This window comes from Staurois parvus, unplaced genomic scaffold, assembly GCF_062004578.1.
Source record: "Staurois parvus isolate SC_StPar_1 unplaced genomic scaffold, SC_StPar_1.0 ptg000682l, whole genome shotgun sequence".
In the NCBI taxonomy this organism is placed as follows: Eukaryota; Metazoa; Chordata; class Amphibia; order Anura; family Ranidae; genus Staurois; species Staurois parvus.
The window spans coordinates 13,212,955-13,756,607 of NW_028318478.1; the positions used below are offsets into that span (position 1 = coordinate 13,212,955).

Below are 543,653 nucleotides of genomic sequence, written 5' to 3' on the forward strand. Positions count from 1 at the left end.
AAACCCATTACGGTTTCCGAATTTACATTTTTTTGGGGCCTAACCCTCAACATGGGCATTACTAAAAAAAAAATAATAATAATTGCGGTTGTATTGGTCCACAGAGCCGATTCATCATATGCCGTGTTCTCTGCTGCCATGGCCAGGCATAGATATGAGAGTATAATGCATTTTATGCATTTCAACGACAACACACTCTGTCATCTTTGAGGTGCCCCTGAATTAGACCGCGTCCACAAAATTCAGCCCATTGTAAATCACCTTAACCAAAAATTTGCAGATGTCTATACTCCCCAGCAAAACATTTGCGTTGATGAGTCCCTCATTTATTTTTCTGGCCGCCTTACATTCAAACAATTTCTCCCCAGCAAGCGCGCCAGATATGGGGTCAAGATGTAGAAGACCTGTGAGAGGACAACAGGCTATATTTATAAGTTTCGGATTTACGGGGGAAAAGATAGTCACGTGGAGCCCCCCGAATGCCCAGACTACATGGGGAGCAGTGGCAAGATAGTTTGGGACTTGGTGTCATCCTTTTTCCATATGGGGTACCACTTATACGTGGACACTTTTTATTCAAGCATGCCACTATTTAGACATTTGTTCAATCTTGGGACTGGCGCATGTGGCACTGTGTGACTTAATGTGTGCCCACCATTAGAAGTGGGTGGATGCAGGGCGGTATATTCTAATGGTGGGCATACCACACACTTTTTCTGGCAAAGATTTCTTCTCTTTTTTTCATTCAGTCCACAGGCTGCATACAAAAAAAAAAAAAGAACATAGCATATATACCCAACAAGGACCAGCGATGTACTGGTACATCACTGGACTTTGAATGGTTATACCAGGATGATTCCTACAGCTGCAGGCATCATCCTGGTATCATTTTTTTTCAGCCGGCGATCGGCTTTCATGTAAAAGCAATTCTAGTGTCTAATTAGCTTCAGGATTACTTTTACAAGCAGCGGGATATGATGCCCCCTCCCCCACTGCTTCCAATGCCTTCTCGGGCAGTCCCGTGCCATCGGGGGAACCTGAGAGTGCAGTCGGTGTTTCTGCCAGCTGACCATAGAGCTGATTGGAGACCAAAATGGTGTCAATCATCTCTATAGTCTAAGATATCGGAAGCTACAAGCATTTCATCACTTCAGTTTCGCAGGATATAAACAGAGCCATTTGTAAATTGGGAAAGCATCTTAGATAAAATAAGGTCAGAGGAGATATCTAGAGTCTAATAGACCCCAGATTTCTCAAAAAAGAATACATGACAATGCCCATTGAAGTTAGAGGGGATGTTTGCATTCCCTGTGATAGCATTAAAAGTGAAAAAAAAAATAAAAGGGAAAGTGTAAAAATTATTTTAAAAATTCAAAATAACAAAAAAAAAAAACCCTCGCCCCCCCATGCGCCCACACCTGCGTTGACCCTGTGTCGGTATGTAAACAGCGGTTGCACCATGTATGTGAGGTATTGCCATGAACATCAGATCAAGGGCAGTAATTCTAACACTAGACCACCTCTGCAAATCTAAAATGGTAGCTTGTAAAGGCATTTAAATCATTGACTATGGATATTAAAAACGTATGCAGTTTGTTGCCATTGCACGAGGCATGTGCAGTTTTAAATCATGTCATGTTTGGCATCTATATACTCAGCATACCATCATCTTTTATATTTTACCATATAATTGGACAAAGTATTGTGTTCTTGTGCATTAAAAGTAAAAGTGTATTTTTTTTTTAAATTTGCTTTTGAAAAATCGCCGCGTGAGTACCATGTGACATAAAAAATGTTAGCACCCACCATTTTATTCACTAGGATGTCTGCTTTAAAAAAAATATAATGTTTGGGGGTTTAAATTAATTTCCTAGCAAAAAATACTTATTTTTTTCATGTGAACAAAAAGTGTCAGAAAAGGCTTGATCTTCAGGTGGTTAGTGTAGCAATCGTGCACCCAGAGGTTGATACGAACCTCCATTTTGTTAAGAATTTTCCATGTTGTACCATTTCTCACTCCCAAAGCAGGCTGCCTCCTCCAATCATCCCCCCCTCCCGCTCTGTGGAGTGACATGTGGGCTGAGTGATGACAGAGGTCTCAGGCAGCCAAAGCACAGCAGGAGAGCTCTGAGCTATAGAACCCCCAACGGAACTGGGGCCTAGCTGTCTGTTAGTTGTGCAATCAGGGAGATCGTAAAAGCATAAACCAAGCCCTTCACTGAGTTCAAAGACATTCCAGAGAAGTAACAAACTAGACACTACATTCAACATCCATTTTCCCCTATGATTTCATATCTTGGAATATGAGGGACTTACATAAAAACCAGGCATATATTCCGATTGGTCACATTGATACAAGATTCCTGATAGGTTACACCCCTTAGCTGGCATATATAGAAAAGCAGAAAATTATATCTCCTGAACCATTCACGTGAATATTTCATATCTAACCGTTCCGCAGATGCGTCTCCATATTAATCTACTAGTGGCATGGCTGCTTAATTCCCCCGAGGAAAAGTTATGGGCCATAATATAAGCTAAGAGGGATTTTTGTTATAGCTTGGGTCTCCGCCCCAACACCCCTCCCCAAATGAGGCAATTGGCTCTCTGCTGTAAGGAGACACCCTGCTGAGATCTTAGAAAAAGGCTGTTATGCTTGGAGTGGTGGGTGTGAGAGAGAAAAGAAGAATCTCCTGTTTAACATCGAAACTGACAGTAGAGACAAGAAATCCTTTTGACTTATGAAACTTGAAGCTGCTTACATCATGGCTGACTGGCATGTACTTTAACGCTCTAAATTCCTTTCTGTTATCTCTTTGCTGTGCTATTGTTCTCTGTATATTTTTATATATATATATATATATATATATTGGCTACATCTTTTTCTGTAAATATTTTTTATTGCACCCTTTTGACCTTTTAGTAATAAATCTTACTTTCTGAAAGAGTTGAACTGTTTCTAACGCCTTTAATGCAAACTACAAATTCCTGCCATTGAAGAGCTCTACTGTGTGTGTTTAACCCTCTGTATAACCTGCCTTCTGTGACAGTGGTATACAAACGATTATTTCAACTATCATAGTGTTATTGCTGATATTGCAGAGTTTCCTCTTTCTCTGTACAAAAAGGAGGTGGTGGCAGTATGAAGGGTTAGTTGCATAATTAACCGGACCCGGTAACAATCGCACTCAGGCTGCTGGTACATCGAATGTGGTCCATTAGCTGGAAAATCATTGTGCAGGGTGCAGCTGGGCGTGTTTTTATTTTGTATGTGACATCGCGGTTTTGGATTGGCTAGTCCTTCGGTCACGAGTTTGGTGTGAAGGGCTGGGATCTGACGTCGCGATCGTCACAGTTAGAAGAGTGAATGATGTCTGGCATAAACTTCTAATGCTGGGCCCCCACCCCCCAAAAATGACCCCTTTTTGGAAAGTAGACACCCCAAACTATTTGCTGAGAGGCATGTTGAATCAATAGAAGAATTTATTTTTTTACCACAAGTTTTTGGAAAATGACAAAAAAAATTTCATTTTCCAAAATTGTCACTTAAATGATTTACTGCTCACACATGCCATGGATATATGTGGAATTACTCCCCAAAATGCATTCTTCTACTTCTCCCGAGTATGGGGGTACCACATGTGAGAGACGTTTTGGCAGTCTAGCCAAGTACAGGACCCCAAAATCCAATAAGCACCTTCAGGCTTTTAAAGGGCTAATTTCCTCATTACACTTCCTGACTACCTATCACAGTTTTGAAGGCCCTGATATGCTAGGATAGCACCAAACGCCCCCAAATGACCCCTTCTTGGAAAGTAGACACCCCAAGGAATTTGATAAGAAGCATGGTGAGTATTTTGCAGATCTCGTTTGTTGCCACAAGTTTTTGGAAAATGAAGAGAAAAAGCAAAAACATATTTTTTCTTTTCTTTTTTTATATTTCAAAACCTTGTGAGAAAAAACTTAGATCTGCAAAATACTCACCCCACCTCTTTTTAAATTCCATGGGGTGTCTACAAAAAGGGGTAATCTGAGGGGGGGGGGGGTTGGTGCCATCCTGACAATTCAGGGCCTCCAAAACTGTGATAGGTAGTGAGGAAGTGAAATGAGGAAGTTACGCACCTTCAGGATTTCAAAGTGGTCATTGGATTTCAGGCTCCTGTATGTGGCTAGGCTCCCAAAACATCTCACACATGTGGTATTTCCATACTCGGTAGAAGTAGCAGAATGTATTTTGGGGTGTAATTCCACATATACCCATGGCTTGTGCGAGAAATAAATAATTTAAAATGACAACTTTGTGTAAAAAAAATGTTTTTGTCATTTTCCAGAAACTTGAGGAAAAAAATAAATCTTCCATGGACTCAATATGCCTCTCAGCAGATAGCTTAGGGTGTCTACTTTCTGAAAAGGGGTCATTTGGGGGTGTTTGTGCTATCATGGTATTTTAGCACCTCAAGAAATGTGATGGGCAGTCAGAAAGTAAAAGCTGTGTAAATTCCATTATCTATACCATAGTTTGTAGATACTATAACTTTCACATAAAGCTATCAATGTACACCTATTGGGACTTTTTTAACCAAAAACATGTAGCAGAATACATTTTGGCCTAAATATATGACAAAAGTTTAGTTTTTTTGATATTTTTATGACTGAAATAAGAAAATATTGTTTTTTTTCTTCAAAACTTTTTTGTTTATAGCACCAAAAATAAAAAACAGACAGGTGATAAAATACCACCAAAAGAAAGCTCTATTTGTGTGAAAAAAGGACATAAATTTCATTTATGTACCATATTGCATGACCGCGCGATTGTCCGTTAAACTAGTGCAGAGCTGTAAAGCAAAAAAAAATGGTGTAAATTGCAGTATCTATACCATTTTTTTACCAAAACATGTAGCAGAATACATTTTGGCCTAAATTTATAACTAACTGAGTTTACTATATATTTTTTATTGCCGAAAGTAAAAAATATTGTTTTTCTTTAAAAAAATGTTGATGTTTTTTTGTTTATAACACGAAAAATAAAAAGCGCACAGGTGATACCACCGAAAGAAAGCTCTATTTGTGTGAAAGAAAGAACATAAATTTTGTTTGGGTACAGTATTGCATGACCGCGCAATTATAAGTTGAATTCGCGAAGCTCCGAGTAGCAAAAAGAGGCCTGGTCATTAAGGGGGGTAAATCCTCTGGAGGGCAAGTGGTTAATTAGCAATGATTTAAATCACTACAGATTCTTTGCACTCTAAAAATGTCCCTGATTGGTATTCTTCACTACACAGGTCCACAAAGTGATACATATTAAAAATTGTTCTTGATTGAAAGTTATTTGACCTGATTTTGATTTACTGCTAATTTACTGCTAGTTTTTTTTATAACAGTTTGTTGAAGATTAAAGTAAAAAGCAGTGTGGAAAATGATGTTTTATTCTTGAACTTTGATCATTTTTTTGACATACAAATCTTCCTTTTACTGCCAACCTGTGAATGTGTGTGATCTGACAAATATATCTTATCTGAATTTGACATTCAACAATCCTAGAATTGCAGCTACTGTACACATATTTTATCTTGTGTTAAAGCCTTTTACAAAGTGGTAGAGGTGAGTTCAAGTGCGCGTTAAGTGATATTAGGATCTTGATACAGCATGCTTGCATGAAATATCTCCTGTCATTTTTTTAAATCAGTAAATGGGAGGGCATGTTGAAGCGATGCCATGCACAGTAACATTTGGATAGAACTGTTACAACAGTGTTAGGGCTAAAGCAAGGCTAAAAAAAAATACAAAAAGCAGTACACTTTTCGCCAGTGCTTTGTTCTCCAGACAGAAGTGAATAGTATTGAGTGGGTTGAATAGTTTGACAAGACTTTCTTGAGCATTGGTTTTTGGTAACCATTGGAAAGAGGAAAAGAAAATGACAATCTGTCTGGTCATATATTGTTTACGCCTAAATATATTATCTGCAGCATGATCAGGAAAATATGTGCCCATTTTAGTAGAGCATGATTCTCCTCATGTCGACATATTATTATTATTATTATTATTATTATACAGGATTTATATAGCGCCAACAGTTTGCGCGGCGCTTTACAAAATGAAGGTAGACATTACAGGTACAATACAATTTGGTACAAGAGGAAACAGAAGGCCTTGCTCATTAGATATAAAAATTATCCCCATTTAGCCATTTAAGTTTTTCCCCCTTTCATGACCAGGCGATTTTTTTGCTTATTCGGCAGTGTGTTACTTCAACAGGCAATGATCATGCAACACTGTACCCAAATTAAATTTATAAACTTTTTTCACAGTAATAGAGCTTTCTTTTGGTAGTATTTGATCACCACTGGGTTTTTTTTATTATATAAATAAAAAAAAGACTGAACATTTGAGAAGAAAACTATTTTTTTTAAATTCTGCTAAAAAAACATATTAATGAAATGAATCAATCAATGAAAAAAAATCTTCATAAATTTAGGCCAAAATGTATTCTGCTACATGTCTTTGGTAAAAAAAAATCCCAATGTGTATATTGATTGGTTTGTATGAAAGTTATAGTATCTACAAACAATAGTTTATATACTGGAATTTTTATTTTTAAAACTACTAATGGCAGCGATCAGTGACTTATAGTGGAGCTATATTAGTCCAGCGTGCAATCTGGTACTAACTGACACTTTGTGGGAACTGACTAACTGCCACTGACATCTCCAGTGACACTAATACAGTAATCAGTGCTAATATACACTGTCACTGCACTAATCACACTGGTTGGGAAGGGGTTAATATCCAGGGGCGATCAAGGGTGCCTAATAATGTGTGTAAAGTGTGCTGCTTTTTACTACAAATCAATTTGCTTTTTTTCACTGCTTTGCAGAGAAAAGAAAGAAAGAAAGAGACGACCCTGCAACCAAAGTAAGAAAGTAATCTAGCCTTACTAGGTAACTTTGTCACAGCTGCAAGATCCCTGTCCCAAACGATCTCATACGGATATGCCAATAAAAAGCAATGACTTCAGTTTCTAGTATGTTGCTTAATTTGGATGAAATTCAAATTACGCTTTAGAAGTAGCAAATATAACATCAGTAGTAATTGGCTTATTTAGCACAAGGAATGATGATGTATAATGATATGTAATTGTCTGCACCAAGAAATTATATTTTTAGTTTCATCAGTTTAGAGCATTTAGAACACTGAAGCATGATTGCTAATTGGTTACCATGAGTTACTGCACTTTGATCATTGCCTTGTTGTTTAAAAGCCCCAAAAATATATGTACACAAGTAGCATTTTTATAATATGGCTAGATTTGTCAGTGTGCTATGTTCATATCTGCAAGGACCTCTCTGCTTACATGGTAAATGTGTCCATAGACAATTAGATGTAAATATCCAAATCTGAAAATTTTTATTTTAAATAGCAGTTCATGTTCACTCATTGCTTTTTAACGTTAGTGCACAAGCAACAATTAAATGTTATTGTGTACGCTTAAATAATGATTGGAGAATGACAATGTCATGGATCGAGGGGTTTCTGCGAGTGGATAAAGGAATGAGGGATGGTGCAATAATGCATGAGGTATCATGGTTCATAGTTCATCTTTGGAAGTTGCCAAGCATGCAGGCCAATTATCACAAGAACCCCCAAGGTTCCCCCAATTCTGCATCCCTAAGGTGCCATAAACATGGCATAACACACGTGCTAAGATATCACCACTCAAAAATTGCAGGTTTGTAGAAGACCCTGCTCTTGACACCTTTGGCCAGTACTTTGCGCATAAGCAGAATGAAACCCAGGCTTTGCAGACTACACACACTTTTCTCACTAGCACTATAGGTTAGCCAAACTAAGCAGTATTACTTCTAGGCATGCCCACTCACAGTCTCTGGACACACACAGGTGGATGCAAATCTCTCATCAATCTGATACACACCCTTATGGTTGTGTGTAAGCCAAGTGATTTCCCTATGCCTCTTAGATTCCGCAAGTTATCCTGCGAAGTATTCAGTCAATGGTCCCACTGCCCACACACACAAACACGACCCAATGATCCCTGTCTGGCAATGAGATATTTGAGGAAAGTGGAAAAATAGCGCTGAATCCATAAGGTTATCTTATTGGTATTGTTATCGTAAAGTATTGATCATGATGTAAATAATCTGATTCCCTGGCAGGGGCTTCCACACCCCAAAGGTTCCCACAGTCTCCTTGGCATGTAGTGTATTGCAACAAAAATGGGGGGAGGACTATCCAAAAGGAATCCAACACTTTTATGAGGTCTACAGAATATCCATGATGAAGGGGGTGTCTATGGACCCCCAAAATGTATTGTATATTCTTTGGGTTGTCTCCCTGACTTTTATTGATCTTTTGCTACATGAGATCTGTCCCTTCCTGTAATAACTTCCACACACTGGTACTAATTTCCATAAAATCAGATTGGCTGTTCTGTTTTATGTCATTCAGCTGCTGAGAGTGTAGCCACACAATGCAGTCACACAGGCTTGCAATGACTCAAAATATAGCTTATAGGCATTGATGATACACTGCAGGTACAAAGATGCAAAGTCACCAGTACTCCAAAGAGATGTGTTTCATGTGTTTATTGTGAAGACATTGCCACCTAAGGCATCAGGCCATGCAGGTTCCCTTTCTCAAGGTAACATAGTGACCATCTGGGGCACTCACTTTGAGCAACCATTATTACAAGACTGAGTACTGTTTGGAGTGCAGTTTCTATTTAGACTTTTACAGGTACACACACAACAGTCACACAATAGTCTCTTCAGATTTGTATGTTTTTTAGAGCAAGGAAAAAACAGCTTATTAATTTGTATATTTAAGCACTTAACACTGGGCACTGTTATCCCCTTTCTGCCCAGGCCAATTTTCAGTTTTCAGTGCTCTCACACTTTGAATGACAATTAGTCATGCAACACTGCCCAAACAAAAATTTTATCATTTTTTTAGACCAATAGCACTTTCTTTTGGTGGTATTTCATCACCACTGGGTTTTTATGTTTTCTTTGCGATATAAGCAAAAATTTACCAAAACTGTTGAAAAAACTTGTTTTTCTTAGTTTCTGTTATAAACTTTTTCTTCATAAAATTTATACTGCTACATTTCTTTGGTAAAAAAAAACCCCAAATCAGTGTATATTATTTTGTCAATGTGAAAGTTGTAGAGTCTACACACTATGGTACGTATCATTGAAAATTGATCAGTCATGATGTACTGATTACCTATCTCATTTCTTGAGGCCCTAAAATGCCAGCACAGTACAAATATCCCCCAAATTAATCATTTTTAGAAAGTAGACAGTCCAAGGTATCTAGTAAGAAGCATTGTGAGTTTTTTGAAGTTGTAATTTGTTTGTCACAATTCTTTGGAATTTTGAAATATGTTTTCTACAAAATTGTCATATTAACAAGTTATTTATCTCACATGGCATAGGCATACCTGCAGTTACACCCCAAAATACATTCTGATACTCCTCCTGTGTATGGCGATCCCACGTGTGTGAGACTTTTTCACAGCTTAGCCACAGACCAAAGGTAACCAAAGGTAACCAAAGGCCGAAGATCCAAGAAGCACCTTCAGGTGTTTTAGAGGCATACAATTTCTGATCATCTATCATATGTTTGAAGGCCCTGGAGCACCAGGACAATGGAAACACACACAAAATGATCACATTTTGGAAAGAAAACACCCCAAAGTATATTCTATAAGGCATAATGAATCTTTTTAACATGTCATTTTTTCCCACAAGTTTTTGGAAAATGTGGAAAGAAAATATAGTGGTTTTTTTTTCCACAAAGTTGTCAATTTATAAAATTTTGCTAACACATAGCATGGACATACCAATTACATTCCAAAATACATTTTACTACTGGGGTATGGCAATGCCCCATGTGTGATACTTTTCCACAGAGGAGAGCATTGGTCCAGGCAGCAGGCATAGATGTGGTCAACAACAGTCCAAGGATTTTTCCAGGCAGCAGGCAGGAATATGGTCCATAAAGAGGCTAGGGTCAGTACAGCAGCAGGCTGACATCCAGGCAGCAGGCAGAAACAGTCCAGGGTCAGTACAGACAGCAGGCAGAGATATGGTCAGCACAGCCAAAGTATTGGTCCAGGCAGCAGGCAGAAACTTGGTCCCATAAAAAGTCCTGGGTCAGTACAGGCAGCAGACAAAGATATGGTCAGCACAGCTTATAGCCTCGGCCAGGTAAGACCTGGGCACAGGGGTAGAGACATCTTCCCACCCAAATTTATTCAAAGCCTCCAAGCCTCCAGACTCAAGACCCTAATACAGGAATTACAAATCCTGTTTTGTCTACTTGCAACACTATTCTGAAGCCCCTAACACACATGAGACCTCTGTGTTATCTTAAATCCTACTACTGCAGTAGCAGGGCAAAAGATCAGTCCAAGCAGCAGGCAAAAAAACAGTCATTAACAGGCTGAGGTCAGTTCAGGTGGAGGGCAGAAACATGGTTGATAAACAATCCAGATGGCAGGCAGAGGCATCATCAATAAAAAGGCCAGGGTCAGTTCAGGTGGAAGGAAGAAACGTGGTTGAGAAACCATCCAGTTGGCAGGCAGAGGCATTGTCGATAACAGGGGCGGACTGACAACTCATGGGGCCCCCGGGCAATAGGGGATCATGGGGCCCCTGTGTCCTTGCCCAAACTCAAAAAAGCCTATGAGAAAGGTACCAGGGGCAATTCATGGGGCCCCCTACTGACCCTGGGCCATTGGGCAGTGCCTGAGTTTCCAAATGGTCAGCCCGTCCCTGGTCGATAAATAGGCCAGGGTCGGTTAAGGTGGAAGGCAGAGGCACAGTTCGTCAAGGCGGCAGGAAAATGATCAGCACAGATATTAGAAATGGGGAAATGGCAGACTGTTAGAAATATGGGCACTATACCTTCACTAATATTTTAGTGACGTGTGATAACATCAGAAGCAATCTCCAATGCATAGATTTGGCCTGCTTCAGTGGATGAAATGTTCTCCCGAAAATGTTGCTCATGAAGTCTGCTCACAGAATCAGAACAAATGCGTTCTGGTAGGTGTAGCAATCATGCACACAGAGATGGACGCAGTCCTCCATTTTGTTAAGAATCTTCCATTTTGTACCATCTCTCACTCCCAAAGCTTTCTCCTCCAATCATCCCCCCTCCCTCTCTGTTGAGTGACATGTGGTCTGGGTAATGACAGAGGACACAGGCAGTCAAGGCACAGCAGGAGAGCTCCAGAGCTATAGACCCCCCCCCCCCCGAACGGAGCTGGGGCCTAGCTGTCTGTTAGCTGTGCAATCTGGGATAACGTAAAAGTGTAAACCAAGTCCCTCACTGAACTTCAAAAGACCTTCCAAGGGGTCGTAAAAACAGACTTACTTTTAAAAACTCACTTTTTCATATAAGTTGATATCTTCACGTAGCACGTAATTACACAAACATGGAGCACATATTCGGATGGCTGATGTTAATACAAACCCCCTGGTATATTACTGCCCCCTATCTGACATATACCGGGGAGCAGGAAATTATATCTCCTGAACCATTCACGCGAATATTTGAACCATTCACGCAAATATTTCATATTTCATATCTAACTGTTCCGCAGGAGATTCTGCGTAATAATCTACTCGTGGATAGGATGTTGTATGTATCCAGGGTAAATTATGAACCATAATATAAGCTACAAGAGTTTTTTTTCTAGCTTGGGTCTCCGCCCCAACACCCCTCCCCAAATGAGGCGATTGGTTTTCTGCTGTAAGGAGACACCCTGCTGAGATCCTAGAAAAAGGCTGTCATTCTTGGAGTTGAGGTGTGTGTGAGAGTTGAAGAATCTCCTGTTTTAACATCGAAACAGTGGGAGATCAAAGCATCCTTTTGGCTCTGAAACTTGGAAGCTGCTTAACCCAGGACATGTGGCAAGTACTTTAACCCTCTAACTTCTCTCTGTTATCTCTTTGCTGTGCTAATGTTCTCTGTATTTTTATATATATATTGGCTACATCTTTTTCTGTAAATATTTTTATTGCACCCTTTTGACCTTATAGTAATAAATCTTACTTTCTGAAAGTGTTGAACTGTTTCTACAGCTCATTAATGCAATTACGAATTCCTGCCGCTGAAGAGCGCTACTGTGTGTGTTTAGCCCTCTGTATAACCTGCCTGCGGTGACAGTGGTATGCAGATGATTATTCAGACATCATAGTGTATTGATAATATTGCCAAATTTCCTCTTTCTCTGTACAAAAAGGAGGTGGTGGCAGTGTGAAGGGTTAATTGCATAATTAACCTGACCTAGTAACAGTCGCTTCTAGGCTGCAGGTACACTGACTGTGGTCCATTAGCTGGAAAATCTGTGTGCAGGGTGCAGCTGGGTGTGGCATTGTTACGTACATGACAGCGCGGATTTAGATTGGCTAGTCCTTCGGTCACGAGTTTGGTGAGAAGGGCTGGGGTCTGACACCGCGATCATCACAGTAGGGATCCTTGGTGGTAGATCAAGGCAGTAACAATAGCTTCTATAAATTTGAGAAAGGTAGTGAGTCTTTCTGTTGACTTGTGATAGGTGACATACTTTTTTTACACCAGTAGAGGGACCTTCTTTTTTATAAATAGGGCGGAATCATCTGATCATTTAAATTCGACCAACTCCCCCTGTTATAATTCTGGATTCATGCAGGCCTTTGGATGAGACCATGTCTTCTGTGAATTTCTGCCGAGGTGTCATTGTTGATGGTGAACAGAACGTATACATCTCTCTTATCCCTCCACTTTAGGCGGTACGGCAGCTAAGGATTTCTGGAGATACAGGTGGTGAAAAAGGAGCAGGTTTTTGTAGAAGTTATCCAGGGAGATGTGATATCCCTTTTTGAATAGTGAAAATGCCAGGTCCCAGACAATTTTTCCACTTGTACGATGTAGGTTGGGCATTCAGGGGGCTGGAGTTGAGAATCTTTATACTTGTCCTGTGGCCTTTTCACAGAACATGTCGAGCTTCACTCCATATCTGGATCTTTTACTGGGAATATACTGCTTGATTCTCTGCTGGCCAGTGAAGTGTACAAGTCTACACTGATGTTTTTGGCAGGGACATACAATTCAGCGAATCTCTGGAAAAAAATTAATTAGTGGGCAAGTTTTCTAGCACTTATCATAGCCAGGCTGAATTCAAGGAGGGCGCTGTAAAGTATCGCTGAAATGGAGGAAGCGCAGAATCATTTCATAGCGCATTTCATGCAAAATGGGCATCTGATGAATAGGGTCGGTGGACCAGCAAGCATGTTCTTTTTTTTTTTTATTAAGCCCCATGTTAATTGTGAGGACAAAAAATAATTTGAATGCCTCCACTGTGAGATGTCTCCATTCAAACAGACAGGCATAGATTGAATTTTATTTTGCGATATATTGCTGGGAAAAAAGTGTTGTCTAGTGCACAATCAACTGAAATAAATTGCCGGTGAAAAATACATTTAAAAAATCAATCCCTGAAAAATATTTAGGGTTGGCCTGAACACCTGGCTGTGCGGTAAAAGGAGGGATTGTAGCTGATCCTGACTTGGAAAGCAGCCATAATGGGTTCCCAAGCATGTCAATGAGATATGTATGGGCCCTAATTCTTGGGGTTTGATGTGGTACCCCAGTACTAGTAGTGGGCCTTTCATCCAGGGGTCTGGCGCAGTTGGTGTTTGCTAAATCATCAGTGGGACGCTGCTGGTGGTTGTCTCATCTTCAAAGCATCTAATCCTTTTTGTTTCCTCCTCCAGTTCGGTCACTAATCCACTACTTTCAATGGGTTCATACTTCGGAATCAGTCAGCTTCCCACTGCTCTCATACTGAGGATGTGAAACTCCTACCCAGTATTATAACATTTTTTGGACATGTTGGCTTTGGTGACACTGGGACAGGTAAACTGCTGATGGCAGCTGTATTACAGGTACACTGATGATGGGCAGCTGTGATGGGTACACTGCTGATGGGTGGCTCTGTGATAGATACTGATGGGTGGCACTGATGGTTCCTGTGTGACAGGTACACTGATTAGGCTGCACTGATGGCTGCTGTGACAGGTACACTGTTTAGGCTGCACTGATGGCTACTGTGACAGGTACACTAATTAGTCTGCACAGATGGCTGATGTGGCAGGTACACTGAGTTTTCTTTCTATTTGAGGTACATACTTTCCTTTTGGGAGCCATTGGAGGGGCTCGATACCAAAGGATCTGAAAAGTTGCATTTTTTGGATACAAAGATTGGAGTGACTTTATTTTGGACACGAGTGACTTACAATTTTGATAATAATTTTTGTCTTATTATCAACAATTTTATTTTATTTTATTTATTTTATATTTTTTTTATATTTTTGAGATTATTTATTATATGATTTTTGGGTTAACTATATGTATATTTGTTTACATATTTAGGAATATTTATTTAACATATTAGAGTTATATTGTTGGTTAACTACCCCATATGTCATCATAAAACAATCTTGTGTTTGTGACACCACACTTTTGCAGTTGGTTTTATGATTGTTCATTGCCTGAGATCAAAGTTATGATATTTTACCCTTTTTCAGATTTTTTTTGAAGATTGAACTATACATTTATCACAGGCAGGGTAAGACTTCTCCCCCCTAATCATTGTGCACTGGCATGCAGCCTTCTAGTCTACAGTGTTTCATGACAACAGTTGCAATCAAATCCATACTGGGCAAACATATACATTAAAGTTTACCTTAACTTACTTTTTCTACTTCTTTTTTTCTTACTTCTTCCACCCTCTTTTCAGCACATAGCAACAAAATAAATGTTCTTTTAAGGAATTATACCTTGATTGGGGAAACACAGCCTGTTCTTCTTTCTCACCTAGGTGAGTGTGATGTACCCTCTCACTCAAAGCCTTCTAGGACAGCCATGGCATAAATCTCAGAGGGCTTCGGGGCTATGTAAAGCACAGTGGGGTTGCCTGCTAGGACACAGAACAGATAGCTGGCCTCCTGATGACTGCAGCACAGAAAATGGTGGGACAGGACTTTGTGTGTGGTAGGAGAGAGGACAGAGCTGGTTTCCCTGGCAGGTAAGTATGCTCACCTGTCAAAAATCTGTGAATGAATGAGGTGGTCATGTGGATAGAGCCCCGCAGGGCTGCAATGTTTTAAAAACGTGACAGCTGGTACAGGGAACATCTCCCTGTACTGCTGTCACAGGGAGAGAGGGCAGTAGGCAGCTGCTGCAGCAGTGACAACATGTTACATTTTCCACCCTAAAAATGAGTGGAACATGTAGCATTATCCCAAAGCAGAACTTATCCTTTAATTTTTCTCTAGCTGAATCATGACTGAATATTAAAATATGTTTATGACAATGAGCACAAATATGATGTTTTTCAGCTGTATCATGTAGGTTTAGGGTAGTGTTTAGAGAAAGTGGTATAATTTTGGTAGTTTGATTTTATGTTATTTTTTTAATGTGTTTTTTTTCTTGTATGTAGTGATTTAACAGGATGATATGATTTATTACAATATAGTATTAATTTAGTATAATTTGTTTTATTAATTAATGTTAACTTTCTGTTAACTGTAATTTTATTGTTTGTTACTGTGTCTTGTCTCTGTTTCTTTATTATTATTTTGTGTTGTCTTTGTTGAATGCAACAGTATTTTAATAATTTCCCTTTGGTATCAATATGGCACTACCTGCCTGGAGTTTGCATGTTCTCTCTGTGCCTGTGTGGGTTTCCTCCGGTACTCCACTTTCCTTCCACACTCCTAAGACATGCTGGTAGGTTAATTGGCTCCTGTCTAAATTGGCCCTAGTATGTGTATGTATTAATGTGAGTTAAGGACTTTAGATTGTTCGCCCCTTGAGGGTTAGGGACTGATGTGAATGTACAATATATATGTAAATTGCTGCGTAAACTGCCTGCGCTATATACAGTAAGTACCTGTAATATATAAATAAATAAAGTATTCTGAATCTGAATGTTTGAATGAATGTTGTGGGGGAATACATACACAGAATTTTTATAAATGAGGGAAATGCAATTATAGTACTGAGAGCATTTACCAATCGTGTTTTATTTTACAAATCACAGATTATATTATATTGTCATGACTTAATGTCATTTAGGTGTATGCTCTGTTTTAACCTTCTTGGTTTGCATGCAGTTAATTGCATTAGGAACTGCAATGCAGGAAGAAAGCCCTTTGATCATAGTAGAATATCTGTAATGAAGTAGTTTGTCTGTGTGGGATGGGGTGGGGGGAGTCTATGAAGCATGCATAAAGTACAAATAAAAGCTGTAAGGACTATAACTTTTACACAGTTCTGAGCACACTGAAAGGATTTCCCGGTATCTGTGTTCTCTATTAGAATGAGTAATATAGGGCAGCTTTAACACTAATAGAAGTGCACTACAGGCTTTTACAACTTTTTGCCTCAGGTTGAACATTTTACTTCCTTTGAAATCAAATTTCAATGGGAGTAGTGACATTTGATAAACGGAAGCAAATTGGTTATGTATTAAATGTATAAAATTAGGTTATGACAGTAGGTTTTTGGCAAATGGAAAATTTACCTGAGTTTTTTGATTCATTAAGTTCAAAGGCAGCACACCAAGGAGTGGATGTCATTTTAATTTGTCACTTTTGTTTGATCAGATAACTACTACCCCATATACTGTATAAAGTAGGGATGATATTAAAGCTTAAGATGAAATTGCATTTGACCCAAAATTTCCAAAATTTGAATTTAATCTATATTTTTGAATTGGAAATGAATTGGTGGTCAGAAAATTTTTCCCTGGCCCATCATGAACTGTGCAGTACAATTTAAAGTTGTTCATGATAACTGGTAGGAAAAAAAACTTGATTACTCAATGCAATGACCTTTAGGTCATTTAGTAATGCACTTGTTTAAATAAAAGATGCACCCCATGAGAAATGAGCTGTCAAAAGAATTTGATGTGATTCAGTGTCATGGTGAATTCTATTCACCATGCCCAGCCTGTTTTCATTTTGCTTTTTACGTAGCGTACAGATCATTCTTACAAAATTGTAAATGGGTTATGTTTCATTCAATGCAATATACGAGCAAATGATTGGTATAATTACATGCAGTGTCAGGGATGTATCAAGGATGTCATTGATTACATAGTGCTCACAAATGGTGCTGGACAAGATGAAGGAGAAGGCAGAAAGGGAACCTCATAGCTTAATATGATTTTAAGGTGCAGCATGGGAGGTGTCAGTGCTATACTAACAAAAGTAACTCCTTGGAGGGATGCAAAAAAATACAAAAAGGAAGTCAGGTTGCTCATTTATACTCCACTCCTAATTATTACTCATGGCAAGAAATAGCAATAGTAGGTCACACATAGACAGCATGAAATGATTTTATTATATATATAAAAAATTCTGCGCTCAGGTGCAAAAATAAATAATAGCAGCCAGCGCAAAGAGTGATGATACAAACTCTAAAAGTTAAATATAAATGTATGTGCACTTACATTTGTATTTAAATTATTCAGTATTATCTTGTAGTGTATTGAACAAATGCAAAGAATTTCATCTGACTTGAAAATCATCAATCCAATTTCCTGGCAACATCTCCAATTCTGTTGCATGTATTACCAGATTACTGTCCAAGTTATAAACTCCTCATTTGGCTGCTCTAAAGTCTACACTTTTGACTGCATTAAATCTGACCATTTCTTAATTATGTGTCTGTTTATAGTTGAAATTTCTATTATATTCAGTAATAAATCTGTCTGTGATCCAGGGGCATCCCTAGGCAGGTGCAGGGAGTGTGCACCGCACCAGTTGACACCTTTTGCACAGGGTGTCACCCGACCCTCTCCTCCAGGGGCGGACTGACCATTCGGGCACTGCCTGAGAGCCCAGGGTCACTACAGGGCCCCATGAGAGGCTCGGTCTGTCCCTGTATGTGCTGCTGCTGAAATAAGCAAGTCTTGAGGGGACGGACAGTAAGGCAGGCACTTCGGACACCTCTCCTTCTCGGAGTTTCAGCAGAGGGGTGGGTCCACATCCCTGCCACGGGTGCTGAAGTCAGAGAGCTGGAGGGGTGGACAGAGTATGCAGCAGGGCAGTGTGTAATCCTCAGACCCTGGTGACAGCACTGCAGCTTCATGTAGTAGGGGGAAGGAGGGGGGGAGAAAGAGGGCAGAGAGAGAGAGGGGGGAGAAAGAGGGCAGAGAGAGAGAGAGGGGGGAGAAAGAGGGCAGAGAGGGGGGGAGAAAGAGAAGGGCGGAGAGAGAGGGGGGGAGAGGAGAAGAGAGAGATGGGAGGCAGAGAGAGAGAGGGGGGGCAGAGAAGAGAGGGGGAGAGAGAGAGAGGGAAGACAGAGAGAGGGAGAGAGAGAGGGGGGCAGAGAGAGGGAGAGAGAGGCGAGGAGACAGAGAGGGGGGGGAGAGAGGGAAGACAGAGAGGGAAGAGAGGGAGAGAGGGAAGAGAGAGAGGGGGAAGAGAGAGGGGGGCTTTCTTTAAAACGTAACTTTTCGTGGAGCTCGTGGAGAGATCAGTTAACCCCATATAGGTTGCAAGCTCATGATCCCCTCAGGATGGATCAGATCTGCAGACTGGGGAAGACAATGGATCAGACTCCGATCCATTATGCTGAATCCACAGATCCGATCCATCCTGCTGGGATCGTTGGAGGGGGTGTCACCAAGTGTTTCGGCACCAGATGACACCAATCCTAGGGATGCCCCTGCTTTGACCTTTGCAAACTGCGGCACTTGACTGCCCAGCAATGCAGATGCACAGGTCTGTAAGCCTGTTGCAATGACTTTGCTGAAGGAGACATAGCCTGATTTGTTACTAATTATGTGCTAATGTGTTTGATAAATGTCCTTCACTGTATCTGGAACTCAGTAAACAGATATAGACTGGGAATAGGGCTATGAGCAACTTACCCTTCCCTTATTATTTGAAGATCACAAGAAATAATTACTCTGATAAACTTTGTTGGGAATGAAAAACCTCATTGTACTACTAACTGCTTAAAACTGATTTTATCTCTCATTTGAGAGATAAAATCACCTCATTTGAATCATTTAGCTTATAGTTAGTCATTTTTATGTAATTCATTTCCCAACCCTGTCTTGAAAACTATGTTTTGGCCTATATTCTAAAATGAATATTTACTTAAAATATTTTTGATGCAGTATAATAGTATAATTAACAGAGGTCATTGCAGCAATATTAGTATGAGCCCTCATAGCATACATTATAGCAGGTCCGATGCAGGAAAAGTACTTAATTACTTTTCATTTTACTTTTGATTTAACCAAGATCTATTGCAAGACATTTATAATAAATAACTCATGTTAATGGCATAGCATATCAGGTTTAATCTTTCTTGTGCCATGAACATTTAGAATCTGCATGTCATGGCTATTAATCTTTAATTTAATGGACCTTAGTCTGTTAATTAATTAAAAAGAATATCAGAGTTATGAAGAAAATGTGTGTCTGGTTACAGGCATAGCGATCAGTTTAAAATTCTAAGACTGATTGTAGAACAGAAGCAAATCTACAAGACTGGAAACTAAAACTTTGTGTTGCCAAGGAAACATGCTTAGTTACATTAGAGTTGAGAATTTAAGCTTAATTAAAACTATTTTATAATTAACCCACAAATGTAAACAACCAGAATCTGTAATGATAGTGTAAATCCATGATTTTGTATATTAAACTATTAACACTGAGCACTAACATACATCAGTTATAACTTTATGACCACTGTCAGGTTAAGTGAAAAACATTGATTATCTCGTTGCAATGACTTCTGAAAGACGATGGGATATATTAGGCTGCAAGTAAACATGTTGTCCCTGAAGTTGATGTGTTGAAAGCAGAAATTATTGGCATCACAGTTTGTTAGTCCTTGTTCCCAGTGCTTTAATATCCTATGTGCAAAATCCCTTAATCATCAATTCTCCTTAAGTGATCTTCTCACCAGTATCTTAAATGCTCACCAGATAATAGGACCCCTCTTCCATAATGAGTCAAGTCACAATTGTGCTCAACAACAATTCACTCTCTCCTCTTCTCTCCCCTGCTTGCAATGCCTTCTGTACAATAATTCTTCATGAACATATAAGAAAAAAAACATAGTGTGATACTATCAAGCCCAAACTGTGCTGCCCACACTTTATTTATTGCGCCCACATAAACATGTAGTGATCTCACACTATACTATCAACCAACGTCCACCACCAGGTTTCCCCTCATGCAGAATCAGAATGCACCCAATATCCACTCTCCTCTTCTCCACTACCTTCTTCACAGTCACAAATTCACCTTGTAAAAAAACACTTCCAATAGTATAATATTTTTCTAAGTAAAAAATCATATATTTATTTTTCAATATGAGTACATATACAAGAGAGAGATGACACATTTATTCAAACATGGGCGCACCCCCACTTCCTTTTCCTATGATGTACTTCCAGTTCCTGTGATGACATCACTTTCTCCTCACAATTTGTTGTTTTTTGAGGCTGCATACCATGTCCAAAGCCAAAAGCACCTACAATGGGCACTTGAGCATCAGGATTGGACCACGGAGCAATGGGATAAGGTGGCCTGGTGTAATGAATACATTTTTCTTTTATATCATATGGCTGGCCAGGTGCATGTTGGTCACTTATCTGAGGAAAAGATGAGAAGAAAGCAGGCCAGCAGAGGCAGTGTGATGCTTTGGCCAATGTTCTGCTGGAAAACCTTGAGTCTTGCAATTCATGTGGATATTATTTGATATGTACCACCTACCTAAACATTCTTACAATCAAATACATTTCAGTAGAATAATGCACCCTGCTACACTGCAAAAATGGTTTGAGGAACACAACAGAAAGTTTGACATGTTGACTTGGCCTCCAAATTTTCCAGCTTTAAATCCAATTGAGCATCTGTAAAATGTGTTGTAAAAAATGATCTGATCCCTGGAGGTCCCACCTCACATACTAGATCTGCTATTTATGGCTTAGTGCTAGATAAGACATCATACCTTCTGAAATCTAGTGGCATCCATGTCTCAATAGGTCAAGGCTGTTTTGGTAGCAAAATAGCTGTTTTGGTAGCAAAAGGGGGACCCAGTTAATGTTTGGTGAGTGGTCATAAAGTTATGGCTGATTTATATGAGCTGTCATTCCTAACTTTTCTTGGTGGGAATGTCAGTTTCTCAATTGCATTATATAAATGTCTTGGGATATGTTTTTACACTTATCATAACATCTTGCACAGGGTTTATGTTAGCAGGAACTAGGCTTTGAAAAATATAAACAAAAGCTTTCAAGGCACTTTAGGGGAATCACAATAGATATTTGCAGGCTTTTCTAGTAAAGGAGAACTTTATGTTAAATTAAAATTTGGGTCATACATCGGCACATCAAAGAAATTTGTATTCAAATTTCATCATAGTTTATATTCATCAGCAAACATATAAGTACGCAAATTGTACAGGGAATCAGACAAAATCCTACAAAGTCCTGCTATACATAAGCCAATTAATTTTGTGTCCTTTCTCAAGTCAAATCCCACCAATGAGATTTCAATAAACAGCTTCCCTTTTTATATATGAAAAAATTGCCCTTAAAGGCCTTAATCCCTTCCTGGCATAATTTCCAGTCCACAACATTTCAGGTTCCTGCCAACATCCTCAGGGGACTAAGGTTCCCCAAATGGTTCATTTTTCCATATCTGGCTGTTACCTGGTATCCTGCATCTGTACACTCTGTGTATGTTAACTGTTTTTTCATTTTTATTGTTCTTTTGTGGACTACTACTCCGCATTTTCTGATACCTATATAATGTTACCTATACTGCATATACTTCAACATAGGTTGAAGTTTGTCTTATGTATTGAATAGTGTAGTATTCAGGATTTTGTGTGATTTCCTGCACTATTTGTATTTCTTGTACTTTTTCTGATAAATATTAACTATAAGTTTTGAAAGCAATTTTCTTTGGCACGTATTTGTGTATTTGTTGGAGACATCTTCGTAGAGGTCTCCAGTCTGCTTACAGCTTTCTACTGCTTTCTTTGGATGTATAATAAACAAGGTGTGCATTACCAATTTAAATTTACTGATGAGGGCAGCTTCAAGTGCCTTAGAGGGTGGTTTTGTCAGTATTTTGTTGCAGAGGTAGAATTTCCTTGCCCTTAAAATAGTTAAATAACTAAAACTAGAGGGTTTTTTTAAATTTAAATAAAATTACTTTGCAACTTTGCCTCTTATGCTGCTATGGCTATTTTCTGCCAGAGGCTTTAGGTATTAATCATACTGATTTGGATATTTTGACCCATAAATGCACTATTCATTAATTCATTTGTAACTGCCAAAGTCGTATAAATGCCATTTTGTATTACAGGTGCCATCTTATAGACAATTGCCATCTTATAAAATCAGAGAGTGCAGCGCTTATAAGATGATAATCATATAAACATTTTCAAAATCAAATAAGATGGGTATTAAAATGATAAATCTTTGTGCGTGAAATCCACAGTATGAAAATAAGCTGTAAGATAAAGTGCATATATAAGTGCATATATATAATTTCAATATGTGCTCTGAAATAAATACATAAATAAATAAATAGATGTATTAAAAGTCCATGTGATAGTGAAAACTCTAATGTTCATTAAATGGTGATGCTACGTGAAGATCTGTGCTCAGGTGGTCACAAATACATTCCATGTGCCAATTATGCATCCGGTGAAGTGCCAGGGATATAGTAAAAATGCACACTCACCAGATGTGCATTTTAAATACGCAGTTTGTGTAAATTATGTGATCTGCCAGATGTCCCCTTTAAGGTGGAATGGATATGTAGCCTGGAAAGGAATCTCCCTCCTCTGGATCCTAAGCTGCTCTCAGTCATCCTTCACACAGGGCTCTGAAAATTACCAGCTTGATGTGGAGCCACGAAATAAGTCGCCCATAGTGTATTATTTCAAGGTTTATTATGTAAGCAATAAAATATCATCCACGTGGTAAAACTGTAAATTTGGGCAGGTTAAAATTAAATCTGTGTAGTAAGCACTGACCAGCCAAAATGTAAGATGGCCACCGGACCTTCATGAGGCTCCGGCAGTGACGTCACGGCGTACGGCTGCTCCTTGGCACGTTTTGTACCACGTATGTTATTAAAAGGGGTGTGCTTGTACCACCAGACGTCAGATAATGTCTTTATATAGCCCACTTCTAGAGCGCGCATTAGTGGGCGCCATTTTCTCAAAGACCAATGCACGTGCGCATGCGCGGATGCCATTTTCCGCTGGTCTTATAACAAAAGCAACAGATATTATCAACCAATATATATATATATATATACTTGCACTTTAGCTTATTTTCATACTGTGGACTTCATGCACAAAGATTTATCACTTTACTACGCATCTTATTTGATTTTGAAAATGTTTATATGGTTATCATCTTGCACTCTCTGATTTTATATGCTATTCAAGGTTTTTTGGTTGCCTTTTTAGTGCATTAGCTGCTGATTTTAAGCGCTCACTGATTTCTTTTATTTGATATAGTTGCCATCTTATAGCCATCATCTAATTACATATATTCAGTTTATATTTTAGGGTCATCTGCATCTGTATATTCAATTTATAATGGTTTGCTTTCTTAACTTTCTTTTACATACTATATGGATTGTGTACCATCACATACCAGCTATATCTCAAGATGACGATCTTTTGTGAAGATGACCTGTGCTAATACAACCCCCACAACACAATAGAATCTATTTAGACACAACATGATTAATAACTTACAATGATTTATAAATGGCACAGTTTCATTCAATACACAGAACAGCTATTTTAAGCATGTGTCTGAGTTTGTTCTCTTGTGATTTCAATACACTGTGTCTCTAATCTGGTTCTACTACAGTAGTTAACACTATTTAATTCTGTAACATAATAAAAACCTGATTTACATATAATATATAACATGAAGATTTAATGTTTCTGAACTCACCAGCCAGTATGGAAAATATTTATAGGATATTGCAAATCTCTTTAACACATAAAATGCATTGTTTCCCAAAACAAGATCGCTCCAGTGGGCAAATTGGGGAAGATCAGCTCATTCAAAAGAGGATGTAGAGGAGGAGGAATGCCAAGAGAGGATGTAGAGGAGAAAAGAAAAAATGAGTGGTAGGAGGGGGTGTCTTTAATTTGGGTTAGTAGTATACTATGTAATACTATGTGATCAATCAGTTATTGGTGGAGTTGTTACAATGTATGTGTTTTTACAATATTTTTAGATATTGTTATAAATTTGTTTTGAAAAAATAAATAAATATATAGCACTATGTGATTATTGACTTGGGTGGAGCAGCTAAAACAATAATATATTTGTAGGATTTTAGGTGTTTAGTATTCCTGGGGTATTATTTACATTATGTAATGGCACATTTTAATTTTATTTTATTGCAAAATATAGTGGAAATTATAATAAATAATATAATAAGTAAAACAATAACATTTGAAATGATTAAATAATTTAAAGGATTGCCAGGTTTCTTCCATTGGAGGCATAACCCTGAGTTCATACTAGTCCTCAGGCTGTGGGCTGATTGCAGGTGCAGGAATAGCACCTGTTCCCATACCCGCAAGTACCTGCAGCTAAATCATGCTGCTCTTGCGAGACGCACAAGGCTGCCATTCATTCTGAATGACACCCCCATGCATCTCAGCTCACAGCATGATCGCAGGTGTGGGAACCGCAGAGAAACCGCATGGTCAAAAAGACCATGCGATTTTCCTGCTGATGCATTTTTGAAAAGGTGCATGCACCTTTTTTGTGTGAGACACACGGCACAGCAGCCCATTCAAATAAATGCATGAGTATGAACCGGGCCTTAAATAGTGTATAATAGTATAGTATAAGGTTGCCCAGATGACGGCACAAACACCATTCCGGGGAAATTCCTATTTTCATGAAACATGTTGAGTGGGAGCAGTTTGTGAAGTCCTACATCCAACCAGAGATATTTTTTAAAGGTTTTATGCTATGCAAGTCTTCTTATTTCTGCAATGCAATTTATGCAGGTTTTCATATTTTTTGCTGTTCCCTCTATTTTTTGCTACTAAAAGAATAGCCTGCACATAGATGAAGGAGAGAGGAGTAAAGAAATAGTGGATTTTGCTAAAATGGGAGTCTGGACAAAATTAGAGGTTGATATCATCTGGTGAGTGCTTATTGCTTAGGGTGTGCACTGTGGTGAACAGTTCACAAAATTGGTGGAAGACATGGAGGACTAATTATGCATACTTTGCAATTCCATAGTTAGTCTGGTTGAAAAAAGACAAGTCCATCTAGTTCAACCAATAAAAGGGAAAAACCAATATGCAAACCTATATACACAATCCTATACCAACAGTTGATTCAGAGGAAGGCAAAAAAAACCCACTAAAGCATGATCCAATTTGCTCCAGCGGGGCAAAAAAATTCCTTCCTGATCCCCCCAAGAGGCAATCAGATATTCCATGGATCAACTTTACCTATAAATATTAGTATGCAGTTATATTGTGTTAAAAAGAATCCAGGTCTTTTTTTTAAAACAATCTACTGAGCTGGCCAGAACCAGCTCTTGAGGGAGTCTACTTCACATTTTCACTGATCTTACAGTAAAGAAGCCTTTCCATATTTGGAGATTAAATCTCTTTCCCTCCAGACATATAGATTTGCCCTTTGTCCTCTGTGATGATCTTAAAATGATTAACTCTATACTGAGTTCACTATATGGACCACCTATGTATTTATACATGTTAACCATATCCCCCTTAATCTCCTCTTCTCAAGAGAGATTAAATTCAGTTCCTCCAATCCTTCCTCATAGCTGAGCTCCTCCATGCCTTGGTTGCCCTTCTCTGCACTTTCTCCAGGTCCCCAATATCCTTTTTGTGAATTGGTGTTCAAAACTGAACTGCATATTCCAGATGAGGTATTACTAATGATTTGTACAGGGGTAAAATGATATCTCTCTCTGGAGTCTAATACACTATTAACTGGGCAACTGTGTGGCAAATGAGGTTTAATGTTGATAAATTTAAAGTTTTGCACTTGGGGGCTAAAATATGCATTTAGCTTTAGGAAAGATTTTGCTCACTTTGGACAACACAGCTTGGTATTGCATGCTATTAATAAGCTAATGTTCTTCCAAAACACCCATGTCCTTCTCCACCATTGATTCCCCAGTTGTACCCCCCCTAGTATGTATGATGCATGCATATTTTAGCCCCCAAGTGCAAAACTTTAAATTTATCAACATTAAACCTCATTTGCCACACAGTTGCCCAATTAAATAGTGCATTCAGGTCAGCTTGTAAGTTGGAGACATCCAGTAAAGATGTAATTCCACTGAATAGCTTGATGTCATCAGCAAACACTGAAATAGTACTTTTATATCATTTATAAATATATTAAAAAGTATGGATCCCAACACTGAACCTTGGGGTATACCACTAACAACCCTAGACCATTCAGCCTGGGTTCACATACATGTGGTGTGGTATATTGCATGTGATTTGCACTTGAACCGCATTGCATTCCTGTGCAAAACACTGCGATTTGTGTGCAGTGCAATTAAAGTCATACATTTTCTATGGCTCTAATTGCACAGCATCCACACCAAAAAGGTGCAGGACCCTTTTTTGGGTCCGCACTAGAATCATATTGCATGGGTATTCACACACATGCGATCTGATCCTTCGCACCGCATTTTGCGGACCACTTTCGGGGTGTTGTTAACTTAACATACACACACGCAGCGGTTCACATGAGCGCACCGCATCAGTGTGGACCAGGGCTCAGAGTATGAGTAATTAACCACTACTCTTTGAATACAGTCCTTTAGCCAGTTTTCTATCCATTTACAAACTGATTTTTCCAAACCTGTAGACTTTACCTTACACTTTAGCCAGGTAAAGGGAACTGTGTCAAACGCTTTTGCAAAATTCAAGTATACTACATCCACAGCCACTCCATTATCTGAGTTTTGCATACCTTCTTTCTTTTGCAGTGGTGTGGCCAATGGATAAGTCTTTTAAAGCCTCTTGAAATTAATTATATAATGATGGTGATGTTTGAAAGACCCCAAACTATGTGGAGAGAAACTTTTGTCAGTGACAAAATGGTCAGCTTTAAATCACATGTCTATGCTGAATAGCTATATATATGGGAATGAACCACAGTCCAACTTAGGAATTTGGGACATCCTAAACTTTACTTAGTCAGGATATTCACAAGATTTCTGATGAAGCCCTGTCATAAATAGACATGTCAGAAGAGTCTGGTGCACAGACTAAGGAATACATACAGTATCTGTAAGTATGGGGTATTAACCTAGAGATGAACTGTCAGGCATTTCAAACTTTGAACTTACATTCCTATCCTAGAACTTCAATGGTAATGGAGTTATCTTCCAAGTTATATGTGGCTACACTAATGTATAAATAAAATACCAGTAAGTTTGATACCACACTCAACTAATTTTCCATGTCCAGAAGGATGACAAGGTATGTTAGACCTCCTAAGAGAAGTATACTGTATATCATCTCTTTATCATATTTGGTATCTAACAAACCATACTTTCATTCTGTTAAATAGCATGCTAGTTTTTGGTTTGTGAAACTTTGTCATATGAAAATATAGATGTATATTGAATAGTTGGAATTTGGAGTGTGTCCTCTAGTATAAAAAATACTCCAGCACACCTACAACACACCCCTTGATTTTGTGGTGTCCCCTTGATTTTGTGGAGTTTGCTTTGAAACACCCACTCCAGAGTCAAGAAAAATCAGTGGCATCAGCAGCTGTTAGCTCCAATTTTAAGGACAAAACTACTAAGGACTCTGAGAGTCACTTTTTCTTAAGGCCAGTGACTCTTGCAAATATCACATTTTACTTATTCTGCGAGTGATCCAAGCTCTGCACTGAACCAAAGACCAGGCAGGCTTTACTTAAGTTTTTTTCACTTTTCAAACTCTTTTATTTTACTGTTGTGTATGTTTGTTTTGTAATATATTTTCTGTAAATATTTACACCATCTTTGGATTAAAACAATATTTAAAAATCATTATGGTAAATCTCTGAATGCTCTAACTAGAAATTAGAGAACTTTGCCTCTGTGAATAAGCTGCTGTATTGTAAACTCTATTACATTCATGTCTGGTTGTGACAGTGAGTGGTAGATATGGAAGCAGCAGCCTTGAGCTTGTTTCTGTTTTTACCAGCCAGGTCCTGATTTTAGTATATAAGTGGTCTGGGTAAGCCAACCGATCACTTTTACGTGATTCATGAAGTGCCACCCCCTCCCCTCCATCCTTGCTGTTGCTCCAGTTTGGTGGTTTCTGGGCTCTCCTGCTTCTGCTGGGACCAGAGCAAATTACATCAGGATGGTAAGGAGGATAAGCTGAGGGAATGGATGCTCCTATGTTGAATGTAAACCTGGAAGCGCTCAGATCTGAGCACTTATGGCTTAACAACTGGTAAACAACTGATCTTGCAAAGTCTTCTGCTCAGCCTGCTGTAGCAGAGTTTTCAAATGCTGGCCTGTGTGCTTTTGGTTTCTATGGAAGTCTTGATTTAAATTATTGTAGAGCCTGTTAAAAGCCTTGTAGGGGTTTGGTGAGGGTTATGAGAGTACAATGATATGTCAAGATGATTCTAGAGCATTCTACAGCTTGGACATTTGTAGTTACATGGGAAATTCCAGTGACATAAATTCTAGTGTCACTAGGATTTTCTGAGAGTTCTGACATTTATCTTGTAGTAGGGCTGAACTGATCCAGCTCTGTTCTGCTTCCCCTGCTGCAAGCAACCAATGCACCAATGCAAACCAGTGCAGCCAACAATAGATCCTTACTTTAGGCATTCTGGTGTTGCACTTAGGTAGGATTAGGTCCTCCTCACCTGAAAAAGCTAAATATTATAAACTGTAAAAAATAAAAAAAATTAAAAAAAAATTAAATCATTAAAAAAAAATACTTCCTACCAAATAATCCCCAAATTCAGCGAATACATCTGTAATCCTGGATCACATTGCACTGATTGTATAGGCATCAAAACACAGAGAAACAGGTATAATGTTATCCTGATTAGTTGCCATCACAAACCTTTGAAAATGGCACAATCATGCTAATTCCTATCCATTTAAGCCCAGCTCAGTTTTACTGTATTGAAAAAATATAACTAAGCAAATTAATTATTGTTTTGCTGACTGCATCACAATATACTGCTAAAAGGATAACAATGGTACAAAATTGACTTGCAACATTGACATTGAATTGTACTACTTCATTAGGTTCCAAACAATTTGCACTTAAAGCATAACTGCACCTTTTTTAGGGTTTACCAATGCAATCTAGTACTGGTTCTTTTCCAGGTTGAATAATGTTCAGCATCATGCAACTCACTTCTCAGGCCACACTAGCCACTCCCTTTGGTGGGGGTTTCATAACATTGGCTGGGCCCACACTACTCCTGTCACAGTACCACAGTACATACTCTTCAGGAGTAATGACCATCTATCACCACTGCCTGGGGTGAAGGGGGACCTGTAATATACTGTAACCTGACTGGTCTGCAGACTACAGGGAAAAAAAAGTTATATCAAGTTTTTGTTTTTGACGTTTATAATAGATGGGATGCACTTCCTGATTGGGGAGAGTCACAAAAAGCTAAACTGCTATAGCTCTTATATACATGTAATTTCCCAAATCTGCTACAATAAAGTCTATAGAAGAAAATGTTATTAGGCAGGAAACCAATATATCTCTCAGAAAATGTTATAACCCTATGGGAGGAACAAAAGTGTTAGAATACTGGGATTTAAGTAGTTAAAACCCTTCAACGTTCCTGCCACATTAAATATGTAAATTTAATGACTAATCAATACAGTAGACTTAGAAGATATATTTACTTTGGACTAGGGCAAGCATTTGAACTATTCTTTTCTCTGCAAAATCTTATCCAAGGCAAATTCATGAGTCAGTGTTTTCTCTATATGACATGAAGTTCAGCCAAGGTTACAGTTTTGCATAATTCTGCCAGGTTAACAGAAACAAATAAGAATTATAGTGGTAGTCAAGTGGGAAGTTTCAGTGCCAGGTCATAATTTAACATTTTTAGGGGAATTTGATTACGACTGTTGTATATATAAACATCCCTTGTCCTCCTAAATTGCAATAATTACAACTCTTGGAAATGAATTCTGTCCTGTTAGGTCTAACTACTCTATATCACATCAGGCAGCTGTCCTGATATTCTCAATGTCAAAATATGTTACACAAAGTTTCCAACTTACATAAAATTGTAACCTATTGCATTATTCAGGAACTGAACAAGTTGTGTTTGCTTCACTGTATAAGTATAGCCAGATCAACTGAAAATGAATATCATGTTAGGCAGAGCAAATGAAAGATAAAAATGTTCTTTTATCATAGTGAATACACCAGCAGACTAGTGTGTAGGGCATATATGCATATAAGATACCCCCATCCCCATGCTCTTGTGCAAAGGCAAATGCAAGTGGCAGTTCTGTGGTGGTATGTAAACAGAGATTGCACCATGCATGTGAGGTATCATCACGAATGTCAGATCGAGGGCAGCAATTCTAATACTAGACCTCCTGTGTAAATAAAAAGTGGTGACCTGTAAAGGCTTTTAAAGCATCGCCTATGGATTTTAAAAATGTATGCAATTTTAAAGCATGTCCTGTTTGGTATCCATATACTCAGCGTAACATCATATTTTATATTTTATCAAACAAAAATATATTGGGAAATATATTGTGTTTTTGGGTGTTTTTGTTGCAATTGAAAAATCGCTGCGCAAATTCTGTGTGACATAAAAAATGTCAACACCCACCATTGTGTTCTCTAGGGCCTCTGATTTTAAAAAAATATACTTTTTGGTGGTTCAGAGTAATGTTTTAGCAAAAAACAAGTTTTTTCAAGTAAACAAAAAGTGTCAGAAAAGGCTTGGTCTTCAAGTGGTTAGAAAAGTGGGTGATATCTGGCATAAGCTTCTAATGTTGGCCCTGAAATGCCAGCATAGTAGAAGAACCCCCCCAAATGTACCCCTTTTTGGAAAGTAGACACTCCAAGGTATTTGTTAAGAGGCATGGTGAATATTGTGCAGATCTAATTTTTTGCTACAAATGAGAAAACAAAGAAAGAAAACAAAAATTTATTTTTCTTTTCTTTTTTCAAAACCCTGTGAAAATATTATATCTGCAAAATACTCACCATGCCTCTTATCAAATTCCTTGGGGTATATACTTTCCAAAAAAGGGGTCATTTGAGGGGTGTTTGTACTATCCTGGCATTTAGGACCTCCTAAACTGTGATAAGTAGTGAGGAAGTGATATGAGGAAATATGCCTTTTGAAAGGCTGGAGGTGGTCATTGGATTTTGGGGCCTGTATGTGGCTACGCTGCCAAATAGTCTGTCACATGTGGTATCCCCATACTTGGGAGAAGTAGAAGAATGTGTTTTGGGGTGTTATTCCACATATACCCATGGCATGTCTGAGCTATATATCATTTAAGTGAGAACTGTGTAAAAAAAAATTTTTTTTTGTCATTTCGATAAATTTGTGTCAAAAAGTAAAATGTTCCATGGACTCAACATGCCTCTTAGCAAACTCCTTGGGGTGTCTACTTTCCAAAAAATGGTCATTTGGGTTTTTTATGTACTGCCCTGACAATTTAGCGCCTCAAGAAATGTGATAGGCAGTCAGAAAGTAAAATCTGTGTAAATTCGAATATACAGTATATAAAACATACATAAATAGTGTTACGCTAACTCATATAGACATAATAGTCCATAAACAGATTCAAACGTGATAGTTCAATCAAAATATGAAATCTAAATATACATATAAATTGCTTGAATGGTGAAAATCAAATAAGGTGCTTGAATAGTGAAGAATCACTACGATGTGCTCTGAATAAATAAAGTCTATTTGAAAAACATGGTGCTCCACCTTAACCGCTTGCCGCCCTGCCATTGTGTATATACCTGTGCAGGGCGGCAGTGGAGCGCAAAACCACGTTTTAAAACGGGTTCCGCGCTCCCGACACTTTCGCCGGCAGGGGGCGCGCGCGCTCCCGCCGACCCGCGGGTGACACGATTTGATCCAGGAGGGATCAATCATTAGATTTCAGCCAGTGATTTCTGGCTGAAATCACATGATCGGTCACTGTCCTATCCTGTCCTGTGTTGACATATACACAGGGCAGGATATGATGTCATTCTTCTCTGCCTGGACACATTCCGTTCCAGACAGAGAAGAAGACACAGTAAAAGTGAGTACACAAGCACTACACTACAGTTAGAACACACCTAGGACACATTTAACCCCCTGATCGCCCCCCCCCCAGTTAACCCCTTCACTGCCCTGTCACCAGTGTCACTGATCAGTGAAGCGATTTTTACTGATCAGTGTCGCTGGCGACTTCCGATAGTGTTAGCGCCCCTCCCAGATAGCGACAGTTTGCCCACCAGTACACCAGTAATCCCGTTTAACCCCTTGATCGCCCCCCCCCAGTTAACCCCTTCACTGCCCTGTCACCAGTGTCACTGATCAGTGAACCAATTTTTACTGATCACTGTATCAGTGTCGCTGGCGACTTCCGATAGTGTTAGCGCCCCTCCCAGATAGCGCCAGATTGCCCGCCAGTACACCAGTAATCCCGTTTAACCCCTTGATTGCCTCCCCCCCCCCCCAGTTAACCCCTTCACTGCCCTGTCACCAGTGTCACTGATCAGTGAACTGATTTTTACTGATCACTGTATCAGTGTCGCTGGCGACTTCCGATAGTGTTAGCGCCCCTCCCAGATGTATTATACAACAATATTATTAAAATAAAAACTTTAAAAAGAAAAAAAAAATCCTATGATCTAGTACAGCCCCGTCTTGTGGTCAAAAAGTATAACATCACCCAACTAAAAAATTAATTATAATTCATGCTTAACACTAATTATATTAATCAATATTGATAAATAATAAAAAGGAAAAATAAAATTGATAGCGCACATTGTTTTTTTTATTTATAATATACAGTACATATCATAGTTTGTAGATGCTATACGTTCACACAAACCAATTCATTTACATATATTGGGATTTTTCTTACTAAAGACATGCAGCAGAATACATTTTGGTCTAAATTTATGACAAACTTCGAATTTACTATATATTTTTTATAACAGAAAGTAAAAAAAAATCCTTTTTTTTTTTAATTTTCAGTCTTTTTTCATTTATATCACAAAAAAATAAAAAAAACACTGATGATCAACAGAAAGCTCTATTTGTGTGAAAAAAGGACATAAACTTTGTTTGGGTACAGCATTGCATGACCACTCAATTACCAGTTGAAATAGTGCAGTGCCGAATAGCAAAAAATGGCCTGGTCATTAAGGGGGGTAAATCTTCTGGAAGGAAAGTGGCTAAAAACCATTGTTTACATACAAAATATAGTAGTTTTAAGCTAGAACAGGTAGAATTTTTTCTGTGACCCGGATGAAACCCAATTATCACAAGCATTGGGTTGGTGATTTGAAATGCTGATGCTGTTTTCTTCAGGGCTCATTCATATTATTAAGCCTAGTACACACAATCAGAAAATCATATGAAAAATATTACTTTCAAAGCAATCATTCGTTAGTCTGATTATTAGTACACAGCTTTCGTCTGAAATTATTGCAAGGGACAAGCATCAAACTTTTTCTCGTATGATAGCACATTGTACAATTTTTATTTAATCAGTACAATTTTCATCCAAAAATACAATATATTACATCACTTTCAAATTTTTATTCTGTCGTAAAAGAATTTTCATAACTTTAGTAACCTCTTCACTTTCGATATGAGACTATTATACAAAAAAAACCGACGGTCATCCATTTGATATTTCTCATTGTATGTACGGGGTCTTGCACACCTTACTGCAGCACATTGCTAAGTAATGTGTATTCCATTCATTTGACTGGCACCTCGATACACTTACACAATGCATGTGATCTGTAGCAGACCACAATGCATGGGCAGTGCAGTGTTCTTTTTTATTTTGGAAAGAGTTAGGGAGAGTTATAAGTCCTGTCAGTTTTTTCCACCTGTGTCCCACTGAGGACAAACAAGCAATGCATCAGCATATTGCAGTGTGTGGTCTTAAATGAAATCTAGACTCAGTAACTTTGCAATCCTCTGCTTTTCAAACTTAATGTTTTAGTGAACAATGAACATTTCTAAGTTAAAAAAAACTTGTCTTTTTTTTATATTTTGCTATATAAATGAAATGAAAAAAAATCTGAACATTTTGAATAAAAACATTTTTTTTAGCTTCTGTTGTAAAATTTTAATTAAACAATCTTTCTTCATACATTAAGGCCAAAATGTACACTATATTGCCAAAAGTATTGGCACATCATTGGATTCAGGTGTTCCAATCACCTCCATGGACACAGGTGTATGAAATCAAGCACCTAGGCATGTAGACTGCTTCTACAAACATTAGTGAAAGAACGGGTCACTCTCAGGAGCTCAGTGAATTCAACCATGGTTTTCTCACAGGTTGCCACCTGTGTGATAAATCCATCCTTAAAATTCCCTTGCTACTAAATATTCCACGGTCAACTGTTAGTGGTATTATAACTAGAGATGAGCGAATTATTCACAAATTCGATTCGGCTGATTCGCCAAATTTGCGGAATAAATTTGATTCGATGCGAATTTATTCGCTGCGAATTTAACTTATTAAAAGGGTTTCTAGGCTTCAGAGAGCCTTTATATTAGTGCAGAACACTGTACCTTTAATTTAAATGCCCTTGGAGTCTGCTGGGGAAGAGAAATAATACTGTCAGTCAGTATGACATGCAGATGAGTGCCGTCGATCTTAGAATCACCGCACACTTCACTCATTTGGGCAGTCACGGGGCCAAAACCAGAGTGTGGAGCCACAGTGTGGCGGTGGAGGCAGCAGCAATGGGAGGCCATACAGCACCCTATGACAAAATGGAACCCACCAGCAGTGTGAGGAGACCTGAAAGTGGCACATGGCAGAGTGTGGCGATGGAGACAGCAGCAATGGGAGGCCGTACAGGGACCCATGACACACTCTGGACCTGGCAGCAGCATGAGGAGGCGGTACAGGGGCCCATGGCAGAGTGGCAAAGCGTAAGCAGCTTAAATTGAAGGCCATACAGAGGCCTATGTTAAAAAGTCCCCCCAGCAGCAGTGTGCGGAGACGACTATCAAGAGTCCAATGGCAGAGTGGCGGAGCAGAAGCAGCTTCAATTGAAGAAGAAGAGGATGAGGATGAAGAAGAAGAAGAAGAAGAAGAAGAGGATGAGGATGAAGATGAGGATGAAGAAGAAGAAGAAGAAGAAGAGGATGAGGATGAAGAAGAAGAAGAAGAAGAAGAAGAAGAGGATGATGATGAAGAAGAAGAAGAAGAAGATGAGGGTGAAGAAGAAGAAGAAGAAGAGGATGAGGATGAAGAAGAAGAAGAAGAAGAAGAAGAAGAAGAGGATGAGGATGAGGAAGAAGAAGAAGAAGAAGAAGAAGAGGATGAGGATGAAGAAGAAGAGGATGAGGAAGAAGAAGAAGAAGAAGAGGATGAGGATGAAGAAGAAGAAGAAGAAGAAGAAGAAGAAGAGGATGAGGAAGAAGAAGAAGAAGAAGAAGAAGAGGATGAGGATGAAGAAGAGGATGAGGATGAAGAAGAAGAAGAAGAGGATGATGGTGAGGAAGAAGAAGAAGAAGAAGAGGATGATGAAGAAGAAGAGGATGAGGATGAAGAAGACAGAAGAAGAGGATGAGGATGAAGAAGAGGATGAGGATGAAGAAGAAGAAGAAGAAGAGGATGATGGTGAGGAGGAGGAAGAAGAAGCAGAAGAAGAAGAAGAAGAGGATGAGGATGATGAAGAAGAAGAAGAAGAAGAAGAGGAGGAGGATGAGGATGAAGAAGAAGAAGAAGAAGAAGAAGAAGATGAGGATGAAGAAGAAGAAGAGGATGAGGATGAAGAAGAAGAGGATGAGGATTAAGAAGAGAATGAGGATGAAGAAGAAGAAGAGGAAGAGGATGAAGAAGAAGAAGAAGAAGAAGAAGAAGAGGATGAGGATGAAGAAGAAGAAGAAGAGGATGAGGATGAAGAAGAAGAAGAAGTAGGATGAAAATAAGAAGAATTCCAGTACAGCAAAAAGTGTATCTGCAGAGAGCTCCGCTATTTCTGACAGTTCTCTGACAGTTCCTTCGCATTTACAGCGGTTGAAACATTGTATCTATTTGTTTCCGAATAAAAACATCTGTATCCTAAATGGAAACAAATAGATACAATGTTTCAACCGCTGTAAATGTGAAGGAACTGTCAGAGAACTGTCAGAAATAGCGGAGCTCTCTGCAGGGACACTTTTTGCCGGCTGTAGAAGGGATGAAAATCGGCCGATCTGGGAAAATTCGATTCGTGCATCCGAAGTATGCTAATTTTCGGATTCGGCGCGAATCGAATTTTTCCTAATATTCAAAACGAATTCCACTTCGCCAAGTTCGATTCGCTCATCTCTAATTATAACAAATTGGAAGCAACTGGGAACAACAGCAACTCAGCCACAAAGTGGCAGGCCATGTAACATGACAGAGCGTGGTTAGTGTATGCTGAAGCGCACAGTGCGCAGAATTCGTCAACTGTCTGCAGAGTCAATAGCTAAAGACCTCCAAACTTAATGTGGCCTTCAGATTAGCACAACAATAGTGCATAGAGAGCTTCATGGAATGGGTTTCTATGACTGAGCAGCTGCATCCAAGCCTTACATCACCAAGTGCAATGCAAAGCGTCGGATTCAGTGATGTAAAGCATGCCGCCACTGGACTGTAGAGCAGTGGAGACGTGTTCCCTGGACTGATGAATCACTCTTCTCAGTCTGGCAATCTGATGGACGTGTCTAGGTTTGGTGGTTGCCAAGAGAATGGTACTTGCATTACTGCATTGTGCCAAGTGTAAAGTTTGTTGGAGGGGGATTATGGTGTGGGGTTGTTTTTCAGGGGTTGGGCTTGGCCCCTTAGTTCCAGTGAAGGTAACTCTTAAGACATCAGCATACCATGACATTTTGGACAATTTCATGCTCCCAACTTTGTGGGAACAGTTTGGGGATGGCCCCAAGGTCCATAAAGACATGGATGAGCGAGTCTGGGGTGGAGGAACTTGACTAACCTGCACAGAATCTTTACCTCAACCTGATAAAACACCTTTGGAATGAATTAGATTAGAGACTGCGAGCCAGGCCTTCTCGTCCGACATCAGTGCCTGAGCTCACAAATGCGCTCCTGGAAGAATGGTCAAACATTCCCATGGACACACTTCTAAACCTTGTAGACAGCCTTCCCGCTCACCTACGCCCCTGAGCTGGGATGTTAGATGGTAGTGATCACAGTATACAGCTGGCCCAACCGGGGACCGTGGCGCTCCGGAACTGATGTCACAAAGTCCTTGGAGGAAGCGGAAGTTGGCCGCTAAGCTTGGACCACAAGCTTCGCTGGTAACCACGACAACGCATTTCGCGCATGCTAAAGCGACTCCAGAACCATGTTGTGGCCCTTGTGCATGCGGACCATACAGACTTCATGGTAGATCACGAGGCTAGGGAAAATACTATCCCTGCCTTACATATCTTGCACTGGGCTTTACATGGTTCTGCACATAAGCCGTATGTGCTTTTGTCGATGGATGCCGAAATGGCCTTCGACAAGGTAAATTGGACTTTAATTGGTGGAACCACTTTGCAAACTGGGGCTTGGTGATCGGATGTTGGGTTTGATTTGGGCCTTATATCAGAAACCCAGGGCTCAGGTGAAAGTGAATGGCATATTGTCTGATTGCTTTAATATTGGTAATGGGACCAGGCAGGGGTGTACCTTGTCCCCTTTGCTATTTGCCCTTGTCCTGGAACTCTTCCTATGACTAATCCACAGCAATAAGGATATCTCAGGGATCACTATTGAACACAAATTGTCAGCCTATTCTGATGATCTCCTTTTTTACCTCTCTAATCCCCAAATTTCTCTTCTGGTCCTCATGAAGGAATTTTGTAAATTTGGTCTATTGCTGAATTTCAAAATAATTATAACAAATCCTTGCTCTTGCCCATTCATGTTCCTTCTGCCATAATGGACTTCTTACACCATTCCTTCCCCTTTGTGTGGCAGAGGGGGTCATTGCCGTATCTGGGGACTCATATCTCCCCTGACCCAAAACTTCTCCATGACCTTAATTATAGGATGTTGCTAGACAGGGTGACAACAGACCTGAAACTATGTAAGAATTATCCATTGACATGGTTTGGGAGGGTAAATGTGCTTAAAATGACAATCTTACCTCGGATCGTGTATCTGCTCTACGCAGTGCCTATCTTGCTGCCTCAGACATTTTTCAAACACTTCATTTGGGCCTTTTTGGACTTGTGTAATGACCAAAACATTCTTATGACATGTTACGTAGACACAAGCTGGACTGCGGGGTCAGTATCCTGGACATTGAGCTATATTATAAGACTATGACTATGGTGAGCATTTTAAACTGACTCCACTACATCTCATCTATAATATGGGTCCCTTAGAGAAATCAATGGCTGGTAGAAACCTGGTGGGAGCACCATGGCTTCCAACAACCTCAAGAGGACTCTCAGACTGGATCTCCTCACTGACGCAGAACATGTTGGCGGTCTGGGATGGATTGAACTCGACTGGTCACTACACCCCCATGACATCCCCTCTGGTGCCTTTTGGAGGCTTCCCGTGGTTTCCGCCGAGTGAAGACTTTACATTTTATAGCTCTTGGGGTTCAGATGGGGATACATCCTGTGCGAAATTTGCCCCTCATGGTAAATTAATACCCTTCTTCGCACTTGGAGCTTCTTATGGACACTTACCACTTTTGGACTGGAGGTACCGACAGTTGTCGGACTTCTTTAGCAAGTTAGTGCCTAGGTTGAGGTCTAGGGATACTTTTCCCCATTTGAATAGTGTTTATTAGACTTTCAGACTCGAGACACTTACTTTCCCATATGTACAAATTGGTCCTTAGTGCCCACTCCTGTTCCGTTCCATACTTTATACAAGAATGGGAGAAGAAACTTGAATTGCAATTTTCCCCTTCCCAAACTTCTAGACTTCAGCACACGTACTCAAGAGTCCTATACATTTTTGACTCGGTGGTGTCAAACTCACACTGATGCATGCTGCTGAAGAGGTACAGACAAAGGGCACCTTACTCCATATTTGTTGGTTCTGCCCTAAGATCAAGGCATTTTAGGATCCGATTGCCACATGGGTTGAAAAGCTAACTCTTAGGCCCATCATCTACTCCCCCTTACATTATCTTTTTCATGGCTCTCACTTTTCCATCAAGTCTTATAAAAAGAGTGTCATCCTGTGAAATCCCTAATCCCTAGATTTTGGAAGCAGGTGGTCTGCCCTTCCTTGGCTGACTGAAACAGGGAGGTGCATAGGATTATGGAGGTGGAGTGTTGGATGCATATGGTGCAACACAAACAAGAGAAGTTTACGGATGTCTAGAGGGGGTGGATGTTCTATTCTGATCAAATTCCAGATGCATAACTGCAAAGTTTTCTCCTGGAACTAAGGGCAACCCTTTTAACACCTCATACCTGGTTTAATTGCTTCCGTACATGCCATCATTGCACCTAACGCCCCCCTACCCCTCCTCAGTTTGTTGTCATGGTTTTCTTAAGAAATATTCCCTTTTCCCTATAATTATTTCTGTGTGATTGGGTGCTGTATTGTGCAGGCTTTTTTGGCATTGATACATACACTGTGTGGTTTTTTTTTGTTTTTGTTTTTTTGCCTTTGTGTGGGAATGACTCTTTATGTAATTATTCTATGTGATTGTATTTTGTCAACCCATGCATTTCTTTTGTAATGCTGTACAGTGCGGACACCTCATTTCTATTGCCTTGTCTTTTCTCTGTAATTTTTTTTCTTTGGAAAATTAATAAACTGTGATTATAAAAAAACTCATCGTGGCATATTTATATAATATTTGCAGAGCTATTAAACTAAATTTTGAATGGGGGCCAAATTGAATGGTATTAGGCTATGTTTTCTCCAGATCAAATATGAGAATAAGGAAAATACTATATTATAATCACTAGATTGATCTGATAATCATAGGATATTATTACTTATTTACGATCATCATCATATCCATCCTCGTAAAGCTATAAAGCAATATTTTCCATAGAATTTGCCTCCATTTCCACAGAACAAATGTACACACAGCCTCACAAAATGGATAGCTAGAATGATTATTTTTATAAATACACCCCATAGTGTGCCCTGGGTTTGCTTACTTGCTAAAATCCATTAATTTCACCATTGCAAGCCTAAACAATACCATAGGAAAATACATGCAGGTTCCAGGAACTGCTCTATGTAGTTCTCTGAAAATTTCATAGAACAGAATCAGGCAACAACTGATTGTAGTCTCATCCAGAAGCACTGTTACTCATACACACATTTGGGGACATTTGCTAAAATTGGTGCACTCAGAATCTGGTGCAGCTGTGCATGGTAGCCAATTAGCTTCTAATTTCAGCTTGTTCAATTAAGCTTTGACAATGAAACCTGGAAGGTGATTGGTTTCTATGCAGAGCTGCACCAGATTTTGCACTCTCCAGTTTTAGTAAATATCTCCCACTGAGTTTTATGATCCCTGTTCTCACTTCAATGCAACCCAGGTATGTATAACATTTTACTGCAGCCACAGAAAGGCACTGCATGTCACCACACAGCAGTAATGTATTGAGCTGTTGTGTGGAGACATAAATGAAGTTTCTCTTTGTGCACTTTAACCCCCCTGCCGATATTCCGAGTGTAGCACGGGGTTAACTTTCAGTACCAGTGGCCCCGAGCTACACTAGGGATTACACTGCAGCATTGCTCTGGGATCCCTCCAGCACTTACCTTGTTCTGCGGTCCCACGATGTCCCCCCTGCAGCATCTCTGGCCATGTCCTCTGGCTGATGCCGGCATCCGGGTTCCGTTCCCTGTGAGCGTCGGGACATACGGGATATATGGGAGATGGAACCGGCGGGAATTTCAAAATTTGCTATTCACTCAATACATTAAAATCTGATAATATAACATTACTGTATCAAATGATTTCACATACATTTTATCCCTAGTGCTTTGTCCTGTGCCCTGCCTGCAATTCTTTCTGCCTGGAAACTGAGAAATGTCCATGGCGTCCAAAAAGCATCCCTTTTAGGTCAAAAGTGGTTTTAGACCAGCTAGAGAACAGCGATAGTAAATTAGAACCACTTGCAGAATTGAGTGATAGTGATTCGTGGGGAAATTCGTCATCAGACACTGAAAACAATTTTGCGACTTTGCTCAATGATGTGCGAACTTGGCGCTCTATTTCAAATTTCAGTGTTTTTCATTTGATTACATTATTGCATTAAATGTATTATTATTATTATTATATTATTATTTTTTATGATTATTTATTATATTATAATTTATGATTTTGTGTTTCAAATGTTATCATACCCAGGATGTTTACTAGACTCTTGTTCGGACAGATTTCAGTAAGTTATTCCTAAGAATTACAGACCTACAAAAAAAATATATATATATTTCCATTGAAAACAAGGTACCGCTTTGAGCGCAGATATACTGACATAATCAGACCACCAGGGAGGGTAATAAAATAAAAAAAAACACATTAAACCATGTCATGGTCATAAAAGCACATCACACTGTCTCATAACCGCTGAAAAATTGACTACTGAGAGTTTAGCATGCAGGCATTGTGAATGAGCCCTAAACAGTCAGATGCATCAACCTGCAATCTTTTATTTTCCTCTTATAACTTACTGAAGGAAACTTTCTGAGGTTAGCAGAGCTTCACTGGTTAATGGATAGCATTAGTATTTCACCACCTAATGGCATTTTCTGCTTGGAGATGTTCTTTAACGTATCTGCTAACTGTACAGGTGGCTTGATTTGGAAATTTGACTGTTTCGTAAAAAATAAAAGTAACTATTTTTTAATACCAGCAATGAAATGATAGCGTACAGCCTTTTTGCATTGTACCATATAGTGAAAATCCTGCAAAACAATTAAACTAAACAGCAGCCACACCAAAGAGCAAAAAAGTTGAAAAATTGGTTTGTCACAATTTGCTTTTAGAATACTGAAACTTTTTTTTTGTAAAAGAGCTATAGTCAAACCAATTTATGATTTCAAATGATCCCACCTATATTTCTGCTGAAAAACAATATACTGTGGCTCAATGTATCTCAAAGTTAAAGTAAGAACACAGCACAAAGTAAAACACAAAAACTATAGAAGGACTTTGGCAAAATTCCCCTAGGTTAATAACTGGGGTACTGAGGGTGAATTCATAGAAGTCTGCAAAACAAAGATAAGCTTATAAGTAATTCTTATAAAGTTTCTTGTTCTTTGAAGTGGCTGCTGTTCAGTCTAAATGTTTTGCAGGATTTTCACTATGTGTTTTTGACAAAGAGAAAACAACTCACATAAGTTGAGAAGCAAGAACTAAAGAAAAAAATCCACTGGACATGCAGTGAATGCGTTGTAAAGCATTTCTGAGAATTGCATTGCACTTACAGCACGGAAAATCTTGTCACAGCCGATATGTTCCTCAATAGCCTCAATCGTGTTTACCAGTAAAGAAATGGTCACATAAGTTCAAAAGTTGAATGTACAATGTCCTTGTATTGAGTAAATTGGTTTTCACATGTTCTTGTATTAAACTGGAAGTGAAAACTACATGAGGAATTGAAGACAGAAGGTTAAGGACACCATAATCTAATAGAAAAGAGCAAATAAAGGGTCTGTGACACAAAATCTGCTGGTATTTTATTGCTTTACTAATAAGTGTTATGTGTATGCTCGCTCTCTCCCTCTCTTGCGGAGTCTAGGTATTGAACTAAGTCACAGGCAAATTTCCTCTTTCTGGGAACAACAGCAGACAATGACAGGCTCCTTTAGCACCTGCAGTCATGTTGTAAGAGACCAGTCACTAGTGGTGTACCACAAGGCTCTGTACTAGGTCCTGTTCTATTTAATCTATATGTAAGTGATATAACAAAAGACGTGTTGGGTAAGGTGCGTATTTTTGCTGATGACACAAAGGTGTGCAATAGGGTTGATATCCTTGGAGATGTATGGAACATGGAACATGATTTGGCATTGCTTGAAGAATGGTCAAAAAAGTGGAAATTACAGTTCAGTGTTTCTAAATGTAAAATATTTAGAATCCCTTGAGAGAGTACAACATTGGGGGTACATTGTTGGCCAGCACTAGAGAGGAAAAGGATTTGGGGGTACTTATTTCAGATGATTGCAAAATGAGCAAACAGTGTGGCCAGACAGTGAGGAGAGCGAATAGAATTCTAGGATGCATCACTAGAAGGGTCACTAGCAGGAGGAAGGAGGTCCTGATTCCCCTATACAGATCATTAGACCTCATTTAGAATACTGTGTCCAGTTCTGGAGACCTCACTTACAAAAAGATATCGATAAGATAGAATGAGTCCAGAGACAGGTAACAAAAATGGTGAAAGGTCTGGGGGATAAAACATATCAAGAGCGAGTTCAGGAACTTAACATGTACAGTTTGGAGGAAAGAAAGGAAGGGGGAGACATGATTAAAATCTTTAAATACATCAAGGGGGTGAATAAGGTTCAAGAGGGCAGTATTTTCAAAATGAAACCAAAATCAAGAACACAGGACATGACCTTAAACTAACTGGAGGAAAGTTCAAAACTAATCTCAGAAAGTACTATTTTACTGAAAGTGTAGTTGATGCTTGGAATAAACTTCCAGAGGTAGCAAGCCAGTCAACAGAAAATAGCTTCAAACATGCTTGGGACAAGTATAGGTCTATACTCAGACAAAAAAGGTAACAAAACAAACAAAATAAAAAAATACAAACTCCCCTGCCCCCCCCAAAAAAAAAACAAAATAAAAAATGGGCAGACTCAATGGACCACTCAGTCTCTTTCTGCCATCACTTTTCTATGTTTCTATATACAGTTGCAAGAAAAAGTATGTGAACTCCTTGGGATTACGTGGAGTTTTGCATGAATTGGGCATAAAATGTGCTCTGAATGTCATCTAAGTCACAACAATAGAAGAACACAGTCTGCTGAACATAATACTACACAAACATTAGATGTTGCCATGGTTTAATTGCACATAACATGTAAACATTCACAGTGCAGGGAGGAAAAAGTATGTGAGGCCCTAGCTTAATGACTTCTCCCAGAGCTAATTGGAGCCAAGAGTGAGCCAACCTTGACTCCAATCAGTGTGATGATATTGGATGTACTGCTGACAGCTGTCCTGCCCTTAAAAAACACACACCTGTTTTGGGTTTACTGATTTCAAGAAGCACTGTCTGATGTGAACCATGCCTCGCAGAAAAGAGCTCTCAGAAGACCTACGATCAAGAATTGTTGACTTGTATGAAGCTGGAAAGGGTTACAAAAGTATCTCCAAAAGCCTTGATGTTCATGTGTCCACGGTAAGACAGACTGTCTACAAATGGAGAAAGTTTAGCACTGTTGCTACTCTCCCTAGGCGTGGTCGTCCTGTAAAAATGACTGCAAGAGCACAGCGCAGAATGCTGCATGAGGTAAAGAAGAATCCCAGAGTGTCAGCTAAAGACCTACAGAAATCTCTGGCACATGCTAACATTTTTGTTGACACATCTACAATAAGGAAAGCATTAAACAAGAATGGAGTACATGGGAGGACACCACGGAGGAAGCCATTGCTGTCCAAAAAGAATATTGCAGCACGTTTGAAGTTTGCAAAAGAGCACCTGGATGTTCCACAGCACTACTGGCAAAATATACTGTGGACAGATGAAACCAAGATTGAGTTGTTTGGGAAGAACACACAACACTATGTGTGGAGAAAAAAAGGCACAGCACACCAACATCAAAACCTCATCCCCACTGTAAAACATGGCGGAGGGAGCATCATGGTTTGGGGCTGCTTTGCTGCCTCAGGGCCTGGACGGATTGTTGTCATTGATGGGAAAATGAATTCCAGAGTTTATCAAGACATTTTTCAGGAAAACGTACGACCATCTGTCCACCAACTGAAGCTCCGCAGAGGATGGGTGATGCAACAGGACAATGACCCAAAGCATACAAGTAATTCAACAAAACAATGGCTGCAACAGCACAGAATACACCTTCTGGAGTGGCCCAGTCAGAGTCCTGACCTCAACCCGATTGAAATGCTGTGGCATGACCTTAAGAGAGACATTCACACCAGACATCCCAAGAATATTGCTACACTGAAACAGTTTTGTGAAGAGGAGTGGTCCAAAATTACTCCAGATTGTTGTGCAGGTCTTATCTGCAACTACAGGAAACGTTTGGTTGAGGTTATTGCTGCCAAAGGAGGGTCAACCAGTTATTAAGTCCAAAGGTTCACATACTTTTTCCTCCCTGCACTGTGAATGTTTACATGTTATGTGCAATTAAACCATGGCAACATCTAATGTTTGTGTAGTATTATGTTCAGCAGACTGTGTTCTTCTATTGTTGTGACTTAGATGACGTTCAGAGCACATTTTATGCCCAAGTCATGAAAAACTCCATGTAATCCCAAGGGGTTCACATATTTTTTCTTGCAACTGTATCCTCCAGCTTAAGGATACCGAGAACAGGTAACCAGTAACATCTGGGGTGACCAGATTGGTTTGCTACATCTAAGGAAGCTGGGACAGACTGTGTATGATTAAAGTAAGATTTATTCATCTCTTGCCAACCGCTTACTGTAGTTGGTGCAGTCTCTCACTGGCTCCCTTAGATGCCGATCAGAGGGTTCCGGTCTGTGATTCATGGCCGGGACCCAACAATCATCGGAGTGGAAGACAGGAGAGTGATCTGTGGTGGTAAACAATATAGATCTCTCTACTGATAGCAGGGATGTGGTGGTTTTTATCTCCCTGCAAAGCAGGGAACAAAAACCGTTACATCCCTTACTAAAAACAGCACACTGTTAACACAATAACACTTGCTAGCATATTGTTAACACTGATCACTGTATTAGTGTCACTGGTGGTGTCAGTGTCAGTCAGTGTCCACAAAGTGTCAGTTAGTGTCAGACTGCCTGTTACACTGTCCCACTATAAGTCAAAGATTGCCGCCTTTACTAATTAATAAAAGAAAAATCCAGTACATATACAGTCATTTGTACATGCTATAACTTTCACTCAAACAAATTAATATACACTTCTTGGGATTTTTTTTACCAAATACATTTTTGGCTTTAATTTATGAAAAAGTTTTTTTTGTTTTCTTCTTTTTTTGTTTGTAACACAAAAAATATAACCCAGTGGTGATCAAATACCACCAAATGAAGCTCTATTTGTGTGAAACAAAAATATAAATTTCATTTGTGTACAGTGTTGGATAACCATGAAATTGTTAGTTAAAGTAGCTCAGTGCTGTATATCAAAAACTGGCTTGGTCGTGAAGGGGGTAAAATCTTCTGGCGGTGAAGTGGTTAGTAATGAACCAGAAACCAATCCAACACCAGCACACAGTGTACTAGGCAAAAGTGAACATATTAATGAACAGTACACCAAATAACAGAATACATAACCAGCAATACAATATATACAAACTAATGCGGGCTGAACAAAAAACATTTGAGCGAACTAACTAATGATGTTAGTACAGAGATCTCTCCCGCTGTGCTTTGTATTCTGACTGAATGCACTAATCGAGCACTGATTGGATGCTTGGACTGGCTTCTGTCGGAAGGACTGCTGTACACATGGTCCTACAATAGATGCAGGGAACAATCAGGAAGGGGACCAGAACTGGGATCAGGAACAACGGGAGGAGATTTAAGGTAGCAGGGTACAGTATGCAGGTACTGGACAGGATCAGGATCTCGGAAGGAATTAGCATCAAGGTCAAGGTCAAGAGCAGGATCAGGAACACAACGGAAACAACCAGGTATATAGCACACAGACAGAACATTGAGGCACTGAGGGAAGCTAGAAGAGACATTTCCAGCAGCCAGCATCAGTTAGAGAGTGATTACTGGAATCTGCTTACTACTGGGAGAGACCTGTTTCATTACATGTAAATTAGCTCACCAAAGGCAATCAGTATATCAGGATTGATCAATTTTCAAAAATATATAGTAGACTCTATAACTCTCAAACAAGCTAAATAATATACACCAATTTGGGTTATTTTTACCAAAGAAATATAGCAGACTACATATTGCCCTAAACCTATGAAGAAAGATTTGTTTTTGCAAATTTTTATAACAGAAACTTTTCAAAATTTTTCAGTATTTTTTACGTTAATATAGCGTTAATATAGCGTTAAAAAAATAAAAAAAATCCAGTGGTGATTAAACACCAACAAAAGAAAGATTTATTTGTGTGAAAAATTATATACATTTCATTTGGGTGCAGAGTTGCATGACCAAGCATTTGCCAGTTAAATTAGCAGAGTGCTGAATAGCAAAAAAAGCCCTGGTCATGAAGGGGGTCTTCTGGAGGTCAATGGTTAATTGCATACAATTTTATACATGCCTGACCCACCTAGGCATGAAGTCACATTCTAGTTTTAAAATTGCTTGCAAGTTAGTGGTCTGCAAGACCAGATGAGCAGTTATGCTTCAGTTTTGAACTTGGGCTTGCTACTTGAAAAATGTAAGTCCCTAATACTTTATTAGTGTCCAAACTCCAGGCATAGTTGAAAGTGTATATAATCCATACCAGGGGCGAACTGACCATTTGGAAACTCGGGCACTGCCCAAGGGCCCTGGGTCAGTAGGGGGCTCCATGAGGTGCCCCTGGTACCAGGGTCCCCATGATCCCCTATTGCCCGGGGGCCCCATGAGTTGTCAGTCCGCCCCTGATCCATACCTGACCAATACTTTTGTAAGTGGAGAATTGATTACTGTCTTGCTAGTCCTGTGCTGAGTGGATGCCCTGCTGCATCAAATGACAGAGTCTCACCTGCTCGGCACAGGCACCACTTAGAGAACACCTTGCATTTCTCTCAATGAACGCAAAGCATTCTTTGATTGGTTTAGGTAGAGATGATGATGTCACTGCCCCGCCTATCCACCTTATCCAATCATTAGGTTAATAAAGGTAAAACTTGCTCTCCATATTTCATTGTTAGTAATCAGTTTAAAGGGACAAAGTATAAATGAAAAAAGATTGAAAATTATTTTTGAAATCAGATTAACATGTTAACAATTTTATGAGATTTTAATGTGTGGATTTACATATAAAATTCAGTCCAGTATTTCATTTCTGATAGATTTTCTTTTAAACAGATCTGTACTGTTATGGTAAAGTGAGAGGTTTGCAACATAGTAGGCCATCTCCACTAATACTTCTTTTCATGCAATCGCTTCAACCCCAAGGAAAAAGAATGCAATGCCTGTTCATGAACAGGTTAATTTCAAAACATTATATAACAAATAGCGACTGTTCTATCAAGATTAAAAATCTGCTAATGATTCAGACCATTGAATCTAATGAAGGCATACACAGTCTGGTCATAATGGGTTGAAAGTGCACTTTGGACAGGATGCAGCTCTTTCAATACCAGAGGGTCACCAGACACGGCAAAAACACAATCAACAGAGAGAAAGTGCAAACCACACTAGTGCAATTAATACTTTAAATTAATAAATTATAATCACAATATATTATGCACTCACAAATCAGATGCTTGAAGGCTCATCAAAACCACTTGTTTAGCAGTGCTGGGGTCATCGGTTCGAATCCCAGCCATGACACTACCCACCTGAAGTTTGCGAGTCCTTCCTGTATCTGTGTAATTTTCCTTCAGGTGTCCCAGTTTCCTCTCACAGTCTAGGGACATTCTGGTGGATTGATAGGCCCTGGTGTGGTTGGGGACATTGGATTGTGGACTTCCTGAAGGCGGGGACTGATATGAATGTGCAATATAATGTAAGTAAATTGACAGTGCTATATAAATACATATAATTATTATTATATATTATTATACAGAATTTATATAGCACCAACAGTTTGCTCAGCGCTTTACTAAATAAAGGGAGACAATACAGCAATGATACAGTTCAATACAGGAGGGTTAGAAGGGCCCTGCTCATTGTACCTTACGATCTAAGAGGGAGGGGTTGGTGGTACAAAAGTTAATAACTGTGGGGGATAAACTGAGAGGAGAAATAGAGGATTTGGTTATTAGCTGAAGGCAGGATAGGCTTCCCTGAAGTGATAGGTTTTCAAAGATCACCTAAAAGTGAGCAGAGTAGGCGATAGTCGGATACATTTGGGTAGAGAGATCCAGAGGATGGGGGAGGCTCTGGAGAAGTCCTGGGAGTGAGCATGGGAGGAGGAGACAAGTGAGCTAGGGAGTAGGAGTACATGGTTGGTGTGGAAAGGACAGTTTGGGTGATATTTGGAGACAAGTTTGGTGATGTAATTTGGGGCAGAGTTATAAATGGCTTTATATGTTATTGTTAATGTTTTGAATTTTATTCATTGGGCAATGGGAAGCCAATGGAGGGATTAGCAGAGAGGGGTGGCAGATATGGAATGGTTAGTAAGGTGGATGAGTCTGGCAGCAGCATTCATGATAGACTGAAGAGGGGATAGCCTGCGATGAGGTAGACTAATGAGGAGGGAGTTACAATAGTCAAGGCGAGAGATAACAAGGGAGTGAATACGTTGCTTAGTGGTTTCAGTAGTAAAAATGAAAAAAAAAAAATCTTGGAGATGTTGCGGAGGTGAAGTCTACAAGATTTGTACAGTGATTGGATTTGGGGCTGAAAGGACAAATGGGAGTCCAGGATGACACCTAGTACTCTGGCATGAGGGAAGGAACTGATGGTTGTATTATTGATCTTGATAGAGAAGTCAGGGAAGGGGGCACGGGCTGGAGGGAATAGTATGAGCTCTGTTTTAAATATAAAAACTTGTAAACCCAGTCCTGTAGCCTAAGGCGGCAGCTCAGTGGATTGGCTTGTGCAATGAAATTCATTTTTATTATTATTATTCATTAATTTTTTATTATTTAAGTTATATAATTTATGCCCATTGGTCACTTCAACAACTTCACCATAAGCCCTCATTTGCTGTTTTATTGATTCATTATTTCTTCTTTATATACACACATATTTGATAAGAATTAGATCATCTACAGTTGTGCTCAAAAGTTTGCATACCCTGGCAGAAATCGTGAAATTTTGGCATTGATATTGAAAATATGACTGATCATGCCAAAAAACTGTCTTTCATTTAAGGATAGTGACCATATGAACCCAGTTATTATCACATAGTTTAAAAAGAGAATAAAAAAGTGAGCGCTTTCAGTAAACAAGCAGCTGAGGCACACAGGATAACCAAAAAAATTCTCACATGAAAATAAAATAAAATTGCAGCGCTAGAAAATAAATGTGACACAATAAAAATGATCAAAAAAAGTCCCAATTATGGTGACCTAGGGTAACAATGCACACTAACCAGAAGTGCACATAAATTGTGCAGTGTAGGAAGGATGGAGTTTATAAAGTAGTCATCGGCATGGGGAGGGTAGATGTATTCCCTTGATCAATGAAGGTCCACACGATGATAGAGAACTAGGCAGAAGAAATCCACTAGATGGCAGAAAATGACCACGGCTCCACCAAAGAAAACACTGCTCCTCCACTGTACACCATCGATATCTGAGAAAAAAGATGCTCCCCACAAGGGATCAAGAAAAAATGCCCATAGTGAAGTATAGTTTAAAAAGAATTTATTAAAATTAGGCAGGATGCATCCAGTATAATGGCAGCAATACCAAACAAAAAAGCAGACAGGACTAACCGTCCTGTCAGATGTGGTGGCCACTGGAGCTCCACGATGCTCCGACGGTGTGACGTCAAGGCGTGCGTAGGCTCCTCCTTACGCGTTTCGTGCCAAGCACATCACAGCTAATGGGCAGATCATGGAATCGGAAGGAATAGGAGACAGTTCTTTCTTTTTCTTTACTGTTTCCCAGAGTATCACCAAAAAGATACCAACGAGCAGAGCGCATGCACATACTAGAAGCCAGCTCCGAGGCGCTGCTATCCAAGCAGGTATCCAAGCAGCGCCTCGGAGTGGATTTCTTCTGCCTAGTTCTTTATCATCGTGTGGACCTGCATTGATCAAGGGAATACATCTACCCTCCCCATGCCGATGACTACTTTATGAACTCCGACCTTCCTACACTGCACAATTTATGTGCACTTCTGGTTAGTGTGCATTGTTACCCTAGGTCACCATAATTGGGACTTTGTTTGATCATTTTTATTGTGTCACATTTATTTTCTAGCGCTGCACTTTTATTTTATTATCACATAGTTGTTTGACTCCCTTTTATATCACAGTGATAACAGAGATCACCCAAATGGCCCTGACCAAAAGTTTACATAAATTACATACATACACATAGGTTAAAATGGCAAATAAAGGTTAATTTCCCATATCCGTGGCTCTTTAAATTGCAGTTAGTGTATGTGTATAAATTGTCAATGAGTGTGTTAGCTCTCAGATGGATGCACTGAGCAGGCTGAATATTGAGCCATGGGAGCAGAAAAGAACTATCAAAAAACCTGCATAAAAAGGTAATGGAACTTTATAAAGATGGAAAAGGATGTAAAAATACAGGTGAAACTCAAAAAATTAGAATATCGTGCAAAAGTTCATTTATTTCAGTAATGCAACTTAAAAGGTGAAACTAATATATGAGATAGACTCATTACATGCAAAGCAAGATAGTTCAAACCGTGATTTGTCATAATTGTGATGATTATGGCTTACAGCTCATGAAAACCCCAAATCCACAATCTCAGAAAATTAGAATATTACATGCAATCAATAAAACAAGGATTGTACATAGAATAATATCGGACCTCTGAAAAGTATAAGCATGCATATGCATATGCATATCCAAAGTCTTGAATATGCCAGTCAGTACTGTTCAATCACTTATTAAGAAGTGGAAAATTCAAAGGATCTTTTGATACCAAGCCAAGGTCAGGTAGACCAAAAATATTGCAGCCATAACTACCAGAAGAATTGTATGGGATACAAAAAAAAACCCACAGGTAACCTCAGGAGAAATGCAGGCTGCTCTGGAAAAAGATGGCGTGGTTGTTTCAAGGAGCACAATACAACGATACTTGAACAAAAATCAACTGCATGGTCGAGTTCTCAGAAAGAAGCCTTTACGGCTCCAATGCCACAGAAAAACCCGGTGAGGCATGTCAAGGTGTTGTTGGGAATATTGTAACCAGGTTTTTTTGGAGCATTGACACAGTAAAGGAATTAATTTAATTTGCTATGCACAGAGATCTATTCACACATATTATTTGTTTTTATTTTACTATGTTTTTTACATAATCTCAATGTGTACTAATGTAGAACTTTTTTGGTGCACATAGGAATAACTGCATTAGAACTGTGTTGCATAAATAGTGGCTCCTAAGATTACTTGACTTGAAAAAGGAGGCTATGCCTTCCGTAACATGTTGTCCTTGCAACTGGATGCTTCCCATGTCCTCCATGTCACTGTCTGTTCCTTCTGGCATCCCCATTGAGCAGTGAGAGCCTATGTTGAAGCTGTGAATGCCTGATCCATCTGGTGGCCAGCCTGTATGATATAGCAGCGTCAGCTGCTGCTGCTGCTTTTTCTAATAGGCTTGCTTCACCAGTTCAGCATTGTACAGAGGAATCATCACATCCAAAGAGGTATGTCCATCAAGGCTGGACAATAAAGACTAAGATGTGATTTTAATGCTTCTGATTTTGTGAGTGCATAATATATTGTGATTTTAACTTATTCATTAAAATAAATAATTGCACTAGGGTGGTTTGCACTCTCTCTCTCTCTCTCTCTGTTGATTGTATGAATAGGTTAATGTATACTGAATAGAATTTTAGTTTCAAAGAGTTGTATTGGTTTTAATGCACAAAACAATGTACAAGTAGTTCAAATTGGAACCTCAAAGATAACCAAATAAAAGGAAAAGCAAAACAGAAAAAGGAGGTGCAAACTGCAATCTGGGGCAGTCAAACCAATGAAAATTGATTTTTAACTGGCTGTTATGGACCACTGCATAACACTATTCATTGAACTATGTTGGTAACTAAAATCTATAGCATAAATATGTTATATTGTTAAATATCCTCCAGTAATAACATAGAATGATTTGTGCCTCTTTTTAAGTGTTTGTTGCTGCTGTTGTTATTATTATATAGTGATTTTTTTTCTTCTCTGCATTGGAAGGCAAATAATTCTGTATCTGATTACTGTATTGCAAAACATTTGCAGTTATTTTCTAAAGCTTTTTAATTTAAGCAATACTCACTGTTCCCATGGGCACTGTGCTATAACTACACATATATAGATGAATGCTTGCCAGCTAAGGAGGCCAATGCATATTTCTTAATAATGTTAAATCAATTATTTCCATGAAAAAGAGGTTAGTGTAATATAAAGAGTGCTGAATACTCAATACTAGTTGACATTGATGGAGTTCCTGGCACCAGAAAGTGTAATCTTGCCAGAAAAAAGTATATATATATATATATATATATATATATATATATATATATGTTGCCCTATTATTACCATCTTTAATAATAAAAAGTGGCAATATAATAGGAGTAAGCTGCAGAATTAAATAATAAATTATTACCAGAAATAGAAATGTAATGCACATAGTTTTTTTTTCTTTCTTGCCATTTTTTTAAACAAATAAATTTGTTCGCACACAAAAGGTAAGTTACTACATTCTAGCTTGAGAAAAACAGGTATTTCTATTTAGAGTGACTTGTAGAAGAGACTTATTTAAAGAGATTAAGGTAGAAGGAAAATGCTAATCATAGTAACTTTTAATAAATTGTAGCATGAACATGATTGCAATACTAAAGAGCCCTGGAGCCAACTAAAAATATGAATTCTGATTTCTGAAACTATGAATTCTGAATTGTCAGGAATATGTAATGTCTCTGAGCTCTAAGCTTTGGTCTCAAAAGCCGGGGAGACTTATGAACATTCTTAATAAGGAAGAACTATAGCAATAGTGGGCACGTCAAAATATGGGTATGATTTAAATTCTGAATGTGCCCAACTGAAGGAGCCTATCATGAGCAGAGATTGCCAAGTATGAATCATTGTCATGTCCAGTGATCTCCCCAAAAGAATAAGCTGCTATAAAGCAGATAATGGAGTTCCTTTACTGTAGCAGAGAGACTAATATTAAAGGAGACTGATTTGTGGAGATTTTCATGTAGAAGAATTGTCTGTTAAGGAACTTGCCATGTTAAGAGTGTGTTATGCAAACACAGCTCTGAAGGAAAATACCGTACTTTTACTAAACCAAATAAGTTGTTCCCTTTGCAAGGGAATTTTCCCTTAGCTTAGTGAATTAGGTCAAGCTCTGCTGACTTCCCTTGTCCAATCATGTGCAAGAAAAATTAAATGTTTTAAATTTTTTATGGGTAATCTTTGCAAAGTGAATTTTCACCACATTCTCTAAGTTAAAGGAAAATTGCCTTACAGCAAGAAAATTCCCTTGCAAAGTGAATAGCCTATTTGCCTTAAACTGGAACACTAGGCTCCTCCATGAAAATGGGCAGACAGGCAGGATTTGTAATGCGGAAGAGACATTCTTTGTCTCTTCGGCATTAAAGCTACTTACCTGCCAGTTCACCCCTGTACAGTAAGCTGCACAAATTCAGCACTGCCGAATCTGAAGGAACTCACACACATGCGCAGGAGTGAAGTAATTTCTGCCTAGCCATTGACAGAGGCAGGTGATGGAGACCTGGAAGCCTGCTACCAGAAGATGTCAGAGGCAGGCAGTGAGTTTTGGGGATGGGGCATTGCTGAATTCTAGGTGAGTATAGTTCCACTTTAAATCAATCAACCCTATAATGTCCTAAAGAAAGAGACTACCTGAAGAAGATTGCCATGCAGAGAGCTTGTCCTGGAGGCACAACTGTGGAAGAGTTAACCTTGTTCACTTGTTTGTGAAGCTGGAAAGGGCAGTTTGCCATTCTTCTCCTTAGTAAAAAAACAAAACAAAACAGTACAACCCTTATCCTTAGTGTTATGAGACCTGAGATGTCTCTTTCAGGGAACACAAGCGCCTTGATTTCTGCAGTCAGCAAGTGGTTGTAAATGTAAAAGGTTTTTTACCTTAATGCATTCTCTGTACTAAAGTAAAAACCTTTTAAGTGCGGCCTCCGCCGAAGCCCCCCTAAATACTCACCTGAGCCAATTCTCAGTCCAGTGCTGTGTAGGTCTGCAACAGCTTCTTTCCCCTCTCCCATCTCTCACAGGCTGGGCTGAGAGCTGTGGGAGCCATTCAGAATGCAGGTACAGCTGTATTTCCGACAGAAGCCGGTCTAAGGACTCACTTTTATTAAAGGGAAATGCTGGAAAATCAGCATCTGATCAGATTAGTTGAAAATGTGTTCTGGAGGGAGGGAGTCCCTCTGTTAACCTCCCTAGCAGTATGATTATTTCAGATTTTTGGTGCTGAAAGCGGTACCATTATTTTGCATGGAAATATGTAGTTTTTTTATTGTAGGCTGTAATATTTAGGAATAACTCACTGAAATCTGTCCGAACAAGAGTCTATTAAACATCCCGGGTATGATAAAACTTTACCCCGAGCCACACTCGGGAATACTGCCAGGGAGGTTAAAACAAAAGGCACAGCAGAAGAGACCGTTGCACTAACATTGTTTAGTTTGTACAGAATTTTTTTTTTATTGTTCAGTCCACTGGGTTGAATGAACAAAAACGTAAAGTGTGTACCAGGATTAACTCTTAAATCTAACACTTAAAGTAGTTCTAAAGCCTTAAGGTGCATTCTTTGCATTAAGGTGAAAAACCTGTGCTGCAGTATTCCTCCCAGCCCCCCTTTTACTTACCTGAGCCTGGTCCAATCCAGTGATGTGCATGAGAGCAGCAGCTCTCACCACTGTCTCCCTCCTCCCTGGGAAGATTGATAGCAGCAGGAATAATTGGCTCCTGTTGATGTCAATCATATACTGTGCTGAGCCAACGGGGAGCGGGGGCTGAGCCACCACTCTGTGTCAATGGATGCAGACAGGGCAGCTCAGGAGCAAGCCTGCATGGGTGCCTCCATGGAAAATGGCTTTCCATGAGGGAACCCACTGAAGAAGATGAACCTAGAGTGCTGGCGGGGGACCCCAGAAGAGGATGATATGGGTTGGTCTGTGCAATACCATTGCACAGAGCAGGTAACTCTAACCATAACTCTTTGTTTATCAAGGAAGCCATGTGGTCACCACATCAGCACTAACATAGTGACCATGCTGCATTTGATTATCAACAAAAGGTTAGGGTTGGTGTTAATGTTAGTATGAGGACTAGCTTTGTCAGCACTGACTTGGGGATCACTTGACTTTGTTTACCTACAAAAGAATTGATTACTATGTTATGTTTTTCATCAGCCTAATCATCTCTAGTGAAGCACTGAATGAACATGCCACCTTCAACATGTACAGATGGCTGCTGTCTTAGTAGAGATCAATGATGCCTTTAAGTGCATAATTAATGGACCACTGATGGCATACTGTATAACAAACACCTTCACCTTTCAGTGGAGGGGGGTACACACTTGCCACATTGTGTATGGTAAGTTGTATGGAGTGTCTTTGTAAGCTGAAGAGCAGAATGAAGAGAGGAGCCACACAAATTTATGGTTTCGGTTGTTTGAGTAAAGCACTACACACAAAGCTTTAAGATATTCATGTCGCAGTTCTTTAATAATATATCACAGTATCTATTTTTTCATTAGTGCAAGGGCTCCTCCATACTATATGACAAAGTAAGCATCATAATTGCCATAAATTGTCAAGGAAGACGGAAGTAATTTAGATATGATGAAATGTTTAATATTTTACATGAACAGACATTTAGAAAATCGCTAGTCATTAGTTCTCATTTTGTCTAGGAATTTTAGCAACCATGTCTTCACAATCCATATCAGTCAATGGCTGACAACAGTAAATGTACAGATAGATTAAAAATTACATACCACCAGTACTTTTAAACTTCACACATATTGGACACTCCAAGCATAATAAAGGAATATACTGTGGAAATATGGATAAGTGTGTACACATGGACATTATATTCTGAAGTCTCCACTTACAGGATAGTGTGGTGCAAAGAGAGTGATCACATAGGTTTTTATTGGTTGGTACATGTGGATAATAAATCTGTGCATTTGGATACCTAGTATTATAGGAGAAGAATGTATATACACCGATATATTGCAGATAACTTGTATATGGCACCTACCATACTTGATCAGGAATTAATAGGAAAGTTATAATTGCACTTTAAAGGGACATTTATATTTAAAGTGGTACACATGAACAAATTGTTTGGTACATGTGTATTTTATTTTTTTTAAATCTTAGTTTTTTAATTTAATCTGAGGTATGACATGGAGCACTTTATGAAGAGCAATGAAAGGGTATAGATTGGTATGTTTATTGCATAGTGCTGCAGGACACTGATTATATTTATTTTTTACTTATTTGACATGTGGGAACACATGAATGTGTGCAGCAGTACATAAAGTATACATATATTCACGAGTGGAATTATAGGAGTGATTGCGCTTGGGTATTATTGGTTGATACCACCAGTACTGTTCATACAGATAGCATTATTGTGGTAAAAATGCTAAAATAGAATATTTTACCTATTCAATAATAAATAACCCATTTTAACCATTTCAATACCGGGCAATTTTACACCTTCCTGCCCAGGCCATTTTTCAGGTTTCAGCGCTCTCACACTTTGAATGACAATTGCGCGGTGATACAACATTGTACCCAAACTAAAATTTTATCATTTTCTTCACACAACTAGAGCTTTCTTTTCATGGTATTTATTCACCGCTGGGGTTTTTATTTTTTGCTAAATTAACAAAAAAAACCAACAAGTTTGAAAAAAACACATTTTTCTTTGTTTCTGTTATAAAAGTTTGTAAAGAAATAAGTGTTCTTCATAAATTTAGGCCGAGATATATTCTGCTACATGTCTTTGGTGAAAATAACCCAAATTAGGATGTATTTTTTAGTTTGTAGGAAAGTTATAGAGTTCACAAACTATGGTATAGATCTGAAAATTGATCAATCCTGAAGTACTGACGGACAATCTAATTTCTTGAGGTCCAAGAATGTCAGAACAGTACAGATATCCCCCAAATGACCCCTTTTTGCAAAGTAGACAGTCCGACGTATTTCATAAGAGGAATGGCGCGTTTTTTGAAGTATTTTTTTTGTCATAATTTTTCGGAAAATTAAAAAATTAAACAAATTATTTTCACCATTTTTTTTACATAATGTCACCAGTGCAGTACAGCGTCATTATATAACTGGCATGGCAGTGAACAGGGACACTGACTGACTGGTGACAGTATGAAAAAAAATATATATATTTTTTTTTATTATTATTATTTTTAATTTTTTATTACATTTTGTTTTGTTTTGTTTTTTAAGATTTTGTTTTCATATTTTACTATGACCAAAGTAGTACAATGTTACCATAGTAACATTGTACTACTTTTGGGAAGTGATCAGTATTTTTTTTTTTTACACAATTTGCTTATAGCAAAGAATTACTTTGCTATAAGCAAGCATTTACCAGAATGAAATCGATTCATTCAGCTTTTTTTTTTTGTGCATAGCTGTGATTTGGCCACAGCTAATCACATGACATGTGCATGTGACCTGCTGTGACCATTCACAGCTAGGCACTAGTATACAATGGATGGCATGAATGAAGCCATACATTGTATACAACTGTCATGTGACCTGCTGTGATTGGTCACAGCAGGTCACATAGTACCGGCAACGGGGGCCGGTACTCAGATCTATCATCGGCCATGTCCAAGGTACACAGCCGGTGACAGATCGCGCCGCTCTGCAACCACGCGAACTGCGCATGTGCGGGAGCACGCCAAATGGCGTGCACCTGGAAAGGTGAAGCATTTTTGCTGCCGCCAAACGGCTATGGGCCGGGCGGCTAATGGTTAAAGAAAATTATAAAGGACTGAAATTTGTCACAAAAAGTGACAGAAAGTGTGTGTTTATGGGGTTATGTCTGGATGGCTGCTTGTTTTTTTCCCTAGGTGTTCTTACATAGTAAGCCCTCTATAAAACATGAGCACTGAAATAGGAACTGCTGACAATGTACACCTTGCCCCCAAATGACTAACAGCAAACAGATGCTACATAAGTGTCATGCAAAACAACACAGTCTGAGGTTTTCTGTGAAAATACATAACACCGCTCAGAATCTATAGAAGGCATTATTTTGCCTATTGTAACAACTTCTAGTATTGTTCAGAATTCACATAATTCTCTCAAGTTGGCCATAGACAAATCAAAATATGACTGGATCAGCAGAAATCAGACAAATTTCAATCCACGTATGTGCAAGCTCGCTGTATTGCAGTCGATCTATTGATTGACTTCAGTACAACTGGCCTGTTTTTTTGTTAGATCACTGTTGCAGGCTATAGCCGGCAGCAGTGATCATTGTATTCTGATGGCTGAGAAACCTCCCTCTGTTTGAATGCAATAGCACAGCAGGAGGGATTCCCCTGTCAATACTGTGTCAATAAGGGAATTGAGCAATTTACTTACCTTCAACCTGTGGTTGAAGGAAAGAAAATTGCATAATGTATGGCCTGCCTTACACATGAGTGTTGTAGAAAGGTCCCAAACCTACAGGGGTTTCTGGACATATACCTTGGGTCTGTTCAGTCTCTTGACAGCAACATATAGTAGGCCATAGTCAAACCTATGGTAAGGCATGCACATCTTTCAAAGCGTTCTCTTAACTCTGGAGTTGACCGATGTATTTTCTCACAAAGCAGCACTTGTCACAACTCTTAAAGAGGTTCCCCCTACAAAACCTTGACATACTAATCAGGTAGAAGGAATAACTTTTAGTGCAAAAGAGTATCTCTGTCACCTGCTCAATCACAGTACACTGTATAGAATAAAACCTCTAGATATCTACAAGTGTATGGAAGGCAAAGGGAGTTAGCATCCCCTCCCTTCAGTTGACAACTTGCTGTTACCTAATTTTGTTAAAAAGTACCTTAAATATGTACATATTTTACAAATGTACTCATTTTAACTTTAAACTGGTTCTAAAAGCTTTTTGTTTAAAATTAAAACAGTAACTGCTCTGTATAATGGTTTTGCACAGAGCAGCTCCGATCCTCTTCTTCTAGGGTCCCCTGCTGGTACTTCTGGCCCCTCCCCCTTGCCAAGCACCCCCAGACCAAGGTGCTAACTCTGGAGCCACTCGTGTGTGTTCACTCCCGAGCCACCACTGTGTGTCAATGGGACACATGGAACTTGGCTCAGTCCCCCACCCCTCTCCCTCCTTACTAGCTGTGATTGTCCCAGCCAATAAGGAGAGAGAGACCCAGGAGTCCAAATTGCTGGATCAGGTTTGGAAAAGTATTAAAGGGGGCTGAGGGGGGAGCTGCACACAGAAGCTTTTTTTTTCCTGCATAGAAAGCATGAAGGTAAAAAAAAACTTCACCCTTTACAGCCACTTTAAAACTGACTCTTGGGACATAAGAGAACAATCTTCTTATCATTACATTTTGAAAACTGAAGTTTAATATGTGTATTTTAGTTTTTTTTTGTTTAAATGTTAATCCACGTATGACTTTTCCCTTTTTTTAGTCTTACAACTTGAAATTAACATGGATTTATTAGGATTTTTTACATTAATCAATGAAAACAATTCTATAATGTCAAAATAGATATAAAAAAATCTACACAGCTTTCCAAATTATTTGCAAATAGAAATGTATTGTGTTATTATGCGTCACCTTTGATGAAAAACCTCTAAACGAGCAATGGTGTGGCCAATTTCCTTCAAAAGTCAAGGAAGAGGTGGAAATACTTATGCCAAGCACACTATACTCTTCCCTAATAGAAAACCAGGCACGATGGTGATGCAATGTCAACAACAGCAGACATAAGGTTTCAGGCTTCCTTTTTCATTTGCAGTCTAGTAAAATATACATTTTTATTAATTAACAGTTTCATTAGCAATAAAATTATAGTGGCTGTAATGGACTTTAGCTAGAGGATTAAAAGCACTTCAAAGTAACATACTACAAAGTACATCTCCAGAAGTGTATATACATATTCTGTTTTTAAATGGCTACGTGTGTATTTTTACTTTCTCTGAACAAGGTGAAAAGAAAAAATAACAAGCAAATCATAACTGTACATAAAATGAAAAATAAGCAATAAGCAGGTGATTAAACCATATTTGTTAGACCTAATTCCTGACAAATAGATTATATACTGACATCTAGCTTTTCATCAATCCATCACTTCATAAATGTTCCAGTCACTAAGCTGTTCTCTTTTCAGTAGGCACCAAAGACTGGAAAGAGATGTGTTGGAATTATGCTATGCATCGCTTCTACTTAAGCAAACCTTCAACCACGACACATATTCATGCATCGCTAAGGAAAGATATGTGTGTCAACTGGAAGAAAAGCCTAGATTACTACTGAAAAGGTAATGCAGCAAAAAGTATGGTATTTTTCAAAAATGATAAGGGAAAGCCAATTTAGTATGAACAGTCTGCTAGAAGGAAATATATTTTTGACAATAAAGGCATAATAAATCACACTTCTCTTTAAGTGCAACTTTCCTAAGTGGGCTAAACAACCTTTCCTTTTATCCCTGTTCTGGGGAACATTTATAACAACTACTGTAAAGGCAAGTGTAAGAATTGTTTATGACAGACAACTGAACTTCAGATGATAGTGTTCTAGCCCAGTCTGAGTAAATAAAAGAATTTCCTGGGAGCTGAAAGCAAACTATTATTTGCCATAATTTTGTTTCTCTAAAAGTTAGATCAGGGGGAGATTAGAGAACTCAATGCATGGCTAAATACCTGGTGTAAGAGGGAAGGATTAGGGTTTCTAGAGCACTGGGCTGACTTTTCATTGGGATGCAACCTGTATGCTAGAAATGGTTTGCACCTGAATGGAAGGGGGACTGCTGTGCAGGGGAGAGGTTTATGGGAAGGCTGGAGGAGTATTTAAACTATGATCGAGGGTGGAGAGAGAATTAGATTATAACGGGGTAGATAGATCAGACAGGGGTCAGTACATATTGGTGGGTGGAATGGGGAAAGATGGGGGAGGGCTATGGCAGATGATAAGAAGGTTCCCATGTTACAAACAACCAGTGGAATTGGTACCATTTGTATGAAAATAAAAAATATGCAAAATATGTGTGCACAAGGTGTCAATGAATTAAAGTGTTTGTTCACCAATGCCAGAAGTCTGCCAAACAAAATAGGTGAGTTGGAAGCTTTGGTGCATGAAGAGAGCTATGATTTAATTGGTATTGCTGAATCTTGGTTTCATTCCTCACATGACTGGGCCATTAATATTCCTGGCTATGTTCTGTTCGGACAGACAGGGTAAATAGGAAAGGTGGTGGTGTCTGTCTCTATATGAGAAGTGATCTCAGAGCAAGTGTGAAAGAGGACCTAGTTGATGGAGAGTGTGATGAGACTGAAGCACTATGGGTGGAACTGCACACCATACTACAAAGGTAATCATTGGAGTTTGTTATGGCCTTCCAGTGTTAATGAGGAGGTGGAGACTCAGCTCATTGCACAGATTGAAAGGGCTGGGACAGTGATAATAATGGGGGATTTTGACTACCCGGAAATTGACTGGAGTAATGGTACTGCAGAAACAGTTAAAGGGCAAACATTTTTAAACTTACTACAGGACAATTTTATGGTACATTTCATAGAGGAGCTGTCAGGGCTCGCGTAGGTCTGCGCATGCGCAGATTACCGAGATACACTAACATGCGGGCTCTAAGACCTGGGCGCCCGCAGCGGCAGTTGCGGCCGCACATGGGCACTCGTCACCAATGACAGCGGAAGGCGCTCTATTTAAAGACCGGCTCTTGCAATGCTCAAGTGCCGTATGGTCTTACTCCTGTTATCCTGTGTGTCCTGAGAGATTGCTTGTTGCCGACCCTTCCTGACCCTGATCCGTTCACCATCTCCTGCTCTGATCCCTGGCTTGTCTGACCATTCTTCCGTTTGCTCCTGAACATATTTACCTCCTGTTACTGAACCTGGCCTGTGACCCGTTTATCCCTCTGCCTGCCGCTCTGTACCGTTCTGCTCCACTGTTACCGACCCGGCCTGTCTGACTACGCTTAATTCACCTCTTCACATCAGGCTCTCACCCGCTACGTGCCACTGGAAAGTACCTCTACCACAGCTGGTTGTACCCAGGGGCCGCGACTTGGTTTCGGCCTGCTCCAAGTCCATCCCCACCATCAGGGGCTCTGGTGAAGAAGCAGGTCAGGGCTTAGATTCCGCACCTTGGGGAATTCCGGCCTGTGGGGTGCTAGAGGCTTCTGTCAGTCGGTCCCTGACAGGCCCCAACTAGGAATGATGCTCTTCTGGACCTGGTAATCTCGAACCATGCAGAGCATATTATGATTGTCCATAAAAAAGAACAGTTGGGGAGCAGTGACCATAACATGATTTCATTTATTGTTAGCTGTAAACAGAAAGCACATATGGGAAAAATAAAAATGCTCAATTTTAAGAGAGCTAATTTTCCAAGGCTGAGAGCTGCTCTACAATACTTAGACTGAGAGGGAATGTTGGCATCAATGAACACAACACAGAAATGGGAGTTCTTCAAAAAGACTGTATGTGAACATACTGCAAAATATATTCCCATGGGCAACAAGATTAAAAGGATAAATATCAAACCTATGTGGCTTATGGCCAGAGGTAAAAAAGCTATAGATAATAAAAAAATAACTTTTATTAAAATATAAAAATGAAGTAATGCTATCATCGTTTAAACATTACAAAGCATGTAACAGAATATGCAAAAAGGAAATAAAGGCCTCAAAAATTTAAAACGAACGACAGATTGCAAAAGGTAGCAGGACCAACCCCCAAAAATTCCTCAAATATAATAATAGTAAAAAGGTCCGGTCCCAGCATGTAGGCCCTTTACAAAATAATCTAGAGTGAGTGATTGGGGACAAAGAGAAGGCAAATTTATTAAATACCTTCTTCAGCTCTGTGTATACAAAGGAGCATGAGGGAGCTCTTGTCCATAATGGGCAAGGTATTGACACAGCTCCAGATGATCCACATTTGCTCACAATTGATATGATCCAAAAATATTTAGACAGAATAAAGGTGAATAAAGCACCTGGAGCGGATGTCATACACCTACGGGTCCTTTAAAGAATTGAGCTCTGTCATTTCAAAGCCATTGTTTCTAACTTTTAGGGACTCTTTAATGACTGGCATAGTACCACTGGATTGGCGTAAGGCCAATGTGGTGCCAATATTTAAATAGGGGTCAAAATCTTTACCAAGTAATTATAGACCTGTTAGTTTAACTTCTATAATTGGGAAGATACTGGAGAGTTTAATAAAAGACCACATAGATGAGTTCTTCCTGGAAAAACATATTTTAAGCAACAGACAGCATGGATTCATGAAAGACAGAAGTTGTCAAACAAATCTGACTTCTTTTTATGAGGGGGTGAGCAAAACTTTGGACAGAGGGGTGGCGGTGGACGTGGTATACTTGGATTTTGCAAAAGCGTTTGACACAGTTCCCCACACACGGCTAATGTGTAAGGTACAGTCTACAGGCTTGGAAAAATCCATATGTAAATGGGTAGAAAACTGGCTAAAATATCGTATTCAAAAAGTAGTGGTTAATGATTCATACTCTGAATGGTCTAGGGTCATCAGTGGTGTACCCCAAAGGTTCAGTGTTGGGATCCTTACTTTTTAATATTTTTATAAACCATATAAGGTCTGGGATTAAAAATACCATTTCAGTCTTTGCAGATGACACCAAACTGTAAGATGTAAGATTATGCACTTGGGGGCTAAGAATATGCATGCATCATACATACTAGGGGGGGTACAACTGGGGGAATCAATGGTGGAGAAGGATCTGGGAGTCGAGGTAGATCACGAGCTTAATAATGGCATGCAATGCCAAGCTGCGGTTTCTAAAGCGAGCAAAATCCTTTCTTGTATTAAAAGAGGTATAGATTCCAGATAGAGAGATATCATATTACCCCGGTACAAATCATTAGTAACACCTCATCTGGAATATGCAGTTAAATTTTGGGCACCAATTCACAAAAAGAACATTGGGGAACTGGAGAAAGTACAGAGAAGGGCAACCAAACTGATAAGAGGCATGGAGGAGATCAGCTATGAGGAAAGATTAGAGGAACTGAATTTATTCTCTCTTGAGAAGAGGTGATTAAGGGGGGATATGATCAACATGTATAAATACATCAGTGGCTCATATAGTGAACTCGGTGTAGAGCTATTCACGCTGAGGTCATCACAGAGGACAAGGGGGCACTCTTAAATGTCTGGAGGAAAATAAATGTAATCTCCTAACATGGAAAGGTTTCTTCACAGTAAGAGCTGTGAAAATGTGGAATAGACTCCCTCAAGAGTTGGTTGTGATCAGTGGATTGCTTTAAAAAAAGGCCTGGATTCTTTCTTAGATACACGGAATATAACTGGATACTAACATTTATAGGTAGGGTTGATCCAGGGAATATCCAATTGCCTCTTGGGGGATCAGGAAGGAATTTTTTTCCCTTTGCTGGGTTTTTTTTGCCTTCCTCTGGATTAACTGTGGGTGTAAGATTATAACTTTTTTTTTTTAATGGATGAACTGGATGGACTTTTGTCTTTTTTCAGCCAGACTAACTATGTATATGTAGATCAAATGTGCTTTAATACTAAGGGCTACAAGCTTAGGAAATACTATTGGCTCAGTTGCTGCAGCTCATTCAATGCCCATTAAAGTGGTCCTATACTCAAAAAGTGAAGAGTTGCTATCTTACAGTAAATATAAAGAAATCAGTGCATTTCTTGAAATGTGACATTGCCTTGGCATTGCTATTTCACTACCTTGTAGCTGTATATCTTCAGTGTGAGGTCATCTTAGGCACTGCTGCTTCTGACTGCTGATCTCATGAAGATGGGGGGAGATTTGGAGTCTCCACTGTGTTACTAACTGTTCTACTGAGGGATTGTTTGAGAGAAAGCTGTACTTGAGGACCGTTAGTGCAAGATTTTCTCTGCCTTTGTTCCATTTCGTCTCTATATCTCTTCTTTCTCCACCTCTCCTGCTGCTACTACCCATTGGCATATTATCCACTATGCAAGTGTGTGCGGAGCACATGGGTCCTGAGGGTAGGGGGCCCCATGGTGCTTCATCTCACATCGCACAATGGATGATATGAGATTCCCATCACGACCGCCGTTCCTCCCCTCCTTCCCCCTCCACATGGATCCTCTGTGCAGGGCCAGGACAAGGGGGATGTTGAAGGGGCACCTGCCCTTGACACAGTGCCGTCCTGTGGAGAGGGGAGCACAGGGAGCTTGTGAGTGCCTGAATGACAGGAATAACACTGCCACATCACCCCTGTCATTCAGCTGGAGATTAGCATAGCAGTGACCGAAACGGCTGCTAGAGGAAAGGATTCTACTCTCTCCTCCCTCTAGCAGCTGTCTGATGTTGGCGGAAGACATTGGGCAGGGCAACAGCACAAACACCTCTTTCCCAGGGAAGGGAGAAAGAAGATGTGAAGTTGGGAGGAACTCACTGGTGGAGTTGGGCGGACACACTGTTGGAGCTGAGGGGGGCTCACTGGTGGAGGTGGGCGGGACACACTGGTGAATGTGGGTGGGACCTACTGGGGCATGTTACTGTGATATCGCCAGTACTGCAGCCTCTGCCATTGGGAAGGTGTGAGACTTAAGCAGGGGAACTGCTTTAGATAAAACTGAGTGATCTCAACAAATGGGGATACACACTCAGGCAGCAGTAATTTGTTAAGGAATGTGCTTAAGATTTTTCCTTTTAGTGTTCTTCCAGACATGCAGTATTTTCTAGTCTCTCTGCAAAGTGATTCTTGGTGGATCACTTTTCAGAGGATGGTATAGCAGTGGCTGACAGATATTCAGGAAGTGGTACTGCTGCCTCCTGAACACTTTTTTTTTTTAATCTTCTTTTTCTAATTGCCAACTGGCAATTTTACATTGCGGGACCGTGCTGCAACTGTGAGCCAAGTATTCTGCTCATGGTAGAGGTGCATACCTAATAAGCTCAATGGGAGACTTTGACAGGTGGTACTGCATTGCAAACCCTGTGCCCTGATTTAAAAATGCCACACCTGCGAAGCGAAAAAATCCCAGTCACAGCATGTGTACAGCTCTGTCCAGCTGTTATGTTACAGTTTGGGTTGGCAGCCATGGGGTTTGTAAAACCACAACGCAGCTGCCTGTGTTTACCATCCCCCAGCTGCCTGCTCAAAAAAGCCCCTTTAGTGGAACTAAAGGGTAAATACTTACCTGTTCAATGGTCCCTCTTCAGCACTGGCATCTTCTTCTGGGTGCTCGCCTTTGGGCCTCTTCATTTGCCAACAGGGGATGATCTCACTCAGAGACCAGTCCACAGCTCAGTTTAGAGCACCGGAGAAGAAAGGGGCATGTGAATATGTATGGAAACACCCATTGCAAATTAAAAAATAAATATTGTATTTAACCTTAGATTGTACGCCTCTTGAGGGTTAGGGACTGATGTGAATGTACAATATATATGTAAATTGACGGCGCTATATAAGTACCTAGAATAAATAAATAAATATCATCACATAACGACGATCCATAATGACTTTATCTTAAAGCTGTACAAAGTCTTGCCAGGTTACATTCAGATTATTTAGTACTCCCATCCCTGTCTCTAAAACACCTCCATCACTAGAAAGCCCATATAAACAGTTTTGCTACCTTCACTAACATGAGCTGTAATCCAATCCACTGCAAAATGGATGGTATGGTGAGATCTTAGCTTGCAACAATTCTTTCTGTACTCAAAATCAATCAGTGTAGTGTCTTGGCATAAAACACTGTTGAGAGCTTCCAATTTTAGTCAGCTTTCCAAAGTTAGATTTTCAGAAAGAAGGTTCCAAAAAAGGTTTATATTCCTATGCTGAACATTACCCAATGGTAGCATGTCACAAACTCACATAAATATCTAAAATGGTCAGACTGAAAATGTTCGAATTCAAGTATAGGCCTATTGCTTAAACTATAACTTTGTCAAATGATATCAAATGATAATATATTCTTTCATAGGGAAGGGGGGGGGGAGTGTTCTTCTGGTGGTCTCTTCTTTCAAATTATTCAATTCTCTATAAATGGAAAATTAAATTATTAGTTCTTATTAAAAATAAGTAAAATATATATTAAAAAACACCTTTTTGAAAAGTGATAGTTTTCAAATAACTAATAATATTGTATGTGCAAAGTACAGAACTTGCTTGGATTAGCTGATCACAACTATTGCAATTATGCTTCTGAGAATATGGTGGCGTTATTTAGAATGTATTATTGTTTATTATTTCATAACTTATAAAAAAACAAAGGGATGAAATCAATGAAAATGTAAAAGATGATCGCATATAAACAGTAATATATTTTTGGGTTGAAAGAAAAGTAAGGAGAGAAGGGCAGGAATGAATTAATTATCATTGTTTAGGCCCTATTCACACCTGAGTGTTTTGTAGCTCAGCATCTATTATACCATGTATTTCAATGATGACTGTTTGTAACTCACAATAAAACAAAGGGTTGGAACCAATGAAAATGCAAAAAATATTTGCATATAAATAGTAAGAAATGTTTGGGTAGAAAGAAGAGTAGGGTCTGCCAAAGACAGAGCAAATTTCTTTCCTTGCAACCAGGGGTGAGTGTTGACAGGGGAATCCCTCCTGCTAAGACATTGTGTCCCCCGGTGGGGGGCAGCAGTGGTGTATTTTGGATGTATGCCACCCTAGTATATACTGTATATGTGACGAGTGTAAAAGAGGATAACTTATCTCATGGGACAGTAAAAAAAGTGTAAAATGGTTTATTCATTAAGGTACATGACATGTTTCTCTATCAGGGATCCTTAATGTTCTTTTTTCCGTGCATTTTTTTACTCAACATCTTTACTACATTTACATCTTTTTTTGTTTGTATGGAAGTTCAAGATTACATTTTTACATTCTAGAATTTACAAGTAGTTTTCTTTGCTCTTCTCTTGATGTTCAGATGCCTTCCATATTTTTTATAACCTATGTGGCCTGGTTCATGAAAACATCAAAACCATTGCACTGAGCGGGTAAGTATAACATTTTTGTTAATAAGAAAGTGAAGGTTTACCACATGCATGTTATATTATTGTTTTTGTATTGGCATTCTATATGTTTTAACCATCTTAGTACTGACATGATTCACCCTTTCATCACCTGGCCATTTTTTCAATTTTCAGTACTGCAATGCTCCTAGTAACAATTAGTCATGAAACCCTGTGCACAAAGGAATTTTATATCAAGTTTGTGATACAGATTAAAAGAAAAAACTGGCTCTATTACTTTATGTTTGAAAACATAGTAAATACAGGTTATCTCTAGTTCCAATGCTGTCTAATCTATATGGTATTCTTTCCCCCAAGATGATGGAATTGGATAGATATTGCCCTCATAAATAAATGAGTAAATACAAATGCCAAAAAAGTACAACACCCCCACCCCCCATACTTTTTTTTTTGGAAAGTAGACATCCTAACATGATCTAACATTAGATTTTTTGAAATAAAGAAAGATGCTGATAATGAAATGATTAAAACATCAGGTGATGGTGAAATAGATACATTTCATGTACAGGTCATACACAGAGGGGGGTGTAGATAAAAGGATTAAAATATAGATGTAGCATAAGGTAGGTGAAGGGTCAATATACAGGTCAGATCAGAGACCAAATTACATATACAGGAGAGGAGTGAACGACTGTCAGGAGTGGGTTTTTATACTGTTGGTGCTGTACTGTGTTGCACTGGTGCTGGCTGGTAGCCAGAAAGCTTTCTTTCCTCTCACAAACCAATCACAGCCAGTAAGTGAGACATGTTTTTTGTACTCTGTAATGCAGTGATTGGTCCCAATGAGCACATGGTGAAGAGCCATTCCCATTGGTTCTGTACCCTCTGCCTGTGATCCACTCTGTCATTGGTTAGGAAGGTTCCTATTTTGAAGATCTTGCAGGGGCTGAGGTGACAAAGTGTGGAGAGTGATTGGATGTTGGGCTGAAAGAATATTTCACAGTACAGGATTACACCTAAAACCTGGGCTGATAGTTGTGTCATAGGTGTTGACAGAGATATCAGGGGAAGATGTACGTGGGGGGGATAATTATGAGCTCGGTTTTGAATAGATTACGTTTGAGGAAGTGGTGTGGCATCCAGGCTGCTATGTCTGTTTGTAAATTAGTGATACTTGAGGAGACTGAAAGAGTGAGCTGAGGTGTAGACAGCTAAATTTGGATGTCGTCAATGTAGAGATGGTTTTGGAAGCCATGGGAAGCTATCAGCTGACCCAGGGAGGCAGTGTAGATCAGGAATAAGAGAGGTCTAAGAACAGAACCTTGGGGGACCCAGACAGAGAAAGGAAGAGGAGAGAAGGAAGTAGAATTGAAAGTTACGCTAACGTTGCGGTTGGATAAATAGGATGAAAACCAGCAAAGTGTACAGTCACGGAGACCAAAGGCATAGAGTTTTTTTTTTGAGGAGGGGGTGGTCAACTGTGTCAAAAACAGCAGAGAGGTCCTGGGGTAGGAGTACAGACCAGTGTCACTTGGATTAAGTTGTTAACAGATTGTGAGTTTTAGGAGAGTAGTTTCTGTTGAGGATGACATCCAGACTGAAGGGGAACAAGAAGGTTATTCTCAGTGAGGTGGTGGCTCAGTCAGTTGTAGACCAGTGCCAGGGCTGTCTTTATTATTCATTGGACCCTTTTCTTGCCCTCTCCCCCCCCCCTGCAATTTCACTCTCCATCTGCTCTGAGACATAAATAGCAGCTAGATTCAAAATCAGTTTAGATTACAAATCAGTTTCCGGAGATTACAGCATATCATTACAGATCACTGACTGGTTGGTAGATGTAACAGCACACATTATGGTTCACTGATTAGTTGGTTACAGCACATGATTTCTGCTTGCTGATTTGTTGCTAGAGGTTACTGCAAATCATTTCTGCTCACTGATTGGTTGCTAAAGGTTACTGCACATTATTACTGCTCACTGAGTGGTTGCTAGAGGTTACTGCACATTATAACTGCTCACCCATTGGTTGCTAGAGGTTACTGCACATCCTTACCACTCACTAATTGGTTGCTAGATGTTAATGTACATCATTATTGCTCACTGGCTGGTTTCTAACAATTACAGCAGATCACTACTATTCACTAATTGGTTGCTAGAGGTTACTGCTCATCCTTACCACTCACTGGTTGCTAGAGGTTACTGCACATTACTACTGCTCCGGTTGGTTGCTTTTGGTTACTGTGCATCATTACCACTTTCGTATTAATTTCTAGAGGTTACAGCACATTATTACAACTCACTGATTAGTCACTGAAGGTTACAGCACATCATCTCCTCACTGCCTGCACACCATAGACTGGGAAGGTGAGGGGACCCACTAATAGACAGAACTCTCCGAGGATTCTAGGGCTCCTGGAATCAGTGGCAGTGCTGGGGGAAGGGTGTGATTAAAGGCAGTGCTGGGGGTTTGATGGGATCAGTGGTAGTAGTGGGAGGATGGGATCAGTGGCAGTGGTAGGGGGTGAGATAATTGGCAGTGCTGCGGGGATAGGATGAGTGACAGTGCTGGTGGGGGGATGGGATCAGTGGCAGTACTTGGGGGGATGGGATCAGTGGCAGTGTTTGGGGTGGATGGGATCAGTGGCAGTGCTAGATGGGGATGAGAGGTAACATTTCTACATCGACTACCAATGTAAGATGGAATTTACACTGACCACCAGTGTAAGGGCAGTTGTGCACTTACCACCAATGTGAAGAGAAGTTTACACTGACCTCTAATGTAATGGGGGATTTTACACTGACCATCAATTTAAGGGACGCTTCTACATGGACCACCAATGTGAAGGAGGATTTGACACTGACCACAAATGCAATTTAGGATTTTTTACCAACCACCAATATAAAGAGGAGTTTCTACAGTGACCACCAATGTAATGAGGGCATTCACACTGATCACTAGTGTGAATGAAAGGATTCTACACCAAGCCCCAATGTAATGAGAAGATATATACTGACCGCCATTGTAATTGAGACATGTAGCGCGTGTCGGGAACGCATGCAAAATTGCTTTCCTGACACCATAGAAACATGCTACCCTTTAGCAGATACACAACAGTGCCAATAATTGTTAATGACACCCTCGCATATGTGCTGACGTATGCATTTCCAAACACACCAAAACTCACGGTGCTGTGACTCTGTGTGATTTTGAAAAAGGGTTGGGGGCTTTAGTTTCACGCATTTCTAGCACATTGAGCAGCCCATTGCAATGAATGGACTGCACTACACGTGATGTACATCTCTATCCACCCCATCAGTACACCTTTACATCCTAAATTTCCCTGCTAACCTCTGAACTCCACACCTCCCCTATTCTCTTCACTCTATCCCCCCCCCCACACCTTAACTCCATATGCCTCCTCTGCTCATCTTTTCACCCACCTTCCTTACCTCTGTATGTCTCCTCCTTGCTCACCTGTGCACCCCAAACTGTAATTCCTTCTGCCTACCTCCGCAAACAACGACACACACACACAACACTTTGCTTACCTTTGTAGAAAGGGTTGGTGTGACCAGTTACAGGCAGGACTTTCAAGCATCTCCCTGTTTACCTCCCCAGTGGGCAGCATTCAGTAGATGTGATGATGCTGAAACCTCAGGGGGGCATAATATACACATGAATGTCCCCACTATTTACATATAACTGCTATTGACCCGCCTCTATTTACATATGAATGCCAGTTATTTACATGTGAATGCTTACATGGCCTGGATGTGAGTCAGAGCTGGGCAGCATAAGTGACAGCACTTCACACTGAGATACCAGGGCACAGTGTGGGATGAAGACTTCAAGGGACAAGGGAATGTAAACTGGGACAGTTGGCAAGTATTGGGCATCTGCTTTAAGCCCTACAACTATGACCAAGGCCAGGGCAGCTGCCTCTGTTTTCCCTCTGTAAAGACGGCCCTGCCAGATGATCATGGAGTTTATATAAAAAGGGCAATAAGGAGAGGGGGCTAAGGTTTGTTAAGATTGGTGGGGTCTAATGAGGGCCTTTTAAGAATGGATTATTGCTCCTATTGCCATTTATTAATATACATTAAATACTTTTTTCTTCTGGCTTACATCAACTGACAGTTCTATGAGGTGTTTATTAGGGATGAGCAAATCCACCAAGATTAGATTTGTCATGGTTTTGACAAATCCATACAAAAATTTATGAATTGTGAATTCTGATGTGAAATAGGAGGCAAACTTAAAGTGTCACTAAACTCAGGACTCTGCATTCACTATATCTGGTCTCCCACAGTACACAGAACATAGAAATGCAATTATTTTAGTAAATATAAACTGCTAAATACCTTTTTTTGTCAGACGTTAGAGCAGTCTTGTGGCTTCTATCATTGTCCAGCCCAGCACTAGCTAAAGCTTGTAGGAGGAGTTTTCTTTCTGCTCTAGGAAGATGCAAAACCCCTGAATTCTGTCTGACCAGTGTTGATAGGCCTTGTGCTGATCACATGCTCTCTCCCAAGGAAAAAAAAACCCTCTCTAGCAATACACACCAAACCGAGCATGTGCAAATTGCCTACAGCTCAGTCTGTCTTATCAGGAGATAAGAGGTGGTTGCTCAAACGAGGAGAGGAATAGAACAATCAGGATCAAATGGCTATCTGATCTTTGTCCAAAGTCCATGCAGTGAATTATGGTTTTAAAATGTTTCAACCCAGTAAAATCGCACATAATTTAACATGTGAATCTAAATCCAACATATTTGCTGAAAACCACGGTTGATGTGTATCCAAACCTCATCCATAATGCCTGTTGTGGACAGCAGATATATGACCAATTCCAATCATTTACTGAAATAATTCCAATCATTACCGGTCTCCCTCTTAAACACCACCCAACCCCATGACAATGGGTTGGGGATCTTCTCCCCGTACCTGCTGTCACAATTTGAAAAGAGTGCGGAGTGGGGATCCACCCACGCAGCTGCTTCATTCATTCACAGAGTTCTGTGAATAAATGCCTACAAGTATTATCAGCTTTTGTGGCTGACGGCTTGTAGTTTTTAATGAACTGTGAGGAAGTTGGTGAATGCTTTTGTAGTCCATTGAGCTTCCTGAACTGAAGTAGGTGCCTGCACATATTGGAAGTACACACAGACAGCTGTACTGACAGTCTGGAGAAGCCTGGCATTGCATCCATGATCTTCTGATATATCATGTACCTGGTAGCAGAGCCTAATATGGGGGCCTCTGACTCGGGGGCCCCTGGTAGTATAAAAAGGAGGTGCATGAGTGCAGATTGCCAAGATCGGCATGATTGTTTGTAAGTCTTGCTAGCAGCAGCGCAGGTGTCCATGCTGCGCAGGTGAAGTTGTCAGTAAGGCAGGCAGAATAGCAGGCAGCTGGCAAGCAGACTGAAGTAGACTGGTACTGGCAACAGTGGGCAAAACACACAGTTTCTGGCAACAGACTGTAGATAAGCAGGAACATCAGGGTGGTAGACAAGAGCCGGTGACAGCAGGGAAGTAGCAGGGTCAGGCAAGCCAGGTCAAACTCAGGAGGCATGGAGCAGGTACAGCGGCATAGGCAGGAACAAATTCAGGGTATAAGCCAGGCCAGGAACCAATCAGAGCAGCAGGAGCCAATGGAACAGCCAGAAGCGAAGCTCAGAAGACAAGCCAAGGTCAGTGCAGGCAGTGTTCAGAGAGCTGTCAGGACAAGCCGGGTCAGTAACTGAAATCAAGATACAGTATACAGGATTACAGGATATACAAGGGGCTGAAGACAAAGCAGCACTGATCCTGAGCACTGGCCCAGCTTAAATAGTCTGTAAAGAGAAATTTAGAATCAGGTATTTTCAACCTTACCAATATAAAGTTTACCCATGAAGAATTGGCTTTTTTAAATTAAGGGATAAAGTTTGCTCCAAGTAAACATCTTGATAAATTTGAGGCATTTATTGATGTTGAAAAGTTTGCTAGAAAGCTCAACATTGAAAAATTCTTCTTAGGAAATCCCCACAAGGGAGATGAGATTACTACTGGTAAATATACGCACACAGGTCTAAAAAATAAATCTACTTTCAATCCTAAAACTTTCACATATCGATACATTGAAGTTTTTTAAAAATATGGTCTAGGAAGATATTTGTAATACCACATGCAACAGAGCCAAACCCCATTCCAAAAAAATATGGGAGGCACTTAAGTCATTAGAAAGGAACAAAGAAATAGTGATCAGACCCACTAATAAGGGGGGTGGTCTAGTAATTTTACCTAAAGAACAGTACGAAAAGGAGATGCAAAGTATACTACAGAATAGAAGTACATATAAAAAATTGGAAGGAGACCCTACTAGGATACCAGTTATATATCAGGTCCCAAAAATACATAAAAATTGAACTACCCCACCAGGAAGACCTATTAATAGTGGCATTAACTCACTCTATTCTAGAATGGGAGAATATCTTGATTTGTTTCTCCATGGCCATGAGAGGTAAGCCATACCTTAAGGACAGCAGGGATCTCATCAATCTACTAAGGGGCATTGACATAACAGAACAAACCCTGTTGGTCATAGTGGATCTAGAATCCCTGTTCACAAATATAAACCAATTGGATGTCCTTGATGCAACCAAATGGGAACTCCACAAATATTCTAACTTAGCATTCCCTCAGAAAGCATTTATACTAGAGGCATTAGAGATGGCTATGGCCAATAATTACTTTTGGTATAATGGATATTTCTTTAATCAAACCAAGGGAGTAGCAATGGGAGCAATGGGAGAAAGGTATGCCCCGAGTGTCGCCAATATCTTCCTTGATAAATGAGAGGAAGAGGACATTTTCCATAGACAAATACTTCAACTAAAAATCAACCTTCAACAGAAGGTACATTGATGATAGATATATTTATAATCTGGGAGGGAGAAATGCAGGAACTGGAGAGCTTTCTATGTTCTATCAATGCCACTGCTTATGGTATCAATTTACAAGCAACATGCAAAGGAAGGCTATCCAGTTTTTGGATTTGGACATTTTTAAAAGTGGAAAAAGTTTAGACACTAGAACAGTCTTTAAAGACACTGACAGAAATGGGTACATCTCCAAAAGAAGCTGCCACCATCCGAGGTGGTTGAGAGCAATCCCCAAAGATCAATTCATTAGGATAAGGCGAAGTTGTGGTAGGAGGGAGGATTTTGAAGTGCAATCAGATAAACTATTACAAAGATTTCTGAGGAAAGGATATAAAAAAGTAGAGCTATCAAAGACAAGAGACCAAGTAAGGAATATGAATCGGGACACACTACTGGCACCCAAGCCTAAGAAAATATCTGGAGCAGATTTGGCATTTATTACACGCTTTAATTTACAGTATAAGGAACTGGAAAAGAGTATTGGCAGATATTGGTCCATTCTATGGAGGGATCAAACTTTGAAGCAGGTCCTACCTCAGAAGCCCACATTCATATATAAAAAGGCACACAATTTTCAAGAACGTAATAGAAGCTCCTATAAATGCGGGAGATGCAAAGCCTGCAGGACTATCAAAGATAAGAGCAAAAGGATTGACGGTTTTACATGTGACAGGTGAAAGTTATGCTATCAAGACATTTATCACATGTGATTCAAGATATGTCACCTATTTGCTTACATGCCCATGTAAATTCCAATACATTGGAAGAACCACTAGGAAATTATCCACCTGTATAAGAACACATATAACGAATATTAAGAATGGTTACAAACGACGTAGTGTGTCCAATCATTTCCGACCCAAGGTTTCTACAGTTTTGGGGAATAGATAAAGTCTCCAAACATTGGAGGGATACTGATATGACCATAAAGGTCTCACAGATGGAAACCAAGTGGATCCATAGACTGCAAGCATTGGACCCAAAAGGGTTAAATCGAGATATAGATCTCATCTGTTTTCTCCCTGATTATTAGGGGCACACCTATTCTATCAACCTTCTTTGAAAAAGAGCAGGATAGTCTTTAATAATATGGGTGATCTCCAGTTAGGTGAGATTACCTTTCATGTTCACTTAAATAAATCTTCAAAGGGCACATTCATGACATAATTTTGAATCCAGCCAGTTATGCTCCTATTACTAAGTTTCTTGGTATTCTATTCCTACTAAGGGTTATGGTTTCTCACCCTTCAGATAGCCCCCACTACTAGGTCTCACAAACAACTACTGTATATATTGTGTTCATTATTTATTACATCTGATATTGGAATATCATTTGTTAGATGAATATTATTTGTTAGATGTTGTTGAGAGTCTTATATCATTATATTTGGTATAGAACTAATATATGTTAAATGATGTTGAGAGTTGACTTGCTCTCATTTTTTTAATGCACAGTTGTTCTAGCGCCTACCAATTCACGTTTCTATATAGTCTGTAAATAGTGCACGTGAGTACGCACAGGTATACGTATGCACATTAGCATGTGCCCAATTCCTGCAAGCACAAGAGCAAACATGTATTAGTCTGTGCAAAAAGTTATTTCAGAAGAGCCATTTTGTCTATTGGCATGCTTTTCCTGACATGATCGCAGGTGCGATGCTTTACAGGCTCCTAAGAAAAAAATAGTAAAGTCAAATTTGTTTACCTGCAAAAAATGTGCATTTATTATTTTTTAAAAGGTGACCTTATCCTTTAATGTTTTTATGGCAAAATTATCTTGACATCGTATATCAAATACATTAAAAATAACTAATACATAGTAGTGGGTTGACCTTAAATTGTATTTCCACTTTTGCAACCAAATTGAGTTAACACTTACTATGTTTGTTACCTCAACTCAATTAGGCTGCAAAAGTTACCAGTTCTCATGTACATAGTACAGGTGAAACTCGAAAAATTTGAATATCGTGCAAAAGTTCATTTATTTCAGTAATGCAACTTAAAAGGTAAACTAATATATGAGATAGACTCATTACATGCAAAGCAAGATAGTTCAAGCCGTGATTTGTCATAATTGTGATGATTATGGCTTACAGCTCGTGAAAACCCCAAATCCACAATCTCAGAAAATTAGAATATTATATTCAATCAATAAAACAAGGATTGTACATAGAACAATATAGGACCTCTGAAAAGTATAAGCATAAATATGTACTCAGTACTTGGTTTGGGCCCCTTTTGCAGCAATTAGTGCCTCAATGCGGCGTGGCAGGGAAGCTATCAGCCTGTGGCACTGTTGAGGTGTTATGGAAGACCAAGATGCTTCAATAGCGGCCTTCAGCTCTTCTGCATTGTTCGGTCTCATGGCTCTCATTTTTCTCTTGGCAATGCCCCATAGATTCTCTATGGGGTTCAGGTCAGGCGAGTTTGCTGGCCAATCAATGAAAATGAAGTCAGCATCCCCATAAAGCTCGTCTGCGGAAGGAAGCATGAAGTGCTCCAAAATCTCCTGGTAGATGGCTGCGTTGACCCTGGACTTAATGAAGCACAGTGGACCAACACAAGCAGATGACATGTCTCCCCAAATCAACACAGACTGTGGAAACTTCACACTGGACTTCAAGCATCTTGCAGTGTGTGCCTCTCCATTCTTCCTCCATTCTCTGGGTCCTTGGTTTCCAAAAAATATGCAAAAGTTGCTCTCATCAGAAAAGAGGACTTTAGACCACTGAGCAACAGACCAAGTCTGTTTTTCTTTAGCACAGGTAAAACGCTACTGAAGTTGTTGTTCAGGAGCGGCTTGACAAGAGGAATACGACATTTGAAGGCCATGTCCAGGATCCATCTGTGTGTGGTGGCTCTTGATGCACTGACTCCAGCCTCAGTCCACTCCTTGTGAAAGTCCCCAACACATTTGAATGGTGTTTTCCTGACAATCCTCTCCAGGCTGCGGTCATCCCTGCTGCTTGTGCACCTTTTTCTTCCACACTTTTCCTTTCCACATAACTTTCTATTAATGTGCTTTGATACAGCACTTTGGGAACATCCAACTTCTTTTGCAATTACCTTTTGAGGCTTTCACTCCATATGGAGGGTGTCAATGATGGTTTTCTGCTCAACTGTCGGGTCAGCAGTCTTTCCCATGATTGTGATTCCTACTGAACCAGACTGAGAGACCATTTAAAGGCTCAGAAACCCTTTGCAGGTGTTATGGCTTAATTAGCTGATTAGAGTGGGACACTTTGAGCCTAGAATATTGCACCTTTTTACAATATTCTAATTTTCTGAGATTGTGGATTTGGAGTTTTCATGAGCTGTAAGCCATAATCATCACAGTTATGACAAATCACGGTTTGAACTATCTTGCTTTGCATGTAATGAGTCTATCTCATATATTAGTTTCACCTTTTAAGTTGCATTACTGAAATAAACAAACTTTTGCACGATATTCTAATTTTTTGAGTTTCACCTGTATAACTATGAAAAAAAATGTTGTGATTTTCAGGAGGGGACTGTCTAGTAATGTATAACTGATCCATTATCAGCTGTAAACTAGATTTGCTAATAAAAGCTCATAAATTTTTAAACTGCCCTCCTGAATTGTATGTTAATGAGTTATAGCTCACTCTGCGTGGGGGAAAGACACTGTAAAGCTGGGTGTACACAATTGAATGCTGGTTTTCCAGCATTACTGTTCAACAGAAGACTCGTATACAAGATAAGAATATCAGACAAAAAATACTGCTTTCGAACCCAGGCGTTAGATTGGCTTCTGTTGAACAGACATCAGTACATGGGCTGAATTGTCGATTTTCAGTCCATGTATACTCTGCTTAAGACTGCCCAAACATCTTTAGAATCCAAGTGTAATAGATCAAAGAAAGCAGTAAATGAAAAAACCTTAGGAGTCCAAAGTATTTATTGTTCAACTGGTTACAACAAGCAAAGCAAAGGAAAGCCAAAATGTTTCAGGGGCCATACAATCCCCCTTTATCAGTTTTGAGTGAAACTGCAGAGACTTTTCTAACTTCCTCTATTGTTTATATGAACATTGCTGTATATTTCACTTACTATGCTTGGTCCTAGCTCTTCCCCTGGCCATGGCTGGGGTGGACCATCCAACTGTCGGTTCTCTAACTTCTTATATCTTTATACTGTATAATATGTTGTTAAATGCCATCATCTGTTTGGCCTTATCTGTGTATATGATGATCGACCCCTTGTGTTGGGTTGCTGTTTGTACCGACGGTGCTTGATATTGTTCCTTTCCTATAGAGCCACCCAGATTACTTTTACAGTCAAGTCAATCACTGGCTGAAAAAATCAATACCAGGATCATGGCCACAGTTGCAGCCATGAACCTGGTATAATAACTTGCTCTCCAAAATGTATATATACACTTACCAGTCACTTTATTTGGTACACCTTGCTAGTACCTGGTTGGACCTCCTTTGCTTTCAGAACTGCCTTAATTCTTTGTCACATAGATTCAACAAGGTGTTGGTGATTTTGGTCCATATTGACACGATAGCATCACGCAGTTGCTGCAGATCTGTCTGCTGCACGACCATGATGAGAATCTCCTGTTCCACCACATCCCAAAAGGTGCTCTATTGGATTGAGATTTGGTGACTGTGGAGGCCATTGGTGTACAGTTAACTCCTTGTTATGTTCAAGAAACCAGTTTGAGATGATTTGAGCTTTGTGACATGGTGCAGTATCCTGCTGGAAGTAGCCATCAGAAGATGGGTACGTTGTAGTCAAGGGATAGACATGGTCAGCAACAATACTCAGGTAGGCTGTGGCATTTAAACAATACTTAGTTGGTACTAAGGGTCCCAAAGTGTGCCAAGAAAATATTCCCTGCACCATTACACCACCACCACCAGCCTGAACCGTTGATGCAATGCAAGATGGATCCATGCTTTCATGTTGTTTGCACCAAATTCTGACCCTACCATCTGAATGTCGCAGCTGAAATTGAAACTCATCAGACCTATTCAACTAAAGATATAGCTAAAGTGTTTAAAAAATATTATAATAAGCTATATAATATTACTCCCCATAGTGAAACTCATCAGACCAGTCAACGTTTTTCCAATCTTCTATTGTCCAGTACTGGTGAGCCTGTGCAAATTGCAGCCTCCGTTTCCTGTTCTTAGCTGACAAGAGTAGCATCTTGTGTGGTCTTCTGCTTTTGTAGCCCATCTGCTTTGATGTGTTGTGCATTCAGAGATGGTATTCTGCAAACCTTGCTTGTAATGAGTGTTTATTTGAGTTACTGTTGCCTTTCTATCATCTCAAATCAGTTTGCCCATTCTCCGCTGACCTCTAACATCAACAAGGCATTTTCATCCACACAACTGCAGCTTACTGGATATTTTCTCTTTTTCAGACCATTCTCTGTAAACCCTAGAGATGCTTGTGCATGAAAATCCCAGTGAATCAGCAGTTTTTGAAACACTCAGACCAGCCTGTCTGGCACCAACAAACATGCCACATTCATAATCACTTATTATTATTATTGTACAGTATTTATAAAGCGTTGATAGTTCGCTCAGCGCTGTACATTACAAAGGGGGACAGAACATGTGACAGTACAGTAACAATACAATGCGAAACACGAGGGGTTCGAGGGCCCTGCCCTTTCGAGCTTACAATCTAGGAGGGAGGGGATAGTGGTACAGGAGGAGATAGCTGTGGGGGATGGAGTGGAGTAGTAGGAAGAGTGGAGGAGGTCGGCAAATTAGCAGGGGTAGGGGTGGGGTAGGCTTCCCTGAAGAGATGGGTTTTCAGGGTGCGCCTAAAGGAGAGGAGAGTAGGTGATAGTCTGATGGGTTAGGGCAGAGAGTTCCAGAGGATGGGTGGCACCCTGGAGAAATCCTGGAAGCGGGCTTGGGAGGAGGAGACCAGGGAACTAGAGAGAAGGAGGTCTTGTAAGGAGCGGAGTGTGCGTGTTGTGTGGTACTTGGATATTAGGTCGGTGATGTAATTTAGGGCAGTATGGTGGACAGCTTTGTACGTCAGTGTTAGGATTTTGAATTTGATCCATTGTGCAATCGGAAGCCAGTGGAGGGATTGGCAGAAACGGAGCTGTTGGTAAAATTCCCATTACTTAAATTCCCATTCTTCCCTATTCTGATGCTCGGTTTGAATTTCAGCAAGTTGTCTTCACCACATCTAGATGCCTAAATGCATTGAGTTGCTGCCATGTGATTGGCTGATTAGCAGTTTGTGTTACCAAGCAAATGAATAGGTGTACCTAATAAACAGGCTGGTGAGTGTATATGTAGGTTGATCAGCAAACGTAATATTTACTTGACAAAAAAGAAAAACTGTTTTAAATAATTTAATGTTTTTAATATTGTCAACAATATATGAGGACAGTGGGGTTAACTTACTATGAGAATAGAAACTGAAAGTAGACTAAAGTAAATGTTTCTTTAAAGTGAAGTTGTGATACCTTTTATCATCCAATCACATGCAAGCAAAAGGTCCTATATTTTGAGCTTTCCTTTCCTCATTTTAAAAGTCCAGATATGCATTTCTCCATTCGCTTGAAATATATGGAAATTTTAAGTGTTTCATTAATATTTCCCTTCAGCACACAATTATGTGCACAAAAAAGTTAATTATTTTAACTGTTAAAAAAACAAAACAAAAACAAAATAAAGATACCGAATTAATGATTGATCAGGCACACTTCAAATTATTCATTGCAGTTACAATTCAATGTCCAATATTACATTTCAGTTACAGATTTTTAATGAGAACTTTTTTTTCCAATTTATTCATAAAGTAGATAACATATAAAGTAGATAATTACAGAACCATGCCTTGGTTCAATGAGAAAATTATTTTCAATACAGCATAAATCTTTCCTTTCATTACTTTTATTTTTTCATTTCATTACTTTTACTTTTTTGTTTTTGTTTTCTAGAATGCAGTTTCTGTACCTTGAAAGGTTTTACTGTTATGGAATTAATTTGCTTTGTATACAAAAAATAATGTATATTTTTATGAAATTGTTGCTAATACCATTAACATGTCTTTAACCACTTCCCGCCTGCAGACGGGTGGCCACTGTAGGCAAAGCAACGTACCCGTGCGTTGCTGCTTTCTTCCTGGTTTCAGGTGTGCATATGTGTGCCCCCTGGTGTGTTTGTACACATTGGGAGCCTATCAGCAAGTCCCATCCAATGATTCACGGCCCGGATCTGCTGTTTGCCTGTGTAAAATCACAGCCCAGAGCTATGTGTTGACAATCAACACAGAGCTCTGTACAGAGGGAACAATCTCTGTGTTTCTCATCTCTGCAAAGCAAAGAAAATTAGAGATCTGTTATTAAAAGCAGTACACATTATGCACATTGCACATAATTAGGCACGCATTTGATCGCCCTAGATGTTAACCCCTTCCAAGCCAGCATCATTAGTACAGTGAGAGCGTATAATATTATCACTGATCACTGTAATAATGTCACTAGTGATGTCAGTGTCAGTTAGTGTCAGATTGTCTGCTGCAACTATCGCAGTCCCATTATAAGTCACTGATCACTGCCATTAGTAGTATTAAAAAATAAATACAAATTCCAGTATATATACCAAGGTTTGTAAGAGCTATAATGTACATGCAAACCAATCAATATACACTTATTGGGATTTTTTATTGGATATGTTTTGTTAGCAGAAAGTAAAACATTTTCTTTTTTTCAAAATTTTTGGTCTTTTTTGTTTACATCACAAAAAATAAAAAACCCAGTGATGATCAAATACCACCAAAATAAATCTCTATTTTTGTGAAACAAATTATATAAAAATTTGTTTTGGTACAGCGCTGCACAGTTCTAAATAGCAAAAATGGCCTGGTCATGAAGGGGATAAAATCTTATGGAGCTCAAGTGGTTAAAGAAGAACTAAATTTGCTAGAAAATGGAGTTCTTTGGCAGTGCAGATTTTTGAGTCACTTGTACCAAATAACTGCTTTACCTGTCTGCTTTACCTGTTTTGTCTATGTGTACACTGCTGCTGATGTGTCTGCATTGAAGTGTGTATTCCCTATGTCTATAAAATGCAGAAAATGGAGACAGATGCAAAGTTGATGTGATTCCAATGCATATTCTCAGGAATTATCAGTTGCCACACAATGGATGTAAAGAGAAGATGCTAGGCCAACAGACCAGGAGAAAGCCTACCTTAATGCTGTGCATAATTGTTTAGATCCACTTTAAAACCATCATTTTCTCTTCCAGTATTTTCAGAAACTGATTCCAGACATGAACTATCATTCAATAAAGGACTCACTTATGTAAAAGCAGAAAACTTTGCCCCCGCCCCAAGACCCAGTTATTCCCCCAGTGTATGACAGTGTCTAGCTCCCTGCATAACTTAGATGAGGTAATACTAGGCTATCTCTCATGTCAAAGACACTTCTGCACTTTGGTGGTCATGTAGCACTGCTCTCAGCAGAGCAGATATCATCCAGTGGGAGCAGTTAAGCACGGAGAGAAGGAGCTAAAAAAGTCTAGATTTCCATATTGGTAATGTTGCTGTTTAATCTGCTAAGATTGCACATTTTGGGAAAATAAAGGGTACATTTAATACAGTGGATAGAACAGATTATGAAGCTATCAGTATGTTAACTTGGGAAATGCACAGGTTCAATTTCTTCATTTTCAGAGAGAGTTTGTATGTTCAGTAGTCACGAATTCAAGCAGATGCTTCCTATATACTGTATATCTGTCAATGTAATGATTCAATGTCTAATGAAATTTACTATGGGCTTGACCGTACTGAGCATATATCTGTTGTTTCCAGGTAAAGAGTAGTTTTGAGAGCTACAAATGTTTTAACTTCTATAAATCTTTTCTGCAAAAGGGTCAGAGATTTAAATATTATTATTATTATACAGTATTTATATAGCGCCAATGGGTATGCTCAGCGCTGTACAGTAACAGAGGGGACAGAACATGAGACAAGACAGTAACAATACAATACACGAGTGGTTCGAGGGCCCTGCTCTTTCGAGCTTACAATCTAGGAGGGAGGGGAAGATGGCACAGGAGGAGTGGAGGAGGTTAGTTGTTAGGTGAGTCGGGTGTTAGGTGAGGTTGGGGTAGGCTTCCCTGAAGAGGAGGGTTTTCAGGGTGCGCCCGAAGGTGAGGAGGGTAGGCAACAGTCTGATGAATTGGGGTAGGGAGTTCCAGAGGATGGGGGAAGTCCTGGAGAAGTCCTGCAATCGAGCGTGGGAGGAGGAGACCAGGGAGCTAGAGAGTGTGAGGAGCGGAGGGCACGGGTAGGGTAGTATTTGGGTATCAGGTCAGTTATGTAGATTGGGGCGGCATTGTGAATGGCTTTGTAGGTCAGAGTTAGCAGTTTTAATTTGATGCGTTGGGCAATCGGAACCCAATGAAGGGATTGGCAGAGGGGGGAGGCAGATGTGGAGCGGTTGGTGAGGTGGATGAGTCTAGCCGCTGAGTTTAGGATTGACTGGAGTGGGGATAGTGCTCGTTTGGGTAGGCCAGTGAGAAGGGAATTGCAATAGTCCAGGCATGAGATGATGAGGGAGTGTACGAGTTGTTTGGTGGTGTCTGGGGTGAGGAATGTGCGTATCTTGGAGATGTTGCAGAGGTGGAGCCTGCAAGATCTATATAGCAGTTGATGTGGGGTACGAAGGAGAGGTGGGAGTCCAGGGTGACACCCAGGACTTTGACGTGTGGGGGAGATGGTGGCATTGTTAGTAGTGATGGAGAAGATGGGGTGGGTGCACGGGGTGCGGGGAAGACCAGCAGCTCGGTTTTGGATAGCTTAAGTTTCAGGAAGTTTGAAATAAAACTGTAAATTACCTGGTAATGAATTTAAAATGTGTAAGAGATTTCTGTTGTGTCTTAATCTGCATTACAAGACCTTTATCTTACATCGCAAGTGATGGATTTATTTTACAGGGAAAACAGCATTTTGATATCCAGCATTCATTAGATTAACAAGCATTTACCTCCATGTTGTTCAATGTTCAGATTATTTTGATAATGTAATGTTAAATTATGTGAGCATCACCATTCACATTTGTTGTTTGCAGTGTTCAGGCAGCGCAGAGCTGAGAGCTACCAATGCAGTGCAACTTTCTGTTATGAAGAAGGAAATTAAAAAATGTTCCAAAACAGCTGATTACCCATTATAATCATTTGCTCCCTAAAATCAAAATCTAGGCAAACAGCATACTTCACAGACAGATTATATGAAAATCAGTTTAACTTCCAAATGTAGATCTATTCAAACTTTCTTATGATTCAGGCATTCTTGTAAAGAAATATAGCCAGGTACTTGACCTTCAGAGCAGTTAAGCAGCAAAACTTGGTTACGGTCATGCCTTCAGCCATCTGATTAGAGAATGGGATAGCAACATTTTGATAAATCATTTTTGTTCTCTACTCTCCTGTACAAGGGGTTCTTAAAAAATTCTAAACAAAGAGATAATTTACTATACTTCAGACTTTAAGGTCAGTGGGGTTAAAAAAATAACCTGGCACCTGTGGTAAGTGGAAGGAAGAATAATGCCCCATTGTTGGTGTTAGTGGAAGGAATACAGCCTCATCATTAGTATTAGTTTAAAGGGTTGTGCCGCATTGCTTATATTAGTGGAAGGAATAGTGCTCCGTTGGTGGTATCAGTGGAAGATATGGTGTCCCATTGTTGGTATCAGTCAAAGTATGTCATGTACCTGTATGAGGAGGTCAAGATGATGAGGGTGGCCTCTTTCACCCCTAAATGTTGTATCAGGAACTGTTAGGGCAATGTAAGGGCACTGGTGCCAGGGAGCTGGAACTGCAGACTTGAACTTGGGATGCGCTGGTGTCAGGTAAGCAGAAGAACAACGAGGAGGAAACTCCAACTTCACCCAGACCAGTAGACAGTAGAGCCAATTCACAAGCCACATTCAAAAACGGTCAAGCAGAAAGACACAAATTACAAGCAGGATCAGAGTCAAAGACAAGCAGAGGTTGGCAACATGCAGGCAACGAGGTACAGAATCGATTGATAAAATCTTGGTAAAGAATCCAGGCTGAGGTCTGTAACACAGGTAGGCAGCAAACATAAACACACAGGGGTAATCCATAGACAGGCCATATGGAGGCTGGGTAAAGAACAGAGGCAAGCAGATTCAGCAAGGATAACAGCCATACAAGCTGAAAGGCCATTGATCAATAATTTCATGCAGGGTCCATGTTTAAATAAGCCACTAGGTGCCAGTGTCTGCGATGGACATGCCTGTGCATCCACATGTATGCTGTGTGCATGTTCCTATGTGTGTGCACATTCCTTCATGTTTATTTAGGCAATCATGCCTGAAAACATGTCAACATTTATGTGCATGAGCCAGCCTTACAGTTGGCACAATCTCTCTAATGGCTGTTGTAATTTTCAAGGGTGGAAGGGATTGTGCCCCATTGTTGATTTGAGTGGAAGGAATAGTACCCCATTGTTGCTGTGGATGGAAGGAATAGTGCCACATTGTTGGTGTTATTGGGAGTAATACTGCCCCATTGTTGGGGTCAATGGGAAAAATCATGCCCCATTGTTGGAGTCAGTGGGAGCAATTGTGTGGTAATTGTTTGTGTCAAAGACAGGAATAGTGCCAGAAAGGTTGGTTAAAGTCAAACAAATTAGGGATGAGCGAACCATAATTGAGTTTTGTCTGCATCAGGTTTAGCAAACAGTATAGAAGCTTGGGTGCCGAATCTGAACCCCAGTGAAATAAATTTGAGTCAAATGTAAAAATCAGCTCTGGCCATTTGCTAGGCTAATAGACAAGGGATTGTTACACATGGACTGGGCACTGCCCTGGGGAACATATACCAAAGCAGAAATGTTTTTTTTTTTCATTTTGCTTGGTGGGGAGCAGCAATTTTTAATGCTAAAAAGGTGAAACACTGAATAAGCAAAACTACTTTAACTATAATACCTGGGGGGATGTCCTTAACCTACATGTAAAGTGACACCTATGTATAATGTGTAAAACTTGCTACAGCAAAAGTAACATTTACAACAACAAAGTGCCTTTAAAATTGCCAACAATTGACAGCTTCAGCTGCTTATTTATGTTTGTAAACAAACTGGCTGGAGATTGGTCTGGTATAGATGTTAAAATGTTAAAAGGAACCCAGCACAAAGAAAACTGTGATTCCCCCCCCCCCCCAAAAAAAAACAAACATATCAGACCTTTATCCTTGATAAGGTTTGGTATGGATTGGGAGGGGGACCTCACACAAAAATAAAAAAAAATGGCATGGGGTACCCCCAATTTCTATACCATACCCTTATCTAAGCATGCAGCCTTGCTGGCCAGGAAAGGGAAAGTACTTTCCCAGCAAAGAACTTTATCCTCTAGCCAGGTGGTTGTGTTGGTCTGTGGCCAGGGGGCTTATCGGAATCTGGAACCTTCCTTTAACAATAAGAGTACTAATTGATCATGCTATCCAGCAACTCAGATCCATTTCAATTATGATGAACGACACCTGCCATCACAATAAAAGAAAAAACTAACCATCACCCATGAATGAAAGATCACAACTGATATAAACAAAAGGGAGGATCAATGTAATTGGCCAAATATAGACATATCTATATTCAGACAATGACATTATACAGATTCCACACCACAAATCCCCACAACCACCAAGCCATGGTTGTACAGAAGAAGCCCTTGTTCTCACCAACATGGGATCATGGAATAACATGTCCCATACTGGGGTGTGTGGCCTGGAATGGTTCAGGGAGATCCAACACTATTCCCTCTTATCCTGGTCTGCCAAGCTGCATGCTCAGATAAGGTAATGGTATGGGTGTGTGGGTGGGACCTTATGCTTTTTTACTTTACTTATGTCCCCTTTTAAAATCTATACAGTCTGAATGGGTCTGGTATTAAATCTGAGGGGAATCACACAACGGTTTTTTTTTTGTTTTGTTTTTTTGTAGGGTTCACCTTAAAATGAATACCAAACCCTTTATGGGGTTCACCTTAAAATGAATACCAAACCCTTTAGGGGACTTCAGAGGAAACCTCATGCTGTTTTTTATTTAAACTATCTTGGCCACTTTGTTTACATAGATGCAGATTCCCAGCCAGCAAATAAATGGGGCTACTGACATCACTAGTCACTAAGGAGATACCAGAACCCACTGTTTCCTTAAAAACCATTGACAGAAGAAGAAGGAAGCTGTCATATATAGTAGCGGAAGAAGAAAAACCCCCTATTAACCACTTGCCCTCCGGAAGATTTACCCCCTTCAGGACCAGGCCATTTTTTGCTATACAACACTGCACTACATTAAATGACAATTGCACAGTCATGCAATACAGTACACAAATTAAATTTATATACATTTTTTCACATAAATAGGGCTTTCTTTTGATGGTATTTTATCATCACTTTTTTACATTTTGCTATAAAACAAAGCCAATATTTTTTTTTTAAATAAAATTTCTTCATAATTGTAAGCCAAAATGTATTCTGTTACATGTCTTAGGTAAAAAAAATGCCAATAAGTGTATATTAATTGGTTTGCATTACAAATGGCGTTATACATACTGGAATTTATTTTTTTATTCAAGTAATAGCGGCAAAAATTCCTGCCCATGCCAATTTTCAGCTTTCAGCGCTGTCACACTTTGAATGACAATTGGGTGGTCATGCAACACTGTTCTCATATGAAATTTTTATCATTTTTTGAGACAGATAGAGCTTTCTTTTGGTGGTATTTAATCGCCTCTGGGTGTTTTATTCTTGCACTATAAACAAAAAAAGACCAAAAAAGCAAACAGGAAATTTTTCTCCTTCACTGATGTGCATTGATGAGGCTGCACTAATAGGCAGCATTGATGGGCACTGATAGGCGGCACTGATGAGCTGGCACTGATGATGCTGCACTGATATTCAGCAATTATGGTCACTGGTAGGTGACCCTGATGGGCAGCACTGTTGGGCACTGATGGGTGGTAGTGATTGATGGCACTGACTGGCAGCACTGATAGGCAGCACTGATGAAGTGGCATGGATAGGCAGCACTGATAAGCACTGGTAGGCATCACTGATGAGCTGGCACTGATGATGCTGCACTGATTTTCAACAATGATGGGCACTGATAGGTGGTCCTGATGGGCAGCACTGCTGGGCACTGATGGGTGCCACTGACCGATGGCACTGACTGGCAGCACTGCTGGGCACTAATGGGTGGCACTGCTAGGCAGCACTGCTGGGCACAGATGGTTGGCACTGCTTGGCACTTGTGGGTGGCACTGCTGGGCACATGTGGGTGGCACTGGTGGGTGACACTGCTGAGAACTGATCTTCAGTGCCCTGATGATCAGTGCTGATCTGTTTTCTGACAATTGCCGGTTATCAGCAGTACTTTCCTCACGCTGTGACAACCGTCAACTGCATTTACCCGGGGATCCGCTGTGTTATTGGACACAGCTAATCACATGGTAAAAGGTCGCTGTGATTGACCTTTTACCACATCACGTGATCAGCTGTGTCCGTAGGACACAGCAATCACGGAGATCACAGGGTGCGTGCCTCTGGGGACGCACGGGAGGGCGTGCTTTAGGAGGGCATCATAAGACGCCCTCCAAGAACTTGACAACTGCACTGTGGCCGTCATTCAGATATAGCCTGGTTGTCAAGTGGTTAAATGTGTTCAGTGCCTGTTTACTGATTCATGCATTGTCTAACTTTCTTTGCCATAATACATCTAAATTATATACCACCAAATTGCATGTGGCCTATTTTCAGTGTATTATTATAGACTTATAGACTGGTAGCATACTAAGGCTTAAGTTACACAGGCGTAAATGGCCTTCAACTATACTTCACTACCAGGTGTGTCAGTGGGGACCAGGTGGATTAACCCCTTGATGCCGATGGCACACAAATATGCGGCCTCACGGAACTGGGCTTTTTTCCGTGGGGCTGCGTATTTGCGTACCTCTCTTTGTGCTGGGACCACGCCGCTCGGCGCAGTCCCAGCACAGAGACCTTGGTGTCACTGAGAGCCCCAGGTCCCGGTCTAACGATCGGAACCCGGGACTCCCGATTCCAGGATTCACGCGATCGCTGTGATAGCCTCTGATTGGCTATCACAGTGATCAGTCACTGTGCAGCCTGGCCCCCTTGTTTTTTCTCTCTCTATGAATGGTGAAGAGAGATACATGTTTTCTCTATAACTCCTGACATAGAGAGATAAAAAAATAGTGTAAAAAATAAAAAAGAAGATAAATAAATAAATATTAAAAAATAAAAGACAAAATAAAGAAAAATACCTAGATCAAGGTTTGATCTAGTTCAGTGCCAGGGTTAGTGTTTGGGTCAAGGTCAGGGTCATTGTGATCGTCAAGAGCTGGGGAATTTATTTTGGGTTGTTCTATGGAGGTTATGGTCGTAACAAGAAACACACAGCTAAATAAAAAAAAAATTTTTTTTTACTATTTTGGCCCAGTTTTCCTTTGATAATAAAAATAAATTAGGAACTATCCATTACCATTTACCATAAAATGAAAGCCAAATTTGTCCTGAAAAAAACAAGGTATAATCCACCTGGATGTACAAAGTAGTTGTGATGATATGTACGGTTTTACTATCACATGTCAATATTGCAGAATTGTGCTTAATGAGGGTAAGTGTTGGTTGCTTTCCTCAGCTGTCATCTGTACGGCTTACAGAAAACTAAAATAAAGTCAAGATGCAGGTGTACACTTAACAAATTAACTTCATTTTTTAAGACTAAAAAAATGGAACTAAATAATTGGTTTTTATGTATTTTTAGAACCCTCTTTTGGGGTACAAGTGGTATCCAAGGCCTTAAAAAAGTTTAGAAAAAGTAATATGTAATAAAATATGGTGATGTCCAAGATATTTAAGTCTGCTTGTAATGGAGGAGGCAGTTTAATCTAATTCATTCATTTGCAGTTGTCTTATGCAGGATTTGCCACCTCTATTTGATAAATATTGCTGGTAAAATCAGATGATGTTATCTCTGCCAGACAACACCATGAATTTGACAGAGCTTCTAACCCTTCGTAGCTTTGTGCAAACTGAAAAAAAATTGGGCTGTCAACTGATATATTACTAATGCAGCCAATTAACAAAATATGCATCTAATAATTGTACTCTGTGGGTTATGGAGACAAATCTGATTATTTTAAAGGTATTTTGATTTTATAGTCCTACAGTGTAGAGTGTGTGTTAACAACCCAATATATCCAGATTACAAACCCCAAAATAAATATACATGTATCCAAGAAATCCTTCTTTTTGCTATGCTCTTGCATGTCTCTATTTTTATAAATTGACTAATTTGGCAATTACTATAAAAAGCACTTAAAACCAAGTTTACCAGGCATTGTTCTGTCTGTACTCTAATTTCCATACACTTAGTATCAGAAAGCTATGCCAAGCCTTTCTAGTGTACATTTATTGAAGGATCAGCACTGAGTAAAAACAAAAGTAATATATCACAAAAATGGCCATCATAAAAATGTAGTAAACTAACTTGGTCAAACTGTTACATATGTGTACATTCTTTTCCCATGTAAAAAAAAATTCTGATACATCTTCCATGACTCGATATAAGGTGAATAGTTGCTGAGTTATGGTACAGAGCAGCTTTAAAGTGAAGATCACTGAACCATTGTTAGATATCCTTGTGCACTATAATTGAAATCCATAAATAACCCTCCTCCTTCTTCTTTCCCATTACATGGCATGTAATGTTCCCTACATTGGGAAGCACCCATGCAAGTAAATCAGTGATGTCACTTTTTCAGTAATGAGGAAGCAGAAGGTATATGAGTTATGGTTCCATTTATGCTTAGCAGGAGCTGTTAATTACAAACCTCATAGCTCATGTCTGGGGTTCAATACTGGAACTTCCTCTTATTGTTTCTCAATTTTCTCATAGAAAATTTCAGCACAGATTTACAACCAGCACTATGGTTTAAAACTACTTTATTCCTGCTGGTATGAAGGTTGATAAAGAGTCTCATAAAAAAGATTCCTGACTGTCATACACACATAGACAATAGCCATATTGGTGGTGAATGGAAGCAGTATTAGTAGTGTAATACGTGTTGAAAATGGATGGGATACCATTCCTCCCACACAGAAACCTAAAGTTTCTGTAAACCTGCATGGTCCTAAAACCCCTGAACCACAATGTTACTTGCAACAAGCTTTAAACCTGTTAGTACCAACCACATCCGTAGAATCTGTGCACCCAACTGTACCTGAAACCCATTTCTATATACTGCAATACAGCAATGGTAAATACCAGGTTTAGAGTTCAATGTGACAAGATCATGCTGCTATGATTCTCTATATCTACATAAAACAGGAGATTACAATGTTTTAAAGACATATAAGTGTAAGTTCTTAGGTTTTATATGCATTGAACCATGAGAGAAACACCACAATTCAAACTGGCATTAAGGTAAACCAGCTCTAAGTGATATATGGGGGTTTCAATTGCTGGCCTCTTTCTTGAAATGCTAGTTTCCTGGCTGTTATTCTGACTCACTGTCCTTCATACATTGTGATTACTAACCTAAAAAAAGTATATAGATCATGAAATTAGAAGTCAAATCAGAATTTTTTATCTGCATAATTGTTTTGGGTAAGTACCTAAAATTATTGATGCAGGAAGGCCAGCTTGACAGTCAGGTAAATATCATTGTCAGGAGAGATCAGTAATGTCAGGAATGGTATTTATTTCGTGACAGGTTTCCTATTAATTAGGACATGCTAATCTGTATTCAGTTGTCACCTTTTGGAGATTTCTTTGCTTCATTTTTTAGAGACAACATTGTTACTGGTACGAGTGATTTGGAGCCACAGGGAACAAAATAAACTGTAAAAGGGTCTAACCCCTCATTATTTTCTCCAAAACTAAAGAGGTTTTGAATGTAGAGATACTTAATGTTTAAGCAGAATAATCTTAGGTCTTGCCTACATTATACAAAAAATGGAAAAGTCATTGGAATATGGGTGCCTAGCATTTTCTGAAAAGAGAAATATGGGGTTTGTTTTTCTCCCCCAGTTATACTTACCTAGCTGGATGCAGCATCGGTCCAATGCTGCATCTGTCCCCTGCCAGCTCTAAGTCTGAGAAATCAGTGATCACATGATCGCTGAGTTCTCACAGCCACTCTGAGCAGACAGCGGTGACAGGTTACAAAAGCTGCATTTGTTTGGCTGTACTTCACCCAGATCTTCTTAAAATTACTTTATATTATTTCTTTACGAGGATAGCTTATAGGGCACCCTATTCAACAAAGCTAAGACCACATTTAAAACATTATTTCATGTTACACCCAGGGGCGAACTGACAACTCATGGGGCCCCCGGGCAATAGGGGATCATGGGGCCCCTGTGTCCTTGCCCAAACTCAAAAAAGCCTATGAAAAAGGTACCAGGGGCATCTCATGGGGCCCCCTACTGACCCCGAGCCCTCGGGCAGTGCCCGAGTTTCCAAATGGTCAGTCCTCCCCTGGTTACACCTATATTTGGGGTGTAACATGAAAAACACTAGCAAAGACTATCCTCAAAGCAGCCAAACCACCCTGAGTGCCAGTTTACACTGATGCAATGCAAATATGTGATTTCACAGTGCGGTATCACAGTGCAATTACGGCTGTGACAGGTGCAAATTGAATGAGATTAGTGAAGGGACTGGGAATAGCAGGAGATGAAATTTGCAGCACAACTCTCACATAGGACCCTTTTTTGGACTGGAACAAATTTGTGCCACCTGAACAGCCTGCTTTTGTAGATTACTTACGAATCTATGTTTTTCGGATTGCATCTGATCTGCATAGAATTTGCATCAGTGTGAACTGGCACTGACCTGAATTTTGAGCAACATCCTGTAATTGTTGGAATTTAGCTTAGTTATGCATGGCTCCACCTAAACAGTCACATCATCCAGGTTTGAGATTACTTTCTATATGTCCCATTTGCTACAGGACTTTCTTCCATCCAGGTCTGCCCTCCATAGAGACCTGAGGCTGGGGCAAAATACTGAAAGATATATATATAAATATTCCAGTGGTGCTGTGATCAGCTATTAAGTGAAACACATTTTCCAATGACAAAAAAAGGGAAATAAAAAAAAATATATAGTGAAACTCAAACAATCGTGATAAAAATCAAACAATTGATGTGAAAATAAAGTCCATCATAACAAGTAGATGTCACTTTCAGTGTTACGATCTTCTGATATTCCCAAACCAAAATCACCATGTGCTCATAAAAACGCCTTCCCTTTTGGGTATGCACTCACCAGAAACACATGCCTTCCATTCTTATGGTCGGCATGTATCATTTGTGAAATCCCCAAGTATGGTGTCAGCATGTAAACTTCAGAATCTCCATAAATCTCCTTACTCTTCTATACCAGATATAATGGTCATGTAAAATAAGAGATAAACTCCAATGGTAGAGTTACCAATCACAAATTGTTTATTAAATAAGTAGAAAGCCACTCACAAAATGAGATAATAAAAATGCCTGTTAAATTTCATATAGCAGGATACACATGTTGTGCTCTCACCACCGCCGGATCCCACAAAATGCGTGTCACTTCTGGTAGCCACACAGCCTCACTCTGACGAGTTTTGTCACTTCTGACTTAGTCATAGGGATACTGAAAGAGCCAATGCTCTGCAGTCTTTTAAACAATTAATATATCACATTGATCATGAGATCAATGTTGCTGCATTTACAAATTTTTAGAAAAGGTGAATGAAGTGTTTAAAAGCATTATAAACGTTCCTACCTGCACCTTGTATTTTTCACTAGCATAAGATAAGCATTGATCTGTCAGTACCAGGACTCAGGCTGTCCATTTAAGGCTGAGCAAACCTCAGCTGAGACAGCCTTTACTTGGAAGCAATAGTGATTGGTCAGATCCTTACTGGCTATGTTTAAACCTTTGGAGCCAGCGCCTCCTTGCCCTTTAAGGGGTTTGAGACACCAGGAGGCGGGGTGGGGTTTAAGGTCATGTGATAGCTGTCATTGGCTGTCCTGGTGGTCACATGATTGGAAAGCTTTCCATGAAGCGTTGGTAAATGTGCTGGGAAAGGGCAGGGAGTGCGCTCTCGGCACATCTTTTGTTTACAAGGCCCAGCCACCGAGGCCACATATTTGTGTACACTTGGCTCCAAGGATTTAAAGCACTTGTTGTACACACCGCCAGTGGTAATGATAGGTGATGCTACCTACTATACTCTTGCTGGACCCATTTTGTACTGTATTTGCTCTGTGAATTACTATGTATGACACAGCTTTCTCTTACCTTGCTCTCTCCTCTGTGATTCTGTATCGTTTGGACTCTGATCGACATGTGTGTGTGACCAGTTTGTCTAGACTAGGCTTCTATCTGACCCTGCTGTGTTACCAGAATTATTACCTATTGGCCTGCTCTGACCTACTCCATCTACACACTAGTCCTTGTTCCGTGCAGACATCTGTGGTGGTGCACTACAAGTATCAGCTAGCTGGCTCTGCCTATGGTCCTGTTCCTGGTATGTGCTATCCATTATTGAACTCTTTGCATTGTAGCCCTTGTGAACTCTTTAGCTGTCATTTATAATCCTGACATGATATGATCATGTAGTTTCATGGTATCATTTGGTATCATGCATGTATAGCCTATAGTATAGTAAATCTTCACATTTCTTTATCAGGAATTTCTGCTTTTGTAGAAATATAAAGCATGGGGCATGACACTGCACTGGTTAATGCATGACCTCTGTCTGTAGTCTGAGAACTAGCATTTCCTATGAAAAAAACATATATCCCTGTGACGATCGCGGCATCAGACCCCAGGCCTTCTCACCAAACTCGTGACCGAAGGACTAGCCAATCTAAAACCATGCTGTAACGTGCGTAACAATGCCACGCCCAGCTGCACCCTGCACAAAGATTTTGCAGCTAATGGACCACAATCTGTGTACTTGCAACCTGGGAGCGATTTTTACTGGGTCAGGTTAATTACGCAATTAACCCTTCACACTGCCACCACCTCCTTTTTGTACGGAGGAAACTCGGCAATATCAGCAATAACACTATGATGTTTGCATAAGCATCAGTATACCACTGTCACCGTAGGCAGAGATATACCGAAGCTAAAAACACACACACAGTACCGCTCTTCAGAGGCAGGGGTTCTTAGTTTGCATTAAAGAGCTTTAGAAACAGTTCAACACTTTCAGAAAGTAAGATTTATTACTAAAAGTTCAAAAGGGTGCAATAAAAATATTTACAGAAAAAGATGTAGCCAATATATATATATAAATATACAAAGAGCAATATCACAGCAAAGAGATAACAGAAAGGAATTTAGGGAGGGAAAGTACTTGCCAAACATCCTGGTTTAAGCAGATCAAGTTTCCTCAGCCAAAAGGGTGCTTTATCTCCCAAAGTTAGTTCCGATGTTAAAAGGGAGAATCTTCAACTTAGCTCAACTCAGCTTAGCTTAGCTTTTTCTAGGAACTCAGCAGGGTGTTTCCTTAAAGCAGAGAACCAATCGCCTCATTTGGGGAGGGGTGTTGGGGCGGAGACCCAAGCTAGAACCAAAAACCCTCCCAGTTGATGTTATGGTTCATAACTTATTCTCGGTGCATTTAGCAGCCTTGCCACTAGTAGATTAATACGCAGAATCACCTGCTGAACGTCTAGGTATGAAATATGACATACCTGCTGGGATGGTTAAGGAGATATCATTTTCCGCTCTCCTGTTGATGCCAGCTAGAGGATGTAATCTATCAGACGACTTGTATTAACGAGACCGATCTGAATATATGCCCAGTTTTTTTGTACGTCTTTCATAGTCCAAGATATGTAATCATAAGGGAAAAGGGGATGTTTAAATGTGAGTCCGTTTTACGACTGCCTGGAATGTCTTTGAGCTCAGTGAAGGACTTGGTTTATGGTTTTACAATCCTTCTCCAAGCAGATTCTCGCAGACATCTGGGGGCCAGGCTAATTGGGGTTTATAAACATAAGCCCTCCCGCTGGCCCTGATGCCTTTGATCTCTGCATCAAACAGACCACATGTCACTCCTCAGAGAGGGAGGGGGGATATTGGAGGAATCTGATTTGGGAGTAGAAAATTATACAAGATGGAGGACTTTGCCAAAATGGAGGTTTGCATACATCTCTGTGTGCACGTTTGCTACAATCCCTGGGTCTCTCAGTCTAGTGCTAGTGCAGGCAAGAGCTAATTAGATCTGACAGACACAAGCAGGCAGAGCATTTACAGACATACGGAGAGCTTACCCTGCAGCTGGATGATGTTTTTTCAATTACATTTAAACTTTCACATTTGTGATTTAATACTGAGTAGATAGCAATGTGCACTGGACTCTGAGCCAGAACAGGAAGTTGTTTGTCCCTTTGGCAGGGGCGTCACTAAGGTTGGTGTCACCCGGAGCGGTGACATGTGGTGCCACCCCAGTCGCAGGCTCTGTGTTGGGAGATGGAAGGATGTCCTGTGCATTGACCGGCCAGTGATGTGTGATGCAGAGGGCCCCATCCCCCCGTGGTCATGCACAGTGACAAACGTATACGTAGGTCACGCCCATATATGTAAACTGTGTTTGCACCACACATGTGAAATATTGCCACAAACACTAGAGCAAAAGCAATAGTTCTAGCACTAGACCTCCTCTGTAACTTTAAACTGGTAACCTGTAATGGCTTGACCTATGAAGATTATTAGGTAGTAGTTTGGCGCAATTATAAATCGTGACATGTTGGATACCTATCTAACATCATTTTTCAAATTTTAAAATAAACTTGGGTTACATATTGTGTTTTTGTTTTTTTTTAATTCATTAAAGTGTATTTTCTTCCAAAAAGTTGTGTTTGAAAAACCGCTGCGCAAATAGCATGTTACAAAGCAAATTGCAACGATCGCCATTTTTATTTGCTAGGGTCTCTGTTGAAAAAAATATATAACATTTTTGGGAGTTCTAAATAATTTTCTAGCAAAAACTACAGATTTTTACTTGTAAACAAAAAGTGCCAGAAAATGCTTGGTCCCTAAGTCATATTTGGCAAACAAAAATGTAATTGATTGTTTTTTGGTTGGTTCCCCTCTTGAAAACATTGATTGATCTGTTTGTTCACCCTATGTTCTTCCCTAGCAGGTAAAAAAATAATTCAAGTAATACTTTATTAATACATTACTCTTGCCTTTGGACCATAATGCAAACAGTATGCCTTATGAACAGTACCTCCATCTTTGCAGCATTTTTCTTCTATTTGAGGTTTATTAACAATCTATGATTTTATACATATGTACAAGGGTCAAGCTATGAGCCCATGTATTAAATGTATGCTGTTCTCAATATTGATAGGAGACCCATTTTTAACAAACTTAACACTGACAGTGTAATTACTTATGTCTTACCCAGATTTATTGCAAAACATAGTAGCAATGTTAATGCTATAAAACAGAATATGACTACATATTGACAGATCTTTCTTTGGATTATAAATTGCCTCACTTATCTTTGTGTAGACCATTCATCACCCCTAAGAAAAGGAAAACCTTTAGCAAATGTGTCATAATTATATGATTACTGAGTTCATTGAAGATTGCTTTTGTTGCTTTGGTATCTTCAGGTGTGGGCATAATGAGTCTTTGATTATGTGACTGGCTAAACATGGAAGGATAGTTTATGCCTCTCTATTCCCAACAAAGTGTTTGTATACACTTAGTTGGGCTGTCATATTCCCACATATGGCTCACTTATGACTCTAAAGACTTCAGAATAAAATATATACATATACATATAAATAAGTTCTAGAAATGATTTGGATAAAGACCTTCACATTCTTATTGAATGGTTTCCAAAGGAGCCATGCCTCTGTATTGATTCTGAGCAGACACATCTGTCATATAACACAGTTCTTAAAATGATTAAGATTGTAGACCCTTGAGACACCTTTAAACTGATAAAAATCTTTTTACATAAACTTGTGCTATTATCTTGAAAATGGCTCACATATTGAACCTGACCATATAATCAGTCTGATGTTGAGTGCAGGGGATGTGGAGGAACTTGTTATTCCAGGTATTAACAGCTACTTGACCAAAGGTTCTCCTGCATGCTCAGTGGCATATGAAGGGTATGGAACGTATGGAACATATCCAGGGCACCACTTGAAAGAGGGTGCCACTCAACAGTTTGGCAAAAGTCTACAGACTCACAGAACCTGAAGAAACATGGGAGAGCAATGCTGTGTCTTCACTTCTCCTCCTTGTAGTCTGTAGTGCAGAGTCCATCCCCCTCCTAAAACCACCATCACTGCCATCATCAACATTGTGGCTGGTTGCTAGGATTGCAGGTGTCCTAGAATCCAATGAAAGTTTGCCCCAGCATTCAAAGGAAGGGAACAGAACATTCTTTTCTAGACCTGTTCCCAGTGTTCAACTTTCCAGCTGCTGATCTGCTGCCTGGGTATTCTGATGTAAGATGGAACTCTGGGGACTCTGATTTAAGGGGAAATTCTGATGGGGAGTGTGATGTAAGGGAGAACTCTGGGGACTCTCATGTAAAGAGGAACTGTGGGAACTCTGATGTAATGGAGGACTCTGGGGAATCTGGTGTAAGAGGGAACTCAAGAGACTTCTATGTAAGGGGGACTCTGTGGACTCTGGCAGAGGTTTATGATGTAAGGGACTCTGGATTTTTGTTGTAAGGGGAACTCTGGGGACTCTAATGTAAGGGGGACTCTGTGGACGTTTGATGTAATCATGTAAGAGGGGACTCTGAGGACTCTTATGTAAGGGGAAACTCTGGGGACTCTGATGTAACTGGGGGACAATGAGGATTCATGCTGTGAGGGAACTCTGGGTACTCTGATGTAAGAGGGGACTCTAATGGGGACTCATGATGTAAGGGGAGACTTCCGGGACTCTTTATTCAAGGGGGAACTCTGGGGATTCTGAAGTAAAGAGGGACTTTGAGAATTCTTATGTAAGGGAGGACTTTGGAGACTTTAATGTAAGGAGGAACTCTTGGGGCTCTCATGTAGGGGGGGATGCTGGAGACTTTAATGTAAGGAGGGATTCTGATGGGTACTTCTGATGTAAAGGGGAATCTAATGTGAATAGGGGTTCATTCTGACTGCTGCTACCTAAGTTATTTTGCATGTTCCATATTCCTGACCCCTTCCCTCTATACACTGTGTCTATACATTATGTTACACATCACATACTTTTTATTGTCTCAACAGTTGCTGGTTTTAATAAAGTTATTCTTTAAGGATTGCTCAGTTAAACAATATGATTTTTTTTTTTTTGTGTGTTAAGTGAAATCTGATCATGCCCACTATCCACCATTCAATAGAACTTGTTTTTCTGCTTCAATCTCAGGATTCCTCAGGTCTTTTATAATCCTAGACACGCTCAAATTTGTCATGCTGTCTTGACTTTTTAACTCTAAAGCCAGGCAGATTACTTGGTATGACTATTGTCAATGTTTACATATTGTTTATATTGTTTAACCACTTGTTCTCCAGAAGATTTACCCCTTTCATGAACAGGCAATTTTTTTGCTATGCGGCACTACGCTACTTTAACTGACAATTGAACAGTCATGCAACACTGTACCCAAATTAAATGTATATTGTTTTTCACATAAATAGAGTTTTCTTTTGGTGGTATTTGATTTTTTTTTTGTTTTTTGTTTTTTTACATAAATAAAAAAAGACTGGAAATTTTGAAAAAAAATACAAAATAAATGTTTTACTTTTTGCTATAAAACATATCCAATAAAAAAAAATCTTCATAAATTTAGGCAAAAATGTATTCTGCTACTTGTCTTTGGTAAAAAAAAAATTCCAATTGTAACAATCATGCACACGGAGAGGCGCGGTTCTCCATTTTGCTCCAAACTTCTGCATTTTGGTATTTCTCTTAAACTCCTATGCAACCACCTGAGGGTGGGAGGTGTAACAATCGTGCACACCAGAGCCAGACCCAATCCTTATTTTGTTAAGAATCCTTCATGTTATTCCCTCATTTCCCCCCTCCCTCAGGAATGCGTTCAGTGTACTTTGCTAAATTCCCTGCCTTTATACCATCCTTTTACCAAATAAGGCAATTGGGTTCTGTTGTAAGAGACACCCCGTTGACTTTGGGTAGAAATAGGCTGTTATGCTTTGTGTGTAGTGAGAGAACGAGAGATCTGCCCTGTGGTTAACATCACTGCAGTCTCCTGCCATGAAAACAATGAAACTGGCAGTCGAGACAAAGAAAATCATCCTGGAGCTCATAAGACTTGAAACTGCTTAACCCAAGGCATTTTGGCAAGTACTTATCTACCTAAACTTCTTTCTGTTACCTTTTTGCTGTGCTGTGGTTCTCTGTATATTTATATATATATACAGTATATCTTTTTCCTGCAAATATTTTTATTGCACCCTTTTGACCTTTTAGTAATAAATCTTACTTTCTGAAAGTGTTGAACTGTTTCTATAGCCCTTTAATGTAACTTACAAATCCCTGCCGCTGAAGAGCGCTACTATGAGTGTTTAACCCTCTGTACAACCTGTCTGCGGAGATACCGACGATTAACCAATCATCCTAGTGTATTGCTGGAGTTCCCTCTTTCTCTGTAAAAAAGGAGGTGGTGGCAGTGTGAAGGGTTAATTGCGTAATTAACCTGACCCGGTAACAAACGCTCCCAGGCTGCAGGTACATCGATTGTGGTCTAATTAGCTGGAAAATCATTGTGCAGGGTGCAGCTGGGCGTGGCATTGTTACGCACGTGACATCGCAGTTTTAGATTGGCTAGTCCTTCGGTCACGAGTTTGGTGAGAAGGTCAGGGGTCTGACGCCGCGCCTGTCACACCAGTAAGTGTATATTATTTGGTTTGTGTGAAAGTTATAGAGTCTACAAATGACGGTATATATACCCAAATTTTTATTTCTTTATTTTGCCAAACTAGTAATGGCAGTGATCGGTGACTTATAGCATGACTCTGAGTGCGGTGGGCAATCTGACACTAACTGACACTGAGCAAGAACTAACTGACACTGTCATCACCAGTGACACGAATACAGTGATCAGTGCTAAAATGCACTGACACTGTACTAATGACACTGGGTAGGAAGGGGTAAACATCTGGGGCAATCAAAGGGTTAATTGTGTGCCTAGGAAGTGTTAATGTGTGTACTGTGTGCTGATTTACTAAGGAATATTTCTGTTTTTTTCCCTGCTTAACAGGGAATGAAAAAACAACAAGATCATCTGTCACTATACAGAACTCTGCAATGTTTACCATCACAGAGCTCTGTCCGTAAATCACTGAGCCAATCCCAGCAGTCAGTCATTGGCCAGGACCTGCTGATCATATTGTGCTGTAACGAATCACAGGACAGCCAGGTCAGAGGGCACACATGCGTGTCCTACCTAGAAGTGCTGAGCATGTACTAGGTACGTGATCCAGTGCAGAAGAGCCGCTCTACCTCATATATGTAACTTATGCAGTTAAATATCAATTGTCCTAGTTTATAATAGAAGTTACTGTCATATTTCAGGTAAGAAAAAGTCAGTAAAAAATATGCTCTGACATCTTTCAATTTTTTGTCACTAGAAACAGTCGTGGGGAAGGGGGGGTTGGCAACCCTGGTGCAGAGGTATATTGGACTTTCAATGCACTGGGTTAGTGAATCAACCACTCTGTTATAGATATTATTATTATACAGGATTTATATAGCGCCAACAGTTGCTCAGCGCTTTACAATATAACGGGAGACAATACAGCAACAATACAGTTCAATACAAGAGGGTTAGGAGGGCCCTGCTCCTTGGAGCTTACAATCTAAGAGGTATACAATATATTGATGTTTTCAATATGATGCTATCCTGAGTGTTTAGCATTGTGAACCTATTAGGTCCAACACTACGGGCTCAGCAACTCTAGTGAATATATGTCTGTCTGTCTGTTGATTATAATTTTCATGTAGTGCCATAATTTGTTAGTGTAAAGACTAATGAGCTTGTCTTGCATTTTTGAGTTGAAATTATTGCAAAATTGTTTAAAATATGCATGTCAGAGGTTTGGGAAGGGCGCAATTTCAGTGCTTGCCATAGGTGCTATTTTCTATAAATGCACCCATGTGAATGCTATTTGATATTGTAAGTTAACAAGATGAAATCCTAAATTCTTGCTAAACTGTATTATACAGCAACCAGACCTCTGTCCTGGTTCATTTAAAGTGTTTGATTTAAAAACAAAAAAAAATGTCATGCTTACCTGTTCTTTGCAATGGTTTTGCACAGAGCAGCCCTGATCCTCCTCTTTCCAGCTTTCCTGGCTGCTCCCCTCCACCGATTGCCCCCATAGCAAACCACTTGCTATGGGAACCCTCTTTCAGGCTCGCTCCTGAGCTGGGACTGTGTTTCCATAGACACACAGAGTATGGCTTGCCCTACCCCCCCCCCCCCCCATCACTTCCTCCTCACTGTCTGTGACTGTCATCAGCGGGAGCCCATGGTCTCAGCTGTTGCGTCTGAGGTTATGGGGAGGGAGAAAGCCTTTGCTTTTGTGCAAAGCACTGGATTGTAAATATAGGGGGGTTGGGGGGGGGGCTGCATACTGAAGGTTTTTTTAATGCATAGAATGCAGCCTTTAAAACCACTTTAAGATGATCACATATAAATATGCACATGTGGATTGTCCCACAATTACCTGACTTAAGCAGACCATAGATAAGTCTTTTTTTTTGTTAGCCAGTAAGCTGAGTGAAAAAAATGACCCAATTCCCCCATCCACGCATTCAAGGGGGGTTAGCAGAATCCTCCCCCCAAGGTATTGTATTCTGACACTTTCCTGCCGTCAGAATACACTGATTAGCCCTGCCTGCTATAGACCAGTAGATCGACTTATGTACACCAGCCTGCCGATACATGTATCAACATTCAATCGGCCCCAGCTGAAACCAGACAAATTTCAATCAATATATGGCTGGCTTAAATGAAGAACTAAAGTACTCTAAATATCTTTCATTATTAGTTCCTGATACCTTATCTTACTAATAGATAATATGAATACAATAAAACTGCTGCTTCTGCTGGTAAAGCTCATAAAACCCAATTTATTAGGTCCACCCCATATTTTAAACACAGGGAGATAAGAATTATTAGGAGATTTTCAGTTACCTGACATTCTTCTTAAGTGTTTTACAGACTTGTAACCAACATTACCACCAACACCACCAAGGATTAACCTTTAATGAGTAGCCTTAGCAAAACAAGCAGCTTAGTGACTGGGAGATTACAAAAGGGTCAAATGTATTAACAAGCATAGCTGCTCATGTCCTCAGACTTCACACTCATGTTAGGTGTGAAAATCTTCATTGTGTTCCTTCTTAGCACAGCTGCAGTGAAATCCCCAACACTTCATGAACACTAGGGTTGTTTCTTTTCATTTTCTTCCAGGTTGCTACAGCATCTGAGGTCTAAACAGGTAAAACACCAATCTTTTTTTACACAGAGCTGCCAATGATATAAGAAATAAGACTGTTTAAGTAACTTTGTCTACTAAAAGCAACCAGAATGAAAATGTAAAACTTTATTTGGAAGAATAATATTTTCAATGTTTCACCTAAAAGAGAGAATCTGTTGTCACATGTCAGTTCCAATCATCAAAAGTTGTACAAGAAAAATGCAGTGGCACATTCTGAAGAACTTTTTTTTAGAAATGGGTTTGTGTAATATGTGTGTACAGAACAATATTTTTAGCATGGCTATGGGATGCTGTGGCATGCATACTATTACATAGTTACATAGTTAGTCTGGCTGAAAAAAGACAAAAGTCCATCCAGTTCAACCATTAAAAAAAACAAAAAACTTAAAATCCTATACCCACTGTTGATCCAGAGGAAGGCAAAAAAACCCAGCAAAGCATGATATAATTTGCTCCTGCAGGGAAAAAAATTCCTTCCTGATCCCTCGAGAGGCAATCGGATATTCCCTGGATCAACTTTACTATAAATGTTAGTATCCAGTTATATTGTGTGTATCTAGGAAAGAATCCAGGCCTTTTTTAAAGCAATCCATGAAGCTGGCCAGAACCAACTCTTGAGGGAATCTATTCCACATTTTTACAACTCTCACTGTGAAGAAACCTTTCCGTGTTTGGAGATTAAATTTCTTTTCCTCCAGACGTAAAGAGTGCCCCCTTGTCCTCTGTGATGACCCCAGGGTGAATAACTCTACTCCGAGTTCACTATATGAACCACTGATGTATGTATACATGTTGATCATATCCCCCCTTAATCTCCTCTTCTCAAGAAAGAATAATTTCAGTTCCTCTAATCTTTCATCATAGCTGAGCTCCTATACTATATATACAGTTATTATATAGTGTATATATACGTTTTAGAACAACCCCATATTTCCAGTTTTTATTAAAATTTAGGCAGCTTAAGGTATCAGTAAATTCTGAAATTAAAGTGACAAAACTCTGGTTTTAAAAAAAAAGTATGTGTTCTTACAGCATTTGTAAAGTTTTTTTTTCTTTTTTAAATAACAAACAAGTTCCTACTTATCTGCTTTGTACAATGGTATTGCACAGAGCAGCCCCTATCTTTTCCTGCTTGAGTCCCCTGCTGGCGCTCCTGTCCCCTCCTCTTCTTTGTGTGCTATCATTGGAAGCCACTTCCTGCACTGCCTGCATCCATGGACACAAACAGCAAGGCTCAGTCCTGCTCCCCCACTTCCTCATCACAGAACTTGATTGACAGCAGGGCAAAGCAAAGCCTGTGAGAGTGGGGAGAAGAGCTGAGAGCTACTGCAAATGGGCACAGTGCTCAATCAAGATTGGGCTCAGGTAAGTAAAACGGGGGGGGGGGGTGAGGTACACATACCTGAACATTTTTTACCTTAATGTAGAGAATGCATTAAAGAGGTTGTAAATCCTCAATGTTTTTTACCTCTTCCCAGCCCCTTAGTGCTAACCTGAGCCCATTCTCGATCCAGTGATGTGCATGAGAGCAGTGTTTCTACTGGGTCTCTCCCTCCTCAATGGCTGAGACAGCAGTGGGAGCCGTTGGCTCCCACTACTGTCAATCACAGCCAGTGAGCCAATGGGGAGAGCAGGGTGCAGGGCTGAGCCACTCTTTGTGTGAATGGTCAGACAGAGCAGTGACTCGGGTGCCCCCATAGCAAGCTGATAATATAAATTTACAATGAATGAACCCTATTTATCCAAAAAATGCATATGATCATAATGGTGCAAGTGAGAAAAACCAATCAAATGTGACATCAAATAGTATAAAAAACGTGAAAGAATCCTCTTTTGATGTAGTTGTGCTATCCTCACACTATAGCCCAACCATTAATTGTGACTATGTGAAGTGTGAAAAGTCATGGACTAAATTATAATGTGCATGCTAAAAACACATGTATATATCTTATTAAGTGCACTTGTAATATAAGCCTCCTTCCACTGGGGGTCTCTTGATCTCCCTTCTTGGCTTTAAGTGAAAGATGGATGGTTGAGGATATCTCCCCTTATCCTGCTGGGATCTCTCTCCTGTTTCCTCCTCTCCCCTTTATTCCTCCAGTTGATACATGAAAAACATAAATGTCCACATAGTGCCTTATCCTTTGGTTATAAATGGTTTATTACTAAGCCAAAAAATGCGCACTCACATGTAGAAAAAAATACAATAGCGTTGTTTGTATCAGTGTGTGCCTCTGCACACTAACAGTACTCGCCGTTCTGCTGTGTAGGGATAGACCATAGGGGGCCGGGAGGTGGCGTCGGAATCCATTTCTCCCTTTCAGGGGACCCCTTTGATGTCCATCGCGGGTACACAGACGGACAGTGGATCCTTGGTGACCGTCTCTGGGAATCCGGAGGAGGGGGACAAGGATGCGGAATGGGTGCGGCTAGCAGACTCGGCTCAGTGTGAAGTGTATGTGTGTTACGAGGATCCTCTCGGTGCTCACCTGATGATGGATATGTGTGAGAAGATATGGAAGGTGAGTACGTGGAAATTTTTTCCTTGCTCACTCTGGAAAAATATAATTTGGATAGAGTAAGGCTGGATGAAAGCAGGAGAGAGGAGGAAGAGAAGAGGAGGTATCGGCTCATTCCTCAGACGTTTGCCAATTGGTTGCAGGCATTTGCAATTCTGGCTAGCAATATCAGGGAAATTCCAGAGAATTGTTCCCCCCTTTTTTGCTATCTGGTTGCCATTAGTGAGGCTTACCAGTTCTATGGCAGGCTGGCTTGGCTACACTGCGACATGCAATATCGACAGCGTAAGTCTATTCTCCCTTCCATATGCTGGGATCACAAGGATATCAGCTTATAGATGAAACTGATGACTTCTTCCAAGTCTGGGGGTCAGTTTTCCTCCACATCAGTACCATTGGCCGCTCAAAAGAAGGGGTGTTGTTGGCAGTTCAATGACAGCACGTGTCGGTTTAGTAGCGCCTGCTGCTTCAAACATGAGTGCTCTGGTTGTGGAGGCAGCCATCTCCTTAGCTGGTATTTTAAACAAGGAAAGAGATGCACAGGTGATATTGCTGGAAAAGGGAAGGACGCCAGTGTGTTGGGAAAGGATGCTTCCTTTTCTAAATAGGTATCCAGATTGGGCAGTGGCCCGTATCTTGGAATTGGTGTTTAGGGAGGGTTTTTGTACCCAGAGTCTGTTTTAGGTGGTTCCCCCGGTTTCCAAAAATTTACGTTCAGCGCTCCTTCATTCGGAGGTTGTGTCGGAGAAGCTCTGCAAGGAGGTGGCTTTGGATTGCATGAGTGGCCCATTTCCCTTTCCCCCTTTTCCGGGACTGGTGGTATCCCCATTAGGGGTGGTTCCAAAGAAGGAGGCGGGCAAGTTCAGGATGATTCACCATCTATCGTGTCCGGCCAGGGCTCGGTGAATGATGTTATCGACCAGCAGGTTTGTACGGTTACCTATACATCATTCAAAGCTGCTATTTCCTGGGTCCGTAAATGTGGCCGGGGCAGTCCCATGGCTAAAGCTGACATTGAATCAGCATTTTGTCTCCTTCCAGTCCATCCTCACAGTTTCCATTTGTTGGGATGTCGCTGGCAAGGTTCTTACTTTGTGGATCATTGCCTGCCGATGGGCTGTTCCGTCTCGTGTGCCTTATTTGAGAAGTTTAGTTCATTTCTCAAATGGGCGGTCAGAGATGTCTCCGGTCTTAACTCTGTTATCTACTATCTGGATGATTTTTTGTGTCTTGGCCCGGCTGGGACTAGGGCTTGTGAGATTCTGCTGGATATGCTGCAACATCTGGCGGCCTGTTTCGGAATTCCTTTGGCCTCAGATAAAACGGAGGACCTAACTACGGAACTAGTTTTTTTGGATATCACCATTGATTCGGTGCACATGGAATGCCAATTGCCCATGGATAAACTGATGGTTCTTAAGATTGGAAGTGGGACTTGTCTGTGGACGTCCGAGTATCCGATTGCATGAACTACTGTCTCTACTTGGTAAGTTGAATTTCACTTGCAGGATTATTCTCATGGGCAGGATTTTCTGTAGGTGGTTAACGGCAGCTACATCGGGGATCCAGGCCCCCGGCCATTACATCAGGCTGTTCTGTGAGCTTCGAGCTGATCTCTGTATTTGGGATGTTTTCTTGGCTCTTTCAATGGCCATTCTCTGTGGATGCATGGTCCGGTCAGCAATGCAGATATGGTTCTGTTCACAGATGCGGCTGGTTCGGCTGGATATGGCGCGTATTTTCAGGGCCACTAGAGTGCAGAGCCATGATCAGCTGAATGGTGAGACTCTGGTTTTTGAAGGAACATGGTGTTCCTTGAACTCTTTCCCATTGTCTTGGTGATCGAGATTTAGGGGGAGGCTTTTCGGAACAAGCAGGTGCACTTCCACTGTGACAACATGGGGGTAGTATTGACAATTTATAACGTATAGGCTTCTTCTCCACCTGTGGTTAGGTTATTGCGTTACTGGGTTTTGAGTTGTTTGCAACTTAATACTTTTCTTTATGCTGTATACATCCCGAGAACTTCCAACAGAGTGGCAGATATTTTGTCTCATTTTCACTGGAACGAGTTTCGCATGTTGACACTAGAAGCAGAGCAACACGCGGTGCCTTTTCCTCAGCGGCTCTGGAAGGTTGCATTGTACTGATTCGGGAATCACTCAGTGCTGCTATGTGGATGTCCTACTCCAAGGCTTGGGAGGAGTGGTTTTCTTTGCTGGCGGAGGTAGGTGGGAAAAGTTCTGATGTGGACATGTCTTCCTTGGTTTTGTATTTTTTGTGTTGTATTTTTTTTACAGGGTGTCTTGGTGTTGGCAGTTGATTGTAAGCTGGCAGGTCTCGCCTTCTAATTTAAGTTGCGGGGCTCTACTGATTTCACCAAGTCTTTTGTGGTGCGTCAGGCCCTGCGGGGTTACCGTAAGGGACATCGTACTTGCAATTCCAGGTGACCTATTTCCTTTTCGGTTCTAGGATCGGTACTGGACCGTTTGTATTCAGTCTGTCTATCTACTTATAAAGTGATTCTGTTCCGGGCTGCCTTTTTGGTGGCTTTTTTTGGTGCTTTATGCACTAGTGAACTAGGGAGCCCGTTCCATCGAGTTTTTGGGGATCTGCAGGTAGGGTATGTTTTCTTTTCAGCCTTGGCCTTGAGGATTTGGATACAGAGATCCAAGATGGACCAGGGTGGTAAGGGAGCGAAGGTTGAATTGTCCACGGTTTTGTCCTGTCCTCGCGGTGGAGCAGTTCTTGCGGGTATGGCCTCGGTTGGGGGGGCCTTTTTCCTACACACGGATGGTTCTTTGTTGGCTAAGTTTCAGTTTGTGGCTGTTTTCCATAGATGTTTGCCGGAGGTGGGGTTTAATAGTGAGGATTATTCTTCCCATTCCTTCTGCATCAGGGCAGCCACTGAGGCGTCTAGGTGGGTGGTTAAGAGAATTGGCAGGTGGGAGTTCAGGCAGTATAGAATATACGTTAGACCCCACCTTTTGTAGTGCCTGGGTGTGTTGTGTTTCTTTCTGTCTGTATGTCTTCTGGTTTTCTTTATGTAGTGGGCTGCTGGCTTTTAGTTGCTTTTAGTTTAGTGCACAGATGTCCCCCCTTTTTTCTTTACAGTTTCTCCCGATGTCTCATCTGGATACTGGGGCATTCTTATGTATTCTGGGGGGCTAAGAGGGAGGATGTCAGGCCCAATGGCAGGCAGCTGGGTGTCCACGTGTACCAGGGTTGGGTTAGATGGATTGGCATGCCTGGTATGCTTTGGCAGCGGGTAGTGCCTGAGGTGCATCGATTTGTCCATTTGAATAGTCCTCCGGACATTCTGGTCTTACATGCAGGGGGCAATGATTTGGGTTTACGTTCCATGTGAGAGCTTATTAGGGACGTGAAATTTGATTTCCTGTGACTTCGGTCATCCTTTCCAGGGATGATTGTTGTATAGTCAAACATTGTGGCTCGCACTTCATGGCATGGGGCTAGGTCTGTGGTGCGGTGAAATAAGGCCCATATAAAAGTGAATAAAGAGGTGGGCAGATTTGTGACTAGGAATGGTGGCCTTGTGGTTCGGCATGTGGAGTTGGAGAAGGATTCAGGGCTCTACCTTAGAGGGGATGGAGTGCATCTTAACGCTGTAGGCACTGATTTGTGGTTCTTGGGACCGCAAAACAGTATCCAGCGGGCCTTCGGGTGTCACACTTGTGCCTCGGTGGCGGTTGAGGTTCTTGACGGGGGTCTAAAGCTTGGTATATTGGTGAAACAGTGGGACCCATCTCAGGTATGGAGTCCTCCAGTTGGTCTGGTTCAGTTTAGGCTGACCGGGGAGGTAAAGTTGGTATGGGGTCTGTGGTCACTTAGGATAGTCCCGGAGGTGGTGTTTGGCAGCTGGGAATAGAACTTAGCTTAATGGTACCATAGACTCCACAAATGGTGTGAGGAGGTGTCGTCAAGGCCCTGGAATTGTGCTTGGAGCTGAATTGTTTATAACTGTTAATGTTTTTTATGTTATTTATTGTTTGGTTTAATAAAAGGCCAATTCAGCCATTTACTCCAATTTTGGGTTGGTGTCTTTATTTAAGTAAATGGATGGGTGGAAATGGGAGGCAGTTTTTATAGTGGGCCTAGGCAACAGATCTATCTGTGCTACCCTAGTCATGCATAGAAACGTTTTTGCTGACCTGCCCTGTATCCTGCAGTAGGTCAGTGTGTAATCCCCCGACCCCGGTGATACTGACAGCACTGCAGCTTAACCGGCTCCCGCCCGCCATATAAGGAAATGACAGGCGGGCGGCGGGCGGCGGTTCTCTTGTTCTGGGAGGACATCATATGACGTCCTCCCACTCCAACGATTGGTGGTGCACTGTGTCCCTCGGACACAGCGGATCACTGATCAGCGGAAAGAGCCGAAGACGTTGGATCGGACATGTGATCAGCTGTGTCCAATCACAGCTGATCGCATGAAAATAAGGAAATGCCAGTTATTGGCATTCCTCTCCTCACCAGCTGTCACGCTGACAGCTGGTGAGGAGAGGAGAGCCAGTAATTGGCATTACTCAGAGGGGACATCTACACTGATCATCAGGGCACTGATCAGTGCCCTGATGATCAGTGTAGCCCTATCAGTGCCACCTGTCAGTTTCCATTAATGTCACCTGTCAGTGTCCGTCAATGCCACCTATCAGTGTCAATCAATGCACATCAATGCCACATATCATTGCTTATCAATGCCACATATCAGTGCCAATCAATGCCACATATCAGTGCCTACCAGTGCACATAAATGCCACATATCAGTGCCCATCTGAGCTGCCTATCAGTGCTAGTCAGTGCCGCCTATGAGTGCTGCCTATCAGTGCTGCCTATCAGTGCCATATATGAGTACTGCCTTTCAGTGCCCATCAGTGATGTCTGTCAATGCCCATCAGTGCCACCTACCAGTGCGTCCTCATCAGTGCCCATCAGTGCCACCTATCAATGCCCATCAGTGCCGCCTTATCAGTGCCCATGACTGCAGCCTCAGTAGCGCACATCAGCGAAGGAGAAAAATTACTTATTTACAAAATTTTATAACAGAAACTAAGAAAAAAACTTTTTTTTTCAAAATTTTCAGTTGTTTTTTGGTTAGTTTAGCAAAAAATAAAAACCCTGAGGGGATTAAATACCACCAAAAAAAGCTCTATCTGTCTAAAAAAAAAGATAAAAATTTCATACGGGGACAGTGTTGCATGACCGCACAATTGTCATTCAAAGTGTGACAGCGCTGAAAGCTGGCCTGGGCAGGAAGGGGGTATAAGTGCCCGGTAGGCAAGGGGTTAATAGTAGTCTTCTATTCTATATTCCCTATATAAAACAGTGATATCTGTACACTGAGTGGCACCCAGTGTACAGATATCAGTGTTATATATAAGGAATAGTTCTCAGTGTACAGATATCAGTGATATATACAGTGGTTTGAAAAAGTCTTCCTCATGACTGAAATGTCCCTCATGTTGTCATCTTACAATGCATTCCCCCCCGAAATGTCCCCCATGTTGTCATGTTACAATGTATTCCCCCCCTGAAATGTCTCCCATGTTGTCATGTTACAATGTATTCCCCCCCTGAAATGTCCCCCATGTTGTCATGTTACAATGTATTCCCCCCCTGAAATGTCCCCCATGTTGTCATGTTACAATGTATTCCCCCCCTGAAATGTCCCCCATGTTGTCATGTTACAATGTATTTATTGGGATTGGATGTGATAGACCAACACAAAGTGGCACATAATTGTGCAGTGGAAGGAAAATGAGAAATGGTTCCAACATTTGCGACCAATAAATTTGCGAAAAGTGTGGTGGCATTTGTATTTGGCCCCCTGGAGTCAGTATTTTGTAGGACACCCTTTGGCTGCAATTCTATCTGCAAGTCTTTTTGGGGACGTCTCTCCCAGCTTTGCACATCTACAGAGGAACATTTCTGCCCATTCTTCTTTCCAGAATCACTCAAGCTCTGTTATTGGATGAGAGTGTCTGGGAACAGCAATTTTCAGGTCTGGCCACAGATTCTCCATTGGATTTCAGTCTGGACTGTGACTGGGTCATTCTAACACATGAATATGCTTTGTTTAGAAAGTTTGGAGACCCCACATTTAGATCAAAGGGCCAGTTTACTGTCCTTCAAGTTTTTGGGGGCCGGACTGTGGTCTTTGGGATCAGAAATAGTCCTGGCATCAGTGGGAGTAAACCATGCATCTTTAGTATTAGGGGGAGGAATAGTATCCCACCTTTGGTGTCAATGGGAGGAATAGAGCCCCAATCGTTGGTATCAGTGGTAGGAATAATGCCACATCATTGGTATCAGTGGGATGAATAGTGCCTTATCATTCATGTCAGTGAAAGGAATAATGTCCTATCATTGGTGTCAGTGGGAAGAATAGTGCCACATCATTGGTGTCAGTGGGAAAAATTCATTAAAACCTTCATTTTGAAATGTACCATTGTTGTGCTCTCTTTAATGTAAGTTTTTTTTTCTTTATTTTGTGTAATAAACATTTATTGTTATACTGTAGAGAAATTCTGTGACAAGCGCATGTATTGCGGGCAGTGTAATGTGAAGGTGGGGCTTTGTGTGGGTGCGGCTTGAGTGGGCAGGGACACAGGGGGCCCAATGATCTCCTATTGCCCGGGGGCCCCATGAGTTGTCAATCCGCCCCTGGCAGTGTGCAAGCATTGGTGACATCACAAGGGGTGCTTAAGTACATATCTCATCAATGATGCATGTTTAGGAGATATTTACTGTACCTACCTGTAAGCCTTATTATAGGCATACCTGTAGGTATAAATAAAAAAAGACTTTACCACTTTAAGAATGAATGTTTAAACTGTAAAATGTACAAAAGAGGTGGGGTAGCTGTGATAAAAGAATCATTATGAAAGAAATTTTCTTGGAGAACTTACGGTACATACTTTCTAATATAACCTCTTCTTTCAGTCTGTTTTTTTTTCTCTCAGTAACAAGAAAATATGGCATGGTTATCTGTCATTGTATAGAAAAGATATGAAATCTCCTAATAGGCTGATGTTGGTCCCCAGAAAAATTATTTTGTTCAGTGAAAAGGCTTCCAGTTCTTATTTGTTTTATTTATGAAGCTCTGAGAAAATCTACAAAGCTGGGAACAGTATCTTATTTGTTTCTGCGCTTTTTTGTTGATTGCAATATGTATGAGAATGTAATCTTACACTAAAACAGTTCTGTTTTTTGCTTGAATAAAGTAGAACCTTGTTAATGCCAACACTTTTCTTAATAGCAATATTACTGATATATATATATATATATATATATATATATTTATATATATTGTAAATAAAAAAAACACATGACAATAGGTAGAATACAATTATAACCAAGTCACATCTATGCATTGGGGGAGATTTACTGAACTTGGAGCACTCAAAATCTGGCGCAACTGTGCATGGTAGCCAATTAGCTTCTAACTTCTGCTTGTTCAATTAGGTCCCTTTCATACAGACAGTATGTCCGTTTTATATCTGTTCGTTTACAGGTGTAAAACGGACACCCATGTATTTCTATGGACTATCGGATGTAAACGGATGATGATCTGTTTATATCCATTAATGTCCACATCTGTTAACATCCATTTTTTTGAACGGAAGAAAACCATATTTTTCTTCCATTAAAAAAAACAGAACGGACAAAAAAAAGATGTAAACGGACAAACATGAATTTAAAAAGGATGAAGAACTGATGGAAACGGACAAAAATGCATGGAAACAGATGGAAACTGACAAAACACGGATATAAACAGATGAAAAATGTATGTAAACGGATGAAAAACGGATGAAAAATGGAAGAAAAAAGGATGTAAACTGATGAATAAACGGATGAAAAACAGACGTAAACTGATGTAAACTGATGAAAAACCAATGTCAGCTGATGAAAAACTGATGTGAACTGATCCGTTTTTTCTTGGAAAAAATCTGACTGAACTGATGAACAAAACGTAACACCTGTGTGAAAGGGGCCTTAAGCTTTGGCAAACCTGGAAGCTGAGAGGTTTCTGTGCAGAGCTGCACCACATTTTGCACACTCCAGTTTTAGTAAATCCCCCAATGTGTTAATGCATGCATTCTTTGTTGAGATGCATTGCATCAACCCATATGGAAAAAAATATATTTTAAATATATTTTAAAAACATTCTTCCAAAATATTCTTCCAAAAATTGCCATATGTTTGAAATACTACAATTTGGGCCATATTCAATATATTTCAATATATATATATATACAGGTGAAACTCGAAAAATTTGAATATCGTGCAAAAGTTCATTTATTTCAGTAATGCAACTTAAAAGGTGAAACTAATATATGAGATAGACTCATTACATGCAAAGCAAGATAGTTCAAGCCGTGATTTGTCATAACTGTGATGATTATAGCTTACAGCTCATGAAAACCCCAAATCCACAATCTCAGAAAATTAGATTATTATAAGCAATCAATAAAACAAGGATTGTACATAGAACAATATCGGACCTCTGAAAAGTATAAGCATGCATATGTACTCAGTACTTGGTTTGGGCCTTTTTTGCAGCAATTATTGCCTCAATGAGGTGTGGCATGGAAGATATCAGCCTGTGGCACGGCTGAGGTGTTATGGAAGACCAGGATGCTTCAATAGCGGCCTTCAGCTCTTCTGCATTGTTTGGTCTTGTGTGTCTCATCTGTCTCTTAGCAATGTCCCATAGATTCTCTATGGGGTTCAGGTCAGGCGAGTTTGCTGGCCAATCAAGCACAGTAATCCCACAGTCATTGAACCAGGTTTTGGTGCTGTTGGCAGTGTGGGCAGGTGCCAAGTCCTGCTGGAAAATGAAGTCAGCATCCCCATAAAGCTCTTCTGCGCAAGGAAGCATGAAGTACTCCAAAATCTCCTGGTAGACGGCTGCGTTGACCCTGGACTTGAAGCACAGTGGACCAACACCAGCAGATGACATGGCTCCCCAAATCAACACAGACTGTGGAAACTTCACACTGGACTTCAAGCATCTTGCAGTTTGTGCCTCTCCATTCTTCGTCCATACTCTGGGTCCTTGGTTTTCACATGAGATGCAAAAGTTGCTCTCATCAGAAAAGAGGACTTTGGATCACTGAGCAACAAACCAGGGCTGTTTTTCTTAGCCCAGGTAAGACGCTTCTGACGTTGTTTGTTGTTCAGGAGCGGCTTGACAAGAGGAATACGACATTTGAAGCCCATGTCCAGGATCCGTCTGTGTGTGGTGGCTCTTGATGCACTCACTCCAGCCTCAGTCCACTCTTTGTGAAAGTCCCCAACACTTTTGAATGGCCTTTTCCTGACAATCCTCTCCAGGCTGCGGTCATCCCTGCTGCTTGTGCACCTTTTTTTCCCACACTTTTCCCTTCCACATAACTTTCTATTAATGTGCTTTGATAAAGCACTTTGGGAACATCCAACTTCTTTTGCAATTACCTGTTGAGGCTTTCCCTCCTTATGGAGGGTGTCAATGATGGTTTTCTGCACAACTGTCAGGTTAGCAGTCTTTCCCATGATTGTGATTCCTACTGAACCACACTGAGAGACCATTTAAAGGCTCAGGAACCCTTTGCAGGTGTTATGGCTTAATTAGCTGATTAGAGTGGGACACTTTGAGCCTAGAATATTGCACCTTTTTACAATATTCTAATTTTTTGAGATTGTGGATTTGGGGCTTTCATGAGCAGTAAGCCATAATCATGACAATTACAACAAATCACGGTTTGAACTTTCTTGCTTTGCATGTAATGAGTCTATCTCATATATTAGTTTCACCTTTTAAGTTGCATTACTGAAATAAATGAACGTTTGCACGATATTCTAATTTTTCGAGTTTCACCTGTGTATATATATATATATATATATATATATATATATATACATATATATATAAAAATGTTGAAATGTGTTTTTATTACAAAATATCTGAAAAATATTTTTTAAAAAACATTTCAAATATATTGTATGTCTTTAAAAATACAAATCTACATTTTTGGAATGCATTTACAAATATATGTAAAAATATATGTTAAAGTGACTTTTTTATACGTTAAAAAAAATCGGAAGAATATATTTAAATATATATATATATATTTAAAAATATATATCTTATATATTTTTTAAATATATTCTTCAGATTTTTTTTAACATATAAAAAAGTAATTTTAACATACAGTTTTACATATATTTGTAAATGCATTCCAAAAATGTAGATTTGTATTTTTAAAGACATACAGTATATTTGAAATGTATTTTTAAAAATATATTTTGTAATAAAAAAGCATTTCAACATGCAATATATATATATATATATATATATATATATTTATATTTTTTTTTTTATTGAAATATATTGAATATGGCCAAAATTGTAGTGTTTCAAATATATGGCAATATGTTTGGGAAGAATATTTGTAAAATATATTTCAAATATATTTTTCTTCCATGTGGTAAGGTAGCCCATTCATTTAAATAAGTTCCAAATGAGACCTAATGCATGAAAAAAAAAACATACCTGCACTATTTCTGACAATGTAATACACCACATGGCACAAAACATTCATGTTTTATCTTCCTGTATTTGTGTGTTGGGGTGCCATTGAAAATTAATAGAATCACAGCACAATGCACATATACAGTACCTGTGCAATACTTCCATGTCTGTTCAAATTTAGGTAAAGTGTTGGCTCTAAGAGCAAGCATTCTTTCATAAGTGTAATTGAGAATGATCAGGCTATGAGTTCTAACATGTTGGGTGCAAGATAATTTTGTAAAATTTTGGTGATTAGTGATTTGGCTGCTAGTAAATCGTTTAATACTAGAGTGCGATAAGAAGTAGTAAAATTGTCAGTACCCAAGTTAAGAAGTGATAATGCTGGTTCAGGAGGATATAGTATGCCAGTAATTCTAGATATTGATTGAAATGTGTCAAAAACCAGTCAAGCTCTTACAGGCTCATAGAATATGAATAATGTTACCCACCTGCCCACAACCTCTCCAGCAAAGGGAGAAGTGATTGGGGGAAAATTTAACAAGTCTGTAGGGAGTGAGATAATCCCTTCTGGTGATTTTTTTAGCTAACTCCCAATGATTGACACAATGGGGTTGATTTACTAAAGATAAATAGGCTGTGCACTGCAAGTGCACCTGCAAGTGCAATTGCTTTAGATCCGAGGGGAAGCTCTAAAATGAGGCAAATCTCTGCTGATTTCTTTCATCCAATTATGTGCAAGCAAAAATGCTGTTTTTTTTTCTTTCATGTTCCCCACAGTTCTAGAGCAAATGCACTTTCAGTGCACTTGCAATGCACCTCCAAGTGCATTTGGAGTGTACTTGTAGTGCACATCCTATTTACCTTCAGTAAATCTACCCCATCGTGTTATAGTGCATGAGTAACGTAGTGCTTTCACTCACTGGGTTTCTGAGAAAGATGACTGTAAGTCTAGTTCCCATTTTAGCACTGGTGGGGTTTTAATAAATATTTCCTTATGTTGAAGGAGGGAGTAAAATAGGGAGATACCCTTGGTGTGGGAGAATGGGTTTGTGTAGAATTGCCAAGCTTGAGGATGCATGTATGTTGATGGTTTAGGGTTGGTTTTCAAAAAGTGTGCGATATGCATGTGTAATAAAAAACTGTTAGGTGATATGTTGTAAGTATGCACCAATTCAGTAAAAGTTTTAGGTGTGTTATATTTGAGAGGATCTTTCACCCATTGGATACCAAATTCTCACCATGTCTTAGTCTGCAGATTTGATATAATGAGATCCAAAGATGAAAGCGAGGTGGAGTGTTCTTAATGGCCAGGAGAACTCCCTTCTTTTTTTCTGGAGCATACGCTGAGAAGATGTAAGGATAAGCTGGATGTGTACATTTAGGAGTAGGATTGGTTTGGAAATGGGTTTCTTGTATGTTGACTACATCAGCAGAGTGGTTACAGGCTTCTTTCCACATGGAGGGGCATTTGGTTAAGTCGTTTGACATTGAGTGATAAGAACTTAAGTTCCATTTTGCATACACATAATACTGGGTGGTGGAAATCTTGCCAGTAGCCAAAAGAGGGCTACGCCAAGCATAGAAGGTATGAAGGTGGTCAGTAATAGCAGAGGTGATGTGGTGGTGATGTTCATACATGCTTGTGTAGCCAAATGAAATAAAGAAGTATATCCCAACTCGAAATGGGGAATTCTTGGGATGTTTAAGCTGTTAATGAACCAGAAGGTCAAGTAAGGAAACAGTTCCAAAAGAAAGTTAACAGATCCAACAAAAATTATAGAACAAGATAAAAAGTGAGACCTCCATTTTCCAAGGATGGTCGCAAGCAAAATATTATGCCATGCATTAACGGGGTAAAAGGGGGAATTTATAGAGATATGATCCCACTCCGCCTGTATAGAATGTGAATAGGCAGAGCGTGCCCTAGGTGTGTTGAGCATTCTGCTTTGTATGGACATTCTTCCATTGGATTAGAACACTTAAGGAGGTCAGGATTCAGAAGAGGATGGTTCTGGGATGATATCCCAGTGTCGTAGGAGGCTAAGCTCTTCTTCCATAGAGGTTGCAAATGAGGTAGAGCCATGATGTGTTATTTCCAGCTTTGCCGGGTACTTCCACTTGTATGGAATGTTATGTTTTCTCAGAGTTTTTGTGATTTAGATGAGGTTCTTGTGTCTTTGTAAAGTGAATTGGGAGAGATTTGGAAAAAGTTGGAATTTGGTTGTTTGTTCTGGCAGTGTATTCGGTCACTGATAAGCAGCTGAGAGTTGTTCTTTTACTTGAAAAAAGTTGATTGGTAGGATGACTTGTGGTGGTTTATGTAAGGATTTATTCTACTTATAAAGGGTGGTGTCCCTTTCCCTTAAATAAAATATTACAGTGCCTCCAGCCGTCAAATACGGCAAATATTTAATGAACCAATAATTTGGACACCTTGATAATTTGATCACCACTTATTATTATACCTTGAATCCTTTTAGCCAGTATAATTTCGTACCATACACACAAAATTTGCCTTATAATAGATAAATATATAAATTTATTTATGTACAAAAATTATATATATATTAACACAAAACGCAAAAGACTGGTGATGAATGAATACTGGCACACACGATCAAAGATATACCATACCAATATTATACACAATACAATATTTCTAGATAATGGTAATACAGATTACAATATTTCTAGATAATAATGATTAAAAATTAAATTTAGTAATAAATGATAATTTAGAGTATCTCAGAGGTCATTTTCTCTCATAACGTGGCCATAGGAATGGGAGAAAATATTCCCTGATAAATTATACTCTAACCAATAAAAATGTATGATTTATGAAATATGTAAATTTTTAAAATGACACCAAACAATTTTAGCAGTAATACATGGATCTCTCTATATATATATGAACACCCAATGCAGTTATAATCACTCTAATGTAATTCTTATCACTCTAAGCACAGAGGAAATATGCAATACAATATCAGATTTAAACAGTCTCACCACACCCAAAACGGGATTATGACGCTTCCCCAGTGGATTCAGCTGGCAATGGAAACGCCTTCAGGGATGATCGCAGGGCCAGTGAGAGATAGCGCAATAGGTAGTGAGGTTGGAAAATGTAGGAAGTTATAGGTACAGAGATTTAGAAGTTTAGTAAAAAGTTTAAAAGTTTGAAAGGATGAAGTAGTGGTTCTTCAGCAGGGATGGATTTCAGCCTCGTCAGATTTCTTCAGCTTGTTTCAGTTTGTTGTTTTTTCAGTGAGGTTTTCCAGTGAGTTTTTTTTTAAATGAGGTGCATGGCTTTTTTATACCATCTAAACTATTGTTCTAAAAGACCCTCCCAACAGGCTTTTTGATTGGCCGGTCGAGAAGTGTATGTACCTAAGCTATCTCTCACCTGTCCACCAGGTGACAGTCAGAGATCACAAAACAATTTGAGTATTTATGATGACTCATACCTCAGGTGGAACCCAAGGTGATTTCAGGTATTAAAATATACGTCTCATCCAGATATATATATTTGATTATACCTATAATGTCCTGGATAGGAACCATAGAAGATATATGTGTATTCAGTTATTAATTTCCCTGAGATACAAACGTGTGTGAAAGCATTTGTTTTCTGATAAAACATACAACTGATACTAATTCACAATATATCTTACTTTTCATCATTTCATACTCAATTTAGTGGTATACAATCCCCAACTCTGCTGAATATATTTTTGTTTGAGAAAGCGTGTGAATATTGTGTCTTTCTTTTAATGTCTCTGTGGGTAAAAATATAAGTTCTAAGCTTTAACTTTTAGTCTTAAGAATGACACAGGAAACTGATGTTTACGTCCATTGTAAAGACCAAAGGGTAAACAACCAGTTCTCTGTGTGGCCTTTCTTTGAGAAGCCTGTTGGTTTATCACTCTCTTCAAGGTTTTGTTTAACCTTCTCAGACTTACAAGTATGTCTTATATATTGTTAACTGGGTCGGTGTGGTGACTCACTGTTTAGAGGTCCAAAGTTGTATTTGACTGTCTGATTAACTTTTGTAGGTGCAATCTCCTCAACCCCAATAGACAAACAGCATTTGTTGACATATATACACTTTAGCTAGCCTTATAGTCGCCAACCTAAACCTCTCAGGATTGTCTGTCTTGGATCACCTGTGGATATTCAAATAGTCTATTGTCTCTGGAAGAAGCCCTTCCACCCAGTGTTTGCATGTAACTTCATTAGAAGGTCTCTTGAATTCCAACCAAGAAAAGTTAACCCTTAACAGATGGCTAGGTTGGTTGGCTGTTGAAGTGAAATTATGTTTTTGATAAATAATCTCAAAAGGCACTACAGACTTCTTTGAGAGCTTCCTTCGGAAGGAAAGAAGGTTTGAGTATGCAGTGGATTTTATCAATTGTTAGATCTGCCAAGGTAAGTAATGGAATCACAGATGAAAACAGTTCACCCACAAAATTAGGTAGTTGTGAAGTTTGTATGGATTTGGTATTTCCCCTGATTTTTAAGTTGTTTCTCCGAGATCTATGTTTAAGACCTGCTAATTTTTCTTATCAGTAAATTCGCACATAGAGCATTCTACATGGTCTCACAGTTCTTGCAATTCAAGTTTGAACTGTTTCATGCAAGCCAGCATATCTGTTTTCAAGGATGTTCTCAGTGATAGAAGCATCTCCTTCATCATAGTGTCTAATACTGGCTACCCACTGAAACGATGTTATCGGATCAGTTTGGGAAGTTTTGTGTGTAGTGTGATTTTCAGGGTTTACCTCAGTAAGCATGTCATTCTCCTGGTCCTCTGAAGGCTTTTTACAGGGTTTTGATTTCATTGGGCTTTGGAATGTAGGTGTGGCAAAACAGGAATCAGAGAGTTCGCTGGCCGCCACTGTCGCTTCCGCTACAATATCTGCAGATCTCTTGAAGGCTGCTGCTTGATGTCCGGCGGTGGGCCGAGATGCCTGGGGACTGATGCCAATTTGTTGTAGCCACCAGTTCATCAGTGGGAAGAAACCTGACAGTTTCTGGGTGAGATGCTGTTCCCCCTTGCATCGGGGGCATTGTGCAGGTGTCAGAAGTCAGTGGAGTCCATCTTGCCAGAAGGTAGCCACGCTCCCACCATGTTTAGAAGTTTTTATATATGTTTTACATGCGTTGTAAAGGCCCTCATTCAATTGACTTGAAATTGTAAGACCGATTTTTGCCCCCTCCCCATCCAACTACTGGCTTGGCCAGGTAAATACACCTATTCACTATTTATTGATTGACAACTAGCTAGAAGTAGGCTTTGTCTATAGGTCACAGAACCTATCTGATCCCAGAGGAACCTTATGCAGTTATACAATCTATATAAATGGTATGCCTGCTAAAGAATATTGTGTCCTACCATACTCATACCCATTCTGGGGCTAATTTTGTCAGACACCAATTAGCTAACCAGTCTAGCTCTCCTTGTCCTGCCTAGATGGCAGGATTTGCTGTATGTTGGACATGCACCACAGGAACACATTCTCTGTGTTTCAAAATCAGCTCAGCTACTGCTGCAACAGAGAGAATGTAGTGAGCATACACTGGGTTCAAACTAGATAGAGCACTTGCTCTTAGGGTGCTGGGGGCATGTGACCAGTGTTTTGTACTGGGTATACTTGAACTCATATTAACTTTTATTAGAGTGGTGAACTAACCCTTTAAATGTCCATAGTTGCTTGGTAAGGAGATGACAGCTATTTGTCTACAGACCACCAGAGGTCTGCAGCCCAATGGTGCAGACACACTGCTAAATTATGTACAGTAGCCAACCCTGACCCAATAAATGTTAGCTTTCCACATTTTAGTGGAAGTAAATTGATATACATTGGTAAAAAAATAATACTCATTTGTATAACCTTTTCCTTCTTTGCATACATCTGGGCAACATTTTTTCAGACCCTCGTTTTTAGAAACACTTCGCTTAAAGTGGAACTTTAGTCAGAAAATTAAGTCTTGCTTGATCACTTCAAGCTGGCCCCATTTGCATGTATAACTACATAAAACATTAAAAATATGTGTATAAATCCAGTAATACACTGTCTCACCTTGCTCTGCACATGCATAGTTGCTCTCCATTTTTAGGCATTTTTAGGCAATGCCGAATTTGTAGAGGCCAATCTGCTAACAACTTTAAAGTGGAAATAAACCCTCCTATCCTTTACAACAAAGGAAGCTGGCTGCTTGATCTGCAACTGCCATGGTGCTGTACGTGTGATCATTTGTGACACTCGCCATTCGATGGTTTCACAGTTTAGATTAGGACACAAACAAATGTGACAGTAATCCCAGCATTCCAGGAATGTAACTTTTTTTTAAACTGTTAAATCGATAGGTTTAGTTCTGCTTTATGATTTACTGCTGTTCAGGGGCTCAGGGCTTCAGCAAAATGGCAGCTTCCAGCAAGGCGAAACATGAGTAATACTGGAGGCAATTTATTGCACACATTAATTTTGGTAGCATAATTATTAATGTGGAATGTTTGTTCCTTGCTAAAGAACATATTTTTTTTATCAAGTTGTTATGGGTAAAGTTCCACTTTAAAGTTCTTTCCTACTAAAGGAAGCTGCTAATCAAATTAGACTAGATGTTGAGAGTGAAAAAAATACTACTTTTCTTTTTTGTCAAAAAGTACTGAAATCACATTACTGGTGCAGCCTAACAAACCAAAACCAATAGAAATGTTGCTGATGAGACGATTATTAAAAAAAATTAACTTTAAATCTTTAAATTTAAATTCTCTCATTGATTTTTAATGCTTTTGTCTTTGCAAGATAATTCATGTGTTGCAGTAAATCAATTACTTAAATCTTAAATGCATTTTTCCTTTTATCACACAAAACATGGCTTAGGTCCAGCCTGCACTGCAGGTCTCAAAGTTCACTTGGATACAGAGCCTTTGTCTGTATTGTATTTCCACATTTAGAATAGACTGTGAGGACCTTGTTTACAGGCTAAGCAATTACTAAAAATGAACAATCTGTGTTCTATTTACTAAATGCTTGTAATATTGTTTTATATTACAGACATAGGCTGAACATATCTCATTTTATTGTTTCTGACAAATGAAATAATTTATTTTTCGGAACATGCCAAGCTCAACCTATTTCTGAGCCATTGTTTCTCACTTTTAGAGACTCTGTAATACCTAGCATGCTAGCAGTGGATTAAGCTATTTCATTCAGTAACAGCCATACTGGAGGTTAAATCTTTTTTGTAGGAAAGATATTTGAAAGATTGGTAAGGATTTGCATGCAAGAACATCTCTTATAAAAATAATATCATAAGTGATAGTCGGTATAGATTTATGAATGGCAAATACTGTCTGAAAAATAACTGAAGCAGAAATTTGGACAGTGGTAGATGTGAATGCTGTTCATTTGGACTCTCCTAAAGCATTTGTCACATTTCCTCATAGACACATGATGTGTATATGAAAATCTAATGGCTTTCCAAATATGTTTTGTATGCCAATGTAAAGTGAAACTTTAGTCACAAAATTAAGTCCTGCTAGATCACTTTAGGCTGGCTCCTTTCGCAGGTATAGCTATGTAAAATATTAAAGGATAAGTTCACCTTTTAACAAAAAATAATAAATGCAAATTTTTTTGCAGGTAAAAAAATGTGCATTTATTATTTTTTGTTTATGGGGCCTCTAAATCATCCGCTGATTGCTGGTGCCATGCAGGTCTCCCCCTGACCTGTCAGTATATCTGCCTGCTCGTACATCCCATACGAGCAAGCAGATACTACTGACAGGAAGGCTCAATGAACTACCACGACACTGTGGAGCACTGTGGTAGTTCATTGAAAACTACATGGTGACCGCCGCAAAGGCTGCCAGGACTTGTAGTTTTCCGATTCACAGAATGCTGTGAATGAATGATGTGGCCTGCACGGCCACTTTTTTTTTTAAATTGTGAAAGTTATAGAGGGGGGGTAAAAGATCCCCCATTAGCTATCACAGCAGGCATCGGGGTGTGCGGGGCCAGTCAAATCATAACATGTTACATCCTGAATATGGGTATAACATGCAACATGTGATGAAAGGTGAACTTATCCTTTAAAAATAAGTGTCCATACAGTTTAAAATCTAGTAATACACTGCCTCACTCTGCTCTGTACATGCTCAGTTGCCCTCTAATTTTGGCACAGTACCAAAAATGTAGAGTCCAATCTGTTTACAGCCTAAAGATTTACTGCTGCTCAGGGCTCTGGGCTTCAGAAAAATGGCAGCCTGTGGTAAGAAGAAACAGGAACAATGCTGGATCCAATTTACAGCACACACTAATTTTGATAGCATGATTATTCATGTGGAATGTATGTTCCACATAACTTGTGACAAAGGACTGGTCAATCTCACACGCTGTCTCTTACGTAAAAATGCCACTCTCAGCTGCAGCCTGCACAAAGATTTTCCAGCTAGCATGACCACAATCTAGGTGCCATCAGCCTGAGAGTGATAGTCACTGGATTGAGTTACCTAAGCAATTAACCCTTTAAACTCCAAACTGCCACCAGATAGCTTTGGACCTATCAACCCTTCACAGTATTAGCAAGAACAAATGTGAACATTAAACATCTGTACACACAGTCACCACAGACAGGAATATTCAGCGATTTATAATATACAGAAGCACTCTTCAAAAGACAGGGATTCTTTGGTTTGCATTAAAAGCCTTAAAGACAATTTCAGCATTTTTTCAAAATAGGGTTTAATAATGAGAAGGTCAAAATGGTGCAAATAAAATATTTACAAAAACAAAAATATCACAGGGTAACAAAGAAAACAAACAACAGCAAAACAAGAAATGAAAAAAAGTAAATACCTGCAAAGTCCTTGGTTTTAGCAGATTTCAGTCAAGGGTGAGAAAGGTGTTATCAGCTCATAACTTGAGAGATGTTCCTTGGTTGATGGTACATGAGTGCTGTCAAAAGTTCCTGGCACCCCTTTTTCTGTAGTATCAAATAGTGTTGACAGAGACACTCTGATCAATCATCTGGTTTAAGGGTTTGTGGCTGGGAGGTCACCACGTTTAAGACCAAGTCCAAAATACAGTTTCCTATAAGTATTCATATTCAGAATACTTACCATTTACAGTCTGCTACGATGCAGATTATTGTCCAGCATGAAATTTTGTGTCCAGGGATACAAGGTCAGATGGACCTGTCACCCAGGAGGTAGGAGACTGGTATTTCACCCTCTATATGTACTAGATTAGTCATGTATGACCTTGATTTGTTTGGTATGATATTCCCCTTTGAAATATATACTTAATGTTAATGTGTCTTGGTCATGTTTGATTTTTTGAAATGTGTGTTTGTTAAGTTGTGAATTGGGCAGAGGTCTCGGAGAGCTCACTCCACGCCTGACTGCTTTCTGGGAAGACATTTTATGGCATTTTATGTGTTCCTAGTGCTTTAATTACCATACAAACCATGGGTGACAGAACTGAAGGATTTTGTCATAGTTTTACAGGGGGAACTGTTAATCTGTAGATTTTTTTATGGTCAACAGAAACTAACAGACATCCTGCCAGGACTTCAATTAGCTGTTCACAGCTCTGGCAAAGGCCTGTCTGCCATCCCTAAGTTGAGATAACAGGCTCCTTTGAAATGTGTTAAAGGTTAAGGCTATGAATTCCATGGATTTCAGAAGGAGAGAGGGGGTAAGATCACTGGGCTCTTGACAAAAATGGTTGAGACCTGAACAAGATGGCTATTGCCTACAGCTTCCATGTGCCTAATGTGCATACCCATTACATAAGGAAATGCAAATTTGGCTTGGGGTATTGAGGTAAGTTATAATTTGTTATCTTTTGGCATCACAACCCATAGTGGCATTGAGTCAAATGACAAAAAATATTTTGCCAGGGCAAGGCAAGACCACAAATAAGCCAAACAATATTTAACAATAAAAATAAAAATTGTATTTTTATCTTGAAATCTTTTAATAGGATGCAGTGATGCAACACGGAAGCAGCAATAATCTGGGGTGAAGCAGAAAGTCCAGTAATATGTTTTGTATGCAGAATAAAATCTCTTTTGACAGGATGTAGCAACAATACAGCAAAGCATTTTTTTTACTGTGGTCTTATAATGTTTAACTCTACCTTGTAGATATTTAACATAATTTTGTTAATAAAAAACATGTGGCATTTACAATTTTCTATGTCAACTAGGCAGTCTTCTACCCAATCAACGGATGAAACTCTAGTCTTTTTCGTATAATCAGCTATTTCAGCTGTACTTTAAGAAGTCCCTTGTTTGCAGAAGTCAAATGAGGTATCACAGCACTATCTCATCCCTTATCAGACAATCAGTACAATTTTTATTCCAAAAAGAGGGAGCTACAAAACTTTTCTTTAGCTCACCTATGATGATATCGGAATCAGTTGCCATGTATTAAATGTCTATTTATTAAAAAATGTGAAACTATATAAAACAAAAAATATAAAATAATAGTTTTAAAATTTAGAAACTAAAAAAACAAATTACCAAAGTTTATTACAGTTGGCTTTTAATGATGTTATTGTATAAAAAAAATAAAAAGTACAATGAATAATAAATAATATTTAATATCATAATATATAATCGATAGCATTTCTGTTCTAGGAAAGGTACACTACGTACTGCAATTAGAGGTTGAATAAGGGTACACAATGTACTATTATATACAAAAGTGAGATTCATTATTTTTTTGGTCAGGGACGTAGAAGAGATCATTTCTTGATATACTGTTAGTGAACTTTATCTTCTTCCTAACCTTACACCACTAAAGTGCTTGCTCTAGCAAAGACAAGGATTTATTTTAAATTTGACTCCTTTGAATCCAAATGATCAGTGCCGTTAAACTGAAATCTTTCTCACATTTAAATCAATTGCTTTCGTTACTTTATTTTTCACAGGACATCTTGGGGACAAAAAATGTTCATATTGGTATCTCACTTATTTCAAACTATTTTTGAAGCACACATCTAGAAATGTGTCCAATGCTATTTGGCAATCTTGGAGAGGGTAATTCAAGTGGTATGAATGTGAATAATTTTATTTATCAGATGCTACTTATGAATTAGGCAGAATGCTCTATTCTTATAAGGTGGCTTGAAAACATGTTTTCTCATATCAAGCTTTTTAAACTGGTGCTTTTCCTGGCATAACCAGAACTTACATGCCAGTGTCATAGTAGGAGCAAGTGGAGATAGGCTCCTCAAACTGCCCACTGAAAAACTGCCCTAAGCAGTTTAAAGAATGTAGCTTCAAAATCTCACAGTTTACCATCCTATTCTAATGCCTTAAATATTTCCTTGTGTTACTTAATAGCAAGTGTCTAAAAAAATAGGTTAGCTATTATATAACCTCCTCTGAGATATTCATGGTATACTAGTTTTTCTGGAAAGAGGCAAACATGCAGTATACAATGTTACTCTGAGATCAGAGTTCCCCTAGTTTCTTCCACCACTGGCATTCTATGTTGTCATCATCATCATCATCTTTATCATCATTACCGCTGCCACTCCACAATTCTTCTGCTTTGCTACATTAAATCGAAATTTCAGTTGAATAAAAAAAAATAAAAGTCAGCATCTACCAAAACTGTACCTACTGACTTTTAAAATACAGACACTTACCTGTTCCTCGGTCCAGTGGTGTCCTCACCATGGCTGGTTTCACCGGCTGTCTTATCTCCCTGGCACCAGCATCCGGCTGTGACAGCTTGCGGCTTCACAGCTGGGTGCCCACTGCACATGCACGAGTAGCGCTGCACTTTTTGAATGGTCCCATAGTCTTCTGGGACCTGTCATGTATCTCAGAAGAGGAGGGGAGGGAGAGGGGAGGACAATTTCCATTTTAGATCGCCTTAGGCAATCGCACTGGAAGTCAGAGCGAGTACCTGTCAATTTCGGGTACCCGCTCCCCAAAGGTGCCAATCCTTAACGGGGAGCGGGGAGCAAAGCATTAAAGTGGAACTTCCCATTTGGGGTGGAGCTCCGCTTTAACATTGGCGTTGTCCCAGTGTAAAAAGGATGTCACAGCTGTCCCTACTAACAGATATGGTTGTCTTTTTCAAGGGCATCTGTAGGCAGGACTGATTTGCTCAATAAACACAATTATTTATAAATAAGGATGGTTCATTCAAGTCAGAATATTGCATATTCTGAAGAAAGGACATTTTTATTGCTATACCAGGATGCTAATTTATCAAAGAAATGTTTGCAAAATGGGCTCTTCTCTCCTGGCCAAGACCTTTTGCAAACCAGAATTTATTTCAGAAATATTTGGACAACTAAGTTAAATACTTGAGCCATGAAAGAAACATTTGAGTTTCCCTAGATTCAGTGTATGCACAATGTATTTCTTGTGGGTACTCACCCCTTTCCCCAGTTGGAGAAGGCAGGCGACAAACTAACAGTAATTTTTGTGCCTTATGCTGTACCTGGGTGTTCCAGATGCCAAACTTCATACAAGTACTTCACTCTACATTTGTGGTATGGAGAAGGAGAACAAATGTGGCTGGCCATGTCGTTGCTCTTGTAGTCAGGGACAGGAACAACTCCTGTGCAGCATGTGGAAGAGATAAAAAGATGACTATTTGAAGAGCTTAACTTGACCATTCATGGCTGTGCTACCAACTACTTCAAAGTACAATAACAGCCACTGTTTTTCGAACCGATCCAAAAGATTGTGGAAAACATGTACTGTACCAGGATGTGGCTGTTGTTCCAGTTAGTACTGACATGTTCCTGGACATACAAGGAGAAAACCACGTGAGCTTGCAGCGCAAGAAAAGCTTTATTCAAGAACTAATGACAGTTATCTCTCAAACAATTGAGGATGTTCCTAAAATCCAACTTCAGCATTTTTAATTCTGATAGAGTAGAGACATAGAGTGGGGAAGCATAAGAACCTCTGTCATATTTTTATTATTGTTACTGTTGTATTTAGAAAACTCATCATGTAAGAGTCATTGTGTAATTGAAATAAAGGCTTTGTAAGAATGGGCTGAACCTGAAAGGTTTTGGATCAATAATGGGAAATATTACCTTGTGCCAAATTGGTAAATATCCTTAGTTAATCTCACTTTCGAACCTAGTGGAAAAATGATTACTAAAATGGTGCTCTATGCAATGGGGTTGTCTATAAGCTTTCCATGTGTTTATATCCACAGCAGCACGATCTTCAAAACAGACCTTCCTCCTTTCTTTAAAAGCATACTGGCTCAGCCTGATAATTTTATGCTTAAAAAAGGTATCATTCCTATATATGCTGTTTATGCTTTTATGCATATATACATATACAAATATATACACCCTAAAAATATGACAAAACTGAAGCTTGAAGTCAAAACAGCCCCAGGAGTGTCAATTTGTTTCTTTATAAAAATTGATTTTATGTTTCTGGATTACACATCAGAAAGTTGCTAATTGTAGGAAGCACTGCATCTCCTCTTATAAAAGCAATGCAAATCTTTGCAACTGATTAATCTGAAATTCTAACATACCTAACTACGGATGCTATTCTCTTTATGTACTATTTATTTCAGAAAATTAGCATTTTCTGAAATAAATAGGTATAATCCTTTATTTGTAAAAAAAGAAAAAAAAAAGGAAAAGGTTGTTCATAAAATTATGCAACAGCTTTATTATCATGCATGTTTCTCCATCGTAAACCAATAGTGAAACATTTAGATTACATTCCAATGTCCCCCAAATTGTTGTATGGTCAAACAAATGTGCGCCAGCGCGCATCGGCGCACATCTTCGTGCATTACCATCAAGCTGCATATTTAAAGGAGACTCTGCTGAATACTAGGGGTGCACTGAAATTTTTGTGGCTGAAACATTTCGGCCGAAAACACCCCTATGAAAATAGGCACCAATACAGGTGCCAAAAATAACCCCACCCCCTCATTGCCACCACCTGCCACCGCTCGGTAGTTCTCAGCCTTACCTAAGAAGCCACCGAATGATCCCGGCGCTGGGCATAGAGATACATGAAGGAAACATGGCCTCCACTCATCTCTATGCCCTTGGAGGACCGGAGTCATGTCAATTCCGGTTCCGACACCTTGAAAACAAGGCCATTTTTTTTTAAAGCACTAGCTCAATGCTTTTTTTGATATAATGCTTTATATTGTAGAGGAGAGATATGGGGTCTTATTGACCCCATATCTCTCCATAAAGAGGATCTGTCACTAATTATGTCTATCACAGGGGATGATTCCATTTTTTTTAAAGGGACAGTGTAAAAAAAAAATTAAATACATTTTTAAAAAAGTTTAAAGTGCCCCTGTCTCCCCATGCTCGCACGTAGTGGTGAATGCATATGTAGGCCACACCCTCATATGAAAACAGTGTTCAAACCACACATGTAAGGTATCGCCATGAACATCAGAGCAAGAGCAATAATTCTAGCACTAGGACTCCTCTGTAACTTTACACTGGTAACCTGTAGAATTTTTTAAAAAGTCACTCATGGACATTTTTATGTACTGTAGTTTGACGCCATTCCACAAGTGTGCGCAATTTTAAAGCATGACATGTTGGGTATCTATTTACTTGATGTAACATCTTCTTTCATATTTTACAAAAAAATGGGGTAGATATTGTGTTTTTTTAAACATTAAAGTGCATTTTTTTCCAAAAAATATATATTAATTTTTATAAAACCATCCATTTCGGTTCCGGTTTTCGGCCAAGTGCATGCTGAATTTTCGGTTTCGGCACCAGAAGTTCCATTTCGGTGCACCACTACTGTGTATTAATTGCTGGATGTTCTTCAGCCTTCTGTGATTTGTTTCCCGGTTTGTACTGATCTTCTGTTGCTGATCCAGATTGTTCCTGACCTTGCTCTGTGGATTCTGGATTCTGACCTTGAATTGCCTTAGACTACTCTCTACCTGATCTTCTGGAGCTGCCCTCGGCTTGCCTCTGACTATTCTCTGCCTGATCTCCTGATGCTGACCTCAGCTTGCTTTAACACCTCGCTCTGTTTGCTAACCTGGTACCAAGCTAAGCCTGCCTCCACACCATGCTGCTGTTTCACTGTGTATGACCCTGGGTCACATTGACTATGTCCCTGACCATGGTAGTCACCTACTATCAAGCTATTGGCACCAGTGTTTCTTTGAGTCTTGTACCTCTGTCATCACATTCAGGGGTGCTCAGACCAGAGCCGCAAAGGAAGTCCTCTAGTCAACTTGGCCTCCAACCGAGGTACCTGACAGTGTATTTTATCAAGGTTCCCTTGTAATGAGGCTATATTCTGTACTGAGTTTACTTCCTTGCATAAAATGGTATTATCAGAAAATGATGAAATTTAGCTCTTAATGCCAACTCCTATATCATTAATAACCAAATTGAACAGCATTGGCGCAACACAGAATTCTGAAGCACAACACTCACAACTTTAGACCATTCAGAGAATTATCACTACTCTCTGGATCCGTTCACATAATAACCAGTTTCCTATTTATGTTTAGGCAATTCAGCTAACTCCAACAGACTTTATTTTATACACTTGCCTTTTCCCTGTTACTTGTGATCAGCTTCCTGTGTTTATCTGTTATATGTGGGTTTCACCATTAAAAGCAGGTGCATTCCAGGATCATAAAATTACTTACATATGGGGCTAAAGTGGACAGATGAAGCAATACCTGGATAAGAATCAGAAGTACAGAACTAAGACTGTGCTCCTGCAATACTTCATTTTCAGCTTTGAACAGAAAAGACAAAAACACAGTAAAGATCCAGCAAATTACATCCTATTGGATCTGAGGTGGCTATTAAAGTTGTCCCAGTTTAGTTTTTTTTAATCCTCTTTAATCCTTTATAAGAACATTCGTTTTGTTTTAAAATGGAAAGTATACTATATACTTTACACATTGGAAGGTATTTGAGTAAATTTCCATTTCAAATTCTTACCTGTCCGATTTCTAGAAATATTAAAAACACGTTTTTTTTTATGGATTTTAAATTTGGTGCAGAGCTCGTCAATATTATTGGAAACCATTCACAGGTATTTTTCTAGGTTACTAATCTCAGAAAAACATCTCTAATGAAACTCCAGGGAAATTTGTTAGCTGCTGCTTTTAAAGTGCATTAAAACGTGCATTTGAAAGCAAGCAAGAAATCTGGCTTTTTGCAGCACAAAAATATTTTGAAAGGGGTACATTTTTAAATATTTGTTTTTTTTGTTGACTAATTCACTATTTCAAATTGTGTTTGTAAAGCCTAACTCCACCTTTGTATATACCTGATGTACATATTTGCTGCAAAGCCTTTTTGTAATTCACTGTTTTTATACAGTGCATTTTAGTCTCAAGCTACATACTGTATACATTTTTTTTTAACTGAAAAAACTTTTGGTTATGGCTAACTTTTAACAATGTGAAAAAACAAAAAAAAGAGCATTATACAGACTCTTAGGGCACCCACACATTATTGTATAATACAAATAATTTTATTTTTTTACATATTTAAAAAAAGCAAAACTTTGCCATAAAAACAACTCTATTTAATCCTAGCAACAGGTAGATTGGCCTCATCTGGAAAAGTTATGTCGCACTCCCAATCAGTGAAATATTGTATGCCACAGGTATGATATCAATTCACAATTGTAAATACATAATAATCACTAATGTACAAAAGCTGGGGGTGGGACAAGCCCAAGATCTAAATGCGTTTCTCAGAAACAGGTTCTGCTTCTTCAGGAGTCCAGATAAGATGCACAAAATATGATGTATAAACAAGTCACTTGAGATTTAGAAGGTGCCACTATCCTAAGGTCTGCTAGGTGGAAGCCAGGACCACTCGGTTTAAAACTAGGAGAAAAACAGCAGGGGGAACATTGCTTTCATGTAGTAAATTACCATGAAAGGTAGAATTAGCAGGCACGATGCCTTATATTGTGACAGCTGTTAAGAGGTCAAGCAGTTGCTGGTTTCCTTACTACATGCTCTATGGCTACCTAAGGTTTGGTTCACATCTATGCTTTTTGCTTTTGATCCGTTTCATAATGGATTTTGCAGATTTTCTTTTTTTGTTAAAGTGGAAATTTTTTTGTTTTTGTGGCAGAAAAGAAAACGCAAAAGGCGTCAAAAACGCACTACATGTGTTTCAGCAGTTTCTCCATTGAACTCTGTTGTAGCAAAAATGCTGCTTTTTCATTTAAAAAAAGTCTCTTGCCCTTTCCAAATATGCAGCAGCTCAAAAAAGCATAAATGTGAACATGTCCCATAGAAAACCATGTTAAATGGTCTGTAGTGCGTTTCTTCAAAAAGCAAAAAGCACTAAAATATGCACTGATGTGAACCAGGGGTAAGAGCAATGAAATATTGGACTCCAGCAGCATAAGAGTAGCTTGTGACTTGGTGGGTTACTAAGCTGATACTATTCACAGTGCCTTTAGAGTGCTACCACTAAGTGTAGTATTAAATATCAGCTTTAATAAGGCAGCCTAATGTACACTCACATAAATCCATGAGAGGAGAGCTTGCATTACCAGTAGCATCTGTAGAGGGATCGTCCATACACCAGAAGGAAATGTCAACAAGGTGGACTCCAAGGTCTCAGATCTGGAATTCTCTAACTCATGAGTAGAACACAGGCTAACAACCCTGGAAGGGCAAATAGCTCTCATACACAGATGCTGTAACAGCTCTGGCTCACACTAGATGATGCCGGGAACTGAAGCCCTCAAAATAATGTCAGTGTCTGAGAAGCCACAAAAGCTTTGAGGGGTCTGGACTTCAGGGTTACTGTAAATCAAAGACGAATTCTCCTGCGCTCTAGGGCTCAGACAGGTGGCGAATAGATGGAACCAGGCCTGGAGGGATCGTCCACCAATGCATAAAGGGCTGTGTGGCTCCAAAACAAGGCTGGGGAAGCCCAATCAACACTGCAGAATGAAATGAAAACGAGAAGCGCACCAACCTTGCGCATTACCTCAGTAACCAAAATGTATTAATTGTAAAAAATATACTTAGTATAGCTATACTGAACACCCACTCCCCTGATGGGACTCATGTTATCTTCAAGTCCCTGTGAGGACTTACATGCCTGATTTTATTCGCTGTTTGTGAGTATATTTTTTACAATTAATAAATTTTGGTTACTGAGGTAATGCGCAAGGTTGGTGCGCTTCTCGTTTTCATTTCATTCTGCTTCAGGGTTACTGTCCAGGCTATCTTCAACACCTTGCTGGACCATGACTTTGACACCCCCATCAAACTTGATCGGGTGCACAGGGTGTAGGGGCCAAGGATGCAGGAGAATGATACCATTCCATAGGACATTCTCTGCCAGGCCCATTTTTCATAGTTAAAGAGGAAGTCCTTAGGAAAGCCTGGGGGAAAAAAATCTATTGAGTTTGATGGTGCCACTATCACTTTTTTCCCAGACCTTTCACTGTTTACTCTCTCCTTGCAGTGACAATTACACCTCCTCCTGCAACAACTAGGAACACACATCGCCACATACCAATGGGGGTCAGCCATTCCACCTGCAGGTGAGAAAAACGGCAGGTTGTTTACTCTTCAGACAATGGATCAGCTCCCAGCACTTTTCATGTTTTTGAATATGTAAGCTACCAAGTTACTTGACTGCCTCTTATTCTTGCCTGTCCTGGAGTTGCCTTGAAGCGAAACACCTTGCCCACAACATCAAAGGGACCCTTGGCACAGACAATGATTGTGGTGGCCAATGGTCTGGGCAGTGCCCCATTCCCTGAGAGTATGATCAACTCATATGTCAGACACACGGTCCATAAGTTTTCATCTACCTCCCTCACAGTAGCTTGGGGACAGTGCATGTTTATAGTCTAGGAACCTAAGGATCTTTACATCTCCTAGTCTCACCCTACTCCATTAGTCTCACTTAGAGGAACCCCACTCCTTGAAATCATATCAGACCCCTTAGGGTCATAGTTTTCTTCTATTTACAACTGGGGTGAACTGTGCTGCTCCAATGGGGCATTTTGCATTTTGGTTCTCCTAGGTTATAGTATGTTAAGCCTGCAAGGTAACCCCAATGTCGTTGGTGTACAGGGGCAGGGGGGTGCTTGGTGGCAGCATTCCTTTGTGGTGGCTGCTCTGCTACAGCTTTTTCAGGAGCAGAGCTTTTGGTTTCTGTGTCCATTTTATTTCTTTTTTCTTTCTTCATATTGCTTGCTTTGCACCAGGTTCACCTTTCTGGTTTTTTTACGGTCCTCTGTCCTTGGGGAGAGGACAGCAGAGTACCAACATAAAATGGACCGTGGCGCTAGACTGTCATGGGACGCACAACAAGATACCCCAGCAACCATTCAGACTGAACTCCTGGAACATGTGAGACTTGAATATTGTTTTTTTCCCCCACATAGGCCACTCTGTTTTTTTCAGGAGCGAGCTCTTGGTTTTTGACCTGTTTAGTATTTGGTTTTTGAGCCCCTTTTTTTCTTTTTTATTTCTTCATATTGCTCGCTTTATGCCAGATTCACCTTCCTCTTTTTTACAGTCCTCTGTCCTCGGAGTACAGGATGGGTGAGTACCGACATAAGATGGACTGTGGTGCTCGACTGTCAAGGGACGCACAAGATGATACCTCAACTCAGACTGATCTCCTGGAAAGTGCAGGGCCTGAATATACCTGAAAAGAGGTTGAGAATCTTGGGAGACTTGTGGAGGGATAGAGCCCAAGTGGCGTTCCTCCTGGAGACGTTTTAGAGGGGCTGAACACCCCCTATTAAGCAACTTTCAATATCTCTTGGCATTTCACAGCACCTACTTCAAAAAATGGGCACGCTGCCTCTTGAAATTTCTAAAGTGCAATTGTGCATACAATATAACTACATCTAACCATATTATTATAGAGAAAATGTGAGCTCAATATATGTAATAACCTAAATAAATATAAAGATAAAATCACAAATAAGGTTGTGCCAAAACACCATACTGGACTTTCAAAATAAAAAAACCTATAAGAATGCATATCCTTACAGATGCACAAATGTGTGTATGGGCAATAATAAGCTATATGCCTAAAATATCTCAAAAACACACAAACGTAAAAGGTGTATGTGATATAGCCCAGTACTCCATCCTCAAAATAGAAAAAAAAATGTTAAAAAAAGTGTATATGCATACAGATGGACAAATTAAAAGATGAATAAAGCAACCCAATGTGCAAAATGTCCATACAGATGAATAAATATCCTGGTGAACAGTCCAAAATCAAGATGGAAAATCCCAAAGGAAAAGAAGACACACTTCAAAGTACAGGATGGAGAGCATTCAGTGCTGCAGGAATAGAAGGTGCCAGGAAATCACACCACCCACATGTAAGGTGAACTCTTTATCAGAGACACTGACCCCACATAGAGATCATGAAGCGCCTTGTTGTTCCAGAGCACAAAATATACAGACACGCCACTCCATCTAGATACAATCCTGTGTAAGTGTGCTCAGCACAGAGGAGTTAAAAGCAAGAAGGGACCACCATAGTACAATATGTTAAAACCAAAGGCATTTAATATGGTAATGTACTTGCAATAAGAAGACAATCACAAGCATGTAACAAATGATGAGCATCACTGGATTCCGCCAATGTGCATAATAGCGTCACGTGTTTGGCCCTGCCCTAATGAGTTTCACTTTAAACAGTGTCTTCAGAGGATAGAGGCACAGCACCTCTACAGAATCAATAACAAAAGGGGTATGAATTCTCATCTTACACTTCACCCCCTGGGACAGACCAGAAGACAGAAAGGGTAGTTTTCTCTTCCTGAAAGGCTCCTTGGAGGGCACAATGGTGATCTTTATGCTCCTAATTCAAATCAGATACATTTTCTTGAACACTGCATGACAGAATTATCTACATTTGTGGAGGGAGTGCTGCTTATTGGCGGAGACTTTAATGCAGCCCCGAATCTGCTCTTAGATGTTTCACATAATGTCTTCTACCACTTGTAAGCTTTCTTGTGTAAATTTAAACAAATCTTACATGACGAACAGCTGATAGATGTCTAGGGATTGCTGCACAGTAAAGAAAAGGACTATGCATTCTATTCAGCTTCTCTGGCCTCTTACACCAGAATAGATTGCTTTTTGATCACACATTCCAACCTATCTAAAGTGTAGGTGGCATCAATTGTTACTCGTCCTCTTTCTGATCCAGCATCTCCTAAAGTGTGGTAATGGAGATTGAAAAAATCCCTACTTCAAAGATCCCTGAATGAAAACTTTGGTAGAGTCTGAACTCCAAGCCTTTTTGGGGACCCACCACGACACTACAGCTCCCCCAATGACCATGTGGGAACACACGAGTGTGGCAGTAGAGGATTAGTCATATCACAAGGTCTTAAAAAGGAATGCACTGAATAGATAGATTCACTCTTGACAAAGATTAGACTCTTGGGAACCGTACATAAGAAATCTTTAGCAACCCCAGTGTTAACAGGACTTCATCTGTTATGACATCAGCTTAACGAAGTGCTCCTACACAGGATTAAAGTCCACGTGACAAAAATATTTGACCTTCACAACAGCACAAACCCTATAAACGCTGTCTCTTGCTACACTTCCTTTGTCTCAGTTCACACTACTGCGATTTGAAAGTCATGTGACTTACATTGCAACTTTGCCAGGCGACTTGAGTACTACTTTGAAGAGACTTTAAAGCAACTGTGAAGCGACTCTGAAGCAACTTTCAGGGAATGTCGGGGTAATCTTCCTGTAATGTCAGATCCAAATCACATGAATATAGATGAGGATCTGACTTGGAGGTGACTTCCATTAAAGTCTATGGGCACAAGTCGGATAGAAGTCACCTTGAAGTAGTACAGGAACCTTTTCTAAAATTGGAGCGACTTCAGTAGTGCTAATTAAGACAGCACTCCTTGGCTAACATAGCATTTCAAATGTCTTGCGGCTTGAGGTCTCACAAGATCTCAAGTCGTGGCAGTGTTAAGGTCACTAAGGTATGCGTACCTGCCTGTTGGACACAAATGACTGCCCCCTCCCTAAAACAGGTTGCCAAAATTAGACCTATGGAGGGATGCATTGCCACGGCCAAACATACTGAGGAACGCTTTAAAAAAAAACTTGGTTTTATGGGGCTGCTTTTAAGTGCTCTCCTGAATACAATACACTTTTAGGCTTCCAAAGCCTGACTACACTTGTCAGTTTCCATTGCGGTCCCTGATGTGGGCTACTCTTGTCTTGTCCCCTTTTCTCCCTTTCCCCTTTCCTTCCTCTCCCCAGCATCCTTCCTCCTCTTCTTATACATTTCTACATATAATAAACACCCCCCCCCTTTTTTTCTCTCTCATTTTGGTACTTTACTTGGTACCAGAGTTGGCTAGTCTGAATGGGCACTGGAGCCATGGTTGCCATACATTCTTTACTTGTGTTGCTCTGATTATTTTGCTGCCATGTCATCCTAAATGTGACTTCCATGCCACTTTGTGTGCCCACAGGCAAGAACTAAATTTGCATAAGTGTACAATGCCTTCTGAGCTGTTTGTGCAGGTCATTTCTTTCTTGATATCTTTCTGAGTGAGTCTTTCTTTCTGTACATTTCTTAACAATGATAAAGAATTAAAAATAAACAATAATGTAAGAATCTATGTAGATGGATAAAAGAGTAGGATAGACCTGTTCCTAAAAAGCATCTGTTAAAGGACCAGCCCATGTATAGCTGAGGTAAGTAGCACATTTGTTTCCCATTAACAAGAAAGGTTATGTTATGCTGTTAGTTAGAGCAGTTGGCCTACACTTCAATTTAACAGATGAATCAGCTGAAACAATAATTATTCATTAACAGCAACTGATATCTTGCTGTGGAGAGAGGTATGAGATGTGTGAGCTTGGGCCAAACAAAGCACGAGTAATAACATGCCTAACCATATAAGAAGGTCCATTTCAAAGGCTTTTATTTCCACTGCTGTTAACCCCAGCTCACGAAGGTGAAAATACATGTTATTGTCAAAGCAAATACATTACACTTGTTTTAATACTTCCAAGAGATCAATGGTCTCTAGCTCTGAGAAGGAATAGGTTAAGAGCTACTTTTGTTCTAAAGACCCAAAATAGAAAATGTCAGCTGAAAATTGAGCTTTGTCTTCAAAATAAATAAATAAAAGAATCATGTCTACAATAAAGACATGGTATTTGAAAAGAGAAAAGAAAGGCCATACTTGCCAATAAGTAAACAATTGTGTAGCATCCACGTCTTTGACCTTTACTCACTAGCTGTTGCTGGTGCTGCTATAATGTTGTTATAAAAAAATGTTTTGCCCAGTCTTGCTAATATGGCACTCATAATAAATGTCTTACCTCTCAGTATGATATCTTCAGCTGGACACCTTTCTATTTTGCATTCAGGTTGAAATGACATAATGTGAGGATAAATTCTATAGAAGACATTTTTCCCATTTGTTCTTGAAACTTTAAAAACCCATAAAAGTCAACAGAAGGAACATTTAAGATGTTCAGCTGTTTTTTTATAAATTGTGAAATGGGTCATAAAATTAAACTTAAGTGTACAAATTTTAAAGACTTAAAGGATAACTCCACTTTCATGAGAAAAAAATAACAAAAATAATATAGCATATACAGTACAATTTCAGCACAAGTCATATTGTAAATTAATTTTATTAAAAATTACCTTTCCTTTTCGGTCTGCAGTGTTGTCATTTTTTCTGTAAAATGCAATGCAATATGGCAACCTTGAGGTGTTCTATACACAGTTGGTGTATGGAACACTCCCCAGAAATGTCTTTCCTGCTTGTGTGATTGGTGTACTGAATTTCCCAGACATACGTCAATCACCTGCCCTCTGTTCACTGAAGACCAATAACTGAGTGTTCAGTGGTCTTTTATTTGCTCAGTTCTTGGTTTTAGAGACAGCAAGGGAAAGATGTAGCATCGGACCGATGCTGCATCCACCTTGGTGAAAATAAATGTTTATTTAATTTTTTTTTCCATCTGCATCCCATTGGGAAGATTTCCTTCCACCTCTTGTCCCATAGAAACAACAGGATATGATAGGAAATCCGTACAAAGGGAGGATAATCCCTGGTAGTCACCAGGGTCACCAGAAATTGAAATGGAAATCATTATCCCCTCTATTCCTGTTCTGGTGACCACTCAAAAATTGGGATTTTCTTTTACTTTCACTTTCGGGGATGTCAGTCACCAGGACAAATAGAGGGTGAATCTAACAGGAAAACAGTAATAAAAACCAAACAGGGGTTCTAATCCCTTTCCGCTCTATCCAAAGCTAATAACAAACAAATGTATCCTCTTTTATAATTCAGGCTAATGCCTATGCAATAGGGTTGATTTACTAAAACTGGAGAGTGCAAAATCTGGAATCAATCAGCTTTCAGTTTTTTTTTGATAAGTTTAATTGGCAGCACAGTGGCTAAATGGTTAGCACTTCCGTCTGGCAGTACTAGGGTCGTTGGTTTAAATCCCAACCACAGCACCACCTGCCTGTTTGCATGTTCTCCCTGTGCTTGCATTTGTTTCCTCTGGGTACTCCAGTTTCCTCCCACACTCCAAAGACATGCTGGTAGATTAATTGGATCCTGTCTAAATTGGCCCTAATATGTGTATGTATGAATGTAAGCTGGAGACATTCGATTGTACACCCCTTGAGGGTTAGGGACTGATGTGAATGTACAATATATATGTAAAGTGCTGCATAAATTGACGGTGCTATATAAGTACCTGAAATAAATAAATTGAAAAACGTGAAGTTAGAAACTGATTGGCTACCATGCACAGATGCCCCAGATTTTACACTCTCCAGTTTTAGTAAATCAACCCCAATGTGTCAGAAGGACAAATATTAGCCAGATAACTTAGGAGTTAAGTCTAAATCAAGTTACTTTGCAAAGATTGTTCTGAGGATTTATTATCTTTAAAAAAATAATGAATATCTCTGGAAAGACTGCAGTGTAACTGTTATTGGATCTCACTGTTTCTTTAGGCTAAAGAATAATTTTTCACACATAGTAGTTTCTGTTTTAATTAGTATTATAACCATCAGTAATTGATTTTCATTATTAAATTGTGAATGACAAAGGTGTTTGTTTTTAATTAAAGTGCAAATCATTTTATTGCAAAGGTACAGAATAAAAACTATGTGTTTTTTTAACTCAAATATATGTATTTCTTTTCAGCCCTCTTGTCAGTATGCCAAGGACAGAGATATACAGTATATTGTACAGTTTTCTAAAAAATGTGCAGGTACGTAATGTTACCAGACTATTATATTGTGGGAGGAATAGCAGATCAAGAATATGAAGTACAACACTGCCTTTTATAATACACAATAAAGTGGATTATAATACTGCCTTTTTTAAAACACAATAGACTTGGACACAAAATCAATTCCACCCTATATCTGGAATAAAAGAGATTTAAAGGGGAAAAAATAGCAAATAAAAATATGCAATATGGCAACCTGGAGGATGGTACACTACAGATGGTGTACTGCTGTAAAGAACTCACCCAGAAATTTAATTTTCTGCTTGTGTGATTTAAATGATTTTCCCAGAAGTATGCACTAAGATACACGTCAGATTTTTGGTCAATCTTTTAGCCAGTTTTCTATCCATTTACATAAGGATTCTTCCAAGCCTGTAGACTTTACCTTACACGTTAGCCGTGTGTGGGGAACTAAGTCAAACGGTTTTGCAGACATCTGCACTAAGATGCAATTTAGAGCTAGGCGATTTCCTACAACAAAAATGTCATATTTGGTGAGATACTCACAAAGGGAAATCACATTTAAAGGGATGCAGACCCTGCCACTTTCCCCATTAGAACCCTGCAGGTGCAGCAGCTGATTGATAATTGTAAAATCACTTCCATACAGATTCACTGTGCACATGGACAAACAAACAGCTATTTCTTCAATATAACAAAAGGTAGGAATCTGCAACAAAGCTTGTTAACTACTTGCATTCCCGAGGATTTACCCCCCTTAATGACCAGGCCTCTTTTTGCTACTCGGCACTGCACTAATTCAACTGATAATTGCACGAAATTTACGTCCTTTTTTTCACACAAATAGAGCTTTCTTTTGGTGGTATTTGATCACCTGTGCGCTTTTTCTTTTTCACGCTATAAACAAAAAAAGACCAAAGATTTTGAAGAAAAACAATATTTTTTACTTTCAGCTATAAAAAATATATAGCAAACTCAAAGTTAGTTATAAATTTAGGCCAAAATTTATTCTGCTACATGTTTTTGGTTAAAAACAATCCCAGTAAGTGTATATTTATTGCTTTGTGTGAAAGTTATAGCGTCTACAAACTATGGTATAGATAATGGAATTTACACAGCTTTTACTTTCTGACTGCCCATCACATTTCTTGAGGTGCTAAAATACTAGGATAGTACAAACACCATCAACTGACCCCTTTTTGGAAAGTAGACACCCTAAGCTATCTGCTGAGAGGCATATTGAGTCCATGTAAGATTTTTTTTTTTTCCACAAGTTTCTGGAAAATGAAAAAAACATTTTTTTTTTACACAAGTTGCCATTTAAATGATTTATTTCTTGCACAAGCCATGGGTATATGTGGAATTACACCCCAAAATACATTTTGCTACTTCTACCGAGTATGGGAATACCACGTGTGAGACTTTTTGGGATCCTGAAATCCAATGACCACTTTGAAAGCCTGAAGGTGCGTAACTTCCTAATTTCACTTCCTCACTACCTATCACAGTTTCGGAGGCCCTGACATGCCAGGATAGCATCAAATCCCCCCAAATGACCCCTTTCTGGAAAGTAGACACCCAAAGGAATTTAAAAAGAGGCATGTTGAGTATTTTGCAGATCTCATTTTTTCTCACAAGGTTTTGAAATATAAAAAAAGAATAGAAAAAATATGTTTGTTTTTTTTCTTCATTTTCCAAAAACTTGTGGTTACAAATGAGATCTGCAAAATACTTACCATGCTTCTTATCAAATTCCTTGGGGTGTTTACTTTCCAAAAAGGGGTTATTTGGGGGGGTTAGGTGGTATCCTGGCATTTCAGGGCCTCCGAAACTGTGATAAGTAGTCTGGAAGTGTAATGAGGAAGTCCTTTAAAAGCCTGAAGATGCTTATTGGATTTTGGGGTCCTGTGCTTGGCTAGACTGCCAAAACGTCTCTCACATGTGGTACCCCCATACTTGGGAGGAGTAGCACAATGTATTTTGGGGAGTCATTCTACATATGTGTGAGCAGTAATTCATTTAAGTGACAATTTTGTGTGAAAATAAAATTTGTCATTTTCCAAAAACTTGTGGAAAAAAAATAAATTCTTCTATTGATTCAACATGCCTCTCAGCAAATAGTTTGGGGTGTCTACTTTCCAAAAAGGGTCATTTTGGGGGGTGGGGGCATTCTATGCCCAGCATTAGAAGTTTATGCCACACATCACTCACTCTTCTAACCACCTGAAGATCAAGCCTTTTCTGACACTTTTTGTTCACATGAAAAAAATCAGTATTTTTTGCTAGGAAATTAATTTAAACCCCCAAACATTATATAATTTTTTAAAGCAGACACCCTAGTGAATAAAATGGTGGGTACTACAATTTTTTTATGGCACATAGTACTCGCGCAGCGATTTTTCAAAAGCAATTTTTAAAAAAAAAAAATACACATTTTTTTACTTTTAATGCACAAAAACACAATATATTGGCCAACTATTTGGTAAGATATAAAAGATGATGGTATGCCGAGTAAATAGATACCAAGCATGACATGTTTTAAAACTGTGCATGCCCCGTGCAATGGCGACAAACTGCATACGTTTTTAATATCCATAGGCAACATTTTAAAAGCCTTTAAAAGCTACCATTATAGATTTACAGAGGAGGTCTAGTGTTAGAATTACTGCCCTTGATGTGATGTTCACGGCGATACCTCACACATATGGTGCAACCGCTGCTTACATACTGGCACAGGGTCAACGCTTGTGCACACAGGTGTGCGCGCATGGGAGGGGCGAGTTTTTTTTTTTAAGTTATTTTGATTTTTTTTAATTATTTTTACACTGTAACTTTCATTTTTTTTTATCACTTTTAATGCTATCACAGGGAATGCAAATATCCCCTATAACTTCAATTGGCATTGTCATATATTCTTTTTTGAGAAATCTGGGGTCTATCAGGCTCAAGATATCTCTTCTGTCCTTACATTATCTAATCAAACCAAAATCGGTGTGATCAGATGCTTTCCCAATTTACAAATGGCACTGTTTATATCCTGCAAAACTGAAGTGATGAAATGCTCGTAGCTTCCGAATTCTTAGACTATAGAGATGATTGGCAACACTCTGCTCTCCAATCAGCTCTATGGTCAGCTGGCAGAAACACCGGCTGCATTCTCAGGTTCCCCTGATGGCACGGGACTGCCCGAGAAGGCCCTGGAAGGCAGCAGGGAAGGAGGGGATCATATCCCGCTGCTTGTAAAAGCAATCCTGCAGATAATTAGCCACTAGGATTGCTTTTACATGAAAGCTGATCGCCGGCTAAAAAAAAAAAAACGATACAAGGATAATGCCTGCAGCTGTAGGCATCATCCTGGTATAACCATTCAAAGTCCAGTGATGTACCAGTACATCGCTGGTCCTTGTTGGGTGTATATGCTATGTTCTTTTTTTTTTGTATGCAGCCTGTGGACTGAATGAAAAAAAGGAAATCTCTGCCAGAAAAAGTGTGTGGTATGCCCACCATTAGAATATACCACCCTGCATCCACCCACTTCTAATGGTGGGCACACATTAGGTCACACTTTGCCACATGCGCCAGTTCCAAGATTGAACAAATGTCTAAATAGTGGCACGCTTGAATAAAAATTGTCCACGTATAAGTGGTACCCCATATGGAAAAAGGATGACACCAAGTCCCAAACTATTTTGCCACTGCTCCCCATGTAGTCTGGGCATCCGGGGGGCTCCATGTGACTATCTATTCTCTCGTAAATCCGAAACTTATAAGTATAGCCTGTTGTCCTCTCACAGGTGTTCTACATCTTGACCCCATATCTGGCACACTTGCTGGGGAGAAATTGTTTGAATGCAAGGCGGGCAGAAAAATGAATCAGGGACTCATCAACGCAGATGTTTTGCTGGGGAGTATAGACATCTGCAAACTTTTGGTTAAGGTGATTTATGAGGGGCTGAATTTTGTGGAGCCGGTCAAATTCAGGGTTACCCCGAGGATGACAGAGTGTATTGTCACTGAAATGCATAAAACACATTATACTCTCATATCTATGCCTGGCCATGGCAGCAGGGAACATGGCATATGATGAATCGGGTCTGCAGACCAATACAACCGCAATTAATTTTTTTAGTAATGCTCATGTTGAGGGTTAGGCCCAAAAAAATGTAAATTCGGAAACCGTAATGAGTTTCCATGCGAATGGTCTGGCAAGGTTTGAATTTGGGTTGGCGGCGATAAATTGTTGTCCATATAAATTGCTTTGATCCACAGTCAACGCATACAGATATTCCGTGAAAAACAGCTCCAAAAATCAAAGAGGTATGTGAAAGACCAAGATGTACTAGACCGCTGGTACTCGCCAGTTCACCAAAAGGTAGAGGGGCACTAGTACTGGCACTCTGCTGCATATGAGAGTCATCAAAATTTACCTGCAAGTGCTAACAGAGATCAGTCCTGATTCTCCGAACACTGCAGTTTTGTGTGCAATGTATCAAGTGACAGTGACCTACTGACACTGCACTTGCTGGGGGAGAAGGGGGGGTAAGCGTAGGGGCTAAACGCAGGTGCCAGCAGGTGCTGGGGCTGATCCCGCTTACGCTGCATTTTTGGGGACACTATACTAATGTGAATGCTAGTATAGTGCTGATCTGATCAAAGATATTGACCAGTTCAGACGCTATACTAGCAATGGAGGATTATTGTACATGAGCGTGTTCCTGGCAATCAAGGGGTTAAATGTGATTACTGGTGTACTGACGGGCAATCTGACGCTATCTGGGAGGGGCGTGAAAACCACAGAAGCGCAAATCACATACATACATACATACATGATTTTGCGCACCCATGCCACCCTGTAGTAGTATTTCTGCTATAGGGCGGTCAGGAAGCGGTTACAGAAGCGGTTTGTGTTACATTGATGCGTTACTTTAACTGACAAATGCGCGGTCATGCAACACTGCACCCAAATTAAATTTATAACCTTTTTTTCCCACAAATTGAGCTTTTTTTCAGTGGTATTTGATCGCCTGTGCGTTTTTTATTTTTTGCGCTATAAAAAAAAAGACTGACAAATTTTGAGAAAAAAACAATATTTTGGACTTTTTGCTATAAAACATGTCCAGTAAAAAAAATATAAAAATCAAATTTAATCATAAATTTTGGACAAAATGTATTCTGCGACATGTCTTTGCTAAAAAAAAATCCCAATACGTGTAAATTAAGTGGTTTACGTGAAAGTTATAGCATTTACAAATGGCGGGAAAGATACTGGGGTTTTTTTTTTGTATACTAATAATGGCAGCAATCAGTGACTTATGCCGGTGATCAGCGATTTATGACAGTGATCAGTGACTTATGGCGGGACTGCGGCAGACATTTTGACACTGGGGGGAACTGACTTGGGGTCACTGACATCCCCAGTGACACCAATACAGTGATCAGTGCAAAAAAAAAACACTGACTCTGTACTAATGGCACTGGGGAGGAAGGGGTTAACTTTTTTTTAGGCAATGAAAGGGTTAACTGTGTGAGGGGAGTGTTTCACTAGGGGGGCAGAGTGTGTGTACTTCACAGGAACACGTTGATCCGGCGAGATAAACTCCTCTCTCAGGATCAGTGTGTTAGGAGCTGACAGGGAGCATTGTAAACAATGCAGCTGTGCTCTGTGTCACTGTTTGTCTATGGGACCAGAAGTGTAGGGAAATCTACGCAATGGGACACAGATGGCAAAAAAAAAAAAACTTCTGTTGAGGTTATAGCCTTCCCTTGCTCTATCAAAAATGGAAAAAATAGGTTTGCCTATAGTTCTACCTTAAAATCCACGTGATGTACATAGATCACCCAGTGGGGAATGTTTTGTTCTCAGTAAAAGCGGAGTAACTCTTTAGGATAGTGGACAGAGCCATGCTTCATACTAGAGCCTTTTTCAGGGCTAAACAAACAGTGAAGCTGCCTGGGGCACTATAAAGCCCATGGCACAGGTAAGAATGTAAATATATTTGAAATCTGAACTCCAGGTAAACAGCTAACTGCCAAAGGATTTCTTTTTCAGTTCATCCAGTTCATCCACAGCCCAGTCCGTCAGAATTGTTTTTATTCTCCACTGTAGTTAAGTAATACTTGCAGGTCTCCTCCATGCCCCCAGTCTGTGAATGGAAAGTAAAGGAGAAGCACAGTGCTGAGCTCCTCTTTATGTCACTCTACTCCTAACAACATGTTACTTTTCAGCACTGATTGGGTCCTTGTGCTGCTTCTCCCACTTCCTGTCTGAGCTTTGCTGTATAGAATTCTGCAAGTCAAAATGCTTACCATATCAAAATTTTTACATTTAATATTTCACCACTTAAATTTAAAGACAAATGCATTTGCTGATGTACTGGAATATATTCTAATTGATTTATTATCTTATTAGGGCCCCAGAACATAACAGCATAGGCACTTTTCAGCCAAATTACTAGGGTTGTTGGTTTGTATCCCAACAACAGCACCACCTGCCTGGAGTTTGCATGTTCTCCCTGTGCCTGCGTGGGTTTCCTCTGGGTCCTCCAGTTTCCTCCCACACTCCAAAAACATGCTGGTAGGTTAATTGGATCCTGTCTAAATTGGCCCTAGTATGTGTATGTATGAATGTAAGTTAGGAACCCTAGATTGTACACCCCTTGAGGGTTAGGGACTGATGTGAATGTACAATATATATGCATAAAGCGCTGTGTAAATTCACGGTGCTATATAAGTACCTGAAATAAATAAATATTTAGTATGCACCTCTCTGGACAAGTACTGGTATTGTTCACTCCCACCCCTACCTTCAGTCCAGTGTCTCTTACAGTGTTTTTCACCACTACCGCTATCTTTTCTTTCGCTGCTTTTTTTTCAGAAGTGTTTTTGCATCTACTGTTACCTGCAGGTTTGGATTGAAATTTGGCTGTTTGGACATGCATCTAAAAGCCCAAACTCTTGCCCGTCCACCTCTCTTGGTTTACCAGGACCTTAACATCAAATATAGAAGCAGCTTTTCTACCTCTTCTATAGATGACAGCTTTGTGCTGTCAATGATTGCTAAGGTTGCTACTTTGGTAATAAAGGACTTGCCAAATGTTTGTCTTTATTTTTAGATTACATTTTTTTGAATGAGTAAGGGTACTATGTACCCCTCAAATGCAAAGTGTCTGCTATATATCTTGGAGGACCTTTGGAGGGGATCTGTTTTTAATTTTTTTAAGGAAGCCAGCAGGGAAATGTCATTTATCAGCATTTAAAACCCTTGTATCTTTGTAAATGTCAGTGCTGCTGCAGAACTTTGAGTACATGAGGGAGATTAGGGCATCCCCAAACATGTTATTTATCCTTTTGCTGCCAAAGCTGATTTTTCACTGTGTGCACAACAATATGTATAATGTGTAGTGCAATTTACATTTCTATGCATAGGTGCCCCCAACGCATGTATTTATGTTCATATGTGTGTGTATGTGGGGCTGGGAGTGGCTCAAATATTTTTTTTTTCGGAGGGGGGATTACATGCTTGGGTGTGTGATGGAGCGTAGGCAGGACAGAACACAGAGAGTAGATGTCAAACAGTTAAAGCTTTATTAGAACAGACGACAGTCACTCAATGGGGAGTAGTGCAGGGAGAGAGAGTCTGAAACACTTGTAATCCAGCCCTGGTGGGCAAAGTGAAAGTCTCTAAAGCAGTTCATAAACAGTCAGATAACACAGGGGAAGCATACACTCATGCAAAGCTGATGTGGTAGCCTCAGGCAAAGCTGATGTGGTAGTCTCAGGCAGAGCTGGTGTGGTAGTCTCAGGCAGAGCTGGTGGCATTGCAGGCAGGGCTGATGTAGCGGCTGGGGTCCCCCTGCTCCAATGGGGCTTAGGCAGAGTCTGGCCACTATCGTCCCGCCGCAGCTGGGATCCCCTAGTGACTGTACGCAGAATGGAACAACAAGAGAGACCAGCACTGGCCTCTTAAACCCCCTAGGCAGGACGAGAGGCGGAGGGGGCCATTAGCAGGTGACAATGAAGAGAATGGACAGGAATGGAACTACAGTAATTTAATTTTGTAGCTGTAAACAGAAAAGACCGGTTGGACAGGCTGGATACTGAAACAGGATAATTGGATTTGCAGCTGTAAACAGTGTAATAGTGGGGGAAATACATTAATACAAAAGTAAGGCACTAATTAGTGAGGAGGATATTAGAATTAGGCAAACGACTGGTTGAACAGGATGGACACAATAATTCAATCTGCAGCTGTAAACAGTGTAACAGTGGGGGAAAATACATTATTACAAAAGTAAGGCACTAATTAGTGGTGTATACACTAATTGAATTTGGGACCTCTTGTGGAGGGGAGAGTTAATTACAGCTAGGGACCTTTGGCACACAGGAGTGAATACTAATTGGAGGATGCTCTCCCTATGGCCAGGAGGGATTAATAAAGAAATTAATAACTGGGACTGGCAGAGACCCATATTGTGACAGGGTGTAACTTTAATTTTTTTTATATTTTTTTCTAACTAAAGTTTTTTTCCCATCACATAAAACCCCTTTAATGAGACACCAGGGATCTAAGAGACCCCTGATGTTATATTTCATTGATTAAAGGGTGTTTTACCTACACTATCCTGTGTGCTCTGTTTTGCCTAAATTATGCATTAGTCAATACAGTGCTCTGAATTAATTTATGTCTTTTATATCTGTCTAGAGTTCAGCTTTGAATATATCCTGTTTGCACCTCCTACCTGGACCTTCAAATCTCCTGCAACCCAGAAGTGGCCACAGCTCTCATTCAGACCCCAGATTCATTTACTTGCACTGGTTGCTATTACAATGGGGGTCTGAGTGGGAGTGAGGAAAGAATGCGAAAGTCAATGACTGCACGCAATACTGGAGGAGGGAGGAGATGGATGGAGAACAAGTTGGGCTCTTTTCCTCTCTTCAGTGGGAAGAACTTGCTGTCTTAGGTGACCTGCAGGAGGAATACGATGTAGATGTACTTTTCTTCTTTTCTTGGCCCTGCAGAGTCTGGGAGGGGGATAGAAATAGCCGAGCTCCACTGTGGTGACTAGCTTTGTTCTGTGAAATTTTGTTAAAATAATAAGTGATTACACTACTGGATTTCTGGTACATTGTCATTGGATTGCTGGTGCATTGCCATTGGATTGCTGGTACATTGTCATAGGGTTTGTTGAGTATTGAAAATTTCAAATGACCATTTCAGAAGCCTTTTCTGCTAAACACCACTTAAAATAGACCTAAAGGCTAAATGTAAAAATTTTGAATCCTAACAATGGTCCCACAGCTTAGCCAAAATGCAACTGACTGTACAGGAAAATATAACAAAGCTAAGATAAAAGTAAAAAAAAAGTAAGAAATCTGATCCCAGAAACTCTTTGGTCAAAACCAACCGGGGCAGCCATTTCCTCCATACATCTTCAGAGATGGATGTTATCATGCCCTCTGCCTTAGCTTTTCAGAAATTAAGTGTCATTAAACCCACATAATTAAATACTATTAATAAATGCTGTATCAACATATTGTTCATACACACTCAGTCATTGTGGGGTTAATTTTCTGTATTTTGAAAAAAAAAACTGGTTGATCCTGCTATTCAATGTAGTTGGGGATTTTGCAGAACAATGTTGGCAGCTAGTGCACATGCTCAGTTTTCAGTGTTTTTCTACATTACTAGCATGTCCTCCCTATCACATGTGAGCAGCCAATGTGACTATAGAGTCATATGTGGGTGTATACACAGTGGTAAATGACACTCCCCTCCCTCCTTTCCTCCTCCTCCATGCCCACTAACCAGCTAAACACAATGGGAGTGGGATATTACATCTTGTTTAACCACTTGCCCTCCGGGTACTTTTACCCCCTTCCTGCCCAAGCCAATTTTCAGCTGTCAGCGCTGTCGCACTTTGAATGACAATTGTGTGGTCATGCAACACTGCACCCATATGAAATTTTTATCTTTTTTTCACACAAATAGAGCTTTCGTTTGGTGGTATTTACTCACCACTGGGTGTTTTATTTTTTGCGCTATAAAAAACAAAATATAACAGTGAAGGGGGGGAGAGGGCAAATAAGTGGAACTTCCGCTTTTGAGTGGAACTCCGCATTAAATGCTTCCCTTAGTTATGAATAGAACAGTAGAACTAGGACCGCATTACAGAGGTAAATCTATGTTCATTTGACTTTTTCTGCAATAATAGTACTGCACAAAGCAGTTGTTTTCTGCCTTTTTAAATCAAATATTTAATTCTGGATGACCTAAAAAAAGGGTCCTGACCTCACCAGTGAGTATGATTGTATAAAATTGGGACAGAAAAGGAGTTTTACTGTTAATGACAACGCTAGCACACCCTCCAGGCTGAAGACAGTACACAGTTTTCTCCCCTTCATTTACTGTGACAGGAAGCTGTGTGATCTGCCTTTAGCCCGCTATTTATTGACACAGACAGAGCACATGGAGCTACCATGGATAGCTCCTTCTATTGTCATCAGCATAGAGAAATATCAGGAGAGCAATAAGGAAAATGTGAGTCCCTACTGCAACTAGATAGTGATAGCCATCAGGGAGTTTATTTGGCTTAGTGTTAATCACAAATAGGATAGAAGCGGGGTAAAGTATTACTAAACCCACAACAGTAAAATCAGTCTGTATATGCAGTAAAGCATGCTTGTTATACTCACTGTGGAACCTAAGGGGTTAATCCTCTGCATTGTGTAAAAAGGCTGTTTGATCCTTTCTTCTCCTTTCTTCTCTTCCCCTCCTCTTGTTGAAATAACCACTTGATACAGACTTAATCCATAGTCACATACTCAGTTTGGTGTGTATTGCTAGAGAGGTTTTTTTTTTCTTGGGAGAGTACATGTGATCAACACAGGGGCAATCAGCCTTGTCCAGACAGAAGGTCAGGACTTTCACATCCTCCTAGAGCAGAATAAAACTCCTCCTACAAGCTTTAACCAGTGCTCTGCTGAAGTCACAAGACTGCTCTAACTGCTGATGAGAAAAGGTATTTAGCAGTTTATATTTACTAAAATAATTGCATTTCCATGTTCTGTGTACTGTGGGAAACAAGATAAGTGAATGCAGGGTCCTGGGTTTAGTAACACTTTAAGGTTGAAAATGAATGCGGATCACAAAGGATATTTCTGTATATAGTGGCATAATACAGAAAAATATTGATATACCTCAATTTAGTAAGCCTTTATTACTGTATATATACTCTATATATAAACACACTATATTGCCAAACGTATTGAGAGACCCCTCCAAATCATTGGATTCAGGTGCTCCAATCACCTCCATGGCCACAGGTGTATAAAATCAAGCACCTAGGCATGCAGACTGCTTCTACAAAGTCTATCTGTAAAATTTCCTTGCTACTACATATCATACAGTCAACTCTTAGTGATATTATAAAAAAGTGGAAGCAACTGGGAACAACCGCAACTCAACCACAAGGTGGTAGGCAATGTAAAATGACAGAGCGGGATCATCACATACTGAAACACACAGTGCGCAGAAGTCGCCACCTGTCTGCAGAGTCAGTAGCTAAAGACCTCCAAACTTCATGTGGCCTTCAGATTAGCACAACAACAGTGCATAGAGAGCTTCATGGAATGTGCTTCCATTGCCAAGAAGCTGCATCCAAGCCTTACCTCACCAAGTGCAAGGCAAAGCGCCGGATGCAGTAGTGTAAAGCACGCCGCCACTGGACTCTAGAGCAGTGGAGATGTGCTTTCTGGAGTGGCAACTCACGCTTCTCTGTCTGGCAATCCAATGGATGTGTCTGGGTTTGGCAGTTGCCAGGAGAATGGTACTTGCCTGACTGCATTGTGCCAAGTGTAAAGTTTGGTGGAGGGGGGATTAAGGTGTAGGATTGTTTTTCAGGGGTCAGGCTCGGCCCCTTCATTCCAGTGAAGAGAACTCTTAAGGTGTCAGTATACCAAGACATTTTGGACATTATAATTCTCCCAACTGTGTGGGAACAGTTTGGGGATGGCCCCTTCTTATTCTAACATGACTGCTCACCAGGGCACAAAGCAAGGTCCATAAAGACATGGATGAGCGAGTTTGGGGTGGAAGAAATTGACTGGCCTGCACAGAGTCCTGACCTCAACCCGATAGAACACCTTTGGGATTAATTAGAGTGGAGTCTGCTTGCCAGGGCTTCTCGTCCGACATCAGTGCCTGACCTCACAAATGCACTTCTGGAAGAAAGGTCAAACATTCCCATAGACACACTCCTAAACCTTGTAGAAAGCCTTCCCAGAAAAGTTGAAGCTGTTATAGCTGCAAAGGGTGGGCCAACCCAATATTGAACCCTGCTACAAACTAAGACTGGGATGCCATTGAAGTTTATGTGCGTGTAAAGGCAGGCGTCCCAATACTTTTGGCAATATAGTGAGTATATATATATATATATATATATATATATATATATATGTGTGTGTGTAAAGAGAGAGAGAAAGATAAATATAGATATTATTTAAAGGTTAACTTATTTCAGACTGATTTTTTGTGGCATTTTCTAAACAAAGATGAAAGATTACACTTAACAGTAATACTTGCAGGCACCCACAGCATTCATTTTCTTCTTAAAGAAGAATTACGGGTATGGATTTTTTTTTTTAGAGCTGCATTGGTCCAGCTTGGTCAACTATGTGTATACCATACCCGTGGGATCCTCCTAGAAGCTCAAAATCACCATAGTAGACATTACTTCTCCAGTGATCTCCACTAACTTCTGGGTCCCATGCCCAGCGGCTACCCTGCTACATTGAAAACACAGGCGGTCGGCTGCTTGGCATAGGTGCCATTCAGAGAATACTTTGTGTTGCAATGCATGCAAAGTATTCCCTGTTTGGACAAGGTGCAGAATGTAATGTCACTGCCCCACCTCTCCACCTCATCCAATCTAAAAATGCTTTGCAGTCACTGAGAAAGAGCTATGACTGTGGCCAGGCCAAATGGCTGCCCTCTTGTGTTCCTAATGCAGCAAGGCAGCTGCAAGGCATGGGACCCAGAAGCTGGTGATCACTGTAGTAGCAGTGTCTACTGCAGGGATTTCAAACTACTAGAGGGATCCCACAGGTGTGATATATACATAGTTACTAGAGATGAGCGAATTATTCAAAAATTCGATTCGGCTGATTCGCCGAATTTGCGGGAGAAATTCGATTCGATGCAAATTTATTCGCCGCGAATTTAACTTATTAAAAGGGTTTCTAGGCTTCAGAGAGCCTTTATATTAGTGCAGAACACTGTACCTTTAATTTAAATGCCCTTGGAGTCTGCTGGGGAAGAGAAATAATACTGTCAGTCAGTATGACATGCAGATGAGTGCCGTCGATCTTAGACTCACCGCACACTTCACTCATTTGGGCAGTCACGGGGCACGACGAAGAAGAAGAAGAATGAAAAGAAGAATGAAAAGAAGAAGAAGAAGAATGAAAAGAAGAAGAAGAAGAATGAAAAGAAGAATGAAAAGAAGAAGAAGAATGAAAAGAAGAAGAAGAAGAATGAAAAGAAGAATGAGAAGAAGAATGAAAAGAAGAATGAAAAGAAGAATGAAAAGAAGAAGAAGAAGAATGAAAAGAAGAATGAGAAGAAGAATGAAAAGAAGAATGAAAAGAAGAATGAGAAGAATGAAAAGAAGAATGAAAAGAAGAAGAAGAAGAAGAATGAAAAGAAGAAGAAGAAGAAGAATGAAAAGAAGAATGAAAAGAAGAAGAAGAAGAATGAAAAGAAGAAGAAGAATGAAAAGAAGAATGAAAAGAAGAAGAAGAAGAATAAAAAGAAGAAGAAGAAGAATGAAAAGAAGAATGAAAAGAAGAAGAAGAAGAATGAAAAGAAGAAGAAGAAGAATGAAAAGAAGAAGAAGAAGAATGAAAAGAAGAATGAAAAGAAGAAGAAGAAGAATGAAAAGAAGAATGAAAAGAAGAAGAAGAAGAATGAAAAGAAGAAGAAGAAGAAGAATGAAAAGAAGAAGAAGAATGAAAAGAAGAAGAATTCCAGTACAGCAAAAAGTGTATCTGCAGAGAGCTCCGCTATTTCTGACAGTTCTCTGACAGTTCCTTCACATTTACAGCGGTTGAAACATTGTATCTATTTATTTCCGAATAAAAACATCTGTATCCTAAATGGAAACAAATAGATACAATGTTTCAACCGCTGTAAATGAACTGTCAGAACTGTCAGAGAACTGTCAGAAATAGCGGAGCTCTCTGCAGTGACACTTTTGCCGGCTGATTGGGGAAAATTCGATTCGTGCATCCGAAGTTTGCTAAAATTCGGATTCGATGCGAATCGAATTTTTCCTAATATTCAAAACGAATTCCACTTCGCCAAGTTCGATTCGCTCATCTCTAATAGTTACATTGGTCCAAGCTGGGCTGTGTAAAGATAACTATACTTGGAATTCTTCTTTAATGATGCTAGGGGGCACTTTGCTAAGGGGAATATTGCTGGGGTTCGTTCTTTTAGTGATTATTTCTAGAAGTGATTCCTTATATGAGTGATATGTTCTTCAGGTTCTGCTCCACCTGAATGTTTCATCTGAACATATCTTTTCTCTCCCTCCACAGGTATGTTGCTGTCTATATCCACTCAAAACTGAAAATTGACTGTTTATTTTCACTGTGTCTTTGTGCATTTGGTATGTTGCTGTCTTTACCATCTGTTGCCCTGTCTGCATCTTAATATTTATGTTGCTCGCTAATTATCTTACCTAAGTTATGGATGATCTTGTCTTTACAACTCTCTCTGCCCTCTTGCAAGCCTGGCTTAGATGTCAAAAGCTTGCTTTGATAGCCAGTCATCCTTCTATTAGCGTATGATTAATTAATTAACAGCCAACCACCCCCACCCTTAATAGTGTAAAACTAGAGCACCTTTATGAGGATAGCACTTTGCTAGGGGAAACATTGCTGGGGTTATTTCCTTTAGTGATTCTTTCTAGAATTGATTCTGTATACAAGTGATAGGCACTTCAGACTCCGCACTTAGCATTTGCATGAAGCGAACATACATAGCAAACTGCATTGAAAAGCACCAAACAGGTTGCACGTGACCCTCTCTCTATTCAGCTTTCTTTCTTCTCTGTAGCATGCACTTTCTACTTCTCCTTCTGACAGTTGTGTCCTCTCTCCTTAAACACTCTTTCCTTCACCCCTCCTCTCCACCCTACAGCTTATATACATCACCCTCCCTTCTGTTCTCTCCCTATTACTGTACTCACCAACTGCTACTAATTCTAAACCCACACACTAATAAAACCTCCAGGAGACATGCCCCCTGATATAAATTGCCCTCTCATAATACCTCCATCACCTTTCTGCTTCTCCTAACCTGTGTAGATATAACCCCAAACCCCGGGCCTCCATCATTTAAATGTTCCCATCACCCCACTCCCTCTGGCAGCAGCCGCAATCCACAGAACTTCATTCAGTCTTCATTCCTCTTCTTCCCAAAACCAGCCTCCCCTTTTTATTCACCCTCTGGAATGCCCACTCTGTCTGTAACAAGCTCACCTCCCTCCACAAGCTCTTTATCACAAATTCCTTTAACCTCCTTGCCATTACCGAAACCAGGCTTCATGATTCCGACACTGCTTCCCCTGCTTACCTCTCCCATGGTGGCCTTCTCTGAATTCACTTTCTCAGATCCAATGGATGGAAGGGAGGTTACCTTTGAGGTCAAGTAGAATCCTCCTAGCCCCACAGAGCTCCTATCAGGTACTACGCCTCCCTCTCTGACACTTTTCGCCTTGAGACACATTGTTTTTGTCTATTTTCTCATATTTTTCTAAGAATTGCTATTATCTACCAGCCCCCTGGACTGGTATCGACCTTCCTTGATGACTTCTCTACCTGGATACCCTACTTTCTCTCTTCTGAAATCCCCACAATCATTCTCGGTGACTTTAACATCCCTGTTAATGCCAATGCTCCTGCTACTTCTAAACTTTTTAGTCTATCCTCCTCTTTTGACCCGAAGCAATGGATACAGACTTCGACTCACTTCAATGGTAACACCCTTCACCTCTAATAATCCTCTCCCACTCTCAGATCATCACCTTATTAGTTTCACTCTCTCCCTGTCTTCCACCTCCTCTCCCTTCAACCACCTAACAGTTGCCTGTAGAAACCTTCACCACCTCAACCCTTGCCTTCTCTACTCTGCTACTGACCACCTCCATGACAAAATCTCATCACCCTCCTGCCCCACTTTAGCCATGTCTGTCTACAGCAGCTTATTGTCAAACTCTCTCTAGCAATACACACCAAACTGAGCATGTGCAGAGTGACTCCACACGATATGTTTTATCAGGAGATAAGAGGGGGACCCAAGAAGAAGGGGAGGATCAGTGAAGTCAGGATCAAACAGCGTTTTTACGCAATGCAACACCCTTAGGTTCCACAGTGAGGATAACAAGCATGCTTTACTGCATTTACAGACTGATTTTACTGTTGGGGTTTTAGTAACACTATAAAACAGCTTATAAAGCCATCCACAACTCAGTCCCCAGCTACATCACTAACCTTGGCTCAAAATACCAACCAAATTGTTCTCTTTGTTCCTCTCAAGACCTCCTGCTCTCTAGTTCCCTTGTCATCTCCTCCCATGCTCGCCTCCAGGACTTCCCCAGAGCTGCTCCTATCCCCAATATGTCTGACTATCTCCTACTCTGTCCACTTTTAGATTATCCCTGAAAACTCATCTCTTCAGAGAAGCCAAACCTGCCCCCACCTAACAACTATACATGTATTTTCTCCATCAGCCCATCCCTCACAGTTATTACATTTTGTATTTCTTGACCCTCCCTCTTAGATTATAAACTCTAGCGAGCAGGGCCCTCTGATACCTCCTGTGAGAATTTGTATTGTAATTGTACTGTCTGCCCTTGTGTTGTAAAGCACTGCGTAAACTGTTGGCACTATATAAATCCTGTATCATAATATTACTGATGGTGATGTTTATTTAAAATAGAAGATGTTCACAAATAACATACGTCTATTTATCAACAGTGATATATTCTACAGCAGTAGAAGACCGCACTGGGTGCCGTTCCTGTCAGCTAAGAACAGAAAATGGAGGCTCACCAAAATTGGACAATAGAACACTGGAAAACGTTGCCTGGTCTGATGAGTCTCGACTTCAGTGGCAACATTCAGATGGTATGGTCAGAACCAACATGAAAGCATTGATCTATCATGCCTTCTATCAATGGTTCAGGCTGATGGTGGTGGTGTAATGGTGTGGGGGATATTTTCTTGGCACTAGCAAGGTGTACCTAATAAAGTGGCCAGTGAGTGTGTGTATGTATATATCAGGTAGCACAATGCTGTTACATCATAATGGTGAATTGTGGGTGCTGGATTGTAAGCATAGGATGCCCTAAGCAGACTAATAGCTTTTGGCCTCCATAATGCAATTTTAGACTGCAGTGCTACTTGATTATCCATCAACCAACAACCATATAATTTTGAACTCAAATCTTAATATTAAATTTGTCTACATTTGTGGGTGAACAGTAATATTTTTGTTGCAACATTTAGGTTTTGTAGCAACAAGTGCCAAACAGAAGAAATATACTGCTTATATGTATTTTCTCATGCAAAATTGGAGACACTTAAAAATGTAAGGCTCTTGAATATAATATCCTGTATGATACACCTAAAACACAGGTTCAGAAGTGAGATATTAAAATTTGTTACAGGCATAATATTGCATATTAAGTGAACATCATTCATCATTTAGTACAAGTGACCCTGCGTATCTGTCCATAGTGCAGATTTGAACAAATGATAACAATCTCATTCAACATTTAGATCATATGAAGTGACAAGTTTAAAGTACAGTGCTTTACTAAACATAATTTTGCAAGTTGTGAACGACTACATTTGGCATATATAAATATATATTTCTCTGCCTAATTGTACTATATCATTTGAAGCTATATCCATCACCCCACACATTACCCAATAATTGTCTGTCACTCACAGATTTAGTTTAATAAGACTTAAAAAAACGAGGCTGCACTCCCTGAAAACCCCACTGATAAGTTTATTATGATGCTGGCTGTTGACACAGCCCACGCCCTTAGGTCACATCCCTATGACATGTTTCACTTCTCCAAAGGCTTAATCAGGGGCAGTGCAAGAGACATGCTTTTTCAGTGCTGCAGTTCAGTGACACATACAGGTCTCCTCACCACCCACCCATGACTAGACTAAACAAGCTGAAGATGCTCATCTTTCCTTCACTTTGCTCTTTTATCCTATCAGCATGATCCTTTCACTGCAGCACAACTGATTGACTTACTGTGCTATTGCTATTACTATCCCAGTGGATTTGTGTTGTATAATTGATGGCAAGAGGCTAAATACTTAATCAAATTCAAGTACTTGCACTGCTGACATTTAAAAAAACGAATGTTTTAATTTCAAGTTGTTTGATATCAGCTTGGGGATAACCAGTATGATATAGCTCACTTTTCTTTGCAGGGATATCTATCTACTGGAAAAAATTGTACTAAAACATATAGAGTACGCCTATACTACCCAGGTTGCTTTTTATTCAGACTTTCACTACGAGATAAGATCTAGTCAACTAACAGCAACTTTCTTATACATAGTAGTCCTACTCAGTCTCCAAAAAGTAGGTAGTAAATAAAGACACTACAATCTTTATTAAAAAATGTAAATTCATCAGCAATCACATTGTCCACTAGCCACTAGCCCTGCCTCTTTGTTTACATGACCAGGGATTCCATCCAGAAAATGAATGAGGCTGAGTGACATCACTGGTCTGTAAAGACATGGTAGGACAGGGCAATTTGGACCACTCATCCCTATTTGTGACCAAATTTCTTTAAAGGATAAGTTCACCTTTGGAATCATGTTACATGTTCCTTTGTTTTTAGGGTGGAACATGCAACATGTTCCCAATGCTGTATTCTCTGCCCGATTTCTCCCCCTTCCACCCGTGACAGCAGTACGCAGCAAAATTCCCTGTACAAGCTGTCACTTTTTAAAACCATCTCAGCTGTGCACCCACACTGCCACATTGTTCATTCACAGAGTTCTGTGAATTAATGAAATGCAATGACCTGCATGGCACCAGTGATCTGCAGATTGCTTTACATGCTACTGCAACAAAAAATTATAAATGCACATATTTTTTCCTGCAAAAAATGGGCATTTATTATTTTTTGTTAAAAGGTGAAATTATCCTTTAAGGTACGCCTGTAATTGGAGTTAAGCAATTAAATTAACCTTATAGATGCAAAGAAGGTACTAACTACTGGAAATCTACAACACATACTGTAGCTACAGGAAGATCTGTGATCTATCAATACCTGGCTGTCTTCAATTTAAAGTGGTAGTAAACCATTCGAAAAAAAAATAATTAATGGGCCCCCCCAAGTTTAGGAGATATTCACTGTACTTACTGGTAAGCCTTATTATAGGCTGACCTGTAGGTACAACTTACAAGGTGGACTTTACTTCCACTTTTAAAGGTCTTGGTTTAACCAGGAATACCCCTATTGTATTCCAAAATACATTGTGGAACACTTCTAGGTAGGTTGTTGAGGCTTTTAAATTAATTCTGTCATGCCCTGGAGTATGCTAAAAGTGATTCTAAAGCCTAATTATTTTTTTTTTGTAAAATAGCAAACATGTCTATACTTACCTACTGTGTGCAGTGGTTTTTCACAGAGCAGCCTGGATCCTTCTCTTCTCAAGTCCCCTGCAGACTCTCCTGAGCCCTCCCTCCTGTTGGGTGCCCCCACAGCAAGCAGCTTGCTATGGGGGCACCCGCTGCTCCATGTGTCCATTCACACATGGAGCTGTGGATTGGCCCTGCCCCTGCTCTCTCCTTTTTGGCTGACTGGCTGTGATCGACAGCAGTGGGAGCCAATGTCTTGCTGTCTCAGCCAATGAAGAGGAAGAGACCCAGGGCAGCCGAGGCTATCATTCACATTGCTGGATAATGGTGAGGCTTAAGTAAATATTGAGGGGGCTGGGGGCACTGCTGCACACAGAAGGTTTTTTACCTTTATGCATAGAATGCATGAAGGTAAAAATCCTTCAGCCGTTACAACCACTTTAACAATGACTTTTGTAAAAGTTGAAATTCATATAATGTAGGCTTAGGGTTCCATGTTCTCTCAGAGCACCTTGCAGAAGTGAATTAAAAATGTGTTGTAATCAAATAATACCTGAGGTACCTACGTCGTATCTGCTTGGATAGTTTAGTAGATTAAACTAATTATAGCTTTACTTTAAAATGTAATACTTGCATGTAGGTAGGACATTAAAACATTCATCAGTTCACCTCCCAATTATGTAGAGCTAAGACTGGCAAATTAATTTAAGTTAGTTTTAAAAAGCAATTTTCACTTTCACACATATGCATATCAACCTGATAAATAGGAATGTTTCTACTTTAATAACACTTTATATTTTAAAACAGTCAGGCAGGAGTTAAGACCTTTTGATACCACAGTCTTTTCTTATGCAACAGATACAGCCAGATATCAAATATAATATTCATTTTGTCCTCTGTGCTTTACTGCAAAAACAATACAATTTTAAATCTTGTTAATGTTTAATGGTTAGTTTTGTGTGATATTTTCACTGCAGAATACTAATCAATTTATCATCACAGCTGATACAATTATTGTCAATAGTAAATACCCAAAGAACTGAATTGTTTAAAAACTCTTATCCTAAGATGGGGGAGGCTCAGAATTATGAAAAGTCAAGACTTTTGGTTCTTGGCTAAGGAGACATTTTATTTTAGAATAACGTCATTACAGTTGAAGTTTGTGTTTAAGGTATCATCAATCATACCAACCACAGAATATGTCATGAGACTTAAAGTGGTTGTAAGTTCAGTTTTCGACACCAATTCAAAAAAAGGATATCTGGGAACTGGAGAAAGTGTAGAGAAGAGCAGCCAAACTGATAAGGAACATGGAGGAGCTCAGCTATGAGGAAAAATTAGAGGAACTCATTTTATTCTCTCTTGAGAAGAGGAGATTAAGGGGGATATGAACAACATGTATAAATACATAGGTGGTCCTTATAGTAAACATGGTGTAGAGTTAGGCTGGCCATACATTATACAATTTTCTTTAGAAAATTGCTTTAGATTTACCAAAAACCATATAATATGAGGTCAAACCTGACCAACACTTTCAATTGTATCCAATTAAGCAGGCCCTTGCACTACATAGTTGAAGGTAAATCTAAAGGAAATTGGGCAGAAACTGAACAGAAAATTGTATAGTGTATGGCCAGCCTTATTCACTGTAATGTCATCACAGAGGACAAGGGGGCACTCTTTACGTCTGGAGGAAAAGAGATTTAAGCTCAAAATATGGAAAAAAAATTTCACCGTAAGGACTGTGAAAATGTGGAATAGACTCCCTCAAGAATTGGTTCTGGCCAGCTCAGTAGATTTCTTTATAAAAGATCTGGATTCTTTCCTAAATGCACGTAATATAACTAGATACTAACATTCATAGGTAAAGTTGATCCAGGGGATATCCGATTGCCTCTTGGGGGATCAGAAAGGAGTTTTTCTCCTGCTGGATCATGCTTTGCTGGGGTTTATTTGCCTTCCTCTGGATCAACTGTGCGTATAGAAATGTGTATATATGACTGTATACATTTTTTGTTTTCCTTTTAATTGGTTGAACTAGATGGATTTTTATGTCTTTTTTCAACAAGACTAACTATGTAACTATGTGATAGCGGGAGTCATTGGCCCCCTCTGCTGTGAATCACAGCCAGTGAGCCACTGAGGTGAAAGCAGGGGCAGAGCCAAGATGCGAATGGTCACACAGAGCAGTGGCTCGGGAGTGAGTCTGCTCAGGTGCCTCCACAGCAAGCTGCTTGATGTGGGGGCACTTGGCAGGAGGGAGGGGCCAAGAGGACCCATGAAGAGGAGGATCAGGGCTGCTCTGTGCAAAACCATTGCACAGAGAAGGTAAGTATAACATGTTTGTTATTTTTTAAAAAATGCTTTTACAATCACATTTAGCCCCCTCCCTTACTCCTAAGGACATGGCGGTACTCCCAGAAACAGGGTGGACTTACATTTCGCCTTGGGTAGATCATTTAGGTGGAACATGTAAACAGATGGGCACCAGTCACTTTTAGGGGAAACAAAAAGGGATTTTTATCACTCACAGCTCATTAGAGTAAGGGTTAGAGTTACAGATACTCAGAATTTCAGCAGAACTCCATCACTCCTTTTTCCTCCCTTTTTATTTCTCTTTTTTGACTACTTACATAATTAGTCTGGCTGAAAAAAGACAAAAGTCCATCCAGTTAAATCATTTAAATAGAAAAAAAAGTTATAATCCTACACCCACAGTTGATCCAGAGGAAGGCAAAAAACCCAGCAAAGCATGATCCATTTTGCTCCTTGAGGGAAAAAAATTCCTTCCTGATCCCCCGAGAGGCAATCGGATATACCCTGGATCAATTTTACCTATAAATGTTAGTAACCAGTTATATTCTGTGTATCCAAGAAATAACCCAGGCATTTTTTTAAGGCAATCCACTGAGCTGGCCAGAACCAACTATTCAAGGAGTATATTCCACATTTTCACAGCTCTCACTGTGAAGAAACCTTTCAGTGTTTGGAGATTAAAGTTCTTTTCCTCCAGACATAAAGAGTGCCCCCTTGTCCTTTGTGATGACTTCAGGGTGAAAAACTCTACACAGAGTTCACTATATGAACCACTGATGTATTTATACATGTCGATCATATGCCCCCTTAATCTCCTCTTCTCAAAATTCTCAAAAAAGAAAAAATTCAGTTCCTCTAATCTTTGAACATAGCTGAGCTCCTCCATGCCTCTTATAAGTTTGGTTGCCCTTCTCTGTACTTTCTCCAGTTCCCCAGTGTTCTTTTTGTGAATTGGTGCCCAAGACTGAACTGCATATTCCAGAGGAGGTATTACTAATGATTTGTACAGGGGTAATATGATATCTCTCTCTCTCTCTGGAGTCTATACCTCTTTTAATACAAGAAGATTTTGCTCACTTTAGAAACTGCAGCTTGGCATTGCATACCATTACTAAGCTTGTGATCTACCAGAACCCCCAGATCCTTCTCCACCATGGATTCCTCCAGTTGTACCCCCCCTAGTATGTATGATGCATGCATATTCTTAGCCCCCAAGTGCAGAACCTTACATTTATTGACATTAAACCTCATTTGCCACATAGTTGCCCAATTAAACAGAGCATTGAGGTCGGCTTTTCAGTTGAAGACATCCTGTAAGGACGTTATTCCACTGCACAGCTTGGTGTCATCTGCAAAGACTGAAATGGTATTTATAATTCCAGACCCTATATTGTTTATAAATATATTTAAAAAAAAGGGTTCCAACACTGAACCTTGGGGTACTCCACTGACAACCCGAGACCATTCAGAGTATGAATCATGAACCACTACTCTCTGAATATGATCTTTTAGCCAGTTTTCTATACATTTACATACAAATTTTTCCAAGCCTGTATACTTTACCTTACACATTAGTCATGTGTGGGGAACTGTGTCAAACGCTTTTGCAAAATCCAAGTATACCACGTCCACCACCACCCCTCTGTCCAAGGTTTTGCTCACTTCCTCATAAAAATAAATCAGATTTGTTTGACAACTTCTGTCTTTCATTATTATATGCTGTCTGTTGCTTAAAATATTTTTTTCCAGCAAGAACTCATCTATGTGGTCTTTTATTAAACTCTCCAGTATCTTCTCAACTATAGAAGTTAAACTAGCAGGTCTGTAATCACTTGGTAAAAACTTTGACCCCTTTTTAAATATTGGCATCACATTGGCCTTACACCAATCCATGCCAGTCATTAAACAGTCTCTAAAAATGAAAAAACAATGGCTTAGAAATGACAGAGCTCAATTATTTAAGGACCCATGGGTGTATGCCATCTGGTCCAGGTACTTTATTCACCTTTATTCTGTCTAAATATTTTTGGATCATATCAATTGTGAGCCAATGTGGATTATCTGCAGCTGTGTCAATACCATGCCCATTATGGACAAGAGCTCCCCCATGCTCCTTTGTATATACAGAGCTGAAGAAGGTATTTAATAAATTTGCCTTCTCTTTGTCCCCAATCACCCACTCTAGATTATTTTGTAAAGGGCCTACATGATCGGACCGCTTCTTTTTTCTATTAATATATTTGAAGAATTTTTGGGGGTTGGTCCTGCTATCTTTTGCAATCTGTCGTTCGTTTTCAATTTTTGTGGCCTTTATTTACTTTTGCATATTCTGTTATATTCTTTGTAATGTTTAAACGATGATAGCGTTCCTTCATTTTTAGATTGAATAAAAGCTCTCTTCTTATTATCTATAGCTTTTTTAACTTTGGGCGGAAGCCACATAGGTTTGATTTTTAGCCTTTTAAACTCGATGCATATGGGAATATATTTTGCAGTGTGTTCACATACATTCTTTTTGAAGAACTCCCATTTCTGTGTTGTGTTCATTGATGCTAATATTACCTCCTAGTCTAAGTCTTGCAGGCAGCTCTCAGCCTTGGATAATTAGCTCTCTTAAAATTGAGCGATTTTATTTTTCCCGTATGTGCTTGCTGTTTACAGCTAACAATAAATGAAATCATGTTATGGTCACTGCTAACCAGATGTTCTTTTATATGGACATTAGTCATAAGCTCTGCATGGTTTGAGTTTACCAGGTCCAGCAGAGCAACAGTCCTAGTTGGGGCCTATATGAACTGTACCATACAATTGTCCTGTAGTAGGTTTAAAAATTTTTACCCTTTAACTGTTCTTGCAGTACCATTACTCCAGGCAATTTCCGGGTAGTTAAAATCCCCCATTATTATCACTGTCCCAGCTCTTGCAGCCCTTTTGATCTGTGCAAAGAGCTAAGTCTCCACCTCCTCCTTAACACTGAGAGGCTTCTAACAAACTCCAATGATTACCTTTGTAGTACACACCCCCATGTGCAGTTTCACCCATAATGCTTCAGCCTCACTACATCTCTTTTTTTTTTCTTGTGCACCTTCTTGGACAGCCCCTCTATTTCTCTCTTTCATGGGCTGTTCTCTGCCTTCGGAAAACACTGGTTTGCATCTTACATATATTTTGGATAATTACATGTTTGATATGTGTCCAGCATAACTTTTATTGACCTTGTCTGTAGGTTCTAATAATGCCACAACTGAGTTTTGTTATGATAATATTGTACTTGAATGGGATTATGATGCTTATGTTCTGTGCTCTCCAAATTCCCTTTAAAGTTAATAAAACCAAAGAACTCCATCACTCCTGTGTTAGAGCTTTTTAGCAGGCATTACCAATAGCAACAACATCCCCTTTTCTCCAGGAGAGTCAACCAGCTTTTATTTACAAGGTTCCCATGAAAAAAACACCTGCAGACACCTCCAGTTGAATTCTCCTCTGGGACTCAATTCTGTAGCCAGGAAGGAACAGTCACAAGTCTTCAGGACTAAGCACATCCAGACCCCTTTAGATGGGCTCAAATAAACAGCTCCAGCACATGCACCCTTCCCAGGCCAGAGCCTGGGGGAAAGAGAGCTTGCATCAGCCAGCCCCAAATATGTACAGTGCCTTGAAAAAGTATTCATACCCCTTGAATTTTCCACATTTTGTCATCTTACAACCAAAAACATAAATATATTTTATTGGGATTTATGTGATAGACCAACACAAAGTGGCACATAATTGTGAAGTGGAAAGAAAAATGAAACATGAACATGAATATGCTTTGATCTAAACCATTCCATTGTAGCTCTGGCTGTATGTTTAGGGTCATTGTCCTGCTGAAGGTGAACCTCCTCCCCAGTCCCAAGTTTTTGCAAACTCTAACAGGTTTTCTTCGAATTTTGCCCTGTTTTTGGCTCCGTCCATATTCCCATCAACTCTGACCAGCTTCCCGGTCCCTGCTGAAGAAAAGCATCCCCACAACATGATGCTGCCACCGCCATGTTTCACGGTGGGGATGCTGTGCAGTGTTAGTTTTCCTCCACACATTGCACATTTTGCTTTAAGGCCAAAAAGTTAAATTTTGGTCTCATCTGACCAGAGCACATTCGTCCACATGTTTGCTGTGTTCCCCACAAGGCTTCTCGCAAACTGCAAATGGGACTTCTCATGGCTTTCTTTCAACAATGGCTTTTCTTCTTGCCACTCTTCCATATAGGCCAGATTTGTGGAGTGCAGGACTAATACCGTATTTTCTGGCGTATAAGGCGACTGGGTATATAAGATGACCCCCTAATTTTCCAGTTAAAACATAGGTTTTGGGCTATACTCGCCGTATAAGACTACCCCCCTTCCGAGGCAACACCATTTAAAAACATCAGATTTTTTTACTGAAATGGTTATGACTTACCAGTACTTAAAATCCTTCAAAATCCTCATGTTCATCCTCTGACATCATAAGTTCATGAATGACATCTTGTGATACATTTGTAAGACAGTCATCATATGGATATACAGCCCGCTGGATGTGCAGTAATGTACATACAGTATACCGCGCTGAGCCAAGCTGGCTCAAAACAAATGTCCCTATGACAGATTAATCTGTCAGCCCGCTGGATGTGTGGTATATACAGTATACTGAGCCAAGCTGTTTCAAAACGTACCAGTACGGTATACGCTGTGCCAATCACAGCAAGCGATGTATTCTACTAATGAATACAAAGCCTGCTCGGAGTGGCTGAGGTTGTGACATCATCAGCTCACCTCTCTGATTCAGCCAATCTGAGCAGGCTTTGTATTCATTAGTAGAATACATCACTCGCCGTGATTGGCCCAGTGTATACTGTATGTAGCCGCAGCTACCGTACATACACGCATCCAGCGGGCTGATTACAGTATGGACGTACCGGTACGTTTTGAAACCGCTTGGCTCAGCGCAGTATACTGTATATAACGCACATCCAGCGGGCTGACAGATTAATCTGTCATAGGGACATTTGTTTTGAGCCAGCTTGGCTCAGCACAGTATACTGTATGTACAGTATTACCACACATCCAGCCAGCTTGACCCAAACAAACTCAAGTTTCACATTTTATACCCCGCGTATAGGACGACCCCCAATTTTTGGGGTATATTTTTAAGTATAAAAAGTAGTCTTATACGCCAGAAAATACTGTATATATATATATATATATATATATATATATATATATATATATATATATATATATAGAGTACTGTATATAGATAGATAGATGTACTGTACATATATTTTTATTTATTAGGTCCAATCCTACCTAGGGGAAAATAAGTAAATAAATATATATATATATATATATATATATATATATATATATATATACATATATATAAAATATTCCCCTAGCCTAGGGGGAAATAAACTAGACAAAAAAAGTGTATATATATATATATATATATATATATATATAGATATATATATATAGTACTGTATATAGATTGATAGATAGTATACTCCCCTAGCCAAAGCTAGGAGGAAAAAAAATGTTATACTGTAGATAGATATAGCTATATATAAAATATACAATATATGTACTGTATATATTTTTTTATTTATTAGGTCCAATCATCTAATCACTAAGAAGACTGATCCATAGCAACAGGCTGCACATGAGGTGAGGTCATGTGACCTGAGGTCAGCTCCAACTGTCACAGGTCAGCTCCAACTGTCACTTCACTCTCCCTTCAGAGCTGGATGGTGCTCGCATCGTTGTCTGAAGACAGAAGAGACCCGGATCGCTGAACAGGCTTGCTTAATTTTATCGATTTTCAATTTCTTTTTGATTGTATTTATTTAATAGAATTGATATTTGTTTAAAAGTTTAGATTAGGTGTTTTTGGGGAGTTTGGGGGGTGGGGGAGCAGTTGGCTACAGCTGTGAGGGGGGTTAGGGGACAGTTTGTATCGGGTTTGCCTTTACAGTTCTTTGATTTCTGTTACTTAGTGATAATATATCTATAAATAAAGTTGTTTTAAAATTTAAAGTTGTATTTTGGGGTTGGGGGGTCAGTACTGTAACATACCATCAGACAGGACATACACCTACATCCCTCGGTTACAAACCCTGTGCATTGTGATTAGGACACCAAGGATGATGATGAAGAGAAAAGCACAACATTCTTCATCATCTGCAGAGGAGGGGAGACCAGTGAAGAGATGGAAAGAAGGAACCAATAGAGAACACCCGCTCTTGAAATCTCTGTTGGGGTTCCCCGAAACATCTATACAAGACATAGAGGCCTTCTACAAGTTTACAGGTAAGTGTTGACTCTGCCTTTATGCCAGGAAACCTGTAATGAGATAAATACATAGGCTGCCATTGCTGAATGAATTCTGTAAATGATATTTGACTGTCATGCTGATCCAATGGTTTCTATACTTTCTAAGGCTAGGTTCACATATATGCAGGTTGCAGTTGGTATGTCTTTTTGGCCCATTTTGCAGTGCATTTAGCATTTTTAAACGCGTTTTTGATGAGGTTTTTTTTATGTTTGGTATTTTGTTGGCCAATAGGAAAGTATGACAGTTCTGTTCATGTGCTGTGACTTTGATGCAATTTTAAACTCTCTGGCACTCAAGTAGCATCAAAGTCACATCAAAGTCACACTACATGAACAGAACTGTCATACTTTCCTATTAGCAAAAAAAAAAAAAAGCAAAATGAATAAAAAGCGCAACACTTGTGTTTTTGGTGTGGGTTCAATGAAGTCTATTACACGCAAAACGCAATCTACTGCAGGAAAAAAATGTCCCTGACGCTTTAAGAAAAAAAAAACCACCAGCTCAAAACGCACAGATGTGAATTAGATCCATAGGAAGCCATGTTAAATGGACTGTAGTGTGTTTTTGCAAACTGGATAACGCACTGAAATCTGCATAAGTGTGAGCCTGGGGTAAGTCAATGACCTGCAGCAAGTGTTCAGGTTGAAGATGAGTTTTGCAGCTTAGGCTATTTATTTTTTTACACCTGATGGGGGAACAGGAAAAAAATAACTGGGCTTTACCAATCTCAATTGCTCTCCCCTGAAGTCACATGAAAAGCCACATTCAATCTTCCTGCTGTTCAATTAACTTTTATCACGTGAAATGCATCTTAGCTCATCTCTGGGTCCATCTACTAGACAGCAGGGAAAGTGAGTGTAACGCTTTGTTCTACACCCGCCCAGCAAATTTAGCTTTGTTCTGCCCAAGACACCGCATGCCAGGTCCTTCACCACCATCTTCATTGGTCACATCATCTTTATTATTATTATTATTATTATACAGGATTTATATAGCGCCAACAGTTTAGCACTTTACAAAATGAAGGTAGACATTACACTTACAATACAATTTGGTACAAGAGGAAACAGAGGGCCCTGCTCGTTAAAGCTTACAATCTGGCAGGAAGGGTTGAGTGATACAAAAGGTAATAGCTGTGGGGGGGATGAGCTGATGGAGGAAATAAATGGCGGTTTACTAGGTAGAAGCAGGATAGACTTCTTTAAAGAGAAAGGTTTTCAGGGATCGTCTAAAGGTGGATAGATTTGGAGACAGCTGGACAGATTGGGGTAGAGAGTTCCATAGGATGGGAGAAACTCAGGAGAAGTTCTGGAGACGAGCATGGGTGAAGGTGACACAGGAACTAGAGAGCAGAAGGTCTTCTGGGAACTGGCTGTATTTTCTGAGTCCAAACCAGCGGGGGACCCCAGAAGAGGAGGACTGGGGCTGCTCTGTGCAAGACCATTGCACAGGAGCAGGTAAGTATAATATGTTTGTTATTTTTATTTTTTTTAAAAATGAAGGTTTAATGTTACTTCAAGTATTGCATTTATTATACAGGTCTACACATCTGTCCAAAAAGAGGGGCACCTATGGAGGAACACAGGACAGATGGATTTGGTTCCAAAAGAGGGACTACTGGGAGGTAAAAGAAACAAACAAATCCAGCTGGAATGTCCTGGAAAATGGGAACCATAATCACACATAGGGACAAACACTTACATTTCGATGTATAACAGAATTAAATAAATTACAAATTTAAAAGGTTCATAAAGTATATTACTGACAACTCAGTCAGTCAGTGCGGTCCCTGCAGCAGAAAAAGCACCAAACAAGTTCATGACCAAAGTATCAATACTATGGTTCAAATGGAAGCTGCCTAGAAGGGACCCAAGTGCCATGTCAAAATGTTAAATAATTGAATAAATATGTACAAAAATCTCATAGGAGACTATGAGAGCAGTGGGAGCCATAGGTCCATGCTGGTGTCAGTCAAACTCCTATGAGGAGGGAGCTGGGGGCATCGCTTACCAGCACTCTGTGTGCCTATGGACACACACAGCCTTGTTTGGGAGCGTGCCGACATGGGTAGCCCTTGCTAAGGGGGCGCTCAGAGTTAAAGTGGTAGATAGGGTGAAGATGGAAGCCTCTGCAGTGATGACAGCACACCGCTGGACAGCTTCATTTTAAGGTAAGTCCTTCATAATGAGCTAGTATGCGATTTATGGGTAAAAGCAATCAGTGTAAAAAAAAATCTTCATCACCCCCCCACAAGTAGTACAGTGTCACTATGGTGACACTGTACTGCTAGGGTGACAGTATGTTAAAAAAAAAACCATACATAATAATATAAAAAAGTAAAAATTTAAAAAAAAAAATTTTAAATTATAATTTTTAGTTATAACCTAATTTGGGTTATTTTATTTTACTAAAAACATAGCTGAATACATTTTGGTCAAGATTTGTGAAGAAAGATTATTTATTTGAAAAATTTGATAAGAAAAACACTTTTTTTCAAACTTTTTGGACATTTTCATTTATATAGCAAGAAAAAAAATCCCAGTGGTGAATAAATACCACCAAAATAAAGTTTTATACGTCTCCAAAAAATGCTAAAAATTTCATATGGGTACAGTGTTGCATGACCGCGCAATTGTCATTCAAAGTGTGATAGCCCTGAAAGCTGAAAATTGGCCTGGACTGGAAGGGAGTAAAAGTGTCCGGACTGGAAGTGGTTAATATGTATTTAAAGTTGTTCCAAAGCCAATATGGTTGTGACCTTAGTGCACTCTCTGCATTAAGGTATGAAGCTCCCCACTATTTGTTCTGCCCCTAAACACTTAGATGACTTTTGTCACCACTCCAGCAGTGTCCCGTCTGCAGCACCACTCCTTTGACTTCCTAGTCTCACAAGAGACATTGAGAGCAGTGGGAGCACTAGCCTCCTGCTGCTGTCAATTAAGCTCCAGTGAGAAGGAAGCGAGGGCATGGCTTACCGGTGTGTCTATAGATGCATACAGTCTGGCTCAGGAGCACACCCACTTGAGTGCCCCTATAGTGCACCGCTTGCTAAGGGGGCACTCGAATGAAGGAGTGCACAGCGTCAATATGGGACTGCCAATATTCTTGCACAAAGCAGATAAATATAACCTCTTTTTTATTTTAATTTAAAAACAATAGCCTTTAATAGAACTTTAAGTTTAAACTGATGACCTGTGGAGGCTTTTAAAATGTCACCTAGGGAAAATTTAGGGAACTGAAGTTTGTTGTTTGCAATTTTTAGGCTTGACATGTAGAGTATTATATTCTGTGCACCACACTAAACATTATTTCATTTTTCATCTAAAGGCATAAAATCAATCAACCCGGAAATCTCCAAACCATTTCCACCAGAAAAGAAAGAAGAGATCTTCAAGTTAAAGCTGTACGCACAGATGGACAGGATGATGGAGTCCTTCGTTGTCAAATCGGGAAGACCAAGATTTTTTGAAAGAAGAGAAGAAGAACATCAGATTGCAAAGCAGTATGGATATGTGCCGAGGTGAAGACAGGACTGACATTTCTTTACAGACACACATTGGTCAACACACATTGACTGGCATACATTGACCTACACTAACAGAGGACGTCCACTTGTACATAAACTGACTGCTACATACTTTAGAGAGATGACAACCAAATGAGGAGAGAGTAGATCGCACACACAGATTATAGGATGAGGCCTGCTACAAACATACACCCAACATTAGAAAAACGATGACTAGCATCGAGTAGGGTAGCTTAGTGTAGCTTAGTGTAGGTCCTGCCCTAGGAGAGTCTACCTTGTCGTGGTGGGCAGGCTTGACATCTGTTGGTCAAAAGTGTGTCAGTGAATGGCAGAGAGGATCGCTAGATCTCCACTTTTGGCCAATTGATTTCACCAAAGGACTCTCTGTTTAATCAGAGTACATGAAGACAATTTAAAGGTTTATACTTTCATAAACATACAATAAACAAAATTGGTATAGTTCCATTTTCATTGCTTCCTCTTGTTTTTAGTTATCCCTTTCATGACCAGAGGTTATCAAAACTTGCACATACAGGCCACATTTAGCAGTTTTAGTTCTAGTATGCATTAGCTAACCTAGTAAATTATGCACGTTTGTGAAAGGCAATTAATGAAGATATCCAAAATTGCTAATAGGCAACCCATAAATTAAAATAACAGCCCTAAAATGTTTCTTCCACTTCTGGTGAGTGTAGGGACGTGTAATAGGTGTTTAGATATGTACATATGTCCTAACCATGTATTGATGTATGTATGCCCTGACAAGCCCCCAATTTGATAGTAGTGACAAGGTCCTCTTTATGGAGACATCAGGGGTCTATTAGCTTCACCCCAAGAATTGGATATAAGTTTGAATCCTGTGATGAACCAATCCCTTCCATACAGGGCATTTTACCCCCTTCCTGCCCAGGCCAATTTTCAGGTTTCAGCGCTCACACACTGTGAATGACAATTGCGCGGTCAACATTGTACCCAAACTAAAAATTTATCATTTTCTTCACACAACTAGAGCTTTGTTTTGGTGGTATTTAATCACTACTGGGGTTTTTTTTATTTTCTGCTAAATTAACAAAAACAGACCAACAATTTTGAAAAAAAACACGTTTTTCTTTGTTTCTGTTATAAAGTTTGCAAATAAATAATTGTTATTCATAAATTTAGGCCAAGATGTATTCTGCTACATTTCTTTGGAGAAAATAACCCAAATTAGGATGTATTATAGGATATATGTATTATTTTTAATGTTTTATTACTTTTTTTCTCTTTTTTTAAAATATTTTTTTCATATTTCACTATGACCAAAGTAGTATAATGTTACCATAGTAACATTGTACTACTTTTGGGAAGTGATCAGTATTTTTTTTTTTTTACACAATTTGCTTATAGCAAAGAATTACTTATTATAGCAAAGGCTACGTTCACACTAACTATATCAGAAGGCGTCAGACAGGTGTTGAAAATTCTGCACATGGCAGCACACAGTGCTGTTCACACTGAAGCGTTAGCGTCGCGTTTGCGTCAAGGCAAAACGGATGCCTCATGTCGAGTCAGGCGGAGTGTAAGCCTCTCATTCAAGTCTATGGTTCCACTCCTCAAACACCTGGCAGGCGTTTGCAGGGCGCTTGCAAGGCGGTTGCAGAGCGTTGAAACCATTTAACTTCATTATAGGCATCTGTGGTGCGGTTTTAACTCTTGGCCTCAAAACCGTGCATAGGGCGTTTGGAGAGCGTTTGAGGAACATTAAAAACGCTTCCCAAACGCCTGTCTAACGCCTGTCAAATGCTATGGAGGCGTTTGGCAAGAGTTAGAAATAAAGCAAGTGTGAACGAGCCCTTACTGGCCATTTTTTTTATTCTGTTGCTGTATCTTGCACTTTTTTGCTGTAGTCGATTATGACTTGGCCTGTAATCTGTTAGAAATTGTGTATATAGGCCTACAGAGCAGACAGTGCCCAGTCCACATGTGCTTTTCTGCTTCACCGCAACAAGGAAACAGGAAACTTTATTCAGAGAAAAGACCTAGAATATACCATAGACAGAGCTAAAAACTTATAAACACTGCCATCTACTGGTTGAAGAATATATCTCTACTGAGTACTGATGTAGTTGTTGCACAAAATACATGAACACTGTATTCCAACAGCTTCACAACCAAAAAAGGGACATTCACTGTTATCACCCATGTAGCCCCCATATAGAGGCACGGTGCAGACTAAAACATGGTAAGTCAGTAATGGGGGACAGATCAGCTGCAGAAGACCACTCTAGTCATTTGCTCTCTACTTCCTTTTAATTGGCATGCTTCTCCAGTCCAGATCTTCTTTATATATGTGTGATAAAGTTTTCTATATCTTTTTGCTGCTTATTTTTTGAGAATGTGACCTGAAACTAAGGTTTCCACTTGACCAGTATTTTACCCGTCGGGCTATTAAAAATGGGGTGTGTCCCTAATGTTAGTCCCCAATTTTGGGGTGTGGCCAGCTTTATTGCTGATCTCACATGGCAATACTATATGGTGGCCCCAGTCCTTCCTCTCCTGACTTGTGCAGACTTCATTTGTGGTCAGTAGGGTTGTGAATTATTTGTTGCCTTGCCATTGCTTGTGACGGTGACTTGCAATGCACACCTGGGTCAGCACTCTTGACTCAGAGCAAAGTTTGGCCTAGGTGTCATTATATCATACCCTCTTAGGCCCCTCCCACTGTTAGCATGGTCACAACCAACATTTAGTGTGGCGTGCTTTGCATTCTGTTATGTTCCCAACCTCTGCTCCACCCCCAATAAAAGCAATAGGATGTTACCTGGATTTCATTTTTAAAATCTAGTCAACTTACCATGAGGTCAGTGGTGTATTTTGGTTTTGTACTGCCCTAGGCAAGACTAAAATTGGGCCCCCCCCGTATCTAAATGTGTCCCACCCCTTCTTGTTTAAGGTACACCCCTTTGTAAAGTTCACCCCTTCCTCTTTAGGCTCCATATCTTCCTATTAGAGCTCCACCTACTAACAACAATGATGGGGCACTATTCTTTCCACTGACAAAAACGGTGGGACACAATTCCTCCCACTGACACCAATGATGGGGCACTATTCCTTCCACTGACAACAATGGTGGGGCACTATTCCTCCCACAGTAGGTGGAATAGTGCCCCATCATCAGTGTCAGTGGAAGGAATAGTGTACCATCATTGGTGACAGTGGGAGGAATAGTACCCCATCATTGGTGTCAGTGGGAGGAATAGTGCCCCATCATTGGTGTCGGGGGGGGGAATAGTACCCCATCATTGGTGTCAGTGGGAGGAATAGTGCCCCATCATTGGTGTCAGTCTGGGAGGAATATTGCCCATTGTTGATGTAAGTGGAAAGATTAGTGCCTGATCATTTGTGTCAGTGTGGGAGGAATAGTGTTCCATCATTGGTGTCAGTGTGGGAGGAATAGTGCCCCAACATTGGTGTCAGTGTGGGAGGAATAGTGCCCCATCATTGGTGTCAGTGTGGAAGGAATAGTGCCCCATCATTGGTGTCAGTGGGAGGAATAGTGCCCCATCATTGGTGTCAGTGGGAGTAATAGTGCCCCATCATTGGTGTCAGTGGGAGTAATAGTGCCTCATCATTGTTGTCAGTGGGAGGAATAGTGCCCCATCATTGGTGTGAGTGGGAGGAATAGTGCCCCATCATTGGTGTCAGTGGGAGTAATAGTGCCCCATCATTGGTGTCAGTATGAGAGTAATAGTGCCCCATCATTGGTGTCAGTGGGAGGAATAGTTCCCCCATTATTGGTGTCAGTGGAAGGAATAGTGCCCCATCATTGGTGTCAGTGTGGGAGGAATAGTGCCCCAACATTGGTGTCAGTGTGGGAGGAGGTTCTCAGCGAGTGTCCGACCCATCCAGGAGCAGCACAGGGCTCTGCCTGCGATCACCTTCTACAGGATCACCCAATCACAGCGATATATCAGTAGCAGACACTGACGAACAACAATTAGGAGACATAAATAGTAATAAATTCAAGGTGGATATCTCTGGGTTTACAGTCAAAATCACTTGCCCTTCAGATGCAAGGAAGCTGACAAAAAAGGGTAGTCTCAAAGAACTTTCTACTAATGGAGGATATACGTACAATCGGTTTTCAGCAGATGATAATGGGGATATGTGTGTGACAGTAAGCATCACTTAAAGGCACATGCCGTCCATTACCCATAGAGCCAGTTAAAGGAGAGACCGAGGATCATCAGCAGTACTAAGCGGGTTGAGGAATACCTGGCCAGACCAGATCCAAGTCTTTAGGAGTCATCAGCGGATCCAGTAGAGAAATTTGTCTCTAAATGCGCAGTTACACTGTGCATCTGGTGAGTGCACAGCCTTCACTTTTTTCATTATCACGGCTTGGAAGAAGCACTCTGAAGGAGAGGGATTTTCATCTCCCACGTTTTCAGTAAGACTGCTATTTTGCACTGCTTGTCACTCTGTTAGTGACGGAATACATGTGATCACACAAGTCACTTGATTTATGCTCACCATATATTTGCATTGACTATATTTGCACCTTGGTCATTAGACACTTTGTGATATGGTTTATAAGTATTAATATCTTGGATTTAGCGCCGCATATTTTATACTTTGAGTTTTGCAAGCTTATTTGGTATCCTTTTTGATGCTGTGGCTGCTTCTTTGTTTTTAGCGCTCACAATTTTTATTAGAGTGGGAGGAATAGTGCCCCATCATTGGTGTCAGTGTGGGAGGAATAGTGCCCCATCATTGGTATCAGTGGGGGAATAGTGCTCCATCATTGGTGTCAGTGGAAGGAATAGTGCCCCATCATTGGTGTCAGTGGGAGGAATAGTGCCCCATCATTGGTATCAGTGGGAAGAATAGTACCCCATCATTGGTGTCAGTGGGAGGAATAATTCCCCCATTATTGGTGTCAGTGGGGGGAATAGTGCCCCATCATTGGTGTCAGTGGAAGGAATAGTGCCCCATCATTGGTGTCAGTGTGGGAGGAATAGTGCCCCATTATTGGTGTCAGTGGAAGGAATAGTGCCCCATCATTGGTGTTAGTGTGGGAGGAATAGTGCCCCATCATTGGTGTCAGTGGGAGGAATAGTGCCCCAACATTGGTGTCAGTGTGGGAGGAATAGTGCCCCATCATTAGTGTCAGTAGGAGGAATAGTGCCCCATCATTGGTGTCAGTGTGGGAGGAATAGTGCCCCATAATTGGTGTCAGTGGAAAGAATAGTGTCCCATCATTGGTGTCAGTGGGAGGAATAGTGCCCCATCATTGGTGTCAGTGTGAGATTAATAGTGCCCCATCATTGGTGTCAGTGGGAGGAATAGTTCCCCCATTATTGGTGTCAGTGGGAGGAATAGTGCCCCATCACTGGTGTCAGTGTGTGAGGAATAGTGCCCATCAGTGGTGTCAGAGGAAGGAATAGTACCCCATCATTGGTGTCAGTGTAGGAGGAATAAAGCCTCATCAGTGGTGTCAGTGTGGGGGGAATAGTGCCCCATCATTAGTGTCAGTGGGAGGAATAGTGCCCCATCATAGGTGTCAGTGGGAGGAATAGTGCCCCATCATTGTTGTCAGTGTGGGAGGAATAGTGCCCCATCATTGGTGTCAGTGGGAGGAATAGTGCCCCATCATTGGTGTCAGTGTGGGAGGAATAGTGCCCCATAATTGGTGTCAGTGGAAGGAATAGTGCCCCATCATTGGTGTCAGTGGGAAGAATAGTACCCCATCATTGGTGTCAGTGGGAGGAATAGTTCCCCCATTATTGGTGTCAGTGGGTGGAATAGTGCCCCATCATTGGTGTCAGTGGAAGGAATAGTGCCCCATCATTGGTGTCAGTGTGGGAGGAATAGTGCCCCATCATTGGTGTCAGTGGAAGGAATAGTGCCCCATCATTGGTGTTAGTGTGGGCAGAATAGTGCCCCATCATTGGTGTCAGTGTGGGAGGAATAGTGCCCCAACATTGGTGTAAGTGTGGGAGGAATAGTGCCCCATCATTAGTGTCAGTGGGAGGAATAGTGCCCCATCATTGTTGTCAGTGTGGGAGGAATAGTGCCCCATAATTGGTGTCAGTGGAAAGAATAGTGCCCCATCATTGGTGTCAGTGTGAGAGTAATAGTGCCCCATCATTGGTGTCAGTGGAAGGAATAGTACCCCATCACTGGTGTCAGTGTGTGAAGAATAGTGCCCATTAGTGGTGTCAGTGGAAGGAATAGTACCCCATCATTGGTGTCAGTGTAGGAGGAATAAAGCCTCATCATTGGTGTCAGTGTGGGAGGAATAGTGCCCCATCATTAGTGTCAGTGGGAGGAATAGTGCCCCATCATAGGTGTCAGTGGGAGGAATAGTGCCCCATCATTGTTGTCAGTGTGGGAGGAATAGTGCCCCATCATTGTTGTCAGTGGGAGGAATAGTGCCCCATCATTGGTGTCAGTGGGAGGAATAGTGCCCCAATATAGATGTCAGTGGAAGGAAAAGTGCCCCATCATTGGTGTCAGTGGGAGGAATAGTGCCCCATCATTGGTGTCAGTGTGGGAGGAATAGTGCCCCATCATTAGTGTCAGTGGAAGGAATAGTGCCCTATCATTGGTGTCAGTGTGGGAGGAATAGTGCCCCATCATTGGTGTCAGTGGGAGGAATAGTGCCCCATCATTGGTGTCAGTGTGGGAGGAATAGTGCCCCATAATTGGTGTCAATGGAAGGAATAGTGCCCCATCATTGGTGTCAGTGGGATGAATAGTGCCCCATCATTGGTGTCAGTGTGGGAGGAATAGTGCCCCATCATTGGTGTCAGTGGGAGGAATAGTGCCCCATCATTGTTGTCAGTGTGGGAGGAATAGTGCCCCAACATTAGTGTCAGTGGAAGGAATAGTGCCCCATCATTGGTGTCAGTGGGAGGAATAGTGCCCCATCATTGTTGTCAGTGTGGGAGGAATAGTGCCCCATCATCAGTGTCAGTGGAAGGAATAGTGCCGCATCACTGGTGTCAGTGGGAGGAATAGTGCCCCATCATTGGTGTCAGTGGGAAGAATAGTGCCCCATCATTGGTGTCAATGGGAGGACTAGTGCCTCATCATTGGTGTCAGTATGGGAGGAATAGTGCCCCATCATTAGTGTCAGTGGAAGGAATAGTACCCCATCATTGGTGTCAGTAGGAAGACTAGTGCCTCATAATTGGGGTCAGTGTGGGAGGAATAGTGCCCCACCATTAGTGTCAGTGGAAGGAATAGTGCCCCATCATTGGTGTCAGTAGGAGGAATAGTGCCCCATCATTGGTGTCAGTGGAAGGAATAGTGCCCCATCATTGGTGTCAGTGTGGAAGAAATAGTGCCCCATTATTGGTGTCAGTGTGGGAGGAATAAAGCCTCATCATTGGTGTCAGTGTGGGAGGAATAGTGCCCCATCATTAGTGTCAGTGGGAGGAATAGTGCCCCATCATAGGTGTTAGTGGGAGGAATAGTGCCCTATTATTGGTATCAGTGGGAGGGATAGTGCCCCATCATTGGTGTCAGTGTGGGAGGAATAGTGTCCCATTATTGGTGTCAGTGGGAGGAATAGTGCCCCATCATTGGTGTCAGTGTGGGAGGAATAGTGCCCTATCATTCGTGTCAGTGGGAGGAATAGTGCCCCATAATTGGTGTCAGTGGGAGGAATAGTGTCCCATTATTGGTGTCAGTGGGAGGAATAGTGCCCCATCATTGGTGTCAGTGTGGGAGGAATAGTGCCCTATCATTCGTGTCAGTGGGAGGAATAGTGCCCCATAATTGGTGTCAGTGGGAGGAATAGTGCCCCATCATTGGTTTCAGTGGGAGGAATAGTGCCCCATAATTGGTGTCAGTGTGTGAGGAATAGTGCCCCATCATTAGTGTCAGTGTGGGAGGAATAGTGCTCCATCATTGAACAAAATAATAAAACTTTTCTTTACAATAAATAAATAACAAAAATAAACAAAAAGATAAAATAAAACCCACATAAAGATATAAACCAAAAGAATGTCCCAAATATCCAAAATTCAAAAAATACAAAATATATAATCCAAAGAAATGATAATCCAAAAAAAATATATAATAATCCAAAAAAATATATAATCCAAAAAACTAAATAATCCCCACAGGTGTAAATAGTAATTTTCTTTCTTCTTTCATCAAACACTCCTTCTCAATATCTGCAAATCCTGATGACAGTACACCTCAAAAAGAAAAAACTTGACATAGTGTCATACCTTTTATATAATACAACACACGTGCCACGCAGCATGCAAAATCCTTTATAAATGTGTATATTCTATGGACGAGAATCTATACACATGCAAAAATTCTATAGTGAATATAAATATAAGTGAAACACCCTCATATAACAAAAGTGTCAAAAAACACCATGTGTAAAAACAAATCCCAATTAACACTGCAAGTGTATATCTCAGTGATCCCCTAAAACCAAAAACAACACTCTCCAAACTCATATGCATGTCAATATATGCATATCAAAAGCATCAGGGTAGGACACCACTCTGGGTTAGTTTCTCCTCCAACCGATTGTATCCAAATACTAGGGTTTTACTTCCATTTTCAAGAAAATCCACAGTCACAGATAGTCTATAACATATCCTCCTTTATTGGTAACTCACATAAAATCTAGGTGAAAACAGCTCCTCCTCACAGGGATGTAAGTGTGGACAGATTCAGGGAAACATTGGCCACATGTTCCCACTTCCAAGATGGCCACGATCGCACTTCCGGTCAACGTCGATACGTCTGACGTCACGTGTCCTTGACGCGTTTCGTCACTTCCTATGACTTTTTCAGAAAAAGTCTTTATGTGGGTTTTATTTTATCTTTTTGTTTATTTTTGTTATTTATTTATTGTAAAGAAAAGTTTTATTATTTTGTTCAATTAGCCTTCAAGGGTGGAGGTGGATTACTTTTCTGGGTCATTATAGGGTGATTGGTTGCTGTGTTTAAATATAAGTGCTCCATCATTGGTGTCAGTGGGAGGAATAGTGCTCCATCATTGGTGTCAGTGGGAGGAATAGTGCCCCATCATTGGTGTCAGTGGGAAGAATAGTGCCCCATCATTGGTGTCAATGGGAGGACTAGTGCCTCATCATTGGTGTCAGTATGGGAGGAATAGTGCCCCATCATTAATGTCAGTGGAAGGAATAGTACCCCATCATTGGTGTCAGTAGGAAGACTAGTGCCTCATCATTGGTGTCAGTGTGAGAGGAATAGTGCCCCACCATTAGTGTCAGTGGAAGGAATAGTGCCCCATCATTGGTGTCAGTGGGAGGAATAGTGCCCCATCATTGGTGTCAGTGGAAGGAATAGTGCCCCATTATTGGTGTCAATGTGGAGGAAATAGTGCCCCATCATTGGTGTCAGTGGGAGGAATAGTGCCCCATCATTGGTGTCAGTGGGGGAAATAGTGCCCCATCATTGATGTCAGTGGGAGGAATAGTGCCCCATCATTGGTATCAGTGGGAGGAATAGTGCCCCATCATTGGTGTCAGTGGGAGGAATAGTGCCCCTGTCAATCAGTGAACTGCTAACAAGGACGCAGTCAGAAAACACATTTAATTAGCCTTTAGGTTCACCTAAACCCAATCACTAAAGATGGATATAAACTTAGGGTTGGCCATACACTATACAATTTTATATGCAATTTCTGCCCAATTTCCTTTAGATTTACTTTCAACTACGTAGTGCAAGGGCCTTCCTAATTGTATACAATTGAAAGTGTTGTTCAGGTTTGACCTCCTATTATATGGTTTTTGGTAAATCTAAAGGAAAATATACAAGATAATTGTATCATGTATGGCCAGCCTTAGTGTGAAGCTAAAAACAATCCTATTCAAGTATGTATTAACCACTTGCCGCCCAGCCACCGCATTAAAACGGTTGCAGGGCGGCACGGGCAGGCAAAACCACGTTTTAAAACGTAGTTTTGCAAAACAGGTTGGGGGCGCATGCGATACGCGCGCCCGCCCTACCTGTCCCGTGGGTGTCAGCAGCGGGTGTCAACTGCTGGGTCACGGCCGGTGATTACCGGCCGTTTCCCCAGGATTCGTGGTGATCTCTGACACAGAGCAGGGCTGCATTGTTTACACACAGCCCTGCTCTGTGTCAGTTCTCTGACAGCTCGTGACAAGCTGCAGAGGGAGAGAAGAGTTTCTCTCCCTAGATCAGCCTGTCCCCGCCCAGCACACATCCCCGCCCCCTAGTAAAACACTCCCCTCACACAGTAAACTTTAAAAATGTTAACCCCTTCCTCCCCAGTGCCATTAGTAAAGTGTCAGTGTTTTTTTTTTCTCACTGATCACTGTATTGGTGTCACTGGGGATGTCAGTGACCCCCAAGTCAGTTCCCCCCCAGTGTCAAAATGTCCCGCAGTCCTGCCATAAGTCGCTGATCGCCGCCATATGTTGCTGATCGCCGCCATTATTAGTATAAATAAAAATTAAAAATCCCAGTATCTTTCCCGCCATTTGGAAATGCTATAACTTTCATGTAAACCAATTAATTTACACGTATTGGGATTTTTTTTTAGCAGAGACATGTCGCAGAATGCATTTTGGATTAAATTTGTGACAAAATTAGGTTTTTTAATTTTTTTTACTGGACGTGTTTTATAGCAAAAAGTCCAAAATGTTGTTTTTTTTTTCTCAAAATTGTCAGTCTTTTTTTTTATAGCGCAAAAAATTAAAACCGCACAGGCGATCAAATACCACCGAAAGAAAGCTCAATTTGTGTGAAAAAAAGGATGTAAATTTAATTTGGGTGCAGTGTTGCATGACCGCGCAATTGTCAGGTAAAGTAACACAAACCTCTTCTGTAACCACTTCCTGACCACCCTACAGCAGAAATACTGCTACAGGGCGGTATGGGTACGCAAAATCACATATATATATATATACGTGATTCACGCTCCCGTGGTTTTCATGCCCCTCCCAGATAGTGTCAGTTTGCCAGTCAGTACACCAGTCATCACATTTAACCCCTTGATTGCCAGGAGCACGCTCATGTACAATAAACCTCCATTGCTAGTATAGTGTCTGAACGGGTCAATATCTTTGATCAGGTCAGCACTATACCAGCGTTCTCATTAGTATAGCGTCTCCAAAAACGCAGTGTTAGCGGGATCAGCCCCAGCACCTGCCGGCACCTGCGTTTAGCCCCTATGCTTACCCCCCCTTCTCCCCCAGCAAGTGCAGTATCAGTAGGTCACTGTCACTTGATACATTGCACACAAAACCGCAGTGTTTGCAGAATCAGGACTGATCTCTGTTAGCACTTGCCGGTAAATTTTGATGACTCTCATATGCAGCAGAGTGCCAGTACTAGTGCCCCTCTGAACTGGCGAGTACCAGCGGTCTAGTACATCTTGGTCTTTCACATACCTCCTTGATTTTTGGAGCTGTTTTTCACGGAATATCTGTATGCGTTGATTGTGGATCAAAAGCAGTTTATATGCACTACAATTTATTGCCGCCAACCCAAATTCAAACCTTGCCAGACCATTCGCATGGAAACTCATTACGGTTTTCAAATTTACATTTTTTTGGGGCCTAACCCTCAACATGGGCATTACTAAAAGAAATGAATTGCGGTTGTATTGGTCCGCAGACCCCATTCATCATATGCCGTGTTCTCTGCTGCCATGGCCAGGCATAGATATGAGAGTATAATGTGTTTTATGCATTTCAGCGACAATACACTCTGTCATCCTCGGGGTGACGCTGAATTTGACCGGCTCCACAAAATTCAGCCCCTCGTAAATCACCTTAACCTAAAATTTGCAGATGTCTATACTCCCCAGCAAAATATCTGCGTTGATGAGTCCCTCATTCATTTTTCTGGCCGCCTTGCATTCAAACAATTTCTCCCCAGCAAGCGTGCCAGATATGGGGTCAAGATGTAGAGGACCTGTGAGAGGACAACAGGCTATACTTATAAGTTTCGGATTTACGAGGGAAAAGATAGTCACGTGAAGCTCCCCGGATGCCCAGACTACATGGGGAGCAGTGGCAAGATAGTTTGGGACTTGGTGTCATAATTTCTCCATATGGGGTACCACTTATACGTGGACAATTTTTATTCAAGCATGCCACTATTTAGACATTTATTCAATCTTGGAACTGGCACTTGTGGCAAAGTGTGACCTAATGTGTGCCCACCATTAGAAGTGGGTGGATGCAGGGTGGTATATTCTAATGGTGGGCATACCACACACTTTTTCTGGCAGAGATTTCTTCTCATTTTTTCATTCAGTCCCCTGGCTGCATACAAAAAAAAAAAAGAACATAGTATATATAACCAACAAGGACCAGCGATGTACTGGTACATCACTGGATTTGAATGGTTATACCAGGATGATGCCTACAGCTGCAGGCATCATCCTGGTGTGGTTTTTTTCAGCTGGTGATCGGCTTTCATGTAAAAGCAATCTTAGTGGCTAATTAGCTGCAAGATTGATTTTACAAGCAGTGGGAGATGATGTCCCCCTTCCACGGCCTTCTCGGGCAGTCCCATGCCATCAGGGGAACCTGAGAATGCAGCCGGTGTTTCTGCCAGCTGACCATAGAGCTGATTAGAGACCAGAATGGTGTCAATCATCTCTATAGTCTAAGAATTCGGAAGCTACAAGCATTTCATCACTTCAGTTTCGCAGGATATAAACAGCGCCATTTGTAAATTGGGAAAGCATCTGATCACACCGATTTTGGTTTGATTAGATAATGTAAGGGCAGAGGAGATATCTAGAGTCTGATAGACCCCAGATTTCTCAAAAAAGAATATATGACAATGCCCATTGAAGTTATAGGGGATATTTACATTCCCTGTTATAGCATTAAAAGTGCTAAAAAAAAAAATGAAAGGTACAATGTAAAAATAATAAAAAAAAATCAAAATAACAAAAAAGAAAAAAAAAAACTCGCCCCTCCCATGCGCGCACACCTGTGTGCACAAGCCTTGACCCTGTGCCGGTATGTAAGCAGCGGTTGCACCATGCATGTGAGGTATTGCCGTGAACGTCAGATCAGGGGCAGTAATTCTAACACTAGACCTCCTCTGTAAATCTAAAATGGTGGCTTTAAAGCCTTTTAAAGCGCTGCCTATGGATATTAAAAATGTTTGCAGTTTGTCGCCATTGAACGGGGCATGCGCAGTTTTAAAGCATGTCATGTTTGGTATCTATTTACTCGGCATACCATTATCTTTTATATTTTACCAAACAATTGGCCAATATATTGTGTTTTTGTGCATTAAAAGTAAAAAAAGTGTATTTTTTTTTTAAAAATTGCTTTTGAAAAATCTCTGCGCGAGTACTATGTGCCATACAAACTTGTAGTACCCACCATTTTATTCACTAGGGTGTCTGCTTTAAAAAAAATATATAATGTTTGGGGGTTTCAATTAATTTCCTAGCAAAAAATACTGATTTTTTTCATGTGAACAAAAAGGCTTGGTCTTCAGGTGGTCAGAAGAGTGAATGATGTGTGGCATAAACTTCTAATGCTGGGCATAAAACGCCCCCACCCCCCAAAATGACCCCTTTTTGGAAAGTAGTCACCCCAAACTATTTGCTGAGAGGAATGTTGAATCAATAGAAGAATTTATTTTTTACCACAAGTTTTTGGAAAATGACAAAAATAAATATATATATTTTTTTTACACAAAATTGTCACTTAAATGATTTACTGCTCACACATGCCATGGTTATATGTGGAATTACTCCCCAAAATACATTTTGCTACTTCTCCCGAGTATGGGGGTACCACATGTGAGAGACTTTTTGGCAGTCTAGCCAAGTACAGGACCCCAAAATCCATTAAGCACCTTCAGGCTTTTAAAAGGCTTTATTTCCTCATTACACTTCCAGACTACGTATCACAGTTTCGGAGGCCATGAAATGCCAGGATAGCACCTAACCCCCCCAAATTACCCCTTTTTGGAAAGTAGATGCCCCAAGGAATTTGATAAAAAGCATGGTAAGTATTTTGCAGATCTCATTTGTTGCCACAAGTTTTTGGAAAATGAAGAAAAAAAAACAAAAACATATTTTTTCAATTTTTTTTATATTTCAAAACCTTGTGAGAAAAAAATGAGATCTGCAAAATACTCACCATGCCTCTTTTTAAATTCCTTGGGGTGTCTACTTTCCAGAAAGGAGTCATTTGGGGGGGTTTGGGGCTATCCTGACATGTCAGGGCCTTCGAAACTGTGATAGGTAGTGAGGAAGTGTAATGAGGAAGTTACGCACCTTCAGGCTTTTAAAGTGGTCATTGGATTTCAGGCTCCTGTTTTTGGCTAGGCTCCCAAAAAGTCTCACACATGTGGTATCCCCATACTCAGTAAAAGTAGCAGAATGTATTTTGGGGTGTAATTCCACATATACCCATGGCTTCACAGAACAGCTGTATTTATACTGAGATAAAATTACACACAGGTGTACTCTATTTACTAATTAGCTGACTTCTGAAGGCATTTGGTTCCATTAGATTTTAGTTGGGGGTATCAGAGTAAAGGGGGCTGAATACAAATGCACACGGCACTTTTCAGATATTTGTTTGTAAAAAATTTTGAAAACCGTTTATCATTTTCCTTCCATTTCACAATTATGTGCCACTTTGTGTTGATCTATCACATAAAATCCCATTAAAATACATTTATGTTTTTGGTTGTAAAATGACAAAATGTGGAAACTTTCAAGGGGTATGAATACTTTTTGAAAGGCACTGTATACCCTTTCCTATCATGCACCACACACACAGTGAACTCCTAGTGATGGGCTGGGAAAATATATGCATATTCATAATCCAGCCCTACAGGTGAAACTCGAAAAATAAGAATATGGTGCAAAAGTTCATTTATTTCAGTAATGCAACTTAAAAGGTAAAACTAATGTATGAGATAGACTCATTACATGTAAAGCAAGATATTTCAAGCCGTGATTTGTCATAATTGTGATGATTATGGCTTACAGCTCATAAAAACCCCAAATCCACAATCTCAGAAAATTAGAATATTACATGCAATCAATAAAACAAGGATTGTACATAGAACAATATCGGACCTCTGAAAAGTATAAGCATGCATGTACTCAGTACTTGGTTTGGGCCCCTTTTGCAGCAATTACTGCCTCAATGAGGCGTGGCATGGAAGCTATCAGCCTGTGGCACTGCTGAGGTGTTATGGAAGACAAGCTTCAATAGCGGTCTTCAGCTCTTCTGCATTGTTTGGTCTCATGTCTCTCATATTTCTCTTGGCAATGCCCCATAGATTCTCTATGGGGTTCAGGTCAGGCGAGTTTGCTGGCCAATCAAGCACAGTAATCCCATGGTCATTGAACCAGGTTTTGGTGCTTTTGGCAGTGTGGGCAGGTGCCAAGTCCTGCTGGAAAAAGAAGTCAGCATCCCCATAAAGCTTGTCTGCGGAAGGAAGCATGAAGTGCTCCAAAATCTCCTGGTAGACGGCTGCGTTGACCCTGGACTTAATGAAGCACAGTGGACCAACACCAGCAGATGACATGGATCCCCAAATCAACACAGACTGTGGAAACTTCACACTGGACTTAAAGCATCTTGCAGTGTGTGCCTCTCCATTCTTCCTCCATACTCTGGGTCCTTGATTTCCAAATGAGATGCAAAAGTTGCTCTCATCAGAAAAGAGGACTTTGGACCACTGAGCAACAGACCAGGTCTGTTTTTCTTTAGCCCAGGTAAGACGCTTCTGACGTTGTTTGTTGTTCAGGAGCGGCTTGACAAGAGGAATATGACATTTGAAGCCCATGTCCAGTATCTGTCTGTGTGTGGTGGCTCTTGATGCACTGACTCTAGCCTCAGTCCACTCCTTATGAAAGTCCCCAACACTTTTGAATGGCCTTTTCCTGACAAACCTCTCCAGGCTGCGGTCATCCCTGCTGCTTGTGCACCTTTTTCTTCCACACTTTTCCCTTCCACATAACTTTCTATTAATGTGCTTTGATACAGTACTTTCGGAACATCCAACTTGTTTTGCAATTACCTTTTGAGGCTTTCCCTCCTTATGGAGAGTGTCAATGATGGTTTTCTGCACAACTGTCAAGTCAGCAGTCTTTCCCATGATTGTGATCCTACTGAACTAGACTGAGAGACCATTTAAAGGTTTAGGAACCCTTTGCAGGTGTTATGCCTTAATTAGCTGATTAGAGTGGGACACTTTGAGCCTAGAATATTGCACCTTTTCACAATATTCTAATTTTCTGAGGTTGTGGATTTGGGGTTTTCATGAGCTGTAAGCCATAATCATCACAATTATGACAAATCACGGCTTGAACTATCTTGCTTTGCATGTAATGAGTCTATCTCATATATTAGTTTCACCTTTTAAGTTGCATTACTGAAATAAATGAACTTTTGCACAATATGCAAATTTTTTGAGTTTCACCTCTACTGTGGGATTTCACAATAATGCCAGAGGGGACAGGGAGAACTGATAGCCTGGCTGGATATTCACTGAACATTCACTCATGATACTTTATGAGGAAAAAAGCACTGTCATCAATGGTTGCTCTCCTGATTTAGAATACAGACGCCTTCTTCTCTTTTTTTTTATTTCAAGTACAGATGTGAATTTTGGGTCCGTAGTTCACAATCAATAGCTGTGAAAGCTGATAACATTATTTATGATTTCAGTTCAGTGTACAGAAGCTTACAAGAACACTGAAATTCTGTCAGGGTCAACAAGTATTATTCTGTACTTGCAGAAAATGTACTTAGTCCCCAAAAATAAAAGGAATACAGCCACATCTAATGAATGGTAAGCTGCAATATATTAAACATTTGTTGTTGGGTTTGGATATTCTTGAAGTATATGTAACCTGTATGTGACTCAAGTATCAACATTGAGCTATCCATATCATGTTGCAAATGCATTAACAAAATCCATCTCAGAACCAAACTTACAATAAAATCTGCTGGTCTAAAATTACAAGCTTAAATACTGAGCCCCTGTTCACACTACTGTAGAAAATGAATGGGCTGCCTAAGCGCCAAGCACAACAACACAGGAAAAATAAGTATATGTGCAACAATAATGTCACACTTTACACATAGCGCAGTCCATTTATTTTAAAGAGCTGCCCTACATGTGACAAATGCAGCAAAGACACGCATGCACCTTTTTAAGCTTTGCACATTTTAACTGTATATTTTTTTGTATTTGTTGTGTCTTCCCATGGAAGCAAAAACCTGTTTGGGGTGCCATTAGCAATGAATGAGCAACACGTGTTTCATGCAGGTTTTGTGAATGTGTGCTAAATCAGGCTACACTAGTGCAAATGTGGGCTAACTTTCCACAATGTCAATGGTGCCGCTTTCCTAGGATTTATACCAAGAATTGATTTCCCACACATATCACTACTTTCAGGTCTAAACACACTTTTAAAGGTGTCCAGATGCAAGTTTTGCAGGGGAGTAATGTGTTTACTATAGCAAATATTTTTTTAAGTAGAAATCTGGCCAAAACCTGCTCCCACCCCCATTTTAAGCCATATACTAACTGTCAGGGACCCCATTGCGGTAGCCTCTAGCACTCCACAGACTGGATTCCCCCAAGGCGCGGAATCTAAGCTCCGACCTGCTTGTTCACCAGGGCCCCTGATGGTGGGGATGGACTTGGAGCAGGCCGAGACCAGGTCGCGGCCCCTGGGTTCACCCAGCTGTGGTAGAAGTGTATAGCAGGTGAGAGTCTGATGTGAGGAGGTAATAGGAGCAGCGTCAGGCAAGCCGGGTCGGTAACAGTGGTGGCGGCGTAGTACAAAATCAGCAGGCAGAGGGATAAACAGGTCACAAGCCGGGTTCGTTAGCAGGAGGTCAGAACGTACAGGGTTAAGCAGGAGAATGGTCAGACAAAGCCAGGGATCAGAGCAGGAGACGGACAGCAAATCAGGGTCAGGCAGGTTCGGCAACAAACAATCTACTCACAGGAACTCAGGAACACAGATAAGACCATACGGCACTTGAGCATTGCAAGAGCCGGGTTTAAATAGTCCACCCGACTCCTGACAGGCACTCCTGGGTCCTAGTGCTTGCCTAGCCCGTCATTTGTGACAGGCACGCCTGGGTCCTAGTGCCTGCCTGCCTGTACGTTTTGTCAGGATTCTACGCATGTGCAGATTCGATCGCAGCGGCGATCTTCCCATTCCCTGACACTAACTAGCCTGTAAAAAGAAATATGTATATATTTACCTAATCTCCATAGCGCCCAGCTTCATTAGAGAGGAGAAAGCGGCGGCAATTACTGCACAGCCTGGGCAGTAATGCCGCCCATAGACGTACTACGGGGCATCCATTGTCCACTGTCCATCTATATTAGGTAAGTATACACACCTTTCCTTTACAAGATAGTTTGTATAGGGCTTAGACTGAGATTTAGACTAGACTTCTACTTTAAATTCCTTTTTGTTTTGTTTTGGGGTTTTTTTGGTCTTGTAGTGAAAATACTGGAAAGGCAAGAATCTAAAAACAAACAAAAACCAGTAAAGGTTTTACCTCTTCTTTTGTAGCAGCTTTGGAAAAGCACCAATAATGTTAAAGTTGAACCTTCAGTATATTCAATTTGTATGTTTTTTTTTTCTTCTGTTGTATCAATTTTCAACACTTCCTTTCCCTTTGAAATCAGCTTCAGTGTCAATTAGTTTGTAAGATCACAGTGTACTGAACTGTCCTAGATTGCAGTATTGCTCTAACAATCAAGTAAAACCCTAAGGCTGGCCATATATGGGTCGATTTTCAAAAAATGTTTTATTCAAAAATAGAACCTAAGAATAATCGGCCGATTTTTCGCTCTGTTAGTGGGGCAATGGCACTGGACGGTTTTCGTGGTTCCTAGCCATTTCGTTTATCGGGCATGCTGGAAAATTCATGAAAAACCACTGATTTTCGAAATCATTGGTGGCACCATCGGATTACAAAACGAACAATGTTTTCAATTTTCAATCAAAATATCATTTGGAATTCGACCCATGTATGGCCTGCTTTAGTCCTGAAACACTAGAAAATGTCATTCTTGCTACCAATAGCACTCTGGAATACTAGGCATACAGAACAGTATACCAATACCACCAACTCATGGGCTCTTCACTGCGCTTGTGGCAAGCTTTTTTTTGTTTTTAGTTCCAGAAAGGTGCTTTAGTAGAGGGCCTTAAAAAATGGCCACTTCTCTCCAAAATGCAGTGTGTAATTTGGGTGGACATTGGGCAGTTTGCACCTCCACTGCTCATGTCAAATAATGTGGACGGTACATAAAAGTAATATGCAGATAATGTAGACAATTTAGCAAATGGTTTTAATCTGTTTTTTAATGAACATCTCAGCTTAACATTTGTTACTGGTAGAGGATTGTTTTAAATGATTGTAGCTTTGCAGCAGCAGCAGTAACAGTAGCAGTAAAAGTTGTTAATGTCAAAGCTAGAAGTGAACAGATTTAGAAAAAAGATCTCTACCATAAAAATGCATACAATACTGGGAACCTTGAGAAATGTTTAAACTTTTACACATGATCAGCTCAGTGAAAAAAACCTCCATCAGCTCTTTTTCAAGAATGAAAGACAATTTTCTTTTACTATGGTAGTTCTTTCTTCTGGCATATATTGTATCTAGATATGAAGATATAATAAGATATGTACAGAGTGTACCCCTATGTGACAGCAAAATAAATAAATCAATAGATAATGTATATAATAAACATGAATACAAATGGAGCCATTAAGGTACTATAAAAAGTGCAAATCGTGACTATATATAAATTCAATCCACATAAAATGCAATAAATCAATAAACAGCAGTTTTGGGCCAGCAAGGCCTTTTCTGCTGGGCTAAACATTGCCTAAACTATCAGAATCACTGACTTTAATGTTAATTTGTTTTTTCATGACTGTGTTAATCCCAATATAGTCTGTTATCTTCATTGCATAGCTTTTCTCTTGTTTTTGCTGTTTCCAGTAGTGCCTGCTTATGTTAGAGCTTTTATCCCATCATATTTTATCCATGATAGGAGTTGCTGAGTTTTGCGTCTCCCTATAGTCCTGCACAGCCAGGCAACACACATTCCTTCAGATCTTGCACACAGGAGACAGTAAACCATCCTTGATCTTGTTTTCTGGGTTTTATTAAGGGGTATTAAAATTGGATGGGGTTGATGGGTGTATGGAATGCCCAAGAAACTGGCACTTGAGGACAACTCCTTAGCAACTATGTCCACAGACAAAGATTCTCTTCTTGGAAAGCTCTCCAGCCCTCCTGGTGTACCTGGAAACTGCAAATTTAAACAAAAAGTCCCAGATGGGGGCTTATCAAGTTTCCCACCAGAATGCCCTCTCCTCTTGTCTGGCCCAGGGTGTGTATTATTACTTACTCAGTCCTCTCCTGCTAGCTTGTGGGTTAGTGGCTGGGCTTGTTCCTTCATTGCTTCAGAGAATGTCCTTAGCTCCTTTGCCTTTAGGTAGGCCCCTCCCTGCCCCCCCCCCCCGACTCCACACTCCAGCCTTCTCACATCTTCACCTCAACACTCTTCTGCTGCTCTTAAGGGCTGCCCTGGCCCCATGCCTGCTCTGGGATTGGCCAGAGTCCTTTAAGTGTGCAGATCAGCCCCTCCTCACCCCCACCCACTGCCTTCTAGAAACTTCTCAAGTCTCTAGAGCAGAAGGGGGTATCAGGGAATTGATCTGCAGAACCATCAACTCTGACAGGAAATGATCTGGCTGACTCACAAGCTGATATCCAGCCTTTCTCTCTAAATAAAAACTAGCTAGCTCCCCCCGACTAACTAGAGGGGCACTATATCAGGATCAAAGAAATCTGCCTTGAGGCCATAAGAATCAACAGTGCAGGTGCCTGTAGCTTGTAGCTTTCTTTAAATGGCAATAAAACTGTGGCTTTTGAGCTAGTGACACCTGGGCTAACTAGCAGGTGTACAATCAAATTCATACAAAAAATGGTAACCACCCCAACCTATAACTGGCCTTTACAGCAAGGTGCCCATGAAAGGGCAACATGAATTACAAACAAACAAAAGAGTTTCCAGCGCACTAACCAGCCAGCCTGCAAAATTACCGAATTACCTTGTCTAACAGTTTACATTACAAACAGAAGGGTTTGTTTAATAAAATATATATAGTAAGCGCTCATCTACAATGTAAAGCAGTTGAACATTAAAGGAAAACACATAAAAGTCCCAAAATACATAAATAAAAGAAATGCAGCGCTCTTAAAAATTAATGAATATAGTGATAAACACAGTCCGGTGAGAACAGTGCTCCTTGATTCCCAGTGCAAATGGTAGAAATTCACACTAACCAGAACGCGCATGGGTAATACGCATGTGTATATATATATCCTGAAGATCCCCTCTCCTCTCAGGTCTGGTCAGGGAAATAGCTGGGAAAGATGGAGATCCTACGCCCTCATGTGGTAAGAAAGTGGTCCAGCAGGTCAGAGCAGTATCAATCTGGATAAGCCTCCGAAGGAGCTGACACAAGGATCACCAGGGCGTATGCGTATTACCCATGCGCGTTCTGGTTAGTGTGAATTTCTACCATTTGCACTGGGAATCAAGAAGGGTTTGCTTGCATATGTATGCAAATATATGCGTAAGCCACATTGCCTACAACAAGGGACCTGTGTATATACTGCGATCCTAACTAAGAAAACAAACGTAACAATCACATCTAAGAATAGGTAAACTGCAATATAATAAATGTTTACTTTTGGGTTTAACCTCTTCCGGATGGCCGAATGGCGGCCGGCAAAAACCCTCACCTTTCCGGGTGGACGCCATATGGTGTCCTTTCAGGCATGCGCAGTTTGCACGTCTGCAGAGCCACTCAGCGGCGCCATCTGTCACCGGCCATGTACCTCGGACACGGCCGATGACAGCTCTGAGTAACGGCCCGGTGACAGTACCATGTGACCTGCTGTGACCAATCACAGCAGGTCACATGACAGTTGTATACAATGGATGGCTTCATTCATGCCATCCATTGTATACTAGTGTGTCTAGCTGTGAATGGTCACAGCGATCACATGCACAAGCTGGGCCAATCACAGCCCAGCTGTGTAATGTGATTAGCCTTGGCCAAATCACAGCTAAGCACAAAAAAAAAACCCCTAAATGAATCGATGTCATTCAGGTAAATGCTTGCTTATAGCAAAGGTATTCTTTGCTTTAAGCAAATTGTGTAAAAAAAAAAAAAAATACCGTATTTTCCAGCGTATAAGACGACCCCCTACTTTTCCTGCTAAAATGTAGTGTTTGGGCTATACTCGCCGTATAAGACTACCCCTCTTCCAATGCACACCAGTGGGAGGAATAGTGCCCCATCATCGGTGTCAGTGAGAGAAATAGTGCCCCATCATCGGTGTCAGTGGGAGGAATAGGGCCGCCTCATTGGTGTCAGTTGGAGGAATAGTGCCCCATCATTGTATTAGTGGGAGGAATAGTGCCTCATCATTGGTATTAGTGGAAGGAATAGTGCCCCATCATTGGTATTAGTGGGAGGAATAGTGCCCCATCATTGGTGTCAGAGCGACGAATCGTGCCCCATCATTGGTGTCAGTGGGAGGAATAGCACCCCATCATTGGTGTCAGTGAGAGGAATCGTGCCCCATCATTGGTATCAGTGGCAGGAATAGTGCCCTATCATTAGTATCAGTGGGAGGAATAGTGCCCCATCTTTAGTGTCAGCGGGGGGAATCGTGCCCCATCATTAGTATCAGTGGGAGGAATAGTGCCCCATCTTTGGTGTCAGTGGGGGGAATCGTGCCCCATCATTGGTATCAGTGGCAGGATTAGTGCCCCATCATTAGTATCAGTGGGGGGAATAGTGCCCCATCATTGGTGTCAGTGGGAGGAATAGTGTCCCATCATTGGTGTCAGTGGGGGGTGGAATAGTGCCCCATCATTGGTGTCAGTGGGAGGAATAGTGCCCCAACATTGGTGTCAGTGGGAGGAATAGTACCCCATCATTAGTATCAGTGGGGGGAATAGTGCCCCATCATTGGTGTCAGTGGGAGGAATAGTGCCCCAACATTGGTGTCAGTGGGAGGAATAGTGTCCCATCACTGGTGTCAGTGGGGGGTGGAATAGTGCCCCATCATTGGTGTCAGTGGGAGGGGAGGAATAGTGCCCCATCATTGGTGTCAGTGGGGGGGAGGAATAGTGCCCCATCGTTGGTGTCAGTGGGAGAAATAATGCCCCATCATTAGTATCAGTGACACCAATGATGGGGCACTATTACTCCCACTTACACCAATTACACTTGCTGACCGATGTTCTAGTATGGTGCTGCTGCAGCCAGCATATGTGATTGCAGCAGCACCTCCACACTGCACACTTACCGGCCCCTCATTCACTCGATTGTCGCGGGGCCGCTTGGCTCCGCCCCCTCGCCGGTGATTGGCCGCCTGTGTGCCTTTCCTGAGCTACAGTTCTGTCGGCCAATCACCGGTGAGGAGGCGGAGCCGAGCAGCCACGCGAACATCCAGTGGCTGCACTGGAGGAGCAGCCGCGCTTCCTGGACCGGATCGTCGTGGGACCGGAGCCAGGTAAGAAACAGCAGCCCCTGCCCACCCCTGTACTTAGTTTCCCTTCCGCGCCGCCCCCCTAAAAAGTGTCAGTATGCCGTATACCGGCGTATAAGACGACCCCCGACTTTTGAGAGGATTTTCAAGGGGTAAAAAGTCATCTTATACCCCAGAAAATACGGTACTGATCACTTCCCTAAAGTAGTAGAATGTTACTATGGTAACATTGTACTACTTTGGTCATAGTGAAATTTGAAAAAAAATCTTTAAAAAAAGAAAAAAAATGTAATAAAAAATTTAAAATAATAAAAATTTTTTTTTAAAAATTATAATTTTTTTTTTCATACTGTCAGCAGTCAGTGTCCCTGATCACCGCCATGCCAGTTATATGATGACGCTGTACTGCACTGGTGACAGTATGTAAAAAAAAATAGTGAAAATAATTTTTTTAATTTTTTAATTTTCCGAAAAATTATGACAAAAAAAATACAACTTCAAAAAACTCGCCATGCCTCTTATGAAGTACGTCGGGCTGTCTACTTTGCAAAAAGGGGTCATTTGGGGGATATCTGTACTGTTCTGACATTCTTGGACCTCAAGAAATTACATTGGCTGTCAGTACTTTAGGATTGATCAATATTCAGATATATCCCATAGTTTGTGAACTCTTTAACTTTCCTACAAACTAAAAAATACATCCTAATTTGGGTTATTTTCACCAAAGACATGTAGCAGAATACATCTCGGCCTAAATTTATGAAGAACAATTATTTATTTGCAAACTTTTATAACAGAAACAAAGAAAAATGTGTTTTTTTTTTCAAAATGTGCAGTCTTTTTTTGTTAATTTACCAAAAATAAAAACCCCAGTGGTGATTAAATACCACCAAAAGAAAGCTCTAGTTATGTGAAGAAAATGGTAACATTTTAGTTTGGGTACAATTTTGTATGACCGCGCAATTGTCATTCAAAGTGTGAGAGCGCTGAAACCTGAAAATTGGCCTGGGCAGGAAGGGGGTAAAAGTGCCCTGCATGGAAGAGGTTAATATCGCTTTAATTAATTTTGCTGATTAATAGGTGTAGCAATCGTGCACACAGAGATGGATGCAAACCTCCCTTTTGGCAAAGGCCGCTATCTTGAATAATTTTCTACTCTAAATTCCCCCTCCCCCTCTGTTGAGTGACATGTGGTCTGTTTGATGCAGAGATCAAAGGCAGCAAACTCATTGGGAGGGCGTCATGGTTATAAACCCCAGTTAGCCTGGTCCCCGTATGTCTGCGAGACTTTTGCTGGAAAAGGATCGTAAAGCCATAAACCAAGTCCTTCACTGAGCCTCAAAGACATTCCAGGTAGTCGTAAAACAGGCTCACATTTAAACATCCCCTTTTCCCCTATGATTTCATATCTTGGAATATGGAAGACTTACATAAAAACCAGGCATAAATTCAGATCGGTGACTTTAATACAAGTCACCTGATATATTACACCCCCTAGCTGACATCTACACGAGAGCAGAAAATGATATCTCCTTAACCGTCACAGCAGGTATGTCATATTTCATATCTAGACGTTCAGTAGATGCGTCTGCATAATAATCTACTAGTGCCAAGGCTGCTAAATGCACAGAGGGTAAGTTATGGGTCATGATATAAGCTGAGAGGGATTTTGGTTCTAGCTGGGGTCTCCACCTACACCTCCCTCCCCAAATGAGGCTATTGGTTCTCTGCTTCAGGGAAACACCCTGCTGAGTTCCTAGAAAAGCTGTTATGCTTGGAGCTAAGCTAAGTGCAGTTGAAGTTAAAGATTCTCCCTTGTAACATCGGAACCAACTTTGGGAGACAGCCCTTTTGTTCTGACACTTGAAAGCTGCTTAAACCAGGACTTTTGGCAAGTACTTTATCTCTCTAAATTTCTTTCTGTTATATCGTTGCTGTGTTATTGCTCTCTGTATATTTATATATATACAGTAAGGAACAAAAGTATTTGAACACCCTGCGATTTTGCAAGTTCTCCCACTTAGAAATCATGGAGGGGTCTGAAATTCACATTGTAGGTGCATTACTACTCTGAGAGACATAATTTAAAAAAAAATTCAGGAAATCACATTGTATGATTTTTAAAGAATTTATTTGACTTGCACTGCTTAACATAAGTATTTGAACACCTGAGAAAATCAGTGTTAATATTTGGTACAGATTTTTTTGCAATTAGAGAGGTCAAATGTTTTCTGTAGTTCTTGACCAGGTTTGCACACTGCAACATGGATTTTGGCCCACTCCTCCACACAGATCTTCTCTAGATCTGTCAGGTTTCGGGGCTGTCGCTGAGCAACACGGAGTTTCAGCTCCCTCCAAAGATGTTCTATTGGATTTAGGTCTGGAGACTGGCTAGGCCACTCCAGAACCTTGATATGCTTCTTACAGAGCCACTCCTTGGTTATCCTGGCTGTGTGCTTTGGGTCGTTGTCATGTTGGAAGACCCAGCTACGACCCATCTTCAATGCTCTGACTGAAGGAAGGAGGTTTTTGCTCAAAATCTCACAATAAATGGTCCCTTTCATCCTCTCCTTAATACAGTGCAGTGGTCCTGTCCCCTTCGCAGAAAAGCACCCCCAAAGCATGATGTTACCACCCCCATGCTTCACAGTAGGGATGGTGTTCTTGGGATGCAACTCATCCTTCTTTTTCCTCCAAACACGACGAGTGAAGTTTAGACCAAAAAGTTCTACTTTGATCTCATCTGACCACATGACTTTCTCCCATGCCTCCTCTGGATCATCCAGATGGTCATTGGCAAACTTCAGACGGGCCTGGACATGTGATGACTTGAGCAGGGGAACCTTCCATGCAATGCATGATTTGAAACCATGACGGCGTAGTGTTCTACCGACAGTGACCTTTGAAACTGTGGTCCCAGCTCTCTTCATGTCATTGACCAGCTCCTCCCTTGTAGTTCTGGGCTGATTCCTCACCTTTCTTTTCATCAGTGATACCCCACGAGGTGAGATCTTGCATGGAGCCCCAGTCCGAGGGAGACTGACAGTCGTCTTTAGCCTCTTCCATTTTCTAACAATTGCTCCAACAGTTGATATATTTTCACCAAGCTGCTTGGCAATTGCCCCGTAGCCCTTTTCAGCCTTGTGGAGGTCCACAATTTTGTCTCTGGTGTCTTTTGACAGCTCTTTGGTCTTGCCCATGGTAGTAGTTGACGTCTGACTGACTGTGGGGTGGACAGGTGTCTTTAAGGAGCTCAGACAGGTGCTACTAATTTAGATTAATGAGCGGAGTAGAGGTGGACTTTTTAAAGGCACAGTAACAGGTCTTTGAGAGCCAGAATTCTTGCTGTTTCTTAGGTGTTCAAATACTTTTGTTCAGCAGTGCAAGACAAATAAATTGTTTAAAAATCATACAATGTGATTTCCTGAATTTTTTTTTTAATTCTGTCTCTCAGAGTGGAAATGCACCTACAATGTGAATTTCAGACCCCTCCATGATTTCTAAGTGGGAGAACTTGCAAAATCGCAGGGTGTTCAAATACTTCTGTTCCGCACTGTATATTGGCTACATCTTTTTCTGTAAATATTTTCATGGCACCCTTTTGAACTTTTAGTAATAAATCTTACTTTCTAAAAGTGTTGAACTGTTTCTAAAGCTCTTTAATGCAAACTAAGAACCCCTGTCTCTGAAGACCGCTACTGTGTGTGTTTAAACCTCTATATATCTCTGCCTGCGGTGGCAGTGGTATACAGATGTTTATTCAACCATCATAGTGTTATTGCTGATATTGCTGAGCTTCCTCTTTCTCTGTACAAAAAAGGAGGTGGTGGCAGTGTGAAGGGTTAATTGCGTAATTAACCTGACCCAGTAACAATCGCTCCCAGGCTGCAAGTATGCAGATTGTGGTCCATTAGCTGAAAAATCTTTGTGCAGGGTGCAGCTGGGCGTGGCATTGTTATGCACGTGACAGCGCGGTTTTAGATTGGCTAGTCCTTCGGTCACGAGTTTGGTGAGAAGGGCTGGGGTCTGACGCCGCAATCGTCACAATAGGTAATCCAGGTCCTGCTTCTTTCTGTTCTATTAAGCACTGATAATGACATTGACTGAAATACTTGCAGACAACACTATCCCTCTTTTGTCAAAGCGTATACTAGATTTTGCCAGCAGCCTCTCAACTTCTTGTGTTAGCTGGTGATCTCCCTCTCTATTCTGGGTGAAGCACAGCTGGTCTGTGTCTATAGTGTTCTTTCCCCTTGATCAGGCAGCAGGCTCTACTCTGTGGCACTCTCCAATTGGATGATGTGCGGCATAAGCTTCTAACATTGGCCCTAAAATGCCAGGATAGTAGAAGCTCCCCCCCCCCCCCACCAAATTACCCCTTTTTGGAAAGTAGACACTTTAAGGTATTTGCTAAGAGGTATGGTGAGTATTTTGCAGATCTCATTTTTTGCCACAAGTTTTTGGAAAATGAAGAAAGAAAACAAAAATATTTTTTTTTCTTTTCTATTTCTTTTTCAAAATCTTGTGACAAATTGATATCTGCAAACTATGGCTTTTATCAAATTTCTTTGGGTGTCTACTTTCCAAAAAGGAATTGTTTGGGGGGGGGGGGTGGTGTTTGCACTATCCTGGCATTTTAGTGCCTCTGAAACTGTGATAGGTAGTGAGGAAGTGACATGAGGAAATATGCCCTTTGAAAACCTGAAGGTGGTCATTGGATTTTGGGGGCCTCTATATGGCTAGGCTGCCAAAATGTCCCTCACATGTGGTATCCCCATACTTGGGAGAAGTAGCAGAATGTGTTTTGGGGTGTTATTTCACATATATCCATGGCATGTGTGAGCAATATATTATTTAAGTGAAAACGTTGTGTAAACAAAATTGGTCATTTTCTAAAAATTTGTGACAAAAAATAAAATCTTCTATGGACTCAACATGCCTCTCAGCAAATTTCTTGGGGTGTCTACTTTTCAAAAAGGGGTCATTGGGGGGGGGGGTTGTACTGCCTTGGCATTTTAGCACCTCAGGAAATGTGATAGGCAGTCAGAAAGTAAAAATAGTTTAAATTCCAATACATATACCATAGTTTGTAGACACTATGACCGTTACACAAACCAATTAATATACATTTATTGTTTTTTGTTTTTTTTTCACCGAAGACATGTCGCAGAATACATTTTGGCCTAAATTTATGACTAAATTTGAATTCATTGGATATTTTGTATAACAGAAAGTTATATTGGTTATTTTTTTCCCTTCTGTAAATTCACATAGTCTCCTTGAGATTGATCTTCTCCCCGCTGGGCATTTATCTCTGTCTAGGTAAAGTGTATGTCTAGTTAAAACATTTTTTAGTTTTGGAAGAAGCAATGAAGGGTTTGACTCTCTGTTGTGTTTTCACTGCTATCTGGTGCTCAGTTAGAGTGATATCCCTCTTGCTTACTGTTACAACTGTGAGAACAGTTTCATCCAACAGGAAGTGATGGAAAATCTGCAAACAGGGACACAGACAGAAATATAGACTGACAGGGATAAACCTTCCTTTATTCTACTGAAGTGAATACTTTTTATTTCTGTTTGTATTCCCGATGGTAAAGCCATTTTCACCGTGACAGTAGGTGAAGAGAAGATTTCTGTAATGGAGAGCTGACACAGACAGGGATTATAACCTTTTGTCCCTCCATATCCAATACTAAATTAACAAAAAAAAGGTTTTAGCTGCACTTTCACTTTAAGCTGTTTTTTTCCTTTGTCTCTCCATTAGGTGTTTTAACTTCCTTCCTTTATTTCAACATTAGCTTTTTCTTTAGCGCTTATTGGAATAACATAGACCCAACAAATACTAGAGTCCGAGTTACACATACACACTGATTTGGAGGGACCGTTCCACTTTTGAGACCAAGTTCCTCTGTCCCTCTTTCCTTCTCATTTTTCCCTTGTTTTGGTCTGATGTGCAGACCACTATAACAAACTGTAATACTTAAATGCCAAAAGTGTTATACTGCACTAAACCTCCTATACTGTATATTGCGTATCATTTTTTAAAAAGCAACCTTTTTAAATTATAGTGGGAAAAAAAGCACATATGGGTCTAATAAATAATTTCTGTGCTTCAGTTCTCCGTGGTCTGTGTAACTGGGGCGTGGCATGGTTGTGCCCTTTTCATACATGCATTGTGCTAAAAAGGGCTACTCTTTGTTATCTCAGAAAGTTGGGAGGTATGAATAGGAAAGCCATAGATGATTTAAATTTCTTTCCTGCAACAAGTTGTTGGAAAATCACTCGATGTTGATGGTGGAATACATTCCACAGCGGTATTGTGTTGCCAACAAAGAGCCTTCCCAGCCAGCAGAACGCAGTGATTACTGTAGCTTCTGGCAATAATGTTAAGTAAAAAATCTGAAAGGCTGATTTTACTTAAGTCGATCAATGGATCGACTTGGGTACAACCGGCCTTCCCATACATGGATCAAATCTTGGCCAGTCCTTGCTGAACTATGGCTAGTTTTAGGTCCTTTTCTATTTTAATAAAAATAGTGCAAGATAATGTGTTTTTATATTTTTTTTTTACTGCAGCTTTGTACACTTTGATCTTGCCTGATGTTTTTTGGTGAAGAGCCTGTATGAACAGGATAAGGACATTTATTTTTTTTAAGATTTTCCAGCTCTGTGTTTATTTAACTATTTAATATGTTCCTGTCATCGCAAGTCATTCTTCCATATATCTGGACAAGACTGATGCAGGTTCCACAATGAGTGTGATAGCAATGAACATCAAAGGTCAAAAGTTTCACTTATTCTCTGCACCTACTACATGGTTCTCATGCATGCCATCCAGTCTAGTTTGCAAAGCCTCCTTCAAAGAAGCTATTCAGGCAGAAGAGGCAGAATAATGAAAAAAGATCAACTAAATTGGCTTTAAATCCTATGTGAGCATAGCTTCTCCCATCACCACTTTGGATAAGAATAAGTTTGATTTAGGTTTTACAGCAAAGGCAGTAGTGAGCCTGATTTGTATGTCAGCTTGATGCTTCACTCAATTATCATAGTAAATTCTAACTCCAAGCAAGTTATTTATCCATAACCTCTTATAACCTCTCTCTAGCTTCCGTTATCATGCTGCATTCTGTCTTGCCTGCTCCCCTCATACCCAGCCATGATTGTTTCAATACTTGTTCCTACTCTTCTTGTATGTTTTGTTTATAAATTGTTCTTGCGCTAGTTAATTGTTTATTGATTGCTTTGATTTTCTTGTAATGTTGTATTGTTATGGTAGACTTATGGCTGTTCTTGTTTGTCTTTCTGGTTACGTTCTGCTGTGTTTATTATTATTTGTGTCATATCTCAGATTTTAACAACTAACACATTTTCGTATTTCTGTGCTTGTATTCCTTTGCGTCCTTAGTTTTGGTTATTCACTGCATACACATGATTTCAGCAGTAGAATCCTCAACAGCATAGTATTTGCAAGTGTGGCACTCTGTTAGAATAGGTTGCAAGGAAGAGGTTCTGGCAAATTAATTTTTTGGTTCCTCTGTAAGTATTGGAGCAGTGTTTGATAAGTCTTGACATCTCTGAGTCTCACAGGTTGCAGGCTCAGCTGCTCCCCCCACCCCCATATTCTCATAGGTTCTAGAATTTAGTGGGCTAGAAGAGGCTGACCCTGGGCCTGGGTATTTATGGGTTCTCAGCCAATCCCTGGTGGGGAATTGCTCAGTAGGTGGCTGAGAGGAGATAAATAATTGGAGGCAAAGAGCAGCAGGGTTCTTTCCTGAAGGAGGCGATCCCAACCTAGAGGGTTGCTGCCCTCCTGGGAAGGTTAGTTGAAGCCTGAAAAGAGTTCATTGAGATCCCAGTTCAGTGGGAGCTGGGTCGCCTATTCTTCCTCGATGCAGTTTTGAGTCAAGCAGAGGGGGTGCACTGAGGATCTAGCCTGGAGGTTCACAGTATAATGTCTAGCCAATACTGGACAGGAAGTATCCAAGCACCAGGAGACACAGTGAGCAGAGGCCTGGAAGTAGGAACCTAGTAACTGTCTGCTGTTTAAACACGTCTGTGACTGTGTCAGTGCTGCCAACAGTGGGATTTGTCCTGCTGTGAGTCTCAGAAGTGCTTGTGTCTCTAGTCTCTGCACACAGGGGGATTGCCCCCCTGAAAAGGGACAGAATAGAAGGAGTCCTCCGAGTGTTTGTGCACTAAATTCTTTAGTATCCCAAAGCTTTCCCTGCACCCCATCCAAGTTTAACCGGCAATAAAACCAAGAAAAGACATCTATTGCCTTGTTATTGTGAGAGACTGTGCAAGTGTTGTGTGCCTGGCTGCCTGGGGACCCAAAAGGGAATAGAACCTGGAACAGCGGTACAAGTCAGAGGATCTGCACAACACAAGAGTTAGTGGTTTAGTTTCTATCTAAACACGGTTCACCAAACAATTTCCAAAAAGGTCAGTTAACCTCGATTCAATATCTGGACTGTCCATAAGGACATGTTGACTGTAAAGTGTTGGCAACACCATCCTCAGGGCAAGTTACATGCGAAAAACAGACCATTTACCAGGTCATTAGATAGATGAAGTAGATTTGACAGCAGTGAAATGCAATAGCCAACTTCCATCAGTTTTTTTCCAGGACATGATGCCCAGAAGCTAGGGCAAAGGATGACCAATGAATTTGCAAGATCTTCCTATAGGTATACATCCTTCCTCCATTTTTGATAATTTTAAATGTTCTTCAAAGATTCGGAGAGAAAGTTTTAGCTATAGCCATATTTAATTTGGCATGAGACAGAGTGCTCAAGTCTTCTACTCATAAGGTGGGAATTACTTCCGCAGGAAGAAACCTTAAATTTAGATCTGAAAGGGTCAATTTGATAGCCTGAACACTGAAAAGATAAGCTACAAAATATACATTGTGCTCTAAAAACTATGAACGCTCTCCAGAAAGAATTACACTAACATTGCATATATCTGGATATATCTGTTCTTTTATCAGTGGTGAATGACTTCTCTTTCCTGTTACAGTAGTGTAAACCCTAAATGAACTATTATTAGTTTGTATAAAGCACTGTATAAGACAATAATTTTTTTTAAGCAATTCAGCTCGTTTCATTCCTTTTATTTTATTCATATCAGCACTTCTGACCCCCTGTTGCCTATTTGCATCTAATTCCTGTCAACGTGTACACTCCAGCAACGATAGCATGTTATTGCCCAGAGGTATGAGACTTCCTGATGGTAGCAACAGTAGACCATTCCTGTGCAGTGTCTATCAGTGCGACTAATTGTAGTCCCCATTGAGAGAGAATGTAACAAAGCAAAAACAAAAAAGACACTTAAATTGATATTAAAGTAAATCTTTTTAAATAGAAAAGAGGTTATACTTATCTGCTCTGTCTATTATCACTCAGAAAGCACCCTCTTCTGCTCCTCTGGCAGTCCATTAACGTTGCCATCAGCTTTTCCCTGTTCCGGATTCCTTCTTAGCAAGCTGGGTGCTAAGGAAGCACCCATTCATGCTCATTCCTAAGCCAAGCCGTGTATGTCCATAAACACACACAACACTAGTAAGCGTTGCCACTGCTCCCTCCTCACAGGAGTTCAACTGACAACAGCAGGAGCCTATGGCTCTGCTGCCTCACTCTCTTCTGTGAAAGCAGGAAGTGAGGGGATCGGTGCTGGAGCCAGGGAAAGTGCTGGAGTGGTGACAGGAGCCAGGTAACTGTTTAGGGATGGGGGGGTAGGGCAGATAGTAGGGTGTTTTGAGTTTTTCAGTGAGTGAGTGTGTATCTATATCAATACCATTTCTCAAACTTTATATTGCATTTTGCAGATATGGCATTCACTAACTTTTTTTAATTATCAACACTTTCTACTGACACCACTGATTGTGGAAGGATGTTCCTCACCCTTACCACGCCAACAGTAAAGAACCCCCTATGCATTTTAAGGTTGAATCCCTTCTCCTCAAATTTCATTAAGTGGCCATGTGTCTACTTAAGCTCCCTGAAACTGAATAGTTTCCTCACTCTGCTAGAATCACCACTGAGGTATTTGTATATCTATACCATATCTCCTCTCAAGTGTCTCTTCTCAGGGAGATTAAGTTTAATGCTTGCAGGCTTTCTTCATAACTGAAGTCATCCAGTCCCCTTATTATCTTTGTTGCCATTCTCTGGACTTTCTCCTGTTCCAGCACATTCTTCCTGAGGGCTGGTGATCAGAACTGAATGACATATTCAAGATGTAGCAGGAACAGAGTCTTGTAAAGTGGTAAAATTGTCCATGCTAATATTCTGCTTGCTTTGCTTGCTGCAGTTTAACATGGCATACCATTGCTGAGCTTGTGATCTACTAGGACCCCCAGATTTTCCATCCTGGATTCCTTAAAGATTCTCACCCTAGCGAGTAACTTGCATTCATGTTTTTGGCCCCGCAGTGCATTATTTTACATTTCTCAACATTAAACCTCATTTTTTCATGTAGTTGCCCATCCATTTATTTTATTGAGGTCTTCTTGTATGGTTTCTATATATTGCTGAAAAGTAAGTGCCCTATTTAGCTCTGTATTGTCAGCAAACACTGAGATTGAGCTATTTATACCAACCGCTATATCATTTATGAATTAATTTAACAGAATTGGTTGAAAACCTAGGGTACCCCAGATACCATGACAGACAATTCACACTATTTATCACTACCTTTTGGACGCACCCCTATAACCATTTTTTTATCCAGGTACATACCCTATGGTCTAAGCCAGCATACCTGAGTTTTTGAACTAAGTATTTATGGGGAACTTTATGAAATCCAGATACACCACATCTACAGGCCTTCCTTTATCTAGATGGTAGCTCACTTTCTCATAGAATGTTAGCAGATTGGTCTTGTAAGAATGATCTTTCACAAATCCATGCTGATTATTACTAATGTTACTGGTTTCATGACTATTTTCATTTGCAAATTCTTGGATATAGTCACTTACCATCCCCTCCAATAGTTTACATACTATTGACTGACTGGCCTGTAGTTTCCAGGTATATATCTCTGACCTGTTTTGAATATTGGTACCAAGTTGGCCTTATGTCAATCAACTGGTATCATTCCAGTTCTTAAGCTGTCCATAAAAAATATAAATAATGGTCTGGCTATTACCTGGATATGTTTTTTGAGGACTCTCGAGTGTAAGCCATCTGGTCCTGGTGATTTATCTGCATTCAGTGTTTCAAGTCTTTTTTGGACACTGGTTTCTGTAGGCCACAAAAGTATATTATGTGATGTATTTTTAACACTCCAGTCTTGGTTACTATACCCCTCATTTTCCTTTGTAAAAACTAAGAAGAATTAATTTAGAATAGTTGCTTTCTCCTTTTCATTTGTAACCAAATTCCCATGATCATTTTTTATGGGACCTATATGCTCTGACCTTTCATGCTTACTATTAATATACTTACATTTTTTTACAATTGTTTTACTTGCGTCTGCTATGTGCCTCTCATAGTCTATTTTAGTTTCTCTGAACGTGCAGTTCTTGTTGCAGTCTTTGTAGCATTGGAATTTTGACAATGACCCCTCGGCAGTTTTCTTTTTTAAGGCCATTTTTTCCCTTTTTATAAATCTTATTACATTAATGTTTAGCCACCCAGGTTTAATCTTATCTCTTTTATATTTGTTGCCCATTGGAATGCACTGCCTAATACCATAATTAATATGTTCTTAAAGCACTCCCATTTTTCCTTAGTGTTCAATGTCTCTAGAATTTGATCCTATCTAATATCTTGTAGTAAGGAGCGAAGCATAGAGAAGTTGGTTCTTTTGAAATATAGTGTTCTTGTACTACCCTCTTGCCTCTTTTCACTATGAATTGAGTTGAATGTAATTACACTGTGATCAACGTTTCTTACGTTGTCCTGTAATTCTACAGCCATTAATTGACCCATGAAGTTGCCCTGCAAAACATTTAAAAAATGGCTAGCCTTAAATGAGTGAGCAGTTCCTTCTGCCCAGTCAATATCTGGAAAATTTAAATCCCCCATTATGATAAATTTGCCTCACCATTTCTAACCATGACAGGAGGTCAGACTCCTCCTCATCCTTCAAGTTAGGGGGCTTGTAGCATAAGCCCACTATTAATTTCCCATTTGTTTCTTACCTTTGAAACTCCAGCTACAAGGTTTCCACCTACTCCCTTGCCCCATTAGCTATGTTGTCCCTCACTGTCACTGTCAAATCATTCTTGATATACAGGCTCACCCCTCCCCCTCTTCTACCCTCCCTGTCCCTCCTATTATTATTATTATTATACAGTATTTCTAAAGCGCCAACGGTTTGCTCAGCGCTGTACATTATAATGAGAGACAGTACACAAGACAGTACAGTAACAATACAATGCAATACACGAAGGGGTTCGACTCCTATACAAGAAGTAGAGCCTGTTCACATTGCAAAGGGGATTTTCACTTTCAAAAGGAATATTTCTTTGGCTTAGTGAATGAGGTGAAGCAACGTTGACTTCTATCATCCAGCCAGATCCCCTGCTTAGGGATAACTCCAGATTGCTGGGTGAAGAGGAGAAGTTCATCTAGGGTCTGGGGTGGTACATGAAGGAGATGCTGGCTAGCTCTCCAACAGAGACTATGCTGCAGAAAAAGCTTGTAAATACTTCCAGGAAGTTTGTCCTCAGTTGTCGGTTCCCTTAAGTATCTTATCCCCCCACCCCCTTATCCTATCCCAGTTCTAAATTCCTTTAAATAAACCTTAAAGACAAAGCTCAAGGACTGATTCTTAACTTTAGATGCAAGCTGGTGTTGAGAATGCAGATTGCCTGACTGTGCAGGACTATAGGGGGCCAAAAATCAAACAAGGGGGTAGTGCTACATTCTCAATACATTTCATGGACATTCTCCATATACCTATGATATCTCCAATATATGATTTGTCTTGATATCCACTGAGTCAACCAACAGTCACCAATATTCACCAATATTTGTTATTCTATGAGAAACAGTGATTGAGCTATTCACCCTGTTTAGGACCTAATGAACATTCACTACACAGAAACCAAAAACCTTTACATAACATATTTACACGTCCAGGGAATCAGAATTTTTATAGGTTTAATTGCAATAAAGTACAGACACTGGAAAAATGGCCAAATGAGGGCCCCATTATATCCTGTACTGTTTGCATAATCTATAGTACTCTTCGTTTTAATACAATATATGTAAGAAAATACATATCTTGCCTTTTGAGATATTGATTTGATTTTAACCACAATTCTTATCTATAAACTACATTTTGTTTCTATCATAGTTTGAATTCATTATCACCATCTCTTTGCAGTAACGCAAAAGTGGCAGCACACATTGGGGTTGATTTACTAAAGGCATATAGACTGCAAAGTGCAATTGCACTCTGCAAGAGCAGTTGCTCCAGAACTTAGTAAATGAGCACATGCTCTACTGACTTCCATCATCCAATCACATGCAAGCACAAATGCTGTTTTTTTTTTATTTTGCCTGCATGTGATTGGGTATTCTTTGCAAAGTGAAGTTGTACCTCATTTACTAAGCCCGTAATGCTGTCACAGGGACAGAGGACAATGGGATGCGGCTGCAGCAGTGGGAACATGTTACATATTCTACTCTAAAAATGGGTGGAATATGAAACATGTTCCCAAAGGTTAACTCATCCTTTAAAGCCTTTATCTTTATGTACCTGCTTGGTGCTGTATTACTTACAAGACAGAGGTAGGGCTTGCAAACTTTTTTTAATTGTTGTATTTTATGCAACATATATTTAATGCTTTCTGCATTAAGTAAGTAAACAACTGTAGGAACTTGAAAACAACCTATATTTAGATTACATGGGCCTACTCAAAGCAGAAGACTTAACAAATGGGGAATCTAAGGAGTGCAGCTGGAACAGATTATGGAAATTCTCTCCTGAAACATGCGCCAGTGTCTATACAAATGCAGCATACAGAGATATTAAAGTGAGTTTGGAACATACGTCAAATGAGCCATTAATGATGAATCATATGAGGCAACATAAATGGTTCATTTAACCAATTACCTTGCCTATTGAAAGAGTGACAAGTACCAGATGCACAGGGGGAAAAAAATCTCAGTTTACCTAATTTATGCCTTGTTTCAGAAATAAAATGTCTGGCTAAATGTATGTCCTATTGATTGGATATAAAATGTACTTTTCCATGCTCAACGGTCTAAAATATAGACTCCAAAGTGACACAATCTCTGTTTAAAGGGCATCTCAAATATCTATCAGTCTTGCTTTTTTTAAAGCTAAAATCTATATATATTATTTATTTCTCTGGTGTAAGATGCTGTAAAACCGATAGAAGTATATAAAGTTAAAACATCCATTATGCTATTGATTTTGACAGCTAGTAGTCAGTGCTATCCAGCTTCATACATTCACTACAGAGTGTGCTGAAATTTGATTGATGGTTGGTATGTATATATCGCTCCATCATTTTTATTTAAACAAAAGGTTACATACACAAATAATTACAATAAAAGTATAACATATGAAATAGAATATTAAACCACTTGCCTACTGGGTACTTTTACCACCTTCTTGCCCAGGCCAATTTTCAGCTTTCAGCGTTGTCGCACTTTGAATAACAATTGCACTGTCATGCAACACTGTACACAAACAAAATTTTTATCTTTTTTTTTTTAGACAGCTAGAGCTTTCTTTTAGCGGTATTTAACCACCACTGGGTTTTTTTTTTGCTAAACAAACTAAAAAAGACTGAAAATTTTGAAAAAAAATGTTTTTCTTAGCTTCTGTTATAAAATGCTGTAAATAAGTAATTTTTCTCCTTCACTGATGTGCGTTAATGAGGCTGCAGTGATGGGCACTGATAGGCTGCACTGATGGGCACTGATAGGTAGCACTGATGAGGAGGAACTGGTAGGTGGCACTGATGGGCATTAACAGGCATCACTTGTGGGCATTGAAAGGCAGCACTTAAATATGGCACTGATAGGCGACACTGACTGGCACTGTTAGGCAGCACTGATTGGAACTGTTAGGCGGCACTGATTGGAACTGTTAGGTGGCACTGATGGGCACTGATAGGTGGTACTGATGGGCATTGATAGGCAGCACTGACTGGCACTTATAGGCGGTGCTGACTGGCACTGATTGGTGGCACTGATAGGCAACACTGACTGGCACTGATAACACTAACTGGCACTGATAGGCTGCACTGATTGGCACTGTTAGGCAGCACTGATTGGAACTGTTAGGCGGCACTGATTGGTGGTACTGATGGGCATTGAAAGGCGGCACTGACTGGCACTTATAGGTGGTGCTGACTGGCACTAATAGTTGGCACTAACTGGCACTGATAGGCGGCACTGACTGGCACTGATTGGTGGCACTGATAGGCAACACTGACTGGCACTGATAGTTGGCACTGAAAGGCGGCTCTGATGGACACTGGGATGTGGCATTGATGTGCACTTACAGGTGGCATTGATGGGCACTGACAGGTGGCACTGATGGGATTACAATGATCATCAGGGCACTGATGAAAAGTGCCTTGATGATCAGTGTAGATGTCTGCACTGAGGAATGCCACTTACCGACTCTCCTCTCCTCATGCGCTGTCAGCGTGAGGAGAGGACTGCCGATAACTGGCATTTCCTTGTTTACATGCGATCATCTGTGAATGGACACAGCTGATCACATGACAGAGCCGACGTCATCGGCTCTTTACTCTGATCGGTGATCTGCTGCCCCTGATTTCCACGCCGCATGCCCCCGGGGGAGCGCATGAGCAGTTAGAGTAGGAGGATGTCATATGACATCCTCTCAGAATGAGAGAACAGCCGCCCACCCGCCATTTCCTTATATGGTGGGCGGGAGGCAGTTAAAGTGGAAGGCAAGTCAAAACCCAATAAGCCTATTCTATCTACCCTGTAAAAGAAATATGCCTATAACTATTATGAAGTCGCTCTGGTCTGATCACATGATCTCCAGTATGTGTTAAGGAGAGATCATCAACAATGGCTGCAAAGCCAGAGCAATGATGTCACCCATAGGCTTACTATGGGGCGTCTGTTGTCACCTGTCCCTCCTCTACACTGAAGCCAGTGGTGGAAGCCGGTCAAGTGTCCAGACTGGAGAAATTTCAGAATAGGCAAATATAGGCATCTTTACTTTTACAGGGTAGATAGAATAGACTTAGAATGGGGGTGGGAGTAAATTTAAGCTTAGTTAGGTTTAGATTTAGGAAAAGTGTTTAAAACAAACCCCTTTTGAAAAAGTGCCAATTCAGAGTAAAAGTAGGTTTTGTGTAATATACTTAGAAAACTATTTGCATTTAGCAGTTGCTTTAGATCTTTAACCAATTCTTGTACTGTAGTTTTAAAAAAGTGCCTGAGTAAAACCTGATCAAGAATGTAAAGGAGTGCTATTAACACAAACTTAAAGGGTGAGCCCATCCAAAAGTAATTTTTGAAGCTTTAGCTAGACACCAGTAACACTGATTGTTCACATAATCCTAAAACTCTCAGTGTTATGAAGGGAAGATCATTAGTTTAAGTTAAGAACTCCTCTACATCATTCTATTTAGCTGTTGCATTCCCCTTAAGTTGTGCAGAAGCTGTACCTGTACCTTATAGTTTCTTATTAATAAACAAATATGGAGAATAAAAGGGATAAGCAATGCCTCTCAATTGTAAAATATGACAGATTAAGTACAGTCCTGATATTAAATGTTTTCTTCCAGGGTCTAAAATAACAAGACATAGTACAGGAGATGACCAGAGACTGCGGACATAGTACAGGAGATGACCAGAGACTGCGGACGTAGTACAGGAGATGACCAGAGACTGCGAAGTTTAAATGGCCCCAGGGTTCAACTACATAGGAGATATATTCTCGCTTAATGGAAGAAGAATGCTTCAAATCATCTATATGCAAACTATATTCCCATGGGCAATAAGTTTAAAAAGCTAAAAATAAAAGCTATGTGGCTCGTGCTCAAGTTAAAAATCTATAAATAATAGGGGAAAAAATGTATTTCCAAATACAAAAATGAATTTAAAGGTTGCAAAGACTATAACAGAAAAAAGGAAATCAAGGCAGCAAAAATTCCAAACAAATAACTGATTTCAAAAGAGAGTAGGACAAACCCCCCAAAATTCTTATAATATATAAAAAAGGTCAGATCTGAGCATGTAGGCCATTTTTTGCAAAGAGAAGGTAAAGTTATTAAATAGCTCTATGTATACAAAGGAAATTGGGGGCTCAAGCCCATAGTGCAGATAGCATTAACATAGCCCCAAATACACAATGGCTCAAAACTGATATGATCCGAAAAAACGTTTAAACCAAATAAAGGTGAAAAAAGTACCTGGACCAGATGGCTCACACCCTTGTGTCCTCAAAGAGTTGAGCTCTGCTATTTCAAAGCCATTGTTTCTAATTTTTAGAGACTGTTTAATGATTGGCTTGGTAACACTAGACTGGCATAAGGCCAATTTGGTGGCTATATTTAAAATGGGGTCAAAGTCTTTACCAAGCAAATAAAGAGCAGTTAGTTTTCATATTATATGGATACCAGTACTTCTAGTATTGTCCACAAATTTTAAAAGTTAATTTCCAAAGTCACATGAAAAATTCCATGATGAACTTGTTATATTCTCCTCATGCTCTCACCAGATGATGAAGCTAATCAAGCCCTTCAGTCCACTTGTATCCTCTCCTATATGTAGATATCCAATTTGACTCCAACGTGTCTCTCTGCCACAATGTAAAAAATATGTAAATCGCATATAGTGTAATCTCCTCTAGTAAATTAACTAACAAAATCAAATAATAATGCTCACTTAAAAATTATATTAATGTGCCAAACTTATCTCCACCATATGTCCACCACCTCTGTCCTTACCTGCAATCCAAACAATTATATAATTTATGCATATTATCCTTTCACTGTTCTTTACTTGTTGATCTCCTCACCGAATGGACTCCCAAAAAGAAAAATACTCATATAGTGTAGCAATTTATATCAATAAAATAAGTGCCTCCACGTAAATACACTCACATTCTATATGTGATTCAATCACCCAAAACATGCGTACCATTCTTCTAGTGCGCCACACTTCTCACCCTTCAGATCATGCACCTTACCAAATTCACATAAAACCCAGCATGTATGATCTCCAAGGACCACTTTCTTTAAGCCAACATAGTGTAGCAGTATATAAAATTAAACTTTTTAATTGCTAAAAAACCACTTACAATGTGAAGATGAATGCTAGCATACAAGACCTTTTCCAAAATGGCCACCGCTAAACTTCTGGTTTATGCCTGACATCACTAGCTGATGCATTTTGTCGGATTGAATTCATCATAGGATGTGTGTTTAGTTTTTACTTCAATAGTTGAGAAGCAACTGGGAAGTTGACTGGAAGACTACAAAGATGTTTTTCTAGAAAACAATATGCCAACCAGTCACATATCTAATACTTCACCGGTCTTCTAGTGGCTGTACCGAGGTGATGCCTGCAGCTGCAGGCATCACCCTAATGCCATGTTTCAGAGCTTGTGGTCAGCTCTCTTGTAATAGCAATCAGAGCAGCTATCTTGATCACTATTACAAGCAATGAGAGGGGACTCCTGCCCTCACCAACTTCCACTGTTTGTTCTGGATCTCCCATCGCAGCGGGAGACTACAATGACCAGACGGCGCGTTTATCCTGTTTACACAAATGTCAACTGCACCACTTTAAAAACTCAAAAGCATTTTAAAACACCAATACTGGTGTTTTGAATGCTTTTAAGTGCACAGGAGGGATTTGGGGTCTTATAGACCCCTGATCCTTCCATAAACAGTACCTGTCACGTGCCTATTGCTGTCACAAAGATGTTTACTTTCCTTTTGACAGCAATAAATATGATAAAAAAAATTTAAAGCAACAGTTTTCAAAAATGTATTAATTAATAATTTTTTTAAAAAGTGAAAGTGCTCCCCTCCGTGTTCGCGTTCAAAGGTGAATGCACGTGTGTGGGACTACACGTGTGCAAACAGCAATCGACCTACACATGTGAGGTATCACCATGAACTTCAGCTCATGGTCAATAATTCTAGTACCAGACCTTCTCTGTAAATCTAAAGTGGTAACCTGTAAAGGCTTTTAAAGCGATGCCTATGGATAGTGAAATTTACTTTGTTTGTCACCAAATTGGTTTGTACATGGATACAAAGCAGACCAAAACCAAAGGTTTAGTGTTGGGACCTTTTAACATTTTTATAAATGATATAGTGTCTGAGATTTAAGGTACCAATTCAGTGTTTGCAGATGACACCAAGCTATGTAGTGGAATAACGTCCTTACAGGATATCGCCAACTTACAAGCAAGCCTTAATGCACTATTTAATTGGGCAACTATGTGGCAAAAGAGGCTTAATGTTGATAAATGTAAAGTTATGTACTTGGAGACTAAAAATATGAATAGTTGAAGGAGTCAATGGTGGAGAAGGATCTGGGAGTTCTGGTAGATCATAAGCTTAATAATGGCATGCAATGCCAAGCTGCGGTTTCTAAAGTAAGCAAAATACTTTCATGTATTAAAAGAGGTTTAGACTCCAGAGAGAGAGATATCATTTTGCCCCTGTATCAATCATTAGTAAGACCTCATCTGAAATAGTTCAGTTTTACACGTCTATCAGACGGTGAAGAGAAAAGCAAGCATACCAATAAGAGGCATGGCAGAGCTCAACTATGAGGAAAAGATTGGCTTAACTGAATTTATTCTCTCCTGAGAAAAGGCAATTAAGGGGGAATATGATCACCATGTATAAATAAATTGGTGGTCCATATAGTGAACTTGGTGTTGGTTTTAGGTCATTACAGGGGACATTGGGTACTCTTTACATCTGGAGGAAAAAGAGCTACCCTTCACATACAGAAAGGCTTCTTCACAACAAAACTCTTACTGACTGTACTTGTCCTGTGGATCACAGGAGTACAGTTTGTTCTGCACTCCTGTGATCCGTTTTCAGCTGACAGCGGGCTGAAGCCCGCTGTTGGCTGATGTCACTTAGCTGGTCCAGCCTGGGGAAAGATCTCAACTCTAAAGTCAAGATGCACCCCAGAGTCTGGAGCGGCATCTGAGAACTCAGTGATCAGCAGTCATGCGATCGCTGAGTTCTCACACTAGAGCCAGTAGATGTTGCATCCGACTAGATAAGTATACTGGGCAAAAAAAAACAAAACCCCTTCTCTTTTAAGAGCTGTGAAAATATGGAATAGACTCCCTCAAGGACTAGTTGTGGCCAACTCAGTAGAATGTTATAATTGTTATAAAAAGAGCTGTATGCATTCCTAGATTCAAAGATATATCTGGTTATTAATATTTACCATCTATTAACTATACTAATATATACTATTTATTAATATACAAATCTTATATGCATGGTAAGCCCTTGCTTTTTGATACTAACTCATTTTCCCACCAGCATCACCATGGGCTTTGTATTCAATCAACATGAGCACCAAATGTAAATGGCTTTGGATGTTGCCCATGTGCATTTTTTGTGTTCTTTAAAATTCTGTTAAAAATTGTGTTTAAAAACACATCATATAAATTATCAACAAAATAAAAAATATCTGTAAATCTTCCCCATTTGTAGGTTAGACGTGAGCCAAATTTCAGACTTTGCTAATTGAGTAATTTCATTTAATTAAACATAAAGATTTATCTAACTTATTTAGTGTTTAGGGGCAATTTTTTAAATGCAGTTTGCAACCTAATAGAACATATATAGTAAGTATCAAGACAAAACTACATAATATAAAACCACATAATATAATAAAATCCATTGAACACTCTTATGACAAATCCCCCCATATTATGTGAAACAAATATGGGTCATCATGAAAAAAAATTTATTGCAACATACAGAATTGTAATCTCTACATTTTCCTGTATGACATCATAGCACTTCCACCATTTCCATGTCACTGTGCATACAGACTAAACAGTTTACAACAAATATGGTAAAATGACCAATAACTTAAAACAGATTGGAAAGACTCTACTTGATATGATAAGTCTTCAAAAATATTTTTCAAAGTGATTCCAAAGATACTGCTGACAGAATTTCTCAGTATTTCTCCAGTTAGTGATTTTTGGCAATACAATTCTGTAAGATGTGTAATAGGCTATGGGTTATTTACAACAGGCAGGCCCAAGGTGATGATTGTTACCAACATCAAAGAATCTAAATAATGACTTTTAGGTTACCTGTCATTTTGTAGAATACAGTGAATACAGTGTGTGGAAAGATTCAAAGGAAAACTTGCCAGGATAGAAACATGTTGCATGACGTAGTCGACTTCTTCAAGAACTAGGGCTGGAATCCTTATCATTCCATCACTTCTTAGGGAATGATTGACATGGAGCATCTGTAGACAGCCAGTGTTGTGAACTTGTCAATTAACAGTCCTACAGCCTACAGCTTAAACTTCTGAGAAAAAGTATAAATATGCACACTGAAATAGATTTCAGAATGTCAGCTTTTAAAAAATATGTTTGGTTGAAAGTATTAAGTTCTAGACCTGTAAAATGAAAAATTAAAACATATTTTTCCTGTGCCCTGATGCTGTTTATCCTAAATTCAAAACTAGCTGTTGCACTCAATACATGTTCTTCAAGCACCAAACTCACCAGTTAACAGTTAGAAACTCACCCTCTGCTTTGAGGGTCTGATTTCTAACATGTAAGCTTTTGTGTACAGTTGCAAGAAAAAGTATGTGAACCCCTTGGGATTACGTGGAGTTTTGCATGAGTTGGGCATAAAATGTGCTCTGAACGTCATCTAAGTCACAACAATAGAAGAACACAGTCTGCTGAACATAATACTACACAAACATTAGATGTTGCCATGGTTTAATTGCACATAACATGTAAACATTCACAGTGCAGGGAGGAAAAAGTATGTGAGGCCCTAGCTTAATGACTTCTCCCAGAGCTAATTGGAGCCAGGAGTGAGCCAACCTTGACTCCAATCAGTGTGATGATATTGGATGTGTTGCTGACAGCTGTCCTGCCCTTAAAAAACACACACCTGTTTTGGGTTTACTGGTTTCAAGAAGCACTGTCTGATGTGAACCATGCCTCGCAGAAAAGAACTCTCAAGAGACCTACGATCAAGAATTGTTGACTTGCATGAAGCTGGAAAGGGTTACAAAAGTATCTCCAAAAGCCTTGATGTTCATGTGTCCACGGTAAGACAGACTGTCTACAAATGGAGAAAGTTTAGCACTGTGGCTACTCTCCCTAGGCATGGTCGTCCTGTAAAAATGACTGCAAGAGCACAGCGCAGAATGCTGCATGAGGTAAAGAAGAATCCCAGAGTGTCAGCTAAAGACCTACAGAAATCTCTGGCACATGCTAACATTTTGTTGACACATCTACAATAAGGAAAACATTAAACAAGAATGGAGTACATGGGAGGACACCACGGAGGAAGCCAATGCTGTCCAAAAAGAATATTGCAGCACGTTTGAAGTTTGCAAAAGAGCACCTGGATGTTCTACAGCACTACTGGCAAAATATACTGTGGACAGATGAAACCAAGATTGAGTTGTTTGGGAAGAACACACAACACTATGTGTGGAGAAAAAAAGGCACAGCACACCAACATCAAAACCTCATCCCCACTGTAAAACTTATCGGAGGGAGCATCATGGTTTGGGGCTGCTTTGCTGCCTCAGGGCCTGGACGGATTGTTGTCATTGATGGGAAAATGAATTCCAGAGTTTATCAAGACATTTTGCAGGAAAACGTACGACCATCTGTCCGCCAACTGAAGCTCCGCAGAGGATGGGTGATGCAACAGGACAATGACCCAAAGCATACAAGTAATTCAACAAAACAATGGCTGCAACAGCACAGAATACGCCTTCTGGAGTGGCCCAATCAGAGTCCTGACCTCAACCCGATTGAAATGCTGTGGCATGACCTTAAGAGAGCAAATCACACCAGAGATGCCAAGAATATTGCTACACTGAAACAGTTTTGTGAAGAGGAGTGGTCCAAAATTACTCCAGGTCGTTGTGCAGGTCTGATCTGCAACTACAGGAAACGTTTGGTTGAGGTTATTGCTGCCAAAGGAGGGTCAACCAGTTATTAAGTCCAAAGGTTCACATACTTTTTCCTCCCTGCACTGTGAATGTTTACATGTTATGTGCAATTAAACCATGGCAACATCTAATGTTTGTGTAGTATTATGTTCAGCAGACTGTGTTCTTCTATTGTTGTGACTTAGATGACGTTCAGAGCACATTTTATGCCCAACTCATGCAAAACTCCACGTAATCACAAGGGGTTCACATACTTTTTCTTGCAACTGTAGATACCTGCACTGCTACAGTTCTCAGTTATCAATATCATAAACATCCATTAGGTTTTCAGGTTTTTCCATGTGCAATCCAATGTCTGTTAGGCAAAACACTATTTTGTTCAAAGGCAACATATTCAGAGGACTTTTGAATATGTGTGTGTGTTTATATATATATATATATATGTCTCCCGATCAGCCATAACATTATGACCACCCACCATAAGCAACCATAAGCCGTTGAGGCATGGACTCGATTAGACCTCTGGAGGTATGCTGTGGAATTTAGCACCAAAGCATCAGTTGCAGATCCTTTAAATTCTGTAAGTTGTGACCTGGATGCAGCTCATTTTTCCAGCACATCCCACAGATGCATGTTTGGATTGCAATCTGGAGAATTTGGAGGTTGAGTTAGCACTTCTAACTCATTGTTGTCTTCCTCAAACCATTCTTGAATTCATCAGACCAGGCCACTTTGTACCATTGCTCCGTGTTCCAATTCTTATGCTCAAGCGAACATTGCATACTCGTTTTACTGTGGACGCAGGTCAGTATGGGCACCCTGAAAAGTCTGCAACTATGCAGCCCCATACGCAACATACTGCGATGCATGTAGATTTGTATCAGACCAGCATTCATTTTTATCAGCCATTTGAGGTACAGTACCTCTTCAATTGGATCAGACTATACAGGCCAGTATTTGCTCTTCATGTGCATCAGTGAGCCCGTTGCCAGTACACTGGTTTTCCTTCCTTGGACCACTTTTGGTCAGTTCTGACCACAGCATACCAGGAACATCACACAAGAACTGCAGATTTGGAGCTATCCAGTTGTCTAGCTATTACAATTTGACCCTTGTCAAAGTCACTCACCTACTTACATAGGCATGTGTTTTCTGCTTTCAGCACATCAGCTTCAGAGACAACATGTTCACTTGCTGCCTCATATATTCTGTCCACATTCAGATGCCATTGTAACAAGACAATCAATGTTATTCACTTTACCTGTCAATGGTCATAATGTTATGGCTGATTTACAGTACCTTGAAAAAGTATTCATACCTCTTGACATTTTCCACATTTTGTCATGTTACAACAAAAAACGTAAATCTATTTTATTGGGATTTTATGTGATAGACCAACACAAAGTGGCACATAATTGTGAAGTGGAAGGAAAATGATAAATGGTTTTCAAAATTTTTTACAAATTAATATTTGAAAAGTGTTGAGAGCATTTGTATTCAGCCCCCCTGAGTCAATACTTTGTAGAACCACCTTTCACTTCAATTACAGCTGCAAGTCTTTTTGGGTATGTCTCTACCAGCTTTGCACATCTAGAGAGGGGCATTTTTGCCCATTCTTCTTTCCAAAACAGCTCAAGTTCTGTCAGAATGGATGGAGAGCGGTTGTGAACAACAATTTTCAAGTCTTGTCACACATTGGATTCAGATCTGGACTTTGACTGGGCCATTCTACAACGTGAATATGCTTTGATCTAAACCATTCAAGGGTTCAAGGGGTACAAATACTTTTTCAAGGTGTGTGTGTGTGTATACATATATCTATATATATATACATATATATATATATATATATATATATATCAGGGGTGGACTGACAACTCATTGGGCCCCCGGGCAATCGGGGATCATGGGGCTCCTGTGTCCTTGCCCAAACGCAAAAAAGCCTATGAAAAAGGTACCAGGGGCATCTCATGGGACCCCTTACTGACCCCGGGACCTCGTGCAGTGCCCGAGTTTCCAAATGGTCAGTCCGCCCCTGGTATGTATATATAATCAAAAGTTTGTGGACACCTGACAATCTCACTATATGGCAAAAATTATCTGACACCCACTCCTACAGTAATTATTGAGTGCAGGTGTTTCCAGTGAAGGTTCTTGTTAATGTTACAACATAAAAAGAAATATTAAACAACTGTTTGCATCCAATATTGTGATGACAGGTTTAGGAAGTGACTGTGCCCAAAAGTCAAGTCCAAAATGGTATGGTTTGATGAGCTTGTGGAGGAACCTGAGTTGCCTTCACAGAGCCTTGACCTCAACCCTATTGAAAATCTTTCAGATATATTCAAATACCTATTGCATGCCAGACCTTCTCGTTCAGCATCAGTACTAGCCCTTACAAATGCTCTTTTTACTAAATTTCCACAGACGCACTTTTCAGTGGAACCTGTTATAGCCCCAAAGTGTTGTTCAGTTGTGTATCAATGGTCATGGTTTTGGAATGGCATATTTAACAAACTCGTTTATTGTAGGTGTTATGGTCAATTGTCCACAAACTTTTGATCATAAAATGTATATACTGCATATATGTAGACATATACTGTGTGATTGATTAACTGCTTAACGAAAAACCACATTAATATGGATTCTGTACAATTCACTCATTATGTTAAGGAGGTTGCTAAAAATTACAAAAAAAATATAGAAGACTTTGTGTAACACTTAGGAAAGGAAATATTATTCTGTTTTAAATTCATTAGGTTGTTTTCATTTTTCAAACCTACACTTAAAAATAACAGCTCACATTTATTTTTTTTAGGTTCCATTAACCTTTTTCTTGATTATACACATGGGAATTTCTGTGTTATAAATTCAGAGGATGCAATCACCAATATGGCCTTCCTGTGATAGCACAATCAGGAAAGCATTCACAGTCCCTATAGAGACCAGTACTAGGCAATTATGTTATTGTGCTCATTGCCATTACAGTATAATGTATAATACTCATCCTTACTAACATGGTTAACTAGAGGGTACATACTAATTCACAGCTAAAGCATAAAAATTTTCCTTGGCTCTCATGGTCCTGAATTTTTAAAGGGCAAGTGCACTCCCCCTCATCCACCAAAAGCTACCCCTTAGCAAAAATGAAATGGCAATGCAGTCCACACGTATTAGCCTCACACACTTAACACTGCAACAACTTACCCCCTGGCACTGTTTACTGCTTCTCCTGGAACAAGCTTTGTAAGGTATTGTGCACGGCAAACAATGCTACCATTTGAGATTAATGAAATACCCGTCTCATGCAGAATATGTATAGACCATAGCAGTAAGAAACATGGGAAGCTGCTATGTTGGGTCTGTATAACATTTCATTTCTCCTCTGGGGGACAATGAGGGTCCTTTTTAAGAGTACACTTTTGAAAGTGCACTTATTTTTGTTAATAGACATAGACTATGATTGACAATAAAATTTAATTACTTATCCAACAGCGATTTAATGGTAGGCATAGCGATTCAGGTAGATAGAGCTGGCACATGACCTAACTCATTGCAGAGCTTGCAATGAGATATACTGTGCACATTTATCATAGGTAGCTATAATAGGCAGCTGTATAAAGTAATAACATATGCATGCATTTAGGCAGGCACTCTTGAGTATAATAAAATGCTAGTGTCTGTCTGTTGTAAATGACCCTGAGAACTTTTTTTATCTTAAATACTTCTACAATATTTCATACAAATTTAAGCAATATAAAAATATAATTTTTTTTTCTTGAATATTTGCCAATTTCATTTCATTGTGTAGATATATGGCAGTCTGCAGTGATATATAAAATGATTGTAAAGTAACATACCAATATATGACACAGTTTTTGTCAAATATTTTTAGTTTGTGTTGTATTATATAACCAAACATAATGGATAATAGGTGTATTGTATGCATACTGGTGACATAACTATACAGTCACATTTTCTGTAAAGGTAAGGAAATTGCATGATCATACCTAAACATAATACTTAATTTAAAAAAATAAATTAGAATTCTACATTTTGAGCTATGGTCAACACCAATGCATATCCCCAATATGAGCACAAGATATCCATTTCAGCACTGGTTGCAATAGAAAAGGTCCACTTAGGTGGAAAAGACACCATTAAAAAGATATCATTTTGAAGCTAAGCAAAATCTTTAGACACTGCTTCTACAAAATTGGGAGCTGACATTAATATGCCAATAGTACAAATGATGGTAAAGACAGAAAAGGCCATCAAACACAACCGGTCCACCACAGAGGCAGCAAACTTCCATTCATTACATATGATTTCATCCTCATCCTGGTCTCTGAACCTATTGGCAATAAAACGCAGTTCTTCCAAAATCTTGGCTAAGTCATGGTCACCTTCAGAGTGACGTGTGTGGTGGATTAGATTTTCATCATGGGTTGGTGAACAGGCCATTCTGCCACATATTACTCCAGAATCTGTAGTAGGTGTACAATGGATTCCTTCTAAGCCTCGAAAGCCAATATAAAGCATGTTCCCATTGCTGGACTGCTGACCACTAACAGTATTCACTTCCACACTGCTCATGCTGCAACGTCGCTGTTGTTGTTGCTGCTGTTGCTGCTTATTAATGTGTTGGCAAACAGGTCTGACCTTGTCTTCTCCAGGTCTTTTCATTCTCAGGAACCACGCACACCAGTTTAGAAGAATGATTCTTGTCTAAGAGAAAAGCAAGATAAATAATATCACAGTTCCATATATTTTCTATTTCAAAATTTAAACCAAAATACAGATTGCTTTATTGCTTTAATAATAAAGCCGGTGGTACAAAACAAAAATCAGGGCGGTTATAAAAAATGTGAGAATGAAGCCCAACAAAGCTCTCAATTAAATTAGCTAAATACATCCCAGGTGCAACAAAATAAAAAGTCTGCAAAGTCTAACAGTTTATTTCCTTTAAAATTCAGTCACAGCCTAAGTAGTCTCTTTTTTTCCCTTTTTCCATTTCCTTTTTGTGCTATTTAACACTGTTTGTAAACACAGTAGACCCACAAGAGTGAACACCAAAGGTGTGGTGTGGTGCAAGTCTGTTTTATATTTTCATACAGCCTGAGTAGTAAAGTCTGTCTTCTTCAAGCATGCTGCAGAGTGGAACCCTCTGTGGAGAAGCGGTGATTTTTTGAAGAGGTTCCACATGTCTCCTAAGTTAGAGCCTGAGCTCGCCAATCAGTGGGGAGCATGAGCTTTGTTGATTGCAGAGCTATTGGTCTGACTTATTGGGAAGCATGTCCCTGCAATAAGACCCTACGTCCACACAGAGAGCAAGGGTCCTACTCTGCAGCTGCTGGAAGGGGACAGGCCTTTCTACCCAAACTGTGGCTGCTTTAGACAACAAAGACAATAAACTCCTTTGTTCCCATGTGCCTGGAATGTTTTTAACTGATTTAAACTGAGAGCTCAACTGGACTCTAATATTATCTTTCATTTTTGTTTCTAATAACTTGAGAGAACTATCTCCTGCATCAATCGCCTTCTTTATTAGTGGCAATAATGTAATATTTTACCTGCAATGTCACAACCTTTTCATTAACCAAAGCTTATTTAACAGTCTGAAAGAGGGGCCTGTTTTGGGGAAAAAAATATAAAATTCAATAAATGTTGCTAATGTGCCTACTTAAAGTTGTCAACACATTTTGGCAATACTATTCTCAGTGTGTAGATGAGAAATACCATATATTTGGGCTTGAATGCTCTTAGAAATTGTACATGCCCTGTGCTGTGCATCACCCATGTTTTTTAGCATCAGCAGGTTCTTTGCTAATGTGGATCATGGGCAAAAATAACTCACCCCATTTAAAACACCAGTCATAGACTCATGATCACCAGACTGTTATACTTAAAGTATGTTATTTTATTTAGTAATAAGGTACAATTATCTTTTTGGTTATGAGGAAAATAATGCCGAAAGAAATAATAATTCATAAAAATGGCTATCCAGTTTTGAAGGCTTGTGTGTTGGTTGGCTGATCACATGGAAGGAACTAAAATCACATGCTTCACCTATGCTATGCTCTACAATGGGGGTCCAATGGAAAAAGGTAACAGCTCTTCAAGAGTATGTTTTCGAAACTAGAAGGTTTGATGGCAACTTCATGTCTCATGCAGTCTAGCTATGCAATCTATGGCCATAATAAAATTTCAGTATGCACATAGTAATGCCATAGACAAATGCATTTGTGTATAAATGAGAAAACCAAAGAGTTTTAGATTTAAAGAGGCTTTCAACCAAAACTGTGTCATGGTCTAGCCTGCAGATTTCTGTTTGTGAAATTCTTACCTCCTTGCTGGAGTGGTTCTGCTAGATCTGTGATTCTTTTCACATGTGCTGCTGGCTTCCCTGTTCAACTATGGGCATTGCCTGGCTCTACTGTGGATATATATCCTTTTCCCTTCTATCATTTCCTGGGTCGCCTCCCAGCCTGCTTTCCTATCTAAGACATGCTCAGTGCAGCCCGGGTTGTCTGAGCAACTTCCCAATTCTCTGAGCTCTCGTTTGCTCACTATTTGTGTATTAACTGACTGACTTCTCATGTGCCAACCACAGCTTCATCTACTGTCTGTGCTTGCCGTGACCTTGGCTTGTTTCCTGGATTTCCTTCTGTATCCTCTCATTTGTACTCTACACAGGTGAGTGGTCTCCACATCCTCAACTGGGCATACCTGGGGGCCGTGACCTATTTCCAGCTGGCTGCAAGTCCATCCCCACCAGCATGGGCTCTGATGAAGTAGAAGGCTGGGGTTTCGACTCCGCACCCTGGGGAGCCCTAAATTGGCAATCCACAGGGGCTCACTATCCCAGCCACCTGACAAACTGACAATTCAGTTTTTGTTAAATTCTGGAGAGCTAAGCAAGCTGACAAAATTTCTTATATCTCCAGGAAACTCTATTTATGATATGTCCTTTAGTTCATGAGCCTTCATAGCTGCTGTGGCCATTATGAGAACATCCTATTCTTTCTGTTAGAATTTATATTTTTTACATCATAGAGAATGTAACATGAGAATCTGGATGATACAAAGGTGAGCAGAAACACAAAAGACATCACAGGGGACAGGATCAGGGTCATAAATTACAGAAGGTGGACTTTACTACTGGAGTATCTAAGTCATATAAGGAACCAGAGGCTCACCCAACCCACCAGATTTCACCTGTATCTAAAATATTGCTTTGGGTAGATAAGTCCTTAAATTACCAATTATTGTAAAATAATCAGTAAAGAGCAACAATTAATCAGGCCATAAGAGTGAGGACAAACATTTTTCTGTGTATTTTCACTTACATCTAATTATTGATTAGGTATTGTTATACAGCATTTATAAAGACCTCTAAATATCAAATACACTTATGTAAGCTTATTTCATAAGACAAAGTGCCATATGAAAGGTACAGTAACCCACATTGTGAGCAATCATCTTTCACTGAGCTGACTTCAATAAACAAATATATGGTTGGATGCTATGGTTTACTGCACAGATTATTCAACTAGTTTATTGAGTTTGCCTGAAAGGCTGAATCTGAAGCAGCTGCAGTTTATTTTACATATTTTTGTGAAGGTATTCACACATATAATGTAATGCTTCCAGCAAGAATTTCAAAGTTTGATTTTGCCTTCAGAACACAAGAAGAAATAGTCTTTGAGACTGTAAAAATATTTAATGAAGTTAAAGTCTGCTGCTAGAGGACTTCATCCATAGCCACATTACTAATGCCATTTACTCCTGAACTCACAAGTTCACTTTTTTACAATGAATTTATAGGATAGAGACAACCTGGATTGTATTTTAATGTCCCAAATGAGATTCAACATTTCTAGCAGCAGCTTTAAAGTGTAAAAAAATAAAAACATTGCCTTTTCTAATAGTTCAATAACATAGGGAGTCACTTATTCTCTGTATCTCTCTAACATATATAGAATAGACTAGGGAAATTGTGCAGATAAATTGGTAAGTAGCAAAGACTGACAATCATTAAAGCAGAACTCCAGGATTTTTTTTCCAAGGAGTGGGGCTGTACCCACACTGCATGGGATAACTGCTCCTTTTGTCCAGGAGCACCCTGAAAGGCTAAATTCACATGATCCTTCAATCTTCAGGAAAACAGTGCTCCCCCACGTTAAGCAGTGGACTGTTCCTGCTGTCTAGAGCCAGTGTATGGGTGTATGGGTGTGATGACGTCAGGATCAGCCCACTGCACAAGACAGCTAGACCACGAGGGGGGGGAGTAGGACTAGGATGGATAAGGTAAGTATATCTCTACTCTCCTCACCCCAAGACAAAAAGGAGCGGTTAACCCATGGAGTGCGGGCACAGCCCCACTGAATGGGAAAAAAAAACCTGGAATTCTTCTTCAAATGTATGAGTATACAACTAGATTTATAACACACTGATGATTACATATTTTTTGCATTAAAACAGATATGAATCCTACAAATTTACATTTGGCTCTGTTTTGCAGCATGCAACAAGGGAAACTCTGTTATCACATTTTTGTGTGCCAATGATTTGCATTTCTCTACAGTTAAAGCTATCCTAAATCCCAAATCTGTATACAGAAGAAGAGATACTGTTATGACAGATGTGGTAATCTCTCATAAGGCAAGCTCTCTGCATTTTCTAAGGCCTGTGGCATCACTAGACCTAAAAACCCAGAATACATTTAGGGAGCCAGAGTTGTTGACTTGGTGTGCACAGCACATTAATATGGTCTGAGAAGGGAAGCATTCCATAACCAAACAATTGTATAATTTGCTGTAAAATTCTTCTGCATCATGCACATAGTGTTGGAGTCCTAAAGATTCTGTTACCAAGGGCTTTTACCTAGCAGGTTACCTGCTCTCAAAGAAAACAAGGGGGAATAATTAATCTGGTCTCCATCCAGAACCAAACTGGTACTCAAGAGAATATTTGGCTGATAACAGCTGGAGTAACTCAATAACTCTTGTGAAAAATATTTAAAGTGGTGGTAAACCTCAGACATGCAATATGAATAAAGCATATTCATCTATAGTATGTACTTGTCTCAATCCAGAGCACTAAGTTTCCTTTCTGTCCGCTGCCTCCTTTCTCTACTATAAGCATGAGTGACTTCTGACACAAGTTTTTCTAACACCAAGAGAAACATGGTGACATGGGAGGGCATAGCCTGTGATTGACAGCCTCAACTCTGTTCCTGTGTACTGTGTGAAGGAGTGTGGGTGCTTTCCTCCAAACAGTTCTCAGAGCTCCCCTCACTGATGTAACTTCAGCCCCCCAACTGAGGCCAGTCACTTAACTGGGTTTACAACCACTTCAAAAAATAAAAAAAAACCTCTTAAATAACAGTGGACTGCTAAGAGTGAGTTGTGCAGAATGGATTGTAGGAGAAAATCACATGAATGAACAGTGGACCCAGTTGACCAGATTATCTACATACCACTGAACAGCAGTCACTCACTGGGTTTAGTGTTGAAGTCTCTAGCCAAAAATCAATGTATAGAGAAAATTAGCTATAACTAAAAGGGTGAAATACAGTAAAAGATGGCCTTCACTGTACCATTTTTGAATGGTTTCTATAATTTTAGGAGAGTGGAGAAGTCATCCGTAATGTTGGACAGGTAAAGCCACCAGTGAGCCCCAGCACCCAGATATGTGGACAGGTTTGCCTAATATAACATTTATTTTAGAAATAAGGTTATTACTAGGCATACTTATGTTTAATTGTTAAATTAGATTTCAAATTACATTTGTGTCCCAAAATTCTGCCTCACATATTATAGAAACGATACACCGAAACAAAATCGTCTATAGATGATCCCACAGGTTGCAGGAAAGAAAATTGCTTGATTCCCCCGTTAACACTGTCAGTGTTGATGGGGGAATCCCTCCAACAGAGCTATTGTGTTCTCCCAATGGGTAGGAGGGCCATCTCCACCAGGAGAACACAATGATTTTTGCTAGCAGCTATGGCTGCTAGCAACAATATTATGAAAAATCTGACAGGCTGGTTGCACCCAAGTCGTACAACAATCAATTTGGGTACAATCAGCTTGCCCATAGATGGTTTGAATCTTGGCCGCTCCCTGCTGAACCATCTGAAAATCGAACCATTTATGGACAGCTTTAGTATGAGCCTTTTGTCCAGAACTCTGATAATGAGAACTGCAAACAGATATCAATGTAGCCTGAACCACTTACCCACTGTGTACTTATTTATATATTGTAAAACTGAAACAGTTTGTAGGTCACAAATGTATATGTACGTAAATACCTTTACACATGAGGAGAAAATTAGAAAGGTGAAATTATTCTACACAAGATGAAATTATACTGTGCTTGCTGCTTTTTATTCAGGTTTGTAAGCAAGACATTTTAATTGCATTCTCAGCCACACGATTCTAAGGAGTTCTGCAGCCCAATACTAGATCTTACAATTACTATGCATGAGACAAATTCAATACACATCAGGAGGAAGAGTATTTCCCTCCAAGTTTAGAATACCAAATTAAATCACATTTTGTAATTTGCGTGTGCATTTTTAGCAGGTTGTTCAGCAAATGAATTTAAGTATTTAAAATAGACTTAATTTTAACTGGCCATACTGGGGATTCACCATAATACCCTTTTTTTAAGAACTTACCCATTTTGGCATTTTGCCTCCATGTGGGTCATGGTGATGATATTGCAGGACAATGACTGTTACGACCACTGAGAGACCCACAATGATCATCGTACTGGCAAAGTATTGGGCTGTAAAAGATATTGCAAAAGAAATGTTAAATTGTTAGCATAGAAAGAGATTATGCTTCTTATAATTATCAGCTGTAGTTTTGTACTATAGCTATTTGCATTACAATTTATATGCATGATAAGCGTAACAAAAATTGAGCAACTGTATCTCTGGAAAGTCTATCTTCTGGAGTCTGAGACAGTGGTTTAAGTGCCAAGCTGTGATAAAAGCAGCTTCTTGCTTATGAAGCACACCAGCCCAGTTAATATTCTTCATCACTTTCTGTCAAATCCACAGTACCAACAGGAACTGGAACCAACTGCTGAATATGTAAACACTGCAGAGAATTTTATTATGCTGTTAAAAGACTGCTGAGATTAAGCAGTCCACATGTCAAGCAATTACATAGATACTGTAACTAAAACCAACCCTACTGCCAAAATTGTAAAATTGCAAGTCTAGGCTTACAAAACTGTCAACAGCATTGCAACATCTTACATGACAGGTAATATGGAAACGGTATAGTTGTGCAGATCCACTATCAGCAAGTCAAGTGAGAACTTAGTATGGCAGGGATGCAAACTGTGTCTAGTTTGCCCCTTAAAATGGAACTGTACTTACTTGCCTGTTTCAGACTCCAGTGACAACATTATTAAATCTGTTCCTTGTGACTCCATCTGCTGATGACACCATCTTCTCCTGAGACTCTCCTGAGTCTTCCAGGTCCCACATCATACCTTTGCTCCCCCACCACTCCATTTAGCCGCCAGACGATCAAAAGCCCTTCTCTCTTTTTCTGTATTTTTGGTCATGGTATGACTAACTCTCCTTCCTCTCATGTTTGGTCCTTGGATAATGGGTCAGTGCTGTCACATGGGGGTAGAAAAAGAATCTTCAGGCATGTGGGGTTGGAAAGATTGTCCCCAAGCCTATGTAGACTTCTACTAGAGTGGCTTAAAGCTTACACAGGGCTTTATAGCCTTGCTCCCAATTGGTGAACAGGGCATCAGGGGCCTGAAAGAAAGGTATGTGTGGGACACTACAGGAAGCCAAAGGATTCCCAGAGCACTACGGGTTAGCTAAAGAGATAACACAGCAAATACAACTTGCATTGAGGTTCTATTATCCTGACTGAAACCTAAGACCAAGCAATACACATACATACAATTTTTTTCTTACTGTAAACATATACATAAACAAATATGTACACAATTATGTAGCTATTCCATGTATTTAGTCTTCAATATACACTAGCAAATGGCAGTTTTTCAGGCTGCAGAGAAATTTTAGAAACTCAGCAACAACATACAGGACTAACATTTTCAGTATTATATAAATTGCTCATTAACTGTGTAAAGCAATATATAAAGTTACAGCAATCTTACCTATTAATGGCACAGAGTCTGATGTGGCAGGCATTATTTCTGCTACCAGTAACATAAATACAGTAAGTGACAACAACACAGTTATACCTAAAATCAAAAAAATATATATGTCAAGTTATTGCAAAACCATAGTACTGTATTATGTATTTGCAGATTTTGAACAAGATATTATTCCACCCATTGCTGACTACAATATAATTTAGAAGTCTAAACCATGTGATTCTGAGAAAATCAAATGACAAAATTCACTGTACAAATGTTAACACAAAGAATACATATATTTCTACTCCAAGCAGTTGGCTTCTATAAAATACAATGGGGTTGATCTACTAAAGGCAAATATACTGTATATTGCAAGTGCGCTGTAAGTGCAGTTGCTCTAGTTCTTAATAAATAAGGCTCTGCTGATTTCTATCATCCAATCATGTTTAAGCAGAAACACTGTTTTTTTATTTTCCTTGCATGTGATTGGGTATTCTTTGCAAAGTCAAGCTTTACATCATTTACTAAGCTCTGGAACAACTGCACTTGCAATGCACAGTATATTTACCTTTAGTAAATCAACCCCCATTATATATTAAAGTATTGTTGTTGTTCTAATTACTCTTTAAATTGTTTTATTGTAAAATGCTACATCTGTTAGACATTCGTGTCATGTGGTAACAACAGATTTTAATATAAACTCTATTCAATGGGATAGAGATTTACAATGTCCTTTTGCTATGGCTTTTATGTCTTAGGGTAATATTTTTTAATTTCTTCTAAAAGTAAACCTGTGTCCAGGCTATGAACATTACATTATCTACATATTCTGAACAAGCCTTTTAAAATAATCTCTCACTCATCTCTTTAGCTATAGGCAATGTGGAGAAGTCCATCTTCAAAATTCACAACAGAGATATTAAAATCACTTCTTCTCACCCCCCTACTTTCTATACAAGCAGAATCTTGGCAGCTTGCCAGACTTCTAATGTAATTACACAGGAGATGTTTTTAACCACATGCCACCCAGCCACCGTAGAAAGACGTTGGCAGGGCAGCACGGCTGGGCAAAACCACGTTTTAAAACGTGTGTTTGCAAAACAGGTAGGGGGTGTGCGCGAGGTGCGCCACTGCCCTACCTGTCCCGCCGATCACAGCCGCGGATGTCAGTCGCCGGGTCACAGCCGGTTGTTACCAGCTGTGTCCCGCCGATTAGTGGCAATCACTGACAGAGAGCAGGGCTGCAGTAGCTCTGCTCTCTGTCAGTTCCCTGTCAGCTCCTGACATGCTGAGCAGGAGAGAAGAGTTTATCTCTCCCGATCAGCTGTCCCCGTGCAGTACACACTCCCGCCCCCTAGTAAAACACTCCCCTCACACAGTTAACCCTTTCAGTAAATAAAAAAGTTAACCCCTTCCTCTCCAGTGCCATTAGTACAGTGTCAGTGTTTTTTTTTTTGCATTGATCACTGTATTGGTGTCACTGGGGATGTCAGTGACACCAAGTCAGTTCCCCCCAAGTGTCAGAGTGTCCGCCGCAGTCCCGCAGTCCTGCCATAAGTCGCTGATTGCCTCCATAAGTCACTGATCGCCACCATAAGTCGCTGATCGCCGCCATTATTAGTATAAAAAAAAATTTAAAATCTCAGTATCTTTACCACCATTTGTAAACGCTATAACTTTCACGTAAACCAATTAATTTACACGTATTGGGTTTTTTTTTTAGCAAAGACATGTCGCAGAATGCATTTTGGCTGAAATTTATGACGAAATTAGATTTTTAAATTTTTTTTACTGTACATTTATAGCAAAAAGTCCAAAATATAGGTTTTTTTTCTCAAAACTGTCAGCCTTTTTTTTTTTTATAGCGCAAAAAATAAAAAACGCACAGGCAATAAAATACCTCCAAAAGAAAGCTCTATTTGTGTGAAAAAAAGGATGTAAATTTCATTTATGTACCGTATTGCATGACCGCACAATTGTCCATTAAACTAGCGCAGCGCTGTATAGAAAAAAAATGGCGTAAATTGCAGTATCTATACCATAGTTTGTAGACGCTATAACTTTCACACAAAGCAATCAATATACACTTATTGGGATTTTTTTTACCAAAAACATGTAGCAGAATACATTTTGGCCTAAATAAATATATAACTAACTTTGAGTTTACTATATATTTTTTATAGCTGAAAGTAAAAAATATAATTTTTCTTCAAAATTTTTGGTCTTTTTTTGTTTATAGCGTGAAAAATAAAAAGCGCACAGGTGATCAAATACCACCGAAAGAAACCTCTACTTGTGTGAAAAAAAATTTTCACACAAATTTTTCACGTAAATTTCGTTTGGGTGCAGCATTGCATGACCGCGCAATTATCAGTTGAATTAGTGCAGCGCCGAGTAGCAAAAAGAGGCCTGGTCATTAAGGGGGGTAAATCCTCAGGAGGGCAAGTGGTTAAGCAGTCAGCTAATTGACTGAAACCAAGCTTCAGACTCTTTGTTGTGATCTTTGAGGATCTTTGAGGATGACATCCTTCACGGTACAAGCAGCAAGAGAGATGGCTTGTTTTAAAACTGTTTTACCACTCTGTAAGATTATGGGGTCTATTTAAAAAAAAATTTGCACAGATATTCATCTAGCAAAGGTAAACACATTGTTTTTCACACAAATGATGCTGTGACTGTTGTGTGAATGGAACAAAATTAAGAATTCCTTGGTTCCATGTGCATGTTGCTGTTGGACAATTGGCACAAATTATAATGTTTCTTTTAATTTGAATATAGGCTCATCTGCAAACAGAAAACAAATGTTGTTAGGTAGAATCTCTTTAGTGGTAAGAGCTCAATCGAATGTTGATTAGTCCATTTTGTGGACTGTTTTGTAGTTGAATGTTCTTAGATTTTGCCCAGATTTACATGACAAAGAGGCCATTATTATTTGTCAGGTGGTCAGAGGTTCTTGAATTAGCGTAGGTTCAAAAACATAGTTACTAGCACATAAACCTAGTTGAATGTTCTTATATAATATAGAAGGGTGGGATTTACTTAAAGTGGTGCTCTCAGAATCTGGTGCAGCTGTGCATAGTAACCAATCAGCTTCTAACTTCAGCTTGTTCAATTACGCTTTGACAATAAAAGCTAGAAGCTGATTGGTTACTATGCACGGCTGCACCAGATTCTATGTTCACCAGTTTTAGTAAATCTCACCTATAGTGTATATGACTGCCGCTATTGTACAATACTTGAAATGTATCAAATCTGTTTGAGAAGGTTGTGTCTATTTGCAAATCCTATTAGAGCAGACTCTCTTCTAATTGAATGATTTTAGGATTTTTTTTTCCGTAGATTTGAATGTTTTTAGAATATGTTGCATCTAGTACTGTTTACATTTGCCAGAAAATTACATACAATAACATGTATAATATTTATAGAAGAACTATGGCCTCCCATTAAAAAAATTGGATCTTCGCACCAAAAAAAACTTTGCCCCATTGCATTCCTTCCCCCTTCAGAGTACAAAAGCTGGTGTGTATGTGTGTGTGTGTGTGTGTGTGTGTGTGTGTGTGTGTCCTTTCGACTTCACTCCCTTCCTCCATTCTCACCTAAATGAGAATGATGTGGACCCTTCTCCTGAAGCCTCCTAGGATTTGCATGTCACATATCTCAGGAGGCTTCAGCTTTCAAAAAAGGGCTGGAGAAGGGTGGACCTGTGGCTGAAGGGGCAGACCTGCTGTGCATCCTCTGGGGGCTGGCTGCCTGAACCAGGATAGACAGTCAGCTCCCCATTACATAACAGGGTTTCTCAGCCAGGGTTCCTCCAGAGGTTGCTAGGAGTTCCTTGCAATGAGTCATTTCTGCCTCTCTCTGATAAGTTCTCATTGACATAATTGATCTATTTAGCTATCTGTAATCCTTCCCAATGACCTCAAGTGTAAGGAGCATTCTTTCCACAGACCATCATACTAATGTATGTATGTATGGTGCTGTGGATGACCACATTTTGCAGTGGGGTATGGCTATCACCATTGTCACTTCTTGTAGCAAAGCCTGTAGCTTGTCATCCGGCACCTGTCCACACCTAGTCCTGCCCACTGCTTTTGGGATTGACAGCACTGTCTCTTTTACTTATACTCTCCTGCAGTGTCTGGGAGGGGGAGGATGTGAGACATCTAATGGAGATCTTTGGCTCCATTTGTGAAAGTAAAGAAAGTGTATTGTTTGCTTTATTAGGCCTGTGCATCATATAGTAACTGGATATGGAACTTGTTCAAACTGACATATAAATGCTTTCCGTTAGACAACACAAAAACAAACTGGATTCACCCAAAACAAAATTACATTCCTACTGTAAAAGATCAGAAAATAAAATTTCACACATATTAGAAGCATTAGCAAGGGTATTATTTGAGATTTTTCAGTGAATGCTGACATGTTTGCATAGGAAATATTTTATAAATAGATCCTTACGTAAAAACTTACTAAAGAGTGCTTTTTGTAAACCCAAGCTAACCCATCTTGTTTGCAAAACCACTCATGTTTGTGTCTGACCTGCAGACCACATAAGCACTCCATATATCAAAATATTTCCCCGTTTAATCTGTTTTCCTATTTGCCATTGAGCCTGTCAGTTCTATAACGGATGAGTATATAAAGCTACATGTCAGTTTAAGAAAATATTTTAAGTCCAAAGCCATAGGACATGCTGCAATGGCAAGACCTGAATAATAAAATGTGTGGTTGTTGCACCTTGCTGCATAATAGCTCTGCTTTCTGTATAATCACCTAAGTGTATTCGCATATCTAGATTTCAGACACCATTGCAGGTACAATGAAAGTCAATTCTGTTTTCAAGTAACTGAATTTTTACCAAGTGAGATCTTTTCTCCTGAGTCTGCAGGTAGCAGAAACACTAGCAAGGCGAGTGCAGATATTAAAACGCAGGGAATGAGGAGGTTCAGCCCATAGTAGAGAGTTCTACGTCTCATTGTAATAGTAAATGTCACATCTGGATAGGGCTCTTTACAGCAGTCATAAAAACTCTCACTCCGCTTCCCAGGGACTCCTACAGAGAAAATACATTTCATTGTCACACTCTTACTTTCTTACATTCGCTAATTATTAATCAGCATATAAAGATGTTACTGTATGCATAATGAGTATATAACTTCTAAAATACTATAAAAGTTTTTATTTGCCTGATGTCACATGCCTGCTGCAATGGTCTTAAAGAGGAACTAAACCCATCGATTTAACAGTCTCAAAAAATGATTACATTCAAAGCATGCTGGAAATGCTCACTATCACATTCGCTTGTGCTGTCAACCAAACTTGACTCATCAAATGTCTGGTGTCATAACTGATCACATGTGCAGCACAATGGCAGTTGTAGATCAAACAGAGGCTAAAAAGGCTGAAAAGGATCAGAAGGTTTAGTTCCGCTTTAAAGTAGAATTCCAGTTTACACCTAACTAGCCTTAAAAATGTTGCCTCCCCATCTTTACACCCAAGCTGACTAACCTATGTAAGAGATGTATATACTTACCTATTTTCAGGCTGCTTTGGTCCAGTCAAGTGATCCCTTGTGTCAGCCAGCAGTGGCTACAAGGGAGAGGAGAAACAAAGGCTGGAGTGGAGAAGTCACCCATAGGCTCCAATGGCCTATCCGATGTCTGCTCTCCCTCCCCTCCAGCCGAAGCTGGCTGACACAGGGGAGCAAGATCACATGACCATCCTGCTGGCTGAAAATAAGTCAGAATATGCATCTTTTTTACACAGGTTAGTCAGAATAGGTGTTAGGAGGGGGAGGGGACATTTTTAAAAATAGTTAGGTGTAAGCTGGAATTCTACTTTAACTGTTTGTAAAAGCAAACTGTCTATGATGGCAATTCTTCCCATTTTGGAGAAACATTCCCTTACTTTCTGCTGCCTCCCCAATACCAGGAAGAGAAGGGAAACCTCCACAATAGGACTGCAAAAAAAAAAAAAAAAAAGTAGAGAAAAATAATTTGGCTTTAACACTTCCCTACTCTATGCAAAACCCCCAAAAATTGGGTTTGGATATACATACAGAGTAGAAACAAATTAATTTATTGTCCAATCTGTATTGAAGCAAGCCACAATCCTGAAGGCCAACTATCCCCTAAAGCAGTAGTAAACCGCAGGAAAGAAAAAAAAAAGTCCCCTGTAAGGTAGTGTCATAATGTGCTAGTATGCATCACGCTGTCACTGCTGCAGAGGCTTCCATCTTCACCCTGTCTTCCTTCTGGGTTCGCAAGTTCCGGCCATCTGACAGGTCGGGCCGCGATGACGTCACTCCCTCGCTTGTGCGGGAGTTCCGGGACACGGCTCACGGCTCGGAAGGTACGGCACAGGTATGCCGTTCCTTCAGAGCACATGCTCCGACTTAAAAAAAGACAGAATATCTCCTAATTAGGAGATATTCATTTTTACCTATTATATTAAAACTCAGGGAATGAGGAGGTTCAGCCCATAGTAGAGATTTTACCTGTAGGCAACATTGAAAAAAAAATGAGTTTACTACCACATTAAAACGGCTCTAAAGCCTAAAGTTTTTTTACCTTCATGCAGTCTATGCATGGAGGTAAAAAAACGTTTGTATCCAGCTCCCCTGCAAAGCCCCCCTTATACTTACCTGAGCCAATCTCATTCCAGTGATGTGCATTAGAGCAGTGTCTCTCCTGTGTCTCTCCTCATTGGCTGAGACACAGCAGTGGGAGCTATTGGCTCTCACTGCTGTCAATCACAGCCAGTGAGGAGGGAGCAGAGGGGTGGAGCGGAGTCCCACTGTCTGTTTATAAGGATGTAGATAATAGGGCTGAGGAGTGAGCCCGCATGAGTGCCTCCATAGAAAGCAGATTTCTATGGTGGCACGCACTGAAGAGGAGGAGCCAGGATCGCTGGTGGGGGACCCTGGGAAGAGGAGGATCAGGGCTCATCTGTGCAAAACCATTGCACAGAGCAGGTAAGTATAATATGTTTGCTATTTGTTTTTTAATTACCTTTATAATCACTGTAAATATCACTCAGGTACATAATGGAAAACTATTAAAAATATGTCCCTTCCTCTCAAAATCAACATTCTGGTGTTGAAAGGCTGTTTTACACTAATGGGGCCTTGGAAATGGTGTGGGTGGGTTCGGTTTATGTGCAGTTTTGAAACATTGTGCACTATACCATCAATGTGTCCTGTTCAAATAATTATTTAATTAAGAACATTAGTGGATGAACTTGAGCATGGGAATCTAAAAGATTCCCACACTTTAGTTAATATCTCCATAAGATTCACTTACAATGGGTCTAGAGGCCTAGATTGACAAGTTTGATAGCTTTGGTTTCCCCAACTTAAATACTAGATGGCATTTTTCAAATAACAAAAAGAACACAAGACAGTTAGGCCTCGTTCCCACCATACGTGCAGAAAAACTGATGGAGATTGACATGCAGATTTCACTTGCAGAGACGTCAGTTTACATCAGTTTTCATGCATGCTTCAATGAGTTTAATACATATTGCAGATTCCTGCAAATAATCTGTGCGTGATACTAGTGTTGTGGTGTGAACAGGGAACATAGAGAACAGTTGATTCTGTTGTGCTCTTACAGAACACGTGCAGAAAAACTGACATTTCTACACCATGGTGTGAAGGAGGCCTTAAAGTGGCACTAAACTCACCAATTTATTTATTTAACAAAACAGTTAAAAACAAGGCATGCCTTGAATGATAGCTGTCACTGTTGCTAATGTACTTATGTTAGCTCTCAGCTGAACTATCAAGCCATCAAACAGCTGGTGTCATAATTGATCACATGTGCAACACCATGTCAACTGCAGATCAAGCAAAGGATGAAGCTGGTTATACACTAGTAGAATCGTGTTCACAAATTTTCTTTTAAGACAGTTCATTTGATTTTTATATTAGTTAATGGGGACAAAACAATATTTGTTTTTGATGGCAGTGACAAGAAAACTCCAAGGAGCAAGACAGAAAATGTTATTGAACAAATTTCTCTAACAGTGAATGTGGTTTTCATTGAGTAAAGTGCATTCACTCTAAAATCAAATATTAAAAAGCAAACTCTTTTTGTAGTACTTTCAAGCGACATTCAACAAATCATTCATTGTACCGGATAATTTTTGTAGAAATGTTCAAACATTTTTTTTTAAATCTGCTAGTGTATGGTCAGCTTAAGATGGCAGTAAAAGACAGAGGAGTTTATTTTCAATTAAAGGTTAAATATGATCTTGGGTTATTCTTTGAACTCTTTTCTTCAAAAGGTAATGGGGGGTTCGTACTTAGGTGTCCGTTTATGACACAGAGAATAGCTGCGATTCAGAGGATCGCAACTATTCTCTGGTCATTCACAGTTTATGACACTCAGGAGATCAGCGGAGAACATGTTCAGTCCTTCATTTGAGATCTGTGTTCTCCCTCCAGATTCTCCAGCCCAGAGCTGGAGAATCGGAGGAACCGCAAACTATGCAACGATAATTTACCTCTGCTTAGTAAACTGATCTTTTACTGTAATCTCACGAGATTATAGTAAAATCAGCCGTTTTCCAGTGTTTGTAGACCGTTCTCCAACGTTTGTAGACCATTCTCCCTTCGTTTGGAGAACTGATCTACACTGCTTCATAAACTGCATTCACAGGAGAACTGTGTTCTCCGAGAATGCCGGAGAACTGAGCAGCGATCTATTACCGCTGGTTCATAAATGGACACCTAACTTCTTAACCATTTTTGCATTGTTGTAGTGAGGGATTCCACTAACCAGTTCATCAGTACAAGGGGCTGCAACTTAACTGCATGACAGAATGAAAGAAGGTCCAAATAACACCTCCTAAGCAGCTTGGAAAAGTTTGGTGCCTAGAAGCACCAGGCTGGTATTTTCATAGAAGGGGTCCCACTGAAAGTCTGTTGACACAGGCAAAATAAGTCTTCACCTTGCTGGGGAACTCTTTTGAATATTGAACTATTAGATTAGACTATTGGATACTTTTTCAAGTTTCTGATCTATAATTATTTCATCATTGCCTATTGATTGGCTAGGAGTTAGGGTAATGGGCAATTGGCCTTTCATCTTTCAATACCCATATCACCAGGCAATAATCTTTTTTCATAGTTGTCTATTTCTACAAAGAAATATACATCACTGAATGAGTTTCATTATTATGCATAACTGATGTTGTATCACTGCATTGTCTTGCATCATATGCCTATTGATTGGCTAGGAGTTGGGGTAATGGGCATTCCATTTTCCAATACCCATATCATTGGGTAATAATCTTTTCTCATAGTTGTCTATGAATAACAAAGAAATATACTTCATTGAATGTGTTTCATTATTATGCATAACTGATGTTGCATCACTGCCTTGTCTTTCAGTAAACTGGTGTCTAGGGCGTCTGCATTTATTTAAAGAACAATCACCTAGGAAGCAGCAGCGTAGTGGAGTTAACAATTAACCATTATAAGAATTTTAACTGTAACAAACTATACTGTAACAACAAAAAATTCACATGAAATAAATAATCTGCTTGTTTATTTTTTAAACAGCATATGCAATTTTTCAGCATGTTCAATAAAACAAAGAGCAATGTGCTGTGAACTAATGGACCCATTCAGAATGAATCATTCAAAATGTAGTCTTCAGTGATTTGCCATCTGATTAGTTGCTATACGTTGCTGTATTTTAATCTTTTTCTCTCTTTCTGCTGGCTAATTACAAGAAAGACCATTATCCAGTTCACTCTTCCATGTCAATTATTTTCTAAATAAATTTAAAACATCGGATTGAGGCTTGGTTATTTCCTCAGTGTCGTAGCAGAGCAGTTTTGTCATGAAAAGCCCTTGTAATAATGTTTCTGTAGAGCGCACACACCTAATTGTAGTTGGACACAACCATTTTTCCCTAGAGTGGTATCTTAGACATGTGCATTGATTTACAGATTGGCAGGAGTGCTTCTGCATGGACAGGCCAAGCAGTGAGAAAATCAACTAAGGTCTGTAATTTTATTTAGGTGTAGGTACTGTAAATATCTCCTAAACGTGCACCATTTAGAAGATATTTACTTTAGCAGCTCTGGTGATGTCACCGACACATGTGCAGTGCACTCTCGATGGACAGTGTGCAGTCCATTAAGAGAGCCATGCCGCGGCCGAAACTCCAATATGCATGCGTGGGATTGATGTCACAGCAGCTTGGCCATTCAAATGGAAGGAAGACCAAGTGAATGTGGAGGCCCCCAGAAACCCTGACAGCGCTCCGCTGGAGGGCTTATAGCACATAATGCTAGAAGCCGTCCAGTGTACTAGCACATAATACTCTTACTAGCAAGAAGAAGATTTTTTTAGAATTTGTTTTTGTGGTTTACTACCACTTTAAGCCCATAAAACTTTGGTCATGAGGAGATGGCACAATAATGATAATATAAACGGCTGGGCAGCTGATATTTTTACCTTTGTAGTGCAACCAATAAAGTAAGAATAATACCTATCTGTGATGTCCAAAGGTTCCGATGATCTCTTTCCAGTGCAAGTTTGAACATTAAAGGTTAAATCTGATTGGTTGCTCTGGATGAAACAAGCAGATCTCTTTAGAAAATTGTATAAAATAGCCTAAGCGAATTATGTCTTCTAGCCACGCTGCCTGTATGTCACACAAACTTAACTAGAAGGTCCACTTGAGCTAAATGTAATGTTGAATTTTGACATTTTTCCCTCAAACATTGGTGTCCTGACACTACATGGCTTGTAAAATGTATAAACAACACAAGCAAATTTGATATATACTTTTGCGGTATAGTGGTATAATGTCCAAGTCAAACATTATCATACAGTATATCCCCTAAGGAACTATAGCTCCTTAGTTAACAAATTCCAATATTTGACAAAGCCCCTGAAAATATTGTAAATATTGCTAAGGAACATTAAATTTGGACAAGATTTTGTCTTTCTATTATCAAAGCATTTAGTGCTTTCCTTTAACCTTTTTGTCTATGTATAAAGCTACCGGTATGTTTGTCCCCTGCATGTTTAAATTTACCTACTGATCCCTGAACCACTACCTCTACTGGGAGTTTACTCCAAGCATCAACTACTCTTTTGGTTAAAAAAATACTTTCTGAGATTAGTTTTGAACTTTTCTCCTGATAGTTTGAGGTCAAGTCCCCATGTTCTTGATCTTAGCTTCATATTGAAAATACTGCCCTTCTGAACCTTATTCACGCTCTTATTGTATTTAATGGTTTTAATCATGTCTACCATTTCTCTTCTTTCCTTAAAACTGTACATATTAAGGAAAGAAGGGAACCAGTTTGGAAATATGTATTTCTGATACTATAGCCTGTCTGAAACTATAGATGCAATATGTACTTAGCATCACACTCTTATTTTTTTTTTTAAATCAAAATGTGTGTTCTCAGTGCCATAATGCTAGGGTTGACTGTACCTGTAGTTGAGGTCAGAATTCAAAACCTACCTACTAGGTCCCATTCTCCATTTGAGATATATTCAGATATATCTGCTTCTTTCATTTGTAGATCCAATGACCATCCTCCATAGGTCCAAGAGCCAAACTTTAATTTGCATTTCTGAATATCAAAAGGAAACCAACGAACATCTATATAGCATGAGCTCTTGAAGATCCCTAAAAAATACAAGGGTCATTGGCCATCTACTCCTAAGCTTAATTTATGCAGCAAATACCAAAAACTGCAAATATTCAATTATATTAACAATGTAAAATGAAGAAAAATATCCTCTTTAGTTATTTGTTTTCACCAATGTATTCTACAGCAGTTTTTTTTTTAACAAGGCATTCACCTACCTATTTTGCATTATAACTCATTGTAATGAATATGGTTTCAGACGTGGCAGTAGTTGCAAGGAATATAACATTTTCTGTGCTGTTCAGTATAAGGAAATTATACAGGAGCAGTACAGAACACCCAATACTGTGAAATAGGAAGAAAGGGAGAATAACTCCTTTGCCTACAAATACCAGTTTAAAATATAAAGGTATTCAATGCTTTACAAGCTGAATAAAGTGCTTATTTATATCTTCTTTATGATCTAATATGTGATAATGGGTACACTGTGTATGTGTACCTATATGCCATCATGGAAGAAATATAAAATACTTTATAAAATGCTAAAATGTGTTCAAATAATATCAATATCAAAATAATACCAATTTTAATTCTGAAGTCCAAAATATTTTGTGTAGTTTGGATACTGGTTATATGTTCATGTTTATATAAAACAAAATCAGTCATTGACCTCTGCCTTACTGTTTTAGGATATATAGTTGTGGTTTTGTTAGCGGCAAGGAAGAAATAAAAAACACAGTTATGTAAGTGACCGGAAGCAAGCATACTGTGCAGGGCCGTGGATAACGGGGTACCACCAGTCCTCCTGTATGGGACCCAGGCCAGCAAGGGGATCCAGACAGCTGGGTGAATCAGATGTGGGCAGGGAGGGTGATTGGCATGGCAAGGGGTGGGCAATTACTGGAACCTATCCCCTGTATGGCTCCTTCTGCAGCAGTTGAAAACTGGCTTCTTCAACTCTCCCTCCTGCTGGCTTTCAACTGGGGATTATTTTCAGTAACTGCCCCACCCGGTGCACTCATCATTCTCCCTGTGCACCATATGTTTCCTCCTGCTGCACAAGCCCCCCTTTGTGCCCCCTCCCCTGCATCACTGCCAGCTTCCCTACTCTTCTTCTCACTGGCAGCTGCAAACACACAATAGGATCCTTCATGATGGAGAGTGGAGAAAGGGTCCTGTAAATATGTCACATTTACCAGCTCTTCCTTTCCTGAATGAACACAATGTCTGATCGGTACTGATCACTCACTGTATTCATTCATAACTGAAGCCTAGTAAAATGTTTTTTTTGTGCAACAGCAGCAGAGACCTATATCATCGTAAAACTATCCCCACATCTTGCGCTCAAAATCTACAAAGCTTAATGAAAGCTTAAGCTATGACAGTCAAACGCAATCCTAACAAGCTCCTTTGATAGCAGAACTTTACCCATACATCTTGATACAAAATAATGTTCTTAAGCAAGGAACATACATTCCACATTATGTTACCAAATTTAGAGTATGCTGTAAATTGCCTCAAGCATTGTTCCAGTTTCTTCTTGCCTGAGACTGCCATTTTGTTGAAGCCCAGAGCCTAGAGTCTGGAGCAGCATTAAATCTCTTGAGGGTGGCTACCTGCAGATACTGCCTCTTTGCCTTGAATGGGCAAAGTGCGATGTCACTTTAAGCCAAACAGTCGCAATCAAAGAACAATTTCCAAATACTTTCCTACGGTCTATTATAGTGACAAAAAGCAGAGATCAATGTCCATCTGACCAAATGGTGTAGTAATGTAGATAGATCCACTCACCTTGATGCAGTGCTCCAGTTTCAAATAGCACAATGAACTGGAACTACACATGCAAATTTGACATGCTTTGTCAAATCCTGGTGAAATGTGTATCCGCTGTATTTCTATGCAGTGTAATAAAAGCAAGAAATTATGGAATGGGGACGCACTGTTCTTTACAAGGGAATGAGGAAGTTAAGGATTTCTCTACGTACAAGTGGTTTGAAATTGATAAAATGTTATATTGTAAATCTGCAACAAAGCAGTTTTATGAGCTAATCATACAACATAAACTTGAGTTTAAGGTAACAAAAGAAACATGAAAAAGTGAGCAATTCAGTCGAAATTGGCATCTTACCTGGTGGTAAATACTGACAATGACCAGATGAGTTCACCAGTACATTAGTGTGAAAAGAAGCATCAAATCTTTCATCTGCGCTACAAAATATAACATAGAATGAGAACATGGCAGCCAGTGATTATAAATCATTACATTTTGAACAAGAAGTGTTGTTGAAAGTCTAAGGCTTGTTAAATGTAGGGCTGAGAAACATCATTCGTTATCCATAATCACCTGTCATTTTCCATGTATTACCTATAGATTTCCTTTCTTTCTTGTCATTTTCAATGATGGGTGTTGTTAAGAGAACTACAATTTAGATAGATTAAAGTATTTGTCACTTACAGTGACGCAAGGTGCTTAAGTAAAGCAAATAATTGAACTGCCTTTCACTTTTGACCTCAAGAAATCTAACACACAGATTACATAAAATAAATGTTAGAATGTTCATAGTTTGGATGTTCTTGTTTAAAAGAAAAACTCCACTAACCCACAGTGAATTACCAGGTTGCATTTATAGGCTGTTTCCTACTGGGACACATGTCAAATCAATTTCCTTTCTTTCCTCCCATAGTTTGATAATAAAACAACAATGGCCCTAGGATGCCATTGACTATTAAAGTGAACCTGTTGCCAAGATATAGACATATAATTATTTACATATTCTTAAAAAGTCATAAATGAATTTTAATACAAACCTTTACGAATATCTGTAGCTGCAGGCACCATTCAGCAATTCATCCTCAAAGTTCACAGCAGAAGCACTAAATTTGTTCAAGTCCTTCTCTTACATAGCTCAGCTAATCCTGCTCTGAATAGAGGTATAGACTCAGAGAGAGAGATATCATATTACCCCTGTACAAATCATTAGTAATACCTCATCTGGAATATGCAGTTCAATATGGGCGCTAATTCACAAAAAGGACATTGGGGAACTGGAGAAAGTACAGAGAAGGGCAATCAAACTGATAAGAGGCATGGAGGAGCTCAGCTATGAGGAAAGATTAGAGGAACTGAATGTATTCTCTCTTGAGAAGAGGAGTTAAGGGGGGATATGATCAACATGTATAAATACATCAGTGGTTCATATAGTGAACTCAGTGTAGAGTTATTCACCCTGAGGTCATCACAGAGGACAAGGGGGCACTCATTACATCTGGAGGAAAAGAAATGTAATCTCCAAACATGGAAAGGTGTCTTTACGGTGAGAGCTGTTAAAATGTGGAATAGACTCCCTCAAGAATTGGTTCTGGCCAGCTCAGTGGATTGCTTTAAAAAAGGCCTGGATTCTGATTGCCTCTCGGGGTATCAGGAAGGCATTTTTTCCCTTGCAGGGCAAATTGGTTCATGCTTTGCTGGGTTTTTTTGCCTTCCTCTGGATCAACTGTGGGTATAGGAATATAACTTTTTTTTTTGGTTGAACTGGGTGGACTTAAATGAGCATAGTCTGGACATAAGTTCACTTTAAAGCCCAAATCTAGGCTTATTTTCTTGTTTTTTTTAAAAAAAAAAAAGTCTACTAGGTGCTATAAAAATTGCAGTTACAATGGTGATAGTCAACTTTACCCCAGAACTGCCAGTCCTCTAGATTGAATGATGCCCAGCATTAATCAGTCAAAATGACTGAACACATACCGTGCATGCAAGGTGCTATAGCCACACCTCTTGAGGTGGCATTACCAAAGTCCCCTTAATTTATAGTGTACTGGTGCAATGCTGACGTCAATATGTCAGCGCTGTTCTCTGCACCAGTAAGAGCTATCCATAGAGGCAACAACTAAGAGGACGATGCAGTTTCATGTGACTCGCCTAAAGATTTTGGAAGAGGCATGTGTTAACTTAAGAATAAAAATACTGCCAGTGGGGGCCACAAAGTTGGAAGAGGGATCAATTAGAAGGGGTGGGTCATTGGGAAAAGACCCCTAAGTTGGTCTTTAGACACAAAAGAACTTCTGCATATCATGTCTATTGTGAGGTCTCTGATAGCCTAAATTAAGGACTATGGAAGTCACTGCTGACAGATGTATAATGTGCAGAGGCTAACAGGTCTCCAACCATGGGACAGCAGGGCTGTCAGATCTAGCCTCAGACATTGTAGTACTGCATAGTTCTTTTTAGATCTGGAATATTTTGAAAGTCCTTTTTTGATAATGTAGAAAAGATGATCTAGTGCAGGCATCTCCAAAATACATCCTCAGGCCACATCTGACCCACAGTTAGGGTCAGTCAGGAATATTGGGAAAGACATGCATGAGAACCACATCTTCTATATGTCTTCTGTATGTTTACTGTTTCACTTACTTTTTTTGACTGTGTCTAGTGAATTCTAATGTGCACAGCTGGAGGGAGAGAGAACCCCCTTCTCCTCCACTCATGCACACTTCTGTACTTGGCTGTGGCAGCTGTGCTCTCTACCCCTCCTCCCTTCTTCCAGTGCAGCTCCTGTATCCCCATGATAACTGCTGCTGGCTTCTGAATACAGGAGTTGTATTGGAAGGAGGGGGAGAGAGAGCACAGCCTCACAGCTCTACTGTTCTCCTTGCTGCTGGCAGTGCTTGGCTGACAGTAGTGATGCCACTGTCTTTACTCCTGTCAGCCATATAGTCAGAGTGGTGGCGCCCCCCCATCCCTGCAGTATACTGTACATCTGCGGCCAGGGCAGCCACCCGTTCTGCCCACCCCTTGTCCCGGCCTTGGGGTCAGTGGAATGTAACATGCAAATATTGAGTTTAACATCAGCAGAGGTTGCCTATGGTCTCTGCTTCAATATCCCCTGCCCATGTAACAGGGAACTCCAATCAGGACTCTAATGTAAGGGGTATTCTGATATAAGGGAGGCTCTGATTAAGACCTTGATGTAAAGGGCAACTTTGATGGGAACTATGTTGCAATAGGGGACATTAATGGGGATCATGATGTAAGGGGGGACCCTGATGTAAGGAGGACTCTGATGGGGACAGTGATGGAAGGTGGGGAATCTGATGGGGATTGTTTTCTGCCCACACATTTTTATTAAATGGACAGTGTGGACCTCCTGCTGAAAAGTTTGGAGACCCCTGATCTAGCTCATAGTACTTTATTGTAATACATTTAAAAATAAATCTTTCTGCAGTCCAAATCCATTTGTACTCTGCTGCAGCTAATAAGCTCATCTTTGTTTATCAATATGTCTTGACAAACACCATGTGGAACTTAATTGAATCTGTTGTTACATTAAGACTGTATGTCATAATATGTACTGGTACAAAGTAAGTTTTCCTGAGGCTTTCTGTAGATGTGACTTGATAATGATAAATTAAATTTATTTTGAACAGGATATCAAGCAGAAGAGAACTGGACAGACACTATCAAGGAAATATAACATACACTAGTTAGAACATTATCTTGAAAGCTTTAAATGAATAGGTCAAAGCTGTGCCAACCCTGGAGGGCATTATCATGCTGCTGATAATGGTACAAAAACCAAGTCTTGAAAGGCTAATTGAATATAGTAATTATCTTGATTCAAAATTAGTCCATTACTTGTAAGAAGGGAGGAATTAAGCAGAAGATTGGACATTGGCCTACACTGAAAATATCTACGATATGTTCTTACTAATTATTCGTTAGTAGCAGGTTGGATGTGGGCCTAGGCTGGAGGAGATATTGCAGTGTTCCATCAGAAATAAATCTGAACGCTGGTGCTCTTATTAGATTCTCCAATTACTTTTAGATCTGTAATTTAGATATGTTGCAGGGGCAGAATTAAATTGAAAATATAGAGAATTCATGAGGCAGGTTTATTTTCACATAATGGCTAGTAAAACATATGGGCACATTTTACTGTGTGCAAAAAGCACGCATTCACTGCCAAACTGCATTAATACAGAACTGGAGAGATGTTCTTTTTGGAGCTCTGATATTATCAGTGATGTAGATCTTTCTCAAGAGACTATGGCTCCCATTTATTAATCTAGTAAATTGAACACCATAGCCATTATAGCACATCAAGCGTTTTGCTTTTTTTTTTTCTTTCTTAACAACAGTTACTGGGAAACAATATCAATTACTTTTGAAGTGATAGTCCACCCAAAGCTGAAACTAGAACAAACTGACCTTTTAAAGCCCACTTGATGTCTTATATGTTTTTAGCATTATACTTATGGATGTTATTTTTGACTGGTGTTTTCATGGAAATAACCTATAATACTCCTTTCCCTCAGTACAAATGTGCTGCTTCTCGACTGCTTTCTACTGACATAGCTGAGAAAGGCCAGATTCCCGCACCCATAACTACCCACAGCCAAAACGCGCTGCTCTGTAGAGACATACAGGACTACCATTCATTTTATAATGGCACCCCGACTCATCTAAACCTGCAGCACGTTTACAGGTGCAGGAACTGTAGGGAAATCACATGGTGCAAAAGCCCCATGTGATTTCCCTTTGGCTGCATTTTGAAAATGCTGTAGGCACCTTTTTTTGGCTGAAAACACAGACACAGCAACCTGTTCATATAAATAGGCTGATGTGCACACATAAACGCGGGCTATAGACCCACAACAGTGTGAACCTAGCCTAACAGCCACAACCCTCAGCACACGTGTTCTCATACAGACTTGTGTTACAAAGGAAGATTGCCGCATAGGAGGTGGTATATCAGACCATCTCTGTTACTGTATGCTGATTACAGAATGTACTAGATCTAACTATGAAGACTATTCAACTTAGGCATCCTGCACAAATTCTGTAATATAAAAGTTGAAGCAAGACTTTGGAAATAAAGGTATATAGTACAGTGTTTATCTGACTGGACATTTATTTCTGTGACTTCTGCTGTCTTGTATATTTGCATAAGAGATAATATTTAATTTACAATAAAATAATAAATGCAGGCAAAAAAGTACAATTTACAGTACTGTTGTTTTTATATTTATATATATATATATATATATATATATATATATATACTGAACGGAAAGTCAAGTAGAGGTATTCTGCTAGCACACATTATAAACCTTCCTACTTGTACCATGTATTTTTTACTTGCATAAGATTGGCATTGATCGTGTAGTTTCATGGTGTCATTTACTGGCTTGTATGCACAGTCCATAGTAGAGTAAATATTTACATTCCAGTCTTAGAAGTTTCAGTTTGTGATCAAACATGAGGCATGCGAGATTACACTGCACAGGTTAATGCATGATCTCTTTCTGTAATCTAAGAACTGGCACTTCCTTTGAAGAAACTACATATCCCACAATCCTTGGGTCTATCTGTCCATCACTGGTGCAGGTACAGTAATATGATCTGACATGGACACAAATAGGGACAGCATTCAGTGAGAGATCACACATGCTGGAAGAGATGTGTTATCACATTAGCACTCCCACAACACAGAACAAGATGGTACCTGTCCCTTTATTGAATAGGAACAAGCTAGGTGAATGAATGCATGGACACACAGAGGCGGCTTTCTAATTAGGTAAATTAGGCAGTCGTGTGCAGGGTTTGCATGCCTATGTAAACCGTGGTCACACCACACCTGTGACATATCGTTGTGAAAGCCAGCATGTGAACAATAATTCTAGCACAAGAGCTTCTAGTTATTTCCAAACTGATGTGCTGTAAATGCATTTAAAGCAACACCTATGGTGATTTTTGGGCAGCTTAGCTTTTGGCGATATTGTGGGCACATGCAATTTTAGACAAGGAATGTTTGGTATCTATCTACTCGATGCAACCTCATCTTTTATATTTTAACCAAAAATGTGTACTCTATTGTGTGTTTTTGCACTAAAATGCATTCTATTATATTTTTTCCTGAAAAGTTTTGTTTATTAAACAGTTGTGCAAATATCATGTGACATAAAAATGCAAATCTAATTTTTTTTATTCCACAGGGCCTCTGCTTTAAAAAAATATATCTAATGTTCTGGGGTGGTTAAGTAATCTTATTTCCAAAAATGTAGATTTTTACATGTATGTGAAAAATGAAAAAAAATAGCTTTGGGGCCAAACTGGTTAAAGCTGCTGTGCTCAGGCAGAATTAAGAGCACTGTCTTGCTTAAGTGGGCCTCGGGGAGATCGAATAGCTGTTTTGGAGTGTGACTTTATTTTTGAGGTGATAGGTGTTGCATCCACCCACGTCACCCCTCCCATCCATCACACGAGGATCTTAATATGAGAAAGCCTGCTGCATAGCTGACAGACAGACAGACAGATGGGCGTGAGTGGAGCCTCATGTCTATATTATGCCTAAGGCATCACAAAGCCTAGAGCCGCCTCTGTGGACACAGGGGAATCGATCACTACAAACTGAAGCCACATGTGAGCCCATCATTGCTAGGTAAGGCAAACAAACAACCCCGGGAGTAAAACTGCCCTAATACATAGTTAAAACAACAAAAACAGCTGAAAGTCAACAATGTTTTAAATGATTCTTTGATCATTGATAAATATTGGATAAATGTTAGCTATGGAGTCTGCAAACAATAAACTATCCACCATTTCAGTCTGAAAACCCTTTTCAATATGAATTTATTTTGGGAACAGTAATTGCACTGTTTTTCAATTTTTGAATACCTGAAGAACATACAGATTCTCTAGACTGGGAAGGTGCAAGATTGTCTGAGACTTGCAGAGTTCAAATTCTTTTCCTGACAGCCACAATAGGGATTCACATTACAAAGCCAATGAATTACAGTATACGGTCAGAAGTACTAGCAATAAGAAGTATAAAAATAACCTCATTTTTGCATTTCATGTATAGGGAAAGGAAAGATATAGGGCTCTGATGAAATACTTAATACCTGCAGAGTTGGAAGATTACTTTTACAGAAATTTGATGCATCAGTCCTGTATTACTTTCTTATCATTTCCAAATGTGTCATCCAAAGGATACCCAGAACATGAAACTTTCCTTAGAGGAAATTATAGATAAGAAATGAACTGTGCTGTCCTAATGATAAGACTACATTTTAAAGATAAACACTAATTGCAGATTTCAGATGTTAAAAAAGCGTAAATTAATTTTTGGCACCTATTATATTTATCTCTATCATTGCCAGAGCCTTTTTTTTTGCGTTTTTTGAACATGTTTAAAAAATAATTTTGGCCCTGAAGGTTGAATAACCCCCCCCCCCCCCCCCAAACATTATATATTTTCTGAAAGCAGACATCCCAGAGAATAGAAATAGTGGTAGTTAAAGCTTTTTACGATATACAATATTAGAGCAAAGGACTAGCAAGTGCAAAATTTCAGTAAAAATACACTAAAGTTAATATTAAGGCACTAAAACGCAATAAATTACTACATTTTTTTGTAAAATATAAAAGATAAGTTTAGCCGAGTAAATACCAACACATCAAACCTTAAAACTGGGTGCACCCATGAAATGGCAATAAACTTCAGTATCCTTTATTTTCCATAGGTCATCAGCTCAGTGTTACACAGAATCTCTGGTGCTAGAATTATTGCTTTCACTCCGGCATGTGTAGTGATATGTTGTTACATATGTTACATGTTTATGGAAATCAACATTTTCATGCGTAGGCGCCCCTGATGTGTGTGTTTACAATTGTGTGGGAGGCTCTCAAAACTTTCTTTGGACAGGATTTTATGTACTTGGGTGTAACTCTAATTTTTTTAAATTTTTACATATTTTTAAATTAACTTTTCTTTCATCATATGAACGACGCATGATGTCTCACCTGTCGTCCAATGAATCTAATGCAGAATATATTGTTAAAGTTATTTCAAAATTAAGTATCATTCTTTTTAAATCTACAGGTTTTATTATACGGTAATAATAACTGGTGATCCTGCTATTATGGTCCTTGTTCAAGCACTTATTGTTACAACACCCTGTACCTGTCTCCCAATTGCTCTCCAGTGTTGTCGCCTTGTTAAATGCATTTCTGTTGGAGACTATGGAGTTGATTAACTAAAGGCAAAAAGGTTCTTATCTTTGCAAGGGACTTTTCCCCAGAGCTTAGTAAATGTGTAGAAAATTTAGCAGAAACCCTATTACATACAGGGAAATAAATTAATTTTGCTTGTGCATGATTGGATGATAGTAGTCAGCAGAGCTTTACCTCATTCAATCAGGTTCTGGGGACATTTCCCTTGCAAATTTCAACTTCCCCTACAAAGTGAACAGTCATCTTGCCTTTAGTAAATTAACCCCTATAAGAGGTTGTGTTGATGGTCATTGCAAAGACATGATCCTCCAATGTCACCATCAGAAACTCTCCCTGTGCAATGACATGCATCTGTCAAAAGAATGCATTTATGTAGACAGGAAGTGGCTACACAGAGACTGCAGGAAAACAGAAGCACTGGGTTGCACTAAAAGATGGAAAAAAAGTGAAAACAGTATTTTCTAAAAGAAAAAAAAATGGCAATTATTTACGAGGCACAGTACTTTAGCAAATTAAATGTCATCCATTTAGAGCAAATTTATACTTTAAACATCTTCTAAGCGTGTACTAAAACCTCTGCAAAACTCAAGCATGTCTGTCCAATTTGCTGGTCTTAGTCACTGGTCTGCGTCATCTGCACAACAATTATGTCCAATCTGGTAGAAACTAAATGTTTTACCACACTTGGCCATTTCTGACACTTCTGTAGTATATGCAAACATCTTGTGTTTTTTTTGCCAGAAAATTACTTAGTACAAAAAATAGTAGTCATTGCAGCAATTTTTCAAATGCAATTTTTTGGGGGGAAAAAATACACTTTAATGATTAAAAAAACCACAATATAAGCTGCTCAAAAAAATTAAAGGAATACTTTTTAATCAGAGTATAACATCAAGTCAATTAAACTCCTGTGATATTGATATGGTCAGATAAGTAGCAGAGGGGATTGGTAATCAGTTTCAGCTGCTTTGAAATGAAATTAACAAAAGATGCACTAGATGGGAAACAATGAGACAACCTCCACTACAGGAATGGTTTTACAAGTAGAGGCAATTAAAAATGTTTCCCTACTCATCTTTTCTGATTGGTTTTTACTAGTTTTGCATTTGGCTAGGGTCAGTGTCACTACTGGTAGCATGAGGTGATACCTGGACCCTACAGAGGTTGCACAGGCAATCCAACTCCTCCAGGATGGCACATCAAAATGTGCCATTGCCAGAAGATTTGCTCCCAGCACAGTCTCAAGAGCATGGAGGAGATTCTAGGAGACAGGCAGTTACTCTAGGAGAGCTGAACAGGGTCGTAGAATGTCCTTAACCCATCAGCAGTACTGGTTTCTGTTCCTTTGTGCAAGGAGGAACTGGATGAGCAGTGCCAGAGCCCTGCAAAATTACCTCCAGCAGGCTACTGATGTGAATGTCTCCGACCGAACAATCAGAAACAGACTTCATGAAGGTGACCTGAGGGCCCAACATTTTTAGTGGGCCCTGTGCTCACTGCCTGGCACCATAGAGCTTAATTAGAATTTGCCATTGAACACCAGAATTAGCAGGTCCGCCACTGGCACCCTGTGCTTTTCACAGATGAGAGCAGGCTCACCCTGAGCACATGTGACAGACATGAAAGGGTCTGGAGAAGCCATGGAGAACATTATGCTGCCTATAACAGCATGACCGTTTTGGTGGTGGACCAGTGATGGTCTGGGGAGGCATATCCATGGAGGGACACACAGACCTCTACGGGCTAGACAATGGCACCCTGACTGCCTTTAGGTATCAGAATGAAATCTTTGAACCCATTGTCAGACCCTACCCTGGTGCATTGGGCCCTGGGTTCCTCCTGGTGCATGACAATGCTCGGCCTCATGTGGCAAGAGTATGCTGGCAGTTCCTGGAGGATAAAGAAATTGATACCATTGAATGGCCACCACGCTCGTCTGACATAAATCCAATAGAACCCCTCTGGGATATCATGTTTCGTTCTATCTGACACCGCCAGGTTGCACTTCAGACTGTCCAGGAGCTCAGTGATGCCTTGGTCCAGATCTGGGAGGAAATACCCCAGGACACCATCTGTGGTCTCATTAGGAGCATGCCCAGATGTTGTCAGACATTCATACAAGCTTGTGGGGACTATACAAATTACTGAGTACCATTTTGAGTTGCTGCAATTAAATTTCAGCAAAATGGACTAGCCTTCTACATCATTTTTTCACTTTGATTTTCAAGGTGTCTTTGAATTCAGTCCTCTGTAGGTTGATCGTTTTCATTTCCATCAAACGATGGGACATTCTTATGTTCCCAACACATTACCCAGTCCATATCAATATAGATATCCAGTATGATATTTTTTCAAAGTGTTTCTTTAATTTTTTTGAGTAGTGTATAGCCCAATTATTTTGTAAAATGTAAAAGATGATGTTACGCTGAGTACATAGATAACCAACATGTCATGGTTTAAAATTGTGCATGCCCATGGAATGGCGCCAAAATATGATACTTAAAAACCTCCATAGGTAAAGTTTTAAACATTTCTACAGGTTACCAGTTTAGAGTTACAAAGGAGATCTAGTGCTAGAATTGTTGCTCTCGTTCTGGCATTTGTGGAGTTCACATGTATGATATGAACACCGTTTACATATGTGGGCTTGGCCTACATATGCGTTCACCACTGCACACGAGCACCGAGGGATGGGGACGCTTTAAAATTTTTCTTTATTATTACTTATTTTATTACATTTTAATTTTTACACTTTTCCTTTAAAAAATGTTTTTGATCACTTTCATACTTTTATATTTATCACAAGGAACTAAAACACCCAGTGTAATAGAAATAAGCAGTGACAGGTCCTCTTTATGGAGAGATCTGAGGTCATGTAAAGCATTAGAAACAAAAATTAAAAATCAATTTAGTGGTTTAAAAAAAATAGCCTTGTTTACATTAGCCCGGACTCGGAAGTGACATCACTCCGGTCCTGGGCCATAGAGATGCGCAGAGGCCATCTTTCATCTTTCCTCCGCTCATCTATGTCAGATCTGTTCTCAGTGCTACCGGTCATCCAGGTAAGCCCTTAGAACCACTACCCAATAGATACAGACAGCGGGATTAGGTAGTGAATCTTCATGTGTGCCATCAGGAAGTGGCTTCCTATGGTGGCAAACAAAGAAAAAGGAGGAGCGAAGAGTGCTGGCATTTTCAGCAGCAAATAACTGCAGCATGTGGAGAGTTTCAGCACAGGTGTCACCTGTTTTGGGTGGATGAGGGGTTTCAGAAATACCCATTGATCCTTGGTCTTCTTTGCATATGTGCCACACAGGCAAATTTCCACCAGTATAATTTTAACTCCTTCAGAGGAACAAGGAACAGCATCAAGATCAATCAGGATTCTTGCAGGGCATGCAGTATGCCATGTCTTTCAGTGAGATGCAGGATGCCCTGCAACTTTACTCTGAAGATTATAATGGAGTTGAAAGCAGAGCACCCATAAACCCTAATGTCCATTCACTGGATGAAGAAGCATAAGCAGACCATGTGGAAACCACGACATGAAGCTGTGTCAGAGGTCTACTGGTTGAAAGTGGACCTCTAGAACCATGACACTACCTGAATGGAGTTTGCAATTTCTTCCTGTGTTTGCATGAGTTTCCTCCTGGTATTCAAGTTTCCTCCAACACTCCAAAGGCATGCTGGTAGGTAAATTGGCTTCTATCTAAACTGTCCCTAGAATGTCTATGTATGAATTTGAGGTAGAGGCCTTGGATTATAAGTTCCTTGAGGAACCTAATTAGTTAATAACAAAAACAGAGCATTAGATCATTAGATATAACTGACAGCACTCTATCTGCTGTTGTTACCTTTAAATCCAACAGTAGTTGGACTGGCTGCCAAAACAAATTTGGAGGTGAAGGTGTTTTATTTCTTTGCTGCTTGCAGGACAATACCAGTGGTGCTGGGGGATTACAATTGGCTCTTACTGAAAGCTGAAGATCAAGGGAGAGGACACTGAGGGGGAAAGGGAATAAGATTTCTGTTGCAGAAAAAAGAACAGCACTCTAGTGCAAATAGTTGGCAAAAGAAAAGGGGCCTGTCTGTTAGATAATAACAGATTATCAAAAACGGTCTTTCATCTTCAAATGAATGGATGCAAACAAAAGGTCCCTGCAGAAAATTGGTTAAAGTCTTTTAAGTTCTTTATAACTGACCCAAAACTATCGTGCAACTTGTTTGCTTAATTCAAGTCATTTGATTATGTTGTGCTACAAAATAAAAATTGTGCATAAAAAGTGGACCTCTCCCTCTTTTTCCCTAATTTGAATTTTTTTTAATGACTATAAGGCTTCCTCTGATTGGCTGAGGTAGAGAGATGGGCAAATGACATCACAATCTCTGCTTCAGCCAATCTTAGTAAGTTTTGTATTCATTCATAAAAAAAGTTTCCTGTGAATTGCTAAGCAGCACTCAACTCTAATTTGTTCCGGGAGTGGGACTGAACACAGCACTGTATACTATTTGTAGCTGAGGATACTTACGCATTATTGCAGTAGCTGATTTATTAGAAACAATAGCTAATCTAGACAATCAGCAATCCTCCTGAGCTTTACTGACAACGGGGTCCCTGTGCAGCCAAATGTGGCTGCTCATAGGCACTTCCTGAAACCGTTGTTGGTGTCTGTGTAAGCATCACAGCACAGCTCTGACTAGCCTCACCCACATCCCACCCAGGCACATCCCCATCTTATCCGGCCACACCCCCATTCTGTGCCACCATGCTCCTAACCCGCCTGGCTATGCTTCTGTTCTGCCCTGCCCTACCCAGCCCAGCACCACTTTCAATGCCATATATTTTCTCATGAATGAGGACACACAGGCATCCTTATTTATGAGAGCTCCAACAGGATTGTGCTTCAGCTCCTTCTATCATCCTAGCCTCACTTTGGCTCGCAGGAGGAAAGGAAAGCCGTAAAAGTGCCTCTAATGCCTCTAAAGAAACATCTTTTACACATTTTACTTACACTATATTACCAAAACTATTGGGACGCCTGCCTTTACACATACATGAACTTTAACGGCATTCCAGTATTAATCCGTAGGGTTCTCCTGGGAACTTGCCCAACCCAGACACGTCCATTGGATTGCCAGACAAAGAAGCATGATTCGTCACTCCAGAGAACATGTCTGCACTACTCTAGAGTCCAGCGATGGCGTGCTTTACACTACTGCATCTCACGCTTTGCACTGCACTTGGTGATGTAAGGCTTGCATGCAGCTGCTCGGCCATGGAAGCCCATTCCATGAAGCTCTCTACGCACTGTTGATGTGCTAATCTGAAGGCCGCATGAAGTTTGGAGTTCTTTAGCTATTGACTCTGTAGACAGTTGGCGACTTCTGCGTACTGTTTGCTTCAGCATGCGCTGACCCTGCTCTGTCATTTTACATGAAGTTGCTGTTGTTCCCAGTTGCTTCCATTTTGCTATAACACCCAGGGGTGGACTGACAACTCATGGGGCCCCCGGGCAATAGGGGATCATGGGCCCTCTGTGTCCTTGCCCAAACTCAAAAAAGCCTATGAAAAAAGGTACCAGGGGCATTTCATGGGGCCCCCTACTGACCCCGAGCCCTCGGGCAGTGCCCGAGTTTCCAAATGGTCAGTCCGCCCCTGATAACACCACTAACAGTTGACCGTGGAATATATATATTTTTTAACAGTTGTGTTTATTAAAATTATACAAAAATATAAACAAATCAAGGTACATGAGAACATTCAAACACATAACATACAGTAGATAAGCAGTACATACAAACTTCCAGTGCTGAAAATCTGACAGAATCAACCCGTTATCCTAAGCAGAGTCAGAAATTGCATACATAGTATGAATCAGATGGTAGCAACCCACAAGAGAAAAGAGTCAAGGAGAATATCACAGGGCATGATCCGGAGCAGGAAGAAAAGAGATCGGGAAAGGACAAGATGAGGCGGGAGAAAAACGGTGAAGAAGAGAGGTAGGTATCACAAACAGTAGTAAGCCAGACAAATACAAACTTATACCGTAAGCCTCTCTGCCTCCACCCACCCAGCCCACATTCTATCAAATTTAGCTGGACAGTTACGACTCATATATGTCAGTTTATACAAGGGAAGCGCACCGTTGATCACCGACTTCCAACCCGAAAGCGTGGGCGGGGTATGCAGCTTCCAGTTCAACAGAATGAATCTTCTGGTGTAACAGAGAGAATAAAAGATGAACAGTTTGTTATGCTTAGGTGCTGCCACAAGGTCAATTAACACTAACATATAAAGCCATTTACAACTCTGCTCCAAATTACATCACCGATCTTGTCTCCAAATATCACCCAAACTGTACTCTCCGCTCCTCGTACGACCTCCTGCTCTCTAGCTCCCTTGTCTCCTCCTCCCATGCTCGTCTCCAGGACTTCTCCAGAGCTTCCCCATCCTCTGGAACTCTCTACCCCAATTTATCAGACTATCGCCCACTCTGCTCACTTTTAGGCAATCTCTGAAAACCTATCTTTTCAGGGAAGCCTATCCTGCCCTCAGCTAATAATGGAGTCTTCTACTCCTCCTACCAGCCCATCCCCCACAGTTACTACCTTTTGTACCACTAGCCCCTCCCTCCTAGATTGTAAGCTCCAAGGAGCTAACCCTCTTGTATTGAACTGTATTGTTGCTGTATTGTCTCCCGTTATATTGTAAAGAGCTGAGCAAACTGTTGGCACTATATAAATCCTGTATTATTATAATAATAATAATAATAATGAGGCCCAGCAACATAATCAGCGGATCAATAGGAATGGACAGTTTACCCACAGCATTAACATTATCTAATACCCCAGTCCAAAAGGGGCCTAGTTTCAAACATTCCCAAAACATATGATGAAAAGTGCCCTCTGCCATATCACAGCGAGGACATATTGGCGATCTACCAGGATATATCGCAGCCAGTCGCCATGGGTTGTAATAAACTCTATGGATAAATATGAGTTGTGTAAATCGGTCCCTGGCTGAGATCATGGTAGGGAGGCATTGCAAAAGACAATCCTCCCAATCATCCACCGACATGGAAGGTCTGCGTGCGACCGTGGTATATTTAGTAGCAAGGAAATTGCACGGATGGACTTATTGCACAAGTGACAACCTATCACAGTACTTGAATTCACTGAGCTCCTGAGCGACCCATTCTTGTACAAATCTTTGTAGAAACAGTCAGCATGCCTAAATGTTTGATTTCATACACCTGCGGCCATGGAGGGGATTGGAACACCTGAAACCAATGATTTGGAGGGGTGTCCCAATACTTTTGGCAATATATTGTATATCAATGTATTAGTATGGTGTAAGTGATTGCATGGGATTAATTGAAAGCAAGCCTTTCCGTCCACTTTAAGTAACTAATATCAGTACAAAACAAGAACTGGGGCAAATTACGGATATGAAAAAGTACTGCTTAATATTCAAACTTTCTGCAAGAATTCTACCGTGTGTCAGATCTCTTGAGATCACTGATGAATATTTAACTTATCACTGCTATAAAAAAACAGTCGTGCTTATTTTATAACGTATCATAAAAAATACAATAGAGAAAAAAACTGCACTTCTTAGTTTTGTCATAGAAATACAAATTGGTCTCTAATGGGAAGAAAAATGAATAAATGCTACATAGATTCAACTATAGCTAAGAGATTGGGAATGAGAATATTTTAAACCTAAACTGTATTTCTGTAACAGGTTGACTGATCAACAGTGTTTTGTTATGTAAATGACAACAAAACTGCTATTTATGAGATCCTTAAATATAGTAGTAAAGAAAATGTTAGGCAAAGATCTGAGCATCTGATGAGATTAAGAGCTCAAGACAAGATGGCATTAAAAAACAGCATAATAATTGTTATATTATCTGCGATGGTGATGGTTTTAATTTAGAGAAATGTCAAATTGTGTTGAATAATCTATAAGCCTTAGCAGGTCTGCGGCCCACGCTTCACTGGGAATAGCAGCCCAATCATTTGAATGGGCTGCTGTGCCTTCATTTCCTGCAGAAAAAGAATATGCATGCACCCTTTTAAAGTGCGGCCGCAGGGAAATCACATGTTGCTTTTGCACCACGTGATTGCCCTGTGGTTCTCACAATCGTGAGTTGAGATGGTTGGAGCTGCCATTAAGAATGAATGGGAGGCCCAAGCATTTCTACAGAGAAGTGCGATTTGGCTGTGGGTGGTTGCAGGTGCGTGAACAGCTGCAATTTCCCCGTACATGCAACCACCACTTAAGTGTGGTCAGACGTAAACCTAGCCTTACATGCAACTGAACTTTTCTTTCAGCATGCAATCCTCACTCTCACTGCTGACATTTGTGATGGGGATAACGGGCCAATTTAAAATATATCAAAAAGCAAGACTTTTTTTTAGTTTTGGGTAGAGTGGAGAGGGATTAGAACACCATCAGGCTTTTATTGGTGCCTGCACCTTCATTAGGGAGATGTACCCTCTCTCTTTGTCCTGTTTACCAATATCACAGAGAGTGAAAGTGAAAAAGAGAGGAAATCCAAAATGTTGGGTTGTCACCAAAGCAGAAATAAAGTGGAAATTTTCCACTGGGAACACTTGTACTAGTGACCTTGGTGGCAACCAGGAATTTCCCTGATTTTGGAGAGATTTCCTCTCACTGGTTGTGGGACAGGAAGTGGAAATCTCCCCAATGGGATACCGATTGCAAAAAAAAAATCTCACATGGGTTATAAACCTGTCCTTGCCTGTAGTTCCACTTTGAAAGACAATCAGTTCCTCTGCACTGTACAGGACCCACATTCCAATGAAAGGGTATTTCAGGGCTGTAATGGGTTTGTTTGTTTTTTCAGCAACAATAGGGAAGAGTGGACCCAAAGTCAAATTTCGGTTTGATAAATCCGCTTTAAAGACTGAGACCTGTGGCGATTGGACGCGGACAACCATTTTGTCATTATCACTCTGTTCAGTTTTCCCCCTCCCTTTTTTGAAGGAATGTGGTCTCTGTGTGTGCTGAGTTTAGCAGTGCACAGGGCACAGCTGGATATGCTTCATGGTTGTAAACCAATTAGCTGGTTCCAGGATGTCTGTCAGGCTCTTGCCTTGGACTGGTCGTAAAGCTATAAATCAGTCCATCACTGGACTTGAAAAGCATTCCAGAATGGGAGTAAAACATACATCCCACTTGAAACCACTTTTTCATACAATTTCATTACTCCCGACAGGAACAAGGTACAATAAAACAAAGCATATATTCAGATAGGTCAGTTTAATACGAGTCACCTGATACCTTACACCCCTATGTGGCACCTACACGAGAGTAGAAAGCAATATGTCCTTATCTGGAACGGTAAGATATTTCATATTTGATGTCTGGACGTTCAGGATATCATTCTGCATTATGATCTGCCAGTGACTAGGATGCTACATGTACCTATAGAAGGTTATTGACCATGGTTTAAACGTGGGAGGGATTTGGTCATAGTGTAAGTCCCCGCCTAAACACCCCTCCCCAAATGAGGCGATTGGTTCTCTGCTTTAAGGAGACACCCTGCTGGGTTCCTAGAAAAGAGGCTGTCATGCCTGGAGTAAGGATGAAGAGATTCTCCCTTTTAACATCAGGAACCAACTTCAGGAGAAAAGGTACCCTTTTGTTCAGGACGCTTGAACTCTGCTTAAACCAGGACTTCTGCAAGTATTCTACCTTCTTAAACTTCTTTCTTTATCTCTCTGTTGTGTTATTGCTCTCTCTATATATATCTTTTCTGTAAATATTTTTATTGCACCATTTTGAGCTTTTTAGTAATAAATCCTATTTTCTGAAAAGTGTTGAACTGTTTCTAAAGCTCTTTAATGCAAACTAAGAATCCCTGTCTCTGAAGAGTGCTACTGTGTGTTTTAAAACATCTGCCTGTGGTGACAGTGTGTATACAGACGCTTATTCAAACATCATAGTGTTACTGCTAAGATTTGTGAGTTTCCTCCTTCTCTGTAAAAAGGTGGTGGTAGCAGTGTGAACGGTTAATTGCATAATTAACCTGACCCAGTAACAATCGCTCTCAGGCTGTTGGCACCTAGATTGGGGTCCAGTGAGCTGTAAAATCTTGGTGCAGGGTGCAGCTGAGAGTGGCATTGTTACACAAGTGGCAGCGCGGTTTTAGATTGGCTAGTCCTTCAGTCACAAGTTGGAGAGAAGGACTGGGGTCTGACACTGTGCCCGTCACAGGTCCTCCATAAGAACTCCAACAACAAACAATCTTTGCATGTACAAAAGAATAAAACAGCAAAATTGAGCTGTTATAATTGTCATACATCCTCCTCATTAACATGCAAAGATCTTCTGTCATGTAGCGAGAAATCTGCTCAACCTTGAGCTACACACTTGCCTTACAGTGAAGAAATGGCAACAAAAAATTCAATACAAACACTCTACATCCATCCGTTGGCCAAATTAGAAAAGATCATGGTAAATCCAATTAGCATAATTTTAACATTGTGTCACTTGAAATGTCATGTGCACGATTTATTCACAGAATGAGGCTACTTTCACACTGCTCCGTTGCAATAATGCAGTAAAAATGCATATGCCTTTTTGCCACATTTTTGCTGCGGTGCGTTGAGCTTTTGAGGCATTTTTGGTGTGTCTTTGCCGCAATCGCTTTGTGGTTTTTCCCCTGGACATGTGACTGGACAAAGCACTTCCCACAAGTGCATTGTATTTTTGATGCATTTTTGCCGTGTTTGTGAAGTCGTTTCCATTCATTTCGATGGGGAGGTGCATTTTTGATGCATTTCTTTTAAACTGAACAAACATGAACCAAAAAAATGCAGCAAGCGGGACTTTTAAAAATGCAACTGACCCGTGTGAAGAGTTCCACTGGATTTTAAGGGATGTGTTTTTCATGCATTTTTCTTCCGCTTTTTTTAACAACTGAACAAAAACTGATCAGTGTGAAAGCAGCGTAAGCACTAATGTGGCCAGTGGACTGTCTCCTGTCTCCAGATCATCCACATCAACTGACAATCTGCTTTAGCTGCAGGACATAAAAGAGTAAAGAGTGCAATGTGTCATCTGATCTTTCATCTATTTTCATTTAAAATGAGTCACCTTTCATCGCCATGATTGTAACTACTTTGTCGGTCAGAATGACAGTTCAATCTCACCATGAGTATGTTGCAGTTGGACAGCTTTCAGCACACCCTATGACACAATGGATAAAGAGAGGAGAATGTATCTGTCAAGTCTGTCATTACTTGGAGGATAACAAGCTTGCTTCACTACTGGAGCTTCTTGCTGAAGTACAGGAGCATGCAGGGCCTCTGTCATTAATAATGTACAGAAAAGACCTTTATATCTGTGTGTCTGTAGGAGCCCTTTGTAGTGTGAATGTCACAAGTAGGGATGAGGGAATGTGTCTGGATTTAGTCTGTGGGGCATTCATCACATATATCGTAAAGTATGAAAATTGCAAACTTAAAGTGTTACTAAACCCACAACAGTAAAACCAGTCTGTATATGCAGTAAAGTATGCTTGTTATACTCACTGTGGAACCTAAGGGGTTAATCCTTTGCATTGTATAAAAGGATGTTTGATCCTGTCTTCTCTGATCCTCCCCTTCTTCTACTGTCCCCAATCCATCTGCTGATAGAACAGAGCCTTGGGGGCAAGCTGCACATGTTCACTTTGGTGAGTATTGCTAGAGAGTTTTTTGGGGGGGGGTTTCTTTGCATTGGTGCATGTGATCATCACAGGGCCAATTGGCTCTGTCCAGACAGAGGTTCAGGGGTCCTGCAGCCTCATAGGACAATCAGGGGAGAATGAAAACTCCTACAAGCGTTAACCAGTGTTCTGCTGGACACTGCTAGAAGTCACAAGACTGCTCTAACTGCTTATGAGAAAAGGTATTTAGCAGTTTATATTTACTAAAATGATTGCATTTTCATGTTCTGTGCACTGTGGGAGACCAGATGTAGTGAATGCAGGGTCTTGGATTTAATAACACTAACAATGTACAGTGGGGTGAAGGTTCTCCTTTTAATGCAGCATTGAGGGAGATATGAGGAAAACACCATTCCTTTCAATTACATGCTTAGAAAATGGTGTTGAAAATTAGTACAGTTCTCAGGGACAGAGTCACTGTCAACATATTATGGTTTCACATTGCATAAAATCATTGCAATCCTTGACAGGTAAAATTAATAACATTTACTTTTTCTTGTTACAATGACATCTGCAAGTGGGTGAGATATACAGTATTAGGCAGCAAGTGAACATGTTGCCCCTGAAACTAATGTTTTGAATGAAAAAAAAAAAGGACAACCATAAGGATTTGAGCAAATTTGACAAGGATCAAATTGTAATGACTAGATGACAATTCCAAAATTGCAATTCTTTTGGTATGTTCCCGGTCTGCAGTGGGCTGGACCTATCAAAAGTGGTCCATGGAAGGAAAAAACCAGCAATAGGGTCATGAGTGACCGTTGATGCACATGGGGAGTGAAGGCTTGCACATATAGTCCAATCCAGTAGAAAAGCTACTGTAGCTCAAACTGATGAAAAAGTTCATGCTGGTTCTGATAGAAAGCTGTCAGAACACGGTGCATCTTAGTTTGTTGCATATAGAAACATAGAAAAGTGAAAAAGATTGAATGGTCCATCAAGTCTGCCCATGAGGCCTGCATAGCTGCAAACCAGTCCAGATTGACCGTGCTGATCCATATCCACAGCCAAAAGTGCCTACAATGGGCACGTAAGCATCAGAACTGGACAACGAACAAATGGAAGAAGGTGGCCTGGACTGATGGATTGAAGAATGAGTTAAGGAACACAACAATGAGTTTGAGTTGTTGACTTGACCTCCAAACTCTCCAGATCTCAATCCAATCAAGCATCTGTGGGATGTGCTGAAAAAACAAGTCCAATCCAAGAAGGCCCCACCTCACAGCTGACAGGATTTAAAGGATCTGCTACTGATGGCTTGGTACCAGATATCACATCATACCTTCAGAGGTCTAGTGGAGTTCATGCCTCAATGGAATCTGGTGGGTGGTCATAACGTTATGAATGATCAGTGTATTTTGGATGTAATTATTATTTTTTTTATTTTTTACATTATTTCTTTGCTTGAATACAGTACCCCAATCTGATTCCTTACAACTTGAAAAAATACTTTTTTAGATGGTTTTGGCTGTGACAACCGATTTTTTTTATCCAGTGGTAATAGACCTGTATTGATCTGTGGAAGTAGGAGCCACAACAGATCTAAAAGCTATAGACGTGTTTACTTTAAAAAAACAAAGCTGATTCAGGAAACTAATTCCAAACTCCTTACTAGATGGTACCGTACACCATCGGTACTTCACAAATATCTTCCCACAATCTCAGTGTTGGAGATGCCAGGATGGAAGGGGGTCATTACTACACATCTTTTGGACATGGCCAAAATTGGGATTCTTCTGAAAAGATTGTATCTCTCAGAAGTTCACTTATGCCCTCCCTGATGACTCAGCTCTCTTCCCCCTACTGGTCTTGGATATTCCTGAAAAGTCATATAGTAAATCAATCTTACGCCACTTGTTTAATGCTGCCAAATCATGCATTGCCTTACAATGGAGCTCCACATCTCCCTCCTATCATGCTTTGGCTTTTAAAGGTGGAAGAGGTGACCAAGATGGAAGACCTAATACTTTCAGCACAAAACAGACATGAGGCCTACTCAAAAACCTGGCTTCACTGGAATATGTTTACTTTCTCTGAAGAGGGGAAAGCACTCTTTGCATCCTGCTCGCAAAATTGACAATTAAAACCCTTTTATTGGGGTCATTCATCCCGCCTCCGACTCTTTCTTTTTCATTCTCCCCTCCCCCCATTCTTCTCACCTCCCCCCCCCCTTTTTTTTTCTCTTTCCGCTTGCCTACTCCATCTTAACCTTACACCACTCTCTTCTCCTTTTTATGACTTTTTATACAAACAATAAAATAGGACATTCATAGTTGCAGCCAGATCTAATTTTGAGGTAAACCCCTCACATTGTCCCCTATGCTGTAAATTATGTGATTGTCACATGTTCTGAACAAGTCAACTTTGCACTTTATATTGCCTATATCTATTGTTGTATTCTTTTTTTATGCTGACTTATGATCTCTGAAGGAGTTAACCTTTACTGATATACATGTTTCTGTTGTATATTACTGCTCTGTGAATGCGGTATTATCTGCATATTTATCCCCATATTGCCAAAGCTGCCATTAAATTTAGGAAATCCAGTTTATTTAAAAAAAGGGACAGGCAGGCCTGAAGTGAAAGGCATAGCTATGTTCTGCATGCAAAGGTAGAGTTTTCAGGGCTTTTTTTGGAAAACAATATGTACAGATTTACATTTTTTTTATAACTCTTTTTTTCCTTGTAAGGCCACACCTGCCCTAGTGCAAACAGCAAAGTAATAAGACAATTAGATCCTAGGCCTCAAAACCAACTTGACCCTATGCAGAAATAAAAAAAACTGTCCATGCAAAATAAGGCTTCCAGCGCCAACAATCACATGAAACAATGCAGCAGCATGCTGTAAACAAAAGGCAGCTCCATGAACAACTGGTTATCTATAACAAATGATTAATGTAGTTCCAGCATCCCAAAATAAAAAAAAAGATTTATCAACATAAAATAAACATTAAAAAAACACAAAAGAAATGAAATCTTGAAAATACCAAGCAAAGAAGCATGTTTTTTAAGGGTTGACTTTTTACACAAAATAAGCAGTTTAAAATGAAGGAAAGGCCCTATCAACATAAAATAATAAACTATATATTGCAAAAGAAATATTAAACCCACAAAAATACCACACCCTGAAACAAAAGCTTTTTTTAAATGCCACCAAAAGCAAACAAAAAAAATCACATTGTCATAGCAAAAATGTATGGTGGACCCTGTGTGCTATTTGCACATTGGAGAGGACATGAGGCCTTAAAAGAGAAAAGGTGCAGAGTTTAGGCACACACCAGATCTTGACCAGAGCACCTCATAAGGAGTGATGGACTTTCTTGGTGGTGTACCAGGTTGTAGCCTTGACACACCTGTGCAGATTGCAGCTGACAAACAATAAAGTAAAAGCAAGATACAATGTACTCTGTCAACAGGCAATATCAGAAACAGGGACAGGAAAAAGGTCAGGGTAGATGGCAAACAAGAATAGTCAGACACAAGCTGAAGTTGGTAACCTTAGAAACAGGAATGCAGAAAAAAAAATAACAAAGACTGGAGTCTGTGGCTAGGAAATGAAGATATTACTCAGACAGCAAGGTAATGGTCTGAGCTCAGCTAAATAGTGAGCTTGACTTACAGGTTGCTTGGGGACCAAGTAGGTTCTATGTCAACCAAAAGGTAAGTTCCCGACAACATGCTAACAGAACCATAAGTAGCAGATCTGCTATGCTGTTGATCTATGTGTATCACTGTATCCTTAGGAGTTGCTGAAGATTTAGGTTCCCCTATATTCCTGCACAGCAAGACAACACACATTTTTTTTCAGACTTGCAGTCCAGGGACAGTACACAGTCCTTGAGCTTGTTTTTTATGTTTTATTAGGATTGTTGAACTTGAATGGGGTTCAGGGATGTATGGATGCCCAAGGAACATTAAACAGAGGACAACTTCCTGGCAACTATATACAACAACTATATACAGCAAAGCCTCTTCTAGGAGAGCTCTCCAGCCTTTCCTGGTGTACCAACCTAGACCCCAGATAAATACTTTTCTTTACTCAGCTGTCTGGAGGAATCGCTGGGCAAGGGGATCCAAAGCTGCCACTTTGAAAATGGACAGTCCCAGGTAAGAAGCTAGTCAGGTTTCCTACCAGAATGCCCTCTCACCTTCTCTGGCACAGAGGGTGCAGGATTACTCACTCAGTCCTTGTCTGCGAGCTGGCTGAGTCAGTGGTTGCCTTCTGCTGGGATTTTTCTTTCTACAGGTGGTCCTCCCTCCGGGGACCAGTGAGGCTGAGTGATCCTCCTTTTTAGGTCCCGGCCTGTAGATAGGCCTCTTCCCACTGGGCCCCCTCCCAGGCTCTGGCATCTCTGCCTTCCTCACATCTTCCCCCCGAACTCTCCTCCTGCTGAGCAGGCTCAATCATCTTTAAAGACTGTCCTGACCCCATGCCAAGTCTCCTACCTGGGGATTTGTCAGGATCCCTTAAGTATGCAGAGCAGCTCTTTCTCACCCCCCACTGCTGCTTCTAGAATTTTTTCCGAGTTTCTAGAGCAGGAGAGGTATCAAGGAACTGATCTGCAGAGCCTCCTAGCTCTGACCTAAAATTGACCCTCTGACTCAGCATAGGCTGCTACTCAGCCTTTCTAGTGTGACAGTAGGCAGGTGAAATCACCTGGTTGCGTCCTGGATGGACGATATATTTGTCCGAGATTCAGGGTTTATGGGGATTTGTACCACTAGAGGGAAGTGCTGAGTCCTTCAGCACTGAGATAATGAGCCCAGCTGAAGGTAGTGGGCTCATTAACACTTGTATAAAGCTTCCCAGAGTGCTTAGGGAGTTGCTCCACCCTGGAACCAGATCTGTGCCTGAACTGTCTGGGGAGCTGACCTGTTATCTGTGTGCAGAGAGACCAAAGCCTGTGTGGCTAACCTCCCAGTACTAGCAACTAGGTATAGCAGCAGGCTGTACCTAGTGGGTAGCTAGGGAAAAGCTGTTGTTGCAGTAAGTAGCCAAGTTGGCCAGGATTTATTTTGATGTCTCTTTTTGTTTATCATTTTTTCTGTAAATATTGTAAATAAATTGCACCTGTTTGTTTTCACCTCCACTATTGTTGTGCTGTGCCTATCTTTTTGTGTTGTGCACCCATCCAGGGGGTCACACACACCCGCTGCCGAGCTAACCTTGTTACATATGGTGGAGGATGCGGGCAGTTGTGGTAACTAAAGGCCAGCATGGAGGAGATAATCAGACAGTTGACTCTGGCAAATGCCAATCAACAACAGGCAAATGCCAATCAACAGCAGGCAAATGCAAGTTTCCAGCAGAGCATTGCAGCCCAGCAGAAGGCCTTGGAACAAGCAGAGGTCCGCCATAGGGAATTGCTGGTGCAACAGGACCAGAAACACCAGAAACAAATTGAGGCTGTTTTGAAGCAGCTCCAGCAGAGGCAGCAGACTGAGGCTGGTGATGATTCTGGTAAAACACCATCATTTTCTGTGGGCCGTTTATTGCCAAAAATGACTGGAGAGGATGATCCGGAGGTGTTTCTAACCACCTTTGAAAGGACTGCTGAAAGGGAAAAGTGGCCTAAAGAACAGTGGGCTGGATTGATGGCCCCATTATTAACTGGAGAATCGCAAAAAGCTTACTATGACCTGGAGCCGGACCAAGCCAAAAACTATGATGTGCTAAAAGTGGAAATTTTGGCCCGGTTGGGTGTTACCCTCGCTGTCCGTGCTCAGCGGGTACATAATTGGACTTTTCGGCTTGGGAAACCTCCCAGGTCACAGATGTATGATCTCATTCACCTGAGCAGGAAGTGGCTGCAGCCAGAGACTTTGACCGCCCCAAAAATTGTGGAACGTGTCGTCATGGATCGGTTCCTAAGGTCTCTGCCTAATACTATTCAAAAGTGGGTCAGCCATGGAGACCCAGAAACTGCAGACAAGCTGGTGGATCTAGTGGAGAGATACTTGGCTACTGAGAACCTGACCTCCTCTTCCAGAGACTCACGGACTTTCCACCCTAAGACCAGACCATCCCCAGCGGCGGGTAAGATGACTACAAGGGGTGAGGGTGGAGAGAGTGAGAGGGTGGGAGTATTACCCAATGTCTGGCAAGAGCGGCCAGGAAGGCCAAGGCCGCAAGAAGCGGTGAAAAAAATTATTTGTTACCGCTGCCGGCAAGAGGGACATATTGCAGCTAATTGCCCAGTGGTGGATGAGCCTATGCAGTGTGACTTTCTGAGCAATAGACGTTAGTCGCTGTTTGCGACAGTGGTATGCACGGCCAGCCCGGGCACTGAGAAACATTTGTGCAAAATGACTGTTAATGGAAATAATATTGTGGGGTTGCTGGATTCAGGTAGCTTGGTAACCTTGATAAGAGAGGAGATGGTCACTACAAAGGTCTCTGGGCATAAAAAGGTGGCAGTGATTTGTGTGCATGGGGACACTAGGGAGTATCCCGTGGCTACTGTGTTTTTTGAGACCCCCAAAGGTAACCTGTCTCATCAGGTAGGATTGGTACCTCATTTACCACATGATGCCATTGTGGGGAGGGATTTTCCAAAATTCTGGGAACTCTGGGATTGTTCTGACCCCCCCACTGTCTCCCCTGCAGACCAGGAAGGTGAATCCCAGAAAGCGTCTGAGTGTGGTGAGGTCTCTCCCAAGTTCCCCTTGTCGGTACTAGCTGGGGAGACCCAAGGAACTGGGGAGGAGCCCACCTCCTCAGATGAAAATCTGCCGGTTTTGGATTTCTCGGACTTAGAGGTGCATAGGGAAAATTTTGCCACCGAACAGCTGAAAGACCCCACGCTGATAAAAGCCCGGGAAAATGTAGTAAAAGTAGATGGCCAACTAGTGAGTCCTGAGAAAACTGCTGCTTATCCATACTTCCTTGTGGAAAGGGACCTACTCTATCGAGTTGCTCAGGGGGCAGAAGAAACCATTGAGCAACTGGTGGTGCCCAGACCTTACAGGAAGTTGGTGTTGGAGTTGGCCCATGGACACATCCTTGGGGGTCATTTGGGGGCGGAGAAAACACGGGAAAGAGTACTGCAGCGGTTCTATTGGCCTGGGGTCATTAAGGAGGTGGAAAATTACTGTTCCTCTTGCCCTGTGTGTCAGAAGTCGGCCCCTATGCCCCATTTCCGTAGTCCACTGGTACCTCTTCCCATCATTGAGGTCCCCTTTGAAAGGATTGCCATGGATTTGGTAGGTCCGCTGGTGAAATCCGCTAGGGGGCATCAGTACCTGTTGGTCATACTCGACTATGCCACCCGCTATCCAGAAGCAATTCCACTCCGAAATACCTCTGCCAAGACAATAGCTAAGGAGCTATTCCTCGTTTTCAGCCGAGTGGGTATTTCAAAGGAACTGCTGACGGACCAGGGAACCCCCTTTATGTCCCGGGTGATGAAAGAGCTCTGCAAACTGTTCAAGGTAAAACAGTTGCGCACCTCTGTGTATCATCCCCAAACTGACGGGTTGGTGGAAAGGTTCAACAAAACCCTGAAACAAATGCTAAGGAAGGTGGTAGATAAGGATGGAAAGGGTTGGGATTATTTAGTACCCTATTTGATGTTTGCCATCCGGGAGGTACCCCAGTCCTCCACAGGGTTTTCACCATTTGAGTTGCTCTATGGGAGACACCCAAGGGGGCTGTTAGATATCGCCAAGGAAACTTGGGAAAGTGAGAGTTCTCCCCACCGGAGTGTGATTGAGCACGTCGCCCAAATGCAAGATAGAATTGCCCAGGTCATGCCTATCGTAAAGGAACATTTGTCCCAAGCACAGTTAGCGCAGCAGAGGGTGTACAATCGGGGGGCCCGGACCAGGTCGTTTGCTGAAGGAGATAGAGTGCTAGTGCTAATCCCTACGGTTGAAAGCAAATTCCTGGCCAAATGGCATGGCCCATACGAGGTGATTGAGAAAGTGAGTGAGGTGAATTACAGGGTCAGACAACCAGGAAGGCGGAAACCGGAGCAGATCTACCACATCAATCTGCTAAAGGCCTGGAGGGACAGGGAATCCCTAGTTGCTGAGGGTTTGTCACCAGCGCCATCTAACTGCTTGGTTCCGGAGGTTGGAATAGCAGTCACCTTGTCTACAATTCAAAAACAGGAGGCTAAAGAGTTTGTGCTCCGCAACACAGAGGTTTTTTCTGAGCTGCCGGGACAAACCTCGGGGGTGGAGCATGACATTATCACCCCACCGGGTGAAAGAGTAAAACTGAAACCCTATAGAATCCCAGAGGCTCGACGGGAGGCAATACGTGGGGAAGTACAGAGAATGCTAGATTTGGGGGTGATAGAGGCGTCCCAAAGTGACTGGTCCAGCCCCATAGTGTTGGTGCCCAAACCAGATGGGAGCTGGCGATTTTGTAACGACTTTCGACAGTTGAATAAAGTTACAAAATTTGACACCTACCCCATGCCAAGGATAGATGAACTAATCGACCGACTGGGAGCAGCCCGGTACATGACAACACTAGACTTGACGAAAGGTTATTGGCAAATTCCCCTAGCTAAGTCGGCAAAGGAGAAGACTGCATTTGTAACCCCAGAAGGGTCATTCCAGTATAAAAGAATGCCGTTCGGGTTACAGAATGCACCGGCCACCTTTCAGCGAAAAATGGATCAGATTCTTCGTCCCCATCAGAAGTATGCTGCAGCGTACTTGGACGATGTGATTATCCATAGCGCAGACTGGGCCTCACATTTGCCAAAAGTTCAGGCTGTGCTAGACTCAATATGGAAAGCTGGGTTTACGGCCAACCCAAAGAAGTGTACGATTGGACAGGAGGAGGCCAAGTACCTGGGGTACACTATTGGGAGAGGGGTAATAAAACCTCAGATAAACAAAGTGGAAGCAATACAGAATTGGCCACGCCCAAATAACAAAAAGCAGGTACGGGCTTTTCTAGGAATTGCTGGCTACTATCGGCGATTCATTCCCCATTTTGCTTCTATGGCAGTACCCCTAACCAACCTGACAAAAGGGAAGGAGTCTGTCATGGTTAAGTGGTCCCCTGAGGCTGAAGCAGCCTTCCTGTCTTTAAAAAGGGCCTTATGTAGCCAGCCAGTCCTATACTCACCAGACTTCTCAAAAGACTTTGTGGTCCAGACAGATGCATCCAATGTTGGCTTAGGAGCAGTGCTGTCCCAGGTTTGGCAGGGGGAGGAGCACCCGGTAATCTATCTCAGCCGAAAGCTAAAGTCTCACGAGGAAAATTACGCCACGATTGAGAAGGAGTGTTTAGCGGTAAAGTGGGCCCTAGATTCCCTTCGGTACTATCTGCTGGGCAGACATTTTGACCTGATCACAGATCACGCTCCCTTGAAATGGATGGCTCAAAATAAGGAGACCAATAGAAGGGTAAATAGGTGGTTTCTGGCCCTACAGGAATTTACCTTCACGGTGAAGCATCGCCCCGGTGTTCAGATGGGAAATGTGGATGCTTTATCCCGGGTACATGCCTGCCTGGCTACTGGTGTTACAACCCCAAGGTTGAAACAAGAGGGGGGGGGTATGTGACAGTAGGCAGGTGAAATCACCTGGTTGCGTCCTGGATGGACGATATATTTGTCCGAGATTCAGGGTTTATGGGGATTTGTACCACTAGAGGGAAGTGCTGAGTCCTTCAGCACTGAGATAATGAGCCCAGCTGAAGGTAGTGGGCTCATTAACACTTGTATAAAGCTTCCCAGAGTGCTTAGGGAGTTGCTCCACCCTGGAACCAGATCTGTGCCTGAACTGTCTGGGGAGCTGACCTGTTATCTGTGTGCAGAGAGACCAAAGCCTGTGTGGCTAACCTCCCAGTACTAGCAACTAGGTATAGCAGCAGGCTGTACCTAGTGGGTAGCTAGGGAAAAGCTGTTGTTGCAGTAAGTAGCCAAGTTGGCCAGGATTTATTTTGATGTCTCTTTTTGTTTATCATTTTTTCTGTAAATATTGTAAATAAATTGCACCTGTTTGTTTTCACCTCCACTATTGTTGTGCTGTGCCTATCTTTTTGTGTTGTGCACCCATCCAGGGGGTCACACACACCCGCTGCCGAGCTAACCTTGTTACACTAGCTAAAAAAAAGCAAACTAGCTAGCCCCCCCTAGCTATCTAGAGGGGCGCTACATATGACACAGATTATTTATCAAGGAGTGAGATGTCAATGGTCTTTTAAACAAGATAGAAAGAGCAGAAATCCGATGTTTGATAGGACTGAGCACCAAACGATGGTCCAGATCCAGCCAATGTCTATCTGTCACCATTATGGTTTCATTTATTTATTTATTTATTTTACATTTACAGATTAGCATTTGCTTTTAATTTAATATTTTTTTCCTAAGGCTGTTTCTACCCTGGTGAAGCATGCAGATGAAGAGTTAAGTTCCTAAGATTAAAAATGTAAAGAAAATGCACTAGTTGACTTTGCATAAACAATCCAATCCTTGTGGCAAGTCACCTTTGTTGTTGTGGAAAGAAAAAAGAAAGTAAAAAATAATTGATCTGTTTATGCTGCTAATTGTGTAAGGACTAGATGTGTCTAGGCAGCTACTAAATAACCTGCAATTTTATGAATGATTTAAAAATAGTCATAAAATGTTTCTGTCTTGTTGATTAGTTTACCAGTTGCATAAAGAATTAAAAAAAAGATGAATCTGCAGAAAGGATACAGCAGTGTAAAACTGAACAGCAGCACAACAGTTTTAATAAGGGATAATGGGCCTAGCAGATGTATGCCTGACTTTTATTGTATCTGTAGACATAGGGAGGTAGGGTGAATGTAAGTAATGTAATTTGATTTTGCACACTGTTTCTGCACTTTCTTTTTCTTTCAAACAATGCAAAAATATGCTCATGAATGGACTGTCAACGAAAACTTCCCTATGTGCCCTAATCACCCAAAAATAAATTTATAATCTAAAAAAGTAAAAGGGAAAATATCCTAGTGTATTTAATAAGTGATAATGTAAAAACAGGGAAAAGACAACGCTTAGAAAAGAACATAATGTGTTGACAGACAAGGAGCGAGCTATCAATCACTTTTTGTGAACATATATTGATCCTTAAGACTAGGTTTACATCTGTGCTGGTGGTGCCGCTGCAACGAAAATCTGTGCAGCCACACCACCCGCACAAAGAAATGCGGACCCGCGGGCAGGTGCCATTAGTTCTAATGGCACGCCGTCCGCACTGGAAAACGCAACCATACTGGGAACTGAGGTTCCCCTGAGGGCTGCGTTTTCGGAAGAAGTGCAGTGACTTCTTCTCTGCGTGTCATGGAGCACGGGAGTCCATTCGAATGGGCTCTCATGCCCGCGCAGAACACGGCCCACATAGCTGCATATATGTGAACCAGAGCTAAAAGGATTTTTGGGTATACAGATCTATGCACATACACCATGCACATAAAAAATGTACTCCAGCACTGCTGTTCAAAAAACTCAGAAATAGTTTTTTGTAAACTATAGTTTGCTATAGTAGATGTAAACCTTACCACAAAAATATATAAGCTTTAAAGAATACGTAAAGCCAACATTTCATATTCCCAATATGTGCCTGCTGTACCATGTACTTGTATGGAAAAGTAAAGTTTTCTCTGTATTGCTTTCTTTGTGTAGAATCCCTGGTGTTCCTGTCAGTCACTCTGATTTCCTTTAAAAAACTGAGCACACTAGGCAGGGGAGGACAGCATGATCAGTTTTCTAGCTGTACTGGAATTCAGCCTGCTCTCCTCCAATGATTGGACTTGTGCTGACATGCTCCACCACCAGCCATTCACTGGGAAAACAAGTGTACTGCTGTGTTCCTTCCCTAGCTCTATAAGGTCCTTATGCAGCTGAGAACAGAGGGTATGTGATTTCTTATAAAACAGGAAATAAAAAGTTATTTATAATGTTTTTACAAATGTTTTGCCTTTCATTCTTATTTTAAATGGAATGGGTTGTTTAACAAGGTGACGGTTCACATATACTCTAACCGTTGGCTGTACTGTTATATAAATCCTTGTTTGGGCATTTTGTTTGATGGGATGACAAAGCATTACCCCTGTCTCCAACAATCTACTGCTTGCAAATCATCCTGTGACATGACTTTCCATAGATAAAAATAATGCATATTGTCCAGGAATATTACATAGTTTTTACAGAAAATGACCCTTTGACAAAATGCAGCCAACAAGGAAACATTCTCTGAGAAAAAAAGCACATGCGATGCTTTTGGACATAGGGACAGGTTGTGAAAAAAATAAATAAATTGCAGCCAGCAAAAAATTAAATAATTGACCTTTTAAAAAACACATATAAAGCCTGGTATGTATGTGGATAGTGCATGTGGAGGGACTGTAAAGAAGCTGAAGGATACACATTGCACCTAGCAGTATAAAAATGTAAAAATCCTTCCATCCCTCTACTTCCAAGTTTCCCAAGATATACAGGATTTTGAGACCTAAAGGACATTGAAAGAAGGGTTTATATTTCCTTTAAGAGACCAGCGTCTACAATCCCTAAACTAATCTGTACCTATGTACTTTATCAGCAGCACTCCCTATGCTTTCCCTATTACAGCTAAGCACATTGTCAATATGACTACTGAGAACCCTGTAGTATTATACTGACGGACTGGCATATAACAAAGCCCATGTTATTGTTCATTCTAAGTCACCTGGCCCTGTTCAAGCCAAGAAATGCATTAACTGGTAGTTGGTTGCTATGGTAGCAAATAGTTCTATGTCCGCAAACTGCAAACGGGTTGAATTCACCATGAACTCAATCTGAACCTGAAGTACATCTATAGTAACAAGTACAGTTAGTTTTCAAACAACGTTTGCCCAGACTATGGCAAGTCAATACTTTTTTTTAATTTAGTGTTCTTATCCTACTCTTTTGTCTTCTTTTCCTATAATTTATTGCAACTATAATTACTCTGTGATCAATGTTTCCAATTATTCCTTACTTCCACATCAGCTCTTGCAATCAGCTCTGTGGTATTTGTAATTAGCAGGTCCAGCAGAGTATTATTTCTAGTTGAAACTTCCACCATTTGACTCATGATATTATCCTACAATACATTCAAGAAACAATGAGACTTAGTTGGTTGTATTCCATCTGCCCAATCAGGATAGTTTAATTCCCCCATTATTATAACATTGCCCTGCCTCCCTGCCATCTTTTACTGTGAAAGGATATGGGTCTCTTCTTTATCCTTCATGTTAGAAGGCCCATTATATACACCTACAATGAACTTACTGTTTTGGCCCTTTAAAGCTCAAGCCACAAAGGCTCCACCTCATCTCTACCCCCGTTAGTAATGACATCCCTCACATTCAGTATCAAATTGCTCTTGACATAGAGGCACATCCCTCCTTCTCTTATATCTTTCCTGCTCATTCACAGGGAATATCCCTAGGCAGTCGCAAGTCAGTCATGTGAGCTATCAAATCAGGTTTCTGATACTCCCACTAAGTCAAAATCCTCCTTATTTATCAGAAGTTTTAATTCTTCCATTTTATTAAACAGACTTCTAACATTTGTGTGCATGCTTTTTAATTTTGTACATGTGCATTTTATTTTACCCTTACTCGATCTTAGGCTATAGTAAGATTTAGCCACTGTTACTAACATCACTAAAGTCACTAACATCTGGTTTAAAGCCCCCTCCCCTCAACATCTGTACTCACATGTGCACACTCTAAACCTTGTTCACTGCATGGTATACTGTACTTCTCACTGATCCCTCCCCTCATGTCCTAGTTTAAAAGTTCTTCCAACCTTATGGCCATTATCTCCCCCAACAAAACTGCATCTTCCCCATTAGTGGCAGTCAATCTCTGCTGTAGAGCCAATAACTGACCACAAAGACTGTCCAGTTCTCTATGAACCCAAAACCCTCCCTCTTACACCAGTTCCTCGGCCACTTGTTAGCTCTCAAAGTTCCTGCTGCCTCTCTGGTGTGACATGTGGTACAGAAAGAACCGTGGAGGTTCTTTTCTTTAATATAGCACATATATCCCTAAAATAATGTTTAAAGACACTCCATTTTCCATTAACATTGTAAATTGTTGCCAATATGTACCATGACTGCTGGAGCCTCTCCAGCCCCACTCAATAATTTGTTTATCAAAACCACAACAATTATCTTTACTTGTACCCCTGCCCCCATCCTTACTGGAGTAGTTGTTCCCCTGACAGCTAGGGGAATTATTCTGCTCCAGCAATGTCCCTTCTGAGCTGATATCCCCAACATCACACAACTATGCATATTTATTGGGATGTACCAACTCTAACACTTTTCCCTCTACACCATCTTCTAACTGTAACCCAACTACCTACCTCTGGTGTTTGCAACTCCATATAACTACCCTTCTCTATACTGGCCCCAGCCAGCACCTAACGGGTAGAGTTCACACTCCTATTTAGGTTTACGATACTTTGCAGTATTGCCAGATGATTCTTTGGATTCAGAATCTGGGCTTCCAAACAAACAACTTGCTCACATCTTGCACATACTATTCACCCTTGAACTGTTTTGTCAAGGAATGTATACATGGAGCAGGATGTGCACTGGGTCACATCCACTCCACTCCTGGGTCACATCCACTCCTGTAGGACATGCTACCATAATTGGGATAATCAAAAAAGGTTTATTTTTTGTTTAATTTATTTATTTTATCCCTCGGATCTCACAATGCTTGGTTTACTCACAGTGCCCCCACAAACCAGAGGTGAACTGGACCTACTGTAAAATGGTATTTTTGGCAGTGGCTGTTAAACAAGCTGTTGATAAGGACTGTGCTTGTAATTCACACTGGAAAAAATACCATTGTAGGTTCAGTTCACTTCTGTTTTTTATTTTCACATTGTGGCCAGTCAAGCCCTGATGAAGGGGGTGCTTAGACCCCCGAAATGCATTGGCTCCTTTTTTGTATTGTACCCCTTACTTTTAATGGAATAAAGTTGTATCTAGGCTTCTTAGCAGTGGCGTGGAGCTTCAATTTCAATTATCATTTCTGTATTCCAGTAACGTCCAAAAGCATCCTGTAGTTGGTTCCTTGTCAGGTTTCCATCAGCTACTTCTCAAAAGAAATAGTACAGCTCATTTCTCTCTGTCACTTAGACAGTTTTAAATAGCACAGGAACTCTATCTTCCTGGAGATGCAGATGATATTAATGACGATACTTAGACTTGCAAAAAGACAAGCACAATTTCATTTGATGCAAGAGGCTAAGTCTTTAATTTAATTGGGACAGATACAGTTAAAAGATATCACTTGCACTTCAATGTCACCTACTAATGAAATCTGGTATTGTGGAATCTTCATTAAATGTAATTGCTCTGTACTAGTCTATTTCAGTGGTAAAACTCCAGTTCAGTACAAAAAATGGCCACTGCCCCAGTCTATAACTGGCCTTCACAGCAAGGAATACATGGACGGGCAACGCATGTCAAACAACTTTCCAGCCAGCTTGCAAACAAACCAAATTAACCTGTCTAACAGTATGTGTTAAAAACAGGGGTTTAGTTAGCACACATTTGCAAATACATACGTAAGCTATAGAGCCACGTCACAGCACACCGATATTCTGTAGTCCTAACTCTACAAATTTTGAGAACCCCCATAGTAGAGGCACATGTATTTAACTGATAGACCAAGGGAAGGTGAACCTGAGGGAGCCCACCCCTCCTTAAAGGTACAGGAGTGCACTGGACACCCAGCATGTAGCACAATGGCAGCTAGGGTGTCCAGTGCGCCCCCTCACCAACAATTCAACAGTAAAAAAAATGGCCACTGCCCCAGTCTGTAACTGGCCTTCACAGTAAGGAACACATGGACGGACGACGCATGTCAAACAACAAAAGAGAAAAGTTCCCAGCTCAACTTGTTAGCCAGCTTGCAAACAAACCGAATTAACCTGTCTAACAGTATGCATTAAAAACATATGTTTTTATCTGCAAATACATACATAAGCTACAGAGCCACGTCCCTGCACCCCGATATTCTGTAGTTCCTAACTCTACAAATTTTTTTACGTATATTTTTAGACAGGTTAATTCAGTTTGTTTGCAAGCTGGCTGGCAAGTTGAGCTGGGAACTTTTATCTTTTGTTGTTTGAAAAACTCCAGTTCACCCAACAATGCACATCATGGATCAGAAGGCTGCACTGTTGTTTGCAAAGGGGTTGTAGGAGGTGGGACCCCTGCACAACACATATGGTTTTCTATATCATTATTTTGAATGTTGGGAATTAAGCATCTATTTCTACTCTCTTTTGTTGGAATATTGAAATTAGGCAAATATTCTAAAATGCAGGGCATACAACTACAAACTAGTGCATGTAACCAAGATTATGCAGGAAAGATGTTGGCTAATAAATGTAAAATTACAAAATAAATAAGTACAAGTTTAAAAAAGCTGCTCTTTTTCTTCCTCAGGGTGGATATTGATTGCTACCTGGTATAGAATATTGAGCTCCTCTGTGTTATAAATGGGGACTATATTTAGCTCTGAACTGTGCCGAATGTTTACAAATAAGTATATATTACATTTTATAATTCCTAAATTAAATTTCACTGCTTTTTAGATAGGTTTCTTCTTCTTGACTTTCAGAGGCTGTATGGTAAATCCCCCAACACATTTAAACTTCCTATGAAACGCCATTCCAGTCTTCTTTCATATCATGTAAGTGGCAACAGCAATTACTGAGAGCTTAGTATAGATCTCAGAAGCAATCCAAAGGCAAATTTTACTGCACTGTGCTGTTATGTAGTGAGCTGTGGAATACTGTAATGATTATCAGGTTCATCTTATCCTGATCTGTAACTTAAGGACTTGACTCCACAGGTATTGAAAGAAACAATTATTTACCAGGGCTATTTATTCATGTACACATCATCCACTTCTAGAAGTTTTTTCAATTTAAAGCAAGAGCTGATCAGGTGGCTTAGAGAAACCTGCTTTATATTTCATACCCTGAAAAGTAACCACTTGTGCACAAAATAGATTCATCCATATCACATAGAAGATCAGAAGGAAATAACTACTTTGCAGCTAGAGAAGCAAGCTCAGGCATAAACCTATTAATAAACAGAGTAAATTCCCATAGTCAAGACTGTACAGAATCAGAGACTATTGCCATTTACAAGAAAGATGTTAGGAAGCGAAACAGTTTTATTTACGATAGATCATTGCCATTTTATTGCACTGTGATTTCATATTGTTTTCTTTGCATTAGCAAGGAAAATTATGCCTTATATCAATATTAAGGGTTGAGCAAGAAATGGCTCATTATTATAATACTTCTCTGGAGCATATGATTCTCAAAGAGTAGAGAATCAACTTGGTTATCTGAGGAGTTTGCATTCCATGAAAAGTAACAAATTTACATACATTACATACATTGCATACATTAGCTGAAATTAATTTGCACCCAAATGTACCCAGGACCTGCACACTTTATAAGCATTATTTTTAGTTATAACATCATATCTGTCAAAAATATTATTTTTGTGAGTCCTATGCACAGCTGCCCTGTACTAAAATGAAAGAGAGAGAGAGAGAGAGAGCATTGTGTTGTTTGCCTCTTAAACTGCTAACTGTGGGAAATATACAGCACTGCACTTCAAAATCGCAACATCATGTGATGAAGAAGAGGGGGAAAGACACCTTGCACAAACCAGCAACAAACAATGTGTAGCACAGACCCCCATAATGGACTGGCTATTTAATCCCAGGTTCCATTCCTTGATAGGCACATGTCACCAGGCATACAGTAGTTCACAGTCACTCAAGTCAGAAAACAAGCCATGCTTATCTTTTTGCAGTTTTTTTGCTGAATAAAACTTGGATTGGGTGAGACTTGGGATACTCCAAACAGCTAGCAAAGAGGACACTAAAACTGATCTGCTCCTTCTGTGTAGAGGGTAGAGTGTAACTACCCTCTTGAGTGTGAAGGTAAAATCAACTTCAATGCAGGAACTCCTCAACAGGAGAATGGTCCTGCGTAAACTGTAAAGCTCTCCCAAAAGTGGCAAGGATAGTCTCTAGTAGAGATGAGCGAATCGAAGTATCCGAAGTGGAATTCGAGTCGAATATCGGAAAAATTTCGATTCGTGCCGAATCCGAAAAATAGCCTAATTCGGACGCGCGAATCGAAATTTTTCAGAAAATGGCGGCTGACATGTGCGGCGACGGAGCGGGGATGTCTGGGAAGGCGCGCAGACAAGGCGCGCTGACCCATAATGCATTCCTCAACTACATGTGATCGCATCAGCCTATCAGCAGCCAGCCAGCCAGCACTGTGTAATGGTCGAGCTATAAATAGCGGCCATTTTGGAATTCTTCATTTGCCTGCAGTTATTGAACAGAGGCAGACCGCTCTGTACTAGGGACAGGGACAGAGTTAGGGCCACAGAAACGATAATTGGGGACAGAGAAAAGTTACTTAGGGACAGAGAACCATTACTCAGGGACACAGACTTGTTAATGAGGGCCACAGAATCGTTATTTAGGGACAAAGAAACGCTAGTTAGGGCCACAGAATTCATAATCAGGGACAGACAGAATTGTTACTCAGTGCCAGAGAATTGTTACTTAGGGCCACAGAAACGTTATTAGGGCCACAGAATTGTTACTCAGGGACAGACAGAATTGTTACTGAGTGCCAGAGAATTGTTACTCAGGGACAGACAGAATTGTTACTGAGTGCCAGAGAATTGTTACTTAGGGCCACAGAAACTTTAATTAGGGCCACAGAATTTTTACTCAGGGACAGACAGAATTGTTACTCAGTGCCAGAGAATTGTTACTCAGGGACAGACAGAATTGTTACTGAGTGCCAGAGAATTGTTACTTAGGGCCACAGAAACTTTACTTAGGGCCACAGAATTTTTACTCAGGGACAGACAGAATTGTTACTGAGTGCCAGAGAATTGTTACTCAGGGACAGACAGAATTGTTACTGAGTGCCAGAGAATTGTTACTTAGGGCCACAGAAACTTTACTTAGGGCCACAGAATTGTTACTCGCACAGACACAGAATTGTTACTCGCACAGACACAGAATTGTTACTGAAGGCCACAGAACTGTTACTTAGGGCCACAGAATTGTTACTCGCACAGACACAGAATTGTTACTCGCACAGACACAGAACTGTTACTGAGGGCCACAGAACTGTTACTTAGGGCCACAGAATTGTTACTCGCACAGACACAGAATTGTTACTCAGGGCCACAGAACTGTTACTTAGGGACAAAGAAACGCTAGTTAGGGCCACAGAATTCATACTCAGGGACAGACAGAATTGTTACGGAGTGCCAGAGAATTGTTACTCTGGGCCACAGAAACTTTACTTAGGGCCACAGAATTTTTACTCAGGGACAGACAGAATTGTTACTGAGTGCCAGAGAATTGTTACTCAGGGACAGACAGAATTGTTACGGAGTGCCAGAGAATTGTTACTCAGGGCCACAGAAACTTTACTTAGGGCCACAGAATTTTTACTCAGGGACAGACAGAATTGTTACTGAGTGCCAGAGAATTGTTACTCAGGGACAGACAGAATTGTTACGGAGTGCCAGAGAATTGTTACTTAGGGCCACAGAAACTTTACTTAGGGCCACAGAATTGTTACTCGCACAGACACAGAATTGTTACTCGCACAGACACAGAATTGTTACTGAGGGCCACAGAAACTTTACTTAGGGACAAAGAAACGCTAGTTAGGGCTACGGAATTCATACTCAGGGACAGACAGAATTGTTACGGAGTGCCAGAGAATTGTTACGCAGGGCCACAGAAACTTTACTTAGGGCCACAGAATTTTTACTCAGGGACAGACAGAATTGTTACTGAGTGCCAGAGAATTGTTACTCAGGGCCACAGAAACTTTACTTAGGGCCACAGAATTTTTACTCAGGGACAGACAGAATTGTTACTGAGTGCCAGAGAATTGTTACTCAGGGACAGACAGAATTGTTACGGAGTGTCAGAGAATTGTTACTCAGGGACAGACAGAATTGTTACTGAGTGCCAGAGAATTGTTACTTAGGGCCACAGAAACTTTAATTAGGGCCACAGAATTTTTACTCAGGGACAGACAGAATTGTTACTGAGTGCCAGAGAATTGTTACTCAGGGACAGACAGAATTGTTACTGAGTGCCAGAGAATTGTTACTTAGGGCCACAGAAACTTTACTTAGTGCCACAGAATTTTTACTCAGGGACAGACAGAATTGTTACTGAGTGCCAGAGAATTGTTACTCAGGGACAGACAGAATTGTTACTGAGTGCCAGAGAATTGTTACTCAGGGCCCCAGAAACTTTACTTAGGGCCACAGAATTTTTACTCAGGGACAGACAGAATTGTTACTGAGTGCCAGAGAATTGTTACTCAGGGACAGACAGAATTGTTACTGAGTGCCAGAGAATTGTTACTCAGGGACAGACAGAATTGTTACTGAGTGCCAGAGAATTGTTACTTAGGGCCACAGAAACTTTACTTAGGGCCACAGAATTGTTACTCGCACAGACACAGAATTGTTACTCGCACAGACACAGAATTGTTACTGAAGGCCACAGAACTGTTACTTAGGGCCACAGAATTGTTACTCGCACAGACACAGAATTGTTACTCGCACAGACACAGAACTGTTACTGAGGGCCACAGAACTGTTACTTAGGGCCACAGAATTGTTACTCGCACAGACACAGAATTGTTACTCAGGGCCACAGAACTGTTACTTAGGGACAAAGAAACGCTAGTTAGGGCCACAGAATTCATACTCAGGGACAGACAGAATTGTTACGGAGTGCCAGAGAATTGTTACTCTGGGCCACAGAAACTTTACTTAGGGTCACAGAATTTTTACTCAGGGACAGACAGAATTGTTACTGAGTGCCAGAGAATTGTTACTCAGGGACAGACAGAATTGTTACGGAGTGCCAGAGAATTGTTACTCAGGGCCACAGAAACTTTACTTAGGGCCACAGAATTTTTACTCAGGGACAGACAGAATTGTTACTGAGTGCCAGAGAATTGTTACTCAGGGACAGACAGAATTGTTACGGAGTGCCAGAGAATTGTTACTTAGGGCCACAGAAACTTTACTTAGGGCCACAGAATTGTTACTCGCACAGACACAGAATTGTTACTCGCACAGACACAGAACTGTTACTGAGGGCCACAGAAACTTTACTTAGGGACAAAGAAACGCTAGTTAGGGCCACGGAATTCATACTCAGGGACAGACAGAATTGTTACGGAGTGCCAGAGAATTGTTACTCAGGGCCACAGAAACTTTACTTAGGGCCACAGAATTTTTACTCAGGGACAGACAGAATTGTTACTGAATGCCAGAGAATTGTTACTCAGGGACAGACAGAATTGTTACGGAGTGCCAGAGAATTGTTACTCAGGGACAGACAGAATTGTTACTGAGTGCCAGAGAATTGTTACTTAGGGCCACAGAAACTTTAATTAGGGCCACAGAATTTTTACTCAGGGACAGACAGAATTGTTACTGAGTGCCAGAGAATTGTTACTCAGGGACAGACAGAATTGTTACGGAGTGCCAGAGAATTGTTACTCAGGGCCACAGAAACTTTACTTAGGGCCAGAGAATTTTTACTCAGGGACAGACAGAATTGTTACTGAGTGCCAGAGAATTGTTACTTAGGGCCACAGAAACTTTACTTAGGGCCACAGAATTGTTACTCGCACAGACACAGAATTGTTACTCGCACAGACACAGAATTGTTACTGAGGGCCACAGAACTGTTACTTGGGGCCACAGAAACGTTAATCAGGGACACAGAATTGTTACTGAGGGCCACAGAACTGTTACTTAGGGCCACAGAATTGTTACTCGCACAGACACAGAATTGTTACTCAGGGACACAGAATTGTTACTCAGGGACACATAATCGTTTAATTAAAGAGTATGTCAGACAACATGCAGAGGAGTGGCAGAGGAGGCAATGTTTTAGGAGCAAGCAGACGTGGCAGCAGAGGAAGGGGTCGAGGCAGCACTATTCGCAGCCAGAGGCCAGTGCTCCCGGTGTCATCCAGCGGTCGTGTCTCCACCGACAACCCTGCCGTCGTCGATTGGTTGGCTCGGTCGTCTTCCTCTTCCCAGGTCACCTCTGACACCTACAGCCAACGGTCGGTGGGTACGTCAGACACAACCGTTAGTTGGCATGGCCCGGGACCAAGCCCACTGAAATCACGTGTCCTCTACCTGCCCCTGTCCTTTGGTGTTCCCTCACCAAGCGAAGTATCGCATGCTGTGGGCTCAGCCCCACTGTACAGTGAGGAAGAGCTAACAGAGGGCGGTCAGGAACGGGGGGAGACATCCGCCTTTTCAGCAGCCAGGCGAAGAAGTAGTGGCGAGGAGAGTGGCTCGGTAGCCGGTCTAGAGACAGGTCTGTCTCCTGACCCAGACGCAGCCGAGGGGGCTAGTAGTGAGGCGGAGACCCTACTTGATGATGAGGAGGTTGATCGCACTTGGCAGCCTCGTCGTCATCAGGCAATTTCTTCCGCATCATCAGGAGAAGAGGGTGGCAGCTTGGCAGCGAGCAAAACAGTCGGTGGGTTGTCTCCATCGCCACACTCTGCCATGTGCCACTTTCAGGTCTCCTCACACACTGCTGGTGTGTAGAATTTTTTGACATAGGGTGCTGGCAGATTATGGGCCTCCCATAGCTGCTGCCAGGCCCCTAATCTGCCATGGGCCCCTATATACCGCCTCCTCATGCTGCTGCCAGGTCCACAGTGTCTCATGCCATGTGCCACTTTCAGGTCTCCTCACACTGCTGGTGTGTTGAATTTTTTGACATAGGGTGCTGGCAGATTATGGGCCTCCTATAGCTGCTGCCAGGCCCCTAATCTGCCATAGGCCCCTATATACCGCTTCCTCATGCTGCTGCCAGGTCCAGAGTCTCTCATGGGTCCCTGTACGGCCTCCCATTGCTGCTGTCTCCATCGCCACACTCTGCCATGTGCCACTTTCAGGTCTCACACACTGCTGGTGTGTAGAATTTTTTGACATAGGGTGCTGGCAGATTACGGGCCTCCCATAGCTGCTGCCAGGCCCCTAATCTGCCATAGGCCCCTATATACCGCCTCCTCATGCTGCTGCCAGGTCCAGAGTCTGTCATGGGTCCCTGTACGGCCTCCCATTGCTGCTGTCTCCATCGCCACACTCTGCCATGTGCCACTTTCAGGTCTCCTCACACACTGCTGGTGTGTAGAATTTTTTGACATAGGGTGCTGGCAGATTATGGGCCTCCCATAGCTGCTGCCAGGCCCCTAATCTGCCATGGGCCCCTATATACCGCCTCCTCATGCTGCTGCCAGGTCCAGAGTCTGTCATGGGTCCCTGTACGGCCTCCCATTGCTGCTGTCTCCATCGCCACACTCTGCCATGTGCCACTTTCAGGTCTCCTCACACACTGCTGGTGTGTAGAATTTTTTGACATAGGGTGTTGGCAGATTACGGGCCTCCCATTGCTGCTGCCAGGCCCCTAATCTGCCATGGGCCCCTATATACCGCCTCCTCATGCTGCTGCCAGGTCCAGAGTCTGTCATGGGTCCCTGTACGGCCTCCCATTGCTGCTGTCTCCATCGCCACACTCTGCCATGTGCCACTTTCAGGTCTCCTCACACACTGCTGGTGTGTAGAATTTTTTGACATAGGGTGCTGGCAGATTATGGGCCTCCCATAGCTGCTGCCAGGCCCCTAATCTGCCATGGGCCCCTATATACCGCCTCCTCATGCTGCTGCCAGGTCCACAGTGTCTCATGCCATGTGCCACTTTCAGGTCTCCTCACACTGCTGGTGTGTTGAATTTTTTGACATAGGGTGCTGGCAGATTATGGGCCTCCTATAGCTGCTGCCAGGCCCCTAATCTGCCATGGGCCCCTATATACCGCCTCCTCATGCTGCTGCCAGGTCCAGAGTCTGTCATGGGTCCCTGTACGGCCTCCCATTGCTGCTGTCTCCATCGCCACACTCTGCCATGTGCCACTTTCAGGTCTCCTCACACACTGCTGGTGTGTAGAATTTTTTGACATAGGGTGCTGGCAGATTATGGGCCTCCCATAGCTGCTGCCAGGCCCCTAATCTGCCATGGGCCCCTATATACCGCCTCCTCATGCTGCTGCCAGGTCCACAGTGTCTCATGCCATGTGCCACTTTCAGGTCTCCTCACACTGCTGGTGTGTTGAATTTTTTGACATAGGGTGCTGGCAGATTATGGGCCTCCTATAGCTGCTGCCAGGCCCCTAATCTGCCATAGGCCCCTATATACCGCTTCCTCATGCTGCTGCCAGGTCCAGAGTCTCTCATGGGTCCCTGTACGGCCTCCCATTGCTGCTGTCTCCATCGCCACACTCTGCCATGTGCCACTTTCAGGTCTCACACACTGCTGGTGTGTAGAATTTTTTGACATAGGGTGCTGGCAGATTACGGGCCTCCCATAGCTGCTGCCAGGCCCCTAATCTGCCATAGGCCCCTATATACCGCCTCCTCATGCTGCTGCCAGGTCCAGAGTCTGTCATGGGTCCCTGTACGGCCTCCCATTGCTGCTGTCTCCATCGCCACACTCTGCCATGTGCCACTTTCAGGTCTCCTCACACACTGCTGGTGTGTAGAATTTTTTGACATAGGGTGTTGGCAGATTACGGGCCTCCCATTGCTGCTGCCAGGCCCCTAATCTGCCATGGGCCCCTATATACCGCCTCCTCATGCTGCTGCCAGGTCCAGAGTCTGTCATGGGTCCCTGTATGGCCTCCCATTGCTGCTGTCTCCATCGCCACACTCTGCCATGTGCCACTTTCAGGTCTCCTCACACACTGCTGGTGTGTAGAATTTTTTGACATAGGGTGTTGGCAGATTACGGGCCTCCCATTGCTGCTGCCAGGCCCCTAATCTGCCATGGGCCCCTATATACCGCCTCCTCATGCTGCTGCCAGGTCCAGAGTCTGTCATGGGTCCCTGTACGGCCTCCCATTGCTGCTGTCTCCATCGCCACACTCTGCCATGTGCCACTTTCAGGTCTCCTCACACACTGCTGGTGTGTAGAATTTTTTGACATAGGGTGCTGGCAGATTATGGGCCTCCCATAGCTGCTGCCAGGCCCCTAATCTGCCATGGGCCCCTATATACCGCCTCCTCATGCTGCTGCCAGGTCCACAGTGTCTCATGCCATGTGCCACTTTCAGGTCTCCTCACACTGCTGGTGTGTTGAATTTTTTGACATAGGGTGCTGGCAGATTATGGGCCTCCTATAGCTGCTGCCAGGCCCCTAATCTGCCATAGGCCCCTATATACCGCTTCCTCATGCTGCTGCCAGGTCCAGAGTCTCTCATGGGTCCCTGTACGGCCTCCCATTGCTGCTGTCTCCATCGCCACACTCTGCCATGTGCCACTTTCAGGTCTCACACACTGCTGGTGTGTAGAATTTTTTGACATAGGGTGCTGGCAGATTATGGGCCTCCCATAGCTGCTGCCAGGCCCCTAATCTGCCATAGGCCCCTATATACCGCCTCCTCATGCTGCTGCCAGGTCCAGAGTCTGTCATGGGTCCCTGTACGGCCTCCCATTGCTGCTGTCTCCATCGCCACACTCTGCCATGTGCCACTTTCAGGTCTCCTCACACACTGCTGGTGTGTAGAATTTTTTGACATAGGGTGTTGGCAGATTACGGGCCTCCCATTGCTGCTGCCAGGCCCCTAATCTGCCATGGGCCCCTATATACCGCCTCCTCATGCTGCTGCCAGGTCCAGAGTCTGTCATGGGTCCCTGTACGGCCTCCCATTGCTGCTGTCTCCATCGCCACACTCTGCCATGTGCCACTTTCAGGTCTCCTCACACACTGCTGGTGTGTAGAATTTTTTGACATAGGGTGCTGGCAGATTATGGGCCTCCCATAGCTGCTGCCAGGCCCCTAATCTGCCATAGGCCCCTATATATCGCCTCCTCATGCTGCTGCCAGGTCCAGAGTCTGTCATGGGTCCCTGTACGGCCTCCCATTGCTGCTGTCTCCATCGCCACACTCTGCCATGTGCCACTTTCAGGTCTCCTCACACACTGCTGGTGTGTAGAATTTTTTGACATAGGGTGTTGGCAGATTACGGGCCTCCCATTGCTGCTGCCAGGCCCCTAATCTGCCATGGGCCCCTATATACCGCCTCCTCATGCTGCTGCCAGGTCCAGAGTCTGTCATGGGTCCCTGTACGGCCTCCCATTGCTGCTGTCTCCATCGCCACACTCTGCCATGTGCCACTTTCAGGTCTCCTCACACACTGCTGGTGTGTAGAATTTTTTGACATAGGGTGTTGGCAGATTACGGGCCTCCCATTGCTGCTGCCAGGCCCCTAATCTGCCATGGGCCCCTATATACCGCCTCCTCATGCTGCTGCCAGGTCCAGAGTCTGTCATGGGTCCCTGTACGGCCTCCCATTGCTGCTGTCTCCATCGCCACACTCTGCCATGTGCCACTTTCAGGTCTCCTCACACACTGCTGGTGTGTAGAATTTTTTGACATAGGGTGTTGGCAGATTACGGGCCTCCCATTGCTGCTGCCAGGCCCCTAATCTGCCATGGGCCCCTATATACCGCCTCCTCATGCTGCTGCCAGGTCCAGAGTCTGTCATGGGTCCCTGTACGGCCTCCCATTGCTGCTGTCTCCATCGCCACACTCTGCCATGTGCCACTTTCAGGTCTCCTCACACACTGCTGGTGTGTAGAATTTTTTGACATAGGGTGCTGGCAGATTATGGGCCTCCCATAGCTGCTGCCAGGCCCCTAATCTGCCATAGGCCCCTATACCGCCTCCTCATGCTGCTGCCAAGTCCAGAGTGTGTCATGGGTCCCTGTACGGCCTCCCATTGCTGCTGTCTCCATAGCCACACTCTGCCATGTGCCACTTTCAGGTCTCCTCACACTGCTGGTGTGTTGAATTTTTTGACATAGGGTGCTGGCAGATTACGGGCCTCCCATTGCTGCTGCCAGGCACGTAATCTGCCATGGGCCCCCGTACCGACTCCTCATGCTGTGACGTTGCAACAAGGTGGAATTCAACCCTACATATGTTAGACCGCCTTTACGAACAGCGAAAGGCCATCACCGATTTCCTGATGTTAAAAGCGGATAAAGGTACTCCCTGTGTAACTTAGATGTCAGCCATTGGCAGCTCATGCGTGACACCTGCGCTTGCTCAGGCCCTTTGAGGAGGCCACGCTATTCGTGAGTCGGCAGGACTATGGGATGAACGACGTCATTCCTCTGTTGCACGTCCTGGAACAAATGCTGTTAACAATGGCTGGTCAGGGTGCGGTAGACGTGGCGCACAGATCTCAACGCCACATGACCCCTGTGGGGGCAGGACAGGAAGAAGAGGAGGAGGTAGAGGAGGACATTGGTGCTCAGGAATTATTGAGTGAAATGGGTGGTTTTTCCACTCAGCGGACAGGAGTGGAGGAGCAGGAGCATCTGGTAGAGGAGGAGGAGGAGGAGGAGACAGAGGACCCAGACGCACCGTGGCAGTATGCTGTGGAGATGGAGGCAGGGAGTCCCTCGCATTCCTTGGCACAAATGGCCCATAGCATGCTCGGTTGCTTGCGTAGCGACAGCCGAATAATAACCATCAGACAGAGGGATGACTTTTGGCTGTCCACCTTGTTGGACCCTTGCTACCGTTCAAAAATGGTGGCCTTTTTCACACCTGCTGAGAGGGAGGCCAAAATAACGTACTATAAAAACCACCTATGTAGTCAGCTGGTCTCTGCCTGTCTGCGCCAACGTCCATCCTCAGACACTGTGGGCCCTGTGCGCTCGCGTTCCGCTGCCATGGCAGCAGGGGAGGGGTGGGGTGGTAGGAGCAGTGGCAGCTCCACCAGCAGCGGCTGCCTCAGTCTGCAGTCGATGATGAGTAGCTTTCTTCACCAGCGCAGTGAGGAAACTACTAACCAGCCGCAGCAGCAGCAGCAGCAGCAGCATCAGGTGGACCTGGAGCAGGACCTCAAACAACAGGCTTAGGCCTACTTGGACAGCACCCTGCCAACCGAGGTAGACAATCCCCTTGACTACTGGGCAACGAAACTTGACCTTTGGCCCCAACTAGCTGAATTTGCCCTTGAAAGGCTGTCATGCCCGGCCAGTAGCGTGGCATCGGAGCGCGTGTTTAGTGCGGCAGGAGGTATTGCAACTCCGCGGAGGACACGACTGTCCACCCAAAGTGTGGAGAGACTCACGTTTGTGAAAATGAATCAGGCGTGGATTAGTCTGGATTTCAAACCACCAGTTCCTGACACAACTGACTAAATCCGCCATGAATCATGCCCCAAACATGTGCCACTTTCAGGTCTCCTCACACTGCTGGTGTGTTCCATTTTTTGTCATAGGGTGCTGGCAGATTACGGGCCTCCCATAGCTGCTGCCAGGCCCCTAATCTGCCATGGGCCCCTATACCGCCTCCTCATGCTGCTGCCAAGTCCAGAGTCTCTCATGGGTCCCTGTACGGCCTCCCATTGCTGCTGTCTCCATCGCCACACTCTGCCATGTGCCACTTTCAGGTCTCACACACTGCTGGTGTGTAGAATTTTTTGACATAGGGTGCTGGCAGATTACGGGCCTCCCACAGCTGCTGCCAGGCCCCTAATCTGCCATAGGCCCCTATATACCGCCTCCTCATGCTGCTGCCAGGTCCAGAGTGTGTCATGGGTCCCTGTACGGCCTCCCATTGCTGCTGTCTCCATCGCCACACTCTGCCTTGTGCCACTTTCAGGTCTCCTCACACTGCTGGTGGGTTCCATTTTTTGTCATAGGGTGCTGGCAGATTACGGGCCTCCCATAGCTGCTGCCAGGCCCCTAATCTGCCATGGGCCCCTGTTGTCGCTTGTTGGCATATTCCGCTCGTTCAGATGCTCCTTCTCCTGCTACTCCTCTTCACGGATTCCGTCAGCAGTCTTTCTTGGAATCCGTTTCCAAGAGACAACAGTTTGCGAGCACGCACCAGACGGTGCAGAAACTGAACGTCCTCCTGTCCAAGTTGCTGCTGCCAGGCTCGTAATCTGTCATGCGCCCCTGTACCGCCTCCTCATGCTGCTGCCAGGTCCAGAGTGTGTCATGGGCCCCCGTACCGACTCCAAATGCTGCTGCCAGGCCCGTAATCTGTCATGGGCCCCTGTACCGCCTCCCCATGCTGCTGCCACGTCCAGATTGTGTTATGGGTCCCTGTACGGCCTCCCATTGCTGCTGCCAGGCCTGTAATCTGCCATGGGCCCCCGTACTGACTCCTCATGCTGCTGCCAGGCCCGTAATCTGCCATGGGCCCCTGTACCGCCTCCTCATGCTGCTGCCAGGTCCAGAGTGTGTCATGGGTCCCTGTACGGCCTCCCATTGCTGCTGTCTCTATCGCCACACTCTGCCATGTGCCACTTTCAGGTCTCCTCACACTGCTGGTGGTTTCCATTTTTGTCATAGGGTGCTGTATGGCCTCCCATTGCTGCTGCCTCCACCGCCACACTGTGGCTCCACACTCTGGTTTTGGCCCCGTGACTGGCCAAATGAGTGAAGTGTGCGGTGATTCTAAGATCGACGGCACTCATCTGCATGTCATACTGCCTGACAGTATTATTTCTCTTCCCCAGCAGACTCCAAGGGCATTTAAATTAAAGGTACAGTGTTCAGCACTAATATTAAGTCTCTCTGAAGCCTAGAAATACCCTTTTTTAAGTTAAATTCACAGCGAATATATTCGACTCGAATCGAAATTTTTCTACGAATTCGCCGAATCAGTCGAATCGAATTTTTGAATACTTCGCTCATCTCTAGTCTCTAGGATCCTTTAGGCTAGTATTCACTGTGCCCTGCACTGTAATGCCTCCTGTGGTACCAACCAGTCTTTTTACTTGGTGCCTTTAACCTGGATCCCCTGTGGAACTTTATGCACTGTTTAAGGATACTTTGGATAGAGGTCCCCAAGCTCTACATGAAACTGGGACCCCAAAAGAATTTCTTTAATGCTGTAGCTAGCCATCTAGGAGTGCCTCAGCCCTCAGGCTGGGTGCTCCATCTCCCCCAGGAACAAGAGAGAGCTGTTCTAGGTCCCAGCCTGTTTATAGCCCTCTCAGCCCCCTGCTGGTCACTCATGGCTGAAAGGGCATGAATATGCAGGCCAGGGTCAAACTCTCCCACCCATCATTCAGTGGGATGCAGGGGAAAGTAACTGAGCCTGCATCAGTAGAACCCAGAACAAACACAATCACTTTTTAATGACTACAGACAGGCCAAAAACAAAATTTACGTAAACACTAACAGACTTTTAGAAGGGTGCTACAAATGAAAGAATCATGGACCATTTCAGTTGTCTCAGTCTGCTCCAGTGTATGCCAATATTCCTCTATAACCTATTCATCTATTTCTGTACTAGAGTTGCACCCCTGATTTTCCTAAGTATTGCCCATCCAGCAGGCCTCTGGATGTCTGATGCTGACTTACTGACCTCCACTCAAACACTGTATAATGCTAATTTCATTTCTGCATTTGCAGATGTCACTTAACAAGAAAAAGGGAAGTGTAATGACTACTTAGAAAAGAAAATTTTGAAAAATGGCCCTGAAAGTGAAAACTGAAGACCTTGGAAAGAGATCAACTCAGGCAAAATCACAGAATGCAATACCTATGGCACTCACTCATTGCAGGAAAAATCACCTAAACTAATTTCAGCCCCTCTTGCAAATCAATTAAAACGTGTTCCAAATCAACTACATTTGCAGAGAGCTAGTCATGCCACAGAACCCTAAGTTCCCTAGAAAGGTAGTGCACAAATAACATTATGGAGGAACTCAGGATCAGATCTTGGCAGTGACATGAAATTTAACTTCTGGGACAGCCAACTCCGTTCAGTTTGTTGTGCTACTAACCCTGCTTCAGTGGAAAGACTTACATGTAATCAAAAAGGTCCTGTTAGGGTCTTATATACTGTATAGTATAGATGATGATTCACTGTTTACCTAATCTCCCAATACAACAATTGCTCATGTACCATCAGTAGGACTTCCAGCAGAAGTCCTTTTTTCCCCATCACATTTTTCAGGTTGCACATTAGTGTTTAAAAAAATAATAATCTGTTTAATACTGTTTCATTCAATATTAGGTCCCAAATTATGTCCAGACCTTCTTCTCTACAAAATAAGCAGGGGACTATAATTCAGTTTGGACCTTGTTCAGTCATAAAACTAACATTAGAAGCCTGTTTAGTCAACTGGTTTTCAAGTCATTTGGATAAGGGTCCACTAACAATTTTTGGTGGGACTACATGCCATTCCAAACAAGACATTTATCCTGGCATGCAGCCAGAATGGCAAAGAATAGGGGAGGGGGGAAGCAAGCGTGAGCCCCACCATATTCCTGAAACACATAGAGCCTCATTCCCTGAAGAAGAAATAATAAAAAATACATTTGGGGGGGGCTTAAAATCCACTCCAGACCCCCATCTTCTGGACTATACCAGGCCATAAACACTCAACATGGGGAGGGTACCTTGCATAAGAATCTCTTCCCCACATTTCCCCACATACCTAACCTATGGGAAGTTGAAAGCCCCCTTTAAAAAGGGGGCCTCAGATACCCCCCATTAGTAAATGAGTAAAGATTGTACCCTTAGTTACTTAATCACAAAACAAAATGTCCCACACTGTCATGAATGACATCTCCCCAGCTGGCTGTTGAATGGAAGCAAACCAGGTAGGTTTCTTGCTGACATTATTGACTAAATATAGTTATGACCAAATTTGGACAATTACAGTATATCACCTGGGACCCCTGGCCAGTTTGTTGGCACCCAGCTGCCAGATGGGAAGGTGTCAGATTTTCAGCTAGAGATGATAATTGTGCTGGTACTTATGGTGTTTTTCTCTTCCTTACATTTACCCACATGGCTTACTTATGGGAATCAAATAGCCTCCTTTAAAATTAGGGGCCCCCAGATATCTGTCCCCTTCAAAAATAAAGTGTAAGGGGTACATAGTACTGGATTGCTTACTGATCTAATTGACTAAATATGGTCATTACCACATTTGGACAAATTTATCAACAGTGATCCCTGGCCATTTTGTTTACATTCAGCTGCCAGTTTGGAAGCTGTCAATCGAGAGTTTCAGTTGAGAGGATTGTTGCGCTGTTACTCCTGAGTTTTTGGTGACTGGTCATTAGGGCATCATTCATCATGACTTTTGATGCATTTACATTGCTGGACAATGTAATTGACATTGCAACTATATTGTGGGACATTATTTGAGAACTTTTTCACAGGTGTCTATGTTTTTACTATTTAATTTTATTGTGAATAAGTAACCTGGGCACTATGTACACCTTTTGCCAGATACTGTTGTGCTCAAAAGTTTGCATGCAGAAATCGTGACATTTTGGCATTTATATTGAAAATACGACTGATCATGCCCATCCTTTTATTTAAAGATAGTGATTATATAAAACCATGTATTTCCACATAGTTGATTGGCTCCTTTTTAAATCCTAATGATAACAGAAATCACCCAAATGGCCCTGATCAAAAGTTTACATACCGAAGAATGTTTGGCCTTGGTACAGACACACAAGGTGACACACACAGGTTAAAATGGCAATTAAAAGGTTAATTTCCCACATGTGTGGCTTTTTAAATAGTACATGGATGCACCGAGCAGCCAAGATACTGAGTCATGGGGAGCAAAAAATAACTGTCAAAAGACCTGTGTAACAAGGTAATCGAATTTTAAAAAGATGAAATAGGTTATAAAAAGATATCAAAAGCCTTCAATATGCCAGGCAGTACTGTTCAATCACTTATTAAGAAGTAGAAAATTCAGGGATGTATTGATACCAAGCCAAGGTCAGGTAGACCAAGAGAGATTGTAACCACAACTGCCAGAAGAATTGTTTGGGACACAAAGAAAAACCCACCTAAGGTAACCTCAGGAGAAATACAGGCTGCTCTGGAAAAAGACAGTGTGGTTGTTTCAAGGAGCACAATACAACGATACCTGAACAAAAATGAGCTGCATGATAGAGGTGCCAGAAAGAAGCCTTTACCAATGCCACAAAAAAGCCGTTACAATATGCCCGACAACAACTTGACATGCCTCACCAGTTGGACAGCAGCGGTGTCGGTCTGGGGGGGGGGGGAGTGCTACATGTACTAGCATATTTAAATACACTATCAAACTGAAGCCAAACTCCAGCTAATACTTTATAAGCGGTCACAGCAAACTGTTTTTTTTCTTTTGGGATAAAGGCTTAACATAAATAAATAAAAACTGATCATTGTCAGCAATCCTGTCAATGTTAAATGGTTTGTCTCATTCCTGTAACTGGTACATCTGCTTGTTCTTTTGAAAAATAACAGACTTACTGGCTGGATCACCAGATGAAAAAAGAATAAACAGAGCCTAAAAAAAAGACAATAAATGTTTGCTTTTGGGGTTAATACCATTTTAAATGTGGTGACTGTATTCATTTTCTTGTTTTCCTTTATTTTTACCCTGTAAAGTAGCCAGTGACACACTTCCTTTCTTTTGGGTTTCTTTACTCTAATGGAGGAGCAACAGAGACACATTTGGATGACAGCATTGTTAATTTGGGGGGAGGTTAGTGTTAGATGCTCTAACAGATTTAGATGGATTTGACAAACAAATTATAACAAAACACCAAATAGCAATTTTTAAGCAGTTACAGCAACATTTTTTTGCTTTCAGACTAAACGTTTTACATAAATGAATAAACACTGGCAACTGTAAGCATCCCTGTCATTGTTAAATGTTTTTTCTCAACATTCAAAATTTCTGTTTTGGGGTTTAATTAAACTAGAATCATTTTTTATTTAAAATTAAAATACAGACATTATTGGCACTGCTTGGGAATCTCTAACTCTTGCTGGAAACTGTTAGAAATTAGATCTTCATGTCAAAAAAAGATAAGGATCATAATAATAATAAGGATAATAATAATAATGATCAATTCACTCCAGTGGTTCTAAAGCCTGAAGGTTGTTTTACCTTAATGCATTCTCTGCATTAAAAAAACCTTTTGTGTGCTGCTGCCACATTAACCCCTCCTAAATACCTACAGTAAAAACAAAGGCAAAAGGGGGCGCACCAGCCTTGTGCAGGGTGATAGCTTTTTTAATCCAAAGTAAATTATACTCACAAAAACTGTGGTAACAAAAGAGTGTCAGATACAAATCGTCCAGTACACAGGATTAGCTCCCAAACTCGTGAGGACCCTCTTATGAATTACACGTTTCGAGGAGCGGTCGCCTCTTCTTCAGAGCCCTTGTGAGTATAATTTACTCTAGATTAATCAATCTATCACCCTACGTAATGCACAAGGCTGGTACGCCCCTGTTTTTCCTTTGTTTTTACAGTTAGTTCCTGCAGGTTTTCCCCCAACCCCTAGAGGACAGCAAGGCCGGTGCTGGTACTGGATGCACGAATGATCTATTACAGTTCCATCTTTGAACGCCACTCTTGAGCACAGGGGACTGATATATTTCTGCTACACATTCCCCCTAAATGATTAACTGAGCCTTATCTTGATCCAGTGATGTGCACGAGAGCAGTGGCTCTCTCAGTTCTCTCTCTCCTCATTGAACAAAACAGCAGCAGTAGTAGCCATTGGCTCCTGCTGCTGTCAATCACAGCCAGTGAGCAGGGAGTGGTCAGCAAGACAAAGCTGTGCTCTCTGTGTCAATGGGTATACAGAGCTGGCTCAGGAGCGAGTATGCACTAGTGCCCCCCCCCCCCATAGCAAGCAGCTTGCTTATGAGGGCACTTGGCAGGAGGAAGGTGTGAACAGCGCCAACAGGGGACCCGAGATAAGGATGATCAGGACTGCTCTATGCAAAAGCATTGCACAGAGCAGTTACGTATAACATGTTTGTTAATTTAAAAAAAAATGAAATCTGAAGCTTTATAATCACTTTACGAAAGTCTAACACCTGTGTATCGAATGCTGCTTTTCTCTTGGCTTATTTTACTCTCTAGAAACATGTTATTTTCCATATGAACAGATACTTTGTCATATTCATATTAACACATATACAGAATATCCACTTAAGGACCAGGCCTATTCTGACACTTCTCTCCGACATGTAAAAGTTAGTGTTTTTTTGCTAGAAAATTACTTAGAACCCCCAAACAGTAATATTTTTTTGCAGAGGCTAAAAAAGATAATAAAATGGCGGTCGTTGAAATTTTTTATGTCACACGGTATTTGCACAGCGTTTTTTCAAATACAAGTTTTTGGGGAAAAATACAATTTATTAAATTAAAAAAACACAATATATAACCCAATTTTTTTGTAAAATATGAAAGATGATGTTATGCCGAGTAAATAGATACCTAACATATTATGCTTTATAATTGTGCACACTCGTACTTAAAAATCTCCATAGGGAATGCTTTAAAAAAAAAATACAGTTTATCAGTTTAGAGCTACAGAGGAAGTCTAGTGCTAGAATTATTGCTGTCTCCCTGACGTTTGCAGCAATATCTCACATGTGGTGCGAACACCGTTTACATATGCTGCAATACCTCACGTGTGGTGCACGAGTGTGGGAAGATGGGGGTGCTTTCAAACATTTTTTTATTATTATTTATTTTATTACTTTTTTGTTTTTACACTGTCCCTTTATTTTTTTTATCACTTTTACTCCTATCACAAAGAATGTAAACATCTCTTGTGATAAAAATAATCAGTGACAGGTCCTCTTTATGGAGAGATCTGGGATCAATAAGACCCCACATCTCTCCTCTACAATGGAAAACAGATTTAAAAAAATTGATCTAATGCTTAACCACTTGCCCTTCAGAGGATTTACCCCCCTTCCTGACCATGCCATTTTTTTGCGTTACAGCGCTGCGTTACTTTCACTGACAAAAATAAATAATAATAAATATACATCCTTTTTTTCCCATGAATAGAGCTTTCTTTTGATGGTATGTGATTGCCTGTGCGTTTTTAATTTTTTGCGCTATAAAAAAAAAGGCACCACAATTTTGAGAAAAAAACAATATTTGTGACTTCTTGCTATTAAACATGTCCAGCAAAAAGAAAATTAAAAAATCAAATTTCATTATAAATTTAGGCCAACATGTATTCTGCGACATGTCTTTGCTAAAAAAAAAATCCCAATACGTGTAAATTAATTGGTTTATGTGAAAGTTATAGTGTTTACAAATGGAAGTTTACACACTAGGATTTTTTTTTTAATTTTTACTAGTAATGGCGGCAATCAGTGAATTATAGCCGGACTGCAGTGGGCATTCTGATACGGGGTGGAACTGACTTGGTGTCACTGACATCCCCAGTGACACCAGTACAGTGATCAGTGCTATTAAAAAGCACTGACACTGTACTAATGGCACTGGGCAGGAAGGGGTTAACATCTGGGGCGATCAAAGGGTTATCGCTTTGTGCTGTGTGCGGTTTTCTGTAAGCTGTGTGCTTCACTGTAATCACAACCATGCAAAGCAGTGTGCAGGAGCTGACAGGGAGCATAACTGTTTTATATACAAACAGCTCTCCTCCCTTTGGACATACTCGGCAATAACTGGGTGGCTGTGAGAAATCACCATCTGGGACCCGGTGATTGACAACCACGGCTGAGAACGGCGATGTGGGTAGGGCATGCCCGTGCCTCATGCACGCCCCCTACCCGGAAATGCAAAATCACATATATATACTTGATTTCGCACACTCGTGCCCCCTGTAGCAGTATATCTGCTATAGGGCGGACGGGAAGCAGTTAAAAAAAATGGCCCTATTTACCGAGTTTTGGCCAGATCTGGAAGTGACATCATGACAACGCTCCGGTTCTCCTAGGCCATAGAGATGCCATCTTTTCGTCGTTCATCTCTGTGACCAGCCACCGTAAATACTAGATCAGTTCCCAGGCTCACCGATCATGCAGGAAAGCCCGAGAACCACCGGAAAGTGGCGGGGGGGGGAGGTGACCCCTCATGCTGCTTCTAAAAATGATCCAACAGCTAATCAGCCACTCAGATCACTTTTATTAGAAAGACTGGTGGTTGAGATAAATTTTAATACTGGGGTTATGACATCTTGCTTCAGCCCTGTTATTAAACATCAAAGTAATCAAAGTAATTCCCATTTTGGCGGCCAGCAAGTGGATACGCTTTTCGTTCATAAAAAATGACTGTGACAAGAACGTCTTCCTTTTTATGACATGACCTTTTAATGAGCCACATATATTTGGTAGGTACTTGTGCAGAAACCTGACCTTTTTTGTATGTGACTACTGTATATCTACATTGCAATGCTGAGAAGGCTAAGGGCTCATGTACACTGCAGCTGCTAAACTGACATTCAGGAACTGTTCAGCGTTTTTTTCAGCAGCCCCTGAACTCTCCCTAATGTTTTCCTATGTGTCCATGTACACATAGTCGTTTACAGTCATTTACAGGCAGCTGAGTTTACAGTTGTTTTTTTTTTAACGTAACAAACTTGCGCTCAGTGTTGATGTTGGTGGTACTGGTGTTTCAAACGCCAAACACTTGTAAACGCTTGTAAACGCGGTTAACCGCGTTTATAAGCATTTGCGTTTAGAGGGTTTTTTAACTGCTCCATGTCCAGATGCTGTCCAGAGCCTTTTTTCATCATCAGAAATGCATACAAAGCGTTTTCCATGTATTCAAATGGACCTAGTACACCAGCGCAGTCAGTTCCAGGTTTTGCGTGAAGGAAAGAATGGTAGAACGTGCTGCATTATGATCATGATGGGAACCATAGTGAATACAACCAGAAAAGACAGGTAATCTCAACACATACTGCTCTCTCTGCGTCTGCTCTCTCTATTACTCTCAAAATGTCTCCAGAGGTTATCTTTTAACCACTTCAAGTCATGAAACTTTTACCCCCTTCCTGTCCAGGCCAAATTTTCAGCTTTCAGTGCTATCACACTTTGAATGACAATTGCACGGTCATGCAACACTGTACCCATATTAATTTTTTAGCATTTTTTTAGACAAATAAAGCTTTATTTTGGTGGTATTTATTCACCGCTGGGATTTTTATTTTTTTTTTTGCTATGTAAATGAAAAAGTCCAAAAATTTTGAAAAAAAGTGTTTTTCTTATAAAAGTAAAATAATATTTCATTATAAATCTTGGCCAAAATTCATTCGGTTATCTTTTTAGTAAAAGAAAACCCCAAATTAGTTTATAACCAAAAATTATAATTTTTAAACATTTTATTTACATTTTTATTTTATTTTTTATATTATTATTTATGTTTTTTTAACATACTATAACCCTAGCAGTACAGTGTCACCATGGTGACACTGTACTACTTGTGGGGGGTGATGAAGATTTTTTTTTTTTTTACACTGATTGCTTTTACACCCATAAATGCTGTAAAAGCAATAATTTCTCATTCTCTCTGGCTGCATTCTTGCAGCCATTGAGAACTACCGTGTTGCATGTGATCACTGATTGGCCAATCAGTGATCACATGATTGGGACCTCGCAGAGAGGTGTCCAGAGGACACAGCGGGCACCGATTTGCGGTGCTGCACACTCCCAGGGAGCGTGCACAAGCAGGGGGCGGGGAGGCCATTTATAAACAGCCACCTGACCCTTCACTGCCACCATCCAGCTGTTTACATACAATGGCCAGACGGGAAGTGGTTAAAAACGCTTCTAAACACGCATAAACGTGAATAAACACGATATGCAAATGGGGTTAAACTGACGTTTTGTAACCTACGTTTTCCAGCAGTCAGTTTCCATCGTTCAGAAGAGTTTTCCAAACGTCCCATGTACAGGAGCCCTAAACATGCAAAAAAAAATCCTTCTGCCCTGGTGATTTAAAGGTTGATTTGTCTGGCTTGTTTCTGAATGCCTTTAGTTTACAAGGGTAGGCTCATGCAGTTTGTGAGTGTGGTAAGTACTTTAATGCACCAGCAAAGCAGTAAGGATTTTAATTGATTTTCAAACAGTTAATTACAAAACAACATTATGTTTTAATTAGAAGTTCTTTAAATAATCTTTTATTTACTGCATTATTGTACAATTTTCCTTGGCAACCTTGATTTTCTGCATCTATCTTCATTATTATGACTATAATATGTTATACTTTATTAAACTAGCAACACTAACTTGCAAATTATAAAAGTTTTCCAGATTTTTCTACAGTGACTAAAGCTCAGAATTGGGGCAATACATTCTGTATGTCATTCTTATCACATGTCGATTACTATAGGTAGCAATGATGAGGTTCTCTTTTCGCCTCCAGCTTGCTCTAATAACCACTGTCACCGAAAAAAAATGATTCGATGTAACTCGGTGAATCACTACTAAACAATATAACAGCCTTCACAGATTTTCAGATTTGTGTGAATGCATGCATTTTTCCACGCATCCATTGTCATAGTTTGGTGAGCTTCCTTGACCTAGCACAGAGCACTTCCCCTATAATAGATTCTATCTAGTAAGAAACATATATCTTTGGTATCTTTTTAGATTTAGTGACACATGCCTTCGCATATGCATTGGAAGGACCTGCACACTATAGCAGAAATTGGGGCTTATTGACAAAAGGATTAGGCAAATTAACTTAGCAATGCATCATATGTATTTACTACAAAGCTTTATTTACTTTGAATACTTTATCAGGTGGAGTCAAATTTAAAGCAAACAAATAAACAAACAGGATTTTGATGTAAATAAACAATGTAGCACTACTCACTAAGTAAATACATCCACAAATAATTAAAAAATACCACACTATATAAATCAGTGTAAATATCTACAAATGATACAGTAACACCGTGTACAAATCAGTGAAGTAAATGTTACTCATCAGTGCCAACCAGGGGCGGACTGACCATTTGGAAACTCGGGCACTGCCTGAGGGCCCGGGGTCAGTAGGGGGGCCCATTAGATGCCCCTGGTACCTTTTTCATAGGCTTTTTTGAGTTTGGGGAAGGACACAGGGGCCCCATGATCCCCTATTGCACGGGGGCCCCATGAGTTGTCAGTCCGCCCCTGGTGCATAAGTAAATAAGTGAAATCATGCATATATTAATTGATTAATAAAATCCCACAAAATCATGTGATATACAAAATAAACAGTGATGGTGACTGAAATAATGTGTCTCCCCCCTTATGGATATAATGCATATATATGCAATTAATTGAATAACAAACCAATAAGTTTCTCATGAAAAAACATAAATGCAAAAACAATATTGTATATATACACTCACATATGAAAAACCCAAATCAGTGACACATACATATGTGTAAACAATGTGCATACAAGTGTACAAAACACAGTGCAACCACACTAAAAAAAATGTATGCATGGGTGTACAACAAGGTGTATTAAAAGGGCGTCCACGCCGCAAGTGCGTCACTACGTTAGGCCGACGCATTGCGTCACAATGTCATGTGACTTCCTGAGGGCTCAGAGCCTGACGTAGTGGACGCTATTTTAGTACACCTTGTTGTACACCCATGCATACAGACTACACCCAAAAGCATGAGTTTTTGAGCTGTGACTACTGCAGATACATGTGAGTGCGCATTTTGTTCATTTTCTGTCCTATTCATTTGGGAATAAACATATTACACTATGGAAGAATGTGTTTTATGTTTTAAATGAGATGGTAGTGCTCTATCTGACCCTGTCTGGAGAGGAGCCATTATTTGAGTGCTGACCTGGTTGAGGGAGATCCTTTTTAATATTCAAAAGAAACTCCTCCATCTATCCATGTCTCCATTCTTTATTTTGCTGAGAAATCATTTTGAAAAACACCTCCTGGCATTTCTGGCAGTAGCCATCTTGACTAAGGCAGATGATTCATGTAGCATTTACTTCCTGGAATCTATCTGCCCTTTGCTCAGAGATTGGCTGAGCTTAGAACCCTCCCCTCCTGAAGGCTCCCGGGATGTATGACATAATTTCCCTAGGCTTGGAAGTAACTGAAGGAATGCAAAAAAAAAAGGGTAAAACAAATAAATATGGCATACTTTCCTATCTATTCACTAATGCTAACAGCATAAGGATTAGAAAAAGTCAGTGTTGACTGAGAGAATGAAGTTCCACTTTAAGATTACATTAAAAATAAAATGTAGTAGCATCCTGCATCCTAATGTCGGTTATGGTGGTGGCTCCTCATTATAATAGGAGTACACACTATGCAAATCAGTAATACATGATACAAATATAGTATGTCCAGGGGCAGGGGCGGACTGACAACTCATGGGGCCCCCGGGCAATAGGGGATCATGGGGCCCCTGTGTCCTTGCCCAAACTCAAAAAAGCCTATGAAAAAGGTACCAGGGGAATCTCATGGGGCCCCCTACTGACCCCGGGCCCTCGGGCAGTGCCCGAGTTTCCAAATGGTCAGTCCGCCCCTGTCCAGGGGTTGCTACCAGCCATTTACATAGAGTTCGACATGTTTTGGGTATATTGCTTCCTCAGGAGCAAAGGTGCAAATATTGGACTGCTATACAAAGCATCAGCAAGGGAAGATCCCACAATTGGTATGCCACAAAGGCCAGCCCAGTCCCTCAAGGGCAAAGAAAATAGACGTCAATTATGTACCAAAAATGAGAAGGGATGAGGGGCAGCAGCCACTTCTGTCCACGTGTATAAAGTCTTTCAGAGAACCATTTCAGCACATTATAATAACCTCAGAAAAACCACTGGCTCTTATATAAGAACCAACAAAGGTGTATAGTACACATATCTAGAGCTTGATAGACTGGGGGTCCATATAGACAAATAAACTGGTGCACTGTAAAGGTACAAGATTCATTCCTCCAGGTATCTGTATAATACAAAGTGTATCCATGATCCCCCAGCTGAGTCCACTATTTTTTTGCTCTGAAATATGAAAAATACCTAATCATAGAGCACCAGATACAAACATTTTGGACTGTAGATCCTCTGTCCATATTTATGATAGTATATCAACTTCCCAGGCAGTTGCTGGTTGGATGGGAATCATAGATATGCAGTTCAGCAACAGCTGGAGGACCGTATGATATATAAAGCTGCATCTCTACCATCTGCTTTGCAAATATAAACCAACTAACATAAACATATTCATTTTCAGATCTGTTCTGCTCCATCTATAACCGCAGGTTATTCTGTACTACCGTGTTTTTGGACAGTGACTCAGCACTACTTTAAATGATGGCAGCTAATTCTATTACTGCCACATACACACTGCTAATCTCCTACAAATAATAAGCACAAAGGCTTTTTGTTCAAGCTAAATACATACCTGTTATATAGAAGGATATCTGGCTTCCAAATTTGTCCATCTGGGAAACGAACATTTTTCACTCCAGGGTATTCAGACACATTCCATTGTAAATAGTAATCTGTCCAATACTAAAGTATAAAAGAAAAAAAACATGGATTAAATGCACTTTTCTGCTCTTACTCCCTAGGGAATTATATAACACTCAACAAAATGTACAGCTGTCATTCAAAACAGTATTACTTAACTGGCAGGGAATAAAATGACTGAAAGAAGAGGACTTTCCCTACCTTTAAAATACCATTAGAAAGCACATTTTATGAGTCAGGGGCCGTGATCTAGCGGCAGGAAAAAGCTTACAAATGGACAAAAATCCAGTGTGCCTGCATGTAAGATTACATACTGCATGGAGCATGCAATTGGAGAGCAGCTGATTGTTTGGAAAAAAATGGACAATAACTCTGATTGCATTGCTCTTTTCAAGGAACAGAGAGGAAACTGTTTTCTTTGTTCCAAAATGTATCATTGTGGTCATGGTCAATTAAAAAACCCTGATGTTTCCCTGCTCTTTCTCATGAATGATCAAAATCATGCTTTCCTACAGCTCTTTAGAAAAGGGTGGACAAAACCATATATGAAAAAAAATTATATCGATTAAAAATAAGGTGATGATTTTAAGACTTTTAAAAGAAAGTTTTTATAATGTACATTATATTACATTATATGTACATATAATAAACGTTTGCATATATTATTGATCCTTTGTGTAATTTGGCTCTACATGGGAGGGTTCTGTCCTGTTAACAGATTGCCCATTACAGTCCAGAGCAGGGGTGGACTGACAACTCATGGGGCCCCCGGGCAATAGGCAATCGTGGGGCCCCTGTGTCCTTGCCCACACTCAAACCACACCCAAAAAAGCCTATGAAAGTTACCAGGGGCATCTCATGGGGCCCCCTACCGACCCCGGGCCCTCGGGCAGTGCCAGAGTGACTAAATGGTCAGTCCGCCCCTGGTCCAGAGCATTGTTCCTTCAACAATAAAAAAAATACATATCATTACTGTAATTTCTATTTCAACAAAACTGAACAATGTACTTTTAAAGTGCAAAGAAACAGTGACGGGAGAAAAAGTTGAAGGCTCAAAAAAGGTGCCCACATATGGTAAGAACCAACTGGCCTCTAGCTTATTCAACAGTTTTTTAACAGATTTTGAAACATACAATGGGATAGTTTTTGTAACATTCAATCATTCAGCTCCCCAACAAATCTACTGTATTGTGCAATGAAATCCACATACAGGTCCTCATTTGATTGTTATCTACACAAGCAAAGGTAGGCATATACCACTAGCAGGGAAATAGTATTCACACTTTACTTAGGTCAGTTTTTGGCACATTAAGTCTAACACTGGCCAGTCCCCCAGACCATAGTCCATGTATTGTTGACGTAATCCACATGAAAAACGTATGCATATAAGACGAAGGCTACAAAAGAAATGAGGGATACCACCAGGGGCGGACTGACCAATTGGAAACTCGGGAACTGCCCGAGGATCCGGTGTCAGTAGGGGGCCCCATGAGATGCCCCTGGTACCTTTTTCATAGGCTTTTTTGAGTTTGGGCAAGGACACAGGGGCCCCATAATCCCTTATTGCCCAGGGGCCCCATGTGTTGTCAGTCTGCCCCTGGATACCACAGATTTAGACTGGAGTGACATGAAAATGTTTGTGCTAAGAGTACTAGACAGTCTATTTGATTTGTAGTGTAGGAAAAAACGCATTGCATTAAAATTTGAAGTCCAAATTCCAGGTGGTATAAAAGGACACAAAAAATACATATATTTTGAGGAATTCTCAGGCCTAAAGGTCAAAACGTGATTTTCCAACACAAATACATCTGCTGAATTTGTGTTCTATTCTTATCTTCTAAAAATGTTGCAATTAATTGAAAATGCCTGGTAATCCTGCCATTTACCGGTACTTTCTCATTCCTTGTGACGACATTCTGCAGCCTGATATTCCCTCTGCAAGGTTACCACCCCTCTGCTCCAAACTGTTATGATTGATGGCTTTGATGTTCTCATCGCCACTCATCCCATTGTGATAACACATACCCTCATCACCACCTGGCATGCAAAATGCCTGACGGGGTGGCTCCAGCTAGCTAGAAAAGCAGAAAAAAAAGCACTAGCATGCTTTGAGAGTTCACTTAATATTGGATTACATTTATATAATTTTTTTTTATACACTGAGGTTACGACATTGCATGTTCCTGATCGCAATCCACTGGGGATAAAAACAATATTAACCACTTGCAGACAGCGCTATAGCTGAAAGACGGCTACAGCACAGTTGTCCAGTTCTGGGAGGACATCCATGGATGTCCTCCTAGAACCCCACCCCATGTCCGCCCTCGGGGTGCGCATCAGGTGTGTTCTGTGACCGTTGTGTCTTTTGGACATAGCTGATCACGGATCTGGGCAAAGAGCCAATGACAGTGGCCTTTACCATGTGATCAGCTGTGTCCAATCACAACTGATCACATGTAAACAGACCTGATTATCAGTGCAGTCCCATCAGTGCCAATCAGTGCTCATCAGCGCAGATAAGTGCAGCTTATCAGTGCCCATCAGTGCAGCTTATCAGTGCCCATCAGTGCCCATGATGCAGCTTATCAGTGCCCATCAGTGCCACTTCATTTGTGCACATCAGTGCCCATCAGTGCAGCCTCCATCAGTGCCCTTCAGTGCAGCCTCATCAATGCACCAGTGCATCAGTGCAGTGAAGATGAAAAATTACTTATTTGCAAGATTTTATAACAGAAACTAAGGAAAATGTTTTTTGTTTTTTTTTCTGTCTTTTTTTGCTTGTTTAGCTAGAAAAAAACCCAGCGGTGATTAAATAGCACCAAAAGAAAGATCTATTTATCTAAAAAAAAACGTCAAAGTGCGACGGCACTGAAAGCTAAAAATTGGGCTGGACAGGAAGGGGTGGAAGTGCCTGGTATTGAAGTAGTTAATAAGCAGCAGTAACATCAGCAGCATGTGACATGCTGCAACTTAGCTCCTCCCACAGATATGACTGTGCAGTGCGGGGGAAAGAAATGATCAAGTAACCTGACCAGATTAGACAAAATAAAAAAGTATTTCTAATTATTACATGGCAGTGATGTATGAATAAATAATTCTGTGTCACTATGCACAGCTAATATGTCTAGAGGGGTGGGTGTGGGTTTAATGACACTTAAGTTCACCTTTTGAGAAATAATAATAAATGCATATAACTTTGCAAGTAAAAAAATGTGCATTTATTGTTTTATCCCTCAGGAGCCTGCAAAGCATTGCACCCATGATCAGTGTATAAGTGGTGCAATGTCAGGCACCTGCAGACAGGTTCTATAGCTTTCAGCCCGTACCTCTGATACAAGCTGTTTACACACTGTAGGGCTTGTGAATGAACTAGGAGAGTGCTCATTAGAGCCCTCACAGTTCACTGAGAACTACAAGCCGTCAGCCACAATAGCTGATGGAACTTGTCTTCCTCTCAGTCACCGATTGCTGTGAATGGATGACAGAATTTTGTAGGCGGAGCCCTGCACGTGCTATTTTCAAAATGTGACAGGGGAGAAGATCCCATGCTTGTTGTTGCAGGGGAGAAGGAGATCAACCGTGCGGTGGGGGGGGCAGGTCTGGAGCAAAGGTAAATACGCTGTTCACTTTGCAAGACAATTTTCCTCAAAGCTTATTGAATGTGGTGAAATTTCACTTTGTAAAGAATACCCGATCAGGTGCAAGGAAAATAAAAAAACACTTGACTGGTCTTGTGTCCTCTTCCCTGTAGTTTTCTGTAAGGTGACCTTGCGCTGGACACCATCCCCAATCCCCCCAGTCCCTCTATACCAGACTGTCAAAATCTCCTGCTGTCAGACACCAGGACGCCACTTTCCCGGTCCAGGGATTCTAATTCACAACTTAATCTCCTCTCTTCGCTGCGCTGACAGTACGGGCTAGACGGATTCTGATTGGTCAGTGCCATCCATGTGACGATGCTGACCAATTCAAATCCCTGTAGTCTATACTGGATAACCAACATGGCAAGGAGATTAAGCAGGAGTGGGGAGGGATGGGGAGGGGGGCCAGTGTAAGGTCACCTTACAGTTTTTATGTAAAGGTGAACTTACTCTTTAACCCCTTGGTGTGGCGCCTCCCGGCCTTTTTAGGGTTTCAGAAGACGGGTGGTGGGGTTTTAAGGACATGTGACCGCCGTGATTTGCCAACACAGCAGTCACATGATCGGGAAAGGTCCCAATCGAAAGAGGAGATCGGGACGTTTCTGTGAGTACCGGATATGTGTGCTGGGAGTGTGTAGGGCGCATGCTCTCATCACATATGTTTTTCTTAATTGCATAAAAATGTGCGGCCAGTCGGCGTCAAGGCCCAGATGACGGGATTCTGTACATTTGCGTGCGGCCGGCACAAAGAGGTTAAGCAGACTGTGGCGGATGGACTTGCTGTCTCCCTCACACAGCTCAGCTCTCTGTATCAGGCTATGCGTGACACAGGTACGATGTCTCACTACTTTTAGGGCTAATTACAAAGCATTGGCTGTTGTGTGGTGTAGTTCAGCATGATCACTGTAGTGCCAATGTGATGATCTTGGCGCATCCCACCACTTTTTTTTTTTTTAAGGAACTTTATTGAAATTTCACACAGTGACATTTCATTAAGCTCAGTTGGCCACCACCAATCTGCTATCAAGTCCACAACCTCTCACTGCCATACTTTCTTTCAGAACATGCCACCCGCGCACCCCTGCAACACTGTGGTGTGAATCAGGCACACAAGGCATTTTGTTTTGTTTTGCAGTGGGATTGTCCTGAAATAGCCACCAACACACTCCCACCACATCTAGTGTGAATGGACCCTTACAAAGTAATGTCCAGATTGGCAAAGGTACACAAAGTATGTTTTTATTTAATTTGTGGCATTGAGTAACATATAAATGAACTTTGTTGTACCTTCAGCTTTAAAGCTTCAGACTATAATTTATTCACAAACAGACTAGATTTTTTAATGTCATTTTTGGCTGGGATTAAGCTTTGTCCTTTACTTTTGTGTGGTCACTTTTACCACCTTGTACTTTCCAGGAGCAGTTTTACAGTAATTATTTCAAACAATATCCAATGCACAAAGACATTTAAATAAGGTATACAAAGACAGTAACACTGCTGAATGCTGAATTAGAATTCTACTCAGTCCTAGGAAACTGGTGAGGTCAGTTACTTTTGCTATATCCTTGACTGGGAATTGTACTACCTTGATATGCATAATAAAACATTTTTAGATTACAGCAACATACATTATATCTAATAGACAGGAAATGAACCATCTTTTATACCTGGTTTACAGCTATGCGTTTTTTAGTGCTTTTTGCGTTTAGCATTTATTCACTACAGTCCATTTAACATGATTTCCTATGCGTTTTTGGATTGGGTCAGAGACTTTTTTTTCCCACAGCAGATTGCAACATGTATGGGTGTAAACCAGGCCTCAGGGGACAGTAAAAATGGTTATTTTTGGTTTTGGTAGGTGGACAGGAGAGAGCCGAAAGGTTAAAAAAGGTTCAGTGCCGGTTCACATATACTATATTGCAAAAAGTATTGGGACACCCGTCCAAATCATTGGATTCAGGTGTTATAATCACCTCCTTGGCCACAGGTGTATAAAACCAAGCACCTAGGCATGCAGACTGCTTCTACAAACATTTGTGAAATAATGGGTCGCTCTCAGGAGCTCAGTGAATTCAAGCGTGGTACTGTGATAGGTTTCAACCTGTGCAATAAGTCCATCCATTAAATTTCCTTGCTACTAAATATTCCACAATCAACTTTTAGTGGTATTATAACAAAGTGGAAGCAACTGGGAACAACAGCCACTCAGCCATGAAGTGGTAGGCCACGTAAAATGACAGAGTGAGGTCAGCGCATGCTGAAGCGTACAGTGTGCAGAAGTCACCAACTGTGTGCAGAGTCAGTAGCTAAAGACCTCCAAACTTTGTGTGGCCTTCAGATTAGCACAACAACAGTGCGTAGTGTGCTTCATGGAATGGGGAGGGGGCTGGGAATAGAGTGGGGCTACAGGATTCTCCATTAGCTGGAGGAGGAGAAGAAATCCCCTTGCATGGGGAGGTAATGAACTCATGTGTCATTGATATTATAAACGTAACTGTTGATAATGATGATGATAATGATGATGATGATGCTGATATTGATAATGTTGATGGTAATGTTGATAATGTCAATGATGATGGTGATAATGATGATGATGGTCATGATGATAATAATGATGCATTTTCATTGTTGGGGGTCAACCACAGTGCTGCGAAGTGGGCAGAGGTACAATCTCTGGGTGCTGAGCAAAGGGATGGTCCGGATAGGCCTCTTTCTTGCTCTGGCTCAGAGGATGCTACCTTGATAACCACCCAGCTGTTGTCCTTGCATGGTACACAAAAGCTGGCTGGTACTTGTAGTCCCACGGCCAAGGCAGCACTGAACAGTGATCAAAACGTGGACTTCAGCAGCAAGCTAGCTGTGAGCGTCCCTGCTGAGAAAGGTAAACAATGGCTTGACAGGGATAGTGAAATGAATGGTCTTCCAGCAGGGGCCTTGGGAACTGAAAGAGTGTCACCTGATCTGGCCTGTGCAAGTGTGTGGGGAAAATCTGAAGCTAGGGAGGAAACCCCCTCCAACTATTTCTGGCTTAGATTCCCTCCCCAACCACCAGGCAGACAAACATATGCCATGGGCAGTGACAGCACACCTGGATTGGAACTTTCCATTCAGGTACCGAAGCTGCTGGCCAGGCCTATGGTAGATGGTGTCTGGGTTCAGGGAAACCCGGGGAGAGCTCACCGTGCTGTTCATGAGTTGGATGGCAGGGTCTATCCTTCCTTCATGCCTTTGGCCTACCTCATCTCACAGGAGGTGCAGACTGAATGGGCCAAAGAGACAGAGGGAATAGCGCAGTCAGGAATCCAGAGGTCCCTCAGAGTCTGGGCATCACCGGTAGTCTCGGTCCCTAAACAGGATCAGATGACCAGGCTTTGTGAGGACCTTGGAAATCTGAGCGCTAGCCCTGTGGTTGTGGCCTACCCCATGCCTGGGAGCCATGAGGTAATGAAGCATCCTGCAGGTGGCCGCTGTCTAACCATCATGGACCGGAGCAGAGGGTATGGGTCACCATCCCTAACCCAGGAGGCTCAGGACGAATCAGCCTTCACCACCCCATGTGGCTTGCCTAAACTCACGGGAAAGATAGTTGGGGTTGAGAACGCACCAACCACTTCCCCAGGGGTCAGGAATGACCTACAATGTGGAGTGGAACTGTGTGCAGTTGCCCACTTTAGGGGCCTTACAGTGTTCGGCCCTGTCTGGGAAGAGCAACTTGGTCCCTGGTCACTAGTCAGGAACAAACTGCCGGTGGCTAGTCTGACAGTTCGAGAATGGTAACTGTCAGAGGGGCATGTCAGTGGTTCAGCCTTGGGAACCACCGGTAGGAAGATACCCCCAGAGGTCTGGGAATGGGGAGGCTGAGGCAGTTATGGCCTGGCCTACTCCCCAGGCCAGAAAGCAGGTTACATCAGTCTTGGGTACAGCTGGCTACAGTAAGTTGCCTGGGTGCAACTATCATGGCTCAGCTGAACCTGGGACTGACCTAGCAGACAGGAAACTGATGGAAATGGTGTCCTGGATGCTAGCAGGTAAAGAGGACTGTTCATCTTGCAGGAAGGTACCTGTGGACACATCTGGGAGGCGAGTTCCAGAATTTGCCTGTCCGGTTCCTGTGCACACAGGCGCCACTACCTTCGGGCCAGATGTAGCCCTGGGCCCGAGGAAGGAGACTGGAGAGGGAAATCTAATTCTCTACCTCGACAAGAAGCTACATCTCAATATGTTAGCATATGACATCCCTGAACAGAAGTGTTTTGTGAACAGGTGGGCACCACGGCAGTTGCTACGATGTCCGGATAGTCACAGCCAACTGGCGCTCACCCCTGACAACTCACTTGGTTGGCACACCCGTGTTGCTGGGGAGAACAGCACCCTTCTCAGAAGTAACCTGGTTCTCCCGCAGTGCAGTGGTACCAGATCACCCCAATGGGTCTGTGCCCTGGTCAGCCAAACCAGCGGCAGGAGTCGGTTGTGTCAGGAGGCAAATTGCAGTTCCCTCCCATGCAACCACCTGAGGGGGGAGGTGTAGCAATCGTGCACACAGAGATGGATGCGAACCTCCATTGTGGCAAAGGCCTCCATCTTGTATCATTTTCTACTCTCAAATCAGCTCCTCCACATCCCCCCTCCCTGTCTGTTGAGTGACATGTGGTCTGGATAAGGCAGAGGTCACAGGCAAGTCAAGGCTCAGCAGGAGAGCTCCAGGGCTATAAAATTCCAAACGAGCTGGTGCCTAGATGTCTGTTAACTTCTCAGTCTGGGATATCGTAAAGCCATAAACCAAGTCCTTCACTGAGCTCAAAGACATTCCAGGTATTACATTTAAAAATCCATTTTCCCCTATGATTACATATCTTGGACTATGAAAGACATACATAAAAGCCAGGCATATATTCAGATCGGTCTCGTTAATACAAGTCATCTGATATATTACATCCCCTAGCTGGCATCAACAGGAGAGCAGAACATGATATCTATAAAGTGCTAAGTTGTATCAGAGCCCCTCTAATAATCAATATACGGAGGGTGATGGTGAGCAAGTCCAAATATGTGACAATATATATCTGCTCTGTTATCCCAGTGTACAATCCAATGTAGTATCTGGTGAAAAGAATGGTAAGAATGCACACTCACCGGAATGAGTTCCGGTGAGTGTGTAATCTTACCATTCTTTTCACCGGATACCACATTGGATTGTGCACTGGGATAACAGAGCGGATATATATTGTCACATATTTGAACTTGCTCACCATCACCCTCTGTATATTGATTATTAGAGGGGCTCTGATACAACTTAGCACTTTATATTACATATGACTTTATATTACATATGGTTTTAATTTTGTATATTCATATGAGTTATCTAATGGAGAATTTTAGAATTTATATTTTATTGTTACACATTCTTTTTTAGCGCTGCACTATTTATCTTATTTGCTTATGGTAGAAAGGTTTTGTGGTTCCTTTTGGTGCATACAGCTGCTTCTGTAGGCGCTCCCTAGGTCTCTATATTTAGAACTTGATATCTCCTTAACCATCCCAGCAGGTATGTCATATTTCATACCTAGACGTTCAGCGGGGTATTCTGCGTATTAATCTACTAGTGGCAAGGCTGCTAAATGCACCGAGAATAAGTTATGAACCATGACATCAACTGCGAGGGTTTTTGGTTCTAGCTTGGGTCTCCGCCCCAACACCCCTCCCCAAATGAGGTGATTGGTTCTCTGCTTTAAGGAGACACCCTGCTGAGTTCCTAGAAAAAGCTGAGCTAAGCTGAGTTGAGCTAAGTTGAAGATTCTCCCTTTTAACATCGGAACTAACTTTGGGAGATAAGGCATCCTTTTGGCTCTGAAACCTGATCTGATTAAACCAAGCCTGACAGCAAGTACTTTATCCCTCTAAACATCTTTCTGTTATCTCTTTGCTGTGCTATTGCTCTCTGTATATTTATATATATATATATATATATATATATATATTGGCTACATCTTTTTCTGTAAATATTTTTATTGCACCCTTCTGACCTTTTGGTAATAAATCTTACTTACAGGTATGGCACATACATTCTTATATTGGCCCAAGCTTGAGCAATGTAACTGTGTAAAAATGGCCATACCTGGAATTCAGCTTTAAATTAATGTGCCCATAATATGTGGATTGAAACCTACTTACTGAAGACTGATTTGATCAATAAATTAATTTTCTGCTATTTCTGAAATATTTTAGTTTAAGCGTAGTAAAATGATTGCTCTTAGCAGCCAATCTTTTACCTTTCAGTATCTTCTCTGACCTAAAAAATGAGATGCTAATTGGTTGCTGGCGCCAATACAGCAGTCCTTTCAGATACTCTAAAATCTTAGGCTAAACATATTTTTCATTAATTAGCATGAAAGAACAGGAAACAAATATGTCAGATCCAAAAACATATTAAAAACAACTTCAATATTAAGTACAATTAACTTTTGTTATCATATTACATGAATAGGGATAAACAATGTTTTCTTGTGCAAGAATGGTTTAATATTCAAACCAGGAGAAATATAATAGATAATTCAAAATCTACTTAGAGATTTAAAATACTTTATCGGTTTAGAACTGACAAGAAATTATGCTGTAAATGACTGGCATTTAAGGTAATTCACATAATTCATGTCATTTGAGCATTTCCTTTTCTGTATTCCAATAAATCTGCAGCTTTAAAAAGAACAATTTCTCTGATTGCAGTATTTATTTCTGTAAACCTGTTTGAAAAAGCTTGCCAGGGGCGTGAAAATCAAAATCCTAAAATGAAAAATGGTTCATTGGCATGTGTTTGACAGATTTTAGCCATTGGCTCACTATAAGTGTATTAGCCATTTGTCGACTGTGTAACCAAGAGAACAAAAAAAGCAATACTAGCCTCTTGCCAGGAAGGTAAAATGAGACAAAAGGCGAACATAGCCACACAAATCTGGTCACCACTTCATCCCAGTCAAGGTGAGAGTGTAATTATTTCTCTAAAATGGACTTTAATGTTAAAGCCTAGCAGCACATGCTTACCTCCTCTCCACTCCCCTGCTGCTCCGTTCAGCCACTGAAGGTAATGAAAGGAAGCCCTGTGTAAGTTTTATTAGTACTTTGCACAGGGCTGGGGACTTTCTCCCTGATTCCATATGAAAACATTGGGACAATCTCAAAACACCAGTCCTGTCTCATAAAAGAGTGGGGAGTGGGTCAGATATTCCTCCATAGCTAGCCCTATCATTTTTTTCCATGGTGCTGGTGGTTGAACAGAGAGGAGGGTGAGCAAAATATCTGTTCTGCTGGGGGTGGGATTGTTTAAAGCAACTTGTTCTTTTTAGACGCAAAACACAAGTTCCCTTTAAGGGTCCTTTCATACGGGGTAGTTTGTATTCCAATCAGCAGGGGATCTGCTCATAGATCCCCTGCTGATTGAGCAGAAGGGGGCAGATGACAGGTCGGTGTCCACTCAATGTCTGTAGAATGGACACAGACAGACCCCGCACTGCTCTATAGGTGGCCAGGAGTAAACAGGCTCTGCTATCTGTTTACACCCAGCTGCCTCTGATCCAAGCTGGCCCAAATTCACTATTTCCTTTACTAACAGATGCACCCACTGTCAGCACTGTATAACCTGATATTAGTATTAGCTACATGCATCAGCTACATAGAGTATGCAGCGCTGGGTTCCAGCAGTGGTAGGAGGTCTCCCTGTATGCTGCCAGAACAAAATCAAGTCAGGTTGAGCACTGCTCAACCATTCACGGGAAGCCTTGTATTTTTATCAAAGAATATGAGGCTCCCTTTGATTGGCTGTGGTGGCAAGGTGGTTGAATGATACCACAATCTCCACCTCACCCAATCAGAGGAAGCCTTTTAGGCCCCTTTCACATGGGCATTCCATTTGTTTCATCAGTTCAGTCACATTTTTTTAAAGAAAAAATGGATCAGTTTACATCAGTTTCTCATCAGTTTGTACATCCTTTACCAATGCAAAAATTGAACATATGTCTGTTTATATCCTTTTTTAGTCTGTTCCATTTATTTTAAGGAACAAAAGTAGGGCTTTCTTCCATTTCAAAAAACGGATGTTAGAGGAAGTGGATGAAAACGGATGTCAACGGATGATCATCTGCTTACATCCGCTAGCCCTTAGAAGTACATTGGTGTCTATTTTTCATCCATAAACGCACAGATGAAAATCGGACATATGGAACACCCACGTGAAAGGGGCCTTACTCATTTATAAATATACAAGGCTTCCAGTGAATGGATGAGAAACAGCCAGACTTGATATTGTTCCAGCAACAGACGGGAAGTCCCTGAACCATTGCCAGAACACAACACTATATACAGTATGTAGCTGATGCTACATAAAGTTTACACAGTGATAACATTGGGTGCATGCATTATTAAAAGAAATAGTTCATTTGGACCAGTTTGGCCCAAGCAAACTATTTAAAGGAAAATAAATGCTTGATTTACCTATGTAACCTTATCCTACATGTCATTACTTTAACTCCCTAGCGGTCTGATTATGTCAATATTTCTGTGCTCAAAGCGGTACATTTTTTTTGCATGGAAATATGTTGTTTTTTTATTGTAGGCCTGTAATTTTTAGGAATAACTCACTGAAATCTGTCCGAACAAGAGTCTAGTAAACATCCCGGGTATGATAAAATTTGAAATACAAAATCATAAATTATAATGTAATAAATAATCATAAAAATAATAATCTAATAATAATAAATTTATTTCAATAATATAATCAAACCAAAAACACTGAAATTTGAAATACGGCGCCAAGTTCGCACATCACTAAGCTTCGAAAAATAGTTTTCAGTGTCTGATGACTAATTTCCACACAAATCATTATCACTCAATTCTGCAAGTGGTTCTGATTTACTATCGCTGTTCTCTAGCTGGTCTAAAACCGCTTTTGACCTGAAATGACGCTTTTTGGACGCCATGGACGTTTCTCAGTTTCCAGGCAGAAAGAACAGTAAAAATGCAGGCAGGGCACAGGACACAGCAGTAGGGACAAAATGTATGTGAAATGGTTTGATACAGTAAAGTTATACTATGTGAATTTAGTGTATTGAGTGAATGTCACTTTTAAAATTGTTGAATTTCCCGCCAGTTCCGTCCCCCGTACGTCCCGTACATCCTGATGGTCACAGGGAACGGAACCCGGAAGACAGATGCCGGCATAGGCCGGAAGAGATGGACGCTGCAGGGGGGACATCGCGGGAGCGCAGGACAAGGTAAGTGCAAGAGGGAATCCCGGAGCAACGCTGGGTTACCATTTTTGGTACTGAAAGTTAACCCCGGGAATAATGCCAGGGGGGTTGAAGTGGTTGTAAACCTCTAACATGAAATATGAACAACGCATATGTCTCTATAGTGCATACTTGTCATAATCCAGATCACTGAGGCACTGTTAACATCTGGCATTTTGGGATGTCAGGCAGAATCACTGCAATTCTGCCTACAATCTCAAATCACGCTGCAATAGTGGCAAAACACGTCACGCGTGTTCGAGTGCCATTAATTTTCAATGGCACCTAAACACTGTGCAGTTCTGCTGAGATTGTCAAGAGATAAATCATGCTGCATTTGCAGTAGACTACATCGCATTAATCACACAAAACGTGTCACTCAAAAAGGAGCAAATTGCAGCAATTCTGCCTGAGATCCCAAACAACCACAAGTGAATAGGGCCTTAGTGCCATTTCTGTCTGCTCCCTTGTTCCTCTGCTATCAGCATGAGTCACTTTTGACAAACTTTCCTGACACCAAGAGATAAAAGGTGAACTCTGTTCATGTTTCTGTGTGAAGGAGGATGTGTCCCTTTCCTCCAATCAACTCTCTGAGCTTTCCTCATTGAGCTTTGCAGTGTGTAATTTCAGCTCTCTGCCCCGTTTTCAGAAAGCTCAGGCAAGCTGGACTTTGAACAAATTTAGAGGATAGAGGACTGCAGATAACCAGGTACAACTTGTGTAGGAGGATTTGCTTCACCTCTGTGTATAACCTGAAGACAATCCCTTCACTGGGTATATGTAAGGGTTTACAACCACTTTAATAACAGCTTCACCCATTCTACCAGCTGCAGAAACAAGAGGGTATGCTCAGTATAGGAAATCTAACTGCAGCCACAGTGTGTGTAGTGCTGAAGCTGGTCTGTGAGTTCAGTTAGCCTAAAGCAAAGGACTATTACTCATTTTTTATTTGAGTTTATGTAGACTTTAAGGAAGTTATGACATTTTTTTTCAGAGAGTGCTAGCTACCCACTGACTGGCTATTATTCCAGCATGGTATTCATCTGTTTCAGAAAGCTTCCCGAAAAGCTTAACCCTTACTGGGATCCTTACTTCTAATTGGACTTTAATCTAAATCTTTGAAAATGCAAACAGCAAATTAAATAGTCCCTTCAAAATCCCAATGTCAGTTACGATGGACAATGTCCTCTTACTCACCAAAAGAAAAATGTCTGACCAAAATGTCCAATACTGTCTGTGTGAATGACATCTTTGTTCCCCAGTGATAAACATAAACAAAGTGGCAGGGAATAAACAGTTATGGCCATGGCCATATTTATGTAATGTCATTGCCCACAAATAATTACTGTATGTGGATATATTTTGGCAATTATGTCAGCCACTATCTTTGCCCCTTTATTTACTTGGCTGGGAATTCCCAGCCAGCAAATGAATGGGCTGAGTAATGTTACTGTTTGCTAAATATGTGGTGAGAGGTTAATTGGTGAGGGGGGTGTACTGGACACCTTAATTGGCATTGTGCTATATGATGGGTGTCCAGTGCACCACTGTACCTTTAAGGAGGGGTGGGCTCCCTCCAGGCATATCTGCCCTCAATCTATCCATTATTATGTGACATAGTTCATGTGGCCACTGCAACTTATGCATGTATTTGCAAATGTGTGCAAACTAAATTCCATGTTTTAATGTGAACTGTTGGACAGGACAATTCAGTTTGTTGCAGGCTGGCTGGTAAGTTGAGTTGGAAATTTTTCTTTGTTGTTGTTTGACATGCTTCACACTTCTATGTGCTCTTTGCAGCAAAGGCCAGTTAAAGGTTGGGGCAGTTGCTGTTTGTTTGTATCATTGGTTAATTGGTGAGGGTGAACACTGGACACCTTTGCTGGCATTTGGGTATTTGCTGGGTGTCCAATGCACCCCTGTTCCTATAAGGAAATGTGGGCTCCCTCCAGGCATACCTACCCTTCATCTGTCCATTATTATATATGTGCTCTTACTGTGGAGGTTCTCCATATCTATAGAGTTAGGACTGCATATAATACTGGGGTGCCATGACGTGAGCTCCTCAGCTTAAGCATGTATATGCAAATGTGTGTAAACTAAACCTATGTTTTTAATGTGAACTGACAGGACAATTTGGTCTGTTGCAGGCTGACTGGGAAGTTGAGGTGGGAATTTTTTTTTGTTGTTGTTTGACACACGTCACCCTTCCATGTGTTCCTTGCTGCAAAGGCCAGTTACAGGTTGGGGCAGTTGATGTTTGTTTGTATAGATGTGGCGAGAGGCAGCACCAGCAGCTGCTTTCTTAACAGCGGAAGAAAAGCTGTCACATATAGTAGCAGTAGAAAAACTGTTACTACCCATATAGAAGAAAAATATATTTGACATATATTTTAAGAATATTCTTCCCAAATATATTGACATATATTTTAAATACTACAATTTTGGCCATATTCAATATATTTTTATATATATACTGTATGTTGATATGCGTTTTTGTTACAAAATATATGAAAAATAGTTTTAAAAATAAATTTCAAATATACTGTATGTCTTTAAAAATACAAATCTACATTTTTGAAATGCATTTACAAATATATGTAAAAATATATGTTAAAATGACTTTCTTATATGTTAAAAAAAAATCTGAAGAATATATTTTGAAAAATATTTTTCATATATTTTGTAATATATAAAAAATACATTTCAATATGCAGTATATATATATATATATATATATATATATATATATATATATATATATATATATAAATTTTTTTATATATTACAAAATATATGAAAAATATTTTTAACAATATATTTTTTTAAAATATATTCTTCAGATCTTTTTTAACTTATAAAAAGGTAATTTTAACAAATATTTTTACATATATTTTTTTTATTCCTATTTATCCATTGTTTTGAACTGTGCTTCAAACTATATTTTCACTAATTTGTTTTGAACTGTTTAGGTTATACTAGATAATTATCAAAATGCCAGCTTGCTATGTCTCTTGAAAATTTCATTGGTGGCACTTTAATTCTGGCTTCCACAGACTGGCTATGTGCTCATGTGGTACACAGATTAGTCCTTTCAATTTAAGAAGGTGCACCAAACGACAACTTGTTATGTGTATAAAAGACACTTGTACACAGAATCTCTTTCTTCCATTCAAACCTCACTACCATGGACAAGACGAAAGAGCTGCAAAAGGATGTCAGGGAAAAGATTGTAGACCCGCACAAAGCTGGAATGAGCTACAAGACCATCAGCAAGAAGTTTGGTAAGAAGGAGACAACCGTTGGAGAAAATGGAAGAAATATAAAATAACCATCAATCGCACTTGGTCTGGAGCTCCATGCAAGATTTTGCCTCATGAGGTAAGGATGATCATGAGAAAAGTGAGGGATCAGCCCAGAACTACATGAGGGGAGCTTGTGAATGGTCTCAAGCTGTTGGGATCACAGTCACCAACAAACCATTGGTAACACAATACGCCGCCATGGATTGAAATCCTGCAGCGCCTGCTAGGTCTCTCTCCTCAATAAGGCACAGGACCATCTGAAGTTTGCCAATGAACATCTAAATGATTCAGATAATGTTTGGGAGAAAGTGCTGTGGTCAGATGAGACCAAAATTGAGCTCTTTGACATTAACTCGACTCGTCGTGTTTGGAGGAAAAATAATTCTATGACCATAAGAACACCATCCCTACAATCAAGCATGGAGATGAAAACATTATTCTTTGGGGCTGTTTCTCTGCTAAAGGTACAGGCTAAGTTTGCCGCATTTTCTTATTTACATGCGATCAGCTGTGATTGGACACAGCTGATTACATGACAGAGCCGACGTCTTCGGCTCTTTCCATTGATCGGTGAATTGCTGTGTCCCAGTGGGAGGACATCATATGACATCGTCTTCAGCCCGTCATTTCCGTATATGGCTGGCGGAAGGCAGTTAAAATACAGCTATGATAAAAATTATAGACCCTTCATTTCTTTGTAAGTGGGCAAACTTACAAAATCTGCAGGGGATCAAATATTTATTTTCCCCACTGTAAAGCTAGCATGTGATTTAACTTGCATCAAGCCATGCAAAACTTCAATATTAGTTTTTGGTGAAGTGGATCTTTAAATATTTGCAGTAACTCTAAATCAAAAAATAATCTGTACACTGAATTCTCTAGTTGCTAGAGCTATTAGGAAAATCACATATCATATGAAGCATGCAAACTAACTTACCATTTGCAGCCATATATTTGTAGTTAAAACTTGGTTTTTCTCATCCTAAAAAGGAAACATAAAGGGGTTTATTAGACAGCATTCATATGCTTCAATGCAATTTACTAATTTATATTCTTTTAGTAAAAATGCTTCCAAGACACTTATTTTCCTAAAAGTTTCTATGAAGCCACATTTGAACTTCAATATTTTCATGTTCTTTGAAGTGTTTTGTTTCATATGAGAAGTGTTGCTTTTATTATTAACAGCATGTAACCAGATGAAATGAAAAGTAAATTAGGATTATCAGGCAAACCTACATAAAAAGTATCATCTGTTAGCAATAATATCCCAAACATGCCCTCTGCATCTGTATATCAGCGATGAGCTTTTGACTCAGGTCAAATATGAGTTTGACCCAAACATATTTGCAATTTGGGAAAATGGTCCATTACTGTGGCTATTCAATGCTATAGAGACCAATAACCAATAATGCACTTCCTAACCACTAAACTGTGATCAGGTGACTTCAAAGAGCCAATAATGAGAATTTTCAAATGTGCCAGTCCCCTTCCTATAAAAGTCAAGGTTCTCAGCAACCTTTTTTCAGTGTGTGTTGGAGAGACCTGGAGTATATAGGGAGAGTTGACAGTCTGTTTGCAGGGAGGAATAGTTGCTTAACAGTGCTATATGCAGTACTATAAAAAGTGTGGTATTGTGTTCCATTACAGCAGTGTTTCTCAACTCCAGTCCTCATGGACCCCCCAACAGGTCATGTTTTCAGGATTTCCCTCAGATGAAACAGCTGTGGTAATTACTAAGGCAGTGAAACTGATCAAATCACCTGTGCAAAATAATGGAAATCCTGAAAACATGACCTGTTGGGGGTCCATGAGGACTGGAGTTGAGAAACACTGCATTACAGGGAATTTCAGTGTGGTGGGTTACATAGTGTGTACCCTCCTGTGTTCACTGTTCTGCATAGTGATACATTACTGTGAACTGCATTGTGTGACCCATATAGTATTGTGTACCCCCCGTGTTCACAGTGCACAGACCCAGCATTCCTTTTTAGAACTACTGTTTGTGTGTGTCAGCAACAACTTCAGCTGCTACTTAACTTCTTTTATTTCATGCTTTATTCTGCTATTTTTATTGTTAGTTTAGGTTTGAAAAGAAAAAAAATCAGGTGTTTCAGGATTGGGGTTTAATGTTTTATGATTGGATTTTAGTGTATAGGTTTTTTGGTTTTTTTTTTAGGAAGGTGTATTTTATTTTAATATAATTTTGATTAGGTATTTTTTGTTATTTTAGGGGTTAGCAGTGTTAATTTGTACTCAACACAGGCAAAGCTGCCCTTTGCTTGCAGCACATCACCACATGCTAGTGTGGCATAGTTTAATGCAACAAATCAGCACATTGTTAAGTGCCCAAAATCACCACATTCTCAATCCACCTATTACCATAGCTGCTAATAAAGCTAGGAAATGCCCTGTAGTCCTCATGCCTTAGAGGCCAAAAGGGAAAGGTAGAGGTTCCTTATATGCAGCTAGTAGGGGGCAAGCATCTGCATGAAGTGATGGCTGGGTTGCAACTTTGAGAGTCAGGGCACATCTGCCTTTCTTTCTGGTAGCTGGCATACTACACAGCCAAAGAAAGTGAAGGAGGTCTTTGATTGGCAAATCAAGTCTCCCCCATTCTCTTCTTCCCAGGCACAGAGCAGCATATTTTCCACAGCAGATGCAAATGTGCCCCCTTCGCCTCTACATCTAATCCCATCATTGCCCTGCAAACTAGCGTGGAGCAGTCAGCGGATTTAATTCTTCATCACTAACATGATGCAGTAGGATGCACAAGAATTCTTGTTATCGGGTGCTGTGGAAGAGAGCCCCAGGAACATAGAGGGAGGGGACAGCAGACAGGAAGAAGCAATAGCCACTGATTTTCCTGAAGCTGAAGCTTACTGCCAAGTGGGCTAGAGCTATGATAAAGGTGTGAATAAAAAGGGGGTAGACAGTACCTGGGTTCTAGAGGTTTTAGAGGAGGAAAGTGAAGGAGAGGCAAAACAGCAGTCCGGAAAGATTTATTTCCGGGGGCAGTGTCAGAAGCAGCTTGCAGCAAAGTAGAGGGAGCAGCCATTTTATTCAACTGGATGGCACTGCAGGCTCTTCTACATAGTTCAGTAGTTTGGGTCTTTTTTTCACACATCTACTGCCAACAGCGGTTTGCAACCTCTGCCTGCAGCATACAAAGCGTATTAAATCTACCAGTCATCTGATCAACTGAGGAGACAACCAAAAAGTTCAATGGAAGCAACACAATGCTAATGTTGACATCAAAATGTCAATGCTTATTCTTCTACTTGGTCTTCACTCTGAACCCCTCCTCCCAATTCACAAAATTCTCCATCAGCATCCACTGCAACATCAGCAGCATCAATTGGTAGGGACAGAATTCTGACAAGGGGCTCAGTTGGTCTGCCACCATTATAAAGTCCTGCCACTGCTGCTGGCCTGCCACCATTATACAATCGTGCTACTACTGAGACATTCGCAAAGAGAATTTTTTTCATAAACCCCTAAAGCCCAATACATACTGCAAGTTTTGTTTTGTTCAACCCAGTGGGCGTAACAAAAAATAAATGAATGATTTCCGTACCAACACAAGTGATGTTGGTGTGGCCATCTCCCAGGTTGTGTCTTTGGATTCTGATAAGGGGACTCCCCCCCTCCACCAGTATACACTGAACAGCACTCACAGCCATTGGCTGCAAGCATTTATTAGATGCTGGCTTTCCAGCATGTTCCTTCGACAAAGGCCGGTTGTTAGACTGGCTTCTGTCGGACAGACAGCTGTATATGCTGACCGAACACCGGTCAATTCCTGCTGAACCGACTGGATTTCTTCCAGTGTGTACCCAGCTTAAGAGAAGCATTTGATGGAACACATGCATTTCTGTGGTGTAAGATACACAAGCAGTATATAGTAATTATCAGCACTACTGCTACATGTATCCTGTGTTGCTTATAGGGAAAATGTTATTCCATTAAATAACTAGTCACAGTTGATAACAGTAGCATTACTGAGCTCACATCTACTTGTAGTTTAGGCCTAAAATGGCCCCACTTGAAGCTATACACAATAATCTACAGACTTTCTGCATAAATCCATTGGTTGGTGTGATTCGTTATTTATTGCCTTTAAGAATGTGGTTTTTAGTGCCACATTGTAATCCTAAACTCTTGCATTTTTTTTGGGGGGGGGGGGCAGAGAGCTGCAGAATATTTTGGCACTATGCTAATTCTTCTTCTTATTATTATTATTATCACTATATATTTGTGTTTGTTATATACAATTGCAATATATGTTCATAGTTAATTAACTATACTGGGAGTCACACGAGCGCTGCAAAGATACACAGGCAAGGGTAACACTAGATACACCCAAGCAAAAGTATGAAGGGGTAAATATCTAATAAAAAACAAAAGAAATGTCATTTCATTGCTTTGTATTTTTGTCAAAGTGGTATTACATAGTGAGATGATGGAAAACTTTTTCATATTAATTTATCTGCTGATTCACCCCTGTAAATCAGCTCTGTCGTGAGCACTGAAGAGCTACTTATGAACGCGAGCATTGCAAGATTGTATACAGCATATTCCTCCCCAAAGTGGGTGGAAGTGACAGCAATTACTTCAGTGGGTTTTAAGAGACTCTTATTTTAAAGGTTCTGGTTTGCAAATGCAGCTTTATTTTGTCTTAGATAAATAAGATTTTAGAACAGAAGCAACTCCTGCTATCACCATGGACGGCAACACACTGTATTCTGAAAAGGATTAGCTGACAGCCACAGGCTCCTGGTACAAACTAGAAATTGTGTCACTCTTATTTCTTGATTTAAGTCCTTTAGTTTTATCCCCTGAGGTGCTAATTGTTACCATTTGCAGATGTTGATCATGCAATATATGCCAAAAATGTAATCAAATCACACAGATAAGGGGGTACCACCTGTCTTCCTGTAGGGGGCCCAGGCCAGCGGGGAGCCAGGCAGATGTAAGCAGGGAGGGTGATTGGAACAGCGGAGGGGCAATTACTGGAATCGATCCCCTGTATGGCACTCTCTGCAGCAGCTGAAAGCTGGCTTCTTCTCCTCTCCCTCCCATTGGCTTTCAGCTGCTGCAGAGAGAGCCAGACAGGGGATTGATTCCAGTAATTGCCCCACATCACCCTCCCTGTGCACCATATGTTTCCCCTCTGCTGCCCAGCAACCCTCACATGTGCCCCCACCCCCACAGTGCTGCCAGCTTCCTTCCTCTCCTTCCCACCGGCAGCTGAAGGCACTAGGACAATAGGATCCTTCAGCATGGAGAGTGGGGGAAGGGTCCAGTAAATATGTCACATTTTCCAGCCCTTTCCTTTCCTGAATGAACACAATGAGTGATCAGTACTGATCACTCACTGTGTTCATTCATAACTGAAGCCTAGTAAACTGTGTTTTTTTGGGGGTTTTTTTTTTGGGGGGGGGCTGTCAGGTTGGCTGTATTGGGCCCCAAGGTTTCTAACAGCAGCCCTGCACAAAGAGCATGGGTAATATGCCATATCTGCCCTATCTGCCCCACTGCCACTCCCCTGCCTTCATTTGCTAGCAAATTCGGATATGACAAAATGACAGGCTGGTGCTGCTGTGTAAAAACAGACCTTTTGATGTAATGCTTTACAGCTCGAAGGGATGAGCTTCAATCTGCATATAATGTCAGTTAAAGTAAACTAACAAGTAAAAAGTAAAAAAATAAATGTTTTAAATTATATGTGTTCCTAATTAAACCCCTTGGTTTACCCTAATCAGCCCTCATTAACTCCTTCTTCCTCCTCTCCCTTTATCTATTATTTTCCAGCTATTTTATGTATTTCTATTGTTTAGTGCAGGGCTTGAAAAAGCCGCTCGTCTGCTCGCCAAATTCGAGGAGAAATTCTCTAGCGACGAACGGCGAGCACAGATGATGGAGCGGCTGCGCTCCAAGCCTCATTGTGAAGCCGAGTTCCAGTTTCCGGCTTCTTCGGCACCACCATTACACTGGCAGTGCCACTGAGGGGACAGGTGCAGGAGGGGTCCGCTCTCCTCCGCTGAGAGGAGACACCCTCTCCACCGCCGCGGGGGACTCAAGGAGTAAGTACTGTATACATGTCATATCACTGTAATGGAGGACAAGGTTGCTGGGATATACATTACTGAGTAATATATATCCCAGCTCCCCTGTACTCCATTATAGTGATATGACATGTATACAGTAATGATTATTGTATACATGTCATATCACTATAATGGAGTACAGGGGAGCTGGGATATACATTACTGTATACAGTTTTATATTTTGGACTCTTTATTCTAAAGAAAAATGTAATTTCATAAGCTTTAAGGGGGCGGGGTTGGGGGCAGGGCTGTGGGGCGGGGTTGGGGCAGGCCAGGGTGGGGTTGGAGGTGGACCTGGGCAAGGTTGGGTGGGGCAACTGGTGGAGAATAAGGTTTGTGCCTGGCTAGTAGGTCTAGAGTTGAAATTTTAAACCCTGGTTTAGTGCTCTTATCTAGACTTTTTGGGTTTTATTTACTTTACTGTTACTGTTATTTTACAATACAAGGTCAGAATTGAAAACATTTTTATTTCATTTGTAAAGAACTTTGTAGTGCTCTGTACCAGAATCATCATTTTAGTGTAATTTTAAACAGGACAAATAAAAGAATAAAAAGTTTACTTTTACTTACAGTAACACTAGTAACACTAATTTGTTTTTTAAAGCTAAGCCTGGGTTCACACTGTGAACCGCATATGAATCGCACAGATATCACCCGGCATTCCTGTGCAAATCACATGCAATTCTATATAGAGTGATTTGAGTCCATTCATTTTGGATGGCTCAAATCGCACTGCATCTGCATCAAATAGGTGTAGGCAGCTTTTTTTATATTCGCACTGGAACCGGATTACATTGGATGTTTATACCCATATAATCCGGTTCAGGCAAACACAGTGCAATTGCGACCTGCTTTAGGGGTGCTGTTAACTTTCCACTGACACCTGCAGTAGATCACAGAAAAGCATCACTGTGAACCAGGGCTAACACTGATCAAAGTAGAAAAAAAGTGCATGTTTTAATTTTTGTTACTTTTTGCCTATGGATTACATAAACAAAGAAAACATTTCTGCAAGGCAATATTACCAAAAGGCATTGTTTGTCCTAGAAAGAATAATACAAAGAACAATGTGTTCCTTTGGTAGTATACTGTATACAATGACAAAGTTACTGCTGAATAAACAGGCTAATATTAGAAACGTAAAAATTGTGTTGTGTTTCTGAGCAGAATATGAGCTGTAATGTATATGTAGCAAAAACTCTCTTTCATATTTTATAGCATCAGATGTAGTTAAAGCCCCTCTTTTGCTATCTGTGTCACCCAGGGGTGTATTTACATCAAGGCAAAGAAGGCATTTGCCTAGGGCGGCATTTTTTAGGGGGGCAGCACTGCCCCCCAGAAGAAGGGGCATATGTGGCATGGGGACCAGGTGGGATCCGAGAAAGGCTGTGTGCTGCTTGATGGTGTATGCAGAGCCCAACTGGAGTTCCTGGTGTTGGCCAGATCTGTGAAAGTGAATTCTCTCTGTCGCCGGGGGTGGGGTGGTATTAGTGGAAGGCTCTCTTTGGTGGGGGGGATGGGGCAGAGTTGCTGTTGGTCTCTGTCAGGCTCTCTCCGCGGGGAGGGGGGGGTGCGATGTTGGTCGGTGTCATGCTTTCTCCATCAAGGATGGGGGCATCCAATTTTTGTGTTGCCTAGGGCAGCACAAAACCTAAATACACCACTGGTGTCACCTTTGGGATAATTTCCCTTCAGCTCCTATCATGAGGATGCAACGCGACATTTGTAGGAAATCCCTGTAAAGTTAGGAGAATTTCCCACCTAGAGAGCTGCCACTTGAACAGATATCCCTCATTTTTGTAAAATTTTGGAATTTGCCATCACTTTCTGTCTTGGTATCAATAGTCTCCAAGAAAAATAGAGAGGGTGAATCTCCCAAAAGGGACAAAGACAGTAATAAAAACATTATCGAGACTCTAACCCTTCCAAACCTGAAAATGTGGCTATACATACATTTTAATCTTTGTGTAACTAACATGGAATTTAAAGGATGGAGAAATTTCTGAACAGGATATAATGTAAATATACAGCTAAAACACACATGTAGGCAGCACTTATGATTCCCTCTGAGCTTAATAGCCCAATAGCACATGTCCATGCACAAGTTATGACATTCACAGGATAAATGTTTGTCCAGAAATTGCTTCTGACAGAAAGACAGTCTTCATGTCTCACTTATGAATGGTTTCTAACTACTTATTGTTCCTACTGACACCCATCAAAAAAAATGAGATGCAATCTCTACACACAGCTTCCAAAACAGATAATGGCTGCAGAGTGTTGTTATTCTGCCCACTTAGCTTTCATGTTAGAAAAATCAAGCATTACTATTATATTAAGAATTCTTTCTAGGTGATAATCCTGGATATATACGCAGAAAAAAATATTCAGAAAAAAAAGACATATAGGTTCTGAGCAGTTTAAAACCATCAGAACTAAAACAGATATCAGGTACTAACAGTACAATTTATAAATATTTTATTTATAAGTGTATCAATGAGTAAATGGTGCTCCAAATGAACAGAGACAAGGAGAAAAAAAAGGGATAAAAAGCCATGAGAAAGATCCTTCTAAGAGTAGTATTCAGTTGTACGTATGTGAAAAGTATGTCAAGAAAGTGTAGTGAGCATATACCCACATTCATAAGGTTTCTGGATACACATCCTAAGATCAAACAATTTATTTTAGCACATATGACTGTCTCCATGAAATGTGTGGGCGGTCGCACTTGATGCTCCTCTGGGTTTTCTGGAAATTCTTGCACTGCGCTAGGTTGCAATCAAATCTGGTTAACTGATAAAAAAGAATGAGTCCACTAAATTGAACCAGTGTGTGGTCAGCAGAGGCGTCCATTAAATAAAGATGTGCTTCCAAGTGGATTCTCAGGAAGGTTGGAATTTATTAATCATAAAAACAGGTTAAAACTGTATGGTGTTGGAACCTGTTTTTATGATCAATAAATACCAACCTTCCTGAAGAAACCACTTGGAAGCATCTTTTTATTTAATCAGCGCCTCTTCTGACCACACACTGGTTCCATTTTGTGGCCTCATCCTTTCCCGCAAGTTCAACACTTTCCTGTGACAGCAACAATATTGGAGCCATCCACATATAATTCTCAAAATTCTAATGTTAGGGGACACTGTGGAGTTTATTTACTAAAGCTGGAGAGTCCAAAATCAGACTCCCTTCTGCATAGAAACCAATCAGCTTCCAGGTTTCATTGACAAAGCTTCATTGAACAAGTTGAGGTTAGAAGCTGATTGGTTTCTATGCAGAAGGGAGTCTGATTTTGGACTCTCCAGCTTTAGTAAATAAACCCCTGTATGTCTTCTAGATTTTCCTAACAACAGAAAAAGCACTAGTAAACTTATATATATGGTTGAGAATTTATTCTAAAGGTTTACTCCATTAAGCGTTTGAGTTTAGCAGCAAGACTAGCTTTGCAATCAAACGTTCTGTTCATAGGAGTATGGCATTAAGGTGCGCACACCAAAGCTCAAACACACATGCATGTGTTATTTATATACAGTATATATATATATATATATAGCATTGAAACATTGATCTCCTCACCAGCACAGTGAAAGAAGTGCAGAATTACTTTTCTTACGGCAGAGCCAGTTAGTGGGAGATCTTTCCCATCTCCTCGCTGGCCATAGATGGATTGAACCTTGACTGGTTCAGAAGGGACCAGCTGAAATTCGATCCATCTATGAGCAGGCTGATTGTGCAGAAGCTGATCCATAAATCAACTTCATTACAACCAGCCTGTCTTATTTTTTGGATGCGATTATAGCTGGCAGCTATAGCCCACAGCAGTGATCATCATGTTCTGCCAGCAGAGAGGGCTCCCCACCAGCAGAGCACAACTGCACTGAGGGAGGAATTCCCCATCAACACTTACTGTATTGATGGGGGAATCAAGCAATTTACTTTCATGCTACCCTTGGTTGCAGGAAAGAAAACTGCATCATCTATGGCTTGCTAAATGTGTACACGGTGATTAGGACATGCCCAGGCACACCCAGCACACCCTGTGCGCACACCTATGGTTCTGTTTTTGGTTTGCACTAAGTCCTCTTTTCAGCATGTACAGATTCATATCATTTAATTGGGCTGCTTTTTAAAAAGAAGACATTTGAAACTTTCAGTCTTTCTAATTAGTTGTTGATAGTATTTGATATGGAAAGGAAGTGTAACAGGAGTCTTCTTTATAGATCACACTGCCCTCTCAGACTGTTTTATAGCGGCAAAGAACAATTATTTTCAGATCTCTAATACAACGGTAAATCATCTACATGAAACACATTTTTAATATTTTTTTCAGTTATGTGCAGGAAGTGTAAAAATGTCTTCAATACCTTTTAATTACTTTGTGCATCTTACTAATAACCAAAGAACCACTTCTGTGTACTGATCCTGTCCTTGCAATAAATCCTATTGTACATTTTGTACCTACTTGAGTGTACCTAATTAAAGTTAAATGCTTATCTCCTGTGGTTTTTCTGTTGATTTTTTTTTTATAAGACCAGAGCAAGGCATTTTAATAAATAATCAGCACAGAGCTAGCAGTCAGCATGCACATGTGTAAAGCTATGCTGTCCCCTCTCATTGTTGTTTATCACTCATTAATTGTCTTTGCTTATGCTGTGGCTTTGACTTTGATCACTCTAAGCACAGCTGCATTGAGTTATTCTAACCCTTTGATAATGTGTGTCTCTCCATGAACTTGATCAAAGGAAATCTAAATGGTCAGTTTTTAGGGTTTGTTTTACATTTTTACACTGACATCTTTTTTTTTTACAATATATTATATATATGCTACTGTGCAAAAGTTGTAGGCAGGTGTGAAAAAAGTGCTGTAAATTAAGAATGCTTTCAGAACTAGAAGTGTTACAAGTTTACTTTTATTAATTAATAAAATGGAAAGTAAATGCACAGAAGAAAAATCGGCAGGTAGGTTGTGTAAGGGTTAAAATATAGATAACACTATAAGATCCAGCTTGCTTGTTAGAGACAATGCCCCAAACATGTTTATTCTTATCATGCTATGATCATGAGCGGTGTTATATTGAAGAATGTATGTGTTCCTCCCTTTTTGGATATATATAAAAGGGAAGTCCTCTTTATTGGTGGAAAGAGAACACACTGCCTGGTTACCATCCCACTGTGTATGCATATTTATGATGAAAACAGGAACTAATAAAGTTGAATATTGCTTCAGGATACCTTGTGTGTCTGAGTGCATTACTCCTGAAGCTTCGTGTCTGATAGTGTGGTTGCCAGCATAAGGTATAGTATTGGTTAAGAAATTAATCCTTTTAGCTGGTGTCAGAAGTGTTGGAATGGTTGTAGCCATTGGGGGATGACCTTTTAATTCAGCCATCAGGATCAAGTAGCAAGCTGCTTAAGTGCATATTGTTGCACCCAAATTGCTTTCCATTTGGAACAGGAGCCTCAAGCAGTTATGGTACTGCCGAGATAAGCACTTGAGCTTTGGGAGCTCGTGCAGGTATTGGAGCACTTGAGCTGTGTGAGCTCATGCCGGTATTAAGAAGTCTAGGCAGATAAGGTATGATAGTAATTTTTCATTTGGAAAACTCCATTACACACACTCAGACAATATTAGAGTAATAAGTGCTTATGTACGCTTGCAAATAGAAAAATTGTTAATTATAAGTCTCTGGACGATTGCAAGATGCACCACCTTCTAATCTAAGGTTTTGCCTGTTGAACTGAGACAGGTTAAAGCATGGTGACAGTCTGAAAGAGTCAGAATAGGGGTGTATTTGTCCAGGTGATTTTAAGCTATGAGGCTCTTGTGCAGTTGGGAAGAATTATGTTGGAGCTCTATGTCCATTCAGTACAGCTTCACCCTGCACAAAGAGTAATCAAGCGGACAGAAACACATAAGTCCTAATTTTTCTTTGCTTAACAGGATGGGAAACTCCCAAGGTAAGGGGAGGATCTCAGACCCACCTAAGCTGCTGTGTAAAGTATAAAGAGAAAGGAAATTGTTGATAAAATTGTGTGCAGCAGAGTCAAACTCCAAATCACAGGCGGTGTTCCAAAGCCCCCTAAATGAGACTTGTAAAGGTTGCTGGGATAAGGTATAGTATAAGTTAAAAATAAATCCTTTTAAGTTGTTCCAAACATCTTGAAGAACTAACTACAGATCTTCTATGGAAGTAGGCTGCCTCATATCCTTCTGTCTCTTTATGTAATCCCAGACAGACTCGATGATCTTGAGATCAAGGCTTTGTGGGGTCCAAACCATCACTTCCAGGACTCTTTATTCTTCTTTACACTGAAGATAGTTCTTAATGACATTGCCTGTATGTTTGGGGTTGTTGTCCTGTTGCAGAATAGATTTGGGGCCAATCACATTCCTCCCTGATAGTCTGCCATGATGTATATATTATCATGTATATCCTGTATTTCTCAGCATTGAGGACACCATTGATCCTGGTCAAATCTCAAACTCCATTTGAAGAAATGCAGCCCCAAACATGCAAGGAACCTCCACCATGCTTCACTGTTGCCTGCACACACTGTATATTGTACTGCTCTCCGGCTCTTCAGCAAACAAACTGTCTCCTGCTACAGCCAAATATTTGGAGCTGCTCCCATCTTTCTTTACCCTGGTTCTTATGTTTTCATGCATTGTTAAATGTCTTAGCCTTGTTACCACAACAGAGGCATGGTTTTTTGTCCACAATTCTTCCAAAAATACCACTTTTGGCCATACATCTCTGGACAGTAGATGGGTGTACCTAGGTCCCACTGGCTTCTACCAGTTCTGTGCTTATGGCACTGCTGGACATCTCCCAATGTCAAAGGGATGTAAGCATGATGTGTCTTTCATCTTCTGCATTAAGTTTCCTTGGCTAACCACTGCGTCTACAGTCCTGTACAGTTGCCTGTTTCCTTGTACTTCTTCACAAGAGTTTGAACAGCACATTTTCAAACCCCAGTCTGCTTTGAACTCTTTGCCTGGTAGAGACATTGCTGATGTAGTATAACTACCCTGAGTCTTTTTGCTGTGTTCAGTCCTGCCATGATCTATGACCCGTGACACAAAACTGTCTTGCACAACCTCACCTTAGTAGCAAAGTCTGGCTATTCCTCACCCAGTTTTAAGCCTCCTACACAGCTATTTCTGTTTCTGTTAAAGACTATGTTTCAACATACATATGAAATTGATGATCATTAGCACCTGCTGGGTATAATTTATTAAAAATACACCTGATTCTAATCCTACAAAATCCCTGACTTTGTGCAAGTGTACAAAGTGTGCAAGTGTAAGAATTGATGCTGGTTTGAAGCCAAAGGGTAGTCACACCAAATATTGATTTAATTTAGATTTTTCTTCTGTTTGCTCTTGTTGCATTTTGCAAATTTGAAAGCATTTTTACTTTAAAACATTTCTTCACACCTGTCTAAAGATTTTGCACAGCACTGTATATACAGACACGATCTTTGTTTTTTCAAATAGATATATATAATAAATTACAAATGTCAAATATAAGTTTTCTTAAGCAAGATAGATGCTTTGTTTCTGATTGCAACCTTGGATGGACTTATGGAGGCAATGGGAGTGAGGGGAATGGGGAGTCATAGCTCTGACTTATTCCTGTTTGTATGCACATTTTCAGCTTCAGATAGTGAGCTATGCAAACAGCAGCGTTTGTACAAAAAGAGAAACATGTCAGGTAGTTCCAGCTTCAGAAAGAAATATAAAAAACAAAATATTCATATGCAATGTTTCATATTCACCTGCCTATAGAAAGGAAGAAAAAACAGTTTATGAAAAAAAGTTTTCCTGGAGCCCCCATGGCAATATACTAGCAAAAGAGCTCTTATCCTAGCCTCACCTACAGATCCAATGTAAATCTATAAAAGAAAGAGATAATAACACTACAGCATTCATCACAACATCCTTTCCTCAGGCACTAATGTAAACCCGAAGCCTTGACCACAATTGAATTTGGCAAAAGACATTTCAAGTGTCTGTATCTCATACAAATAAATGTTATCTGATTCAGCATTACCCTCCCTGTAAGCTAACTATTTATCAATAGTTTGTTGCAATGTAGGCTCTAGGGAACTAGAACATTGTATGAAATACTTAGCAAAATGTTCCTTTCATGGTGCCTATCCATGGCACTATATGAACATATCCTTGGTCCTAGCACAGTTATGTGGAATCCTATGGGTCATTATCTATCTCTTTTATGGATATAAACTAGTCCTGTAGGTGGGGATAGGGCAGACCTATACTATTAGTATGATGCTATAGATAGACACAAAGATAATTATGGTAAGTAATTAATACAATTTCATGTTTTTAGTCCAATTGTAAAAAAGGAAGAATATTCATAAACTACTGTACATTTCCTTTCATTACTAATCTCACCAGATCTACAGAATTTTTCAGTAAGGCATAGCAAATCTCATGTGCAAATGGCAGTAGCCAACCAATAAGAAATTATCTGACTACAGAAACCTTAAAGCATTTGTAAAGGTTCAGGTTTTTCTTTTCTTTTTTTTTTTAATAACAAACAAGTTATACTCACCTGCTCTGTACGATGGTATTGCACAGATCAGCCCTGAACATTCTCTTCTAGAGTCCCCCAACGGCACATCAGGCTCTTCCTCTTCTCAATTTGCCACAATAGGAAGCCACTACCTATGAGGGTACACCTGCAGGATCCCTGCTGAGCTGGGCTGTGTATGTCTATAGACGCACACACACACAGCCCGGATGGCCCTACCCTCTGTTCTCTGCTCACATGATTTGATTGACAGAATCAGAAGTCAATGGTTCTCTCTGCTGCCCTTCTGCTTTGTGGGGAGAGAGAAAGAAAGGCCAGCACTGCTGCAGATGGGCACATCACTGGATCAAGATAGATATGGCTCAGGTAAGTATGGGGGGAGGTGAGGGGGCGAATCCTCCACTGGAACATTTTTTACCTTAATGCAGGGAAAGTAGTAAGGTAAAACAAATTTTGACTTTACAACCACTTTAACTCTGATTTGACTTGACTATTATGGCTTACAGTCTTTTGTACATTATCCTTGCTCCTTAAATTGTTTTACTGAATAAGCTTATATGCTTTTTAAATTATAACTCTCTAACCTGACAAATCCACATTAGAATTGCACATAATTTAATCTTTTTTCAGGTCTAAACTTTTTTAAAATGTTTAGTGAAAAAAAATAAAACTTTTTAAAATATATATTACTAGGCTGCAATACTTCTTTATCCAGCATATCACCTGGAGTGAAATTTACCAGAAGACTGAATTAGTCTGAAGTATCCATTCATGCTCAAAGAAGTCCTGCTTTCAGCATTACTTTCTGACAGGTAGTTAAAGGCCACTGATGAAAGGTTTTACCCTTAGAACTGTTTCACAGTAGGCTAGCAGTAGGCATAGTAAGAACTGTACATTAATCACACAAAGTATACTAATGGAAACTTCTCTCATTGCCAAAAGTAAAAAGAAATACACACACAAAAGAGAATCAATACAATCAATATATAAATCTAGATTTATCAAGCACGAGAAGAAAACAAGCCTCCGAATGTTCTTCTGTGTTAATGCATCTGTGTCAACAAAGAAAAGACTCTAAAGCAAACCTGCCTTCACATGAAAAGTGAACTCAGACTTTCAGAGAAACCAAAAGGTGCATCCTTCATTACAAGCAATGCCTCAATTCCCGAGTGACCTTTAGATTTAGAGACCTTGACATTCCAACGTAGGATGGACAGGAGCATGGTTATGCCACCATCATGAAGTTTGTATTTGTGTGGGGTACTCTGAAGGATCATATTGTTACATAGTAGGTAAAGTTGAATAATGACACAGGTTCATCCAGATCAGTGTGTGTGTGTGTGTGTGTGTGTGTGCGCGTGTGTGTGTGTTCACTTTTTTTGTGAAAAAACAACAGTATGTAGTAGCATCTTAGGCATCCTGAGCCTCTATACTATGCGTTATACTCATAATGCACACCACCTATTCAAATTCCTCAAGGTTCCCCAAGATTACATAGTTACATAGTTAGCCTGGCTGAAAAAAGACTAAAGTCCATCTAGTTCAACCATTAAAAAAAAAAAGTGATAATCTTATACCCACAGTTGATCTAGAGGAAGGCAAAAAAAATCCCCCCAGCAAAGCATGATCTATTTTGCTCCTGCAGGGGAAACAATTCCTTCCTGATCCCCGAGAGGCAATCAGATATTCCCTGGATCAAATGTATCTATAATATATAAATATATTAAAAAGTAAGGGTCCCAACACTGAACCTTGGGGTACACCACTAACAACCCTAGAACATTCAGAGTATGAATCATTAACCAATACTCTCTGAATTCAGTCTTTTAGCCAGTTTTCTATCCATTTACATACTGATTTTTCCAAGACTTTACCTTACACATTATCCATGTGTGGGGAACTGTGTCAAACACTTTTGCAAAATCCAAGTATACCAAGTCCACCGTCACCCCCCTGTCCAAGGTTTTGCCCACCTCCTCATAAAAAGATAAAAAGAAATCAGATTTGTTTGACAACTTCTGTCTTTCATGAATCCATGCTGTCTGTTGCTTAAAACAAATTTGTAAGCAAGAACTCATCCATGTGGTCTTTTATTAAACTCTCCAGTATGTTCCCAATTATAGAAGTTAAACTAACAGGTCTATAATTACTTGGTAAAGATTTTGATCCCTTTTTAAATACAGGCACCACATTGGCCTTACGCCAATCCAGTGGTACTATGCCAGTCATTGAGGAGTCCCTAAAATTAGAAACAATGGCTTTGAAATGACAGAGCTCAATTCTTTAAGGACCTGTGGGTGTATGCCATCCGGTCCAGGTGCTTTATTCACCTTTATTCTGTATCATCTGGAGCTGTGTCAATACCTTGCTCATTATGGACAAGAGCTCCCCTATGCTCTTTTGTACACAGAGAGCTGAAGAAGGTATTTAATAAATTTGCTTTCTCTTTGTCCCCAGTCACCCATTCTAGATTATTTTGTAAAGGGCCTACATGCTCAGACCTGACCTTTTTACTATTAATATTTTTGAAGAATTTTTTGGGGTTTGTCCTGCTATCTTTTGCAATCTGTCGTTCGTTTTCAATTTTTGCTAGCCTTGCTTTCCTTTTTGCATATTCTGTTATATTCTTTGTAACGTTTAAATGATGATAGCGTTCCTTCATTTTTATATTTAATAAAAGCTCTTTTCTTATTATTTATAGCTTTTGTAACTTTGGCCGTAAGCCACATAGGTTTGATTTTTAGCCCTTTAAACTTGTTGCCCATGGGAATATATTTTGAAGTGTGTTCACATACAGTCTTTTTGAAAAACTCCCATTTCTGTCCTGTGTTAATCGATGCCAATATTCCCTCCCAGTCTAAGTCTTGGAGAGCAGCTCTCAGCCTTGGAAAATTAGCTCTCTTAAAGTTTTGTGGGGGGGGGTTTCCCATATGTGCTTGTTGTTTACAGCTAACAGTAAAGGAAATCATGTTATGGTCACTGCTACCCAGATGTTCTTTTATATGGACATTCGTAATAAGCTCTGCATGGTTTGAGATTACCAGGTCCAGCAGAGTATCATTCCTAGTTGGGGCCTCTATGAACTGTACCATAAAATTGTCCTGTAGTAGGTTTATACATTTTTTGCCCTGTAAGTGTTCCTGCAGTGCCATTGCTACCTTGTAGTCCTTTCGATCTGTGCAAGGAGCTAAGTCTCCACCTCCTCATTAACACTGGGAGGCCTATAACAAACTCCAATGATTACGTTTGCAGTATGCACTCCCATGTGCAGTTCCACCTATAATGCTTCAGGCTCATCACACTCTCCATCAACTAGGTCCTTTGAGATCACTTCTCACATAGAGACAGACACCACCACCTTTCCTTTTTACCCTGTCTCTCTGAAAGAGAACATAGCCAGGAATATTAATGGCCCAGTCATGTGAAGAATAAAGCCAGTACTCAGCAATACCGATTAAATCATAGTTCTCGTCATGCACCAAAGCTTCCAACTCACCTATTTTGCTTGGCAGACTTGGCTTGGCATTGGTGAACACTTTAATTCATTGACACCTTTTGCAAACGTATGTTGCATGTTTTTTATTTTCATACAAACGGTACCAATTCCAATGGTTGTTTGTAACATGGGAACCTTCTTATCACCTGCTATAGCCCTCCCCCCATCTTTCCCCATTCCAGCCACCAATAAGGACTGACCCCTGTCTGATCTGTCTGCCCCATTATAATCTAATTCTCCCTCCCCCCTTGATCCTAGTTTAAATACTCCTCCCATAAATCTCTCCCCGAGCACAGCAGATCCCCTTCCATTTAGGTGCAAATGATCTCTAGCATATAGGTTGCACCCCAATGAAAAGTTAGCCCCGTGCTCTAAAAACCCAAATCCTTCCTCCTTACACCAGGTCTTTAGCCATGCATTCAGTTTTCTAATATCCCCTGTCTTTCCTGTGTTGCGCATGGCACAGGTAATATTTCAGAGAATATCACCTTTTGGGCCTTCAACTTGCAGCCTAATTCTTTAAATTGATTCTTAAGGAGCCCCCAGCTTCCATGTATTCTGCCATTGGTTCCAACATGGACCAAGACAGCTGGGTCATGCCCAGCCCCTCCCAGTAATTTATCAACCAGGTCTATCACATGCTGAACCCTGGCACCAGGGAGACAGCAAACCATTCAGTTGAGGTGATCCTGGCGACAAATTATTCTATCAGTCCTTCTGATTATAGAATCCCCTATTACCACCACCTGTCTAGGCCTTCCTGCACTACCCTCACCATCCCTCCCAGATGGTCTGCCCTCCCAGCTGTTAGAGATAACAGTGACATCCAGGGCTGCCAACCCTGAGATTGCCACCCCCTCATCTTCACCCAACTTGGCAAATCTGTTTAGGTGCTCAAACCCAGGGCTGGCCTTCCTTTTCTGTGAGCCCCTACCACTCTCTCTCACTACAGTAACCCATCTTCCTACCTGATAATTCTGACTAGCCCCTCCACCCGCCACATCAATCCCATTAGCAACCTGCTCAGAAAGCAGAAGTCCCCTTCCAAGGTTGTTGGTTCTGCCCAGTGTTGTAACTTGCTCCTCCAGATCTCTAATGCAAGCTTCCAGAAGGGCAATCCGCTCACATCTGTTGCATCGGTATCCATCCTGGAGCTGTTGCTCCATTGTTGCAAACATGCGGCACACTGTGCACTGCACAAAACCTTCAACCCTGCTAGCACTCATCCCAGTTACAATATTATTATTACTAACAGGAAATATCAGTTGTCATTTACAGGTTAGAAGACTCCTGTTTTCAACTCCACTTAATCAAATGTCCACTTGATCAGAGGTCCAGCAAGGAAAATACAGGCAAGCTCAAGAATGAGCAAACTAAGAGTGAGCTCTACAGAAAGTTATATAGTACCTATAGCATTTGTAATTAATTAACCCCTCCCCTTAATTAGCAGACTGAAGGAAGGAAAGGAAAAAAAATACTATTTAAAAAGTGACAGAAAAGGTGATTTAAAAAAGGTAAAAGCTGCTAACAAGACCCAAAAGAAGAAAATGAAACAACTAAAAGCACCAGCAGTCAAAAGCAAAGCTGTTTTTAACTCTCCACTCAAATTTCCCACTCTTTTTAGCTTCCAGCCAGTAAAATGTGCCAAATTATTGTTCAACTATTTAATGGTGTAGATGAATAACCAGAGTACAACCTTTAAAGCATCAGAAGGCAATAAAAACCTGGCTGAAACTCAAACGACACCCCTTTTGCTATTGTATAACTCTTCAAAATGTAAAATGTAGGCAGCACAGTGACTAAGTGGTCAGCACTCCCGCCTAGCAGCACTAGGGTCATCAATTTGAACGCCAACCACAGCACTACGCATTACAGTTGTCGGCTTGAACGCCAACCACAGCATTACCTATGTAGAGTTTGCATGTTCTTCCTGTGTCTGCGTGGGTTTCCTCCCACACTCCAAAAACATGCTGGTAGGTTAATTGGCTTCTGTCTAAATTGGCCCTAGTATGTGTATGTATGAATGTGAGTTAGGGATCTTAGATTGTAAGCTCCTTGAGGGTTAGAGACTGATGTGAATGTACAAGATATATGTAAAGTGCTGCGTAAAATTGACGGCGCTATATAAGTACCTGTAATAAATAAATACATTCAGAAATTCGAAAAAGGGATATGCTGGAAAGTAAACTAATTATAAAGAAAAAATTTCATTTTTACCTTTTAAATCAATACAAATATACCTGCTCATAAAACAAGGTCAAGACATTAAAACCAAACACAAGACAACCTTTCACCCTGTTTCTCATTTGTATTCTCCTCCTAATTGTCCATCCATATATGCATTTATTATATTTTATTATATTTGTTCAGTTGGGAACCTTCTAACTATGGATAAAGCTATTCCAATAAAAATGTGCATTTTTTTTTTTACTCAGGGCAATATCCAGCATGTATTCGATAGATAGAGAAATAGAAAACTCGTGCATAAATTTCCGCATCAAGTATGGGCACTCCCATATGTTGCAATCATAAAAAACCTTTTGCTAGATTGTATAGCCCACGTGGTTTTATATCGGAATCCAGATGAAGGCCTGTGTGGATTCATATTCAGAAAAAGTCTAGCATCATCAGCATCACATAGGTGCATTCAGGGAACAACAGCAGTGAGGAATTCCCATATTACTGGCAAGATAACTAAGCCAGAGTAGTCCCCTCAAGAGCCATTACAGGAATCCAAACGCTGCCATCATGGAAGCATGCATAATAGGAAATCCATAATCCCCCTTATTTAATCCGCCTAAGGCACACCGAGCCTGGCTCGGAATTGAGCCCACATGTCTGCCCACATAGCATGGTGACAAACAAAGGAGAGGAGGAGCACAGATCACTAGTGAGGGACCCCAGAAGACAAGATTTAGGGCGCTTTCTGCAAAACCATTACACAGAGCAGGTAAGTATGCCATATATGATATGTTTGTTATTTTTTTTAAATATCTACATTTTACAATCACTTTAAAAATCAATACTTCCCATTTTCAAGGCTAATATGTAAAGGATTGTCAAAAATAAACAAGGTACAGCAAAGGGAGGGTCCATCTTTTAATGCAACTTCAAGGGCAACATGGAAAAAAACAATCCTGTAAAAGCGTGCTTAAAAAGAACTTTTTCCATAAAAACTTGATAAAATAATGTTTTTTAGCAAGGAACATATACTCCACATCAATAATTATGCTACCAAAATTAATGTGCGCTGTAAATTGCTTCCAGCATTGTTCCTGCTTTTGTTTGCTGGAGGCTACCATTTTGCTGAAGCTCAGAGCCCCTGAGCAGCAGAACATCTTTGAGCTGTCAGTAAATCGGCCTCTACATGTCTACAAAATAGAGAGCAACTAAGCAGAGCAGGGTGAGGCAGTGTATTAGGGGATTTTAAACAGTATAGGCACTTAAGTTCCACATTAAAAATGAAGCTTGGAGAGCAGAGTCAGATGTAGGAGGTGAAAGGGGCGGTAATGCATTTCGGAGCATGCTCAATAGGCTCCATCTTCAGACCAGGGTCTGAAGACGGAGCCTATTGAGCATGCTCCGAAATGCATTACCGCCCCCTTCACCTCCTACATATGACTCTGCTCTCCAAGCTTCATTTTGATGCACAAGCACATCCTGGACTCTACTTCCTGATCCTATAGACATAGTTTGCTGCTGGACGGCTGGATGTCCCACCTGGATCTAATTACCACACGATGAGTCTTTTTAACTGTTTATCTTGTAAGTGCAATTTATCCATTGTTTACTAAATAAATTGTTAATACTGCACTTTGAGGCGCCTTCCTCTCTTTTTCTTGTTTCTGCATTAGAGCCTTGCTTTCACTCTAAGAAGAGCTGCCTCAGTGTTACTGCTCCCATCCATCCATCCCTGATATCCATCTGACACCTTTATCTTACAGCTACAGAGGTTGGGCTCCAACAAGCACGCCCTATTTAATATACATGCCCCCTAGCAAACACAGATCCCCCCACAACAATAGACCCTCCACAGCAACAATGGATCACCTGCAAAAAATTCCACCCCAGCAACAATAAACCCCCTGCAGCAACAACAGATGTCCCAGCAGCCAGCATCAACAGACCTCTACCTCAACAATAGATCCCTCCCTGCAACTATATATTCCCCACCAGCAACAATAGACCTCACCAGCAACAAAAATAGATCCCATACAGTGACAATAGATTCCCCAGCAGCCAGCATCACCCCAGCACCCCTTGCCATTACATATATTCATTGCCGGAAGTGCCAGAGCTGTGTTCCCCCACGTTCCTGGTGAAAAAAGCCCTGGGCAATACACATCTTATACTGCAGCTGGTAATCATGGAAGGCACCATTTTTTGTTTGTTGGGACAGATAAAAAAGAAAAATGTAGTCAGTAGCTCAGCTGTAGGCAACATTACTGAACCAGGACTGGTTCGATATTTTTGAAAGTGTGCCAGTCCACAGTGTCAGATTTATCTCTCTCTGTAACAAAACTGTTTGTGGTGTTTAAGGCAGTTGTCAGCTATGTCAGTAGTAGGCAGAATGAGGATAGGATGATTTGCTGCACAAAACTTTACTGCACCTGCATGTGGTGACATGCTGCAGGGTAGCTCTGTGTAGGTTCACTTTAGATCTCTTCAATTATGTACAATAGCTACCTTATGATAGCATTAGACTGTTCTTTTAGTATAACAGACTTGGTCATAAATGTCAGGATCTTTCAAACTCCAAATATGTGAAAAAGGTTACACTTTTTTTCTAAACTTAAATTACCATGTTGGGTTCATTGTGCGTAATAGTAATATTTGTTCTGTATGCATTTGTAATAAGATGTCAGAATTTTAATATGTGTTCAGCCATTTAGGAATGTTTATACAAAGGGCTACATTTGTAATAGAGAATAAGCCAGAATTCTTTTGCGTTTTCTTAATTGTGAAGCCACCATTGTTATTTTTAGTTTGAACATTGTATCAAACATAATCATAAGGGGTATTTATATAATTATACAAAATCAATGAATTAATACTGGACTTCCTACTTTCCCCCACATTCAACAAAAGGGCACATATGAAAGCTTATATTTAATTGCAGCAATCAATAAGGGTATATTAGCTCCTGTTGTTTGATATCATAAGGGTTTAACATAAAAAAAAAAAATTCCTGCAAAATGCACTTTCCATAGAGATGAGTAGTAACGCATGCCACAGACAAAAATGCAGAGGTGTGAATGTAGCCTATGTGAATACATTCCAATGGACCTTTCATCAAATGGTTACCCTAAAATACAAATATCAGTTATCTGCTCATTTCTAAAGTTTCCATACATAACTATATTAAGCTAGCATGCTCAATAACTGAATATCAGATGGGTGAGATGTAAAAAATAGATACATGCCTCCTGTGTTTGCATTGTGGTCGCTGAGTGATCATAAATCTTTTTTGTCAAGCTTTTGTCAGATTGTTTCAATTTGCAGTTAGAAAATCTGACAAACAGGGTGCTGCCTAAGGCAGGGGTTGCATATAACAAAAAAAATGGTATTGAGGACATTTAGGTGTGCAATTATTAATTAATGTCTATGCAGCCTGACATTAACATCAGGATAGCACCTGATGGTCAAATTTACGCACAATTCCAGTTGCTTTAGAAGTTCCAGCAATCTGATGATTTTAAGACATATTTTCAAACATTTGCAAAACCAGGAAATACATATTTGCATATAGTTATTATAATTTCCCATCAAAATGATCCAAGATTATGAGAGTAGATGATAAAGACGGTTCACTTGACAATTAAACTGTTGAACTTACATCTAGCTTTATAAACAGTTTTTTCAATACCTATACGGTACTATACATTATTACACACCTACAGTAGCATTTCACTATGCAACGGGGTTCTAATTGCTGTCAAGTAAAAACACAATTTAAAAAAGATGTTGCTTCTCAAAACATGATAAAAACGTTCTTTGGGAAACATCTAAGCTATCTCGTGAAATTCTGCTTTCCTTGTTTACATGTTTTATATATATGTATATGAATTACATTATTTTTTATTTGTAATAAACGAGGTGAATAACATTATGCACTGAACTCTGCATTCTGTGGTTTGCCCTTTGTTTCATAGCTTGCATATATTAATTTTCTTTTTTCATTATTATTACTATTTTTAGCTTGTTTAATTAGCCTGATGTAATCAGTATGTATTTTGGAGCAGCAAACATGCATCTAAGCAATAGAGAGGGTACATATATTTTTAATACTACTTTGTCTATGAATGTTCTAGGTAAGTATGTATATAAATTTTTATTGTTCATGGGTAACAGTAGTAAACAAATGTTTACGTTTCCTTGTTAAAATAATATAAATAGGTGAATCTTTTTTATTCTGAATTCAAAAATGTAATTGGAATTTACCTACCATGATAAAAATCACAAGTGGCTTTATGCTATACATGTATTTAAAGCATGATAGTAATTACTCACCTGAAAGTAGAAATGTATGATTTTCTGCTGCACTTGGCCTTCTGAAGATTCCACTTAAGGGCCCAGCAGAAGTCAACAAGCACACTAGGGCTACACATGCCTTGATATCATTTTTCCATATCAGAAGTGTCCTTATGACACCATTCACCATGACTATCACTAACTTCTCTGAGATTCCCAGGAAAAAATCCAGATGAAAATGCAAAAAATATACTTTAAAGATAAGTTACTGGCTATGGCTTGGTATTATTCCAAAGATCACCCATTATTTCTTTTTAGTTGTCTGCCTTATAATTTCCTATGACATTCTTTTGAATACTCCTAAAGGCTGCCATTCCGCATTTTAAACTTGGTTCAACAGGTCATCAAATTTCATATCATGAATTATTCCTTTCACTGCCAGGCCCTGTGCATCACTTTTAAACTCAGGTGGCCAGACCATTTTTGCAATTTTTCCATTATTTTTTTCTTTTTTCCCTTATAGCTTTCAGAGTTTGTAATAGATCCCCAAACTATATATTTTCTGAAAGCACATGACCAGTAGAATAAAAAAGAAGGTGCTACTGATTTTTTTAGGCCCTGTGGTATCTGCACAAATGTTTATCAATTCTCTATTTCACTAAAATTACACTAAACTCATTATTAGTTAATACATACATGGCAAACCTTACAAAATTCCTGCTAAATTCCTACTAAATAAAAAAAGCTTAAACTGTATTGAGTTAATAAATAACAAATATCTGTACATTTTAGATTGTCATCTGCTGATAAGAGCTATTGAATTGCTCAGCAAAGTCTACTGAACAATTGTGCTATAAGCTTATGGTCACTGAAGTGATCATGAGCTTATAGCAGAAGCAGGAATGCAGGTCTGTACACTGTTTGTACCTTGACAGCTGGAAGAAGTGCAGTAGGTCAATACACTGTATAGACCTGGCAGGGAAAGGGTTAATTCCCTAATTTGAGGTCCCACAAATAGCTCTTCTTTGTTCTTAGCATCACGAATTCTAGGAAATTTCTCACATAAGTGAATATAAGTCATTTTTGAGTTATTGCTTTAACAAGGTCCTTAAAAATGTTCTAGCCTAATGTGCAACAGGAGGTGTACTTTTTCAAGACCAACAAGTGGTGTCTTCATCATATTCTTCTATTATTGAGTCAGTGATGTTCATTGTGGACACTGTTTATCGTTGTATTGATTCTTCCTCTCTCTGCTGTCCTGTTCTTGGGTGGTTCAGTGGATAAGCAGTTGACTTATGGATAGATGACAGAGTATGGTAGTAAATGGGTTCATTGGTAAGAGAGGGCAGTCATTACTGGTGTACCACAAGGCTCTGTGCTGTTCTATGTAATCTCTTTGTGAATTACATAACTAAAAGTTTGTTGGGTAAGGTGTGCCCAGGGGCAGACTGACAACTGATGGGGCCCCCAGGCAATAGGGGATCATGGGGCTCCTATGTCCTTGCCCAAACTCAAAAAAGCCTATGAAAAAGGTACCAGGGGCATCTCATGGGGCCCCCTACTGACCCCGGGCGCTCGGGCAGTGCCCGAGTTTCCAAATGGTCAGTACGCCCCTGGGTGTGCCTTTTTGTTGATGATACAGGGATGTGCAATAGGGTTGATATCAATAGAGGTGTCTGCAACATGGAGCATGATTTGGTATTGCTAGAAGAATGATCAAAGCAGTGGAAACTGCAGTTCAATGTTTCTAACTGTAACATAATGAACCTAAGGAAAAATATTCCTTGACAGAGTACAATATTGGGGGGGGGGGGCTTTTCCCTCCAGACATACCTGCCCTCAATCTATCCATTATCATATATGTGTTTTTACTATGGAGGAGATAGGAGTGCAGATAATTCTAGGGTGCTGTGAAGATGCTCACCCAGATTTTGCATGCACCAGTTTTAGTAAATAACCCCACTGTGTCCAGTTCTGGAGACCTCACTTTTAAAAATATATTGATAAGACAGAACAAGTCCAGAGATGGGCAACAAAAATGATGAATAGCCTGAGTGATAAAAACATATCAGGAGAGCCTTTGCTAACTTAATATGTACAGTCTGGAAGAAAGAAGGGAAAGCGGAGACATGACTGAAATCTTTAAATAAATTAAGACTGTGAATAGAGTTCAGGCGGGCAGTATTTTCAATATGATATAAGATGAAGAACACAGGGACATGACTTCAAACTAGCAGGGGGAAAGTTCATAAGGCAAAAGGTCTGGAGTTGATTCTATGGCTGGCCATACACTATACAATTTTCTTACAATTTTCTGTCCAATTTCTGCCCATTTTCCTTTGGATTTACCTTCAACTATGTAGTGCAAGGGCCTGCCTAATTGGATACAACTGAAAATGTTGTTTAGATTTGACCTCATATTATATGGTTTTTGGTAAATCTAAAGCAAATTTCTCAAAAAAATTGTATAGTGTATGGCCAGCCTAAGTGTGGTATTTGCATTTGGAATCTATTGCTGTGAACCCACATCATGCGTTCAGAGGAGCTGTCCATGCAAGTGAAACAGGCCATTGTAAGGCTTCAAAAACAAAAAATATCCATCAGAGAGATAGCAGCAACATTAGGAGTGGCCAACTCAACAGTTTGGTGCAATAGAGGAAAGAATAACGCACTGGTGAGCTCAGCAACATACAGTAAAAAGGCATGAACATCCATGGAAGACAACAGTGGTGAATGATCGCAGGATCCTCTCTATGGTAAAGAAAAACCCATTCACAACATCCAGACAAGTGAAGGACACTCTCAAGGAGGTGGGCATATCATTGTCAAAGTCTACAATCAAGAGGAGACTTCACGAGAGCAAATACGGAGGGTTCACCACAAGGTGCAAACCATTTTTAAGCCTGAATAATAGAAAAGCCAGATTAGACTGCCAAAAAACATCTAAAAGAGCCAGACCAGTTCTGGAAAAGTATTCTTTGAACAAATAAACTAAGATTAATCTGTACCAGAATGACATGAAGAAAAACGTGTGGAGAAGGCTTGGAACAGCTCATGATCCAAAGCACAACGTCATCTGTAAAACATAGGGGAAGCAGTGTTATGCCATGGGCATGCATGGCTTCCAGTGGCACTGGGTCATTGGTGTTTATTGATGATGTGACAGAAGACAGCTGCAGCCGGATGAATTCTGCAGTGTTTAGCGATATACTGTCAGTCCAGATTCAGCCAAGTGCAGTAAAGTTGATTGGACAGCGCTTTACAGTACAAATGGACAATGATCCAAAACACACTGCAAAAGCAACCCATGAGCTTTTGAAGGAAAAGAAATGGAATATTCTGCAATGGCCGAGTCAATTACCTGATCTCAACCCAATTGAGCATGTATTTCACTTGCTGAAGGCAAAATTAAAGGCAGAAAGACCCACAAACAAAGAACAACTGAAGACAGCTGCAGTTGGAGCCTGGCAAAACATCAGAAAGGACAAAACCCAGTCTTTGGTAATGTCCATGGGTTCCAGACTTCAGGCAGTCATTACCAGTAAAAGATTCTCAACAAAAAATAAAAATTAACATTTTATTTATGATTATATTAATTTGTCCAATTACGTTTGAGCCCCTGAAAATGGAGGGACTGTGTATAAAAATGGTTGCAGTTCCTAAAATTTGTACTTGATATTTATGTTCAACCCCTCGAATTAAAGCTGAAAGTCTGCACTTCAAATTCATTTGAATTTTTTCATTTTAATTTATTCTGGCAGTATACAGAGCCAAAAGTATGAAAATTGTGCCTGTGTCCAAATATATATGGACCTAACTGTATATATATATATATATATATACACACACACACATACACATATATACATATATATATTATACACTATATTGCCAAAAGTATTGCAATGCCTGCCTTTACTCGCACATTAACTTTAATGGCATCCCAGTCTTAGTTCGTAGGGTTCAACATTGAGTTGACCCGCCCTTTGCAGCTATAACAGCTTCAACAACAAAGGCTGTCCACAAGGTTTAGGAGTGTGTCTATGGGAATGTTCGACCATTCTTCCAGAAATGCATTTGTGACGTCAGGCACTGATGTTGAAAGAGAAGGCCTTACTTGCAGTCTCCACTCTAATTCATCCCAAAGGTGTTCTATTGGATTGAGGTCAGGACTCAGACCAACGGATGGACACAGGTTGGAACCTATCACAGTACCACGCTTAAATACACTGAGCTCCTGAGAGTGACCTATTCTTTCACAAATGTTTGTAGAAGCAGTCTGCATGCCTAGGTACTTGATTTTAAAACCAGCAAACACAAATGCTCCTGCGCTTGGGGATGGACTCGATGCAGGATAAAACCACATTAAGAATGTCCTGGAACATGCACACCTTGCTGCCCTTAAATAGAACGGGGGAATCCAAATATACTGAATGAGGAAAGAACAAACAGAGGGCGCACAGGCCTAGTGCATTACCATAAAAAATGTTTAATAAGAAATAAAGTAGGTGTTGTACTCACAAACGACAATAAAGTCAAGGCACATCATAAAAGAACAGCTGGGTCAACACCGCACTGAGTAACAGTCCACAATAGGGAGTGTAGACATCCAATAGGCTGACATGTTTCAAGGACTTGCCTCTTCCTCAGAGCCAACTGACCAAATGTCTGCACCCTCTTTTATATGCTCACTACTAGTTGAACCAAAGGTCACATGGGCCGTCCTGGACACTCCCCTATACAGGTGGAGGAGTCACAGGGGCAATTGACATAGTATAAGTAAACACAAAAGATCTATAAATATATATAAATATATATGTATAAATAAAACCATTGAAACTAGTGACAATCATAAAATCATACAGTATGAACCATAAGAAGTGTGCAAATGAAAAACAAATAAGTAGAAAGTTACACATATATATATTAAAAATCCTTCCCTGGTGATGCACTGCACTGCTCGCATTTAAATAAATGGATGGACTTCTTAATATGGTTTACAAAGTTTAAACAAAATAAAATGAAATAAGTCTATTGGATGTCTACACTCCCTATTGCGGACTGTTACTCAGCGTGGTGTTGACCCAGCTGTTCTTTTATGATGTGCCTTGACTTTATAGATGTTTGTGAGTACAACACCTACTTTATTTCTTATTAAACATTTTTTATGGTAATGCACTAGGTTTGTGCACCCTCTGTTTGTTCTTTCCTCATTCACTTGATTTTATAACCCTGTGGTCATGGAGGTGATCAGAACACCTGAATGAAATTATTTGAAGGTGTGCAACAATACTTTTGGAAATGTGTGTGTGTGTGTTTCATGAGCAAATAACATGTTACAGACTTTAAACTCTGTCAAAACAAACGTACAGTACCTTAAGCCCCAATAGAAATAAGAAAATGTTCTCTGAATTAAAATGTATCCATACATTCTTGATAGGTAATTATATACTATCAATATAGCCTAAAATTAAGTCACTTAAAAACCATAGCTGAACAAAATTATAAATGCATTTCTAAAATCAGCTGAAACCTACATAAACAATTTTTTGACATGTGTGATTTATTTGGTAAAAATGACAAAACAGTGTGAAAACTGAAACTTCAGAAAAGCAGGGGATACATAAACCAAGAGTATCCGTCCACACTGTTCTACATAAGGGAGCTTCTGAAATAAGTATCATTGAACCAACCAGATATGTTGTTGTCTGTAGAATGCATAATCAGATCCTATTCATAATACTAAATGGAGAATCACTTATTTGTCATATTTTACATATAAAAAGATCTCTGTAGTGGGGGATTAAGATACAACTAAGTGATGTAAAAATATGGAATCTACTCCCCAGCAACCTAACAATAAATTAATGCATCTTGGTCTCTTACCAAAAATTTCCATAGTATGCAATGCCAGAGCCTCTAACATGATCTACACTATGGGGTGCTCAGGTATACTCTACTTCTGATTTCCTCTCTTTTAATAAAACTTCTGAAGTACTTTACACTTATGGAATGGATCGTGTAGGAGGTTCTGAAACCATGTCTTCCATGGCATGAATAAAGTGAACAGAAGATCACTGCTGATCTCTTTTCAGATAAGGGAAATTATATATGATTTCGAGAAGTGATCCAGAATTCAAAGGAAGAGCATGCGTTGCATTTACAGTATACAAGTTAGTTCATTTTTGCAATTGGTGGAAAGATGCAAGAAAACAAGCAGTACAAGACCACAAACGGATAGCTAAAGCAAAACTAAAATGCTTTGAGCTCCATTCTATTTTAATCGGGAATTTTTTCCATATCATAATTTTTTTTAACTTTTGTTTTACATCTTTTTATCTTAATAGTAACCTTTAAACATTGCTTTACAAATAAACACATACAAAGTTTCTAGTAAATCTCTAGTAAAATCCTGGTTCCTGTAAAAAATGTTCTTTGCATACTAATTTAAATACTCAAAAATCCGAAGTATGACTTCCAAACACTAACTACAATAACTTATAGCAGCATGGTGGCTGCCACCCATTAATAGGCAGACATATTGAAAACTCATTCTTTAATTGTAAGCAGAGCTATGGCAGGCTGCAGTATGCATAACCCTTTTGAAAACTAACAACTGAAAGATCAAAAACACCGTATTTTAAATCACATAAATGACATAATCTACATAGGGCATGAATTTGTTTAAAAATGAAGTGATGTCCAAAGGCTGTAACATAAATCCTTCTCTGATTTATTTGTGCCAAGTTTAATTTGGCAGTTAATGTTTCCTTTGATCCACTAGAGAATCATTTGGTAGATTTAATGGCTAACCTAAAAATGGCTGTAAGCGTTAATAACTTCTTCATCTACCGGCACTGAAATAGTTAAAAGGAACTTGATTACTTGTAAATGTATACATCCTGAGTGAATGCCATCCATATGCAGCGAAATGAACATGACAAATTTGGCAATAAATTGTGCGTTCAGCCATGCTGGAAATTATGCCCTGGTACCTTCATCTTCCCTCTTTGATTTATAAACTTTTTTTTGCAATCTGCAAAGTGGTCCAAATCAATCAACCGTAGAGTCATCTTAAAATAATCAGACAAGCATACACAGGGAAAAATAACATTGCCTCTGACAGTGATGGCTGCCTATACGCAAAGACGGTGAAATATGTCTTAATATATAATATCATATATTTGTAGAGCCAAGTCAGTGATTTGGCACTTTAGCTAGCGAAAACTATTTATGCTTAACATATACCTTCTTCTATTTTTCATAAAAGCAAAATAACTTTACTTTAAATCTCAATCATTATATATGCTGGTCACAAAGTTAATAAAGACAGAAAAATAGAAAGGATAAATAAGATTATTTTGCACAGTAATACTTTTTAAAATTACGTAGAGGCTAAATGATATCTAGCGAATTATTTTTCTAAACTCTGGGTTTTTTTTTTTTTGTTATGACTACGTATCGTGTTATAAACAAATCAGTTAAAATGAGGTATTTTCTTCATTAGTAAAAGTACTAGGAGAGAATAAGGAGAAATAAAATATATTGGACATATTTATCTTCTGGAGAAGTTGTTAATCGTACCCATTTCTCATCAGAATTTCCATTCGGATCAGCTAGGTTTCTCAAACTTCAGTTGAAGATATTTCCCACTTTGCTACTATTGTAAAGTGAAGTTTAGGTATTTTGTGTATTTTCTATCAGTAACAAGAACATTTTAAATAGCAGTTTTTTTCTGTTATCTGAATTCAGCTAAAATGTATGTTGAGCTAAACACTTTTTTTTTTGCTTTAGATAGAGTGGGGAAGGTTTAACATGCCTGTCTGTTTTTTAGCTTCATGTCCTGCTGACAACATCTTACTAGATAGGAAGTAAGGGGAACTCTCCATGAGCAACACAAAGGTAAAAATGCATTTTTTTCTGCAAAGTAGGAGGAGGCTAGAACCATTATCAGATTTTACTCAATGTTGTGGCCTTTTTGCAGATTTATCTCTACTTTCAGTCTGATAAAAGGAAGTGAGGAGAACTCTAATAGAGCCACAGATAGCAGTAAAAACCAAATGGGGGTTCTAATCCTTTTCTGCTATATCCAAAAGTAAAAAAACTGCTTTGGCTCAACATACACTTTAACTGGTTCCCAGAGCAGATTGACAGCAGGGCGGGCCTTTCATCCCTCTGGGTGGATGTCATATGACGTCCTCTGGGTCAAGCCGTCCGTGCAAGCCCCCGGGGGCATGCAGCACTACAATCAGTGTTAAGCTGTGTCCTTAAGACACAGCGCATCACTGATCAGGGTAAAGAGCCAATGAGGCTGGCTCTTTAGCATGTGATCCACTGTGTCCAATCACATGTAAACAAATGTCAGTTATCAGAATTTCTTTTCCTCAGCACTGTCACATCATGAGGAAAGGAAAGCCAGTAACTGGTTTCCTGTGACAGGGGACATTGCCCTGATGATCAGAGCTGCCCCATCAATGCCTATCAGTGCAGCATATCAGTGCCCATCAGTACAGCATGTCAGTGCCACCTTATCAGTGCCGCTCCATCAGTGCCTCTTCATCAGTGCCCATCAATGCAGCTTATCAGTGCCCATCAGTGCTGCATCATCAGTGGCCATCAGTGCCCATCGGCATTACTCATCATTGCCCGTCAGTGCCCATCAGTGCAGCCTATCGGTGCCCAGTAGTGCAGCCTCATTTGTGCACATCAGTAAAGAAGAAAATGTATTTATTTGCACATTTTTATAACAGAAACTGAATAAAGGATTTTTTTCAAATTTTGTGGTCTTTTTTGTTTGTTTGGAAAAGTCAGGGAAGTCAGCCAAGCCCTTCAGTAGCAATTGACTTCATTTAGAAATAGTCCATGCCTGAAGATAATTAAAGGATGATGCACACAGCAGTCATCCCCTGTACCCAAATTGTATGAAGTTTGGATGCCTACCATTTCAATGGATATATTCTTTATCCTACATCCAATTAATATCCTACATCCAATTGGGGACCTGTTTATGACAACTATATGGAGTTATCAAAGTAATTTGTAATGTAATCATTTCCATGATATCCTGGTATTGTGAGATACTATACCACTCATCTCATAAGGTGGATACTCATTGTAACATCACCTCTCTCTGCTTTTCTTTAAAAAGTGTACATTTATGCCATGTTATATTTTAATTGATAATTATTATTCTGAACACCAAGACCACATTTTCATTAATGATACATATGTTCCCTCTGCTGGGATCATAGGACATTTACTTTTTTGTAAGAAATGCCCCTACTAAAGTTAGCAATAGTAATACAGTGATAGTTTGTAGAAGTAGTGGCCACTAAAAAAAAAATTATAACAAGAACAGGCAATTGTATCTTGGTACAAAAATTTCAATTAACAGGCACATGTTGTAATGGTGTAATACAGTATTTGTACCTATAATTAAGGTGTAATGTATAAAAGTGCGACAATTTTATTTATGCCACTTTCCATTGATACTGACAGCAAAGTCTGGCTACAATGTCATAAATATATCTGTTGTTCGTTCTTACACCTACAAAAGCCCTAGGTGAAATGATCTGCCATCACTAGTTCATTTACCAAAAGCCTTTTGCCTTGATCCCATGGGTTGCTACACACATTTTTCTCCATCCAATCATCTTCCTACAAGTTTTTTCCATAGCCACCCAGGTATTTACAGGTCATTGTACACAGAGTATTTCTACTCATCCAGTATACTGTCTTGTACACTGTCCATAAACTAACTTATTCTGACCAATCATTTAGGAGCTGTACACTTTGTGCACAATTATTAGGCAAGTGAGTATTTTGACCAAATTATAATTTTTAATGGGTATTGTCCAAGTTCAAGTTGTATAAATTTGAATGCTTATTGATTTTAAGCATATCAGGTAATGTGTATTTGTGTAACGAGAGAGGGTGTGGCCTAAGGAGATCAACACCCTATATCAAGGTTTGCATAATTATTAGGCATGTTCTTTTCCAAAGGCAAAATGGGCCAAAACTAGATTTAGTGATTCTGAAAAGTCAAAAATTGTAAAAAGTCAAGAAAAGTATTCAGAAAAAAAGACGCAAATTAACTACCAAATATTCGAGAAGAATCAAACGTGAAGCTACAAGCAATCCATTATCCTCCAGTGCTGTCATATTCCAGAACTGCAACCTACCTGGAGTGCCCAGAAGTACAAGGTGTTCAGTGCTCAGAGACAAGGCCAAGGTAAGGAAGGCTGAAACCCGATCACCACTGAACAAGACACATAAGTTGAAATATCAAGACTGGGCCAAGAAATATCTGAAGACAGAATTTTCAGAGGTTTTATGATTTGATGAGATGAGAGTGACTCTTGATGGACCAGATGGATGTGCCCATGGCTGGATCAGTAATGGGCACAATGCTCCACTTCAACTCAGATGTCAGTAAGTTAGAGGTAGGGTACTGGTATGGGCTGGTATTTTTAAAGATGAGCTAGTTGGACCTTTTTGGGTTGAAGATTGACTCAAAATCAATTCCCAAACCTACTACCAGTTTTTCTTCAAGCAGTGGTACAGAAAGACTGTGATATTTATGCAAGACCATGCTCCATTGCATGCATCCGTGGCTAGCCAGTAAAGACTTTAAAGGTGAAAGAATAATGACATGGCCCCCTTTCTCACCCGACCTAAACCCTATTGAAAACTTGTGGGCCCTTCTTAAATAGAAGATTCACGGTGAAGGAAAACAGTATACCTCTCTGAACAGTTTCTGGGAGGCTATGGTTGCTGCTGCAGATAAAGTTGATCGTCAACGGATTGAGAAACTGACAGATTACATGAATGGAAGGCTTATGACTGTTATTAAAAAGAAAGGTGGCTATATTGGTCACTGTTTTTTTTTTTTAAATGTCAGAAATGTTTATTTGTAAAATTTGAGGTTGTTTGTTCATTATTCTCACTTTAACAGATGAAAATAAAAAAGTGAGATGGGAAAATGTTCGTTTTTCATTTAGTTGCATAATTATTCTGAACACCAACAGTTTCCCAATAATTGTGCACACATAGATATTCACCTAAGCCAAAACATCACTTTCACTTTCCTAAATATTCAGGTTTGAGGTTTATTAACATTTTGGATTGACTGAGAGCACTGTAGTTGTTCAATAATGAAATTAATCCCCAAAAATACAACTTGCCTAATAATTGTGCACACAGTGTAGTTACTTGGGGACCTATGCCTGGGGCAATACGGTAACAGGAACAATGATGCAAAGTATACTGTTTGTAGTTACTTTTTACTTATATTTTCCCCTTGTCTGTCAAAAATGTTTTGTAGGGTAAACACTCTTCTTTATTTTACTTGATGAACTACCATTCTTGCCAGATGAACCTTTTAACATTCTATAAGGAGGCAAGCTGTAATTTGGATATGGGAAGACCTGTGGGTGTACTGTATCTAGATTTCACTATGACATTTCATACAGTAACCAATAAACATTTGATTTACAATTTAAGGTCTTTTGGCAATTATGAGATTTATGCACTTGAAAAGAAAACTGGTTACAGGAGCACATCCAGAGAGTGGTGATTAATGTCATATTTTCTGAATGGTCTAGAGTTGTAAACAGGGTAAACCAATGGCTTGGTCCTGGGACCAATTCTGTTTAACTTTTTCATAAATGAAAAAGAGGTTGGAATAAATTATTCAATCTCAGTGTTTGCTGATGACACAAAGCTAAGCAGGGCAATAACATCACAACAGGATATAGAAACTGTTCAAAAGGACATACTTAGAATAGAGGGATGGGCAGCTAGATGGCAGATGAGGTTTTTTATCGAAAAAAAATAATGTTTTATTGAAGAAAAAGAATTATACAAAAGATGATCATAGTACATTACACAAACACAAGACTAACAAAACAATCTACAGGTGATACCCTACAAGGTGTCAAGTAACAATGTCCGCCTACTCACAAATATAGAAAAATAAAATAGACAAGTGTACATGAGCATTTGAAGAGATAACTATGTCAGTATTGTAAATGTCATGATACTGTACAGTAGAGTAACTCTGATTGCACCACATTCAATAATAAGGAAGATCATCTATCTTGAAAAGTATAACATACCCGGTGGACTGTAATGTAAAGTAATGGACTTGGGAGCCAAGAATGCAGGTTACATGCTAGAGGGAGAACCTCAGGAGGAATTGAGGATGGAAATGGCCTGGGGTCCTAATAGATCAAAGATTCAGAAATAGCATGCAATGGAAAGCTACGGCAAGCAAGGCTAGCAGACTATTAGCATGCATTAAAAAGGATATTTACTCAAGAGATAAAACTATATTTCTACTATGTTCAAAACCCTGATTCCGCCACATCTTGAGTATGCCATTTTCGTCACCATTTCTGAAGAAGGATGGTTATGAATTGGAGAGTCCAGAGAAGGGCAGAAAAGCTAATAAGGGGGTTGGAGGGCCTCAGTTATGAGGAACAACTACAAACACAAACATTAAACCTATTCTCCCTGGAAAAGAGGCACTTAAGCAGAGCTGTGATCATGATATATAAATTTTTGAATGATGACTCCAACTTTGGGAGAAAATTATTTAACTTAAGATCTCTAAAAAAAAGTCATGCAGCCACACAATGAAGCTGAGCAAGAAGCAGTTTGATCTTTAATTGTGTAAGAGGTTCTTTACTTTTAGAGCAGTAAGGATGTAGAACTTACCTTCACAGTCAGTGATATTAGCATGGAGTATAGATAATTTCAGAAAACTTTTGGATGTGTTTCTTAGCAAGCACAATGTACAGGGATATGGAAAATAGTAGTATCATACACGCATATTCAGTCTGAACTAAATGGGTCTTTATTTTACCTTACCAACTATGTAACAATGTAACTATACAGACGAATAGGATTTTACCTCTGGCTATAAATCAGGTCACTCATTCTTATTACAGTTAAAAAGAGAAACATAGTGAACCTTGTGCCAAAGGGTACAGGGCAGATGTCTAAATATAGTATGGAATATTGTGCTGACCTAGCAAGATAGTTACATCTCTACCAGTCCTATGATTACCACAACTCCATGCTTCTTGAACTCTAACAGGCTTTTTTACTCCTTCCACCATTTTCCCATCCACTAGTACTCTTACTACATTTAGCCACGGGTGGGCAAAGCTGGAAAACAAAATCAGTAAAAATTAATACTATTTCTATATTTTGAACTCTTCTGTCCAAGACACTGGCCCATAACCAGCAAAAAAAGCCATCCTAGCAGTGATCTCTAATGAAAACCCCTCTCGTATTGCTATGGCAGGCACAATTTGTAAAAATCACAGGTGTCAAACAGAAGAAAGGACTCAATAGGCAACTATAAAAATGATTGTGTTGCCTACAGTAAAATATTATACTATTTGTGTTACCATTCTCTTAGACTTTCATGACAATAAAAAAACGCATTGCTATGATAGATAGATGAGTCAAGTTTACAGTCTGTTATCTATGACAGCCTTTTTCAAGCAGGGTGCCTTTAGATTTCTTTAGATTGCCCAAAAACTGTATACACGCCAACAGGTTGATCAAGCCTGCCTTTTAGTTACACAAAGCCACAGAATTTCATTGTGCACCATTACAAATTTCTAGCTGCTGATGGTATAAAAAATCAATGATGTCATCAGTTGATGAGAAGGACATCAGGCACCTGCACAGCATTCTTGTTTTCCCCTCCCCTGCCCCTCTCCATCAACACTGGGGTCACATTAGCTGAGTGAAAGAAACTGAGGGAGAAGAGAAATAAGAGATTACTAGTCAGTACCAGTGTCCAAAGGTGTATTTGCTTTGGAAGAATAAATCACCTCTGACGTCGTTTACTTAGTAAACACAAGCAATTATTTTTCTTAAGTCATCAACAGTTTTAGATAATGTATGGATGATATTTTAATGTGTAACTCTACATTCTTTAATTTCTCTGAATTATTTCCAAATTATTTTGGAAACCAGGGCAACAAATTATATTCATTGCCATCCCTATATAGGCTTTTGTGCCTAATAGGAAATCCCCAGATTGTATTCCCCGCAATGGGGACCCACCTAAACTGTAGCTGTTTGCAGTCAGATACAGGTCAGTCTTTCCACTGTTCTACTTTAAATACATGTAATAATGTGTACAATACAACATGTTTTCTAATCAAATCTGCTTCTCAGTTTCCGGATAATACATTTTTCCTGTATATTTCTGGGTTAATGGACAGCTTCAGCTCCCACTTTTACTCATTTGCCAAATTTGTTTATTTGTAAACCTTAATAAGGTGTGCGTTTACTACCTCTAAGAAAAAACGTTTCTGCCTTTTATTTATTGGTAGTTTTAGTTGAAAGGCAATCTCCTGTGAGTAAAACTTGGCGCGAGAGCCTTTAGACACTCTTCACAGAGAGGTTTGTTTTATTATGCTGCATGGCAATAAGGCAATCAAATGATGGCAAACTACCAACCTGTTATTAATAATTCTAATACTAGCTCAGAAAACCCACTGATGCAGAATATTTTAAACCTGCAACTAACTGTAGAAATTAATATTTATGTAAATTCATCTTTTAATATGTATGTACTTTTAATACAGTTTTTAACTATGTATTAATATGTAGATTTTAACTTAATCTAATGCTATCAACCTCTTGTTCTGATTTGCTAATAGAAATAGATCTGGTTAAAGCTTTGCCCTAGAGCAGGGGACTCCAAACTATGGCCCTCCAGGTTTTGAGGAACTGCAAGTCCCATGAGGCCTTGCAAGACTCTGATAGCAACAGGCAAGACTTCCAGAGGCAGATGCATGGTGGGACTTGTAGTACTTCAACAGCTGGAGGGCCATAGTTTGGAGACCCCTGCCCTAGAGGATAGATAGCCTGGAGCTCTTATCTACAGTTGTGGGGCTCCAAGGAATGGCAGCACACAGTAAGCTTTTTCCCCTTGTTTGTGAATGCTCAGCATTATAATTACACCAAGGCTAAACTTAAGCATTTAAATAGTAACTCAAACTAAAATGTGATTGTGATGTAATTGTAGGGGTCCTTTTTCTAGGGCCTTATTACAATGGACCACTAAAGAGCGTCTTACTGATAGCCATTAATAAGGAGCAATTAATCGGCTTTTTATTTGTTTAGTAAGGCACAGAGTAATTTGCAAAGTGTATTTACCCATAACAACCAGTTAGAATTTTACTTTTATTAAATTGAAATGTGATTGGGTGCTTGAGTCTTGATACTTTGTATACTTGTCTGGGAATAGAATTAGTGCCATCCAATAAGTGGATGTTACTTATTTCTTAAAAAAAAAAAGAGTCACCCAAAAACAAGTCAAAATTATTGTGAGTACAAAAATATTCATATATAGTCAGTGCAAAGTGAGTGTTGGGAGATGCCTGGTGTTCCATGGAAGGAACTATAGGAATACATATGCTTTTGTCACTTGACAACTGTAATTGCCATGGAGAAACAAGTTGTAGTGGTGGTTTAAAGTGCTTAATAGGTATTTGAGTCTTTCTAACCTCTGCTCTTGGCGCTTGTTGCCTAGGAGGTGACAGCTTTGTTGGTTACTTACCGCCTACACCTATTGATGGTGACAAAGAGACAAATCTTTGTGCCCTTATTTTCCACTGGCACCAAAATCTGATCCAATCTTCTCAACTGCCTCTGATGTTACACTTGCAGGCTCTGGAAGTGGCATCATCAAACTAAAACCCAGAAGTAACAGTTGCCTTAGATGACCCAGAAGTTGCTTCAATAACCAGGTACCAGGAAGGTGGGGAGGCACACAAGGGCCATCAGAAACCAAGTGCTGGACCATATTGCAGATCACTACTGGACATCAGAATACCCACTGAGGATGAAGCATGACTGATTGACTTAAAGAAAGTGCATCAAATGAAAAATCTTGACTCACCTTCTCCTGGATCCTGAAGTATCAGTTCATTCAGCTTCACCTAGCACTTACCCTGCGCGCTCACCCAGGTGACAAAGGAGAGTCTTCAAAGCAGGTACCACAGAAGCAGGTGAACTTGACACGTTGTAACCGTTGTCTAAGGCAGTGACACATCTTTCTCTTCTTTTATAGGTCTTTTGGAAGACCGTTTTTTCAAAAATGCATTGTGGTGCACTGTGGTACGATAAGCATTGGGCTCTACTGTACAATGTTTGGGGTGCCAATAACATTGAATGACACTGCAATCCACATATAGGGCAAGAGATTTGCAATGCATTGTGGAATTGGCCCTATCATCAGAATTACAGATGGCACCAAAACAGGAATAAAAAAGGAGATTTTACAATGGGAATACATTTTCCTGCGGCAACTGTCTCACTTTGGAAAGGTTTAATACCCTGCTGGATATGAAAGATGGTGGAAGTATCCATATTTTGAGAATATAATTACAGTATATTAATTTTTATATGTGGTCATTATTTTTCTTTATATAGGTGATTTTGTGGGTTTTACCTCTATACAGCTCTGGATGCCTCATCTCCTTCCACAAGCCACATAGGTGGTCTTAGTAGGTAGTTTATATGTATATATATATATATATATATATATATATATATATATATTAATTATTTATTTATTTATTGTTCATTTATATCTGCTTCCATCAGTAGATAGCTGATGGACAGTTTATTATATGTTTTAATTAACTGTATTTTTTTATAAATGGTTTATGGTTATTTCAGCTGTGCATGAAAACTTGTTTATCAGTCCAGAAGAAGCGGTAACCCTGCAAAATGCGTAGACTGATAAATTGTGCAGCTCAAGCCTTTTAGACCAATGTACAATGTATTTTGAACCTTTCCGGGTTTTAACTTGGATTTAGCATAAGAGATGATCATTAATAAATGAACAACCTTCAGTGCTCACACAGAAGATGGAAATAACAATTATAAATAAAATAAATGGTATCAAAATGTGAACAAAATTAAATAGAGTAAAAGGAGTAAAATAATTAAATGAATAAAAGGAAAAAAACCAGTCCACGGATGAATGGATGGAGAGCAAATATCCAGGGGGAACCGGTGTGTTCAGAGTGTAGCAATCAGCATGTCCGTCCGATGAATATGCAGGTAGAAGGACCATAAAGGCTATGCAATACAAGAGTGGACCGGCAGCTCCTCGACAAGGGCGGGGGATCCCACAAAGGTATGCAAAAGAACAACAAGCAGGGCGCCAGGTCGATGTAGATAAGCGCAATAATACTTTATTCCAAAGAAACCGTACATCTTAAAATCCCTCAGCGAGTATGGCAGATGAAGGGTACTGTAGCCAGGGACATCAAAGGAGCAGATCCAATGAAATGACAAATTGACAAAGGAGGCGTACGTTCTGAAATGTGTTGCAGCCCGCCCTCTGTTCCATCCACAGCACCTGTCACTTCTCTCTACTACCGGTGGGAAGGCATCCAGAGACGCCGTTCATCCATGGCTGCGGGTCTCCTTATGGGCCATGCATATTTAATCGGATCTGCTCCTTTGATGTCCCTGGCTTCGGTGCCCTTCATCTGCCATACTCGCTGAGGGAGTTTAAGATGTACGTTTCCTTTGGAATAAAGTATTATTGCTCTTATCTACACTGACCTGGCGCCCTGCTTGTCATTCTTTTTTAACTTGGATTTACCTAGGTGATCTGTTTTTTTAATGTGGAAGGAATGTATCATTTTATAGTCTGCATGAAATAAAATTTGCTTTTTATCAGTTTATAAGCTCTCTATTTTGAGGTTCAATCACACAACACCAGTTGGGCATATTTAAACTTCATTATAAAAGGCTGAGTCCTACTTTTGTACATTTGGTTTAGATATATTTTAGGTAAAAAATAACATATTAGTACTGCATGCTTTTAGGACTCATGCACATGGTCTCCTTGGGTTATATAGTGACAAGAATGAAAGTAAATCTCTGCTGGGTTCCACTGATGTTTGCAATTAGCTGTGGCTGTTTAGCTTGTAAAACTCAAGTACAGGGTACAACTGTTCACATGCAGGGGCGGACTGACCATTCGAGCACTCGGGCACTGCCTGAGGGCCTGGGGTCAGTAGGGGGCCCCATGAAATGCCCCTGGTACCTTTTATAGGCTTTTATTGGGTGTGGTTTGAGTGTGGGCAAGTACACAGGGGCCCCATGATCCCCTATTGCCCGGGGGCCCCATAAATTGTACGTCCGCCCCTGTTCACATGTAAACACACATCCAAGATCACATGTTACATTGAGATTAAGGATGGAGACAGTGTACAGGGCTGCTCACCTGTCCCTAATCCCATGTAACAGCTCAAATGTGAAGTTACATGTGAAACACCTGCAGTGTTTATCAGTAACTTGTGTTTAATCTTGCTTTTCCACAATACAACAATCTAAATGGGCCCCTATTGTCTTAAAAACATTGTTTCCATAAGTAGTTTGTAATTACATGAGTAGATGGGAAGAGTCATATTGGGTCATTATATGCTCTAGCTCTGTTTCCTGCTTTTCAACTTCTTTCAGGAGGCTGATATATTGAAAACAATTCAACAGTTATAAAACTCATTCTTCCCAGTGTCAACTTAATTCCATAATGGATTCTATGTGTGCTCTGTATATTAATTAGTGTCATACAGTTGTCTATGGATGCACTGCTACACCGGCAAACAAAACGTTAGTGCAGGTGTAACCACCTTGTCTTCATATTAAACCATCCTGGGAGCATTCTGTGAGTAGAGAAATGTGTCAGTTTGTGAGGTCTGTACTTTGCGAACCCTAACAGAAAATTGTCTGTAGAGAAAAAGGAGGTGGATAACCACGTCATTAGCAGGAGAGGCTGCAGTGAGATGGAAAGGATTTACTTTTAAACCAAAAATCATATCATCTTTTAAGAAATCTTATAAAGTATACAGATTGAGGCAAAAAAAAAAAAACTTCAGCAGTTTCTCATTATGCTCTAATAAGATACATGATAAGCTCTCCTCTTTTTATCAGAGTACACGCAAATTTAAGAAAAACGAAGTAATTGCACTGAGCCATTGAGAGTTCTCTTCAGTGACTAATCTACAAAACTCCATAGGAATTATTTAAACTTTATTCAGCAGAGCTACATACAAGAAGCCCTTGCACTACGGATTAAGACTGGATATGAACTCACTTTCAAAAGATCCCTTTATTCACCTCATATTCACAGTGCATGTTGAACAAGATCTATACTCATTGAAGAGTATATCTCAAAAAAACTTTTTTTTTTAGTTTTAGACACTCTTTCAAGTTTTTATTGCTTTCTCACTTCCCATTGGGGAGATTCTTCACTATCTTCGTTCTGGTGATTGTTGAAAATTTTGGCATATGCAACATTCTAGAATTATTCCTAAAATAGGGGTTAGGGGAAATCTTCTAATGCTCTCTCTTTATATGTACCCCATACTCATTCACATAGGAGAGGGCCAGGATCTGGGGGCCCCCTTGTTAAAGGGGGATTGAGAATGAGGAGGGAGTGTCTTATGGACGCATAGAATGGGACTTGAGAGCGAGCATGCACTAGTGCCCCCATAGCAAACGGCTTGCTTTTGGCAGCACTGGTCAAGGGGGAGGAGCCAGGAGCGCTGAGTGGGGAACTAAGAAGAAGAGGCCTAGAGCTGCCCTGTGCAAGACCATTGCACAGTGCAGATAAGTATAATATGTTTGCTTTTTTTTTTTTTTTTTTTAAATGAACCTTTTGGGATCCCTTCAAGCTATAGTATAGATATTTTTGAAGATTTTGAAGCTTTTTGAAGCCTTTTCAAGATCAAGCTAGTTTAACCTATAGTAGGGACATTTTCCTTCTGACTGAGCCAGGGGTGGACTGATAACTCATGGGGCCCCCGGGCAATAGGGGATCATGGACCCCTGTGTCCTTGCTCAAACTAATGCTCTCTCTTTATATGTACCCCATACTCATTCACATAGGAGGGGGTCGGGATCTGGGGGCCCCCTTGTTAAAGGGGGATTGAGAATGAGGAGGGAGTGTCTTATGGACGCATAGAATGGGACTTGAGAGCGAGCATGCACTAGTGCCCCCATAGCAAACGGCTTGCTTTTGGCAGCACTGGTCAAGGGGGAGGAGCCAGGAGCGCTGAGTGGGGAACTAAGAAGAAGAGAACTAGAGCTGCCCTGTGCAAGACCATTGCACAGTGCAGATAAGTATAATATGTTTGCTTTTTTTTTTTTTTTTTTAAATGAACCTTTTGGGATCCCTTCAAGCTATAGTATAGATATTTTTGAAGATTTTGAAGCTTTTTGAAGCCTTTTCAAAATCAAGCTAGTTTAACCTATAGTAGGGACATTTTCCTTCTGACTGAGCCAGGGGTGGACTGACAACTCATGGGGCCCCCGGGCAATAGGGGATCATGGACCCCTGTGTCCTTGCTCAAACTCAAAAAAGCCTATGAAAAAGGTACCAGGGGCATCTCATGGGGCCCCCTACTGACCCCGGGTCCTCGGGCAGTGCCCGAGTTTCCAAATGGTCAGTCCGCCCCTGGACTGAGCTAAGGTGGGTTTTATGTGCACTGCTGTCTGAAGGAGTCTTTGCCTGGGCCTCATCATTATGCAAGAATAATCCCTATTCCTGTGTGCTCTTGATCTTTTTGCTTAATTTTCACAAGGTCTAGTCAAGACACTGATTCAGAGGGGTATTACTTTTTTTTATCTACACACTAGACTCATAAATTATGTGGAACATAAATCTCTACTGTTTTTTTCCTTAAACCTGTAAAAACACTTTGAATTGGCTGGTTAAATTGTTTTCTATATCCTGTCAGATTTGGTTTCTTTGTCTATTTCAAAGCTCAGAAACACATGTACCTTAGCCATATGCCATTTTCCTAGCTGAGAAATCCCAGGAGCCACTAATACACCTTTCCGATGAAAAACCTTCTACCAATAAGTACGTTCCACGGCTTATGTGTGGGCACTACACAGTAAGACTAGGCAGCTTTATACGCATTGTGTTTCAGTTTATCTGATCTCCTGCAGTTACATGGGTGTTTGCATGTTGTGAAGAAAAATGTGTATCATTAAATATAAATGTAATTTATAATAAATATAATGCTCCCTTAGCACTTAGGTGTATTTATGAGTGTCATAACAGAGTTAGCAGCTTTCAGATTTGTACAAGCACACACATATCAGATTCATTGGAGCATTATAAATTGTAATGATTATTAAAAATATGTTAGTTTTTTTAATAGCCCAGATGGTCGCATGAGTTAATTAGAAATATATTATTATGATTTTTCTTAACCGATAATGACATATTTCGTAGCCTAAAATATTTAAGTATATAAATATAAAAGATACAACATTAAAATTGCCTTAAAGCATTGTTCGTTTTTCTTATTCAGTACTATAAGTCCCTTACTGAGTTTGCCTGTAAGACAAGGGCTGTACACTGAGGAATGATGTTCTAACCATGGGGATAGATGCTCATCTGTAACAAATGTTCATGTGCTTGGTCCCAGGCTGAGTATGCATAGACATTTCATTTCCACATGCATGCACATTGTGCTCAGGTTTAACAGATTTGAAAGAGGCATATTTCAGCCCCATGAGCAAGCCTAAAAGACTACAAAATTAGGACTACAGAGTCTGTGGAAAAGGTTTCATCAAATGCACTTTATCAAAAATTATAGCTGTAGCATAGTGGATCAGAAGGAATCAAAAAGCATTTTAAAGAAAATATATAAAAGAAAAAAAATAGATTACAACTTCCATCTCAAAGGACAAGGCTTTTAGAATTCTTCATAATACATTAAAATCCACAGAAAAAAGCAACACAGCTTACAATAGAACACATTTTTTAAATATTGGTCATTTCTAACATACCACATGGTCTCACAAGATGGTAAGAGAACACAAAGTGATGTCAGAAATGGTCTTGGAACTGCACACAGAAATCTTACAATATGTAAACTGTCACTAAGCCAAGAATATTATACTCTCCACTAGAAAGAACATTTACACAGAAAGAAAAGGTTTCCCAACAGAAATGAAGCAGTTTATATCTCCAATCCTTTTTTTATATTTTAAAAAAATCTCAAGAAAATTGGGGAAATAGGAACATATTTCCGACTGCAAATGGTGCTTGTCAATACCCAGAGAACCAGAAAATTGCAATTATACTCCATAGTTTTAATAAAGGAGGCTAGAAGAGATCACTATGTGAATACAATGTATAGGAAGCCACAATGAGAGAACAGTTGTCAAAGTTCAGAATTAATTTATACCTATAGTGGACTTGCTAATGTAGAAATATGGAGTTGATTTTGAAAGGTGCAGGCTTCAGAGTTTTCTCCTGGATTATTCCAGATTAGTGACCTAACTAAGACAGGATGACAAGGCCAAATTATAAATGTGTAGCACCCTCCTAGGCAGGCTTCTGCTGTTAGCCTGCCCTGTAGTTAGATAAGCTGGAGTTGATGTCTTCATTCTGTTCGTGGTTTTTCAGGTGGTGAGATTGATTATTTTCCCCTGTCTCTGCTGCAAAACATCCAGAGTTTTGGGAGGGAATAGAAATCTCTCACCTGAATATTTCCTACCCTGTGGCCAATCCCTGGAGAAGTGTGCCCAGTAGGTGGTAAGGGGGGTAAACAGGCTGAAACTTGTTCAGACTTGTTCTTCTCTGGAGGAAAGGGGACTATGTACTTCACGGGGCTGCTAAGTCTTGAAGCCTCTCTGACTGACTGCTGGACTACTTTACCCAGATTGAGTCCATGGCCTTACTTCTTCTTGGATTCATGAGGAGAGCCTAATTTCCTGAGCTGGATTTTATCTATGGTCCTCAGCTGTGGCTATTACAGATATTACAATTGCTCCAGCATGCCTAGTTTGTTATCCGTCTTTTGATCTTCAGCTGCAAGAACTTAAGACTGTTTCAATGCCTCTGCTAATTCAGTGCCTAATATTATCCTGGTCCACAGCTGGGAGTGAAAGACTTTGTTGCTATCATCTAGAGAGAATGGTGTTGATTTACTAACACTTGACAGTGCCAAATCTGGTGCAGCTCAGCACAGAGACCAATCAGCTTCCAGGTTTTTTTTGTCGAACCTTAATTGAACAAGCTGAAGTTAGAAGCTGATTGGCTGCCATGCACAGCTGCACCAGATTTTGCACTCTCCAGTTTTAGTAAATCAACCCCAATGTGTCCTCTGCAAAATTTGTGCTTTCAGCAATAAATCAAAAAAAGACATCCCCTGTGTGCCTTGATGCCTCTGCACTGTGTGGGGTAAGGACTTGTTAACAACAGCGGCTCCTACAGGGGTAGTACTACAAATTCACATATTTTTGCAGGTAAAAAATATGCATTTAATATTTTTCTTATTGGAGTCTTTTAAGCAATGCATTAGTGATCAGCAGATCGTGGATGCAACGCCAGGCTCCCGCAGTCTTGCTAGTCTTCTTCTAGGTTTGAGCCCATATCCCCATATGGGTTTTCAGTTACAAAGCTAGAGGAAGAATGACTGTACCATAAGCGTGATGAACAGTGCACTCACAGCCCATTCAAAGTACAAGTCTGTCTACCACTCTGTCAGGCAGTACTTGTAGTTTTTTCAGTCACAGATCTCTGTGTATGAATGATACAACTGTGTGGGTGGTGCCCTGCACAGCCACATTGTTTTCAAAAAGTGATAGCAGGTGGGGGGAGATGATCCCCCACCTACTATCACAGAGTGGGGTGTGCTGGCAGGTGAAAACAGAGGAAGAGACACAGCGCCTCTAAGTGTAGACTGTATGACAGCTTTAATGATTAAAAAGTAAGTTTAACAACTCATATTTTCAAAGTGACAAACAGGCTCATATACTCATATACTTTATAGTTCTGCTTCATTCTACCACAGCTTGCCCCGGTATTTAGACTGTTTACCCTTCACCTGAACTTGGATCACATATCCATTTATTTAAAGACTATGTGGACTGCATATTCCATGTGCCTATCTATTCTCTTTATATGTGCTGGCAGGTGCATAGGAGCATGTTACACGTTACAGCCTAAATATGGGTGTGCCATGTAACATGCACCTAAAGGTGAACTTATCCTTTAAAAATCATGTCAGAAATGGCATAATCCATGTTTCTTTACTGGAGTCCATTTTTACCCACCTTGTTTAGAGATGAGCGAATCGAAGTAGCCGAAGTGGAATTCGAGTCGAATATCCGAAAAATAGCCTAATTCGGACGCGCGAATCGAAATTTTTCCGAAAATGGCGGCTGACATGTGCGGCGACGGAGCGGGGATGTCTGGGAAGGCGCGCAGACAAGGCGCGCTGACCCATAATGCATTCCTCAACGACATGTGATCGCATCAGCCAATCAGGCCAGCCAGCTAGCACTGTGTAATGGTCGAGCTATAAATAGCGGCCATTTTGGAATTCTTCATTTGCCTGCAGTCATTGAACAGAGGCAGACCGCTCTGTATTAGGGACAGGGACAGAGTTAGGGCCACAGAAACGATACTTGGGGACAGAGAAACGATACTTAGGGACAGAGAACTATTACTCAGGGACACAGATTTGTTAATTAGGGCCACAGAATCGTTACTTAGGGACAAAGAAACGCTAGTTAGGGACACAGAATTCATACTCAGGGACAGACAGAATTGTTACTGAGTGCCAGAGAATTGTTACTTAGGGCCACAGAAACGTTATTAGGGCCACAGAATTGTTACTCAGGGACAGACAGAATTGTTACTGAGTGCCAGATAATTGTTACTTAGGGCCACAGAAACGTTATTAGGGCCACAGAATTGTTACTCAGGGACAGACAGAATTGTTACTGAGTGCCAGAGAATTGTTACTTAGGGCCACAGAAACTTTAGTTAGGGCCACAGAATTGTTACTCAGGGACAGACACAGAATTGTTACTGAGGGCCACAGAACTGTTACTTAGGGCCACAGAATTGTTACTCGCACAGACACAGAATTGTTACTCGCACAGACACAGAATTGTTACTGAGGGCCACAGAACTGTTACTTAGGGCCACAGAATTGTTACTCGCACAGACACAGAATTGTTACACAGGGACACAGAACTGTTACTGAGGGCCACAGAACCGTTACTTAGGGCCACAGAATTGTTACTCGCACAGACACAGAATTGTTACTCGCACAGACACAGAATTGTTACTGAGGGCCACAGAACTGTTACTTAGGGCCACAGAATTGTTACTCGCACAGACACAGAATTGTTACACAGGGACACAGAACTGTTACTGAGGGCCACAGAACCGTTACTTAGGGCCACAGAATTGTTACTCGCACAGACACAGAATTGTTACTCGCACAGACACAGAATTGTTACTCGCACAGACACAGAATTGTTACTCAGGGACACAGAAATGTTACTGAGGGCCACAGAACTGTTACTTAGGGCCACAGAATTGTTACTCGCACAGACACAGAATTGTTACTCAGGGACACAGAACTGTTACTGAGGGCCACAGAACTGTTACTTAGGGCCACAGAATTGTTACTCGCACAGACACAGAATTGTTACTCGCACAGACACAGAATTGTTACTCAGGGACACAGAACTGTTACTGAGGGCCACAGAACTGTTACTTAGGGCCACAGAATTGTTACTCGCACAGACACAGAATTGTTACTCGCACAGACACAGAATTGTTACTGAGGGCCACAGAACTGTTACTTGGGGCCACAGAAACGTTAATCAGGGACACAGAATTGTTACTGAGGGCCACAGAACTGTTACTTAGGGCCACAGAATTGTTACTCGCACAGACACAGAATTGTTACTCGCACAGACACAGAATTGTTACTGAGGGCCACAGAACTGTTACTTGGGGCCACAGAAACGTTAATCAGGGACACAGAATTGTTACTGAGGGCCACAGAACTGTTAGGGCCACAGAATTGTTACTCGCACAGACACAGAATTGTTACTCGCACAGACACAGAATTGTTACTCGCACAGACACAGAATTGTTACTCAGGGACACAGAACTGTTACTGAGGGCCACAGAACTGTTACTTAGGGCCACAGAATTGTTACTCGCACAGACACAGAATTGTTACTCAGGGACACAGAACTGTTACTGAGGGCCACAGAACTGTTACTTAGGGCCACAGAATTGTTACTCGCACAGACACAGAATTGTTACTCGCACAGACACAGAATTGTTACTCAGGGACACAGAACTGTTACTGAGGGACACAGAACTGTTACTTAGGGCCACAGAATTGTTACTCGCACAGACACAGAATTGTTACTCGCACAGACACAGAATTGTTACTGAGGGCCACAGAACTGTTACTTGGGGCCACAGAAACGTTAATCAGGGACACAGAATTGTTACTGAGGGCCACAGAACTGTTACTTAGGGCCACAGAATTGTTACTCGCACAGACACAGAATTGTTACTCGCACAGACACAGAATTGTTACTGAGGGCCACAGAACTGTTACTTGGGGCCACAGAAACGTTAATCAGGGACACAGAATTGTTACTGAGGGCCACAGAACTGTTAGGGCCACAGAATTGTTACTCGCACAGACACAGAATTGTTACTCGCACAGACACAGAATTGTTACTCAGGGACACAGAACTGTTACTGAGGGCCACAGAATTGTTACTCGCACAGACACAGAATTGTTACTCAGGGACACAGAACTGTTACTGAGGGCCACAGAACTGTTACTTAGGGCCACAGAATTGTTACTCGCACAGACACAGAATTGTTACTCGCACAGACACAGAATTGTTACTCAGGGACACAGAACTGTTACTGAGGGCCACAGAACTGTTACTTAGGGCCACAGAATTGTTACTCGCACAGACACAGAATTGTTACTCGAACAGACACAGAATTGTTACTGAGGGCCACAGAACTGTTACTTGGGGCCACAGAAACGTTAATCAGGGACACAGAATTGTTACTGAGGGCCACAGAACTGTTACTTAGGGCCACAGAATTGTTACTCGCACAGACACAGAATTGTTACTCGCACAGACACAGAATTGTTACTGAGGGCCACAGAACTGTTACTTGGGGCCACAGAAACGTTAATCAGGGACACAGAATTGTTACTGAGGGCCACAGAACTGTTAGGGCCACAGAATTGTTACTCGCACAGACACAGAATTGTTACTCGCACAGACACAGAATTGTTACTGAGGGCCACAGAACTGTTACTTGGGGCCACAGAAACGTTAATCAGGGACACAGAATTGTTACTGAGGGCCACAGAACTGTTACTTAGGGCCACAGAATTGTTACTCGCACAGACACAGAATTGTTACACAGGGACACAGAAATGTTACTGAGGGCCACAGAACCGTTACTTAGGGCCACAGAATTGTTACTCGCACAGACACAGAATTCTTACTCGCACAGACACAGAATTGTTACTCAGGGACACAGAACTGTTACTGAGGGCCACAGAACTGTTACTTAGGGCCACAGAATTGTTACTCGCAAAGACACAGAATTGTTACACAGGGACACAGAATTGTTACTGAGGGCCACAGAACCGTTACTTAGGGCCACAGAATTGTTACTGAGGGCAACAGAACTGTTACTTAGGGCCACAGAATTGTTACTCGCACAGACACAGAATTGTTACTCAGGGACACAGAACTGTTACTTGGGGCCACAGAACTGTTACTTAGGGCCACAGAATTGTTACTCGCACAGACACAGAATTGTTACCCAGGGACACAGAACTGTTACTGAGGGCCACAGAACTGTTACTTAGGGCCACAGAATTGTTACTCGCACAGACACAGAATTGTTACACAGGGACACAGAATTGTTACTGAGGGCCACAGAACCGTTACTTAGGGTCACAGAATTGTTACTCAGGGACACAGAATTGTTACTGAGGGCCACAGAACTGTGACTTAGGGCCACAGAATTGTTACTCGCACAGACACAGAATTGTTACTCAGGGACACAGAACTGTTACTGAGGGCCACAGAACTGTTACTTAGGGCCACAGAATTGTTACTCGCACAGACACAGAATTGTTACTCAGGGACACAGAACTGTTACTGAGGGCCACAGAACTGTTACTTAGGGCCACAGAATTGTTACTCGCACAGACACAGAATTGTTACACAGGGACACAGAATTGTTACTGAGGGCCACAGAACCGTTACTTAGGGACACATAATTGTTACTGAGGGCCACAGAACTGTTACTTAGGGCCACAGAATTGTTACTCGCACAGACACAGAATTGTTACTCAGGGACACAGAACTGTTACTGAGGGCCACAGAACCGTTACTTAGGGCCACAGAATTGTTACTCAGGGACACAGAATCGTTTAATTAAAGAGTATGTCAGACAACATGCAGAGGAGTGGCAGAGGAGGCAATGTTTTAGGAGCGAGCAGACGTGGCAGCAGAGGAAGGGGTCGAGGCAGCACTATTCGCAGCCAGAGGCTAGTGCTCCCGGTGTCATCCAGTACAGTGAGGAAGAGCTAACAGAGGGCGGTCAGGAACGGGGGGAGACATCCGCCTCTTCAGCAGCCAGGCGAAGAAGTAGTGGCGAGGAGAGTGGCTCGGTAGCCGGTGTAGAGACAGGTCTGTCTCCTGACCCACACGCAGCCGAGGGGGCTAGTAGTGAGGCGGAGACCCTAATTGATGATGATGAGGCTGATCGCACTTGGCAGCCTCGTCGTCATCAGGCTATTGCTTCCGCATCATCAGGAGAAGAGGGTGGCAGCTTGGCAGCGAGCAAAACAGTCGGTGGGTTGTCTCCATCGCCACACTCTGCCATGTGCCACTTTCAGGTCTCCTCACACACTGCTGGTGTGTTGAATTTTTTGACATAGGGTGCTGGCAGATTACGGGCCTCCCATAGCTGCTGCCAGGCCCCTAATCTGCCATGGGCCCCTATACCGCCTCCTCATGCTGCTGCCAGGTCCACAGTCTCTCATGCCATGTGCCACTTTCAGGTCTCCTCACACTGCTGGTGTGTTGAATTTTTTGACATAGGGTGCTGGCAGATTACGGGCCTCCCATAGCTGCTGCCAGGCCCCTAATCTGCCATGGGCCCCTATATACCGCCTCCTCATGCTGCTGCCAAGTCCAAAGTCTCTCATGGGTCCCTGTACGGCCTCCCATTGCTGCTGTCTCCATCGCCACACTCTGCCATGTGCCACTTTCAGGTCTCCTCACACACTGCTGGTGTGTTGAATTTTTTGACATAGGGTGCTGGCAGATTACGGGCCTCCCATAGCTGCTGCCAGGCCCCTAATCTGCCATGGGCCCCTATACCGCCTCCTCATGCTGCTGCCAGGTCCACAGTCTCTCATGCCATGTGCCACTTTCAGGTCTCCTCACACTGCTGGTGTGTTGAATTTTTTGACATAGGGTGCTGGCAGATTACGGGCCTCCCATAGCTGCTGCCAGGCCCCTAATCTGCCATGGGCCCCTATATACCGCCTCCTCATGCTGCTGCCAAGTCCAAAGTCTCTCATGGGTCCCTGTACGGCCTCCCATTGCTGCTGTCTCCATCGCCACACTCTGCCATGTGCCACTTTCAGGTCTCCTCACACACTGCTGGTGTGTTGAATTTTTTGACATAGGGTGCTGGCAGATTACGGGCCTCCCATAGCTGCTGCCAGGCCCCTAATCTGCCATGGGCCCCTATACCGCCTCCTCATGCTGCTGCCAGGTCCACAGTCTCTCATGCCATGTGCCACTTTCAGGTCTCCTCACACTGCTGGTGTGTAGAATTTTTTGACATAGGGTGCTGGCAGATTACGGGCCTCCTATAGCTGCTGCCAGGCCCCTAATCTGCCATAGGCCCCTATATAGCGCCTCCTCATGCTGCTGCCAGGTCCAGAGTCTCTCATGGTTCCCTGTACGGCCTCCCATTGCTGCTGTCTCCATCGCCACACTCTGCCATGTGCCACTTTCAGGTCTCCTCACACACTGCTGGTGTGTAGAATTTTTTGATATAGGGTGCTGGCAGATTACGGGCCTCCCATAGCTGCTGCCAGGCCCCTAATCTGCCATGGGCCCCTATATACCGCCTCCTCATGCTGCTGCCAGGTCCACAGTGTCTCATGCCATGTGCCACTTTCAGGTCTCCTCACACTGCTGGTGTGTTGAATTTTTTGACATAGGGTGCTGGCAGATTATGGGCCTCCTATAGCTGCTGCCAGGCCCCTAATCTGCCATAGGCCCCTATATACCGCCTCCTCATGCTGCTGCCAGGTCCAGAGTCTCTCATGGTTCCCTGTACGGCCTCCTATTGCTGCTGTCTCCATCGCCACACTCTGCCATGTGCCACTTTCAGGTCTCCTCACACTGCTGGTGTGTAGAATTTTTTGACATAGGGTGCTGGCAGATTACGGGCCTCCCATTGCTGCTGCCAGGCCCCTAATCTGCCATGGGCCCCTATACCACCTCCTCATGCTGCTGCCAAGTCCAGAGTCTCTCATGGGTCCCTGTACGGCCTCCCATTGCTGCTGTCTCCATCGCCACACTCTGCCATGTGCCACTTTCAGGTCTCCTCACACACTGCTGGTGTGTAGAATTTTTTGACATAGGGTGCTGGCAGATTACGGGCCTCCCATTGCTGCTGCCAGGCCCCTAATCTGCCATGGGCCCCTATACCGCCTCCTCATGCTGCTGCCAAGTCCAGAGTCTCTCATGGGTCCCTGTACGGCCTCCCATTGCTGCTGTCTCCATCGCCACACTCTGCCATGTGCCACTTTCAGGTCTCCTCACACACTGCTGGTGTGTAGAATTTTTTGACATAGGGTGCTGGCAGATTACGGGCCTCCCATAGCTGCTGCCAGGCCCCTAATCTGCCATGGGCCCCTATATACCGCCTCCTCATGCTGCTGCCAGGTCCACAGTGTCTCATGCCATGTGCCACTTTCAGGTCTCCTCACACTGCTGGTGTGTTGAATTTTTTGACATAGGGTGCTGGCAGATTATGGGCCTCCTATAGCTGCTGCCAGGCCCCTAATCTGCCATAGGCCCCTATATACCGCCTCCTCATGCTGCTGCCAGGTCCAGAGTCTCTCATGGTTCCCTGTACGGCCTCCCATTGCTGCTGTCTCCATCGCCACACTCTGCCATGTGCCACTTTCAGGTCTCCTCACACTGCTGGTGTGTAGAATTTTTTGACATAGGGTGCTGGCAGATTACGGGCCTCCCATTGCTGCTGCCAGGCCCCTAATCTGCCATGGGCCCCTATACCGCCTCCTCATGCTGCTGCCAAGTCCAGAGTCTCTCATGGGTCCCTGTACGGCCTCCCATTGCTGCTGTCTCCATCGCCACACTCTGCCATGTGCCACTTTCAGGTCTCCTCACACACTGCTGGTGTGTAGAATTTTTTGACATAGGGTGCTGGCAGATTACGGGCCTCCCATTGCTGCTGCCAGGCCCCTAATCTGCCATGGGCCCCTATACCGCCTCCTCATGCTGCTGCCAAGTCCAGAGTTTCTCATGGGTCCCTGTACGGCCTCCCATTGCTGCTGTCTCCATCGCCACACTCTGCCATGTGCCACTTTCAGGTCTCCTCACACTGCTGGTGTGTAGAATTTTTTGACATAGGGTGCTGGCAGATTACGGGCCTCCTATAGCTGCTGCCAGGCCCCTAATCTGCCATAGGCCCCTATATACCGCCTCCTCATGCTGCTGCCAGGTCCAGAGTCTCTCATGGGTCCCTGTACGGCCTCCCATTGCTGCTGTCTCCATCGCCACACTCTGCCATGTGCCACTTTCAGGTCTCCTCACACACTGCTGGTGTGTAGAATTTTTTGACATAGGGTGCTGGCAGATTACGGGCCTCCCATAGCTGCTGCCAGGCCCCTAATCTGCCATGGGCCCCTATATACCGCCTCCTCATGCTGCTGCCAGGTCCACAGTGTCTCATGCCATGTGCCACTTTCAGGTCTCCTCACACTGCTGGTGTGTTGAATTTTTTGACATAGGGTGCTGGCAGATTATGGGCCTCCTATAGCTGCTGCCAGGCCCCTAATCTGCCATAGGCCCCTATATACCGCCTCCTCATGCTGCTGCCAGGTCCAGAGTCTCTCATGGGTCCCTGTACGGCCTCCCATTGCTGCTGTCTCCATCGCCACACTCTGCCATGTGCCACTTTCAGGTCTCCTCACACACTGCTGGTGTGTTGAATTTTTTGACATAGGGTGCTGGCAGATTACGGGCCTCCCATTGCTGCTGCCAGGCCCCTAATCTGCCATGGGCCCCTATACCGCCTCCTCATGCTGCTGCCAAGTCCAGAGTCTCTCATGGGTCCCTGTACGGCCTCCCATTGCTGCTGTCTCCATCGCCACACTCTGCCATGTGCCACTTTCAGGTCTCCTCACACACTGCTGGTGTGTAGAATTTTTTGACATAGGGTGCTGGCAGATTACGGGCCTCCCATTGCTGCTGCCAGGCCCCTAATCTGCCATGGGCCCCTATACCGCCTCCTCATGCTGCTGCCAAGTCCAGAGTCTCTCATGGGTCCCTGTACGGCCTCCCATTGCTGCTGTCTCCATCGCCACACTCTGCCATGTGCCACTTTCAGGTCTCCTCACACTGCTGGTGTGTAGAATTTTTTGACATAGGGTGCTGGCAGATTACGGGCCTCCTATAGCTGCTGCCAGGCCCCTAATCTGCCATAGGCCCCTATATACCGCCTCCTCATGCTGCTGCCAGGTCCAGAGTCTCTCATGGGTCCCTGTACGGCCTCCCATTGCTGCTGTCTCCATCGCCACACTCTGCCATGTGCCACTTTCAGGTCTCCTCACACACTGCTGGTGTGTTGAATTTTTTGACATAGGGTGCTGGCAGATTACGGGCCTCCCATAGCTGCTGCCAGGCCCCTAATCTGCCATGGGCCCCTATATACCGCCTCCTCATGCTGCTGCCAGGTCCACAGTGTCTCATGCCATGTGCCACTTTCAGGTCTCCTCACACTGCTGGTGTGTTGAATTTTTTGACATAGGGTGCTGGCAGATTATGGGCCTCCTATAGCTGCTGCCAGGCCCCTAATCTGCCATAGGCCCCTATATACCGCCTCCTCATGCTGCTGCCAGGTCCAGAGTCTCTCATGGTTCCCTGTACGGCCTCCCATTGCTGCTGTCTCCATCGCCACACTCTGCCATGTGCCACTTTCAGGTCTCCTCACACTGCTGGTGTGTAGAATTTTTTGACATAGGGTGCTGGCAGATTACGGGCCTCCCATTGCTGCTGCCAGGCCCCTAATCTGCCATGGGCCCCTATACCGCCTCCTCATGCTGCTACCAAGTCCAGAGTCTCTCATGGGTCCCTGTACGGCCTCCCATTGCTGCTGTCTCCATCGCCACACTCTGCCATGTGCCACTTTCAGGTCTCCTCACACTGCTGGTGTGTAGAATTTTTTGACATAGGGTGCTGGCAGATTACGGGCCTCCTATAGCTGCTGCCAGGCCCCTAATCTGCCATAGGCCCCTATATACCGCCTCCTCATGCTGCTGCCAGGTCCAGAGTCTCTCATGGGTCCCTGTACGGCCTCCCATTGCTGCTGTCTCCATCGCCACACTCTGCCATGTGCCACTTTCAGGTCTCCTCACACACTGCTGGTGTGTAGAATTTTTTGACATAGGGTGCTGGCAGATTACGGGCCTCCCATTGCTGCTGCCAGGCCCCTAATCTGCCATGGGCCCCTATACCGCCTCCTCATGCTGCTGCCAAGTCCAGAGTCTCTCATGGGTCCCTGTACGGCCTCCCATTGCTGCTGTCTCCATCGCCACACTCTGCCATGTGCCACTTTCAGGTCTCCTCACACACTGCTGGTGTGTAGAATTTTTTGACATAGGGTGCTGGCAGATTACGGGCCTCCCATAGCTGCTGCCAGGCCCCTAATCTGCCATGGGCCCCTATATACCGCCTCCTCATGCTGCTGCCAGGTCCACAGTGTCTCATGCCATGTGCCACTTTCAGGTCTCCTCACACTGCTGGTGTGTTGAATTTTTTGACATAGGGTGCTGGCAGATTATGGGCCTCCTATAGCTGCTGCCAGGCCCCTAATCTGCCATAGGCCCCTATATACCGCCTCCTCATGCTGCTGCCAGGTCCAGAGTCTCTCATGGTTCCCTGTACGGCCTCCCATTGCTGCTATCTCCATCGCCACACTCTGCCATGTGCCACTTTCAGGTCTCCTCACACTGCTGGTGTGTAGAATTTTTTGACATAGGGTGCTGGCAGATTACGGGCCTCCTATAGCTGCTGCCAGGCCCCTAATCTGCCATAGGCCCCTATATACCGCCTCCTCATGCTGCTGCCAGGTCCAGAGTCTCTCATGGGTCCCTGTACGGCCTCCCATTGCTGCTGTCTCCATCGCCACACTCTGCCATGTGCCACTTTCAGGTCTCCTCACACACTGCTGGTGTGTAGAATTTTTTGACATAGGGTGCTGGCAGATTACGGGCCTCCCATTGCTGCTGCCAGGCCCCTAATCTGCCATGGGCCCCTATACCGCCTCCTCATGCTGCTGCCAAGTCCAGAGTCTCTCATGGGTCCCTGTACGGCCTCCCATTGCTGCTGTCTCCATCGCCACACTCTGCCATGTGCCACTTTCAGGTCTCCTCACACACTGCTGGTGTGTAGAATTTTTTGACATAGGGTGCTGGCAGATTACGGGCCTCCCATAGCTGCTGCCAGGCCCCTAATCTGCCATGGACCCCTATATACCGCCTCCTCATGCTGCTGCCAGGTCCACAGTGTCTCATGCCATGTGCCACTTTCAGGTCTCCTCACACACTGCTGGTGTGTTGAATTTTTTGACATAGGGTGCTGGCAGATTACGGGCCTCCTATAGCTGCTGCCAGGCCCCTAATCTGCCATAGGCCTCTATATACCGCCTCCTCATGCTGCTGCCAAGTCCTGAGTCTGTCATGGGCCCCTATACCGCCTCCTCATGCTGCTGCCAGGTCCACAGTCTCTCATGCCATGTGCCACTTTCAGGTCTCCTCACACTGCTGGTGTGTTGAATTTTTTGACATAGGGTGCTGGCAGATTACGGGCCTCCCATAGCTGCTGCCAGGCCCCTAATCTGCCATGGGCCCCTATACCGACTCCTCATGCTGTGACGTTGCAACAAGGTGGAATTCAACCCTACATATGTTAGACCGCCTTTACGAACAGCAAAAGGCCATCACAGATTTCCTGATGTTAAAAGCGGATAAAGGTACTCCCTGTGTAACTTAGATGTCAGCCATTGGCAGCTCATGCGTGACACCTGCGCTTGCTCAGGCCCTTTGAGGAGGCCACGCTATTCGTGAGTCGGCAGGACTATGGGATGAACGACGTCATTCCTCTGTTGCACGTCCTGGAACAAATGCTGTTAACAATGGCTGGTCAGGGTGCGGTAGACGTGGCGCACAGATCTCAACGCCACATGACCCCTGTGGGGGCAGGACAGGAAGAAGAGGAGGAGGTAGAGGAGGACATTGGTGCTCAGGAATTATTGAGTGAAATGGGTGGTTTTTCCACTCAGCGGACAGGAGTGGAGGAGCAGGAGCATCTGGTAGAGGAGGAGGAGGAGGAGGAGACAGAGGACCCAGACGCACCGTGGCAGTATGCTGTGGAGATGGAGGCAGGGAGTCCCTCGCATTCCTTGGCACAAATGGCCCATAGCATGCTCGGTTGCTTGCGTAGCGACAGCCGAATAATAACCATCAGACAGAGGGATGACTTTTGGCTGTCCACCTTGTTGGACCCTCGCTACCGTTCAAAAATGGTGGCCTTTTTCACACCTGCTGAGAGGGAGGCCAAAATAACGTACTATAAAAACCACCTATGTAGTCAGCTGGTCTCTGCCTGTCTGCGCCAACGTCCATCCTCAGACACTGTGGGCCCTGTGCGCTCGCGTTCCGCTGCCATGGCAGCAGGGGAGGGGTGGGGTGGTAGGAGCAGTGGCAGCTCCACCAGCAGCGGCTGCCTCAGTCTGCAGTCGATGATGAGTAGCTTTCTTCACCAGCGCAGTGAGGAAACTACTAACCAGCCGCAGCAGCAGCAGCAGCAGCATCAGGTGGACCTGGAGCAGGACCTCAAACAACAGGCTTAGGCCTACTTGGACAGCACCCTGCCAACCGAGGTAGACAATCCCCTTGACTACTGGGCAACGAAACTTGACCTTTGGCCCCAACTAGCTGAATTTGCCCTTGAAAGGCTGTCATGCCCGGCCAGTAGCGTGGCATCGGAGCGCGTGTTTAGTGCGGCAGGAGGTATTGCAACTCCGCGGAGGACACGACTGTCCACCCAAAGTGTGGAGAGACTGACGTTTGTGAAAATGAATCAGGCGTGGATTAGTCTGGATTTCAAACCACCAGTTCCTGACACAACTGACTAAATCCGCAATGAATCATGCCCCAAACATGTGCCACTTTCAGGTCTCCTCACACTGCTGGTGTGTTACATTTTTTGTCATAGGGTGCTGGCAGATTACGGGCCTCCCATAGCTGCTGCCAGGCCCCTAATCTGCCATGGGCCCCTATACCGCCTCCTCATGCTGCTGCCAAGTCCAGAGTCTCTCATGGGTCCCTGTACGGCCTCCCATTGCTGCTGTCTCCATCGCCACACTCTGCCATGTGCCACTTTCAGGTCTCCTCACACTGCTGGTGTATTCCATTTTTTGTCATAGGGTGCTGGCAGATTACGGGCCTCCCATAGCTGCTGCCAGGCCCCTAATCTGCCATGGGCCCCTATACCGCCTCCTCATGCTGCTGCCAGGTCCAGAGTCTCTCATGGGTCCCTGTACGGCCTCCCATTGCTGCTGTCTCCATCGCCACACTCTGCCATGTGCCACTTTCAGGTCTCCTCACACTGCTGGTGGGTTCCATTTTTTGTCATAGGGTGCTGGCAGATTACGGGCCTCCCATAGCTGCTGCCAGGCCCCTAATCTGCCATGGGCCCCCGTACCGACTCCTCATGCTGCTGCCAGGCCCGTAATCTGTCATGGGCCCCTGTTGTCGCTTGTTGGCATATTCCGCTCGTTCAGATGCTCCTTCTCCTGCTACTCCTCTTCACGGATTCCATCAGCAGTCTTTCTTGGAATCCGTTTCCAAGAGACAACAGTTTGCGAGCACGCACCAGACGGTGCAGAAGCTGAACGTCCTCCTGTCCAAGTTGCTGCTGCCAGGCTCGTAATCTGTCATGCGCCCCTGTACCGCCTCCTCATGCTGCTGCCAGGTCCAGAGTGTGTCATGGGCCCCCGTACCGACTCCTCATGCTGCTGCCAGGCCCGTAATCTGTCATGGGCCCCTGTACCGCCTCCCCATGCTGCTGCCAGGTCCAGAGTGTGTCATGGGTCCCTGTACCGCCTCCCATGGCTGCTGCCAGGCCCGTAATCTGCCATGGGCCCCCGTACCGACTCCTCATGCTGCTGCCAGGCCCGTAATCTGCCATGGGCCCCTGTACCGCCTCCTCATGCTGCTGCCAGGTCCAGAGTGTGTCATGGGTCCCTGTACGGCCTCCCATTGCTGCTGTCTCTATCGCCACACTCTGCCATGTGCCACTTTCAGGTCTCCTCACACTGCTGGTGGTTTCCATTTTTGTCATAGGGTGCTGTATGGCCTCCCATTGCTGCTGCCTCCACCGCCACACTGTGGCTCCACACTCTGGTTTTGGCCCCGTGACTGCCCAAATGAGTGAAGTGTGCGGTGATTCTAAGATCGACGGCACTCATCTGCATGTCATACTGACTGACAGTATTATTTCTCTTCCCCAGCAGACTCCAAGGGCATTTAAATTAAAGGTACAGTGTACAGCACTAATATTAAGTCTCTCTGAAGCCTAGAAACACCCTTTTTTAAGTTAAATTCACAGCAAATATATTCGACTCGAATCGAAATTTTTCCACGAATTCGCCGAATCAGTCGAATCGAATTTTTGAATACTTCGCTCATCTCTAACCTTGTTCATCAGTGGATGTAAGCAGGGCTGGTGCTACCACTAGGCAAACTAGGCAGCTGCTGGTTCCCCTACTCTCCGTCATGGACTAGGGGGGTGCTGAGGTGGATCTTACAGGCCAGGGTAACTGCACACAATGAAAGGGAAGGGTAACAATCATTTGTGCTGAGAGGAGTGGTTTGTGCAAAAGGGGGATGGGGGCTATTTGTGCTTGGACAGGTAATGGAGATAATGGAGATGGTGGGGGGGGGGGATTTGTACTAGGAGAAGGAATAGGGAGATATGTGCTAGGAGTAGGTTGGAGATTTGGGGCATGAGGGGTTGGGGCGATTAGTGCAAAAGGGAAGGGGGTTGGGTAAAGTGGGAGGATTTTATTCTGGTAATTTGGAGGGGTTTTAACTAGAGGAGGGATTTTGGAGGAATTTGTCCTAGGTGGGGGAATTGAAGAAAGAGAATTAGTGCTGGGAGGGGGGATTGGGGGGGGGGATTTGTGCTAGGAGAGGAGATTGGAGGATTTGTGTTAGGCTAATGGATGGGGAGATTTGTGTTAGGAGGTGGGATTTGGGGGGGATTTGTACTAGGAGAGGAGACTGGGGGGAAATTGTGCTAGGAGAGGAGATTGGGGGGATTGTGATAGGAGGGAGTCATGGGGGGGATTTTTGCTAAGAGGGGTGATTGGGATGAGTTGTGCTAGTAAGGGGGATTTGATGGGAGATTTGTGCTAGGAGAGGAGATTGGGGGCAACTTGTGCTAGGAAAGTGGGATTGGGGAGGATTTGTGTTGGGGGACTGGGGATTGTGCTAAGAGGGGGGATTTGTGCTAGGAGGGGGGATTTGTGCTGGGAGGGGGGATTTGGGTGGGGAAGAAGGATTTGTGCTGGAAAGGGTAATTTGGAGGAGGTATTTATGGGTATTTGTGATGGATTGGGGAATTTATGCTAGGAGGGGGAATATGGGGGAGAGGATTTGTGCTAGGGTGGAAAATTTGAGGGGAAAGAAGATGTGTGCTAGAAGGGATGGCATAGAACTACAGGTGAAGTTTTTGGGGGGTTTTTTGGGGTGGGTGCAAGTAGCTGGTCTTACCTAGGGCACAAAATAGTCTAGAAATGACCCTGGATGTAAGTTCTTTTTATTCCTTTTCCCACAATCCAGTGGGCTCCCACAAACTAAAATCAACATCCCTGAATTCCATCCATGTCAGTCCAGAGAGACTGTACCTGAAGAGCAAGAAGTGCCTGGGCATGAGATATGTCACCAGTTCTCTGATCCTCTACTATTTTATCTGGTGTGCAGGCAGCTGGTTTGGGGCACAGTAGTGCACACCTTCAGGGGAAGAGACAGTCACTGTAGAGGACACTGCTTCAGGGTGCTAAGCTTCCAGTGGGGTGGTCCTAAGTCTACAGCCATTCACTTGACTGTCTAAAGCAGAGACTCTTTATGCCCCTTGCCTGTGAAACAGGTCCAGGGAACCCCCCAGCAGGCCGCTTGGACTCAGACACTCTACCTCCTTGTGATGTAAGTGTTGCTCCAAGGGGATTTGTTGCATTGCCTGTTATTATTTGTTCTGTGCTTATTACATACCTCCATTACCATATTGTTTACAGTTTATCCAGTATTCATAGAGTACACCTCAAAATGCACATTGCTGTTTGTCTGATCATTTGGCTGACACCTCTATTACATTTCTCTCCTCACAAGTTAACATTAAGAAAAAACGCGTTTTCAGTTTTGTGCACTCCCATGTCAAACAAAGACCTTGATACATTTTTGCTAAAGACTGTACATTGTAAGAATAAAGAGCTCATGCATAGAGCTCAAACTGTGTTCACTATTACCAACCCTTCTTTGAGCTCACATTAAATAAAGCGAAGTCTTATGTCAGAATCACAGAACCTGTAAAGCTGAAGCACTGGGGTCCTGGATCAATTTAGAAGCTGTGTCTATCTTTAAACAAAGTACAAAATTTGCTACAAGAAAGCGTGCTGAAAGATAAACACTACACAAGCCAGTAACTGCTGGCAGCGTGGACATACGTACAGACTAAACAAATGTGCAGAGTTTAGATTAAGCAAATCATTTTTTTTGTATCATACAACCCTCCCACTCCTTCTTTATGGCCTTCAGTGACTGAAGAATATAAAATGAACAAGGCTCATGGTGTTCTTCAGTTGTCAAAAGCTGCATTTCCTTACATTATTTTGCAGATCAACACATTAGCAAATGTTTTCAGGCCCCATTCTCTGGGATAGAATGTTGCAATTACTATTGCTTTCCTCCCAACCTTGTAACTTAAGAATGAGGGGCATTCTGGCAAGAAGAAGACATGCAGTGTGGTCTGCACGCTGTAACGGAAACTTTCATGGGTAAATTAAACTGAATATTAAGCGTTGCGCAAACTGTTGGTGCTATATAAATCTTGTATAATAATAATAATATTTGGCATGACTTGGGGGGCACAGAGACTGCACAACTGAGAATAAAACACAAAGCCTGCAGCATTGCGGGGACATAGAGACTGCAGGACTGGGAAGGAGACACAGGGACTGCAGGACTGGGAAGGAGACACAGGGACTGCAGGACTGGGGAGGAGACACATAAACTGCAGAACTGGCAATAGTAAACAGAGACTGCAGGACTGGGGAGGGGTCACAGAAACAACAGGATTGGAAAGGGGGCATATAGACTGCAGTACTGTGGGAGTAGGGACACTGAGACCACAGGACTGGGGAGGAGATACAAAGACTGTGGGACTATGGAGTAGACACAAAAGCCGCAAGACTGGTGGGAAAACACAGAGACCACAGGACTGAGGGATAGGCAATACAGAGAGAGCAGGACTGGGGGGGAGGAACAGAGATCACAAGAATAGTGGGATAAATAGATCACTGCATGGGGGACACAGATATCGCAGGACTGGGGGGGGGGGCACAGAGACCACAGGACTAGAGGGCAGCCCATATCCAAACAACATTCAGTATCCCCCCTTCTCAGAACACTTACTGCATCCTCATCCTACTATATAGACAAATGGGAATGAGGAAATGGGAAAGTAAAGGGGGTCCAGGAGCCCTTAATATCCCTGAAAGGCGTTTGACTCACCATTATCTGTTGAGTGCGGTTAATGTTGGTTTTGCACTGGTGGATGGTGGAGGTATCACAGGCACGGAAGAATCCAATGAAAATATAACATAATAAATTTTTTTCACGGGACTGCTTTTTTGGATTTTGTCACTGGACTTATTATTTTTAAAATTATATATATTTTTTATTTCATTAATATTTAAAAAAAAATAAAAAATTTTGTGTCACAGTGTATTTTAAGTTTGTGATATTTAGTAACTATTAATTAAGGGGGGATACTGAATGTTGTTTGGATATGGGCTGCCCTCTAGTCCTGTGTTCTCTGTGCCCCCCCCCAGTCCTGCGATATCTGTGTCCCCTTCAGGGAAGCCTACCCCACCCTCACCTAACGGCCATTCTCCCTCATTCCTCCCACCACTTCATCCCCCTCAGCCACTTCATTCCCCTCAACCACTTCCTATTGTTCCACTACCCCCTCCCTCCTAGATTGTAAGCTTGAAAGAGTAGGGCCCTCTTACCCCCGTACGCTGTCTGTTTTTGTTGTACTGTGCCATGTATTGTCCCCCCTATTGTACAGCGCTAAGCAAACCCTTTGGCGCTATATAAACTCGATGTAATAATAATAATAATAATAATAATAATAATAATTTTATGGGTTGGGTGATGCAATTTATTGTTTTGTGGGTTTTGCGCTGGTATAAATTGATATAAGTTAAATGGGAATGAAGCAGACACAGAGCAAGAGGTGCATTGTGACTGCAATCTGAGCCCAGCATCTCTTTGACAAGGAATGATCAATCAGAATATGGGGGCAGTTTTAATCTTCACCTGCAATTTTCCTGCTTTCTGCCAGGACATTGCATGGGATTCAAGAGCATTCCAAAGCTGACACTCCCCTATTCTCCTCCATTCCAAAGTGCTGCTTGGGCTTTAACATAAAATGGGATCCGACTCCATCCCCTAAAAAGGTAGATGCTCCCTCCCCACAGCACACAGAGTGACCAATTACAAAGGAGGTAGTTTTGAGCGTTAGCCAATAGCAGTGAAGAAATGTAAGGTAACCAATCTCCAAAGAATTTTACACTCAGCAAGTTCCAGGCTCTAGGACTAGGACTGCATCTGCAAGACTGAAGGATTACCTTCAATTTTCAGGACAATCCAGGTTGGGAGATATGCTATCATGTTACATGATTTAAAGATGGACTCCAGGTAAATATCTAAGTATACAAATGAAACACATAATGGAAATGTTTCAGCTTTTAAAGGTTTTGTATTTCTGTCTATCCAGTTCTGAGGTTAACATAGCTCTGTCAGAAAGCACAGCCATGCTTTGCCGAGCAGAAGACCTGATTTTTCTCCACTTCAGTTAAGAAACATTTTCCCGTTCCCCAAATTTTGACTGGACAGTGAAAGGAGAAGCAGTGTTACTGATTAGCTTATCTCCTTGTCACCCTGCTCTTTGATTCTATCAACATGCATTGTTAGCACATGTGCATTGCAGCACAACTGATTGGCCCTTTGTGTCACTTCTCCTTCTCACTGAAGGCTAAATTCTTTTTTGTTTGTCTGTCATTGAAACACACAATACATCACTGGAACATGATTTTGTCATATTCAGGGAATTGTTTGAAATTCATTAAAAACTTTTATGAGTGGTCTCTTTAAACATATCTCTGATATATCAAGCTGATTCATTCTATATCTATAATCCCTGTGATATTGCTTATAAGACTAGCCTAAACATGGTTAGAAACACTCCAAAAAGCACAAACATGGTGAGAAGCACTCCAAAAAGCCCAAACAAAATTGTTTTTCAGTAAACAGGTACACAGGGCAAAAGGAGGTTGTACTGGTAAACTCCCTGCACAAATTGTTCACTCTCTGCAAGGCAAAAGTTATGTAAAATGCTGCAGAGCTTATCCACTGTAGATCTGAGGCAATCTTGAATATTTCCTAACAATTCTTACAATTCAAAAGTAGGCGATGGCCATAGTGATCTTTTCAAACAGAAAGTGCAACAACTTTACAACTTTACCAATAAATGTATACATCCACCACCTCTTTTACTGCCCTGGAACTCTGGCATTTTCTGAGGGAACATTCATTTCCCTTCTTTAACCCTCAAAGATATGTCTTTATTGGTCTATCCTCTTTCAGTTCAAAAGTTGGTGATGGCCATAGCTGGCTTTTCCAACAGTAAGGCACCTGGTATAGCTGGCATTCCCATCTAAGTTTACAAACAATATAGACAAGTTGTACTTTCAACTCTACTTCAGTTGTTCAATGCTACTCTGAATTCTGGTCTCCTACTACAGTCAATGTAAAATGCTAGTGTTGCTGTGCTTCCAAAAAAATGGGAAAGGCCCATTGCTTCCAGATTCTTTTTTACCCCATTTCACTCCTGCTCACAGATATAAAAAAAAATCTAGCAACAGTTCTGGTTGCCTAATTTTCCACTATGGTACATACTATAATCCATCTGGATTAAACTGGGTTTATGCCTAATAAATCCACTGCCTTCAACATCCATAAAGTGTTTTTAAATATGTTGGTACCTATGGACAGCCCAGGCAATGGAGTCCTGCTGTCCCTTGATAAAGCAAAAGCATATGGCGGAATAAAATAAATAAATACTTGAGTTTTACTTTTTAAATATGGGGTATGTAATTGGGCAAAGTCACTATATGTCAATCCTTCTGCCAAGATAAGAGTAAAAGGAAAGTCAATGTTCAATTTTCAGTATTGATTGTTTTCTAAGTTAGTAAATACTGTGAAACTGTGTTCACTTGAATCATCCAGTCATGTAAAGAACAAATCTTATATTTAAAGTATACCTCTATGTCAGGAGTGTCAAACTGGTGGCCCTCCAGCTGTTGCAAAACTACCATCATGCCTCTGCCTTTGGGAGTCATGCTTGTAACTGGCAATGTTGCAAAGCCTCATGGGACTTGTAGTTTGGCAACAGCTGGAGGGCCACCAGTTTGGCACCTGTGCTGTATGAACCCTTTACCTTTTAAAACAACCCATTCAGCTTAAAATAGAAATGAAAGGCAAAACATTACAACATTTGAAATATAAATAAAAACAATATATATATATATATATATATATATATATATATATATATATATATATATATATTCAAATCCTTTTTTTTCTCCTTTTATAAGTGGTCACATAATCTTTGTACCTAGCTGCTTCGGGAGTTAGGGGTGGAGAAACAGCAGCCAGAAAATGAACCAGGTTGGGATGGATGTGTTCTCATGCCTAGCATGGTCAGTTTGAAATAGGAGGGCTGGAGTAATGGCAGGATCACCAGGTATCTCACACAAAGGAAGCAATACAAAGAGAACAGGATACTTTTTAACACAAGTTCACGGTACAACAAACACATATCAGGAATATGAAATGTTGGGGTAACATTCTTTAATGCTTTGTTTATGATTCAATACCTAAGGTGAGCACAGCTTTACCTTATTTACTAATCTCAGAAAACATTCACTTTACAAAATAAATGGCCATTTCTCTAAGTAAACAGCCTCTACTGCTTTGGTAAATGAACCTTTTGATGGCTCCTTGAAGATTATAAGATTTTACAGCCCAATGTTCATTTGAGTTTGACAAGCTTGCATTAGATAATTGTGCCATATGTAATGCAAAGTGTTGCAAAGCAAAAACTACTATAATAAAATGCAATAATGGCTCTTCAATAACTGATTTTTTAACCAAGCAGAAAAAGTAGCTACTATATAGAATTAACTACTGCAGAGGTTATAACATCTTTATTATGTACAAACTAGTGCATAGGAAACAGCAATATGTTAATAAAATCTTAAAGTCTTCTTACTTTCCTGTCAAAGGTAACCTTTCTATCACGTTCAGTCCGAAGAGTCCCACATCCAGTAATTTTAAATACACCCTGCAGCATATTCTGACACACAGAATGCATAGATTTTTTCTTTCTTTCATCACTGGCTTTTGAAATACTTCAATAAAAAATAGCAGTATGAATGTGTACATTGTATGCATGTTATGCCTCATAGCTCCAAGGACAGAAAACTTATGAAGGACTTCACAAACTCTAATTATTTTAAATCATGGTAGTCAAGGAATATAAACTGAATATACAAACAAATTCAGCCCATTTGATTACCTGCATACTAGTAATGGTCATCATTTATGCTCATCATCTAATGTGCATGCATTAAAAAAGATAGATGCTATCAGCATAAAGCAAGCACACCAGTATCAGTAATATTTTTTATCTGTAATAAATTTTGAAGTTTGACTCTAAAAATGATCTTCAGTGTAATGGATGCTCAGGAAAAAATTGTCAATCCCCCAGATATAGAAAACACAGCTCATTTCATAAGGTTTTAAAATGAGCTGCCCACACTCATTCCCTTCAAAAGAGCAAATGAGACCGAGACTATTCTTTAGAAAACTGAATACCAGCAGATGAACTCATTTCATGTATAGATGTAACCAAGTACAAGATATTTGCTTTTGAAAATTGTACTTTTTGGCTTTTTATAGGCCATGTCTTTATCTCCACAAAATTGGGTACATGTTTTTAAACCACAGCAAGGTTAATAATACAGGGAATACTATAATTTATAAATTTAGGAGGGAAATAAATGTGAATGAACGGTGTGTAGTGTCAGTTTCTTGGATTTTTCTCTTTGATGATTGCATTGGGTAGCAGTAATATCTATTTTCTTAGGTCCTAATTGTAATTCTATGTTTCAAAATGTTTTCAGTAAATAGAGTAATACCGTATATTCCTTTATATAATATTCTCAAACGTTTTTTTTCTTCTGTCTGGAAATACCCAAAAGAACATAAACTTGTCCATGCTGGGGGTGATTTACTAAAGGAGTATATACTGTAGAGCAGCCTTTCTCAGCCTTTTCAACACAAAGGAACCCTTGAAATAACTTTCTGGTCCCAGGGAACCCCTGCTAAAAAAGAAATATATATACAACTCAAGATACATTAGTGTGATGATCAGTGGGAAGATTGCACCTTACACTTGGGGTCATTGGGAAGAGTTGCCCCCTTACAGATAACTAAAAAGATTAACGGCGTCAGCGGGAACTTATCTGAGAGGCAGAAATTGCTCATTGCTTAAGGAACCCCTAGCAACCTCTGGAGGAGCACTAGAGTTCCATGGAACCCTGGGTGAGAAACCCTGCTGTAGAGTATGGAATTAATAAAAACCCTGCCAGTTTTTTCTTTTTTTTCATTATTGTCATCTTTGTCCTATCGAGGGGATTTACCAATGTGTCTTATCCTGAAGACACAAGTCATGCCATTTTCCAAGCTACTCTCATGCGATATGCAGCTGGTAAGACACCCCAATTTTTTCCCCTGTGTGGAGACAGTTTTTCTAATATTGTTGTTATATGGACTGTCCAGTGGCAATATCGCCACATATTTTGATGTATTGCTATTTAGTTTTTATCTCTTTATTCTTAGCAGCTCTATTTTTTCAAGACTCTACTACATGAACAGTTATGCTCATTAAAGAGTTATGCAGAGGGAGGTGGCATGTCAGTGCTCTCCTTTTCTCAATTGAGACCCATATGTAGAGCACTGTTGGAAGCACTGTTACACTGATGAGTGTGAATCATGTCAGTGCTCAACAATAACAATAGAAATGCCCACAAATAGGGCTTCTGGAACAGAAAGAACTAACAGGTTAGATTGGAACAAGTAAAAAATGGATTATCTCCACAATCATTCAGCATTTCTTTGTGGAAGCAAGGACGGGTTTTTATAAATTATTTCATAGACTAGCATTTCATTTTTTTAAAAGTAAATTAGACTTCTTTAAGCCCAATTTGAATATCTTAAAAAAAATCAGAGCAGGACTGTATTGTTTTTGTTTGTATTTAATGATAAACTAATTATTTCGTTCTTAATATGTTGCAGCTGAGTAAAGCTTTTTCTTATCTGTCCACCATTATTTTCATTGATCCTCCAGCAGAATGATATTTTTGGTCTTTGATAAAACAATTACTGTAGGGCAAACTTTCTTTTTTGATTATAAATATATTAATTAGGATAAGAAATTTTTAAGATTAAAGTAGGGAATCCTCATCCAACTCAATTCAGCTCTGTGACATCAAAGCCTGATGCTGCAGGTCCTCCAGTGTCAACTTTGGTAACAGAAACAACTGCACATGAAGGACTTTCTGCTGTGCAGGCAGCAATAGAAAAGCAACAGTTATAGGGCTGAAACCAGGAACTGCAACACATGGAGAATGAAAAAAACAACATAGCAATAAAAAAATAGTTGTAATATATTTCATTATAGAATAAAAAAAATAAACATGAGCAGAAAGTATATGCCATGAAAATAATCTGACTATAGTGTGATTTTAAGTATTACACACCCAGGTTGAATTTTTATTGTTTATCAAGTTACACATAACCATTAAATGTCCATAAAGGTCTGATAAAATATTAAAGCACAAATATATAAAATGCTATGGAAACATCTAGTTGGTACCCACAGATGCCTGCACTTCATGCCTAATTCAACACTCTACTTGCCTCAAAATTATGGGAAATCTGATAAGCACATGTGAACCCAGCTTATTTGGTTGATTGTTTGGACCTGCTCTCCCACCGACTAAGCCTCACCACTGGCCTAGCAGTTACCCATCAAAGCAATGGGCCAATAGTCATACTTAGGAGGGGGAAGAACTAATGCCAAATTGCTGACCTAGGAAGCTAGGGTGATATATACATATCAGTATGAAGGCAATGCAGGGAACCTGGTGGAACTGGATTATATACCTGACCTACCAGCACCTGGATGTGCCTGCTACATGTTGCCAATGTGATTTAGATATTTGCAGTTGGCTTTGAATACATTGAAAACAGCATCAAAATCATTGGACGAACGGGAAGCATTGGCCTGGGGCCAACACAGCCAGCTAGACCTTTCATGGTAGGAAAAGTGCACCTTTGTGCTCCATTGACTGGTGGGTATAGTGAAAGGTGGGTAATAAACATGCTTCTAAACAAAATAAATCCTAAATATTTATGTTGTATAATCTTAAATTAAGAGTGAGCATATAAGCATATAATAATATGAATATGGTCATCTGGCAGAGTAAAACACTCAGTACTGCTGGAACAAAAAAAATGCAAGCTCAACAGAGCACATATCATAACAGAACTAACATTATAATCTGCCTCTGGAGAAGGTCTTTGCATCTACAGTAACTTATAACTGATGTTTATTACAATCTATAAAATATTTCCTCTACATCCATCACAATATTCCCTCTGTCCCCATAATCCTAACATCTCTTTTGTTATGGTCCCTTTGGGGTCCACTGAGTAGACATATAAAGTCTCAGAAGTATTATCAGGAATGGTCATAAGTGTATGAATCTTTCTGTGTCTTATTCCTTATACTAGATGCGGATTAGTAACTTAGACTGTTTTGAAGTCAGAGACAACAAAGTATCACACATTTTTAGAAGGACAACAGCAATGGCAGCTTACAAGTATCTGTTAGTTTAGGTTTTCTTTATTCTGTTTGTGTGAATGCAAGATTTTGGCTTAGTGCAAAGATTGCCTTACCTGTAAATATCATATATTGCAGTACACTACAGGACACCGCAACTTTATTCTTAGACCATGAATTATATGCAGCTACTTTCAAGTGATTGGACACTGGCAAAGCTTTGCCAGGAATGTCCCTTGGAGAATCCATGTAACCCCACCCACTCCGTGAGGCTCCAGTTTTGTCAGCAAACAGTAAGGAGATCATAGATGAAAGTGGAGAGGGACCTGTTTTGTGTACTGTACTCAAAGATATGAAATTTACAGGTATGTAAAAATTTCTTATGGTCTTCATTGTACAGTACAGGACACAGGTAGTTTATTTTTAGATCATGGAATATCCCCAAGGAGTGAATCAAGAGGTAGGTATAACAAAAAGGCAAAATGGCTGTAACAAACCTAGAGGAAACAAGATAGGTCAACAGACCTGAACAAACAGCTCACAGCAGAAGTATTTTGCACCAGAAACATAACAGCAGAGCCCAGCCAGCCACCTAGCAAACAAAATATTTTGACAACATGAAAAAAAGATTAAGTGGTGGCTTTGCATCCTGTAAAAAACAGGTGCTTGATGCTTAAAAGGCCTAGAAAACCCCATCTCCAAGAGAATCGACCAAGGGAATGAGAGGCTCATTCCCAGTGGGCAGAAGCCCTATCAAGACAAGGTATCCACCCAGCTTCGAGGAAGAGGAATCCGTTCCCAAGGAATACGTGGCATGTAGTAATTGATGACCATTTTGATGCCATCCATAACGTGAGTCAGAATTGTCAGACACATTGGGGTTTATTTACTAAAGCTGGAGAGTCCAAAATCAGACTCCCTTCTGCATAGAAACCAATCAGCTTCTAACCTCAGCTTGTTCAATGAAGCTTTGGCAATGAAACCTGGAAGCTGATTGGTTTCTATGCAGAAGGGAGTCTGATTTTGGACTCTCCAGCCTTAGTAAATAAACCCCATTTTGTCTAAAGCAGAACATAAAGAGGGAGAATTACGCTTCCACAAAGGTGATAAGAAGAGCCTTAGGAAAAAAAAAAAGCTAACTTTTAAGTTATTTTGTCTTCATGTAGCATAGGAAAAAGTGAAGGCTCCCAGATGTAATGGGAACAAAGGCAGCACTAGGGCTGTTAGGGGATGCAAGGAGAGTAAGGGCAGTTTTCAAAAAGAAATCCTATAATGGTGGGGCAGCCAGAAATTGAAAGGGAGGGATCTGCTTGGGCAAGAGCACCAAATAATGTCTCAGAGTGATACAAAAGATTTTAACAGGTGACAAGGAAGAGAAACTTTGCAACTGAAGGTACAAAAGAAGTGTAAAAGCCAGGGTGTTAAGAAAAGATAAACCGAATCAAGATTTGTGAAGAACTCAGGGGTAGGTGTTTTGCAATTCAAAGCCAAGAAACTTGCATAATGATAAATGGAAACAGTTTTTGAGATGAGTTATCCTATCATTAGAATAGATTATCACTATCCTATATGTCAGATTGGAAAGTATGAGCGGATATATATATATATATATATCCCCACAAAGAAGGAGCACCAATCCAAGGGTTGGAATGTGTCTCACTGGTGAGTAGCACTGATTTAGAGATGCTGATAGATCTCTTGGGGAATTATGTAGAGCGGCAATACAATTAAAGGTGTTTTGTAAGTGAGCTAGGCAAGTGCCAGGCCAACTGTAGCCTGCATATGGATGGAAAAGTAGGCATTTACAGTAAGTGTATGTCAAAAAAACAGGGGCAATTCAGCCCCTTACAATACTAAGCTGGTATATGGACTTGACCAGTATAAAATGTTATTTTTATTACTATATGATATATTTTTTGTCATTTTGGTTTGTTTTATCTACAAGTTACAGGGTACTGTATTTTATAGTTTTATTCAATATTGGAGAAAATTCTGCTGTGAAACAGTAGGCACAAAGTGTAGAGAGAAGAAAGCAAAGGAGGCTCTTTGGGTACATCTCTGAACAATAAAATGAAAAGAAAAAACCTTGATGTCACTGCATTAAGCTAAAACAATGTCAGTAGACATCCTAGCACTTGCAGGAGTAAAGGTGAACCTTAGTGTACAGAAGGTTTATGAGTGGGTCCAGTAGACCAAGAGGGTTTACCATAAACAAATGGACGTGCAGTAGAAGATGATGCCTGCAGGGAGTGAACAGAACGTAACCAGAAAATAAACGTGGACAAGTCAATAAGGAGGTATAATTGTGGATACAGGGTTGGAATCCCCTTCCCTCCGCAGTCACCTCAAATATATTTCTCATAGGAATTTACAGAGGGGCTCACCTTCAAAGAGGATACATAAAAAGCCATATATACAGTATTAGGAGACAGTTCACTATTGAGTTGTCCATCACAGTTTGCCATAGATTGGGCATAAAATAAGGTGGCAAAAGCTGACTGCAAGACTGGACCTGCCAGAGCAGAGGATGATTTCAAAACAATCTCCAAACACCTATCGAATTAATCCTTAAAGGAGGGAATTCCTTCAAAAGAACTAGTAGATTGATTTTGGTGCAAGAATGGCTGGTACATAGAGGGAACAGTGCATTTCATTTAAAATTATATAATTCTCACTCAAATTGCTCAAGAATAGGGAAAGTCTTTGTAGATTTTGCATTCTTTTTTGTTCTCATTGGGGTATGTGGATGCTGAGCGGAGCTAGGCATATCCAGACAGAGACTCAATCAAAAACTCCATCATAACAGGTATATGACGAAAAGGTGAAGTTTTGACTAAATTCTGGTGGTGAAAAATCTTCAGCAGTCTCTGAAGTTCAGGTTGTAACCCATGAACATAGTCAATGGAAGGGGAAGCAGAATATTGTTTTCAGCTGGTAAGAAGCTAGAAGTGGAGATAGCCATTAAAAAAAACTAATATAGAGGTAGAAATTCTGCTTTAGTCGGACTGGTCACTAGTTGCCCAATTGTGCATCTGTCAGGGAGCTTGAATCAGGCTAATCATTTCACTTGGTTATATGTAAGGGTTTACAAACACTTTAAAGCTAAATTTTAGTTTTTAGCTTAGATATAGTTTGGATATGGTAAACCCCTGTTAACAACTGATTTACCCTAATTTGGGAGAGATATGAGACATGAAGAGGAGAGGAATCTCCCCAGCATGACAAAGACAGGTGGCAAAACCCAACAAGGGTTTTAATCATTCCCTAATTTTTCCAACACTAGAAAATAATTTGGTACTAGGTACACCTTAAACCCTGACTCCCCCTTTCCAAGAGGTGACTGTCAGAAACAGGGCAATATACTGCATTCAGCCAATGTAAAAGAGATCTAGGATTTGTATTGAATTTTTGTAACGAATACCTGCAGAAAATTTTATCCAATCCAGCAAACCGGTGGTCAGAATAATATCTGAAGGGTGAGTAGCAAACAACTTTATATATACTTTCCTAAACCTTTGAAGTTTAATCAACAATATTGACCCCTTACCACGTTAGTTATTTAACCAAATAATATCATGTCTCTTCCTAACAACTGACTATGATAGTTTTATACATTTGCAAAAATGCCATAGACTGTCTCTGTTTTCCTTGGGGATTAACAGTTACCTCTAGTTTTATAGATTTTAGGCAATCTTTTTCTGTACTGATGCATGCTGTGTATATTAACCTAAATCAGCTTGAATGGGCTCTAGCACTGCTTGAGGACATTTTAATGGCTAATAATTTCTCTAAGATTTCCCTGATCTGTTTGCCGTCAGATGTGTTTTTTTAATATTCCAAAACAAAAACAAAAAAATACTTCCTTTGCTCAACTGGTGAGCACCTTACAGTAGTAAGCCTATTACTTCATTTACTGATTTACTTATCTGAGGTTGATTTACTTTAAATTAAAGCACATTAATAAAAAACGCCTAAGCTGGTTTTCACAAGAGCACATTTGCTGTCAATTCCAACACCTATAACACATGCATTCTACCAACTATACACTAATCCATAAAGTAAATGTAGCACAACCCCTTTAAGAGTCCTTGAGCTTTGTTTTGAAGTTTCATTTGGGGAATTGAACTTGGATGGGGTAAAGGGTGTATGGGATGCCCAAGAATAATGGCAACAGAGGACACACTTCTTATCAGTCTTTACAGCAAAAAGTCTCTTTTGGAGAGCAAGCCAACATCTCCGGCTGTGCCACCCCAGACACCAGATGAATCCTCTCCTCGTCCAGCTGTACTGGATGAATCCCTTTCTCCTTACTGGCCTTGGGGGTCCAGGTTTACTTACTCAGTCCTTCCCCTGTGCTGCTGGTGGGTTGGTGGCTGCTACTAGGCCTTCTAACTGGGCCAATCCTTCCCTGCTGCACAGGTGGTTCTTGATCTGGGGGCCGGTAAAGTCCTGAGCTTTCCTCCCTCCAAGGTCATTTCCCTGTAGGTGAGCACCTCCTCCATCTGGTCCCCTTTAACTCTCCACCTGAACTCTCCTGCTGCTGAGTAGGCTCTCTCACTTTACAGAGCTGTCCTGGCCTCATGCCAAGCCTCCTGTTGGGGATTGGCCAGCATCCCACAAATGTGCTGATCAGCCACTCCTTACCTCTGCCCACTGCTTCTAGATCTTTCTCCAAAGTTCCAGACAAGGGGGAAGTCTCAGAGAACTGGTCTGCAGAGCCTCTCAGCCCCTGACTACAATTTTACCCCTCTTGCTATCACACATGGGCTGCCACTCCACCCTTCTGACTGAAGATTAGAACTCTAGCTCCCCCTAGCTATCTAGGAGGGTGCTACATAAAGATGAGAGAACTGAGCAAGTCTGTGTTCCAAAATGCATGCATGTCTGCAGTTCATTCATTGGCTCATGTAAACAGTTCACTATTTTTACACCAGGTGATGTGCTGACCTTCCTCTTACTGCCCTCCCTACCAGATTGGTTTACTGCTACATCTATGTCAGGAGGAGCTGTGTCATCAGACAGAAACCCCATAACATTACTGCTGGAGCACATGGTCACACATGGTGTCTTTCTGTACACATAATAGAACTAACCTCTGTTCTGCTTAAATTAACATTAATGCAACAAGGAAAGATAAAGAAAAATCACAAGCAGCCCCAGCTGCTACTTCCATATGTTCACACTGGATCATCCACAAGGCAACCTAGGCAGGAGCCTAAGGTCTGGTGGATGTGTAACTACAACCTTTATGCTTCTGCAGTAAACTGAGGGATAGTGCAGTTGGTCAAACCTGTGCACTTACCTGTCACATCAGAAGGACGAATGTGTTCATAGGCAATGGGTATCTCATGGGGCCATGACAGTACAGAGAATGCAAATGGGGAAGCTTCTCTGTACCTATAGCAATATTTACCAATGTAATTTGAATAAATGCTACCTTGCCATCATCATTTTGTGCTTCCATTTATAAAAACCTTTATTGCTTATTGCTTTGCTTTAATGAACATCCGCTGATGGTGTCACCCATGCAGAAAACAGAAACAAACAGGAGCGCAGCATCCAATTAGAAACTGTATATCTTTATTCATCACAGTAGCTAGTTGTAAGCATAACATCAAGGCACCACAGTCCAGGCACAGAGGATGCTGTACAATTTTGTCAATGCCTTCTGGAGCTTGGAGGATAAACAAAATCCAAAATAGTGGGCGAGCGTTCGGTTAATATTTTTCAATAAAATACCAAGGTATGACAAAGAGGTATTTCCTTGAAACATGTTACTGCCCATGGACAATTTTGACAACAGCTCTCTTCGGCAGCGCGCAACACTGCTTTTGGATTCAGTTTATCCTCTAAGCTCCAGCCAGTATTGATGAAATTGTACAGCATGCTTTCTGCCTGGACTGTGGTGCCTTGATGTTATGCTTACATCTGTCTGCTGTGATTTAAGTCTGCCTTTGTTTTTATTGAATAAAGATATGCAGCTTTCTAATTGGGTTCCTCACATCTGTCTTCTGTTTCCTGACGGTTAGTTAAAGACCAGCCCAGGTCTATCAGAGGAGCCTGCAGGACCTGACCCTGAGCATTCAATACTTTAATACTGCACCGATGGCTACTAACTCCCCTGTTCTAGGTGCTTGTAGACTATTAACACTAGACATCTGTGTGCTTATAGATTGGCAAAAGAATTCTGGTATTGGTGCCACCCTGATACCATCCAGGCCTTAAAAATAATGGGTAGTTCTTTAGCAATGGTTTCTCTGTTTATGTTACCCAATGATGCTACTGTAAGAAAAAACTCATCTCTTTAAATGCCAATGGTCCCAGTGCCCTATGATAAAGCAAGACACCATTGTAGATGCATTTTCTTGTGAGAAAATTGAAAGACATGTTTTTGAAATATTTTGTCTGATTTTCCACATTTTAACCCTGCAAAATTTTATAGTAGGCAAATTATTGTTGCATATACTGTATTTCCTTTGCAAGATGCATAATGGGGCCAAATCAGACAACTCATCTTCAGAGTGTATTATGAACAGTTCACTCATATCTAAAGATGATTTTTCAGGTCTGCTTGTTTATGTACAGCTTGTATTAATTGGAGCGCTTTGTAGTACTCCTTGGATAGATGAAATGTGTACCTCTGGGCACAACAGAAATGTGTGCACTCTTTCTACAGTATTTCAATAGTTTTGTCAGATATAAATGGTGACAGTAAATCCCTGTGAAACAGCAGAAATGTTATGTTTTATGGATGGCTTCAGAAGAAATAACTTTCTGTTAGTAAGTGGCTGTTACATAATTGATGATGAACATGTTTAATCATTTTAAGAGAAGAGTGCGAATACAGAAGTCATGTACATCGATTCTATTCTGGTTACAAAAATTATTAATCTGACTTTCTGCTGGCAAATTTCACAGTTAATATAACTGCATGGAACAAGATATTTGGAATTACAAACCTGACGGTTTCTTTCCCGATTATTTAACAATGCTTATAGCAAAGAGAAGCAGCATTTGTAAGCACAATTTTCCAGGTAAGAAGTAATTTTTTTTTTGGAAATAATCAACGTGATGATTTAGGACATAAATGAAGACTTCAATCACATGGGTACATTTGCCCTTGCAGCATAAAGACACTGCCTGTTTCTGGTGCCCTGGATGTTCTAGAGCTGTGTGCAGCCACCCATAGACATGAATAGGTCAAGGCAGCTGTATGTAGCTATGCAGCTCTATTTATGTAAAGAACGTAACTAATGTGGCAGCACATATCTGCGTACAACCACCTTCACCCATTCATGTTTGTAGGCGGCTGTGTGGAGCTCCAGGAATTTCATGGCACCAGAAATGCACAGTGTCATTAACCACTTGCCTATCGGGTACTTTCACCCCCTTCTTGCCCTGGCCAGTTTTCAGCTTTCAGTTCTGTCGCACTTTGAATGACAATTGCGGGGTTATGCAACACTGTACCCATATTAAATTTTTATCATTGTTTTGAGACAGATAGAGCTTTCGTTTGGTGGTATTTAATCACCACTGGGTTTTTTATTTGTTGATAAACAAACCAAAAACAACTGAAAATTTTGAAAAAAAAAGTTTTTTTCTTAGTTTTTGTTATAAAATTTTGTAAATGAGTAATTTTTCTCCTTCACTGATGTGCGCTAATGAGGCTGCAGTGATGGGCACTGATAGACTTCACTGATGGGCACTGATGAGGAGGCACTGGTAGGTGGCACTGATGGACATTGACAGGCATCACTGGTGGGCATTCACAGTCATCACTAATGGGCACTGAAAGGCAGTATTCATATATGGCACTGATAGGTGGCACTGATAGGCAGCACTGACTGGCACTGTTAGGTGGCACTGACTGGAACTGTTAGGTGGCACTTACGGGCACTATTAGGCAGCACTGATAGGCGGCACTGACTGGCACTGATAGGTGGCACTGATTGGCAGCACTCATAGGTGGCACTGATTGGCAGCACTCATAGGTGGCACTGACTGGCACTGATAGGTGGCACTGACTGGCACTGATAGTTGATAGTTGGGCACTGATATGTGGCATTGATGTGCACTGGTTGGCACTGATATGTGGCACTGATGGGCACTGGTAGGTGGCATTGATGGGCAATGACAGGTGGCACTGATGAGGCTACACTGATGATCAGGGCACTGATCATCAGTGCCCTGATGATCAGTGTAGATGACCCCTCTGAGGAATGCAGACTACCGCCTCTCTTCTCCTCACGAGCTGTCAGTGCGACAGCTCGCGAGGAGAGAGATGCCGATAACCAGCATTTCCTTATTTACATGTGATCAGCTGTGATTGCACACAGCTGATCACATGACAGAGCCAAACTCATAGGTTCTCTCCAATGGTCGGTGATCCGCTGTGTCCCAGGGACACAGCACACCAACGATAGCCGCACTGCGCGCCCCCGGGGGTGAGAATGCGCAGTGAGAATGGGAGGACGTCATATGACGTCCTCCCAGAGCGACATAACCACCTTGCACTCGTCATTACCTTATATAGCAAGCGGGAGGCGGTTAAAGAGGAACTGCACTGCATCTGAGCACCACAAACCAAAAATGCTATTTAATTAATTGTTAATATTTAAATCAATCTCATTCATCCATTTATGTCTCCATGCTTTATTTTGCTGAGTAATAATTTTGACACCTCCTGACATTTCTGGTAGTGGCCATCTTGAGTAAGCTGATTCATATAGCATTTACTTCTTGGAATCCATCTGCCCTTTGCTCAGTCATTGGCTGAGCTGAGAACCCTCCCATCCTGAAGACTGCTGGGATGTATAACATTATTTTCCTAGGTATGGAGATCAGAAAGTAACTAAATGTAAAAAAAAGTTTAAAACAATTAAATATAATATACTTTCCTATCCATTTACTAATACTAGCAGCATAAGGATTAAAAATAGTCAATGTTGGTTGAGGAAGTGAAGTTCTGCTTTAAGCTGCAAGGGAAAATGTGTCCTTGCGCATGTGGCCTAATGCACCTGCTTTAATTGAAAAACTTTGGTGAAATGTAAAAAAAAGAGACCTCTTTATAGTTAACATAAGCTGAAATCAGGCTAAAAGTAGGATTTCGTGGGGGCAGATAGCAAGAATAGGTGCACGAGTAATGACTTGCAGTCTCTCTATGGGCATGATTTACTAAAGTCAACTTCAGGTGGCCAAATTGCTGTTTGCTTTCTTGTGCTTCACCATATGTCTTCAGTCTCTGAGATCCAGCTCAGTATGAGTGTTCTAATAGCAAATAAATGAAGTTTATGTAAAGGATAATGCACTTTAAAGCAAATCTGCACTTTGCCCAATATTTTAATCCCCCCATCCTCATAAACACATACTCCGCTTTCCTTTACTACCTTGCTGACATTTACTCTCAAAAGACTAAGGAGATACCCAGTAGTTCAGCATATGGAGGAGCTTGTCACTTACTCCATGTCGAAAGCCTTGCATAGACCACATTTTCACCACACATGGCTTTCTTTTTGTTCCTGGTAAAGAAAGTGAAGTATATGCTGCCCAGGAGGCATGCATTAAAGTGAACCATTTGCTTTGTTCTTCATGGCCAAAACACAGGTTCTCTTTAAAGGACATGTTTTACTTTAGTTAACACTATATTAATCCATCTAGAAAAGTCAGAGAGTATAACCTAGCTCACATCTATGGGTGCTCACTGTACAGGCAAAGCTGACATTAAAATGATTTTAGCCTGGAAAATGTAAACAGCAGAAAAGGCCATAGATATCATTCTAATATACGGGAGCAGTTGGGCAGGAGGTTTCAGTTAGTTTAGATTAGAGAGTAGGAAAGATGGGCAAACTTGTCATTTAAATAGTGAAAAACCAACCACCCCACCTCCACCTCCAATAGAACCTTTAAATCCGTCTTGCCATTTGTCATGTTTCAGGATCTGAGGTCTGTCCACAGACTCTGCAGCCTATTTCTGCGCTCACTGGTCTAAAAATACACAGTCTGGTGATGGTTATGATGGGTAACTATAATGTATAATGGATGTCTGCCAGTGCACGACCCAGGGTCCAGACAAAGGGTTTGATTTACTAAAGGTAATTAGACTGTGAATGTTGCAAAGTGCAATAGCACTCTGCAAGAGCAGTTGCTCCAGAGCTTGGTAAATGAGCAGAAGCTCTGCTGACTTCCATCATTCAATCATGTGTGAGCAAAAATTCTGTTTTTTCTATTTTCCTTGCATGTGATTGGGTATTCTTGGCAAAGGGAAGCTTTACCTCAATTTTGCAAAGTGCACAGTTTATTTCCCTTTAGTAAATTAACCCCAAAGACTACCATTTTACTTGATTGCCCCACTACAGGTGAAACTCGAAAAATTAGAATATCGTGCAAAAGTTAATTTATTTCAGTAATGCAACTTTAAAGGTGAAACTAATATATGAGATAGACTCATTACATGCAAAGCAAGATAGTTCAAGACGTGATTTGTCATAATTGTGATGATTATGGCTTACAGCTCATGAAAACCCCAAATCCACAATCTCAGAAAATTAGAATACTACATGCAATCAATAAAACAAGGATTGTACATAGAACAATATCGGAACTCTGAAAAGTATAAGCATGCATATGTACTCAGTACTTGGTCTGGGCCCCTTTGGCAGCAATCACTGCCTCAATGCGGCGTGGCATGGAAGCTATCAGCCTGTGGCACTGCTGAGGTGTTATGGAAGACCAGGATGCTTCAATAGTGGCCTTCAGCTCTTTTGCATTGTTCGGTCTCATGTCTCTCATCTTTCTCTTGGCAATGCCCCATAGATTCTCTATGGAATTCAGGTCAGGCGAGTTTGCTGGCCAATCAAGCACAGTAATCCCACAGTCATTGAACCAGGTTTTGGTGCTTTTGGCAGTGTGGGTAGGTGCCAAGTCCTGCTGGAAAATGAAGTCAGCATCCCCATAAAGCTCGTCTGTGGAAGGAAGCATGAAGTGCTCCAAAATCTCCTGGTAGACGGCTGCGTTGACCCTAGACTTAATGAAGCACAGTGGACCAACACAAGCAGATGACATGGCTCCCCAAATCAACACAGACTGTGGAAACTTCCCACTGGACTTCAAGCATCTTGCAGTGTGTGCCTCTCCATTCATCCTCCATACTCTGGGTCCTTGGTTTCCAAATGAGATGCAAAAGTTGCTCTCACCAGAAAAGAGGACTTTGGACCACTGAGCAACAGACCAGGTCTGTTTTTCTTTAGCCCAGGTGAGACGCTTCTGACATTGTTTGTTGTTTAGGAGCGGCTTGACAAGAGGAATACGACATTTGAAGCCCATGTGCAGGATCCGTCTGTGTGTGGTGGCTCTTGATGCACTGACTCCAGCCTCAGTCCACTCCTTGTGAAAGTCCCCAACACTTTTGAATGGTCTTTTCCTGACAATCCTCTCCAGGCTGCGGTCATCCCTTCTGCTTGTGCACCTTTTTCTTCCACACTTTTCCCTTCTGCATAACTTTCTATTAATGTGCTTTGATACAGCACTTTGGGAACATCTAACTTCTTTTGCAATTATCTTTTGAGGCTTTCCCTCCTTATGTAGGGTGTCAATGATGGTTTTCTGCACAACTATCAGGTCACCAGTCTTTCCCATGTAAAACCAAAGGGCTCAGGAACCCTTTGCAGGTGTTATGGCTTAATTAGCTGATTAGAGTGGGACACTTTGAGCCTAGAATATTACACCTTTCCACAATATTCTAATTTTCTGAGATTGTGGATTTGGGGTTTTCATGAGCTGTAAGCCATAATTATCACAATTCTGACAAATCACGGCTTGAACTATCTTGCTTTGCATGTAATGAGTCTATCTCATATATTAGTTTTACCTTTTAAGTTGCATTACTGAAATAAATTAACTTTTGCACGATATTGTAACTTTTCGAGTTTCACCTGTATCATCCAGGACATACACCGAATTTTGAATATGGTTAGTACAGAATGCTGGGCTCTATGCATGATGTACTACCTGTAAAATGATTTTAAAATTTTCCTTTGTCCTGTTCTTTTTCTAACTGTATAAAAAAAAAAAATCACTATAGGTTATCTTTCTGTATCGCTTATCTAAAAAAGTGCTTGCTCAGCAGAACATGCTTTCAGACAGTTACTTTCTGTATCAATAGAAGAGAAGTAAAATCTTGTGACTTCAAAGTGACTTGAAATCTCTATTGTTTAACTTGACAGTGTTATGTCTTCAAGCTCAAAATAAGGTAAATACGACAGGTTGTATTAACATAATTTTAAATTACATTAAATTGGTTGTAAATCTCAGACTTGAAATATGAACAAAGCATATTGCTTTTTGTTCATATGAGAAGGAACAAAGCATAGTGTGTACTTGTCTAAAATAAGAGCACTAAGTGTAATTTCTGTCTGCTGCTTCCAGTGCCGGGACAAGGTCATCCAGTGCGCGGGGCAAGGATCCAGAATTGCATCCCTCTCCCCCACAGTTAATACATGCCATAGAATGGGTGTACCACCCTTCATATATTCTTTGCACCCTTGCTTCTCTGCACCCGGGGCAGCTGCCCCTCCTGACTACCCCTTGTCCCGGCCCTGGCTGCTTCATTCCTTTGCTATCAGCATGAGTCACTTCTGACAAGTTTTCCTGACACAAAGAGAAAAATGGTAATAGGAAACCTGCAAGATTGACAGCCTGAGCTCTGTTCTTGCGAACTGTGTGTAGGGGGATGTGTCTCTTTCCTCCAATCAGCTCTCAGAGCTCTCCTCACTGAGCTCTGCGGTGTGTAATCTCAGCTCTCTGCCCCCTTTTTTTTCTGAACTCTCAGATAAGCTATATAGATTTTGGACTTTGAACAGATGTATAAAAAATATGCTGCAGATAGACAGGTACAACTTATGTAGGAGGATTTGTTTGTTCTCTGTGAATCGCCGGAGGCTGGTTACTTCACTGGGTACAGGCAAGGGCTAACAACCACTTTATTGGTACGTACAGTTGTATTTTGGACCAGAAAAAGGCAATGGTTTGCATCTAGTTTTGAACTTCAAGTTGTATAAAACCCCAAAGCAAATATTATATATTGCAGTTTACCAATTCTTAGATGTGATGGCTGCATTAGCTTTCTTTTTTTGGGGGCTTTCTTTGCTTTTGTTTGACCTGGTGATGCAGACATTGAGTGTGTTGTTTTTCAAATGAAACAAGCTCTGTAGCAGAATTCAGTTACAGAGATGAGACAAGCCATTTAACACTAGCTGGAACTACATACAGTTTTTACAGTGTGCTCAGCGGGTGCACATGTTAGTGCCGGAAATAGTTTGTTTGGGCCATCTTGGCCCAAACAAACTATTTACAGTGACAGTAAAAGTGGACATCAGCTTGAAGCTAATTCTATATTAAAATAATGCTTATGGTGGATTAAAATCCAAGGGATCTAACAGAAGGCATAGTTGTGTAGTTATTTATTCAGGTTAAAAAAAGATATCTGTCCATTCTCTAAAGGAGAAGTTTTATACCTTTTACAATTAGAGACCCCCAGTGGATTGCCAAATATGTCACCATACCCCCTTCACCAGACTGTTGAAGCTATTATCATCACCAATCCTTTCAGAATCCAGTATGACTTTAAAATATGTCAACAGGTAGGTATTACTTTATATACCGTATTTTTCGCCGTATAAGACGCACTTTTTCTTCCCCAAAACTGGGGGGGAAATGTCATATGGAGCAAATATGGAGCGGCCGGTCCAGTATTTCCACCGCGGCCGTGTCAGAATACCGGGCCGGCCACTCAGCTCTGCAGCGGGACCTTACCTGTTCCTCTATCCAGCGGCGTGCTGTCTTCCCGGCTTCTGTAGTGTGGGCATGACAGCCGGGTGCCAAGTGTGCATGCGCAAGAAGCGGTGCTTTTTGTGAATGGTAAGGCGGTACCTGGGACACATGACAGATCCCAGAAGCCGCCGGACCAATCACAAAGCGCAAGTGCTTCTCGCTCATGCGCACTGGGCACCCGGCTGTCATGCCGAGCGCCATTACAGAAGCCGGGAAGACAGCGCGCGGCTGGATCGAGGAACAGGTAAGATCAAACAAAAACTTTGCGGAAGTAAGAGCGGGTACCTGTCAAATTCAGGTACCCGCTCCCCACCTCCCAAAAGGTCAGCAGTCATCTGTACTGTCCGCAGTCTCTGGTCATCCCTGTGCTGTCCGCAGTCTCTGGTCATCCCTGTGCTGTCCGCAGTCTCTGGTCATCTCCTGTACTGTGTCCGCAGTCTCTGGTCATCTCCTGTACTGTGTCTGCAGTCCATTAGTTCAGAATTTTTTTTTTCCTGTTTTCTGCCTCTAAAACCTAGGTGCGTCTTATGGTCAGGTGCGTCTTATACGGCGAAAAATACGGTATCTATAGCTGGGAAAATAACAGATTAAAAAAAAAAAAGGATTTTTTCATATTTATTTATGTAAAAACGGATAATCACAAATACACAAGCTAGCTACAGTTAGTGAGATTTTTGCTGTTGTGTGTTTACAATCAAAACATAAATTGAGGTACTATCAGGGGCAAGTGAATCATTGTTCCCTGATGATGTCCCTTGTGACAAAATGCATTGGACGGATCTTAGCTTGCTAACATCATCAAGACGGAGTGGAGAGGACCTTTATGCTAGTATAACTTTTTGCTTGAGAATACCCTCTTTAATTAAATCAATGCAGTGCTTTTAAATTGAATTACACTATGTGGTCTGTCTGTTGCTCCTCTATGATCCTTGCAGTACATATTCAATGCTGATGTGAATGTATACTCTTGTTGGATAGGTACTAAGCTAGCTGGCCTCTGACCTAGTGGTGTTCATATTATTCATAAGCGCTCTTGACCTCATGCTGTAGGGGTCATGTGCTTTTGAAATTCGCACGTGTGAAGTGGTTTTTCCACAGAATATCGGTCACTGGATATACAGTATACGGAATTTGGATTTTGTAATTATTGTCACATTTCTTTGCCACACCTATTTTCTGTTGTGTATTGCTGAATGCATATAGTTTTTGTATGCCTATGGTATAGTGCATACATCGAAACTAACATTGCGTTAAATAGCACCTTAATTAAACGCATCTATTTAAACAGTCAACCCAGTTTTTAATTTTGTTCATTACCTCGTGTTCCGTTAAGTTGAGTGCAGCTCTCCCATTGTGATTGTATTGTTACAGTTTATTGTTTTTTGCACTAAGCGCAGAGTTTTTACACGTTTTATACTTAAGTACAGAAAAATATCTGCCAGAAATGCCCTCAGCTCTTAAATCGTGTTGTGTCCTGACAAAACATGGCCTTTTTGTGGACTGAAAGATTTCAGCCCTACCCAATGTATTTTGCTAAACTATGCAACCACTCCCATTCTCACATATTTTCACTCTTAGTCCAAGGTAAAAAAAAGAGGGTTCTTTAAAATAATGCAGAAAGTTTGCAGATGACAAATGACAGATCTGAATTACTGACAAAGTTGTTTTTTGCACTTTTCAAACAGATATAAAACATGCTTTTAAAGGTATAATAAACAGACTAAAAAGTAGCAAATAACAGAAGTCCATTGTTTGGGTGTACATATACTTTAACACGCGCATGTTAATGCACATTACATTGTAAGTTAATGTGCATTGCATTATTATGAATAGGCTGCCAATGCCCTCCAGTGTGGCCAAAACTGCTGGGAATGCAACGCACATTAGTGCATTGCCGTGTATGACAGAATATGGCATTTAGTGCAAAAATACAGAAAGGAAATACCTGTGCTACTGACACACCTTGATATAGCCCACCAAGTGTACAAGTGAAAAAAACAAAATACATAGAGAAAACACACATTATCTCGAAGCAGCTACCACTAAAAAAAGTGCAGTCATCACCGACTCTAAAATAATAATAAAAAGAAAAATATAGTGAAGCCCTACCAAAATATAAATTCACAGCAGAGATCAAAACCAATGTGTGATGGTTATATATATAAAGAACCAAACAAATATATACAGTATTATTACTACATAGACTCATTCAATAAATAATCAAAAAAGTATAAAAAAAATGCATAATTGATAAAACATAAATAACACGTGTGTAATGGAGTAAAAAGAAAAAGTTGCACTCACAGACTGTTTCTTTAAAATAACACCATCATTACAGTAACCAGCTCTGAGTTCAAGCCAGTGAACAGGAATCCAAGGCAGTGCCTATTCTATGGGGAAGATTTACTAAAACTGGAGAGTGCAAAATCCCTGGGTGGAACCTACGTGCTGATGTCACGCCACCGTTTCTGAGTCCCGGATCGGCGGCCTTCTTGGTATGTTTGGCCGCAATTGCTTGTTTTGATTCTCCACGTGGAAGATGTTTAAAGCATGTTTTTATGTAACGATTTTTATCCAACAAATACTACACCATATATGATCCTTTTGGCTCTGTGTAGTGAACACTTCCCTTCAGGCTCCTGGTTGTGCTATCAGTGTCTTGGAGGAGTGAGAGAACTAGATCCCAGGGTTGTTGTACTGCAGGCTATTGACTAGCTGGCCTTCTGGTGAGTGCATCGTGGTGGAGGATCCTGCACAGGAGAGGAACACTTTTTGGAATAGCACTGTCTGGAATTATTTCACCATTATTCTTATTGGATTGTCACTGGAAGGACTTCTTGTTATATTATTGCATGTGGCACTTTAACCACTTTACAACTGTTCTATAGCATAAGATGGAAACAGTGTGGTTGTCCAGTTTTGGAAGGGCGTCATATGATGTCCTCCCAGAATGTGCCCCCAGAGGCACGCACCCGGCACTGTCAGCGATCGCTGTGTCCTATGGACACAGCTGATCACATGACTAGGTAAAAGGCCAATCACAAATGCCTTTTACCACGTTATCAGCTGTGTCCAATGACACAGCAGATCACAAAGTAAATACAGTTGCCGGTTAACAGCAGCACTTTCCTCACGCTGTCACATCAGTGACCATCAGTGCCCAGCAGTGCCAACCACCAGTGCCCATCAGTTTCACTAAGCAGTGCTGCCCAGCAATTTTATAATAGAAACACTGAAAAACATTTTTTGCTCTTTTTTGTTTATAGTGCAAAAAATAAAAACCCAGTGATGATTAAATACCACCAAAAGTAAGCTCTATTTGTGTAAAAAAATGCTAAAGATTTCATATGGGAACAGTGTTGTATGACCACTCAATGTCATTAAAAGTGCAACAGCACTGAAAGCTGAAAATTGGCCTGGACATGAGGTGGGTATAAGTACCGGTAAGCAAGTGGTTAATGAGCACTATTTGTATAATAATATTGATTTACAATATTTTATTTATTGATTGAGTTTGGTAGTCACATATTTACATATATATATATTTTATGCGCTACCCTGTTTTACTGAAAAGTAAGTCCATGTACAGTATGGTATGCACTCAATACTTGGTCAGGGCTCCTTTTGCATGACGCTGTAGCTCCTTCCCTACAGCGTCGTGACGTCACACCGCCGGCACCACGGAGGTCCCGGCGGCCATCTTCATATCCACCTCATTATCAGTGTTGTTATTTTTTCCTCATGCCACACTGCATTCAATAAATTCATTCCCTAAACGGTATCACGCTATTGGCCTCCTTTTTTCTTTTGGCCCTTGGTGAGCCATTCATTACCCAGAGAGCCAGTTAAAGCAGAGACCAAGGATCACCAGCAGTATTAAGAGGGGTGAGGAATACCTGACCAGACCAGATCCAAGTCTTTAGGAGTAATTAGCGGATCCAGTAGAGAAATTTGTCTCTAAATGCGCAGTTACACTGTGCATCTGGTGAGTGCACAGCCTTCACTTTTTTCATTATCACGGCTTGGAAGAAGCACTCTGATGGAGAGGGATTTTCATCTCCCACATTTTCACCAAGACTGCTATTTTGCACTGCTTGTCACTTTGTTAGTGACGGAATTCATGTGATCACACAAGTCCCTTGATATATGCTCACCATATATTAGCATTGACTATATTGGCACTGTGGGTATTAGACACTTTGTAATATGGTTTATAAACATTAATATTTTGTATTTAGCGCCGCATCTTTTATACTCTGAGTTTTGCAAGGTTTTTTGGTATCCTTTTTGATGCTGTGGCTGCTTCTTTGCTTTTAGCGCTCACTATGTTTATTAGAATTTGAAATATATCACTGTGTGCAATGAATCTATATCAGTTTCACTTTTTGAATTGAATTACTGAAATAAATTAACTTTTTAATGATATTCTAATTTATTGAGATGAACCTGTATGTGAACATGCGTTACACACATGTGTTAATTAAGTTTGATCAATTATGCATTTTTTTAATACTTTTTTTGATGATTTATTGAATGAGTCTATGTGGTGACATATTTGTTTGATGCTTTGTATATATAATCATTATACATTGATTGTGATATCTGCTGTGAATTTATATTTCCGGAGCTTTTCACTATATTTTTTCTTTTTATTTAAAGTAGTGAGTTAGGGTGCCACCTAAAATGAATAGCACTACAACACACTGACGTGCATAAAGTGTGTTAGTGCAAAAAGCGTGAATCCAGCCTCCGAGTACAATGTCTGAATATATGGGTGGATACATAATCTTCAAAATTGAAGCAAACCAGTTTGATACAGTAGACTAAATTGATATAGACCCAGGTTGTCTTCAGTCTGTCATACACAACAACTGAAACTGTATAGACGTGTGGTGAAAATCGATCTTTACATTCTGTTCATGGTTCATATATTATTTTAACTCAATAAAGGTGCGGCTGAACTCTATTTATCTTTTACCCACTCTCCCTATTTTAATAAACTATTCCATTGATTTAGCATTCTTCCTGTGCAGCTCTAATGTGCATTAGAAAGCTTTAGTGCTCTATTGGTATCACAGTGTGCAAATACATAAATTAACTTTGCATGACCCATGCTATTATTCCACATGACAGGTTCTCTAAAAAAGAGAGCTAGAATAACAGGAAAAAGATACAGTTTTGTATTATGAATTCTTTAAATGCCCTAGAGAATGTTCTTATCAAAAGCCTTTTATTCCTGTATACGGGAATGAAGAATATCTAGAATGTCAAACTGACTGACTGTATTCCTCAGCACGATGAATGCTACAGGTATTCTAAGGGGAGCAATTGTTTCAGTGCCAGAAAGTATTGATCAGGCCACCTACACATCTCAGCAAAGAATGAAATACATGTGAAAGAAAATTTTACATAGCTTTTCACTTTAAAAAAAATGTCAAAAAGTATATTCAGACCAACCTTTTAAAAAGGAATCTATAGTTTGTTTGTTTTTTACAGATTTTCTGCAAAAAGTGGCAAGAAATACATTTATTATTAATCAGGTAAATATTAAAGATGACATGAATATTTCATATTTACCTCTTACAGACAGCCGGTGGAACCTTATGCAAATTCTTTTCTCTGACATTTCTACCATACCACAAAAAAGGCCTGAATAAATCAGAGGAGGGACTCTCCCTTTACTCTCCTCTGCCAGCAATGGGTTACCATAGGCTGCCAGAAAGGATAACGAAAGAACAGCTTGCCATTATTGATATACAGCCTAAATATGTTTATTCAAATAAAGATTTTATATAGATATGTTTCATAAATGTTCTGCAAACTTTATATAATTGCCACAACAAAGTTACCACTAAATGGCATTGCAAACATTTGGTCTTCAAGCTCTCAGACAAAGGAGGCAATGTGGTTATAATGATAGAAGGTCAACTCTGATTCCAAAATAACAAATACAGTCAATGTTGAAGGCATGTAGCCTGGTATGGTTATGCCTGCCAAGTCTTTTCCTAGCCTGCCAAGTTACATGTGCAGTTAAGTGACTAGTGTGAATTTTTTTTTTTTGGGGGGGGGGTCTACGGTATGCTTTTTTTCTTGTATTTTGTTTTGGGTTCCCCTTAAAATGTGGGACAGAGTCCATTACTTTTTTTAAAAGGAGTTGTCTGGATGCATTAGGGTTGATTTACCAAAACTGGAGAATGCTAAATCTGGTGCAGCTCAGTATATAAACCAATCAGCTTCCAGGTTTTATTGTCAAAGGTTAATTGAACAAGCTGAAGTTACATGCTGACTGACCACCATGCATGGTTGCACCATATTTTGCACTCTCCAGTTTTAGCAAATCAACCCCATAATTTTTAGAGATAATTTTTTTTCCATAAACGTTTTTATTGATAACATATGGAAACAAGTACATTGCAATAAAGTTCAGCGGACAGAGAAAAAAACAAGTTCATCATCATGTCCAGCACAGAAGTCCGATAACATTTTTAACATTACTCACAAGTATTATTAGAGGTGCTGGTAAAATAGGAGGAGGAAGGGTTAGGCAACGTACATCGTTGCAGGATGTATTGGTGATTAAAAACATAATATATCATAAAAAAAATATATAAAAAAAGGGGGGGGGAGAGATAGTCAACTCTTCCTTCTCCAGTCCCTTGTGACATCCATAGTGTGAGCGACGGCAAAAAGAAAAGTCACAGGGTAGATGTACTGTACATGTACAGGAGGGAGATCCTCAACAGTTCCCCAAGTAGTGTTCATAGGGTTTTGAAATGCGTCCAGCAAAACCAGGCAGTCGTAAATTTGTGCAAACGCTCCTGTGAAATACGGAGTTCTTCCATTTCCTCTATTCTGTTCAGCCTCCGAAACCTCTTGCAGGGACTGTCTTTCTGCCTTTTGGGACATTAATGTCCAATATCTCAGATTTTGTAAGATTGATTTTAAAATTTGATAATTCTCCATATTGTTTTAACAATCTCATGAGATTTGGTAATGTTACTCTAGGGTTTGCTACGTAAACAGCATATCATCCACATATGCTGCTACTTTATGTTCTCTTTCTCCAATTTGAAGCACCTTTATATCTACATTCTGCCTTCTTGTTGCGACCAAAGGCTCTAAAGATAAAACAAATAACAGTGGTGAAAGTGGGCACCCTTGTCTCGTTTCATTATATAAGTTGAACGAATCTGACAATGAGCCATTAACTTTCACCGTTGCAGAAGGGAAACTATATGGAGATTTAATCCATGTTATCAGTTTTGGTCCTAAACCTATTATTGCTAAAGTATTCATCATGAATCTCCAGTCTACCCTGTCAAATGCTTTTTCAGCATCTACTGACAGGAATAAGACCGGGGGCCCCTCCTTCTTACTCTTCTGCAGCAATAGCAGTGACCTCAGACCATTATCTTTTCCTTCTCTCCCTGGTATGAACCCCACTTGATCCGTATGTATCCACTCCAACATTAAGTCCTTCAACCTATTAGCAATGACTTTTGCATATAATTTTGTATCTGTGTTCAATAATGCTATTGGCCTATAGCTGGCAAATTGTGATAAATCTTTTCCTTCTTTAGGGAGAATTGTTATATGTGCTAGGAGTGATTCTTTTCTTGTGTTCCCACTCCTAATGCATTCATATACATTCACATTTTTCAGAATCAGTTGTTCTTTAAATTTCTTAGAATATCTTACAGTGTACCCATCTGGCCCAAGGCTTTTCCCTGCTTGTGTACTCCTAAGAGCTTCAAGCACCTATTCTTGTGTTATTGGACTATCTAACATTATCAGTCTTTCTTCCTCTAATTTAGGTAATGCAGCTGTCTCTAAGTATGTCTGTATTTTTTTATTTCTATCTTCTTCCAATTCTCTTGGCCTCTTTGAGGTCACTGCATAAAGGGAGCTATAATATTTTTGGAATGCACTTGCAATTAATTTAGTTGAGTAAACTATTTCTCCTGTTTCATCTCTGATGTTTTCTATATAATTCTTTGATTTCTTCTTCCTTATTACCTGGATAGATATTTCCCGGATTTACTTCCCCACTGATATCTTTCTTTTAACACCAAATTAAAAGCCCTATTTCTCTCCTGTTCCATTAGGCTACTTAGTTCTGCTCTTTTTAATATTATCTTCTGATATATTACGGTATCCGTCCCTTTTTTATATTTTTGCTCTAGTTCATATAATTCCTCTATTACTGTATTTATCTTTTCTCTTCATTTTTTTATTCTTTTTGTCCCTATAGAAATCCCACACTGTAGCAATCAAGACTTCTTCCGTTTCATTTGATTGAAAGTACTACTCTGTTTCTTTTTGTATTCTTACTTCCGTTTTCTGGTCTTGTATGAGTGTTTCATTTAATTTCCATGCAACTCTTTTGTTTTGTTCGTTCCCCACTACAACTTTATTGTAACTGGTGCATGATCTGGTAATGATGTAACTTTTATATTGGATTTGATTTTTGAACTATTCCAACAATCTATGTTCTATCATGATATAATCCAATCTAGAATGTGTCGTATGTACTGAGAAATAGAACATGTAGTCCTTTGTGCCAAGATTTTTTATTCTCCATGCATCTACCAATTGGTGCTGATGTAATTTCTTTTTAATTTGTCTTAAATCCTTACCTCCATCCCTCCTTACATGCAAAGATGAATCCAACTTGTGATCCATACAAAAATTAAAGTCCCCTGCCATAATCAGTTTACCTTTCTTAAAATCCATCAACTTCCCCAATTTATCTTCCAGATATCTAATTGGGTTCTTATTTGGGTTATAAATATTTACAAGTGTACATTCCATTTCATACAATTTCACCCTTAAGAATACAAAATCGTCCTTCTGGATCCACCATTCTATATTCTACAGTGAATCTTACACTTTTCGCCATCCCTATAGCTACCCCTTTATCTCATTTTATTGGGGAGTCAGAGTAGTACCAAATTGGGTAATCTAATTCTTATATCGTGAGATAAGTGTGTCTCTTGTAAAAACACTATGTCCATTGAACGTTGCCCTATTTCCCTTAAAATCTTATGAATTTCGGGGTATTTAATCCTTTTACATTGTACGTTATAATGTTAATTATCTTCACTTCCTCCATCCCTTTTCCTTTTCTTTTCCCTTTTCAAACATACTATATCTGACCTAGCAGAAAATTCCTAGACTATTATCCTTCTCTCTTCCCTCCCTCCCCTCCCATCCATTCCCCTCACCGCTACCCTCTTCTCACCCTTCCCTAAAAAAACTATGGCTCATCTATAGCCTTTGGATCTATTGTGAGATATCTCCCCTCCTCGATCCCTTTAATTGGGGTGAGGCTCTTTCTATGCATGCCACCCTCCACCCCAACCCCTTTGGAATGTAGGTCCGTAAGTATATTGGCCTCCATTTATCCCGCCTATCTTATATCTTCAATCATAAACCTCCATCTCTCTCACCCCCCCTCCTTCCCCCAGGCACCCGATCTGATACACAAGAAAAACAAAATGAGAAAATGGGCATCTGAGAAAAGAAGAAAAAAAGGGGGGGTGAGATACCATATCAAGAGAGGGAGAGAAGAGAGCGGGGTAAAAAAAAAAAAGAACTGAAGAGGAGATCCAGACTCTCGCTTTCAACTCTACACTCACATTCAATTCCCAATATACTTTCTCCTAGATATTATATTTTGCCTTTCTTTGAGTCTCTGTTACCATCTCTCCTCTTAGACATTAATAGCCATCTTTCTTCCTCCAGCTCCCCCCCCATCCCCTCAGTCCATCCTGCAATTTCTGGTATTTCCAGCTCTAATCTTCCACAGAAGTCCTGTAGCTCATCTGGAAACCACAATCTAGCTCCTCTTAAATATGCTGGGAAACCCCAGGTGTATTGGATATTTTTTTTCCGCATCTGTTCTAGGAAAGGTCTCAGTGCTCTCCTTCTTGCTAATGTCTCTGGGGATATATCTGCATAGATCTGTAATGTTGCTCCTTCATATTTCATTGAGGGTATTCACTTCATTTTCTCCCAGATTTTTATTTTATCTTCATAATAGTGGAAACTTACTATCACATCTCTTGGTGTTTCTATAGTCACTCCTTGGGGTCTTCTTATCCTATGTATTCTATCCATTCTCAATTGCTCTGTTATATGAATTCAGCAATTTATTCATTACACGTCTTAAATCTTCTCCTTGGCATACCTCTGGCAACCCCCTAATTCTCAGGTTGTTCCTTCTGTTTCTATTTTCCAGATCCTCTATCTTATATAGCAATTTCCTCTGTTCACTTCGCATTTCCTCCATTTGCCCCTTTCATTCAGATATTACTTGTGCATGTTTATACAATTTGTCTTCTGTTTCTTCCACTCGGGCTAAAACCTGCCCTAGATCCTTATGTAGCATTGCCATATTGTTATTAATTAAGCGTTCTAGCTTCGCAAACATATCTGCCATGTCAGTTTTGTTGGCATTTGTGAGGTTTCTATATGTTCTTCTCTGGTTTTCCTTTCCTCTACACATACTATGTTTGATGTTTCTTTACCTAGATTCAGATCTGTGATCTCTATTGACAGTCTAGATTGATCTCCGCTACTGTTTTCCATAGCTTGTCTACCATAAGGTTCCCATTGTCTTTCCAAAGATAGCCCCCCCCAGGCTTTTCTCCTGTGGAGGCATATAATTTTTGATTGTTCCCATAGTCGTTTTGGGTGTCTTAACCCCTCCGCCTTTCACCGTTCTACTCTTCATAGTTGTTTTCCCTCTTTGCGTTTTTAATCTTCCTTCTGCTGTCAACAAGGAGTTACGTAGATATATTACGGGATTTTTGAGTATGTAGGTACGGAGATGTAATTATACATGGAATACAATTACTCCCACAAACTTAATATCCTTTTCTTCTTCTCTTCTTCTCTCCCCCCTCTTCCTCTTTACTCCTCCTCACTCCTGTCCTCTTCAAATCCACTGGTTTCTCCGTATATCACCTTCACCCATAATCTCCTAAGTACTGCTTCTTTCAGCCACTATTACCTTCCTTTTCAATAAACAACAGTTTTCACAACACTCAAATTGTCACTTAAAATATTATTTATCCTGTTGTTTAATATGTGGGCACTCACCATTCTCCAGCACTTGAAAGTCCTGCTTTCCTTTTCATATTCTTCAGCCCACCTAGCCTTCCAGTGGTCGTCTGCAGCACCTATTTTACCTTATGGGTGACCAAGGGTAACATGGATGCTCAGGATTTTGGCTTTCACCACCTTGGATCTCCTCTCTACTTCACTGCTCCTTTCTCAGGAAGTTGCTCTGTTGGGTTGCTCTCATGGGATCTCTTTTCACCACGCTCCAAGCGGGGGACCCTGTTCCCCCGATCAGCACACAGGGCTTCCTCTGATAGCTCCAGTGATCGCTGCTCACTCCAGGCACCATCAGCAGCCAATCTAGCTTTTGCAGCCTGCAATCTGCTCCTCTGCCACTGCTACCTCACACCGGGTTCCACCCGAGAGCCTTGGTTCTCGGATTCAACCCCGGGATCTGGCAAGGCCACGCTCTTCCAGCACAGCTCCCTGGTCAGTAAAGAGTGGATTTGAGAGGAGGTTCAAGAAGGGACCACAAAAAAAAGGATGGAGATATCTCTCCCAATCATTCTACAGCAGTCTCTGAGGCTCCTAATACACGCCGGCCGGCGCCATGTTCAGGCCCCTCCCCCTCGGGTTGTTCCTTTTGACTTCAAATAGAGTTTTTACCTACAGCTATAACATGGAGGTTACACTTGTGTAACTGGGGAAACTTCTCCACACTTCCTGCCTTGGTCATACCTTGTGAAACACAAGGACAAAATAAAGAGGGAAATGTCTCCCCAACAGATGGCAGCCAGCTTGACAGAAGTGTTAATTCTTCCCCATTCTTTAAAAAAACAAAAAAATAATTGCAACTGGAATCTAAAGGCTAAGTTCACCTTTTATAAAAAAAAATAATAAATGCACATATTATTGCAGGTAAGAAAAAAGTAAATTTATTTTATTTTTTTACAGATCACAGTTGCAATGCCTGGATCCTGCAGACACTGTCTGCTTTTCCTTGTATGGGCAGGCAATTACTGAATGGCAAGAAGAATCAATGGACTACAAGAGTGCTCACCAGCATCTTGCAGTTCATGAAGAAAACTCTATGAATAAATGATGCAACCATGTGGGCGGAGTCCCACAGGGCCACCCTGTTTTTAAAAAGTGGTATATGGGAAGATCCCCTGACCACTATCACAGGAAGAGGAAATCAGGGGGGAGAGGAGGCAGGAGCTAGAACATTTTACATGTTCCACCCTAAATATGAATGGAACATGTAACAAATTATCCTTTCAGGGAAGACTGTTCTGACTTCTCCTGTAGTGGAACTGAATTGTCTCTTAGCAGATTCCAGAAAGGTTGCACAAAAACCTTATTTCATAGTACACTGAGCCAGACTTGTCCCATACATTAAAGGAGGTTGTTTTCTGTAGATAAGGAACTGTCCAACTGCCTGCACTACCGATTCCTGCAGCAGTGAATAGAAGTGGCCTGTGGTACCCAACACTTGCAGGAATGCAAGCAATAAGCAAGAAAGTAATCAACACTCCTGGTAGTGTCAGATTCTGCAGAAGCTTCAGCCGTTTTTTTTTTTTTTTGCTTGCAGCGATTGGTAGAGCAGGCAGCAGGAGATGTAATTTTCAGTGTCCTCTTTGCAGGAGGTGCTTTATTTTAGACATTTAATTTTGCAACAGCATCACTTTATACTTGACGTGACATCAATCTATTTGACTATATGCATGCATTAAAGGCAACTGCGAAAGAAACACACAAAATTATGATGATGCTGCAGCATTTTCTATGAAGACCTAGTCTACATTAACCTTTCTTCTCATTTTAACTAATATCCAAGAATGGATTACACTTTTCCTGCCTTACATGTTTTAATGAATGTCACATTTAAATGCCTTTGGACTTGAAGAATATCTTTTGAAAACATGTAACAGAATATTAAATAGAACATGGCATTATCTTTAAATGCCAATTATATAAAAGCAATAATACTTTCTTTATGCATTATGGAATCTGTCTAATGCAAATACAGGTCATTGTTTTTCTTAACTTGGTGCCCCCCCCAACCCAACAAACCCCAAACCAATAAATTATGATAAATAATGCAATAATAAGGTTCCAAGTCCAAGAAAGTGTGTCTTGTTGAATAGTATAATCCAATGAAATTATTTTAGAAATAAAGTGCTCAGTCCAACACACATTCAAAACAGTTATCAGTCAAAAGGATAGACTATCTATCGGTGATGGAGATCCCACACTGCTGTCTTCTTTGTCTTTCCAAGGTATTTTGGATCTTCCCGGGTCTACTGGTAGCTGCAGGATTCTCTGGATGTGCTTATCTCGAGATTCACTTCTCCCATCCCTGCAGCAAATTGGATATTGGATTTGGAAAGCTGGGACTTGTAGTGCGCTAGATGGGTTTGTGAATTATGTTGTGCTGAAAGGTTGCCTGTGTTGTATCTATGTAGAGAGCCATGGTTGACACACAGACTAGACTTAATACTTGTCTGCATTTGTTCACCTCCATTACATGATGAATTGATGAGACTAGTAGTTTACAAGGAAAGGGAAAGGTGCTAGTGTTTTAATCTCACAGGAAGTGACAAGAAACTGCATTGCTTTGAAGATCAACAAGTATTTTCTGTGCTTGCTAAAAATATTCTTAGTGTTACTAAACCCAAGACCCTGTATTCACTCTATCTAGCCTTCCACAATACACAGAACATGGAAATATAATTATTTGGGTAAATATAAACTGCTAAATACCTTCTCTCATCAGCAGTATATAGCAGTCTTGTGACTTCTATCGGTGTCCAGCTGAGCACTGGTTAATCTCGTAGGAGGAGTTTTCATTCTCCTCTCACTGCCCTATGAGGCTGCAAGACCTCTGACCCTCTGTGTGGACACTGATCATTGGCCCTGTGCTAATCACATGCACCCTCCCATGAGTAAAAAAAAAACCTCTCTAGCAGTACACACCAAACTGAGCATGTGCAGCTTGTCTCTGAGCCCCTGTTCTATCACAAGATGATTTGGGGACTGTGAAAGAAGGGGAGGATCAGAGAATACAGGAACAAACAGTCTTTTTACACAATAACTCCTTAGATTTTACAGTGAGTATAAGACATATGCTTCACTGAATATGCAGATTGATTTTACTGTTGTGGGTTTAGTAACACTTCAAATGAAATGAATGCAGCCAGCACATCTAACAAATTGTAAGCTAAAGTAATTTTTTTTTGTTTTTAGGTTTAGATACTCTTTAAACTTTAACCTCTTCCTGCCGCCAAAATGCATATATGGTGATGAACCTTACCACCCAGCCACCACACATATGTATACATGGGGTTCTAACGTTTTTTTGTGAAGTCTATAACTGTCCTGCTGCTTGCCAGTTTTTCATTGCTGTATCCTCTGCATATTGCAGTAAAGTCCCAGTCTCTAATAAATTGACACCTAGCTGGTTATTCAAAATTGTCCTGATGCTGGCTAATTTTACACGGCTGTTTCATCTGTGGTCTTTTAATTCTTAATGTGAGTTTGATAGAAATTGGACAGCGGCAGGATATTTTGCCTATTACCAGTAAAAAACAGTCAGAATTTCAAAATGGGATGCACCACTCATAGACTTCAATGGGGTTCACTGCTAGATTAGGGAATTTCAAACAGGATTCACAGAACCCTTGGGGAACTGAACCCAGGCAAATTTGCAATCCTTAGTGGTAGGTAATACAAGGGGAAAATCCCAGGGCACAGCAATTCCAGAAGAATCCTGGAATGAGCAATGCATACAACAGGACATTAAAAATGTCTTATGGAATTGCATTCAGACACAACATTTGATAATGTCGGCCATCCTTCCTTCGCTTCACTAGAGCAGCCAAGGGTAAAATTTCATTCATATACCAGTTCACAGCATTATGAAGCATTTCCATTTCCGATAACCCTCAGTCCCGTTTACCATAGTGTTATAGCTGCTATGAAGTACCTCTGCTGTCTGCTGGCAGGAGTGACAGTTCATAAATCTGTCCCAAAATGCAAGTGCTCTATAATTAACCTAACCTAGTGGAAAGAAAATGCCTTTTCTAAATTGTTCCTTGTACCATGACTTGAAATGCTTAAGCTGTTGGCCTAATTTGAGATAACAAGCTTATCTTCAGCTATGCCCCAATTAAGATGAAACTAGGTGCTCTTGCATTTTGTACCTTTTCTGATCTTTCATAGCGCGGAATAAATTCACATTTCAAAACTTGTGTAAGGAAACCGAATATCAAACTGTCTGATGAGAAAAGCTGCATCTCGTTTCCCAAGGAACTGCCTCAGACAAAGGGGCAGAATACAAAAAAAGATCATAAAATGAAGCTGTGGGGTTTTCTCTTGTCCAGTGCACAATCCTTCTATACGGAAACCATCAGCATTCCACTGCACATGCTTTGTAAGTATATTACTTTTTAATCACACTTACATTTAAATTAATGGGTTACTGGTTTATGCCAGGACAGTCTTTGTTATCCTTTCTATTTTAAATTAAGATTTCTTACATCTTGGAAGAATAGCAATGCACTCTCATTTTAAAGTTAAGTGGACTTCGACTGGACTTGATTCTCTGCCACTTTGACTGATGCCACTAACAATTAATGTAACAAATCAACAAACAGTACCTTGGGTGGTTCAAGAAGGATGGGATCTAAACTTTAGCAGGGGTCAGCAGATGAAGCTGGCAGATTAAGGCTAGGTTCATACTGTTGGTGGTGCAGGACAGCGTGCTAATCACACACATTCCCGTACCAGCAAGCAACCACAGCCAAAGCCCACTGCTCTTTTGCAGATGGACAGGGGTGCTAATGGCACCCCCACACATCAGGAAATACTATGTGTTTTCTGGTGCATGAAACAGCTACATTTTAGAAAAGGTGCAGGAACCTATGTCCTTTGTTTCCCACAGGAACAGCAGTCCGTTCAAATAATGGGCTGTTAGGCCCTAGCAAATGTGGCACACACAAAACACAATAGTGTGAACCAAGCCTTAGGGCTCATGTACATTGCAGCTGATAAACTCACATTTAGGAGCTGTAAAGCGTTTTTTTTCAGCAGCCCCTGAACTCACCCTAATGTGTTCCTATGTGTCCATGTACATATCTTCGTTTACAGTCATTTACAGGCATTTGAGTTTACAGTCGTTTTTTTGAACGCAGAAAACTGTGTTCAGCAGTTGTTTTTATCAGCGTTTCAAACACAAAATGCTTGTAAATGCTTGTAAACATGGCAAATCACGTTTATAAGCGTTTGCAAATTTTTTATAACTCTTCCAGTTACTGATGCTGTCCAGAGCCTTTTTTCATCATGAAAAATGCATGCAAAGCATTTTCAAGGTACTCAGATGGACAAAACACTGAACACAGGATGTTCCTACCAAGCTTGTCACACATTGTAATGACCAATTCACACCTCAGACCTCTCCCACCCTTGGAAACAAAAGATATGTTAATGACCATTCACACCTCAAATTCCTCATGAAGACCCCCTGCCAGGTGACCTTAATGACTCACTCCACCAGACACCTATCCCACCCTTGGAAACAAAAGAAATGTTAAGGAGCAACTCACACCTAATTATCTCAACACATACTGCTCTCTCTGTTTCTACTCTCTGTATTTCTCTGAAACAGTCTGAAATAGTTAATAATTTACCAGTTTTCAGTGCATTCTGGGCATTTGGGAGGTTCTCCTGTGCTTATCTTTAAAAAACGCTTCTAAACGCAAACGCACATAAACACAGATAAATGCGTTATGCAAACGCGGCTAAACAGATGTTTTTTAACCTACGTTTTCCAGCAGTCAGTTTCCATCGTTCAGAAGTGTCCCGTGTACATGGGGCCTTAAAGAGAAGTATGGCCAAAGCTTTTTTGGCCATACTTCTCCAGTGGGTTACAGAAGCGCATTTACTTTTTCTCTCATGTGATCCAGAATTAGCCTATAGAGGTCTACTGCCTGCTCTCAGCTGATGTGGCAGAGCCACTCCAGACTCTGGAATGATCCAGACAATAATGTCGGGATCCACCCAGCTGTCTGATTGACAGCTGGCTCAACCTCTCAGAGCATGACTGAGTGCTGGAGACAACTGGACTCACCCCATCCTCTTCCCAGAACAGAGAGTGGTGACTGACAATCACAGCTCTCTGCTCTGAGCTGACGGAGAACTGAGCAATCGGCAGTCATGTGCTCACATGCGAAAGCTGCAGCATCACTGTGGCAAAGAGGTGAGTATGGATATTTTTTTTATACACTTCAAACTTCTTCTTTAATTTTTATAACCAGGCAGATCCAGCAGTTTGGTTAGACTGCTTTAACATTAATCAGTTTTTCTTCCATTTTTGCATTAAAAAAAGGGGCAGAAAAAAGCATTACCATTAATTCCTATAGATCTCTTCACACTGGCCAGTTGCATGTTCGTTGCGTTTTTCAAAGTCCTGCAAGCTGCATCGTTGGTGCAGTAAAAATAGCACCAAAAATGCCCCTACCAATTGAAATTAATTGAAAATGCATAAAAAACGAGGTAAAAACGCATCAAAACACACCCACCACCCACGGTTGAGTTTTTAGTACGTTTTGTATGTCCCTTTTTCACAGGTGCAAAAGCACTGGAAACGCGGGTAGAACGCATGTGCGTTTGTACTGCTTTTTTGCAACTAAAGAGTGTGAATATAGCCTTATTGTAGAAAATAAGGAATAAGGAAAGATAAGAAGCAGCAATGTCCTGGGTACATGAACTGCTGGATCTGCCTGGTTATAGAAATTAATCTGCCAGCTTGAGTTTAAAGAGGACTGCTACAGTTGAGATATCATCCTTCTTGAACTCCCACCTCCGCAGGTACAATTTATTTGTTTACCACACTAGTCATAATCTTTCTCTAACTCCCGCAGGCATTGTTCATTCATTTATTACAACCAGAGAAACTGGATTGCATGTAAAGTACAGCCGCAGGTTAAGCCAATGGAGGCACATTGCTTATTATTACAAAGCATCAAGTTACAGGCAAGTGTTTCCTTTTAGATATGCAGTGATGGGCACTGATAGGCTACACTGATGGGCACTGATAGGTGGCACTGATGGGCAATGATGAGGAGGCACTGGTAGGTGGCACTGATGGGCATTGACAAGCATCACTGATGGGCACTGAAAGGCAGCACTCATAAATGGCACTGATAGGCAGCACTGATAAGTGGCACTGATAGGCGGCACTGAATGGCACTGATAGGCGGAACTGACTGGCACTGTTAGGTGGCACTGATTGGCACTGTTAGGCGGCACTGATAGGCAGCACTGATGGACACTGATAGGCAGCACTGATGCGCACTGATAGGCGGCATTGACTGGCACTGATAGGTGGCATTGACTGGCACTGATAGGCAGCACTGATAGGTGGCACTGACTGGCATTGATAGGTGGCACTGACTGGCACTGATAGGTGACATTGAAAGGCAGCTCAGATGGGCACTGATATGTGGCATTGATGTGCACTTGTAGGCACTGATATGTGGCATTGATGTGGCACTGATGGGCACTGGCAGGTGGCACTGATGGGCACTGACAGCTGGCATTGATGTATACTGACAGGTGGCACTGCTGGGGCTACACTGATCATCAGGGCACACTGATCATCAGTGCCCTGATGATTAGTATAGATGTCCCCTCTGAGGAATGCCGATTACTGGCTCTCCTCTCCTCTCGAGCTGTCAGCGTGACAGCTCGTGAGGAGAGAGATGCAGATAACCGGCATTTCCCTATTTACATGCGATCAGCTGTGATTGGACACAGCTGATTACATGACCGAGCCGACATCTTCGGCTCTTTCCGTTGACCGGTGATCCGCTGTGTCCTAGGGACACAGTGCACCACCGATCACCGCACTGTGCATTCCCGGAGCCGCGCATGCACGGTTAGAGTGGGAGGACGTCATATGATGTCCTCCTAGAACAAGAGAACCGCCTTGCACCCATCATTACCTTATATGGCAGGCGGGAGGCGGTTAAACACAAGAGAAAATACTCTAACATTTGATTTTGCCCCATTTTCAGAACTGCTGGTTACCTGCCACAGAACAAATGTAATTGTTTTTTTGCTGAATAGCTATGCAATGTGGGATCTTTTTTTAAAAATAGACCCCACAAGTTTTGACCTTTAGAATTTGTTGAGCATTACTTCAATATTATTATTATACAGGATTTATATAGCGCCAACAGTTTGCTCAGCGCTACAATATAACGGGAGACAATACAGCAACAATTCAGTTCAATACAAGAGGGTTAGGAGAGCCCTGCTCCTTGGAGCTTACAATGCTTAATAACACTATCTGTAGCAATAAATTAAATTAATATGAATAACAGTAAAAAATAAAAATCTCCTTACAATGCCGTCTATTCATAGATCATTTATGGAAGCTATAGTACAGCTTCTATGAACAGAGAAGGAGGCCTCGCTGGCACTCTTGATGAGTACCTTTCACAGATCCTTTGACTATATTAACTTCTGCAGCACTGGAAGATTACCACTGTAAGGGGTATTGGGAGAAGATGGATGGAAGATATCAACAAAAGCAGCAGCTATCAGCACAAGGGACACTTTATTTATTTAATATAGGTACTTATATAGCACCATCAATTTACACAGTGCTGTACATCTATATTGTACTTTCACATCAGTCCCTGCCCTCAAGTGGCATACAATTTAAGGTTCCTAACTTACATTCATACATGCACACACTAGGGCCAATTTAGATAGGAGCCATTTAACCTACCAGCATGTCTTTGGAGTGTGGGAGGAAACCCATGCAGGCACAGGAGAACATGCAGGTAGTGCCGTGGTGGGATTCAAACCAACGACCCAAGTGCTGCAGAGTACTGTCTCTTGTGCTGATTTGAAACACAAAAAAACATGTTTGAATAAACGTAGGATTTAAATCTGCATCTGTCTCTAAAATAATACTTGGTGGCCTTGCCATGAACCCCGGTACAAATCGTTAGTAATACCTCATCTGGAATATGCAGTTCAGTTTTGGGCACCAATTCACAAAAAGAACATTGGGGAACTGGAGAAAGTACAGAGAAGGGCAACCAAACTGATAAGAGGCATGGAGGAGATCAGCTATGAGGAAAGATTAGAGGAACTGGATTTATTCTCTCTTGAGAAGAGGAGATTAAGGGGGGATATGATCAACATGTATACATACATCAGTGGTTCATATAGTGAACTCGGTGTAGAGTTATTCACCCTGAGGTCATCACAGAGGACAAGGGGGCACGCTACGTCTGAAGGAAAAGAAATTTCATCTCCAAACACAGAAAGGGTTCTTCACAGTGAGAGCTGTGAAAATGTGGAATAGGCTCCCTCAAGAGTTGGTTCTGGCCAGCTCAGTGGATTGCTTTAAAAAAGACCTGGATTGTTTCTTAGATGCACAGAATATAACTGGATACAAACATTTATAAGTAAAGTTGATCCAGGGAATATCCGATTGCCTCTCGGGGGATCAGGAAGGAATTTTTTTCCCTGCTGGAGCAAATTGGATCATGCTTTGCTGGGGGGTTTTTTGCCTTCCTCTGGATCAACTGTAGGTATTATAACTTTCTTTTTTTTTAGTGGTTAAACTGGATGGACTTTTGTCTTTTTTCATCCAGACTAACTATGTAACTATGAAAGTTCCTGTCCAGGCATTTCCTATTATATGGTGACTACACTTAATTTCTGTCTCCTCATTGTTGCCACTCTGTCACACAATCTCCCAGCCAAGACTTCAAGCAGCCAAGTACTTAACGCATGTATTTTTCATTGACTTGGGAAATAGCATGCAGTGGCTGCTGAAATACACGTATGTAGACATGAAGTAGATGCAAAGAGATGCAAAGAGATTGCACCTCTTAGATGCAATAAAGGGAAAAAAAGATGAAAAGAAGTATTTTATTTCTTTAAAAATGGCTATTGTTTATGCCATTTAGTTTGCATGTACTTTAAAGAAGAGTCATTTTGAGAAAAAAGCAAACTGCTAATGCTGACCTCTTCTTCTGAAAAGTGGTTATTTTGGTTTTAGGCTGATTTGTCTTCACTGCTTTCTGAGTCACTAAGCCAGGCAGATCAGGAGTTCTGACCTTGCTCTGACTTTTATTTGAAGCTTGCTTGTTTTCTTAGACTTACGTGTATTGAAACCAGATAAAGCCACACAACTAGCATTTTGTGCAATAGCAACCAATATAATTCTCATATGGCAAATGTACTGTAGAGGAGCTCTTGAATGTATGGCAAAGGATAAAATATAACAGCCTTTGTTCTATTTAATAGACCCGCACAAATGGATAGTCTGAAATTTAGTATCTACTGGTACTTGAAGGGGAAGCAGGTTTCCTTGGTAGTGCGTTCTTTGTGCTGTGATTCTGGTCCTCCTTGACTCTAGTGCAGCTGTACAGGGAACAGGTATTCATTTCCATACTATGCAGGAGCAGAATTTAATTATTTACAAAAAAAATTATTTTATGAATATTGTGGATGAATTTTTAAAGCAGAAACTGTAAGTAAACAAGTATTGTTTTCCTTAGCTAGATTCCTATTTTAAATCATACATTTTTTTTCTGCAAATACCAGACGGGTGTTTTGACACAACGGCATTTTGTGACTAGACTGAGGGCTCATCACCAGGGGTGGACTGACAACTCATGGGGCCCCCGGGCAATAGGGGATCATGGGGCCCCTGTGTCCTCGCCCACACTCAAACCACACCCAAAAAAGCCTATAAAAGGTACCAGGGGCATCTCATGGGGCCCCCTACTGACCCTGGGCCCTTGGGCAGAGCCCGAGCTCCCAAATGGTCAGTCCGCCCCTGCTCATCACAACAGAATGCGGTGCTGGAAACCCACATTCCCTGCATGTTTCTTAGACCATGTTCAAAATACACCCCAAATGCAGATCACAAATGCAGTGCATTTGCCTTCAGCGCCTCAGTACTGTGTGATGCGGTGCATTAAATTTTTGAAAAGCAGTCTATGCGGTAGTGGTGCAATCCTTTAAAACAAATAGGCTGAAAATCGCACCACACTGAATTGCACAGGAACATGGACAGCACTGTGATTTAAGTGTGAACCTGCCCTTAAAGGGGTACTGTGGTAAAGAAAAGAGGAGGTATTATACTTACCTCTCCCCCAGCCAGGTCTATTCTTGCTTCATTCAAAGTGATAGAAAAGGTTTGGTTTTCGTTTTCTTCAGTTTGTAAACAACAGACATGTTATACTTACCTGCTCTGTGCAATAGCTTTGCACAGAGTGGCCCTGATCCTCCTGTTCTTTGTTCCCCTACGGGCATTCTCAACTCCTTCTATTCTTCATAGAACAGACTTGTTATACTTACCTACGCTGTGCAACAGTTTTGCACAGAATGGCCCTGATCCTCCTATTTTGGGTTCCCCCATGGGCATTCTCAACTCCTCCTATTCTCCATAGAACAGACATGTTATACTTACCTGCTCTGTGCAATAGTCTTGCACAGAGTGGCCCTGATCCTCCTATTCTTTGTTCCCCCACGGGCATTCTCAACTCCTTCTATTCTCCACAGAACAGACATGTTATACTTACCAGCGCTGTTCAATAGTTTTGCACGGAGCGGCCCTGATCCTCCTATTTTGGGTTTCCCCATGGGCATTCTCTATTCCTACTATTCTCCATAGAACAGACTTGTTATACTTACCTGCACTGTGAAATAGTTTTTCACAGAGTGGCCCTGATCCTCCTATTTTGGAGTCCCCCATGGGCATTCTCAACTCCTCCTATTCTCCATGTGCCACCAAAGGAAGCTACTTCCTATGCCATACATGTGGACTTGATCCCAAGCCAGGCTGTGTGAATCTATTGCCACATACAATGTGTCTCAGCCCCGCCCTCTGCTTCTTCCTCACAGGATTTGATTGACAGCACCAGTAGCCTATGGCTCCCACTGCTACCTCAGTCCTTGTGAGGAGAGAGAGAGAGAATAGTGCTGGATTGAGATCAAGCCCAGGTAAGAATTTACAGGGGCTGGGGGGGAGCTGAACATGAAAGGTTTTTTTTACCTTAATGCCGAGAATACAGAAAAACTTTTAGCCTTTACAACCACTTTACCCGCTACAGCAATTATCAGAATACTCTGCATTCAACAGTTCTGGGTATTGGATGCCTGTGTTCCCTGCTTCGCTCTGTGATTCCATCCTTTGTTCATATAGGACACAGCAGTAGGGAAGACAAGTGGAGGCTGTAGCACTTCAACAGAACAAGAATTGGCTGCTGCTAAGAATAACAATTTTTTTATACAAGATACTGTGCTTAGCTTTTTTTTATTGTCACTTTAAAACTGAACTTCAGGCAGATGTTGAAAAACATTAATGAATGAAATATTATGTTTATTAAAAATCCATTTGATGTATTGTTAAATACAACCAATGTGAATACCTGAATTGGACTTATTTCAACTTCTTGTTATTCCTTTCATAGCAGCAATCAGATTGGTAGAGGGTGAGGAAGCTTAAAGGAGAAGTATAGCCAATGCTCTTTTGGCTGTACTCATCCTGTGGACCACTGGAGTGCAGTTTGTTCTGTACTCCTGTGACCCGTTTTCAACTGACAGAGGGCTGAAGTCCATCCAGGCTGGGGAAAGATCCTAACTTTAAAGTCGGGATCCACCCCAGAGTCTGGAGCAGCACCTGGTTCAGCCTCTCAGTGATCCACTGAGAACCTGAGCCAGCCATTCCCTCCCCCTCCACAGCGCAGCGCTCCAGTGAGTGTGGGGGAGCAGAGCAGATATCGGTGACTGACAGACACCATTCTTGACAGTCATCATTCTCTGCTGAGAGCAGCTATGAGAACTCAGCGATAATGTGATTGCTAAGTTCTCACCCTTAGAGCCAGTGGGGGACCGATGCTGCATCCACCTAGGTAAGTATAACTGGCCAAAAAAAAAACCAAATCCATATTTCTCTCTTAAAGATGAACCTTCCTACCCACACCTTGTCTTTTTCATCTGCACTGACCATGTAGTTTTAAGGTGTCATTTTTTGCCCCATATTCACAGCCTATAGTAGATGAAATCTTCACATTCCGGTTTCAAACGTTTCTGTATTCTGTTTAAAAATGAGGCATGCGACATGACACTGCACAGTTTAATACATGATCTCTGTCTGAAGTGTAAGAAATTTAATTTAATGTGAAAAAAACTACATATCCCACAATCTCTGGGTCTCTTAATCTAGTGCTCTGCAAGTGAGAGCTAACTAGTAATTAGAACTGAAACAGGCACAAACAGGTAAAACAGCTAACAGAGAGAGCGCTCTTGCTGGATGTGTTTCATCACATTATCATTCCCACATTTCTGATGAAACACTTAGGAAATGGCAAGTCATGCATTGGGCTCTGTGTAATCTAAAAAAAAAATGTTGCCTTTCCCTAGGGACAAGCTAGCTGAAAGAATACATGGGCATTGGTTAATCAATCAGCCATCACACTACAAACTGCAGCCCATCATTACAAGGTAAAGGCAATCAAATAACATAGAGAATATACTGTAACTATAATAATGTCCACATAAAAAGAACTCACTGTGCTCAACCTGACTGGCCCCGATATCTGTGTGCAGTAAGTAGACGGTGATCAGGCAAGGACTTCTGTATGCCCTATGTATCCAACTGAAAGGTAAATGCTGGCATTCGTCCTTGGGCTTGTAAATCTCCTTAATTAGAGACATGGGTAAAAGACACAGATGCAACAGTGCTGGCTGGTATGCTTCTGCCACAAATGGCCATACGCATAGCAATGAGTAAGGCCATTTGTGGCTAAAACATGTCAGCACTGTTGCATCTGTGGCTTTTATCCATATTTACTTTTCAGTTCAATAATTATAATAATACCTAGGTAAAGCAATGAAAACATTTTAATGCCTTTAAATGTTAGGCCCTGAATTTCCATGTGTTGGCAAGGAAGAGAGAAACGTCATATCACCAGGCTGGTTGTGTGGTGTAAATCTCAGAACTGAGTGGACATAAATACACATCTTTCCATTTGCACATATACAAGTTCAGATTTAACTAAAATGAGTTGTATTTTTATTGACTTTTTATTAGTACAGGAAAAGTGTTTATAATGAGGACTGTGCCAAGAAAACAATTTTGAACTGTTTGTGCTCTGCATGAACACAGCAAACAGTCCTCCATTTTCTTTTGCTCTTTACACGTGAATCTCATTTACAATTCTCCACTTATATTCTATCTCTTTTTTTCTAGTTATGAGTTAGTATATCATTGTTGCAGACATGTCCTTGGTATAATGGCTGCAACCAACATTTCAGTTATTTGTCCATACCAAGTTCTACTGCATCTTTTATGTCATTTGTGCCTTACGTACTGCTTTACTGATATAATTGTACAACTGTTCTCTCTTATCTTCATCTTTATCTTGCTCATCCAAAAACGTAATTGAAATCTATACAAATTTAAAAAGTCAGATAAAATAATCATTGCAAACTCATCCCTATGTAGCCTGACATATCTACATTACAATATCTACATTTGTGGTTGAATTCAGTCGGTATCCTATCTACATTCAATTATCTGGAGAATGTAATATAAAGTTGTCAGTAATTAACAGGGTGAATGGGCAACGCTGAGCAAAGGCAGGCAGTTCCTAATGACAAATCAAGCCATGGCTAATACTACAACTGTTAAACAAAACTAGAGTTCACAGTAAATGTTTCTCACCGTTTACTGACTTTTTAAAATAATGACTTTAAAGCAGTTATCTCATAAAAATGTACAACCAAAAAAGGGCCATCCCACTTTTTCCTTTTAGTCACACAAGTACACTGACATGAAAAAAGACAACAGTGGAAGAATTTATAGTGCTTTTAAAGGACAACTCCACTTTCACAAAAAAATATAACTCCTCTGCATGCCATTTTAAGTATATATCATTGAGGGTATTTTTTTACTAAAACTGCATGTTGCAAAATCTGGTGCAACTCTATATAGAAACCAAGCAGCTTCCAAGTTTAATTGCTAATACTTAATTGAACTAGCTGATTGGCTACCATGCACAGCCGCACCAGATTCTGAGTGCAGTTTTAGTAAATCTCCCCCACTGTGTCTGGGGACAATAGCAGCAAAATATCTCTGCCATAGATCTTGACTAATCCCTTCCTTTCTTTGAACCTCTGTTCCTCTTCTGCAGAATGGGTGGTATTCCCTCTCCAACCTTAATATCAGCATGTAGGGCTTTACCCCCTGTAAACACAGCAGCAAATATGAAGGCCCAAGACCCAAAGCACAGATATCTTGCTTCTGGAGTCAACGATACATCCATTTTTTCCTTTGGATTTTATCCGGTGGATGTCTGCTGATATTTTATCTTTTGTGCACCAATTTATTGGCCTCTAAAGATCTTCATATCTTCTCAGGCCCCTCTCCCCACATGGGGTGCAATTGGATTGTGTGCTTGACTGGCTGAATACAAAATCAACCTTACCCATTAGCTTTTTTCTACTGAAGAAGTAGATTTAATATCTGAGAAGTGATTTCATCTCTCTGCAAGTATCAGCTGGAGAATCAAAAGATAACTGAATATTTGATACCAATAAGTAGATATATGAGCCTTACAGGAGGTTTTGGAATAGTAGGAAGTTATTATTTTCATGAAATGCTTTTACAATAAGAAATAGAATACTGAGTGATGGTACACAATTCTATAAAATGTGTTTTAATATGAATAGGAATAAAACATTGTAGATCCTTAAAGGACTTAAAAGACTATTTTGTTGTTATATATATGAACTCTATAATACCCTATGACACGATTCTCCATTTATGTCCTATCTTTCTTCATTTCTATCTCTTTCTTTCCAGGTACGAGTTTGTAAATCCTTGTTACAGACATGTCCTTGGTATAGTGGCTGCAACTAACATTTCAGGTATTTGACCATACTGAGTTCTTTTAAGACTGCCACATTTTATATGTTATTTGCACCGTATTTACTGCTTTACTGTTGTAACTATATGACTGTTCTCTTTTCTTTTCATCTTCGTCTTGTTCATCCAAAAAACATTAATGGAAGCTGTACAAATTATAAAAGCCAGACAAAACATATGTAAATGTATCCCTATTTCACTGACATGTCTGTATTGCACTGGTTTTGTTATTTCTTGTGTTTTTGTTTCTCTTGTCTTTGTAAAGCGCTTTGAGAAGCTAGCTTTAAGGGTGCTATTTAAAATAAAGTTTATTATTAATATTACTATTCAGTCAGTTACCTATCTACATCATATTTCCAGAGAATGAAACACAAAGTTACCTGTAATTATCAGGATGAGTGGGCAACACTGTGAAAAAAGTGGGCAGTACCTAGTGTCACAGCAAGCTGTGGTTAAGGCAGGATATAGATGATGCGATGATTTGAGAAAATCACTTAAGTCCACCATCAACACAGTGTTGATGGGGGAATCCCTCCCACTGAGCTATTGTGTTCTCCTAGCGAGGGGGGGGTTATGCATGGTGAGCCTTCCCTGCCTGGAGAACACAGTGATTATTGCTAGCGGCTATAGCCACTGACAATAATCGCATGCTAGAAATCTGACATGCTGGTTGTACCCAACTTGATTGATGGATCAACTTGGGTACAATCAGCCTGCCCATACATGGATCTAATCTCAGCCTGTCCGTGTTGAACTGACCGAGATTCCAAGCATCAATGGCTGGCTAACATCACAGCTGTTATACAAAACTAGACTTTACAGTAAATGTTTCGTACAAACTTTTTAAAATGCTGACTTTAAAGCAATAATCTTTTAAAAACTAATACAAATGTGCAGCCAAAAAGACCAATCCCACCTTTTCTATTAGCCAGAATTTATATGGCTTTTAAAGAAACCTTCACTATGCAACATTAATAAAAAATGGCCCTTCCATTTCTGTCTGCACATACTGTAGTTTTTTTAAACTATTTAAAAATGCAATTGTTGCCAATTTTAAATATTGCAAGGAAGAGAGCTGTACACTGTTGATGTGTGGAATACCCTCAAAAATATTTTCGGTGAGTCACTAGCTTATTTTCCCAGAAGTCTACACTGAGATTTAAAGTGTTACTAAACCCAGGACACTGCATTCACTATATCTGGTCTCCCACAGTACACAGAACATGTAAATGCAATTATTTTAGTAAATATAAACTGCTAAATACCTTTTCTCATCAGCAGCATATATCAGTCTTGTGACTTCTATCAGTATCTAGCAGAGCACATGTTAAAGCTTGTAGGAGGAGTTTTCATTCTGCCCTAGGAGGATGCAGAACCCTTGACCTCTGTCTGGACAGTACTGATTGGTCCTGTGCTGATTGCACTGTCCCAAGAAAAAAAAACTCTCTAGCAATACATGCCAAACTGAGCATGTGCAGAGTGACTCCACATGGTATGTCTTATCGGGAGATAAGAGAGGGACACAGGAAGAAGAGGAGGATCAGAAGTCTGGATCAAACAGCCTTTTTACACAATGCAGAGGATTAACCCCTTAGGTTCCACAGTGAGCATAACCAGCATGAGTTACTGCATATACAGACTGATTTACTGTTGTGGGTTTAGTAACACTTTAAGGCAAATTTAAAACTGAAATTGAATTTAAAAATCCCTATAGCTTTAGTCACATTATAATGAGATATGTCTCACATTGTACGGGTACCTGTCTCTGATCTTCCATACTGCAAGGGTTGACAGCTTTGGGTCATTAGGCAGAACAGCAGTACAGATGATCTGATGGGAAAGCTCCCCCTCCTTCCTCCTCCTTCATTAAGAAAAGTTATTTCTATGATTACACTGCTTGTAACATGATCTGTGAATGGGGGAGAGGATCCTGTGATTGATCAGTCTCTTTCCCCATTGGCAGATTGTTCTACAAGTAGTGTAATCCGTTAAAGAGCTTTCTCAATGAAGGAGGAGGAAAGAGGGGGCCAGCTCCAATCAGACTATCTGTACTGCTGTTGCGCCTGAAGACCCAAAGCTGTTAACCATTACAGCATCAGAAATTCAGAGATAGGAAGAGGACAGGAATGTCTTCAGTGAAGATTTTTCCAGGATCCAGCTGCCTTCACAAAGTGGGACTTCCTTTATTACAAGAATTTGATGTGACTTAAGCTGTGGAAAAAGCTTTAAAACATTCCTGTCTTCCTGGCAATAGGAGTTTCATTTTAGTGATATTTACTCTAACTCCCATCCTCACCTAAGAGCAGGGGCGGACTGACAATTCATGGGGTCCCCGGGCAATAGGGGATCATGGGGCCCCTGTGTCCTTGCCCAAACTCAAAAAAGCCTATGAAAAAGGTACCAGGGGCATCTCATGGGGCCCCCTACTGACCCTGGGCCCTCGGGCAGTGCCCGAGTTTCCAAATGGTCAGTCCGCCTCTGCCTAAGAGGATGATGTAGCTTTTCCCATAACACAATGGCATTGGTTGGGCATAATGTAGGCTGACCCTCCCATTGAGAAACAAGTTTGGTAATAGTCATGTTGAAATAAACAGCAATTTATCTGGAATACAGAAAAGAATAAATCTTAAATGAAGTTCAAATATCCTGCAATTCATATGCTAGACGATTGTTTTTTTCTCAACACTTTGAATGTGTTATATTAAAATGCAAAACAGAAAAATATCCAACCACAGGAGGACAAAAAATTTACCAGCCGAAAATTATCAATAAATATAGTAACAAAGTAACAAAAGGTCAAAAACGTTGAGTGAAATGGAAAGAAAATATCTCAACATTTTAAGATCTGTTGAGCAGAACCATAAAAATATGGTTCAAATAAAAACTGTAGGCATAGCATATTCAGAGGAAAATACTTCTACTTTCTCGATGTGTTTGCAGACTACATTGTACACACATAATACACCTCTAGGTTCCCCGGTTATATTCTATAACTAATTGTATACTTTCTGAGCAGCTGTCTAGATCAGTGCTGAATGAAATGTTAAATGCATTTGTAGTCACCTTTGACGTTCCCTACTTAAATCCACGTAATGCCTTATTCCCATTCTACTTGTACAGATGTCTGATGCTTTGATACACTGAGAAGTGCAGTTCTATTCAGAGAAGGAAAATATATATCTGTATGTCTCCTACAATTGTCAATCTTTTTAATGTGTAACTTTTTGCATGTAGAGATTAAAAGCATTCCCTTAGAAAAGGTGAGAAAATGATATGCAGTGTATCAAAGGTTAAACGAGTAACATAGAAATAGCAATATTTTTGAAAAAACAATATGTTCATTTATTGAGAGGAAGTCATGGAGTGTTTTGAACACCTGGTACAACCACCTTCCTTAAGAACTTGTTTGCACAAACATTGGTGCTCCGAAGATGGTGAATTGATCTTCAGAGGGCATTTGACAGGTGGTAAGGAGGCATTATATTGCCTCCTCACCATTTGTTTTAATCCCTAAAATCTGAAACACTGTGCCACAACCACGTTCATTGCATATGGTTGTTGGACGGTTGCGGCACAACAACCCAATACGTGTGAATGATGCTGTCCACCAAACATCAAATTGGGGATCATTGTTGCTGCATGTGTACACCCATGTCTACTGTCTTTACAGCTAAAGGGGGAGCGATTGAGAGCGGTAAAAATGTGCCCCTCTCCCCAAAGTGCAAGTGGTAACAAGTACTAAGACTCATTCCAGAAAGTAACATTCATCAGTTTGTTAATTTATGTATCCTCATCTGCCCGTAGTTTGGAAATCATGGAGTGTTTTGGTTAAAGCTGAACACTAACCAAAAATAATGTTTTCAACGTGGTGAAAATGAGTAGCCCATTAAAAGCTTCAATAATGAAATCAGCTTTTGCTGCAATATTCACCTGCAATACAGTAATTTGCTCCCCAGTATTTTTTTCTTTTCTGGTGCTAGATGTCTTTAGTTTGACGGCCAAAATCATTCAAGCCACTTTCTCTGAGTCCAGATCATCCTGGTACCTTCTTAGCTTATGAGTGGACAGTGAATGGAGACGTAGTACAGCCATGAGCTCATCTCTCAGTCACTCAACGTTTTCTTCCTATCAGCATGTTTCTTATCTGCACATAAACCCATTGGCTACTTTTACTGCTTTTTAGGCCCCCATTCACACTTGCAAAAGGTGCTATGTGCGATCATATGTGGGAACCTTAGCAATCAGCCTACTAAACCAAAGTAGGCATCGCATCTAAGGACTGCTAAATCGAAATATCTTAACATTTTGTTTTTGGATTTAGATATCCTTTAAAGTGCTTATAATGTATTTTTTTTTAAATAACAAACATGTTATACTTACTTGCTGTGTGCAATGGTATTACACAGAGCAGCCCTGGTCCTCCTCCTCTGGAGTCTCCCACCACTGCTCTGGGCTCCTCTTTTTCTCCATGTGCCAGCATAGGAAGTAGCTTCCTCCATAGGAAGCTGTTTCCTATTGTGGCACACATGCGGGCCAAGCCGAGCTCTGTGGGTCTATTGACACACACAGCTCAGCTCCACCCCCCACTCCTTCGTCACTGGATTTGATTTTTTTTTTATTCACGAAACGCTTCACGAATTTGCATGTCATCCTTGCACAGGGGCCATGCTAATCTTCTCTGTATCATTCCAATTTTAGTATATGTGCTGCCAAAGCAAGCACAGTCACTGGATTTGATTGACAGCATTAGGAGCCAATGCTGCTCTCACTGAGTCCAATGTGGATGGAGAGAGAGCCACTCAGGCACAGTGCTGGATCGAAGTCAGGCTCAGGTAAGTATTTGAAGGGGCTGGGGGGAGGGAAAGCTGACAATAGGGGGTTTATTTACTAAAGCTAGAGAGTGCAAAAATCAGGCTGACTTCTGCATAGGAACCAATCAGCTTCCTGGTTTTATTGCCAAAGCTTAACTGAACAAGCTGAAGTTAGAAGCTGATTGGTTTCTAGGTAGAAGTGAGCCTGATTTTGCACTGTCCAGCTTTAGTAAATAAACCCCTAGGTGTTTTACCTTAATGCAGAGAATGCATTAAGGTAAAAAAACTTCAGTCTTTACAACTGCTTTAAGTTTACATTGTGCAGAAAAATTTACATTAACATGCTACTAGTACCTCTTAGGGAGAATAAATAAAACTTGATTGGTGACAGTAATATATCTTTCCTAATGGATAGATTAAAAAACAATATATAATAATAATGTATTACTACAATATTGGGACAGTAGCAATGCAACCAATAGATCATGCTGTTAGTGTTTCTCTTGATGTGTATATTAATTAGCCTAAAGACGGTGAAACATGAAGAATAACCAACTGTCCGCCTTTCTATTATTGCTGGATTGATTTGCAGGTCTAGTTCTAGTCTATTTTAAACTGTGTGAAAAATAGAATCATGCAAGATAAATTATCGTACGTCATTTCTGTAATAATACGTTTACAGTGCACAAAGCAGTTTTCTGTTGCTCAGAGATAGATGTACTAATATTTACCAAGTATGTATGATGTATTAGTATAGTGCCAATTAATGCAGATTCTGTCTTTATCAGTCAGAGACTGGGCACAGGGCAAAGTGGAGGATTTCAAATATCAACCAGATCACTTTTGTGTTAGCACATGAGGGCCCACACTTCTGGCACACAAGACACTATAATGCCATTTCTCAGGAGCTGCTGACACATTGCTGACAAACAAAATGTTACCCCTCTGGCTAATCTGAAGGGGTCTGTATAGCATTTTGTAATTAGCTCTTTTTGATTGAATAGTATGATTAACAACATCAACCATCAGAGAGCTCGACAAGCTCCCCACCTCAAATGTGAATTGTGAACACTGAAATTTACTGTAATCACACTGGATATTTTAACACAAGACTTTTACGGACATGAATCCAGAATAATATTTTTATTAGGGATGTACTGATACTCGTTTTTTGATCGGCAAGTTCGAGTACTGATACGTTTGGTCAAGTAGTCACCAATACCTAGTACCAATACTTTGCAGTGCGATTTGCGTCAATACAAAATGTATGGACACAAATTGCACTGCAAAGGATAGCATGCAATATGAACAGGAATGAGATGCCTGTCCAAATTGCAATGGTTTCCCCATTGCTTGTGTGTGAATCCAGGCTTGGCATCCCTGCAAGGAGAGAGAGAAAGCAGCTTCACAGGTCTGGGGATTTGAAATCCCTGCAGATTTCTCTCCTCTCCTTGCAGGGATTACAGTACAGGCTAGAAGACTTCTGATTAGTCAGTGCTGTGACGGTGTTGACCAATCAAAAGCTACCTAGCCCATACTGTCATCCCTGCACTGAGAGGAGAGAAAGCCGCAGGTATTTCAAATCCCCAGCATTAGTGGGAAGAATAGTGCCCCATCCTTGGTTTTAGTGGGAGGAATAGTGTCCCTCACTGATGTCACTGGGAGGAATAGTGTCCCATCTTGGTGTCAGTAGAAAGAATGGTGCCTCATTGTTAGTGCCAGTGGAAAGAATGGTGCCTCATATCAGTGGAAGGAATAGTCTCCCGAAAGCAAGATAAAGGCAAGCAAAGGGTTGCATTTGGCCTGCGGGCCACAGTTTGCAGACCAGTGCCTCACAGTGAAAGCATTCAAAAATATAAAAATGTTCATTCAAAGCCAAAGTTCTGTTTGGTTGCTAATGATGGCTAATAAGCCTGAAATGCATGTGTCCAGCATGTATGAGTCTGTATAGGTTCCAGGGGGCACACAGGTTTATACAAATACTAGTTGGTATTTTAGACAGGTCCAAAGGAGTAATCCTATATATCAAACATTAATAAGTTGTTTCAAAATCCAATGGATGCAAACTGTGAAAAAAGACTTCTATTAAGTGGGTCTTGTAGACCAGTCAAATCAAAGTATAGAAACAAAAGTCATCTCAATATAGTTTCATATAAAAGGCTGAGATAAGTAAATGCTACGTCCATGCCCCTACCACAATGATAACACACTGTGAACTTCTGAGACTTGTCTGAGCTTTCTAGCAAACACCTATAAATTGGCTATTGAAAATAACTCTGCAGGCTGCTGTAGGTATGTGCAGGCACCTATAGGTGTCAGCACTCTAAAATATTTTTTGGAAAACCTGTAATGAGAAAAATACGAGTGAGGTCCTGACATGTAATTCTTCTTGTTGGAATATACAAGACTTGTATTTATTAAATGAAAGACTTTCATAGAATATTATACATCTACGTATGAGAATATCTCAAAATCACCTTGCTTCTCAAGTGGAACTCTGTCTAACTTCATCTGCATATGCAAACCTCTTAAATACTAACATATTGCATACTACTATTGGGATGGGAGTGTAGGTATTATAATTATTATCTTTTTCCAGATTCGTCCTCATGGTTTTACAGCTGCTGTTTTTGGCTTTTGCCGTTTTTTCCTACAGCCAGTAAGCTCCCCAGCATGTTATCCTATGTGTCCATGCACACATAGGCTTTAATCAGTGTTTTTTGGCAGGCACGTATTTTGGCTGGAAAAACATTCCCATAACTAGTGGATTTCTAGAGGAGTATTTTAGCTGTAAAACGCTCTAGAGCTGGTAAAAGCGGGAAAACGCAGCAAGCATTTTTGGGTGTTTGTTTTTTTAGCAAAAATTTTTTCTGGTGTGTAAAAAGCACAAAGAAAAATGAGGCTATAATGGCTAAATGCTAATGCAAAAACGCTAAAAAATGCATATAAACTTGCATTTCTAAAGTGACTTTATACAGCTAATCCCCCAAGAAATGTGCCCATAGTGGCCCCAAAAAAATACATTAATAATAAATAAACACCCTCCTGAACATCAAACTCAATGTGTAATAGAATAAATCTGTGAAACAAATAAAGTAAATAGTAAATAAAATAAAAACAAAACTGGCTCACTAAATCCAAATGATAAGTGAAACATATATAAAAAATAAACCAATATCAGGTAGCTATAAACACCTGGCCAGCCTATAATAAACACCCGGCTGAGCTGAAGAATAAAGTGTAAAAAACAACAAAAATAGTAAAATATGTGAAACGTATATCAGAAATAAAACACGATCATAATAGCAGTAAACACATGACCGAGCTGTAATAAACACCCGGCTGACCTAAAGCATTAAGTGATCACATGACCTCTGTTCTCAGCTGCATAAGAGGCTTAGAGAAGTGGGAGTGGAGACTGCAGGAGGTGTGTTAGCAGGATGCAGAGAAACAGCATTACACTGATCTACCCAGTGATTAGCTGTACAGGGGGCATGTCAGCACAAGTCTGCCCATTGGATTACAGGCAGGCCAAGTAGAATGTAAAAAGAAAACTGACCACAGTGGGATGGATGTGCTTCCATGCCTGATGTGGTCTGAAATCGGAAAGCAGGGGGACTGGAAGGATCACCAGGTATTTAACACAAAGAAAGCAATACAAAGAGAAGAGGATACTTTTTAATACATGCACATGATACATTAGACACATACCAGGAATGTGAAATCTTGGGGTTAACAAACACTTTAATACAGTGTAAAGAAAAGGCAGATCAATACCAGATTCCTTAAGATGTAGGTAATACAATGCAATAACAAGGAGATGCAGAGAGTATTTATCATAGAAAAAAAGGATAAATGAACAGATGTGTAGTATGAGTAAATGGTGACACAATAGGGTTGATTTACTAAAACTGGAGAGTGCAAAATCTGGTGCAGCTCTGCATAGAAACCAATCAGCTTCCAGGTTTTTTTGTCAACACTTAATTGAGCAAGCTGAAGTTAGAAGCTGACTGGCTACCATGCACAGCTGCACCAGATTTTGCACACTCCAGTTATAGTAAATCAACCCCACTGTGTAAGTGACAGTGAAACGCCAGTGTTTTCTTCTTTGTCCGTGAAAAGAGTACAAGGCTTTTTATGAATGGATGAGGGAAGATGAAGGAGAGAGTAAATGACCAAACTCGACACTGTACTATAGCCAGAATAGTAAGTATCAGTTCCTGAAGCTCACAGCTGTTAGTTGTATCCGGAATTAATAAATGTAGGATTTTCAGCATCCCCAGCAGACCTAGCATAACCGGCAATAGAGGTAACTAATTTTACCGAGCAAAAGTCAAAAAACACTTTTTATTCCTGGAGCTCCACTTTAGAGCTGAACAGTTCCTACCCTGTACAAGTAGCAGTGACATCATCACTTTATTGCACATAGACTATGTGGTACATTGTATCCTCACCAACTGTTTTAAAAATTGTTCTAAAAATGTTGAACTATTGCACTGCAACCACATTCATTCCACACAGCTGAATGGCTTTTAGAGTGCAGCGATTAGCAGCAGAACTGCCTACATAACATGCAATTTAATTTTTGCAATGGATGCAAAGCATCGGAGCCGTGGCAAGTGTACAGCCCTAAGCCTCCTTATTTAGGTGGGTGGTCAGGGGGCAGTAAACCACATGCTTTTACTATCCTTTGGCTGTCAATGTGAACAAACCCTTAGAGAAATGAGAGAAAAATATACACTGCCATATTTGACCTTGATTTTTGAAAGGACCAGTTTTTTCAATGTCAAGCTGATGTAGTAGGTTTATTTACTAAAGGATATGAGATTTTTCATTTACCAAAGTGAAAAGGAGTAAACCTGTATTCACTTTGAATAGCTAAGCAGGAGCAAAGGCAATGAATAAAACAGAATTTTTGCACATTATCAGTTAATTTGAGTAAACACAGCTTCATATAGTCTCTATCTCTCCGGAGCCCAAACGTCCTGCTCTTACATGCATGAGTGCATTGGAGTGTGTCATGGTGTGCTCTGCTGAAAAAAATAGTGCATGTCTGAATTTTTGGACAGTTTTGGTGCATTGAGACAAGGTACTGCATGTTCACGCCTGCAGAACTGCATAAAAAAAATCCACCAGGACGCCAGAGTATCCATGGGCCTTTAGTAAATCAACCCTAGTGACTCATAATAGTATATATATATATATATATATATATATATATATATATATATATATAAACTTTTCAGACTTTTTAACAAATTTCATTGGCTTTTTGTTTGTTTCGGGTTTATGAAGTACAGACACCAAACACAGCCATGTAACTGTCATTTTCTAAAGAAGGGACGCAGTTGCAACCCTCATATTTCTCAAATAATAAGTGTACTTACAAATAAGCCAAAATACCAGGAGGAAAGCAAGACTTATAAGATCGCATCCTATTACTTTTAATCATAGGAACAAGAAAATATTCCATCCAGTGGAAGTAACATGCCACAGTCTGTGATTACTGTTACAGCGTCAACAGTTCCAGGTGTATAGTTAATCACAGGGATAAACTGGTATCAATTTGCTTGTTTGCACCTATCCTCACTTACTGTATGTGAGTGATAAATACTTCAATATTGGCTCGGTAGAATCGTAGCAATAGAGGAAATATATTAATATAACAAAATATTTTTCATCTTTGCATTTTCAGTAACGCTGCCATAGCACACAGAAACAAGCAATAATACAACTAGCAAACAGTTGAATGCATATAGACAGATAGATAGTGCTTTGCATATGACTAGTGTGTAGGAGGAGATTTCAAAACAATAAACTTCAGATATTATTTTATTATATATTCTTATGATCATAGGCATACAAGTATATTCCATATCTAAGCTTTTATTTCTGATTGCTTGATTATCCTTCTCCATCTTTTCTCTATCTTTCTTTAGATTCAAATGCTCTGCTAGCACACTATTGTATAAAGTATGTGTAGGTGGCAGAATATTTATTTAGTACAGGTACTTATATTATATAGCCGATCAAAGTACCTATAATACTACACAATGCACAAAATATTATTATCATGCAATTGTGAGTTATAGGAAGACTGAAAAGGGGTTCAGTTATTGCTATCTCTCACTCGGGTGATACCCATTAGATGGTATTTTAACTTTTAGTGCCACAACATTGGTCCTGGTAGTTTTTAGCACAAAGGAGAATACCCTACCACAAATTTCCCTCTTACAAAGTGCCGTGTTAGCAGGCTTTGATGGACAAATGCCGCTTGCTTTTGACCTCAGTTTGAGATGATTCTGTGATCATTCAGAATTAATTCCAGATGCATTTATTTTCATTAGATCTGCAGTTGACCAGTCTCAAGCTGTTTTGGAATTCCTATAAACTTTTTGGAGGAGAAAAGCATTTCTGAACTTACCAAAAGCCTATTGACACATGCTCTAAGCCTTATAGTCCTTCTTGTAGTACCAACATTGACCTTCCCTTATGGATACATAACTCCTTATTTGCGTTCTTACCTCTCCTGTGTTGGGAACCTCCGCTCTGAAGACCAACCTTCTTGCTCTGCAACTTAGTGGTAACTTAAAGGAGGAGTTCACCTTTTGGACAAAAATAATAAATGCACTTTTTTTGCAGGTAAAAAAAGGGCATTTATTATTTTTGTCCAAAGGAGCCTGTAAAGCATTGCACCAGCGATCAGTAGATTGCTGATGCCATGCAGATCTCCTGCAGACCTGTCAGAATATCTGCTAGCCATACGAGCCAGCAGATATTCTTACAGGAAACTCCAATGAACTACCATGGCGCTCCACGGCGCCGTGGTAGTTCATTGAAAACTACAAGCCCACAGCCGCAATGGCTGTTACGACTTTTAGGCACGTGTAGGTGGAGCCCCTCATGGTCGCGCTGTTTTCAAATCTGACAGATAGCACAGGGAAACCTCTACTCATACTATCTGTCAGAGGGAGGGGGGCAGCGGGCATGGCTGCATCTATGGGAACATGTTACATGTCCCATCCTAAAAAAGGGTGGAACATGTAACATGTTCCCATAGATGCACTTATCCATTAATCATGGTGCTAGAGACTACTACTACACCATGTGGGCCCTGCCTATGCCAGTGTGGGGCATCTTTGGGAAGCAGGGCTCAAATATAAATAGAATTGTTTTTGCACATAGGAGGATACCCTACCCCAAATTTCCTGCACACAAAGAGGTCGTGTCAACCTGCTTTGATGGAGAAATGCAGCTTGCTTTTGACATTAAGTTGTGATTCTTCTGAAATAATTCAGAATTCATTCCATGTGCATTTGCGTGTATTAGACCTGCAGTTGACCAGCTTCAAACTACTTTTGAACTACTATAGACTTGTAGGGGAGAGAAGCAGTTCTGAAATAACCAAAAGCCTATTGACACATGCCCTAAGCATCATAATCCTTCCTGTATCACTAACACTGACCCTCCCTTATGTATACATAACACTTTTTTTTGCGTTCTCACTTTTCCTGTGCTGGGAACCTCTGTTCCAAAGATCTTGCTCTGCAACTTAGTGGCACTTAAATCATGGTGCCAGAAACTACTACTACACCATCTAGGGCCTGCCCAAGCCAGTGTGGGGCATCTTTGGGAAGCAGGGCTCAAATATACCAGCCTTCTTGCTTCGCAATGTTTTGACACTTACATCATGGCAGAATGGACAGAATCTGCTACTACACCATGTTGGCCCTCCGTAATCATTACTACAACAAAGGGCTTCGACTGCCTCCAAAGTGGTAATGTTTCCATGTGGCTACTTTCACAGCTAATGTTTGTTACAGACCAAACAATAGATTTATTAAACTAAAGAAACCATAATGAGAACAAAAGTAGAAATACTGGTCTTGGCAACCAATTTTAGTTAAAATTAAAATGAAACAGAAAATTTGATGGGCTACTACGGGAAATAACTCTACTTTTGTTTCCGTTTTTTCCCAGCTCCAAAGTATGAGTTTCTTAAAGGCAAGCTAAACGCACTTCCACTTTTCCAGTAAAAGCCATATTTAATCCCTTATCTAGTTTGGTGTAGGTTTGAAACATTCAATAGCATAAAAAAACCCTCTCTAGGTAATTAATCCATTAGTCTACATAATTAAAGTCTATCCTAGTGCATTACTTATAAATAGAAAAAAATCAACAACCCTATGTCTGCTTCCTTGTATTTTGATATATTGTACGTACAACAGTTTGCAAAGGCTCTTCATGAAATGTTTTAATTAGAATTACAAATGTACTCCAGAACAATTCAGAAGCAGCAAGCAGAAGCGTAATCTTAAAAGGCGTAAATTGTCTTGTTTATCAATTAATAACATTTCTCGGATTATTTATAGTACAGGATGGCTAAATAACGATGGCAGGCAGGATTAAATAAGTAGTTTTTAAAGGGCATTTAATGTACTGTAGCTAATTAAAACACCCATGTTTTGTTGCTTAGATAAATATTTTTGCAGGATGTAAAATTTTATAAGTCTGCATTAAGATCCTACAGAGTAAACTTTTGCTTTTAACTTGTTCCCTCTGTGAAAACTCTGAGGATGTTCAAAGTCACAAAAACTGCAAAACCATTACATTTCACAAGATCAACAAGCCAGAAGAAGCATATTTCAATGCGTTGCAGCACAAATGCAAAACACTATAGCAGATTGCTTGCTCACTGATACTTTTAGCACCCATGTCAGGTCATTCTCATTCTAGAAATTACTGCTAGCTGAACATTGAACTTGTTCTGATTACTGTCAGCATCAGTTTACTGTAATAAAGAGTTCATACATATATTTATCATTAGCATAATAGTATACATAGAGAGGGATATTAATGAAGGTACAGAAAGATCACGCACAAGGCATGTAAAGTTTTTGTGCTTCTTTAATTGCCTTTGCTTGTATTTTTATGTGGTCTAAGACAAACTTCCTTATGTCAGCATTAAGAACACCTCAAGGCATAACTTGCAAAGGTCGGGATGGGGTTTAGCACCACCATATTTTAATACTGAAAATGCTGACAAGTGTGTAGATGCAGCAATTTTTATAGAAGCATGCAATTCTTGAAGCAACAAAAGTTTTCTTAATGGAGCTCAGCAACCAGTCAGGTTTGTAATACGCGAACTGCCACTAATGACCTATGGTTTATGGTGCATGATACAGGGTTGTCATTGTTTTCTGTTTTTCAGCACTTTAAGAGTCATAGATCCTAAAAATGTGCCTAACAGCTATTCTGAAAACTCATCAGCTGTAAGCTTGTTCCAGGTTAGTAACCAGTATGAGCATGTGGTAGGGGCACAGGAGTGCCCAGTGTAGTTCCCTGGCTGGGCCACAATGTGTCACCATATTTAGCTGTCAGAGTAGGGTTATGGACCTCTTGTATTGAGTAGTTATTTTAGTTTCCTAGATAGCTGCTAGAGACCCTCAGATTAGCAGCAGGCTGTGATCCTAGAAAGTGACAGCCTTGCCCTTGCCAGTGTGGGGCATCTTTGGGAAGTAGGTCTAAAATGTAAATAGTTATGGTGGGAGTTACCCTGGAGTCATCATCATGAGAAAGTCTGAAAGACCAAGCCACAATCTGTGAGGCCCTATCTGTTTGACTTCTTGTTAAGTGGGAATCAGGGGAAGAAAGGTGCAAGCCTATTGAGACAATTCTCAAACCCTTTACATGGGAGGCAGGACTCTGGAACCCACCCCTGCCCAAAAGGTTTGGGCTCCTTAACTCAGCTCTCCTCTCCCTCTGTTCTCTATACTATGTGCAACCTTTCTCTGTTGGGAAGATCAAAATGATGTGAATAAGTAATTAACTGCATTCAGCAAATGGTTAAAATGTTTTCATAGTATGAAATCAACCTTCTCCTAAAATTAAAATGGGGACATCCTCTGGATATAGATGAGCTGACTGAGGTTGTTATTGCTGTCCATTTCTGTAAAACCTGAAGCCATAAAACCTGAAACAGGGTATGGAATGGATTACTAGGGGGGTTCTGGTTAGGCCAAGCCAGCTATCTCCCATGGTGAACTTGGGTGCTGGTAGATTTTCTTTAAAGTGGTTCTAAAGGTTCATTTTTTTTTCTTTAAAATATTAAACACATAATACATAGCTATGTGTAATGTATTTGCACAGTGCATCCTCGATCCTCGATTCTCGGGTCCTCCACCAGCGCTTCTGGCCAAGTGCCTCCAGAGCAAGCTGTGTGCTTACTCCAGAGTCAGCTTTGTGTGTCTATGGGACACAGAGTCTGGCTCAGTCCCACCCCCTCTCCCTCACTGGCTGTGATTGACACTGCTGTGTCTCAGCCAGTGAGGAGAGGGAGACCTGGAAGAGTTGCTGCTCTCGTACACATCGCTGGATCGAGATTGAGCTCAGGTAAGTATTGGGGCTGCAGAGGGAGCTGCAAATGCAAGGATTTTTACCTTCATGCATAGAAAGCATGAATCATGAAGATAAGAACCACTTTAAAGACTAAATTCTTCCTTCCTAAGCAAAGCTTTGATTTTTACATATCCCAAGGAAGTTAGAGTAGACATCCTCCAATATTCTCAAAAGGATATCTCTGTAACCATCACAGCTATCAAGCTTGTGGTCACTTCAAGCAGCCAAGTACAAAGACTGTTCACCAAAGTAGGAAGTAAAAGGTACACTATATTGCCCAAAGTATTGGGACACCCCTCCATATCATTGGATTCAGGTGTTCCAAATACCTCCATGGCCACAGGTGTATAAAATCAAGCACCTAGGCATGCAGACTGCTTCTACAAACATTTGCAAAAGAATAGGTCGCTCTCAAGAGCTCAATAAATTCAAGTGTGGTACCGTGATAGGTTGCCACCTGTGCAATAAGTCCATCCCTGAAATTTCCTTGCTACTAAATATTCCACGGTCAACTGTTAGTGGTATTATAACAAAGTGGAAGCAACTGGGAACAACAGCCACGAAGTGGTAGGTCACGTAAAATGACAAAGCAGGGTCAGTGCATGCTGAAGCGCACAGTGCGTAGAAGTCGCCAACTGTCTGCAGAGTCAATAGCTAAAGACCTCTAAACTTCATGTGGCCTTCAGATTTGCACAACAACAGTGCGTAGAGAGCTTCATGGAATGGGTTTCCATGGCCGAGCAGCTGCATCCAAGCCATACATCACCAAGTGCAATGCAAAACATCAGATGCATTAGTGTAAAGCATGCTGCCAGTGGACTCTAGAGCAGTGGAGACATGTTCTTTGGTCTCTGGAGTGGAAAATCATGCTGCTCTGTCTGGCAATCGGATGGACCATGTCTGGGTTTGGCAGTTGCCAGGAGAACAATACTTGCCTGACTGCATTGTGCCACATGTAAAGTTTGGTGGAGGGGGGATTATGGTGTGGGGTTGCTTTTCAGGGTTTTGGTTTGGCCCTTTAGTTCCAGTGAAGCAAGCTTTTAAGGCGTCAGCATACCAAGATATTTCTGACAATTTCATGCTCCCAACCTTATGGGTACAGTTTGGGGATGGCCCCTTCCTGTTCCAATATAACTGCGCACCAGTGCACAAAGCAAGGTCCATTAAGACATGGATGAGCAAATTTGGGTTGGAGGAACTTGACTGGCCTGCACAGAGTCCTGACCTCAACCCCATAGAACACCTTTGGGATGAATTAGAGCGGAGACTGCGAGCCAGGCCTTCTCGTTCAACATCAGTGCCTAACCTCACAAATGTGCTTGTGGAAGAATGGTCAAACATTCCCATAGACACACTCCTAAACCTTATGGACAGCCTTCCCAGAAGAGTTGAAGCTATTATAGCTGCAAAGGGTGGGCCGACTCAATGTTGAACCTTATGGACTAAGACTGGGATGCCGTTAAAGTTCATGTGCATGTAAAGGCAGGCGTCCCAATACTTTTGACAATATAGTGTATCTGTTCATTAATGGTAATAAAAATAATTATTAGCACAGAGAGAAGTTTGATGCTGAATCAAGCTTTTATTCCTGTTTTTCAGTCAACGAGACAGGGAATAGGGGACTTTCTCCTGAATGAGGACACAGACAGTAATCATAACCTGAGGGAGATTCTGAACCTTTCTACTCTATTAAAACAAACATAACAATTGGCTGCAATTAAACATTAAAGCAAATATTGTGCACTTACCGAAAAGAAGAAGGGACGTCACTCACTGACCTGGTGCTTCAGCAGTAGATGAATGTGGCCTTGGCCAATGTTGCTCAAGCCATGCCCTCTGATGCATTTCACCCCACCCTACTTTGTGACCAAGCCCCGCGGGCGAGGCAAAATGCATCAGGCTGGTGACGCACTGGCTGAGGCCACATCCATCTACTGCTGAAGCACCAAGCCGATGAATGGCATCCCTTTTTCTTTTCAGTACTGTGTACACACTGCTGAATGATGCATAGATACCTGCTCCCTTCACTGTATGAAAGGGGAGATTTATTTTTTACGACTTGAAGCATCACTATAAGTTGTGTACAGATCACAGTAAATATTGTTCACTTACTGTATATGTTTCCACATTCAACTACAACATTCAAAGCTGATCTGTAAGCACACCAACAATAATATGTGATCAACAAACAAATAATTTGAAAGTAAACCCATACATAGCTCTTTGGATGGTTTCCACATACTGTATCATTCTTTTACCGACAAGGCTACTTTATTTGAGAACTGAGAAGAAAAAAAATATGTGCTTTATCTGTAGAGAATCTTAGCTGACTTAAGACTTCTAGCAGCAATACTACATAAAGTGTATGTAAACCCTAGCAATAATCCTAATTTAGTTGGTTCCTTTTGGTCACATTAAAAGTGATTTGTTACATCTGTATGGTACATTAAATATACCTACTGATCTTGGCAGAAAACTTTACAAGCTGCATGTGTTGTTCTGTTATCAGTTAAATTGAACCCAGCTATCTCCGAAGACTACAAAACCACAGCTCACCATATATTTCCTTCATATTATGGAAAAAAGAGAGGGATGGGGTTCCATAATCCTTTCTTGTTTTTGCTGCCCAGATACAGAAGGGTAAGTGAGTGCTGTCATTCTAGGACAGGTAAGTGTGTTACTGGAAGAATCAGCAGGTGAAAATAAAGGGAAAAACCACTGTATATAAGGATTGGTTATCTGAAATATATTTTTTTGTTTCTGAGTTTAGATATGCTTTAACAGTAATGAAGATAGCCACAAGTAGACACCTTGAATTTCCATGCATAGGAGCCCCCAAGCCTCCAAGGAACAAAGGCCCAGCCCTTAATGAGATATATATTTATGACCCTTATTTCAATGGCACCTAATGTTTGTGACACAAGAGAGGTAAACATAAACAGGCAAACTTTCACAAACGAAAAAAAGATCCAAAAAATACAACTAAGGTACAAGTATATACAGTACATAAATCCCATTTATATGCTGAGATAAGGCATACATTAGGTGAAAATAAACTTTAGGAGAAAAAGATGGCACTTTAGTTGAACCTTGAAATAATTGTATGGTGCTCAGTTTGGCACTCCCCACTATCAAATCATATGGAAATAATCATCATTCAAAGAAACAGGTCTTCTTTGGCACCCGTTCACTGTGCCTTCAAGTGCTATGCCGGTACAGGAGTATATTAGGATTCACCGCTGGCACAAGCCACTGAGTAGTATATATTATATAGTATATTATAATATTTTATCATGACATTTCATTTACAGGGAATTAAATAGGGAACTTTACAGATGACATTTCCCTTGAAAATTATGTGTGACATTACCAATACAAAGCCATTCATAGTCTACTCAGGGTATGCATTTAATGACAAATGCTTCAACTATGCAAAATAGATGTGCTTTAAATGGTGCATATTGCAATAACACTTATGACTATTGTAGTCAATATGACATGTCTAATCAAAGACATCTGAAATATATAACTTAATTTAAACCTTTTAAAAATGTGCAGATATCCCTAATAACCTTTTAAAAATGTGCACATGTCAAAAATCACAGAAAATGTCATGTGTGAACTGTTCTTGGATCTACCATCTTATTTATTAATGTATGATGTACATACATCCAGTTTCAATATTTCATGAACTGGCAGATTGCAATCTCCAGAAACAATAATATTGTCCCTAAACCAGCAATGAATGTATGTGTAAACATCAGAGATTGGAATGTATCTGTGCAAGGGAAGATGGGAGCTTGTCTATGTGATAGGAATTTAAACTGCATCTACACCAAAAAAAAGATCCAAAAAAAGCAGCCCCCAAAATAAAAAAATAAACTTAGATAATTGTGCCACATTAACCACTTGCCTACCAGGCACTTTTACCGCCTTCCTGCCCAGGCCAATTTTCAGTTTTCAGCACTATTGCACTTTGAATGACAATTGCGTGGTCATGTAACACTGTGCGCAAACTAAATGTTTATAATTTTTTTGAGACAATTAGAGATTTCTTTTAGTGATATTTGATCACCACTGGGTTTTATATTTTTTGCTAAACAAACATAAAAAGACAAAAAAATTTAAAAAAAGAAAGTTTTTCTTAGTTTCTGTTATAAAGTTTTGTAAATAGCTGATTTTTCTCCTTCACTGATGTGTGCTGATGAGGCTGCACTGATGGACACTGATAGACTGCACTGATGGGCACTGATAGGCTGAACTGATAGGAAGTGATGAGGATGCACTGATGAGGCTACATCGTTATGTGGCACTCATGGGCACTGATAGGCTGCACTGATGAGAACTGATGAGGAGGCACTGATGAGGCTGTATCCATATGCGGCACTGATAGGCAGCACTGATGGGCATTGATAGGTCGCACTGATAGGCATTGATAGGTGGCACTGATAAGCGGCACTGATAGGCAGTACTGATGGGCATTGATAGGTGGCACTGATGGGCACTGGTAACCGGCACTGATGGGCACTGATAGCCAGCACTGATGAGTACTATTAGCCGTACTGATGAGCACTGATGGGGCTACACTGGTCATCAAGGCACTGATGATCAGTGCCTTGATGATCAGTGTAGATGTCCCCTCTGAGAAATGCCGCTTACCAGCTCTCCTCTCCTCACGCACTGTTAGCCTGAGGAGAGGACTGCCGATAATCTGCATTTCCTATTTACACTGTGATCAGCTGTGATTGCACACAGCTGATCACATGGTAAAAGGCGGCTCTGATTGGTCCTTTACCTGGAAACGGGATCAGCTGTGTCCAAAGGCCACAGTGAACACAGCTCGGGCACGGTGTGCACCCCAAAGGATTCTGGGAGGAAGTCCAGCTCCAAGCACTTGCCCAAGACAAACACCAGTAAAAGGAATGTGGGGAGGCATATCAGTCTTTCATCCTTCTACATTCCTCTTGCCAGATTTAGAATCTGTACCTAAACCCAGGACCTCTGTGTTGCCTGGCTGTGACTCTTCTTTCTGCGACCCCTGAAAAGCTGCACACCACCCTGTCTGGTCCCATGGACACTCCTGCTTTACACCTTGTCTCTGTTGAACCTTGAACTCTTTGCTCATTCCATTACCTTCCTATTTAAGTCATGTCCTTGCACTTCCTGATTCCTAGATTATGGTGCTCTCTCCAGAGGATATGTTGCTTCTTGTGTCCCTGCTACTGTCTTTATTTTCTCTATCACCCACTACCAATCCTTGGCTTGTTCATTGACTATGCCTTTGCCTGATCCCAGACAGCTACTATTCGTTACTGACCTTTTGGCTTCTTCATTGATTAAGCTTTTGCTTGTTCCCTATCTGTTTCATTCACTACCTGTCCCCCGCTTGCTCTTTTCCTGGTGGCTAATCCAGATGGATGTGACTTGGCAGTAGCACACAGCAAAAACCATCTCCGCCATCAGTAGCTCTGCTGAACACTGGCTATTGTTAACACTCCTTTCCTCAAGTGAGCCAGCGTTATCCGCTAGGAGGAACTGCTTGCATATTTTTCCAGCTGATTGCTGTGTGAATCTCTCTACTGCTACAGCCACTGGCCTCTGAGCCTGATCCCAGACAGTGACACCGGTGCTAGTTTTGGGAAAGTGCTTGAAACTGGAGATAACCACTAGCTGTCAATGCAACCATTCCTTGCTAGCTGCATTGGGGTTGTGGGGGGACGGTGGGCACCCTGTTGGACCTTGTAGCTAGCCTTACCCTGCACATAAGAAAATGGAATAAAGTACTGCAATTACTTTATCCCCTGGGAAACAGAACACAATAATTAAAAAAAATGACTTTTTTTATGCTGTGGAATTTTTGTACTGTGAGGATACAGTCTTTTGGAAAGTAGCACTAGTAAATCTCATCTCCAGAGTGTTTATCGCTCTACCTTCCTAGTTGCAGTTAAGCTATAATACTAGGTCACCTCCCTGATCCAAGGCTGTGATTGGGAAGTGAAGAAGCAGCAACAGCTCACTCCACTGTCTTCTTTGCTCAGTATATTCCTTGTCAGCACATGTGCATGTCATACAATTTATTGGCTCCAAAGACTGCCTCTCTGTCCCCCAGTCTATGCTACGCTACAAAAGCTAGATACCAAATCAAATCAAGCTGCAAACACTAGTTGCATTTAAAATTGCATTCAATTGTTATTAAACGCATTAATACATTAATTGGCCATTTTACATACCTGCCTGAAGTTCAGATTTAATGCTACACTAACTTTAAAAATGACATCAGAGACTGGTTGGCTGGGCAGGCTCAATCCAAACAGCAATAGATCTCTCCTCTAAAAGATCTTTCCAAGAAAACACATGTACAGTAGATGGCCTGAGCAAACATGCTTATTGCAACAAAGGAGAAAAGGGAGAGCACAAAGTCATCCCCAATGTCAGCTTATTATTGGAAAACACATTAGCAAATGAACATGGCCTAACAGTACTTTACCTAATATCAAGAAAACAGGATGTCTGTGACATTTCTGTGGCATCCCATGGCTCCTTTTATGTTGTTTTGACATATTCATATTATAAACTTGGGCAGGAGGAAAGCTTACATAAAAAGCTTCCCTAATGTATAGTATCAAAAATAATAGCATTGCATAAGTAGAACAATATTTGTACAGCTGTGTATAGTAAAGATACTGGAGCACTTTTCTGGGCTTCAAAAGGTACCTAAAGGAATGTAAGTGCCGAATGATATGATAAAAGATTTAGGAACTGTTGCTGTACCCAAGATATGATGTGATTAAAGTCTGCAACTAAACTCTATAGCAGCAGATGTGTTATTTCTAGCAACCTTTTGAAACAAAACGCTGAAAAGCTGATCAACAAAACAATCAGGTAAACTTGCTATGGCATGAATGATGTCAAATGCAAATGTGTGAAAATAACTGAACTGTTTTTTTTTTTTGTGAAAAATTGTTATGGCCACATTAGCTCAGGTTCAGAAAAAATATCTCTAAAAGTTCTGCATTATTCTTTGTCAAATGTATAATTTCTAGCCAAATCTATTATAATTCCTAGCAGGTTCCCATATGTTTACTTGGTCATGTTTTAGACCAGCCTTTCTCAACCTCTTCAACACAGAGGAACCCGTGAAATTACTTTTTGGTCTCGGGGAACCCCTGCTACAAATTACTGTATCTACAGCTCATGATACATTTGTGTGATGGTCAGTGGGAAGAATGTTCCTTACACTTGTGGTCATAGAGAAGAATTACCCCCTTATAAAATAATATCAATATGGTCAGTGGGATATTGCTCGTTGCTCAAGGAACCCCTAGCAATCTCTGCAGGAACCCCAGGGTTCCATGAAACTCTGGTTGAGAAACCCTGTTTTAGACTGTTGCAAAACTACATTGGGCTAATAGATAATCTGTGAGCCTACAGTAAATCTATCTCAACTTTTAAGACAAAAAGTTACATTATAGAGCTATTTTAAAGTGTGTGTAAAGTTTTATTTTTTAATAAACTGCCCCAAGTGTTTTCACATTTCCCTTCTCTTACATGTAAAAGGTGTTAAGGTCAAACAAACCATGTAGATCAGCCAACCTATTAACTTTCCTGGGCCACAGTGTAAGAAGAGGAATTGTCGTGGGCCACATATAAAATACACTAACAATAAAGAACGCTGATGAGCAGAAAAAGTCAGGCAAATCAGTTAATGATCGCTGATATATATAGTGTACCTATATGAGTAATAAAACTTCATTTTTTGTAATATTTTTTAATAATAAAGTAAAAGAGGGCAACTTAAAACTACTATGATATTTGACACTGTTTTTGAAACAAACGCCTCAATATCTGGTTTGATGGATGTAGTAGCAATTCTCAATTAATTCTCTTGGTGCTCATCGGATATTTTGGTTCTAATTTTGCCCTTCTTGTGCTTCATCCTTGAAAATAGTTGCTCACAAATATAAGTGTTGCTGAAAACATGAATAAGGCGAGATTGTGACGAGTGAGATATTTTTGGGGAGGGAAGATATCTATATAATAATTATAATGATAATAGAACTTATAAAAGTCCAGAAAAGCGACTCCATCAAATTCCTCAGCCGTATGTGTTCACTAAGTGTAAACGCAGTTTTATGAAAAAAAATCTCCTTTAAAAAAAATCAACATTTTTAAGTACGTTTATGATTTTGTGCTGTGCTGCATTTATAGCCATCTTCAGCCGCAGGTTGGACACCCCTGATGTAGATGTTTCTGCTATTTTGAATAATCAGCCCTATGCTACATATAGGCAATATCAAATGTAAAGCTATAAGAAAACTGTAAGCTGGGAAGGGTTGCATCTGAAAAAAATGCAGTTGAATTTACATATGTTTGGGGATTTAAGGGCAAATTTTAGGAACTCATTCTTTGTAAAACATAACCTTTATCCCTTAGCTAAAACAAGTGATCTTCTGTATTCAGATATGTTTATCTTGAGCTTGGTAGTGACTCTTGACAAGAATCAAAATATTATTTATTCAGCTATTGAAGAATATTTAGTGACATTGCTCAGTTGGGCACACCATAACATTTAGTTTATAGTTCAAATGACTAAAACATGACTGAAACATGAAATTTTATCTTGATAAGTTTCTCTGACATGAGTGGAAAGCTTTACCCATTAGCTACAACATTAAAAGTTATGTTTTACCCAATGAGGGGTGTATTTGAATGGTGCTAAACTCCATAAACTCTATAAATGCATGTAAGCCAGAAGTAGTTTACAGCCAAAGCTCACCCGTCCCTTTTACTGTATCTTGCATTGAATAATCAATCTACCCAAAAGCAATATTTTTAGATATGTGTTGAGTCCAGAGGACCAAGTCTTCTACTATTTCCCTGATATGAACAGACACCTTTACCCATTAGCTACAAAATAAAAGTTATGCTTTACCCAATAAGGGGTGTATTTGAAAGTTACTAAGCTCTATAAATGCACGTAAGCCAGAAATACTTTACAGCCAAATAAGTTCTGGCTCTGTTCCCAATTCCCGTAGAAAATGATTCCTATTGCTACAATATGGACATTCCCATTCTGCCTGGTCACCTTTTACAATGCATCAAACATCCAACAGGGAGAGTGAGACCTCAGTGTACATGCTGCAGAGGATATGAAGACCTAAGAACTATACAGGCGTCCCCAAGAGAACCTCATTGTGTCATACAATCCATCAGATATGGGTGGACTAACCTTTTGAGAAAGATCAGTAATGAAGTTATTCTACTCATTTTTATCACATGATAATGGCAGTCAGCCTATGATATTAACCTGAATAGCTTGTGCTCATGAAGCAGTACAGGTATCAATGTTTATCTCACTGCATACAGTATAAATGGGACTAATCTCTTTATCAGCCAGGCTTCTACTTAACACCTGGCTTATGGGACTTTATCTTATCTTCAGGGAAACCTAATTTCAGGCAAATATGGATGAATTCTGAAGCATACAATAGTTTAATAAAAATAGGAAGACCTATATTTAACAATGTTTAAACTGATTCATATAATTGAGTCCTTGCCACTTCAAAGAAAATGTACAATATGTTTGGAATAACACTTGAAAAGGTTAAAATAAATGGCCTGCCTATTTTATCTTTAAAGTCAGAAAAGTTTTATTTTTTCTTTATTTTTGGTGTGCTGCCTGTTTCCACAAAACATAGTGTCCAAAAGTACAAATAAAACTGTATAAATGGATTGGATTGCATAATCCTTTGATTATTTCATTCTGTCATTGTATACATTCTAAGAAATGCAAAACATTCTGGAACCAGATGGCAGATGAGCATAGATTTACTAGTTAACTTTCCAAAAAATATATTTTTACAAATACTGGTACACCTTTACCAAACAGCATGGGGCCACCTGAATAGCCTCTATGTAAGTGAATCAAGGTGTGAGAAAACTTGATTGACCTATTGACATGGATTACCCTGCAATCATTCAGGATGTTGTAGATCATTCTGCCAAAATGTATTTGATTATGTAGTTGGGTAATGTTTTCCAGGATACTCATCACAAGCAATGGGCATGTTTTCTATCCAATGTTTAATCATTACAGAATATACACATTCCTAGAAGGTATAATAATATATTATGCAAGCAGATGCCAGATGGACTCAGATTTACTACTTAACTTTCCAAATATACTTTACAAATACCAATGTACATTTACCAAACAGCATGAGACCACCTGCATAGCTACTATGTAACTGAATCAAGGTGTGAGATAACTTGCTTGCCTTATTGATTTGGATTGCTCTGCAATATTTTGGGATGTTTTAGATCATTCTGCCAAATGTATTTCATTATTTAGTTGGGTAATGTTTTGCAGAATGCTCATCACAAGCAATGGGCATGTTTTCTGTCCACTTTTTAATCATTACAGTATATACACATTCCTAGAAGGTATAATAATATATTATGGGAGAAGATGCCAGTCGGACTTGGATTTACTACTTAACTTTCTGCAATGTACTTTACAAATGTCAGTGTACATTTACCAAACAGCATGAGACCACCTGCATAGCCACCATGTAAGTGAATCAAGGTGTAAGATAACTTGCTTGCCTTATTGATTTGGATTGCTCTGCAATATTTTGGGATGTTTTAGATCATTCTGCCAAATGTATTTCATTATTTAGTTGGGTAATGTTTTGCAGAATGCTCATCACAAGCAATGGGCATATTTTCTGTCCACTGTTTAATCATTACAGAATATACACATTCCTAGAAGGTATAATAATATATTATGCAAGCAGATGCCAGATGGACTCAGATTTACTACTTAACTTTCCAAATATACTTTACAAATACCAATGTACATTTACCAAACAGCATGAGACCACCTGCATAGCTACTATGTAACTGAATCAAGGTGTGAGATAACTTGCTTGCCTTATTGATTTGGATTGCTCTGCAATATTTTGGGATGTTTTAGATCATTCTGCCAAATGTATTTCATTATTTAGTTGGGTAATGTTTTGCAGAATGCTCATCACAAGCAATGGGCATGTTTTCTGTCCACTTTTTAATCATTACAGTATATACACATTCCTAGAAGGTATAATAATATATTATGGGAGAAGATGCCAGTCGGACTTGGATTTACTACTTAACTTTCTGCAATGTACTTTACAAATGTCAGTGTACATTTACCAAACAGCATGAGACCACCTGCATAGCCACCATGTAAGTGAATCAAGGTGTAAGATAACTTGCTTGCCTTATTGATTTGGATTGCTCTGCAATATTTTGGGATGTTTTAGATCATTCTGCCAAATGTATTTCATTATTTAGTTGGGTAATGTTTTGCAGAATGCTCATCACAAGCAATGGGCATATTTTCTGTCCACTGTTTAATCATTACAGAATATACACATTCCTAGAAGGTATAATAATATATTATGGGAGAAGATGCCAGGCGGACTTGGATTTACTACTTAACTTGTACTTTACAAATGCCAGTGTACATTTACCAAACAGCATGAGACCACCTGCATAGCCACCATGTAAGTGAATCAAGGTGTGGGATAACTTGATTGCCTTATTGATTTGGATTGCCCTGCAATATTTTAAGATGTAGATCATTCAGCCAAATGTATTTTATCATGTAGTTGAACCATTCTTTTCCAGTATACTCATTACAAGTAATGGGCACGTTTTCTGTCCAGTGATTAATCATTACAGAATATACACATTTCTCACATTTCTAGAACTTATAAAACTATATGTTTATGCATAGTGTTTTAGAAGTGGTCTGAAGATTCAAGTTCTGTTTTACAACAGACATTTTTTAGCAGTTGGAAATATGTTCTATACTCTTCTCAACTAGACCAACTTTTACCATTTAAAATAAACTCTATACATATCAATGAGATTTAGCTTTACATGGTAATAGTCTGTCATTTATAAGATGATTTGTTGCCTATTGCTTACATTAGCAACTAAATTCTACATTAAGCAAGCTTACACTAAATCGCACTTAGGATCCCTCAGCATTTCTACCATCTCTTTTCCAAGCTCAGCGAAACAAACCTGCATTTTAACAACCAGCGTATAATCGTACAGGATTATAGCCCAAACATTATTCTAAAAAGAGATGATAAGTGGATGACTGTCCTCCCCTGACCCCATATCCCAGGAACCCTTCTGAATATAAAGCAGATTGCATTGAACATTGGCATCCAAGTCATTTTACTTACAACATCCATGATTTGCATTAGATTCATTCCAAAGTAGACAGTGAGAGGATGGGAATCATTGGCTACCGGTCTCTCCAGAGGATTATAATTCTTCAGTAATTCCTTGTAGAGCTTTCTTTGGTACTCTCCTTGCAAGGACACTTCAAGAGAAAAGCATGATCAGCACTCACTCTGCAATCTGTCAATACATAGTAACATGTAACTAGGTAGCAATATTTCCTAAGGATACAGCAAGTGCTTAGAAAATAGGCAATGACCAGGGCACTATAGACACAGCCAATATCTACAACATGCAGATAGGATGGATGTGTTATGGAACAGCTGATAGAGATGAATGGGATGGAATGCAGGATGAAGATGAGGTCAATTTACCGTTGATCAAGCTGACTGCTAAAACCATCCACATCCTGAACTCCCCAGCCCCCATTGTACACAAGGAGATCTTCAGCTTGGGGGGGGGGTAAAAGTTTATGATCCGATGAGGAAAAGACACAGTCCTGGGTGATGGGAAGGCTGAGCTGAGGGCAGAGGGAGAGAGCTGCTCCCCTGGCAGAAGCAGAGTCAGGCAGGCTGCTGGGATGTAGCAAGTCAATGGATGGTGACAGCTAATAAAGTGCAAGGGATCGCAGCCTGTCAATAGCAGGGATCAGGGGAGTCTCTGTGTAGTTTACTGTGATGGTGATGGATATTTTTATAGGGGGGATCCCTGTAGTCTCATATTGCAGCTGATCACTCCCCCCTGGCAGAGAGGCATGAGCTCAGTCCTGGCACTTGTAATAAGGGAAATGGCTCCATACAGATCCTCTCCACGTGAAGATGACTTGTGATTCCCCTGCCTGTCTCAGACTGAGCTCTGTGCATGCTATACTGTATTTTATAGCCGATCAGAGCAAGCCAGGCGAGGAGGAGGCAGAGCACAGCCCGATCTGCTGGATGGTGCTGCCTAACCCCTTCACTGCTGAACAAAACCTTCCGACCTGTGCAGTGCCGGAGTGTGGAGGAGAGCCGCAGCTACAGTCTGTGCAGAGCAATGCAGCAAGTTGGCAGAGTTCACATACATGGATTATATAACATCTCTAAATGGATCCAGGACAGCAGGCAGGCTCATGACAGAGATCATCCTATTAGAAAATAATTCATACATAATAGTAATACATGTGCAGCCCATTTTATGGTTTTACAGGAAGATCCTATATAGTTTCTGATTAATTAGGAGACAAATCATGCTTATGGTACATATCATCTTATTACATCACACTTCAGAATTTATGTATTAATGGCATCACTACAAATGTTCAGTATAAATATATACTTTATGGAATGTTCAGCACATATAATCGCAAACATCATTTTACATGACAATGTTATACACTTTCTGATTAATTAGGAAACAAGTCATGCCTGGTACATATCATCCCTTTACATCACAGTTCATTATATATGTATTAATAGTGTCACTATAAATATTCAGTACATATATATAAAATATATATTAAATTCAGTATTTATATATACTATATATAATGTTCAGGACATATAATTGCAAATATCATTTTTGCATGACAATGTTACACCGTTTCTCATTAATTAGGAAACAAGTCATGCTTATGGTACATATCATCCCTTTACATCACAGTTCATTATATATGTATTAATAGTGTCACTATAAATGTTCAGTACATAAATATACTATATATATTGTTCAGTATTTATATATACTATATATAATGTTCAGCACATATATTTGCATACAACTTTTTACATGACAATGTTATACAGTTTCTGATTAATTAGGAAACAAGTCATGCTTATGATATATATCATCTCTTTACATCATTGTTCATTATATATGTATTAATAGTGTCACTATAAATGTTCAGTACTTATATATATATATATATATACTATATATAACAGTGACGGCAAACCTTATAGAGATCGAGTGCCCAAATTGCAACCCACAACCCACTTATTTATCACAAAGTGCCAACACTGCAATTAAACCTGAATAATGAGGTTTTAGTTTAGAAAAAACAACCCATACATTAACATCTTTTTTCTTAAAGGAAAAACACAACAACAGAGCTTCTTCTGACCACCAGCACAAGGAGGCAAATTTCCACTGACCACCAGCACAAGAGGGCAAAGTTCCACTGACCACCAGCACAAGGGGGCAAAGTTCCACTGACCACCAGCACAAGGGGGCAAAGTTCCACTGACCACCAGAAAAAGAGGGCAAACTTCCATTGACCACCAGCACAAGGGGGCAAAGTTCCACTGGCCACCAGCAAAAGATGGCAAAGTTCCACTGACCACCAGCACAAGGGTGCAAAGTTCCACTGACCACCAGCACAAGGGAGCAAAGTTCCACTGACCACCAGCATAAGAGGGCAAATTTCCACTAACCACCAGCACAAGGGGGCAAATTTCCACTAACCACCAGCACAAGAGGGCAAAGTTCCATTGACCATCAGCACAAGGGGGCAAAGTTCCACTGACCACCAGCACAAGGGGGAAAAGTTCCACTGACCACCAGCACAAGCTAAAATCTTGTGCTAATAAAAATGAGTGTATTAAAGATCACAGCCAGCCCAATATATATATATATCTTTGGTAGTGCACTGTCCGGCCATGAGAAAGCTCGGACAAGTCGCGGCTAATGAGTCACGGTTCATGATGTCGTCACCTAGTATTGCTATTCCTTTCCAAGTATGCGCATATAGATATATATATAATGTTCATTACTTATATATACTCTGTATAATGTTCAGTACATATAATCACAAACATTACTTTTGCATGACAATGTTAATAGTTTCTGATTAATTAGGAAACGAGTCATGGTAAAGGTATATATCATCCTGTTATACCATGGTTTATTAGAAATATTATTTATGTATTGATGGTATAGCTGAATATATTCCATAGATATCATTGCAATGCACATATTTTTACATGGGGATAGTATATGGTTTCTGATATCATGATGATGTCATATTGGTGTTGATTTACTAAAACTGGGGTGTGCAAAATCTGTTGCAGCATCAGAAACCACTCAGATTCCATGTTTTTTTGGTCAAAGCTTAATTTAAGTTGACGTTAGAAGCTGATTGGCTACCATACACAGCTGTACCATATTTTGAGTGCAACAGTTTTAGTAAATCTGCCCCATTATGTCATACATAATAGTATAATATTATATCATGATTATGTCATACATGATTATGTTATATATTTATGACATATACAGTTAAATATATACACGTACTGCATGCTCACAAGTTTATATAATCTCCATCTGTTTATTTATATCTTAATAAAGATGGGTGAAGCCCTTTCAAAGTGTTGGGTATAATAAAATGTTTGCTGTGTGCTTCAGTGTCCCAGTGTCCTACTTCATGACCTGTGACTGCTTTTCTTTTTTTTACTATATATCTGTCAAATACATTCATTTATGTATTTTTATACCTCTAAATATGTACTTAAGCTTTAGAATTGTGAGCACCATATATATATATATATATATATATATACAGTATATATATATATATATATATATATATATATGTACAGGTGAAGGGTGAAGCACTCACGGGCCTTGTAGCATTAGAGTGATAATAAATATGTATTTAGACATCTAAATAGATGCATAATTTTATGTTTAATTCTATATGTGTGTGTGTGTGTGTACAGTATATATACACAGCTCATAAATTACAAACTATTACCCTGTAAATGTATACATTGATTTTTGATTTATGTATTTATTTAGATTTGTTAATGTGAACTCCATCTATTTATTTATTTTTATCTATGAGAAGTTATATAATATTTAATTAATTGATTTATCCTGTCAATAAACAATATTTAGTTTTGTGTAATGACTGCTGAAAACAACACAATCCATGCTCGTCCAATAAAGTCTAGGCTGTTTACTCCTGCGGTAAAAATTATTTATTAGCAGCAGAGATGCTGGGCCACACAAAAGGCAAGGTTTACAAATGCCGCTAATGGTAATGTGACAGGCTGCACATAATAAAATGGACGGATTTAATTACACCTTTCACTTGAAATAATCAGATCTACCTGTGGGGACCACAGTAGTATGCATTATGGTCCCAGGTTTTTATAGGAAGCTGAGCCCCTGGAGAGTCTTCCTCAATTTGTTAGGATTTACGGCAGAATAGCTGGGTGGGACTGTGTTAAGTCCTTCAAGCAAAAATGGGTCCCATGGGCCAGATATCCCTTCTCTGCTGTGAATAGGCAGTTTTGCCTGACATCAGTTTGCTGCTAGCTGTAATCATATCTGTCAGAATGACAAAGGTTCATTTGTTTTGTATTTCTTACGTTCCAACGTGACAAATTTCACCCATGAGATGCAGATCTGGTGCCTTTATTTCAGCTTATTTTCCACTTGCACCATCCTTTCCTTACTTAAATCATATGTATTTTCTGCAGGTTGACATGTATAGGAAATGTCATAATGGGTAAAGTATGCTATATTGGAAAGTGTTGTTTAGCTGGTGAACACAGCTTAGTAGAAGTAATATTGGGCATTTCAAGATGGCAAAGTATCTATGAGGTTTATAGGGCCACTAATTAAAAATCCCATAATTTTCATAAGATTGTCAAAGAGTTTTTATCACCTTGGTTGAAAAGTTAGTTAAATTCAAATTGAAGTATCTCACTTTTTATCTCTTTCTAGTCTTGTATGCCTGCATGTTACGACTTGTGATTGACTTTTCCTAGGAAAATGCTGCTTCCTGCATTCCCAGTGCAATGCTCTCTGCAGGCATAGCTGAGTAACAGTTGCACCCTTCATAACAAGTGTCCTTATAAACAAATGTTGCAGAATAGAGGAGGGGGCCTATAAGACCATTTCTGTTACAGAGAGCTGGTTACTGATCACAGATGGTGTCATTTTGGTACCTATTGGAGCACACAGTCAGATTTAGATACCCTGCACAATGGCTGCAACAGTAAAGTGGAGATAAGCCTATCGAAATGAAGACTGTTAGCACCATATCTGTTGTGTGATGCCCTGTCACAGATTAAATGGTTGTAAAAAGGACACAGGGTTCACTTGTATGCAGAATGAGGGACTCTGGAGTTTGAATTTGAGTTGAAAAAAATGGTTTTACTGCTTTCTCAGGATTACAGTATCACAGGATTGGGCTACAGAATTTTGAGATTTCAAAGTGCTTTGGGAAGGAAGAATTCTCCAACCCAGTGCCCAGGTCTTGTTGAAGGCCAGCAGGGTGTGTGTTTAGGTGCACACAGCCCCCATAATGCATTCTTGGGCATAGCTCGTGGCTCCAGCCAAGAGGGAGGTGTGCTCCTGTTTGAATAGGGGTCTGGAGACAGAGCTGCTCTTCTCAAGACACTGCACTCCATGTTGGAGGATTCAGACTGAGGGAATTGGGGCAGCTAAGCAACAAGGAACTGGGACAATTAGAGTCCAGGGGGGGCCAAAGAAATTTGTAAGAGGAGTGATACAGCCAGTGGTATCAGGAGAGCCCTATTGAGAGTCCAGGCTGAGTGATCCAACAGAGAGTTCAGAGAACCAGAAGAGCTGGTGTGATGGTCAGAGGGACCAGTACAAGAGCAGTGGTGCAGCTGAAAAGGTAGCCAGGTGGATCAGCATTTTCTGCTACCTGTTTTGCTGTGTGAAACTGAAATCCATGCATTGAAAAACCTCATATAAGGATTTTACTGTTCTTTTAAAATATAAATGAGCTGCCATGCTTTTAAACTGCAGTTTGTACTGAAATTAATCACTAAAAGCTTATCTACTACAAGAGCTTAATCACCCCATATTACTCTATCATAAACCATATCTACGTCTGTTTTATACACAAAATAGTAGTTAGGACCATTCAGCTGCACTTGTTCTCTATTGTTAAAGATGTTTCTTAGCTTGTCTAGTCCACTTCTTCAGTTCACTAACTGGGACAAGCTACAAAATGTCTTCAGTAATACAGAACAAGTCTAATTGAGTAGGACTCGGGCCGACTGACAACTCATGGGGCCCCCGGGCAATAGGGGATCATGGGGCCCCTGTGTCCTTCCCAAGCTCAAAAAAGCCTATGAAAAAGGTACAAAGGGCATCTCATGGGGCCCCCTACTGACCCCAGGCCCTCGGGCAGTGCCCGAGTTTCCAAATGGTCAGTCCACCCCTGGTAGGACTAACTAGTAATAGATATACCATGACCAGAATAAATAAGAATCTTCACATACATCTATTTCCGTTACACCAGCTGGTCTTAAAAAATTTAGTAGCTCACAACACTGACTATATTATATAAATGTAAGGTAAACTTGTAAAGGTAAGATAACAAGTTCAAAGCAGACACGACAACCTGATGGCATGTAGTACTTTTTTCTCCAAAATATTCCTCTATGTGGCCCAGGAACCCTTAACCATGGAGTTAAATATCTACATAGTAATTGCATTTCTAGGTTCTGGTACTGTATTCCTATATTTCTCAGTGCAGCACATGAGCTTGGCCAGGAAAAAGTTATAGAATTCTGTCCAAACTGGCAACAGGGCCCAACTCCTCCCAATGCTAATCCACAGTGACCAGTGAAGGCCCTAGAATTTACCAAATGAATGAAAGAGGATAGACTTATTGGGAGAAGATGAAGATTTCTGCTAGATTGGACAGAAGAAATTGAAATTTTGTGTACAGGGACACAGGAATGTATCTAAATACTAACACAGCTACTTGCAGACCCCACAGGTTGGCTGCACTTTTACAAAAAAATTTTTTAGAAATTTAGGTATTTTAGAAACTTCTTAGGTTCACTTTGATAAACTAACATAATTATTCAGAAAAAAAGTTGAAGGAAAATGAATGCAAAAGTTAACTGGATGTCACATACAATAGATGTACCCTAACCACAAGTCCTGTGTATCTATCCATCCATACAAAGAACCCTCCATCTATCCATTTTTATGCTCTGGTTCCTTGACAATACAATTAGTCAGTATTTAGTTTTATTAGCAATAGATTTACATTTTTCTTTTAACATATATATGCACATTCCTATAAAGTGCAGATGGATACAATGGCTTTTGAAGGCAGGTTGACACTGAAAATGCGTTAGCATCTGCATTTTATGAGAAAGCTGGTTATGGTAATAGATTGCATGTGTCAAGAAAATAGGTAGGTGCTTCAGATAAAACTTAGAGACGAGTTGCCATCATAACAGATTTTATAATCTTATTCATAGACAACAGTTACCCTCAAGACTGCCCGTGGTGCCTCTATCAACAGTGAATATTACTGTCATGTTCTGAGTAATGTGCATTAGCGTATTTGGAGAAAAAATGGCCTGGTTTGATCACTAAGGGCATTCTGTTTCTCCAGGACAACGCACAAGCTCATACTACTCACCACACTATGTACACATTACAGACACTTGGCTGGGAGGTATTGCCACATCCCCCTTAAAGCCCAGACCTCAGTCCAAGTGATTTCCACCTGTTTGGACCCCTAAAAAGAGTTCTTCGGGAGTCAGCATTTCAGCACTGATGACGACGTGAAGCAGACAGCCCTAGGATGGTTCAGGGGTACTGACAAATATTTCTATGCCAAACCTTTCCAGGCATTAGTTAAACTCTGGGAAAAGTGTACACATGTAGCAGGGGAGTATGTCGAAAGATAAATGCAGTTTCCACCCCTTAAAATTTGTTCTCCTAATATAAAAACTCCAAAGTTCCGGTTTGACTTGAATACCCCTCGTATGAGCTGGCAGCTCTGAATGGAGATACTTTCCCAGTCAGAGCTTAGTCACAGTGGGACCTGCAGTCAGTGACAACTGCTGAATTAGCGATTTGCTCCACATGCAGATATGCAATCAGAGTTCATAGGAAACTTTCCCTACCATGTTGGTTGCATTTGCCTTCTATGCCAGATGTATTGTCCAGCCATCCTGTATTTTATTACTGGTATTGTATTGTCCAAAGCGGTGCAAATCACCCAAGTAATGCTCCAATTTTTATAGCAGATTATTCTGTGCTTTTCGGTTGTAAGCTTGCAAATCATTTAACAATACCAATAGTATTGGACTAGCGATGAAAATATGAGTTTACAGGAGCACACCTTCAGGTGTGGATGGGGAGACAATGGGGTTGATTTACTATAGGCAAATAGACTGTGCACTTTGCAAAGTTCAGTTGTTCCAGAGCTTAGTAAATGAGGTAAAGCTTCGCTTAGCAAAGAATACCCAATCACATGCAATGAAAATAAAAAAAAAGCATTTTTGTTGCAGGTGATTGGATTATGGACATCGACTGAGCTTCTATTCATTTACTAAGCTCTGGAAAAATTGCCCTTGCAGAGTACAACTGCACTTTGCAAAGTGTACAGTCTGTTTTCCTTTAGTAAATCAACCCCACTATATCCAGGCTTGAACGATGGATAGCATCCATGTGGCAAGCCTTCACAAACACCATAGAATGACATAAAATGACAATCCTACACATTTGTGCTGCATATATTTTTTTCATGCTATATGATTGAACAGTAATGGAGATACAGAACTACAGTTAAACCCCAGATGTCAGGATACTTTGTTCCATCAACTTTAAAATAAACAATAGCTTTGGCAGGCATTTGGAAGGACTATCAGAAATTCTGGAGATGTATCAGGAGAGAAATTACAAGGTATATCATAGAGGTACTGATTTCACTGTACAGCTCTTTTGTCACACGGTTGTAAAATATTATATAAAGTTCTTAAAGGCATCTCACGTGTAGAAAGGTATTTATAAAATGGTCCAAAAAAGCTGAAAAATGCAGGGTATAATAAAAAATCTTATCTAGAAACAGTGTAGCATGGTGTGTACTGTATCCCAGAGGAAAGAAAAAACAGTGCACAGGGACTGTTAAATACCTAAGTGGTGTAAATAGGGTTCCAAAACTATTTTTGGAAATAATTTGACTCTAGAACAAGTAGAGCTATTCAAAAGCTGACAGAGGGTGAAATAAAAAGTAAAGAGAGAAACATATTTTACCAGAAGAATGAAAAGATTTTGTTTAGCCAGTGTTGTAATCCAGGCATGCCTGCCAGACAACACAGCCAGGAAGATAAGTCTACAGGTACCTTTTGAAAGAGTTGGCTTCCAAAAAATTAGTTTACTTGTCAAAAGTGGAGAAGTGATATAGGAAGCTCTAAAACTGAAAAAGGAAACAATGGTGTCCCTTGCCTAGCTGTGCAATGAAACAGAAAATCGAAGTGTTGTTTGCCTGAATTTTTCCTGTAATGCTGAAGATCCACAGTAAATCCACAGACATAATTATTCAGTGTAATACATAAGAGTGCACACATGATGAACCACTAGATCAGCCTTTCTCAACCTTTTCAACACAAAGGAACCCTTGTAATACCTTTCTGGTCTTAGGGAGCCCCTGATAAAATGTATTATATCTACAACTCATGATACATTAGTAACGGTCAGTGGGAAGAATGATCCTTACACTTGTGGTCATTGGGAAGAATTACAACCTTACAGATATCTAAAATGATCTGAGATGCAGAAATTGTTAATTGCTCAAGGAACCCCTAGCAACGTCTGGAGGACGCCTATGGTTCCATGGAACCCTGCACGAGATGAATCACTAGATGGACTGCTGAAATCAGACCAGATGAAGCTGGATTTTGATTGGTTACTATAGGTTAGTGCACCAATAACACTTACAGAAGAACTCCAGGATAGGCAACAAATCACCCATTAGTACACCCCCTACACAAAACACTAAACAGTTAATAACATTTTTAAAAGCCTCGCCATATAGGAGAAAAGTTGAATTGAATTTTCATCACCTTCATCGTCTTCAAAAGACAACAGCATTTGCTCTGTCAAGTAGGAGGTGTAATAGCAGGGATTGCATCATATCCTCTCCTCTCTCTCTCTTCAGTAAAAGGAAACTGCAGTTCCCATCAACCACAGAAAATTGTAGTGAATGTGGGTGGGTACTCTAGGCCTGTACATGTTGGATGTGTTCGAGAGTCGCAGTTCACCCACCACTGCAAGTGGGATGTGCCAAGACCAGTGGCTGGAGGAATAGCAGGCATAGCAGCCACTGGTCTTAAAAACAGTAAACCAAATGGAATTAACAGTTTGATTTGAAAATAAATAAGCTACTTCAGAGCAACTATTGAGTGAACCAGAAGTTGGATTATATATTCACTGAAGGTAGGAAATCAACAACAAGGACATATAAAGAAGTTTTTGCTCGGAGTTCTGCATTAAAGCACAACCTGATACAAAACTTTTTTTCTTTTAGTTTTCAATAGAGTAGGTATTAAAACCTTGCTATTCCATTTAATACTGTCTGTGCCCCTAAGGTGATTTCCCCTTACTACCAATTCTGTCTGGCACCAGTCATCTGGACAGGAAGTGAAGGTAAATATCACTAACGGGACACAGCCACCTTTAAAAACCTGAGAAAATCCTTTCCCACTCCACCAGAAAAGCTGTTTTCATTGCTGTCTGTGATTCCACTGGGTGAATTTTCCTTCACTTCTGTTCTGTCTGACATCCGTAAAATAGATAAAAAATGAAAAGAACTCTTCCAAACCAGGACAAAGATAAACTTTTAACCTTAAGCGATACAAAACTAAGAAAGAAAAAGTTTTCTCTTGAGATGGGCTTTAAAATAAGAACTTTTTATTCATTTCACATTAGCATTTTATAACCTTGTGAAGGAAAATAATTAGAGAGAAAGTAAGTATGGTCAATTCTGTCTTTGGCAAGTGTTTAGTATTTTTATAAAGCTAAATGACTTAGAGATTTACTTGAAAATGGTTTGATAATATTATTATTTTTTTTTTTTTTAAAAGGGAATTCATGGTTGGATAAAGGTGTCACGGCTCTAGTTAACTTTGAAAGGAATATCTCGAATGCCACTGTGAATATGTCCATTCAGAGACGACTTAAGTCTTATCAGCTGGATGCTTGATAAATTCATGGACAAAAAATCCTTCAAAGAAACTCATGGATGTCTTGAGCTAATTTGCTGGGGTATTACTTAAGGGTTTTAAAATAGCTAGTCTTGGAGAATTTGGCACTTATGTCTCATTAATTTGAGGACATGTCATAATAATATTAAAATGGCCTAGTTTCTGCATACTGCATTTATTTGAAATTTATAATATTACTAATGGATGAGTCATTTTGGGTACACATTCTCCAGAAGAACTGTGTCTTGTAATATTTTTTCTAAAAAGAACATAAATAACTCATTACTGAGGTCTAAGTTTAACCATACGTAGTTCTTTAATGTACCGATATAGATTTATTGAATGACTCTAAAGACCTTGTTTTATGTTTTCAAGGTAAATTTCACATATTCTAAATTTCAATGTGTCGAAAAAGTTTATATTATATAAGATATAATATATATTATTATATATACCTGCTCAGTCACAAAGGAGAGAGGTTTTAGGAATAAATTAGGAACTAATTAGGGTTAGTAATGAGTTATTCTGAAGTTAAAGTGTATCTAATTACAAAACTTTTTTTTTAAAGAATAAAGCTCTAAACATTTTGCAGGAGATACACATGGAGAGCACATATACAAATCAGATGCGTAGGTATCTACAGGTACATATAAGTCTTATGTAAGAATAGCAAGGGAAACTTTGTGCACAAACATCCACTAACACGGCAAATATATGTGCATTTAATCCACAACAGTAATTTGGCATAGTGTAAAATACATTTAACCGAGGTATATCTAATTCTAAGATAGCTCTAATTATCCTGGTGACCATAAGTATTGGGAATGAATTGAAAGGAAAATGTATAAATGATCTATTCAGCCACCTAGTGCCTTGACAACTGTCCAAAAAGGCATTTCCCTGTTTATCTATAGAGCAGGAACTGGTAATCCCAACAAAGGGACACAAATGGAAAACAAAGTTTGGCAAAGCTTTAAACCATTTTTTCATCTATCCAAAATGCGAACCAATGATCTATTCTACAGTAACAATTTGTGTCTGATGTTTTTGTTACATTGTATGATCAGCATAAGAGTTGTTACAGTGATTTAAAGAAGGGGACTTTGAAAATCTTCAGCTTAGGCCAGTTTCACATTGTTGGGCTGCGGTTTGGCCACAGTGCAAGTGTTCCTGTGGTTTTTATACAGTTAACCCGTGGTTTCCCATAAACTTTTTGCTAGGTCACATGTTTTTGGCATGTTTTCTGAAAGCAAACCAAAGATGCAGCATACAGGACTTTTGGTGCTCTTTCAGAAAATGCACCAAAAATAAACAACCTAATAGAAAGTCTATAGGAAACAGTGGGTTAACCACATGAAAACCATAGGTACACCTTCACTGTGACCAAACCTTTGCGCAGCATTGTGAAACTGGTCTTACAGATCAGGATTTTGACTGACATAGTGGTCCTGGAGTGAGCATGTGCAGCAGGAAGAGGTCTTTCTAGGATTCCCTGAAGACTTAGGACTTATGCACACTGGGCATTTGAATTTTTCCTCTGCATTTTACTCCTGGCAAGAAAAAGCAGCCTAAAAAAGACACCTAAAGCCACGTATTGCACGCTAGATGCATCAAGTGTGTTTTCTGCCCTAAAGCTCCTCTCCTGAACTTGCTAGTGATGTATTTTTTTTGTCAGCCTCCTCTTTTAATACACCTGCAAACGCCCATGTGTGAATGGACACACATGCTAACATAAAGATGCTTTTACAGACTGAAACAAAAACATCAAACACTTGTAAAAGAGGCAGTTTTTTTAAGCCCTCTGTACATGACTCCTAAAGTGTAAGTTTAGCTTTACAAAAAAGCACACTATGCAGCATACTGTGAAACCTACCTACCAGGGATCCCTTTGTATTCAAACAATGATGTTCCACAATGGCAGAGTCCTCTGCAGTCAGCAATCGCTCTGTCCCAAGTTATTGAAGGGACATGGCAGTCTTTGGGACTAGCTCCTGTCAGGGCCTGGGTTTTAACCTGGGACCTCTACTGTGGTTGGCAATGTCTCTTCTTGCAGAGTCACCTGGAATGCTGGACATCCCCCTGGACAATTCCTTGAATGATCCTGAACTTGCTTGTTGTGAACTTTGAACCCTTTGCTCCTCCCATGAACTTCCTGATTTAAGCTGTGTTTCTGTACTTCCTGTTTGCTAGGTTATTGCGTCTTCTCCAGCCAATATCTCACTCTTGTCTCACTTGCTGCCATCCGTACCTTCCCTATCACTCATTACCTACCTTGTTCCTCAACTACGCTTCTGCCTGATCCCAACCTGCAGCTACTTGTTACCAACCTTTGGCTTGTTTACTGGCTATGCTTCTGTTTGATCCTTACCTGCTATATCTGCTACTGGACCCTGGCTTGCTCACCCCCTAGTGGGGCAATCCTGAGGACCACGACGTGGAACTAACACGTAGTAAAACCCATTCACTACCATCAGAAGCTCTGGTGGATACTGGTTAGTTCTTAGACCCCACACCTCAGGTGAGCCCATGTCATCTGCCAGGGTGACCTGCTGGTATACCTGTCTGCTGCTATAGCTACTGGTTTCCAAGTCGGACACCTGACCTTGACAGCTCCCCATAGTGCCATGGTAGGGAGCGTTGTCCTGTTCTTTTAGACCGTGTGTACTCTCTCCTGTCATAGCTGCTGAGCTCATCAAAGACAACACACTGCGCATGTGCGGCCATTGGGACGGTGCCATTGCTGGTTGCAGAGAAATTTAAGATGCTTTGTCTAAATGCTGTAGAGGATTTCATTATTTATACAGAAAGGAGTCCTTGTAGGTAGGTAGGTTTAGCATGACGTCATGATGACAGCCCAAGCCTCCTGTCTGGTATCTGCCTAGCTTGTGGTTCATTCCACCTACGTCTGGTCAGCAACTTCCACCCTGGTTGATGATCTCACTTCCAGTGTGCCGGCTGCGAGGATCAGCTATACACTAGTGGTCTGTCTGCTCTGGCACTTCCATCTATATTCACCGCATGTGGTTGGCCATCTAGCCATCCATTCATTATGACTCTGCTGTCAGTATCAGTCCAGTAGCCAGCGCTTGCCATCCTCACCTGACTGAGATAATTTATTACTGAGAATCACGATCATACTCCATCACTGGCTTGTCTCTACTCAATACATAGGGAAATTAAGGTCTGAGTGTGTGTGGCTCTAACGCAATAACATCAGCTTGTGATAGAGAACCCATGCCTTTTCTATGCTTATGTATGGGCTTTGTATGATTTCATCATGAGGATTTATTATCATAATAACCCTCTAATGACAGGATCTACAGTGTGCAAATAAATGCTTCTATGATTTGTACCACTTAGTGTGCTGTGGATTTACATTGTCACCAGCCTTCCTAAGCGCTCACTATGGAGTATTGGACTAACCAAAGGTTTAGCACACTGCTACTAAACCCATATAGGACAGCACAGCATGTTCTTTTTTTGTAAAGCTGAACTTACACTTTAAGTGAAGTTCTCTAAGTCATGTACAGTATATACTGTCCAAGGTGCATATGTGGTTAGAGAACTGCACTAATATTAACTGTGCACACAACAGCTTTAGAACATAACAACTTAAATGCAGTACTAGAAATCACATAGCATGATTTGTGAAAGAAAATGATGGCTTCTGGTGTCCCTGTACCTCTAAGTGCTAGGTACTTCAGTACAATTGCACATTTCAGGTTTTGTTGTCGCCACTCTTCCTCCTCAGCATGTCATGACAAAATATGTTTGAAAAGCCCCTCTTTTGTCAATCAGTATGATGTGTTTGAGAAAGCCATGGCTTCTGATAGTGTCAGATGCTTGAATTTTATATAATACAAATGTTTTAAAAGCTTGTGTTTGTGTGTGTTTGTTAACATTTAACTTGTACTCAGAGATATCTAAAGTAAAGTAATAAAAGGAGCTCAGAGAAAGAACATTATTGGCTTGTTAGGGGTAGGCGGGTGATGATGAACCTTTCCTCCATGTTTCCCCTGAACTTGTTGGACACCAAGTCTGGGTCACATGAAAGGGTGGGTTTTTCTAAGCTAGACTAGGTAACTGTATCAGGGTCAGGGGCGGACTGACCATTTGGAAACTCGGACACTGCCCGAGGGCCCGGGGTCAGTAGGGGGCCCCATGAGATGCCCCTGGTACCTTTTTCATAGGCTTTTTTGAGTTTGGGCAAGGACACAGGAGCCCCATGATCCCCTATTGCCCGGGGGCCCCATGAGTTGTCAGTCCGCCTCTGATCAGGGTCACTCTGCTTTACACATGGGGTACCCTTGCTCTGTGCTGCTTTCATCAATGCCTTGGGACAAAGCTATGGCAGCTGTAGGGGAATACTCAACCTTAAGGTGAGCCTCTACTTTTAGAGATGAACATACACCGTGTACACCTGCACAATAACTGTACTCCAGTTAAAGTAATATTAAACTTTCATTTTTTTTTTTAATTAAATAACAAACATGTTTATACTTACCTGATTTGTGCAATGCTTTTGTGCAGAGCAGCCCAATCCTCCACTTCTGAGCTCCCCCACTGGAGCTCCTAGCCCCTCCTCTTCAGCAGGTGGCCCCACAGGAAGCCACTTTCCATGGGGGCACCCACGTGGGCTGTTTGCCGCCTTGCCTGGATCCATTGACAAAGAGCAGGCAGCTCAGCCCCACCCCTGCCCCCGTGTTGCAAGATTTAATTGACAGCTGCTATCAATCTGCCCAATGAGGAGGGAGACACTGGCTAGACCCACTGCTCTTGTGCACATCTCTGGATCGATCGGGCTCAAAAAAGATAAGGGGGGGGGCTGGGGGAGCTGCAGCACAGAAGGTTTTTCACAGAATGCATAGAATGCATTAAGGTGAAAAACCTTAAGGCTTTAGAACCACTTTAACTCTCATGTCCCCGTGTCAAAATACACTTCCCACTAAATTAGAGACTATACAGTATATCAAATAAATATAAACCTATTCTGCACCAACTAGTTTACTTAATACCAAGTATATACAAAAACTCAATGCCAGATATATATACAGTGCTCCAATAAATTAAAGGGACACTTTTTAATCACAGCATCAATCCAATTAAACTCCTGGGATATTGATCTGGTCAGTTAAGTAGCAGAGGGGGGTTGTTAATAAGTTTCAGCTGCTTTGGTGTTAATGAAATTAACAACAGGTGCACTAGATGGTCAACAATGAGACGACCCCCAAAAGAGGAATGATTTTACAGGCGGAGCCCACTGACATTTTTTCACTACTCATCTTTTTTAACTATTTTTCACTAGTTTTGCATTTGGCTAAGGTCACTACTGGTATCACAAGATGATACCTAGACCCTACAGAGGTTGCACAGACAGTCCAACTCCTCCAGGATGGCACATCAATACGTGCCATTGCCAGAAAGTTTGCTGTGTCTCTCAGCACAGTATCAAAATCATGGAGAAGATTCCAGGAGACATGCAGTTACTCTAGGAGAGCTGGACAGGGCCGTAGAAGGTCCTTAACCCATCAGAAGGACCAGTATTTGCTATTTTGTGCAAGGAGAAACAGGATGAGCACTGCCAGAGCCCTACAAAATGTCACTACACAGACTGTCCAGGAGCTCAGTGATGCCCGGGTCCAGATCTGGGAGGAAATACCCCAGGACACCGTCCATCGTCTCATTAGGATCATGCTCTGACATTGTCAGGCATGCATACAAGCCCGTAGGGGTCATACAAACTACTGAGTATGATTTTGAGTTGCTGCGATGAAATTTCAACAAAATGGACTAGCCTGCTGCATTATTTTTTCACTTTGAGTTTTGGGGTGTCTTTGAATTCAGTCCTCTGTAGATTGATAATATTCATTTCCATTAAACAATGGGGCATCCTTACATTCCTAACACATTACCCAGTCCATACCAGCATGATATTTTTCCCCCTTGAGATCTGATGTGTTTTCAAAGTGTTCCTTTAATTTTGTTGAGCAGTGTGATGCATATAAAATACTCAATATTAGGTGTATATGCAAACAATAATTATTTGAAGTGGCAGCTGGATTGATCCTCAGTAGGGAAGGTGCATTTGACCTGATCCATACAGGTCCAAAGTTTGAGGTGAGCACACAGGCACAGTAGTGGTGATGGTCTTTATATAGTGAAGGAAATAAGTATTTGATCTCCTGCTGATTTTGAATGTTTGCCCACTCACAAAGATATGATCAGTCTAAAAATCGAATGGTAGGTGTACAGAATAGCAACAAAAAAAATCAAAAGAAATGCATGTCTAACAAATTATGCACTGATTTGCATGTTCCTGAGCGAAATAAGTATTTGATCCCCTTCACAAAACATGACTTAGTACTTGGTGGCAAATCCTTTGTTGGCAATCACAGAGGTCAGACATTCCATGTAGTTGGCCACCAGGTTTGCACACATCTCAGGAGGGATTTTGACCCACTCCTCTTGGAAGATCCTCTCAAAGTCATTAAGGTTTGGTGGCTGACGTTTGGCCACTCTAGGACCTTAATGGGCTCTTCTTGAGCCACTCCTTTGTTGCCTTGGTCATGTGTTTTGGGTCATTGTCATGCTGGAACACCCATCCACGACACATTTTCAATGCCCTGGCTGAGGGAAGAAGGTTCTCACCCAAGATTTGTCGGTACATTGCCCCATCCATTGTCCCTTTGATGCTGTGCAGTTGTCCTGTCCCCTTAGCAGAAAACACCCCCAAAGCAGAATGTTTCCACCACCATGTGTTAGGATCTGCCAGGCGGAGCCCTCCGTCTGCCAGCTGGTAGACCCACCCAGAGCGTGGGGTCTAAGCCCGGGCTGTGCTTTCACCAGGGCCCCTGATGGTGGGGATGGACTTGAAACAGTCCCGGGCCAGGTCACGACCTCTGAGCGGGCCACCAGCGGCCGAGGAGGCCTCCGGGGATGTATGTAGGTACCAGGAGAGCCAGCTGTGAAGAGGATGGCGGCCCCAGCAGGGTGGTACGGATAGTGGCCCGTGGGGTAAGCGGGGTACCGAATCGGCGGGCTAGGAGTAGTCGGGTCACACGCAGGGTCAGCCAGGTAAATCAATCCGTAGGAACAGTCGGATAAGCCGAGTCAAAACGCAGGAGCAGGCAGAATAGTCAGAACAAAGCCGGGTCAATCACAGGGGCAGGCAGCGTAGTCAGGGTCAAAAAACAGGGTCACAGCAGGAGCAGGTATTCAGGATCACATATAGACCTTGCGGCAATTTGTGACAGTGCAGGGCATCTTTAAATAGTGCGCCCTGCACTGTCATTGGCTGGCTAGGACGCGCCCCCGGCTGTCATTGGACGCCTGAGGCGCGCCCGCGGTTTCTACTGCGCATGCGCGGCGTCCTGTCAGCCGCGGCTCGCCGGGACCTAGTTCCTGTGTCCCGGCGTGATCTGCCGCCAATGCGCATGCGCGGGGGACAGAGCCGCGATTGCGGCAGACGGAGCCGGGATCCCTGACACCATGTTTGACAGTTGGGATGTGTTCTTGGGGTCATAGGCAGCATTCCTCCTCCTTTAAACACGGCGAGTTGAGTTGATGCCAAAGAGCTCGATTTTGGTCTCAATTGACCACAACACTTTCAACCAGTCCTCCTCTGCATCATTCAGATGTTCAGTGGCAAACGTCAAACGGGCCTGGACATGTGCTTTCTTGAGCAGAGGGAGCTTGCGGGCACTGCAGGATTTCAATCCTCGTCGGCGAAGTGTGTTACCAATTGTTTTCTTGGTGACTGTGGTCCCAGCTGCCTGGAGATTACTGACAAAATCCTCACGTGTAGTTCTGGGATGATTCCTCACTGTTCTCATGATCATTGACACTCCATGAGGTGAGATCTTGCATGGTGCACCAGACCTAGGGAGACTGACAGTTGTTTTGTTTTGCTTCCATTTGCGAATGATTGCACCAACTATTGTCACTTTCTCACCATGCTAATTGGTGATAGTTTGGTAGCCCAGTCCAGCCTTGTGTAGGTCTACAATCTTGTCCTTGATATCCTTGAACAGCTCTTTGGTCTTTGCCATGGTGGAGAGTTTGGAATCTGATTGTTTGATTGCTTCTGTGGACAGGTGTCTTTTATACAGGTAACAAAAGAGACTACTTCTAATCTAAGCTTGTTACCTTGTATGAAAATGGTAGTCAGAAATCCTGATGAATGATAGGGGATCAAATACTTATTTCTCTCATGAACATGCAAATCAGTGCATAATTTGTTAGACATGAATTTCTTTTGAATTTTTTTGTTGCTATTCTGTCTCTCAGTGTTACAATACACCTACCATCACATTTTTAGCCTGATCATTTCTTTGTGAGTGGGCAAACATTCAAAATCAGCAGGGTATCAAATACTTATTTCCTTTACTGTATATGGTCTGATCAATAGAATACTAAGAATAATTGAGGATTACAGGTGGTGCAACTGTGTGGTTCAAGAAGTCTACTGTACAAGCAATACACTAGAGCAGTGGATCTCAACCTTTCTAATGCCGCGACCCCTTAATACAGTTCCTCATGTTGTGGTGACCCCCAACCATAAAATTATTTTCGTTGCTACTTCAGAACTGTAATTTTGCAGTGGGAGGAATAGTGCCCCATCATTGGTATCAGTGGGAGGACTAGCGCCCCATCATTGGTATCAGTGGGAGGAATAGTGGCCCATCGTTGGTATCAGTGGAAGGAATAGTGCCCCATCACTGATGTCAGTGGGAGGAATAGTGTCCCATCGTTGGTATCAGTGGGAGGAATAGTGTCCCGCCATTGGTGTCAGTGGGAGGAATAGTGCCCCATCATTGGTATCAGTGGGAGGATTAGTGCCCCATCATTGGTATCAGTGGGAGGACTAGCGCCCCATCACTGATGTCAGTGGGAGGAATAGTGTCCCATCGTTGGTATCAGTGGGAGGAATAGTGCCCCATCATTGGTGTCAGTGGGAGGAATAGTGCCCCATCATTGGTATCAGTGGGAGGAATAGTGCCCCATCATTGGTGTCAGTGGGAGGAATAGTGCCCCATCATTGGTGTCAGTGGGGGGAATAGTGCTCCATCATTGGTGTCAGTGGGAGGAATAGTGTCCCATCATTGGTGTCAGTGGGAGGAATAGTGTCCCATCATTGGTGTCAGTGGGAGGAATAGTGTCCCATCATTGGTGTCAGTGGGAGGAATAGTGCCCCATCATTGGTGTCAGTGGGAGGAATAGTGCCCCATCATTGGTGTCAGTGGGAGGAATAGTGCCCCATCATTGGTGTCAGTGGGAGGAATAGTGCCCCATCATTGGTGTCAGTGGGAGGAATAGTGCCCCATCATTGGTGTCAGTGGGAGGAATAGTGCCCCATCATTGGTATCAGTGGGAGGAATAGTGCCCCATCATTGGTATCAGTGGGAGGAATAGTGCCTCATCATTGGTATCAGTGGGAGGAATAGTGCCCCATCATTGGTGTCAGTGGGAGGAATAGTGCCTATCATTGGTGTCAGTGGGGGGAGGAATAGTGCCCCATCGTTGGTGTCAGTGGGGGGAGGAATAGTGCCTATCATTGGTGTCAGTGGGGGGAGGAATAGTGCCCCATCGTTGGTGTCAGTGGGGGGAGGAATAGTGCCCCATCGTTGGTGTCAGTGGGGGGAGGAATAGTGCCCCATCGTTGGTGTCAGTGGGGGGAGGAATAGTGCCCCATCGTTGGTGTCAGTGGGGGGGAGGAATAGTGCCCCATCGTTGGTGTCAGTGGGGGGAGGAATAGTGCCCCATCGTTGGTGTCAGTGGGGGGAGGAATAGTGCCTATCGTTGGTGTCAGTGGGGGGAGGAATAGTGCCTATCATTGGTGTCAGTAGGGGGAGAAATAGTGCCTATCATTGGTGCCAGTGGGAGGAATAGTGCCCCATTGTTGGTGTCAGTGGGAGGAATAGTGCCGCATCGTTGGTGTCAGTGGGGGGAGGAATAGTGCCGCATCGTTGGTGTCAGTGGGGGGAGGAATAGTGCCCCATCGTTGGTGTGAGTGGGGGGAGGAATAGTGCCCCATCGTTGGTGTCAGTGGGGGGAGGAATAGTGCCCCATCGTTGGTGTCAGTGGGGGGAGGAATAGTGCCCCATCGTTGGTGTCAGTGGGGGGAGGAATAGTGCCTATCATTGGTGTCAGTGGGGGGAGGAATAGTGCCCCATCGTTGGTGTCAGTGGGGGGAGGAATAGTGCCCCATCGTTGGTGTCAGTGGGGGGAGGAATAGTGCCCCATCGTTGGTGTCAGTGGGGGGAGGAATAGTGCCCCATCGTTGGTGTCAGTGGGGGGAGGAATAGTGCCCCATCGTTGGTGTCAGTGGGGGGAGGAATAGTGCCCCATCGTTGGTGTCAGTGGGGGGAGGAATAGTGCCCCATCGTTGGTGTCAGTGGGGGGAGGAATAGTGCCTATCGTTGGTGTCAGTGGGGGGAGGAATAGTGCCTATCATTGGTGTCAGTAGGGGGAGGAATAGTGCCTATCATTGGTGCCAGTGGGAGGAATAGTGCCCCATCGTTGGTGTCAGTGGGGGGAGGAATAGTGCCCCATCGTTGGTGTCAGTGGGGGGAGGAATAGTGCCCCATCGTTGGTGTCAGTGGGGGGAGGAATAGTGCCCCATCGTTGGTGTCAGTGGGGGGAGGAATAGTGCCCCATCGTTGGTGTCAGTGGGGGGAGGAATAGTGCCCCATCGTTGGTGTCAGTGGGGGGAGGAATAGTGCCCCATCGTTGGTGTCAGTGGGGGGAGGAATAGTGCCCCATCGTTGGTGTCAGTGGGGGGAGGAATAGTGCCCCATCGTTGGTGTCAGTGGGGGGAGGAATAGTGCCCCATCGTTGGTGTCAGTGGGGGGAGGAATAGTGCCCCATCGTTGGTGTCAGTGGGAGGAATAGTGCCCCATCGTTGGTGTCAGTGGGAGGAATAGTGCCCCATCGTTGGTGTCAGTGGGAGGAATAGTGCCCCATCGTTGGTGTCAGTGGGGGGAGGAATAGTGCCCCATCGTTGGTGTCAGTGGGGGGAGGAATAGTGCCCCATCGTTGGTATTAGTGACACAAATGATGGGGCACTATTCCTCCCACTGACACCAATGATACTTACCTTGCTGACCCCTGCTCCAGCCTGGGCTCGCTCTCTCCCTCTCCCATCTACAGCCTGCAGAAGCAAAATTTGCACTTACCTGTCAGCTGTCTTCCTTCTCTGGCCTCTCTCCTCTTCACTCGGTCCTGCAGCTCCCTCGATCTTCTTCGATCTGCGCGCTCTGCCGCTCGGCTCCTCCTCTCCAAGCTCCACCTCCTCGCCGGTGATTGGCCGCCTGTGTGCCTCTCCTGAGCTACAGTTCCGGTGGCCAATCAGCGGCGAGGAGGCGGAGCTGTTGAGTGATCCCGGAGGTGTGGCCAGGTTACAGGGGCAGCATATCATCCCGCCCACAGATCGCGAGACAGAGCAGTGGTGTCTCGGTTCCTAAGACCATCGGAAATATGTTTTCCGATGGTCTTAGGCGACCCCTGGGAAATGGTCGTTCGACCCCCAAAGGGGTCGCGACCCCCAGGTTGAGAACCGCTGCACTAGAGACTGTTCTTTAATATTGTAATCCTTTATTGTTTGCATATACACCCGATATTAAGTATTTTATATATATATATATATATAGCAAGGATTGAGAGAGAGAGGGGTAAGAGAGAGGAGGGTGAAGGAGAGAGGGGGGTGAGGGAGAGTAAGGTGAGAAAGAGGGGAGGGGCGAGAGAGAGAGTGCATGGGAGAGCGGGGGTGAGAGAGAGAGAGAGGGGTGAGAGAAAGTGCGTGAGAAGGAGGGGGGTGAGAGAAAAAGGGGAGTAAGAGAGAGGGGGGAGAGAAAGAGGGGTATGAGAGAGAAGGTGGGACAAGAGAGAGAAGGGGTGAGAGATGGAGGAGGTCTGGCGAAAGAGGGAGGGGTGGAAGATAGAGGGTTTGAGAGAGAGAGGGGGTCAGAGAGAGGGGGGTGAGAGAGAGTAGGGTGAGAAAGAGAGGGGTGAAAGGTGGGTGAGAGAAAGGGAGAGCAGGGATTGAGAAAGAGGGGGTAAGAGAAGGGACAGACTGACAACTCATGGGGCCCCTGGGCAATAAGGGACCATGGGGCCCCTGTGTCCTTGCCCAAGCTCAAAAAAGCCTATGAAAAAGGTACCAGGGGCATCTCATGGATCCCCCTACTGACCCCGGACCCTCGGGCAGTGCCGAGTTTCCAAATGGTCAGTCCACCCCTGGGTAAGAGAGAGGGGGTGGAGAGAGAGGGGGGTGAGGGAGAGAGGGGTGAGAAAGAGGGGAGGGGCGAGAGAGAGAGTGCATGGGAGAGCGGGGGTGAGAGAGAGAGAGATGGGTGAGAGAAAGTGCGTGAGAAGGAGGGGGGTGAGAGAAAAAGGGGAGTAAGAGAGAGGAGGGAGAGAAAGAGGGGTATGAGAGAGAAGGTGGGACAAGAGAGAGAAGGGGTGAGAGATGGAGGAGGACTGGCGAAAGAGGGAGGGGTGGAAGATAGAGGGTTTGAGAGAGAGAGGGGGTCAGAGAGAGGGGGGTGAGAGAGAGTAGGGTGAGAAAGAGAGGGGTGAAAGGTGGGTGAGAGAAAGGGAGAGCAGGGATTGAGAAAGAGGGGGGTAAGAGAAGGGACAGACTGACAACTCATGGAGCCCCTGGGCAATAAGGGATCATGGGGCCCCTGTGTCCTTGCCCAAGCTCAAAAAAGCCTATGAAAAAGGTACCAGGGGCATCTCATGGATCCCCCTACTGACCCCGGACCCTCGGGCAGTGCCCGAGTTTCCAAATGGTCAGTCCACCCCTGGGTAAGAGAGAGGGGGTGGAGAGAGAGGGGGGTGAGGGAGAGAGGGAAAAGGGAGAGAGGGGGGAGGGAGAGTAAGGAGGATGAGGGAGAGTAGAGTGTGAAAGAGGAGGTGAGAAAGAGAGAGGGGGGTGAGAGAGAGTAGTGTGTAAAAGAGGGGGGGGAGCGAGAGAGATGGGGTGAGAGAGAGTGCATGAGAAGGAGAGTGGGGTGAGAGAAAAAGGGAGTAAGAGAGAGGGGGGTGAGAGAGAGGGGAGAGAGAGGGGGGTGTGAGGGAGAGGGGAGAGAGAGAAGGTGGGACAAGAGAGAGAAGGGGTGAGAGATGGAGGAGGTCTGGCGAAAGAGGGAGGGGTGGAAGATAGAGGGTGTGAGAGAGAGAGGGGATCAGAGAGAGGGGGATGAAAGAGAGTAGGGTGAGAAAGAGAGAGGTGAAAGGTGGGTGAGAGAAAGGGAGAGCAGGGATTGAGAAAGAGAGGGGTAAGAGAAGGGACGGACTGAGAACTCATGGGGCCCCTGGGCAATAGGGGATCATGGGGCCCCTGTGTCCTTGCCCAAGCTCAAAAAAGCCTATGAAAAAGGTACCAGGGGCATCTCATGGAGCCCCCTACTGACCCCGGACCCGAGATTCCAAATGGTCAGTCCGCCCCTGGGTAAGAGAGAGGGGGTGGAGAGAGAGAGGGGTGAGGGAGAGAGGGGGGAGGGAGAGTAAGGGGGATGAGGGAGAGTAGAGTGTGAAAGAGGAGGTGAGAAAGAGAGAGGGGGGTGAGAGAGAGTAGTGTGTAAAAGAGGGAGGGAGCGAGAGAGAAGGGGTGAGAGAGAGTGCATGAGAAGGAGAGGGGGGTGAGAGAAAAAGGGAGTAAGAGAGTGGGGGGTGAGAGAGAGGGGAGAGAGGGGGGGTGTGAGGGAGAGGGGAGAGAGAGGGGGGTGAGAGAGAGAGGAGGTGGGGCAAAAAGAGAGAAGGGTGGGGGTGAGAGGAAGGGGTGTGAGAGAGAGAGTGGGTGAGAGAGGAAGGTGGGAGAGGGGGGGTGAGAGAGACAGGATGAGAGAGGGGGTAAGAGAGTGGGGATTGACAGAAAACAGGGGTGAGAGAGAGAGGGGGTGAGAGAGGGAGGATGAGAGAGAGGAGTGAGAGAGGGGGGGGGGTGAAAAAGAGAAAGAGGGGGTTAGAGGTGGAGTTGAGAAAGAGAGAGAGGGTGAGAGAGCGGGGGTTGAGAGAAGGAATGAGAGAGGGATGAGAGAGGAAGGATGAGTGAGAGGAGGCAATCGAGAGAGAGAGGGGAGTAAGAGAGAGAGGGTGTGAGAGAGTGAGGGGGGGTGAGAGAGAGGGGTTGAGAGAGCAGAGAAAGTGGAGGTGAGAGAGAGGGGAATGAGAGAGAAAGAGGGGGGTGAGAGAGTGGGGGTTGAGTGAAAGCAGGGGTGAGAGAGAGGTGGGTGAAAAAGGGAGAGAGGGGGTGAGAGGGCAGGTGAGAGAGAGAGGGGGTGACAGAGTTGAGGTGAAAGAGGGAGGGGGGTGAGAGAGAGGGGTGACAGAGAGAGGAGGGGTGAGGGAGGGAGAAAGAGGGGGTGAGAGGGAGAAAGGTGAGAGGGAGAAAGGTGAGAGAGAGGGGGATGAGACAGGGAGTATGAGAGAGAGGGGGGCCAAGGGAGAGAGAGGGGGTGAGAAAGTGGGAGTTGAGAGAAAGTGGAGATGAGAGAGGGAGAATGAGAGAGAGGGGGCAATCGAGAGAGAGAGAGGGGAGTAAGAGAGAGAGGGTGTGAGGGAGAGGGGGGAGGTGAGAGAGAGAGGGGTTGAGAGAGTGGGGATTGAGAGAAAGTGGGGTGAGAGAGAGAGAGAGGGGAATGAGAGAGGAGGGATAAGAGAGGGGGCAAGAGAGAGAAGGGGAGTGAGAGAGCAGGGGTTGAGAGAAAGCAGGAGTGAGAGGGAGGGGGTGAGAATGGGAGAGAGAGGGGGGGGTGAGGGGGCGAGAGAGAAAGGGAGCGAGAGAGTGGGGGTGAAAGAGAGAGGAGGATGAGAGAGAAAGAGGGGTGAGAGAGAGGGTTGACAGAGAGAGAAGAGGGGTTAGGGAGGGAGAAAGAGAGAGTAAGAGGGAGAAAGGTCAGAGAGAGAGGGGGTGAGAGAGAGAGGGGAGGTAAATGGGGTGAGAGAGAGGGGGATGAGAGAGGGAGGATAAGTGAGAGGAGGCAATCGAGAGAGAGAGGGGGGAAGAGAGAGAGAGGGTGTGAGAGAGTGAGGGGGGAGAGAGAGAGGGGTTGAGAGAGTGGGGATTGAGAGAAAGTGGGGGCGAGAGAGGGGAATGAGAGAGAAAGAGGGGGTGAGAGAGCGGGGGTTGAGAGAAAGCAGGGGTGAGAGAGAACTGGGTGAGAAGGGGAGAGAGAGGGAGTGAGAGGGGGTGTGTGAGAGAGAGGGGGTGACAGAGTTGGGGTGAAAGAGGGAGGGGGATGAGAGAGGAGGGATAAGAGAGGGGGCAAGAGAGAGAAAGGGGGGTGGGAGAGCAGGGGTTGAGAGAAAGCAGGGGTGAGATAGAGGGGGGTGAGAAGGGGAAAGAGAGGGGGGGGCAAGAGGGAGGGTGAGAGAGAGAGGGGGGATGAGAGAGGGGGGGAAAGAGAGAGGGGGCGAGAGAGAGAGAGGGGTGAGAGAGAGGGTTGACAGAGAGAGAGGAGGGGTGAGGGAGGGAGAAAGAGAGAGTGAGAGGGAGAAAGGTCAGAGAGAGAGGGGGTGAGAGAGAGAGGGGAGGTGAATGGGGTGAGAGAGGGGTATGAAAGAGGGGGGATGAGAGAGGGGGGGTGAAGGGAGTTGAAGAGAGGGGGTGAGAGAGGGGTGGGAGAGAGCGGGTGTAAGAAAAAGGAGGGTGAGAGATAAAGAAGGATGACAGCGGGGGTGAGAGAGAGAGGGGTGAGAGAGGGGGTGAGGGGGATTTAGAGATAGTGAGAGGTCCACCCTCTGAAAACTTGGCTTTGTTTCTGTAGTCCTGAAGAACTCATCATCTGCCACAGTGATGCCTCTTATCCAATGGCCAGCATCTAACAAGAATGGTTACTCGCAGAATGGTCAGTTTGACCCTGGATATTTATCTATTTGATATATATTATCTGATTTATTGTGGGAACACAATTTTATCTTTGCAGCCGCTGGTCATTTATTTCATTTCTTTATTTACTTGTTATTGTTTGTTATTTAATTCACTGTTATGTTTAGGCACTAAATATATAGAGGGAAGCAAAATTATTGTACATATATACTTTGTAGCCTGCATTCAGGAAGGACACACTGAGCCTTGTCCACATCCACCTGCCCAGCGTTTTGCACCACCCCTCCCTCTGTAGCAGAATGGGGCTCCGATGTGTACCTAGCGTTGGCTTCATGTGCACACTGACTCAGTTCTTGACTTCCCATACCTTTGTACAAGGTGAGTACCTCGGCAGCGCAAGTCTGCTCCCATTGCTATGGTAGATGGCCTGCTTTCAGAATGAGTACAGACCACATCTTCCTTGCTACTAGAGGCTGCCCCACCTGACATAGGTACACGCTACCGACAGGCTGCTTTAAATTACTGAAAACTTATGCTGCCCATGGCAACCACATGTAGTACTGCACCAGGGTGACTTCCCAGGTGCTGACTCTTCATACCCCAATGTGCCAAGTGTTGAAGGTGCCAGTTACTTTCTTTGCACTTCTTTAATGGCAGAAGGCAAAGTTGAAAGCTTTATTTAGCAAAGGGTACAAACATGACAAATTCCACATGCACAAATGAAACAGTTCTTTTCTCTATGCCCCTACTCCCTAACTCAGGCTGTGTGCTGCCCCATCATACCTTGGCTGATATCTTCAGGAGGACTACAGGTCTCAGCAGCCTCTTGCATGTTGGCAGGCTCCTCCCTACAAGTGATCTCCAGTGATGACAACTAAAACAGTAGGTAGCTGAAGGAGAGACAAGCAGGGCCCCTTCGGACAGGTGGTTGCTGTAGGATTGGGTTACATTTTCCAATGTCAGTCTGTCCTTCTCCCATGTGATCAGTCTCTGTGCAGAGCCTCCTTTCTGAATGTATATGCACAGGGAGGGGAGCAGAAACCAGCAGAAGCACGCTAAGTGAAAAGACCGGGAAACTGGTAAACTCCTTCCTTCCCAGCCAGGCAGCATCTAACTAGCACTTCAACCTGCTTACACCCCTCCTCCCTTAGACACATGCCATCCCATCTGTACCACCCAACAAAACACAATCATTTACTATAGTAAAGAACATAGCATAAACTATAACACTACATAATTGGTAACATTCCCAGCGGGTGGGTAAAATGCTGACAGAGGATCTTCAATTGGCTGCTTCTACCCCAGGTTTTGTGGAGGCCAACTCTTCAACAATGTGGCTGGCAGGTTGGAAGATCTTGCTGATGGTCCGCCGCTCCAGTGCAAGTACCTCATGCAGGAGCCAAACAGATATTAAACTAAAACAGTCACATGTTGAATCACTGAGAAAACCTGAACACGTTTCTAGCTAGCTAGCTATGCCGTGGTCTCTTTAGGGGTGGCCTTCAAGTGTATGCAGTATGCGTAGCCCCACATTGGGGACTAAAATGTAAGGGGTAGGAAGGAGATAATGGACATTTCCTCCATATTTTCCCATTAACCCATTGGGCACTAAGTCTGGGTTACATGAGAGTGCAAACTCTCTGAGTGGGTTTTTCTGGGCTACGCTTGGCAACTGTATCAGGGTCACTCTGCTTTACACATGGGGTACCTTTGCTCTGTTACATCAATGCCCTAGGACAAGGCTGGGGCCATCATGGGGAATACTCAACCTTATGGTGGGCCTCTACTTTTAGAGATGAATGTACATTGTGTATATTTGCACAATAGAAAAAAATATACTTGGTTAGTTGTGGCTTAGTGACCCCCCGATATAACTGTATTATATACTTTACATCCCACCACTGTTTTGACAACCTCACCCTTTATATTTAAAGATTACACTTGCACAGTAATTGTCCTCCAGTTAACTCTCAGGTCCCCATGTCAATGTACACCTACCAATGTAGCTTGCATGCAGGAGGGACATGCAGATCCTTGTCCACATTCACCTGTCTAGCTTCTTCCACCACCCTTCTCCAAGCGGAATGGGGCCCTGCCATGTGCCTAATGTGGGCTCTGTGTATGCACTCACTTAACTCTTGACTTCACATACCTTTGTGCAGGATAAGAACCTTGGCAGCATGGGTCTTCTCCCGTTGCTATGGGAGATGGACCACTTGTGGAAGAACTAGAGACCACATCTCCCTCATCGCTAGACGCTGTCCCATCTGACATAGGCACAAGCTACCGACAAGCTGCTTTAACTGACTGTAAACTTACGTTGCCTATGGCAACCACATGTAAGTACTGCACCAGGAAGACTCCCCTACTGCTGACTCTTCATACCCCAATGTGCCTAGTGACCCACAGCTGGAGACACTCTCTCTGTGCAGAGCCTCCCTCCTGAATTTATATGCAGAGGGAGGAGGGCTGAGCAAAGCAGAAGCAGGCCAAGTGAATAGACCAGGAAACTGGTTACATAGTTTGTAAGGTTGAATAAAGACAGCAATCCATCCAGTTCAACCTATGTGGGTGTGTGTTCATGTCATAAACATTGCCCGTATCCCTGTATATTGTGTTCATCAAGATACCTGTCCAAGATTTTTTTAAAACTCTCAATGCTTCCCGGCGACACCGCCAGTTGTGAGTACCTCATCCTTACCATCCTGACAGTGAAAAATCCCTTACGCAGTTTAAGGTTTAAGTTTAAGGTCTCTTCCAATTTCATTGAGTGGCTCCGTGTCTTCTTACACTCCATGAGACTAAATAGTTTATTCCCTACACTAAAACCACCATTAAGATACTTGTATATTGCTATCATATTCTCTCTCAAGTGCCTCTTCTCCAGGGAGAATAAGTTTAGTGTTTGTAATTGTTACTTATAACTGAGGTCCTCCTGTCCCCTTATTAACTTTGTTGCCCTTCTCTGGACTCTCTCCAGTTCCCGCACCTCCCTCCTGAGGGCTGGTGACCAGAACTGGACAGCATACAGATGCGGCTGAACCAGAATTTTGTAAAGTGGCAGGATTATAGTTTTATGTCTTGAGTAAACCCCTTCCCTCCCAGCCAGCCAACATCTAACTAGCACTTCAACCTGCTTACAGGCTAAACAGACAAACTATAAAAGAAAGTTAATAGAGAGGTAAAATTTTATTTTTATAAGTTCACTAGAATAATTAGCAAAACCAACCTCTGCTTGTTTTTGTTTTTGGCTTGTCTTTGTTTTGTTCTCTGCCAAATCTGCTACGGTTTCTGGAGCCGAGTCTGAGAATTTGTGTTATCTGTCTCTTGTACTGATGGCTTAATGCTTCTCTTAATTTTTCATGATAAATTAACACCTGAGTAAAGTCCAGGCAAATTAATTTAGAGATAATTAAAGCTTACATTTATCATGTTATTTCCATCACTGTGTGCTGTTTTCAACTTGTCACAATAACTTGCAGTTGTGAATCCATTATTTTATACAAACGTTACCTGCACAATGCTTGTATCAATAACAGCAAACACAGGCAACATTGAACACTACAAACATGAAGTCCAAGTAAACTAACTTCCATAGTTTGTAATGCCCTCTGTTACTACAACAAACATGTTGATAAGGGGGTTCCTCTTGAACCTCCTGTCCAACACCCCTGAAAGTGGTGCCAGAAAATGTGATTATGTGGAGTAGCATGAGTGTGGAGTCACATAGATTAACAGATTTGTGTGGCTGCAAGGTGCATGAAGCAAAGGACTGCAGACCACGTGCTGGAACAAGAAGTTACCAGAGCAGGTGAAAGGAACAAGGTCAAGACGCAAGCAGGTGGTGGACCTGGCTAGGTAGAGGGGTTCCAGATCAGGGGATGGAGGCAGAGTTGGGCACAAATCAGAGTCAGAAATAGCCGAGCAGCATGGTAACAGATCAGGAAGCGAGACAGTTTCCAGGAAAAAATCTGAGGTCAGTAACAGCAGATAGGCCAGGTAAAAGGCAGAAATTAGTAAGCTGAGTCCAAAAGGCAAGCTGACATTACAACAAAGGTCCAGAGGCAGGTCTGAAAGTAAGCTGGGTTATACACAGAAAGTCAGAATTAGCACATCAGGATGCAGATAACCAGAAACTAGTTGAAGACCACTAAGCAGTTCTACAGTTTATATAGTCCACTATATAAGTCAGTGGGGGAGGAATAGTGCCCCATCGTTGGTGTCAGTGGGGGGAGGAATAGTGCCCCATCGTTGGTGTCAGTGGGAGGAATAGTGCCCCATCATTGGTATTAGTGACACCAATGATGGGGCACTATTCCTCCCACTGACACCAATGATACTTACCTTGCTGACCCCTGCTCCAGCCTGGGTTCGCTCGCTCCCTCCCTCTCCCATGGTAAAGACACTTACCGGTCAGCTGTCTTCATTCTCCGGCTGCTCTCCTCCTCTTCACTGGCTCGATCTTCGCGGTGCCGCTCGGCTCCTCCTCTCCAAGCTCCACCTCCTTGCTGGTGATTGGCCGCCTGTGTGCCTCTCCTGAGCTACAGTTCCGGCGGCCAATCACCGGCGAGGATTGATCCCAGGGGTGTGTCCAGATGATAGGGGCGGCATGTCATCCCGCCCACACCTGGAGACGGATAGAGGAGCGGTGTCTCGGTTCCTAAGACCATCGGAAATATGTGTTTTCCGATGGTCTTAGGCGACCCCTGTGAAAAGGTCGTTTGACCCCCAAAGGGGTCGCGACCCACAGGTTGAGAACCGCTGCTGTAGAGACTATTGTTAATACTGGCATCACGATTCTCTACTGTATTGAAGAAATAGAAAATAATTTTACACTTCTAGGATGGTTGGATTTCTGAACCCCCAACCTCAAAAACCAAAGAAAAGCAGAGATCTGTTGATTACCTTCACCACGCTACTTACTGTTGATGTTTACAGTGTATGTGGTAGGCATAGCCTCTGCAATAAAGTATTCTGTACCACTACCCTCATAAGGGCCACTTGTATATTTGTCCCGGTTTCCCCTTACTTTGCCCTGCAGCCAGGCACAGTGTATTTCTTCAGCCAAATACACACACACTTATGCTCGTTGTCTTCAATGAGTAGTCTAGAGGATGTTTGTTTTTGGAGTTTATTGTAGAACTGGGGATAAGGATGGGGAATTGTAGTAGGATACTCCAAAATTAGAACTATTCACATTGAGGACATCTGGTTAATCTCTTAGTTGAGCAATATAGAAGTCCCGGCTGAAAGTAGATAGCAGACTTCTCTTTAAAATGTAGCAGAAGGTAGTTTAGGAATGAGCCAAGTTCCTTTAGATGTAGAAGTAGTAGCAGGGTTAGGCTCCTCAGGTACAGACCTGTTACAGCAGACTGTGGCAGTCCAGGAGTAAATAGAACTGAGGAAAGTCCTTTACAGTGGCATCAATTGGACAAGCTCTGCAGAACACTAACCCAGTGTTCCCTTTTCTCAGACCCTTGCTGACTATCAAGCACCAGAGGGGTAGCAAGCACACAGAGTCCCCAAGATCTCTCACTGTCTGTAGTCACAAGTCCAAGGATGGAATGCTTGCCTCCTTCCAATCTTCCTAGTAACTCTCTCCAGTGATACCAGACTCTCTCAGGCCCTTAGGTCGACCCACCTGAGGCCACATGACAGCAAGTGCCAGGTAAGGCAGCCTGCCTCCAGCCTGGCTTGGTTCAATCCACTCCTGGGAAAGACCCTGAACCCATGTGCTCACAGAACATAAATATTATTCCCAGCATGCAATGGAACTGCCTTCCCCTGCAATTGGCCAAGGCTCTAGCCATATTCATGCTGTTCATTTGTCTAGCCTCCACCCATGTTCTGGAAGGCTCTCATAGCTTGTTGAAGGTGGACAGAACTCAGACAAACTCATACAACACCAGAGCATCATGATAATCAATCACATCACTCTGACTACCACACTGAATTTACCTGACAGCCTCTCTAGTAAGCAGAGAAACACAGCTATACTTAACTATGCAAATCCTAGCACCTAGCTAGGAGGGTGCTACATATCCATGATGTGGGGTCTTTTTAAAATGATCTGGTAAGAAACTGTTTTAGTAACAGCCTCTTTGGTGATGTGGTCTGTCTACAGGGGTGGACTGACAATTCATGGGGCCCCTGGGCAATAGGCAATCATGGGGCCCTGTGTCCTTGCCCAAACTCAAAAAAGCCTATGAAAAAGGTACTAGGGGCTTCTCATGGGGCCCCCTACTGACCCCTGGCCCTCGGGCAGTGCCCGAGTTTCCAAATGGTCAGTTCGCCCCTGTCTGTCTGGTAATGCTTTCTGATGTGTTTCTTTATCTTTATGGCCCGAGGTATGGTCATTCAGGAAGTGTGTGTGTGTGTGGGGGGGTGGGGGTGGGGGGGTTCTAGATGTCCTGTATCTATAGCCTACCTGAGCTACAAATTGGGTTGTATATAATATATACATGCATATTCTGATATTATTAATTGGAGTCCTTACATTGTGAATACAACAATGTCACTTTGGAAGTTAACAACCATTTGTAAATGTTAAGGGAACTATTTTTTTTTAATGGCCAATGCAGTATATATTATTAATATTATTTTATAGTACTTGAATATGCATTAAATCAAGGAACCTCTGCAAAACATGAAAATTTAATAATCACTGTATAATAACGGTTTCATTCATTATTAAGCTTGTAGTTTAAGGTGACAATTATCATCCAGGAGGTTACGCCAAAAAATTCTGCTATTTTTAAGGTTTTAGGTTAACTCACCCTTTTAAATAATTGTTCAAGCAAAACAATTTCAGACAGTTGCATATTTTAATTAAAGATAAGCGAGAATTTCCTATTTCATTCATGAATCTGTAATGATCATTTATAATATCAATGTCCTAAGTTTTGAAAACAGCTCCTTAAAAGTTACAGATTTAGAGAGATTTAATTTCACTTTTCACTGGGATAAAACAGGGGCATATATAAATACACAAAATAAAAACACATTTTTAGTTAAGTTGGGACAGGTTAAACCCCCAACTATTTTTTTTTTTGCTGGCAGTGCCTTCCTATTCCAGTGGCAACCCTACATTCCTTGTACAGGTGTAGCGCTACCCCTGGAGGAGCTGCTAAGAATGACCAGGTCTCATTTGCTAGTTCAGAGGCTGCAAGACCCAGACACAGTTCCATGTATTTCAACAACACAGGCTCAGTCTAGGGGAGGTCTTTGTGTAAATTTATTAGAGCAATCAAGCAATCAAGAGTAGCGAGGGATACAGGATAATCCAAAACATCAGGAGAAATTAGCAGGAGGACAAACGTTAGACAAAATCCTCTTGTTACAGCCTTTGTGGGGGGGGAGGGTAGAAGGGAATGGCCAGCTAATCTGGAACTCTGTGTGATTAGTCACAGTCCATACAGCAACCTCTGGCACTTACATCCCCAAGCACATGTACACCTGGGATCCATAGCCGCAGTCTTATTCACAAAGTCCAAGGACAGCTGTCTGTCACCCAGCCTCCATGTGCATTCTCCAGTGATGAAGAAAAGGGTCCCTCTCCAGACCAGTCTCCACAGGTGATACCTTCCAGCAAATGTCAATCAGATCTCCTTCAGACCTTCAGCTTGGCACATGATGAGACCCAAACAGCAACCCCAGTACACAGGCTGCATCCCAGGTGCAGTCGTCCCATCACAAGAACCATGCTAAACAGGCCTCTCAAACATTTATCATCTCCTTAGCCACACCAGCAACCTTCTGGGGGCCCCTCCAAAGATTGGCTGAGATCCAATAAATATTCATAACTCTGTGGTTGACCCTCTTACTCTATTTTATGGAAGATTGTTCCAGAAGCAGGCATTTTAATAAATCACCAAACTTATGGAACTCTGAGTAGACCAAAAACCAGATCACCACTACACTGAGTACAGCTGAGCCAAAACTATGAAATTAAAAATGCATTCTCAAATTTTTATTTCACCAATCAGATTAGGAAAAATTACTAACAGCTGAAGGATGACCTACCTTATTGGATATTATCTGAGCAGATTGTAAATATAGTTATGGGTGAATTTTGTTGATCTATCTAACAGATCAAATGTGTAAAATCTGATTTAGTCGATAGATTTGCACCTCAACCTGCCAGACAATCATCAGTGTGAATTCATTTAAAAACAATAATAGAATGGCCAACTTTATGACATTTGTAATGCTGGAGCCTGACCATACAGTACATAAAGAATGGTCCCAAGAGATAACCCTTGATGGTAGCTTGAACTTGATTGTTATCTCTACAATGGGACATGCATGAACACTTATTAGCAGTATGGCCTACAAAAATAATAAAAGGGTTTTTTGACATATACATCAAAATAACAAACCACAAACACTCATGGGAGCTATCTAATTAATGAAAATAGCAGAAAAGAAAATGAAAGATTTGCGTATGGTGATCATATTCTTTGTTTCTTTTTCCCAGAGAATATAGATGTAATCTGGTGATTGTGGGCAACAACTCACTTTTTTTTTACATTTCTACTGCTCTTTATAAATGGGTTTTTTGACCACAGGCCAAAAATAAGCAATACATTCTCTTTTTCTAATACAGTAACCATGTTTATCAGTAGGAAGAACTGCAGGCACTTCATTGTTGGCATTCAGAGGTTATGACGGGTGTTTTTGCCAACTATAATAGACTAATAGCTGAAAACATTCTCCGCCTCAGGCCAAAAAAACTCTGACAGTTACTAGATTTGTCATTTGGGAGAAACTACAAACATTGGAGTGTGGCCAGCAAAAGCTGAGAGGTTTTTTTTTTCTCTTACCACATACAGTACAACAGGGTAACAAGTTGCAAATGCTCTCAGCCTTAGGCCAAAAAAGTAATATAATTATTTAGTTTATGATATGACAACTTGATTCTTCTGTAGGGAGAGAAAAAAAGTCTACAAAAAAAAAAAAATGATAGGGCACATTGTTGATTTCATTTGTTAGCTCCTTGTAATACTTTGTTTTTTAACATTCCAACCATTCAAAGGAACACTGCTTTGTGTACACATTTATGTAGGTTTCAGATGTGCAGAGTAGAAACACACATGAAGTAGTGAGCACTTTAATTGTCCATCTTTCTCCTTGTCATCCTCTCTGCTTAAACCAAGTTAGTAGGACTACCCCTGCTGTATACAGAAAATACGGAGTTGTGATCAGGTTTATTTGATAACATTTCAGATTTTACAAAGTTTGAATAAGAGAAAGAATACTGCGTGTTATAATGCCACAGCTTCTTTTTTCAGTTATTGATAGAGTGGGGAAACCTCCACATAATGTACATGCACCTAATGCTGGGGTGCTAGGCTTATGGTCACCAAGTTGAAGCTCAATTACAAGAAATAGCCAGCACTCTGTCATAGAGTATTAAGGCCAAAATGCAAAAGTGGCCACATTAAAGTGGTTGTGAAGGCTGAAGATTTTTTCACCTTCATGCATTCTATGCTGAGACACCAGCTCTCATTGCTATGAATCACAGAGCGAGTGTGTGGGGGGGGGGGGGCTGAGCCTTGCTTTGTGTGTCTTATAAACACACAGAGCAAGGCTCGGGAACAAGCTTGCACGAATGCCCCCAGAGCAATTTGCTTGCTCTGGGGACACTCGGCAGGGGGGAGGGGCCAGGAGCGACAGCGGGGGAACCAAGAAGAAGAGGATAGGGAATGCTCTGTGCAAAACATTACACAGAGCAGATAAGTATGACATGTTTGTTCTTAAAAAAAAACTGAGGCTTTAATATCACTTTATAAAGATAAGAAGGCTCATAGCATCCACTGATATTTTGGGCCGACAAGGGATTCCTTTCTCAAGGTGATACCAAAGGGTCAGACTTTCTGATACAGGGTTCTGGAGGGTCCAGAGCAAGCATTAGGCATTTTATCGGGTCAGTACATTGCTGTGCTGCATTTGAGGTTCTCTTTAGTGCTATGTAGATCAGGCATCAGTAAGAACACAGGTTTTGCATTTCCACTTTTGCATTTTGACATGAATACTTATTTTGAGGTACATGGGTGGTGTGTCAGCTATTTCTTGTATGTAAGTGAGGTTTATATTTCTATTTGTCCCCATTGTGAAGATTCACTTTACCAACTTTCCCAGTGACTATTGTCACTGTGACAAAAAGTGATTTTTTTTTTACCAGAACAGGAATAGGGAGTACATCTTTCAACAGGGACACTTGCTCCAGTAACAACTGTCTAAGGACTTCCGTGAATGAATGAACTGAAAGTCCCGACAGCCTTAGCAGCTGTGGGCTTGCAGTTTTCAATGAACTGTAGTTTTTATTGAAGCTTCCTATCAGAATATCTGGTGGCTCGTATATCCCATACGGCAAGCAGATTTTCTGACAGGTCTTCAGGAGACCTGCATGGCATCAGTGATCTACTGATCGCTGGTGGAATGTTTTCCAGGCTCCTTTGGACAAAAATAATAAACGCACATTATTTTACCTGCCAAAAAATATGCATTTATTATTTTTGTTCAAAAGGTGAACTTATCTTTTAAACAAACTGGAGGAAAGTTCATAACTAATTTCAGAAAGTACTATTTTACTGAAAGAGTAGTTTATGCTTGGAATAAACTACCAGTGGAGGCAGTGAGCCAGCCAAGACTGAATAGCTTCAAATGTGCTTGGGGCAGGTGAGGACTGACCATTTGGAAACTCGGGCACTGCCCGAGGGCCCAGGGTCAGTAGGGGGCCCCATGAGATGCCCCTGGTACCTTTTTCATAGGCTTTTTTGAGATTGGGCAAGGACATGATCCCCTATTATCCGGGGGCCCCATGAGTTGTCAGTCCACCCCTGGCTTGGGGCAAGCATAGATCTATACTCAGACAAAACAAGTTGACAGGGGAAAAAAAACTAACAAAAAAACCCCTAAAAAACAAACACCCCACCCCCCAGAAAAAAAAATAATGAAAAAAAAAAAAAACGGACGGACTCGATGGACTGCTTGGCCTTGTTAAAATCAGTGGGACACGGATGGCAAAAAAACTTTTTCCTGAAGGAAATAATAGTTTGGGCTTTAGATATACCTTAATGGTACTGTTTATACATAAACCTCAATACAAATGTTCTCAGAACACTCGTAAATATTTGTTCCAAGATAGTATATAGCCGTCACTACTGTAAAAAGTCTTTTGTGAAACTACTCAGCTCTAAGAACACACATTGCAGGTGGTTCTTGAACAGATGTATGTGTATAACTGTGTAAGGTAATGCTGGAGAAACAGAAGACGTGGCAGGCAACAACTAAATATCGCACACAATTGACATTATCCTTGAACGTGACAAGTTTCTTATGTTCTGTCATTACCTATCATGTATTATTATTCTTTGGTTCCTCTCTTAAAATGTCACTTTAGAGCTTCCAGTGTTTTGTTCAGTAGTGACCTGATGTGGTTGCTGGTAGCATGGCCGTGGATAAGGGGGTACCAGCAGTCTTCCTGTATGGGGCCCAGGCCAGCAAGGGGGCCCAGACAGCTGGGTGAATTGGATGAGAGCAGGAAGGGTGATTGCCACAGTGGGGAAGGGGGCATTTACTGGAACCGATCCCCTGTACGGCTGTCTCCTTACCAGCTGAAAGCTGGCTTCTTCTCTTCTCCCTCCCACTGGCTTTTAGCTGCTGAAGAGAAAGCCATACAGGGGATCGGCTCCAGTAACTGCCCCCTGCCGCACCCATCACCCTCCCTGTGCAACATACATTTCCCCCTGCTACCTAGGCACCCCTGTGTGCCCCCATTGCGCTACCACTTCCCTCCACTCCACTCCACCAGCAGCTGCAAGCACACAATATTATCCGTTAGGATGGAGAGTAGGGGAAGGGTCCAGTAAATATGTCAAATTTACCAGCCCCTTCCTTTCCTGAATGAACACAATGAGTGATCAGTACCGATCACTCACTGTATTCATTAATAACTGTAGTATAGTATACTGTGTTTTTTTGGGGGGAAGGGCCCTGTCAGGTTGGCTGTATGGGGCCCCGTGGTTTCTAACAGCAGCCCTGGCTGGTAGTTAGCATTTTTGAAGGCTGATTGCACTTTACCTATAGCTGTTGCACTTATTGGTGTTTGGCATTTACTTTTGTTTAACACAAAATATTCACAATAATGATAATATTAAAGGATTTTAATTTACAACCTTAAATGGATCACCCAGGATGCCCATATCATACACATAATAACAGGATTTCTAGTTCAATAACTGCTACAATGTACATTGAATATGCTGCTATAAATCATCCATGACAATGAACTATGGGAATGTCTTTGCTGTTTTTACCACAGAGCCTAAAAATAATAGTGAATGTAAATTCTCTTTTTTTTCTCTGAAAGTAAACCAGCTGATCCTTGTTGAGTGTGTGCCTTTACCCCCAATAAATCTGCCAATCGCTGTAAGCAGCATCACACATCATCCTTTCTTTGTGCTCTATTGTCAAAATCATGGGCAATTCAAATTGATAACATGATGTAAAAGATAAAAACAGAGGTTAGCTTTGAAGTAAAAAAACAGAGTGTCAAAATGGTCAGCAGATCCAGACATATTTGCAACTAGAATAAGGTTAATAAAATCTTGACTTGTCCTGTAGAAGCGGATCTTGGCAATGCCATCTTCCTATTACTGCCATCTTCCTATTACTCCTTTAGTGTGATAAAAGGCTTCCTACTGATCATTCTGACAGACTGTTTTCACTGGTTGTGACCTAATGCATGTTTCATCATATGCTTGGTTAAAACATATAGAATTATTTCCTTGTGATTTTAAAAGACAGGGCTGAAAAAAAGTGTGTGGGATTACAGTGCAGCAGAGGTGTTGTCAGATCATGAGATTATGAGTTCTCTGGATTTTTGGCAGATCCAAAGGGTGTTTTTGTACTTGCAGTCTTTTTAATGGGATAAAACATGGGGAAATGTACGTATATTGCAAAGATGTTAATGACTTTTTGTGTCGACTAGACATACGTATATTTAAATAATCTCTTAAATTTACAAATCATGATTTATAATAACAAACTATTTGAAAACGTGAGTGTCATGTACTGTATTTTTGGGTGGAATATAAAGTGTAGCGCCAAATATAAACTGGTGAAGCTGAAATTATATCAAAACAAATAACAACAAAAATATAAGGTGATAAACATCCTTGATATGAAAAAAAAATCAGTGAAAGAAATTTAAATAATGTCCATCCACCACCATAAAGTGCTCTTACTTGCAACAAAACAATTCAAAAATGCCGTCACTATCTCCCAGTGAATTGAAGAGTCACCGGAAATGATGGCTGCCACTACAACAGCATAAACTCCCATGTGGTTATTAATTCCAAAGGTACATGTGTCTTGACATAAGACTCTGATGGTGGGTGTCATTCTATCTAGCCGAGCTCCATGCCTCCATACGACTCAGACTGTGGACCATACCAATGGTGCAGCATGGTGTATGTGAAATTATACAAAAAGCATTCTCACATTTTACATCAGCACCAATAATATCCATTGTATACACAGAGATCAAGAAAATGTTTATTGGGTTTGCTGCAGGACAATGCAATTTTCTTTCCTGCAGCCACGGTTTGCAAGAAAGAAAATAGCTTGATTCCCCCATCAACACAGTCAGTCTGTGAGCCCTCAGTCCTGTTCTCCAACTGCAACACACTATCCAGGCATGGAGGGCTCTCTTCCTGGGTCACAGAGCTCTCTCCTAGGGTCTCACATTGACCTCTGCCCTTCTCCCTATAGTGGGCAAGGCTAAAATGTCCAGCAGCCAATCAGAAGCCAGCTTGGTCCATGCAGCCAATCAGAATTCTCCCTTTCCTAGGGCTGCTAACAACAGAGAATAAGGGCACATTCCAATCTACTCTCTCCCTGCAGCTGTACATCACCATAGAGAAGAGATTTAAACAGCCTGGCCCAGTGCTACACTGGAATAAATTTTTTTTTATAAAAAAATGACTTAAACACTTGCCTAACGGGCACTTTTACCCCCTTTCTGCCCAGGCCAATTTTTAGCTTTCAGCACTGTTGGACTTTGAATGACAATTGCAACACTGTACCCATATGAAACATTTATCTTTTTTTCACACAATTAGAGTTTTCTTTTGTTGGTATTTAATCACCACTGGTTTTTTTATTTTTTGCACTATAAAGAAAAAGAGAGCAAAAAATTAGAAAAAAAAAAGATTTTCTTTATTTCTATTATAACATTTGCAAACAGGTTTACTTTCTTCTTCACTGCTGTGCGTTGATGAGGCTGCACTGATAGACAGCACTGATGGGCACTGATAGGCAGAACTGATGGGCACTGATAGGCAGCACTGATGAGGCGGCACTGGTGGGAATTGATGAGGAGGTACTGATGATGCTGCACTGATATGCAGCAATGATGGGCACTGATAGGCTGCAATGATAGGCAACCAATTGGCAGCACTGATGGACACTGACTGGTAGCACTGACTGGCGGCACTGCCTGGTGGCACTGATGGGCGGCACTGATGGGTACTGATGGGTGGCATTGCTGGGCAGCACTGATGGGCACTGATGGGTGGCACTGCTGGGCAATGGTGGGTGGCACTGCTGGGTACTGATGTGTGGCACTGCTGGGCACTGATGGGTGCCACTGCTGGACACTTTTGGGGCTTCACTGATTATCAGGGCACTGGTAATCAGTACCCTGATTATCAGTGCAGATGTCCTCTGTGACACTTGCCAGTTATCGGCAGTAATTTCCTCATGCTGTGACAGGCATGTACTGACCTGTGTGTGAGCTTGACTCCTCTCCCAGTCGCTGTGAGCCCCGTTCAGTGCCAGATTTCCCCTGAATACAACCACTGCAGACACCATTAATCCCCCACTGTGTCCTGCTAAGCTCTTCGCTGTCACATCTCACCATAATACCTGACAGCTCCGCATTGACGTAATTTACCACCCGAAAAGTAGCTTCCACCCACACACAGCACAGCCTGGACCCTGCCCTGCCCACTCACAGAGCTCCCCAAGACACATGGTATTTATACATATACAATATTCATAGATATTGCTATTATTTTTATGAAGATATTAGGAATATGATTTTCTAGTATTATACATATGTTGTAAATATGTATTAAATTACATTCATCCCTTCCAATGTCAACCAGCATTGGAGTACAGAAATAATGTCAGAAATCAAATAAAGTCGCTGCAACCAACCAATATGGCAGAGGTGTTGATGTATGTGTGTATATATATATATATGGCAGGTAATGGTTACTATGAGGTTGGTACTTTTGCCTGGCAGCACTGGGACAATGGAATAAATCCTACGCAATATGCTGAGCCTTCAGCCCTGATGTAAAAAGTGGGCTGGCTTTTGGAAGGAGTTATGCAAACTAAAAATGCTTTGATGGGTGGATGTCAGTCTGTAGGAGTGGGCGTTTCTAGTCAGGCTGTATTTGCATACATAATGCCCACATGGGATGCTGAGCCTCCATGATTGAAAGAACATGTTCTTAAAATTAATTAAAGTTTTTTTTTCCTGGGGGGGGGTTTGCAAGTAGCTGGTCTTGCCTAGGGCACAAAATAGTCTAGCACTGGCCCTGCTCATCAGCTGTCAGCGGGGGTTCCATGCTGACAGCTGAATGTAAACAAACATGTCCCGGCAATTAAAAGAAACATTGCTGGGGGTCCCTCCTCCCAATCCTTACCAGACCGTTCAGATCTGGTAACGATTTTAAGGGTAATCCCATGCCAACATTTTTTAGAAAATGGCGTGGGGTTCCCCCAAAATCCATACCAGACTTTTATACGTCAGGCCAGGAAAGGTGGGGACCATACCAAGCCACAAGCCCTCAACATGCATGTTCCACGCAGGTTTTTTTCAGAATTTTGAATTGTCAATGATTGTTTTCTTTACAGTCAGCTGTCAGTTGCGAACCCCGCTGACAGCTGATGAGTCATCAGTTGTTAAGGATGCAGCAGCCAGACTGCCAGCCCGCTCCTTAGCAATCAGCTATTCTTCAAACAGAATTCGGATCGGTAAATCAATTTTTGAGCAATTCGAGTTCTAATAGTTCCAAAAATTCTAAAGGAATAAACGAAACTAAATGAATTCCAAAAAATGAATTTCGAAGCAAAATTAGTAACATAACGAATATACCTGTAACAAAACTAAACAAATGTTGCACATGTCTACTACACAGATAAAAAAAGGAGAAAATTAACTCTTTACAATGGAAGTGAAACTTGAACATGCTCAGTAGAGGTGATAATGGCTGGTCTACGCTATCTCAGGCTGCAGGATTAATCTGGTTTTTGGCAATTGAAACAAAACCCATTGTAACTGAAATGTGCAGGTTTATTAATGCATTGTCATGCATTGCAATTAACATTCTTGCAAGAAGTTCCCTCTTTCCATCACAAGATAGAGCTTTGTGGACTCTGATTCATCTCTGTTCAGAGCACTGCATGATGGAAAATGTAGGCACATCCAGAAGGAACTCCACTATCAACACAGACAGAGGGAACTACAAAATCCAATATGCCTAAGTGCAGGAGGGGGTCATACAAATTAAAAAATTATAAAAATTAAAAAAGCCTAGTAAACTAGGAGTCACTTGAGAGACCAACACCGCTATGTGCAGATAGAAAGGCATGGAGGAAGATACTGTGATAGAGTGTGCATTACATGAAAGACAGTGTCTACCAGTTCCGGAGAGCTGAAAAGGCAGCCAGAATCTGCTGAGTTCAGTCTGTGTCCATGCCATGGAGCCAGGGAAAACATCCTAAGGCCAAGTATTGGATTTGCCAGAGACTCAAACCTGCTGAGCCCTGCTGTGATGCTGCCAAGCCTAGCAAACAGTTACAGCTGTACCACACATCTACTACTGCCTGATTTCCGCAGAGGCTGGAATCATTCTCGTCTTATAGGGGGCCCCGTTCATCACTAAAGGAGACCTGCTACTACAAACACTGTGAAGTTGGTGAGAGGATATTAAACCTTTGTGACATCTTAACTGGCCCTTCTATTGGAAGGCCATATTCAACTATCCCTCTTAAAGGCATCATCTATTATTATTACTTTTCTGCAACACTGTCCCTGAACATAAGAGAGAGATCTAATATTATGCCTCTGATAATTAACCAATTGCTGTACACTTTTACACTTGGTGCACTTATGAAAAAGGTGTTCTACAACACCTTTCCTTGTTGCAGAAACTATTACCTCTAACGCACCAACGTCTTCAAGAGCTCCAACATAGCCGGCTGCTTAGTCTTTATTCTTTTATACCAAGCTCACCGTTGCCTTATGCTGCTTTTTTTCAATGGGGAAAGCTACAGTTAATGCTGACCTAAGAACTTAAGGTTGCACTTCTACTATGTTGTTTGATATTTGAAACAGTATATGCCATAAAGTGTTTTGCATTGTAATCTCTTGTCTTTTTTGAGTATTTGTATTCTCAGTATATTTTGTCACTCTACTTCAAGGTCTCGAGTCTTATTTCAGGGTGACCCTAAGGTACTTGCCAAAAGTTATCATTCTTTGTCTTTTCACATGTGTACCCGAGATGCCAGAGGTGCAAAGGTCTTTGTAGAGGTCAGGGTAAGAACAAACCAACCAGTGGCTCCTGCAGGGGTAGCGCTACACAATCTACGTAAAACAAATCCCCCAGTGTCAAAGTGAGTATGAACACAATGCATGTATTAACAGTTTATAACGGTTTGGGTTTATTGACACTCTACTTGTTGGCAGTGGTGTATTTAGGTTTTGTGCTGCCCTAGGCACCCCCTGTCAGGAATGGACTGGCCAGCAATGGTGGGACTCACCTGCCTTTTGATCTGCAGTACCAGGGCTGGCCAGCGGGTGCTCCCAGCAATCAGAGACTCAACCTTTCAGCCAGCTAACACCTGGAACTGATTATAATGGTGTATTTAAGGGATGGCCAGACTTGCAGACTCTGCCTTGGTGTTGTGTTTGTCCTGGGCCCTGTATCTGTCCTGCATCCTGTTCCTGTTCCTTTGCTGACCCTGCCTGATCTGAACCGCTGCTGACTTCTCCTGCTCTGATCCCGGCTCGCTCCTGACCATCCCTCTGCCTGACCCTCTGTACCACGCTGCTTGCTACCTGTTCTGATCCCTGGCTTGTGACCCTGACCATCCCTCTGCCTCACCCTCTGTACTACGCTGCTTGCTACCTGCTGAACCTGGCCTGTGACCCCGACCAATCTCCGCTTGCTCCCCCTGTACCTACCTGCCCTATTGATATTGACCCGGCCTGCCTGACGACGCTTGCTTGTATGTACTGTTATCTGTGGGTGGTTGGTTTGGTTTGTTTGCACTGTATTATGTTTTAGTATTGCACTGCGTTTATGTTTGTATTGTTAGTGTTAATAAATTATATTGTTTATCACATATCTGAAGTCTGCGTTTCCCTGCGTCAGTCACACACCTCTGGTCATACCCGGGAGCCCTGACACCCCCCCACCCACAGAAAGAGCCCTGACATTTACCAAGAACACCCCTGCCTTCCACCCAAGCCTTCCACTACCACTGCCCCCCATACACCAGCCACCATCCCCCATGGCGAGAGAAAGACAATCACCTTTGCAGCTCCGGAAATCCCCAGGAATGAGAGTCGGGCTGTGCATACACTGTCATGAAACCCACAGCATCTCTCAGAACCCACCAGGTCCCCATGCTGCATGTGTCCCTTCTTCCATCCCTTCTTCCAAGGGGCATTGCTGCCCCCCCCTGAAAAATGCTGCCCTAGGCAAATGCCTTGTGGTAAATACACCCCTGCCTGTTGGTCTTCAAGATGCATAGACCAGATCTACCTTAATTTTCCACCAAATTGCTGAAACTATTTGGAGTTGAAGACAGTTGAAGTATTTAGAATTACATTCATCAATGCTGGGATTGTGGGTAGACAGGATTCTAATGACCTGTCATACATAAAAAGAGAGAGAATTCAAACAGAAAAATAGTACAGTGTAACTATCAGAATAAAGTATTGCAATGCAAATTGGGAAGACCGGGTTAAAAATAATCAAAGAAAAACAATAGGAAACAGAAAAGATGAAATAAGAATGCAGAGGAAAAGAGTAAGAAACACTGTAGTGCTAATCAAATATCCTTCTGTTTGAGTAATTATAGTCATTTAGGCTGTGTCAAACTATTTCAAACCTTTAATGAAGCAAGAACGTAATATTATTCTACATAATGAACATTTTTTAGCATACTCATAAATAAAATATAAAAATTGCATGTCCAATCTCTGTTACCTTACACAGTGTAGTCCAGCTTTGGTACTAAATGCCATGGTAAGTAATGAATAGAAAGGCTTGAAGCAAAGGAATCAGCATTTAATTACACCGCAGTGGGAAAAAAAATAAATAAATAAAACTCATTATTATTTAGTACTGAAGCTCATCAAGCTGTGACACAGTTCAAACTGACATGCATTTAAAGAAAGCATTTTTGCATGAAAATTAATCCAGTCAAATATGAACTACTTATCGATTATAAAAACTAAATAGCAATGGTTTTGCACAGAAAAGCCCCGATCCTCCTCTTCTCAGGCCCCCCGCTGGCATTCCTGGCCCCTCCCTCCTGCAGAGTGCCCCCATAGCAAGCAGCTTGCTATGGGGGCACCCAAGCAAGCTCACTCCTGAGCCGCTGCTCTGTGTGTCCATTCACATACTAGCGCAGCTCAGCCCCGGCCTCACTCTCACCTCATTGGCTCACTGGCTGTGAAGAGTATCCAGGGAGCCACTGCTCTTTCTCATAGGAATGAGAGCCAGACCAAAGGATGAAAAAGTCTGAATTAATTTAATAGTTTATATTAAAAAACAACCAATGTGTTTCGAGGGTCAGAAAAAAACTCACCCTTCATCAGGGCTACAAAATAACACAATATAATGTAAATGCCACTGATAAAATCACAAGTCTAACATTCATATTTCTGAATTGGCTGTTTTTAGTATAAACTAATATATTCATTTTTGATATTTTATATATTTCTTTGTGTATGGTGCCAAGTCAGCAGGTGATCACACTGTCCATACCGATCTAAGGAGGTACTGTATGTCATTGCATAAAGTGCCATTTGAAATAGAACAGCTCTGGTATTAGCTGAGATTGTTGGGCCACTACACCTTGTTTACTTATGTAATTTGTATCTCCCTCTGTCCTCCTCTCCTGTTTATTGCTAGTTAGTTTTGTCCTAGCTAGACCCCCCAGTTTCCTCCATGTTCCTTTAGTCACTGTTAGTACTTCACAGAGACAGAGCTTAGGAAAGTGATTGTCTTCAAGAGACTTCAAAAACTTCAAAACCACCTCTTTACTGCAATTATCTGAAATAAAATTGTGTTAGATTCAATTTCTGTGTCTAATTGAAGATTTAAGCTGCCTGTGGATAGTGGCAATGAAGAAAAAAACATCCAAGAGCTGTTGGGACCTTAATGTGGGTTCATACAAAATACAAAGAGGGCTAAAACATTTGGAGAACTCGCTTCTTTAGGTTAGGTTGCTCACAACAGACAAGGCTACCCTTCAGTGGGTACCCCAGCAGGTTACTAGAAAAAAAAAACTTGCACTAATAGAAATGAGCTCCAAACCAAAGGATGAAAGAATATAAACTAATTTATTAGTTTATGCCATAAAACAAACAATGTGTTTCAAGGGTCAGAAAAAACTCCCCCTTTCATCGGGGCTACAATACAACACAATATAATGTAAATGCCACTGATAAAAATCATAATTCTAACATTCATATTTCTGAATTGCCTGTTTTTATTATAAACGAATAAATTCATTTGGACTATTTTATCCTCTAGTCTGGCACTCCTTCCTATTAGTATTTTTGTGTTTGTTTGTTTTTTTCATACTGTCCAGACTAAATCTATCTGTATCTGTATGTCAATGCATAAAGTGGCATTAGAAATTGAATAGCTGTGGTATTAGTGGAAAATGTTAGTAAATTCAAATCACTTCTAGATATCTTACACAGTCAGCATTAAATACAGGGCTACTGGAATTCTTAAATTCCATAGGTGGTTGAACCATGGATTTATCCAATTGCCAGAATGGGCTCAGGAAGGAAGTTATTTCCAGCAAATTGTTTTGTTTTTAGTTATTTTTTTCTTTCCTCTGAATCAAACACATAAAACCCATACACATACACACAGGTTGAAATTGTAGCCCAATGTCTTTTTCAATCTGCCTAACTGTGCAACACGTGTCATGTCATTTGCAATGTTATTTGTTATTAAAAAAAAATCACTGCATTATACTTGTGTAGCGCAACTCCCACATTAAATATTGTGGCACCTCTCCAAGCCAGAGAGAGAGAGAGATTACCCCACCAGTATACAGAAGAAGGGAGCCAGGATCCCAATGTGGTTCCAGAAACTCAAGTCACAGAAGAGGGCAGATGCCGCTCTACCAGCCCAGTTCTATCAGAATGAGTTTGAGGGCCTCAGCCACCATTCCAGCCATGCCCTCTGATGTGTTTCACCTAGCCCTCCGGGGGCTTGGTCAGTCTGCAACCAAGTCCCCCTGTGGGTTGGGCAAAACGCATCGGTGGGCATGCCTGCAGTTGTGACTGAGGCCATCACATTCATCTTGACTGAACTGGGCTAGTAGAGAGGCATCTGTCCTCTTATGTTTCTCCCATAGGAGCCACAGGAATACTGTTCAGGGCTTCCCAAAAGCTTTGCCCCACAGCCAGGCACATAGGGTCATTCACACATTTTCTTCAGCGATCAGTCTAGGGTTGTTGTTTTTGTTGTTTTTATCTTTGGAGAATTTGGATAGGGATGGGGAATTAGGTGGGATATTCCAGAAACATGAACTATGCACAGTTGAGGACTTCAAGCATTCTTTTGGAAAGCTATGTCCTTGCTTGAAGCAAACAGTAGGCACAGTACAGTAGTACAGCTTTAAGGCAGCAGTAATAAAACTAGTAGCAAGCTTGAGCACAGTCCCTTGAAGTAGGAGATTATATGGACAAAGCTCTTTGGAACACCAGCCGGTACCCCCTTTAGCCTAGACCCAAAGCTGACTCCCTAGCACCAGAGGGAGTTAGGTAGCACACAGCCCTCAAGATCCTTTAGGGGGCTCTGTACTCACAAGGCACAAGAGCAGCTGGATGCCTTCTTCCATGTTACCAGATCAGATCTTCAGTAGATAGCCCCTTAGTCAACATTAGTAGAACCCAGGTCTTAGCATTCAGGCCCCCAGGTGGCCCACCTGAGGTCGCATGGCAGTAGTTGCCTGGGAGGGCAAAGTGCCTTCTCACAGGCTGGAACAATCCTATACAGGAAAGATCCAGAACTCAGCGTGCTCACTGAATATATACAGTTACCCAGCATCCCATCAGATCCAGTCCCTCTGGGATAGGCCAAGGCTGTATCAATATTCATGCTGCCATCCGCATAACTCCACACCTATTATCAAGAAACTTTTCAAGCCTTCTGAATGCAGAGGGAGCTATCAGGCTAGCAGCAGCTGAGCAAACTGAGCAAACCTAACTAACAGAACATAGCAACAATGATGACAGCGTGAAAGTTATGCTTTTACCTAGCAACAGTTACATCCACACTGCCTACAGTGTGAACTAAATTTACCTATCAAAATATAAATTAAATCTATCTAAACCTAGCACCTATCTAGGAGAGTGCTATATGTGTAAAATAAAAACCCCTTTGGGAAAAAAGTTAGCAAATATACTTATACTCTTAATCTTCCCTACTGGGGACATCATTCTTCTGGATCCAGGGAACACTACGTATCTCAGATCTTGTAAGAAGAAATTCAGTACATTACCAGGATCTTGCAGCTATTATAGATGGAAAGGATGGGTGGTATATAATAAGAAGACCTTGCAATTTAGTACCAGGTTCACTTTAAAGCTATATTTTATTATGGCAGTATTGCCTGATTACCACTGTACACTAAAACAATCACAATAGCTAAGTAAGCTTTTTAACTTATTGTTTTTGGTACCCACCAAACTATATATAGTTTACTTTTTTAAGGATATATTGATTTTTCATGCACTCATGTGTTAAATACCGGGGCTTCTAAACTGCCAAGAGAAAAACATGCTGACCTTATCGGAAGCTGTTACCTCTCCTAATGAATGTTGACAATGTTTATGTGGTGTTGGCAACGTCTATGCGTTGTATGTTTCAAAACTGATCAAGACAGACAATAAATTCTGCAATTGCACTTTAGAATGATAAAAGTGCTGGCGTTCACTTTGTTGCAGCAGTTTGTACTTTTCAAGTGCTGAAAAACATCTAATTATAAAGACTCTAAATCAAGGAGAGGACATAATTTAATCGCATTTTCAATGCAGGCTGTTTATCATTTGCCGTGGAAGTAAAACTGATTTTATTTGGCTTGAAGGTACAGATTGTGTCAGGGTGTTGGTTTATAATGATCTTATTTGTTTTCTGCATTTTGTCTTCTTTTGTAAATTGCAGAGCTGTGTCATGTACAGTTGGTTTGTTTTAAGGAAACAAAGCTGAAATGTTTAAAGCTGAGGGTTTCTTTTACCTTTGGGGTTCTTACATAGGTCATGTTTAAGAAGGAATGCACTGTGAGCATGTAAAATGTTTTAGTTTTGCATACAATGGTGAGGGGTAGAACCTCAACCATGTTGGTATTTCTGTTTATCATTATTTTGGAAATTTGCCCCCCCCCCCTCCCTGTTCTGTCACTGGCTCTGGAAGTTAGGAAAATCTCTTCAGTAGGGACATTATTACAGTATATCAAGCAACACGCAACTGCTGCCTCCATGATAGTCAGTAAATCTGTATAGATCTTTAGTTTGACCTCATTTAGAATACACCAGTTCTGGGGACCACCTTAATAAGATAGAGAAAGTCCAGCAATGGGCAACAAAAATGGTGAAAGGTCTGAGGGATAAAACATATTAGAAAAGGCTGCAGGAACCTAATATGTACAGTCTGGAGGAAAAAAGAAAAGGGGAGACATGTTTGAAGCCTGTCTTAAATACATCAAGGGTGTGAACAAGGCTTAGAAGGGCAGTATTTTCAATAATATCAAGAACACGGAGACATGACCTCAAACTAGAAGGACGAATGTTTAAACCAAATCTTAAAAAAGGTATTATTTTGCCAAAAGAGTAGTTGATGTTTATATTGATCTATCTATCTATCTATCTATCTATCTATCTATCTATCTATCTATCTATCTATCTATCCAGTCCAAGTACCTCCCGATCCCGCCATGCTCAGTTACTTCCTTTGTGAAGCATCAAGGGATGACTAGGCAAGGGAGCAGAAAGCATTTGCCCCTAGGCCAGTGCTAATAAGATATGTTGGACATCAATCAATGCAGGATACTGAGTCTGAGACACATTCTGAGCATTATACACTTGCCTGCTCCCTGTCTAAACCTCTAATTACAGTACCTGGCACTGAGATGTCATACAACTGAATGCCAAATGCATAAAAGAATGCTGAAATAGGTGTGTTCTTCAGGAACACCTGCCTTTTACCACCAACCAATGGCACATATATTTAAACCCACATAAATCTGTCTCTACCTACCATGAGAGGACTATTTAGCTGTGTTTGACCCCAAGTCAAAGGTTTTTAGCCCCCCCCCCCTCCTATAAATCATCCAATACTCATCCAGTACCCCTAAAACACTGACCAGTGGATTAGAGGAAAGATCCATCAGGTTTTTTCCTGATTGCTTACAAAACCATCACAATACACACTAGAGGAGAAGGATGTTGTATCCAACAAATAGAATTTGAAGAAAACGTTTTACCTTAATTTCCCCTTGACTTATGAAACAAGCAAATAACAGTCAGGGAGTTAGAAGAAAAAATGTTCTGCTATAGTAAGACATCTATTACATGTCAACAGGAAAGAGACGTGTGTGCCAATTCAAGATAATGAAGGAAGAAGATAATGCCTATATCAATGAGATTCTAATTACAGATTAGTGCAGATTATAGGACTAAACAATGATCCGTTGCTATGAATTTTGCTATTTCCCTGCCCGTTTTAAAAATTAAGCTCACTAACACTCATTGTGCAGTGAGCATTTTGTCTATTTGCAAAAATATGTTATTGTCACCAAACTTTACAATGCATTCAGAGAAATTACATGGATATGAGTAATATAACATTACTCAATTGCTGTGTCTGGAGTAGCAATTGTAAAAGAAATGTTGAGCAACACAACTGATCAGATCCTGCCTGATTGATCTGATTGTGCTGATATGTGCCCAATAAAATGCATCAGATCACGTACCTCTCTGCTGCCCTCCCCTCTACTCCCCATCGATCACAAAGGGAGGCTGGGGTATGCCAGAAGGTAAAGTATCCCTATTGACCCAATAGGACCCCTTACAGGAATATAGCCTGCGCCCCCTTATCAATGGTCTTGACATTAATCATTTCAAACAGCAGTCAGCTATTATATTCTAAACTACCAAAAATGTTAAAATAGTTTTTTCTTTAACCAGAGCAACTGGAGATATTTGACATACTGTTAATGCACAGTACGCCCTCAGAAAAGTAATTTCCTGCTCACGTTATTGGCACAGTAAATTTCTCTTATTAAAAAATTTTGATTATTCATAGTGATGAGTGATTATAGCAGGCAGAAGCTCCCACTTAGTGTTGTGGAACGTATGTGTCAGTTATGAGAGAGCAGGAAGAGATAAAAGTCCGAAACTGAAATTGCTAAAAACCTTGATATGTGTGTAACTGGACATTAAGCTCAGTTCAAAACCTAACACACAAGGATAGGGATCCTTAATTGATTCAACAAATGAATACAAGTACAGGGGATAGCAACCTCTGTATTTATTTGACCAATTTAGATTTATGGATCTTGCTTTCCCACTGTCTATGAAGCTATGTGGCCCATGCAATAAATTTAGAGACTGTTTGGACCAATCATTATCACGCCTGCATAACTAGGAGTCCAAGTCATCACTTTTTTATTATATTTCTTTTTTGGACATCTTTATTTTGTTGTTTTCAGTCTAACAAGACTTGAAGTTGCAGTCACATGGCTGGAAAGAAATATACTTTGCCTTGTGTTGAAGCTTTGTCAATTGAGTCTAACAAAAGTAGAGTTTTGCTGTACAATGTTTAAAGTAAAACTAAACTCTGATTTAAAAAAAACTCTCTTCAAGTCTGTATTCTTAACTTGAAATTAAAGTTTCAGTGTTTTTAAATTAAAATAACAAACATGTCGTACTTACCTGCTCTGTGTAATGGTTTTGCACACAGCAGCCCCAATCCTTCTCTTCTCTGGTCCCCCGCAGGTGCTCCTGTCTCCTCCCCAAGTGCCCACCATAGGAAGCTGCTTCCTATAGGGGCACTTGTGTGGGCTTGCTTCCAAGCTGAGCTGCTTGTGTCTATTCAGACACACAGCCCGGCTCAGCCCCACTCCCTACTCTCTGCTCACTGCTTTTGACTGACAGCAGTACAAGCCAATGACCCCCACTGCTTTCCGCCAAGACTGTGAGAGCCAGGAGATGGGAGAAGAGCTGCTGCAGACATGTACAGCAATGGACCAAGAGCCGGCTCAGGTGAGTACTTAGGGGGCTGCTTTTAAAAGGGTTTCTTCTTTAATGCAGAGAATGCATTATGATAAAAAAAAAATGTTACCTTTTACAACCACTTTAACTCAAAATTCCCTTCTATTGCTCTCAGCCTCCTCCAAATCCCCCTTTTTTATGGCTGCTGCTGTTATCCAGCTTCTTAATAGATGGTGGCTACATTCATTCTCCATGGCCCCACTGTATGTAGGAATGTAGTCACTCTCTTTTGCTCACTCCTGAAATGGTATAGGGACTATGGACTATGGGATTTGTAGTGTGCATAGACCAGTACACACGAGCACAACCGGCCTGCACTGCTCATTCCAAACAAAAGGAAGTGAGGGGGTAAGAAGAGGTTTGGGAGCCCATGGGGGATGTTACAAGGAGGCACAAATATAAAAATTTCATAAAAAATAGATTACAAGGTCATTAAGTAATGAAGTTGTATGGAATTATTTTTGGAGAATAAGGATATTGTTTAGTGTCAATTTAAAGCCAATTCTGGTTTATTTCAATATCCACCATCATTTCTAAGCATGTTGGGTTAGGCGTACCACAGTAGAGCTATGGGGAAAAAAATTCACAACACCTTAAAAGAAACCTGTTATAAGAGAGACATTAAGGTTTTCATTGCTCACATCTGCTTCTGAAAATTCTGGATTATTGGCTGTCATGCTCTGTGTCACTAGGCCCTCAGAACATTTTAGAAGGCAATTAGCAATGACTGCACCAACATTTTTAGAAAAAAACATTGGTGGGGTTCACACAAATGTCTGGCAGAAGTTGACTGGAAGAAAACTAGTAAGCCAGTTGCAATAGAAGGGGATTTAAAATTCTAGAAGAGTGCAGAGTACTGTTGCAATAGTTAAGATGAAACAAAATAGCAAAATGTATTTTTGTCCAATACAGAAAGTCAGACCTTGCTGCACACTGAAATGGAAATGTATTATTTGATAAAATTAAATTACATCATGGCTTGTCTAGCAATCACCTACAATAGGCTTTATATGAGTTTAATTAAGTTTTCTTTTAAGCGCAAAATATTTTTTTTCTATATAACTCCCAGCAAATAACAGCACAGTGGGAAGCAGCTCTTGCAGGAAATAGAAGTTAAACTGAGACTATTAAATTGCATTAAATAGTTGTATTTATATATCTGAAATAATCATTTTTATCTAGTTACATAACTATCCTACTTTCTACCATGATATACATTTTTAGTTATAATTTTGGCACTGATGTTTTAACATGACACAGATGATATTCATCTTTATTATCTGAAGAATAGGTGCTACACTTTGGGTTCTATTTGTAGAAAATTCACAGTGCAAAAGTACTTTGCATTTGCACGGCCGTTATGAATAATCATAGCAATTTGCCTGTTTATTTACTATTAATGTCAGCTTCATCTAGTGGCCATAATGCAACATTTTTCTACTTGAGGTATTTGAGGAAAATACTACATTGTGACCATTAGATGTAGCTGGTGATCATACAAAATAAACATATTAGTCAAATTACAATGTTTATTTGTGTCAGCTGTACTAATCCTTGATACATTCACACAGAGATTTTTTTTAAGTAACAGACCCCTTTGTGTTAACTCTAGTATTCCTGTTTGCTATCTTACATTTACCAGTAGTTAAGTCACTTACATAGGGCATATCAGTACCACTAACTTGAACGTTAAAGTACTTTTTTCTACATATCGAAGGCAAAACCATGTTTTAAACTTTAGCTCACATAAAAAGTTTAAAATCCCTGTCAGGTATATGTTGTTCTCTGTAGCTCAACATGAAGTGAAATTTCTGTTGTAGGTCCCTTTCACATGGGCGTAACAATCAGGTCTTTTTGTCAGCTTTTCAGATGGACCTGATCCGGAGGTCCATGCATTCTTATGGACAGTCAGGTGTAAATGGACTTGTGTATGTTTACATCCACCTACCTCTGGGTCTGATTATGCCAGTTAAAAAAATGGGAGAGAATTCTATTCTCTACCATTTAGGCAGAGCGGATCAGAAGTAGCCAGGTGTAAATGGACAGTGGAGTCTGTTTACTCCCCGCTGCTCATAGAGCAGGGGCGTATTTACCACAAGGCAAACAAGGCATTTTTTCAGGGCGGCATTTTTTAGGGGGGCAGCACTGCCCTCTGGAAGAAGGGGCATATGCAGCATGGGGACCAGGTGGAATCTAAGAGAGGCTGCAGGCTGCTTGATAGTGTATGCAGAGCCCAACTGTCGTTTCCAGAAATGTCCAGAGCTGTACAGGTGAGTGTTTGTCTCCCTGTTGCCATGTGGGGGGGTGTTGTGTTAGTGGAAGGCTCTCTAGGGTGGGGGGGTGGGGCACGGGTGTTGTTGGTCATTGTCAGGCTCTCTATGCGGGGTTGGGGGGGGTCTGGTGTTGGTCGGTTTCAGGCTCTCTCTCTGCCAGGGATGGGGGGGGTCCGATATTTTGTGTTGCCTAGGGCAGCACAAAACCTAAATACACAGCTGCCATAGAGCAGAGTGGAGTCTGTCCATGTCTGCTCTGCATAAACTGAGCAAACACTAATGTGTCATCAGCCCTTTCTACTCCAACCAGCAGGGGATCAGCTCACAAAATCCACCCCATGTGAAAGGGGCATTAGGCTCCTTGATGGATTTTCCCGTGCCTTCTATTCCTGTGACAACAGTAAAATTATGGATTTCCCATTATGTTCTGTCCTGGTGACAGTAGTTGTAAGGACAAACAGAGCAGGTGTAACTCCCCAGTGGGAAAAATAGACATTACTAAAAAAATATGACAGGGGTTTAAACACTTCCATTCCATCCAAAACTTTAGGCAGGATTGAAAGTATTATATAATTATATACAGTACATAAAGAAGAAATAAAACAAACTTTTTTTTAACCAACACATGCATTGACAAAAACTTATATTTTCAACACCTAAAATTCTTTACAAAATAGTAAAGCTTTTACTTTGTCCAAATTTTTATTTCTCATTAGAAATGCATATATAAAACTACACACTGTACATAAAAACACGCATCTGTGAACTTTTGAACAATTGGATATTTCCACATAGATTTTTACAATACACATACTTGTTTGGACATCCACAGGTGAACATGTTTTGAGAAACTTGTCCACTTCTTCAGAAGAATCATTGTCTCGAAGATAGTGGAAATCATATCCACACCTGTCATAAACTGGAAGAATATCTGTAGGATGGTTTATAACATAAATCTGTAAATATGTTTTACCAATCACAAAATCAGTCCAACATAAGTTGTTAGCTGTGTGTACGTAAGTGGTTATCTAATTCAAAAGCACACACAACACGTGTGCAACAAAAATTACTATAAAGATACCTGATGTTGAATGTGTGCCTTTTGGCACCCAGAAAAGAAGGGGCACAGGCAACCAGACCAGATACTAGTAGCAGAAAGGCTGTAAGAAGATGTAAAAAAAGGAGGAACATGAGGGTTAAGGTGAAAAGAACCAACCCAGTCACACACAAGGCCAATGTTATATCTAGCAGTGGCATCACCAGAGGACAAACACCTTGTCTTACCCTGTCTGCCTTCATCTACCTTATGATCCATCAAATGGTCTATGTGGTTGGTGGACTCTCATTGCCTGCCACTCTGTATCCTCCCCTGTTCAGCCCCATCCAGTCCTGCCCTAGACTAACATCACTTCTAGTTTAGGGAATAGACCGTTTCTTGCCAAATGCGGTGTGCACTCTATGATGGAGCACACATCATGACATACCTACGTCACTTCTGGATGTTCCAATACTATTTCCAATCCAATGAGATTCTTTCATTGTTTTCATAGAACAAGCTCTAAAACAGGTTTTGATGCCATGGCGAACAGTTCAACTTTTCTCAACTTTTTTAAACACTGGGCTGATGATTTTTGCAATGCATTTGAATGAAGAGTTATAGTCCAGTTGTTGAATTGACACTAAACCAAAAATATGCTTTGACATATGTGAAATGTACAGTAGCATTGCATTATGGTCCATATAGCACAGCATTTCAGTGATTGCAAATATCTTTTTTAAACTTTTTGTAACTTGGAAAACAGAAGGTGGAAACACCGTACAACGGAATCCAGCCACTATTTAGAGAGGGGGCTACGGAGCCGAATGAAAGAGCTGACATCTCAATTATTAGGCCCCATAGGCAGGGCAAAACATGTCAGAGGAGCATAGCCAAGAGAAGTTCAGTTTGATGCCGTATCTTTACCTCTCTAAATAGTGGCTGGTTTCTGGTGTGTTGTGTTTCCACCTTCTGTTAGCCATTGTTTCTGCTAACTTGGATGAGCTTGAATGTTGGCAACCGATCAGTGCACTGCACTACAGGGGGGAGAGAGAGGGAGAGGCATTCTGTGCTTTTTTGTATATGGGTTTCTGTAACATGGTCACAAAGTCTTTTTCTAATTTCTCTGCAAGTCAATGGGCAATATGTGGGAGAAGCTCACTTCAGGAGTGGTGCTCTGGTGGTCACATGACTATTTGGGGGGAAAAAAATCCATCAAAACATTCTAAATATCAATAACATTATTAAAAAAAATAAGATAGAGTGGCAACACAAAAAACTGGGAATCAGCCAGCATAGCGTTGCCACCCTGAACAAGGAAGTCATTAATATACACTGTAAGGGTCACTAGGTATTTACTCTCTACTGATCAATTTTTGAAACAAATGTCCACCACACATATTTAGGGAAAATACTTTTGGAGTGAAAGGGTGAAAAATTATTTTTGGGTTTAATGACACTTTTATTTCTCCTTGCATCCTGTTATTGAAAAATAAGTAAGCAAGTATATATATAAAGCATTAGCGATCCTCGAAAATGGTCTGTTTCCTAAGGTGTGACAGCTATATAATGTATAATATGAGCTGGGTAAGATTGGTATCAGTTATTATTACAAAAGCAGTTAAAGCATACTTAACCTATACTCTGCTCTGTCTCGAACCCCATATATTTTCATTCGATTTGGCATTAATAATATCCTTTAATGATCTTGTGCAGAGGAACTAGAAGTAAGCGGTGTTGTTGGAGGGTTCATTAGTCTATTCTGCTTCTAGCCGCAAAAAGTAATCTCTTTCAGCATACAGTCCAGTTGATAGACAAATACCTCCACCTTCTGAGCATCTAATTTTTCTGAAGTCCACTGGGATTTTAATCAGAATCTCGGTCAAATTAGGAAATCTTCATCTAGACCAGAGAAATGCACGGAAATGCAAAACTAATTTTATCTTGTGCTGTGCATAATTACATTAGATAAAATCCATATCGCTTTCCAGCACTACATTTTAACTCTAGCTGACACTAGTATTGCCTGCTGAAATGGGAAAAGAAGCACAACATAAGTGATGCATATTTAAATCTGCCCTTTCTGTATCTAATGCAATATTATGTAGAACTACCCCCTTAGAAGTCGCTGAGTTTTGGATCCCCCTAAAGCTCTGTACAGCCAAGCAACATGCATTTTTTTTCCACACTTTGCACATTGGAGTCAGTAAACAGTCGTTGAGTTTGGTTTTGTGATTTTATTAAGGGGTTTTGAACTTAGATGGGATTCATGCCCAAAGGAACTACAAACTTGAGGACAAACTCCTTAGCAACTATGTACAGATATGAGCAAAATAGTCTCTCTGGTGTACCTCCCCAGATCCCAGATGAATCTTCCTTTTCACCCAGCTGCCTGAGGGTATTCTTGGGCAAGGGGACCCAGAAACAGCCCCAAATGAGAAGCTAGTTGGGTTTTCCGCATAACTGCCCTCCCCCCTTACCCGGCCCAGGAGGTGCAGGATTACTCACGCTATCTTTCCTGTGAGCTTGGTGGGTTGATGGCTGCCTTCAGGCATTACGCTCGACTGGCTCATTCTCTACTCCACAGGCTGTCCTCTCTCCAGGGACGATGAGGCAGGGAGATCCTACTTCCAGCTCTTGCCTATAGGTAGGCCCCTCTCCCTGGGTCCCTTCCCAGGCTCCACACTCCAGCCTTCACTCCATCTGACACACTACCCTGATGATCAGGCTCTTTCATACATAAGGGCCACCCTGACTCCATGCCAAGCCTCCTGCTTGGAGATTGGTCAGAGTCATTTGATCATACAGATCAGCCCCTCCTCACCCCCACCCACTGCCTTCCAGAAACTTCTCAATATTCCAGGTGGCAGGGGGAGGTATCAGGGAATTGACCTGCAGAGCCCTCAGCCCAGACCTAGAGTAACCTGGCTGACTCATCCCAGACTGCTGCTCAACCTCTGCCTAAAAAAACTAACTAGCTCCCCCTAGCTAAACGTGAGCGGTGCTACAATTATATCTTATGAGATGGGGGAGGGGGGAATAGGTGTTAGCCTTAGAGTTATATTCAACATGTTTCAGGTGGCAAAGTCGAGGCTCACTAAATAGATTAAAGCTGAACTCAGAAATAAAAACAGAAATGAATGCAATTCTGTACAGTTCTGTCAATGCACATCATAGCTCAGGGTGGAAGAGGAAGATGCCTCTTGAAGCCAGTCATCCCATGTGTTGACAAAAGCATGCTGATAGTAGGAGAAAGCCAAGTGACTTAATGAGCTCATCACTGTTCTGCTTTTCTTTCATTGCCCAATCACCGCCTACGGGCAGGTCCATGACAACTTAGAGAATGTGAGTTGAGTGATGTTGGCAGAAAAGCCAGACTGCTAGTTGGAGAGCAATTAAAGTGGTTCTAAAGGCAGAGCATTTTTTACATTAATGTATTCTCTGCATTAAAGTAGTAGTAAAGGTTTGGCTTTAAAAAAAAACAAAAAAACAAAGATGTCATACTTACTTTGGTTTTGCACAGAGCTGCCCAGTCCTCCTGTTCTTGGATTCCTTGCTGGTGCACCTGGCTTCTCCCCCTTGACCAGTGCCCCCAATAGCAAAGCCGCTTGCTATGGGGACACTGGTGCATGCTCGCCCTCAAGCCCAGCTCTGTGTGTCCATAAGACACATATACTGTAGCTGCCGCTCGGTCCTGCTCTCTCCTCATTGGCTCACTGGCAGTGATTGACAATAGTGGGAGCCAATGGCTCCTGCTGGTGTGTCAGCCATAGAGGAGAGGGGGACAGCCAAGGCTCTCGTACACACCGGTGGATGGAGAGGGGGCTCAGGTACGTACTGGGGGGGGATGTGGGGAGATCAGTACACAAAAGATGTGTTGTATGGCTCTGTGCTCACCTATGGACATTGTCTGCTATTCTATGAGTTTATATTTTCTTTCCCTTCTATCACTTCCTGGCCTGCCTCCCAGTTTGCTTCCCTACATAGGACATTTTCTTTTAAACTGCAGGCAATTCTCTTTTTTGTAAAAGTCATTAGCCACTGGATCACTTTAACAAGCAGCAGGAGGGGTCATCCGCCCTCTTGCCGCTCTCTGCTTCCTCTCTGGGCTCTCCAATACCACCAAGAGCTCTGCAATTAAGTCGGTGGATCTGCTGGCTTACCATAGAGCTGATCAGGGACCTGAATGTCACTACTTATTGTCATCACAAGGGAATTTAACATTCCCTGTGATAACAATAAAAGTAATTTAAAAAAAATTAAAGAAATAGTGTAAAAATAAAAAAATAAAATAAATAAAAATAAAAAAATGTAAAGCGCCCGCACCGTGCTTGTGTGCAAAGGTGAACACAGTGCAGCGTCAATACGTAAAGAGCACTCACACCACACATGTTCGATATCACTGCGAATGTCAGAGCGAGAGCAATAATTCTAGTATGAGACCTCCTGTGTAGCTCCAAAATGGTAACCTGTAAGTGTTGCCCGTGTTTGACACCATTCTACGAGTGTTGGGATTGAAAAATCCCTGCACAAATACAGTGTGACATATAAAATTGTAACAACCACCATTTTATTTTCTAGGGCCTCTGAAATAAATATATATATATATATATATATATATATGCATGTGTGTTTGTTCTAAGTCATTTTCTAGCAAAAAAATACTGACTTTTACATGTAAACAAAAAGTGGCAAAATGTGTATGTTCTTTAAGTAGTTAAATCATTTCATTAGCGTGTTGATGAGGGGAGAAGGGAGGAACCAGGGGAGACAAAATATAACCAGATTTAAAGTGTTACTAAACCCACAACAGTAAAATCAGTCTGTATAATGCAGTAAAGCATGCTTGTTATACTCACTGTGGAACGTAAGAGGTTAATGCTCTTCACTGTGTAAAAATTCTGTTTGATCCTGACTTCTCTTATCCTCCCCTTCTTCCAGTGCTCCCCTCTTATCTCCTGATAGGACATATTGTGTGGAGACACTCTGCACATGCTCAGTTTGGTGTGTATTGCTAGAGAGGTTTTTTTTTTTCTTGGGAGAGTGCATGTGATCAGCACAGGGCCAATCAGCACTCAGGTCAGGGGTTCTGCATCCTCCTAGAGAAAACTCCTCCTGCAAGTTTTAACCAGTGCTTTTCTGAAAACTGATAGAAGTCACAAGGCTGCTCTAACTGCTGATGAGAAAACATATTTAGCAGTTCATATTTACTTAAATAATTGCATTTCTGTGTACTGTGGTAGACCAGATAAAGTAAATGCAGGGTCCTGGGTTTAGTAACACCTAAATATCAGCTTTAGAATAGTATGTATGCAGCAAATTCAGCATATCAGTGCAATGAATTCTTTATTGAAGTAAAATTGATTTGGGTGCATAAGTAAACATATGATGCAAGGGGACCAAAATGCTGCAGCATTATGCCTTTGTAAATTGACAACATAGTCAGGGCCTTATAAGACCACACAAAGCTCTCATATAGAACAATCTAACACCTTGCTGGCGTTCCCTGGGTGTCTGATAATTCTTAGTATGTGAGGCAGGTTGCTGCTGCTTCACTGACGTTCTTAATCATGCTCCATGGACTTCTGCTTTAATTCATACTGATTCATGATACGGTTTTTCTTCTCCTCTGACTTTTTATGGCGACATGAAGAATCCCAACCTCTGAGATGCTGTAATTCTGATTTTATTAGCTTTCTGCTAGCAAAAAAAAAAGCCTGGCTACTCACTGCGGCTGAATTATATTCTTTTGAGCACTGTTCTATGGATAATTATAGCTTTACTTCCCTGTTGAAATTGATGGTTATTTAAATAATAACAGTATGACAGTATTGCTTCCTGCTGACTTGCTGCACCTGCAACTTCTGGCAATCATATTGACCCCCCCCCCCCCAAATATACTGCACGGGTTCAGAAGTCAGTGAAAAACAGCCGGGGTGATTGGTTTTGTTCTATGAATTTCAAGTGTCATTGTTTAACCAGGTAAACAAAGAGGGAGGTCACAAAATGTTTATAGAAAATGAACCAATTCAGGCCAGGACAACAAATCATATGATGAGTAGTAGAACACGTTTTTATTAATATGTTTAAAGAAAAGTCTGGCAAAGTGAAAGTTTTATTGAAAGCCTTCTATTTATTCTACACCAGGTCAGCTGTAGGCCCATACATAACCCAATAGTGACATCTTGTGTCTATTTTAGGTATTTCACAACATTTTTGCTGGAGATGAAAAATTTAAATGTTGAAGCAAAACTAAACTCTCTCGATCTGCATTTTCTAATTTTTATCTTTATGCTGTTAGCTTTAGTACATAGATTGGAAGGTATATTGTATTTACTTGTTTTAAACTTTTTTTTTACATTTCTTCAGTTGCTTCTTGATTTCTGGCCTAGGCAAAATTATGTCATACTGTACATCCTTGGAGACTTTATGGGCATTTTGGCCATTTTGGGGAGGAGGGTTTTTCTTAATTAGGCACATCCTCCTGCCTGCGTGCCTGAGCTAAGGGCAGGTGGATTCCAGGAAGTAAATGCTACATGAATCATCTGCCCTTACTCAAGATGGCCACAGACAGAAATGCTAGGTGAGTGTTTTTCAAAGTGATTTCTCAACAACACAAAGCATGGAGATATGGATGGATTAGCTTGCTGTGAATATTAAAAATGGATTATATAGCATTTTCAGGTTGTGGTGCTCAGATACAGTTAAGTTTCACTTTTAGATTTTAAGTGTATTGTTAATTAAAATTAAGAACCCATCGGCCACTACTAAAACAGAAAAAGTGTTCTTAGTAGAAATAAGGTCCCTATATAAATTATTAAACTCACACTTAATACCTAAGGTGGACCCCTATTGATATACATAACATGGGCTGATTTGGATTGTAGTCTGACCAGGGAGCAGTAAATACATTTTATCAGTAGTGAGGCCACTATCATTTTATTCAAAGTTTTGCACAGTTATATATATCCTGTACTGAAATTGCTTACTCTGATTTCACTGCGAACTGTGGGCATTTCACGGCATGCATTAGAAGCTGAGGAAGGCCAGAAAGAGTCCACAAAAGCTCCTGGCTGGAGACATCTAGCATCGTATAGTTTTTTTTATCCTGAGCCATACTGTCGCTGGCTCACCCCTTGCTTTCATTAGATAAGGTGTCTACAAACGTTTCAAACAAAGGGCCAGTTTACTGACCTTCAAACTTTAGGAGGGCCGGATTGTGACCAGTGGGGGTGGAGAATGTCCTGGGCCCAGCATCAGTGAAAGTAAACATGGGGTACTATTCTTCCCATTAATACCATTAATACCCATCATTGGTATTAATGGGAGGAATAATGCCACATCATTGGTATCAGTGTAAGGAATAGTGTCCTTTTGTTGGTGTCAGAGGGAGGAATAGTATCTCATATCATTGGGAGGAATAGTGCCCCAAGGGACGGATAAAGGCTAGCAAAGGGCCACATCCGGCCCTTGGGCCATAGTTTGGAGACCCCTGCATTAGATTTCAGTTCTTTCAATCATGGGGGCTCAGCATCACATGTGGGCATTACGTAAGCCAGTCTGCAGGCAATTGAAGCCAGTCTAGGAGTGCCCACTCCTTCAGGAGGACATTTATCAATACATTTTGATATTTATATACCTCCTCCTAAAAGCCTGCACAATACCCTTGAGCATCATATGGAGGCAGTGTGCTGTAATGGCTTAAAGAAGCTATGTACAGCAGCCCTGCCGGGCCTTCTCACCAGCTATCATCCACTTGTATTGCACATAGGCCCACTAATGATGTCACAGGGTCTAAAATAAGGTAAGATAAGGTAGATAATTATATTACAGAAAATAAACTGTCATGTTAACTGGGGGGGAAGGGGATTTCAGAGAATGCAAATTATAAGTAAATTAAAGTATAAGGTCCCCTTCAGAAAGATTTATGAAAAATCTCCCTATGAAATTCTGTACCCTCTGAATTCTACATACCAGCACTTCTATTTTAAATGCACACCTTTCCATTGTAATGTAGATGTACAATGCACCACCTAGCAACTCTCATGGACTGATTAAACTTTGTGCCTGAACAGCGTGTTCTCCACACTCCAGCTGAGGTCAGTAGCGGCTGTTCTGGACCATTTAAACTGCGCATGTGGGCAGTGTGCACCCTCCTTCTCTAGCTGAGCTCAGCTGGAAGACAACAAAGTGCACTGCAAAATCATGCACCTGCGCAGTGTGTACTCTCCTACGGATGTGTGCCATTTAAATGGCCCAGAGCATCCACTAAAGGTGCATTATTGTAATATTTAGTCTGTCCTACAAATGGCATGATGCAGTGCAATTAGGAGCCAGTGTTCTTTGTGGAGGGCTCTCCACACAGCTGCTTCTGAGGACATGCAACATTTAAAAGAGGAGGAGAGCTGGCATGTACTTGTAATTCTACCCCATTGAGAGCCGCTGGTTTTGGGTCACCCTTATTTCCTGCACAGCCAGGCAACACCAACTTGCATTCAGTCAGTAACTAGTCCATGGGCTTGTTTTTTTCTTTGGGGGGGGGGGGGTTGGGGGAGGGATAAACAACTTTGATAGGGTCTAGTAGTATATGGGATGACTTGACTAGAACAATTACTCTAAGTTATGTTGGACCCTGGACCTTTTACTCCCTCTGGTGTGGCAACAGTCTCTATACGAATCAGTAACCCAGTCTTTATGAGAAGCTCTTGGTTCCATCTAAAGGAACAAGAGGGCACTACATGCTGTTTAGAGGATATGAAACTGCATAGGGGGATTTTTGGAAAATCTTGAAGATGAACTTACACATTAAACTTCAGCTTTTAAATTCTAACAGAAGAATTCACAAGATTTACACATTGTGTAAAATTAGCAGCCTCTGCTTATCTTCAGGCAGCACCAGGCAGTTCTCTCTGTATGTAGTTGGCTCTTTGTCAGCATCTTTCCCAGGGGTACAGATATATGAGTAGAGGTTCTAATATTAAACCATACTTAAAGAACAAAGATTTTATATATTGGAGTTTCCCTTCCCCCTCTCCTCATCTTCATAACAGGAGGGAAGGGTTCTGTGGTCCACTGACTCATACTTCTTCAATTTTTCCTTGTCCTGTATGACACCTGTCCTAAACGCTACCTATTCTATGGACTGCTTTCTTGCCTTTTAAGTTAGTATTTTGCTTACTTCCTCATAAATATACATAGCTTTTTTCCGATGTGTTCGGTTTGGATTGTGACTTACTTTAAATCATTCTAGTCTTTCCATAATGAATAGTTGCAGTTACTGTATATAAAAAATACTGCTGTGAATGGCAATATGCCAAATTACAAATTACACTGCATTACTAATGGCACACCAAACAAGTACATTATAACAACCTTATAGTGTGATCTATTACATTTTTATATTGCATTTGTTTGCTTTTGCTGTGGGCAAATTATCAAAATTCCAGACATGATACAAATATTCAGATAAGTGTCCTTTACATTCATTAATATAAACAGGGTGTCTTCAATTGGCACAGCTATGAAGGGTCACAATTCATTTAAACACACATTTCTTATTTTGATTCTGTGTGCTTTCTACATGAAGTGACTGTCGCTGCACATTTGTTCTTACTTAGTTATTACTAAGAGTAGATGACTACTGAACATGTTACGCTTATTCTCTTCCATTCCAAGAAGATTCCATAAGGTAATCCCTGCTAGCCGGTTATTTAGAATCATGCTAAATATAATGAAATTATATTATCCCTAATACCTAAATGTTTGCTAGTTCTGGAATCCTGTAATGCAATGAACTTCATTTTAAATTGCTCTACGGCTATTATGAGTCCATTCAAAAAGTTGTTAACATAGCAAGATCTTATATACATCACATAGGGTTAAAATCCAACAAAACATATACTGCTATTTTGAGTTCAAAGTTCTTGCATTCTTGTGTGTGATTTTATTCCAGTTGCAAACCACAATTAAATAACCGTAGATGATTTATTCAGTAGCACAAAATGTGATTGTATTGAGGATTTTTTTTCTAGTAAAATAAATACATTTGTTTTTGGTGTTGGAAGTCCAGTGCTGGTAGTTTTTAGTGATGTCAGTAACACAATAAACTTCTATAGCTACCTTAAGACTTATGTTTAAAAAGTGTCCCCAACAGAAAAGCACACTCCTTGTGCTTAAAGTGGAACTTCACTCTCTCAGTCAACATTGACTATTTTTAATCCTTCTACTGCTGGCATTAGTAAATAGGAAAATATATCATATTTGCTTGTTCTAAACTTTTTTTTATTTCTTTAGTTACCTCCTGGTTTCCTGCCTAGGCAAATGGTGTCATACATCCCAGGAGTTTTCAGGAGGGGAGGAAGGGTTCTCAGCTCAGCCAATGCTTGAGCTAAGGGCAGATGGATTCCAGGAAGTAAATGCTACACAAATCATCTGCCCTTACTCAGGATGGCCACAAACAGAAATGCTAGGTGTTTTTCAAAATTATTTCTCAGCAAAATAAAGCATGGAAACATGGATATATGGGAGAGTTTGCTTTGCATATTAACAATGAATTTAAATAGCAATGCAGTGTAGTTCCAATTTAAGTGTATGCAAAGCTACAACCTTCAAAAAAAAAATATGAATAAAGTAGGAGAAGCATTAGGACAGCTGTCAGTTTTATGATGTGGGGGAATTTTGCCTCCAATTCCAGTCCCAGATTGATGTTTAGAGAAGATCTATTCAATGCTAGGAGATATCTCCTTTATAGAGTTGTTTTTAATGTATATGGGCACCACAACTTAAAATATCATCCTCATCCTTGGACCAGGGTATAGCTTTAATATTCATAAGTAACCAGAAAATTATCCCATAATAAGTCATAAGCCACATAGTAAATGTAAATCATAACATCTGCATTAAAATGGTTGTAAAGCCTGAAGGTTTTTTACCTTCATGTATTCTATGCATGCAGGTAAAAAAAACCTTCAGTGTGCATCTTCCCCCTCAGCCTTAATCACTGATTATGTGTCCCTTATGAATGATAAAGAAACATATTTTATTATATTTTTCTCTAGAGAACATTCTTCTTGTGTACATCTAAATCTATGAGCTTCTTTGCTGCTTCCCAAGAGCAGTTGTCAGGGATCCCCGCGATCCGTCCCTCGATGGTCCCGGCGCAGGCGCACTGCTCCTCCCAGTACACGGGCACTAGGTCCGGGCCGGCCGCGGCGTTCGAGTTCGCGCATGCGCAGTAGAAGCCGCGGCCGCCCGCTGGGCACCAATGGCAGCGCAGGGCGGGATATTTAAAGGTCCCTGAGCTGTCATTTCGTTGCCTTCTGGTCTTACCTGCATTCCTGATCCTGTGAACCTGTATACTGTAAGTTATTGACCCGGATTGCTCTTGACCTTGCTGATTTCTCCTGCCCAGACCCTTGCTTGCCTGACCTCTCTCCCTGGATGCCCCTCTGTAGATCTGACCTCCTGTTGCTGACCTGGCGTGTGACCCGACGATTCTCTGCCTGCTCCCTTGTACCTTACCGTCCTCTACATTACCGACTCGGCCTGTCTGACTACGCACTTGCTCAGCCATCCATCCATCCATCCCATCAGGGTCACCCGACCTCCTCACATTTGGCTCTCCCTGGTTGGAACCCCTGGCGGACACCCCTACCACTGACAGGTGTGCTCAGTAGAGGCGACCTGGTCTCAGGGTACTACAAGTCCATCCCCACCATCAGGGGCCCTGGTGAACAAGTACCCTGGGGCTTAGATTCCGCGCTCTGGGCACGCCTGACCGGTGGAGTGCTAGTGGTGCCGCTCGGCGGTCCCTCACAGTACCAGAAGGCCATGACTGAGCCTCGAGGAGGACTCACCCCGTTGGACGAGGTGTGCAGGCACCTGTCTACCCTGACGCAAGCTGTAAACACATTACAGGACAGATGTCTGCAGATCGAGAATCGGTTTCAGGCCTGCACCATATCTGTTCCTGTTTCACAGGCCCCGGCTCCTGCACCTCCAGTCGCAGCAGCCCACGAGCCGGCTCCTGGGCCTCCCACATCACTCCCTATGGCGGAACCCCGAGTACCCTTACCCGAGCGCTTCCATGGGGATCGCACACGTTTTCGGTCATTTCGTGACTCTTGTCTTCTCTTTTTTGAACTACAGCCACGGACCTTTTTAACAGAGTCAGTGAAAGTGGGGTTTGTTGTCTCCCTGCTGCAGGGTGAACCCCAAGACTGGGCCCACCGACTAAGGGGAAACAATGACCCTCACCTGATTTTGGTCGACAGCTTCTTTAACGCTATGGCCATCTTATATGATGACCCACAACGGGCGGCCTCGGCCGAGGCCACGTTATACACACTCCGACAAGGTCGGCGGACGGCTGAGGAATACGCCTCTGACTTTAGGCGCTGGATGGGTGACACTCGTTGGAACGAGTTCGCCCTTTTACACCAGTTTCGTATGGGCCTATCTGAGGCTCTGAAAGACGAGCTCGCCCGGGTAGAGGTGCCCGAGATATTAGAGGACTTGATTGCACTCACTATTAAAATTGACCGTAGGCTACGGGAGCGCAGATTGGAGAGGTCTGGTCAGGGTCGCGGAAATCCCTGGGGGTCATTTCAGGGATCCGGTCAACATACTAGGCCAAGCATCCAGAACCTGCCGGCTGAAGATGCCCCCGAACCCATGCAGCTAGGCCTGGCTCGGCCTAAACTATCGCCTGAGGAACGCCAGCGCAGACGCTCCCAGAATCTGTGCCTGTACTGCGGCGAAGCTGGTCACATGGTGCGTTCCTGCCCGCAGAAACTGAGTAAGTTCACTTCATCTTCTTTATCTGTTGGCGATATGACCCCGTCCCAGTACTTAGTTGTTCCCCTCTCCTTTCAGCTTTCCGAAAGGACCGTGGAGGTGTCGGCCATAGTTGATTCGGGGGCATGCAGCTGTTTTGTGGATATCAATTTTGCTCACCAGCAGGGTATTCCCCTCCGCCCAAAGGAGAAGGGGTTTCATATCTTTTTAGCTGATGGTTCCCGGATAAAGTCAGGAGTAGTCAACCAGGAGACCCCTTCCATTATGACTTCCATTGCCGGTCAGCACCGGGAACTCCTCCGCCTGGATGCTATTGCATCACCCCTTTTCCCAGTCATTCTGGGGCTCCCTTGGTTGCGGGCCCATAACCCCCAAATTGACTGGGAAACTGGGGTTGTCTCGTTCCCTTCCCCATATTGTCGGGAACTGTGTCGAACTTCGGGCCCGGGGGTCCCCCAGGTTCTTTTGTGCTCTGAGGGGGATGACAGCCTGAAACAAGTGGTTCCTGCAGCCTATCACAAGTTCCTTGACGTGTTCAGTGAACGGGGAGCAGATGCTCTACCCCCCCACCGCCCATATGACTGTCCAATTGATCTGTTGCCCGGTTCTGAAATCCCGTTCGGACGAATTTTTCCCCTTTCTGAGCTGGAATTAGGGGCCCTGAAGGACTATATTGAGGATAGCCTCCGTAAGGGATTCATCCGTCCCTCCACTTCCCCAGCAGGTGCAGGGATCTTCTTTGTAGAAAAGAAGGACAAGACTTTGAGGCCATGCATTGACTATCGGGAGCTGAATAGGGTCACCATTAAAAATCGTTACCCATTACCTCTGGTACCTGAATTGTTCCAGAGCTTAAAGGCTGCGGTAGTATTTACCAAGTTGGACTTAAGGGGAGCCTACAATTTGGTTCGCATAAGGGAGGGGGATGAGTGGAAGACGGCTTTCCGCACCCGATTCGGCCATTTTGAATACCTGGTCATGCCTTTCGGGTTATGCAATGCGCCAGCCACCTTCCAGCACTTTGTAAACGACATCTTTAGGGACTTCCTGGACATCTTTGTCATCGTCTACTTAGACGACATTTTGATTTTCTCATCCTCCCTGGGGGAGCACAGGGTACATGTAACAAAGGTGTTGGGGCGGTTGCGGCAGCACGGGTTGTACGCTAAAGCAGAGAAATGCTGCTTTGAACAGGCTAGCGTTACATTCCTGGGTCTGATTATCTCCACCACGGGCGTCGCAATGGACCCTCAGAAGGTCTCAGCGATCCTAGATTGGCCTGAACCCACGGACAGGAAAAGTGTCCAACGTTTTATTGGGTTCGCAAATTTCTACCGGAAGTTCATCAAGAACTTCTCGGGTCTGGTCTCCCCTATCACTCAATTAACTAAGCTTGGGACGCGATTCAGATGGACGCCCGAGGCACAGGAAGCCTTTGAGGCACTAAAAAGGTTATTTACCTCGGCACCCATTCTGGGTCATCCCGACGCCTCCCTGCCCTACATCTTAGAAGTAGATGCATCTGAAAACGCGGTTGGCTCCATCCTTTCCCAGCGGAAGGGCGCCAAGGAATTACTTCACCCAGTAGCATTCTTTTCACGGAAACTTACCCCGGCGGAAAGGAACTACGACATTGGGGATCGCGAGCTACTGGCTATCAAAACCGCTTTAGAGGAATGGAGGTACCTGCTGGAAGGTGCCTCCCATCCCATCCTGATATTCACGGACCACAAGAACCTGGAATATCTGAGGACGGCCAAAAGTCTACGCCCACGACAAGCAAGATGGGCATTGTTTTTCTCGAGGTTCCAGTTCCACATCACATACAGGCCCGGCTCGAAAAACACGAAGCCTGACGCATTATCGCGCATGTATGAGGACACCAAGGAGATCCCAGTGCCCGACACTATTCTTCCGGCAGGGAATTTCTTGGCCCTTCAGACAAACCTTCGCTCCGAGATCCTGAGGGCGTCCACAGCAATGTCTACCTCCGATGGGGCCCCCCTCCAGAACAAGGAGGGACTCCTATGGAGGGAGGACCGGATTGTGGTGCCAGAGGATGCCCGAACCTTAGTCTTGGGACATTGCCATGACCACCCACTGGCAGGACATTTTGGACCGGTCAAGACCCTGGAACTTCTCCGGCGTTCCTTCTGGTGGCCGGACATGGCCAAGGATTGTAAGATCTACGTGGGCTCCTGTGCCATCTGCCAGCGGAACAAGCCTTCAAGGAACAAGGCATGGGGCCTGCTACGTCCATTGCCCATCCCTGAACGGCCCTGGCAGAGAATCTCCATGGACTTCATAGTCGAGCTCCCTCCTTCGCTGGATCACACAGCAATCCTCGTGGTTGTGGACCGCTTATCCAAGATGGCCCATTTCATCCCTTTACGGAAGACTCCATCTGCAGCCGAGACGGCACAAGTCTTTATTCGAGAGATCGTTAGACTGCATGGGGTTCCCGAAGACATCGTCTCGGACCGAGGGGTGCAGTTTACCTCGCGGTTTTGGAGGGCGCTGTGCAAAGCCCTGGATATCAAGCTGTCTCTTTCCTCGGCATTTCACCCTCAGACCAATGGCCAGACCGAGAGGACCAATCAGACCCTGGAGCAATACCTGCGATGCTACACATCATTCTCTCAGGACGACTGGGCGCCACTCCTCCCTTTGGCAGAATTCGCGTACAACAACGCTTGCCATTCAGCAACTGGGCAGTCCCCGTTCTTCGCCAACTATGGGTTTCATCCGGTCTTCCTCCCGGACTTGGTCCCGGAATGCCCGATTCCAGCGACGCAGGATGCACTGACCTTCTTCACCTCCAACAATAAGAAATTACAGGAAGCCATCCGTCAAGCCCAAGAAGACTATAAGAAGGCTTTCAATAGGAAGCGAAGAGGGAACCTGGTGTTGCAGCCCGGAGAGAAGGTTTGGCTGGCTACGTCAAACTTGAGGATGCTTTGCCCGTCGAAGAAGTTGGGACCTAAATTCATAGGCCCTTTTTGCATCAAACGGATGGTCAATGAGGTGGCCTATGAACTTGTTCTCCCTGACACACTCAAGATCCACCCTGTCTTCCACGTGTCCCTGTTGAAACCGGTAGTCCCTGATGCCTTCCCGGAACGGGAATCCAGGCCCCCGGAGGCCGTAACGGTTGAAGAGGAAGAGGAATTTGAGGTGGAGGCAATCTTGAAGTGCCGTCGAAGGGGGGGCCAGACCCAATTTCTCATCAAGTGGAAGGGCTACGGCCCTGAGGACAATTCGTGGGAACCAGCCCATAATGTCCATGCACCTAGGCTTGTCCGGAGGTTTCTTTGTGATCACCCGTGGTGGAGAGATCGGGTGGGCATCCGGAGGTTGCCCGTAGGGGGGGGGCAATGTCAGGGATCCCCGCGATCCGTCCCTCGATGGTCCCGGCGCAGGCGCACTGCTCCTCCCAGTACACGGGCACTAGGTCCGGGCCGGCCGCGGCGTTCGAGTTCGCGCATGCGCAGTAGAAGCCGCGGCCGCCCGCTGGGCACCAATGGCAGCGCAGGGCGGGATATTTAAAGGTCCCTGAGCTGTCATTTCGTTGCCTTCTGGTCTTACCTGCATTCCTGATCCTGTGAACCTGTATACTGTAAGTTATTGACCCGGATTGCTCTTGACCTTGCTGATTTCTCCTGCCCAGACCCTTGCTTGCCTGACCTCTCTCCCTGGATGCCCCTCTGTAGATCTGACCTCCTGTTGCTGACCTGGCGTGTGACCCGACGATTCTCTGCCTGCTCCCTTGTACCTTACCGTCCTCTACATTACCGACTCGGCCTGTCTGACTACGCACTTGCTCAGCCATCCATCCATCCATCCCATCAGGGTCACCCGACCTCCTCACATTTGGCTCTCCCTGGTTGGAACCCCTGGCGGACACCCCTACCACTGACAGGTGTGCTCAGTAGAGGCGACCTGGTCTCAGGGTACTACAAGTCCATCCCCACCATCAGGGGCCCTGGTGAACAAGTACCCTGGGGCTTAGATTCCGCGCTCTGGGCACGCCTGACCGGTGGAGTGCTAGTGGTGCCGCTCGGCGGTCCCTCACAGCAGTTGTCGCATTGTTGGCAGATTTTTTTATCATAAAGACATATTCTCAAGAAATGTATGTATTTTTCTGTTTGCTGATCTCTTTCTTTTTATTTTAGATTTTCATGACTATTCACAGCTCCATGATTACAGATGACCAAGTCACTGTAATTTGCACACTCCAGAGATTTGCAAAATTATAATCCAAAATGCAAAGTAAAATTCCATTTAGCGAAACTATAAAGTTATTATTTATTAGGATGTAGCTACATTTTGTGGAGGTAGGTAGTGGGTAGGGGTAGGTAGGTAGTAGGCTATACCAAGTATAGTAGTAACTCTAAGCAGCACGGTACATTAGCTGGAAATTAATTATTTCAGTCGTGGTTCACCACACCACTCATACATAATCTTTAAATACTCAAATAAATATTTTCATAAATGCATAATTCCTTGAAACCCTTTTCTATCTAAACTTTAAACCAAAGTAATCTATCCAATACTAAAAAGTGAAGCCTGATCCAAAATTAAACAAGCCTCAATGCCTACTGTAATCCAGTATAATACACTCAAGTAAGATTGCCGTTTAACACATAACAAGTACCGTAAGTGTTCATTCTGACAGACAAAATCATTCCTAATTCACTTGATCACCTGAAAATTGAACTCCATCTATTCATATAGCCTAACAAGTAAATATACAATACCCACACTCTATATGAGTATAAGCAATGAGTCCAAAGTTAAATATCATGTGATGATTCTGTTAGCCCAGTGTGAAATCCAGGTGAAAAAGAATGGAAAGATTGCCCACTCACCAGAAGCGCAATCTTAATGCACATATAGAGATCTCAAATGGCCAGAGGTCCCGTGCAGGTACTGCCTGGTACTAGAATGTTCCTCAGGAGGTCCCTCTGTATGGTTATGGTTATGGGTTTGCCGGTCTGGTCCATGACTCCCTCCTTTGGCCTGGACAGGTCACCTGGAATCCTGGGCTGGGGTGTAAAAGCTCAGTACAGAGCAACAAAAGTATAGATGCTCATAGTGTAGTATTCAAAAAGATTTATTGGGCATAAAGATATAAAGTGTAGGTGGTGTACATACACAGGTATATAAAAGCACAGGTGACTGTAAATATAAGCAGTAATGCAGCATAAAGCTGCTGAATACACTGACCAGTATACAAAAACATGATATTTAACTTTGGACTCATTGCTTATGCTCATATAGAGGTGTTTTACATATGACTTTTATATACAACACATTCGTGTCTTATAGGATATCATTCATTTTAGTGCTGCACTTTATTTTATACTTACTTGTCACAGAAAGGTTTTGTGGTTCCTTTTGGTGCATATAGCTGCTTTAATGTGCGCTCGCTAGGTCTTGACTATTTTCGTTAATACCCCCACTCAGCTACTGACTCAGCTTCCCGTGGCTGGAGACCTCTGCTCTGGCAAAAGTGTTCCCTCACTTAAGCAAAGTAGTCCATAACAGAATGAAACTGGCACTCGGTACAATTTATAAAACCAAGAATCTTTATTGGCTACATATAAAAACACATTAATAGTATGCTAACATATTTCAGCCATAACAACTATGAGGAAGGCTGTTATAGCCAAACTTGTTAGTGTACTGTTATTGTGTGTTTTTACACGTAGGCCCTAAATATGTATTGTGCCAAGTGTTGGCTTAATTCTCTTATGGACTATTCATATAGCCAGTAGCTATTCATGTATTAATATTGATTTATTACAGGTATTTATATATGGCCAACAAGTTATGCAGCAGTTTACATATATGGCATATCTACATCAGTCCGTGCCATCAGAGAGCTTACAATTTACTGGGTCCATTTTTTTTTCTCCTTA

At 41.1% G+C, this 543,653-nt stretch overlaps 1 protein-coding gene and 1 non-coding gene across 2 annotated transcripts; both read right to left on the minus strand.

Annotated features, from left to right (window-relative positions):
• Window positions 1-226,596: 226,596 nt before the first annotated feature.
• Window positions 226,597-469,179, minus strand: LOC149447600 (neuronal acetylcholine receptor subunit alpha-7). Its single transcript, XM_089652475.1, has 10 exons — window positions 468,596-469,179; window positions 468,224-468,363; window positions 327,764-327,808; window positions 310,535-310,644; window positions 248,613-248,692; window positions 246,355-246,522; window positions 239,724-239,918; window positions 234,881-234,967; window positions 233,406-233,515; window positions 226,597-227,449 (listed from the first exon to the last, which is right to left on the minus strand). The coding sequence occupies exons 1-10, from the start codon at window positions 468,648-468,650 to the stop codon at window positions 226,904-226,906; spliced, it is 1,536 nt and encodes a 511-aa protein (XP_089508601.1). The 5' UTR covers window positions 468,651-469,179; the 3' UTR covers window positions 226,597-226,903.
• LOC149447601 (U6 spliceosomal RNA) lies at window positions 445,391-445,497 on the minus strand. The gene has a single exon (XR_016305862.1). It is a non-coding gene; the product is annotated as a U6 spliceosomal RNA (small nuclear RNA).
• Window positions 469,180-543,653: the final 74,474 nt, after the last annotated feature.

Coding starts and splice junctions, on each gene's coding strand:
- LOC149447600 (XM_089652475.1), bottom strand. CDS start 468,650: ATGGGGGCTGGGGAGTTCAGGATGTGGATGGTTTTAGCAGTCAGCTTG. Junction 246,523..248,612: donor TTGTCAGTATTTACCACCAG/GTAAGATGCCAA, acceptor TGTATTTTTTAG/GGATCTTCAAGAGCTCATGC. Junction 239,919..246,354: donor TGGAGAATGGGACCTAGTAG/GTAGGTTTTGAA, acceptor TTTTCTCTGTAG/GAGTCCCTGGGAAGCGGAGT.